The sequence below is a fragment of the Tachypleus tridentatus genome, chromosome 3 (genome assembly GCF_004210375.1).
Source record: "Tachypleus tridentatus isolate NWPU-2018 chromosome 3, ASM421037v1, whole genome shotgun sequence".
Lineage (NCBI taxonomy): Eukaryota > Metazoa > Arthropoda > Merostomata > Xiphosura > Limulidae > Tachypleus > Tachypleus tridentatus.
Genome location: NC_134827.1, coordinates 91371839 through 91819599, shown reverse-complemented (window position 1 = coordinate 91819599; position 447761 = coordinate 91371839). Strand labels below are relative to the sequence as shown.

The window sequence follows — 447761 nt, the reverse complement described above, 5'->3', positions numbered from 1 at the left end:
CATATAACACTTCCATGGCTGAAAGGGTGAGCATGTTTGGTGCGATGGAGATTCAAACTTGCAACTCTCGGATTACAAGTCGAATGCCTTAACCTGCTGGGCCAGATTTCATGCACAGTGTCTTATGGTAATGTTTATAGTATGGCAGTGATGCGGTTATTTTTTGTGACCTTTATAGTGAATATGACTGTTGCAGAGGAAAAGCCATTTATTTATATTAAGGCAACTTGTAAATAAAATTGATACTCTTTTTTCCTCTGTAATAAATATTCAAACAACTGTAATGTGGTAGTTATATAATTATTAGGTCTTAATTTAAATTATGCAGATAAAAAACACACAGGTCAGTATAATAGTTACTTTATTTGTTATAATTTTGTCATTTTGGCTAACAATGATGACAAGCAGAGTAGTGATGGAGTAACCTTATCCAATGAAGAATGCAGTCAAAGAAAAACAGAAGAAAAGAAATACTAACAATAGATGGTAATTTTTATGTTACAAGCTGTAAACAAACCAGGAAAGTGAGAAACTTTAAAAGTAGAGGAAGGAAAATTAATTACAAAATGAAAGAAACCAGTTGTTGCTAAGATCAGATGTAACAGACAAGCTAGTGCTTCGTGAAATATGCAGTTGCTAGCTGAAGACTATGGTGTTAAGATGTTAGCACAAATAGTAAAAAATGTAAGAAGAAAAAAGTGATTCTGTGATCAAATTGTTAGAAATGAATAAAGTCAACAAAAAAACTTCTTTTGCTAAAAAACAAAGCACCTCTAGAAGGTTTTTTAATTTGTTAAAATGAGTGTAAATTTACTTTTCTTCAAGTTGGATAAGAAAGATTGTGTGGAGAAAAACACCATGAAGCAACATTAAAGCTTATGAAATATTGATGTACTTGTATTACTAAAAGTCAAATAGGAATAAAAAGCAGATAAATTTTTGTTCTGATAAGATCAGAATCCCAAACAGACATGTAATTTTGTATAAAGATGGATGGAGGAAACAAAAGTGAATTGGATGAAAGCTATGCTCCACAGTCTCAGGCACCAGATCTGAGTCACGTTGGATGAGATAAACTAGGTTCCATGTTGCAAGGAAAAACTAAAGTCATTGTATGAAAGATGGAACCACATATTATTCAAGAAAATATTGCAAGCTATTACTGAAAGAAACGGATGACCCACAAAATACTGAAATAATAAAATATAATTACCAATGACTACATTTGACATACAGTTCTTAACAAATTTATTATAGAAAAAAAAGTACCTTCATTTTATTTACATTGCCTGAATATATTCAGTACAGAAAATATGTTGTTGTTTTTTTTGCAACTTTCAAATTTCATGTAAAATGTTACAAAAAAAAAAAGTAAGAAAAGTAGCCTGCATATAATACTATTGTAAAGACTGTTATGAGCTGCTATTAAAGAAAGTAGTTTACTTTTGTATTTCTAAATCCCATTGTATTGCATAAACATTTCGGCTTATGTTATTTCCAAGTGGTACAGTCTTCATACAAAACTGAAGATTTCGATGAAACGGTACGTGATGGTTAAATTTGGATATTATTTTCGTGATCAGTAGCCAAAAATCTATAAAGAACACCCAACAGTGTTCAAGAAGCAAAAACTTTATTGTGTAGTGTTATTGAATAAAGAAATAGTGGTGAGTGAGTACAAGTGAATTTGTAACAAGGCATTAATAAACAGCAATGCATTTAAAAATATATAAGTAATTTTGTTATGAGATCAAAGCTTGAATGTTTATTAAAGTAATTGTGATAATAAAAGTACTTTTTTGCGTTTGTTTACTTTGTATGCAATAATATTTTTACAGCTTTTTTGAAAGGGAAAGAAAAATCTAAAGGAAGTTTTTATGCTGATTTAAAAACAAGTCACCTTCAAAGAACAGCCAGTGAACTCCGATGCATGAAAGAAGTTAGGCGAGTGGCGAAGATTATGTAAACAGTGATTTTAGTTGAGTTAAAAAAAAACTACAACGCATAACCGTAATTTGGTGTTATGATGTGTAAAAAGTGAAAGCTGACAAACAAAGAAAACCAGTATGTATAACATTAAAAATGAAGATCACACTGAAAGAGAGAAAAAAATATCAACATCGTGTGATTATGGTTATCACAGCTATTCGAATGATAACCGTGATTAATTTTAACCACTGAATTGTGAAATACTCGCAACCACTGTGGAGCACGTGGTGAAATACCACAATACCAATTACTGTACCTTTAGTTTGAATAATTTAGAAAAGAAATTTATGGTAGATTGGTAATCATATAAAATTGAAGTTAGTACATTTTAATATAAACTATCATTAAATTATTACGACATGATTCTAGTTATTTAAGAGATTGTGATATAAGTAAAATAGTTTTGTTGTATAGATTGGTATTTTAAGAAAGGCGGTTTTAAGGTTGTTCAACATTTCTTCTGGTTTATATTAATTTTACTTCTAAGATTTTGATATTTTATTTATATTAGAGTATAATCAAAAACACCTTGGGTGTGAAAAAAGTTGCGGCCATAAAAAGATTAACTATTCGACTTGAACGAAAGAAATCAGAATTGGCGACCAAACTGTTAGCTACATTTAAATCATTGATAAGAATTTTACAACAAATATTCATCCATTAGTTACCCAGGCCGAACTTTTGTTCAATTTAGAGCATGATGATGATCAAATCAACAATGAAACATCAACACGTGGCTTAGTTAATTAAAAACTGAATATTTACTCTAAAATTATTATCAATATTGTAAGTGTTGCTACCAGTTTGGCCGCCAATTTTGATTTCATTCTCTTAAGCTAAGCTAAACCACTCGACAGTTAATTTAGGTTTATCAGAAAACCCGGGAGTGCTCAGAAATTAGTATGTTTTACCTTCGCCCCCTTTTTTGGCTTTCAGTAATTTTGACGGATTAATAGTTGTTTCTATGAAGAGTTGATTCTTCGAAGTTGAAACGTCAGTAAATGTAACGAAGAAGTCCTGGAGGACAGTTATTTTCTTTGCTATGATTTGACAAGAGATGTTTCGAAGCTTCTAGCCTGAAATTGATAAACTTATCACGAGTAGCAGAGACCCGTCCGATGTAGACCAGCGCACCACGTCCCAGATAAGACGCAAAGCCAGAACGAGTTTATTGCATTACAAAAGGGCCCGGCATGGCCTAGCGCGTAAGGCGTGCGACTCGTAATCCGAGGGTCGCGGGTTCGCGCCCGAGTCGCGCTAAACATGCTCGCCCTCCCAGCCGTGGGGGTGTATAATGTGACGGTCAATCCCACTATTCGTTGGTAAAAGAGTAGCCCAAGAGTTGGCGGTGGGTGGTGATGACTAGCTGCCTTCCCTCTAGTCTTACACTGCTAAATTAGGGACGACTAGCACAGATAGCCCTCGAGTAGCTTTGTGCGAAATTCCCAAACAAACAAAAGCATTACAAAAGACAGTTTCATATCACAATTTCAAGTAAAATCACATACATGGTAATTAACTTAAAAATTACAGAATTTACAATGCATTTTATTTATACAGTTCGTAGATATAAGACACAAACTATATAATTACTAAACAATGAGTATATTGGTAAAATAGAAAACATAGCCACTTATGCGTTGAAAGATTTAAACACGATACGTATGATTATTAATGAACAGATTTCGTCCATTGTTCCTTCTGCAATCTTGATGGAAGAAAAAAAAAACTTACAAAAGTTGATTATGGGGCCAAATTTAATCAAAAAGTTGTAGCTTATCTAATTAAACTGACAACCCGTACGAATGTGAAGGAAAATGTAAAGTTGTTGAGGTAAAAAGAAGATAGAGAATGTTAATTGCTAAAACAACAGATCAAGTAAATAAGAGATTTCATGACTCAGCTGCAATTTTCAAAAATCTGTCATTGCAGGTATCAACATATGAATTAATCTGTCTGATCACACTAGTACGTAATGCTGTTGTTGAAAAGATCTTTTTTTATATAGCTGCTGTCAAAACAAAATCAAGAAAATAGAGTTTAATCTCCTTTAGAATTAGATCACATATTTTGGAAATTCAAATGTGTTGTAAGGACTTTGTTGCTACAAATAGTAAGCTAAGCAAGTTTAAAGTAGATATAGTGTATGATTATGAAACTATCTTTCCCAGTAGTAGTTTTACCAGTCCAAAACAAGAGGAGCAACCTATCTTACAGGAAGAAGAAGATAAAAACTCAACAATTTTCTTGTAACTTGAGGCAAGTTATTTTAATTCTTAGTGTATTTTAACTTTATTTTAATATGTTTTATTATATATTATAATAAGTTTAATAAAATATGTTATTTTTAGGTTCAATTTTTGTTTTATAGTAGTGTTTTGTATAGAGTTTAAGAGTTGGTTTTTTATAACCATTAATTTGACCATAAATATCCCCAACCATCTCACAACCCTGCTGTGAACCTTTTGTTTCGGGAGTCTCTTGGAGATTTATGTCGTATATATAGCAGTTAGTTAAGTACGGAACCTTGGGACTGGCCAGCTTTAAGTGGGAATAAAGGTGACATATTGCTATTGATCCTGACTTTTGTTGGTTTGGAAACTTAAGATTCATACAATGATTGGAATAGATATTTTATAGTTACATACTTTATATCAAAGACCGTTGTGTCAAACCTAATAAGAAACATTTTGGACGTTCAGGAATGTACCGATTGTTCTTGATGACGAGAAACCCACTTGAAATAAAAATGTATCTCAGAACGGCTGGTATGGGTATTAACACTTTTATTCATGAGCAAGAACAACGTTTCGACCTTCCTAGGTCATCTTCAGGTTAACCTGAGAAACAGAGTTCCAGAGAACATAGACTCTGGTGTAGCAGATACAGAGGTTTTCCCAACACCCAGCCAAGACAATGACAGATTCTCTCCTGGTGAACAAGGTTTAAACATGAAACATCCTGTCTTGTCAAATTCTATTCTTTATCTGCATGATGAAAGTAAGTTTAATTGTTCTTAACCTTCCTATAATTATCCTTTTTTTTTTTTTTCCTTTGCAGGTTGGGTGTAATCTTTACAATGTTCTAAACATTATGTTCAGTTATAATACATTATTTACTCTTAACAGATAAGGTTTTAAACTTATTTTTCTTAAAACATAGAACAGTAAATAAAGAAGTAAAGCAAACAATTATATCTTATACTTACGATTTGTGTACCAGAAGGTTACTAAGGGTAGGTACATACAACTAATTTGTGGTTTCTGGGACTTAAAGGTCATTTTTCTCTAACCTTTTAAGCAAAACGTGCACAATCCCTCCAGTATAGATTCCAAATATTGAAAGTTATGATATTACCAGTATGTTTAATATTTAGTTATAGAATAAAAGGTGATAAAGTGTGTAGTAACCTACTGTATATGATAGTTTTTAATTAAGTGATAAAGTGTGTAGTAACCTACTGTATATGATAGTTTTTAATTAAGTGATAAAGTGTGTAGTAACCTACTGTATATGATAGTTTTTAATTAAGTGATAAAGTGTGTAGTAACCTACTGTATATGATAGTTTTTAATTAAGTGATAAAGTGTGTAGTAACCTACTGTATATGATAGTTTTAATTAAGTGATAAAGTGTGTAGTAACCTACTGTATATGATAGTTTTAATTAAGTGATAAAGTGTGTAGTAACCTACTGTATATGATAGTTTTAATTAAGTGATAAAGTGTGTAGTAACCTACTGTATATGATAGTTTTAATTAAGTGATAAAGTGTGTAGTAACCTACTGTATATGATAGTTTTAATTAAGTGATAAAGTGTGTAGTAACCTACTGTATATGATAGTTTTAATTAAGTGATAAAGTGTGTAGTAACCTACTGTATATGATAGTTTTAATTAAGTGATAAAGTGTGTAGTAACCTACTGTATATGATAGTTTTAATTAAGTGATAAAGTGTGTAGTAACCTACTGTATATGATAGTTTTAATTAAGTGATAAAGTGTAGTAACCTACTGTATATGATAGTTTTAATTAAGTGATAAAGTGTGTAGTAACCTACTGTATATGATAGTTTTAATTAAGTGATAAAGTGTGTAGTAACCTACTGTATATGATAGTTTTAATTAAGTGATAAAGTGTGTAGTAACCTACTGTATATGATAGTTTTAATTAAGTGATAAAGTGTGTAGTAACCTACTGTATATGATAGTTTTAATTAAGTGATAAAGTGTAGTAACCTACTGTATATGATAGTTTTAATTAAGTGATAAGTGTGTAGTAACCTACTGTATATGATAGTTTTAATTAAGTGATAAAGTGTGTAGTAACCTACTGTATATGATAGTTTTAATTAAGTGATAAAGTGTGTAGTAACCTACTGTATATGATAGTTTTAATTAAGTGATAAAGTGTGTAGTAACCTACTGTATATGATAGTTTTAATTAAGTGATAAAGTGTGTAGTAACCTACTGTATATGATAGTTTTAATTAAGTGATAAAGTGTGTAGTAACCTACTGTATATGATAGTTTTTAATTAAGTGATAAAGTGTGTAGTAACCTACTGTATATGATAGTTTTTAATTAAGTGATAAAGTGTGTAGTAACCTACTGTATATGATAGTTTTTAATTAAGTGATAAAGTGTGTAGTAACCTACTGTATATGATAGTTTTTAATTAAGTGATAAAGTGTGTAGTAACCTACTGTATATGATAGTTTTTAATTAAGTGATAAAGTGTGTAGTAACCTACTGTATATGATAGTTTTAATTAAGTGATAAAGTGTGTAGTAACCTACTGTATATGATAGTTTTAATTAAGTGATAAAGTGTGTAGTAGTAACCTACTGTATATGATAGTTTTAATTAAGTGATAAAGTGTGTAGTAACCTACTGTATATGATAGTTTTAATTAAGTGATAAAGTGTGTAGTAACCTACTGTATATGATAGTTTTAATTAAGTGATAAAGTGTGTAGTAACCTACTGTATATGATAGTTTTAATTAAGTGATAAAGTGTGTAGTAACCTACTGTATATGATAGTTTTAATTAAGTGATAAAGTGTGTAGTAACCTACTGTATATGATAGTTTTAATTAAGTGATAAAGTGTGTAGTAACCTACTGTATATGATAGTTTTAATTAAGTGATAAAGTGTGTAGTAACCTACTGTATATGATAGTTTTAATTAAGTGATAAAGTGTGTAGTAACCTACTGTATATGATAGTTTTAATTAAGTGATAAAGTGTGTAGTAACCTACTGTATATGATAGTTTTAATTAAGTGATAAAGTGTGTAGTAACCTACTGTATATGATAGTTTTAATTAAGTGATAAAGTGTGTAGTAACCTACTGTATATGATAGTTTTAATTAAGTGATAAAGTGTGTAGTAACCTACTGTATATGATAGTTTTAATTAAGTGATAAAGTGTGTAGTAACCTACTGTATATGATAGTTTTAATTAAGTGATAAAGTGTGTAGTAACCTACTGTATATGATAGTTTTAATTAAGTGATAAAGTGTGTAGTAACCTACTGTATATGATAGTTTTAATTAAGTGATAAAGTGTGTAGTAACCTACTGTATATGATAGTTTTAATTAAGTGATAAAGTGTGTAGTAACCTACTGTATATGATAGTTTTTAATTAAGTGATAAAGTGTGTAGTAACCTACTGTATATGATAGTTTTTAATTAAGTGATAAAGTGTGTAGTAACCTACTGTATATGATAGTTTTTAATTAAGTGATAAAGTGTGTAGTAACCTACTGTATATGATAGTTTTTAATTAAGTGATAAAGTGTGTAGTAACCTACTGTATATGATAGTTTTTAATTAAGTGATAAAAAGATTTATAACTTCCACAACTCATTTTTCTACATTCATAATTTTTTTAGGGTGTTTAAAAATCGTTGACTATTTGATGTTATTTTGTCAAAATGTCTATCTTGTAATTAATGCAGTTGTAATTTGTATAGAAAAATTGTATGTGTTTGGAAGATATATGCAGATAGGACATACGAATCTAGCATGACATGAATTCGTATGCCCTATCTGCAAACAAACAATAATGGTAAAACTTGTTTGTTTGCAGACAAGCATAAAGTTAAACCACTGGTATCGAAACCCAGTTTGTCTCGTACTTTGCCGATTGGACAAATACTTTTTTTAATACAGTTTTGAAATTGTTGCATTATCGTCATTATCAATTTAAAAAGTAGCGTTGCACTATAAATGTATAGTGCAAAAACGTAAGTGCACAATAAAAATGTCTTATAACTGGTAGATTGTGAACGTACCTCTAATATTATAGTTATTCCTAGCATTAAAAATGATTTTTTTTAAAACACTTGCTTTCTAAAAATATCTATGTTTTCTACCATAATGCCCGTTTTGTTTTGTATTTATGTTATCGGAATAATTACTTTCTGCTTTAACATTTAAATAGTGCTTAACACTCAAACACCATTCACGGTGGTATACTGTATAAAGTTCTTGATTTGGTGAAGGTTTATAAAAAGTGAGAAATCTGTTTATTTATCAATCACCTGTCTATACTTTTCCATACTTGTTCCAGACAATTCACTACTATGTGACATGTTTGTCCTTAGTCTAGAAATACTCTGTTATATACTCAAGCACTATCGTGTGAAATGAATAATTATACTTAATCTTATTTATTAAACACATGCTTATAAAAATATTAAGTTTTTAATTTAATTGTTTTTAATGTAGCATAAACGTAAAAGTTAAAATAATAGCAATTAATTTTCTAAAATAAAACTTTTAATAATCATGACTTTATGTTCAAATATCTGAAAACCATTGGTGAATGTATAAAATCAGTGCTTGAAATGGGACAGTATTTGTAGGTACACTGCTGTATTGCGATAATTGTATACCTGTATTTCTCTCATGTCCGGAAATATGTATTTAAGAGTGTACTCATACTTCCTTACCATCTTTTATCTCGCTTTTATACACCAGCACTTCTTTTTTTGTCATTTTAAGGTGAAATTAAAAACCTTACTTAAATAGTACAGTCGTGTTAACAAGATTTTAAATAAACCATTTTCAGGTGGGAGAAGGTGGACTGAGGTGGGTCAGACGGAATAATGAGAGGCTTTTCCATGAAGTTGTGTAGGTGCGTTGGAGGGTGTGTGAGTTTATCTTCATTTTTTACTATAAGCTCGTGTCTCTCTCTAATACATACTGAGTGAGCACTGTAGTAACAGCTATTATTTATTGTCTAATGCCCCTAAATGCATTATTTTCCAAGCTCTTAACCCTATTTCCTTTCTTAGCTCCCTCATGAAGAAGGATACCAAGTTTTCTCTGTTTAAAAGTTTCATATCCGTTTTCTTCTTAAATTTGCGGGTTTTCTACAGTTTTAGGTTTTTTATCTCTCATACTCATCTTAGCATGTTATTTACATTGGGTTTCCATTGGAATCGATTTCTGCAGTATTTGGATGATTAGGAATCTTTAGGTTTTTCACTGTCTTACTTTGCATTTCCTTTGTATTCTTAAGGACTTACGCAGTTTCTCGGTGATTGAATGCCTCAGGTATATTCTTACGTTTTTCTCTACCTTATTCATTTATTTTGCACTTTCTTTCTCTCACTATCGTTTTCTACATGATTTGGAGCTTTTCTATATTTTGAGGTTTTTCTTTCTGTTACTCATTCTTTCACCGTGTTGTTCCAGTTTTCCATCACTTAGTATCTATCCACTGTTACTCGAAGAATTACAGATATCTTCCAGTTTTCCATGGTAATGAATTTTTCTTTTCGTCACTGATTGTTTTATGTCTGCATTTTCTTTCTCTAACCAATATCTACGAGATTTCGTATCTATACTATGCTGTTCTCTTTGATACAGATTCTTTTACATATGTGCCCAGCAACAGTCAGTTGCAAACTCTCTGTTAAACTTAAGGCCAAAACATTGTTCTCTATTTTAATAAACTTTTATTAACCCATAATTTTCTCTCTTGAAGTATATTTTTACTTTTCATTATCCCCAATTACTCCCTCATGGCGATTATACGAGATGTGTGAATTTAACCAACATATCTAACTGCATAAATTAGCTAAAGATTTCATCAACACATTCTAACAATATACTTTAGCTGTATGTTTAAGCAACTTACCAAAGTACATACTTCAGCTGTAAATTTAACCAACATAACTATATAACTTAGCTATAGATTAAAATAACGTATCTGACTACATTTTCTAAATGTAAATTTCACCAACACATCTAACTATACAAATGATGCTAAAAACGAAGAAGCTGTAAATATTTTAAGGTATGAAAAATATAGTACTTTGTCAAACCGCCAACATTATGAATTATAATAAACGGTTTACTGAAGTTAATATTAATTGAATTACTAACCCATTTATTGTGTAGCATCCTCAAACATAATCACAATTTAAATTATAAATTTAAATAATGTAATCAGTTCTCACATTGTTTTAACTCTTTTGTTTTTGTACTTGCTCGTAATTTTGAGTAATGAAGTGCTGTGCTAATGTAATAATAGGCAGGCAAAGAGAGATTTATAAGGAAGAATTTTATTGATGGTGAAACACACTGGATTGGTCTGTCTTCTTCAGGTATGGTAAGTGCTAAGCAATGTTTATATACCATTACGAAGACTAAAGACGGGGATTAAATGTGATGGAAATTATATCCCTAGGTGGAAGGTGAATGTCAACTCTGGTAAAGTATATGAACGAGGGCTACATTAACCATGACACAGTTGCATTAGGACCCAAGCAGTGAGGGACTCCTACTGACGATTCGGACCGTCAGTTTAAATCTCACTTTTTCCAATAATTCTTCACATTTAACTGTTATTTGTTCTCTTCTTACTCGATACAAACTAATTTGACCGAACTCGCGATTACCATAAACAAAATTTCTGATGTCTTAAGAAGTGATAACAGGAGGTCAGTTACTCTTAAGAACTTCAGTGGAATAAGATCGTCAGCTATCTGAAATGGTATAGTTTACTAAGTTTTTGAGCGTGAAACATCATCCATCCAATAATGCATCATAGCAATCAGAAAAAAAAAAAAAAACAATTCAAACTGTTTTCCTCTGCTGACGTGGCATTAAAAATATACTTGTGTCTATTTGCCACGAATTGCAATAATAGAGCTTTTATAAAATGGTGAGGGTAAAAAAATTTGCGTACTTCGATGTTAGAGGAACATTTAAATGCCCATTCCCTCCTTACAATAGAAATGACATTGTTTAGGTAAATAGATTATGATGGTGTAATTAAAGATTTTGCTTCTGCCACAGCTCAGAAAAAAACAATTTGAGAAAAATGTTTTGGCATGTTTCCGTAATGTTGTACAATTATTAGTTGTTTTTTAATGTACCTCATTCATTCTTACTTGCCACGTTGTACAAGTAAATTACTATTATCATTCAATTTTAAGATATCCTTAAAAGTTAGATGCATCATATTGTAATTTATTTCGAATAATTAGCTTATATTTTGTAGATGTTTTAATATGTATTAATTATAATTAACTTCAAATTTGCTTGTACCCTGTTCAAGAGACTTCAAAAAATAAATGCATTGGAGCCTCAAACTACCTCAATATGGGCTTGATGTGAATGATGAATCGAACTTCCCCAAAACAGCCGATGTTGCTACAGCTGTTATCACGAGTTGGTGAGAGATCGTTTGCTTTGATAATTTCTGTAGTTTCTAAACAATCTCTTTCTTTTGCATTTTGGGTTGTTGTGGGAGAAAATCTTTATCCCGAAGTATTTTGTGAGCAGTTTCATATTAATGATATATTAAAGTAGATGTCTAAAATTCACCTCTATGCACGTGACCTGGTATTCCTTGCGTCTTATTTCTAAGGGACATGACTAACTGAACTACTTAAATAACATAGCACTATTTAGAGGTTTCAACTCAAACATCAGATAGAATTTGTATTAAACTTCAAAGCAATAGGAAATATTACATTAACACTAAGCTTTCACCTATCAACAATATAAAACAACAAATTTATTTCATTCCTATTTATTCCAGAAATTCCTAATGTAATTACTAACCTATTTAATCAAACCTTCGCATAAATCAACACTTTACTTCCTACTCCAAAATAATTCCTATCAAAGAAACAAGGTATCTCATGTGGATGTGGAAAGACACACAAGACAAACATCACACCTCTTCAAAAAAGGATGCAAAGAATACCAAGGTCACATGCGTAGAGATTAGTTACAGATATCTTCTTTGACATACGATCAATATATAAAGAGGTCACAAAATACTTTAGACTGAAAATTTCCTCCTAGACCAACTCAAAGTAAAAAAAAAAGTTTAGAAATTATAGAAATCATCAAAACACTAAAATACCCATGAATGCTTTTTTGTCAACTCCAGGAGTGTTAATAAACCAAAAACTTTGGAAGCTAAAGTGATGGTTACTAATTTCTCGGTACACAATAATCTCTCTCTTGCAACTGTTGATCACTCAAGGCCCTTCTTCAAAGCTATATTCTCAGACATGTGGGAAAAGATTTGCTTCCAAAAATACTTACTTTTATACAATATCCAAAATTGTTACCAGTCACTTTCATGATATTTGTCTTATAATTGGAGAACACTCTTCAGAGCAGCTACTTTAATAACAGATATTGATTTACAAGACGATGAAATATTTAAACCAACTAAGAAAATTTATCTGGGTGAATTGATGACCAAATAATTCTCAAAAATGCAAAGTAGATTAATGTAAGTAAACAAATTGAAAGTTTCTGGGAAAATGTGGAGTATTTTTTTCATAAATATTCAAATATTCTCACTGATTTACCTAAAGATGCACTGTTTGATGAATTCCTTGATTACCAAACATTAACCAATGATGAAGCTGGTAAGTCTGCATGAGAGGAGGTCAAAACAATTGATTATGAGGAGAAAGGAGAAGAGCCAGTATTTCACTACATAACTGAGAGGGTGAGCATGTTTGGTGGGACAAGGATTTGAACCCACAGATTGTGAGCCCTAACCACTTGGTCATGCTAGGACTCTGCTGAGAAGAAGATATTATTGGAAATTCTCAACAGCATTCTACCTTCTTTTGTTTTTCACTTTGTAAAGTCTTAAATAGTTTCTGTAAAGTTAAATGCATTTTTACAAGCATTTTATAAAATTCCTTTTTACAACTGAAAGAACAGAAAAATGTCATAAAACCATTACATTTCAAAAATATTCATCACAGCCAAACTCAACCACCCAACTGACCGAAGCATAAACTGAGGCCAACAGAAAAGTGCAGTGTAAAAATCAAAGAATCATTTTATATCAAAATACATCAGCCCACTATCAAATGACATCAACATTTTGACATTCACACTCCCCAAACAATTTACCAACAATTTTTTTTTCTCACACAATAAACAGCCCAGGGACAATCATATCTTCTCAAATGCCAAACTGATAGTAACATTCACCACAAAATCAGTCAAATATCACCAAGCTTCCAACACAATAACAGCACAGAAAGATGGAAGGAAACAGAAATGTTTAGAGAATTTAGAGATGCACACTGTGCATCTGTGTGGCTTCTCAGTAAACCCATACTTGCCATATTTTATATTATCTAGACAGTAATTACGATATAGTAGAAGTACTGAGTAAACAAAGTATTTAATGTGCATCTTTACTAATCCTAAAATTATTTAAGTACATGACTTAAAATAACTAAACAGTGATTGCATTTCATAATATGCATTATGCATCATTTCTAAATAATTAGGAATTATTTTGATAAAACATTCAAGAAAACCTTTAAATTCTTGCTTTGATAATCAAAGTAAACTTTTTTGTAAACAGTTTACACTTGTTATGTAAGTTTGGTAAAGAGCAGGCAAATATAAAAAATAATAATATATGAAAATTTACAACTTACCACAAAAAAATATAATGAAATATTTTTCAAAATAATCTTTCGCAAGTGAAAACAAATATTCTCTTAGGTAGAATATGACAATACATCACAATACTAAACAGGTTCTTGAACAATTCAGTGTAAACTGTCCCACAAGCAGTCTCAAGAACACAAGATTCATTTCAACACTTAATATGTCATGGTGAATACAAGAGACCATCACATTGACAGAATAACAAAACCTGCAATTTTTGGAGGTAGTGTTTTGTTTAGTCATTAAAGCATGTTTAAAATAACTCCAGTTGTATTTGAATGTATCATAAATCTATTATTTTAAAAGGAATTATTATTTGCCTGCTTCAGTGATAGGTACAAAATACTTCATCTTACATATGTATATTTGTTTTTGTAACATATTTTATCATGGTTGTTTACTCAGTCATTTTCTGAAACAAAGCCATAATGGGTCATGTGTCATGTTCACCACAGGAAATCAAAGCCCAGAGTTTTGCACTGTAAGTCAGTTGATTTTATCATGGTTATCATCTTTAAACCATAAATAGAGTAGCAGAATTTTTAACTATGAGCATTGGCTCGCTCACACACACACACACACACACATTATAGTGAAATTAAATCATTTAAATGAAGTTAAATAAGTAAATAAAATCACGAAGAAGGATTGTGTTAGGAACAGCAAATCCCAACCTTTGATTCATTATACAGGGTGTTTGGAAAGTCACTGTGTAGTTTTGTTATCATTTTATTCAGTCTATTTCAAGCCAGCAACTGATAGCGATATTTAGACACAAAACAAGAAGGATCTAAGCCTGTATTATGTCAACGGGGGTCACTTTCAACATTGTTTATAATTGTCATTCATATTTACCTCCTGTATTCTATATTGAAACATGTCTGTTAATAAATATATAAGTGCACAGTGACTTTCCAAACACCCTGTATTATAACCATAATTTTTTAAAAAGCCAAAACACACTAAAATTAAAAATTAAACAAAACACACTAAGATCCTAGGAACTAGCTACAATGTGGGATTATAAAATGTATCCTAGATTATTGAGGTGACTGTAGTAGTAGGACCCACATTACAGTGGGGATACACCATCTATGACTCTTATCATCCAATTAGCTAATCTCACGTAAGAAATAGATGCAATTAAAATAAGAATACACAAACAGAAAAAGATGAAGGTGAAAAAATAAAAATAAGGTACTACTATTGCAGGGTAAATAAGATGAAACTTACCTCTTGATGTTAGCATTCCTGCCACCAATATGGTAGAGGCACTATTAACACAACATTGAATCATATCAGTATATTAAGATTACCATGACTGTTGTGCTTTTATATGCAACTCACTGTGTACATCCACATAAAGCAGTGATAAGTTATTAAATGACCTTTTTTTTAAAAAAAAACTTTGGCACTACTTTATGCAGATGTACACCTTGAGCTGCATATAAAAGTACAACAGTCACAGTAAACTTAGTATACTGATATGGTTCAATGTTGTGTTAATGAGTGCCATTACCATATTGGAGGCAGGAATACTAACATCAAGAGGTAAGTTTAATCTTACTTACTCCTAAATTGTAGTACCTTACCTTATTTTTATCCTTATCTTTTTATCTTCATCTTTTTCTTTTTTAATTTGGGAGAGCAGTGATTTTCCCACAACTGTCTGCAGGCAGTAAAGAGTGATATGGATGTGGGACACTGTGAGCTTAAGCACCTACATCTCACTCTCCTAATTCTAGTCTAATTGTGTCTGTTTCTTATAAGAGTCAAGCAAACTGGAGGTTAAGGTTGACAGACAGTGTATCCCCACATCAGTGTGGGTCCTACTACTACAGTCAATCTGGGATACATTTTATAATCCCACATTGTAGCTTGTTCCTTAGGATCTTTTTTAAAAATGCAGTGTTTTAATTTTAAATGTGTTTTGTTTTGGCTTTTTTAAAAAAAAATATGGTTATTATATATATTTTCAAAGAACATCTTTTTTAACCACATATATACATACACATTCATATATATAAATATGGCTTTCATTTGAAAGCCGTTATAAAACAGTCTGTAAGTGCAGCAATTTAGAAGAAAAAAATAAAACATCTAGAAAAACTAGTGTAATTAATTATCATACACACTACATACAATAAAATTCTTTGAATATGTATAAACTGCATAAAATAAATTTTACATCCAACCTTTACTAACAGAAATGTGAAAAATCTGTTGCAATTAATTTGGTTTAATGCAGTGTAAAGTTACCAGTTTAATTCTAAGTAACTTTATTATACATTAGATTGTTAATATTAAGGTGAGAACGTAAGAGGAAATCTGCATTTTTCAAAGATATCCAAAAGACTTGTACAACAATACTAGTTTGAAAATATTTGAATCCTTTTAGATTCAACATTGTTGCATAAGAAAACATCTGTCAATACAGTTTAAACACTTGACAGCAAAGAGGGTTTGGGAACAATTCAATATGAGCTCACATTTGGAGATGTGAAAAATCTGAACCTTTAATCTGAATATACAATGTTTCCAAATGAATGGTTTTTCATTTACAGTCATGTAATTACAAAAAAAAATTTTTTTTTTACTATTATAGCAGGTACAAATTAGATGTTTTTATTTTTTATAATTATTTTCAGAAATAACATTCCAATCTACAGTTCAAACCAAATTTAAAAATTATAAAAATAGTAATTCATTAATTGACATACTAGACTAGCTGCAGAACATTTTGAACTTGATATATCTTAATATGCAAAACATAATGATTTTTTAACTAATTTTAGAGAAAAATTATATTTTCAAAGAGCAAATTATTTTCATTTTGTTTTAGTTTTTAATAGGTGGAAAAAATCTATATGTTTATTTTAATTATTACAAACTGTTGTAATATTATTACATATTATTGTTGTTTTGATGCTCATGAACTGTCTTTAGTGCTGTTTACTTCATTCTGTGAAAATGTTTTCAGGTCCAGCTTTCTTTCTTCAAGTCTTCCCAATAAATATTTTTTCCAATCTTCTTCTGGTATAACTGAAGCCCATGAGGGAACTGATGATGATGGAAGTGTGAAGCCAGACATGCATTCCTTGATTTTTTCAATATGATCTATAATTCAGAATTTTTTTCTTAATTCATTCATCTATTTGTGAAAAAAAGATGTTCCAAATTTTATAGTTCCAGTCTACATCTAAATTTCATGCAAAAGCTTGACTGCAATAAAACAGAACCAGTTTCCTATGAAATTCCTGATTTTACAAATAATAAATAAAACAAAGCTTATATAATACAACAAAATATACCTCTATAATGTTTTAGATAAGAATTTACATGAACATGCATACTCAGCAAGTAAAAATATAACAGTTTCAAAGGATCTGAAAATACTGATTTTCTTAACCAATCAGTTAATTTCAATGAAATAAAGGTTAGAAAAGAAAGATTTTTGTATGCCTATTCCCAATATTAATACAAATTTACTTAATATAAATGTTAATATATTTAAGTTAAAAATTGTTATAAAATATTTGCTAAATCCTAAAAAGTGCCAAAACAAAATTTTACAATAAACCCCAAAAATGTGGTACTTTGTATGAATTGTGACTATCAAAATTATTGTTGGTTTTCTTACAGCAAAGGCACATCAGGCTATCTACTGAGCCCACCAAGGGGAATTGAACCCCTAATTTTAGCATTGTAAGTCCATAGACTTACCGCTGTACTAGCATGAGGCATGGTACAGTTATAGAAGTTACAAAAGAGGAATTGCTGCAAGGAGAACATCCAGGATTATCAATAATGACAAGCTGGAATGCATAAATGTACCATGGGGTTGTGTGTTATGGGTGTAGGAAAAGAACTGGTCAGTTTCTTAAAATATCTTATGTTACAGAATTATTTTGTAAAACAGAAAAACTGCCACTGATGCTCTCACTAGTATGCAATAAGACCATGAGATGGTAAAGTATTACAAGTAAATACTACTGCTCTTTTTTGTTGTTGTTGCTGCTTCAATTAAAAGTTGTAGATGTAGCTTTTTTAATAGCATTAAGAATAATAGAAGTAGGAAAACCATATTATTCAGAGAAAGAAAAGGATCATTCATAAGCCTTTGTGAAAAAAAAAAAATGTTTTCACTGCAAAAACAACTGAAACAAGTGAACTGTGAGCAGATGATGAAACACAATAGAATTATAATGGTAATAATCAGAAAGTATGAGCATGTGAGTCAGTATGAGAAGTGAACACATGGAGTTTAGCAGTAATTTTCAACAGTGATGTGGATATTGAGGAAAAATAGTTCTTTTCAGAGATATACCAAAAGAAATTCAAGTACAGGTGAAATTTGGAAAAATTATGAACTTTCACACAACAGGTTCATCTCAAGTGCATTTCATAAAGTCATAAAAACATAGTTGAAAAATAGTAACCTGAAACTGGATGAATAGATGTTAAATGTAATCAACAAACAAAATTCCATAGGAAGGGTATTATTTTGTTTACATGATAACTCCATAGGTTTATACTTTTAGTTATTGAAAGTAAATTAATTCATCTATTTAGAATTAAAAGGATAACTATGTTAAAATCATTATTCAATAAATTGTTATCAAAAACAATGACTTGCCCTCCTGGTTTTCAAGGATATTGATAGCTCTCTATCCTCTATAGGAAGATTGTTGATTGGAAATTAACCTGTGAAATCAATACCAGCAATTTGTTCATGAAAATAAAATAAGAAGTTATCAATTGCTGGGTATGTTCCAACAGTTGACGTCCATCTGATTTATTTATGTTGGAGTGTTTTAATTAATTTTTGAAGTTTCACTTGCAGTGTGAGATAGAGTGAAGAGTTAAAAAAACAAGTGGATGGTGTTTCATTACTGTTATTGTTGTGGAAGCAAGTCTGTAACCATACTTTTGAAAAAAAATGTTCAAGACCTTTACAAAAGATACATTCATCCACAATTGTTCAGTAGGGGCAGGACCCAAACCTATGTTTAAAAAGACAAATATCAGCATCTGCAATTCCAAGTTTGAAGGATTTATAACAACATTGTTGCCTTTATATACTTGTTCCAAACATGAATTAAAAACATTGAACAAGATGGTGAATTTTATGATGAATAGAAACTGTTTCTCACAACATTTAAATCAGTACTTCACAACTGCTGGTCCAGGGACCAGCTTCTGTCTGTCACAATCACTTTGCCAGTCTCTTGGATTTAAAAACAAACAAACATACAAATTTATATGTAAATCATAATGGTCTTTTATTGTACTTGCATTTTAGTGGGCCACAATTAGTCAGGAAGGCAGTGACCCTATCTCTGGTATCAAATCTTAAGAAACATTGGTTTTTATTTTATAAAATTATTTTCTTGAAAAAGAATTGTCTACTTAGCTAATTCTATATCTAACTGCATTTTTGATTTTGCTGTAGCTATTCTTAACTGATAAAACTGTAAACATCATTTTAATGTTGTCTACATATCCTGCCTGTGTGCAAGCTTATTTATTATCCTATGTTTATGTAGAATGCTCTGTACAGTTTTTACAATGGCTTTTTGTATCAGAAGGAAAGTTTTTGACCCAAATATTGCTGAATTTTTCATTCTTTTTAAGTAAATATTCCATTATGTTCATATTATTATTCTGAATCTCAACTCAACATTCAACAAAAGAAATAACAGCAAGGTAATGTTTTGTTTGTTTCTTTTTGAATTTCACACAAAGCTACTTGAGGGGTATCTGCACTAGCCATCCCTAATTTAGCAGTGTAAGACTAGAGGGAAGGCAGCTAGTCATCACCACCCACTGTAAACTCTTGGACTACTCTTTTACTAACGAATAGTGGAATTGACCATCAGATTATAACGCCCCCACGACTGAAAGAGCGAGCATGTTTGGTGCGACTGGGATTCGAACCTGCAACACAGGGTAATGTACATGACCAATAATGTATTAAGATGACTAATGTAAGTCATTGATATTTTCATGTTTCATAAGTGTGAAATTTTAAATTTACTAAATGATTTTTCCTTAAAATATAATAAAAAACAGAAACATGAAATATGATAACTAATGAAAACTGTAAGAAATAGTCAAGGTACTTTTGTTTTGATGAAATTTCAAATTACTGAAATATCAACTCAATGTACTTTCAATCTGAAAATAATGCACAATGTTTCACAAAATTCACATGTTAAATATGTATTAGAGTTTTCTCTACTGAATTACAGTATAAGAACATGGTGCAGCACTGTACTCTAAAATAAACCATCAGAAGCTTTCAGTCAGTTGTAAGAATTTAATCCTGGTTTTAAGAAGTTACTTCTAATGTGGGTACAAGTTGAAATTAATGTTTCCCATGTGACTGATATCATCTAATAGTTACTGGTTGAGTGAGAAACAACCATTTGAACTAAGAAAAATTACAAAATATCACTAAAACACACTTCTTCCTGGTAAACAGTACTAAAGCAGTTCAGAATGAACTATTAAAAAAAATTTGTTTGGTGCTGCAATATAACATAAACAAAACATGCTTTGTCACAACAAAGAAACTCACAAAATTATTCTGCATGATGTCAATTCTGTAATTCTTGGTATTCAGAGACAAACAGATGCAAAACAATCTTATTTGTAACAATCAGAAGTTTAACTAAAATTTAGGTAACTATTAAAGTTTCAGCAATTCCTGTCTGTAAAAATACTTGTGTGTGCATGCACACATGTAATTTAATTTTGTCTTCATTTGTAGTTACCTTTATCCATAGGAGGAGAGTTTGAACTTTCACCAGGCTCTACCATGGTAGTCGATGAATTCCTTTCAGAAGACAGGGATGCATTTGTGGTCTGAAAGGAAGAAAAGTGAAAATGAAAAAAAAAAACAGCACAATTACCTTTTCTAGCAAACACTGATTCATTTACAAAAAAAAAAAAAAAAGGTAAATTCTTTAAAGTACCAAACCTTAAAGCAAATGTTAGTTGTTACTGTTGAAGATTTGCAGCAGCAAGTTAAGAGACTTATCTATTTGTGACTGTTTAAAGTTATTAGAATAAAACTTATTGCAAACAGTGTGTTTTTCTAGATGCATAAGCATTTTCTTCAGTCAACTAATATACAAATTTAACACTGAAACTTAAGTCTGTAAACAAAACTGAAAGAAAACAAATATTTTACATAATTTTCTTCACATTTGGAGGAGGCACTCTTTTTTTTTCTCAAGATTCTGAAGATATGTGCCTCCTGAAAAGTGTACTGCCTCTAAGCAGAAGTTATAGTGGGATAATTTAAAAAGAATGGTCATACTGTGTTATATAACACTTCATTATTACTTCTCACAGTGTACTAGGCCACTAAACATAGTTTTGTGGTATCACTAGTATCCTTTTCTAGCCCACAAGGCTCCTTTTGTGCACTATATTCCATATTATGAGAAATAAACATTAACAACTGTAATGCTTAACAGTGTGTGATAAAAGACAACATAGTACAAAAAAGAGAGAGAGAGAAAAAAAAACCAAGAATTGATTGAGGCAGAGTAGATCAATCACAGACCTTCAATCTACAACACAAATCCATGACTAATGGAGGAAATCTTTATATGTAAGATAGACAAATGACAAGGTACTGTGAATGGAACATGAATAGAGAATGCAATGTCCAGAAAGACAAACAAGCAACCACAAAAGATAAACTCAAATGAAGCAACACAAATACCCACATGATGCTAAAGTCCAAGGAATAATACCACTTAAAATAATGGACCAAAGGAAGGAAAACAGCTATCAATAAGTCCTGACTAGAAATGGAAGAGAAACAAACACGGAAATAGCCAAAGCTAGCAATTGCACTGACCTGAAGTTGAAAAGGAAGAATGTATCCCAAGAAATTGGTGTAACACCTTGAAAACAAGGTGTGCGATGGTTAATACCAGCAGAAGAGACAATAAGGTAAGATACAGCTGGAAAACTTGCCTAGAGAAAAGGTGTGAGGTTAATAGATTCTTCCTCCATACAGGTAATATATTCATAGTGCAGAGAAACAAGAAAACAAAAAACATTATAACTGATGGTAAGCTAGGGCAAAATGAGCCAAAGCCCATGGAGGAAAAGGCATGTCAGTACCATTTCTCAAAAGAGACACAAAATGCACCTGCATTAAAACAAAACATCTGGAAAATAAGGAGGGAAAGGGGTTAGATACACTTAGCACTTTCTGTAATAAAGGCCTGGGAAGGTCGATTTATAATCAAGTGGAAGAGAGTTGTCAAAACAGATGTTGTCCCAAACGAGTACAGTAGTTTGAGGGGAAGATAGCAACATTGAAAGAAGATTGTAAAGATCCCAAGACCCAGGAATTGTAACAAATGAAATAACTTGTAAGAAATATAAAATGTAAGTAATAACAAAATGAAAAAGTCATTATATTTTAAAATTAATATTGGCAATAAAAAATTTAGTAGATATATATTGTTTCTTAAACAAACACTATGATGCCATTTGCTATTTACCAAGTAAGATGAATGGCAGATATGAAATAAGTAAAATCTAACTGAATGTATGTTTTAAACCAAATAACTAAGAATAATAACATTAATGTAAAAAATTATTCAAAAACCTACAACCATATAACAACTTATTTGTTCAATGGTCATGCAAACAAACTCCTTAATAAACAAAAATGAATACAATTCAATAAATATACAAGAAAACCATCCTTTAACAATGGTAAGCATAAAATACAAAGACAAATCATTTAAAATAAATCCTTAATAATGACTATGTAATAAATGTCTCAAGATTCCAAGACAATTCAGTTAGCTTAAGAGTATCCTCTTAAGTTTTTGGTAAATCACTTCTAGTTGATAACAGTACTCAAGCTTTTTTGAGTTATAGTGGTCTCATCACATGCAGAGCAAACACCAGCTTCTAAAGCACCTTCAGCCAATGTATCATTGCTAAACCTATTATCAGTGTTATTTTCATTAACTGAACATTTTTGGTATCAGTAGTCCCATTAGGTTCCAGTTTTTGTGTTGTGCAAAGACTAGAGAATCTCTTACAATAAAAATATGGGGATCAATGACTGCAGTACCATGGCTCTGTGGTTAATTATAATGGCACAACACACATTCCTGCACTCCTAATTGCTTATACACTTCTCAGTCTAATCTGGTCAAGCTTCACCTTGTTGCATGGCAAATGGTGTCCATGCTAGTTCTAAGTCCTTCAGTTGCTCTTCCCAGAGGTTTTGAAATATCAATTTGTGGCCTCCATCAACTATTAAAATCACCAACTGTATAGCTTGTGAACATCACAGTAGAAATGGCTTTTACTCCTACTGTGTGCACAGGATCAGAATACTGAACAAACAAATATGGTCACCCTCTCAGGAGAAATAGTCCTTTAACTTTTCAATCTTGTGGATTTAGATCCTACTCCTGCAATGCTAACATCCCTTCTATATTTTTAAGGTTTATCAACCATTTTAGAAATGCATGATCCACCCATGTAACATCTTTCTAACAAGGAAATAGTGTCATATTTCACAAAGACCACATCTTTGAGCAGTTCTTTCTTTAAAACACAGCATCTCCATTAATAACTAGTAGAAGCAGTTAACATTTTACTTCATCTTGCAAGTGCAATAATATTTTTCATGTTATTACTAGCACTGGTATCTAAGAAAAATTTAGTCTTTACATGGATATTTGAGCACTAAGATTTCCACAAAAGCATGCTTTAAGGAATGGAATGTCTCTTCACACTCTTTATTCCATCTAAAGTGTGTTTCTACTTTACTGAAATTTAATAACAGTGCTGTAATATTGGATAAATTGACCATGAATCATTTATATCACAAAAAACTAAGAAAACTGTGGACTTCTTGCTCAGTTTAGGCCAGTCTCTCATCACTACTAAGTGGAATCTGTGAAGAATTTCTACTCACAGTATCATAGTATGACAGAAACTCCACTTGTGTGGATGAGCACACATGTTCATAATTTTGAATTGAAGCCTGTCTTTTTAGCCACTGGAATGTCATTCTTAGCTTTTTGATTACAGGCTTGAATACAAATCAAATATCAAGATCTAATTGAAATTGTGCCTGAATTTTCCCCATTCCAGGCCTTTCAGTGGACTCTCAAAAAATGGTAGCTACATTATGTAGACTGAAAGACATGAGCTAACTTCAAACAACTTCTCTCTCGTATCTGCTCTCATCACCCAGGTTAACTTGTCAGTAACCAAATACCAACCCTAAGTGCATCATGGTAAACAAACTTCTTCATCCATGTAACACAAACAGAGCCTGGAAGGTATAGTACAAAACAAACACAAAACATGGGTACATCTTCCTTCTTTGTAACAACACTGCTAGAAAAATATCAAGTACTCTACAAGAGTTATATGATTTCACCCTTCAACAATCAGAGGAATTTAGCCAGCATGGAGATACATTTTTCAGAGAATCCTGCACAGCAGTTTTTTAACTGAATATAAATCACCTATGTAAACAAAATGCTGAATGACTATTGTTTAACCTAATCAGCCACCTGGTTCCTCCAATATATCAAAATATTCAACCAACAATTTACTGAGTGGCTGCATTTGGTTCATGATGTCTACACACTCCACAACTAACAACCTCAAAATGGTTGTCATCTGTGTATTTTTTTCTTTGATGTGATGTGTGTTAACCATGCATCACTGCTAGCCTTGGTTACTTTGAGTTACCATTCTTACAATTAATGAAAGGGAATCTAGATAATTAATACTCAGACATTACAAAATAGCATCTGAACTAAAGCCCCAACTAATTCAGCTTGCTTATTCAAGAGGAAACAGCTCATCTCATGTATAAGTTTTATAGCTGCATTAAACACTGGATTTCAACCATTGTAAATCACAGAGCACTATTTATGTGCATGAAAGTACTGTACCTTCCTATTCAATTTGCACTTTTACAGTTCACTATTCCTGAGAAAGATTTGGCCAGGAGAGGTAACTCTCACAGACCATTAGTTCATCAGATTCACAGATAAAACTGACTTGTGAGTTTTGTAGTACATATGTTCAATCTGCAAGATATGCTACCTGGAAATAGTTGGAAATTTACCTCTCTATTCACTTTATTGTCATTTGGTAGAATGAAGTCAGTATCCACTAACCAAAGTGATATTCTTCTCAGAGAATTTCATATTTTACAAGATCTATCAGTGTTACTAGGAACTTGTTCTCTTACTCTTACCTTTACACACAGGTAAATAGACTATGCTGTGCCCTTAAAAAGCTAGACTGCCCACCAAACCTTTCAGTGCAAGCTAACTGGCATGTTCCTCCAAGTCAATGACCAGTATCCACACAAGCTTTCTTACTTTTCTGTAGCAGTAACAGCATTGTTTACCACTTCCTCTTGCATTTGTTGAGCTTTCTTGCATTGCCAAGTTTGGGCAATTAATTTTACAGTGACTGAAGATACCATGTGTGAAGCAGATGCTTTTCTCCTTTCTTCCAGAACTACATTCAGGGAGAGAAATAATTGGTGTTGGTATATAGACCATGGGAATACTGAGATAGCTCTGCCTGTTAACTGAACACCAGAATAAATATGCTGCAATACCAGGAAGTGTGGATGGTTAATTAACTTTTGATATGATACATATTAAGCATAACAGAATTACTTGTTTGGGACAGGTTTTCTAAGGTATCACTATCACTCTGGCAGTGTCTCATTAGTTCTTAAGGGATGTCTCTTGATGAACTTATCCAATAAGATGCCATCTGCAAAGGCCATTGCCAGATACATATTCCCACAAAGAAGGCATAAATTGTCTACATTAATCACCACACCCTAGGGATGCTCCTCTTCTAAGCCTTGAATTTGGCCTAACAAATTGTTCAATTTTTCTAGTAGTTTGGTGCAACTAGTCAATGACTCTCTCACAGCCCCAAAGTTTTATCTCATTCAAGTTTTTAATCTGAGGGCTATCAAGTTCCCAGATTTTAAGGACCTAATGTCATTATCAATATATTTCATTCCAAAAATAAAACTAGCGATTAAAATTGTTTGCAATATGACAAGAACTTTCCTAAAAGTATGTAGTCTCAGAAAAAAATAAAATATTTAATTTTGATTTATTTAATTTGTATATACTATAAGCTTTAATACCTTAGGAAATTACAATCAAAGATAGTTTTATAAGAAATAATTAAAATACTTGCACTTGTTCCAGATTTGAACTTATTACTTTCAAATAGGATCTCATATCTATGTATACATGCAACATTCTGATTGTTTCATAAATGAATTTATCTTTATTTCAAGTTTGTTTGAAAACTATATGATACTATTGAATATACCACACTTGAATACAATTTATTTAAATTTTCACACAAGTTTATTTTCCTAATGCTTTTATATGTGGTTTCAGAAATCAAAGTACAACTTTAACTAATGGTACAAGTGTATTTTTTTTTAACAAAGTTACAGTATAGGATGTTATCACTAGCCTAATTCCTGGCTACATCTGTCCACAGATAGAAGTTTAAATTTCACCAAAGGTAAGATGTGTTTTCATTCATAATATTCATGTATGTTATATTGTTTATGATGAATAAAGTTCCTCAACTGAAGTAAGTTTTCAGTAAATTTTATCCTTCAGTCTATACACACACTTCATCAAAATAAATGGAGTGATACATTTCAATATAATGTCATAAACATTCACAATTGTATGTATAAGCCAAAGTAACAGTTTGTATGTAGTAGTTATACCTGCCATTTATACAAAATATTAACTTATGTTGTTTATTAAATATCCATGACAGCAATAACTATTCTTCCTTATAGAGTAGACAGTGAAAATCTCATAACAGGAGAGTCTCACATAAAATATAAGCATTTATTCAAATAATGTGTTCTATATATATTCTTGCATATTTTTATCTCCCTTATAATGAATAGTTAAATGGGATTCATTAGTTCAACTTAATTGAAAGTTACTTTCAGTGTATTTTGTGAATTTATCTTCATATCTATATCATACATCAAAAATGAAAGAAACATTTATAATTTTATGGATAAAATGAAGAAATTATCTTCATATATACTTGTTCCACCAGATACTTTATAAAATATTAATATCTTGTGTTTGTCAGTTCATTGAAATATCAACAATTATCACAGTATCTTTCCTCTAGAGTTTCAACAGTTATATTTGAACCTATTGAATCTCACATAGATTAATATTGCTTTTGTACAGATAATGAAATAACATATACTTAAAATATTTTTACTTATTATTATTATTTTACTTATGTTAATTGTGAATAATATACATTAGTCTTTTAACACTGAAAGATGTTTTCAATTCATTTCATATTTAGGTCTATACATATAAATTAAAAATTTACAATGAAGTATAAACATAAGATACACTTACAATTTTATGTGTAAACCAAAAAACCGAGGCTAGGCATAGTCAGATGGGTTAAGGCGATCGACTCATAATCCGAGGGCCATGGGTTTGAATCCCTGTTGCACCAAACATGCTCACCATTTCAGCCATGGGGGGCATTATAATTGGACGTTCAATCCCATTATTTGTTAGCAAAAAAGCAGGCCAAGAGTTCCCAGTGGGTGGTGATAACAAACTGCCTTCCCTCTGGTTTTACACTGTTAAATTAGGAACAGCTAGTGCAGACAGCCACTGTGTAGCTTTGAACAAAATTTAAAACAAACCAAACCAAAAAAAAACTTTATACAAAGTATTTCTACCCGAATCTCACACAAAAAATAAATTTCTTGTGTTCTTCACACAGCTTTATCTCAAACTTTAAATAACTGTCTCCTTTTTGTCAAAACCCAAACAGGCAAGTTCTCTTATTTTATAACACCCTTGGACAACACAAATTATTTTCCTAATCTCTTTTAAACTGTGAAACTCACTTTAAAATATTGCCTATTGTAACTAAACTAAAAAATCACTTAACTTTCACTAACTTATCATTATCTGATTGAATGTTACTTTTCTCACATTTGCTTGATTACCTATATTTATACGTTGCTAACTGAGGCTTCACACTTTCTATAAAATACATGAGCAAGGCTATAAGGTAACAGTACTCAATGAGAAAAATACTGATGATTCAATTAACATGGTGGCAACAATATTATTAAAGTCTGGTACAACAATCTAACTGCATATACAATGTTTGAATCAGAGTTATGTAATGAAGTATGTCAAAACTATGCTTTTAAAGTAATCAACCTTCAACAGTTCTGTCATAAAATTATCAAATATTAAGTCACAAAATAAAGTAAATAACACATACACATCTTGTATATCTAACAGCAGATGTATATCATATTTTTATACTAACAACATACTGATATTTCCTTAGATAGCCTCTAAAGACATAAATGAATCCCTGATAAAAAAGGTGGATCTCACTGTGGATGAAGCACAACTCACCTTTATTACTTCATCCCCAGATTAAAAGTCTCTCTTTTCAGAGATAGAGGAGGAAGCAATGAAAGAAATAATGAAATGTGAAGAACCAGAAAGGATGGATCCTCTTTTGTTTGAGGAGCCTGATGTACAGTCACAAGAAGAAAGCTCTCCCTCATAACCTACAACAATCTAAGACACTGCTTCTCATCCTCCCATGACAAGCACTATATCTAATTTCAAAAGTGCAAGAGACAAAAGGAAATAACAAAACCTCTTGGCTTGATTGTTGTTTGGTATTTTATGGTGCAAAGTAACTAGGCTATCTATGCCAAACAACCAGTAAACAAATTAAAACTAAAGTAAGATTATTAAAATTTGTAAAAAGGAATCATGTTAAAAAGGCCAATGGTCCTTAAAATACTAAAAACATTTGTAAGGTAAACAGTATCATCATCGCCAATAGGACAAAACATGTCTAAAATGGTGCCATCGTTAACAGTTGTGATGATAAGATAGAATGTACACTACTATGACACTAAGTGTCACACAGACCACACATTGGTATATCAGTCCCACATAAAAGAAAACAATGAATTAAAAAATTGTGACCAATGCATAGTCGAGTTAGGACAACTTCTTTCCAATTTTTATGGAAACAAGACAGCCAAAGTCCAACAGAGGATTTTATCTGGAAAAGTTTGTTTTCATGTTGCTCACTCCAAGTTGACTGCCAGCTGGCATGGAGCTGAGCCTAGAATATGCATATGGAACGGGTGCAGCAGTGATAGCACCAGAGCAGACAGAATTAGCCAACATGGCCTGGAATCCAGAAGAATTAAACAGAAGTAGATGTTAAAGATAAATAAGCCAGTTGGTTTTGAATATCAGCGAGAAGAGAGCAAGAACTAATGTGAAGTAATTCCAGGACCAGTGAGAGCTAAGCAAATCAATATAAATAGTACAATTTGAGTACTGGTGAGCTTCTATGTGGTCCAGGACAAGTAAAATGGTGTAGAGTTTGGCAATGAACATAGAAATTGTAGAGGAGATTTTGTATGCAACCTCAGAACCAAAACAAACCATGATAGAGCCCACAGGGTCACCGATTTCAAACCATTAGTATAAATGGAAATGGAAGGATGGTTCGAAAGATGTTCAACAAATAAAAGATTGTACTTCCAACTGAAGTATCCATTTTTTTCAAATGACTCAAAGTAAGATCAAATTTTGGGATGGTAAAAGCAATGGTGGGATGGGCTGACCAATGGAAACAAAATTATCCAAGGATGGACCCAATTCATCCCATTGAGCCTGGATATGAAGAAAGACTAAAAGGAAAAATGGCAGACCATTTATTCTAAAAATGCATGGCCCACTGAGGAAGAAAAACATAGCCCCAACTGGGACGCTATGGTAATGATTGATGTTTTGAAGCATACAGAAAAACCTGATGCAAATGATGTAGGTGTAGGAGGTTCATGAGACTGTGTACAAATACTGGACTGGGAAAGCTTTTGTGAAGAGCCAAAGCCCCTGATGATGAATGGGATCCTGCTTCTTTAAGGCTGATGTCCTGCCAGAGCCAAAACCCAGAGATCTATAGTTCAGTTTCAGTCCAATGATAAATCTTTAGCATAGAACATCGATCCACTCCACAAGAAGTGAAAGGAAGGACAAGGAGGATGTTCAGTGCTCTTGTACATTTGACTCATAGCTGCTGATGTGTTGTATAAATATCAGCTTATGATCAAAGATAAGCCCCAAGAACTTTGCCTCAGGGACCACAAGTAGCTCAACTTCACCAACACAGAGTTCAGGATCAAGGTGAATACCCCATCATTAGGAAAAGTGCATGTAAACAGTTTAAGAGAAAGAGAACTTAAACTGTTTGCTGAGGTCTGCTTCAGTAAACAATTGAAGGCAGTCAATAGCTGCCACTCAATATACCTCATGTTCGATAACTGACACGAGATGTGAAAGTCATCGACATAGAGCCCGTTTGCAACAGTAAGAGAGAGTTGTTCAGTAATGACATTAATCTTTATACTGAAAAGTGTGACACTCAGAACACAGCCCTGAAGGACTCCAAGTTCCTGTAGAAAACAATGGGAAAGTGTCGAACCCACACGAATTAGGAATCCCCTGTCCATTAAAAACATTTAATAAAAATGAGCAAATGACCATGAAACCTATATAAATGGAGGTCTCGCAAAATGCCATATCTCCACGTAGTATCATAAGCCTACTCAAGGTCAAAGAATATTGATACAAGATGTTGTCATTTGAGAAATGAATCTCTCATTGACATTTCAAGTCGAATCAGGTGGTCCACTGTAGAACTCTGTCGTCGGAACCCACAATGAATAAGTGAAAGGAAGTTGTTTGATTCAAGGAACCAAACAAGATGAGTATTAACCATCCTCTCTAACATCTTACAGAGACAGTTCATCAAAGCAATTGGACAGTTGTTTGAAGGAATCTTGGGATTCTTCCCAGGCATAGAGAAAGGTAGGACAATACCTGGTGCCAGGCATTAGGAAAATCATTCTCCTGTCAGATCCAGTTAAAAACAAGCAGAGGAATAGCAAAAGAAGCAGGAGATAAATGGCGCAGCATCTCATAGTGTATATCATCAGGTCCAACCAATGTACCACCAGACCGATGAAGGGCCAGTTTGAGTTCTTCCAGTGTAAAGGAAAGATTACAGTCATAGAGACAATCAGCCTGAAAAGAAAGAGGCGACTGCTCTGCCTGAGTCTTGATGGCTAAGAAGGTGAAAGAAGAAACAGAAGTGCTAGATAACCAGCAAAAGCTTTTACCTAGAGTATTGGTGATGCTCCCGGGTATCAGCTACTTCCTGGCCATCAGGGAGCAAGATCGAGATGGGGACGGAATTATATTGCCCACTGACCCTTCGAATCTTGTCCCATATGACTTTGGAACTAGTGAGAGAAGATATGCTGGTTGTGAGCATAACCCAAGACTCCTTCTGGCTTTGACATCTTACCCATCAAGCAAGCACATGGGCCTGCTGGAAAGTGATGTAGTTTGAGTATGGGATACCTATGAAAAGTATCCTAAGCCTGCTTCTGAGAGTTCTGTGCCATGTGGCAGGCAGGATTCCACCAAGGATGAGGATATCATGGAAAATGTATCAAGATTTTATGAAACATTGAGCAGCTGCCTTTATAATGCAGTCAGTTACTGCAACCACACAGTCATATATTGTTGGATAAACATACAATGGCAGGATAAAGGTTTGTGAGAGCTGTAAAAAGAGGGCCAATTGACTTGATCCAGCTTCCACTGGCATTGACTACAGTCAGTATCTCTCAAAATTATACGAAAATGATCATTGTGTCGTGAGTTATTGTCATCCCTCCATGAAAAGTGGAAGAATAATAAAGGGGAGGAAATGGAGAGATCAATAGCAGTAAGGGACCAACTAAGTGCTTGAAATAAGTATAAGAACCAGTATTGAAAAGAGAAAGGTTGTGATCTGAGATCTGTGACTGACTAAGTGCTTGAAAATAAGTACAAGAACCAGTATTGAAAAGAAAAAGATTGTGATCTGAGATCTGTGACTGACTAAGTGCTTGAAAATAAGTATAAGAACCAGTATTGAAAAGAAAAAGGTTGTGATCTGAGAGCATACACTCTGCAGAGCAACCCCTCTCATCAATATCAGTACCTCCCCAGAGGGGATTATGCCCATTAAAGTCTCCCAAGATTAGAAAAGGACAAAGCAAATGTTAAGCAAGAGTATCAAGGTCTGATTGATCACAGGTCTCTTCAGGAGACAGGTAGAGAGAAGAAACAAAACAATGATGGTATGACCAAAGGAAACATGGATGGCTACAGCCTCCAAGGATGTGTTAAGTGGTGAAGACAAGGGTGAGCAACATGCCAATCAACCAACAGTGCCACTCCTCCATGCATTCATCCATCACACAACATGTTATTTCTGTACAAAGAAAACTGCTGAAAGGTGATTGCACTGGCAAGTTTCAGAAAGGTTTCCTGTACGAAAAGACATACAGGATGGTAGGAAGCAATCAGTGCTTTGATGTCACCCACATTAGAATGTAAACCTCGACAATTCTATTGTATCAAGGTGGCCATTTTTTACTTATGTGTAGGCAAATGGGGTGAAGAACCCTTCTGTTTTCAACCACATCTTTTTTCTTTACTGTCTTTATTCAAGGGAGGTCTCTTGACCTCCATGGATCCTGCCCTGGGTCAGTTGGGCAGCTCTTTGTTGTTGAAAGAGGATTCCAGCAACTGAGAACGTGAACGAACGATTGTTTTGCATCTTGAGGTGGGAGAAGAAGGTGTATCTGAGAACTGTCCATATTCAGAACCAAAGGAAGTGGATCTTGGGGTTTACTGGAATGAATGTTTGGGACTGAGATGGGTGTTGACATTGATTCATCAACTTTTTTAACCATGGAAGTCAAAAGATTTTTATTCAACGAGCACATGCCAAAGAACAACAACATGATGTCTTTGAGTGACCACTCATGAAGTTTTGGTGAAATCAGGTTACCGATTGAGTGAAACTAGTAATTAATCTGATAATGAACACAGCTAATTAAACGTTTCTTACATTCTAATTTAGAACTATTTTGAAAATGTATTGTTTCATCAGCTGTGTAAAACAGTTGTTAATGGTATTTTTGGTTGTTAAAGTAGGGATAAGGTATCAAATTTCAATTGACGTTTGACATTTAGAAATCTAATTATTATTCATACTCCTACTTTCATGGCTTTTTAAACTGATGTTTCTCAACATAAATTAAAATGACCCACGATCAAGAATGGTAACATCAGTTCATTAAATCACACAAAATCACCATACCACACACTGACAACTTACAATGACACATACTTACATATTTAATTTTTTTTTATATATTTGTAGTTCAACATGCTTATGCAAGTACCAATATCTACATACACACAATGAAAACATGAACACTTTACTGAATGTAACCATACTAATACAGAATGTGAACATTTATTTGGCATACCATTGTCACTTACTGAAATAAAGACAGAGTTGTTTCTTAACAACTGGTCTAAAGCATAATTATTATTACATATAGAATATTTGGCACAGGGTAGCAGAAAAGTTGTGTACATGCATAAAACTTGAACTGGAGGATCCGGTCAGGATCAAAGATTTTACTAAAAAGCATGGTGGTACATCATGATAGCTATCTCCACCTAAAACTTCATTACAAAAAATAAATAAACAGCATACCAGCTATGTTGTAGACAAGTACACATTCTAAAAATACAGCTGGTAATGATGGGGCCTATGTGTAACAGAAACCACAATACTTATGTTCAAAATATTCTGAAATATTAGTGCATTATTACAGCACTATTCTTGGACCAACAAAAACAGTTTATTTTATAACACAAGAAAACCTATGCCATGCATGAGACATCAATTTCTAGGTTCAGGCATCCAGAGAAAAAATACAAAACACATCACAAATCACCAATACTTAACTATTTTTTTTTAATTCAGTTGCTTAGCTATGAATAACAAGTAATTAAAATATAAACCAGCTTTTGAATCTACATATTACTAGATATTTTAGCCTTCATTACTGTCACTAAGGAATATTTTAAGACATTTTCTTCTTTGCTAACAATAATAAAAATTCACACACTGAAAAATGGCATACCTCAGTTGAATGAGAAGAAATAAGTGGGTTCTGAATTATTTCTTCATCTTCTTCTTGGTAATAAGGTATTGTCCCTGATGTTTCAACATTTTCATCTATTTGCTGTTATAAAGAAGAAAGGATATATAACTGTCTTGAAGAAATAAACTAAAACAACAAAAGCAAAGACATAACATGTACAAGTATACTACATATATCTAACGGTTTGAGATAAAGCATTGCCAAATGGTTAGTGTGCCAGGCAGCAGGTTGAAATGTCAAAGCATTGAGTCATGATATGGCTCCCAAAACATCCTGCACTTCCAGCTGTGGGGGTGTTAACTTATGAAACTCAATCTTACTACTTAATAAAGAGCAGCTACAAAGACAGCAGATGCTACTGACTACTTATTGTACCTTTGGTTAGTAAATCTAATTAAATGTTATATATATGAATCTTAGAATTCTCAGACATTAATCATTATAGTTTATACATTGCATTAAATACTGTTAAGGTTGAACATACCCATAACATGCTAATACCAATGGTTTGAAATAGACTGAAGTAACATTCAAGTAATTGAAAGGAACTACAAAGACCATAAATTATGTCCAGTTATAGCCCTTGGTTTTTCCAAAATTGGTGATGTGTTTGTTGATTACTAAATCTAGTGTTTCACTCCCCTCCCTTATCTATGTACCAAGGTAAGATTATTTCCCAATTGAGGTATTCTACTACACCTAGAACAGGTATGTGCTTCATCCTGAAATTATTTCCTGTATAATGCAAATGAACTTAGCAGGGGTTTAGTTTAGAGAGAGAGAGAGAAGTCTGAAGAATTCTCTCTCCAACAGGGGTGGTCAGAAACGTTGTGGTTCCTCTTCATCCCCTCACATAACAGATTATTTAATTTTGACTATATTCAACTTTTACCTGTTTAAGGTGATGAAATGTGGTGGGGTATTATAAAAATGATGAGTGAGAAGGGGGGGGGAGCAAAACAAAGGAGCACTGAAAAAATTGGCCAGATCAGGGCCAAACAGGCAGATATCAACATCAAACAACCTGATTCAGGGCTGGGCAATAGTGTTGCCTTGGCCGGGATCTAAAGATCTAGTGTCTTAGATTTGGATGTGGGGGGTAATGGGAGTGCCCAAGAAAACCCACTTTCACAGGACAGGTGCATTTCCTGTATTAAGGGTGGAATTGTACATGAATGATCATTATTACAGGCTAGTCCCAACAATTCAGCTGGAGTTCCAGTACTCAAAGTGGGAATGAAGGGGTCTTGGTTCTTATATCCCATGTTGATGGCTAGGGGCAATTAAACCACAACACTACATATTACACACACACAATACTTATTGAATCCCAACCTGCAGCCACAGAGTGATGTGTTTTGAGCTACTGGAATCATGACCACAAAGCAAGCAACTGCAAATGGGAGAAAAATTCTCCTCCAGCTGAAGAAGCCCAAAACGCAGCACCCGAGGCTTGGATGATGGGATTATGTATGTCTTGTTCAACCAAAGGAGTGCAACTCATTCAGTCTGGAATTATAAACATTTATCCTCACTCCCTACAACTGGATAAGGAGTGTTCTGCTTGCCTCTAAAATTATAGGGAGGACTTGGAATAATTATGCTCAACTGAGGACCCAAGATGGGACCACTCCACATTTGGAATTGCAAAGAGATAGTGGACCCAACTTTCTTGACCAATGCATGGAACCAGTATTGATGAAAAAGAAGGGTCATCCACACCTCAACAGATAACCAAGCGTCAAATCCTAACTGATATTGTAAATACAGGTAGTTCTCAATTAATGACAGTTACGTTCCAGGAATTGGTTAAATAAATTAAACACTGGGAATGCAATGAGTCAAGCCTTAATGTATCAAAGAAGTGGCACCTATGCTCATGTAGTCAACATAATATATTTACAGAAAATGTCAACTCCAATGTGAATTATATAAATTGTTTTCAGTGACTTTGTTGTATGACCAAAAAGATCATGCAACCACCTGACTACTGTACCAATAAACGTAATATTATTGTCACTGTAGCATCATTTCAACTACTGTATCTAGCATTATCATGGATGTTATCAAAATAAAACATCTGAATCAGCTAAACCTTCAAGTAGAGTGATGAAATGCAATGGTACAAATAAAAGCAATAAAAATTGCTTAAAAATCACGTTAATCCAAATTTGCAAATATATAAACTGAGAATTGGTGTTATTCCATCAATCGTGTTAATCCAAAAACATAAATCAATTTCTTGTAAATTGAGAACTATAAGCATGCTCCTACTGATATCTGGGAAAAATATTCAGGAATCCAGGTGAGAGAACTTCTAGATTTACCCTCTTATCCAAGAATGGAGGAATTCACTTGAACACTCTGGTAGAAAAGCTTTTGTCCACCACCCTAGTGACTGAAAACTGGGTATGGTCAAATGTGTGGGGTAAGACTTTATTTTAATGTTATTTTCTATACTCTATGTGGAGTTTATCACTTAATTAACCAAGTAACCATCATAAAAAAATTAGGAAATAAATATAAATTATGCTTTTTTCATGGCAGAACAACTATGTATTATAACATGAAAATTTCAGTTGACCCAACAATATACTTGTGTTTTTGTAAAACATTATTGATTTTCACACAAGAGAATCTTCTACATATTTAGTGAATAGGCAGGAATTTTGCAACAACAATTTAACAGTACAAGTTACATGCACCTATAAATATACATTTAACTAAAACAGACACTGATATTAAAATAAATATATAATAGTAAATCTGTTACAGTGGTAAGACTTTTCATCTCAAGATAAGCATCAATGATTAGAAACAAATCCAGAATCCAGATGAGGGGAAGGAGGCAGTAACCAAATGATAATGGGGTTACGTTCAACCAATAATGCATGTAGTTAAAGAGAGAAGGAGGAAAGTTATAAGGTAAATCCAAAGGAACCCTAACAAGATACCATGGGTCGTACAGTGTCTCTTTAAAAGATTGCAAATGTGCCAGAACCAAAGAAAGAAGTGCTTCCATAGAAGCTACATCTTATTGACAAGTACACAGAATCAAGAATATTATATGTTGAATATATCTAAAAAGAAAAAGCTGAGGTTGGCCTAACAATCTTTTACAGTACATTATAATCAGGTGGAGAAAAACTGAAAAAATCTAAGTAATCCTTAAGGCTAAAGAGGTTTGGCAGTTGTAGGAAGAAGGTGGGCAATGTTGGGAAAAGGTAGGATAGGCCCTGGCCCCTAGGGGTCCTCACAAACCTAATTAATAGTAAATAGTGTATCTCAAGATGGTTGGTGTGGATATTAAAACTTTGTTCTCTATTTCATTTTAATAAATGTTTCAACTTTCTTAGGTCATCTTCAGGTAACAGTAATAGTATAAACTATAAAAAATCAAAATTGAAATAGTCAATATAAATTTAAATAAGTGTGAAATATACATATGTATGAAATGTTATGTGCAGAAGAAAACAAGATATTTAACCTAATTATCTATTTAAATGCAAGATGGACTCAGGTAAACAGACTTGTTATACCTAATCAAATTATGCAGGGCAAAATATATCACAAAGCTTTATTTTAAGAAATCTACCTTAACAATAAGAATGCACAATATCAGAAGTTTGTACGGACTACAGCTCCAGGATCCACTCAAACAAAGTTAATATGAAGAATAAAAAATATTTAATAACAAAAAATAAAACAGACATTATATTGTAAAATTTAGTGTATATTGACAAAAACATGCGAGATACGCCGTTTTGAAAAAAACGATATAGTTAACTTAATTTACAATATACCGATAAAATAAATTACAGGTAATAATGAAAATACAAGACTCATGTTAAGCCTCATTTGATATTATAGAATGAAGGAAGAAAGAAAGTTATAATTTGAAGCCTGAACTTGACCAATCTAACTAATGTTATTGAGCCCAAATAACTACAAATAATAACATTGATGGTAAAGATTTTCAAAAAGTCTGGCAGTAAAATGTTTTATCTTTCCAAAGTTGGCAGACAATGTTTGAAAATGTGTGGGCCCCTAAGTTTTTTGGAAAAAACGATATAGTTAACTTAATTTACAATATACCAATAAAATAAATTACAGAGAATAATGAAAATACAAGACTCATGTTAAGCCTCATTTGATGTTATAGAATGAAAGAAGAAAGTTATAATTTGAAGCCTGAACTTGACCAATCTAACTAATGTTAGTGAGCCCAAATAACTACAAATAATAACATTGATGGTAAAGATTTTCAAAAAGTCTGGCAGTAAAATGTTTTATCTTTCCAAAGTTGGTAGACAATGTTTGAAAATGTGTGGGCCCCTAAGCTCCACTTGAATGCTAACAAAGGTCAGTCCACTGAACAATCAATCTCCTGATAAAGTAAACCAGATAATTTCCCAGCCTGCATAAATTTGCTGGCAGAAAAATAAACTGTAAAATGATAAAGCTAGAATTTTTAATTCATAATTTAAAATGAATAACCAAACACAACCATGTTGGCAGAAAGAAATGAAAAGCAAAAAAAAAAAAAAAAGTTAATCAAGTATTCAGTTTTATAACTGGGTACAAATATAAAATAATTCAACTTTCAAAAAACATTTCAAATACCAAGAAATAGTAACCATGTTGAGAGAAACTGATGTGAAGATATACAAAAAAGAAACACTTGAAAGAGGAAACAAACTAAATATCTGAAACTGCCAAACCAAAACTGATTGTTCAGTAGAATAGTATAAAATGAGTCATATGTATGTAATACTACTATTGGTGAAGGTTTTTCTCATTCTAATTTGCATGTGGGAATCAGACCATGTAAACTGAGGTTGAATGGGAGTGAAAGGCTTGTGGCATGAAAAAAAAAGATACCTCATCAGAACTTAATATTTGATTGTAGTACAATATAAAATACTCTGACTTATATGTTACCAGCTCAGGTAGACATTCTCTGTCCAAGTTATGAACTTAAGTGTAGATAGATGCTATGATAAAAAACAAAAATCCAACCTTCCTAACATTCTACCTATAACATAACATTATATTACATTATTCATTATTACCACACCAAACATTTTGTACAAGCTTTAAGAAGTCACTATGTATAGACTTTAAACATGTATACACTGTGCAATTGTCAGGGTGAAATTCTTGGCTGAAGTACTAAGTTGAAGGTCACAGGTGAAAGTAAAAAGTTGGTTTTACCCATAAAACAGTTCTTCATATCAGCTCTATAGCAGCTGTTGGAGTAGAAACTTCAGCTGAGTTTGTGTGTTATTATAACAATGGAAGATATTTTTTTCATTGCTTTCCTCCAAGATATACAAGACAGTGTGTGTTAGCTAGTTTTTTTTTTAATGAATGAAAGGAGCACCATCTATGAATGTAGTTAACATTAACTTATGTCAAAGATAATAAATACTCAATAACAGCAAGGGTTGAGAAGGTTGTGAATCCTCCAATAACATGCCCCTTATTCCAAACAATAATAATACCACAAAGTTTGGTCGAGACTGACCCAGTGATTTAATAGAAGTTAAATAATGGACAAACAAATATATATATTTATGTTGTGTGTTTAAAACTATAAACAGTTGGAACCTATTTGCACATTTGTACTGTTAACACATGGTTTTCTTCACACAGTAGACTTTACAAACATTTCAGCCTTTGTATGCAAAAATGGCTCGTTTGGGCTGAGAAAACACTTTTACATAGAAGAGCGAACAACGTTTCGACCTTCTTCGGTCATTGTCAGGTTCGCTCTTCTATGTAAAAGTGTTTTCTCAGCCCAAACGAGCCGTTTTTGCATATAAATTTCTCAACAAGTGGGTTTCTCGTCATCACTGATTATTATTTCAGCCTTTACTTTACAATTTTTGATTCAGCACTAAGTAAAGTTAAAACATCCCCAATGAAGTTAAAAATAAATATAAACATTAATGCTTTAGTCTCATTACAACTACCACTTTACCAATTCTGTATCTTAACAAGATTCAATTTATGGAAATTTCCATTGTATGATGAAAGTTGCAACACACCTGTACCTGTACAAAAGTATTTATATGGTATAACATTACACTTTGAAACACCATGACTGAAGGATTATAATAATGCATGTAATTTAACATAGCTCCTTCTAATTGTAGCTGAACTACATATACATGTAACAACTCCCTTTAAATGAAAATTCCAACAGCTCATTACAATTTATGTAGACCTGAAAATCAGTAAAACCAATCAACAAAAAACTGCTCTGAATTGCTACAACAAAAAGAAAAGTTTTATATAAATCTAAGCAACATAGGAGAAATATTATTTTGGTATTTTTCAAGAACTTTTTCAATTTTATTAAATCTTTTTATTTAGAGTACTTTCAGTTTTAGTAGCAGTCCAGCCATCCTGTTATGATACAACAGTTAAAGGTACTAAATATATTCTTACTTCTTCTTCTCGATGTAAACTATGATCAATTCCATTTTCACCAATATCTTGAGGTAGAAGTTCATAACCATTCTGTGCTGGTTCTTCATCATCACTTCCAGAACTATTATTTGAATCATCTGCTACAAAAAAGTTGATGTGAGAGGGACCTTCACTTACAGAAACGTCTTCCTCTTGTGGTTTATCAACAGGAGCCTGGACAGCTGGTGCCATTTCTATTGAACATGATAATACATGCATATAAACATGTCCAAGATGCAGTTCATATAAATTACGATAAAATTATATCATTTAACCAAATACAAATTTGTAATTAAATTGTAGTACATGAAACTGCAGCTTTCTTACAATGCTCATCAAGGTTTATTGATGAATTTTTCATGAATGCTATTTTTAAGTGGTAAAATGGATATTCTGGTTTTTATCCAGAATGTTTTAGTTTCACTTTTTCAAGCACAACACATGGCTTAACCACTCATCTAAGTTTATCATATATGAAGATGATTAAAATAATCTCTAAAAAGCATACTGTTCTACATAAATAACACTTTTCTCCCAATTTTGTTTTTACAATCAGAGATAAAAGTAACTAAGAAACAAATGCACCTGCTAAATAAAAGGACAAATCTAGACATTAATCACCCAAGATTTACTACTAATATTTATATTTGCTCTTTCAAATTCTTCATTCTAACACAAACAGATCACTGATAGGTGATTATTTGGGGCCCATAATAGTTCAAATATTTGAATAAAGTAAGTTCCAAAATATATCCTGAAAAAAATCCTTAAAATGCACAAGACAAATGTATTTTCTACAAAAATAAATGATCAGCCCTCCATAGCAGCAATATTGTTGCTATTAGAATCTTAACTAAACTGTCTGTATAATTATTAGCTTCAAAACCTGATCAAGAAACCAGTGAAAAATGTCTATATAAACAATCTTTTCCTTCATGAAGTTCAATTTAACTTTCCTACAGTCTGCTGTTGTAAACTTTCATCTCACTTCTTAAAAGCAACACTACTCCCTTATCTCTTTAAACCTTATGAATCATACTGAATATTCTGTAAAATAAAATTATCACAACCTTAACAGACAGTAACAAGAATTAAAAAGTAAAGTTCAAGTGAGGTATCAAAAGTATTTCGATATACTTGCAACTGTTTCATGTTTTCTTTTGAGGTCAGTGACCATTAAACAAATGTGTCAAGTGCTAGAAAATGAAGGAAATGAAAGAGCTCTTAATAGTTCAATCACTTAAGTGATCTCATTCAAATTTTCAATCTAACTAAAGACTGTTTTATTAATATTGCTCCTGAAATTTAATATAGTATTAGTAATAGCCAAAGTCAGAATTTGACCAGATTATTGCAAACACTATTAGGGTTTGTTTAAGTAAATCATGTTATTTATATCTATCACAATAATTATCTGATTTATTAGCATGTCTTAAAATGTAACATATTAGAATGGAAAAGGAAAAAAAAAAGTGAAGTGTTTGAAGAGACCATCCTTCAAGAATGCTGAAATGTACAACAGTACCAAAATGTCTTTACCCTGTGCTAAAGCATGGGATATTTTAGTGAAAAATTTATTCAAAGGCATGAACAAATGAGGACACATTTTATAGTGCAAGTCAAAGCTAATGATGTTAGTTTTGGCAGATCTAAGGTGCCGTTAACCAGGGGTAAGGAGAAATTGAGCATTAAGGTTTGTTTGTTTTTTGAATTTTACACAAAGCTACTCAAGGATTATTTGTGCTAGTCATCCCTAATTTAGCAGTGTAAGACTAGAGGGAAGGCAGCTAATCATCACCATCCACCGCCAACTCTTGGGCTACTCTTTTACCAACAAATAGTGGGATTGACCGTCACATTATAACACCCCCATGGCTGAAAGGGCGAGCGTGTTTGGAACATTAAGGATATAAATTTCTGTATAACTCTCAGCTTTTCTTCTTCAGGTTTTAAAAGTAAATTTCAGGCAAGATGAAACAATTAAATACAATATTAAGAAATATAAACTTTGTGCAACAGGTAATATGAATAGATCAACAGGGCAAGATCAAAGGAAAAGAGTATGGGCTATCTGCTGTTTCCATTGAAGGAAGTTAATCCCTGATTTTAACTGTAAATCTGTAGTCTTACCACTGTCCCAGTATAGGACAAGAGAGCATTAACATTCGTCTCGCCTATCTTAGATACTTACTTCTCTACAAAATTATTAACAAAGACAGGGTTTGAACTCAGCATTGATAAAATCCTACTAAGAACCAAATAAATGCATGTTATAATTACAACCACTGACAAAAAGTTCAATTTAAAGCAACTTTTGAAAAAGAAAAAAATGTTTGTTTTTTTCAAAATGCCTGTTTAACATTTTAATTGAATATCATAAACCACAAGATGTTTTTTTTTCAATGACCTTGACTTGCTGTTCAAAATGAGAATGTATAAATAGGATCAGTCACAGCATAGGTTATTCACTTGTCACATAGGTAGTCATGTGACTACTATTTACAGTATTTTATAATGTCTACTGATAGCAAACACCATCTTAAATTGCATGACCGTTTTCCAATAACAAAGTTGAATTTGAAACTATTTTGATGTAAATGGTTACATCAATCTAGAAAAATGTTTAGACTGCACGTAAAAAATAAACAACAAATTTAACTCATCTTTCCTTGTAAAATGGGCAAATTTAAAATGACAAAATTAAAATCCAAACCCCAATAGTACTGAAAAAGCTAAAATCCCAAAATTTTCACAAACTCTCATGTGAAAATAGACTTCAGGTGGAACATTAGCTCAACATTACACTTGATTTGAAACTGATCAAACAAAAAATGCTGTAGAAATATGGTGCAACAACTGTCATGAATTTACCTCAGATGATTCATCACCACCATTAAAATTTCATTATCCATCCTAAAGATATTTACTGTTAAAATTATTTTTCTGGACTCACTCACACTAAAAAAACAAAATTATGCAACCATAACAGCCTATTATGAATATGGGAAATTTCATCAACCTATATACAATGATCTTAAGTACACTTGCAAAAATTGAAGTAACCTTTTTTAAAAAATACTTTGTTATTTTTCCAAATTAGTAATACCTAAATTAATCAAAATTCAAATAAAATACATTTTGCTTACACAAGTTAAAATAATATCCAAGTACTATTTCATACACACAATTACAGCTTGCAACTTGCTGTACACAAAGAGCATACCAGCACAGTACTGATCACAAAAGCTGCAAAGTAATGAACCTATATCTCTTGAAGAAAAGTGTACGAAAAATAATAAAAAATGATATAGAAAAGATGGAGAAACTTATATGGTTATCAGTAACAAACCATTCATTTCTTTTCCATTTACAATTCTTTCTAAGTTATAGAGTATGAAGGAATAATATCTCTCTAGAAGATACATATTCTAATGAGAAAGCATGCACACAATTTGTTAATAATATTACAGGTACAATATTTAATGATCCAAAATCAGGTTTACACAATTCACTGCAAACTTTGGTATTTATTGTGATGTTTCAACAGAAAAATTTCATTCTGAAAATGAGCTAATGATGTTAAACAGTTTGATAATTATTTACCCAAAACTAAAATTTCTGAAGATGGAGCTGTCATTATTATTTCCAGTAAAATGGGAAATTTCAAAAGTAAAGAGAGTCCATGGTCCTTCACCACCATGGGTCATGGAGACAGTATTCCTTGTTTGCGAGTTATAAAACACTGGTTATAACAACAATCAGACCCATAATGAATGGAAAGATCTCAAGCTATATGTGAAAGATTTGTGATTCTCTTACAGCTGTACTGGTTTGTCCCACATATTAAAAGTTAACTATTTTCAAAATATTTTTAAATCAATATTAGAATCAAAAACTTGTTTCAAAACAAATTCATATGATACAAGAAATTATAATGAAATGATTACACTAAAACACTATTTAAATATGTTCCATATGGTCATTAGTCCATCTCAACATTGCTTTGAACTAGGCCATTCCAAGAGTTGGACAATACAAATTTTAACAAAAGAGCAAACTTGACCCACTTTCATTTATCATAATGCAGAACAAAATCTAATAAATGTATACAATATTTCACCTGAAGCAAAACAATTAGTGGTCTATGTATTCTCGCACTTTTTCTGCTGTTGAATGGTTAGCTGTGGAGAAACTTGCATGCTTTGAAATTCAGAGAGCATCTAGATAAATTAATTTTATCACAATCACTTTTTTCCCACTATTCTATGGAGGTTTACCATTTTTTTTTAACTCTTTATTAGAGCTACAGAAAAGAAAAAAAGAGAGAAATTATTTTCATAACCTCACATTTGTTCAACCTTATGTGTATCACATGAAACTTTAACAGCTACATTCTGAATTTAAAATTTAATGACAAATTTTCCATTTCTCCAAAAGTAGCTATTGGTATTTTGGTAATTAATAGATTTCAGAAATCATCAAAATCTTAAAAAGTTGCCTTCCAACTTTTTTTAAAACTATATTTCAGAAAATTTGTACAATCTGCAAAAAATAAAAATTCATTTCACGTAACTAACACTAGATGAGGTAAATGAATCAATATCCTAACCAAAGACTAGATGAAAATGTGTTAAAAATAGCATCCAGAAACACCAATACCAGATAGTAGTGCTAATTTAGGTAAAAAACAAATCAGTAGGGCTGTAACTAATTATAAATTGTTGATCGATTTATTAACTGTATACATCTAGCACTACTGGTTGTAATGCATTGTTATCAGACAACATCTTCAGCCTGTGGGACATTTTGATAGCAATGAAATGAGCCGAGCCAGCTGTTGTAAAATATGATGGTACATTTGCAGCCACCGATAAAACGTTAACATTTTGGTATGCTTGGCTATAAACAGAAGATTGATGAACTGTTCTCATATGGAACAGCTATTGTGATGGGAGAAAAACAGGGTGTTATAGAACTCCAAAGATAATGGCCAAATACAGCAGTATTTATTTATTAGTATGATATTAAAAACTGTTTTGAAGTAATAAGTGAAGTATTGCCATCTGTCTGCCTCTTATATGAAGAGTCAGTAAAGAGAAATAGAAAAGCACCTCACATTGTATAAATGAAGGAGGAATACTTCTTGAAACCAGAAAGGGGCAATGACAATGTGGGTGGATCAAAGTTACGGGTAGTTTATAAACTTCTAAGAAACTGAAACATTCTGGTAATACATTTCATGGTTTATGAGGAAAACAATTCATATGCAGTCTAATGAAGAAAAAAAAGTAAAGAATGATATGAAAATTAAGAATACAAGCTTGTGTTGTAAATACATTTCATGAATAATGTTCTAAATGAAATTCCAAAGGTTTCTCTGTTACCTCAGAAGGAAGATATTGTCTTAAATGCAGTAAGAAATCTTTAGTGTACAGACTAATGGCTGACATTGAAAGATAATATCTGCATTAGTTTGAAAATGATTTAGTTAATGGTAATGACCATTAGGGAAAACTCCTCACCATGTAATTGAGGTAGTACTTCTTGCTAACAACAGAAAAGCTGTTCAATAATAAGCCAATGACAGATTATTCAAAATAGTTTGGAAAATATACATGAAGACCCATTGTATCCTGCCATATATTTGACCAAAATAAATTGCCAGCTCAGAATATCTGTGAAACATTGCTGAAGTATGGTATTGGAAGAGCACCAGTGCTTGTTCAAACACTAGTCTGTGGTATTATAATATGTTGGCTGTAATAATAATTAGGCCCAAAATGAATGGAAATATCTTAAGCTATGTGGAAGATCTCATAGTTATAACATTCTGTTGCAGATGTACTGGTTTGTCACACCTACTGAAAGTTACATTTTTTGATGATAGATTAGATTAAACATTTTTGTAATAGAAATGAGCTGCAAGATATTGCATTACTTTTGGTTGTCTTTGTCAAAAAACTGGTGGTCATGTTGCATGTACTTACAGGTTTGATAATGCATAATATTGCAAGGGTAATCTCAACCTGGTAAGAGGTTAAAGTTGTCCTCAGTATAAATTAGGTGGAAATGGTAAAAATTGATGTTATTTGATCCCTACACTCATGAAGTTAAATGTTTCTATAGGATCCCAGGTAGGTTTTTCTATTTCAGGTGTCAAATAATAACCATTGGAACACAAGGGGAGTTTGTATCTAGTAATTATTTCGAGGCATCATCAAGGGAGATGCTGTTAACTTTGTTACCAGTTTTTGTGTAAAGAATTAATTTTACTTTCATAGTTCTTACTGTCAGAGCAGACTTTTTTCTTAACCTGAGAGCTTGGCTAAATGTATAATATAATGGAGCAATAACTTTTAGAGTGCAGGTATTATGATCTATCAGTTGACTTATGATGCAACAACTATCTTTCAGTATAATAATTACATTTGAAAAGCTCATTTAAGTAAGAGAATAATCTAAAGTGGACTTAACAGAGCTACAAAAACATAACAGAAAAATATTTTCACTGAAACAAAAAAAGTCATCAAATGCAGTATCTACAGAGTCTTGGTTTATCTGTATAAATTTGCGACATCCTAGTTTCTAAGTCTACCTTCAAATACTGGCATACTTTTGTACTATTTTGATAGCCTCCTTAGCCTTGCTTTTTGTCCAGCTATAAAATCATCATTAAATTCAAAATCATTAAGAGTAACAACAAGCCTACCAAATAATCTGTGTGTTACCTCTGTAAAATTTCGATAGGGCAAATTCAAGATAATTTCAGGCTTTCATTGTGTTGGATGTGTGCATAAATACAAGATACCCATTGTACAGAGAAGAGTTTAGCAAGAAAAGGCATTCATTGTTAATGTCAGACAACAAATTTAAAATGTGATACACTTTAATGTAAAATGGTAGACCTGGAAGGTTGTCCAAATAAAAAAAATGAGTTTTCAATAAGCATATCAGTGTTGGAGAGTCGTGGGCAACCACGACTGTTTGTTTTGTATGCCTTCAGTAACATGAATAAGTGAGTGACCTAGAGAAATCTATTTCAGTAAAAGAAGTTTCAAAATGTTGCAACTGGTAAGCTGATTTGGGGCTCATGCTTTTTTTTTTCTCTCCAAGAAAGGGCCCCCAAAATACACACTGTAACAGCTCATTGTAAAATGCACACTACTGCGGACGTTATCAGAAAAATCACTAAATTAATTAGTGGATGTTATGTAAGTTGAAAGGAAACTAAAGATAAAACATCTCAATTTATTTTGCTATGAACTCATATTTCATGAAAATAAAAAAAACACAAGCAAACTATTTTATTTTATACCACATAAATAATTTTAAATATAAAAGAGGCTCATGCCAACCTGTCTGCAAGTCTCCTTTAACAGTTTAAATTAGATTTGGATGAAACTTCATACAGTTTTTCATCATCATAAGCAGTTTTTATAAGTTTCATTAGAATTGGTTCTCTTAAAATAAAAAATAAATTTTTTGTTAGCAAATAAATTAATAACAGCTTTATATAGCAGCAAAAGAAAGAAATGTTATAAAAGACCCTCACTAATATTTAAAAAAATAATATTTTATAACATTGTTTCCTAAATTACTTCCATAAAGTTAAAAAATACTTATTTCTCTTTAATCATGTATGTTGATTCTGTGCATTTATTGCCAGTAAAGAAACAATTGTTTTAAATAAAAATTCTAAAACTGTGGTAAAGTGAGTTTAATGCAGAATTTTAAAGCTAATCACCTGTGATACATTTTAGAAAAGTGATTTTTTTTTCTGCTGAAGAATCCAAACATAATATGAATTGAATTGTTCTGTGACCAAAGGAACCACAAGTCCTTCTTACAGAGTTTGTTGTACATAAATTTGCAGGAATGTTGTAGTAACTCAATTTTTAAGCTACACAAGTATTTTTTTTTACTTCAGTATGAGTATAAAGTGACAAAAAACATTGAAAATCACAATTCTAAAAATTGCCAAATGAAAAAGTGACTTATTACAGAGAATGTCTGAAACTTTGGGAAAGAAAATGAAATATCATGTTGTAAAAATAATAAATAACAACATTAAGTGCACAATTAAAAATGAGTGCCAATAAATAGCACATAGTTTATAAATTACAATAAGAAACAACAAGAAAAACAGAGGCTTGCTCCCCAAATAATGAAGTGAGGTCCAGCAAGAAGTAAGTTACAGAAACATCAAACTGCAAATATTATGTTGATAATTTCTCTAGAAAAGGCTGAATGTGAAAGAGGATTCAACATTTTAACACTAAACCAAAAACCAGGATGTCTCTAGATCAAGACACTTTTTGTCTGCTCTGATAAGAATCAAGATAAACTGACTTTAAATAACAGAAAAGTACAATCCCATCAAACGTACTGTGACATAAACAATGGCAAAGGGACAAGAACATGCCAATATCACACATGCTTTACTCCAAGGGAAAATTATGAACATCTAACTGAAAGTCTACATCTAATGAAAATAAATCACAGTAAATGGCAGGAAAGTGTAAGTTATATACAGAAATGAGTACATAGTTAAGACTGAAATGCTCAAGAGTTTTTAGGTATTATATATGCATCAAAGTGAAAAATAAATTAAGAAAATAATGTACATAATGAAGAACTTAAAGTTATCCAGACTAAACAATTTAAAGTTAGATAATTAGTCTTAATGCTATTTGCATTAATGTTCCTACTTTTGAAAAATAATTCAATGTTACACAATCTTTATTGTAGTCAGTTTCTTGGTGCTTGGGTGATTTATTTCTTATTTTTCACAGTATGTATACTATCACTTACAATCCCATAAGTAACTATAAAATGCAGGATGAGTTAGAACTTATGCAAGACAAATGAAACTTTAGGTCTAATTATTACACAGGATGAGTTGACAGAAACAAAATATGGGGTTGATATTTATAACCAAAACTTACAAGTAGTACCTGCTTGGTATATTTGGTTCAGAAAATATATAGAAAGAGTAACAAACAAACAAAATATCTAAACATTAGCAATATATAAAAACATACATACATTAACTTTTGAATTGTAACTGTTGCTTCTGTTAGTTTATAGTGCAAACATTATATACATATAAACAAAATTATTAACTTTACCACTAAAGTCAACATAAAACTATTCAATTTACTGTACAAAATTCATCCTAACAACTTTTCCACTTCAGTAAATGAATGATAGCTTCAAACCTTAATGCTAATAGAAAGAAATAAACCCAGCATAATGACAACCTTAGATGTACTAATTCATCCACAACCATTCCAACACTTTGTAGACAAAGGTATTAGACTAAAAGCCTAGTAATATTCCCCTCTATCTCACTTTGAATTATGATATTAAAAAAAAAAAAAAAAAAAAAAATGAAAAAATTAAATTTGGAGTATTTGTAAAAACAGTCTTATTATTGAAAAGCTAATATAAAAATGCTTATAATTTTAAGAAACTAAAACAAACACACTGCTACACTATTTTAATAGGTCTATTACAGATATCAGTACTTAGAATAATTGATAAATTCAAAACATCCTTTACAGGATGGTACATGGCCATGATGAAAGTTGTGTAATGGTCACTTTGGCCATCATATTAAAAATACAAAGTCTGAGCAGTGAGCATCACATTCTATGTGGTAAAGAAAAATATTGTTCACATATAAGCTACTACAACAAACATGGCTAAAGCTAGTAATGTAGTTTTTCCTCATATCATTTCTAGGACAAGCAACTTGTTCAGAAGAATACTTCTGAAGGAACAAAATAACAGATCTTGATGCATTTTCCATTGATGTATGTGGACAAACATTTGAATTAAACAAAGCTACTTTCACCAATTTAGAAGAACTACATGAATTCAATGTCATGCAATTTAGTCTGTTAGATACCTGCTACTTATGTTAGAGAGAAAATGATGGAATTTACACTTAAGAAAATTGCATTGAGAGAAATGTCTCATTTTGGATTACGCACTAGTCTTTGGTTGCACATTTCAGGCCACTGCTAGAAACCTTAGAATGGTACTCCAGCACAAAAACAATTCAAATTTAATATTTAGGGATAACAAGGAACCTGTGGATCCATATCAGCTGTCCAATCATCCAAGCCAAACTAAAAGCAAAGAAAAAGGTGCCCTTCAGTTTGTCCCTGAAAAAGTCCACCTTTTGGCAATTTAGATTCTCCTCACATCTCACAACACCCAACACCTTAATATCAACATATTTAGGTATTAGCTCATTGACAAAGATCAAAAGTGAAAAAGAACCAAACACTAGACCTTTGTGTACCTAACTTGTGACATTAATCCAGTTTGATCAAATTCCACTTATGAGGTGCAGATAGCCAAGTTGCTTTGCACCATAAGATGCCAAACCAACCAGCCAATCCACTTATGACACTCTCCTTTCTTCCATTTAGCCAATTTTGGACCCAACAAGTCAATTTATTCCCAGCATCTCTAGGAAAAAGTTTTTAATAATTTGTTTGTATTACAAGCATAAAAAACTACATCTTTACCATCATTTTTTAAATGCAGTAACCTCTTCAAAAATATCAAAAGGTTAGTAAACTATATTTTCCCTAGTTATCTTTAAAAGTTTAATCTTTGATGAGTTCACAAATCAGACTTCCAAAAACATCACTAATGTAAGATTAAAATTATTATACCTATATATTAATTACCTACACAATTTCTATTGCCTTCTTTAAAAAAAGTTTAATACATTTGTATTAAACCAATTTTGTACATCTACGTTATTCTAAAATGAATATATAAAAAAGAAAACTGACTTACTAACAAAGGTTCAGAAGAGTGATATTATGATGATACAGAGAATGGAAATGTTATCTTATACGAATAAGATTTGATTCAGTTTATTTTTCTCTTGAGAGATGAGCTGATCTGTGTTTACAAGCTTATCTAGAAAATAAGGAGAAAAAAAGGCATTATTTTCTTTGTAATGTATTCTAAACATAACAAGACACAAATTTCAGAAAATTAAATGGGAAAGAGCCTTGTGATTCATGGATAACAGCAATACTCCAGATACAGACAACGCTTTTGGACAACCACAAGCTGCAAGTGCCCTCCAGTTACACTGATTAAGCAGCAACAATTCAATCAGTTTTCTCTCAACCTGTCAAGACACATCCCATGCCTCTAATATTAACAAGCAAAGATGTGTAATTACATTCAAAATCCATGGAAAGGAGAAACAAGCAGAATGAACTACCATGCCAGGGAAAGAGGTTTACAAAATCTCAAACTTGAGAAACTTTGTGTCATTAAGTTCTGTTTAACTATATTTAGACTGAGGTACAATAAGAGGTAAGTCATTTTGATTGCCTCTTTGGCACTTAAGGACTACAAACCACCATTCTAACCACTTTAAAACTGATAATGTCAAGAGATGGAAACAGCAGTTATCAAACAGAAGCAGTTAAGTGAACATTGACTTGGGCCTGTGAAAAAAAAAGGGTTTGAATAGTGAACAGAAATAAATAATAAATCAAGGGACTACCACCTGGTAACTGAACCTTTGGTTGCCCCAGAAAATTTCTGAAGTGCAACTTGAATCTCCAGATAGCCTAAAAGCCCTCTGCAACAGCATAGTAGAAATACAAAAACAAATGAATTACTTGGGAAAGTGTCAACACCACTCTATGATATTATATTTAATATACAATTTTTATTTTTTTATTTTATCACACAATTTGCTTCCATAATTTTCTGTTCACTTTCTAATAGTTTTTATTTATGGATTTCATTTAAATATGTCAGATCGTAATTAATGTCCAAAAATTTAATACAGAAAGTGCATCATCATTTCTGCCTTTGTAGAAGGCTTTAAATAAACTCTTATGAAGATGGATGTGTCTGAGGAACACTATTAAGCATATAATGCTTTAAAAGTTTAAAAAGGCAATAGTGCAGTAGGAACTACATGAAACATTCAAGCTGCTTATGTTATATTATGTTCTTTCAATAAAAGAAAATGTTGAAGGTGGTTTCAGAAGTTTAGATCAGGTGACTACAGCTTAAGTGGTGTACCACGTTCAGGTCATTCTCTTAAGTTTAATGACAACTTGCTGCTGGCTGCACTTCATGAAGATTATGCTGTAACAGTTAAAGAACTAGCACAGAAGCTTAATTAACCCATTAAACAATTCACTGACATCTGCAACAGCTTGGAAAGGAGTCAAAACTTAGAAAATTGGTCCCCCATGATTTGACAGAAGCAAACCTTAGAGCAAGAGTGGACATTTGCACTTCTCTGCACCCTTGTGAACATAACACCTCTTTGGGACAGGTTAGTGACTGGAGATGAAAAATTGATATTTTATAAAAATGTTAAGCACCACAGACAATGGCTCAGTGCAAGTAAACTGGCTAAAGCACAGCCCAAAATGGACCTCCACCAGAGGAAAGTATTGTTAAGCATTTGATGGGATGTTGTTGGTGTGATCCACTTCAAGTTTCTACCACTCAATGTGATAATTACATCAGACTTCTGTTGTCAACAGTTAGAGCACTTAAATGTTGTACAGAGAGAAAAGAGGCTTGCTTTGATCAGTCATAACGGTGTTGTGTTACACCAGGATAATGCATAGCCCCATACAACAAGGATCATATCTGCAAAGATTGAAGAGCTAGACTGGGAAAACTTCAACATCCTCCTTATTCTCCAGACCTTGCCCCATCTTATCATCCTCTATTCTGAAGTTTGTAGGACTATCTTGGTGAAAAAGAACTTGGAACACATGAAGATGTCAAACTACTCTCTCTATTACATTCTTTTCCTCCAAACCCCATGAATTTTATAATGTTGCATTCAGAAGCTTGTTAAATGTTGGCAGGAAGTAATTAATAACAATGGAACATACATTACTGATTAAACAACATTAAAAGTATTTGAAATTCTCTCTCTTTTTCTGAACCTAAAATTGGACATTACTTATGGGATAACCTGGTATTTCACTTGAATTTTGGTGCATTTATATCTTTTTATATGCAAAAAGCTAAAAACAGCTCATTATGTTGCTGGATTAAGAGATTAATCAGCCTAAAACACAAAAATACTTTTCTCCTGTAAGTAACACTGTTAAGATTTTGTTCTTGTCAAAATTTTATTCTAAATTACACAATATTTTGAAATACCCATGTTCCAAACTAAACCAAAACTCTTAATAAATAAATTTAAAGAAAACAATCTTAAAACCAGCCCTTATCATTAATACAATTGAAGTTTTCTCATTAACTCATATTTACTGCTTCCACAACATTAAAAAGCAAACAATTCCAAAGGCTGACCACACTGTTAGAAGAATAAAACTGTCTTAGCTGCAGATAACTCCTACTCTGTGAATTTATGTCTCTTAGTCCTACTATTCTTACTGTTAAGTACAAAAACAGATGATGCATCAACACCATCAATTCCCTTTACAATCTTAAATACCTCAATGAGGTCCCTCATAAATGTTATTTCTTTCCCTAAGAGATTTCAAACTATCCTCATATGACAAACCCTCTATCCAAGGACCATTCTAGTAACCCTTTTCTAAAGTAAAATGCCCAAGAATAAATAATACTTCAAATGTAGCCTAACTAAATAGTTGTACAATAAAATTAACCTATTTAGACTTGTATTCGATATATCTGTAGATTCAACCTAAAATCCTATTTTCTCTGTAACTATCAACAATACATTGCTTGGGCAGTTTTAGAGACTGATCAACTACTACATAAAAGGTTCTTTTCTTTCATAACACTAAGATTATTCACATCCAAATAATACTTACAATTAAAATTATAATAACCCACCTGCATTATCTTGCATTTATTTTAATCAAAACTCATATTCCATTTATTTAACTCACTAAACAATCAATCCTTTTACAATTCAGCAGCATCCTCTCCACAGCTAACACCCAAGACATTAATATAATCTGCAAAGTGCAAAATAATGTAAATTAATGGCCATTTTTTCATCTATACCACTAATGTAAATCAAAAAGAATAAATGTCCTACAACTGAGCCTTATGTACTTCTTCATTGACATTAATCCATTTATAAAAATTCTCTGCTTTCATCCACCCAGTCACTCTTCTATCCAAGTTGCTAACTTATACCCCCACACCTATAGTTTGTTGTTTTTTTTTTTTTACAAAAAATAGCAAAAAATTTGTAGTATAAGATTTTCCCTCAGTGAAACCATGCTAATTATCCAATAAAATTCTAAACTCTGTTAAATGACTTTGAAAAGCATCTTTTAATCAGACTTTCCAAAACTTTTCCCACAACTAATGCAAGACTAATGGATTAATAAGTTATTCCATAACTTTTATCACCTTTCTTGAAAATAAGAGATTCATCAGCTAACTTCCAATCTTTGGTACCTTCTCAAATTAAGGGACTGACAAAACAATTGCAACAAATGGCTCAGATATACAATGTTTAACCTCCTTTAAAATCATCAGGGAACTAATATTACATTTTATTATATATTTGGACCAGGAGCCTTATAATTTTTTAACCCTATTAGAATGAGTCATGGGTCAAAGACCACATCATGTTTGTCCATATGCATTCAAAATTTTATTCACCTACTACAATTTACATTAAGTTTTGCATCAAATTGTAAATAATTTAATTTTTAGTATTATGTATTAGTAAATTTCTTAATTTATGAGCAAATATTAAAAGAATAAGCCTAAATATGAATCTTTGTGAGTCATGTGGTATGCTGAATGCAGCATTGGTTCAAATTAGATGTTTATATTGTCAAAACACAGTATATAGTTTCATACAAATTGGGAACTCAAATTACTTAGAATACAAAATAAGAACACATCTTTTATTTTGCCAAGATGCAGCTTATGTAATGAATCAAACATTGGTCCCACTCACTTTTTTCTATTTTTGGAAATGGTCCCTTATACACACTTACTTCAATATACAACATGCAAATATCCTACCCAACTAAATGCTCAGAAAGTCTTAACAGGTACTTTCCCAGTCATTTTAAAGTACTTGAAAGCCATTTCCTTCTTTTAAGCCTGTTCAATATTACATATTTTAAACAAAATACAGCTTAGTTATTAAGCTTGATAAATTATGGTAGAACTTGATGCTTTAAACACAGATATTTTTTGCCCTTCCTCCATCTGCAAAATTTGAAAAGGTTTAGCCACCTATGGCAAGCAGCAAAGGAATGCAAAGGTCACTGTAACTGGAAGATATGTTTGCTATACTTATTAGTTTACCATTCTATATTTTAAGAAAAATAAGTTTAAGAACTTGTTTGTAAATTGTAATAATCTATATTCTTATATAATGTATAATAATTGAAATGTGAGTATATTACCAATTACTAGTCCACAAATCACAGCCAAAACAGGTCACTTTGTAAAGCCTAAAGGTCAGTTCTATATTACTAGATACAGTAACATGAGTACACAATCACCAAAGCAATGGGATGCCTGTAATTTTAGCCATGCTTAACTGTGAAGACAATATTATAAAAATAATATACATTTATAATGTTACAAGACTTAAGCTATTTAGACTAAACATTTGCATTTTTGCTCCATAACCTACTGTCATTTTAGAATAAAAAAGGCACAATTTACATTCCCTAATTTTTAACATCAGTTATGAATGAGGTCAGTCAAATCTACTACCCCCACACAGAATAAATAACAAACAAATGTGAAATCTCACTGAAAACAAACATTTTAAATATATTTAAGAAATTTTAGAGATTACACAAATACTATTTGAGATTTCTGGTATGAAGAATAATTTTTACTCATAAAATAAAAATCACTTTGCACTCAAGACTAGCAACAAAAAAAACTCATAAATTTCACAAACAAATCTTTTGTAAAAATATTTCACTAAATATTTTTTTTGTGTACAAGAAAATTGCAATCTCTACTACAAGTCTACCAAATTTTGTGAAGATACATATACTGCTTCAAAAGTTGTTGTATAAATACTTAACTCATATATTATAATAAGCCTATCATAAAAGGGTTAAAACTTCCCAACTTCCTTTTAATCAGCTCAGAATTAATGCAGTCATTTTGTTTGATCTCAGTTCCACCTATCAACTGATCAAAATGTGGAATACTGTTTTAATCTTTGATAGCAAAACCAAAAAAAAGTAAAAAAGAAAATAAATTTAACAACCTAGCCATCTCATAATAGTCAAATAATTCTTCCTTTATCATCCCTCAAGAATCCTACACCATCCTAACAATTTGCTTACCCTTAATGTATTTAAAAAATTCATACTGTTGTTTTTTTTCATTTTTAGCCAACCTTTCCTCAAACATCTTATCCGATATTCTAATTTTCCATTTCACCATTTTTTTTATCTTCTAAATCACCTGTCATACCAGTCAATTTATATTCTTAAAATTATGATGCTTTTCTTTAATTTTATGTGTTATACTCTTTATGAGCCAACCTTATTTGTTACTTGCAAATATCTTTTTTCTTCCTGTAAGGAATAGGTTTACTTTGAATATTTAAAATTTATCTTTTAATATTTTTGATCTCCATATGAAGCAAAACATCAAACCTAACAGACCAATGATCACTTTAGCCTAGATGTTCCTCAATTTCCACTCTCCCACCACTTTCTAAATGAGAAGTTATCAATAAATAAAAAACATTGTAGTTGATTCCTTAACCAATTGATGAAGAAAATCATGTTGAACAGTTTCTAAAAACTTTTCTCCTTCATGGTTTGATTGTAGAATTTCAAAGACTACATGCCCAAAAATCATCCAAAATTATCTCATTAACAGCTGAAATCATAATCTCATTCTAAAGTTTCTCACTAATTTCATCAGTATTATTTGATGGTATGCAACAAATTCCCACTAAAAACCTTTTCCCTTTATATTCATTAACAGAAATCCAAATGGATTAAATATTCTTCCTAACATCCTGTTGAAGCTGAGGGTATCAAAGATATCACTCATATTTTACATACAAAGCTACTTCTCCTCTCCTCTTTAGTACTCTATCAAATAACCTATAATAATGTATCTCAAAAGATATTTCTCATCAAAATCACTTACATTTAACCATGTTTCACTTATTCCCATTATATCAAACTTTTCCATTACTAGTACTCTAAAGTAATCTACTTTATTTCTTACACTTCTAGCATTACAATAGTAACAATTAAATCTACCTTATAACTACTTATATATTCATTCCTAATGTTAAACATTCCTCTGCTTTTCATGATTTTTGCATTTAGTTTTTCCTGGCCTTCATCACTCTCTAGTCCTAGTTTAAAACTTCCCTATCTTATTTAAATGTAAACCACTCATTCAAAGAAGCTCCCTTCTTCCACTGATTTGATTCCACATGTCCAATCTGCTGATCTGCTCATCCTTACATATTAATTTAAGCCTGGTGACCTACTTACAACTTCATCCTCACAGTTAATTCTGGGCAGTATCCTTGACAAAATACATTACAGCCTTTTTATTTAAATATCTTTATCAATCACTTGTACTTATTAATTAGCTCCTCTGACCTAGCTTTCCCTACATCATTAGCCCCTACATGCACAACAAATACTGTCTCTGCTACTGTGCTAATAACCCTTTATTATATCTTCTGCTTTGACAGTTACGTCCTCTACCTATGCCCCTGAATATCATAATATGCTTCTTTTCTCCATATATACCCCACAGACTATCATACTATAAGCCACATACATTATCTTGATTTATTACAATTAAAATCCATCTGCCATTTCTTCAGCCAATTCGCCAAGTAAATAAAATGCTTTGCAAAGTAGCATTCTCCTCCTCACAACACCAAACACCTCAATATCAACATATTTAGGTATTAGTTCACTGACAAAGTTAAAAAGTGAAAAAGATACAAACACTGGACCTTTGTGTACCTAACTTGTGACATTAATCCAGTTTGATCGAGTTCCACTTATGAGGTGCAGATAGCCTAGTTGTTTTACACCATAAAACACCAAACCAACCAGCCAATCCACTTATCACACTCTCCTTTCTTCCATTTTGCCTATTTTTGATCCAACTAGCTAATTTATTCCCAACATCTATAGGGACAATTTTTTAACAAACTTTTTGTATCACAAGCATAAAAAACATCTTTACCATCATTTTTTCCAAGCATTAACCTCTTCAAAAATATCAAAAGATTAGTAAGACTATATTTTCCCTAATTATCTTTAAAAGTTTAATCTTTGAAAAATGAGTTTACAAAAGAGACTTTCAAATATTTTTCATCACTTATGCAAGATTACATTTATTATGCCTATAAATTAATCACCTACACAATTTCTACCACCTTCTTTAAAAAATGTTACATTAGCCAAATAACAAACCTTATAACAGAAACGTTGGATATAACTTGTAAATATAAATCCAGCTCAAAATCCTATTTGCCTTGACCACTAACATCAAAACTTCAAAAACCAGTTAAATTATTTTGAAAATTATGTTTTATCAAACTTTAAAAAAAAAATCCTATCACGGATATCATTCTTACTAAGATAAACTAATTCATCAATTACCTTTCCATCTACTGATGATCTTGCAAAATATTCAGAATGTACAATAATTTAAATTTTCATTAGCATGAACTTAAAAAAGTGGGATTTTATAACTCATTTCCCCTTGAACTTTCAACATAATTATTAAATATATATCGATATATAAACACCATATCGTTCATAACTGCTATGTAGTTAATGCGCAGAAATATGTTAAATACACTAGAGTGGTCAAATAAAATGGTCCCTGGTTGTCACGTGTTAAAATAATTATGTATCATTTTTGTTACTGTTAGACCAAAGTTCGCAACAGATATCAAACAAAATATATGTTAAGTTTTATTTCTTTAAGTTTTACTTGAAAATTTAACGTTTAATAAAAAATAACTTTCTCACTTACGTCACATACACAACACTTTCACTAAACCACAACAACAATCTGTATCAAATTGTATGATTATTTTAACCTCCTATCGTCGAAACTTTTAATGAGTTTTTGAAGACAACTTTCGTCATTGTGCATTTGACGTACTAATAAAACAAGCATTTAAAATTTAATTTTGATACCAAAAATAAAGGTGTTTTGTTTGCTTTAACGATAAATGTGAAGATATATTTGATATGAATATAAAAGAGTTAACTAGGAAATCGAATCGATAACGTTAGTAGACAGTGCTTTTTTGTTATACTTGTTACATTTGATATTTACCAAAATTCAAGGTAAAATTAGACATGAGGAATGGGAAGATTATACAAGTTGCAATTTTTTTACATAATAAGTAACTTTTGTCAGACTTTTGAGTTTGGATTTTGTTTTAGGTCTAGTCATTTAAAGAATACAGAAAACTGCAGCTAAACAGCATCCTTCTCTATCTACATAAGTTCAGTGGCGTAGCTATGGTTTTCAGCGCCCGGGGACAAAGTCTGTTTTCGCGCTCCCTCGTGACAAAATGTAAGCCATAATTCATGTAACATCAATTTGACGCCCCTCCGATGCTGCGCCCGGGGACAGATGTACCCCCTTGCCCACCCTACCTACGCCACTGTATAAGTTTTTATATCTAAGTATTACCTTTTCAATTTTATAAATTTTCCGAAAACTTCTTTTGCCAATGAAAATTTAAATCCCTATTGATGTGTTCCTATGTATTTTCTAAAATCCATGTTCACGTGCAAGAAAAGGATGCTTTGCAGTTTAATCTTTCTCTCCAATACTGATTTTTTACGCATATCCACACAGGAGCTTTGTATACAAAGAAGATTCGAACCCCAGCTTTTATAGAGTTGTAAATCTACAAATTTACCATTGACCCACCAGTGATTTTGTGGTGATGAACATTACTGATACAAATAGTTAAAAGCAGCTTCGAAAGTTGTAAGTGAGAGAACTGGGCATTTTCAAAGCTATATTGCAATATAAAGTCGAGAAATTGACTTTTCCTTGCCCAGAAAGCGATAATTACTTTTTTAACTTAATGATGTCAAAAATATCGTTGTAAGTTATATTTTAAATTCGTTTTCCCTCGATGGACTCAGCAGATAGCCCGATGCGACTTTGCTATATAAGAAAACACACATTATATTTTCAATGTTTTACTTTACATATGTGCAAGAGAGCCGTTAATCATAATAATGATGTAATATAAAGAACGTTCATTTTAATATAATAACAGAAAGTTTCGTGAAATATGTGGAGGTGGGAAACATTATACATAGGAGTTATAAGTATTGAGAAGTCATTGAACATTCAACAAGCCTTTCAGTTCAGTGTTAGACAGTGAGAGATACCATTCTATCTTGATAGATTAGTGAGAAATTCTGTAAGTGTTGTATTTGTCAGTTCCAGGTAAAATTAGTTTTGCTATTTGATGGATTAGTGAGAAATTCTGTACGTGTTGTATTTGTCAGTTCCAGGTAAAATTAGTTTTGCTATTTCTGTTGTAAACAAAACATTATTAGTAAATTTAAGTCTAAAACTTGTGTAAACGTGAGCATAGCTTGTATCAAACTTTATATAATAAATAAATTAATTTGTTATGGTTATGTCGATTAGACTTCGCATTACTTATTACTTATTTCAAAAAATGCAGTAGAATCAGCTCACCAATACAATGAATTACAATCCCAATAATGTCAGAAGTTGAATGAAACCGGGTAAAATAAAATAAAATTTCAATTAAATTTCAAGATAACAACAATTAGGACACATAATAATGAGTTATAAATGTGTTGCAACTTGTGAAATAAAAAGAAAAAATCAAGAACAATGAGGTAGAAAATTAAAAGAATGAAAGATGAAATCCAGAAAATAATGAGTTATAAAATTAAGTTAAGAGCAAGACAGGAGATTTAGAAAAAAAGAGATAAAGAAGAAAGAGAGAGAAAACAAGAATAAAAAACACAGTTTAAAAAATACATAAGAACAAAAATAAATTTGATTATAGATAAAATCAACGAAGATGATAAAGATTCAAATTCAAACTACAACAATAGTATTTGCAAGATATATTTTCAGTGTTATAATTTCACTGTTTGGTTGATAATAACCACAGATCCAGTACGTTCATAAGAGTAATTTTACAATACCAAGAAAGTTCATAATAGTATAATACTCTAAAAATTTTAGGAAATTTGAAGAAACGTGAGTACACTATAAACACAAGTGATCAGTGTTTCAAGGTTCAATGACTATTCAGTGAATTTATAAGTTCAGTCTCAAAAGTTTTAGTAGTTCCATCTCTGAAAGGTGATTTATCATGTCTATTCAGTTATACAGCAATCAAACTGGTTATCGGTACTGTATAATTCAGGATGGAATAGACAATATAATAAGTAGGTTCTGTTCTTCAGCTCGATTTACAGCTGCACCTTTCACAGCATTGCTTTTGGTAGCTCTAGCTGTCAGAGTATTTATGTGGCTGGTGAAATTGGGATGTTTGTCAAAGATTACCCCTTTCTTTAGGTACTTCTTTGTTTCTTCCTTGACTGTTAATAATGGTGATGTCCCGCCCTCATCAGCTCATCCATTTTTGAGTATGTACAACATGGCCGTGAATTTGGAAAGATTATTTACCATCCTCTATGGCTCCACTATTTCTTCACACTGTTAAGGAATGGTTTCACCAAAATGTCGATGATAAAGGTCAGTACTAAGCAGTTGGTTGAACTGTCAAGGCGAGCTACATCATTAATGTAGTTGTTTAAGAGAGCTAGTGATCCAGTTTAATTGTCAGATTCCATATTCAACTAACCATATGTCAATGTAGCAAGCTAGCTTACTCCACCTCAACGTAGTCCTGGTCACTAACATGGTTCCTAATCAAAGTAATGTTCCTCTTCATTCTAGAAATCTATGAACAGACCAAATTTTCTCCATTTCGTATGATATGGTTAGCAATACCACCTTGCGAACAGTTTGGCTCAAACTAGAAGTGATCATTTACTGTTTTTACATCTTTCCATTACACAGTTTGATGCAAAGGTGCGGTGGATGCTCAGAGCTTTGACAAACACACCTCTTCATGAGGTATTTGCATATTCAAGTGTTTTGACACCTAACATGCAAAGTCCTCACTGATACATCAGTCCAGTTTAGACTGATGACTGTCAAGAATGATTCAGGTAGGGAGTCATTGTATTTAATCAAGTGACCAAATAATCACCATTGTAATGTTGTATGCATGCAAAAAAGCGTACAATATATATAAAGGAACGATTGTAACGAGACCTTGTCACATTTCCACATTAGTCTTAACTCTGATTCGCATATGCTCAACATCATACCACTGGTACTTGTGTGTGAAAAAGATGGGATTTCCAGCAGTTGTAAAAAAATTGCAAATAAACAGAAATAAAATAAATTATCCTTTTTAAAATACAATACAGAGTGAGTACTTGTTTAACTTGAAATACATGTGTTTTTACATATCTAAACTGTCTAATTCCTCTCCAAATTCTACTGAATGAAGTATCTACCATATTGTTTAATTATAAATAATATTAAACTATGTTACAACATCACATTAAAGCAGCACTGTCATAGTCCTCCAGAGTGATTTCTGCCATTAACTTGAATGGTAATTCTCAACAGAAAATAAAGGAAGGTTGTAGCCTTGAAAGCATCTGAACTGCTGTTGAAGAAAACTGCTCTCTACTTTCATACCAAACCACGAACTGAGCAACAGATAACAGGAGTAGAAGTAACAATCTTTTTTACTACTTGTTGGCCTGGCATGGCCAGGTGGGTAAAGGTACTCGACTCGTAATCTGAATGTCGCGGGTTCGAATCCCCATCACACCAAACTTGCTCCCCTTTTCAGCCTGGGGGCGTTATAATGTGCGGTCAATCCCACTATTCGTTGGTAAAAGAGCAGTCCAAGAGTTGGCGGTGGGTGATGATAACTAGCTGCCTTTCCTCTAGTCTTACTCTGCTAAATTAGGGACGGTTAGCGCAGATAGCCCTCATGTAACTGTGCGAAAATTCAAATCAAACAAACAACGTGTTATATAAACTCTGCACACTATTCTGAACAACTACTCTGCTAAATTAGGGACGGTTAGCGCAGATAGCCCTCATGTAACTGTGCGAAAATTCAAATCAAACAAACAACGTGTTATATAAACTCTGCACACTATTCTGAACAACTAGAAAGTTCTCAAAAGTTCTACATTACAAAAACGTAAAAAAAAATGCATGACATGCTTGCACATTGCACATGTAAGGTGACCAAAACAAAGCAAAAGAGAGAGAGATTTAAAATATACATGTGCCTCATTGACTGTAGTGATTTAAGAAAAGCGCCAAATAGGCAACACATTTCACAGTGGCAAAAATTACATTTATTATGGATTTTACACAGATGTGTTTACGAAATGCAACAGAAAATACAGAACAAGCCGAAATATCTGATAATTTAAAATGATATTGATGAGAATAGCATAATTCAAATATATAAAATATATATATATTTTATAATTCAAATTATAAAAACGATTAAAATATTTAAAAGACTTAATTCAATTTCAAATATCACACTGGAACCTGGCATGAAAAAATACTGTTCAAATACTGTACAATGATAAGATACGCACCCCTTGTAAAAGTACAACAATCGTGAACAATTATATTTAGCTGATATTGGTGTGAGCGTACGTTGATATACAAAGTAACAACCGAAAAAAATATTAATTTTAGCGAAAAGAATATTAGCATAAAAGTTCAGTTAAATTCTACAAGACTGTTGACTTAAGATGGCAGCGTTACCAAACCACGGCTGTAGAGATATCGCTTTCGGATGTTGTCCGAGTCGGCTACCATGGTAATTATGCATGAGCCTGAGAATACTCTAGCGTATTTGATGATATGTTGAAGTTGAGTTTTTTGCAAAGAAAAACAAAATATTTTCTTTTTCTTATTTTACTTCAATTAATGTTTTCTTCTTTACTTGAGAGAGCAGTCACCTTCCCATAACTGTCTGCAGGCAGTGAAGGGTGATATAGTTGTGGGCTTCAGCACCCACATCTCGCTCTCCTAATTTCTATTTCTATATCTATTGTTACTTCTTATGTGAGACTGGCGACTGGAGGTTAAGACTGATAGATGGTGTATTCCCACCGCAATGTTGGTGCTATTGCGCAGCCACCTCCAAACCTAGTGTACATTTTATAATCCCACGTCTTGTATCATGGAATCTTTTATTTTTTTTTCAATTAGTACAACGTATTTGTGTAATTTATTTTTGTTCTGGTCTGTTTCTAAAGTTATAACAAACTAACGTAATTTGCTATAGGTTTGAATTTGCTGTTTGTAACGATGTTTTTCCTTGTGATTTTGCTTGTTTAACCTCACAAAAATATATTCATTTTTAATTTATAATTTATGCCAAGCAAATAACAAAGCAATAAGTGTATATAATGTTGTTTGAAAGTTGTTCAGGTTACAGATAAGTTTTAGCTATGTAAATATCACTTTTTCTATTGTATAATTTTTGTAAAAATGTATGGCCAAGTGAACGCTCAGAGACCTGAAGCCTTCTCTTTCACTGCGCGTATCTCTAAGTATATGGTAATATTGTTTATTCCTTTCGTGGTACTTTTCTGTTTTTGTTATAATGTTTCTATTTTTCCTATTTAATTTCATAATTACTAAAAGAAAGTTTCTTATGAGATCGCAGTAAGAATCCTTTATATTATGACATCACATTTAGAAGCATTCAAAATTCATTTGTTCGAGACATTTTGTTTTTAGTTACATAACTAATTATTAGCCTTAGAGTTGTTGAATGAATGTGGTGTGGCATGTAAAAGTGTGTAAAATTCAAGAAATTAAAAGACTTATGAATTGTTTGGATTATTCTACTCGGAACCTTAACTGCGCATTAAACAAGATAATATAAGAACATTCAATATTGGAAATTAATTTTGGTTACATTTTTGGGCTTTACTTATATTCGTTAATACAACTTTTCTGGTAAAATATGGAAGTGAACATTTTTCTTAGATGAGAGCATAGATGATGTAACTCTTTCTTTTCTGGCTAATAATAGCAATATACAACTACTGAAGTAGGTCAGTGAATATAGGGAAAACCGAGAGATACTGTAACAGCATGCTCTAAAATTCATGTGACCCACAAAACGTATAAAATAAATTCTAAAAAAAAGTTAAGAGTTTGATCTGAAATGCATTATGAGCATAGCCACGGCAAATATATCTGTGCACGGATATGTGCGAAAGGAGTTTAGTTTGTGCAATATAAATTACGAATCAATGCACAAATATAAAAGTTATTTTGCTGTAGATGTTACGTAGTGAGAGAGTTTAAAAAGTACTTCACGAAGAAATGCTTGGAGCAATAATTTTTTAGCTGAGTTGGAAGGGCACTAAACCACGGTTTGTTTTGTAAGTTTTGTTGTTGTTTTTTTTTGGAATTTCGCACAAAGCTACTCGAGGGCTATCTGTGCTAGCCGTCCCTAATTTAGCAGTGTAAGACTAGAGGGAAGGCAGCTAGTCATCACCACCCACCGCCAACTCTTGGGCTACTCTTTTACCAACGAATAGTGGGATTGACCGTCACATTATACACCCCCACGGCTGGGAGGGCGAGCATGTTTAGCACGACGCGGGCGCGAACCCGCGACTCTCGGATTACGAGTCGCGCGCCTTACGCGCTTGGTCATGCCGGGCCTTGTTTTGTAAGACTTATACGTTTTGCTTCATTGTTTTCCGCTAGGGATTGTTTCAAGAGCACGTTTCTGTTTTAAATGCTACTGCTGTGGTAACGTGTTTTTGCAGATATATAAAATTTATAAACTGCATGGCTTTTTTTTTAGTGTAACAGGTATCACGTAGGCTTAGATTTTTTAAAGAAAATTTGAAATTTTATTCCTGTTTAAATTTTATTATTGAATTTATGAGACTGTAATTAATAACATATCTTTTGAGATTTCGTGGAATAGTGTGTGTTTTCTTATAGCAAAGCCACATCGGCTATCTGCTGAGCCCACCGAGTGGAATCGAATCCCTGATTGTAGCGTTGTAAATTTGTAGACTTATCGCCATACTCGTGGGGGGCTGAGATCAAGTAGTGTATTTGATGATTAACCAACTTTGGACAATGGACTTGAAACTTATTTTTGGGCCCGGCATAGCCAAGCGTGTTAAGGCGTGCGACTCGTAATCTGAGGGTCGCGGGTTCGCATCCCCATCGCGCCAAAGATGCTCGCCCTTTCAGCCATGGGGGCATTATAATGTGACGGTCAATCCCACTATTCGTTGGTAAAAGAGTAGCCCAAGAGTTGGCGGTGGGTGGTGATGACTAGCTGCCTTTCCTCTAGTCTTACACTGCTAAATTAGGGACGGCTAGCACAGATAGCCCTCGAGTAGCTTTGTGCGAAATTCCAAAACAAACAAAACAAGTATAACACTAATTTAGTAATCATCAGTAACAGTATATTCTTTAATTTTTATAAATAAAATATGTTATTATTCAACTTTTCAACGTATACTATAGTACTGAGAAGTGACAATTATGAGCTGAAAAGTTATTTTATTTTGAATGGCAGAGACAAAAAGACCGTAAGTTGTATAACACTGACAATTTATACCCCAAGCCACACTATTGATAGGCATGTACAGATAGGTTGTTTCCCCCTTAGTGACAATTATTACTTCTAATATTTCTTATTATTATTATTTATGACTCAAGACAAACTAAATTGTCTTTTTTTGTCTAAATTGTCTATTTAGAGAAAATAGGTTTTAAACAATTTAAAATCTGGTTAATATATAAGTATTAGACTTATTTAGATAATTTTGCATTATTGTTTTTGTCGTTGTTTTTTTTAATTAAGGACAAAGCTATACAATGAGCTATCTGTGTTCTGCCCACCACGGGTATCGAAACTCGGTTTTTAGCGTTGTAAGTCTGCAGACATACCGCTGAGTCATTAGGGGGTTGGGCGTTGTTTTTGTCACTCTGAACAATAATGGTATAATTGTTAAAAGCACTAGTATTCAGTGAAAGCAGTATAATTCACTTAAACAAACATGCTGAAGTTTTGAGATCTGAGACTTTTATAGAAGGTAGCAGAATCTAAAAACATTCATCCTGTTGAAGTGAATCTTTTGACCCAAAATGTAAATTTCCACCTTTAAGTAATTCAGAAATTTTTAACAGTACCAACTATTTCATTATTTTACAAGTGTACAACACCAATGAAAAAATAATTCTGTTGAAAAAATCATGACGTGCACTTAGAGCAATTAAACATTGCCTCTAATATGAAAAAAAGTTCATATCCAACATATTTCTTTTCACCATTCAGCCAACCACCCAGTGCAAAAATGCCTAAATCATAACAATTCTAAAAAATTATAACAAATCACTAGTTATACGTAGCACAAATATTGAGCATAAATCTATAAACCTTTATTTTTTTAGATTAAGTGTCAGTCTAGTAGGCTTGCTTAACCGTTTACAACATATTGCTGTGGCTGTGAGATCAAATTGTTTATAATATGTTGCTATAGCAGTGAGACCAAATTGAACACAGTACTTTAAATTAGTTCTCACATCTCTAATAAATAAAACACAGAATTTATATATTCTTACCACCGCATGTGAAATTCCACCCAAGCCTTGTATTTTGTTCCACATAAGACCACTGTCCCAATCCTTTCCGAATTTTTATACCTGAGAATATAATCTTGCACTTCAAACATTAAAACTCTTATTCCATTGTATATGTCATTACGGATTAATATAACCCATACCAGCCGTTTTTACATATATATTTTTTCTACAAGTGGGTTTTCTCGGAATCACAGATTATTATTCCATTAGTAACAAGTTATCAAACTGTATTAAGATAACACTTGTGATACCAGCAAATTTGAAAACATTTCTATTTTAGTTTGAAAAACAAACACCCTAGGTCACTGTTAAATTACCATAATGTTTAGGGACAACAATGGACCTATTGGTTCATCTCAGCTGTTCTGTTTTCTAAACAAAACTAAAACTATTAATATATAAATAAAAAAAACAACCTTAAAACCAGCTCTTGTCATTCATGTACTTATCAAGCGTATTTTCAAACTTACTTAAATTTATTGCCTCCATTACAACCAAAGGCCAATCACCCTGTTTGAAAAATAAAACTTGGCTGAAAATTACTCTTACTTTGCTAAAATTTATATCTCTGTCCTCTAGTCATACCATTCTCACATTTAAGTATGAAAAAAGATGATGAATCGATACTCAATTAACTCGACAATCTGAAACATCTCAACGTGATCCCAGATCTATTTTCTGGTATGATACTTCCCTCCACTCACAGGATTAGCTATTCTCATTCGTTGCTGTCCTCTATGTGCAAATTTTATTTTTATACATGATGTATGTCACTCTGTCTGTAAACCTCTACTGAACTATCACTTCTTGTTTGGAAACGTTAGAGTTTGGACTTTCTCCTTCGTTTGTTTATTGCATGTTTGCTTTCTTCACGAAGTAGTTATTTTTCACCTTCATTTGATTTTTCAACCAAATTCTTTTATTTGTATTTATCATTTAACACTCCTACGAAAAGACGTTTCTAGTCCTGATTTCTCCAAGCCCGTTCCCCTGGCTGTGGTTTCGCTAGATAGTAGATAGGGATAGTGGGAATCTCGTTAATCCATTCATTAATGGATTTAAATGGCAATTTAAACAACTTTTCCATTTTATTCGGTCATCGTCAGGTTCACAAAGAAAGAAAGAGGTAACTGAACGATAGTTGACCACATGTTTGAAGGCAGTTGTGTAATTGAATGTAAGAATGTAGAGGGCGTGCTTAGATGTTGGATTATATTTATCAAAGACTTTTAATTTCAAATCTAACCTCAATAAACTTGATCATAAAGTCTTAATGGCCAGTTTCGATGTCATATTCCTCTTCACAGAAGTCCCAACGGCTGAAGCCTGCAAGATAGCCTTAGAACTCTGTATTCGAGAGCCTAACCCATCAATAGATATTCCCAGCAACCTTTATAGAATTCACCACGATGAAGACAAACTTCATATCCAACAACCACAACTATACACAAACAAATCCAGTATCGCCGGTTCTAGCCAATATTTTTATGACACAAGTTGAAACACAAGCAGTTAACACAGCATTACATCAATCACTATCCTGATACAGATAAGTAGACGATACGATTGCGGGATTCATATCTACAGAACACACACTTAATTTTTTCAATCACATTAACTCTATACATCCCAACATAAACATCACATGTGAACAAGAAGAAAGCAATCAAATATCATTTATTAACCTCAAACTTACAAGAACCGATACACTATTTAAAACAGAAATCCACCGAAAAATCACCAATACTAGACTGTATATTCCTTGGGACTCAGCACATGAAACAAAACTAAAACTCAACGTACTAAGAAACCAAATAAACACAGCCATAAAACTATGTTCACCAGATAAAATTAACGACGAATTAGACAAAATAAAACAATACTTCATTAACATCAATAAGTTTCCTCCACAATGTGTAGAAAACATGATTCGCATACACTTAGACAAAAAGCAAAATCAACTAACAAAAGTAAATATATCCCACGATTTAAAAAATCGTGAAACCATATACTGCTGCATACCATATATTCCAAACATTCCAAAATAACCAACATTTGGCAAAAACTAGTAACAAAATATGACATTTCAGTCAATACAAAATTTATTCAAAAACCAGGCACAAAACTACAATGACAAACACAACACCAACATTATTTACAAAATGCAATGTGATAACTGCCACGACTTCTATGTTGGAGAAACAAGTAGAAAAATGGAAACCAGATTCAAAGAATACAAAAAGTCACCTTCACAAGTTTCCGAACACTGCAAATCAAATAAACACAACATAACTACAGAAAACACCCAAATACTAAATAAAGAAACAAGCATAAACAAACGCAAAATTAAAGAAGCCTTACTTACAACAACTCAATCCCAAAATAAACCAATACAAAGAAATATCTTTGTACCTATATTTATAAATATAATCAAACATCTAAGCACGCCCTCTACTTTCCTACACTCAGTTACACAACCCCATTCATTACTTCTTTCTTTCTTTGTGAACCTGACGATGACCGAAGAAGGTCGAAACGTTGTTCTCTCCTCTGCATAGAGCTTTTTCTATTCATACCAGCCGTTTTTACATATGTAGTTGTGAGATTACTTTTACCTATTTGGGGGTGGTTGAGATGATTCCTAAATTATATGTCTCTCGTTCACATGTCTTATATTGTTGTTTTCTTCCTACCCTTATCACCTTCTTATGCTTTTCTTTTTACTTGCATCTTCCTCTGAGACTCTTCACAGAAATTCTGTGGGTTTTTGGAGATAACCTTGTTCTTCTCCCCTCCACCTCAACCCACATTTTATTTTCAGCTCTGGCAGGTAGTATGTGGTTTCTTGTTTCTGGGACATTTTAGTTTATTAAACCATATTGACTCAGGCCAGTTTACCATCAACTTCTCTTGGATATTTATGTATGGCCTCATTATATATATTGATTCTGTCCTGTTTGTTATTGAGACTTAGTTGACATCTGTCCACCAACATTCTTGATCTGCTGGCAATCCTCCTCCCATCATGATCTTTTACATCCTTCTCTTCTAAATAGGGTTGCACCTTGTGGTTTTTTTGGCCTACTCCTTCCTACCTTATATCTTGTACCCTTGGTTCCATTTGTTCTTTTGTCATATTTTATCTTTTCTTTGTTTCTTATCCTCATTGTCCAATGGAGGAAATTCTGCAGTCTAGCATGTGGGCCCTTCTTAGTACATTCATCTCCTACTATCTCTGTAATGCTGTGTTTTCCTGTCTTAGATATTTATCTACCACCTTTGGCCATGTTTCAAAATATGGTACAATTCTAACTAGTAAGTTGTATTCATACTTTCTGTTTTCAGGGGCTTTTAATTAATTTTTATCACATGGATCACATTGTGGTGAGTGGTGCCTGACCTGGTAATGTTTAACTCTAAATTGCACTGTATAACCAGTGTTTACTCACACTTTATGTTCCATGTCCTTGCATTGCTCATTGTTGATATAGAATGTTTCACAAGATCTCTTGTAGGTGAATAGTTGTTGGGTATTTTGCTTCACAAATATGGTCATTGTGGACTGAACCATCTATGGACATCATGAGTAAAACAGAAGGGGATTGAATAAATTGGTATGGTCTACTTTTCAAAATATAATTTTGTGAACACTCATTGCACTGTCTCTAGCGATGACATTACTCTGGACTCTCCAGTGCATTTTCACTCCCCCCATTTTTTTTCTAATAAAGTGTGAGAGCCCTTACCAGTTCCAAGCTGGTGGTGTGGTCACCCTTGGAGGCATCCTTTTGAATAGGTTCCACAAAAAGATGGCTATAACCATTCAGTTGAGAGTCGAGCAATGGTGTTTTGCTGATGTACATGAGATGTGGTCTCCAGAGGAGTTGAGATGTTACCTTTCTGGATGATGTGACCTCCTGATACCATTTACTCAGCCACTGGAGTTGAGCCATCTAGAATGCACTTCGAACCTACAATTGTGAACTTTCATCTTACAGTTATGTGGATATCCATACCCTGTGGCCTGGTGTGGATTCGGAGCAAACAAGTCAACATCAGACTTCATACAAGTTTTGGGTTGTCTATCTTTCTTTCTCAATTTCCTTTGTCTCTGTTGTAGCAATAGAACATGGAATTGTTGTGGTTCTGTTCTTGGCTACTCTTCTTTTTCTCTTTTTACAAGATTTTAATGGTTTCAGCTTGTTTCATGGTGAGCAGAGTATATTGCATGCAATAGACATCCTGTTGACATCATAGGTCAATTTTCTGAATTGGTAGGTCAAAGCTAGTCCTTGTATCGTATTTGGGAATTGGAATGCTTCTCAGTTCATAGGTTGTTGGGTTCGAGGTGAAGATGGTATAATTCTAATTCCACTCTCATATGGATGTTGGTATCCCATGAAGAGGTTTTGATACATCCTTTTGATACTCACTTTTTTCACTGTGGGATTGAGTTACAGTATCTTTCTATGGTTAGAATCACCTTCTTACCACATTCTCTCCCACTCAGATGCACTCTTTTCTTTTTTCTACTCTGATTTGCTCAACGTACTAAATGATCAAAATTCTTTGTAAAGCAGCAACATCCTTCTCACAGCTGGCAATTCCAGAGATCTTAATATCATCAGCAAATATAAGTAATTTATGGACCATTCCTTATCCTGTGTCATTGATGCAGATCAAAAAGAGAGCAATAGTGCTAAGACTGAGCCCTAAGGTGGCATCTTATCAAATTCTTTCTGAAAATCCAGATACGCCAAATCCACATCATTACCTTGATTTACATAAGCAGAAACATTTTCAAAGAATGTCAAAAGACATTCCTTTACTGAAACAATGCTGACTGCCAATAAATTTCTAAAATTTTTAAATGAAGTTGCAAAGTATTTTGTATCAGACTTTCCAAATCGTTTCCACAACTAATGCAAGACTAATGGGTCAATAATTACTAGCACACTTCATCACCTTTCTTGAAAAAGGAGTGACATTAACTAACTTCCAATCCTCTGGTATGTGCCCAACATTTCCATATATTACCTATTCAAGATGAAGAATATTACTTAAATTTCATCAGCAAAACTGAAGAAAAAGACTGTTATTAACCAGCCATCTCATAATCATCAAGTACAAACCTTCCTTTATCATTCCTCCATCCTAACATTTTGGTTACCCTTAATTTATTTAAAGGAACTCTCCCTGTTAATTTTTACAATTTCACCCAATGTTTGTTTATACATCTTTCTTGATATCAAAATTTCCTGTTTAACAAACTTTTAATCATTATTATTTTTGAAATCCCCCACCATATCAATCAATTTAAATTTCTTAAATTTGTTATGCTTTTCTCAAATTTTATCTATTATGCTTTCTATGAGTCAATGTGGGTTTAACCTGCAGCCTCCTTTTCCCCTTTTCTTTCTGAAAGAAATATAATTATCTTGAATATATCAAGAGTGATGGTTCTCAATATCACAACTCTCTCTGAAATCTAATTAGGCATTTTTGTTTATCAGCATCACAGAGATGACTGTGGCTTATTGGGCTTACCCTCTTTTTTCTGACACAGCTGTCCTGTCATCGTCTGCCAGTTGACATAGACAACTCTATGGTTATTACTTTATTCAACTGTCAGGGAGGTTCCCATTTTGGGACTTGTGCTTTCTCACACTGGACTTTCTTTTTTGGGCCTATGGTAATCATGTGCTTTTTACAGTGGTTGTGTCTCTGTGGTTTGTTACTTTTACCACAGTGGGATTCATGCTTTGGTTTTTTATTACATTTGTTTCCATTTCAAAACTACTTCAATTGATATTGTTGCAAATCCCACTTTGGATATCTTTTGTCAGTTGTGAGTTTTCACAATGGGATATCATTTATTCATCTTCACACGTGGGACTTGTATGAGATTTACATTTACAAAATGACCTTGAATGATATCAATTGAAAATATGGTTTTTCTGTTCTTTATTTCAGATAATTACGATCAACGAGATGTTGAGAGGCTGAAACAAGACAATTGGTATTGTGCCAGGTTTATCAAACATCAAAAAGAAGACATTGAAGATAGCCTAAACATGATAAGAGATACATTGAAATGGAGGAAGGAGATAGGGATAAATGGTAAAGCTGGAAATATATTGTTTTGTAACTGAACTTTTATTTGTGTGTTAGAGAGATGTGAAAACACATTTCGTACATTGAACTTTACACTACTAATAATAAGATAATTATTCTTAAGCTATTGAATTTGATGAGTCTTCAAAACTTAAACTATTACTTATATAGGGTTTGACCAGCTTATTAGAAACTATAACCATTCAGACTTTGACCTGAGCTGTAGGTGCAAATTAACTTATTCACGTGATGTGTGTCTTTTGATTCTTATAGCACCAAACATAACTATTATAAGCACATTTGATGCCAGTCTAACAGACAATAGTGTCACAGAATATGTGATGGAGTCCTGTTAATGAAGCTTTATTCATTTTTACAAAATAGTCCTACCTCCTCTTATCAAAAGCCATCTTGATCCTGGTCTGCCCTTGAAGCATTGCTACAAAACTTTTGGAACATTGCATCAGTCTTTATACCATATTAGTTTTGTGTTATTTCAGAAGATGCTGATTACATGACTGACCCTTCACAAATGATATTGCACCATCCATACAAGTTCAGCAAGTGCCCTCTACTATTCTAGAATGATCCTCACTTTCTCAGTGGGCATTCTACAGGGTGTTTGGAAAGTCACTATGCACTTATATATTTATTAACAGACAAAACTGCACAGTGACTTTCCGAACACCCTGTAGTTTATGGATGTGTGTTTAAACAACTTTCTCTCCATGTGATTACAAAGCTTTGATTATGCTTGATTACAAATTTATACAGTTTTAACTTCATTTCTTCGTTTTGTGTTTGATTACCATTCTTTCTGCTTGTTTATTTTGTGAATATTTGTTTTCCAAATTCCAATTTGTTCATATGAATTTGAGATTTGATATGGCAGGTGATGAAAGTCTTGCAAAAGTTGGCAGTGGTTCTAACTCGAATCCTCAGATCTCAGGGTCAGTGATATCTGTTGGGAAAGCACAGAATTCAGTCCATGGAGATGTTGTATGTTATATTCAGCCAGTGATTTCTTCCTTCTGCATTATGAGCTTTTGTAGGGAAGGATGTCAGTACTAAGAGGAAATTTATTTTTACTACACCTTCCACCCATTATTCTATCTCCATTTCATCTTGTGGGTTAGATATTGTACTTTTTCCCAGTAGATCTGTGTTGGATTTTTTAGTGTGTATTTCTCACTCCCAATAGTTATACTCATATTTATTGAATTTTTTTTTAGCTTGTGCATATTAATTTAATTTCCTTGTGTTATAAATTTGGTCTTTTATGTATTCTGTGCTCAGTATCTGGTATGCTAGATTTTAATAATTCTTTTACCATCTAAGTTTACTTTTAGTTTAAGTTTACATTTTGAGTTGGACTATTGTTATTTTTTGTTTAATTTTTGGTGTGTGTGTGTGTGTATGTATATATATGGGTTATATAAGATAGTGTGTTAGTTCATTTATTCTTCCTTTCACTATTTATATAAGTTTGTAAGTTTTTTTATTTATTTTTTACTATTAGTTACATCTAATTGGGTATTATATTTGAGTAAATTTTGTTAATGTTAACTGGTTGCCTTTATGTTCTCTTCTTTTTCAGGGTAGCTCTTACTTTGACATCCTTTGTTTTATTGGTTCTTTGAGTGGACTTATAAGTTCGAAATTTATGTTGTTAATATTCTAAGTTCTATTAGTGGTTTTGTATTTCAAGTATAGTTTTTTTGTTTTAGGGTAAATTTCGTAGTTTTACAGGTTCATTATTTTTATGTGCTTTGGACACTACACATTTCTAAATTTTATTAGTTCCTTCATGGTGATAACCTTTGTACCTCTTTCAGTCATCTTGCCTAGCCTGTTCAAGTCCTACAACACATAGGGACTGTTGAACAGTTGGTACCCACTCACCTGGGATTTATCTCCACTTAATATTTGCCCCTCAAAGGATGGGAGCATTGAGACCTGTCATAAATGTATCTTAGTTGAACTTTTCTGAAGCCTCCTCACTTCACAATAGTCCTACCTCCTACTTTCATTTTTTTTTACCCAGATCATTATGGATATTTGACTTCATATTCCTATTGCTCCATTGTCACTTTTTTTTCAGTTTGTTTACATGAGTTATATCTTAAAGTTCGAGGTGCAGCCCTTTGGTCTTTCTTCGACTCCTTGTGTTTAATTGAGTGGAATGATGTGTCGCCCATAATTTTTACTCATTGGGTCTTTATACATTCCTTTTTATGGGCATTGGTTCCTTTTTATATTTTCCTATTCCTAGTTGGTCAGTCACACCTACTTTCTTCTTCAGGAAACGTATTTGGTGGGGTTTTCTGATTCAGTTTGAGAGGTTTATTTTTAACCTCACTCAGTCCCTTATTTCATGGGGGGGGTTTCTTCTATTCCCATCCTTGTCGGGCTTACCGTTCTCTACTTTGTCTCAATGATATGGGGCAGGCAGTCCCAATGGCCCTACCTTCTTTTTTTCTCATTGCATGAGGGTCCTCTCTCTTTAGGGAATTTAGGCTTGCTTGGAAGCTCTCATTCCCTTGGGCCAAGCTCACATCCATTTCCTTCAGTAAATGCTCCTCAACCAATGGAACTTCTTCCATGAATCCTTGGATCATCCCAAGGAACAGGGTAGTTGCTTGGTGACTCAACAGGAAACTGATTACAGTGGGTGTTCCTATTCCTCCACCTTGTTCAGGGTCTCATCTATTTATTGATTCTTCCTTTCTGAGCTTTCTTTGATTCCCAAGAGATTTAAGGTTGATGACCCATGGAGAAAGCTGCCTTCTGTTTTTATTATCCTGGAACTTTTAGCGGTTAGTTGGGCTTTGCACTATTTCTTTCCACTCCTGAGGGATTGAATGGTTGGCCATGACTCATTCCATCTATCCAACTGTTGTTGGCTATATCACTGAGCAATGAGGTAGGGAACCAAATCCAAATCTGTTTGTTTTCAGACTGTGGATCTTCTTCACCTGCCTCATGATCACTACATTGCAATCTTGGAGTGTCATATTCACAGTGTCATGTACCTGATGGCCGATTGCTTATCTTGACCCAACCATGTTCTTCCCACAGAGAATGCAGAATCACAGGCACCAGTTGCACTGTCTGGTGTGTCATTCCTTCACACTCTCCAGCATGTATTTTTCCCTTTTTTTCTAATAAAGCATGTGAGTTCTTACCTCTTCCAATTCCCAATGTCTGGAGTGGTGGACTGTGAAGGTTTCCTCTTGAGTGGGTTTTGAAAAATAAAACTTTCTAGCTCATAGGTACTCACACAGTGTGAAGAAGGCTATAGTTGCAATAACTGTTATGATACTGGACAATGAATTATACAATAATATTCAGTATCCAGTGTGCTTCCCCTCAATTTTTTACCTCTGGCAGACTACACTCATTGGTATTTGTGTGTTATACAAGAGGCTTTCCTGGATGTCTTTGCTGAAGCAGACTACATTTGGTCTAATCTTATGTATCCAAGGCCCTCCTCCTGGCTGTTTTTTGTCCAGATGGACCACAGGTGTTGATCTCACAATCTTATGCAAGTTGCTTCCATTGGATGTTTTTGCCCAGATGGACTGCACATGGCCTTTTCTTACATAACTGATGGTTCTTCAACCCTAACTATGTATAGTTATTTCATTTTTCTCTGACATCATACTGTGGCTCTGTTACACTATTTGATAGATTTTGACGATTGGGCTGGTTATGAAAACTTTCACAACAACACTCATACCTGTAATTTTATTTTCATATTGCTACATATCCAAGGAGCTTGCCCTGGATATTGGTGGTCTACTCTTTTTGATCACAGTATTTTATGCCAGGCATTTCCACTGGATGAACATCACTTCATTTACTCCATTGTAAACTAGGGCAGAAACTTTGGCACATGCATATTGGGGCTTGTTGTTGGTTACACACCAGACTTTCAATGTTTGTCAATGACTTACTGTTCTGAGTCATAGTTATACAACACATCTTCCCTGATTCATTGCTGTATGTCTCTTTACTGAATGTTTTTATTCCTGCCTATTCAGTTCCACCTGTTTTGTGTTACTGTGTTGAGTACTGGTCAAAGAGAATACCTATTCCAGAAGTGTGCTTTCCTTTCATATTCTTGCACACATTTCCTTTCAGTGTGGCAACTTTCTATGAATATTATTGCACCTTCACCATCCCTTTTATATTTGCACTGTAGGACTATAACTTATGGTGAGATGAGGTAAGATTATTTCAGAAGTTGATGTTTTCTTACACTAAATATGTATTTTCAATAGGTACTTACCTCATATTGCATCATTTCTTCCCACTGATATGCCATTGTTTTGTACTTGCCTATTCTCAAAAGTGAGGATAGTTCTAGAATAGTAGAGGAAGTTAGCTGCAATAACATCGATGACACAGTAAAATTGTTGTAAGGTAGTCACACAGCATGTGTTCTTAAATAGTGGCTCAGAAGACTAATGCACTGTAGAAATTTGTTTTTAGTAGTAGTTGGAGAGCAGAGAAAAATTGAGATGGTTTTGGGTGAGTGGTGGTAAATGCCTATCAAAACTTTATATTCAGTGCAAGATAAGATTAACTTTGGCACAGGTAAGATAAAATTAGAATACTTTACCCTCTTCCCTTGCATGATCTTAGCTGTCAAGGCTTCTGATGGTTATGGTTTAGAGCATATTTTTTGTTTCTAAAAGGAAGAATGAATGCTACAGCTTATGTTAACATCATTTGTGACAAAGGCATTCAGAAATGAGGAGAGCTTCTTCTAAGTTGGCAGTGGTTTTATTCATCTTGCCTAATTTGTACATGTGTGGTTCAAGCAACATTGTGGAGACTTGACATATATTCCTAAATCTTATTTCTATTGAGCATCTGTGGGATGAACTTGAAACACATTCATAATCACTAAACTATGACTATCTGGTCCCATGAATTCCAGTGGTTTCATTGTTTTTGAAGTGTGTAACTATGGTTTAAATATTTATTTCAGCTATCATATTTCTAAATTTGCTGGCGATACGTAAATGTTTTGAAATGCTATTTGTTAAGAACATCTTTAATTCAAAAGGATAGTAAGAATTTTAACAAGTATATGATATTGTAGAAAATGTGTTTCAATATTTAAAAAATATGAAGATATGTACTTGAGGTATGGAAATTCCAAACAAATGTAGTAAATTTTTTAAGGAAGCATAAGTATTGTAAAGAAGGAAAAGGAATTATATATAGTTACCAATAGATGACTAAAAACTATTTTTAAACTATTATGGTTTATGAATAGAAGACTTAATTGAAGGGAAAGAAGCCATAGATGAGTTACTGATTTATAAAAGATCAAAAACTACTGAAAGGAACTCAAATAAATAAAAAAAAGAATGTATAATATGGTTTAGACCTCACCTTTGAAATGTCAAAGTGTTAGTTTATATAGTGCAAATGAACAAGATGAGAAATATTTACATTTATTAAGTAAATGCAACAACACAACAATTTTACATGGAAACATGTGAGATTAGGTGGAAATTTCAAGGCCAGTGATGAGCAAAAAAGGTCACATATAAAGAACAGAACTGAATTGGAAAACCTGTGTGAGTATCTATTACCAATACATTTCCAATGGTTGAAAAAGTTGGCTTCAAAATTAACATGAGTTGGTTGGAAACTGTAAGAAGATGAATAATTGAAATCACATACAATGAAAGAGAGGAGCATCACTAGATAACTTGGTATTATTGTACACTGCTAAGGTGTAAGTTATGAATATTAAATAGATGCACAAACACACATAAAACATATATGTTAATAATAAACATGCAGGATAAGAACTTAACTTCACCATGTGTTAAGGAGCAGAAGTTTACAACATTCACAAAAGAATGAAATGAAAATATCATATCTTAAAATGTAATCCAAACGTCCACAAAATAAAATGTATGGTACTGAAATTGTCATTATACCTTTCAAGCCTTGAGTAGTGTACAACTGTGTACTAACATCCAAAAACAACTGATGATAGTCTATCTCTTCAGTTATTTGTCTGTGGGTTAGAATATGCTGTTTAAGAACAGGTAAACAGATATGAAATTATTGGAGCACCAGGTTGAGGTATAAGGACCTATAATGTCCTGAATTTCACATTAACTGTATGTGGCAGGATTCTCTATGTGGGGTGGTATTTTTTACTGTAGGTGCCTGTAACTTGTTGGCAATAAATTTGAACAACAAACGGACAGCATACAGTCCACTTGTTTTTAAATAATATATTTGAGACAAGTCAAATGTTTCTACAAAAATTCCTTAGAGTCAAACTTCCAAGAAAAATTAGTTTTTCTGTCTCCATTCTTATAACACAGCAGCAAAGCACACTATATGAATCACCCATTACGACTTCTCACTAACACACTGAATAACTTCATATATTCTTTTACTAAGTAGCTTTTTTTTCTGACAGACATTTTCTTAACATGTGCTCACTTTATCACCTGTTCCATAAATTGCCTGAGGTCTTGAACTTTCAACAGAAAAGGAGACACTGATGTAGCTACTCACACAGAGAGAAAATGTTGGAGGTTTTGAGAAAACTGACATCAACAATACTGCAACAGTTAAACTACACACACAACCTATGACTCTTACCAGATTGCATAACAAAATTTGTTATAACTTCTGCCTTTAAAATAATTAACTTTAAATTTCTTTGTATGAAAACTAAATAATCATGAAATATTAAATTACTAAGTGGAGTAAATAATAACTCCTACGCTAAACAATCTGTATTCAGTTACTCTAAGATATTTTTCTAGAAACAAAATAATGAAAAAAGAATAAATAAACCACATGTAAACCTGAAGATTTTGGTATACAAATAACAGAGAAACAGAATACAAGGTACAAAAAAGTAAATAAACTGAATAATTACAGTTATGTTTACAGCCTATCTTTCCTTAAATACAAAATTTAAAAAAATGTATCAAAGAAAATGAAACCATATAACTAAATATAATAAGAAAAATTAGGTAAGATACTGTAAATTGTAGAAAAGCTTTAGCACATATTGGCAGACTGAAGTATTCTGAAGTCACCAAGAAGCTGGTCTTTCTTGTCCTGATTTACTTACATTAGAAAGTAAAATAAATAACTTATGTTAAACTAATATAAGAAAAAGTAAGATTATATGTTCTTATATGTATATAAAAACTGAAAATGACACTAGGTTGGAAGACAGAATTACTTTGTGACATGTCCAAACCTGACTGTTATTGTTTAAGATGACAGAAGGTTGGCAAGTTCATGAGTGAGAAGTCTTTGTTGGTGAAATTTTTTTTTTTTTTTGTAATATATAAAATTGGAAACATAGTTATTTAGTAAAATGTTACTTTTATTTAACTATAATCCATGGGTTTTTATTATAGTACGAAAGCTTTAACCATTAAATTTTAGCTTTTCAGTTAATTTAACTTGGGGTAAAAGTCATTCAGCTTTGTTAAAGACCAACATAAAATTTGCATTTGTAAAATAACACTTACAATCAAGTTATGTGAAATGACACTATTAACAGAAGTAAATGCAAACACATGGAATTTGAAGTTTTGTTTTGTCATAAGTGGTTAAGTAAAAATTCCTGTTAGTAAATGAGATATCTTACTGAATAAAACGATAAAGAGTTGTTGTAAAGGATTTTCCATTGAAAAGAGTAGTAACAGCAAAAGAAATGAGTTAAAAATCATTAACAAGTATCTTGTTGTTATTGTTAATAATTCAATAACATTAGTTGAAGAATTATCAGTATTGATTTTAATGTTATATATAAGATCAGATTAAGTTATAAACCAAGTGGTGAAACAATAAATATTACTGAGTTGGGAATGAATCTGAATTTAATGGTTTTATCCCATTGATGGGTAGCATAAAAAAAAAGGTAGATTCCAATCATGATGATTGGAGGGAAACTTTCAATTTTTTCAGTATTTATACACAAGTTATTTAAAAACATAATTATTATTGATTTTTCTTTTAGCATAACTCATGTTAAACTTTTGTTCTTTTAAGGTAGAGCATAGAACATTTTAGTGTTGAATGCAGAGTTACATCCACCTTTACGTACATAGGGTTATTATAAATATTTTGTGAACTAGTGAAATTAATCTTTAAAAATATGATGTAAAAGGTTAAGTTTATAGATAGAAATATTTCACGCATTGAGTTTATTTTCAGTTAACATGAGAAGACTTTTTCATTTATAAAAACACCTTTTGTATTTTTGAAATATATTCATCTATATATTTCATTCTAGTGACCTGATAATAGTAATTTGGTTTTATTCCTAGGAAATCTGAATGTTGAGCTTTTCTTCCAGAATTTTTTTACATTCATTATCTTTTATAAAAGTTTAAGGTCACCTGTGTGACCTTAGTTTTTAACAAAAAATCTTTTCACACTGTGTTTCATTTCATAAAAATATCTAATAGTTAATGGTGTCTATAATATTAAGTCAGAAGTCAAGGAACTTTTGTGAAAATAGTCTGGCAAAATGATATTCTACTGTGTATATAATACAAAAAGTGAAATTGGGCTGTATGGGAAGCGTTTCTCAAGTAGTTATGTTTATAGAACTTGTTCTATAGTGGATTAAATTAATTTCATACAGAAATAAGTGCCACACTCATTCACACTTTTATTATTGCACTTGCCATTATATTTTACTTATGGTGAGTATTCATTTTACATATTTTATAATAATAATTAATAAAAAATAAATCTTCCTACTAACCTTCTTTGTATCAAAGATGTTAAAAATGTTTTATTGTTATTATTATCCCTAAAATAAAAAAATAATTGATTAATGTAAAGATTATACAGAAATTAAAAAATAGGCTAATGTGAGTGCTGTAGTAAAATAGTAATTCAGAGTGACATTTATGATACTAAAGATATCTCAGATGAAATTAAACTCATTTTATGCACTATAGATAAAGAATAAAATTAAAATCTGAATACAATTTCAAAATTGAATGGGTTTTTTTCAGAAATAAACCTAGAATGAGGATTTTGAAACATAATAGTAATTACAGGAAATTTTCTTATAATCTGAATGGCCAAATATGCTAAGTTGACTTAATATCATCTTTTGTTTTTTATATGAGAAATCGTTCTTGTACAAATAATGCCCTCTCCAGACAGAATTTAAATATCCATCCTTTCATTTTCTATTGACCTCTGTAGCATGAAATTAATGAGAAAAAATTCCATGTAAAGTACTACTTGAATTCTAATATTAATTTATGACGTTTGAACAACATGTACAAAATTGCTAGACCCTATAACCTGAGTGCTTTGAAAGGGTGAGCCTTTGCTAATGATCCTAACATTGATATTATCATGCTTCTTTTTTTTTTTCGTTTTTTTCTTTGTTATTAAATGAAACAGAACTTAGGGTTTTGTAAGACACTGAGAAAATTAGATTCTTACTGCATTGTAGGATATTCGTGTAACTTGTAACTGAATTCATCTTTCAAAATTTGTATACATCTGCTTCTTCTATTGGTAAATTTTATGCCAAAATATTTTAAAACTTAAATTATGAGGAAAGAGTGTAGATTCTTATGTATATATAAATAGTTTTTGTTGTGAAAATTGGTAAACCGTTTTCATGTATAGAAATGAACAGTGAATCAAGGAATAGATTCGGTCTCTATGTCATCTTTTCCTCACATTCACGTTCAGGTGAAAAATGAAAGTTAACAAATAAATAAATATCCAGTTAGTTTACTTTATATTACTAGATAATTAATTGTCATGGGGTGTCATATGCTATCCAAATATCTAAAGCATCTTAGGTTATTAATGGTGAGGGATTATACCTCAAAACCATACCTTATCCCTCTTATACCCAAACCTCTTGACCTTATCCCACTATTATAGAATTCACAGATATGTCAAGTCTCTAACTTCCACAGTACACAAAGCAAGCTTCAGAGTTATGTTCAGTAAGTAATTATGAAAATAGGAGAATGCTTTATGAGCAGGCAATGTTATTTGAAAAAGAGAAATGTAGCAAAGTTGCATTGTTCATAAGAGCTTGTAAAGTAAATGGTGGTAGTTTAATATTGGCTTCAGATAAACATTCAACAAGCTCTCACAAATTATTTGGTTACTGTTTATCCTCAGCTTCTACTAGTTATGATGAAGTTGTCATATTTAATGGTTTGGTTGCATAGAGAAGTAAAATGAATTAAAAAGTTTTTGAAACTACTAATTTAACACTTATTTTATTTTAACTAAATTTCACGAAATGCCAAACAATGTAAACATTCATAACATGTTACAGTTTGATATTTTTTAAAAAAACATTGTAGTGATTCTGCACAAGACAGTGTGTCACTATGTGAAGACATTAAATTCCATTTGAGGCACAGTTTAATCCACATATTGAAATCAGATACATGTTTACACCCCTTTTTTAGAATATAAAATTTAGTTTGCTTTAAACGTATGAATACTAAAAACAAATATCTACTCCTTGCTTTGCAAAGGAATATTTAAGATTCACCAACTCCAAAGAGATAAAGAAGCAAAATAAATTTGTAAAACTTATGAGTACACTTATTTTCTCAGTGCACTTTGAGAAAATGAAATGTCATTAGAACTAAGAACACTTTCACAGTTACTGGACCAGTAAAGGAATTGAAGTAAACATTGTACTAGCAGTATTAGTTTTATTGGTTCTTATAAAATTGTCAGCTTGCTCAGTTTTTCTATCTTTGAATATTATTGCCATATGACACATTGTTTTTGTTTAGTTTTTGTAGTTGGCATTCTAGCAGCTGAAGAAGGTTTTATTTGCTTTTCCTAAGATTGCTTTGTATTTCTTTTTTGAATATTATTGGGTTATGACATATTCTCATTTGGTTTGCATGGTCAGTTTAAATGTCCATAATTTTCATTTTATTTTTGGTATTTTTTTCCATCTTATTTTAATATTGTGATTTATCATAACCAGATATTTTTACTCTTGAATGGTGATTTGTGTTTGGAAATTGATTTTTTTATTCTTTTTCTAAAACAGGATATGGAACTGATCATGTATATAACAACCCTATTTAAATACTATTTTCCTTTTGCTTTGGGTAAGTATATGACTCACCTTTCATGAATTTATTTATTAGAAATTAATTGAAACTACTATTTCAGACTCATATCCTCTTGCAAAATGTATGAATGTTATTTGTGTAATTCTTGAAGTAAAATTTGAGTGTTGTGCTATTATTTTTTTTAATGCTACTCAGAGTTGTGTAAAATTTCTGGAACTGAAAGGAATTTTAAGTGCAATTTTGATATACATAATAAAACCAACATAATATTGATGAATCTCAAGTTGAAATGGTGGATGTTAAGATATGTACCAAGTGAAAATACTACAGTATCTTGTTGAAAGGGATACCAGAGGTTTTTTCCCAATATCGACATTTTATTGAGAATATTCTCTAAGTTTTCTGTTGAAATTGCTTTGGCAGAAAGAAGCTTTAGTAAATTAAAAATTAAGAAGTAATGTTGAACATAAACAGGCCAACAACAACTTAATTCATTTGTAGTTCTTTCCATGGATTATAAAACAGCAAAATTATTACATTTCTTAAGTACATAACTAATATTCTCTTTCTTAAAACCAGTATATATCAAAAACTATGAATGCCTAGTTTGGATGTTCAGTGTGATATCTTTACTCTTGCATTACTTGAAATTAACATGGTGAACATTATGGTAAACTGTACTTAAGTATCAGGCTGTTAGATATGAAATGTTGAATTTCCATGCGCAAATTTTAAATTCGATTTTTAGTGGCTGAAAGAGTAGCATTATTGTAAATTTGTCAGAATAATATAGTATACTATCTGGTTCATTTCAAACTCACTTCATTCTTGTTATTTGAGAAACTAAGTCGTATTTATATTAACTTTTGTCACTGTGGAAAAAATTTATATTTGTGTAATTTTCTTGCATGAGTTCAAGCTTGGTCATAATGCAGTGACAGCAGCTCATAATATCAACCATGCTTTTGGTGATGGCACAGTTAATGAGTGCACAGCACAGCGTTGGTTTAGGAGATTTTGTTCTGATAAGACAAGCCTTGAAAATGAGCCTTGGAGGTGCCCTTATACATCCAATAATGAGGAAGAATTGAAGGCTTTAGTTGAATTAAACACCTGCCAAACCATGAGAGAACTTGCAGACAACCTTAATGTTAAATATTTGACAGCTTCCAAACATCACAAAGCAATTGATAAGGTGAAAAAGCTTGATAAATGGGTACCTCACAAATTGATTGAAAAGCCATCAAATGAGATGAGTTGAAATTTGTTCCTCACTCCTTGCTCAACAAAAATAACTTGTTTCTGCATAGAATTGTCACCTATGATTAAAAATGGATTCTTTATGATAATCAACAACAATTTGGATGGTGGCTTGGCTATGAAGAAAAATCAAAACCAGCTCTTCACCCTAAGAAGCGTATGGTCATTGTTTAGTGGTCAGGTCATCATCAAGAGTGCTCCATTATTCGTTTTTAAACCCAAAAGAAATAATCACAGCAGAGAAATATTGTTGTGAACTGGAAATTATGCATCAGTAATTGCCATGAAAATATCCAGCAATTGTGAATTTTAGTGTTCCCATACTGCTTCATAACAATGTTCAACTTCATGTCTCATGCATTACTGTTGAAAAGCTAAATAAACTTCAGAAGGAAATTTTAATTCATTTACTATATTCACCAGGTCATTCCCTGAGAGATTATCACTTATTTTTTTAAACATTTGGACATTTTTTAAAGGATAAACTTTGCAAACCAAAAGTAGTTGAAACTGCCTTCAAAGATTTCATCACATCAAAGGACATCCAGTTCTTTAAAGGTGGCATTTATAAACTTGAAACTCATTGGTAGAAAAATAAGAAGCTTATTTTGATTAAATAAATTAAACAACAAAAAGATGTACTAGTTTCACATTTTCCTTTAAATATGTGCATTTCATATGCAAGAATTTGACAATTAAAAGTAGAAAAAGTAAATGGTTTAAAAGGATTTTTTTAAACATTATTGCTTTTACTAAAATTTATTGGTACCATAATTTTTGAGGCAAGTCACAATTCCTAAGAGTAATACATATGGCATTATAGATGAGCCATTTTTGAAACATTTGTTTGAGTATCTTTGTCAAAATTATGACAGCACTTTAGTTATGTTCTCCTAATTTATTTTAAGAAACCTTTATAAGGTATTAAATACTTTATTGAGAAGTTTTATTACCTATTATAAAGCAACCTCTGATCAAATTGTTTTGCTTTATTTCCCAGGTTACATATATTTCTATGAAATGCCTTGGTTGTGTAAAGGTATGTTTTTTTTGTTTTTTTTCATATTTGTCCCAGCATACATGTAATTAAAAGTGTTGAGAAACTTGTAGTTGCTATAGATGGTTATGTTATGGCTTGGTCATTTTTACATATTTTTATTTTTGTATTGTAGATGCCTTGTATTTGCTTGTGATTAACAATGTATTTTAAGGTTGGGGTTAAATATGTTGATTAAAATTGGATGTACTTTTACCAATATTGTTTCGCATGACATGGCAGGTGTTAGATACTGTTGTGTATCTATAAGTAGCTACTATGTAAAGTCTTGTGATTGTTATTTATTGTGGCATGAATTTTTACAGCTGGGATGTGAATCTAGAGTAAGGTTAATGTTAATCTAAATGTGCAAAGAAGTTAATGTAATGGGTATAGGCCATAACATGTACTTGATTCTATTTATTGCAAATGTAGGGAAACTAAAAGAATGGTTACATTGTTAGGAAAGTGAATTCTGAGTGTTATTTCAGCAGACTTAGTTCAGGAATCTGACCTAGTGCTCATATCAGTCACGCTAAGAGTGTACTTAGTGGATATTTGAAGACACTTTTTTATTATTTCAGCCTTTTGGAAGATTCTAAAGATCAGGCTACCAGCTAAAACAACAAGAAGATTCAAGTTTATCAACAAATCGTCTATTAGCAATTATATAGCTCTGGACCAGCTGCCTACCTACCTGGGGGGTTCTGTATGTGTACTTTACTTTGAAAGTTTTTTTATATTTTTGAATTAGTTTTTCAAATACAAAGTCTTTGGCAGTTATTTTCTACTCTTTTGTCTGTTTTCATTCCTGTGTGTAAATATGTAATTACAAAAGAAAAACAAAAACTCAAATCCCCTTGATTAGAAACTGTCATTCTACCCTCACACATATGTCAGTACCCACAAGGAGGTTTGGAACCAGAATGAACCAATCATCATAAGTACTCATGGAAGTTTGGGTTGTCTATCGTTCTCTCCTGATTACTGTATCTGTGTTGTGGATCATACTTGTGGTATGTTGCATTGTTAGAGTTATATCCTTGACTATCCCTCCTTCTCTTCTTATGGGGATGTTATTGCCTTTGGATGGCGCTGGTCAATGCAACATCTGGGGAGTTGATTTCATATGATAGACATCTGTTCAATACTAGTTGTTAATTTCTAGATTGGAGGATTCTTGTATTCAAAGTGAAGACAGTATGATAGTGCCCCATGAGAAGGTTTTGGATGTTATTTACTTACCAAGTATGGTCTGCTTTGCCTTAGCCACTTTAAACTCAGGGACACATTCTTGTTTACCCACTTTACTCTTGTGAGACTGAGTTGCTTTTGCTTACTCTGGTTAGGACCACTTTCCTTTCATGCTCTCTCCCACTTGGATGTGCACCTTTCAATTTTTGCACTTTTGTCTTGACATTCCACTTGTGTATGAAGAGAAGTTGTGCAGATCTATATCTCATTATCAGGGGGACTTTTCGACATTTTCATGGCTTCCTCTTTTGTTCCCTCACCCCAGACCCTCATTCTCAGTGTAGGATTCTAGTTAATCTTGTAAGAGGAGGTAAATACCATATCAGAAGTTACAAATTTCCTGTACTGAAAAAAATGTATTTCTGGTAGATACTTTCCTCCATCACACCCCCTCCCTACTACTTTGGAGCTGATACCTTCTATCAAACTTTGAAGTGATGGTGTGGTAGAGGAGTGTAGAGGGAGCCGCATGCATCACATGAGCATATCATGTTGCTATTAGTTAAGAGATGATGCATGATGAATTATTTAAGAGACATGTTGGAATATTGTAATTCCAGCAGGGTGGAGCAGAAGGTTTGTAGCATGAGTAAGGAAACAGTTCATATATAGAGGGCAGCAGATTAAGAAAGTAGCAAATCTCATATATATACACACACATATAAGTTTATTGATTAATCATATCCCCATTGTTTTGTTTTTAAAACATTATCATGAGTTGTGCTGCATTACACTAATTGTTACAAAATTTCGTTTGGAGTGGAAAGAAAAAGGTTATCGATTTTACGATGGATTGAGAATATATACAGACATTGATAAATTACCTAACCACATATGGAATTATTACTGTTGAAAGAATGGGTAGATATAAGTCTTTTTTGTTGGTTTATTTTGTATGAGAAGTATTTTTGTGTAAAAACGTTTTTAAGTCAACTTGAAAATAAATTGTTTTGGGAAATACATTTCTCTGAACATATTGTTGGAGTAGAAGTATTATGTTAGATCTTTATTTTATTTTGATTGTTTTTCTCTCAAACTATTGTATTTGTAAACATTAGCTTAACTTGTTAGAGAAATTGGTATAGTGTGATAGCTACACAACCTGTTATACTTCTTGAAAATTGAACTTGAATGCACTGTTTTCCAATGAAGGTGTTTAATGTGTTTTGAATTTCAGTTTCATTTCTCTGAGGAACTTGAAATTCCAGAATCAGATGAAAACATAAGCTTTGAGCAGGTAAATTTTAAAAATTTCGAAAAATACAAGTTTTAAATAAAATGGCAAGCAGATATGGAAGATTATCTTAATAATCCATTTGAGATAGAAGAACCATCAGTTGTTTTAATTTACATCAGTTGTTTGAAAAATTATTGTTATAAATCTTTTTCTCCCCAGGGACAGGCGCATTCTCTTTAAAATTCTTAGGGACTAGAGGTTCTTTGTTTACATGTAAACAAATGCAAAATTAAAGAAGCCCTACTTATACAAGAACTAAAGCCATAATTAAATCAATATAAAGGAATAGGTTATTAATTAGTATAGGAAAAAATAACATCCAACTTCAAGGCTCCCTACAATCCTGTATTTGTTTATACTCTCGTTTCTAAGCCAAGCTTCCAGCAACTCAAGATACTCCCAAAACTCATATAACGTCTGGTAAATGTGGTAGCCATTGACATAGAAAGTGGTGTGTGAATGATTTAGTTTGTGTAAGTACTCCTCCAAAATGTGTTTCATGTGTTCACCAGAGGGGCACCATCTGCATGAAAATTGTAGTGTCACATTTGTTGCTGCAGATTGGGAGAAATCATGCTGGTTGTGTTAGCATTTCACAGTACTGTGCAAGTATGCAGTCCTTCTGAGAAGTAAGGAATTTAACATGAATTATGTATTATATTATTATTAATCAGGCAAAGCACAGTTTTTATTGCCTTCTTTGTTATTTGGTTACAGAGCCATGAACTATAAAATCAGAATCTTCTTGCCACGCCCACCTGCCACATCTTCTCTTTAACAAATTGTTAGTTGTTCTTAATGACATTTTACACTATGTTATTTATAACCAATAAAAATACAATAAAATGCAATATTGTGTTATTTTCCATTCAGAAAATTGTCTCTTTAGCTTTCAGTTCAAACTTTATTCCCATGGTCAAAAAATTTTGTCTACAAAAGACTTGTAATGGTTATTGAAAATTTATGATATTTTGTGAATGTACAGAAAAATTTAAAATTGATAGAAAAGATCAGTTAGGAGTCACAGGCTTCTTCAGTGTGACTGAGCCCATTGCAAGAAAGTTAATCCTAAACCATTTGTACCACTCCATTCATAATATCATGCTTTGACATGTTTTGCATTTGTGAAAGTAAAATGGGTGGATCCTTCAGCCAGTTACCTCCATTTACTTGCTGGTCAGTGAATCTCAAAAGAAACTGATTTTATCTGCATCAAACTGAACAGCAGTTCCCATCTTTACTTGTCAATTTTCAATAAAAATGTTTTTATTGATTAATGGAGAAAACAATATGGTTTATACATGTTATGTCCAATTGATTGTCTCTCTTACAGTTGAACTTATTTTTTTTCATTGTACTCAGTTTCTGTTTTGCTTTGGCATCACTTTGGTCAAGTGTGAAGTCATGAAAATTTTTTTTTAATCACAGTTATGATCATCTTTACATACAAACTTGTAACTTATAATATAATTGTTACATAAATACCAACATGAAATATTTTTGAAAACGTGCATTTAAACATGCATTTATTTTTGAAGAACTATTCTGTACCATTATTATATAATAACTGTTTGATGAATGGAAAGTCTGGATTACTTCACAGGCTTTTTACAGGAGACTTACTGTAAAAAATAATTAAACATTTTATTGTCAGATTCTGTTTGATAGGGTTCTTTTCAGAAATGGCACCTGACTGAAGCAGTTAGCGTAATTGGTTCCTTCATTCTAGAAAAGTACAGTCTAATCAGCAGACATATAAAAATAGTTTATGTATAATTGACAGGTGCTGCACCAATATTTTAACTCTTCAATGATGTTTAAAATGCTACTAGAATTTTATGCCTCTTGCCTCCTCCTTTATTTGACAACCACTGAAGTGGCAGGCAAAACAATATTGAGGATGTCCTTTAAAACCTCAGAAATGTTTACAGCACAAAACAGTACTGAAGATATTCTCTTAGAATACCAGATATGTTGGCAATACAAAACAATATTGAGGATATTCTCTTAAAATCTCCAAAATGTTGGTATTACAAACCTATATTTAGCACTTGACTTGCCTTCTTCTGATTCAAATTTCTGTCATCAGGCATGTTCATTCTTTCAACGATGGAGGTGTTATAAGTGATGGCCAATCTCATTATTTATTGATAAAAGTGTAGCTTGTAGCTCGATAGTTGGCAGTGGGTTGTATTGACTATCTGCTTTCTCGCTTCCCAGTGGCAGAGCGATATATCTTTGAACTTAAAATGCTAGAATCTGAGTTTTAATACCTGTGGTTGGCAGAGCACAGACACCCCAAAGTGTTACTTTGTGTTTAATTTCAAACAAAGCTACCATTTCTCTAATTTACTACCTCTAAATTAGAGATGCCTAGCACAGGTAGCCTTTGATTAGCTTTATTGAAAATTCACAAACAAATAAAGCAAGTGGTCACCAACTGACTTGGTAAGAAATACTCTCAGGTACTTTTTTTTGCATTTATTAAATGCTAACATTTATAACTGTTTCAGTCAAGGTGTAGAAAAGTGTGTGGTGACACTCTGTGTTAATTAATGCAATGTAATCCTTGCACACTGCAACTAATACTTGGAAATACGTATATACATCATCATCAGGGTTTGGTTGTTCTCTTAGTGTATGAATGTATAATTTTCAGCAGATTGCCCAATGTGGCTTTGCTATAAGAAAATGTGTATAATTTTAGAACATGTGGTTGTTATCTTACATGGAAGTATTGATTGATTGATTGATTTAGTGTTTTATGGCACAAAGCAGCGAGGCTATCTGCGCCAGACATTCGGTAAAAATGTAAAAAAAATAAATAAATAAATGTAGTAATAGACATAAATGGAAATGAAGGTAAAACAAAAAAAGTATAAAACCAATGTTGACACCTAGTCTACAATGTTAAGATAGAAGGCAGAGTATAAGAAGTTGTAAGGTATTTACTTTAGCAAAAAGGTAATGATCATAACCCGCCAGGAAGATTAACAGGTAAGTTCAAGAACCACCGTCAATCACCTGAAGTTGGTCTTTCCAGTCCTGGTTCGGGTTATGTGTCATAGCAGCTATTATCAAAATGTAAAAGAATAAAAGTTTTAAAAGACACTCCATAAAATCGTAATAATGAGTAGCCAAATGTCCAGTAAAAAGATAAAGTCAAGTAAATGGAGTAAAATTTGTAAAAGTAAATGAAGGTAAAAACAAAACAGCAATTAAAACAGAAAATGGTGTAAAAACCAATGGTGACATCCAGTCTTCAAAGTTGTAAAATATTTACTCTAGCAAAATGTTAATGATCATAACCCGCCAGGAAGACTAACAGGTAAGTTCAAGAACCACCGTCAATCACCTGAAGTTGGCCTTTCCAGTCCTGGTTCCGGGTTATGTGTCATAGCAGCTATTATCAAAATGTAAAAGAATAAAAGTTTTAAAAGACACTCCGCAAAATCGTAATAATGAGTAGTCAAATGTCCAGTAAAAAGATAAAAGTCAAGTAAATGGAGTAAAATTTGTAAATGTAACTGAAGATAAAAGTAAAACGGCAATTAAATACATGGAAGTAAGTGATCTGTGATTCTTGATTATTTGTAAATACTGTTAATATAAAGATAAAAACATATAAACAATGAATATTTTTCACAACTACACTGACTATAGACATTTCATTATAGTACTAAATTGTCTTTTAAAAACATATAAAAATAAGTTGTTTTTTTGTTGATAGGAGGGTTATAGCTGTATTGACCAAGTATGTTAGAGATTTGAAAAGTAGATTTAAAAAATATGTGGATCTGTTAGCAGAGAAATGGTATGCGAGATGTATGTATTAGTTCAAAACAAAGGGATATATGAGTGATATATTGATTCAAGTACTTATGATATGATATTTAAAGTTTACTATTAACAAATGGTTCAAATTATATGAAAATGTAAGTAATTCATATAAAAATCTTATGTTTTGATATGTTCTCTTTTTAGTATTTCCTTTGATCCTGAAGATCCAACCAACCACTTGTATGTTGTACAAACCATTAACGAGTTCTTCAGGAACACTTCAATAACAGTTTGGTTTGATTTACCTGAAAATAAGTTGAAGAATCCAAATCCCTGGTCACTGTAGTGTGTGTGTCATTTTCACGTGCTACAGACTCATCATTATTTACAAAATTAAACTTTATGAATTTTTGTGAATTATTGTTATACTGTTTATATATGAGTTTAAAATTAATTTTCAAATATTCTTGTTAATCAAACTTTTTCCTAGAGAATGGTGATTTAGGCATAAATTGTACTGTGATAATGTTTTAAGGATTTAATGTGTTTTTATCAATTTCAAAATAACCAATTTATTATGTAAGAATATTTTATAAATAAAAATTTCATTTACATGATTCTAACAAACAGTTTTCTGTGTTATCTGTAATCTTGTAATAAAAGTACATACTCAGCTTCAAAGAGTATAATACTGTGTTTTCTGTATTCTTGGTTGAAAAGCATTAAGTTATGACTCAGAGAAAATTAAAGTAACCAACAAATATTAAGAAGAGGTTTACTTTATCCTAAATTAAAGCTTGATGTTAAAAAATTCAGAAAAACAGATAATGCACTGGGTAATCACTAATCATTCCAGAGAGGAATTTTTATTATTCTTCAACCAAATTAACATGGGAACAAGAAGTATAGTTTCTTCACTGAATGTAGTTAATAAATTGATAACAGCTGTTGTTAGCATTGAAGCCCGTAGTGCCAAATATATTTCAAAGTTGGTCTATGGAACTTGTTTACAATTACATTAACAACATATTTTTCATTAAAGTTGACACAGAGCATCCAAATATGTGCTAAATGTGATCTATGGGATTTAAAACCAGACTTGTTTATGGTTATGTTGACGATATATTGTTACAGTTGGTTACAGTGACTCGCAGCATCCAAGGACAAGCTGCAGGTGGTCAATAGGTTTTGAAACCAGACTTGTTTATGGTTATGTCAACAATATAATGTAAGTTACAGTTAGTTTTGTTGACACACAGCATTCAAGGATGAGCTGAAGGTGGTCTGTAGGGTTTGAAATCAGTTTTTTATGGTTTTATTAATGATATATTGTTAGTTACACTTGGTTATGTTGGCAAACAACATTGAAGTATGTGCTAAAGGTGGTCTATGGAATTTGTATCTATATTTTTTACCATGTGTGGTGTTTCTTGTTTCTAAATGTTCCTGACAGCATAATAACAAATTATCCTGCATCAGTACAAAGTGTGATCCAGTTGTGTGTATAATATTTTACACGAGTGAATCTAGTGTCACATTAATACATCTTCAAATGACAAATTTCTTGAACTAAACTACAGTAACATTTCCACTTCTATTTGTGCTATATTTTCTCATTCCATAACTGAACAGCAAAGCTGAATTTCCTAATGGGCATAATGCACAGCTAACTGGAAAATAAGAAAGGTATATATGGCATAAAAACCATATCTCTCCCAAGAACTTACAGATGATTTCCTAAAGAATTTGTTTATTTTTAATGTTAGGCAAAGCTACATGAGGGTCCCCAATTTACCACTATAAGACAAGAGGAAAGGCAGCTAGTCATCACCACTAACTGCCAACTCTTGGGCTACTCTTTTACCAATTAATAGTTGGATTAATTGTCACATTATAATGCCTCCACAGCTGAAAGGGCAAGCATGTTTGGTGTGACAGGGTTCCAACCTACAACCCTCACATTACAAGATGAGTGCCTTAGGCACCTACCTGTGCCAGGTCTTCCGAAAGAAAGCCAAGAACAGTGGATCTGAATTTTCTGATAGACGTGATGTGTAGCTAATTGTTGTTACTTGGTTTTCTTGATATTTCAAGGACTTCTTCAGACAGTCTTAATGACATACAGAACACCTACAGCCTTAACAATGGTGTAACTCAAATAAACTGCTATTTATCTCTGTTCATTTTCCAATGTCTTAAAAACTAATATGAATGTTAACTGGTTTACTAGTTCATAAATTACAAAACTATCTTTATAGATGACCTATTTCAAAATCACACACACATATATATCACTTCCTCTTCATTAGATGAACAATTAATAAGTAAAACAAAATTAAGTTGGATAACTACTGAAAGATTACTTAATGTATTCTACATACATCACTTCCTTCTTTTTCTGTGTGATTAATACATTAGTTCCAAAATGATGTTTGTTATTTATCTATCCTCTGTTTTAAGATTAACTGATTATACATATCAGTTCCATTTTTCTGCATGAGTACCAAAATAATCATTCAATCTAAATAGTCTTCTCCAAGATTTTTAAACTGTCTGAATGCATCACTTTTTATTCATTTGCATTAGATGGTAAAATATCTTTTTGTCCTTGTTTTCTCACTATGCAACATCATTAACCAGGAAGTACCAAGTACATGTTACATTTATTTAAAATAAGTTATAGCTTAACATGATAAAACTATAACCAGGAAAAACAACTTAACAACAGTAAAATTAAAGCTAAAGATCACAAAAGTAAACCAGAGAATAATAAATCTAAAAAGAAAAAAGATTATTGTTTGTTTTCTTTTAGATAAATATATCATATTTATGTACAGGTTTACATATGCACCTGAAAATGGCATTGCAACTTCAAAACATATACAGCCAGTATTTTAATGGTTATATACTGACCTGGATTAAAATGTAAATATGATCCAAAACCTAACAGCAAAATAATTAAATAATACAAACTGTAAAACAATCTGAGAAGAGTAAAAAGTTTAAAAACAAGAAAATAATATAGTTAGAAATAATAAAAGGTTCAAAAGAGGAAAAATAACATTAGAAGAGTAAAAACTATGGATTAAAAACAAGAAAATAATCTATAAATAATATAATGTTTTCTACCATTTTGAAAATAGTACCTGTATAGTCATATTTGAAAACTACACTCCAAACACAGTGAAAATTTTCTTAAGTTTGAAAATATATTTTGGAATGAATAAAGCTGTTGTTTAATATTTAAAGAAAATATTAGGGAAACAGTAAAAATGTAGTCTAAAATTAGAGAAATAGATTTTAAAGACAGTTTGGCTATAATCTAACATTTTAAAAAGGACTATGATATGTGTTAAGAATAGTAAATCTGTAATTTGTGATCTTCAATGAAACATCTTGAAAACAGTCAATGGACAGTTACTAACTGGGTAACTACTAGTACGAAACTCTTTCATTTCAGACTTACACAAAATATATAAGAATGTGACTGTAACTGAACCCACCTCAAACGTATGAGGAATTTCAAGTTTTGGAGCATTAAGACCAGCACACTTGTCAGTAATAATCATTATCATGATAGCAAAAGCAAAGTCACTGATGACTGCTCTTATCTGTAAAAATTCCAATAAAGAGAATATAAGCTTTTTTTCACAAAGTTAAATAAAACAGTATTTATCTTTAAAGCATGAAATCTTTTGACTGATGTAATTTCTATAAAAAACAAGGAGGAAGGGAAAAGAAGAAGTCCAATGTTGTTAAAAGAATAATACAAGTTTGGTAAAAACAAATACTTCATTTTGAAGAATAGTAACTAATATAAAAAACAAAGTTCATTAATTTTATAGAATAATCTTATTTTGAAATAAACACCATCACTGCATTAATAACTTTGTTCTATGTTAAAATCTGATGTGAATGTTACTTCATAAAGTAGTGCCATATGTTACTATCATTATGTTGACATAATAATAGTATCTTTACAAAGAAAAATTAGAAAAATCTAATACAACAGCACACACAAAAAGAAAATCAGTATTTAATTATAACAGCACAATAATAAAAACATTTCATTAAAGCAGTGGAATAACAATACAGTTAGACTATAAACAATAACTTGTGACCAAACAAGATAAAAACAGGAGTGTATAATACCTCTTTACTGAATCAGATGATAAAAAAATGAAAACAAAAAGACAACCACATCACTTATCAGCATCATTTTCCTCTAATACACATATAAAACCTAACAAAACCATTTTATGTAGGAAAGATAAACATAAAATTTGAAAGCAGTATTTTCATCACCTTGTGGAACAGAAAACTAACAACTGTACAAAATTCTCTCAACTTGGATGGAAAGAAAGATGTAAATTCAAAATTTGTCAACATAACTGATAAAGTGAAAGTTCCTGTGAACAGGATGAGGGAAAATATGAAAACCTCAAAAACATACTGAGGTACCACACAACCATCCCCTTCCATTCTACCATTATAGAGTTTGCATTCAACTGCAGAGAGACATGGAGCTGAATAATTGTGTCAGAACTCTCACTATATTATTTTTACATGCAGTGAAATTTTTATGTTCAACAGGAATAAAGAATTCAAAATAAAAAGTGTCAGAACACACAGAACATAAAAATAAAACAAGGGCATAAACTACTGTACAAACAAGTATTACAAGGTATAGTAGATAGTGTCCTTTTACTGATTCCTGACAAGAATGTTAATATAATCAAATATTGTCAGTGATACATTTATTGTAATTTGGTGGAGAGTTGGTATAGCAACCCATTGATTGACCAAAAATAATCGTAGTGTAATGATCATACTCCAAATAGCTGGTTTAATATATGCTGAGAGACAGCATGTATTAATATATTTTAATCTTGTGACCCCAACATTTGTAGTACTTCTATTTTAAAAATATTTTATGATACTATAATCTCAGCTTTAGCCCATGTTTAAAATTTGCCTTATTAGTTATGTAACATGGCTTTTCTTATTTATTAACATATTCTTCTGTGTTCTTATTCTGTAATTATATGAGCAATTACCTCCTCACATTAGGATACAGACAGCTTATGGGATTTTCACATGGAATAAGCTACATAATTCCTTTTCAATTTTAATTTCTCTTAATATTTTGTGCCTATAATTCTCACAAACAGACATGTACCCACTAGACTATTCTTAACTACACAGATGGTGCTTTTTATAATGGTTTATGTTTCAACTCTTTATCTCATGTAGTATTATTATAAAAACAGGTATTAATAATAAATGTATATCTGAATTTCAGTTACCTGTTAGAATCTGTGAGAATATTCCACAGTACATATTTCAAAAAAACAGTGTATGATTCCATGATGGAATTTCAATAACAGAGTATCAGCTTTATAAATGAATCTAATGCTTAAACTTAGGTATATTATTAAATACTGTAAACTTACTTTTTCAATAGCTTTGTAAATAAAACTAATAGATATAAGTGTGGCAAAGTTCTCCTCAGTAAACCAAGTGATGTAACACACCAAAGCACTGGCAGTTCTCCTCAGTAAACCAAGTGATGTAACACACCAAAGCACTGGCAGTTCTCCTCAGTAAACCAAGTGATGTAACACACCAAAGCACTGGCAGTGATGTAACACACCAAAGCACTGGCATCAAAAGTCACTAATACAATTAATGTAGCTGATGTCCAGAGCCCAATCCACAGATGAAGAGGCAAGTACTCTAAACCATGATCCCTTTGGAGGAAAATATTGTGTCACTAAAAGCATAAAACATTTATTAAAATGCAACTGAATAAATTACTACAATTATCTTCAACCTTTTCAGATAAACTATGAAAGGTGTCTAAACAGTTTCTGAAAAAAAAATGAATAACCAAATCTTTAGAGTACTGGTCAACTGGCTGTTTGTTCTCTGGATCATAAAATTTCAGTTGGTAGTTTAGCAGAAAAGATGACATTCAAAAATACAATTGCACAAGAAATATAATTTTTTAAACATTTAATATGAAAGCTATATTCAGCATTCAATATCTAATATTGACTTCTTTATACTGGTTATCTTGAAAAAATATGTTGTTTAATATTAAAAAATAGTATTTTGTATCTGTGTAATTTTGAACCATTCAGGCTTAACACAACAATCAGATTATTTTTATTCTAATCTGTGACATAATCTGGTGTAGCCAGTGGTTCCTGCTTTGGACAAGTAAAAAACAACATTTGTGGGTTTAAAGCTCATACGCACCTAGTCCTTGAAATGAAACTATACTCACAAGTCGTTTCAGTCTATTCAATAATAAAATGTGTGTGAGATAGCAGCTGGAGGTTAACTTATTCCACCTGTTCTCGACATGCTCTTAAGACACATGAAGACCTAACTTTAATTCAATGATTAGCATATCCTTTTTATTTGATAACAAAATAGACTCACCTTGACAATATAAAATTAATGCTTATTTTGTTCAATGATAAAAGCTTGCACAAATCTTCAGAAATGATCCAAATGATAATTAAACTATTACATAACAATAAAGACAGTCTCACACCCTGAAATAACTCATCTTATTTTTTCATTGGTAGTGCACAAATATATACACATACAAATCATCCAATGAATTAGAAAATCGGTAATTTCACTGCAAATCATAATCAGCCAATCTAAAACTGGCCTGTCAGTTTGTTTCATGATCCAGAAACAATTATGTCAAAACTTAGATTATTTTTAAAACCATTCAGCATTAAACCTAACAGTGCAAAATCACTTTTGTTATTTTAACTGTACCTTAACACAAAATATACTCATTGTTATATAATTGTGTCAACTTAACCTTACAGTACAAAAACTAATTTTATAAATTTTCTCCTTAATACGAAATCTGTTCACAGTAATAACTTACTTATTATATAATAACACAACCTTAACCTAAATTTACTGTTGTTATTTTGTACCAATACAGAAACCATTCAACTAAAAGTTAACATTTTCCTACATTGAAAATCCATTTCCAATAATGCTTACCTTTGCTAACACTTATAGCTATTACTTGATTGCCAGTTTTTCCTTTGCCCATCTAAGCATTGGTCTGATTTCTTTTTCTTGCTTGCTTCCAGTCTTTTATGTTTCACTTAATTACCCTTGGTTATATTGGTCTTGTGACATTCTTCACCTATGTCAATACACCCTTTATCTTGGTCCTGTATATAAGCACCTCATTAAGATAACGTTATCACTTCTTGAAGACTGATTCTAAAACCAGCTTTTAGTGGGGAGAATGTCAGCAGAGGTGAATATTATTGAAAATAAATTATCAGTTTAGAAAAATGTTAATTTCCAAAACATAGTTATCTCTGCTACCAAATACCTAGAACCCCAAACTGAAAGATGGAGGAACCATGAAGGCAGTATCCATGTGCATTGATCAAAGATGTACCAAGATAAAAGTGGTACCTGATGGGAGGAACAGGACAACATCTAGAACAGGTACTCGCCTTCATCCTGAAGTTAGTTTATGTATTGATGGTGGAATAGTACATGAGTAATCATCACAACAGACCAGCCCTAAACTGATAGTAGATGTTCCACTACTCACTGTTGGAACAGTGGAATAGTTGAACAGATTTTGCTGAATTTTTAAAAGCAAATCAACCTCGATTTATTCATTATGATGATCAGCAGATATGGAGAGGATTCTTTTTAGCATCACCATAGACCAGCCCTAAACAGTTAGAAGACGTTACACTCCTCACCACTGAAATTAATGGGTCTTACTTCCTATATCCCTTGATGGAGGCTAAAGGAGTTGGACCACAGTGTAACATATAGATATACTTTTGACTGGATCTCCATCTGTAGCTATAGAGCAGGGGTTCCCAACCAGGGATGCGAGACAACATTTGTTTTGGCTACCTTCACCTTTATTCTTAAATAAATAATTACTGTGAGGGGTGCGACAACATATTAAAATTTTTTAGGGGTGCGGGACATGAAAAAGGTTGGGAACAACTGCTATAGAGTAATCAGTAATGTCGAGAAAACCCACTTTTACATAAATAAACTGCTATAGAGTGATGCATTCTAAACCACAGGAATCATGACAAGAAAGTAAACAACACCAAAGTGGACAAACTTTCTCCTCTACCTGAAGAAGCCTGAAAGGAAACACTCCAAAATGATAAAATTGTGCCTGCCTTACTTATCTGAAGGAACAGAACTCATCTGGTCTGGAAATGAGATCATTCACCCTCACTCCTCAACAACTTACCTCAGAATTATGGAAAGGATATAAACACTGAGCTTAACCACAGATTCAGAATGGAACCACTCCACATTTGCAATTATAAGGAAATAGTGGACTTCCTTTTAAGAACAATATAAAAAAATCAATATTGATCAAATGAAGAGCAATACACACCCAACTAGACAGCAGAGCATCAAATCTGAACCAGTGTTATGAGATAACTCCTGCTTAGGTTGATGCTGCTCCTGTTGACATTGGAGAAAACAACTCAAGATCCAGGTAGGAGGGCCTCCTTACATTGCCCTCTTCTATAACATTGCAGGAATTTACTCAAACACTCTGTAGGAAAAAACTCTGCCCACCATCCCTGTGGCTGGAAACCAGGTGTGGTAGGGACTTCCAAGCTCCACTAGTAGAATACAGGGATAATTTGCACTGGGAAGTCCAGAGGAACCGTGCAATATGTGAACCAATTTTGCTAAATTTTTAAAAGCAAATCAACCTCGATTTATTCATTATGATGATCAGCAGGTATGGAGAGGATTCCTTTTAGCATTGCTCATGATAGTCCTTGAGAGGTAGTCCAGCATAAAGTGCTAATACTATCTGTAAAGCTCCTAGATGATCTAATGGAACATCTCATTTCTACAGAGCCTGCTGCAATAAGGATTAATAAGTACAGTTAACTTGGTTACTTGTACAGAATTTGATGGATAAAAATAAATCTGTCTGAGCAACAGTTGCCAGAGAGTGAGCTACAGTGAAAAAAATAGGTAGTAGACCCTGGAAAATAAAGAGGCAAAAGGAAGAGAAAAAATATCATTCACCCATCCTTATAATCTAGCAAATGTAGTCAAAATGGCTGTAAAGGGTAGGCAAAACTCTCAGTGAAAGAAAATTCCAAATCATGTAAATAATGCAAGAGAAAAGTATTGAGAGAAGTCCACATACCAGTCTGCACGATGCCCTCTAACAGACATTTAATCAGACTCTTTTGAACCCTATGTTGGTATGTTGGACCCTATTTACCACCTGGGGCTTTGGCTCTGCACAAGAGCATTCCACACTTCACCACATATTATTTATTATTATCATAGCATTAATGGCCTTGGCTTCCGCATGGTATTTAGCATCAGGATATTCAATAAGTGAGCAGGGTCTCACCGTATAGTGACACAATCCACCTGAGATTCTGTGTTGTGGGCATGGTTATGAACCATGAAAAAATGGTGATCTTCTCTGAACCAGAAGGTACACTACAGAAAAAATCATGGGCCAGATTCTTTAAGATATAGGGTGTTAACTTTTCTCTCTAAAACAGCGTTCATAGTTTCTTTCACAGTAACACATGGAAACTAGATAAACAGCCTCTTTTCATCTCCTCCATGCACTCGGTACAGCTGTATCAAGCATCATTATTTACATTAATTGCCTAAGCTATTACCAACTGAAGCTAATCACTCAATAATTAGAAAAAAAGTGAAATTTAGCAAACTTGTGCTTAAAACTTAGCACAAAATCAACGAATGTGTTACTTAGTGCACTTCATTATCCTCCCACACAAGAACATGAGCTGACCACTCGTTAGTGCTGTATCTGTAATGTTAAGGACATCTCAATCATATGCCAGCTAGGAAATTGCAAAAGAGAGGGTCTGGCTCACGTAATTTTTCCTCATAAGTGAGGTAAATCAAATCACTCTGCTCACGATTAAGGGTGTGGCAAATAAAGATTTAGATAATTTCATAAAGCATTTCAGGTAGGTAGCTGCCTGAAATGCTGGACTGTTGAAAATGTCGTAAAATATCAAGTAAATGCATTGTTATTGGTTCTCAGTTTGGACAGTCTAGTTTTAGATTTCAAGACTCAGGAAAGGGAAACCATGGAAAGGCTGACCACTTATACAAATTATGTCATTTGCATGGTAAGGCTCATCCTTCAATGGTTTATGTGAATTGTAAGGATATTTGTATCAAGGTTGTGTAATGGCTGCTCAGTGAGATCAAACAGCAGCATCTTGGTGTGAGGAATCATTTCATCTTAAATGAGACAATGTATGTCATGGCTCAGTGAAAAGTGGTAGCTTATAATAAGAGAGGAAGTTGTATGTTGTAACTTCGTCTCAGACACACCATCCTATTCAAGCACCCATCACACACAAGGTTTGATTCCAGCTGAAGATCAACTAACCATCCACATATCCTGGCATTGTGATACAACCAAATTGGTATCCAGTGAATAAACAAGACTCTTCTGATCCTCATACAATTTGTATTCTGCAATCTATGCCACTAATGCCTCTGGGAAAACAGAAGCACTTTTCAGTTAAACACTTGTAATACATTGCTGACCAGCATGAAAGGTGAGATTATTGTTTCAATCAACTGTGCAATAAGTATAGGAGAGTAAAATAATAGGCATTAAGTGCTACATATGTGAAATGATTAATATATACTTTTATTGGCAGTGATACTGAAAAGTGAAGATACACTCTTCATTTTATCATCTCAGTCTGATGGTTTGGTATAACTGTTGATACAGGCTATAAAATCTATCACTGCTAAGCATGTTAACTCCAACCAATTCAACTGCGAGAAACTTACCCTCTGTCATGGCATACCATGCAATTTAACAGAAATTAGCATACTGTTCACTGAATATACATATGTTCTGCAGAGTCCGCTGTTATGTCCGCAAGAATATGTGAAGTGATTAAAATATACTTGAATTGATTTACACACAGGAACGGATTAAGGGCAACTGATGCTCCAAGCACAGCCCAACAATGGTGCCCCCTCTTCCCCTCTATTGCTTAACTGACAAGACATTAAGACTCAATAAGTGCTGAAAAGGAAATTAAAGTATGAAAATTTATATCCTTTCTTCAGTTTTCTTCCAGGTCAGACCCCACAACTATATTAAATAAAAACTTTTTTATTTTCTTTATTTAACAGATTGGCCTTTTATTTACAAATGATGGGGGAAATCAATTCTTTGATTAATGATAATTAAAAAGACTTATTTTTACTGTATATCGTTTTCACTCTGAGTTAATAATCTCACTTTGATGTTCATAAATTCACACTTTGATGTTAACAAAAAATGAAAAATTTACTCAAAACTTTTATTTAATAAATTTTAACTTCGATGTTAACGGTTTCTCACTTTGAACTTAAAACTCTGTAAGCAAATTATTTACTTACACCTTAAAATTTATTTAAATTTTTAAAAAAATTCTTCTAGATTGTTTAATTGCAAAGTCTTTGACCAAGTCCTCGAAACTAATTTGGCGTAACAAATCAGCTTCTATACTTAGCAGAGACAAGGCATCCCGCCTGTCTTGTCACATAGCTGTTCTGTTGAGAATTTTAATATACTTGAGTTGAGAAAATGAACGCTCAGCTGTCCAATTTGTGGCCATCAATGTTAAAAATATACGCAATGCAATGTCTACGTTTGAAAACACACACTCAATTTTGTCTTCAAAATTATTTTATGAAATTCAGCATGACTGAATCTATTTTTTTACAGTTTTTGTTGCACTGAACTTATGGCGAACATATGAGTCAAACTCCTGAAGCTCGACAGAGAGATTAGTACCCAAGTCCTCATGGTAAGCATCAATTAGCTTTTGGGAACAATAAGAGTACCTTTCACTTTCAGCAGATGAAGTGAAATCATTCGGCACATCACTAAGGAAAGAAAATATATTTGCTATTTCTTTGTATACTTCTCCTCTTCTTTTCATCTGGGTTTCTAGTTCGTCGTGGCATTCAGATCTACTTCTTGTGCATCTCAGTCATTGAGTACCTTCTTTCTGACACGTTTACAAGTTTGATCTGCATTGTAATCAACATCTGGTAGTATTTCCTTCACAATTATTTCAAAATTTTCAGTCATCCCTTAAAGCGCGTAGTTGGTCAGCTAATGACCCGTACAAATCTGCATGTGTTTTCAAGTGCACATCCTAATTTTGCAGAACTTGACTTGCTTTATGAGACTTTTGCAAAATCTCACCCAATATGATCAACATAAAGACAAATTCTCGCTCTTGTTTGTTTTGATTTTGCACAAAGCTACTCGAGGGCTATCTGTGCTAGCCGTCCCTAATTTAGCAGTGTAAGATTAGAGGGAAGGCAGCTAGTCATTACCACCCACCGCCAACTCTTGGGCTACTCTTTTACCAACGAATAGTGGGATTGACCGTCACATTATAATGGCCCCACGGCTGAAAGGATGAGCATGTTTGGCGTGACGGGGATGCGAACTCGCGACCGTCAGATTACGAGTCGCACGCCTTAACACGCTTGGCCATGCCGGGCCAATTCTAGCTCTTCCATCTTATTTGCAATATTGTCTGCTTCTCTTCTAGTGTCTCCCTTTTCTGACTGGTCTTCAACTAAACATTCCAACTAAAGTTTCAAAATTTTAAAGAAAGGCTTCAAACTTGCTGTCGTTGCCATAGTATGTGCCTCCCATTTTGTATCAGAGAGGGATTTTTATATACTTTCATTTCCAAGACAATCTTTAAGAATTTTCCACTGGCTCGTTGAGGCTGAAAGAAATGTATGGAGCAAATACATTGTAGAGAAAAAAATTAACTGCCACTTAACAGCAGTCAACAGCATTTCGGCCTACGAGATTTAGTGAATGAACTGCACAAGGCACATATATGGCAAAGGTATTTTCTTCTAAAATCTTTTGCTGCATCCTCTTTTTACGCCCAGACATGTTAGCAGCATTGTCATAAGACTGACCCCTACATTTTGAAAAATTAAGTTTGCACACTTCACGTAAGTACTGCGATACCTGCTCTGCCATTTCCTCACTGGTATGCTTTTCAGTTCCAGAAAGGTTAAAAAGCTTTCAGTAAGCTGTCCATCTTTAAATATCGATGTACAACACTGAACTGATCTATATATGATAGATCTGGTGTCGAATCAACTGACAAGCTAAAATAACCAGAATAATTTATTTCATCAACAATGAACACGTGAACCTTCTGAACCATTGGTTCAATGAGTTCTTCACAGGTGGTTTTGGACAAGTAAGAAGGATTTCTTTTTCCAGAATTTCCATATTTCGTAATGTGCCCTGCTAAAAATGGGTCAAACTGACTTATGAGCTCAAGCAGCCCTAAAAATTCACATTCTGCAGTGAATTAAATTTTTAATCTGTTCCTCGAAACCAGGCCACGTTCAGCTAACGTATGAATAACATCTATTAAACGCTCCAAGACATGTTCCCAGTAATTGCACTCTTCTTTAATTTGTTTTTCCAGCTCTTGTCGCAAGCCTAAGCCTTGCCTGCGAGTTAAGTATGTTAGCATGGAGTCTCGGTGAGTACTGCTTCTTTCATGATAATCAATTACAATAGTATTTCACCAATCACTGAACCCTTCTCTTTTAATAAAACGCGAGAAAAATTTAGGGGCAAAAGGTTTGCAAAGCAGTAAAACCTGTTGATGGTGAATACAATAACCACTCTCTCTTGTATTGCTTACCATTGGCTTTTACCCCAAAGAAAAGTTTTTGTGAACAGTATGTCATTGGTTTGCCACCATTGAAAGTCCGGCAAGATTTGCCAAACGACCCATTGTGATGTTGACAGTCAGTGGATCCACAAGCAATCCAATAAATTGCATCATTAGCAGAGAAATTGAGCCAAAACCCTGAATCTTTAGTTTCTTCATCTTTTGTAGACTGAAGCATTTTACCATAGTTCAGCACATTTTCATTTTCAGCAATTATTTCAACTTCAGACTGTCTTTGTAGAGCAACTTGCATCAATATTAACACTAGAGATATCAAGAGTATTTATAGGCAAAGTGAGATCAGTTGTGAGACTTGTGCCAGTTGAGCCAGCTTGTGACACTTCAACGTCATCATGACGTTCTGACTTTGTTGTGGACAAAGTGGTACTTATAGGTGTGGAGCTTGGTTGAACTTCAGCCTTGTTATAGTCAGATGCAGTACAAATGACATCTGATGGCGGAGATGGGTTTTGATTTGAAAGGTCATGTTGTGTAAGATGAGTGAAAAAATTAGTCAGCTCTCCAGTCTTGGCCACTAAATCCAAAGCCTTTTGTTGGTTCTATTTTGCCAGTTTTGTCTTTTGTGCACTACTTAATTGAACACGTTTCATCTTGCAATCTGAAAAATACAGAAACAAAAACGAAAAAACGCAAAATAATATGGATCATATATAGTTATAATGATTAGAAAGACACTGAAATTAATAAAGAAAAACGTTGGTAAGACACTCAAACATATTAAACTCTAGATCCACATTTAGACAATGATTATCAGAAAGTTATCCTAGAACCTATGTCCATCAGCACATAAACATGGATTCATAGATACTTTTATTGGTTTGCTGCATTCTGATTGGTTGAAAAACCATTCAAGATTGGCTTCAATCCATTTTATGATAATTAGTTTTCAGTCATTGCAAAAGATTCATTAGGGTTGTTGCTATAGTAGCTGTATGCAAGAAGCAATGTCAATGGTAATATGTATATCCATTGTAATGCCAAACAAGGCATCCCACCAAAATGACACCAATAATATGTGAACTGATTAAGATCTACTTTAATTGAATTACATGTGTTTGCATGCCAATAGCTAGTAAAGGTTGCCATACGACAAAAGAAGTGTTGCAATAAAACACTGAAGGAACTAATGTATTGAGGATGATTGAGGCTTAATATGACTTTGATATGTGTTAACGACATGGTAGCCTGTTGATAACATGCCAATTGGACTTCAACTTGTAGTTTGGTAAGTTTATTCATTAATATAAGAATTCCAATAGTCGATATGGCTCGGATTAAATTCAACAACCTAGAATTAAGATAGTCATTGGCTACAAGATCACTAAATAAAAGGAGACGACTATTCTTCATTGTACGTTTGTTTTTGAATTTCGCACAAAGCTACTCGAGGGCTATCTGTGCTAGCCGTCCCTAATTTAGCAGTGTAAGACCAGAGGGAAGGCAGCTAGTCATCACCACCCACCGCCAACTCTTGGGCTACTCTTTTACCAACGAATAGTGGGATTGACCGTCACATTATAACGCCCCCTCGGCTGGGAGGGCGAGCATGTTTGGCGCGACGCGGGCGCGAACTCGCGACCCTCGGATTACGAGTCGCACGCCTTACGCGCTTGGCCATGCCGGGCCCTCTTCATTGTACAATGTATGCATTAGTTTGTATGAGTTTTTCGTGATTACTTCAAAACTAATTTAGTTGATACTAGTAAGTGTAATGTCTACTGCACGACTAGTTTATACACGTGAATATATGGCTAAGATTTTGAAAACTCATCTTTGCCCTTTTACTGGTAGTGATATTATACCCAATCTTTATTTTTTTTTATAAATTTGCATCGATATCTCAGAAACGTTAACAAATGTGAGACACTCATTTTTAACAGGTGTCTTAATATTTATTTCATCTTTTTAAAAATATATTTGATATTTTAGTTCAATTATTGATTAATTATACAATGAAACCACTGAGTAGCAAAAACACTTACTACACTTTTACGTATGCATTCCATAATAGCTGACCGATAGACGAAACTGATGCATGTACAAATAATGGACCACTTTGTCGAAAGAAATCTTGAAGTAGAAAATCATCTAAATTAGAACTTATATAACTAGATAGTATTCATCTCATTGTACTTTACACATAAAAATTTATTTTTTATGTATATTATATATTGTGTATACCATGTTTATTATGTATATAGATATAATAATATATCTAACGTGTTGAAAAATGGGAAAACATGTAACAAAGATGACACAGTGGTATGTTTGCAGACTTACGATGTCAGAAACCGAGTTTCGATACTCGTGATGGGTTGAGAACAGACAGCCCATTATGTAACTTTATGCTTAACTACAAACAAACGAGTACAAAAGAACGATATTTAGCGTGCTTTGCTGGAATATCTGAAGATCAAATTGCAAAATTAAAGATATTGTATAAACAAAATTAACTGCAAATAAATTCCTTCAGTAAAATAATTACACGAAAAAATACATTTAGTTTAATTCATTACTTTTCTTGGCTTACAAATAAGAGAGCGCCATAGTGAAATTACAACAAAAAGGCAAACTCGGCCTTGAAACTACATCATCTTAGTTGTTTTTCTATCTTATGTATTTATAACTGGGGTTACCACTCTGGGAGTAAGGAGATTTTAATATTTCACCAATAAAGATCCCAAGTAATGAAGATTTAATATACAATGATGGTTTTACGAAAGTAAAATCACCTGGGTACGATGAAAGAAACAATTTAAATTTCTGATCTTATTAGCAGCCATTATACCTCAACCAACATTCATTACAATTTGCAATTGCATCCTTAGATTCTACTTGTCAGATGTCTTCATTCTCTGCTACTACCAGTAATGCAAATTAGATGTCAATAATAAATTCAGTTGTTTTCAACAACTCAAGTTTTATTCTATACCAGAAAGGAAAAAGTTAGTGAAAAAAAACAACAAACATGATTCGTAATGCTATAGCAACTCCACTGGTCGGATGAAAAATAAAAATTTGGAAATTACACATTTCAAGTATTTTCTCTCATTGTTGTCGCATTTGATGTTTCACAGTAACTAACTGAATAAAATACTCGTAAAACATATATCACACAATACTATTCATCTTCATCACATATGAACAAAATAAAGCAGACATACGTTGATGGGCCTGGCATGGCCTAGCGCGTTAAGGCATGCACTTCGTAATCTGAGGGTCGCGGGTTCGCGCCCGAGTTGTGCCACAACATGCTCGCCCTCCCAGCCGTGGGGGCGTTATAATGTTACGGTCAATCCCACTTTTCGTTGGTAAAAGAGTAGCCCAAGAGTTGGCGGTGGGTGGTGAAGACTAGCTGCCTTCCCTCTAGTCTTACACTGCTAAATTAGGGACGGCTAGCACAGATTGCCCTCGAGTAGCTTTGTGAGAAATTCCAAAACAAACAAACAAACATATGTTGACAGTATCGTTATTCTTATTCGGTACAGCATCACATGCTTGGAAGATATCTCTGTCTTGATGCTGGCTTTGATTCTTGAGTTGTTTCTTATGAAACTTCGCATATTGTACTTCTTTCACGAACCTTTAACAAACAACCTATTAGTCAAAGTTGCCATAAAGAAGACTGTTTCTTTATCATGTTGATCTGTGAGAAAACTAGTTCAACACATGTAGATGAAAAAAGCAATGTGATAAAGTTGCACATAATATTTCTGAAAAGTCGAAACTTTCTCGCATTGTTTCCATTTCTAACAGCCTAAATATCATCACAAAACTTTTGAAGGGAAATCCCTCGTGTGAATGAAGGAATCCTTGGTACATAATAGCTCTTTTACTGGTTATCAAGTACATCCATAGTTTTTTAAGAGACCAATGACGGAAAGTGAACTTTTTTAACAATGAATCTCAGTGGTCAATTGATAAGCAATACCTCTTTTGAGTCAAGAGATGGCAGAATGTTCGATAACAGTTGCGTTGGAAAAGAAAAACTCTTCTTTACCAGAGAACATAATTTGATAAGAAAAACATGGATGACATATTTTTGTCATCCAAAAAGGACTGTGATTCATTTTTCACCAAGATGCAAGTTTTGAATTCGCTTGTAGAATCAACGTTGATCAGATGAACCTGGCCAACTTGCATGAATATATTCCAAATCTTTTATACTTTTCAGAGACAGAGTTGCAGGATCTGTGCAGCATGAAATTCTGTAAGTAAAATCCAATTTGATAATCTTAGGTAGAATATAAATTAGAAACAGAAGCATAAGTTTCTTTTCAATCGTGGTTAGTTTTTTGTGGATTTGAGCAGCGCTGACAACAGAGTTTAATCGAGATGCGGTTCAAAAAAGAACACCAATGCATCCCATTGCAAAATAAAAGCACACGCCTTTAACAAATAATTCTAGGTGACACGAAAGAAGATAGTTTTTGCATGATTTTCGCAGGGTGAATGAGTAACATATACATCTGAGGATAGAACCAGCAAAAACATAATATTTCATACAAGCTTGTGAGCTAGTATTTGCTTCATCATTGTCGAGCAGATACCTATTGATCCTCAGTAGAACCATCTATGACTTCACAATCGTTCTTGAAATGTCTGTTACTTTCCTATTGTGATAGCACCTGACAAAGATATCAAAAATTTGGGAGAACGAAATGTCAGTGAATTCATATATGATTAAAGATATCGTATTGTCCATGCTACTCGAAAACAATGACTTACTCTTTTCCCAAGTGATTTCTTCTTTCATCACATGTTATTCCCTTAATACTGATGTTTTGGGCGATTTTATCATCTGGAAACATTACCTCAGTCCATTCAATCACATAGTATATTATTATATTCAGAAGATTTCTTACCAAAGGAGGTCCGGCATGACCAGATGGGCCGAGGCGTTGTACTCGTAATCTGAAAATCGTGGGTTTAAATTCCCGTCGCACCAAACATGCTGGCCCATTCAGCCGTGGGGGCATTATAATGTGACGGTCAATCATTGGTAAAAGAGTAGCTAAAGAGTTGGCGGTGGGTGGTGATGACTAGATACCTTCCTCTAGTCTTACAATGCTAAATTAGGGACGGCTAGATCAGATAGCCCTTGAGTAGCTTTGCGCGAAATTCAGAAACAAAAAAATATTCCGTAAAAATGCATAAATGATAAAAAATATTACAAAATGCAACTAACTGACAATAGCAAATATCTAAACGCGAGTCAAACTGCTCGACTTAGGTCAGGAAGGTTCCGTTACGTTCTTCAAGAATTTTTGCATAGATGCATCCCTAAGTAACACACTTGTTAACAGAAAGACAACTCTTCAACAGCACCAACTGCCAACTATTGGGCTACTCATGCTTGATCGAGTATTGATGTAATATGACAGTCAGTCTTATACCCATGATTCCAAAGTGCGAATTTCAAAACAAACAAACAAAAAAGCATTGGAATAAGGTGCGAAATGTTTGAAAATAAACATGCTTTCCCGAAAATAATTAAATTAGTAGCTTGTGACAATTTAAGTATTTTACATGATTATTTCTACCTTTCTGTTTATTTTAGTAAACCCCAGTGGCACAGTCATATATCTGCAGACAACGCTAAAAACCGGGTTTCGATACTCGTTACGGGCACAGCACAGATAGCAAATTGTGTAGCTTTATTCTTAATTACAAACAAAAATTTTCGAAAATGTTAAAATACGTTTTGAAAAAATTATTCTTCACCAAAAATTCCGTTATCAACCTTAAGCAACTCTACAGTTGACAAAAATCTACATCTTCTCTATCATCTCACTTGGCTGTTGGACTCTGTATGAATGAAGTAGAAGTTGTCTATATTTAGAGAAGCCCAAGAACTGGCGGTGAGTTTGTTTGATTGTTTTGAATTTCGCGCAAAGCTACTCGAGAACTATCTGCGCTAGCCGTCACTAATTTAGCAGTGTAAGACTAAAGGGAAGGCAACAAGTCATCAACATCCACCACCAACTCTTGGGCTACGCTTTTACCAACGAAATGTGGGATTGACTGTCCCATTATAATACTCACACGGCTGAAAGGATGAGCATATTTGGTGTGACAGGGATTCGAACTCGCGACCGTCGGATTACGAGTCGAGTGCCTTAACCACCTTGCCATTCCAAATCCTTGCTGCCTTCACTCTAGTCTTAAATTGCTAAATTAGGGACACCTAACGCAAATAGCACTCGTGTAGCTTTGCGTGAAATTTAAAAACAAACAAACAAGCCTTAATATAATTGGTCTAAAATATTTTATGGATTGAGATTTGGCTAACTTTAACAATTTTGACAAAACATTAAAAGCTAGCCAGTGTACCAGGATCTAATATACTGTAAAATGTTTCTTTTGGTGGCAATTGTTTTTCATTACATTCATCAAGGGAGTCCATACAATCATGTGGATAGATTCCTTTTCTTATTACAAGATATGAAAAATTATTTTCTTGTATGTTTGTACTACTCCTTTCTGAGATTATTTGAAAGTCAATCTAAACTATAGGTAAGAAATAATAATAGGTAAGAAAGACTTGGAATGTTCTGGTAGCATGATGCAGTAATGCAACAATTGCAAGTTTAGGGCAATTTATATATGCAACGTATGATTTGCACAGTTATTTAAACAAACCTTGTATAAGCACTGTTCCATTTTCAATGTCTCATGAGTTGGCCTAAATGATGAATGTTTTAGTGAAGATTGGCATGGCCTTATGAGCTTCCTATCACGTTTTTAAACTTCTAGAACACCATTTACTGTGGCTGTTCTTACTTCACCTTGTCAGGTCAGTCAGTGATGCACCCACTTCACTGTAGTTCCTGTAATATTCTGCTTACCCCAAAAAGGATTTTATCTGGTGCTTGGTTGTCAGAACTAGTACATCTTACATGTGGATTAGCTTCCCCTCTTACATGGCTATCTGTCAGTTGTGTCAAATAAAGTCCACCTAGAATAGGTGATGTAGCACTTAGATGGTCTGATAGTAAAACCTGCTGTCCTCACTTATCTAAACAGCTCTCTGTGCTTCTTCAAGTGATCTTCTCATCCATATAGTACTCAATGTTGGTGGTTTTGTGCAACAACTTTCTCACCCTGCAACTGAATGTTGTAACTCAAATGGCATCTTTTTGATCTGGTAGCATCTATCTTGTATCACAAAAGTCGTCTTCTCTTTAGATCTTGTTTCCATCGGAATTTGCCAATAACAATTGCTGGACTTTATCTTGAAAAAGAACTTGGCCCTGTCTAGTTTTACCATGATAACCTCTTGGTTGCTCATAGATTTGGAGTCGAATTCGTCATGAGGTTTAGCTTCTAGAAGTCCATCAGATGTGGTTTAAGCCATCCCACGTTTTCATAATTATGACTAGTGAACAAAATTATGACTTTTAAAGAATAATGCCTATCAAAATTTACTATTTTGTTGTCAATAAAATAATTAATTATAGAAAGCCTGAGAGGAAAAAGGATACTACATCTTTAAAAGTGGTCATACTGATGTCACATGTCAAAAAAACAGTAAAGTAAATAACTTCATATATTATAACCTAAATACAACAATGCCCTAACCACCTGATTACAAGTGTGGGATGGCATATTGCACAACTGTTATGAAATCACAAGATGTGGTAGACAGTCTGTGAAACTGCTTATTCCATAGAGATACAAGACAGAAAATCATTCAGACTTTGCAAAATAATGGATATTAGGCAGTGTTACAAACTATCTTAGGTATGCAAAAGTAATTGATTTGGGTACTTTGTGTAAATACCTTGGGACAAGTTAGCACAATCAATTATTAGTTGTTTTTTCTTGAACAATGGATATTATACTTTGACATATGTTTATGAATCCACAAAAAGGAGTTAACTTCAATAGATAACTTTCAGAGTTGTGTTGAGTGGTATGTGGAGTGAAAATAAACACTTCACCATATCATGATGGTTTGGGTGAAAGTGTAATAGAGACTTTCAGTATATTTTTACTAAATTTCTTAACCTTGACCAAACTGACTGAAATGAGCACTTTTCACATGATTTGATGACATATCATAAAACTATAAATTAGTCATCTGGTTGATCATTAAATTCCCTACATGTGGATAGAAGTAAATCTTTCTTTAGATCTAATGTAAGGCCATTCAATCAGAGCAAAAATGCCACAGTGTGCACATGAATTTGTTTGTTTTATTGTGTAACAGTAGATGTGCGTAAACTTACACACCATTAAGTGGGTAAAGCAGTAATACAACAAAACAGTAATGAAATTAATGTTCCAGATGGGCGACTGGGTATACTTGAGACATAAGCTTTCAAAGAGGAATCAATTTAATCCTGGCTATACTTATCTGTCAACAGCTCAGTGAAGTGGACTTTGAGTTATAATGCACAGATAAATATCAAATGTCAACAAGTCAGTATGTCTATGGCTAAGTCAAAAAGTACACATCACAACTTTTTTTTATTCTGTTATATTCAAAACTTAATCATACAACTTTATTATCAATGTATATCAATTATCCTGGCATTGAAACATAGTTTCCAATTCAAGTTTTAATATTATGTAAGCTTTAATAATTTCTTAATTTCAATATGAAATAAATAAATTCTCAGTATTCACTTCCCAGTATTATTTGTTTATCCCTAATTTAGCAGCATAAAAGTAATGCAGCAAGTCATTACTCTCAGCTATTGGGCTACTCTTTTACCAATGAACAGTGGGATTGACTGAAACGTTATAATGCCCCACAGCTTTAAAGGACAAGCATGTTTGATGTGGCAGGGATTAGAATCCTCAGATTATGAGTCAAGCACCCTAACCACCTGGCCATGCCAGACCCACTTCTTTGCTCCAAACAGTCCATTTTATATTTTACCTCTACATGATATTCTGAGTTTCCCACAAATTACATTTAAACTTTAAATATTATAATCTCCAACCTTACTGCTTTACTAAATTATAAACCACAAAGTCAAACCCACATCTCATATCCCAATATCCTGTCCTTAAAAAAGTCAATAAATCACTTTGATATTTGCTATGAAATTATTTATAACCAACAGAAAGAGATTTTAATTTACTGAAATCTCTGTAATGTTGGTTTGTTCTGAATTCTTTGGAACAAGTTTCATTTTTTTCTATTGCTAAGATCACCTCTACCAGCAAATAGAATTACTTCAATTCATGTAGTAAAAATGCCAGTTAAACAGATTTAGAACACTGTTTTGGTGCATATTAATAGTTTATGTTATGAATGGCATATTTGAAACAAATAAAAAATCACATATGACAGAAAACCCATACTGTGAAGTGATGTGCAATGCATAACTGTAATTTGAACATACTTATTTAACACAAAACTGTCCCACTGTGATGAATTGCTTCCACCATATTCTAAGTGCAGCTGCAAAGCAATAAATCCATATTACTCTAAGATTTGACAAGTATTATCTTTGACTGGAGGAATGAATTGTGTGGTGTTATGTTATTATATGCAGTCATCCTAGAAAGAAAAAATATACCTTAGATTTATTTCATTATTCAGCTCTTGATTTTATACTCTACAGGTCACTTAACTAAAGTTAGTGGCATGGTAGAGAATATAACAGAGAAAATAACAAGGGAGAAACTTTTGATAATCATTTAGAAGATTCTAAAGGTTATGCAGATGAAATATGAATACTGCATAAAAATATTTTATTCTTATCAGTGAAACCTGCTTGTACTCAGATTTGTCACTGTCTGAGACATACTGGTTTAGTAAATTCAGAGACAAACCTTAACTACAATTATTTTATTAACTTTTCATTTTTTGTCTACAACATGGTGTTAATGTTTTCTATAAGCTTAATAAATTTCATGGCCACACTTAAAAAAAATACACAATTATATAATATACATTGTTTTGTACAGTTTCACATTAAAAAGTTCAATCTGCTCATTAAAGGATTACTAACCTGTACAATCTCATTCTTGACTCATGAGGAGGAAGATGCCAGTACTAAATATTTGACTTTTCAAGATAAGTCTGAAAAGAAAATGCCAGTACAGACGTTATCTGCTCTGATTATTGGCCGAGACACTGTCATTTTGCTAATCATAATTGATTTTTAAAAATTAAAAAGTTAAAAGGCATTGAAACTTTTACTTTGAGTTATAAGTTGAAACTTGCAGCAAGGTAAGTTGTCAATTTGTCTAACTGTGTTATAGTAAAATTCATGCACAGTAAAATACATGAAACTTTCCAGATACACAACTTTGAATCTAATGTTAGATGAAAACCTTGAGAAGAGTTACAGTTTGACTAAATTTTTATTGATGAGAGAAAATAAAAAGTAGGTTGAAAAGATTCTGCTACTTTTACTTTCACATCATTCAGGTTACATTTTGTGGTGAATTTTACTGGACTTTTTCATACATATATTTCCAAGACAATTCTATAACTTTGCTTTTAGGTTTGTGCAATTTTGTATTGTCCTGCTTTGCAAGATCATGCCTGATGGTCTACTGTTATACAGAACAGTCTTCCAGAATAGATCAGATGGCTGTCCTCCAAGAACATAAGAAGTTAACATAGATTATATACATGGTAAATTGTGTAAACGTTTGTTGGATTTATTTTTTCCCATTACTTTTCACAAAAACGTGATGTAGTATGTTATTCACAACCCAAGATTACAATGTGTCTTTTGTGTCTATGTTGGTCTGCGTGTAAATTCACAAATTTTATGATAATGAGATTTATAGCAAAAACAGATCATTCTGCTTTTTCCACATGTGATTACTTTTACCAATTCTATAGGTAGCACCTACAGGTTTTGTTTCAGATATTTTCAAACAGCTAGTGAAGTAAACAACAAGCATTTAGTGGCTATAAAAACAATGAAAGCATTAAGCACTAATGTCATGCATTGCTAATTGACTATTAATTGATATATGACAGAAGTATGTAAGGAAGTTGCACATTTTATTATGCATGTTTTACACATACCAAGGTGATATACTTCATAAGTAAACTAATCATATAAGTGTTTGTTAACTCAACACAAGATAAAACATGTTGCACCTATTGTTTTTTAATAGTTTACATTGAAAAACATCTTCAGTTGTTACTTAAAATTATTATTTTCATGCTTTGTGGATATTAAAAAGTTTTGTCTAGATATATTACTTCTGAAGGCAACCATTGTAAGACAGACTTGCAAAAATCAATTTTAAATGTACTTTGTGACAATTTTTGTTTGGATTACACAAATGTGATTTTGATTAATTTGTAAAGATAGCCATTACTTCAGTTATTTATTCAGATTATTTTTAACTTCTTGGAAGGCCAGTTGCAAATGTGAACAGACAAGTTAAGAAATTTTCAAGATCTAGAGCAGTGTTTTCCAAATGGTGAGCCATGAAGCTATTCTAGGTTTGTGGTGAAATTTTGTAAACATACGGCATCAACTATGCTTTTTCATGGCCGTATTAAATAATCAAGTTTATTTAGGCCAACATTATCTTATTATACTAACACAGGGCATCAAAGCAGAGTAAAGGGGAAATTCTTACATGCATGGTGACACTCATGTCCTCTTTTCGAGTGCAAGTGCAGACAAATATGCCACAAAGTTAACATTAGTTTCCTGGAGTGCTGTGAGCACAAGAAGTTTGGAACCCACTGATATAGAGCACTGATCACTATATGTGAAGTAGCTGATCTAATTTCAGTTTACAATATCAAGTGTATTCTTACAATTTCATTATCTTTCTCTTTGTGACCACATTTTGTTGTCTCTATGAAAATCAAAATACTCTGGAACTCATGTCTATATGAGATGATTAAAATCAATCACCTTTCCTAAATGCCAGCATGGTGAATGTCTGACAAAGTAGATGCATGCATATTGCCTCCTTTGAAGCTGTGAGAATTATATATTCAATGGCACTTATAGATGTCCTAAAATCAAAGTTTCAGTGCAATTTTCATGATTGACGTAAGAAAAGATTGGATCACGATTTCCGAATTAACTTGCAATTTTCAATCATAAGTTATTAATGGAGCCATTAATCTTGAAAATTCAAGTGACAGTCAATTGCACTTTTCAGAGGACTACGTTGAACTATTCAACAGAAGAAATAACCAAATGAACCAGAAGAAAAAGTCATTACAGTGAAACACGTTCATATGTGACAATGAGCCATCGTTCAAGTATTTGCCTCATTACAAAATGGTGATTTGATGCACCCACTATGGTTAATGTAGGTAATGTAATATCAAGAAACAGTTATGCAGAAATTCCTGAAGTATCATTATATTTAAAATAGGTATCCACACAACCTATACTAGTATCAAGACCTGCAGTACCGTTTATATTTTAGTATCTTTAAGTTGACATTCATCTGTCTGTCACCATTATTTTGTTATGTGTATGCCCACTAATGTTCAAATAAATAATTATTATCAATTTTTCATTGTATTATCTGATCCAGCATGGCATTCTCTAGTGAAAATGTTTTCTGCATGTTAACCATAAAATTTTGGTTAAACAGTTCTTTATACATATACAACAATTCAGGCTAATTAATCCAAAATAAGAGAGTCATACAACTTAGTTACATTGATGAGTAATCAAACTTTGTAAACTCAGGATACAGCACATACAAATAGTGGAAGAGGCTACTGACTTTCATTTAATGTAAAACTGTGCTCAGATCCCCCCCCCCTTATCAAGTGGATTTTACATAGGAGAAAACATTTTAAACAAGAAGATTACACTGAATATTTAGTCTAGGAGTTGGTTAATTTTGGTGTGATTTCTTAAAAGTGAATCTGTTACATAAGCTTAAACCATTTTTCAGAAATGACAACTATATTAAACTTTCTCCCAAAATTTAAAAGTAGCTGATGCATTTAGAAATGACAAATTTTATTATTCCATATAGCTTGACAATAAATAATCCATGATGTCTGTTTTGTTTCTTTCAATTATTTCAAACCATTTGAACACACAAGTAAAAAAAAGAAGAAAGGTACAAGTAAATCCTAATTATTTTAAAATCTGTATTTAAAAAATTAAACCTATTATATCTGGATGGATCAAAAGCTATTAATTCAATAATCTATCAGTTTAAATCTTATTTTCCTATCAGTATCATTAACTTTTGATTTTAAACTTTTGACTTTTATCAAATTTCCTGCAAAACATAATGCATTAAAAAATACAACCATACTGAAAGAGACATTTTCTTCACTGTTTCTGTTTTAACATTTCAAAATAATGGCTATGATATTTTAGACAAGGGATGAAAAGAATAAATCACAATATATATTTTTTCGTTCAAACATAAGGAAGAGAAATTTAATAGTCTTTACTATATGTAAGTCATGATTATATACAAAGATCCATATATATATATCTGGTTGAAGACCATTAAGTCCCAAATATGGAATCCTTTACGGAAGTGTCTCAACTGAAATATGACAGTGATGTTAAATTAAAAGGAAGAAAAAAAATAAATACAGAGTTTCCAGAATACTTACAAGAAAGTAGCAAACTGTCAGTTTTTGGATATTATAAGAGGTGATCAAAACTTTGCTTTACATATCTGATTATCATAATCCTAAAGTTAAAGACTTAATATTTTTGTTTGTTTGGAATTAAGCACAAGGCTATACAATGGGCTATCCGTACCTTACCCACCATGGGTATTGAAACCTGATTTCTAGCATTGCAAGTCTGCAAACATATGGGTGTACCACTAGGGCAAAAGATTTAGTAAACTAGATTTAAAGTTACCTGGTCAATCAAGGTAACAAATAATGCATATCTGACACTAAGCACTAGCAAAAGACTTCTTTGCAATTAAATAAAAGTAAGTAAGCAAGAATCATTTCCAGGAAAAGTAAAACAATGCAAGAAGACATTCAATCACCCTCCTTTTCAACTGAAATCTTGAGATTGAATAGAAAGATTATAAAAGTATCCTACCCTAAAATGAAAAAAAAACCAAAACTAGTAGAAGCTGGGAAAATGTTTGATGTAAAAAAAAAAAGGCTAATGATTCAAAGGTATAAATGATTGGCCTGGAGAGCTAGATCTTGTCTCAATTTGGAAGTGTCCTTAAACCAGGAAAACAACTGAAATTGAAAGAATCAAAAGTCATCTGGTAGGTTTGATACGGTGTAAGAAGATTAAACATAGGATATTGCTGTTTGACACATAGAAATGGCATATATACAAAAGTTTAACTCTGGTAACCTTTAAAACATGTTGCCAAATGATTACATAACAGCCCCTACTAGCAGTAGCCACACAAGCAATTTCTTATGCAGAAATGAATACTCATTAAAAAAAATCAGTCCTTGAAACTTAATTATATTACAGAAATAGTAATGTTTTTAAAGTGGAATTTAAAAACAGGGAGTGGAGATACACATCCTGATTGCAAATGTACCGTCCTTGAACCAAACTCTCTCTCATATAAAATGGTAATATGTGAATGCAAACATGAACATAAATATCAATCACTAGTTGGTTTATGCATTTATGAATCCTAAAAAATGTCAGAAGAATTCTATTAAAACAATGAAAGTGGTTAACAGTCAGGGACAATGATCTTGGAATAAACAGAATCATACAATCACAGCAGATCTCAGAAACAACATATTTGAACTAAACATTATTAATTCACTTTGTGAACAAGCCAAACAGAAGCTTTTTTCTTTTACCATTACTACAAAAACAAAGTGGTACCTCTCATGCAGTACATACTCCTGAAACACTTTAGAAATCAAGAACTGCAACCTAAATCAGTCTGAAAAACATGAGGATTTTAAATCAATAAAAGTCACAAAAATATGGCAATTTCTATAATTTTTCATCATAATGCAAAATTGTCAAACAATTCTAACATGTATCTTGTATGCTAATAAAATCTCATACACTGAGTGATGTATATACACACATACACATAAACATCCAAAAGTGAGTTTTGTTTTTTGTCTAAATTCCAGTTGGTTAGTATAAACATTGAATTACCCAGAGGACTGTTGCTGAATTGTGATCAAAAGCATCTGAGTGACATAGTAAAACAGCAAAGAAAAAAATCCTCTCTAAATGTTAATATGTAACTGTATAATGCACAGTTGCAATTTATAATCAATCTTCCAGTAGCACATAAAACCAAAAAATGAAAATAATACACACTGCAGTGTGTTTCCACATTTACCTAACTTTATCCCATTTTTAAGAATCTACCAAAAACTAAAGCAAATTTTTGTAGAAACTTGAAAGGTTATGTTTTTGATTTTTCAGACAAACAAATCACATGGCTAAAGGGAATACAATTTTCAAAGGCTAGGACGCTATGAAAAACATTATCTACCTAAGAATATTTATGTTGAGTTTTAAATATTACTATAGTATTATTAATTCACTATTTTAACAAAATATGTATGTATTAATATCAGACAGTGTAAATACATAAAATAATTATTCACTAAAACCTAATGACAAACCTTCATATTTTAAATCATACATCTTGCAAATATTATCAGAAATCACTTGGTAATACTACATTATGAATAACAGGTTTAACCTACAGATGAAACAAACATTGAGGAGTGCAACTTCAGTTTTTCAAACTGCTTTTTATCATGACGTAGAACTGCCACGTGCTCTCATACTGTAAGTTGATCATTCATCTTGGGAATAATCAAATTCAGAAATAGTCTATGTAGATATCAGGGTGTAAATCATTCTGTCAAAAAATACAAAGATAATTAAAAATGTTATAAAATTTATGTCAAGTAAAAGTATGCAAAAAAATTTGGAAATTGATATGCAAAGATTTGTTATTTCAAAAACAAAAACTGCAATTATGTAAATATCATTCAAAATAGTATCCTTCATCATGGACAAATTGTATACAACATAATTTTTAAGTCTCATAGACTTTTCACCATATGCTTTGCTGTGCAATTTAATTAAGTTTAAAATTTTGTTTGATAGCATAATTTAACTAAAGGAAAATGTCTTGCCTTAATACTTTTTTGGACATTCTTTGAATGAGTTGCTGCTAATGTAGATAAAGATACAAGTGTGATTTTCAGGGCACATTTGTTAAGGTGCCACAAAAGACTTAAAATATAATTTCTGCAAGTATCGGAACTAGGTTGGCTCATTGCATAGGAAGCCGACTTGGAGGATGAAAATAGAGGGTTGCTATAAATGGAAGCCAATTAAACTGGATTAATTTCAAAAGTGAGGTACCTCAGGATCTTTTTTCATTCTGATTCACATCACAGACACAGATGAATGAATGATTAATAAATTATTTATATCTGCTGATGAAATAAAAACCTTATAACTCCAGCCCTTTCAAAAGGTAAACCTATCTTCTTAAAAGGCAAACATTTCATAATCTAATATGCATAAGCATTCTCAAACTAATAAATCTGTTGAAAATAAAAGTGACCTTATAAAACATACAAATAAAGATGAACACTTCTGTCATATCTCCAACACTGTTAATCTTTCAGACATAATTCTCTCTGAAGCAGAATTTGGTCTTCTTAGTAAACTCTCAACTTCTGCAGAAATACAATTCACGAATTCTCTAGAAAACAAACTTCACAATTTTTTTCACAACAATCCCCACCCAAATACAAATCAACACACACCAAACTTTAAAGAAGGTTCTTAAGGATACCTCAACCAGAGAACCACATTTAGAGAGCTATATTTAAAGCAGTAGAAAATGGCATAATACAGACCTTAAATTATTCCAAGCAATGCCCTAATAATACTAACCAAAAAGAAAGAAGTGCCTTAAACAATCTTAAATCAAACAAGAATATCATAATAAAGTCAGCACAAAAAAGGTAGAAAAAATAAACTAAATCTCTTGATTACTCTTGAACCTACATGTCTTTTTTAATATCATAAATTATATTTGCTGATGATATTAAGGTTTTGGGTGTTTCTGATTATCAAGATGCTGCTGCTACTTTACAAAATGTTTTGGATTATTTGGCGAGATCAATAGGCACAATGATGGACCCCTTATTTTAAGAACATTTAACTGCTGGAAAGAGTTCAAAGAATGATGTGTGGAAAAGTTATCATACAAGGAGAGGTTAAGATACCTGAAATTTTCCCTTGGAAAAGAGGAGAATTAGTGGGATCTTATTGAGATGTTTAAGGGAACTGATGGTGTTAATTTCTGATACATTTTCATAATTAATGGCAAGAATGATAGGACTTACAAACATAAATATAAATTTGGTATGATTGAGTCACCATTAACTCAGCCTCATATTTCTAGCATGATGACTTGTCTTTATAATGGTTCCTTTAAAGTGTGGTAGATGCAGCAAATTTAAGAGTTTAAGTGAAAGACATATATTTAATGATAAGAGCTGAATTTGAGTGTTTTATTCATATTTTAAAGTTTAGTTTATTTGATGGGATGTCCTAAATGGATCAACAGGTCCCTTGTTGTTGTTATATGTATATATATTTAGTGATTCTGCATAATCTTCACTACATATTTTTAAAAATGTTATTTTAAAGTAATCAGTTGCTAAGCTACATCCAGTAAAACTATTAGTGCATTCAACCATATTCTTTATATAATTACACAAATATTAAATTACTTTTATTATAATATTAAAAATAGTTCTCTGGTACACACAAACTATCAATAAATAAGTTGTAAAACTTTCATCTATAAATTTTAAAAAGAATGATAGCTGTTTAAAGTACAGCTAATTAAATTTAGGTTTCCTTGTGTACAACAATGTTTCATGCAAGACGTTTACTACATATGTATAGTGGAAAGCATTTTTTGTCTATATAATACAATATGATTAATAAACAATTACACCATCACAAGCCCAAAACTTCTAGATCAACACAATAATAAATACTGTAAGTTAATTACTCTAACACTAAATGTGCTACCTGTAATGAGAAAAAAAAGAGAGACTGAAGCACCAGTTACATTCCTTATACACTCACCAATACATTTAATCCTGAAATTAAATATATCATTCACATTTTCTTGAAATATGCTTCATGATCATATTTGCCCATTGGTTACTTTAAAGAAGAATCTTTTGCCTCAATAACAAGTACTACTTTAAACACCTAAACAGCTAATGTCTAAACCACAGAAAAGTTTTTGTTTTTTTTAACTAACAACTTTACAACAACATGAAACAAAGTTTACACTTACAATTTTTATAAGATAAAAGCACAAAAATGTCTTTCAACTAATTAGCTCTAATTATCTAATTCAAGAAATTTGAGAATATTATTTTAATACTAATGAGATACCAGTATTTTGTTTTCTGATTAGAGAATAAACCATTAATATAAATGTCTTGTTTATGATAAGCTAAAAAAAACAATAAGCATTCAACGATAGACAATCTCCACAGGAAATGGTGGAATAAACTGTGATAAACATTCTTTGATAGGTTGTTTAGGCAGAATATTCATGATGAAACATTGTAGAATGGACAGCAACTGCCTGTTGTGGAGACTTCGAAACGTCATCCTCTGTGTCTTCAGAACAGGCAGTTGTCGTTCATTCTACAAAGTTTCATTGCGATAAACATGTTAAAAATTTATAGCTATTAAGAACTAAATTTATTTACAAGTGGCAAGTAAATTATGTCAATACTTGCTCAACTGTAGAATTTCACTATTACTTGAATTGTTATTTTTTCTGTTTATTAACACACCATTTTGCATATGTCTAAAGCATACAAGTAAGCAGCCTAAGTTCATGACTGTGCTGAAATTTGGTACAAATTAAAGTGCCCTAAACTCTTAAATTGTTGCTTGTATATTTATATACTTCAAAGCACTAGTATGATATTCAAATAAATAGGTTCAGGTTTAGGAACTAATTTTTCTCTCCTTTTCCTATAATTATTATATCAAAATGACATCTATAAAACAGGAAAGTCTATTTTAACAGATTTGTCATATTCTTGAAACAAACATAATGAACAAATTGTTCCATAAGTTACTATTGTTTTAAAGTATGACTAGAAATTAAAAATTTCAGGGTGTGTGCACTTTATCAGAACAAGATTACATTTTCTTTTGAAATTCCAACTCCAGTCCTTCTTTATGTATGACTGTTATTTTTCTTACAGTTCCCAAAAGTTAAGATATTTTTTATACTGACAATGTATTTCTGGTATATTTTTATGTTCTGTAATATAACAGCTTCTTTTGTTCAGTGACTCCCTGTACATGCAATGACCTGAAACCTCTCGATGCTCTAAACACACACCTCAACTCATAAATTAAGAAACATCTGTAAACAGTTGCAACTTTGAATAAGGAAATGGAAGAGGAACACCCACTATGGTATTGTCTGTGTTTAGCAGCCATGTGAAAATGATTAGAAGACTTTTGCCAAGGAGCAGACCAAGAAAAAGAAAACACTAGTTACTGCAGGTGTCCGAGTCCTTTTGTTAGCATTACAAATTGTTTTTGTCTTTGATGATGTAACAATCAGTTAACAAAACCATTAGTTAATCAGTTAGCAAGTTCCACTAACACTCAGCTGCAAATAAAAATTAGAAAACAAATAACAGAGCTTAAACTTGAAAAACAGTATAAAAGTACTACAAAAATGTTAATTCTTTTCAAGTTAAGCAAATAAATTTTTATAGCAAGTTTTTAGGCACAAAAAATGGATTATTTAGTGGGAAGGATAGTTTATAATTTGAGTCTCATGGTTTTTTTACTTTCTGCTGGATTAGACAAGTCAAGCTCACACAAACTTAGGCCAGTCAGCTCGAGCCATTAGTACTATAGTATCTACTTAAATATCACTACTTCAAACAGAATTTTATAAGTTCTTATTTTTTAGCTGTATCTTAATACATCAGAATTGCTCATGTTTACCAGTTTGATAGAAACTCTTTTATACAATGACAAAAACAAAGAATATTATCTGATAATACTGAGCATACAGAAGGTAGTCTAATAGCATATGGTAAACATGTAAGTAACTTATATACAAGGCCAGATTATTGGAATGTATAGCCCTTTCAGTGCTAGCACAATGATTGCTCAAAATAGCTTTTTATGCTGGAGGCTAGAAACCTGGGCTTGAATCCCAATGGTGAAACAAAGCTGAGAAGTTAAAAAGTGCTTATAGACAAAAAGAATTTTTCTACAGCACAAGTTTCTACTACAGTTAAAACAATGAGCAGAGAATGACATAATTTCATACAAGTCAATTAACATATCTGCTCTGAGCTTATAGGCTACTGTATTTTCTACCCATACTGTTAGCAGCATTGTCATAAATTTGGCTCCAACAATCAGTAAAAGAAGCTCTAAGTTTTGAATTTCTTTTATTTATCTATGTGGTTTTCAGCTTCGTGACCATGCAATGTGTTGATGTGAAACCTTATTCAACTATTCTGCCTGAGGTACTGGCTTGTAAATGTTAACAAATATGTGTATCACATATTTTGTGAGAAGACAGACCAGTTGTAAAAAAATGCTTTGTTGTCCAAACAACTGATTGAATACATCACAAAGTGTGAATAACAAATATAAAGATGCCCCTCTATCTGCATTTCCAAATCTGCTTACCTTCCCAGAAAGAAAAAATCAAACTTTGTGAGTATTCTATAATAACTCATATATTTCTATTATAAAACTGGCCAAGCAGTTAAGGTGCTAGACTTGTAATCTGAGAGTCGCTGATTCGAATCCCCATCACACCAAACATGATTGCCCTTTCAGCTGTGGGTACTTTATAAATGTGATGATCAATCCTACTATTCATTGGTAAAGTTGGCAGTGGGTGGTGATGACTAGCTGCCTTCCCTCTAGTCTTACACTGCCAAATTAGGAATGGCTAGCGCAGATAGCCCTCATGTAGCTTTGCGCAAAATTCAAAACAAACCAAATCTATTATAAAGCAAGTTGAATATTTCATTTTGACCATGAAAAAATCCTCTTGCCCCAAGAAACTTGTTCTAGAAATTAATTGTAGAACACTTTACCAACATATGAACTTAATATGTTCATCAACATGGCATTTAACTTCACCAACTACAATACAGATATGCAGGGCATCCTTATGAGGAGTGTTACTTCAAACTCGAAAAGTGCACACTGAATATTCTTCCACTAAATTTTCCAGAAAAAGCAGTATCTTTCTTTCTAGAGTAATTTACAGATGCATCAAAACACAACACTAGTAAAAAGTATATCAGTCACAAACATTCTCCTTGTTCTCAATTAGCCATTCCTCTTTACAAAAATGTATTCTTTTTGTAGCATCTTCATGTATCAATGTTGAATCAGTAAACTGCAGTAATGATACACTTTTATAACTAAATTTAAATGAAACTGAGTTGCATGTTAAAAAATAATCACATTTACTGAAACCTCCTATAGCTACTATGTTGTTAGTCTGTAACTAAACTATGGCACAGTCTTCTTAAGCAGAGGGACATCAATGATTTCTTTTTTTCTTTGGCTGTGGTTGTGCAGTAGAAAAGTAGCTTTTTTGTTGTTACTTTCTGTAAAGCATCATTTACATCTCTACTTACATCAGTCTTCTTCTGGCAATAAATTGAATACTTTCTCCCATTATTTCAGTGATGGTTAAACATAGGACAAATACAAATATGTGATTTCACCAAACTTGTGTAAACCATTGTACAAATTGATTTTAACAGGTCTATAAAAATTTCTTAAATCACGTGTTACTTCAGTATTTCAAATAAAAGTTGTTGTTAAACTCTAAAAGCTACACTTCTAATGATATTTTTTGTAAAGAAATAGCTGTTTATAAACATGTAAGGCCCAGCATGGCCAAGCACATTAAGGCGTTCAACTCCTAATCCGAGGGTCGCGGGTTTGATTCCAGGTCACATTAAACATGCTCGCCTTATCAGCTGTGGGTGTGTTATAATGTGCGGTCAATCCCACTATTCATTGGTAAAAGAGTAGCCCAAGAGTTGGTGGTAAGTGATGATGACTAGCTGCCTTCTCTCTAGTCTTACACTGCTAAATTAGGGATGGCTAGCGCAGATAGCCCTCAAGTAGCTTTGCGTGAAATTCAAAATAACAAATAAACATGCATGTGCACTCACTAGAAGAAGTGAAGGAGGGTGAGTGTGTACCCCTTCACACCAATATGTTAGATGTCTTTGTAACATACAAAATGACCAATGAAGCCTAAAAGATAAAAAGCACAAAAACAGAGAATGCTTGAAAATACATACATAAACTAAAACAGTGTAATAAGTTGTAATTTGTAAGAATCTTCATAGTATATGACTAAAATTAATAATGAGAGAAAATCTTTACATCACTTGTCAGCATAATCTAATTACAATATAACTGGCATATATTTGACACTAAAATATGAACACACGTTTGATGTAGAGATGGAAAAATCACACAATTTACATTATCACTATTACAACAGTCAGTTCTTTCATATCTTTAAACAGCTGTTAATTAGTCAGTAATTAATTTGAATTTGTAATAAGCAAAATCCTAAAATTAGCAATATATTTAAAAACATGCAAATAGCTCTAAAATGACTAAGATGGCAATGAGTGACATTAGTATCCCTTCCTAATCAAAATAAATAATAGATGAATTTCTTTCTGGGAGCTATTTTGTAGATATTGCCATATTACTGTTGCAAAAGAAATAAGAGTCTACACCCATGACAAACCAGCATGGCCAAAAGATATTCTGTCAAAATTGTGCACGATACAACATAAGAACTGTCTATAGTTAAAAGTAAAAAAAAAAAGTGTTGATGAAACAAGATGACACTTACACATGCCATCTTGTTTGTAACCTTTAATAATCCAGGCAACAAGTTAAATTATAAAAATTATTAAAATGTTTAATCCTTTCACAACAGGTCATGAGTCAAAGACTTGCATTCAAAATTTTATTAAACTACTACATTATGGATTTATGTCAATTAGTTTAGAATCAAATTGTATAATTCAAACTTTAATGTTATATATGATTTAAGTTATTAACTTAAAAGAGAATATTAAAGGAACACACCTGAACATAGGTTTTAGTGAGTCACATGTCATGTTGAATGCAGCACTGTTTAAAATTAGATCTTTGTGATGTCAAAATACAAAGTCAGTAAATAGTTTTGTACAAATTAGGAATTCAACTTATTAATACCACCAAGCTAGATTATAAAATAAGAACCTCATGTCTTTTCATTTCGCTGAGATGCAGCTTATGTACTGAATCAAACACAATGGGCCCCATTCACCTCTTTCCATTTTTTAAAATTAATGAGTGGCAGTCTAGCATAGTAAAATAATAGCACTAGGACATCTTTTGAACAGTCTCATGGAACAAACAATTTTTATAGAACTGTTGCAACCTAGATAAAGAATACTGAATTAGTGATTGCATGTGCAAAATCGGTTTGATAAAGCATACCTGCCTGGACAACACTCGCCACAGAATGTAATCCTGTGAAGAAGAGGTAAAGGACCCTAGAAAGCAAAGAAAAGATAAGGTTAGTAATAAAATTACTCACCTCTCCTTATAATCTAGCTGATATGGTAAAGATAGATACATGGGGTTGTCATAACCCCTCAGAGGAAGATACTGCAAGATCATGCACATAAAGTGAGATAAAGGTATTAGGAGAGATCCATGTATCAGCCCTCACAATGTCCTCCAGCAAGTAATTTAATCAGGTATGATAAGGAAGTAAAAATGTGACAAATCTGATGATGCATGACTCACATAAGTCTCCTTGCCTTGAAATAGAGAACAGAATATGTGACATGGATCTATTTTTGAGCTAATTTCATCAAGGTTACCAAGATTAATTCTCAAGAGACTGAAGAATCCCAATGAATAAAAAGTTATTATTTATCACTTCTAAAACGTTAATGTAAGCTACATAACACTTCAGTGCTATAACTAAAGATAACAAGTGATCAGGACCCAAAGAGTTATAGAAGTGAGGAACAGAAGTCAGATGAATCAGTAAGAATGATTCAGGACCTGAAAACGAAAGGCGGAAGACTTTCAAAACTTTGACCTCTACACTTGTGCCTCCACAACAGGCAGTTGCCATCCATTCTACAATGTTTCATTATCCAAGGATTAAGTTTTTCCAGAGTTTGTTTCAATAGTACAATCTCACAGAAGTTCATACTATCTAACCAGTATGCCTCTATATGGAATAGCATTAATACTCATTTCATTCTACTGCTGCTTGAGGAATGTCATGATTGAAGCATGTATCTTGGAAGTAACATGTGTATAAATCACTTGTGTCACTTTTCCTTCCAGGTTATATTGCACATTGTTGTGTAAGACATGTGGATGGCTTTTACCATTCACCTTTGTGTTTGTGATTTTCACCTGTAACATGAGGCAGTTATGTACCCTTCCCAATAACGTTCAGTTTTCAGCAGTATTTTCACTATCTACTTGATGGCAAGCAATGTTAAAATGTAATTCTGATACATGGCATTTCACTGTGACTACTATGTCACCTGTGGTTATCAGTGTGATGATTTTCATATTTAAAATTGTTTTAATATATCATACTCAATCCTCTGTGTAACAGATCCACTATTAAAACACATCCTCCCTTGTTTTATTTAATATGACATAAAATATCCACTTCTGTCATCATTAACAAAGAATGCTCTGTTGTAAACTTAAAAATCCAAACTTAATAGCAAGTGCCTCTTACAAAATTAATTACTGGTTTTAACAGTGTGTGCTAACATGTAGCATAAATATATCAATGTATACAAGAAAATCATAAACAGAAATAATTATGAAATAACTAAGCTATACAAAGTTTAAATGGGTTTTGGTTTTTGCTAATTATACAAGTTAAGTATTAATTTAATGCATGTCACATGAAATAGTCAAATATGAACAATCATATTTGAAAGTTGTGGCTATTTATTAAAGACAGAAAAAAAATCAGATAGAAATTAGCTTCTCTTTTTTTTTTTACAGGTAAACTACTATTTCTAATCTTTTCAAAATAACTATTCACCAATGAAACCTAAATCTCAGAATCTTCACACTACATTCACATATATCCAAAGCAATTCATAATTCATAACAGTACAATTAAATGACCAATTTACCATATTTTAATTTCAGTAATGTTTAACAACACCATTCTTTATGAAGATCTGAAAGTGAATTCCACAGTGTAAAATCTTAATTTGTATAATTATAATGAATTTCAAAGTTGTTGTGAAAATGATGGAAGCAGATTTACATGAAAAAAAACCAACAAAATAACCTACAAACTACAGGGTAGAAAGTTAATAATCTAGACTAGGAAGAATATTTAGCAAAGTAAAGTCATAGTAAAATCAGAATCCATTTGCAGAACTGGATTTCAGTAAAAGAGTTGAACAGGTCAGCATTATAAAAATGACTAGACCTAAAAGACACCAGGAAATAAGGCATTTTTTTGCAGCAGGCTACCTCTTCTCCCCGTGAAACCCTTTAGTTCAGAAAAAGCGGTCGATTTTATTAAAAGTAATGACTAATTGTACCTGTACAACCAAAAACAGCACACAGGTTGAAGTACAGATAAGGGGAATATTATATTCTGCTTATGCAGTTGAAGGTTTTAAAGAGAGAAGCCCAAAAGTGTATTATGAAAGAATATAACTGGCCAAATTAGTAGGCACACAAGGAGAACTAAGAAAGATCAAAACAGTCTCCAAGGGTGGGCTAACCAACATTACAATGGTGTAATAAGAACATCAAACCATAAAGAATTAATATAAACATAGATGAACCCTCTGCTAACTGGAGCAGAGTCCTCTAATAACAACAGAAGTCCCATATTCAGCACCTCTAATACCAAGCATGGATGTGCACAATGTGATGAAAAAGGTGACATTTGCAATATCATCAGCAACCAAATGGCAATACCCTTTCATGGAGCTCCAGCAAAGAGAGTGGAATATTTGTCCAGTACAGATGCACAGGTGTATGAAACATGCAAGAATCCTAATTGAAGGAATCTATACACAGTTTCACAGAAGGAGAGACCATGATTTTTTATATAATTAAATAACTTCTCAACATCATACACCCACAGAATGGGCATTTTTGGTAAAACAAAAATATTTGGGTTGCCTAGTAAAATAGTAGAGATTAAAGTATATGCAATAGTCCTGACTGGACAAATCAATATAAATACAGATTTGTGATACATATAGTATTTGATTGTTGCACCTTTATTATTTTGTATTGTTTAAGTCAAAACTACTAACAATACTAGACACCCTACCAATGATTAACAATGAGAACTGGGCAGAATATACAAAAACTGACAAGAAACAGATTCCATCAAACCTGGATAATAACCAAAAGGTAGTAAACACAAACCTGAAATTCAAAATAAAAGAGCAAAGAAATATGCTAATTCACTTCTTGGTGTGGTCAAGAACATCATGAAAAACAGTGCAAATCAGCTGCATAAAATCACTTCATTGATATGAAAGGATCAAGACCCATGGGAATAAGAATTATCATTAGGTATAAATAATGTATGCCAATTCTATTCTTTCAAAAACATTCACTTTTTGCAAAATAGAAACAAATAATCCTAACCAGACGTTAAAAACTTTCATGAGAAAGAGAACAAGGACCAGTCAGAGTAAGTAACAAAATAGGAGAGAAAAATGTGGTGACTGTCTTTCACAGTACAAATATCTTGTGTAATAAATCAATTTTAGATGCTCTTTCTTGAGGAAGGTTTCCCTGATCAACATTCCTTAAAGAACCATGTGGTTCACAGTGGAGTGCTGTCTATGAAAATCACACCTGGTGGGCATGAGGAGATTTTTGTATTTAAGGGCCAAACAAGGCAAGAATTAACTATCCTTCTCAAAACCTTATAGTGACAGCTAGTCAAAGCAACAGGACAATAATTGCAAGGAATATTGCAATCTTTCCCAGGCTTAGAAACAAACAAAAGAAGAGCATGAAAAGCCACAAATAGATAACAAAGCATCTCATAATAAATATTATGAGGCCCAACTAATGTACTGCCAAGACTGATGTAGATCAATTTTAAGTTTCACCAGTGTATGGTCAGTCACAATCACAGAGACTATCTGCCTGAAAAGAAAGTCACATTTTCTCAACCTGTGATTAAAAGGTCAAGAAGACAGGGAAAGATGAGGAAATGATGAAAAGCTGAAAAAAAAAAAAGCACTCCACAAGGGTATCAGCAACACCCTATATATTGACAACTTTCTGGCCATTGAAATGCAAAGACCCATGAAAGTCAATGATATTGTGGATGTTTACAATGGTAGGAGGAAGTCCTTTAGTGATACGATTGATCTTAATACTGAAAACTGTGATATTTGAGACACAGCATCACTGAATACACAAAGACTTGGAAACAATGTCAACAGTGTACCAAAGCTCCAAACACTGTCCAAATGACCTTAGAACTGGTGGTTAAAAAAATGTTGATAAAGAATTTAATCCAAGATTCCTTCTAGCTTTGACATTTGACCTGTAGGACATGAGCATAAGCCTGCTGAAAAGCAATACAGTTGTTAAGAGTGAGATATTTATGAAAGATATTCCAAACTCATTTCTAAGCCTTCCATGTCCACAGGCAATCAGGGGTCCACAATGAGTGAAACTACAATGGAAAACTTCAAAGTTCTGTGCATCTCACAAACATATGCTTAGAAAAGACAACAGTTACTGCTTCCGTGCAATCGTTAACAGTGGGAAGACTAATAACAGTAGGATCAGACTGTGAGAAAGTGTGAAAGAGAGCCAACCAGCCTGTTTTTGTTCATTAGAAACAGGCCTATCAACCTCCAAAGATCCTGCTCTAGGTTGATTGAACACATCTCTGTCAGACAAAAGAGATTCCAGTGATTGAATGCTGGACCAAATAACCTTGGGGCCAATCGAGAGGGTCCAAGCATACACTGAATGGTGCAGTGGAGAGAGAAACTGGAAAAGATGCAGACTTGTCATTTCTTGTATCCATGAAAGGCAGAATACTTGTGGCATAAGGAGTAAAAGGCTCTGTGTGAGAAACAGAGGAATCTGTTTGTACCCTACTGTAGCAGTGGAACAGAATGAAACAGTATATGTCCAAATTGAAAGAGGGGACATCGACTTCCATTCCTTAGGGTATTAAATGTTATATACAGTCGTAACATGCTGTTACCTCTTTTTCCTCCACCTATTTAGAGCAAGAACAAAAGTAGGAGGGGTTGGAACCATAACAATTAACGTAATGTTGTCCAACTGACACTCATAGCTGTCACCATAAAGCATGTGTCAGAAACCACAACAAAACATCCAAGAGTGTTCATATCACTGGCATTAAAAGCATCTGAGAAGAGTAAGAATAAGGGGCCACATCTCACAGTTGAGATAATTTGTAACAATGAAACTTCTTTCCAAAATTTGTAATATAAAAGCAATTTATATTTGAAAGTGTTGAAATTTTTCAAATGGAATACACTAGTATGTAAGTGGATGATTTCGATTCACCCAAATTAAAGTGTCACTTAAAATATTCAGTCAAAGGGCAAACATGAAAAACAAAGTGAGAGCAAGCAGAATAAAATGTACAATATTTTGTTTATGAAACCAATCAAACTCGAGTGTTATAGTTAGCAGCATAAAGAGCCAAAGTATTTTTCCTATTTATTCAAAAAATATCATACATTGTTAAAAAAAACTAATCACATGCCTTGTTGATTTTGGATTTTATACAACATGTAAATATAACAAAAAGCTCACAAATAAACTTAAAATTATCTATCTATGATTATTCACTCTTCCTTAGGCATCATTGTAACAGTGAATGATACCAGAAAAAACATGAAGTTTCATGAATTCTTGATATAAAAATGACAAAAATCATTTAATACTGCAGATGTTCTTAACTCCTCCAAATATTACATTGACATTATTAATGTAAAACACCAAAAGAGGTATGGCAGACTAAAATATCATTAATTCAAAAATATAAGATACGATAACAATTATGGTACACAAGTTCTTAATTTTAATAACTACAATGTTTTGATCCACAGTATCTCAATAACACAGGTCAAAACACTAATTATTTTAAAAATAAAACTTGCCTAGTGTAAAACCTGCTGTTTAATTTTTGAATGATATATTCAGTTCAGTAGGTTCCTTAATAAACATTAATTTATGGCTAATTTCCTCCATGTTATTACAAATGACTTAGCTCTGACTTAAAAAATAAATTACAGTTTCCTATAAAAGTTAACATTACCTTAAACCATAAAATGTATTTCCAATATATTTACCTCCTATCACACTACAGCTGTTGCTCACTGCTAGGGTTTCTCCCTTTGAAGATATAAGCATTAGTCTGATTTTTACTTGCTTGTTCCAGTCTTTCATACCCCACTTAATTACTCTTGGCAATAATTGTCTCGTGACACTCTCTACCTATGTCAATGCACCCTCTATCCTGGTACTATATACAAGCATCTCACATTCAGGTAATGTTATCACTTTTTGGAATAAATGTCAGCTTATGGTCAAATATAAGCCTCAAGAACATAGCCTCAGGGACCACAGGAAACACAATTTCTCTGAGATAGAGTTCAGAATCTGGGTGAATGCTCTACTGGGAGTAAAAGTGCATACAAATGATTTTAAAGCAATAAAAGGTAAAACCATTTGCTGTGGTCTACTTCAGTAAGCAATTGAGAGTAGACTGTAGCTGCTGTTCCATAAACCTCATGCTCATAGACTGACATGAAATGTCGAAGTCATCAACATAGAAAACATTTGCAACTGTAGGGGGGAGTTGTCCACTGATGGTATTAATCTATATAATGAAGAGTGTAACACTCAAGACACAGCCCTAAGGAGCACCAAGTTCCTGTGGGAAAGACCAGGAAAGTGTCAAACCCACATGAGCTTGGAATCACCTGACATTAAAAAAAAATTATTAAAAAAGGTGAATAGCCACACAACCCAAATGAGTGGAGGTCTAGCAAGAAGCCATATATCTACATTGTATCATAAGTGTTCTCAAGGTAAAAAAAATACAAGAGACAACATCTTGTTTCTGAGAAGAAACATCATTTGTGGAAGCCTAAGTCAAATCAGATGGATCATGGTGGAGCACTGCCATAGGAACCCACACTGACTGGTTGTGAGGAGGTTGACTGATTCAAGGAACTACACTAAACTAGCATTATCCATCCTCTCTAAGATCTTACAGAAACAGCTTATCAAAGCAGCTGGACAGTAGTTTAAAGGAATCTTGGGATCCTTCACAGGTTTTGGAAAAGGAAGTACAATAGCATAGCACCAAACTCAGGAAAAACATTCTCCTGCCAAATCCAGTTAAATACAATCAGAAGAATAGCAAGAGAAACACTGGGTCCAACTGATATAATGCCAGACCAATGGAGAGCAAGCTTGAGTTCCATCAGTGTAAAGGGGCAATTATAATCATAGAGACAATCAGCAAAAATGCATGAGAAAAACTTTTACCGAGAGTACTGGCAATGCTCTGAACATCAACATCTTTCTGGTTATCAGAAACCAAGATCAAAAGGGGGGCAGAAGTATATTGTCCACTAACCATTTGAATCTTTTCCCATATGACTTTGTAACTGGTGGTAGAAGTGATGCAAGAGGTGTATTTAATCCAAGATTCCTTTGATATTTAACTTGGTGAGCATGTGCACAGACCTGCTGAAATGCAATGTGATTTAAAAGTGTGGGATACCTACCAAAGGTATCTCAAGCCTGTTTCTGAGCTTTCCTTACCATGTAGCAGACATGATTCCACCAAAGATGAGGATACTGTTGAAAGCATGTCAAGATTTTAGAAATACAGTGAGCAGCTGCCTGGATAATACAGTCAGTCACTGCCCCTACACAATCAAATATTGATGGTTTACAGATGATGGCAGGATCTAGTTCTGAGAAAGCAATAAAAGAGGGCCAGTTAGTCTATTCCAATTGCCATCAAGGTACATAAGTCAAGTGGCATCAACCACAGCCAGTATCTCAAAAATAACAGGAAAATGATCACTATCCCATGGGTTACTGTCAACCTTCCAAACAAAAAGTGAGAAAAAAGTGAAAGGGAGCAAATAGAAAGATCAATAACAGTAAAAGACTGACAAGGTGCATGAAAATAAGTAGAAGAACCAGTATTGAAGAGAGATCAGTTGCAATCCAAGAGCACATGCTCTACAGAAGAATCTCTCCCATCAGCACCATCTCAGAGGGGCATATGTCCATTATAATCCACCAGGATTAAAAATAGAGATGATAACTGCTCAATGAAGGCATCAAGGTCTCTTCAGGAGCCATGTAGAGAGAAAGAATATTGATGTTACAACTCAAGTAAGCATGAATGGCTACAGCCTCCAAGGGTGTATCATGTGGCAAAGGCAGGGTGGGCACATGCTGTTCAATCAGCAGTGCCACCTCACCATGCACTCATTGATCACACAACCTGTCATTTCTGTACAAAGAAAACTGCTGAAGGGTGACTGTATTAGCAGGTTTCAGAAATATTTCCTGTAAGGAGAGGCACACAGGATGGTAAGAATCAATCAAATCCTTAATGTCATCTATATTTGAACAAAAACCCTGACAATTCCACTGGATCAGAGTGGCCATTTTTATTTATGCTGAAGAGAATGAGACAAGAATCTCTTTTGTCTCTGACCACATTTTTTTCATTATTGGACAAAGATTTATCAACCCCAATGGATCCTGCCCAAGTTCGAGTAGTCAGGTCTATACCTGTAAACAAAGATTCCAGTGACGAAGGGTGTGTACAAAAGGTCATTTTACTTCTCAGGGCTGCAGAAAAGGATGGTTCCAAGGAAACACCAAAAGTCAAAGAAAGTGGAAATGGGCAGTCACTGGAAGGAGTGGCAGGCAAAGAGATGGAAATAGATGTAGAATCATCAACTGTTTTAATCATGGAGGGCAAAATATTCTTCAGATGTTTTACAAATGACTCTGCTGGAGGCACAGAGTGATCTGTCTGCACTCCCTCTGTGGCAGTGGAACAAAGTGCAGCAGTGTATGTTCGAGATGGAGTTGTGGATAATAATTTTCAAGTATCTGGGTGGGAGGTATTATTTAGATCATTCAAGCATTGCATCTCTTTCTCCTCCACCTATTTAGGGCAAGAAATAGAGTAAGAAGAGTGTGGACCACTACAGTTAACACAACATGGTTCTAGTTGGCACTAGTATGCTTCATGGTCTTTGTTACCATAACAAGCACATGTTAAAGAAACACAACACAATGTTTCTGAGTGACCAAACTGTTGACATAGGAAACATTTGAAAGGGCCGAGATTGTATGGCCGTACCTTGCAGTTCAGATAATCTGCTTTGACTGTGGCATGAGAATGTGGTCAATATCAGAACATTAGTAAGTACCATAATTTCCTCTTTGTGAATGGAGATTCAGCACATCACAGAAAAGCCTTGGCTGAAGAAACCAGCGAGGATCTACAACTCAGGAATGTTCTTTAAGTTCCTCTCAACTATAACTCTCTGGAAGAATTCAAAGTTGCATGGAGAGTAACCTCAATGGGTATATCCCTAATGGCCTTTGATTTCAAGAAGATTTTGGCATGTTGTAGTAAAGATGTTTCCACTAAAATATCTCCAGAGAGCAACTTCTTTACTGACTTAGTGGAGCCAGCAAGCCCCTCTAATCCCTTTTGAATAAAAAAAGGGAACATCTACCCTAAGGATTTTTCAAATAAGGAATGGGTAATTAGAAAGAATCAGACTGTGATGTTGACTGTACAGCAGAGTTGTCTATCTGTGGTTGTTTTCCTATAATGTTTTTTTTTTCAATTTTTTCACTTTTATTTATTTTTTGGTAAATGGGGTATCCAGAATATAGATGCTACATTTCAGTACCTACTGACTCCACCCACCAAACAGCCCAATGAGAGAACACACTACAGTACCAAACAAGAACACTGCAGCAATGCCAGGGTTTCATGAGCACTATACCAGAATACCAGTATCAGACAACAATGTCCACAACATTTACCGAGAACATCCAACACTGGTACTCAGTTGATCCTAGTTCAATTTGACCAACAATTCATCTACAGGAATTTAATGCCAAAGTGGTGTGTTGGAGGTGGACCACTCAACCACAAGAATTCTCTCCACCTCTTCATGTGTCATCATGCACAGCAAACACATGGGTGATGTTTATATCCCAGAGGAGATAAAGTGAAAGTACAGAACATTCTATGGCAGGTTTCCTCACCACATCCAGGAATCCACCTCAAGGGGTCAGAGGTTGGGACACTTGAATATAAGTAGAGCCATAACTCTCTGAAGGAGCTGAGGAAAATCGAAAGGTCAACAAAGAGAAGGATAAATGCACATAGACAAAATTAATCCATGATTCCAAAGACTTTAGACTACCCACACAAATAAAGAGTCAATAGAATGGAAGACTCATGTAATTGAAGGAAAGCAGCAGAATGTATAAAAACAAACATTCTCCAACAATGTATTTCTACCTTATAAATCCCAACAACATGCCATACTGAAGACTAGAAAAAGTGCAAGAGCTGACAAGTGCATAATGATTGTAGACAGAGCCCTTTATCATTTGCGGCTACTAGGCCTGACCAATGTCTCTAAGCTGTTTATTATTATATTATTATTATAACTATTATTATTTATTACTGCTATAGATTGCTCATTTATGACCGTGTTTTGTGTATTTAATAAATAAATTTTAAAAAATTATTTTGAAAGTATGTCTTATTCAGTTCAGAGTAACAAATATACTGTTAAAACAACATTGAACATGCACAAACAGTAAGCAGAAAAAGCCTTTATGTAAGGACTAGCTTATATCATGTTTATGACACTTATTGTAATAGTTTTGCAGCCTTTGCTCTCATGAGAATGTCTCTGGATGGTTGGGAGTTATAACAACATTGTCCATTTGACTGCACACACATCTTGTGTGTAATAATACTGTTCAAAACTGAGTTGCTCAAATTTGGTCTGAACTTGCTTTTGTTTTTAGTCACTAAACTAAATATCCTTTCACTGTCAGTATTAGAATGAAAGATTGTAAGAATTCCAAGCATAACCCTACACAGAATGTCATACATCTGGTTGCCATTTCCATCCTTAACTGTAGACAGCTGAACCCAAAACTTGTCAACATTCAACTGAAGGACAGTTTCTGAAAAAGTATCAATTTGATAGTTCAAATATTGCCCTTCCAACTTGTCAATAGTGTTGTGCTCATGTGTATTGACAAGGACAGGATACCTGTCTGTGAAGAAGAGAAGAGAAGAGAAATCTTTGCTGACTTTCAGTTTTGGATCAGCAACCTCTGCGTGAATCAGAAGTTCATCATTTAGAGGGAAATGTTTCATCATGTAATTTGTAGCTGCAATATAGTATTTCTTGACACTGGTGTAGAAGCTGATCAGGTCCAGGTCCTTTTTATATTTAATAATGTATTTCTTGGCAGCATTTCCAATAGAAACTGCCTCATCAGATTTGTGTAAGGATTCATTGTTGTAGTCAAGTTCAGTGATATTCCCTTCAAGATATTCTGGCTTAATGTATCTGACAAGTATATTTTTAACTTGCGTAATTAGAGTTCTATGCATAATGTGTATGCAAGGTTCTTCTCTTTGCAATATCAATTTGGCTTCATCAAATAGAGGAATTGCAGACTGAAGAAAAAAACAAAATAAGTTTATTTTATTGTGCAAGAAAACTGTTAACTTATCTAACTTGCTCTATGCATAACTTTTCTTGGTTACTTCCTTGCTAGCTTTTGTTTTCTTCTCTTTTATCATTGAATGTCTCTTCTTAAGTTCAAGGTCAAACTGCCTAAACATATATTGAGTTATATCAAATGTTTCTTTGTCTAATTTTGGAGACTGTTGTCTTGTGTCCCTATGTGGCTGGGAGGGTGTCTTGACTGTGTCCCTGTGTGGCTGAGAGGATATCCTGACTGTTAAAGTCTTGCTGCCTGACTGAGCTGCACAATTAGATCCTTTTGAATCTAGTTTTTCCTTTTCACAGTAAAAATACTTCTTAAATGGCTTCCATATGTCCAATATTCTGTTGAGGCACACCCCAAATGATAGCCATCTTGTGTTAACAAGTTATAGAATTTTTCTTGTTTATTTGTCATACAATCCTTGAAACTTGTTTTCTGCTAGCACTTTTGTCCAGAAAATAGTAGATATCTATCAATATATCAGAAACTGCACAGGACAGTTCTGTGGAAGCTTTCTGGGCAGTAATATTCATGAGGTGACAGGCACAGCCCATGAAGTAATGCTAGGCTGTCATCTTGAGATGTGTCCCATCACACCTTTACCTATACCAGACATAACTGAGGCATTGTCTGAAGAAAAACTAACACAGTTTTCCCATGGAATTTTCCTCTTTGTCAGTTCGTGGTCCAAAAGCTTGAAAATATTCTCTCCTGTTGAAGCTTCTTTCCATTCCACCATTGTCAACAGAGAACAAACAATTTTTCCTAGCAAAGGGTCAAGATATCGTACAACCACTGGATACAGTTTTGAGTCATCCATGTCTGTGGATTCATCTGTGGCTAAACTGTAAACACTGTTAGTAAGTATGCTTGGAATAATTTTGGCATCTTCACAACCCAACATTTATACAATGGCTGTAGTTTTGGTTCTAGCATAGCCATATTTTTTTGCTATATGAGAGTCCAAGAACATATTTTTGAATAGATGTCCTGCATAATCGGCTACAGCTAGGGGTAAATTATGAGCAATGACGAATTGCGTGAACACCACTTCTGAATTTACAGTTTTATATTCTGAATTCTTACCCATAAATGTCGTTATCTGCTTCGTTTTTGTCTTCACCTCAGCCTTTTGTTGGTGAGATGCAGATTTTGTATGTCTGGAACAATCGTTTATCCTGCCATGCACCACAGAAAAATCAATGTAACAGACTATACAAAATGCATGACTGTCACTGACTTTTTATGCAATGACCAGATATTTTGCACTATACTCTTTCCTAAATTTTTGATTCACAGTTTTAGTCCTTTTAGATTTGCCAGAAACAAAACAACCTGGTGAACGAGGCATCTTTTTTTCCATCTCATGAACGATCACATTGGTGTATCTATGCCACTTAGAAAACAAAAAATACCCATCTACATGAGCGCTGATTGGCTGACAAGCACTGATGACATAACTATGGATTCCCCCACGCACCCAGTATGGAGAAGCACTGCACTTAAACTATTGGTAGACGTCGAAGATACAAATATTTTTTATTATTTCAAGCACAAACACGATTATCGCAAGTAGCCATTTGGACAATATCTTTTATTTATTATCAAAATTTATTTGTATCTCACTAGAAATTTTCTTTTCATCCCTTTCATGCCCTGGGGGAACAATTTATCACTTTATTGTATTGGCCTATATAATATATAATAATTTGGGAGTTGCAACAAGTCGTAATATTTGTCTATATGAGCGTATAGTTGTAATGTATACATCAAAATCATAATGGTTGGCATCTCTGCAAGTGCACTAAGGAGGTTGCCAACAATGGTCCCAATTCATTATCAAATTGAAGTGGTGATCACTGTGAGGTTTCTGACAAAATTTGGAAAAATGATAAATATTTCAGAACTGTCATTAGAGTCATGCAAATCCTAGAAAATTGTGATCTATTCTGGCTCTCTTTCTTCAAATTGGCCTCATGAGAAGCCAACCTAATAAAGAAAGGCATTGAAAAAAGTGAGTATATATATATCTCCAGAATGTACAGGATCATTTTTGAATACAGTCTCAGAATCCCCTGGAGAAACAACAACAACCTGTATATATGTCTTCCCACTTAAAATCATGTCATGGAAAGCCTCAGTTGAGAATGACTCCATCCCTCCAACCTCCAGATTGTTGAGCAATGCTAGTTGTCAGTGGTGGGAAAGGGAAGACCTGATTACATTCATGGCTGAAACAGTGATTTGGGAATTGATGATGTATCAGCTTGTTATACAAAGAAATTTTTTTTCTTTTCAAAGAAAATTTAATTGGTGATGTAAGAATTACTCAAAGTGTCTATATCAACTGTACCATAGAGAAACCCATTTTTAAATACTTTGTGGAGAAAAAGTGGTAACATTATCTGAACGAAGTGCTTATACATAGTAGCAGGATAGAAAGTGCATTAATGTAGGTGGAAAATATCACATGATAAATATCACCAAAGGCAATTAAGTGGGATATAAGACTGGAGAAGGCAAAAAACAATCAGATGAATGCTTAAATGGGCAAAAGAAGGAAACCCTAGCAGTCGAGTAACAGTTGCAGTGTGAGAAAAGGTATGTTATGGAAACAGTTTACCCAAATTATTTCACAAGAAAAGGGCCAAAGAGTGTTTTCTATACCAATGTTAAAATTTCAAAAACAGAAGAAACCATACACATTAATAACTCAACCCCTTTATTATAGACTTGGTCCTCAAATATCCATACTGTTGAGATAATAAAATGATATTTCAAGCATTCTGACTAAACCCACTGGCATGTTAACATGTAAACTACCAAGTGCATTACACCACAGTAGTAGTCATAGTCTAAAAGGACACTTTTAATGACTTAAACTTAATCCATAATTGTCATAACACCAACAATAACAAAACAAGACACTACTCATGGAACATATATCATTTGTGATTATGTTGACACAGGTAAAAAATAAGTACAGGAACATATTTCAATGTTTAACATTGCCACAGCAAAAAAATTTTTAGTAGTTGGGCCATAACCACAACTAAACAATTTGATACACAATGTGCATAAAGCACACTAGCTGCACACAAAGCATGCCATTTCTAAAGGTGTCTAGGAGCATGTCACCACAGAAAAATGTTTGAAACCTTAATGCTATGATACTGAATCTTGAGCCATTTTAATTACAAATATTGCATGCACACAACATAATGCACTGAATTAAAAGAAGTGGGTTTTAATACATAAGGTGTAGCTGTGCATGCCATGGACTAACTGGCCTTACTGCTTCCTACAGCCCTGTTTAATTTGAATGTATAACTTGTGTACTAACAACAAGCTGCATTTATACAAGATGTAACTGCATCAATTAGTATTCTTGTGATCACTAATAATGCACTGATCTATCATTTTAATACAAACTTTTATAAGCTGTAGAATGCAAAGAGTTAATTTTTCTTATATATTCCAAGTTAACTTACCCATACAAGTAATAAAAAAAAGACAGTAAGTAGAATCCCAGCTTGACCCATCCCTCTCTCTGGGCACGTGTCAGTTGATCTGAATTCATTATACTTGTTGGATCATACAACCCAAACCCACTCATAACAGGTCTTGTCTTGTGCCTATAAAATAAAATTGTAACATAATATTTCTTTCATTTATTATAAGCAAGAAGTAATAAACAAAATATTAACTTTATTAAAAATTTTATAAAAAATTAAATCTTGCATCAAAGTGTATCTAAGGCATATTTTGGTAAAATGTAACAAGTTTACTTTTAAAAGATTCACAGGATACCTTAACTACTTAATAGATATTTCAAATTCTGATCATTCATAAGTGACAGTGAACATACATCAATAAATGTATACTCACATACATTTTTAGAAATCTCATTCATTAAGCATTCTTCAAAAAAACAAAAAAAAGTTTCACCACATGAATTACACTCCAAATGTTAATTCCCAAACTTCTAAATATTTTTAACAGTGCTATAAACAAGTTCTAAACATTGATTATAATGAAAGATTTTACATTCTATTAGGTGAATTACAATATAATTCTTTAAATTAATCATTATGCCTTTTAATATGTTTTGAAAGGGCAAGCTGATTATCAAAAACTTCATAATATTAATACTTTGTGAAGTAGTAACTTTATTTTTGTATGTTTTTTGTTTACTGGTTATAAAATTTTCCTTCTGTTGTTTAGTTCAGCTTCAATTTAGTTGCCAGCACACCTACCATCAAATATATATTTAACATTAAATGAGTCATCTATATATATATTAAGAATTTTGACAAGGTTCCCCTAGTATGATGCATGAATGCCAATTTCATCAAGATTGTATAAATCAAATGCTAATTTATTAGTCATGTGGTATGCAATTCCATGGTTTGGCATGAAAGCAATCACTTTCCTATCATGAAAATATATTTCTTATAGGTACTTCACCCTGTTCACATGATTGGTTATTCTCATTCACTGTTACCCTCTACATGCAAATTATTTCAATATTGATGCCATAAGCTCTCTACACCCCTCTATTGGAATCAAATAATTCCAACATGTCTTTCATGCAAATCATCATGTGTCATCTCTCCATCAATAAGAAAACACACTGCTGTCACAATGACACATGTGACTCCCTCTATGCACCATTAACAAACCATCACTTTGAAGTTTGGTGGAAAATGTAACCACCAGTAGACTGTTGAAAGGAGGATAGGAAGTGCAAGAGGAGAGAATTATTTATTGGAAACACAATCCCATTCTGCTTTACTCATTCCATTCATTGGTGGTACAGTTAGGGACCTGACTGAGATGGTTGTCAAAAAAAACATTCAGATGAATGAGGTAATCTGTAGGATAAAGGAAAGACTTCTCCAGTTTGATCAACCAGACAACCCAACAATTTTAAGGAAGAGCTGAGAAGTATAACAGGTCAACTTCCATTCAGAATGAGTGAGAAAAAGCTAGTAATCCATGTAAAATTGAAACTGCAAACCTAGGATATGAAGATGCACCACCTGATATAAAATATACAGTGCATAAGCCAGCTCAAAGGATAGGGTGTGTAATTGTTACACTACCCTATGATGGACAAACTGAAGATGAGAACAAAGATGTTCCAATGTGCAAGTATTCAAATAAGCATTGGATATGCCCATCTTGGTGTCACTGAAAGAATTGGAGAGAAAAAAAAAAACAGCAAAGAGTACAGTAAGATTTCACTGTGAGGTGTGGGGTGTTAATACACCAAATGAGACAATAGATCAATGACTGGTCTGCAGTATCCTGCCTTTTTGAGAACTACAAACAGGCAGGAGTAAAACTCCCAAGCCACATTGAGCAGATTCAATATCCTGTTGTATGTGAAGAGCTTGTTCCACAAATTTGGGGTTTCATTTACAGTATGCATGGTTAATGTTGTTATTCAGAAAGCTGAGCCCAGAGATAACTTTTTGTGTTACATTTCAACTTAGGAACACACTATTTGTAATTCTTATGTTATACAGTAGTCTTATATATATGGAGAGCAGCCACACTTGAAAGATCCTTTTATTTAATAAAACCTTTGTCATCCTTCCTTGTCACACATCTTTTAATTTTAATATGCATGCACACACACACACACACACACACACATTCACTTGCCCTCTATTAAGTAAAGTACTTTGTTTGCTTTTCTGTAAACTGTCAAGATTTAAAGTAAAGATTGGTTCCTTATATAAATCTGCAGATTCTATCCCATTATTTCTGAACCAACCATTAGGAAACACACTTGCATACAATATCCACAAACCTTCTATTTTTATGGGACAAGAAGTCTTCTACTTTGCTAGAAATCCTAGAGATATTACACTATTACTTTTTCTTATTTTTAAAAGTGCTATAGTATAACAAACAACTTGATTATTTATTGAATATTGTAAGTAGTAAATTGTAATCATTACATATGAAGTATAACTTTGCAAGTATTTACAACTTATACACAAGTGATTTCTGAAGCTCAGCTGTGATACTTGTGAAGACATTTTCCTCACTAATATTTTTATTGTTTGACATAGTTACTGAAGAAGAAACTATTGATCTACCAGTTGGGATCTCACTTATGCATTTTTTTACACTATATATGTAATCATTTAATTTGAGTGCACAGTTTACAAGTTCACTTAACCAGATTAATATTAAACTAGGACCTCAGTGTTGATAAAGCTTGTATGAAAACCAATTTTGTGTTTTAAAATTGATCTGGGAAGTTATTCAAACATCAATGGAAAATCATACCTGACATCATTTAAAATTTATGAGGAGAAATTTAATTTGGCCTTGAAAAAGAAAACAGTACTAATGTAGGTACACAACAGGGAGAATATAATGAACGAAATTTGTTTGTTTTTGTGGGAAGTAACTAATATTATTACTGCCATTAACATTTAATATGTGATAACACTTCATTATTACCAAAAGTAAAAACATTACAGTAACAAGTTGCTTAAAAAATGCATTATCCCCAACTCTTCAGTTTAGATACATAACATGTTGTAATAATTAGCTATTTCATTTTCGTAATTATCTAAAGTACTTCAAGAGACTGTTCCTTTGGATACTTACTGCAACAATAACCTTTCAGTATTTTTTTAATTTGAATACTTGTTACAATAATCATCTTTTCTGGTTTACCTTGAGTCTAGATACTTATAGTAATATTTAAATGTCAGTTTATATCTTTAATTGAGAAATACAAAATTTACAAGTTATATTATTTTGAAAAAACAAAATTCTGTTATTAAAAGAAGATATCACATCTGATTTATTTATTTCCTATAAAGTAATATGACAATAAATATGTATATTTGGCAAATAGCTGGAAAGTGGGGAATATTGCAAAATGTCTAATGGAATAATATACACTCACCTGTAGATGTGGTAAGCTATAAGAGGTATGTTCAGGCACAGTGAAAACCATTCAGCAGCAAACAGGAACAGCACATTGAAAGATACATGTACAAAGAATTCAACCGTCACAAGCTGAAAAAAAATCTCAGTTCTTAAAATATCTCAAATTTTAGATAAACAACAAAAGTACAAAATAACTCTGTTTATCAGTAAACTCAAATGCAGATTTAAAATTATATTTTCGTGTGTGTGTGTGTGTGTGTGTGTGTGTGTGTGTGTGTGTGTGTGTGTGTACACATTACTGGCAAACTCTGTTACCCTGTTGACATTTTCAGTTTTACCAAAGTTCTCAAATATTGTCAAATTAAGAAATAACTGACTACAGGGCTTCATTACCCTGACAAAGTAAATTTAAATTTTTAAAACATTTTTAAACCTTACACACAATTTAGAATAAAATTTGCTTTGAATAGACCCATTTGTTACACATACATTATCACATTATCTTGTTTAAATTTTATATATAGAATGCATAAATTTTCCATAAATCTTCATTTTTACAAAAATCTGAAATAAAAAAATAACTTTAATGTGAAGTTTTATTGATTCTGCTTTAAGTTTTATACAAACCATTTATAATTCTTATGTCTTGTGTGAATATTAAGATGTTGATGTGTAAACAGAATATGTCTTTAACAACATAAATAGGTAATTACTAAGTACCAAAAAACAGATCTTTAAAGAAATTTATGTGAATTTGTATACATGATTTTATACCATGATGTTTGAATATTAAAGTTACACAAAATGTAGTCACAAGCAGAACAACAGGCAAGCTCCATTATATATTACTTGGCATTCTTTCAAAGATAACAAAATACTATTGAATTTAGATTACAAATTAAATTTTAAGATATATGATAATAATATTAATTTATTTCCATGTTTCAGAGAAATGTAGATCCTACACCAATTTTATACAGTTTAAATATTATTACTTATACATACCAATGTTAAATAATTCTTATATTATATATATTGTCACACCTGTGAATATGCTATTTAGTTGCACATACACATGCATTTCTTATACAGGAATGAATTTTTATTTTTACCTTGTAACACAAAAAAAAGGTTAATATTTGTAAGTCTAATCTCCAGTCTTCCACCTTAAAGCATTTTTTTTGCATTAATAATAAGTCTTACTTCGATAGATATCACTTTTAATCTTGATATTTGTTGCTGGGTTATGTTTTTAAATGTACTTTGTCAAATCTGTCTGTTAGTGTAGTACTGTCTCTAGCAACAAAGCCAAAGGCTTACAAAAAATAAAAAAATCCATCTAGTTCTTTTACAGAATAAATGTCTCAGAACTTTAAGTTATATAATGCTCCATGTGATCTTTATTAAATCATATTTAAACTTAAAAATTATTTACCACTTAAATGTACATACATGTAATTTGCATATGTAATTAGAATTAGTGATAAAAATATACTGTATGTTTTATATATTTTTAATTACAACATCTAAAATGTCAAAATAAATTGAGCACGTGTTAAACAATTTGTCTTTTACTTTAATTGCATTTCAATTTGGCACAACATATACAATTAATATGGATGATGAACATAAGAATTTCATTTTACTGTTAACTGTTAACTACTTGTTCATATAATACATGCCATTTTACACAAATAATTACATATACGTGCACTTACACTCCAAACTGATAATGCATTTCATATATTTCACAAAATTTCTAAAAGATACATTATAATTCAGACTGAGATTAACTGGCTTATTATTACTAAGAGAAATGATTCCCTGTGGGTGACTGTTTGAGCTAATAATTACTAACAATAGTATTCATATCTCATTGATAAATGTTTAAAAAAATTAACATTTTCTAAAACACGTTTTTTTTCTTTCAAGAACTGAACAGGAAAGGTGTTCGAATGGTGCTCTTTAGCTATATGCAACTCATTGCATCAAAATGATTCACTGTACATAACTCAAAATTTTCTTAAATTCTAAATGAGGCAAACTATAATGTCTTTACATATTAAGAGAGGTAACATTTATTGAAAAAAATAAGTTTTTAAGAATTCCAGTTTTACAGTACTACTTTTAAAAATTACACCAATAAAAATGTAATCAAACCCTCACATATAGTCCTAGTAAAATCATGCTCTTGCTCTGAGAAGAGTAATTGTGTTCTATTATAAAGCAATGGTTGTTGCACATACCACAGTTATTTTCCTAATAATCTGAATATTGAATATCCAAAGTGTGAATTTTTTTATGGAATTTTGATTATAGTGCCATTCAATAGATGGCACAACATGTTTGGTTAAATACATAGATACTAATTATTATACACACTACATCCATCATAGGAAAGATTATGCATGGGTTTATGTAAGTAATATTTAAAAATATTATGACAAAATTTTGTTTCTAGTCATTGTTCTAGTGTATCACTTATTCATTATATGTTCCTGTAAGACTTTGCACACAGGTGAATTCTGCCAGTACTCACCAGAACTGGATACTGGTACTTACATTTTAAAATAGTGCATGTATTAATACTTAAGTGATCTGCTTTCTTGTTTTTATGTTTACACTTTTATTTTATTTTCCAAAAACAGTTTCATTTCATCCAGTTGAGTACTTTTACATTTTTTTAAGATTTACACCCCTGACTTTACATGCCATTTACTCAACATGTATGCATTTCATTTTTTTTTGTTATAAACAAAAGAATTCTAACCAAGTAATAGAAAGACATATATGAATACCAACTACATGAACATGACATTGCATATGTTTATTTGATCTAATAATTAAACATATCAGAGCATAAAAATGTGTCATTTGTAACCTTTATAGCTCTGTACTCAATTTTATTTAACTGCCTGTAAAATCACAATAAAATATTACACTTACATAGACACTAAAAAAAATTAACTTGCCGGTACAGATATGATTTAACTGATATAAAGACTTACCGGGTTTAAGCTGCTACAAATATCAATTGGATTTTTGTAATCAGATCTCAGTTCATCGAATGCAATAACCTGTTTGAAAACAATATTGCATATGTTTACTCTGTTATTTCTGTTGGATTCACAGAAAGTTATTAAATAAGTTGAAATTGAATGGCAAAAATTTCTGAAAACACAATTTAATATAATGTATTGACAAAAAGTGACCATATAGACCTTCAAAGCTGTCCTTGCATAACCATTCTTGAGGAGAAAAAAATTTAAACCATTTTTAAATTCCAAAAAATAATTGAACCCCTCTTAAGTTCCAGACTCTGCAACTTACTTTTTAAAGTTATACAAAATCTCCAAACATGCACTCCAAACATTGTACTGCAGATATCAATTCATTTCATAAGTTAGAGATCCAAATTAGTGATAGAAACTTAGATATTCCTTGTTTAGAGTTGTTGTCTCCCCAGTAAAACTTGAAAGAAACCAGAAAAAACTGCTAGTATACATTTCAGATGAAATATTTGCTGATTTTGTTTTATGTTAAGTATCAATATACCCATGATACATAAGTTTCAGTAATTTATTTTGTGGCTAGATTCTGAATATTTTAACTGTGATTAAATAATGTTTCATTTGTAAGTACCATGGTGGTTTTTATGATCCCCATTTTGGCTGCATAACATATTCAAGCAAAGTATTGGGAAATAGAGAAAGTTAAATCACAGTTTCAACTCATTTGCCAAGAGAAATGACATGTTGGCAAGATACACATCATTGAGCCTCAGCAGTGCAGTTTTGCCAACAGTGTGGTTAGAAATTCTGTGCACAATGGGTTGCTTATTAAAAGTGACAATAAAACTCACATAAACTACAGATTTTTTTTTTTCAAAATTCCTTATGAATTATTTATTATTAACACAAATGTTAGGCCTATTGGCTTATGGTGCTTTACCAGCTTTCAGTCTTTGAACCATATCTTTTAATATTGAAGTACTTTTTCTAGTATAAACTACAGGGTGAATATCAGTGGCACTGTACTAAATACTTTATCAATCAAGGTACTCATGAGCTACACCCTTGTGCAAATTAATTGAAACAAGATGGAAAATTACGATTTTTTCAATTTTTTGCATTTTATTTCTGTGAATACAAAAATTACTCACAAATTAATACATGATATGACTGCCTTTATTTTTTTAGAAGATCATTAATCTGCTTTTGCATCGAGTCCATGAGTTGACTGCAATCTTCACTAATTTTTGGATCACGGTACCACACCTCAATTATGGCCTCAATTAACTTATCTTTCGTAGTACAGTCTTTTCCCCAAAGTCTTTCTTTACAAATCTCCCAAAGATTTTCAAAAGGATTTAAGTCCGGAGAGTTTCCAGGCCAGTCCAGCAACTTTATTCGGGTTGTAGTCATAAAATTCTTCACAAGTTTCGATGTGTGGCACGGAGCCAGATCTTGCTGGAAAATGCCAGATCCATCTGGAAATCTCTTTTTCAATTGTGGAATAACTCTTCTCTGCAAACTTCGATGTACTGTGGTCCTCGCATCATACCTTCTACGATATGTAAGCCTCCGACGCCATAGTAGCTGAAAAAGCCCCAAAACATCTTCTTCAAGGGATGTTTTACGAACTGATTGATGTGAGATTCTCAAAGTTTCTCACCTGGAAAACTGCAAACATGCAGACTTCTTTGACCCTGTACGAAGAAATGAGTCGTCACTGAATAACACCTTCCTTCATTGTTCTTGCATCCAGTTCTTGTATTTCAGACCCCATTGATACAGTTTTTTCTTCGTTGAGTTGGTAAGAAGTTGTTTTTGACTGGTCTCCTTGCCCATTTAATGCAATTTCAAATGACGTAATATTCCTCCAAATTTTGTCATATATCCCAAAAATAGATTGATCATACTGCAAAACACAGCTAATGATGCCATCTGTGTAAAAAAATGATTATTAAAGAAAATCAGCGAGTCCAGCAACCCTACACCAGGTGCCATGCTGAAAATATTGTAAAATTACTATTTGTTTCAATTAATTTGCACAAGGGTGTAAATACACCAAATGGTCAGCATCTTTTAACTTTCATAAAATACTTCAAATTAAAAACACTGTTACATTTAATCAATGCTAACATTTTCCTTATCTGAAAATGCATCTCTAATAGACACCTCCTTACAAATAACAGTTTCATCACTCACACATCTACTTATGCAACTTGCATGCCATTTTAGCTAACTCCAACCCAAAAATCATGTGTTTAATGTTAACTGTGCTAGCATATGACACCATCATGCAACAACAGCCTTTCATGAACAAGAGGGTGACTTAACCTTCTTGTCCAGTAATTCCCCTCAAGCACTTGTTCTTGAAACAACCTTATTCTTAGACAAGGCCAAAAGAAGGTGCACCAAAAGTGAGGAGGGTGGGTAGGAAGGTGGGGAGGGATGAGTATCTATTAATAATAGATTCTCAAGTAGGAAAACTAACTCCAGAGAATGATACCTCACATATCCACATCCACATTAACTAGAATTCCACAATGAAATGACAGAGTATCAGTGCAAGACAGTACTTTACTTTCTACCATCTTGTATTACATGGAATCTACAAAAGACTCTCCACAGTCTACCACTCTAGTGGTTATAAACTGGTATATGATAAGGGTCTCCTATGCTCCACTTGAAAAAAGGGAAGAATTCACACTGGGAAGACATGAAAAAGTGCCTAAACCTCCACAGAATACCTGTTGAAAAGGTCCTAAACTGGAGACAGTGCAAGAGGTGATCACAAAACCTCTTTAAAAGCCAGTAAGCATGAGCCAAAACATGACACCAACATAATCACCCTTGAGGAGAGAAGCAATCTATTTTAATAATTAAAAGTTGGTCAAATCCACAGAGGCAGGAATGGGTACTCCCTAATGATTGATATAAGAAATTACCAAGGAGATGTTGGAGTGGATCAAGGTCAACTGATCCTCAAGAAGAGGGACAGGTTGGTTGGCATTTACTGGTGCAAAGCAACTAGGCTATCTGTGCCAAACCAATATAAAAAAAAAGAAAAGGTAAAAATAAATCAAGCTAGAACAAAACATTGCCCAAAAATCAGATACAAGATTTAAATAAATTAAAAAGCCCAATGTGTTGTAAAAAGTTCAAAATGCGAGCATGTTGGACAGTGTCACTATGATCAATGGCATAAACTAAAGGAAGTAGATTTTGGGGCTTGCTGGAATGAATGATAGGGGCAAAGATGGATATTGGCATTGATTCATCAACTTTTTTAGCCATAAAGATCAAAAGACTTTTTATATAGTTTGAGAACAATTCTTTTGGAGGCACAGAAAGGTCCATCTGCACTCCAACTATAGTAGTGGAATGGAGTGCAGCATCATACGTCCAAGATGAAGTGATGGACAGCAACGAAGTGAGTAATGTTTTGAATTGCCTTCAAATGCTGCACCTCTTTTTCTTCCAACCATTTAGGGCAAGAATGAAAGTAGGATGGGTAAGAGCCATTGCAACAGATGCAATGAGGGTCTGTTTCACACTCACAGGCATTGTGATCCTTGCCACCTCAATAAGCACATATCAAGGAACCACAACATGATGTCTTCAAGTGACCAAATTGCTGACAGCGGAGAGGGTTTGGAATGTATGGCCATACCTTGCAATTAAGATAACCTGCCTTAATGGTGGTAGGTAAACGTGGTGATGTAAATGTTAAAACGAGGACATTGGTTGACATCATAATTCCAGCTTTGTGAGTGGAGATACACCTCACTGCAGAAACTCCTTGGGTGGAAAAACCAGTGAGAATCTCTAACTTGGAAATGTTCTTCAAACCCCTCTCAACAATAACTCCTCATGATGAATTCAAAGTAGCATGGTGCATAACCTCAATGGGTATATCCCCAATTGCTTTTGAATGCAAGAGGAGTTCACTGTGTTGCATGTGGATGTTTTCATCAATATGTCACCAGAGTAAAGGTTTTTCATTGACTTTGGAGAGCTAGCAAGATCATCTAGTTCCTTCTAAATAAAAAAGGGAGATATTTGCATTAGAGGTTTGTCTGAAAGAGAATGTTATATAAGAAAATGAGGTACAAGTGTTACAGATTGCTGCTCAAAATCTTCAAGACATAGTTGCTCACCTATGAAATGTTTTTCACTCTTTTATTTACATTTTTATTTGAAGGATCCATAATAAAAAAAAAGAACGTTTTGGCACCCACTGACCCCACCCACCATGGAAACCCTATGAGGGGGCACACTACAATACCAAACAAGGACACTGCAGCAACTCCACCTTGAGAACATCCAACACTGGTACTTGGTTGACCCTTCCCCAAGTGGGCCTGCCAATTGACCCTAGCAAGGCCACCCATCTACAGGAATTCAAGGCCAAAGTGGTGTACAGGGGTCACCACACATCGTAAAAACTTGGGTGGATGTTTAGATCCCAGAGGAGGTAAACTAAAACAACAGAACCTTCCCTGGGAAGGCCCCTCATAATGTTCAGGAATCCACAATGTGAGGTTCTCCTCTAGAAAGCTCCTCCTGGGCATGATGAAGTGGTTACAGAAAACATAGGAAAGTAGGAATAAAAAAAAAAAAAAAAGAGATGAAAATATGAAAATTAGACACAAGAAAGCAAAATAAAAGGGTCCATTTTTGGTAAAAGAGTTCAAAGAACAGAAATAGAGGCACAAAAATGAAATGGTTGTAAGCCAGGTTAAAAGAATGAAGTAGATAAGTCATGTTAGTACAAACATGCAGGTGTTCGAGAAATAAGGCTGCATGGACCTTAATATCAGATGAAGGATAGAAGACAAGAAAAAAGTAGTCTTGAGTATGGGTTTCATGTGATAAAGTATCATAAGAATCAATGGAGAAACAAACATACCTGCAAAGTCAGGTGAAGGAAAAGATTAATAGATAAAGCTGGCTTGGAGAAGATAGCTTGTCAAAATCATCACCATCCTTAACATGTTCAAATTGGAGAGAAAGAAAATTAGCTGAATGTATTTTACAGAGAGGCTACTGTGCATGAAGGAACACACATAACATGGAACAATGGCTGTCATGTCTTCTAGAAATAATAAGTCCCTAGTAGAAGCAATAGATATAGTTCCTGTGTTAAGAACACCATCACTATCAGAGGGAAAAAATGTAAATGACCATCAATTTGAGAATTCATAACAGGTCACATTTTTTAATAATAAAAAAAACTGAACTATCACAAATCTCACATAATTGATTAATAATTTCAAAAACCCTTTCATTCTAGACAGCACTGAGAAAAAGAATAAAGTTATTTTGAGTACAAATGCTTAGGGGGAGTAATTGTGAAAGAAGGTTGTATTGCCCTCCTATAGACGGAAGGTAATCATCACATGATGTGTTGTCATATACTAGTGCAATTCCCATTACATGTTTGATTTTTAGGTGCTGGTTAGTTCAGGTCTAGTAGCATGAAAATCTAATAAGTAAAGTATAATCTCAGAAGCAAGACTGGATTTTTTAAATCACAGAAAATGTATACATATAAGTGAGATATATACATATTAAGGTCTTAATACATCATATAATTAATTATGAAACAGTTACAGTTAACTTTAGAAAAGAATAATATTGTTATAACGCAATATCCTTCCTTAGATCATTATCTAGTAAGACCACAACTGTACACAGTATTCCAAGTGAGGCTTAATTAGTAATTCATACAGAGAAATAATTACCTCTTTTGAGTTATCAACATAACTATATCCTTAAGTTCTATCAACTTTAATGCAAGCAACAGAGCACTGCCTCAATTACCTAAGGCTCCCCGTTAGTACAACGGTATTCACAACACTAAAATCAGGGGGTTCAGTTTCCCTCTGTAAACCCAGCAAATAGCTTGATGTGACTTCACTAAAAGAAAACACACATACACAAATACACACAATGACCTAAATGACTTACCTACTACTTTCCCTAGATTTTTTTCTTAAACCACAATGTTGAATTGATTCCCATCCATATCAAACACAATTAAAATTACGATAATCTAAATGCATTACCTTGTAAATGTTATAATTAACAGAGCTTGCAAACTCGCTCATATTTTTTGCAAAATAGGTTTATTCTACTTCTTTTTGTTCATCAATTTCATTCTATTTTATCAAAAATTCAACAAAATTCTTAATGATACCTATGGGTATAAAACAAATACAATACTAGCAGTTACTATAAAGGTAATAACTGCAGACTATATTCTAAACTCATGGCAACAGATATGTACTTGTAAAAATGTTAAATACACTAACCGTCTAAGTTTCTACGTGATCAGCAAAACTTGCTATTGGCCTAAATAAAGCACTGAGAAAAGTTTATAGATCATTTTAAATCCAGGTTATATTTCATGTGCTTTATACATTGCCCTTGTATTATTAACAAGAATTCAAGACAATCAGTGATGTAAACATGAATGCACATAAAAGGTATGGCTGATAAAAAATTGCTACTTACATATGAGACAGTTATCACATTTCAAGATTTCATTTACATTTTGAATTGACTTCAACATTATCAAAATACCTCTAAATTAGCAGATAGATCTCTGCAATATTCATTAAACAGTAAGCTTAGTAATATTTAGTGAATAGAGATTGTAGCTCAATAAAATCGTAGTATATCTACTGAAGAGTAAAGTTGCCACAATTTTAAACAAAGAACCAAATAATAATTATATTAACACGACACCTTTATTAAACTTTAAGCAATCTCCACAACTGTGTATATATTTGTGTCTCGATAACCTACGTACACCTAATGATGATAAAACATTTTCCAAGCATTGTACTGTATTAAATTTTTCAATATTTTTTATTTCTTACAGATTCAACCCATGCCTAAAGTGTATAGGCTGCCCTTATCTCAAGTTATCTGTATTCTCATTGAAGAGAATTTCTGCAGCTTTCAAACAGATATAATATATCAAGCAAATACTTTCACAACTCACAAACAAATGGAACAGAAAAGGAACTAAATATTTATTCCACTATGACATCATATTCTAATTCTTTGCCTGATGTCATTCACATTTGATTGAAATCCTCGACAGTTCCATTGGATGGGTGTGACCAATTTTCTTTATTTTGGAGGAGAATATGGCACAGAGACCTGCTTGCAACCTCGCTTTTTTCTTTACTGGATGTAGGTCGGTCACTCTCTGGTAATCCTGCTCTAGATCAAGTGGGCAGGTCGTAGTATGTAGACATACATTTCAGAGATTGAGGATGTGAACAAATAAATTGTTTAATTTTTGGGGTGTCAAATGAAGTTGGGCAATGACTGGAAAATGCGATATGGACAGAAATAGAAGCAGATTCTGATTCATTAACTTTGTTGATTTTGGAGAGTACTATATTAAAATGCGCTGATAAAGATTCTATAGGAGGCACAGAAAGGTCTGTCTGGACTCCCACTGTAGTAGTGGAATGGATTACAGCAGCATAAGTCTGAGATGGAATTGGGAATAGTAATTTTTGAGCCTCTGGATAAGTAATATTATGAACTGTTTTGAGATACTGTACTTCTTTCTTTTCCACCCATTCAGGGCAAGAAGTAAAATAGGAAGGATGTGGACCATTACACTTAATACAATGCAGTTCTAGTTGGCATTCAAAATCATCATAGTCTTTACCAGCACAACAAGTAGATGTCAAGGAACCGGAACCACGGAAAGAGGTTTTTGAGTGATCAAATCATCGACAATGAAAACATCTAACACAGTTAGTAATATAAGGCCATACCTTACAATTCAAATATCCTGCCTTGACTGTGGTAGGAGGATGTGATGTTGTAAATGTTAATATTAGAACATTTGTTGGCTCAATAATCCTGTCTCTACGAGTAAAAATTTGGCGCACGGCTGTAACACCTTGGCTGGTGAAACCTGCAAGGATCTTTGACTCTGGAATGGTCTTTAAATCCCTCTGAACTATAGCTCCTCTGGAAGAATTCAAAGGAAAATGAAAAGTAACTTCAATGGGTATATCCCCAATAACCTTCAACTTCAAGAGGAGTTTGGAATGTTGTGATGAAGCTGTTTCCACTAAAATGTCCCCAGACCATAATTTTTTTACCGATTTAGGTGAGCCAGCAAACCCTTCAAAACCCTTCTGAATAAAAAAATGGAGATATCTGCCCTAAGGGTTTTTCAGTTAAAGAATGTATAATTAAAAATTGCAGAACAGATTCAAGTTATGAGTTTGACCATACAGAGTCATCAATGACAGTTGTTTGCCAGTAGTTGGATTTTTCTCTATGCTGTCATGCTTGTTTATTTTGTTTATTATGGATACCACTCAAATATGGCATTGCAGCGACACCAGGGTTTCACAAGCACTATACCCAAACACCAGTATCAGACGTAATGTCCACTACACCTGTTGAGAACGTCCTACATTGGCACTCAGTTGACCCTGGTCTAAATGGACTAGCCGATTGATCTTGGGGGTGGCCACTTCAAGACCACCCATCTACAGGAATTCAAGGCCAAAGTGGTGTGTTGAAGTGGGACTCCTCAGCCACCAGGATCCTCTCCTCCTCTTCATGGGTCACCACTCATGGCAAACACGCCAAGTTGAAAAATCTGATTACTCCATATATACTGAAGAAGTACTGTAGTGATTTTTATGGTGTTTCATTATGTAAATAGCTTGTAACTTCTCATCAAATGCACTTCCAGAATAAAAAAGAGAAAAATAATGACATGGAAAGTCACACATAATTGATTAATAAAGACATACGAGAACATCAAGGATAAGGCACCATGTTATAAACAAAAATGTAAATCCAAAAGGCCTTATGAGAAACAGTTGGTTTGTCATTGTTAAGAGTAACAGTAGAGCTTTTTAAGCTAGTTAACTGCAAGCAAAATATTAAAATGGAGATTGGGACTTTAATATATTTTTCACAGCAAGGTTTTCATTGAAGGCAATAAGAAAGCTTCACTTCTGTTTTCTGAAAAATTGAGAGATTGAAAATAGATAATGCAAACAACCAGATCAAATAACTCCAAATGTACTTGGCACACTAATTTTCAAAAGAACTTTCAAAAAGGTGCCATTAAGAGATTAGCTAATAAAATGGATATCAGTAACAATCGTTGAGTGGAAAAGCAAAACGTTCTCTGTCATAGAGTCAAGTCAAATCAAGCCATTGTTATCAATCAGTACCTCAGATGTCAGTGCTTGCATCTTTGCATTTTGTTTTGTTTATTTACATCAATGATATTGATATAGCATTGATTGCAAATCAACAGCAATCATTTTATACTCTTGTATATTTTTAACTATATAAAAGGATACTAAGATACTAGAGCATGACTTGAGTCAGTTGGTTAGTAGGACAATATTTTGTATACAACCTTTAATTACAGGAAGCACAAGATGATACATTTGATTTATTATAATTTGGATCTCACATTTAATAAAGAGAGGAACCTCCAAGCACAACTGAAGAAAAGAATACTATACAAGGATTGTAATAACAAAGCTTTCAGAATTTTATGGTGTATTTATAAAGATGCTAATTACTTATCAAAAGGGGTAATGAACTCTAAATGACTAGTTATACTTATAGTTAACTTTAGTTAATTATGAACATTTTTGGCTCTTTACCTTAGAAAAAAACTGACTTATTGGGAAGGGGTCAGTTTGTTTTGTTAAGCCCAAAGCTAAACAACAGGCTTGCTATGTGTGTTGTACCAACCAATGGTATCAAGGATTTAACATTATAAGCCTTCAATCTTACCACTGACCCACTGGCAGTGGGTGAGGGGCTACAAAAATTATTCCAGGAAATGAATGTTTATAAAGAGAGATAAAAATATTATTTACTTTTGTGAGAAGATTTTATATATATGAAATGACCTTATTGAAATTTACAGTATTTTCCATAGGTCTTAGATCTGTGGTTCCCAACCAGGGGTGCAAGATAACATTTGTTTTGGCCACCTTTACCTTTATTCTTAAATAAATAATTACTGTGCGAGATGCAAGAACATTAAAATTTTTTAGGGGTGCAGAGCATAAAAAAGGTTGGGAACCACTGTCTTAGATAATAACATTTATGAGAACATAGGGCTCTCAGGCCCATTATGGCTGTTGTTAATTTCATCAGATATCCATCTTTTTATATCCAGTTCCTATTCTCAATTTATCAAGCCCTCTCTTGAACTCTCCCAATTTTGCTGCATCTACCATGTCTCAAGGCAATTTATTCTAAAAGATGGCCACTCCTCTTTAAAAAAAAAATTAAATTTCATAATTTGGAGACAATTACTATCCTGCAAAATCAGTCCTATCCATTCCATCTATACTTTTGAACACTTGAATCAGACCTCCACTAACTACTTTTTGTAAGAGAAAATAATTTTTATGGATCTTAAACTGTTTTCATATGACAACTCTTCCATCCCAGAAATATTCCTAGTAAACCTTGAATAATTTCCAAAAACTCAAACATCAACGTTCATGAAGTAAGGAGTCCAAAGCTAACACAGTACTCTAAATAAGACCTAACCAGAGATCTGTACAAATAAATTATAACCTTTTATTCACATTTAATGTTCCTGTAGATACAACCCAAATGCTTATTTGTTTTACCACCAGTCTCTGATTTCAGAATGAAAGAACATGTTTTACGATATGAAAAGACAGGCTAGGTTTCAATTAAAAGTACTTTTCATGCAGTGATTGTCTTAAGCTGTGGAATTATGCACAATCTCTAGTAACAGAGGCAAGCAATGTACAAGAATAGGAATATCAGACTTCAACAGTGAAAAATTTGGACTTTGTTTCCATGTGGAGTGGCACAATAAGTGTCCTGAAACAGTTTAAATTACTACAACATACTTTTTAGCATTTTCTTAAATAACCTGATGTTCATTGCACTGCATTTTAAATCCAAAGAGAAAACAAATTTTTAAAGCTTTTTCAGTTAAAAGAAAATACAAAAATACCCAAGTTATGTTGAACATTGAAATCTAATTGAAGTATTTAAAGTTGTTAAGAGAAATGAATGTTGCAGTCTGATGCATTATCTTTTTCAAATTACTGATAAGTTTAGAGAATATAAGTATCGATTTTAGCAGGGTAAGTCATCTTAAAACGAGATGAATTTTTCTAACAGTAACAGAAAGAATGGCCTTTGAAATGAACTGCCTTCAAATGTAGTAGATGCATTTAATTTAATGGAATTTATGGGAAAATCTGATAAATATTTGAATAACAGAGGTTCACTTTAAACATTTTATTTTTATTTCAGAATGAACCTAGATGGGCCAATAGGTTCTTCACTGGTCTTAAATTACATATATATACACACACTACTTTAATATTCTTTTTTTAAACTACTTAAAAGAATCATGTGACTTTTTCCACAGCTCGACAGATCTTAAAAATCTCAATGCTTGTGGCAAATCATTGGCAAGATAAATTTAAAAAATATAGCACGGAGGGAGGGAACACTTTACTGTGTGATGTATTTATCACATGATTTTTCCAAGTCAAACTATGAGAAGTCAGCCATGTACACTATTCAAACGTGCATATCAAACCAAAATTTACTGATTTAATCACAGGTATAGAGAAAATTGGTCAACTTAATAACTTTAACCATTTTTAATTAAATAAAAAGCTAAAAATAAGGCAATCCCATCAGAGCATTTAGTAACCTTATCGAAACGTTCATCACAAAAATTTGATAATTTCCAGAAAAATAAATGGTGTCACTTTTTCTCTAGTATGGACAGCCTTAAATTTAAGTTAAAAGTTGAATTAATTGGTGTCCTTATCGTTTACGCTCAAGATTTTTTACCACTATAACGTTTCGGCTCTAATTACGTTGATAACTTAAAACTAAGATCGTTTTTAATCATGACCGACATTTATATGGAAAAAAAGACGCAACAGAAATACAACAGGTTATTGATAATAATTACTCAAACTGTTTTGAACTGTGGACTAGAATTTAGTAATACTATATACCTAGTCATACTCGAACTTTTTCTTTCTTTTTGCAGTTTTGATACTAATAAAGTTATAAATGTAATTTTATAACATAGCCTTATTTTAATTGCAAATCACTTAAGGATACATACGTGAAATACTGCGAAGAAAATAAGAAAAGCGGTCAGAATCAGTGCCACAATATAGCAAAATGCTGCGAAAGTGAAAGCCATAACTAAACAGTTTTAACACAATTTTACCAATATAAACTCCAGGTACAACTATATCACGTCTGCGCGTTAATCACTTTTTGAAAGTCACAACTAGAAGAATACAGTAAACCATTATATTAACCCATTTTGTGTCTAAATCCATTTGCTTTAAAAAGACATTTTGAAATTTTATTGACATTATCAGTGTTCTAAACATAAATATTTTATGTAAACCTACAATATAATATTGCGTATAAATCAAATAATGCTAAATCGTATATATTTGTGTTTCATTTTATCTTATTAAACTAAATAATTTCATTTCCATATTTCCTTTTTATTTGCTAACTTTTAAAATTTATTCAGTTTCCGTGTCGTGTGTACGGCTAAATATTATTTACACAGTATAACCTGTCTGAGGCGGAATCGCATTGGACCGAATAAAATATCTGGCTTAAGCAGTGAACATGCATTTCATTAATTATATATAATTTTTGAGCAGAACATTATACTTGCTTAACTGAAGGGAAGTACGACGTTAGTGAATAAAGTTATTATACTGTTTATGCAATATTTATTGCAATAAGAACAAAAATAAACATTCAATATATACATAAGTACACTAAATCTTAATCAAATTTATTTGTCCAGTTTCAACTGTTTCGTTTTTTTAATGGGCTTTCTCATGCGGTTAAAAGAGAACGCCAATTCTACAGCCTTCTCATGCAGTTCATTTTTCCCCTTCATTTTTGCATACAATTTGATAGTGTTAATACAACTTAACACTTGCGGTGAAGTAGGAATTTCTATTTCCTCACTATCTTTTCCATTTTGTTCATCTCTGAATCTCTCACAGTGTTACCATCTTGCAATTCTATTATAGATTTTAAATCAATTTTATCAGTTTCTGTTAAAACATTCTTGTCAACGTTCACAAAACTTTCCACGTTCACACATTCATGTGCATCAATCTTTACAATCAGAGTTTGGATTTCACTACAATCATCATAACAAATATTTTTTTTAAAAAAATGAGAGTATTTAGTAGCTTTATTTAAATTGCCGTATTGAGTAACTTTTACCTAAATTTTAAAATTAGGAAGGTAGAAATTTTTTTTCGTAAGAATTATTTAAAGAGTAGAAATTTGCACTTAAAAGCCAAATATATTTCTACAAATCATGAAACTCATTTAACTGCAAAAATAATAACTGCAGAAAAAAGAACAGAATATATTTAACCAATACTTACTGTAACAAAATGTCCAATAATTTATTAATATTTAAACAAATTATTAATGAAACAAGAATTTATGAATATTTAAAGAACTTACTGAGTAAATGAGAAATAATATTTTATCAAAAACATTTTTCCTCTTACTGAGGTTCTAATCCTACTTGTTGATAGATGAAGTAGGTGTATGTGTTTTCTTATAGTAAAGCTACATAAGGCTATCAGCTGAGTCCTACGAGAGGAATCGAACCCCTGATTTTAGCGTTGTAAATCCGTAGACTTACCACTGTACCAGCAGGGAGTAATGAATAGGTGAACGATAATTTCCGTCCGCATTATGCAGGTTCCGCCATATAGAGAGCCTTTTACAAGAGAAATCTTAAGATTATGCTGCAAAATTTTGATATTTCCGCTTTGTACAGATTTTACTATAATTTGTTTTGAAATCCATTCTTTGGTTGTTTTTTTTATTGTAATAGTTGCAATGGTTTGTGAGGGCCCTTCAGGTGCTTTGACGACTGGCCCAAAACTCAAATCACCGACTTGCAATGCCATGAACAAGGCCTTACGAGACAACAGTTTGTTTTGAATTTCACGCAGTGTAAGATTAGAGTGAAAGCAGCTAGTCATCACCACCCACCGCCAACTCTTGGGTTACTCTTTTACCAACGAATAGTGGGATTGACCGTAACATTAAAACGTTCACACGGCTGAAAGGGTGAGCATGTTTGGTGTGATAGAAATTCGAACACGCCACTATCGGAGTACGAGTCGTGTGCCTTAACCACCTGGCAATACCAGGCCCCCACAAGAGAACAGAACAGAAGGAAGTGGGTAAGACTGGTAGGTAGTCCAATGGTTCCTTTGCCCCACTGAAATGATATCCAAACAAATAAAAGTTGACTACCATTGCAGTAGATAATATTTTTTCAATTTTCATAATGACTTTGAAATCTAAATAAACTAGTTAGATGTGATGTCAGTATACTGGTATGGCCTCCATGGTGCTTTGTTTAAGCTGCAGACAATGAATGACTGAGAAGGTGAAATGTAACCTGATGGTTCATACTTTGTTCTTTTCTGCTTTCACAGCAGAGAGTAAATAAAATAAAAACATAAGACACTTGGTCTTGCTTGTGCTTTTCTGACAGTGCAAGCTGATGGAATTTGTGTAATGTAGCAGAGATGTAGGTTCCTTTGATTCTTTAGAAGGATTGACAATATCCAGGGTGTAAACGAGCATTGTACCTTTGTTAACTATATTAGTATAATATATACTATATATGCTATGTTAGTAAAAGTGTTAATACCCATACCACCCATTCTGAGATATATTTTTATTTAAAGTGGGTTTCTCGTCATCAAGAATTGTACCTTATCATTTCTACTCCACACTATTGATTTTTTGCCTTCATGAATTAGAACTCTTCTAAGACAATAATGAAAAATCCACTATACACTGTACAACCTAAACATGGCCTAAGAACTGTAGGATTTCAAATTCTCAATTATTGTTGCTACATTTACACAACTACACTAATAAGAATAGCCTACGCTGTATGTGATTATACTGCATATACAGGAAGGCTACCTGTAATAAATGTGAGCACAGAGGTCCAAAAACGTCTTACGATGATTTTGACCACACTTACATTCTTTGAAGTTGGTATGAAGAGCATGACAATGACCTCATTTTATTGATATTTCTTGATCAGAACAATAACAAAATATAAATATGAAACAGCATCATTGAGAAAACTTAACAGATGCTTTCACCCCTAATTACCTGCTGACAAATGTGAAAAATTACAAAAATATTTGATGAAAGCAAAATTCTTTACAGCATCTTGTGAAATTTATGTCACATTGAGTCCACTCTGTTATTGACACAAGAGATAAAATAATCAAATATTAGCTTATGGTTCTAATACAGTTATTAATGTAGTTTGTTGAGTTGAGTTAAACACTGGTTTAAAAATAGTTTACTTCTTGTACGATTTTTATGCAAAACCAAACGTGAATGTTCAATTAGCACGTATTATTTTCATTATCTATTACAGGGGTCACTAAACATTTTCACAGGAGCCAGATTACTTGGGGAATGATAAGTGCGGGCCGCATGATCATTATGTTCAATACTCATAAGCTAGAACGAACTCTTTCTGTAAAAGACTTAACACTAAGTTTAAGATGTCACATTAGCTATGTGGGAGTAGCATGCAATACACACATATAATAAAAAACAAACAGAAATACAACCAACATTTTTATTTACCAGAAGGTTATCAAAGAAGGTGACATTAGCAAAAACAATTGCCACATCGCACATAGAGAGTACATATCTGAATTTCATTAAGCCGCAAAAAAGTTAGTGAGATTTATGTAATTGGCGTTTGGCTTTCAAAATATCTTCAATGCTCAGTTTTGACTTGCTGCATCCAATCATTAGAATTGCTTTCAAATGTTCATCAGTCAACCTTCACATACTTCATTTTTAAGAATGCTTGTTCACAGACATAAGTTCTTCCCAACACTGATGCCGTACCAGATGCGAACTGCTTCAGCTTTGGAAAATCATCTTCAGGTATGCAGCTGTAAAATTCAGTAAGTTGCCCCTCTCTGTGTTTTGCTTTCAACAAGTCATTTCCTTGCAAATCGATGACCTCCAGCTGAAGTTCCACTGGCACGTCATCAATGACACAATCAAAAGGATTCTGAAAAAAAAAAGTCACTTTCGATTCTGTCGAGATCCAAAAATCTCTCTAAAAATGCTTATTTAAATCACCAATAATCTTTTTCTGAAACTCCAGGTTGACATTTTTTGTGATTCCAGCATGAAACTCATTGAAACACTGAAAATGAGACAGGTTTCCTCCTTCCAAATGCGCTTCAAATAATGGCAGCTTTCTCCGAAATCCTTTAATGATTCTATAGAAAACACAGGCAAGGTTATTCTTCCCCTGAAGTTTCAAGTTCAATTCATTCATGTGGGATGTGATGTCAACCAATAATAACAACTTTGACAACCAGGTTGGATCCGACAGAAGTGGATCGGCTCTATATTTCTCGATAAGAAATAGATCTATTTCTCTTCTCAGCTTATAAAAACGAGACAAGACTTTACCACAGCTGAGCCACCTCACCGCCGTGCAACAAGGCAAGTCACAGAAATCCGAATCAATTTCTTCAAGAAACGCCTTGAACAGGCGATGATTAAGGGCATGACCCCGAATGAAGTTCACTGCAGAAATAACTGGTTTTTTCCATAGAGTGCTTGCTGATGTATGATGCAGTGTATGAACAGAGCGCTTGGGAGTTGAAGATCTTCCAACTGTTTCCTGATCAGCCCTGCCAAACCCTTCTTTATTCCAGCCATTTTTTTTCCTCCATCAACTGTTACACCTCTAAGCTGATTTCACTGAAGATTATAGTCTTGCAAAATATCATGCACTTCCATGAAAATGTCTTCTCCAGTTGTTCTTCCGTGCATGCTGCAAACTGATGCCAACTCTTCCGTGATCTGAAAGTCCAAATTAACTTCACGAATGAACACGAGAAGTTGTGACGTACTCGAGAGATCAGTAGACTCATCCAGTGCCAGAGAATACCATAGGAAGTTTTAGCTTTTTGGCGTATCTGTAATGCGATGTTCTTTCCAAGTTCTTCTGCTCTCCGTACAACTGAAGTTGCTGAAAGGCTGATACTTTCAAATAAATTGGCTTTTTCAGGACATAGCTCATTTGCTGCTTCCATCATACACTCTTTGATGAAGTTGCCGTCATTAAAAGGTTTTCCTCGCTCTGCCATCCAATGCACTATTTTGTAACTTGTACGAGTGACAGATTCATTTTCAGCAAACTTTCTCGTGAAGAGATTCTTTTGAGATTCAAAAACACGTTTCATGAATTTAAATTTCTCAGAACGAAACTTTCCTGAAAATTTCAAATATGTTGATAGATTTTTTGTTTCATAGTGATACCAAAGATTGTACTCTTTCAAAACGGCAACACTTTCGGTGCATATCACACAAGTAGCTTTCTGGTGTTTTTTTCCACAAAGAAGTATTTTTCTCCCCATTCTTCATTGAAAGCACGACACTCAGAGTCCACTTTTTTTCTTTTAAAAGCAGTCATAACGATGGGTGAAAAAAAAACAGGATCTGAAAATGAAAAACACAGAACGCTGTGATAAAAGTATTGTACTGGTCCAAGAACGCACAAACAAAATATATTGAAACGGACGTTTGCCACGACACTTACCTGAGAACGAATTACGAAAAGCGCATAACCCGACTACTAAAGAGAAATGAGCTTGTTGAAGCGATAACCCTAGGCCGCTGAATTTACAAGAAGAGTCGATAGGACGAGTCTGTACTTGTTTTCGAAATCCTAATGCTTACATAGATATGTGCCTCGATATGAATAAACGGGCAGCAAGGACAAAAGAAGAATATCCCTATTGGTTAAAAATGGGCGTGACAGCCTTGTTTCTTTTTATCATAACGTCTTGTGTTTGCCAGCTTAAAGCGACCATCGGTGTGATTTATGTTGTCATGACAGTCGGACATTTGATGAAATGTCACTTTTTATTTTCAAGCGGCTAGCTGCAGGCTTGCCGGACAAAATGACCTCGATGGCCGTATCCGGCCCGCGGGCCGTAGTTTGGTGCCCCTGATCTATTATGAGACTTAAATGCTTGGTAAACCTTTAGAAATACGTTATTGTTTTGTTGTTCAGTTTGGCGAGAATTTTCTAGTTTGTTACAAACGTGACGGTTACAGAAGGTTAATAAATTTTGTTTAAGACAGAATCAGGCTGATACATCCTGAAAAATGAATCCAGGAACATAAAAGCCGGTTGTAAAACATATCACAAGCAACAGTGTATAAATTAATAAAAATAATTACGAATTATCTCCATCTAGAAAAACAACACAAGTCAAGTGTATACAAGCTGCTTCTGCAACATACATCAGTTAAACCGTCACTTATCTCCAGCATCTGGAGAATAAGTATTTGTGCTATTTCACACAGAGACATGCTGGTCATTTCATGTGACTATTGCTTTCACACATTAGATGAATCGTGAATGACATGAATGGCACAGTGATGTGTTCCTTTTTACAAAGGTAACTACTAACCAAAGGGCTACTCTTTTACCAACGAATAGTGGGATTGACCGTAACATTATACACCCCCACGGCTGGGAGGGCGAGCATGTTTAGCGCGACGCGGACGCGAACCCGCGACCCTCGGATTACGAGTCGCACGCCTTACGCGCTTGGCCATGCCAGGCCCCCAACATAAAATTAAACTTGTTTGTACAAAGTAGCATACTGGGCAACATTGATTCACTTTTGTAAATTAGCTTTGCAACAACACATTTCAACTCGTTACTGCTTCATAGAATGCCATATACTTGAATTTTATATCACATTATCAGAGTCATGTAGAAGTTCTAGACCTATTTTAGCACCCGGAACACAACACTATACTCAAAATCCATAACTCTCTCTAGCTAACAAAGAAATTACAACAATAAAAAGTAAATAGTTTAACACTGCCCTTCTTGTGAGATGTGGAGTACCTTAACAACCTTAAACTTTCCCTTTACAAAGTCACTTCAGCGGTTTTATTTTACAAAGCTTAAGGTGTGTGAATAGAATGGCATGCTTTCCCCTTCTTGTTGCTGTGGTAGTGTTTTGTAGATGGGTATTGGTTAAATCCACTGTCAAGTCCAACCTTGACGACTATCTGGAAGTAGTCTCAATAGGATGTTTGGGATCCTCAGCAAGTTGACTTTCTATTGACAGATTATTATCTGGAGTTACCTAGTTTGTTATTTTCTCTCTCTGATGTACTTTCAAAGGTTATCGGGAGACCAGCTGTAACAGGGAGTACTAAGAGAAAACATATTTTCACGGCCAAGTCGCTGAATTAAATTGTCTGGCCGCGAAAGTTAAGTGCTTAAAAGCAAGAAAAACAAGGATTAGTCAGCATTGACTCTACGGGCATTAATTTTACAACGTTTTAAAGTAGGTAGGGTTGATGAAAAGCCGAGAATAAGCTAGCAAAGTCTTGGCCGTATTCAGAATAGGTGTCGTTTGTGGTGGCGGAAAGAGACGAGATAAAGCTGATTTTTGTAGAACGTTTTCTATCCATTGAAATGAAGCTCTGTTCAGTGAGCGGAAGGTGACTACGATTCCTTGGTTAAACGGGTAACTCTTTTATATTCGTCAGCGATATGAATTTTTTTGTCTTGTTTGGCGAATCGTGTCTGAATTCCTTGAATGAGTAATTGAGGGCTGTCGGGTAGATGTGGATGCGCTGTATGGGTTTATTGTATTGTAGTCTAAGTTGTGTTTGCTTTCTGTTTTGTTTGTGAAGTCTGAGTGGACTTGTCTGAAAGATGTGATGGGGCTTTGTTGGCGAATGATGGTGTTATGTTCGACTTTGGTGTTCCACTGATCTGTGTAAGGTGACAGAGAGGATCAAAAAGAAAGGCGGGGCGTTGATTTGGTCGTTTGGGTCTGAAATGGAAGAAAAATTATGAACATCCAATTCTCAACAAGTGTTCATTGGTGACTTTTGAATGTGTTACTATTTTCATGAAATGAGGTGGTAGACCCATCGTCTTAGACAGGATACAATGAACGGTGTGAAAATTGTAGTCTGTGTTTGTCCTTAAAGTTGAAAGTATTTCTTCAGTTGAAATGGACGTCCTTGTCTTGTGCCATCATACTCCCTCCAGACAGCAAATGTCGAAATTTAAAAATAAACAACAAAATACATACCTATAACTTCATTTAATAATTCCATTACTGATATCTTATGAGGCGTATATTTATTTATACATGTATGCACATTTTTTCCATTTTAGAATATTTGTTCACACTATAACAAATATGTACGTCATCGTCATTTTACGTAGTTTACTTGTATAACTGCGCTACTGCGGAGCTTGGACTGAGCACTGATGCAGTGTAAGCTCAATGTTAGTTTGATAGTGTTATATAGATACTTATATATATATATAGTAATATTTTGCTGAAATTCTGCTACAGTTTTTCATTTTTTATAAATATTTCTTTTTCAATAAGTAAGAATAAGTGAATTCTGATGTATGAACTTATGCAACAAAATTTAAATAATACTTTTCATAGTGCTAATAAGGAGAAATAACCACTAATATGTTATCATGTATAATGCTTTTTGGGTAAAAAACTTCATATTTGTCATACTGATGTCGCTTTTTTTGTTCCTATCGACCGAGATATTTATAAAGTAATTTTAAAGTATATGATATTGTTATAAGGGGCATGTAGAAAATTTGAACTTATTAATTATGCGGATGTATACCTTCATTCCTTTAATAAGTGGAAGGTTACAATGCTGACGCGGATGGTTTTGTTGAAATTTGCGAGTAGGACATAGTTATTGGATTGGTAGGTTTTGTAAATGTTGAAAAGCATGGTATGTTGTGTTGAATAAGAAACAAAGAAGTTTATAAAAGTATATGATTTTTGTATTCTTGGAGACGTGTTGGTTGGGAGTTTGGTTTTACATGAATGTTGGTTCTATCTTAAGATTTTATACTAATTACGATAATTTGTATGTTTTTTTAAGTTTAGGCTTAAAAGCTGTGAAGTTAGGCCCAGAGGGTAGTTAAAGATTCTAAACAAGACTAGTAGAGACGTTGAAAATGGCGACAGTAAGAGCTGTTACGACCGAAGCGACAGGTAAGTTTAATTTAAGCTTTTATAAAGTAACAGTTTTAGATTAATGTTTAATATAATGGCCTGTATAACCTCGTAAATTAAGCATAATATAAAAGAAGGGATACATCGTCAAACTTTTATTTTTTAAGAGTTAAAATTAGAGAAGTTTACTCAGAGTTTCTGATGGTGACATTAAGCGACTCGTCTGAGGGGTTTCGGTAATTTGTGAATAATGAAAATAAGTATTCACACACCATTGGATTACACAGTCACAAATTGTGTGTCCCCTTGTAGGGCTTCATGGTGGGTGGGGTCAGTGGGCACTGAAATTTTCTTTTTTCCTATGGATACTCCAAATAAAATTTTAAATAAAATACTGAAAAAACAGTCAATAGGTAAATGACCACATCTTGAAGTTTCTGATCAACAATCTTCAACATCTGTACTACCATTCATCAAATCAAACAATCTCCTCTCGCCCACCCAGTGTGGGTTCTGACAACAGCACTCCACCATGGACCACCTGATTTAACTAGAAACGTCAATCAAAGAAGCCTTTCTCAAATGACAACATCTTGTATCAGTATTCTTTGACATTTAGAAGGCTTATGACACAACATGGAGGTATGGCATTTTGCTAGACCTCCATATATATGGGTTATGTAGCCATTTACCCATTTTTATTAAAATTTTTTATTGGACAGGAAATTCCAAGTTAAACACTTTCCCATTCTTTTCTACAGGAACTTTGAGTCCCTCAGAGCTGTATTTTGAGTGTCACAGTTTTCAGTATAAAGGTTAATGTCATCACTGAACAACTATTTCTCACTGTTGCAAACGGGCTCTATCTCGATGACTTTCACATTTCACGTGAGTCGCTGAACATGAGGTATATTGAGCAGCAGCTGCAGACTGCCCTCAATTGTTTACTGAAGTGAACCACAGCATGTGGCTTTAACTTCTCTCACTCTAAAACCGTTTGCATGCATTTTTGCTGCCAATGGGATATTCACCCTGATCCTGAACTCTGTATTGGTAAAGTTGTGCTACCTGTGGTCCCTGAGACAGTTCTTGGGGCTTATCTTTGACCATAAGCTGACCTTTATACCAAACATCAACCAGCTACAGGTCAAATGTACAAGAGCACTGAACATCCTCTGTGTCCTCTCTTTCAGCACTTGTGGAACAGATCGATGATCTATGCTGTAGATGAATTGTGCTTTTATTCTATTGAAACTTGACTATTGATCACTGATCTATGGCTCTGCCAGAACCTCTGCCTTAAAGATGCTGGATCCCATTCATCATCAAGAATTTTGGCTCTGTACTGGGGTTTCTGCACTTCCCAGTTCAGAGCTTATACACAGTTTCATGAACCTCCTATTCACCTCTGCCGTTTGCAACTGTCTTTACTGTATACTTCTAAACTTCATTCTTTACCAAAGCATCCCACCTGGGATTGTTTACCTTCCTCGGTAAGCCATGCTTTTTCAGAACCAATGATTTCCCATTGCTCCTTTTGGCCTTCTTATCTAGGCACAACTGGATGAATTAGGTCTGTCCTTGGATAACATTGCAGTATCCACTGGTCAGCCCATCCCACCATGGCTTATTACAGCCCCCAAATGTGCCGTATCTTTAAGTCATCTGAGAAAAGCAGACACTCCCAATTGGAAGTACAGTCTTTTATTTACTGAACATCTTTCGAACAATCTTTCCATTCCAATTTATACGGATGGTTCCAAATCAGGTGCCTCTGTGGGCTCTGCATGGTTTGTTGTGGTTCGGTGGTTGTGCACAGAATCCCCTCTGCAGCTTTTGTGTTCACTGCTGAACTGTATGCCATTTCTTTTGCCCTGGATCATATTGAAGCTAAGATGTATTCCAACTGCACTATTTATACAGACTTGCGTAGTTCTCTACTGGCCCTAGAATCGCTTCACGTTGGCTCACACCCTGTTCTCGCCGATATTCAAAACTGACTGGCCCATTTCTCATTAACATCTACTTCTATCCAGTTTTCTGGATACTGGGCCATGTTGGTATTCGTGGGAATGAGCTTGCAGACACGGCAGCTAAATCTATCTGCTCTGGCACTATCACCACTGTGACTATTCCATACATGGACTATGGTCCTGTATTCAAGGCTCAGCTCTGTGCCAGCTGGCAGTTGACTTGGAGTGAGCAATGTGAAAACAAGCTTTTTCAAATGAAACCCTATATTGGGCTTTGGCCGTCTTGCTTCCCTAAGGATCGAAAGGAGGAAGTTGTTCTTACTAGACTACACATTGGTCAGTTTTTAATTCATCGTTTACTTTTATCTGAAACTGATGCATCGGTGTATAGTCTATGTAACACCCAGATCACTATAAGCCACATTTTACTTTCTTGCCATCGTTACGACTCTCAATGACGGCACCATTTTAACACTGCTCGGTCCCAAGGTCTGTCCGTAACATTAGACAGTGTTATTGGTGATGGTGACAATGTCTATCTTGATAAAGTTTTTAGTTTTTTAAAGGCCATTAATATTCTTAATGTCATTTGAGTGTTTTAAATTTATACATTAAACCTTTTTTAATGTGGTTCCCTTTTAAGAATCACAATCTCTCTTGTTCGATTTGAAATTAGAAAATGGCCATGACATTAAATAACTCCACACCAGAACTGGAAAGGCCAACTTCAGATGACTAACGCTGCTGTTTGAACTATCCTTTAGTCATCCTGGCGAGTTATTATTACAATTTTGCTGCATGTCTTTTGAAACTTTTATTACTTTACTTTTTGATAATGGCCGTAATGACACACAACCCGGAATCAGGATTGGAAAGGCCAACTTCAGGTGGCTTACAGTGATTCTTGTATTTGCATGTTAGTCTTCCTGGCAGGTTATGATAATTTCCATTATGCTGCAGAAAGTCCTTTACAACTTCTCTTACTGTAGTTTCTCTCTTAACATTGTACTCTGGATGTGAACATTGGTTTTATGCTATTTATGTTTTTAAATGCTGTTTTGTTTTACCTTCATTTCCTTTTATGAATTTTGCTACGTTTACTTTATTTTTACTTTTTTACTGGATGTTTGGCACAGATAGCTTAGCTGCTTTGTGCCATAAAACACAACATCAGAGAATTCAGAGGAGCACATTAAGGTCACTAATTTAACCTGCAAACTGATTTTGCATTAACATTTCCCCAGATTTCTCCAACATTTTTGTTGAATTAAGAAGGTAGGCTACTTGTGTGAAGGATTTTTCTGTCTTTACTCTGGAGAGTTCTGAGTGATACCTTTACAAATCCATGTATATATTAATGTAGAAATATTATAGTACAGCATTACCTTATTGAATGGTATCTTAATGCCTAAGTATTTGGTCAGGTTACTGTTACCCATCATAGATTTCTTAAATTGCCTACAGATTTAGGAAGTTGACATTTTTGCAGTGTTTTTGTCATAAATATTTCCAGTACCTATAAGCAAAACAGCCAAAGTATACAAACTGTTTTTTAACATGAGATTACAATGCTTTCAGGTGCTTCAATTTTGTCTTTCAGGTTATGCCAAATTACTTTTTTGCTTTTAGTTTTGTTAAACACTGCCATCTCCTTTGTTGTAAAATAAATGATTTTCATATTTACACGAACCTTGTAATTCATTGTAACAAATGATTTTGCTAAGATTTTCAGGCAGTTCTGGAATGATTTTAAATAGAGCTGTAATAGTTCATATTTTTTGTGTGTATGCTGCATTTTATTTTCTTATTCATCAGAGTAATCTTTTGTTACATAAAAGTGTTACATAGTGTAATCAATTGATTACTTTTCCATGGAAGTGTATGATCAGTTTTGTACTGTACATCCATTTCAAATTTCAGTTTCACAATTTGGAAATTCTGTTAATTGAGTTTCTGGTTGCTTCTGGATACTGGATAACAAATTATTCAAAAAGTAGTTTGGCAAACTACCAGGTGTTGTGTCAGTAATGGGTAACTTACTGAAAAAAGTGTAAATGATTCACCTTTGTTGTATAAATTAGCTGTTTGCAAATACTTTGGATTTGAAAGTTTGAATCATGGGGTAAGAAAAATTAAGTTTTTAAAACAGTATGTAAATTTTGTGAGGCAGAGGTAAGTTAAAAATTGAGAACATTGTTAAACAGTGACAAGAAACAAAGAAAATTGAAGGTGAATTTTCCCAAGCTTTACTCTTTGTAAACACTGGAAGATAGTGTTATTTAGCTGTAACTCCAGGAAGTGTTTAAAACAAAATTAAACCTAATGGTCAAAGGACAAAGAGATACAAGCTATTGAAATTTTATGGCCTAAGATATGATGCCATTTTAAGTAGATGATAATCTTGATTTTAAGACTGCTTAATGTTTTGGAACCACAACGAGATCCATTTTAAGACTTGTCAGCACTCTTAGTAAATTCAGACTTGTAATAATAATAATAAAAAAAAAAAAGCTTAACACTAAAAGTTAAAGGTTCATCTCATGTTTCCTTTATTAATGCTGGATGGTTTCCAAGATCTGTTGAAAGCTACATTAATATTACTGGGGATTTTATGGATTATGACTGAGAAGTGAGAAATTTCATTCTATAAACAGGACAGTAAACTATCATGTTGGGTCACTGATCAAAGGCCATGTCATCTCGTTTATTGACTTGCATTCAAACTTTTATTGAACTATTTTATGAGTTAGTGTCAATAAGTTTGGAGTTAAATTGTATATTATAATTCAAAAGTAAATATTAAAAGAACACATCTAAATTTCCATTTTTGTGAGTCACATGGTATATAGAATGCAGCACTGGTTCAAATAAATTTGTGATGTTAAAATACAAATTTTATGGATTTGTGTGAATTAGGAACTCAGATTGCAAATATTTGACAAGCTAGAATATAAAGTAAGGACCCCATATTTTTTTTGTTGGAATATGGCTTATGTACTGGATCAAACAGTGGCCCCATTCACCTGCTTCCATTTTTGGAAATGTTCCTTTGTATATACTTTAATATGACATGTGAATAACCAACCAACAGCTTAGAATACCCCCTAGTGGTTTTCTCAACCATTTTTATCTTTGTAAAAGCTACTGCATTTAGATCCAAATTTTCAAGAAGGCAGGTTGTGTCTCTAATATACTTGAAGTTTCATATTTTTGAAAATCTAAATACATCTTAGAAACTAAGCTTGATCAATTATAGTACAATTCTGTAGTATCAGTGTAAGTGTTTATTTTTGGGTTATTTAACTGTTTATATATAAAACCTAAAAAAAATTTTGTTCGATAATCCTCTACAGGAATAATTTTAAGGCTTATCAACCTATGTCCAGCAAGAACCCAAATTAAAAAAAAAAAAAAGGTTGTAGCAAGAAAAGAATTTTCTTAACTCTATTTGATTTATTGTTCAATATTTTAAGAAAAACAAATTTAAGAATTTATTTCTTCTAAATAGTAATTTTGTGTGTGTTTTTATATATATGGAATGTATTATAATTGAAATGTGACTGTGTATATTACAAAATACCAGTCCACTAAAACACAGCCAAGACTAGGAAGACTAAAGGTCAGTTTTATATTACTCAATGCATGTCTGACCTGAGTGCATGTGCACTGTCAGTGCAAGTTGTATAATGTTACAGTCATGACTGCAAGGTCAGTGTAATAAAATATTTGTAAATATGTAGCATTATGAGACCTAAGCTACCAAAAGTAAACATGAATTTTTGTGTTATAATGTGCAGTCATTCTAGAGCAAAAAAAGCATAATTTTTATTTCTTTTTTATGATGTTTACGTGGTTGGTTCAGTGGCACTCCATATGGAGTATATAAAATAACATAAAATAGTCATACTGAAAACAATCATTTGAAGTGTATTTAGGAAATTTGAGATTTTTGGGATAAATTTTTTTTGTCATAACTAAACTTGTGTTGCACCCAGACTAGTAATGAAACACTGTTTTCCCAAACAAATATTTAGTAAAAATATTTCCTTAAAAATCTGATTTTTTGTATACAAAATACTTGTATTCTTTACTAAAAGTACCAAATTTTATTGAGATACACATTGTACCAAAAGTTATAATGCAAATGCTTAATATGTCCAAATGTGTAAATGAACTTGTATGTTGTTATACCAAGCCTGTTAGTTAAATTTGTATACATTGTGATTGAAGTACCAATAATATTTAAAATTTGTTTTCAGTGACAGAACCAATGATTGTAAAAATGACAATAAATAGTTACCAAAAATAAACTTTTTAATTTTATGATTAAATCAGTTGTCATAAACACAATTAACTAATCCAAATTAGTGTTTTTTTATTCCAACAACCAGTTTTAACAAACTAACATAAAGAAGTTCAGCTAAGTCTGCTTTTACATTTTGGTTATTTTGGTAAATAATATAGAACAATAAACAAAAAATATTCATTAAAAAACCAAGAAATATAGAATTTACCTAGGTTTTAGGATTATTTTAACTGTTGATTGTGTAAAGATAATTCGTATAGCTTTCAAACATGCATTTTAAAACATATAGTAATTTAAACAATGAAATAGAGTGTTCCAAAACTACTTGATTTACCTATAAATACATTTAAGAATTCCATTAACTATGAGAGTACTAATTTAATTCTACACTCAGTAAAATCTGTTTGAGAAATGATGGTCTTTAGATAGGTAAGTAAATGTATTTATGTTGTTTATAATGTGGCCTTTGTTGTAAACAAATACTTTTACAAGTTGGAGTCAGTATAAAAATTGATCTCAGAACTGAAGAGTATAAAAGTTTCTTTAATCACTGTAAAAAAATTGTAAAATAAAGGTGGGAGGTTCCTATTTTAAATTCTGGTTTGTCAGTATGTATAGTTGATGTGTCTAATTGGTGGTACTGTACAACTCAAATAAGGGAAGAATGAAAATCTTAAAAGGAAAATTTAGATTAGAAAGGCATGATACAGAGTGGATTGAGAATATATTTAAATATATTCTTGAAAAATTAAAAAATTTGATTTAGATAGTACTAAAATTTGAATTATAAAGTACTTTGCCAAGCTTATTTACATTCATTGATGTTAAAGATGTTTAATTACATTTTGATTGAATATAATTGTATAAAAGGTTGTAACATGCATATTTTTGGCACCCACCAGTATTCACAGGGTTGATCTTTTTTGTTTGTTTTATTGGTAGTCTTTGCTGAGTAGTTTTATCTTGAATGGCTTGAATGGCTTTCTCCATATTTTGAAAAAAGGTGTTAAAATTTTGAAGACTGGTATTTCAGCATGAAAAGATCAAGCTGCCATAATTCATACAGCATGTGTACATATGAACACAAGTTAATAAAACTATCTGTAAATTATCAATATTTTTTTATTATAGATCCCATTAGAATTGTTTCCCATTTCAGACAGATTGGATATTTGTTTGAAGACAAGAAAGGAGTCTTATTTAGTGTTTTTAACATTTACTTAATTGTTACATTGTTCACCATTTAACCAAGATGCTTTTTGAAGTAAATGAATCACTTTGGTTAATTTACAGGGAAGAAAATTGGCCCAATTTGCCAGGTTTCTGTCATTTCTATTGTCAAGTTTGCCATCCACCCAGTTAATGAAAATTTATTTTGGTTGGGTGCTGTGACAGAGGAGAATATGTTAGTAGGGTCAAATGCAAGATTGTCCTTGTTAGCTTTGATGTTTTTGCTGAACTGAAATCAGTGTGTAAGGCTATATTTAACTGGGTGATTTATGGACTGCTAACTAATTACAGATTATCTTCTGAAACTGGACATATGAATACCTTGGGAAATGCAAGAACTGGTTAAAATGCTATGACAAATGATAGATAGAGTTTAAATCTTTCTCAGTGTGCATTAATGGTATGTTCTTTTCACACAATTATATACCTGTATAAAATAATTTTGTTTTTATTAATTGAGGTTGTTTTCAGATGAAATTATGTAGTTTGAGCTTAAATTGGACAGATGTCATCCAGTAAAAGTTTGGAGGACAAGTTTGTGAAAACATTCTTGGAATTGCTTAAAATCATTGGAAAGTTTTTTTCAGATTGAAACATATTGCAGATGTATTAAATGTCATATGCTGTCATAAGTTATGTATAATTCATAGTGTGCCGTCTTGTAATGGTACAAATAATTTACAGTACTAAGTTAATAGATCTCATAAGGTATGACACATTTTAAAATGTTCATTTGTAGTATGTATTGTTAACTTGGAAAGCTTGCTATTAAAATTTTGGTGTTATTTCAGTTAGGTTTTATGACAGGAAAACATGCTTAAGTAGAAAGTCACTTTCTGTTCAACAAGTTTAATAAAACAAAATGTATAACAAACTTTTGTCTTGTTTAAGGCATTATATACATCTGTTTTCATATTTAGTTTTGAGTCAGTATGTTTTAAAAATTGTTAATGCAAAAAATTCTAATGTGAATTGAAAAAGATAAGGTGTGAATATGCGAAGTATATATCAGTTTTTTGAAAGATGATTTATAAATGATTGGTCATTAATTCTTCTAGTAGTGATTAGTTTATACAATTATTGACTAAATATTCTATGAAATGGACATTTTGCATCTCAAGATGGTTGATATGGATATTAAAACTCATCATTACAAAATAGACATATCAACTTTGAGCTTCTGTAATTTGTCTTGGATTTTACTTGTGCAGTAATACATATGGTTGCTCTAATTTCGTAATATGTTCTCTAAAACTGTTAAGATTTTGTTAAAGATCTTAAGTATCTTGTACACAAGGAATAACTGATTTATCAGATAGAAATCAAAGTTTTTATATATTAAAAACTATAGTTTTAATATTTATTATAAGAATGACATTATTCTTATAAAATGTTTATACCGAAAGATGTTATCTATTGTAGTTATTTGCACTCAAAACTTTTAGTAGTTATGTACAAAGTGTTTTCATTTGCATAACCACTGGAACCACCCAAATGAATACCAGAAGTTTTTTAAGGTAAATGTGTATTTTTCATTTTCTCTATCATATTGTTAACTATAGGTGTTAACATCAATATACAATGTAATAAAATTATTAAAAGTAGGAAATAGAAAAAAAAACTTTAAATGTTTTGTGGAATATCTTTGTAATTTCATGTTTTTTTTCCTTTTCAAATACAGTTAAAGTTTGATGTTTTCTTGCAGTTATTTAATTCAACACAAGTCAGTGGTGACCTTGAATCATATTAGTTTCTTCGGGAAACATGCACAATGTAATATTGAAAACATTGAGAATTAATACAAAGTATGATATATAGAATACCTTTACATATTTTCCTATTGTTATGTTTGTAATTGTAGGTCTTTTCATTTTCACTATAATTAATTTTAGTGTTTTCCTTTTTTTTGTCCTTTACTCCAGCTGTGCTGTAGAAGCATATTATAGTCTCTGGCAGACATGCACAATCCTTTTGGAAGTTGTCATGCACCTCTTAATATTATAACCATTAAACTTATGCAAAGTATAATGTATGTTTTAAAAAAAAATGTTTAAATCTTTCAGTTATACATCTTAAAACAAAACTGGTAAGTGTTGAAGTCAAACACCCAACAACAATACAGTCAGTTACATGTATTCTGTGATGAAAACTCTGCCAATTTCAAAATAAACATTGTTAAATTGTAATATAAAATGGGCTTTTCGTAATGAATATATACATGTAACTTCTACATGCAGAGTATAAAGCATAAACAGGATGTGGCACCTACCAGGGGTTGAGAAAATTTAGTTTCAACTGCATTCATTTAGAGAACTTTTCATGTGCATGTCAATAGGTTATGTAAGCAAGCATCTTACAGTCTAGACATACATTTTCTCAACTACCTGTATATTACTAAAGATATAGAGAACCAAATCAGAGAATTTTCGAAGCTCCTTCATTGGTCATGTAACAATACATCTGAAGTTTCAAGTAGTATTTAAAGGTTTCTTTAAATATAAACTAAACTTTGAATGATAAAATATATTAATTTATTCACATACATTGATAGTAAAAGTATTTATCTTTTTTACAATGGGCTCAGTGTAACACAAGTTTGTCTACACACTTCACTACATCAAGTATTTGCATTATAACTTGATACAGCACCTGTGTTTTAACATTTGGTGGACTTTTAGTAAGTATTACAAGTTTTTTGTGCACCAAAAATCAAATTTTTAGTGCAATATTTCTACTAAAGATTTGCTTGTAAAAATAATCTGTTGCATTCAGACTAGTAATGAAAAGTGAAACTATGCTTCATCCCCAAAATCTTAATGTTATTTGTGTAATCCTTAAAAACCTCGGTAATATATTTCAGAGACTATTATTTTCCATACTCATTGTGGGGTCTTACTTCACCAACCTCTTAACCATAATAACAAAAAAACAATTAGGAAATATGAATTATGCTTTTTTCATGCTAGAATGACCACGTTATAACACATACGAATGTTTAGTCTATGTAGCTTAAGTCTCGCAGCAATATATATGAACAAATATATATTTTATATTAACCTTACATTCATGCCCACATGACATTAAATAACTTGATGTGGTGCATGTGCATTCAGATCACCTATCTAGTAATACAAAACTGACCTATCTTGATTGTAACTTATTAGTGGAATAATATTTTGAAATATACAGTCATATTTCAATTATTATACATCATAATGTATATGTGGATATAGATTATTACTGTTTAGAAATAAATTAAACTAATTTTTCTGGTACAACAATAAATCAAGAAGTAAAGTACATGATCATCTCTTCTTGCTACAACCTTTGTACTCGGTTGTTTCTGGACATATGTTGCTAAGTATTTTAAAATTTCACATGGAGTATAGCAAACATAATTTATTTTTAGGTTTTATATATACAGTTGAATAATTAAAAATCATGAACTACAGTGATACCACAGAATTCCATTATAATTTATTATGATGCATACTAAGATTTATTTAGATTTTATATAATACAAAACTTTAAGCACATTAAAGACACAGCCTACCTCATTCAAATCTTGGATCAAAAGAAGTGTGAAAGATTTTTAAAGATTAAAATGGCAGGGAAAACCAATTGAGGGACATTCTAAGCTATTGATTGGTTATTCACGTCACATATTGAAGTAAGTGTATATAAGGGACCATTTTAAAAAAAGGAAAGATGAACTGGGTCACTATTTTTCAGTACACACCATATCTCAGCTAAAGAAAGAGATATGAGGTTCTTGGTTTATATTTTAGCTTTTCAGTATTAGTAATTAGTTTCTTATTTGTATAGATTATAAAATTAGTATTTTGATATCACAAACATCTTATTTTAAATGGTGCTGCATTCAACGTACCTCATAACTCAGAAAAATCTATATTTAGATGTGTTCTTCTCATTATTACTTTTAAATCAATAAATTAACTTTAATATAATATTAAAGTTTGAATTATTTAAAATTTGATTCCAGACTTAGACAAATTCATAAAATAGTAGTTCAATAAAATTTTGTTGAAAATCAACAAATGAGATGACATGGCCTTTGACCTATTGTGAAAGAGTTGATTAAATTTTGAATGAATTGTGGTGAATTGCACAGAAGTGAATAAAGGTATGCTGTGTGCAAAAGTATTATTTGATCTGTAATTTAGAAATAGTATTCATCTATGCAAATCAAATAGCTGTTGCTTTGCATATCTAAGATTTTTGCAATGTCAGAAACCTTGAACATAACCCTAAGAACTAAATTCATGTTAACATGACTATTAGCCTATGATGGGATCATCCTTGGACTAGCTCCTTACCAGTGGGGGAGAGAGCATCATATATGTGCTGTATATCTCATTAGCACTGATACTAACAATGGAAAATTTTTATTTTAGCAACTTTTTTCATGCTTTTTGAAAAATTATTTTAACTTTGTGTTACTATTTTATTCATAGCGTAGCTATGTGTCCTTCTGAGGTAAACTTGTACAAATCTGGTTTCCATCTTGCCTTCTGTTTTCTTCTGTTGTGTTCCTTTAACTTTTTTGCTTCTTTGTACTATATCAGGATTTAGCTTGTTAGCAGTCACTTCTGATCACTTTTTTTTGTTTTGTTTCTTTACCATATTTCTTCTCCACAGTTTTATGGATTATATCCTTGTTACTAATCTACATTCTTCACTTTCTTTGGGCTGTTTGTCTTGGATCCTGGAGGTTAGTTGTTTCAGTAGTTGGTACTTTTGCTGTATTCATTTCTTGTATCTTTATTGTTGGTATGTTATGTAGCTTTGTTTTTGACAACAACCAAACCTGCAGACAAAACCTTTAAAATCAGTGCTGTAGACTACTGAGTTACTGAGATGTTTTGTTTGTCTTTTCCTTCTCCACCTCATCTCTGGTAGGACAGCAGGCTCACTTCTTTATATGTTTAAAGTGTGGAGCCTATTACTCAGACTGTTGTCTCCTTGTTTTCATAAGTGAGAGTATTTGTTTCTTGTTTGAGAGTCTCTTACTTTCTTGTTCTTTGTTCTTGGAGGATTTTATATATATGTATTATTTTCAGTGGATTGGCTGATCAGTGTAGTGTATCTAGAGATCAAATATATTTTCATTTGTTTTCATATGGGTTTCTGTACCTTTAAGGATCATAACACAGGTAGGATGTTATGTAGCTTTTGACAACACCAATCCTACAAACAAAATGTTTTATAAAATCAATGCCCTGCTGTTAAGGTGGAGGTGTGGTTCTGGACATGTCCTTGAGATGTAGTCTGCTCAACAGACTTGCCATTTTTAACTGTTTCCACACTCTGGTTTTCATATAATAATTCATTTGGATACATCTGTCTTATTTCTAACATCCACTTAAGGAGATCCATTTACTCTCAAGATGCCTGTTTTCCTTGCTCTGTATTCTTTTAAGTCCACAATTACCAAGTTCTCATGTTGAGCTGTGATGTCTCATGGGATTAGATTCTAGTAGCAAATTAATTATTTAACAGGGTTCTTTTCATTTGCTGTTGTGTAGTAGGTGTTCTAATTTGGGAGTCTATCACTGCCTTTCTCACTCTCCTAATGTTGACCTCAAGCTCCATATTCTACAACTCAGTAAATTTTTTGAGTCTGGATTGGTTGTATCTCATTTTTGTACACCTCTTTTTTTTCTTTCTGTCTATTTGGTTCTACTTGTTTTTGGCTTCTTGTTTATTGTATCATTCTTCTCTTAACTTTTTGACAGTGGATAGATGCATTGTACCTACTATATAACTTCTAAAGTAACCATGAGATTAGTCATACTAACTTAAGTATGGTTAACATCACAACATGTCTAAATTACAAGGTCATTGTATAAAGATGTTTTTCAGATAAGTATGTTAAAGATTTGCTCTAAATTTTTGCTTTTGGAATGTTGACTAAAGTGTAAAGTGATTTTTATTTTAAGATTAAAAATATTTTGTCTGAAAATTGTCTTATTTGTATAATCTCTAAAACCTGTTACAGAAATATGAAATATCTTTATCATGAAAATTGTATATTTCATCAGTTATTTTCTCTACCCTAACTATATGGCATCAACTGATTTGAGACTTCATAGTCATCATAAGACAAAGTAGGAAGTAAATCTAATATATTTTTTCTCTCTAGAATGACTGCAAAATGTAACAGGAAATCAGTTGTGTATAACAATTAGCTTGTAAAAATGTACATCTATTTATATTGATTAATTTCTTTATTCACTTTTCAAATGTGTGTAACTAAACTTGTGTGCTATATAAGTTCTAAATCAAGGTTTCATGCAGCTTACAGCATATAATAGCATAAAAATTAGTCCATGAAATACAAATCTTAATATTCTCTGTCTTACACTACTGTATCAGTCTGTAAAGTACTGACATGTCATTAACACACACACACACACACACACACACAGTGATATTATATATTATGTATTTACAAATGAATTCTTAAATTTCAGTTTACTCTTCCATATTTTAAGGGAAAAAGAAGTATTGATCTCTAATACTTATGATCTTAAGTTTTTGTACTTGTGTCATAATTGTTAAAATTCATTCAATTTTACATGTTGGGTAAAAAAACAATTTATTTTTTGTAGATTTTTATGCATGCATTTTGTTATACCTAAATATTATATGTTAATATATCAATACCACAAAATTCAGTGTAATTTAACAGGCTCACTTTCTAAGCTGTATTTGGGTTTCAAATACCTTATTTCTGATTGGAATATCACCTTGATTATGATACTTTAAACTTTCCAGCAGTTAGAATGGCTTTTCCTGCATAAATACTTTAGGAAGAATTACATGATTCAAAATGAGTGCTTTTGATTGGTTGAAAAAATGTATTTAAGTAGGTGTAGGTAAACACATTTTCAAAAGTTTAAGTGATGGGTGGATCTAGTGTTATGGGTTTGCTAATTATAGTGTAGAAAGAAATTTAAAAAGTTGGAGGTTCCTATTTTGTATTTTAGCTTGGAAGTATTGGTAATTTGAGCTTCTAATTTATTACAAAAAATAAGTACATTGTATTATTGGCAAAATAAAATGTAATGAGCAAAAACAAGACTATGTACCACAATACAAAACAATGTTTAGCAGTTGTTTTTAAATATTTAATTTTGAATTAAGAACTTTAATGTCAAACTTACTGATATGCATTAATAAAGTAGATTAATAAAATTTAGTTTTTGTGTTGTGTATTGGAATATATATAGAACACATTTTAATGCTAGAAATAAATGATTTTATGACACCAGATTGTTTTATTTACACATAATATTTCACTTTGCTTCTTATGGAGCATTCCACTAAAATACAAACTGATATGGGCAGTAGAAGGTTTCAGATAGTTTAAAGTTATTTAGTTGAAGGTATATTAATCAAAAACTACATTCTGTGGAGTGTGGGAGGTGAGAGATTTTCATGATTATATATTTTTTTATACATATGGTACCAGTGAGATAGTCATGGCTTTCATTGCATCCCATATTTAAATGTTCTTTTGTTTTCACTGTATGAAGTTGATATTCTTCTGTTATGAAAAATCACTAATTATTGTTACTTTATGGAGTTGATGGAATTTATTTTATGCACAGTATTTATACTGTTAGAATTTTAGTAACTGTTATGAAAGAACAATTGTTTTGATTATGCTTATTACAAGTCTATAGTTTTAACTTTTTTTTACTTATTTTATTTTAAGAAGTTTTACTTTTTATTGTATATGGAGGCTTATGAATGTCTTAGTAATGTTTTGATATTTTTTTCTCTGTATAAAAGCACAGTTTGATACCTTAAGTTGTCCTGATCTTTTATGTGTCCTTATTTCCAGAAAAACATTTTTCCCCTTACTACTTTAAAAGTTATGTATAAAGCATCTCAGGTTGACTTTCTGACCTTGTCAGTGTATTTGATTTTTTTCTTTTAAATATACCATGTACTTTGGCTGTAGCATGCATTGAAATCATTGTCTGTTTTTCTTTCTAAATTTAAATTTTAGGTAACTAGAATAAAAGTATTAATCAAGTATTGGTAAAAAAACAAACGTGGATAAGAAGTTGTAAGTTTTCGAGTACCTAATAATAAGTAATAAAACTACTTTTATAAGCAAATGTTTTTGCTAATGTTGATACTGATACAAGTTACTAGGTTTTCTGTTTTTTTATGGTTTGAAGATGCTTCATGATCTGTATAAAGTATTATTTCCAAACGTGATTTTACTGACAACACCCTAAATCATGTATTTTGATTTATTTAATGCTCCTGCTGCCAAATGCAATATTTCTTGTTCTTAATTATTCTTCATTTGGTGAAACTGTTGTGACACCTCAAACAATGTGCCTTAATACACTAGTATGTTGCAACATAGTTTGTAAACCACTGGTGTTAGGTAATATGACAGTACTATAGCTAAGTGAAACCCCTTGAAAATTGGCCAGAAAGACTACAGGCTTTTACAGCTATGTGGCCAGGAAGTGGGTAATATTTACCATTTAACTTCTAGAAATTTAAACAATAATAAAACTAAAAGAAATAAGTCTCCAGATTGTAATACATTAGAAATTTCCATAGAGCTAGTTTAATCAATGCTTTAATGATCATACATTAAAGCATTTTTCAACTTAATTACAGGTATAAATGGAAACAAACGGAGTCGACCAAATGACATGCCTTCAGCAACTGTTCCTTTCCAAAGTGAGTAGCTGGTATACACTGGATTGGCAACTGATTCTAGAACTCTTAATGGTTTCATTACCATGTTTAGCTATAAATCTGGAAATAGTACCTCTTGTTATCCCTTTGTCTTGGCATGAGGTAGCCCAAGTGCTAACATCATACCCTGTGATCAGTACCAGTTATAAGGCAAAACCACTCATGCAGCAGCATGATTGTGTGTGTGTGTGTGTGTGCATAAGTATTCAATAAATCACTGTGATGGTATTTGTGTGAAAATGTCCTCCAATAAGTATTTTAGTAAAACATAATTTATTGTAATTATCTATCTGTTACTGAGTTGAATTAACTATTTAGAGTGGCATTAAAGTCACCTTTTAATATTTAATAAGTTTCATGATACAAACTTGATAACCAGTTTATTGGTTATTGGTTTACAGTTAAATATCTTTTGCTGTTAAGTTAAGACTATTTACTTGAATATAAAGTGTATTGGCTGTTTCAACTCAGCTTGATCTAATTATAGCAGTTTTTTGACTAGTTAGTTGAGTGCAAAAAGAAATAGTTTCATCAGGTAAAACATGTTAATGTATGTTACATTGTAAAACTACTGTTGAAGGTCTGTCCATGAATGTTATAATTTATTTCTTAGTTTGTAGAAATATGACTTCATGAGTGCTGTTTATCATTTATCAATAAAGATATTGCCTCAAAACAATTATCTTGTGTAATAATTGGGTTAGAGTTATGGTTTCTGTGGATTGGATTCATACAGAAAGGAGATGTGAACATTTAGAACAACAGACATCAGTCAATTTTGCTAATACCTGTGTTTTAACAAACAGTGAATCTATATCGGAACGTTCAATTATTGAATTATCTTGTTAGGTACTAATAGTTTTTGGTTTCAAAGTAGAAAAATGATTTAGGTCAAAGTTAAAGTTGTTTTCTGAGACATGCTGATAAATATAATGGACTTTTTGATGCTTAGTATTCATTCATTCACTAAATTTCAGTTTGAATAAAGGCAGTCAGATTACATCATTAAATTGGTAGAATTTAGGCTTATGTTCAAGGCTCAAAATAAGTAATAACAAGCTAGCAAAGAGCCAATGAATTCTAGTATTTTAGCTTTTAGGGGCACTGTTCTTGCCAATTGGTAATCCTGGAATGTCTTTGAATAATTTTAACTGTTGTTAACAAGAGTGGAAGTTTTTTTTAAAAATAGATTTAAAATAACTGCTAATCTTTTGTGGTAGCTTGTTCTTGATCATTCTTGTGTCTTTCAGCAGCATTCCAAAAATTTAAAACATATAGCAAAATGAACTTATTAAAGCACTGTAGAGTTGACAGGCCAGAATTTAAAATATTTATTTTCTGATAAAGCAATACATTTTGTACAACTGCCACATAATCTTTTTTTAACTTGCATTTTTTTGCAGTTATTTATTCACTCTTACATGTCAGTCGTATATGTTTATAACCAACAAAAAAAACATTTTGTGAACTATTTGGCTATGAAATGTTTTTGATATAAGGTGCCTTTTCACAAATTTCTTTTTTAGTGAAGACCAGAGTTGGTTTTAAGATAAGCAGAGATTCTTAACCTTTCAAAAAAGCCAGATAAATGGTAGAGGTTTTGGAGCAACTTATTTTACTGTTTGTGTTTTAGAATGTTTTTAGAATGCATATTTGAAAGCTACCTTAGTTACTCTTTTACTGGTAACTTGGTCATAAAAGCTCAGTCTTAAAATATCAGCAAGTAATAGTGCACATGTCATGAACTTCACAGAATTACATTCAGTTTTAATAAAACTGTATATAATTAAACTTGGTATTGAAACAGTTTGTTGTTCAGGTTTTAATGTGACAAAAGTTTTAATTTTTATAATTGTAAAATAGTATACATAAACTATTGAGCTTTACTTATTGCATTGTTTGACACTTCAGTCTAAACTACTCATCTCTATATTTTCTGGTAACCTTATTTGTTCTTGTAACTTGCATGATCTGGAAGCATGTTCATCTGAGTTTGTTTTTTAATACATTGGCATGTCCATATTCTCTACAGATGTTTTTATATATATCACATGCTCACTGGCCCCTCTGCCTTATCAGTATGGATTCTAGCTTCAGTATGAACAGAGGTATCTATGTTTTAGATGTTTTCTTAAACTGAAAATATATTTCCAGTAATACTTACCTTCTCACACTCTTGTCCTTTCTTCACACTAAAAACTAATTTTAAAGACTGCAGGTTAAATTAGTAAAATATTTCAAAGTGCTGTTAAGTGGGGTATAATAGACTGGAGAAAGTGAAAGTTAATCAGTGCATAGACATGGAAAGAAAGAAATACATTGTTAGTTAAATAATAGCTGTAGTGTAAGTGTATATGTTATTGGAAAAGACCTGATTTAAAAGTATATTAAGTCATACATTTATTTTCCTCATTACTCTTGTTTTTTACTAGTTTTATATCATCTTTATACTTTTTGGGTTTTCCATCCATCTGATTGGAAGTTTGTTTCTTCTGTAGTAACTGCATTCTCTCTATTCTATTAGAATACTTCATTTGTGGGGCTCACAAATTTACTAGAAATTTTACATCTGTATATCACATATCTGTTTATGATACTATTGTGTTTGGTTTTGGTTTGTATCCTCTAGTCTTCTGCAAGATTACCTTGGGTATTTGTACATAATTAACATAATTGTTTCTACACCTTTTACAAAAACAGTACTGGGTTTAGTGTTTTTTTTTACATCAGGCTTGTGCTTGCTGTCTATATTGGTAACACATTGTACTCTCTCTTGTTGGAAGCCCAATTCCAGAGTACTGTGCTGATGACAGTGGTCCATGCACACTCCAGCATCTTTCCTTGTGTATGTTCTCTCCCTTCTCCCTGTTATTGCAGTGGAGCATGGGAGATACCTTATTTCCTTCATGCCAAGCTACTAGAAATGTTGAAGGGAAGAGTTTCATCTCTAAGTAGAGATTTTCATTAATTAAGAGACTGGATGAGATATGTAGAAGGGGTGCTACTTAGAAGTGTGTAACATAGGACACACTATTACATTATCTCCCAAACTATTCTTAGTGGGTTTGCCCATCTATGTGGGAATTTAATTTGGTACATATTTTCTTGTGATGGAAAGGTGTACAACTTGATACTACACGTTCTAATGTTCTGCCCACTTTAGTGACATGTCACCAGCACTAGATTTTCCTAATACCCTTTACTTACCTATCTCATTAAAAAAACATACACAATTGAACAAGTATTATTTTCAGTTTGAGAAGGATGCAGTCTCTTTACAAATGCTATATCCCATAGGCTTTTTCTTTTTATTGCTACTTCAGAAAGAAGCTCATCATTGTAGTTGGTCAGAGCTGTTCCCCTTCACCATCTTCAATTTGAAGTTTTAACTCTTAGTGATATAGAGAGGTAAGCAAAATTACTGTAATTAACATTTTTTTTTATCTGAAGATGTATAAAAGTATTATATAAGGGAATCTCTGTATCACCTTTTGCCCTTCCTCCTCACTTCTAATGCATTTTGTTTGCCTCATCAAGAATGAGCTTGTGATCATATTCTAGTGTTCACAGGTATTACTGTGTTGGTGAAGCGTTATACAGGGTATTCGTGTTGAAATGAAAAACTATGAAGTCTTGTATATTTTTACTAAATGATGCAAAGAGAGGAACTTTCACACAGCTTATCAGTATGATTTTCATTTCGTGTATGGTACATATCATTTAGGTACATTAGGTTATGTTAAGAGCTGACATAAAATGCATGCCCTGTTTGTAGCGTGGAACACAATAATAAGTTGCAACAATACTCAGCGTCTTTCTACACATTTCTAACACCTCTAGGATTACAGTATCAAGGTAGGAGCAATCACTGGACTAGTGGGGAGGAGCCTTATCCTGTTGGAATATGGAGTTCAGTTGCCAGTTCTCTACCTTCGGTATTGCAAACAGTTGAAGCATGCCTAAGTGCATGGGACATGTCACATAAGAATAGGTTGACAAACCAGTTTGCCGTAAGGCCAGACCATATATTAACTCTTGGACTGTCTCTCTTGACCTCTTGGATAATTTAGATTTTCTGTTCCCTAGATGTGGAAATTCTTTTGGGTAATGCATCCACATATGTGAAAAGTTTCTTTGTTGGAGAACATGACCCACTTCAGTTACTCACACTATTTTAGAACATTGCCATTCTTTTCCGATATCTTCATTCATGTGCTTAGGGCTCTTCACATTTGTGGTTCCTTACTAAACATTGTACATAATTAAGCTATCTATAAAATGCATTTAATTACATGGTGTGGTATAATTGTGCAAGTTTCAACATTCTGAAATTTATTCAGTAAAAAGTTGTTTCACTGTGGACACCTTGTAACATTGATTATGTAATAGGCTGTCACAATACACATAGACAGATATAGTGCAGGAAATTGCACAGCAGAAAGATAAGTGAAGAAATGGTACAAGTGCTTAATTTTATTGAGATGTATTGTGCAACCAGTTTAGGTCAGAGAATACATCATTACATATGTAGACTTGCATTCAAAACTTCTCTGAATATATGTCAGTAAGTTTGGCATAAAAGTGTAGATTATATTTAATATATTAGGATTATACATTAATTTTGTAGTTTAAGAGTAAATATTAAAAAAATAAATGATTTTTGTGTTTTGTCGTGTGGTATGTTGAAAGCAGCTTTGATTCAAATTGTAGTTACAGGCTAGATTATACAAAATAACCCTCCTACCTTTTCTGTTTTTGGGATTTTTTTAATGTGGTGAATCAAACAAAGTGGCTCCTTTCATTTTTGAAAACATGCTTACATGTTCCCACTTTGCTCTGTGATGTGTGTTTAAACAATCAAAAGCTCAGAATGCTCCTAATTTGTTTTCTCAGCCTTTGGAAAGCATTTATGTAGAAGACCTTCCTTTTTGTGGTGGAATAAAAGAGGAGATGTAAGAGGTAAATTGGATCCCAAGATTTATATATTAGATCCAAATGCAGCTTGGGTACCGAGCCTGATAAATTTTAGTGGAATTCTGTGGTATTGATATAAAACCTTAAAAAAAAAAAAAAAAATTGTTTCATATTTTCTACATGAGAAATTTGACAAATCAAATTATGGCAAGCAATGCAAACCTTGTAATTAGAAGAGATTATTTTTGGTGTTTTTTTTATTTAGTGTTCTGTAAGTTAAGAAAAACAACTGCAGTTTAAGAATTTGTGTAAATAGTAATAATTACACATATTGTGTTACCAAGATATGAGTTTTATTACAAAATACTGGTTCACTGAAGCAAAGCCAAGATACAGGTTACATTGTAAAGGCCAAATTTATAGGAAAAATGTACATGTATATGCAGAGATTTTTGGGATTTAAGTTTAGACTAAACATTTGTGGTTTCTTGTTACAGTCAGTAGTCATCATTGAATGAAAAAGTAATTCATCTCTATAAATTTTTTGGTGATCATGAGGTTGGACAGGTTGATCAAACATGTACAGTGGAAATTATCAGATAAAATGTTTAATAATTATTTGGAGGTTTGTAGAAGGCTGTAAAGTTTTTGAGTGAAATTTCATAATTATTTTAATATTAAAATCAAAATTACTTTGCATTTCAGTATTTAACATTCAAAAAGAAAAATGCACCAGCAAATTGTAACTTAAAAGAATCGTAAACATAAGTAAAATCTTATTTTGTTTACAGAAGCCTTAATGTTCACTTATTATTTGCAAAATTTGTGAAAGATGCATGTTTAAAAAGTAAGATTATGGAAATTATAATAAGCACAAAATGGTTTTGATGGTGGTCCCTGGGACTGATTCCATTGTCAGTTAAATAACAAAAACTGGAGGAATATTAGCAACTAGTATGCATAAAATTATCATATAAACAAGTTAATTAACCCTTATATTATTTCTATATTATTCAGGATATTTCTCTTAAATTCATTGGTGTTTCATAGCAGTCATAAAAAAATGTATTGGGACAATTTGTTTTCATTACTGCTGGATGGCTCCCTAGTGACACAGCAGTATGTCTGTGGACTTGCATTGTTAAAAACCAGGTTTTGATACCTGTGATGGACAGAACACTATAGCCCACTCTGTACTGTCGTGCTTAATTCTAAATAAACAACCAACCAAACAAACAAACTGCTGAATATAGATTGGTTGTCCACTACTTCATAATACATTTATATTGGTGGGATATAAAGGTCAGTGCTGCAGAGATATTAACTTGTTCAATACTAATATTTTGTTGCATAATTTGAGCTTTTAAATTCATTCTGCTTATGTTTTTCTGTAGAACTGAATCTAGAGTTCTGAATTCAAAGCACCAAAATTGAATGTTATCACTTTAACAATTTGCACTCTTCTTTTATCACTATGAACAATGTATATTGATCTGAAATTCATTTAAAATAAATTATGTAGCACTTTCTAATATCTGGTTATGTTGTTCCATAAATTTTGACTGTGTGTTGCGTACATGTAACATAAACAAATTTTTTCAACTGTGTTTGGAGCATTGCATTAAAATTAGATAAGATTTTTGTCTTCAATTCATCTATTTCACAAGATGTTGCATTATGTTTGGCAGTTGGTACAAAATGTGGAAAGAAAAGTGTGGCATTACAGAATTATAGAGGGTGATTTCAACCATACAGTGCACAATCCATGTCTTACAAAGCAAACCAGTACCACATATTGGTAGAAAATTTTACACTATCTTTCATAGCATAAGCAAGTGTGTGTGTGGTATGAGGTGAGCAGCACCTTTATTACTGATTAATGATTGTGCTGTATTGTAAAACAGAAAAAAGGAATTGAGAGAGTAAAGAAATAGTCTTGTAAAATGTAACAAGTCTTTGAAATGGACCAGTGGATCATTGAACTCTTTGCACATATCAAATTTAACAAAAAGTATCAGGATATTCACTTGTCATTTACTTCCAAGATAGGCTTATGTATGTATAAAAGATACAAAATATTTTTTTTGATATGTGTGTGTGTGTATATGTATATATATAATGTGTTTTATTAGATCTAGGACTTCTGACTTAAAAACCTGGAAGATGGTAAATTAGAAATTTTCAGAGGCTGGAAAATCATGGAATGTAGCATTATCCTTTAACTATTCTGAAAAAATGTACATACAAGGAAAACCCCTTATGTTTGATTGCATTAGTTTATTTTTTAGGAAAGTACTGATTATAATTTACTTAATGCCATTAAAATAATTTCCAACCACAGTTTATTTTTTATATTACTGCTTTTAGGAAATTTTTGCAACAGTGCCCATTTCATTAACTTTTTGAGCCAACTAAGTAGTAACTGTTAAGGTAGTGCAAGAACGAATTGTTTAAATTTAAGGATTGCTTGACATTTACAAAATTAAAATTCATAAATCAGACAGCTGTTTATAAGTAATTTGGAACTGATGATTTAAAATTTGCTTCAGGGAATAATTATCTCTGTTTAAACTCAAAGCTTCACTATAGAATGGTGCTTCCAAAACTTCAGTCATTTGCATACCATCTTCATTTTTTTTGCCATGTCTGCATATTATCTGTATTATTATTTCTTTTGCTTAGTATCTTTCTTTAAATTGACTCATTTTTGTATTTGAGTAAATTTATTTAAGAAGGAAAATTTGTAAAACTAGGATGAATGGAAAACCATTATCACTTACCATAATCTTCATCAAACACTAATGAACAAGCATGATGAGGAGAAACCCACTTGAAGTACAAATGTATTCTCAAGATAGCTGGTATGGGTATTAAAACTTATTAAAATAGAGAACAACATTTCAACCATCTTAGGACATCTTTGGGTTAACAAGGAGAGTCTCCAAACTCTTTGTTAACCTGAAGATGACCTAAATATGTGAAAAATACTGTACTTTATATTAAAGATTTAATGCTCATACTTAGCTGTCTTCAGAATGCCACTGTATATTGTTCTTGGAATGTCATTGCACATTCTCTCTGGATAATAGCAAGCCAAGAATGGACCAGATGAAATACGGGGACATTGAATAATAGCCATTGTTTATTTGTTGGCAGATAATGTTATAACTGCATTAGAATTAATTTTTTCTTAGAATTTTTATCTGACAAAAATTAAATATGACTATTAAAATAAGTTGTCCACATACCACCTCAAAACATCTTGTGTACTACACTTTGGTAAACACTGATACCAGCAGTTGGCCAACTAAAGATATACTATAGCAAACTACATCTTAAGCATTATAGGCTCTTAAACTTGATTCTTGGTTTTTGACTTTTGATCAAAATTAAACCATCGGTTGTTTGAGTTGTTGCTAATTATCTAGTAGATTATATGTAATATTTGATGATTTTGCCAAAAAAAAAAAAGTGTGTAATCTTAGTTTTCTTGTATTTATTGAATTCATTACTTAAACTGGTGTATTTTGTTATTGGTGCCAATTCCAAAAGTATCATAATTTCTTCTCTATTTATCATTAACATTTATTTAAAATTCTTCACTATTTTTTGGTTAACTTGGTGATTTGTTATGGAAGTTTTACTGTATATGCTCATTGTATCACTGAAAGTGATTTGGTATTTAAGGAATTTTTCTCACTTTAAACATTTGCACAACTTGGTGTAGGGATGCAGTTATTAAAGGTTTGATTTTTCAGGCATGAAAATGTGAAATAATTATTCCTGTGTTAAGATGTACATAAATGTCAACATGTATATTGCAAATAACTTGTTATATGTAAAAGTAGATTTTCAGAAAATACCAAGAGGTTAATTGGGCTAATATGTGTATTTTCAGTTGCTTTTGGAAAGACAAGATATTCTCTTTAATATGCTGCATATTTCATTATGTGGTATATGATTTTGTGATTACTTAGTTATAGCTTTGCTTTTTATCAGGGGTTGAGGAAAGTAAGTTGTTTGTAGGTAAGATGTTTTTATTGACTTGTCATGAAATTAAATTTTTCTTAGTATGTTTTAAATAAGAGAGCTTTCAAAAGTATCATGTTAGTGATGTGAATAAAGTTGAAATGGACAGCAACTGTTTAGTTCCAAAGTAAAACTTGACATCACTGTCTTGGAGGATTAATCTACAAAAGTAATATAAGTGAAGAGAACAATGCTAAACAAAGAATCAGATTTGGAAATAATCAGTTAATGACCATACTATTGGTCAAATTATCACTTTAAACCAATTAAATCAAATGGAATCACGTGCTAATCATGCCACATGCACTTCAGTCCTTCTGGATGCTGTATAAATTTTGCTATGGGTAAACTCTTGAGGTTTTAGAGTTACATTGAAAATTTAAACTTTCTTATCACTACATATGAATAAATGTTGCATAAAAAATAATCCATATTTTATAAGATAATATAATGACATACTGAATCTTCCATATAAAAATTGACATTTATTCTTTTGGTATGTTCCTTACTCTGTTTTATTTACCACCACTTTAAAAACTATGAAATTTAATGTGAATTGCTCATAATGTTATCATTACTCAGGCAAAGCATAATTATAAAAAGATTGGAAAAGCCTTCAATCTTTAGTGATGAGGAAGAAAATAGAAAATCATAGTCATCTTGTCATGCCCACCTGTCACCTTCTCTTTCCAAACTTGCCAGTAGTTCTCTGTGAAATTTATTACTATATTATTTATGACCAATTGAAAGCTAATGTTTTAATCTCAAAATGATCTATTAACTTTTCTGTGCAGAGAATTGTCTATATTACTAGCAGTTCAAACTTTTATGTGAAATGCATCAGTGAGCTCAGCTGAATTTTTAATGGTCATTATTGCATAGCTCTTGACCCAGAAAAAAATTGTTTTTGTTTAATAGTTGTGGAACAATACTTTTTGCATATTATTGCTGTGTTCTTTGGTGCATTAATTAATTAATAATAATTGAATGCAGTGCTACCATTATTATTAAAAAGTAGGGTTAAATATTGCCCAGGTAAGTATTTTGTTTTTCTTATTCTTTATTTATTATTATAAAAGTGACTCAAAAATAAGTATAAAAATAGGAATATGTAATTAGATCAGGTGAAATAATCATACAATTTTTCATGGGGGTACACATTTTAAGTAGTTTGTGCTTTGTGTAATGTGAGCTACATCTTTGAGAAGCGATTTAAAACTTGTGCATATACAAGACATAATTCAAAGGGCATTAAAACAATGTTTGAGTATAAACAGGTGTATACTGTTATGATTTTGATTATCAAAGATGATAAACACACAATTTCATATCACAGTTTGAAGTCATTCTGGAAAAAATGGTAAGATTTATTTTTAATTTTTGTTTTCGCACTTACCAACCTAACTGAGTTAGGATTGCAGAAATAATAGGTGAAACGTGTTTTATTGAGGGGAGGGGAATAGTGAAACAAAATTTGAAATTTTTCAGATGGAGAAAGATATTTTTAATGTTACAAAAATCAATTTGTATTTGGAATTGTTCAACATTTCGACATCATATATTCATAAAGGAGTTTAGTATATAAAGCTCATTAAAATTTGATATCTTTTATCTCCAAATGATTTAATTACTGAAAGCTTGTAAAATTTTGGAAGATACACAAAACATATTAGAAGGGGTTCTATAGAAATTAGAAATACCAATTTTGGGTTGCAGACATGGTCCTTTCAATAAAACATCCTGTAACAGAAGAGATAATCCAGTGGAGAAACTATTGTATAAAGATCAAAGATAGAAGTCTTTGAAGAATGTTTTTAGATAAACTGTTTTTTGTAAACTAGTTCACCAGGACTTTCTCTTCAAGTGTTATTTCGAACAGGACAGTTGATTCTCATATCAGCTTTGTTTATAACAATTAAAACTGTCACCATCATGTACAGAAGAATATTTATAATGTGTTTTATGTTTCAAAAGTGACATTTGTTAGTGATTTAAACCATGCCAGTTTATCTTGTGATATTTTCTATTTGTTGGTAAGTTTTTCTTACTTTATAGTATTTTAGGCCTGGTATGATATTCTTCACAGGTGGAATCAACAAGTTAAATACCAGATGTTTTGCTGCAGGTTTGGCTGAATTGGCACATCGAGAATATCAAGCTGGTGACTACGAAAATGCTGAAAGACATTGTATGCAATTATGGAGGCAAGATCCTACTAATACTGGAGTATTACTTCTCTTGAGTTCAATACACTTCCAGTGTCGAAGACTCGATAAGTAAGGTTCTACTGTTACCTCTTTTTTTGGTATATCTTTGTTATAGTTCCTTAGTGGTATCCAAATGCACTTTCACAGCTTTAAATTGATGTAAAACTTAAGTTTTAGTTTCAGTGTATTTAAAATGAGCTGTTTACTCTACCTATTGTTTAGCAGATAATTTTTTTTAAGAAATAATTTTCTGTTACAAAAGTGAAAAAGCTTTTTACTGGTGTAATTGATGCTTAAACGTGATTATAGTTGTTTTTAGTCACCTCGAGTTTAGGAATAAACTTTTTCCATCATTTATTTTTGTATTGTAAATTTGGTAATCAGCAACTGCACTGCCTCATATCATCGCTAATGTTGCGCTTCATCACTGCCACTGACTCCACACATCTTGTGAGTCTGGTTTAGATGTTTGTTATTGAGTGTGTATTGTTTTGCATGCACCTGCAAACATGTTCTTATTGTGCAACTTTGAAGTGTTTAAATATAAATTTTTTTAATCATGTAATATGGATAAGTGGATAATTTGAAAACTAAATAATCCAGATGATGGTGAACACTCAGAAAATAAAGACAACTTAATTGATTCTGGTATTATTGCTGAAAAGAGAATGTTGCATGACTGGAAAAACATGAAATGAGAATTTAATGAAAGTTGGTAGCTATTTCAGTGACTGAAATAATAAGTCAGTGTGTCTTTTGTGTAACAAAGTTTTTAGAAATAATAAATTATACAACTTTAACACTCCTACGAAAAGACGTTTCTAGTCCTGATTTCTCCAAGCCTGTTCCCCTGGCTGTGGTTTCGCTAGATAGTAGATAGGGACAGTGGGAATCTCGTTAATCCATTCATTAATGGATTTAAATGGCAATTTCATTTAAATACAAAATTATTAGCCTAATATTAATAACCTCTCAAGTTGCTCTGGGGCCTATTAGGCCCCACTTTTCGTAGGAGTGTTTACAATTTTCACAAGGAATTTGTAAAATTTCCAGTTGATAGCAAAAATCGTAAGAATGAAATTAGCCATCTAAAAGTGTAACATCATGAACAAAAGGGAGGCTTAAAAAGATTTTTATCATCGATAGAACTAGTTACGTTAGCTAGCTATAAAGTAACTTGGATTCTAGCTAAATAAAATCATTTTCTGATGCTAAACTAGTAAAAGAAATATTGATTGTGGTCATTGAAACTCTGTTGGAGAATTATGATTCAAAAATAAAAGATATTTTTCAAAAAGTGAATAATTTGCAATTAAGTTGAAGAACAATTGTGTGCAGAATGCTAGAATTAACAAAAGATGTAGAGAATCAGTTGCGTGAACAACTAAAAGACGGTATTTTTTCTTTAGCACGAGTTGAGTCAACAAATGTTAGTGACACTGCATAGTTGATATTTTGGGTTTGATATCGAACTTCAAATCTTCAAGTGAGGGAAGAAATGATTGGCCTTTGTGGATTATGAGATCAACCATGTGGATAAAACATTTTTGTTAAATTTTTTTAATGTTGAAGAAAATTTAATCTGGATTTTATAAAATTGGTTTGTCACAATAGACGGGCATCACTGGGGCAAAATTAAGATTTGTTTCTTTTTTGAAGCAGCATTTAGTTAATAATGTGAAGTCCACGCTGCCAGCTTTCCATTGCATTTTGCATCAAGAAAATTTATGTACTCAGATGTCTAAAATGATGAATTAAAAAATTTGATAGACATTGTTTTAAAATTGGGAATTATATTAGAAGTGGAAGCTCTCTTGTCCATTGACAGTTTGTTGAGTCATTGAAGAAAAACAGTGACCTGGCTTTTGATGATTTTACTGATTTTGCAAATGTAAGATTGTTGAGTAGAGGAAAAGTCTTGGAAGGATTTACTTATTTCCTCAAATAAAAGTATCTTGTTGAAAAAGGTAGGATTGAAAATTTCCTGAAGTTGAAACTGTCATGGCAGTTTAATTTGCACTTTGTGCTACATGATTGCTCACTTGAATAATTTGAGTACGAAGCTTCAGGGAAAAGGTAAAAGGTAAAATAATAAGCGAGCGACCACAGTCTATTCACAAATTTCATTTGAAGCTAAACTTCCTTGTGGAACAATTACAAAAGAATGATTTGACACATTCTGCAAAGTTGAATAGTTGTCTAGAAAATAAGGACTGATTTCTCTGATGATAAAGATGAACTCCATGTAACCTGGATAAAAAATCTCTCAAATATTTGAATTGCATTTCTCTGAACTTAAAATTTGAAATATGAATTTTTGGATGATCCATTTCAATTTTACTTTGTAACTTTCAGTAAAGAAATACATCTTTTTTGTTTTTGGATAAATGTGGATTTCAAAACAAGATACCTACCTTACAAAGTGTAGAACACATAAAAGGTAAACAAAAATGTTCTGTCAGAGAGATGTGGCTCACTTTTCTGATAAATGAGTGTTTCAAATTTAAAGATAACAATTTCAAAATTATTTTCCATATTTGGATCCACATGGGTGTGTGAGTAAACATTTTCTATGCTAGATTTTCTCAAGGTCAGATACAGATCTCGGCTTACTGACATAAATTTAGAGACAGAGCTAAAATACTTATTGAGCATAGACATTAAGCCAAATTTCACAAAACTTGATGAAAACCCCCATCAAATTTCACATTGAAGTTTAGTTTAAATGCAGTTATATTGATTAAACTAACATCTTACAATTTTATTTTTTTAATAGTATGACCAACATTTTCATTAGTCACTATGAAAAACAAGTTGCCCAAATATTGCCCCCCTACCCTGCTAGGGCAGCAGTGAGTATAGTCATGGATTTACAAAGCTAACATTTGGGGTTTGATTCCCCTTCGTGGATACAACAGAAAGCCAAGTGTGGGTTTACTACAAAAAAAACATGCACGTGCATTACAGTACGTGAAAAGCACGCAATTGAGGAGTTGTTAAACAGTGTAGACACTTAAGAAATTTTGTTCTGTTTCTAAAACTAACATGTGCAATAAGGTTTCCCATATTAATGAGTTATCTGAAAGACTTGTTGAAATTTATAAACAATTTGGTATAGGGAGAATATATTTCTTGTATCATTTAGAACTGCTCACAATTTTGAATACAAATAAAAAAAAATGACCAAACATGCACAGTGGCAGTGGTAATTCAGAGTGACCTTTATTAAACCTAAATGGTATCTCCAGATGAAATGAATTTTATGTTTTGTGCCATGTAAAACAAGAACACAAAGCCATCTGCATAAAAACTTCTTATATAGTCCAAATTCTTCTTGTATAACTTCTTTGTGGTAATGTATCATTATATTCACAAATATTTCTTGACCTTTAACACTGGTATTTAAGCTCTTCCACTTGTTTTGCTTATATATTTTTATATCTAATAAAGTATGGTGTGAAGATGCTTTGCTGTGAAAAGCTAGTTTAGATGCTCAAAAACTGAATTTGGTATTGTGTTTGATGGTCTTATACCCTACATCACCTTTTCTTAATAAACAGATATGCTAGAATTACTTAATTTTATGTTTATCTGTCAATTGTTTTGTTCACAACAGCACCTTCTGGACTAAAGGTAAATGTCAGTCTTTTTTTTTTTGCTGAAGTCAGAATTCCTTTGTGTGTGGTAATGAGATAATACTTGAGACATTCTGATTATTACTTTTGGTGTAACAGTTTGAAAGTTTTATGGGTGAGTGATAATGTTAAGAGTAAGAAGTCCAACCGCAAGCAAAATTATATTACTAATGTTGATGGTTCTTCTGGATTCTTGTATCCAATAATGTTCTACCACAAATATCTCAAACTTCATACTTTCCTTGGCTGATCTGCTACAACCATCTGATGCAAGTTAAAGCTGTTCAATCCTTTATCACTTGTGATGCTTCCTCAGCTGGTGTGTACTTTCTCATATTGACTAATTCTAATAATAGAACACCATTACCTAATGTCACAGCTGCAATATTTCAAAAATGAGTCCCACTTCATAAATACTGAATACAAAATTATAATTTTATATATAATATTCAAAAGTGCGGATTATTCCAAGAACAACTGTACTACATGATGGTAGTCTTTGTTGGTTTTCATTGAGCAGCATGAAAACGTAGTTGCATATTAAGTAGCTGTTGTTTATACTTTTAATGATATTAAGGTGACTAAATATTATTCACAAAGTTAAGAAAAGTTTTATGTAGGGTATAATATTTTGTGTAATTAAAAAATGAAGTGACTGTGTAACAATGTACATAAATGACAGAAAGGCATAGTTATTTTTAGAGCTAGTCAGTATTAACAATTGGTTGATTCAAAAACAACTTTTTTAAGTTATTGAAAACTGTTATCTTTGTCATTTTGCATAATTTTTTTTTCCCCAACTACTGTAGGTCTGCTCATTTCAGTACTATGGCAATAAAACAGAACCCTTTACTAGCAGAAGCTTATTCCAATCTTGGAAATGTCTACAAAGAACGTGGCCGACTGCAGGAAGCTCTAGAGAATTATCGACATGCTGTTCGCTTAAAGCCCGACTTCATTGATGGGTACATAAATTTAGCAGCAGCTCTCGTGGCTGCTGGTGACATGGAACAGGCTGTTCAAGCTTATGTCTCTGCACTTCAGTATAACCCAGTAAGTTATATTTGGAAATAGCTTTATTTCTACAAGAATTATAATAGATATGAAATTCTCTTCAAGAAACTGTTATGCATGTTTCCTGCTGTAACTAAATCCCAGAATAAAACAACAGGTTTTTTTTAGCATAATGTTTAGGTGGTGTTTTGAGTAGTGTCCATGAAACCTTGACGTTGCTATGCTGTTCTTATTCTTTTCTTTTGTACAATCCCTTGTAGATCCCCATTGCAGGTGTGCAGTCTGTGAGTAGTGAATCCTTTACTTATGTATTCTCCAAATTCATTTAAAAAAGATAGATCACCAGAAAAAAACCATGTATGGATGACTCTGTGGATACACTACTGTCATAACGTACTTATGAATGTATCTCACTTTCTTATTGTAAGTTTCTTACCAGAAATGTCGTTTTCACATATGCTTCATTATTATTATTATTTAAAAAGGTTTGGAGGTGCTTTCTAACTCTCCACGGTCCGTTAAGAAACTGTAATTTGAGGAACTCTTCAGCAGCACATTATGATCTCCTTGAAGTCTTAAATTCTTTGGGAATAATCATGTTTAGGTGACTCCATATACATTTTGTTGTATTGAAATAATCAAGAAGTGCCATTGTTGAGATGAATTTCCTTCTTGTCACTGAATGAGATATTTTTACCAATCTGTCTATGATGCAAATTTCCATGAATGAGAATGGGAAAATTTCTCAGTTGATAGATATTTTTAATTTGATACATCGTCATGGCCACTTATATCTATCAAGGTAGTTTATTTGAACTTCATTTTCTGGCCTTATATTTAAAGAAAAATCAATTTTTCAGTATTTGCATTTTGGTCAAAGATGTTTTGTCATATAGGTTATATTGTGTGTTCATAGTGATAAATTAGATGACAGTATCTGTGATTGTGGGTTTGACCCTTTTTACCTCATTTTACTTTCCTTTTTACTATAAATGCATAGAGAAAGTCCAGATGATAATAATTAGACAGTATTTTTTATACTAAGGCACAGGAGTGAGTTACTCTCATTTCCAAAAAAGCTATTTTGCTGTACTGTTTCACTGCCACAGTTGGGGTGAAGGTGGATCTCTTTATCATTTGCAGATTCTGTTTAATCATCTTAAGGGTCTAATGACTTCTGTAGTTAAGCATATAAACAAGTCCATTTCTGCCCTAATCGCCCTTGGTGTGGATTCCTGTACATAGTGATGGGATCTCCCAAGGAAGATTCTGTTCTTTCAGTTTACCTCCTCTGGTCTCTAAACATCCAACAATGTGTTTGCTCTGCATGGTGACCTGTAAAGGGGAAGAGAGGATCCTGGTGGTTGAGGGGTCCAACCCTAACACAACACTTTGGCCTTGAATTTCTGTAGATGGGTGGCCTTGGGGTGGGTCCCCTTGTGCAAAGGTCAACCAGGTACCAATGTTGGATGTTCTCAACAGGCATTGTGGACATTGTATCTGTGCTGGTGTTTGGGTATAGTGCTCATGAAACCCTGGTGTTGCTGCAGTGTCCTTGTTTGGTGTTCTAGTGCGTCCTCTCATAGGGCTCCAATGTGGGTGGGGTCAGTGGGCATTGAAATATACCTTTTTTTATTATGGATCCTCGAAATAAAAACTTGAAATAGTGAAAAAACAGTCCATAAGTAAATGACCATGTTTTGAAGATTCTGAACAGTAATCTTCATCTGTAACACCTTTGGTAGATTGTTTAGGCAGAGTACTCATGATGAAACTTTGTAGAATGGATGGCAGCTGCCTGTTGTGAAGACACAAGTGTAGAGGATGATGTTTCGAAAGCCTTCTGCATTGCGTCTTCAGGCCAGTGTGTGTGTATAGGTGTTGATCTTTTATAGTGTCATGGTGGATTGTGGAGAATGTGTTATGATTGGTTCGATTATCACAGTTTCTCATTGGAGGAGAGATTTCCTGCATATTCAACCAATGGCAGCCACAGATTACTCACCTCTACTTCATAATGTCTGTGTAATGAAGGTTTAATAGTGTTAATATAAAATGATTCTTTGATTTTTCTTGTTGTCTTCCAGAATTTGTCTGTCAATGATTTGTTTTCTCCCAGTTTATTCTATGTCCAGTTGATGTGGCATGCTGTGCAAAGGCTGAATTTTGTGTTTTCATGAGTCTTTTACTCTCTTTTTCTTCTATTCTTGTTGTGAATTTTCTTCCCATTTCTCAAATGTATGTATCATTGCAGAAACATGGAATTTCATAGATAACATTATTGAGATTTTCTTTTGTTGGTCGCTCTTTGTTTTTTACCAAAATGGACCTTAAGGTATTATAGGATTTCCACTGGACCTCTTTATTGAATACCTATAACATTTCAGTGTAAATCACAAATGCATAGCCAAAATATTCAACGATGCCTATCAGTGTGAAATAGACCCTCATTGCATCATTTGCAATGGCTCTCACCTGTCTTAGTTTTGTTTTTGCCCAAGATGGTTGGAACAAAAAGGTGCAGCATTTGAAAATGATTCATAACATTACTAATCCTGAGGTTGGAAAGTTGCTGCCCACCACTTCATCATGGAAGTATGCTGCTGCACTTCATTCCACTACTACAATGGGAATGCAAATGGATCTCTCTGTGCTTCCAAATGAAAAGTCTTTTGACCTCCATGGTTAAAGTTGATGAATAAACATAACACCTGTCTCTGTCCCTAACATATTCCAGCAAATCTTAAGATCCACTTTCTTTGGTTCCTGGTTTGGGAATTTCCTCCAGTACATTTTATTCTCCCAAGGTGCAAAATGATCAATCATTCATGTCCTCAGTTGCTGGAATCTTATTTCAACAGCAAAGACCAACTTAATTGACCCAGGGTAGGATCCATGGAGGTCAATAGACCTACCTCAAATAAAGACAGTAAAGTAAAAAGATGTGGTCATAAACATAAGGGTTCTCCACCCATTTTACTTAACACAAATGAAAATGGCCTCCTTCATACAGTGGAACTGTTGAGGTTTATGTTCTAATGGGGATGACATCAAAGCACTGATTGTTTCCTACCATCCTGTAGGACTTACCTTACATGAAACATTTCTGAAACCTGCTGATACAGTCACCTTTGACAGTTATCTTTATACAGAAATGATAGATTGTGTGATGGACGAGTGCATGGAGGGGTGGACTGTTAGTTGATCAGCATGTGCGCACTCTGCCTTTGCCACTTAACACATCCTTGGAGGCTGTAGACATCTGTCTTTCCTTGGGTCATACCATCACTGTTTGTTCAGACCAAACTGCTCTCATTGAACAGTTGCCATCTGCCTTTTTAATTCTGGGATTTTGATGGACATCATCCCCTCTGGGAAAGTGCTGATGTTGATGAGAGGGGTTACTCTGTGTGCTCTTTGATCCCAACCTTTCTTTTTTCAGTAGTGGTTTTTATACTTATTGTCATGCACCTAGTCTGTGCTTTACTACTGTTGATCTCTCAGTTTGCTCCCCTTTACTACTCTCCCACTTTTCATGGGAGGGTTGAGAATTATCCACGAGGCAGTGATCATTTTCCTATAATTTTGAGAGAGACTGGAGGTCGTTGGTGCCACTCGATCCGCGTGCCCCAGTTGAAGCTGGATCATGCAAACTGGCCCCTTCCTCTGCTCTTGTAGAACTTGATCATTCCATCGTTTGTAAGCCAACTGTGTGGCAGCTGTAACTGATTGTGTTTATACAGGCAGCTGCTCTGTGTATTCCTAAAACCATGACATGTTTTCCACGACATTGTCATTCATGGTGGAATCCTGCCTGCCACATGGTACAGAAGGCTCCAAAATGGGCCTGGGATACTTTTCGTAGGTATCCCACTTTCTCAAACATCATCACTTTCCAGCAGACCTATGCACATTTTTGGTGGGTAAGGCATCTAAGCCAGAAGGAAGCTTGAATTAAGTTCATAACCAGTTTCAAAGCCATATGTGACAAGATTAAAAAAATTGGTGGGCAATATAATTTTGTCTCCCTCTCAATCCTGCTCTCTGGCCAGTAAGTAGTTTATACCCAGAGCATTGCTGATACTCTTGGTGAAAGCTTTTGCTGGGTATCTAACACTTCTGCTTCTTCCACCACCTTCTTAGCCATTAAGACTCAGGCAGAGCAATCACTTCTTTCCTTTCTAGCTGATTTTCCCTGTGACTATAATCTCCCTTTATGCTGGTGGAACTCAAACGAGCCCTTTATCACTGGCAGTATGCCGGTTGGTCTTGATGTACACTCTGAAATGCTGTGTCATCTGTCTCCTTCTTCTGGTTGTTTTTAACTGGATCTGGCAGGAAAGTGTTTTTCCTGATGCCCAGCACCATACTATTGTTCTACATTTCTCTAAGCATAGGAAGGATCCCTAGATTCTTATGTACTACTGTCCAATTGCTTTGATGAACTGTGTAAGACCTTAGAGAGGATGGTTAATGCTCGTCTTGTTTGGTTTCTCCAATCATACAACTTCCTCTCGCCTAGCTAGTGTTGGTTCCAATGACAGCACTCCACCATGGATCTTGTGTCAGTATTCTTTGACATTTGAGAAGACTTGCCATACCTCCATGTTGTATCATATTTTGCGAGACCTCCATATATACGAGTTATGTGGCCATTTGCTCATTTTTGTTAATTATTTAATGGACAGGCAATTCCAAGTACGTGTGTGTTTGACACTTTCCTGTTCTTTTTACAGGAACTTGGAGTACCTCAGGGCTGTGTTCTGAGTGTCACACTTTTCAGTATAAAGATTAATGCCATCACTGAACAACTATTTCTCACTGTTGCAAATGGGCTCAATGTCGATGACTTTCACATTTCATGTCAGTTGTCGAACATGAGGTATATTGAACAGCAGCTACAGGCTGAGCTTAATCATTTGTTGAAGTGGACCACAGCAAATGGCTTTAACTTCTCTGTTTCTGAAACTGTTTGAATACACTTTTGATGCCAACTGGTATTCACCTTGACCCTGAACTCTGCATCAGTGAAATTACTCTGCCTGTGGTCCCTGATACAATGTTCTTGGGGCTGATCTTTGACCATAAGCTGACCCTTATACTACATATCAAGCAGCTACAGGTCAAATGTACAAGAGCATTGAACATCGTTTGTGTCCTCTCTTCCACCATTTTTGGAGTGGATCAATGTTCTATGCTAAAGATACATTGTGCTCTTATTCGATCAAAACTCGACTATGGATCACTAGTCTATGGCTGTGCCTGGACCTTGGCCTTAAAGATGCTGGACCCCATTCATCATCAAGGACTTCAGCTCTGTACTGGGGCTTTCTACACTTCCCCAGTTCAGAGCTTACTCATAGAGTCTCATGACTTTCTCTGCCGTTTGCATCCCATCTGGGGTTGTGTTTTCCTTTCTTAGTGAGCCATACAATTTCAGAACAAATGATCAGCCATTGCTCCTTTTGGCCTTCGTATTCAGGCTCAGTTGGATGAATTGGGTTTGTCCTTGGATAACATTGCTGTATCCACTGGTCAGCCCATTCCACGATGGCTTCTTACAGTCCCCAAATGTGACCTATCTTTAAGTCATCTGAGAAAAGCAGACACTCCTGATTGGAAATACTGTCTGCAATTTGTTGAACATCCATTTCTGTTTATACATATGGTTCGAAATCATGTGACTGTGTGTGCTCTGCCATGGTTTATGGTTCAGTGGTTACATGCAGAATCCCTTTTACAGCTTTTGTTTACTGCTAAACTACATGCCATTTCTGTTGCCCTGGTTCACATAGAAGCTAAGCAGTACTGACTGGCCCATTTCTCTTTAATATTTACTTCTATTCAATTTTTCTGGATATCGGGCCATGTTGGTATTCATGGGAATAAGCTCGCCAACACTGCAGATGAATCTGTCTGCTCTGACACAATCAGTGCTGTGCCTGTTCCATACATGGATTGTGGTCCTGTATTCAAGACTTGGCTCTGTGCCAGTTGTCAGTTGACTTGGAGTTATCAACATGAAAACAAGCTTTTCCAAATAAAACCCTATATTGGACTTTGGCCATCTTGCTTCCGTGAGGATCAGAAAGGGGAAAGTGTTCTAACTAGATTACACATTGGTCACAGTTTTCTTTTATCTGGAACTGATGTACCAATCTATACTCTATGTAACACTAAGGTCACAATAAGCCACATTTTGTCTTGCCAACATTAGGACTCTCATCGACAGCAACATTTTAGACTTGTTCTGTCCCAAGGTTTATCTGTAACGTTAGTGTTATTGGCAATGGTGACACTGTCCACCTTAAATGATTTTAGTTTTTTTAATGGCCATTAATCTTTTTAATGTGATTTAAGTTTTTAATTTATACATTAGACCTTTTTTAATGTGATTCCCTTTTAAGAATCAAAGTACATTGAGTTCAATTTGAGATTAGAAAATGACTGTAACATCAAATAACTTGAAACCAGGATTCGAAAGGCCATCTTCGGGTGATTAACATGACTGTTTGAACTACCTGTTATTTATCCTGATGAGTTATAAAAATTTAGCTACAAGTCTTTTAAAACTTTTGTTACGTTACCTTTTGAAAATGGCCATAACATCAAATATATTGGAACCATGACTGGAAAGGCCAACTTCAGGTGACTAATGGTGGTGTTTGAACTTGCTTGTTAGTCTTCATTGCAAGTTATGATAATTACAGTTATGCCACAAAAAATCCTTAGCAACTGGTATTACTGTAGTTTTTGTCTAACTGTTGTAGACCAGATGTAAGAATTGGCTTTAGTGCTATTATATTGGTTGTTTTTTTTAATTCAAAAATTAAACTGTTTTGTTTTACTTCTATTTCCTTTTATGAATTTTAATAATTTTCCTTTACTTCTAACTTTTTACCAGATGTTTGGTGCAGATAGCCTAGTTGCTTTGTGTCATAAAACACCAACCAACCAACTGCCCTAATTTCAGTTTCTAGACCTGACAGCAGAATTGCTATTTGGTCACACTTTCACTTAGTGGATTCAACTTTACTAGATAGGGAGGATTCTATAAAGTCAATGTACTTATTACAAGTAAACAGAAACAATGTGGTCATAAAACAAAACATAAAGCCTCTCCACATGAAAATTTTGGTTCACCAGCATACATAATATGACTGTACCACTCATTATCTCACTGGGGTGTTTTTATCTACATCTCCATTGGTTCTACAATGATTTCAGTGAATTCAGGATGTGATGATATCAAACAGATAGTTTCCCCCTTCTCCATTGTTGGAGACTTAAATGGACATGAACTACTCTAGGATGGTATAGTTATTGAGGAGAGGATCCTGGTGGTTAAGGGGTCCAACCCTAACATACCACTTTGGCCTTGAGTTTTTGTAGACAGGCAGCCTTTGGGTGGCCCCCCTTGGTTTAATCGGCTGGTCCACTTGGGCTAGAGTCAACCAAGTACCAGTGTTGGAAGTTCTCAACAGGTGTTGTGGACATTATGTCTGATGCTGGTGTTTGGGTATAGTGCTCACGAAACCCTGGTGTTGCTGCAGTGTCCTTACATGACAGTGTAGTGCATCCCCTCGTAGGGCTCCATGGTGGGTGAAGTCGGTGGGTACCGAAATTTTCCTTTGTTCCTACGGATCCTCCAACAAAAAATTTAAATAAAATAGTGAAAAAACAGTCAGTAGGTAAAGACTCTGAGCAGCAATCTTCAACATCTGTAACACCTGTACCCCATTTTCTTATATTACATTCTCTTTCAGAAAAACCTTTTGGGCAAATGTCCCCCTTTTTTATTCAGAAGGGACTAGAGGGACTTGCTGGCTCTCCAAAGTCAGTAAAGAAGCTTCGATCTGGAGACATATTTATTGAAACATCCACATCCCAACACAGTGAACTCCTCTTGAATTCAAAGGCAATTGGGGATGTACCTATTGAGGTTACCCCTCATGCTACCATGAATTCATCACAAGGAGTTATTGTTGAGAGGGATTTCAAGAAAGTCCCAGAATCAGAGATTCTCGCTGGTCTCTCCACTCAAGGAATTTCTGCAGTGAGGCGCATCTCCACTCGCAAAGACGGAGTTACACTGCCGATAAATATCCTCATTTTGACATTTACATCACCACGTGCACCTGCCACCATCAAGGCGGGTTATCTAATTTGCAGGTTACAGCTGTACATTCCAAACCCTCTTCGATGTTTCCAGTGTCAGAGGTTCAGCCACTCAAAGATGTCCTGTTGTGGTGGCAAGGACTATGATGCCTATGAGTGTCACACGGACCCACATTATGTCAACTGCAATGGTTCCCACCCTTCCTACTTTTGTTCTTGCCCAAAATGGTTGGAGAAAAAAAGAGGTGCAGCATTTGAAAACAACTCATAACATTAGTTATCCTGAGGCTCGGAAATTGCTGTCCGCCACTCCATCTTGGACTTATGCTGCTGCACTTCGTTCCACAACTACAGTGGGAGTGCAGACAGATCCATCTGTGCCTCCAAGAGAATAGTTTTCAAAACAAATGAAAAGCCTTTTAACCTCCATGGTTAAGAAGGTTGATGAATTGACTTTGGAACCCATCTCTGTTCCTCCTATACATTCCAACAAACCTCAAGATCCACAACCTTCGGTTTCAAATACAGGCATTTCTTCTGATACATCTTTATCTCTCACCCCACAAAGACCTGCCCAATTGACCCAGGGCAGGATCCATGGAGGTCGATAAACCTCCTCCAAATAAGGACAGTTAAGGAAAAAAGATGTGGTTGTAAACAGAAAGGTTCTCCAGCCACTTCACCTACCTGTCATTAAAAATGGTCACCTTGATAAAATGGAACTGTCGAGGTTTACATTCAAATCTGGATGATATCAAAACACTGATTGCTTCCTACCATCATATATGTCTTTCCTTACAAGAAACATTTCTAAAACCTGCTGATACGGTCACCATTTGGCAGTTTTCTCTGCACAGAAATGACAGGCTGTGTGATGGACGAGTACATGGAGGGGTGGCACTATTGGTTGATCAGCATGTGCCCACCATGTCTTTGTCACTTTACACATCCTTGGAGGCCGTAGCCATCCATGTTTCCTTGGGTCATACCATCACTGTTTGTTCTCTCTACCTGTCCCTTGAAGAAAGATATGATCAATCCGAGCTTGATGCTCTTGTTGAACAGTTGCCGTCTCCATTTCTAATTCTGGGGGACTTTTATGGATATCATCCCCTCTGGGGAAGTGCTGTTATTGATAGGAGGGGTCACTCTGTAGAGCGTATGCTCTCTGATTACAATCTTTTTCTTTTCAATGCTGGTTCTTCCACTTATTTTCATGCACCTAGTTAGTCCTTTACTGCTATTGATATCTCGGTTTGCTCCCCTTCATTCTTTTCCCATTTTTCATGGAGGGTTGACAATAACCCACTAGGCTGTGATCATTTTCCTATACTTTTGAGAGAGACTGGCTGTGGTCGATGCCACCCTACCCGCATGCCCTGGTGGAAGGTGGATCAGGCAGACTGGTCTACTTTCACTGCTCTTGCAGAACTTGATCCTACCATCATTAGTCAGCCATCAATAGATGACTCTGTGGCAGCGGTAACTGACTGCATTAAACAAGCAGCTGCTCAGTGTATTCCTAAAACCTCGGCACGTTTTTCACGATATTCTCGTCCGTGGTGGAATCCTGCCTGCCACATAGCACGGAAGGCTTAAAAATGCGGGCCTGGGATACTTTCCATAGATATTCCACACTTTCAGACTGCATCACCTTCCAATGGGCCTGTGCACATGCTAGGTTAAAGCCAGAAGGATTCTTGGATTAAGTTCACAACTAGCATATCTTCTACCACTAGTTCCAAAGTCACATGGAGCAGGATTCGAAAGGTCAGTGGGCCAAGAGGTAGCTGATGTATGGAGCATTGCCGATACTCCAAGTGAAAGTTTTTGGCGGGTATCTAACACTTCTGCTTGTTCCTCCACCTTCTTGGCCATCAAGGCTCTGGCAGAGCGTTCACCTCTTTTTTTTCGAACTGACTGTCCCTTTACACTGATGGAACTGAAAATGGCCCTTCATCGGTCTGGCAGTACATCTGTTGGACCTGATGATGTACACTTTGACATGCTGTGCTATCTCTCTCCTGCTTTTCTTGATATTCTTCTAATTGCTTTTAACTGGATCTGGCAGGAGAATGTTTTTCTTGATGCCTGGCTCCAAGCTATTATCTTACCTTTCTCTAAACCTGGGAAAGATTCCAAATTCCTTCAAACTACCGTCCAATTGCTTTGATGAGCTGTCTCTGTAAGAACTTAGAATGGATGGTTAATGCTCGACTTGTTTGGTTCCTCGAATCAAATAACCTCCTCTCGCCCACCCAGTGTGAGTTTCGATGCCAGCACTCCACCATGGGCCACATATTTCGACTTGAAACATCAAGCAGAGACGCGTTTCTCAAACATCAACATGTTGTATCAATATTCTTTGGCATTGAGAAGGCTTATGACACAACATGGAGGTATGGCATTCTGCGAGATCACCATATATACGAGTTATGTGGCCATTTGCTCATTTTTATTAATTTTTTAATGGACAGGCAATTCCAAGTACGTGTGTGTTTGACACTTTCCCATTCTTTTGTTCAGGAACTTAGGGTCCCTCAGGGCTGTGTTTTGAGTGTCACACTTTTTAGTATAAAGATTAATGCTATTACTGAACAACTCCCTCTCACTGTTGCAAACAGGCTCTATGTGGACGACTTTCATATCTCGTGTCAGTCCTCAAACACGAGATATATTGAGCGGCAACTACAAACTGCCCTCAGTTGTGTACTGAAGTGGGCCATGGCAAACGGCTTTAATTTTTCTCTCTCTATACCCGTTTGCATGCACTTTTGCTGCCAATGGGGTATTCACCCTGATCCTGAACTACGTATTGGTGAAGCTTCGCTGCCAGTGGTCCCTGAGATCAAGTTCTTGGGGCTTATCTTTGACCGTAAGCTGACCTTTATACCACACTTAAAGCAGTTATGGGTGATATGCACAAGAGCACTGAACATCCTTCGTGACCTCTCTACTGCTAGTTGGGGAGCGGATCGATGTTCTATGTTAAAGATATATCATGCTCTTATTCATTCAAAACTCGACTATGGAACTCGACTTTAAAGTTGCTGGACCCCATTCATCATCAAGAACTTTGACTCTGCACTTTGGTTTTCTGCACCTCCCCAATTCACAGCTTATATGTAGAATCTCATGAACCTTCTCTGCACCTTTGCCGTTTGCAACTGTCTTTACTGTATTCTTCGAAACTTCGTTCCTTACCAAAGCACCCCAGCTGGGGATGTGTTTTCCTTCCTCAGTGGGCCTTACTTTTTCAGAACAGATGATCTGCCATTGCTCCTTTTGGCCTTCGTATTTAGGCGCAGTTGGATGAATTGGGTCTGTCCTTGGATAACATTGCAGAATCCACTGGTCAGCCCGTCCCACCATGGCTTATTACAGTCTCCAAATGTGCTCTGTCTTTAACTCATCTGAGAAAAGCAGACTCTCCCACTTGGAAGTACCGTCTTTTATTTACTGAACATCTTTTGAACAATCTTTCTATTCCAATTTATATGATGGTTCCAAATCAGGTAACTCTGTGGTCTCTGCCATGGTTTGTGGCGGTTTTGTGGTTGCACGCAGAATCCCTTCTACAGCTTCTGTGTTCACTGCTGAACTGTATGCCATTTCTCTTGCCCTGGATCATATTGAAGCTAAGAAGTACTCCAACTGCACTATTTATCATGACTTGTGTTGTTCTCTACTTTCCCTGGAATCGCGTCACATTAGTCACACCCAGTTCTTGCTGATATTCAAAACCGACTGGCCCATTTCTCTTTAACATCTACTTCTATTTAGTTTTTCTGGATATCAGGCCACGTTGGTATTTGCAAGAACGAGCTTGCAGACATGACAGCTAAATCTATCTGCTTTGGCACTATCACCACTGTGACTATTCCATACATGGACTATGGTCCTATATTCAAGGCTCAGCTCTGTGCCAGCTGGCAGTTGACTTGGAGTGAGCAATGTGAAAACAAGCTTTTTCAAATGAAACCCTATATTGGACTTTGGCTGTCTTGCTTCCCTAAGGATCGGAAGGAGGAAGTTGTTCTTACTAGACTACACATTGGTCAGTTTTTAATTCATCGTTTACTTTTATCTGAAACTGATGCATCAGTGTATAGTCTATGTAACACCCAGATCACTATAAGCCACATTTTACTTTCTTGCCATCGTTACGACTCTCAATGACGGCACCATTTTAACACTGCTCGGTCCCAAGGTCTGTCCGTAACATTAGACAGTGTTATTGGTGATGGTGACACTGTCTATCTTGATAAAGTTTTTAGTTTTTTAAAGGCCATTAATATTCTTAATGTTATTTGAGTGTTTTAAATTTATACATTAAACCTTTCTTAATGTGGTTCCCTTTTAAGAATCAAAATCTCTCTAGTTCGATTTGAAATTGGAAAATGGCCATGACATCAAATATCTCGACACCAGGACTGGAAATGCTAACTTCAGGTGACTAACGCTGCTGTTTGAACTATCCTTTAGTCATCCTGGCGAGTTATTATTACAATTTTGCTGCATGTCTTTTGAAACTTTTATTATTTTACTTTTTGAAAATGGCCATAATGACACACAACCCGGAACCAGGATTGGAAAGGCCAACTTCAGGTGGCTGACAGTGATTCTTGTACTTACATCTTAGTTTTCCTGGCAGGTTATGATAATTACCATTGTGCTACAGAAAGTTGTTTACACTTCTCTTACTGTGGTTTCTCTTTTAACATTGTAGACCAGATGTGAACATTGGTTTTATGCTATTTATGTTTTTCAATGCTGTTTTACCTTCAATTCCTTTTATGTATTTTACTACATTTAATTTATTTTTACCTTTTTACTGGACATTTGGTGCAGATAGCCTAGCTGCTTTGTGCCATAAAACACTAAATCAATCAATCAATCCATCCTCCTCCTAATTATAGACCTATTGCTTTGTCTAGCCATTTTTGTTGAGTTTTGGAAACATTGATTAATAAGCAAAAACTTGTTTGTTTCCTTAAATCAAACACCTACCTCTCACCTAGGCAGTTTAGTTTTTCTTTCTCACAGAGTAACCTTTCTATGTTTCATTTAGATGAAGCATCTCATTCGGAATTTTTTTCTTATGAAAGCTAATGACTGCACGTATAGTTGTAGCATCTAACAAGATCTCCATTCCTATGGATTGCATGACTTTTACCCATTTTAATTTGTTACTTATTAGCCATTCTATTTTTCTCAGTCCACATGATATCAATGTTATTCTGTTCCTTCACACAGGAACTAACATTTATTTAAGGGTCCATTAGGGCTGTCTTAATTTTCCTACTTTTTAGCATGAAATTCAGTATCCTGTTGGTCAATTTCTTCTGGCTGTTGCAAATAGTTTCTGTGAGAATGTTTTTCAGATTTCCTATATTCTTGCTTGTCTGGGTAGACTACAGTAAGTAGTATTTTGTTCTTGTCACATAAAACTGTTTGCATTGATCTTTGCTGCTGGTGGGCATTGCACCCTGTTCCCTTGCTATCTGGTAAATTATGTACTTACCTTTATGGCTGGAAATTCTCTTTGGCTGTAAGTTAACATTTAATCCACACATTAACTATAAAGGCACTGAACAACCTTTAGGTTCTTTCTTCCATTTCTTGGATATAGGATGAGTGTTTTATGCTAAAGATCTCTGTTCTATGGTTCAGATAGGGGTCTCTGCCTTGGGATTTTCAATCTCTGCATCGTTAGGGGCTTTAACCGTGTTTAAGAACTTTTTGTATTTCTTTAATCCAGAGTTACCTTGAGTCCTGAGATCTTCCTTCTTGCCTCAGCTGTTTGCAAATTTCTTTGCAGTATGCTGCAAAGCCCTGATTTTTGTCATATCACTTTGCCTGGCATTATGATGTCAAACTTCAGTGGGATATGTTTTTGGCACATTCCATATTTACTTGAATATAATGTGCACCTAATTTTGATAGGTTAAATTGCAGATTTAGTTTTTGTACATGTTAGTTATCCAAAATGTACTGAATAGTTTCTAAATACAATGCACAACTGTTGATATATTAAATATTTTAAGAAATCATTCCCTGAAATTTTTGTGTAAATTTTATAAAATTTATAGAAGAGGTTCTATGTGATAATACACTAAGGTTGTCATTCATTTTCAGGTAAATTTTTGCTTAAATTGTCATTACTATTGGATTAGTGTCCTCAAACTTTTGCTTCACTTTCTGATTCCACCAGCATATCATCATCCATCCCATCCATTTCATTGGATACACAACATTTTTTGAAACCTTTAGCAATTTAAGTTGGTAGGTTCTTTTGAAAAACCTAACAAAATTTAATGTGCAATCAATTTTTCGGTCTTTTATCTTTATATTGACACACATTTGACTGTAAGGTTCTGACACTGGGTGATCTGCCCATCCTGCCATGTCTTGTTATCATCTCCATTCGTGACTGTACTTTGAGTCATTTGCAGAACTCAAAGAAGTACATTTTTACACACACACGCACCTTTCAAACCATTCTTCTGTTCCAGTTTTTTACAGATTTGTCAAAATCATATACCTGTGGGTTCAATCAGTTTACGAGACTGTAGCTTCTCACAGGATTCTTTATACAACGTTGTGTTTACTCCTGAGTTAGAGTTATATGCCACTTCTTGCTTTTAATCATGTAGACACTACATAGTATGCAAATTATACATTCTATAAACTAACTTGTGCAGTCCTTAGAAGGCTCTGCAATTATGTCATGCAAAATTCTCTCTTAGGAAAGACTTGGTGGTTTTTCAGAATTTTTGACAATGTTAATATTCGTGGAAATAAGCTAGCTGACACCAGAGCAAAGTCTATCTGCTTTGGTGTCTGGCAGTTCCTTATTTGAAGTTTGGTGTGATTCATGTACAAACTGGAAAGCTTTCTTGGCATAACTTCATATTGGTCAAAGTTCCCTTATCTGTTGAAGTCTTGCAGTAGAATGATCTACCATTATGTGGTTTTGTGACACTGGAGTTTCAGTTGCACAAATTTCTTTTATATTGTCACTATAATTGCTTGCAGTGGCACCATTTTTATATATTTTGAGATTAGATGTTAAACAGTGTCATTATTGGTGGTGACAGTAACTTTTTCATGGTTTTAATTCTTTATGAACTATAGTTGTTGTTGTGTTTTTAACTTTAATTTTTAACTCTTTCACAAAAATATCAAGGGCACTTTTGGTTGATAACTGTGACTACCAAATAGTGAATGGAGTAACATCACTATTATATTTCATTTGAAATTTGACAATAATAAAATGTAGTTTTACAAGAATAAAATATTTAACTTTTGATTTTTTTTCTTCTATTTCTACTCAAAAAGTTATCACTCGAACTATGAATAGTTTGCCTTATGTGATTTTTATTTTCAGTATAAAATATACTAGAATTATTTAGTTTTCATGTGTCTTTGCATAATCCCTAAGGCCTAATTGAATATCGGAAAGTTATTTAAGGTAATTATTTTCATTTTCCATTTTATCTAACACTGCTATCTAGCTATTACCCTCAATATTCAGTGCAGTGAAATATTCAAAAACTAAATCTTTGGTTTCATCTTCAGACAACATAAAACACCATTTGTGTATTTAAGAATATTCTTACAATATCTTCATGAATCATGTGATGTGCATAATTTCATCTTTTCATTTGTAGCTTATTTTGCTTATATTTTATTTATCTTTCAAATTCTGTTGTTTCTATTTATGTTGGAATGTCAACTGGTGCTTGTGAGCCATTATAATATTGTGAATGGCAGAGTTTTCCACATGTCTATTTGTATAAACCAGGGGTGTGCAACATTTTTCGTCGGTGGGCCATATAACCAACTTCATCAATCAAGCGGGGCCACTTAAAAAACAAGCTTATTCGTGTACATGCACAATAAATTAAAAAAAATTCTCAAAATGCAAGCAATAATATTTTATATTTTTGCATGAGTGATCATTTTAGTGCGACACTTGAAATTTAGAGTCCTTGCAGAGCTTGTCAATATCAGCTTTGACAGAAGTGGTTGCCACTCTTAACTGACTGGTCAAATGTTCATCAGTCAGCTGACTTCTACATTTGGTTTTGATGAGCTTCATTTTGGAGAAAAATTGCTCACAGCAGTAGGTGCTACCAAAAAGGGAGGCAATTCTTTGTGCATGACGGGACAAATTGGGAAACTTTTCATTACACAGAGTTTGTAAAGTCTAGCAAACTGTTTTCAGAGAATTTCCTTTTAGTGTCCATGTCAGCCTGCAGTTCAATGAGTTCCATTTGGCAATCATCAGGACTGTCTTCCACTGTCAAATCAAAAGGTTGAGCGAACAATTTCAATCTAATTTCAGTTTGTCTGAAATCTGGAAATCTGTTTGCAAACTCATCACGCAGCTTTTGTACACTGGTTCCATATTTGGTGCAATCCAGATTAGGAAATTCCAGTTTCCTGGTTGCAAGACATGTAAAATGGGTCAATATGGCTCTTCTCAACTGAACCTGGAAAAGTTCCAATTTCTTCTCAAAAGCACAAATATGCTCAAACAACTTATTCACAAGTTGACTTTTCCCTTGTAGTTTTAAGTTTAAATCAGACAGATGCTGTGTAATGTCTGTGAGGAATGCTAAGTCATTCAGCCAGTTCTCATTGCTCAAGAAGTCCACATTCTGGCGTTTGCTCTCCATGAAGAACTTAATCTCCTCTGCAGATTCCAGAATCTCTTCAAAGTAGCAGCTCTACTAAGCCAACGTACAGCAGAGAAGTACAAAACATCTGAATACTCACTGTCCAGCTCATCTAAAAAAGTTTTAAATTGTCGATGATTTAATCCTCGTGTTGAATATAATTTACGCATTGGACGACATTTTTCATGACTTCTGCAAAATCCAGAACTTTGGTGCACAAGCTCTCTTGGTGAATAATGCAATGGCTTACAACTTCGTCTTGTGCTCCAATTGCAGTTAGAAATTTCTTGGTGAATCCATTTGTCCTACCTGTCATGGAAGGAGCACCATCTGTTGTAACACCACATAATTTATAAGGATTCAGTTCAAACTTTTCTACAACCTTAAGCACTTGTTCACAAATATCCTGTCCTGTGGTTGTGGAGGAAAGGCTTGCCATATCTAAAAACTCTTGAAAACATCAAAGCCTGCAGTAACAGCTCTGATGAAAATGACAAGTTGGGATGTGTCATTGATATCAGTGCTTTCATCAAAGCCAGACTGAAAGCTTCACACGAATTCAATCTCTCTTTCAAAGTTTCTTTGATGTCCTCTGAAAGATCTTTTGTCCTCATGTGAGACAGTAAAGCGGGAAAGGCTAGTTTGCTCCACCAAATATTTTTTCTCTGGACATGCATATTCTGTGAATATTGTTAAACAATTTTAATAAATTCTCCATCACTGAAAGGCTTTCCCTTTTCTGCCATACATTCACAAAGCTTAAAACTCAGTTTTGTCACCAGTTCTGAATTTTTCTTGAAAGTGGTAAAAACACCTTGTTGCTTTTCAATGGATGTTTTAAATGTTCAATTTTGTCCTTTAGGTGCCTGACCAACAATTTCATCAAACTGGGAGGAGTGCTTAGTTGCGTAATGTCGCTAATATTGTACTCTTTCATGACTGCAATTGTAGTTTGACAGGCGAGGCAGACAACACCTTGATTATGTGGGACAACAAGATATTTTGTGCACCATTCACTGTTGAATAACCTTCCCTCATCATCAATTTTTCGTTTCTTAACTGCTGACATTTTACTAGCCCTGAAATCAAAACAAAAATTATTCTCACGAAAATAGCAAAGTAGAAAAAAACATAGAATGTATTTACACATGGAACCTCTTATGGACAGAAACACATGTTTCTAAATTGGCATCCGATCATAGCCTTCCGGTACTTAAATTAATTGAGAATAGCAAAATACAGTGTGACCTCGCGGTTCGCCATTCGCGGGTTTCGAACCGTTTTGTTCACAGAGACTGAAAGGGCTTTTCGAGGAGATTTCTGTTGTATTTACTCAATCAAGCTGTTTTTGTCAATTGTCGTCTTCACCAAACAAGATTGGACTGCTATTGGCTGACTGCCTCAGCTTCCCCAACAACATAAGCGGCAAAGCACAGCCCGTAGCATACGGTACAATTTAGTGAAATACATAACAGTATGCAATATTGCTACATTATTACTGCATCAATGAGTATAAGTATCATTAGTGTTTGGGAAGCATTTCATATAGTATATAATCGCATACATATACGTTTTAAAACTGCATCCAATATTCAGCGGTTTTAAGCTATTCGCGGGAGGGTAAAGAACGTAACCCCGCGAATAATGAGGTCACACTGTACATAGAATCAGATGCATCTGAAAGCAAAAATTTTAATAAATTCAGTAAAGTCACAACAATATGCTAAATAATAATCAATTTACCTTCAATCTCTTGTTGTAACTGTAAAAGGTAATAAAATTTTCACCAATAATGAATGACGGACAGCAGAGGTTAGGGAAAATTGTCGCCAGCAGGCGAATGCTAGGTTCAGGACATGACGTTGAGTCGTAGACAATAGTGCTAGTGCACGTCACCTATTCATGCCCTAAGGAGGCCGACCAATCGAATTCGGCCTGCTCCTCTCTAGCAAAGATAATTTTAGAAGTTTGTCGAAGTCGAAGCCTGGGAATCCCGTAGGATCGATGCTTTAAAAATATTCCATTTGCGTTGGATTACAGATCAGGCCACATGGTTAGATTACAACAACTAGGGCCACACTAAATGGCTTGGCGGGCCGGGTTGTGGCCCACGGGCCGCCTGTTGCACACCCTGGCATAAACCATTCATGAGTAAGGTGATGGCAGGTAACTTAACAAATATTATTAATCATTTTAAATGTAAATTTTAAAACTCTGATAACAAGTAATTAACTTTATACATATAAAAGTAAAACCTAAAATAAATTTAACTGTCTATCAAACTAATGTGTGTGAGGTGAGGAAAAATACTCCAGGGACACTGTTATCAACAAGGGACAAGTGGCAGTAAAACACATTTCTGAAAGTAATTTGTGGCCTACATTTTCTTTAGTCTACAGAAATTAAGTGGTGTCTGCTGTTTCTCTTGGTTGTTAACATGCCATTCAAGTCTAGAAAACTGTAACTTAGCAACATATTACTTTTGGATTTGGTGTGTATCAGAAAAAAGTAAGTAATAACTTAATTCTTGGAATGATGTCTATGTAGAATGAAATTAATGTTAAGACTTTGACTTATCACATATGGAAACTCATCCAGTAATAAACATACTGAGACAAACTTGAGATATACAAGCATCCAAAGGAACAGAAGTTCCAGTTGTTTGTTTCAGAGGTTTCCTTTCAAATAATGAAGTAATAATTTGGATAATAAACTTTCAATTGTAACATACCTGGTAGTGTTAAGTTAATCAAATTACATTGGTAGTAAATTATTTTAATTAATTCAATTTTCAGTGTAACTCAGTAACACTTTGTGACATTGTCAGAAAGGAATTTAAAGAATGCCCCAGAATTCGTGGAATTACTTTTGCTGAACAGGTGTATATAAATAGCACTGTCCTTTTTGCCAGAAAGCACCAATAACCAAACAACCACACTGTGAAACATTTCATGCCAACAACTACGTTGTACGAATTCTCATATTTATGGGTTAGAAATGATGGTACTGGAACTAAAGAATCCCTCTCATGTTTCTTTTTTTGTATTCTGTTGTTTATAGGATATTAGGGCCAAAAATGGCTATATTGGAAAACTATTCTCGAGTTCAGGTGCATTTTTATTTTACAAAGATATTGCAATCAACTATCCATTTGTAATTTTCTTAGCCTCAGATTTTCATTTTTTTTTTTTATCACTAAATTAGATAATGTTTTTTGGCACAAGTTAATTCATTCTTTTATTACACTTTTACCAATTACTTGGTTCCATTGGGAGCAGACAAAATGTGAAGCTAAGAAGACTTAAATTAACCACCTACTAGGGTTGTTGTTTTTTTTCATCCCTTTCAAATTTTATCTTTAGAAAGTACAAAAATATTGTATGGCAAGATATTGATTAAGTTTAGTTTGTGTATTTAAGTTTTTTTCTCCATTCTGTTATTTGTTTTTGTTTGAAAGCTGTCACCTTGTAATGAAAATCTAATACTTATTGTCTTATTTTGTTGGTAAGATCTAACTACAGTTTAACTCTATCTATAGCATATTTATGGATCTATCTTGCATATTGCTGATAATCTTTTCAGATGTTTTATATTATTTACATCCAATAGAAAATGATGCATTGAGTTTTCAGTGCAAAATATTATGTTTCTTCAGTTTGAAGTTTTCTTGGATTCGGATCAAAGAGCTTAAATAATTATCATGGGTCTTTTATGTCATAGAGATCCAGTTAAATTATGACAATTATATTACATTGTCTACTTTGTGCTACTTGTGTGTCTTCTTAGTTTGCATTATTTAAGTAACAAAAATTTAGCTTACTGGTACCATCAGTATTTTAAAAAAAAGGCAAAGGCCAGCACTACAGTTTGTCTTTTGTGTATATTATTGTTATAAAAATCAGTAAAGTGTAAAAATTAGAAATTTGTAATTAACTTAAAATAATGAAGTTCATCACAATGTGTGCACTTGCTGAGTATTTTACATTGTATGTGTTTGGATTACTAGCTTCGTGGCATTAAAATTATCTCTCTAGGTGTGAGGAACAGAATATTTATATTTGATCTTCTTTAGCCTTGTGCTTATGTTTCATCTCAGATGATAGAAGTTCAAGGGCCTACAGGTAGTTTGGTGCAAAGATATTTTAGAAGTGTACGTACATGTTTGAAAAGCTAAGGAAATAATTGCATGGATAAATGACTGCACGTTTACTGTTGAAATTACACAAGTCCTTGATAAATGTTTCAGGTGGTTCTGGAGAAGTAACAGAAAGCCTCTCCAAAGTATTAACATTACAGTTAAGAGAACACAAAGAAGTGCTTTATTTTAAAGTGTAAATTGGGAACATAGAATATTACTTGCAGATTAACAAATCAGTAAAATGCCTGATTGATTTATATCTTCATTTCTACTGTATGTAAATTTGTAAAAATAAAGCTTAGTTAAAAATGTAAAAGTACAAAATAGATTGAATCTGAAAATGCATTGTGATGTATCAAGATGTTTTTCCCCTAGCCTTAAGTTTGTTTTTTTTAGCAAGAAAATTGGCCATTACTGCAGGATAAAGGGGGGGTTCTGGTATTAGCTGAATTCAACTTAATTTTACAGAAACTTAGTGCTTGTTATTTACAACAGACTGTATTGTCTGAATTTCCTATTTCTAGGATCTTTACTGTGTAAGAAGTGATCTGGGAAATCTGCTTAAAGCTTTGGGAAGGTTAGATGAAGCAAAGGTAGGAAATAATGTTGGTGACCTCCTAATGTGTAATGTCCACCTTGTAAGATATTTCATCCTTTCCTAATTAATGTCTGACACACTAATGTGTTTTATCTTTTTTTTTTTTGTCCTTATTCTGCTAAATTTTATGGTTTGAACTTGTTTAATACTTCATTGAATCTTTTTATTTCATATACTTTCAGATACTCAATTCCTCTTTCTTCAGTCATTCCCATTTTCTCTTTTCAAAGGCAGCTTCTTAAACATAAAGATTTCATTATTGTTGTATATGAACATTATGAACAGAGCAGGTGATAGCAGCGTTTTTGTTTTTCAGAGAAGCTGTCAGCGAGGGATTTCATGTTGCAAAAGGCTTTCAAAACATTACTAGGTGTATCTTGCAAGTGTTAAGTACAAAAGAATATAAGCAAATAACATTTGCCAACCATTAAAGGATAAACAAAGTTTTTTGTATAATATTTCAAACATGCGAAAAGTATGTACAAGTGTTGAAGTAAGCTAATTTTTGGTTGAGAAAGATGGTGTATTTACAGTTTTAGTAATGAAATAAAATTTATTGTGGTCTTGTGATAATAAGAATACCATGAACAAATATTTCACACACTGATCTTGCTGAGAAAGCAAATTAGTAGAGGAGTTTTGGAGACCTAAAATTTCTATTTGTAGGAAATTAATAATCTAATTAGTTTATGGGATTGTGAAATGATAATTAAATAGTATAAAAATATAGAAGTGATTTAAAAGTATTGCAAGTAATAAATCTAATTTAATAACCACCAGTAGAATGAGCAACACTCAGTTTAAAAACATTGAACAATAATTTTTTAGTATAAATGATATATTACAAATGTTTTGTGAAGTAGCTTTTTAAGAAAACTCTAGTTTAAGAAACTTCATGTGTATATCCTGAAGTTGAATTTCTTCTGTTCACGTGCTCACGAGTTGTGAAGGTTATCATCATTTCATGGGACAGTAAATAATCTCTGTAATTGCAAAATCTTTCTGCAACGTAGCAAAAATTGTACATATGTTGCTGGAAAATATTTTGTATTAACTTTTTCAAATTTATACAAAGATTTATGTCAATGGCATATGATTATTAACATAGGTGTTTTTTTGTTTCAGTATTGATACAGCCTAAGATGTTTTGACAACCTTGTTGTGTGAAGTGCGCAAGCTTTTATTTTTTGTAAAACTATTTGCATTTGTGGTAAAAAGAAGGGATATTGCTATCAAAGTTACCAAAATTTCAATAATATAATTCAATACAGATTTACACAGTTACATTAAGTTTGGGATTCTGTACAGTATCATGAAATAGTTTGTTGTTGAAGAATTGTGCAATGTCCCATCTTTATGCTTGATATATATTGCAGCGAAATACAAACTGACTGTTCATAAGCTTCAAAATAATTAAATATTCATTTTCAAGCAGCCTTTGAAAAATCTTTCTACCTTTTTTTCCTTAGCCTCATGTTAACATTCATGACAGAATTTTTGAAATGTAAATATGTTGCAACTTGTTAAATGTTTTTTTTTTTTTATTTTATTTTATTTTTCTAATCTACAAGTACTTCTTATTACAAGAGAAAGTCTTCTGCCACCACATCTCGGGAGCATAAGGGAACTCCATCTAGAAATATGTTTACCATGGCTGATATTAAAATGGCATTCAGATTTTTTTATGTAAAAAATATTCAATTTTTGAAAATACTTAAATACTTGGGTAACAAAATTCTACATAAAAATATTTTAAACAGTTACTATCAGTAAAAGGACCAGTGATGGTGAACTTCTGGTTCTTAAAAGTTTCAGTGCACACTTTTCTTTGAGCATGGTCAGTTATTTCCATTGCATGCCAAGAAATATTAGTATATTTCCCTTTTTTCTTTTTTTACTTTAAACAAAACTTATTTCATGCACTAATTATGAAGCTATTACTGGCAAATTTATTGAATATTTTAATTGATCAACACCACTAACATTAACATGCAAATTTAAGACATTGTTTGTTTTCTTGTATATACATAGCAATGAAGTGAATTGGTTTCTAATCTTAACTTTATATTTTTATTAAATAAATACTGCTATAGTAAGGCATCAAGAGATTTTGACTTTCTGTTGGGTTATATTGTCTAATATTTGTGAGATGCACAAATAATTCTGCTGTGAATGGATATACTTTTAGTGGATGAAAATGAGTGATATTCTGTGTCTTAAAGCTGTTTTCTAAAGTTATGTACTTTAAAAATGTGTGTTTCTCAGTTAATCATACTAAAAGAATATTAACCCTTAAACAGCGGGAATGTTGTAGGTAGCAGCATCAGCTGATGATGGCCACTATTTAAAAGTTAAGTTTTATTGTGTTTCAGTTAAACATACTCTTATTTGCTAATCTCGAAACTTATAGGCAATAGTTATTACATGTAGTCACAAAACATCATATATACATATTCTGTATATGTTTTGCAGTTTATTATGACAGTATTAACTATTTAGAAATGCATAAGTTTTTTACAAAACAGTTTCTAGTCTTAGAGAACTATATTAATTTTTGCCTTAAATGTTCAGTGTAACAGGTATAATATTTCTCATTTTAATTTTGTTTTTGGTTGAATTATCTTGCAATAACTCAGTATTACAAAGAAAAATCTTTAACAGTATTATCAAAATCACTACATTTATGTTGTTCTGGTGCAGTGTTTCTTAATGTGTGGTGCATGCTCTTTATTGCAGATTAGTAGTAAACTTTCTATTGTTTTCAACCATTAGAAATTCTCCCAAACTAATCATTAAAGTTTCCATGAGAATGAATCTTCAATTATAACTGGAACTGACATCAATCTGTTTAAAACACAATGTAACCATTAGATTTTCTATTGGTTAGAGATGATATATTATCAAACATAGAACTATTAACATATCCTGAAAGGCAAGGGGTGCAAAAGACATTCTGTTAACTGAATGGGTGCAGCTTTCCAAAAAGATTGAGAACCACTGTTCTAAGTAATAGTTGTCTTACTACCTTTGAAAGATAAAGTATTGTGAACTGTTTTAACTTTGAATTTTTTATAAGTTCTTGAACCTTTTTGATTTCATAATATTTTAAAGGAGTTTTTGTTACAGTTTTTAATAGGTAACAGTGTTAAGTCATTGGGATTAGTTTGTGCGAGTGAACATATTAAACTTTCAATAAAAATGGCAGAGCTTGCTGTAGAAATAATGTACATGGAAAGAAATTTGCAAAGTAAATTGGGTATTGCATCTGCCTTGACACTTTCAAATATACACACAGGTGAACACAAAGACACTGTATGCTAGTAAATGCTGCTCAGCTTTTATTTTAGTTTTTAGTATTATCTATTGTCATATTTTAACATTGGTGTTTTAGACAAGTTTTAAGAATGGAGAAATTTTTATCCTATTCCTAAATTCACATACAGATTGTTTTAAAAACATGAGTTATTGAAATAGTTATGCATGAAATTATAGTATTTGGACATTTGAAAATCTGTATGCCATTTTGGAATTGGAGTATATGCTACAGAAGAGATTTGGAAAGATTTTTTTTTTTAATTGTTGTTTCCTATATGTGTTGGCAGGAGGCATCTTACAGCACTATCTCATGTGGATTTCTCAACACTATAATGATTAATTCTTCTTTCTCTTCCAAAGATCTTAGTCATACTAATAGGTGATTGTGTGTCATTCAGTGGTGATCAGAGTGGGTAAGCTGCAACGCAAGTCTGATGGCACCTGGAACCACCACCCAGTGGGAAGCACATCGATCAGTCGTGGTAATGAATACATAGTCAGTCAAGTTCATCTGGTTTGTTATTTGGCTTATGTTAATTAAACATCTACACAAAAAAATTTAATTTTTATACTAAATTATTAAGTCTGTTGATGCTCATAGTATAAACTTTTTTCCAATCTAGTTTCTTTAAAATGTTTGTGTTTGCTTTTTCTTCTAGTACAAGTTCATCAGGAAAAAAGCTCACTAATCAGTCATTGCTTTAAATAGAAAAAATGTTTTTTCTTTTGCTTTTTTTTTTTACCATTCATTCACAAATGGAGCGTATTGCTAGCTATGCGTGCAGCTGGAAGCTTAGCTTGCGTACATCTTTGTAGGAGCATTATTAATGTCAACAGAAACTGGAGGTGGCAGTACAAGTGGACTGTAACCTCATTCATTGAATAGACATGTCTGCTCCTGCCAAGGTATTGGCCTGCTGCGTGCGCTGCGTGTTTGAAAGCTTGTGTACCAGCTCTCAAGCTGCGATATTTTTTATTTTAATTTATTCTCATACCATGACATCAGAATGCTGACATTGTCTAATATAAATTGTTTTTCTTCCCCCATCTTCCCTGTACCTCTTTTTTTCATCTACCCCAAACCATTTCAAGGCATGTTATTTGAAAGCTATTGAGACTTGTCCAGCATTTGCTGTTGCTTGGAGTAACCTAGGATGTGTTTTTAATGCTCAAGGTGAAATCTGGTTGGCTATTCATCACTTTGAAAAGGTGAGTTGCTTCACTAGATGATTAAGTAAACATTACAGGCTTGTGAAATGAAACTATACAAATATCTATTACTGGGATTTTTAATAGTTGTTATCTGAAGAAGTTTTTGATTGTTCCATGTGGATTTTATTAACTCTTGCAACATGTAAAAAAGTAAATCAATTCGTCTTAGTTGTACAAATTTTTTTAAGATTAGCTACTGAAGATATTATTATTAGAGTTGGTAAACTGAAAAATATCTAAAACAGTGAACTTGGAAATTAAGCATTTTGTACATAGTTGCAACATGGTTATTGAGAGGGATATTAATTTGTAGTCTTGCACACATGTGAATACCTTTTTAAGGAAATTGCATTATCTTATGCTTGTACTTCGTCATGTATATTACTAGTTTTTTTTTGTATACTAGTACTGCATGTCCAGAAAAGTTCCAGTGACTATGCTTAAATAGTAAAACTAACTAGATTTTAGCCACTTTGACTAACTAATTCAATAGCCAATTTGTAACTTAGTCTTTAATAAAGTTAACAGTTTTTTTTAAAGTGAACATGTATTGAAGTAGGTGTTTAAATTAGAGAACACTTTTTAATCTGGAATTTGAAATTCTTTTAAAGTTGAGTTGAAAATATCAATAACAGTTATTAAGTTTGTGTATGGTGTACTTTAATATCTTCTGTGATTTGCCCAAGTTAATTTGAGCAAACCATTTTTTTGCCATGTTTTAAGTATTTGCCCACATTTATGCATAACACAGTCAGTGCTAACTAGATATCATTGGAAAGCTTGACCAACAAAGAAGCAGAAAAGTACAGTAAAAGCAGTCAAATGTTGGTAAATTCCTTCATAAGCCAATCAAAATTAAGATTATGAATATGCCACAAATGCATTTAATTGAGCAACTATTAGTAAAAGTCATATCAATTACTGTACAGAAAAGCCAGTGCTTAGTAACAAAAGTATAAACAAATGTCGTTAGTCTATGTACTGGAAGTATAATGTAATTTATAAAAAATAAAAGTGTAAAATTGTTTTCTTAATTTAGTCTTTATTGATTAAAGAGGTTTTTTTTGTTTAAAATATTGTTGACGTGTTTGGAAATAGCTCAATGCAGAAATGATGCAAGTTGAAAATTGAATCAATGTTTACACTTTCATGATAAACTTTATGCACTTGGCTCTAGGCTATGTGATCCCACCTTGTCTTTACTGTAGACTAATTATACCAACACTCACTTCAATTTTAAGGATAATGGTACCTCTCGCATCTGTGATGAAATCATGATGGACAGGCAGTTGTCAGTTATTCTGTCTAGATAAATGTATTTTGGCTTTTATGACACTTATTTCAAGAAATCAAGAGTGATGTGACATACATTGGCTTTTAATATAGATTAGATGTAGACACTTAACACTAGAAATAAATGACCCTGTTATGCTAAACTGTTTTTTGTTTTGTTTTTTTAAGTTAAAACTTGTTTGACTTTACATTGTCCAATTAAAGAACAACAAGGTAATCTTATGTCATTTATTTATAATATAAAAATTCTCTTCTTTACACTACAAAAATATGTAGGGACATAGTAACTTATTACTTAACAACAAAGTCAGTGTTAAATAAATCTTATGATAAAACCATTCTAGTCTCCAGTTTGCACAGGAACATTGTTGTTGGATGCAGTACTGATCAAATCAAGTATGTTAACAAGTGGAAAGGACTGGTATATAAAAGTAGTATTTTCAGCAAGTTGTTAAAGTACAATGTGATTACATAACCTCCACTAATTTTGTTGGCTTAAGGTAATGTTGTTAACAAAAAATAATCTCATATTGAAATAAAAATGAAAAAAATCAGTAATCATTTCATCAGCTATATTGTTGTTTGAGATATTTAAAAGTCATTAATTTTTGATACTGCTGTTAATAAATATATATATGAAAATTTTAGTTAAATAAGGAAATACAATCAATTTTTTATTTGCAATTTCATACATTTACCAACTGTCTTCATGACTGTTCTCATAAAATTAATATTCTGACTAGGAAAGAAAAACTAAGGACCAAAATTGGAAATGTTTATTACTAAATAAATGATAGAAATAAAGTATATAAGATATGTAAATATAAAAACTTTGCTGTTTTATTAATCATTGAGAAATTCATTTATGAAACACCAAGATTGAATAGTGTATTTCAAATGTGTTACTTAAACAAGATGAAACAGTCTTGTTTTGAAAGGGTATAATCAGGTATGCTTTATAGCAGTATGATTTAATTTGTTTTTATAATTTAACTTTTAGTTTCATATTATTTTTCATTTTTGTAAAATTTCATTTTTATTTTATTTCATTTTATGTTTCTATTTGTACATAACACTGATTTTTGTAATTATCAAAAACATTGACAGTAAGTGTATCCAACTGATGAAAAAGTGCATTGTAAGTTTTATTAAATAAGAGTGTAGAAAAAAAGTGTGCTTGATGTATTCTAACCAGGACAATTTTCAGTTTCTCTTTAATTTGGTAACTTATTTGATGAAACAATTTTATTTGGTATAACTTACACTAATGTATAGCTGCCAAATGGTTGGGAAGTACTACCATTCCCACCCCATAGTGCACCCTAACTTCACTTAGAGGCAGAAAAGTATAGTTTACATGAAGAAGTTGGCTTAAGCCTTAAACAGTAGGAATGTTGTAGGTAGCAGCATCAATTTATAACTGTTATTTTAAGGGTTAAACTTGTGATTACAATGATACTTTAGTCCTGATAATACTTGCAAATATTGATTACTTAGTTTTGAAGAAGTTATCTTAACCAGTTTAGAATTATACCTGATTATTTATAAATTATTAGATGATTTTCATTTCTTTCTTTACTCAGGCTGTTAATTTGGATCCCAACTTCTTAGATGCATACATTAATCTGGGAAATGTGTTAAAGGAAGCTCGCATATTTGACAGGTAGGTCATTGTTTGATTTTAACTGTAATTGTTTTGTTATTGGAATAGTTGTTTTTTCTTTGAAAATAATCATAATCAAAATATACTGAATTGAGTGTTTCACCATTATGTGTTTAATATTAAAGCATCACATTATTTTACATTATTTAGTTGTCTTAAGACGAGGATAATTATAATAGCGTACTCTAGTACAGTGAAAAAATTTGGGCTTGATTGATGATGGATGGATTTAAGGTAGTTTATGATATATATAAGATTGCATGTTGTTTAAGTGATCAATGCTAGTGTCTGACTGCATGCATTATCAGAATTATTTTATTAAATGTGAACATAAATTACTTTCTTTGGTGAAAGAAAAATCAAAGTTTTATTATTAAGCCTTTATGTGAGTACATCAATTGTGTGGAGTTCTGTTTTTTCATCTATGCTTGTGTTACAATATTGTAAGGGGAGTAGTTCTAATATGGTTTCTTTTGTATGGTTCTTTTCAACTTGGAGAAATTACAGTGAGGGTTTGGTTAAGCTGCAGATAGATAAACAGAATGTAACATGAAAGAAGACTGCATTGAGTTTCTTTATCCACCTGTATTAAATGTGACAAACTTAGGGGGGATTAAAATGTTTTCACAAGTTATACTTTCTATTATCTTCTGTTTGTAATTTAATAGGTTAATGTGAACACTTCAAGTGGTTTACCCATTTTATGGGGGAATATCAGATTGACATGGTTAAAGGTCAATAAAAGAAAAAAGTATAAACAAATGTTTCGTGTTACAATTTCAAATTATTCTAGAATGACAGAGAAATTTAGATTTTGTGCTTATGATGTCGGTCAAATTGATAACTAGTTAGGGTAGAGAAAAAAACAGATAAATTGAAAATAAAACATTTGAAATTTATTTAGCAGGTTTTAGAGAGTAGGCAAATGAAATTTTGAGATGAAAAAGTAATTTTAATCTTAGCATGAAAATCACTGCACTAACAGCAGTAAACACTAAATATACATATTCGTGGAGAAATTTTTAGTGAAAATACTTCATTAAAAAGTTATTTTTGTCTACAAATTTCGTGAAGATACACAAAACATGGGTATTATAAATGTCAGTATTGAGGTCATGAATTACTCCAATTTGATCGAGCCTGCAGTGAGAGAGTTGACCCTTTTGCAATGAGTCAGGGTTCAAATGCCACATCATCTCATTTTGATGTACATTCAAAATTATATGTTCTATATATAAACTACTATTCTAGAAATTAATGTTAATATCTTTGGAATCAAGTAGTAGATAATTCAAATTGTAATATGAGTTAATTATTGAATTTAAAAGTAAATATTAAAATGATACATCTAAATATAGTTTAATGAGTCATGTGGTGTGTTTAAAATTAATATTTTTGATGTCATAATACTAATTGTGTTATTTTGTACAAATTAGGAATTCAAATTACTAATATTGACAAGCTAGAATATAAAATAAGAACCTCGTATATCTATTTTGCTGAAATATGGCTTATACACTGAATCAGAAATTTTTCATTTTTGGAAAAGGTTGTTTATATACACTTAAATATGATGTGATTTAACCAATCAGCAGCTTAGAATGTCCACCTAGTGGCTTTTCAGCCATTTTAATTTGTGGAAAGGTTAACATTCTTTTGAACCAAGATTTCATGAAGGTAATTGTTTCTTTTGTCAACTTGAAGTTTCATGTTTTGTTATTAAATCTAAATACATCTTAGTTACTAGGCTTAATAAATTAAAGTGGAATTCTGTTGCATCATTGTAGTTATGATTTTTTTGGTTATTCAACTGTATTTTTAAAACCTAAAAAAATTTTGTTTTATATTCTACACATAAAATTTTTACAATACTTAGCAAGCTATGTCTGGCAATATCTGAGTACAAAGGTCATAGTGAGAAGAGATGATTGTTTGCTTCTTGATTTATTATTCTATATTTAAAAAAAATAAGTTTAATTTATTTCTAAATATATAATGTATGATAATTGAAATGTAACTGTATATTATAAAATACTAGTCCACTAAAACACAGCCAAAACATGGGAGAATAATGGTCAGTTTTATATTACTGTATATGCGAGTGCAAGTGCACCACATCAATACAAATTATGTAATGTTAACTAGGAATGACTGGAAGGCCAGTATAAAAAGTAATAAATGTATATGTAAATATAAAGCATCAGAGACTTAATCTATTAAATATCTGTATTTTCTTGCTGTAATATGTAGCATGAAAAAAGCATAATTTATATTCATGGATTTTTGTTATGAGGTTTATCAAGTGACAGATCCCACATAATGAGAATAAAGAAAATAAAACATAAAGTCTTACTGAAAACAAACATTTGAAATATGTTTAGGGAATTTTAGAGATCACACAATTATTTTAGATTTTGGGGATGAAGAATAGTTTTTAAATCAGCACGAAATCACTTTGCGCTCAGACACTGGAACATTTTTCAAAAACAGATCTGAGTAAAAATATTTCTTTAAAAAATCAATTTTTTTATATATGAAGTATTGTAATATTTACTAAAAGTCTACGAAGTTTTGTAAAAATGCACATGAAGTATCAAAAGTTATCTTACAACTACTTAACATGTGCAAATGTGTAGACAAACTTGTATGTTTTACTGAGCCAGTTGCAAAAATGTTAATATAATAAGTAAAAAGCTGCTTATTTGAACTAGAATAGTATAGAAGTTAGTTCTTTACCATTTCTGTTGTGAGGAAATTCATAAATAATATGCTTACAAATATGTACATAGTTAAGATTAATTTAAACATTTTGACATATTAATTTGTGGTATTAGGTGATTTTTTTTAAGCTTTACAATGTAGCAATGTAAGTATTTTAAGTAATTAAACCTTTTAACTTTCCAATGTCATTATCTATATATTTTTAAGTGATTGTCAAATATCATTATACATTTGTATTTACACTGTGGTACAGAGTGGATGTGTGATGATCTGCATTATTCTATAAACTTGTAAAATAGCATAAATTATAAGTATTTTCAACTCTCAGCAAAATTTGGTACGACTTGATAATGTAACAACAGTTAATTGGAACAAGTAATTTACTTTCATTTGGGTTTGGTGTAAAAATTATCACAAGTACTAAATTATATTAAAAGCATTTAAATTATTTCAAATTAGTTTGAAAGTTAATGACATTTTTAAACAAATTGCAGGAGCATATAATATTTCAATAAAATACTGTGTTTTTCTTGTTACAAACTTAATGAGTGGGTATACATATTTAGATGAAAATAATTATTAAAATATTATATTTTACAGGGCAGTTGCAGCATACTTAAGGGCTTTGAATCTCAGTCCTAACAATGCTGTTGTTCATGGAAATCTAGCTTGTGTCTATTATGAACAGGGGTATGTTATGTTTTCTTACCTTTCAGAGTAGAATATCTTTTTTAGTGTTTTTTCCATTTATAAAACTTCCTTGTATAGAAGACATTATTTTAAGTTCAAGTCTAATTTTTATAATAATTTGTTGAATTTACATTTTCTCTAGGCCAGTAATACAATATTATCTATATTAGTTATAAGTATATTGTAATGACCATATTTTAAAGACCTATATATATATGTATATATCTTATTCACTGATATTCTGACTTTGGAATATAGAATATATTGCACATTAATTTAAAGATATTTTATAAGTTGGTAAAAACATTTTGGGTGTTTTATTTTGCCACAGTTGTGTTGAGTATGCCAATTAATTATCTTAAAAAATCTGCTGCTTGGCTTAGAGCAGGAGTTCCCATACTTTTTAGACCTGCTGAGCTTTGCATCAGAAAGAAAAAAAACATTGAGGAACTTTAATAATAATAATAAAACAAGAAATAAAATGTGCGCACACACACACACACTCTCACTCACTAACTAAAAATAGAAACAATCTGTCACTAGCACCAGATAAAGTTTACTTTAAGCTTTAAAAATGCACATTTGTTAGAAATATCAATATTTAAAGAAGCATTCTTACTTGTTCAAAAAAAAAAATGCAAAATTTATCAGTAAATGTAAGTGTACTTGTTTATTTATAAGTGACTCAGATAGACTTGCACTTAGAAGTTACAACCATAACTCCAAATATTGAATTACTTTGTGAACAAAAGCAAGTCATCTTCAATATTTAGCCTGTTTCTAAATTTGGTTTTTGTAGTTGTATACAGTGAAAGTGTTTGCTCGCAAAAATATGTTATTGGAAAATGCATCACAATTTTCAAAGATCTGTTACTTGTTTCAGGTTATTCTATGGCCATGGTTTGTGTAATTTCATCCTACTGAAATTGTTTTTCAGGTGTAATCAGTTGAAATTTCTATAAGCTGTTCTTTTTCTTTCAAAGGCGTCATTGGTATTTGCAGAGTCAGCAAAGGGATTTTGAATACACAGCAATTTTTCTAACTGAGGAGGGAAGTGTACTCCCCAATAGTTGTACAATAATTACAAAAAAAAAATTACTAAAGTATTTTAAACTGTGTAGGACATAGTGTTAACTAAAAAGTTGTCAAATTTTAAAATGTATACTACAATGAAAATTATAAGTAATTAACCTCATTGCAATAGTTTAAGGTTTGAAGGCCAAGACTGGTTTACTCTCTAAAGACTAATGGTCAGTTTTATGTTATTGGGTACTTTAACAAGAGTGCACATGGACTGCTTTATTGGAAGTATAGGAGACAGTCATGTCTGGACAAGAGTATAGTTTGCTTATTTTCTTGACATGTATGTTTAAAACTACTTTGGTTGAATTCACTCCAAACAAGAAATAAATTTTGTCAACCCCTAACAGGTGTCATACTTATTATTTTTAGTTAGCATTAAGCTTTTGATGTTATGCATATTTACTTTCAACATTTATATTTGTTAGAAAGAGCTCATTCTACACCAATACAACAACAGTTATTTTATAATTCATGGTTTTTTTTGTGTGGATGCTGTTGATTCTGTTGTGGTATGCTGCTTTATTTGTGATGGCACTTATTTCGTACTTAGATGTAGTTAGAGAGTTAAATTATATTTAGGTTTCACTTTTATATTTTGTTCAGTTATGCATTAACTTTTCAATAGGAATTTTGAAACAAATAAACAGTTTTTATAAAATAACTGACTAAAACTCTCCCATTACATTTACTGAGTGTGTATTAAAAGATTTTGTCAGAAGCTAAGGTATCTTTCTCATACTGTTTTGTTGTGTGGGGTAAATAAAACATTAAACTATAAATGAAAAAGTAAAGATGTGAAATTGTGTGATCCAAACAAGTTATTTTAAGAATATTTAATGGAAAGTTAAAATTTATACACATTTATATAAATTTTAAGTATTCTCACATGTTACTTGATTCTGCTCACAACATTAGTTATTTCTGTTCAGTATTGCCCTCAATATGCACACTTTTTTTGTACAGATGTCACAAGCTCTCCCCTCCAACATGTCTTTCATACAAATCATTGTCTTCACCAATAATTAGTGGGAACATTATCTGCTGAAGTGATGCATATTAGTCCATATACACTCCTTTACTGAACTCGCACTTCTCATTTGGTGGCATTTGGTTTTGAACATGTTCTTTTATTTGTTATGCTTCATGTTTTTTGCTTCAAAGTAATTCTTTTTCAAATTACTTTGCTTTCATTCAATCCTGAGGGATATTTTGCAGATACCCTTCCCTTTAACCTGCATATTATCTTTGACTCTGGTGCTACATGCTTTTTCATTTTTTGTAGCAAACGTTATAGGTTGTGATGTACTGGCTTTGGTTCTGTTTACCCTCAACATCCCAAAGATATGTTGTCTTTTGATACAATTTCTGAAATCAATCTACCTCCAAACCACCCTTATGAATATTGTAGCAGCCCATTTGTCTCAGTCAGAGTATCAAATGCTTCTAATTCCTGATTCCTGTTTATACACTTCTTCAGCTCTTAACCATCCCTTCTACTTGGAATATATCATTGCCTTCCTTAATTATAGAGAGAGCGTGTGTGTACACACACACACACACACACACACACACACACAATTACTTACTAGGACTAGGGACGCATGGCCAGGCAAGGGTCTCTGTAGATGTGCTATAGGTGTTTTGAGTCCTGCTAAAGTAAGGTATCAAGAGCACTCCCTATCACCAGGCAGCATCTGTCAGAAGCACTTTGGGCATTCCTCGTGCTGTGGACAGGTGAACACATTCCACATCCTTCCAAGGGTTGTATTCATGACCTCTCATTGTCCCTAGGAGAAGTGATGAGTGGCTGGAGATAGTAAATGTATGGTGCCACAACTACTTCATATTACTACCCATGATCACCATGGGGTCATTTTGTCACCCTGGGATGGGCAAAGCCTCTAGTATAAAAAAGGGATATCACCAGTGCTTACTTCCATGTACCGATAGCATCTGTCACACTATTATATTGCGTTTATCTTGGGTGGTTTATCACTTTTAGGCCTTCTCCTTCAGGCTTACCTTGGCACCTTACATGTGTTGCTAAGTAGTCGGATCAAGCCTGGCATCTCTGTGCTCTAGGTCTGTGATATTATTATTACACAAGCAATTGCTGTCTACTGGCTCATTTTGAACATGAACCAACCATTCAAACATGGCAGCACTTTTCTGTGGCATTTTGGGTGGTTTGGTTGATCACATTTGAGAAGTTCACGTTTGTTTGTTAAGCTCAGTCATCCTTTTTCTTTGTGACTTCATTCAGTGGAACCTTTTGTTCACAACACCCTCTTGGCTCAGTTACTTACTGCTCACAAGGTTGTATCACTTTTGGATATACGGTCTTTAGTGGCATCTCTGGTCATGCTGATCATATACAATTCCTTCATTGTGTGCTTCATAAACACTGGAACCTTGTTCAGGATCCTCTTTACACCTCTGATTTTTTATTTGAGTCTTAAAACTAAACCTACTAGTAGGCTAAATGAAGACACAGCCTACCTCCTTGAACTCATGATTCAAAAGAAAGTCTTAGCCTTTTAACAGATTATTAAAGCTGAGAAAACCACTAGGACATAATAAGCTGTTAGTTGGTTATTCATGTCATATACTGAAATAAGCGTATACAAGGGACCATTTAAAAAAAACAAAGGAGGTAGCAAGGTCACTGTGATTGATTCAGTACGTGAGACATGTTTAAATAAATTGGATATGATGTTCTTATTTAATATTTTAGGTTGTCAGTATTGGTGATTTGAGTTTGTAATTCATACAGAAGTATATATTTGGTACCTTGACTTCATGAACATCTGATTTTAACCATTGCTGGATTAAACATACCAAATAATTCACAAAAATCTATATTTAGTTGTGTTCTTTAATATTTACTTTTAAATTAAAAAAATAACTTGTATATTGAAGTTTGAATTATTTACAATTTGATTCCAAACCTATAAATTTATGAAATAGTGCTTCACTAAAATTTTGAACTCAAGTCAACAGCTGTCATAACATGGCCTTTGACCCTTGACCTGTCACAGAAGAATTAAGTAGTTTTGTAGTTATACTGCTTATACCTTCATAATTTCATGGTGATAACAAGTATTTGTAAAATACAAGATACTGTGTCCATAGGATTATTTCTTATGTGGATCCATACCTACATTTGTTTGTTTTGATGCATTATTTTCATCATTCTTGACCTAAGCATTTTGATTATAATCTACCAAAAATACTTTTTTCTTTTTTTAAGTGAAGTAAGATTATTTTTTTAATACACATTGCACATGAATTGGGGGTTTACAGAATTACAAACACTGTACATTTTCAAACTTCACCTTAAGAGTGGATTTACCCAAGTTTTATGTTTGTAATAATATTGAATACTATTGCAACTGAAGCTTTTTCCATTTTTTAGATTGATAGATTTGGCTGTTGACACATACAGGAGAGCAATAGAATTACAACCAAATTTCCCAGATGCATACTGTAACCTAGCCAATGCACTGAAGGAGAAAGGACAAGTATCTGAAGCTGAGGAGTGCTATAATACAGCCCTTCACCTCTGCCCAACTCATGCAGACTCTCTAAATAACTTGGCCAACATCAAACGTGAGCAAGGATACATTGAAGAAGCCACTAGACTTTATTTGAAAGCCCTGGAGGTACAAAAGTTTTTAAAAATTGTTGTGTTTATTGTATTCAGTAAAAGTTGAAACTTAACATTTGTTGTAATATTAAATATACTTTGTATAGTACTAACATGGTTCTCAATAATATGGAATTCCAAGCAGTTGCTTACAATTCCCAATTTTATGAACTGGGATACCTTCACATTTGGAAATTTGAGTTGATCCTCATAGAAAAAAAAAACGATTTTATTTTTCTAACATTTTTACTGATTTTATATATGTTCTCCTTTGGTTAAGAAAAGTAGAAAAAATTAAATTTTATATTTTGTTTTGTACTAAGAAATTTCAGTGGGTTTCATGTGATTCAGTGATGCTTTTAGTCCACAGTGAACAAAACTAATTTATCGTGAGCACCAAAAAATTACATGCAGCTTAATTATAGTGCATTTTGATATTACTTTGACTTGTATGCATAAATACAGCCTTAATTACATTTGTCTTTGTTTGCATTTAGTAATTATGGGATATGAAGGCAACTGCAATAAATTACGGAAACACTAGCTAGATTTCTGCTTTCACAAAGGGCTCAGGTGAAGGCTTTGTCTTGTATTTCAAAAGCAACATCATGCAGGATTGTTTTACTATCGACAAAAATGAAGATAACTAATTGATATCTAAAGATTGGCTGTTTTCGATAAACATTTTTTAATGTCTCAAATTTTAGTGCAGTCTCTTGTTATACCCTGTGTACAATTCATCAGTGTATTTGTGTCATGAAGATTTGAAGGATAGTAATGTCTGGCAAGATAGAACTAATGTAATTATATGAATAAATATTTTGAATCAGTACTTGTATTTATTCAGTTTTGTCAAGGAATAATTAAAATAATTCCTCACTAATTGTGTTTTTCTTCATTATGAAATTTATATCAGGAAACATTGCTTATAGCATATGATGTAATGATGCATTTTACAGATTGGGCAGGTTGTTGACAAGCTCTATACCTCCAAGAGACAGACAAACAATATTACCAGTAACAGCTAAAAGAAGCCTGCAAAAAGTGAAACACTGATAACAATGTATAATATCAGTTATTTGAATACAGTAGTCTATCTTTGGTATGACTGACTTATTTGCCATAATGATAGTAAGTCGTTATTGAAAGGATCAGTAACATGACCGAGTTCAAGCTGTGTCATTCACCATTGACAACTTTTTTATTATTATTATTATTAAAATGAATAAAAGTTCCCACACAGAATTTGTCTGGCCTTTTGATGAAAAATCTTGTTCTAATGTTGCATCTGTTAGAAAGTAATCCTTGAGGGGTTAGATCAATATAACATTGTTTTGTGTAGAAAAAAATCATATCTATAAGGTTATTATTGGGAGGGGTCAGATCTGCAAAGGACTACTGTATAAGACAATTTTAAATAATTCAAAAACAAAAAAATAAAGTATAGCATGTTCTATTGATGGTAATTTAAAAGTATGAACCTTGTACAGGTTTCCATGAATTTGGTGAATCTCTATAGAAACAAGTGAACTGGCACTAATGAGTAACTGAATATATAGTGTTTGCTTAATAATTAGATTTGATGCTTAGGATATCTGTGTAATGTATTAGGAAAACTTGCAAGTTGTTAAGCAACAAATACGAGACTTGAGACAGTAAAGAATGGAGACTGAAGAAAGGATGAACATTAATAGTTTGATAGAATTGGGTTAATAGTTGTGTTTAAATTGGGCCTTTAGATTAAGGAAAGAGCTCCAGATTGAAATGTTACATATTAATAGTGTAATGCTAATATATTCAGTATGTTAGTGTTATTTGTTGTCTGAATACAGGAAGCCATCAAAATAATGTAGGTACTTTTAGTAAGAGTTTTACTAAGTATCAGAATATATAAATTCTGATAGACAACATTATTTAAGAACAAAAAAATAAAAAACAAACCTTGACACTTGAGTGGTATAAGGCTGTAGTACAATATCTTGTATACAGAAACGTTTGTGTCAGGTACTGTAGCCTCTGAAGTTGATTGTATATCATTATGGCATAGAAATAATGGGACAAAATATTATAGGTGTTTTATCACTGGTCTGATTTTGTGTATGAAGTGTCTTCTATGCATAATTAGAATAGAATTTACAGTATATAAATTTGAATAACTTGACAGTCTCACAAATGAGTAAAGTTTGTATAAACTTAAAATTATTTTTGGTAACATGATCAATCCATAAATATATAACCTCATTAATCCAACATTTTTAGTACTTTGTGATATAGGTGAACATGATATGCATGTTTTCAAAGCCTGTATAAACATGAGTGCTCTGTATGAGTGAGTGATTTCATTGAGAAATGTAGTTATTTGACAGTTATCTGATATAGAAGTTTAATGTTGTACATGGTTAATTGAAAGATACATATGAGTGCATCAGAAAATGTTGCTTTAATAAATCTCATTTCTGAAAAAGGATACTTTGTAAAGAATGTTTGATTTTGTAACAGTGAACATGCTTTCCTTGTATTAAGTCAATGTACTAATTACAGCTGTTAAAATCTTTTATTATTTAAGTTGTAATGTTTTTGTGATTGAATATGATTAAAAAGTGAAATTGACATTTACTATCTTACAACAAATGGTCAAATGTTTTTGTTCATATTTTGATAAAGTATCAATTATTTAAGAAAAGCATGCCAATCCTATTAAAAAATTTGCAAGATGACATTTAAGCAAACTATGGCTCTTATAACATTTCTTGTCTGTCAAACAGTATATTAACAAGGTTTTGAAATTCAACATTTTATTTCCAGGTAATAGTTCAGCTGTATGTTACAATCATAGATTGTATAGTCAGGAAAAATCATGTCGGTCATGGAAGGGTTTGATAAAATTCTAAAAACATTAATTGTTGTTTTTGTGCATCATAGACCATTTTACATTGAAGGTTAGTTTTTTTTAGTACATTGCAAATTTTTCTTACTATAATATGTGCTGCTCAACTTGTGATTTTGGTTTCATTGAGAAGCATAGGCATACAAAAGGAAAATATAGTTGATGTTATTCTTATACATTTTTGGTAGGAATTGTGTAATAGACTAATTACACTGAAGAAAATAACATGAAATATTTCATTGCATTTTTAAGGCAGTGGGTTTTTGTAATAGACAATACTAAATATTTATCAGGAAAAATTGTGCTATTTTGCTTTATATGACTGTTATAGTGGTTGTTTCAACCCTCGAAAACCAAATCTTTTTTTTAGGTATTCCCCGAATTTGCTGCTGCTCATTCAAATTTGGCTAGTGTTCTTCAACAACAGGGAAAGCTGAATGAAGCTTTGATGCATTACAAAGAAGCTATAAGGTAATTTTAAGGTTTTCGCACCTTTTGACTACGTTAAAGTTACTTAGTTACATATTGAAATTTTACATAACTTTTGAACTAGTTTAATAAAATGTTTGTTATGCCTAATTTACTTTTTTTTTAAACACTCAATATTCAACGACAATTTCCACTATTAAAATATTAAATCTGTATTAAGAAAACTTCAGCTGATAAGTGGGTAAAGGGAGTCCAGTCACATACCTCAAGTATCTCTGGGCATGTTTTATTTGCAATTGGTGCTTTGATATACCTGTTTGTTGCAGTGTGCGAACATTACATAAATCTTCTGTAACCAAAGCTCTGAAACAGACAAGTGATGTTGCCATTATCAACACGTATACCAGGATTATAACTGTTTGTTGGTAAAAGTCATTGATTGTGACTGGCCTGTCTTGCAGACCTACCTCAGCTCAATTGTTATCTCTAGTTTTGGTAGTGGATGTAGATCTAGGAGCTGGATCAGGTCTAGCTTTTTTGTAGTACTAGGTCCTGGCTGAGACAATTCCCCTCTGATCAGGTGATTGAAAAGCACTGCATCTTGATCTCAAGGTCTGTTTTGAGTGGTTTTCATCACTAGTCTCTTATAAAGCCAAATTCAAAATCAGAATAACTGTCACTGCTTCCTTAATCTAAGTAGTTGAACAGACTCATTGATTGTTCAGCAGTAAAACATTTTCGTGGTTTCTTTTTCCACTTGCCAGTTTTGAAGAAATCAATGAAAAATCTGTCTCAGAAAATGCTTGCTGACCTACAGTTTATTTCAAAACAAACAATAATGGCTTATGGAACATTCAGTTTACTTTTTAAAAGGTGTATAATAACATGGCTTAGACTAATTTCATACAAATGGACATAAATGTTACTGAACTTTGCCATCTGATGATTTTTGCCCAGATTCTGGCAGTATCTACTTCTGTTTAAGTTGTTAATGCATTACTTACAAGGAGACTACTTGGAACAGAAATGAAATCTGTAAAAAAATTTTCTACAGTATTTTTGAGGAAAAATATTGCTGTTTTAGAATTTTTATACTTATTTTTTGGTATGAAATGTGTGTCAATATAAGAACCATACATAAATTTTTTTCATATAGAATTTCTCCCACATTTGCTGATGCCTACTCTAACATGGGAAACACTTTAAAGGAGATGGGTGACATCCAAGGAGCATTACAGTGCTATACCCGAGCTATTCAAATAAATCCCGGCTTTGCTGATGCTCACAGTAACTTAGCTTCTATTCACAAAGTGAGTAGTAATAAATTATACTTCTTGTTGCAAAAAAAATGAATAATTAATAATAGGATTCTTATTTTATAGACATTTGTTTCAACTGTCTCACTGCAGGATCAGTCCCAGTAACCTACAACTTGATATAGTTTATAAATTTAACTTTTAATACAGGAAGCATATCTTCACTAAATTTTTCATGTAATCAGTAAATGTTACAGGCTTTAGTACATAAAATATCACATCTGTTTATTAAGGTTTTTAATTACCTGTTTGTGACTGACTTGACAAACCTTATAACTAGCATAGAAAATTAGGAAATTAATTTCTTGTTGGTGTTCTAGAATGACTACAAGTTAAGACAAATTTAGTCAAAATAGCTTAAATTTAATAACATTACAGATCATATGTATGACATTGATCTATCAGCTGTATCTAACTAATATTATACTGCAGTGTTACTGTATCCAGTAATATGAAACTGGCCTTTACAAAGTGACCTGTTTTTGGTTTGATTTATGAGCTTGTTTATAGAATGCTGGTTTTTATGAATAAAAGTAATAAAACTGCAAGAAAACATGTATGATGGATCTGCCTAAAGTCTGGGTCAATCCAGTAAACATGGTTGGTATTTGGATATTTGTTACCAGGGCGATCATAATTTAATGTTATTGGTGTAAAAGTATGCAAGTGCTAATGAATACTATGTATTACTACTTAATTACAAATGTTTAATTTTTCGTAAAACATAACCATGAAACATTTTTAGAAATAATGATTTCTGGCCCTTATGGTATTACAAAATTGTATTATACTTCATGCTGATCTTTGGCTTCCTCGAAGCCTTGTTTATTCTTTCAAGTGGAAGGGGAAATTAAAAAACACGTATTAAAATTTGAATATGAACTGTGGTTTGATGCCAGTTTTGTTGAGATACAATGACAGTAAAGATCTTTAATTTGACTAAGGAAACAAAGAAAATTTATTAATTTAGAAGATATACATTCTTAAAACTTTTTGTTCAAAAATAATCTTAAATTTTTGCCTAGATCATATTGTTTTGATAACTTTAAGGTATTATTTGAGGCACATTTTTTATTTCTTACTATTGTTGAATGTAGAAGTCGATAATGTATGCATTAATTTAACCTGTTTTGAAAATACAATTTTTTTACATATTTAAAGATAGGTTACACTAGTAGTATGCAATATTTAATGTAGAAATAGCTGCTTAAAGGAATTTTTAAAGGTAATATGAATACTTATCTGAAGATTGGTTGCAGCAGTAATGTTTCATGTTGAAATAGCTTTCTGTTTATTAAAATTCATGCAGTATAAATGATGCTTTATATAAAATTTGCTCCAGGACTCCGGAAATATACCAGAAGCTATTGCTTCATACAGAACTGCACTGAAGTTAAAGCCTGAGTTTCCAGATGCATATTGTAACTTAGCACATTGTTTACAGGTATGCAACTCTTGTTTTGAGTACTGTTTAATGTACTGATTTTTGAGTTTAACAGCTAGAATTGTAAATAAAAGAAAACTTGTATTGGTAAAAGTATATTATTATATGACATTTCCCAAAGATATTGACATCAAATTATGAAAAACTATTTTACAGAATTTTTGCCTCCATCAGAACTATTCAACAATTCCTTGTTATTGGTTTTACTCAAATTGTTGTATGTGTTTTTATCTTGTGAAATGGGAGAGAAAGTGTACTGACTGTGTTTTGATGAAAGTGTCACAAGTAAAATTGCTAATATACTTGCTTAAAAGTACTTATTTCTGGTATAATAACTTAGATTCCTTTTTAATTGACTATTAAGTCATTTGAAAATAAATATCTTTGGTGATTATTGTTTTATTTAATACCAAACTGGAACTTTTGAAACCAAAAATAACACTTGTAAATTTATTTCTTAAGGGTAGTATAAAACTGCACAAGTAGTGTTATTTTAAGTGTTAACTTCATGTTTCTTTTAAATATAGTTTAAGTTTTTATGTTTAATGTGAATTTATCTTGTAGTTTTCTTTAATGTCTGTACATTATTTGTAATTAAAGAAATTAAGTAATGCACAGAGATCAAACAAGTTCTGTTTAATAAAAATTCATACAATTATCTTATTGTAACAACTATAAAATTCTTTTTATTCTTGACCATTGGCTAAATGTTCCACAAAGGATAATACTGTCCAGTTTTTGAAGCAAAGGTACTTTTGATTATGACAGCTTAATCAACTATTGTTGCAAATTAAATTTATTTTGAGAACAAAAATTGTCACAACCATGGGATATGCTTTACTTCTTCAAATGGTTATCACTTACCACTGAATTTTTTCTGATGTGCTTGGAAAGCATAATTCTTGTTTATAGTTGAAGTCAATAATTACAAAAAAAAAAAGTAATTTTGCTAAATAACACTAAAATTCTTGTAAAATTTCTTAACTCTTCACCAATAATTATATATTACAGTAGTAGTTTACTCCAGGTTTTCCAAAGTGCATTACTTTGAATTTAGTGTATTTTCAACAGATGCATGACCATATTCCTAAATATTTTCATCATGGTTGCTATTATTAAGTATAGATACAGTGTTTAAACTTCCTTTCTATAATTACCTGTTAATTTATGAATGTTTTATTCATGTTTTTAGTGAAAACGTAATTGACTTTTATGAGTGCCTTTTTTTTATTTGCATCTGTTGTTATAATAATTTGTGTAAAAATTGAGAAATGTCCTTAAGATAACAATTTTTCACTTTTGTAAAATTCAAATACCCAGAAAATCTAATTTTCTGTTATAATATTGAAACACCTATAGTTACCAAGCTGTTATATGCTAATATATAGTTCAAATTCAGTTAACTGATATGGAAGAGATTTTAAACAGTGTATTTTTTTTCATTGAGCCGTGTCACAGACCCTTTGCTGTAAGATCTCTGCAAACATCTTGTGCTGTGTTTGAGCATCAGTCATGATACACTCCAACCTTAAAGATGTCTGTTAAGAGATGTTCCCAAAGCTCATCTATTCTCTTTAGAAAACATTAGTGTCAGGCACATTGAATACAAAAGTGGATATAATAAATATAGTTATGCATTAAAGCATTTGTATATTTTTTCATAGATTGTTTGTGATTGGACTGACTATGAAGCTAGAATGAAGAAACTTGTCAGCATTGTGGCTGATCAGTTGGAGAAGAATAGGCTTCCGTCTGTCCATCCCCATCATAGCATGCTGTACCCACTTTCACATGAATTCCGAAAAGCCATTGCTGCTCGTCATGCCAACCTTTGCCTAGAAAAGGTTTTGTCAAGTTTAGAAATTACTGTATATGGTATTAAGGATGTTCTTACATGGTGTAAATGTTGACATATTTTGCTTTAAATTCATGTGCAAGATATTTTAAACTGTTATTTGAAAGTTCAGTCTTATTTTAACCTCCTTCTAGAATCTTTTTCGAAGTTCCAATATAGCAGTTTTTAAGTTTGTATGATCTAGTACATTAAGGAATTTGGAATATTCATAATTTTGGAAATTTGAGGTAATATTCACTCTCAAAATATAAGAATATCTTGCTTTCGGAAAACTTAATTCCTGTTTGACCTAAGCATATGATCAATGTTTTTTAGGTCAGTATTTACATTTCATTTGAACTATGTAGTATTTTAAAAACCAAAACAGTGTAATGGACATTGAAGTATTATCTGTGTAGTGCTATCATTGTAGTAACTTCTGTTGTAGTAGTACAGATTATAACATTGACTCATTAATTAGTTCCACATAAACTACTTTGCACTTTGGAAGTATGAAATTGAACATAACTGAATTTATTTTCACAGAATTTGCAAGCTTTTAGTACACATTAAACCAAAAATCAGATTTTTTAATTAAATATTTATAACTACTTTTTAACTTGAAGTTTTTCATATTTCATTTAAGCTCTAGTATGTTTCAAAGCTTAAGAACTGGATTTTTTATGCACATGTTAGACACATCACATATAGCCTCATTGTATAGCTTTGTGCTTAATTAGAAACAAAAATAATTGTGGCCTCTAGAATGTCATTAAAATATGACAAAAGTTTCTAATAAACTTATTTTTCATTTTCTTTAATGTAATATTAGTGACACCAGTGCACAATGAAATCAAAACTTTTAAAACATATGAAATCTTTTTTTATTTAAATACATCACCAAATCCTAATTATCTTAAATTTATAAAGTTTTAAATATTTCATATGTTTGTTTTTTATTTTGCTGTTTTATTACTGGACTTTGGGGAAAAAATAAATTGCAGAAGGAATCAATATTATATTTGCTTCTGTGTACAACATAAACAAACTGGTCAAGTTGCAAATAGTGGTACTTTGAGAGCTGTTATGAGTTCCTAATCTATTAAAAATTATCCTTTTGGTACAGATATGCTAATTGTAGTTGTACATAATGAAAAGATTGGAAAGTACCTTATTTTTTATCTGTGCCTGCCTGCTGTCTTATTTAATTACATCCTAGTCTTAATGTAGGTTGCTGTTCATCACAGACAAACAGCATATGGTAAAGTGCAGAGTATATGTCTTAATCTTAGAGTAATGAATATTTCTGCAGAGACATCAAAGAAGAATCACCAACACTAGGATGGGATTTGTTTGTTAATGTTTTTAATTTTACATATTAACACTATACAGGTTTTCGAAATTAATTGTGAGAAGTGTTAACAGGTGTTGTTTTTATGTATATGTATATAAAAATTACCTTATTAATTAGAAAGTAACATAAACAACTGTTTGACACTTGTAATAAACACCAAGTGTTATAGGAGATAATGCATAATTGAAAAATGTATGATATGCAGATATAATTGACTTCTTCAGTGTTGATTGCTAGACATTTTTTGTGCACCATAAACTTATGGTATTGTTTAGAATTTGTTTTTCAGTAAGTAAAACTAAGCTGGTTACTATTGTATAAGTACCTTGATTTATTGTTTATAATATGCAGTGTTGACTTTCAGATTCAAGTGCTGCATAAGCCTCCTTACCAACATCCAATGGATCTGAAAGGAAGTAATGGGCGACTGCGTATAGGATATATTAGTTCTGATTTTGGGAACCATCCAACTTCTCATTTAATGCAGAGTGTTCCTGGAATGCATAATAGAGAAAAAGTAGAGGTTTGTATTATTATTTTATTAATAAATTTTATCAGTTAATCAGTTACAGAAGGCTACTTTAATGCTATTCACATTCCATTATTTTCATTACTCCTTTTCTTTGTATGGTCCTCACAAAATGGAATATTGTAAATACATAAGCATCACATAATCTCATTTCTCAGTTATACTTTTGAATACCTACTTGTTGGTTATTTTTTTGTTTCTTTAGTGGATTTTTGTCATTTACAAGAGATGCTGTAAATGTTGGATACATTCTTTATTTCTGTTATCAAGCATTGAAGGTATCCATTTTAAAGTATGGTTGTATTTGTTTTTATTCATTTAAGAGTTAATGGGAGTGAAACCTGTGGATTGGTGGAGGCTGGAGTAGATGTTAGAAGTTGCACTCAGTGGTCAGTCACAGATTATCTTACTTCTCTGGCTAGTGACATTATCCTTTTAGAAGCTATCTTTTTTTGGGGAAAAGTGGAGTTTGGCTAGGCTGATAAAATATTTATAGGTAAAAATATAACCATTCAGGCAGGAGACCTAGACTTGCCATTTAAATGAGCCCCAAAACATTACACCATCTCCAGAACGTTGTATTAGTTGTTGCTGTAGAATGGCAAATGTCCAACTTCATTTATGTTGGGTGTCAATCCAATACTGATAATTTAGGGACCATTAGAAATATTTCTTTCATTTGTTGACAAAGAAACGTTTTCATATGGCAGAACACGAAAGTTAATTTCAAATTGGATGTTGCACATTGTTCTGGTGGAAATGGATGTTTCAGGATCATTGTTAAAGAAAACAGTCTGTTTATGCATAGTTAAATGTCTTTTAGCTGAACAGTTCTCATCATTTGTCTGCTTTCACTGTTTTTTTTCTTCAACCACACTTTCCCTCATTATATGAATTTTTTTTTTTTTTTTTAAATCTTATATCATGCAATGTAAACTGAGAATGCAGTGGCCTACAAGTTGCCATTCATCTAGACCATCCACAGAAATCAAATATTGTACATAACTTGATAAATCTTTTTCCATGATGTTCATACAATTTATCGTGTATTTATACATTCTGTTGGTTTATTTTTTTTTAACATGTTACTTGTATACATACGGAGTGTAAATAAAACATTATATTCTATAGGTAGGGTATCTTTTATTTTGGGCAATGAGTGTTTATGTAAAAGATATTTTGCTAAGAGGTGGTAGCGTGGTGAACCTACAGTTAATTGTATTGGATGAAAAGGGTAGCTTTATTTTATTTGTTAAGGTGGTAATATAGTGCACTGTTGGTTTTTATCTATATTTTTTTATTTTGTTTTTGATATTTGTGTGTTGGCTCTTGGGTTTTCAGTGACAAGCATCTAATGGAATTTAAAAGTTTAATGGTTTTATGTGTATCTTGATGTGATTACAAAAGCAATATCTCTGTTCAGTGTGAGAACTGTTATGGTGATTTATAAGTTTGTTATAGTGTTTGTCTGTTGTATTATCTTTTTTATATAAATCTTTAGTATTTTGTTGCAGAAACTAATTTATATGTTGATATTTAATCTTATCTTGAAGTATGTCTCTATTAGTTGTTGGCATCATGGAAGAGTTGACAGGTAATTTGACCTTAAGCTTCTTACAGTATGCTGTGTGTGTATTTTTGAAGAAAACAAGGATTATTATCCTGACTTTTTCCATATGTATATGGTCAGTGTGATCAACCATTTAACAACAAAGCCACCAGTTTCCATTTTAAATGTTAATGTTTTGAGTAGCTTCATTTGGCAAATATTTTAGTAAACATTGCAGATGCTTTGTACACAATAGAGATTTTAAATAAGTAGTGGTCTAAAGATTTGTCCATGAATATATGAATTTGGTGTGGACTGCTTTGAGATGCAAAGTGATTTTTAGATTTCATTTGCAAAGCTTCTAAAACCTTGTAAATAAAACTTTTTTTTTTCTATCCTAACTCACACATACTCAGTTAATCCTTTTGCAGTTGTCCAGTGCAATATGTAGAAATCAAGTTGTGAATTTCACTTCTACAGCAGTACATGGTCTAATTCTGAGGCAAGAGTTTTAGAAATATAAGTATCTTGTGCACGTATTTAATGATGATATTTATAATAGTAAAAAATCAAAGTGCAAGATGATTTTTATTTTAGAAATATTTTCTTCATTATATATTTTTCAAATTTCATTTGCATAAACTCTAGAACCTCTTAGAAGAATAAAGTGTTTAATATAAATGTTTATATTTTTTATTTTCTTTACAATATTACAAAATCCAGCTATTACCATTAATGGTACAATGCAATGCAATTAGGAAAGAGGAAAAAAGTGTCTTTTAATTTTGTAAAATATCTTTAGATAGACAATTTGTTAAGTTTTTTTAGAGGATTAAACAATAATGAAATGTTATAGCACAAAAGATTTTCTGTTTGATTTGTAATTTCATGTCTTTTCTTTTTTTACTTAGTTAATTTTTAATGTTTTATTTTTCTTTATCATTTTCCACTTACTATTAATCTCAACACAAGTTAACAGTACCCTCAAGGCATATTATAGTTTCTTTAGGTGTGTTCTATCCTTTGGCAATATTTTTGTTCAGCACATATCTGAGAACAGATGCAAAGCATGATGTATATTTAAAAAAGTTAAGATTTAATTGGGCATTTTAGAATAAAACTACATAACTAACAGAAGTATAATAGTAAACCCTAAATATATATATGAAAACACAGCTGGTGTATATATTTTTCTCTATAAGTGGATTTTCTCGTAATGAAGGATTAAACCCTAAATACAATTTAACATGTATCTCTAACCATAACATATTTAAGAAACAACTGTAAGTGCTGTACTTCATGAAACAGCAAATAGTACTGCTCAATTATATGTAATCCATGATAACAACTGCATTCAAATTTCAAAATAGCCATGTTAGATTATAATGGGAAATAAGCTCTTTTTAGAGAGTATACATATGTATATATAATGTAGGCTATATAGCTCAAACAAATCCATTGAAGGTGGGGTGACAGTTGCCAGGAGTTAAAAAAAAAAATTATAACTTGTTTCAACTGTATTCATTTAGAAATCTTTGTAGTGTGCAAATTAAATGATATTTTAAGCATCTTATTGTCTAGACATACCTCTATTTAACTTCTCTTGTATTGTGGAAGATACAGTGAGCTAATGTAGAGAATTTTCATAGCTTGTTGGTCTCATAACAATATCCCTGAAGTTTTAAGAAATTTTGTGAAAGTTTATTTTGAAATAAAGGACCTAAAACTTGGATAATATAGTTTTGAATGTTACACAGTAACTTACATAGAAAGGTATTTAAAGTGGCTCCCATTGCAATAGGAATAGCCTGACCAACCTTTTAACCACCATCAAGAAAGTAAAAACTGAATTACCCTTTCATTTCTTTTTTTCTAGAGTATCTGCAAATTGTAATGAAGGAAATTGCAGTTTATTGTACATAGTTTAAAGCTTATAAAAGTATTCGCGTGTATGAGAATTTGTAAAGTTTCTTCTCTGAGACGTACCTTTTTAGCCCACCTCTAGTACAGCGGTATGTCTACGGATTTACAATGCTAAAATCAGGGATTCGATTCCCCTTGGTGAGCTCAGCAGATAGCCCAATGCAGCTTTGCTATAATAAAACATAATACTTACCTTTTTTACAAATATTTCACCATTCTGTGAAGTATGGAGATTAAGGAGGTCAACATAGTAATATCTATATTATAATGAATGAGGTAATATTACAAGTCATAAACTAGAAAGTAAGACCCACTTTTCATACCCACCACCTGTCACATCCTCTCTTTATATTTCACCATTCTGTGAAGTATGGAGATTAAAGAGGTCAACATAGTAATATCTATATTATAATGACTGAGGTAATATTACAAGTCATAAACTAGAAAGTAAGACCCACTTTTCATACCCACCACCTGTCACATCCTCTCTTTATATTTCACCATTCTGTGAAGTATGGAGATTAAAGAGGTCAACATAGTAATATCTATATTATAATGACTGAGGTAATGTTACAAGTCATAAACTAGAAAGTAAGACCCACTTTTCATACCCACCACCTGTCACATCCTCTCTTTATATTTCACCATTCTGTGAAGTATGGAGATTAAAGAGGTCAACATAGTAATATCTATATTATAATGACTGAGGTAATGTTACAAGTCATAAACTAGAAAGTAAGACCCACTTTTCATACCCACCACCTGTCACATCCTCTCTTTCACAAATTCTCAGTATTTGTCTCTGGCTTTTTAATTTATAAAATGACTTATTATATTTTGTTTTCAGTAGAGTGTATTGCCTATTTCTCCAGCTTGAAAGTTTCTCATGTGGTGTTTAGATCAAAAATCTCTTATGCCACTGTTAGAGAACCAGTTAAATTGAGATATAGGGCATAATTTGCTTTTTGCATTTTATGTATATAGTTCTTAATGGCATTATTTAAGTAAATAAGAACTTGGTGCATTAGTATCATTAGTATGTTGCAAAAAAAAAGAGGGGGGTCCTAAAGTTTTATTAGCAACTAACAGCAAAAATATTGGGCAAAAGTATGCATTTCTTGTTTTTCATGTACATTCTCTTTATTATTATGAAAATAACTGAAATGTAAATATTATACTCCTGTTACAATCATCAGTCATTGTAGAAAGAAAAGAAGGTAACAGATTTATTTCCTATCTATTTATGGTAGTTACATAGTCAACCAAATAAAAAATGTGGAGCTTGTTGCAATAAAACCTTTATTTATTTAAAAGGTTTGACAGGTTACAGAAGTAAAAGTCTTGATGAAGCAAAATATTTCAAACATTAATATCACTATGCTCTTTGAACAGTCAGTTCTCTGACTCCATATATTCAGAGACAAATCTTTTGTAAAGTTTACTAAAAACTTGCCAACTTGTGAGGATACACACATTTTATTAGAAGTGGTATGGAAACTGCAATGATTGCTTTGCAATTACGAAGTTGGTTAAATGACTGAGTCTCTGTGGAAAAAATATTAAGGAAAGATTCTTTTTATGTTTACAATTAACTTATTTGTTTAAATAAATAAATAAAAATTTGGAAAACTGTGTACTTCATTTTTCATTTCACTTTTTTAGATTTATAAATAGTTGTTTTGATATTCAAATAAAATGTACATTAGTTATTGTGTATATCTTGTAACCCATAGGCATACCCACATTGTTAATATTAATACTTTTAGAAAAATATTAAATCAAACTTAATTGTTTTTGATTATTTACTTTCAGAATATTCAGAAATGTTTTAAAATTCAAAACCAGTATCCCAGTGTTTTACTTCCTTGTGTCACTGTTTAATGCTATAAATACATATTTTGTTTTGTGATGCACTTGTGTTAATCATTTTATGTACATGTATATTCTTAATACCTTACTACAATTAAATGTTTTACAATAATTTCTAGATATTTTGTTATGCACTAAGCCCTGATGATGGCACAACCTTCCGTAACAAAATAGCTACAGAAGCTGAACATTTCATTGATCTTTCCCAAGTAAGTTTTTACGCTGTGTAACAAGTAGAGATTTTAATTATAATTTTAATTCATGGGAGGTGGTAAGTAATTAATTACTTTTGGAACTTTGAAATTTTGTCATCATTTAGTTATTCTCATGCAAGTGGGTAAAGTATGTTGCATTTCTGTGTTGTTTATTGTTAACTTTCAAATCATTGCTTAAGTTGAGACATTAAAGTGACTCAAAATGGTTACTTGATAATTGGTATTTAATAATTATAATGATTTTAATTATTCTAGATTTTTGTAATATAACCTGACAAGTATTCATTAAATATTTTTTACATGTATCTATTATTCATGTATTGTTCGGTAAAATCTCATGTAATTTTTAACAGGTTTTACTTAAATAGGTTTATTTCTAGAGGTGAAATACACAAAGTTAAATCACATCTGATTTACACCTGTAGCAAAAACTGATTACATTTTTTGAAACTTTTTATGAGTGTTTTTAAGTAATAATACTAATTTATTATGTGAAAAAAAATCCCATGAGCAAGCAACAAAAAAAATCTGTAGCTTTTATAGTCATGCAAAAATGTATGTGGAGAAACTTACAGCAAAGCATTGTATTTACAGTTTTTGCTATGCATAATAAAAGTCCATCTACAACAGTGTAGAATTAAAAAGTAGGTAATTCTGAATTATTGTACATGAAGATGTCAGTCATATCAAATGAAGAGTAATTGAAAATGTATCTTAAAAAAAAAAAAACGAAAATAGGGAGGTTATTTTCATGTTAGTACATTATTGTTTTGAAAATGCTCTCGATGTGTTTAAAGAACAGATTTTTTAGTGATTGGCTAGCATTTTTTTCTGGTATATATAATAGTTTTTAAGTTCAGTATATTAAAGTATTCATAAATACACGCAATATAAGAATGGTAATCCCTCCCACAAAGTTGATTGGGAAAATGAATGAAAGTGTGTAAAATAAGTTAATTTTTTATGCTTTATTTTAGATGACTATATTATTGAATAAGATGGCATTTGATTGACCCAATTCACTATGGTTTCATTTCTAGTATAAACTTTTTAAACTAAAATTTAAATTTTACTCATGTTTAATTTCAGCCTGTGTTTTTAAACCTTGTCCAAAACTTAGTTTTAGTGGTCTTACAATTGTTAAGAAATGACAAAGACGATAACAATGTGTTGCAGAGAGAAAAAACTTCTTAACCACTTTGGCCCATTATATTTTATTAAAAAAATACTCAAACTTAAAACGAGTTTGTCATAAAGAAACAGTGAATATGTACAAAAAACAGTTTAGTAATTTGCACAATTAAAATTTCAACAGTTAAAATAACCATTGTTAAATTATCTATGGGTTGAGGACAGAGAGAACGCATATAAAGTGTGGCTTGCAGACTTACATTCAGAATTTTATTAAATGACAATTTTATGAATGTGTGTGAATAATTTTGGCATTACATTGTAGTTTATAATTCAAATTTTGTACTACATGTTATTTAATTTCTTAGTTTTAAGATTAAATGTTTTAAGAAAAAGCTAATTTTCAGTTTTCATGTGGTATGTTGCTTTCTTCTTAAGGTCAAAGTATATTTTATGATGCCCACAATTTGTGTATAGTTTTTTACAAATTACAATCATTAACAAGCTAGAATATAAAAAAAATCTCTTACCTTTTATGTTTGCTAAGATATATTCAGTAAATCCACTACCCTGCTCTGCACACTCCTTCCTCTGGAAGTATGTTTACTTCTGCCCCCATTTTAAAAAACAATTTTTTCAGTTGTAAAATGTTTATACAAGTAAAACTTATCATTTGTTTGGAAGAAATTTGAAGAGTGGCAGTTAAGGTGAAATGATCAGAATGTTTTTATGCTCAGATACACCATAGTTAAGAAGCCTGATAAACTGTAATGAAATTTTGTGGTATTGGTATAATAGTTTATCACATTGTAATTCAGAATGTTTATATAAAACCTGCAGTTTTTTCCCATCCTCCATGTGTAAGATTAGTAAACACAAAGCACGAGAACTGTAACTATTCAGTATGATAATGTGAGCTGCACATGCACCACCTAATTTACAACTGTATCATTAAATCCACAGTGTAAATATCAGTAAAACAATGTTTGTTTTTTGTTGTTTTAATTTTGTGCCAAGCTGCATGAGAGCTATCTGCACTAGGCATTCTTAATTTATCAGTGAAAGAGTAGAGGGAAAGATGCTACTAAGTTAAGATGATAAAAAATAATAATAATAAAAAAATCTTCACAAGCAATTCATGCATTGCATAAATTGATAAAATGTGAGCTGCATGTTTGCAAAGTTATTTGCAACTTGTATGGCAGGATTATTAGGTACATGGGTCAGAGGTTAATAGAATTAAGTTAAAACAGATGTGAACTATTAAGAATGTGAAGCTTTTAACATTAAGCAGTTGTAGTTTCATATTACAATTTGAAGTTTTTCTAGAAAGAAGAGTAATTTCAAGTTTTTGCTGCAAGGTTGTTAAACCAACTTCATATAGAATTAGGCTAGAGAAAGTAACAGATAAGAACGTTTTTTGAAAGAAATGCATGATATTTATCTTATAGGTTTCAGAGAATACACAAATGAAAATTGAGAATTTAAGGTAAGGGTATTTTTAATTTTAACAGGAAAATCACTTTGCAGCTGAAGTCAGTGGTCTTACCCCTTAAAGTCATTGAGGAATTGTAGTAAAATTTCTTACTTGAACATTTATTTGGGGATTAGAAGAGTAGTAATGCACACTAATAGTCTTGCAAAATGTATGCATCATTAAAAGTGCAGTGGACCTTTCCAGTATGGAAAGAGTTAATGTTTGAGTAACATTTACATTAATTGTTGTGAAATTAATGTTATTTTTTGCATAATAACACAGCAGAAATCTAAAGATACACATGAATTTCAGTACGAACGTTTTGATTTAGATTCCATGTAATGGAAAGGCAGCAGATCGTATACATGCTGATGGCATTCATATCCTTGTCAATATGAATGGGTATACTAAAGGAGCCCGTAATGAGATATTTGCATTAAGACCAGCACCAATACAGGTAAATCTAGTTCACAGAATTTTCTTTCTTCATAAAAAATATATAAATTTAATGTTTAGCAAAATAGTAAAATTTCTGTAAAGTAAGTATTAGATATTTGTATTTCCTAGTATGTAGGATTCTTGCAGATAGTGAACTAAACTTAACCTTCAAGTGTTCACATGGACTCTTTTGTACAATTTGTAAAACTATTGTGAGACAAAAAATACTTTCTAGGAAAACTGTTAATATAGATATAATGAATTGCAGCATTGAACTTTTGAGGAATAAATCAGTTGTTAAAGATGGTGAAATGTAATCTTTACATCTTGTGCTTTAATTTCCTCTCCTTGTTTTTTTCTATATACAAAATGATCTTGTAGATATTCTGGTGAGATTTCTTTACAAGTTATATCAATCATATCTTCTTTCCATGTGAAGCGACTCATATGTACATGTAGGGTTGTGAAGTAGTCAAATGTTTTTACACTGAAAGATCGCTAGAGTAAACAGTCAAGACTAGTGCTTTGGTATGACTAATCCAGAACTCACACCACATAATTTCAGTCAGAAAAATGCTGAATACTTTAATCTTGGTGAAAACTACAAAGTAATGAGGTTACAAGAACATTTTTAATATATTATACTAAAAAAATGGATACAGTTCATAGCTGTGGGAAGTTGCATCTTGCTGCTTCTCTTGCATGGAAATGCAAGTTGCTGAATTTACACTTCAGTTGTAGATTATGCACTTGGGAACATGGTACGTGTTTGGTGCTTTCCATATGTTGTGGGTTATTGACCAATTGACATTAACAGACTTTAACCATAAAATGTGAAGGTTTGGCTTGGTTTTTGCATATTGAATTGCTTTCTGTGTCATTGGTACATGCTCAAGATATCCCAGAATATTAGGATCTCCCTTTTTTTTTACAGAAATATCAGTGTGCCTATTAACAAGTAGATACTTTATGCGATCAGCACTGCATTGAAGGTCTTGATTTTGATATTCAGAAGTAAAGTCAAGTAAAACTGGCCAATATTTTTCAAACTCTCATTTTTTGCATCAAGCCTTGTGTACAGCTGTCATTACCTCATACATTTAACAATACTTGAGATGTCTTTGATCCTTGTTTCTACATTTGTCTAAATATATTCAACACTGGTGCTGCTATAGCTTTTCCTTATTGACTTGGAAAACTCTGGAGAAGGGCTATGCATAGCAGAAGGAATTTTTGACAAAAATCCTGTCTTTTCTGCTGCTCTTATTTCTTCTAATTCCTTCTGTCTTGCAAACTGACTTTCTGAAACTCAGTAGCTCTCTCCCATTTTTATGTAAACCTGATCTTTTACCTATGTACTTCCTCCATTTATTTTTAGTTACTGGGATGACTTCACTGGTTCTTCCCTTTCTTTTTTGTCTTCTTATTGCTATCTTTTTCTTAAAGGTTGCTATTACCTTCTCCCTAAGATTTGAGATGCTTGTGTGACTCTGTAATCATCCTCATAATTCATTTGCTGAAAGAAACTTGGTTTATGCTCAAATAACAGGATTTGCCTTTTCCAACCATTAAGATTTTTGTGCATATATCTTTTTGAATTTAAAACTTTAATATGAAAATTTAATTCAAAATTTGTGCACTTTTTATACTACTATTAAGAGATCTCTCTTATAGTATAGCTTCCGTATTGTTCACTAGTTTGTTCTTGGTTGGAAACCTCTGAGCAGTGTTTTGATTTTGGTATCAGTTGCAAAAAAAGAAAAACCTAGCCTGCTACCACTGTAGATCAAGAACTTTTTTAATTAAAACTTTTAACAATTAGTGGAATTCAAAAATCAATTTGTTGATATCAGGATATTGCTAGAAATAACATTTATTTTGTAAATTGTATTCCAAGAAACAATAATAATTCTGGAAACTTGAGTAAAAGCAAAACATGTCCACTAATAGAAGATACAAAATAACCTAATTTTAAACACTGCTAATTTACTTCTGCATTATTGCACTTCCCCATCTCATTTAATTTAATCTGATCTATAAAAATGTGTTTAATGCAGAAGAAGTGTTTTAAATTTTTTTCATTAATTGTTTTGTTTTATAGATGTATTTGACTTTAAAAAAATTCCTACTATAGGTGATCTACAGATAGGAATAATATATTTTTAGCATACTGCATATAATTGTTTTAATTATAAGTTGGTTGATCCTGTCAGAAAATTGTATTATAGAGCCAGCATGTTTATCCATAATTAAATTTCCCTGATTTAGATGAGTGTCACATAATTTTTCACTATATTGAAAAATTAAGAATGTTACCCTCTCAAGTGTATACTTGTGGATTTGTAGTTATTGATGTTTAATTTCCATTTTAGTAATTTGTATGTTCTGTATTGTATAATGTAATATTTGAAGGCCAGCCTTCATGTGGCTTTATTCTAAATTTTAGTGAAATAATTATTTGAAATACATGTACTGGTATTTGTTTTAGTCCTACTTGCACATTTTTGCATTATATTTTATTCCTTGAAACACAAGTTCCTGTAAATCTTTGTGCTTTCTTTCTACTCTAGATCATGTGGTTAGGATATCCAGGTACCAGTGGTGCCCCTTTTATGGACTATATCATCACTGACAGGGTGACTTCACCAGTCCACCTAGCCAGTCAGTACTCTGAGAAGTTGGCATACATGCCTGAAACGTTCTTTGTGGGAGACCATAAGCAAATGTTCCCACACTTGATAGAAAGATGTATTATTGGAACAAAAGACTCTCAAGGAAAAAAGCCTGATTTAGCAGATAACATAAGTATCTTCAATGCTATAGACCTCTCTCAAATTATTGACAAAGTAGAAGTGAAGGTAAATATTTACCTTGGGGTATCAGTAAGTTTATAGTAATAAATGATTGGTTGAAGTTAATGTTACAGGTCATGCTATTTTTTAGCAAATCAATTGTTGTGATATTAAAGTGCAGCATAAATACCTTCTTAATGTTAACAGCTTGCTAATTTTGCACTGTACTTTGTTTTTCAAGCACTGATCACCATTAAACTTCCAGGGTTTTTTTTAGTATGCTTCAAACAGGTTCTAAAAACTTTATTTATTTGTTTTTCATTTTAATTAACTTGACAACTTTTTCAATTTATTTCTTTGCTGTTGTAAGTGCGTGATGCACATAATCTCTGAGGACAACAAAATAGATGCTTGTGCCAGGCATTTAAGTATATATAGATATTAGTTTAATTCAAGTACAGTTTAGTTAATAGTGCTTATTTCTTGCTTCATTCTAAACAGAAAATAAGAGAAGTGGCTGTAACACCAACCACTTCAGGTGAGAAAGATGCAAAAACTGAAAAAGTAGAAGTTGTGAAAACTGTGATTGAATTACCAACCACCACCCCAGTTCAGAATATGATCAGCTCAGGCCAAGTTCAAACTTCAGTTAATGGAATTCTTGTACAGAATGGTTTAGCAACAACCCAGGTTTGTATTTGTTGTTACAGTACTCTCAGAGATTTCCACTTATAAAAAATAGTATCATGAAATATCTATTTGGTGTTTATGTAATTCTGTGCAAGTACATATTTGAGTAAAAGATATTCAGAGTTTTACAGTGTATTCTTGTTTTTATACTAGATCAATAATAAAGCTGCTACTGGAGAAGAAGCTCCAAAATCTATATTGGTGACTAGTCGTCAACAGTATGGGCTTCCAGAGAATGCTATTGTGTACTGTAATTTCAATCAGTTGTACAAGATTGACCCAGCTACTCTGCAGATGTGGGCTAATGTAAGTATGACTTGTTTATAAAATTGGCTGGTAACTGTTCTAAGGGTAAAAAGATACATTTTTGAGCTATATACATGTTCAGGAATGAGAAGTATATTTTAATTTATTTGTTATAATGCTATAATGTCTTCTGGTGGTAAACCTTTAACCATTTGACACACTGTTTTAAAGTAAATTTCACTTGGACTGACATATGTAGCCTGAATAATCTCCTGTCTGTCCAATGATGCTTGTAATACAGTGTCACTATTAGTGTCTGGATCAAAAGTGTTAGCTGTAGACAAATCAGCTTGAATATTTACCTGGTCTGTACAATCCAGACCTCCAAGATCAGTTTCTGAATGACTAGGCTTACAATTACTATTTCTAGCTACATCATTATCCTTAAATAATTTTGGATCAGATTATTGTAAATATGATTTCACTTACACTAAAATGATTGCATAACCATAGGATCTTGTAACTGTAATGGTTGCCAAAACAAAACACTGTAGAAACCTCAGGTAATAGCTCTAGTAAAAACATTTTTCTGTCCTTCACAAAAGGGCAGAGCACACAATCATTGAACAACATTGAGGGACTGTTTATTTGTTTACTTGCACATTGTTATAGCCCCTGTACTCTTTTAAGTGTTGTTTCATCAGTAGTAACAAATAAGATAAGTTGGTTTATAACTATATTGCTTCCAAATCAGGCTTATACTTTTAAAAATAATCAAAGTAATGTGTGTGTTTTAACTTTTGGGCTTTGTTTAACAGAATTACTTGATAGTGTTTTAAAATCTTTTTATGAGTGTACTATTCTATCTAATTGATATTTATACCTATTTACCACATGTGATCCTATTTAGGATTTTACACAACAATATTATCCTAAATTTGTATTTTATTGTCCTCTAAAATTTGATTATTTAAGAAGAGGAAAAACTGCATTAAAAATAGAAGGATTTATGTTACTTAATTCTTCAGAAGATAGATAAATACTGGGAGGACATAGATATATTTTAAAAATGTATTTGGAAATTAGTACATTTTGTCTTGTATTTAGTAAGAAATTCTAATAATTCTTAGGAAGTATATTTAACTATTTGTTATTGCTTTTTAATGTATTGAACATTTGGATGTTCAGTTATGGCCTGTTTAATGCATTGGTAGTTTAAATAAAAGTTGGTACACCATTATGTTAGTATGTTGAATTTTGAAGTGATGCAGGAATAAGCAACTAATATCTGATAGTGGCATTTAGTATAGGTATGATAATACTGGTTTGAACACCTTGTATATGGGCTGGATCATTTTGACCAACCTTGTAACCACCAATCACAAAACTATACATACTGTAACTTTGAATTTACTAAGTGTATCTTTGTCATTGTGGTGAGCTTTTAATAAATGTTACAAGTCTGTTGTACACAAACATGTATTTTTATCAAAACAAACATTTCTGAGTTTGCTAGATGATTGTTAAGAATAAAATTCTTTCTCAGTTTCAGTTTTCATATTTCATTTTCATAACCTTGAACCACCTAAATAAATGTTTGTTACAAAATTTATTTTATTAATTTCAAGTACACAGTTTAGAACAAATGTAAATGTGCACAAAAAATAAAATGTCATGAAACAATTTGAAATGGCTTCCAAACTTATTTAATTTTGTTTCAAAAGAGAATATTTTACTAAATTCTCAATCATTGATCTTGGTTTCTATGTATCATGTGATGCTTTCTATACTCCAGATTGCTTATTTTAAATTTTATTTCTACTGTTGCACTCTTCTGGCTTTTTCACCAATAACATTATTGATGTTGCTAAGTTAAAATTTATAGTCTTTAAGCTTCTTGCTTTACTAAGGTATTAGAGAATTACTGACCTGTTCTGAGAGACATGGAACTGTTTTTCTTTTTTTTCCTGACACATGTTGGATCTTTAACCAGTAGAAAGATTAGGGTTTTCTTCTGAGCTTTTTTATGAAGCTATCTCTCTTTCACACTCAGAAAATAGATATTGAGTCTCATTCTTGTTGCTTGCAGTAGTGGAATTCATTTTATTAGCGGCTAACACGATTTTTTTTAACTTAATTGTAGTTCATCTGAAAATCCAGTTAATGTATAATAGTTTCTGTTCATTCTAGTTTTATCTGACGTACTTTTGTTTATTTTGAAATAAATATTTAAAAGTTGCTTGAAATACTTTGTGGACAGTCAACATGTGTGAATAAAGTAGTCTTATTGAAGTGCATTTTGAGTTCTTATGGGCATATTTTCTGAGTTGCAAGTTTGTTTTTCTGTACATTATTTAATATATTTTTAAATACAACTTATTCGTTAGGTTAGATAACAAGATGTAAATTTAAAAAGAAATCACGAGATTGGCTCAGATGTGTTGTGACTGAAACTATTTGTATAAAAAAATGAGATAGCTGAAAGTGTGGTATATAATCATGCCTATTAAAATGCTATCCCACGTGTAGCTGTTTTTGCTAATAATTTTTAATTGTGGTATTCATACCTTGATTATTAAAAAGAGAGAAAAACATTTTCTAAGAAAGGGTTTTTCTGGAAAGTACTGCATGGGAAAGGTTGTGAATTGTGCTGATATAAACTAATGTTTTTATATATTGCAAGTGGTCCAATTTATTGGGCAAAAGTTTTTTTTTTATAATTCAAGTTTCTCAGTACATAATTTAAAAATTATGTTAATAAAGATATAATCAAAACCTCTTATATAATCCTTGTGGTTGTCATGCTCTTGCTCTAAGGAGAGTGCTTGCACTTAAAATGTGAAAATGAAGTCTTAGCAAAAAAATTCTACTTTAGGAGAGTCTAGAGGTTATACAGATTAAATGTAAACTATAAAAGAAGTATTTGTTTTTGTCATGAAAATTACATTTTGTGTGGATTGACTCAGTAAAGGTTTCATAACTTTACAGGAAATCTTTAGTGGAAATAAAACTGTATACAACCAACTTTGATAGTTAGTGATAGTATGCCTAGTACATTTAGAGATGTGTAAAATTTTGTCATCACACATTCAGAATGATTGAGCTCAGTTTCAGAGAGTTAAACCTTAACTTTTAAAGCAATTTATATTTCTTTCTCAAATGTAATTTTTTGTTGTTTTGAGTCCTTACAGTAAAGAAGAAAAACTTTCCAAACTTCATTTTCTTGCAGATATATTGTTAACTTGAGAGAAACCTAGTCTCACTTTTTAGACATCTGTAATTTAATTTCCCTTTTCATAAATTCAGATTTTAAAACGGGTGCCCAATGGAGTTCTGTGGCTGCTGAGATTTCCTGCTGTTGGTGAAGCAAACATTATAGCTCATTCGAACAATATGGGAGTGTCTTCTAATCGTATAATATTCTCCAATGTTGCTGCTAAAGAAGAACATGTTAGGAGAGGCCAACTTGCTGATGTTTGTCTGGACACTCCTCTGTGTAATGGCCACACTACAGGCATGGATGTTTTGTGGGCTGGCACACCTATGGTCACATTACCAGGAGAAACACTAGCATCTCGTGTAGCTTCATCCCAGCTAACTTGTCTAGGACTATCTGAACTTATTTCTCATAGCCGCCAAGAGTATGAAGATATTGCAGTGAGACTTGGAAATGACAGGGATTTGTAAGTGTAGTCTTGACTTTTATTTTCTACTTTATTGCATACAGCTTTCTTACACAACTGTAAAACATGAAATAACATTGTTATACTTTAATAATGAAAACTTGATATTTGTAAACAATTATTACAGAAGCATTGAACTAATTTACTAATTAATAACTAGCTGGATGGAAGTTATCTAAATTCATGATTAATGATAGGTTATCTTAGGACATGCAAAGTTCTGTCTCTTGTGTGTAATTGTAAAAATCATCCATAAAACTGCAGAACACAATGTGAAGCCATAACTTTTCATGTATTGTACCAACTTTGAAGATCTGTCAACGAATTCAAACTTGCTGTAGCTGATCAGTGAACCTCTTTATAGTAGTCCTGGAGCTTAGTCCAGAAGACTTTCTTTGTATGACTTTAAACTTCTAAGGAACGTCACTTCTTTTTGCATAAATCAGGGGTTCCCAACCTTTTGGCACTCGCAACCCCTTACCTAAAAGTTTGAAATCCATGTGACCCCCTACTTAGGGCTTACTATCAGCAGCTTAATTTTTCTTTTATTTTCTGTGAAGGAGAGGGAAAGAAACATCTAAAAAAATATATTTAAAAATTCTGTAATTATTTATTAGCAAATTAAATCACATTGGTCCAACCTGAATTCACAAAAAGAACATATATTTCTTAAAATAATATTAACATAGGTTTGAACAGCTATCCAACCCAGCTAGTGAGATGCCTAATGTTGCATTTCAGCAGCAAGCTTTGAAATTCGTGGCCGAGCATTTGTTAGAGCCAGTCTCATGTCATCTCCAACATCCAATCTGTTCCTATTCTTTGGTTTTATATTGACAAGAATGGAAAATCCTGCCTCACACAAGTAGGTAGAAGCAAATGGAACAAGGACACGTAAAGCTATCATGCTGACTTTGGAGTATGACTGATACATAGCGCACCAGAACTGAGTCACGGATTTCACCTTGAAGAGATAACGAGCTGAAGAGTCGTTCCTCAGATCCAGAAATTCATCTGGGATGCTGGATACATCAAGTTCATTACAAAATGGGTTCCTTACCAGGGCCTCCTGTTCCTGTGATAGTTCAGGGAAGTAATGCTCGACTTCCTTTTCTAGAGACTGAAGATGTTCGGTAATCTCATCCTTGAGGAACTGATCCAGTTGGATCTGAGACTCATCCGTCACTCCACAAAGTTTTTCAAACATAGCGATGTTTCCAAGATTGGTTTTCCGACGCCAGTTCTGCAGTTTGGAAACAAAGGCCCGAAGACTATCTTGAAAAAGGAGAACATGTGTTTCCCTTCCTTGAAGCTTCAAATTGAGCTTGTTCAGCTGGTCAAAATTGTCGGCTAGGTACGCAACCTTTTTCTTCCATGCTTCATCTTCGAAGTGAGCTATAAGATCTTTCCTTTCTTGAGTCTCCAGGAATAGCTTTATTTCATCTTTCATTTCAAAGACACGATTAATAATGTTTCCTTTCGACAACCAACGTACTGCTGTGTAAAAGAGAAGGACTTCGTGGTCAGCATTCATGTCTTTGCATAGTTCTTTGAATAGGGCGAGTGTTGAGTGCTTGAGTCTTCACATAATTTACAATTTTGATTGCAGGTTCAAGCACTTCCTGCAGAGAGGCAGGGAGAGTCTTACTGGCAAGAGCATATCGGTGAATCATGCAGTGGATGCCCTTTGCTTGAGGTGCTAGCTTCTTCACTCTCGACTGGAATCCTGATTTCGATCCCAGCATAGCCGGTGCCCCATTCGTACAAACCCCACACATGTTTTCCCATTGAAGATCTTCGTCTTGAAAAAAAGTTGTAACTTTTTCCATGACATCATCAGCTTTGGTTGTGGTTTCAAGTGCACTGCAGAATAAGAATTCGTCTTTGATGTCACCTGAATTAATGTATCTCACGAAGACAAGCAACTGAGAACATGAACTTACATCTGTTGACTCGTCGAGCTGAAAGGAGAACAAAGGGGAACCCTTCATTTCAGTCAAAACCTGTTCCTTCACATCCATAGACATTTTAGAAATGTGCCTCTGTATAGTATTATTTGACAGGGATACTTGCTGCATCTTCTTTGCACTGGCTTCTCCAAGAATGAGATTTACTGCTTTCATCATGCATGGTTTAAGAAGTGTTTCTTCAATCGTGTGAGGCTTTTTTTGTTTAGCAATTTCAAATGCAATCTCATATGAAGCTTCCACTACGGCTGCACTCTGCTGCTGAAACAACCCACTTCTATCGAATCTTTGGCTTTTAAGACACCGTTCATGCCGTTTGAAGAAATCCAAACCCTTCTTTGCGTGTTCTGGATGTTTCAAAACACACTGTGGTTTCTCGATGCCGTCGTTGGCGAGCACTGTGGTGAACCCAATGTTGAGGCAGCATTCTGAGTATCTGCGCCGTTTAGCCATGGACGTAACTCACCTCTACTGCTTACTTATCTCCTTGATAAAATAAAATAAAAATGTTGAATAATGAACGCTTTGGCAACTGTAGATCTTACACTGACTACTTGTGGGGGGGTGCAGGTAGAGTAATGATGGGGTAAGTATTGGGAGGGAAGGGAGCGTGACCAGTCGAGCGATTCGTCATCCACCAATCAGCAACGGACATGTGACTCACGTGTAACAGTGAGCACACACACACACACTTAATCACAGCTAAACAGACACACAAGCATACATACAGTTGCAGACACAGGCACATTCACACAGGCACATTCACTCACAGGCACTCATACATACACCCATAATATCACCTAATGACATTGAACTAACGAGCACACGTGTTGCTTTGCACCGAAACAAAAAAAATGTAAGAGCATGAAAATGTAATTGATGAAATAAAGTTAATGTTATCCCAAGCTACTTCTAACAAGGCTATGCTTCTCCCCTGCCAAGGCTTTTCGACCCCCTAGGGGGTCGCAACCCACCGGTTGGGAACCCCTGGCATAAATCCTCTGTATGGATACAGTATTTTCCCATTGCCATTGTAACTGTCTGCTTTAAGAGTAATTCAGGTGTTGCATTGGGCAGTTTAACTTGTGTGTACTTGCATAGAATGATGTAAAAATCCATTTAATCCATCAACTGCTTAAAGTATACAAAATGCAATGGAAGGTGTGATTAGAAGCCTTATTCTTGGTGAATTTGTACAATGTTGATTACTGGTAGTATATCATCAGACTTATAATTATTACAGTTATCACAGGAGTAAAGACTTTGTATGATCATGTACTACCCAGTAGTTAAAGCTACATGTTAACTATTAATGTTGACATAGATAATGCTGTTTTGGTATTGACACAGCTGATGCATAAATAATAAATGACCTATCAACTCGTACAGACAATCCAAATTGCTTTCTAACTTCTGATTTACACACTTGTCATTTTCCCTAGAAAAAAACAAGTAATATTCCCACCCTCAAAGAAACAGCTCTCACCCCTAGCGATCTGGCACTACAACAAAGCAAGGAGCCACACTGCACTCATATGTGAATTCCCATCACTATTTGCCAGCCAGTGTCAACAGTACCTCTTCCTGTTAAACATGTTTATGCCCTCAATAAAAGTGATTTATCATACATGCAATGATTTTTCATCTATTGGCATTGATAAGGTAGGATATGTGACATCCTACCATGGAAAGTGGGTTTTCTTGGTATACTCCTGTTCTCTCCCCCCTCCTTCCCAAAGCAAATTTCCATTACCTTTGGATCTGTTGATCCAAACCCTGAAAAGCCCTATTTCTTTTGTTCCTTTAATCCTTAAACATTTTAAAATCAATAATGAAGTTTAAGAAACAGACAAAATATTTACTTTAAACACCTATTGCTGTACTTGACATGCATCTCTGTTCTCATCGATTTGATCGATTACAGCTGATCTTTCCCTGTCAGCCAAGCAACTGCCCAACGAAGCTCTCCCTGCTCGTTCTTCTTGGCTTTTCCAGATCCCTTGTGGTACCTAATCAACAAAAAATATCTTCAATTCTCAACAATTTAAGATAATTCTTAAGTCCTTTGCCTTTTAATTTGCAATCACACAGTGGTGGTGAAGAGAAACTTGTGTTCTGACTGCCTATGGTTATTTTTCATTCCCAAATGGGGAATGAAATAATAATTTAACCTAAATCACCACCATACAATTTTGTTGATGTCATCATACTGAAGCAAGACGTAAGATGGCCCACAGCTTGCAATGTGGAAATGAAAAAATTGTTGAATAGGTAACATGTTTTTTGTTTGACAAATGAAAGCTAATAGCCACATGAACTAATTAAGTAGAACATATTAAGTTATTAGTAAAAATAATAATTATTGGGTTAAATATTTCAAATTTATATTCTGATATATTTGAATCTTCAAAGTATGAAAAATCTACAAGTTGCATAGTGCAAACAAAAATGCTTATAACAAGAGTTATATGTGTTTACACAATGGAAATATATTTGAGTTTAATATATGTATGTTTACTGTTATGTATTTTCTTACCCTTTATCTCATCTTTTGGAACTTTTATAATTTTTTAAAAATTGTTACTCTATTTCAGTTTGAAAGCAATTCGTGCTAAGGTGTGGCGAGCCAGAACAGAAAGTAATTTGTTCAACGTGAAGGTGTATACATCTAATCTAGAGAAGCTGTATAGGAAAACATGGGAAAAATATGATAAAGGAGAAAAACCAGACCACATCACTAACTGGCCTTGAATAGAAAGTGAGGGGTTGATGTCTGTAAAAGGCATGGCTTTCATTCTTGTGAATTTTGTGTGTTTGTGTGTTTTCACACATGTGGCCTAATGATATAGGACCTTTTGATCAGTAGAATAAACATGAGGATTTTGAAGCCTACAGTATGAAACTTAAGGAATTTGACAGAAAGAATTAACTTCTGTTATAGCGGTGTTTTAGTTATGCAATATTATGTCACTTATGATCATACATTGTGCTTTTGTTGATTCAAATAAAGGCCTAGAAAGCATTACTGTTCCAAATTTATTGATGTTTTTTGTGTCCTTTCTGGAGTATTATGTAAGGGAGAATATTTCTGTTCCCACACATACACATTAGAATAGCATTTATGTTGATATCCAACTAATTACTTGCTAAACTTTGGTTATTGCCATAGGCCCTTGTCAGGCATAAATTGACATTAAAGAGAAGTGAAGAGAATTCTGGTAATTTCAGTGTGTTTGGAAATGTATCTTCTGTCGATTGGCAGCCATAAATGTCAAATGGCTTATATTTCAGTCGTAATCATGTTTTTTTAAAAATAATGGTATGATTCCGAATCGTATTTAGTCAAGTAGTTTACACGAATTACCTCATTAACTTAACGTGAGGTAGTTTGTGCAAAACAAATGTAAAATTACGAAGTTCAGTACACGTTAGTGTATACGCAAATAAATGTAACTTATTGCATGTAATATTTTCTATACATATGATACACAACAGTTGTTACAACACTCGTATTTTAAAATTATAAATCATTGTGTAACTTGTATGTTTGTACGTTGTTTGTTGCAGTGCCTATAAATTAAAAATGTATCACGGATAAATTTGTTTGTAGCAGTTAACGATCATGAAATTCCTTGCTGTACATGTCACAGTAAACTTTTTCAAAAAAACGTTTTTTGTTTTTTAAAATTAGTAGTGCATGCTTTGAGACTTCACCACGTTTAATATACATTCATTGTAAAAACGAAATTGGTTAATGTTTTTTAATAATGAAATTTTATATATCTCGAATGTTAAGGTCGTTTTTCCAAAAATTTTACGAAGATGATTTGTGAAAAAGTGTAATTTCATTTTTCTGCTTTCATTATACAATAATAAATCAAACAAGAAAATGTTAATATATTGGTAAGTGTGAAACAAGTTGAACACATGACCACCGTGTAACTAAAATGAAACATGTGCAAAAAAAACGTGAAATGTAACCGAATTTCGTTACTAAATTTAATAAAAGTAACAGGCCATTGTTTTAATGCTTTTACTTGAACTTCGTAAACATGTAACTCACAGTAGGACGATCTATTACTCTTATTTAATACGGGCAAATTACTTTTTTGTTGGAATTAATATAAATAACGTGTTATCGCTTAGCTCTCACTTATTATTAAAAGGAAAGGCTAATACAGTCAAAATTTGATAGGCCTAGTTAGCATTACTTAAATTAAGAATATAGCTACTGTTCTTCTATTACATTTGTTGAGAAAGACTACCATATATATTTTATAAAATCAAGTAAAAAAAATTAACTGTGGCAATGATTCTTACACTTTTATATTGGTTGGTCCAATTTGGTTTACTTGGGCAGTTTATGAATATTACTGCTGAGTGAATGGTCTTATTAATGCATTGTTTAATGAGACTAAACTGAAACCATGTCGTAATTTGTATATTGTTACTCAGTTAGGTCTTCAGTAATCACCTGAAAGTATAAAACAAGAAACGAAGGTTTAGACTTCTTAATATAGATTACGCTAATGTCTAAATAAAGATCTTATACCGTTTGCATGTTCTATAAAATAAAGCAGAAATGAAATTTGCTAATACGAGACATTTCGCCTTTAAAATTGGAAGAATGCAGTGGTTTTGTTTAGTACGTTATTTCAATCAATATTAGTGACTTTAGGCAAAAAGAAGCGAGATCGTTTCGTTACCCTCTTTCTGTAGTACAACTGTATTTTGTTTAAAATCAGTGCAAGTTGCAGTTACTAAATTCTAAGTATAACAGTTAAATAATTTTAAATATGATTTTCCTTTGGGGAACTGCGAAGACCAGTGTCAGAAAATGGCTTTCATACAATCTTTATCACGAATGACGTTTTACTTTCATTATCTGATTGTTCGCGTCAAAACTGTGAAATCACATGACATAAATTTAGTAAGACAATTTCTAGATGTGTGGCTAAAATTACGTGAGGAATAGTAACTGCACAAGGCAAATAGAAGTGAAACATGACACACTGTGGAGACTATTACTTTAGCCGTTAGCTCTAGGGTCTGAGATGTGTTCTTAGCGCTTTATGTCTTCCTTTTCAGTGCAAATTAGAATATCAGTTTTAGACCCTCTTATTTACAACGGAGTGTTGCAATGCTAAATATAGGATAACCAAAACTAAATATCTTTAATTAATGAGGATAAAAGCCTAACCAAATTGGTTCTTTGCTGCTTTTAACCTTTTTTTTTTTATAGTGTTAATGCCTTTCATTGATACTTGTCTATATTTTCAGTATTTTTAATTAAATTTTTCTTAAATATTGTAGAACTACATTAACAATGATGAAATATTGAAATTGTAATCTACTCATTACGTAATCTTTATTTTTCGTTGACAAAAAAAATGAATTTATTTATGTCGATGACATCCCAAGAAAAAAATCAAGATATTTTGCTCAGTTATTACTAACGTGGTCTGATGTGTGATTTTACTGTCATGTTTTCTTGGTTCTCAACAAACGGTCATTGTTCTTGCATTATTTCTTTAATTCAGTGTGGCTCAATACTTTTCTATAGCAGTCCCTACAAATTTGTGTACTTATTTGGGACCACTTATTTTTTTAAATGTTAGCAGCTGTGTCCACACACTGATATCCAAACGTATTTCATGCTGAAATAATCTGCCATAATACAGCATCAATAAACTTTCAAGCTCAAGTTTACTAGGATGCACTATCGCTAAAAGATACATAGCTGTTTTAAATCCACCTACTTTTTATAGTGGTTGTAAATGTTTGCAAGCGAGGATAAATATTCCTTATGCATGCTGGTATGATTGTATGCGTCGAGTCGTCTCGTTGTAGTGATTGATCTTTCACATTTAGACGATGTAACGGAAACCGTGCATTGGGGAAAGCGATTTTCTTGCAGTGTTTGATGGCCATGGCGCATTATGAGAGTTTGTCTTTGCAAGTAGGAGATATCCACTTCCCCATTTTAATCGGCTTCTGCTCAGTGAGTTCTGGTGAAGATAAGTCATTCCAGTTTATAGTAATCGCTGATTAAATAGCAATCGTTTGTTCAAATAAAACAGGGCCCGTGCCCCAGAGTACTAGTGTATGTGTAGGCTAATTCTAGAAAGAAATGGACAATAAAACACATCTGAGGAGTTTGCACAGTTGACAAGTATTTATGTTTATTATGTATAAAATACATTATTCATTGACAGCCCTTACACACCGAGAGGAAAAGTGTAATTGATACGAGCGACCAACAAGCATATTTGTTTTTATAATTTATGCTAAAAATGTTACATGTAACATTTTTGTTATAAAATGTACGTGTATTTTATATATAACATATAACACATACGCAATTGTGTTGTAAATTACATAAAATGACAAGTTTACCAACATTACATTGTGCAATGGATATTTAATAGGTTATTAATTATTTAAAGATATGATATTGATGTGTTCGAGTGATATGAGAATCATCCTTCTAAATTGGTAATGATGTGATCCACGTATGGCAGTGCAACGTTAATGCAGTGGTGATCTGATGAAAAGGCAGGGCAGTTGGCTGTATGTTATAATTTCGCATATCAGTGACAGTGCCATTTTAGTTTGTTTTTTTAAACTCGTATTTATATCTGCTATCCATATGTTAAACAATGCATTTGGAAATAGCCAATTTAATTTTAACTTTGAATATTATATAATTTTATTTAATATTTTGAACTGTACATCTCCTTCAAGTTCCATTGATGTGAAAATGATATTTATGAATGCAGGTTTCACAAAATTTTATTTACTAGCACACTTGGTAGGCTAGTGACGCACAAGCCAGCATTAAGCAATAGTATTAATATGAAATGTTTAACTGATACAATAAAAAGTAGCTAACTTCACATTAAAATAGTTTTTGTATCTGATTACATAAAAATAACAGAACGAGATGTAATACTAGCATTCCATGAACATTTATTGTTGCTCACGGACATAATTTATATTAAACTTGATAGCTGCTATTTATAACTCCTTGTAAGAAGATAGGTATACTAATACAACAGGCCCTGATCAAAATAAATTTTAGGCTGCTGATTATTTTACTTACTCTCATACATGCAGAATGTTTTTAAAAATTATAATTATTTAATGTTTCAATTTCACGTACACAGCACCCGTAAAATGTGCATTATTAAGCAAAAGAGAAACCTGAGTCGCTCTCCTTCTTGGCCCAGGCCTTCCTTAAAATGGTTTAACTATCACATAGAGTTGTTATTTTTACATGTATAACTTAAGATATGAAGGTGATTTGTGAGGAAGCTATACACCCGACGTTTTCAGGAATATCTCCTGTGGTTGCTTTGCCAGTTACCAGGTGGTATGGTGGGTTACATTCTACACAACCTTCTACCACTCAAGGTAGAATCTCTTTTCGTGGATGGTAGGGATCATCTGCACTGCAACCACCCTGATCTTTGTTACCAATGTTAATGTCTTGGTGAAGACTGTCCTGCCTCTATCTTCCTGGGACATGGAACCCCACAAGATACATTTTGTGCCATAAAGCTTTTCTTCATATTTGAAATATAGTGATTCTGTTGGAGATTCAAACACATCTGGTATCTTTTATTTTTTGGTAGTATCACCATAAAATCTGACAAGTTACCTCGCCCTATCAGTTTTTGCCTTCTTGGGTAGCTTCAGTAGTGGAACCGATTCCTGTTGCTGGACCACTTAAAGGACACTTTTAGCTGGGATGGCATTGAGTCCAATGACCCAGACTTTCCAGTTTTTCAGTGACATCAGCTCTATAAAGATACTGGCACCAACCTGCTCATCAAAATCAGAAACACTGATGAGCAATGCATCTTCATCCATCATTGAATGGTAAACGTCAATTTACTATTCTCTGCCTCCACAATGACTTTATGCCCCTCACTACAGAGGAAGTCCGAGGCATCCTGATGTAATTATGAGGCTTTTTAGGTTATTGACGAATCCATCTTCACAGGGGAAAAGAAAGTGTTTCACAAAATTTTTATAGGAAGAAGATAGGAAAGCCATTGGCTATTAAATGAAAGAGATATTTACCAAGACTAAAATTTACTTTTAAATACTAGAACTCCAGATTAAAATATATGATTCATTGAATCTAACTAGCCAAAGATATCAGATTAGTGCATAAAATAAGGAAGGGAAATCATAACACTCAGTTACCACCGTGAATTGGGTACTGGTCAAGTGACACATACAGGGGCTTCACATATGTTTACACTCATTCTCGCCTGTAAAACATGTATCCAGAGAATCTAAGTTCTTCCCAATTCTTAAGTTTCCAATGAGACATACTGGCTCTTTGTTATCTATCTCTGCTTGACATTAGAAACAGATGCCACTCTCTTTGATCCAGTTTTATTCAAAGCCTACAGTCTAATTGTTATGTAAACAAAGCTAAGTCCAGTAGAAAATAATGGATGTCGAGAGTTTTTAGATTTTACACAGCAAGCTGACTCGGGTAAGCCACTGTTAATATATCCTATGACTGTTAGTCGTTGCCATTGTTGTTCGTTTCGGTCTTTCTTTCATTTACACATATCTAACATTTCCATGCTTCACAACTATATTAAAGGAGATCAAGGAACCTTTTGGTTCATTTAGACTGTCCTATTCACTAAATGAAACTAAATCTTTAAGAAATATGTCTTAAAGCCAGTCATTGTTGTTTAGCTATTTTTCAAGTTTTCCTTAATCTTACTTAAATTAACTGTATCCAGCACATCTGAAGACAATCTGTAACAGAGACCAACTTCCCTGGTTGTAAAATAAGGCTGACCTCTTCCTAGTCAAAATTTATACCCCTAGTCTTACCATTCACACCATTAATTATGAAAATAAAATGCTTGACGCACCCCACTTATTCCCCAGAAATCTGAAGCATCTCGGTCAGATCCGTATAATTTTTTTCCAAGGAAAAATAATTTCAGAGATTTTATCCCATCTTTATATGATAGCCTTTTTATCCCAGATATCAACCTAGTAACTATCCTCTCAACTCTTTCCAACAGTCCATGTCCTTTATAAAGTAAAAATCCTAAGACAGAACATAATGCTCTAAATGTGGCCTAACTAATGACTTATAGAATGACATTATAACCTATTTTGACTTTTATTCAGTATTTCTGAAGAGACAAAATCCTATTTGCCTTTCCACTAGCAACAGCACATTGCTTAACACTCCTACGAAAAGTGGGTTATTAATATTAGGCTAATAATTTTGTATTTAAATGAAATTGCTATTTAAATCCAATAATGAATGGATTAACGAGATTCCCACTGTCCCTATCTACTATCTAGCGAAACCACAGCCAGGGGAACGGGCTTGGAGAAATCAGGACTAGAAACGTCTTTTCATAGGAATCTTAAGAGACTGATCAGTAAAACTACAAAGATATTTTTTCACCCATAACACTATTAAGGTTATTCCCATTACAAGTATACTCATAATTCAAATTGTGATATTTTACTTATATTACCTTGCATTTATTATAACCAAAAGATACTTCCCTTTTATATTTTCTAAATCATCAAATAATACAAAACTATTTGCAAGACAATAGCGTCCTCCTCATAGCTAGCAATAATCAAAATTTTAATTTCGATCCCCTATTGGCTGTGGACTTGTATCGTTAGAAACTGTTTTAAGTAACTTTGTTCTTAATAACAAACAACGTCATTGATGTAAATGAAAAAAGGCAAAGGTTTCAACACTGAGGCCTGAGGTACCCCACTCGTAACATGAATCTAGTCTAACTAAATTCCATTTATAGAAACTAGATGTAAGAAAGCAGAGTTGGCAGTGGGTAGTGATGACTAGCTACCATTCCTCTAATACTACGCTGCTAAATTAGGGACGGCTAGCGCAGATAGCCCTCGAGTAACTTTGCATGAAATTGAAAACAAACAAACCAAACCAATCTCTACTATTTAATCATAGTTTAATTTTTTTTCTTTATAATGGAGTTAATGGCCTTTGTACACTTGCCAGCCCTTACTCTACATAAACATAAATCATCGATTCCAAAAGCTTTTTTTCCCATTGAACTGATCCCATTAATCCAACCAACTTGCTCTTCCTTACCTATTAACCTAATTGAGCATTCTGCTCTAATTAAGTCTTGCCAGTATCCCTTACAGAATTAAGTTATCATGGCCCTTTTACTAAGGGCCTTGTGCTCAGCAAGTAGTTCCTTTATTATACCATCTCCTACATCATTGATTCCTGTGTGTACTACAGATACTGTGTCACTACTAACACCCTTTACTAAAGCAGTTGCTTTGTTTGTAATGTCCTCTACTTATGCCTCTGAATAGTATAATCTCATTTTTTTTCTCTATTTACCTCACAGACTTCTTTTCACAAAGTCAGACTGTTTAATTATTTTAAAAAAATTTCCATTGTGCATGACAAAAAATATTCCTGTCACAAAAATACAACACTGGGAACACCTTATGCGTATATTTATTATGAATTCTAAGCCATTATATGCGAATTTTATATTTTTGGCTATTGCACCCACTCATTAATATTTCACTTGGTTAGGTTAAAAATATTCTTGCATTATGTTTTTGAGAAACGCTACACTATGTAACAAAATTTTTACTTTTTCTTGTTTCTGGCCATAAATCGTTATTCCCAATTGCTTATGCCTAAAGTAAATGGAAAAGACCTATTTTTCTCTTCAAACTTTGCTTTTGTGACATGGGTAATGAAATTTTCAAATTTACCTACTTTCCATAACATTCCAAGTTGATTCAGTGCTGAGTAGCTGAGTTCGAGAATTTTCTCGAACTTACAAAAATTTTTAAGACCGTGCTAGTAGCCTTGAAGTATGATGAATATGGCTGGAAGGTTATCAGAGACTTCAAAATGGTGGCATTCCTGATGGGTCTCCAAGGAGGCTTTACCAAGTTTCCCTGTTATCTTTGCCTTTGGGACAGCAGGAACACTGCAGCACACTGCAACAGGAAGCACTGGTCACAACGGACTGAGTTCTCTGTGGGGAAGCACAATGTCAAGGTGTGAGCCACTAGTGGACCTACAGAAAGTGTTGTTCCCACCATTGCACATAAAATTGGGTCTTATATATTAAACAATTTGTCACAGCTTTTGATAATAAGCCTTGCAGCCTTCAAATACCTTCGAGACTTTTTCCCTGAGCTGTCTGAGGCAAAGGTCAAAGCTGGCGTATTCGTTGGGCCACAAATAAAGAAGATCCTGGAGTGCACAGAATTTCCCAAGAAGCTCAGTAGGAAGGGGAAAAAAGCTTCGGGCAGCTTTGTCGCAGTAGTTCAGTAGTTCATTATCCAGGTCACAAAAGCAAAGTTTGAAGATAACAATGGCCATTTTTTGTACTTTTACAACACAAGCGATTAAGAAATAACTCATACTATCCAGGAACAAAATTTGTGTTATATAGTGCTATATGAAACTGTTTCCTCCCTCTCATCATAGTTTGTTTCTGTTACTTTGTCTCTTCAATGAAAAACTAACCTTCTGAACAATAAATATCTCAACGTAAAAATGTAAGCATTGTCTCGTCATTAATGACAATTATCGGTACACTGTATTTTCACAAAACGTTCCGGGTAATCCATTACAATTAATCTGAATTTCAATAATTCTCAATGTTAAGAGCACGTCCTTTGTCATTTTCCTCTTATTTCTTTTTTATTTATTACCATACTCTTTATGTTATAGGTTCAGGTGTGTTAATGTTTCTTAAAACACGTACGAACACCTCACTTGTTTTATATACATTTATTGTCAACTACCTATGCTACTATTATGTTCACCAAATAGTTTATACAGTTTTCTTCCAGATACTACGTTAACCAGCTTGGCAATGTCATCTAGTGCTGTAAAAGTCAAATCATAATACATTTCAGGCTTCACAAAATAAATAACCCCTATTAAAATTCAGGCAAATCAACAGATTCGAACCAAAAGTCTTATTTACCAAGATTGAAATTTATGCTGTTGTCACTAAATGTTAATACACACATAGAGAAAGGAGGACTCCCTTGTAGATCGTAGATTCATCATATTAACCATGAAGATCAATGTGAAATCTGGCCCAGCATGGCACTTGACTCGTAATCTGAGGGTCCCAGGTTCGAATCCCCGTTTCACCAAACATGCTTGCTCTTTCAGTGGTTACGGCGTTATAATGTGACGGTAAATCCCACTATTCGTTGGTAAAAGAGTAGCTCAAGAGTTAACGGTAGTGGTGATGACTAGCTACCTTCCTTCTAGTCTTACACTGCAAAATTAGAGAGGCTACCGCAGATAGCCCTTGTGTAACTTTGCGTGAAATTCATATAAGCCATCTTTCATACCAAAATCAACCTCAGCTTGACTTGACAGCATCTGGACACCAGATCCAATTCATTTAACCAATAAGAGTCTTCTCACGTGACGAGACATTCATTTGTTTGTAGTAAAAGAAAGGAATTAATGTGAGTTGCTGTATTCATCTATCTAAAATGTATGCATAACCTTGAAGTGACTTGCTTCTTCCTGACAATCAATATTGAAAACAATCAAACTCTGTATTCCAGCATTAACACTTCACGGAAGTCAATACAGGAGTTGCTTTATTAGATGTGTGTATATATGGTGTTGAATCTAATCGAACATCCTCCATGTCCTCTCTTCCACCATTTTTGCACTTCCCCAGTTCAGAGCTTATACACAACACAGTCTCATGAACCTCCTCTTTACCTCTGCCATTTGCAACTGTCTGTACTGTATATTTATAAACTTCATTCCTTACCAAAATATCCCACCTGGGATTGTTTTCCTTCCTCGGTAAGCCATGCTTTTTCAGAACCAACGATCTGCCATTGCTCCTTTTGGCTTTCTTATCTAGGCACAATTGGATGAATTAGGTCTGTCCTTGGATAACATTGCAGTATCCACTGGTCAGCCCATCCCACCATGGCTTATTACAGTCCCCAAATGTGCCGTATCTTTAAGTCATCTGAGAAAAGCAGACACTCCCAATTGGAAGTACCGTCTTTTATTTACTGAACATCTTTCAAACAATCTTTTCATTCCAATTTATATGGATTGTTCCAAATCAGGTAACTCTGTGGGCTCTGCCATAGTTTGTGGCGGTTCGGTGGTTGCTAGAAGAATCCCCTTTACAGCTTCTGTATTCACTGCTGAACTGTACCCATTTCTCTTGCCCTGGATCATATTGAAGCTAAGCAGTACTCCAACTGCACTATTTATACTGACTCGCTTAGTTCTCTACTGGCCCTGGAATTGTTTCACGTTGGCTCACATCCTGTTCTCGCTGATATTCACAACTGACTGGCCCGTTTCTCTTTAACATCTACTTCTATCCAGTTTTTTTGGATATCAGGCCACGTTGGTATTTGCGGGAACGAGCTTGCAGACATGACAGCTAAATCTATCTGCTCTGGCACTATCACCACTGTAACTATTCCATACATGGTCCTGTATTCAAGGCTCAGCTCCTTGCCAGCTGGCAGTTGACTTGGAGTGAGCAATGTGAAAACAAATGAAACCCTATATTGGACTTTGGCCGTCTTGCTTCCCTAAGGATCGGAAGGAAGAAGTTGTTCTTACTAGACTACACATTGGTAAGTTTTTAATTCATCGTGTACTTTTATCTGAAACTGATGCATCGGTGTATAGTCTATATAACACTCAGATCACTATAAGCCACATTTTACTTTCTTGCCATCGTTACGACTCTCGATGACGGCACCATTTTAACACTGCTCGGTCCCAAGGTCTGTCCGTAACATTAGACAGTGTTATTGGTGATGGTGACACTGTCTATCTTGATAAAGTTTTTAGTTTTTTAAAGGCCATTAATCTTTTTAATGTCATTTGAGTGTTTTAAATTTATACATTAAACCTTTTTAATGTGGTTCCCTTTTAAGAATCAAAATCTCTTTAGTTCGATTTGAAATTGGAAAATGGCCATAACATCAAATAACTCGACACCAGGGCTGGAAATGCTAACTTCAGGTGACTAACGCTGCTGTTTGAACTATCCTTTAGTCATCCTGGCGAGTTATTGTTACAATTTTGCTGCATGTCTTTTAAAACTTTTATTATTTTAATTTTTGAAAATGGCCATAATGACACATAACCCAGAATCAGGATTGGAAAGGCCAACTTCAGGTGGCTGACGGTGATTGTTGTACTTATATGTTAGTCTTCCTGGCAGATTATGATAATTACCATTATGCTACAGAAAGTCCTTTACAACTTTTTTTTGCTGTAGTTTCTCTCTCAACATTGTTGACTGGATGTCAACATTCAACATTGGTTTTATGTTGTTTATGTTTTTTAATGCTGTTTCATTTTTACCTTCATTTTCTTTTATGAATTTTACAACATTTACTTTATTTTTACCTTTTTACCAGACGTTTGGCGCAGATAGCCTAGCTGCTTTCTGCCATAAAACACTAAATTAACCAATCCACCAACCAACCAATCATGTTCTTCTCTCCAGCAAGATTAATTAAGTCCAACCAACACTAGTTAAGAAGTGTAGGAAAGGTGCATATAGCACCGTTTCAAGCAATTACGAGTGCAAGAGGGTGTGTTTTGTCATTGTTGTTGGTCCACAAGGCTGCTGCTCTGACTGCAGTGCAATTACTGGTTTTCAAAGCTTTGCTGCAAGAAATACTTTAGACATTTCATAACAGAAAGAATGGAGGGCACCATGGTTAGCCCACACTTATGAGGACAAACTGAAAGAGACAGGGTGAACATCAACAGAGTATTGTTGGGTCTCCTCTGCAAAGGATACTCTCTGTATCTCTTGCCCACTCTCAGAGCCTGCAAGAGTTTATTGCTACCTACTTATTGCCATAAAATATATTATGAAGCAGGTTAAAGCTTGGTTGATACATCGGAACAGTAGAAGAGATCCAAGTTGCTCCAGGAGTTAATTTCACCAGCCAACTGTTTACTGAGTTTTATAAATGATACGTGTGGTGAATACTCATACCTATCACCTCTAGTTTGGTGCTTTGGTAGAATATATAACTTACCAAGTTGATGTTTGTGAAGTTTGTTTATCACAAAAGAAGGTAATGAGACAAACACTTGTCATACTTGATGACAGCATATAGAACAATGAAACAAGGATCAGCCGTCTGTTTGCTGAACCTGGCCGTCTACAGGTGGGAAGTTTTATTCCACCTGGATTTTATATATGGTCCTCCACCCCGAAACAATGTCTCTAGCCTCCTTAAGAGCATGTTGAGTGACTAAGATAAAGAATGATCAGTGCAAATGAATTTCACTAACAACACAACGTCACAACAGAAGTGCTAGAGCCAGACAGTGAAAGCACAGGTTTTTCAGTGTGACAATTGGGTATGGATATGATACATGCTACTAGTGTGAAAGAAACTGGGATTCAGCTGGATTGGTCTATACCTCATACCCTGATATGTATGAGCAATAACTGCTGAGAGATATGCAAAAGTACATGAAACACGCTAAGTTGCTACCATTGCACTGAGGACCTACCTTCCTGACCTTCCTTTGATGCAAGATAAGTTGTAGGTACTTATCAGACAGTTTTCAATGAACCAGATAAAGAGTTGTTGTGCACAGAAGCAACTGCTGTTTTTGACCAGCAGACGACATGCAAGCTTCCTGGAGTCATTGATTCAAAGAAAGTAGCAATCCTTAGTAGGGTCTTGTAGAATGAACAGATAACATTTTGCAACAACTAATCCATTATCAAAGCTAGAATACTTAGTTGCAAAACTATTGATCAAAATGGTCTAGTGATCCCTTGCTTTCCAAGCTCCAAGTAGGAATGTGAAATACCATGTATGCACTACACTATATTCTTTCATTCAGTGACACATATACACACACACACAGAGTTATATATATAATTGGAAATTGAAACCCAAATCTGATAGTACAATATTGGCTTTGATTGCAGTGATGAACAAGAGTAGTTTAATCTTTGATGGTTGGTGTTGTTGGCTAGCTGCCTTCCATCTAGTTTTTCGGTCGAAAATTAAGGAAAGCTGTTCACAGAGTTCTGTATGTAGCTTTGCAAGAAAACAAACTACGTCTCTCATTTTATATGCAACAATGTTGTTTTTATATCTAGAGGTGAATGTTTCTATACATTTTAAATTTGGCATGTATTTCCATTTGCCATGATATTTTGCTTTCCTCAGTCAGTCGGCGTGTTTTATGTAGTTTCTCTTATAAAGTATTCGTTCAAGGTACTTAGATTTAGAGAATCTACAATAACTTTAAATGACTTAGGGTTATCTCCTATATTCAAATAATTTCAAGCTATTTCAATATCACAGTACTTTCCCATTTTCAACAAACACAATTTATATTTTGTCATGTTAATTATAACTTGTTTCTCAGTTTATGAATTTCTTTGTATTACTAAGTTCGATAATCTTGAAAATATTTCAAAGCACCCATGCCATACTTGTGATTTTTAAAAATGATCAGACATTTCATTTTGGTACAACGATGACATACTGATCTGTCTGCTAATGTGTAAGGTCGTGTATATTCCTGCTAAATTAAGGAATATTAGGAGCAGTATTTCGTTCGTTTAACTATGCAAATGTTACGATCTAATGTAACTGAGACTGACCGTTGGCACCCTATAAAACCAATGAGGCAAAAATGGAAAGTTTCAGTCATTGAAGCCTGATAACTTGCTTCTCTGGCCACTTGTGTGACAAGCACATATGTGCACATTTTACAGCAAAGCCACATCAGGTTACCTGCTGAGTCCACTGAGGAGAATCGAACCTCTGATTTTAGCATTGTAAATCCCTAGACTTACTGCTGTACTAGCGGGGGACTTGTGACAACCAAGACGTGAACTCGAATAATTTTGCAAATTACCAGCTTTACAGATGAATGAGTGAAAACTGTGTTAATGCTGGTCATTTCAAGTGTTTTAATTCTCCTAAGTAATGTGTCTTAATATTTTGTGATTATTACATTTTGCATTTAGATGGCATTATGATTTTTACAACAGCATTAAAAGTTCTGGATCGTTGAACAAACTGTAAAAAATAATAATAAGTATGGATTGAGTGGACCGTGTGAGAATTTCCCGTTCATTAACTACACTACATGGCCAAAAGTATGTGGACACATGACCATCACACCCATATATGTTTGTTGAACATCTCATTTCAAAACCATGGGCATTAATAGGAAGTTGGTCTCCCCTTTGCTGCAACAACAGCTTCCACTCTTCTGGAAAGGCTTTTCAGTAGATTTTGGAACATGGCTGCAGGGATTCATTTCTATTCAGCCACAAGAGCATTAGTAAAGTCGGGCGAGAAGACCTGGCTTGCAGTCTGCATTCCAATTCATCCTAAATGTGTTCGATGGGGTTGAGGTCAGGGCTCTGTGCAGGCCAGTCAAATTCTTGCACACCAATCTCAGCAAATCATGTCTTTATGGACCTCGCTTTGTGCATGGGGGCATTGTCATACTGAAACAAAAAAGGGCCTTTCCCAAACTGTTGCCACAAAGTTGGAAGCACACAATTCTCTAGAATGTCATTGTATGCTGTAGCATTAAGATTTCCCTTCACTTTAACTAAAGAGTCTGGCCCAGACCATGAAAAACAGCCCCAGACCATAATTTCTCCTCCACAAAACTTTACAGTTGAAACTATGCATTCAGGCAGGTAGCGTTCTCCTGACATCCGGAAGACTGCCACTAATCTCAAGCATAAGATAGGCGACCATGTATCAAATGATGAAAATTTATCCTCATCTATAGTATCAATAATACTCAAGAAGAATAGAATATATGATTGTTTAGCAGTTAAAAAACACTTTAATTCGATCTCCAAGTATACTCTTCAACACAAGAAACGCAAAAGGGATATTTTTGTTATTTTAAAGAAAAATATATGTAATAACGTTACAAGCTCAGAGTATGTGATGTTACACTTGTTAAGGCACTGATTGTCAGACCAAAATGACAATAAAAGTTGTGCACTTTGAAAACGGAGGAAAACATCGGATTTTTCTCCAAAACACATTCGTGTCCAATACGTTTGTTTGAGAGATCTGCATGTTCTGCAAGTGCAACATGTGCAAAATCCCTATAAAACTGACGGGTTCTCGGTTTCCATAGCTCAGTGTTAAGCCACCGACACGCAATAATGTTACGCCAATACTGACTGAAGCACAACGCAACGCCATTGGTCGCTTGGAAGCAGGCGAATCTCGATCAGATGTTGCCAGAGCTGTGAATGTCCATCCGAGCACCATCACAAGGCTATGGAATCGTCACCAACAACATGGATCAACTCGTGACCGTCTACGATCTGGCAGACCTTGTGTGACCACGCCCGCCCAAGATCGCTACATCCGGTTACGTCACCTTCGGGATAGAACCACCACTGCGACGTCTACTGCCTCAACCGTACCAGGGCTGCGTAGGATTTCCGATCAGATCGTACGCAACCGTCGACGAGATTCTCAGGCCCCATATGCAACCCATCATGGTGAACGTCAACGACGTTTATAAACATGACAACGCCCGTCCTCACACAGCTCGACTCACCACTGTCTTCTTGAGACACCACAACATCAACGTTCTTCCCTGGCCCTCCAGATCACCAGATTTAAACCCCATCGAACATCTTTGGGACGAGTTGGACAGACATCTGCAACGGCTATAACCTCAACCGCAGACTCTACCTCAGCTTGCAGCAGCTTTGCAGGCTGAGTGGACAGCCATTCCACAGGATGTGATTCGTCATCTCATCGCTTCCATAGACAGGAGATGCCAAGCAGTTATTGATGCTCACGGGAGGCATACTCGTTATTGACATTGAGTGACGTTAAACGTCAACTAGTGAGCGTGGGTCACGAGTCCGAATCCCTGTCACAACAAACATACTCGCTCTTTCAGCCGTGGGGGGTGTTATAAAGTTATGGTTAATCCCACTATTCTCTAGTAAAATAGTAGCCCAAGAGGTGCTGCCTTCCCTCTAGTTTTACAATATTAAATTAGGGATAGCAAGTGTAAATAGCCCTAGTGTAGCTTTGTGCAAAATTAAAAAACAAACAAACACTTTTAACACAATTTCTTGCCTATCAGCACTTTTCTTTTTACTCTTCCAAGCAGTAGATAAACTTAAAACGGTTGATGAATATTTAGAACAGCTATAAAGGTATGTGGAAGAAAACTCTCTCTCTCTTTTTCTTTATCTTAATAATCTACCTCAAAAGTTAACTATCAACTGGACTATTCGCTCTTTCTGTTAACCTTTTGCAGTATAATCCTATACTTGTGTGGTATTTGAATGTTTCATATATTCCTTTTTATCTATTATTATATTTATTCTGGAGCCATTCATTGCTCAGAATATATATAATGGTATCAAGTGATAGAGAAAACTGATAAGTTCATATTATTTCCAGTTGCCTGTGTTCCTACTTATTATCGAAGCTAGACAATACCCCTGATGGATAAAACATTGCTTAGGACGGTATGTTATATAAAGATATTGACGACTTCATGCCGCTCTGAGTAAATACAAGGTTTCTTACAAACTAATAAGCTTGTATTTGGTCAATCTGGACTTTATTTAGTAAAACAGCCAGTCTCAAACTTCGGCTTCTTTTAACTAGTTTGGTATGATATTTCATCTGTGTAGTATGAAAGAAGAATCAGTGAAAGTGACGGCCCTACGTGATTAAAACATCTTAGGGCATGGATATTTGTGTTCCATTGTATAATAAAGATTACTCATTTGGCGTTTTATCGTTTCCCACTCTATTTAACATAGATCTAGCAAGAATTTTACCTTACTATATACTCAAATTTTTAGTAATCGAGCTCACCTATCTCGTGTAGTTCTAAAGCAGTAGCTCTTAAACCTTATTGTTCGTGGACCACCTCGACGTGAAAAAATAACCCAGTAACCACCTGATTTCGTTTGTCACCGATAAAAAAGCAACATAGTCATCAAAAGTAATGGTAAGAACGGCGTTTTTTTTTTTTTGCAATCTGACATGTATTTTGAACTAACCCGCGAACAGCCTGGAGGATCCTCGTGAGTCACTAGTGGCTACGCACATGTTGAGAACTATTGCTCTAGAGTTGTAAGACTAAAAGTAGTAATTTCTTTCTTTAAATTAATTTCAACGTTAATGATAAAACTTACTCGCTTATTATATTTGTTACTGTAAATTAAAGTTGTTGACATATAGATATAAGTATTGCCCACCTTTTTCCCTTTGATGCTCATGACGTCATTTTAACTCTCTGGAACGTTTAATGATCACTATATGGCGCTACTAGAACATTCATTAACTCGAAACAGGTTTGTCTTAAAAGTGCTCACTTGCAGGAAGTGCTTTGACTGCAGTCTGGTGAGTAGTAGATGTTAAATAAGTAGTTGATAGAAGGTGAAATTTGTGAAATGTTAGTAGAAGAAATATTATAAAGAAGTAAGTCGTGCCATGGAGTACAGTTGTATATTAAGAATGAAAATAAAGAAAACCGTTTTCTACTGATGGAAGTGGGCGTTTGAAACTGGAATGGCATCTGCTTTGGTGACGCCAGTTCTATTCCAATTCGATACTTTCACGTATTAGTTATAGTACTACCTTCGCAACTTTTAACTAACTAATCAGAATCGTAGTTTTTTGTGTTTTAGGTTGTTGAAGGTGCTTAGGAAAGTACCCCTTTAGTGCGTACTTGTTATATACACCATTATTATCAGTTTCAACTATTTGTCTCGGATAGTAACTTTTAGTTCTGTTAATTTATATATTTTTGGATCGTGTTTCATTTATGAAAATTGTATGTGAGCAGAAAAGTGACAGTGGCAAACTGTTTATGTCGGAAATGTGGGTAAGTCAAATAATACATTTTTTTGTACATTTTTATTTGATAGTGCTAAATACAAGGGGAATTAATAATCTTCAGGTAGTTCTTAGTTGCGAATATTTTACACATTGTTACAAGTAGACGAAAGATTAATTACGGAGTATTTACGTATTATTCATAGTAACATACTCTACACAATATATTTTAAAACGGCTGGTGTGGGTAGAGATGTTAATTATTTTTTGTTACAATTATCAAATTTTAATAAACACAAGTTCAGAGATTAATGGAAAATCGGTACGGCTGTTGACAAATATAAGAATGCTGGAATGTGAAAATTAGAATATAATATACCACTACAAGTGTTCTGGACGTCATAAGTCTTAAGTTTATTTGTTATTAAAGAGTTAAACTGAGATAAAGAGTTATGTTTAAAATATGCATTGTTTCAATAAGCTGTGAGTGATGTTGTGAAGAGAAGAAAGAAGTGAGTGTCAAATTGCTAAATATGTATCACTTATATATACATATGCAAATAATTAATATCTACACTGTTACTTATTGCTTCAAAAGTTTCTCCTCTGGGTATCATTGCCAGTTCATTATTTACCTGTCCATGTTACTAATTTACAAATCAGAGAATATTTTTCAGCCTTATGACAGAGGTTTCAAATGTTTTAATTATTTAAATAAAACATAATTCTGGATAAAGTGTTTTATAACTTTTAACTAACTATTAAAACACTTAAGTTAGCTAGTACTGAACATTTTTTGTTTTATTTTATTCAGGTACAGTAAAGCCTAAAAAGAAAATTAAGATGTAGGTGTAATACAAGTAATATAACATATGCAGACAAGGAACTATTTGTTTCATGAAGGCTTTCTTTACACATTCAGTACTGAGAAAGGTAAAAGTTTAAGCCTATTTGTTATTTTTAGCCACAGCATGATAGCTCTGAGTTTTTCTAAAACTTGTAGCCAATAGCTCCAACCATTACTGATTTGAGATCTAATTACAGATGATTCCCTCTTGTTAAGGAAATTCTTGACTCCCATTTTTAATTTTAAACTTTTTAAAATCATTTAGCTTCACTACTATTGCTACTAACAATAGCAACTCATTCCATAAGCCAATCAGTTATTATCAGTAAAAGATAATTGCCTGAAGCATAGTTTATATTTTCCTAATCTTAAACTTGTGTCTCTTCATCCTACTCATTTTTTTCACAATACAGTGCAAATAAAGTAGAGATATTTATCCCACTGGTCTCTTAAATATTATAAGCTTCAATAAAATTATCTTTTTCTCATCTTTTCTGTAGAGAAAAATAAGGTAAAAGATCTTAACCTATGATAAGTTAAATCTGATACAGGTTTACCTTACTGATCTGGATGAGAGAAAGGATGCAGAGTTGGCATATTTAGATTAAAAAAGAAAAACTTTATTTCATGTATCACAAAAGTGTTAGCTATATAATCACATGAGCAGAGGTTGGAGAAAAACTAGTTAATTGGATGGCAGAATATTTGGATAAGAGAAAACAAGTTATTATTAATAAAGTTTAGTCAAACTAGGCCTTTGAGTACTAACATACTGTTTCAGAGGTCTGTGCTTGGCCTTTGCTCATCATTTTTCATGTTAAAGATTTGGGTATAAGTAGTAATGTTTGCTGACTGCATTACCCTTGTATATATCTAGTTGTATTCAGTGTTGAGGTATTATAGAATGACTTTTATTAAATAAGTTGGACAAATATCTGGCAAATGAACTTTCAAGATACTTGATACTAAGTGCAGGGTAATTAATGTGAATTTTATAATTTGGATCACACTCTTAATATATATATATGGGAATAAACTCAGTAAATTGACTGAAAAACTGTCATGGCAGAGTGATCAATGACTCACTCAAGCCATCATAATAGTGCTTATTTGCAAGATAAAGCTAAAGGAATTTTGGGGTAATTTCGTAGACATATTTACAAATCAAAATAGGGATTTTTCTATCTATACAAATCACTAGTTGGGCCACATTTATAAATACTGCATATAGTTAAGAGCCTTTGATATCTTTGCTATATTCTGATGATTGTAAAATGAGATAAGTTTAAGATTTATAAAAGACAGACTAAGCTGCAGTTAAGTTTTTTTTTTCTAACATAGTGGTTGACTTATAAAAGGAGTTGCCATCAACAATAGTGAAGGATGGCACTTTACAGGAATTTAAGAAGGAAATTTATGATGTCTTTCAAAGTAAAGAGTGCATTTAAATTTTTATATTTCTCAAGGGTGGATATGAAATGACAGTTTTGAAAGATCAAATGGTTCATTTTTGTTATTGAGTTGTGTTAAATTAAGAAACGTATTATCTTCACTACTTTGCCCTTTCCAATTCCAATGAATGCATCAAAAACTAATCTCCTTTAATTATTACATCAGTATTCTTATTACTGACAACACTGATCTTGTATAATTTCTTATTGACCTTGTCTGTCGTACTAGGTGATCTGTAACAAATGATTGAAAAACATCTACTCGTGAATATCTTGACTGTAATCATTACAGATTTAACTTTGTATTTTGTTTCATGTATTCCGTCATAACAGTCTATAAATATATAAACAGCCAACCAGGTGTAATTTGAATAATTTTCATTTTCTCCATTAAATATATAATATGTGAAGTATTTGGAGTAATATTTGGAGTAAGAGCAGGATTTGTCTGTTCAAAGAAATATATTTTCAGAATCAAATTTAAAGTTTTGAAGACAAGATATGGATATATTTTGTACAGGTTGCTAGTCATAATTAATAGCTTCTAATATTTAACAGAGAAGTACAAATTCATTACAAGATTTGTAATATATATTTTGATATAATGGTTTTATTTTATTTGATGGTATTTCGCTTGTAACCTGTGTCTGTCTGTTACATTCTTTCATATGCTGTTATGAATAAATTGTTGGTTAGGCCACTAATTCTGTTGAAGAATTTAATTCTTTGGAATTAAACATGAGGAAAATAAACTAATAATTTGAGGACACACTAAGTCCCATGAGCAGCAGGACCATATAAAAACAAAGCAAAACATGGTATGTAACATTATAACCAAAGAAGCATTATAATTGAGAAAATACAGATTAAGGTGTTGTACAATATTTGGAGGTAAAATTGTTAAACACTGATTTAATATCAGAAATGAAGCTCTCCCATAAAAATAAGTTAGCAAAAGCTAATTCAACCATGTCTACCTTATAAAGAAAGAATATTTAGTGTCAGAAGAAAGAAAACTTAGAGATGAGTACATGGGAACAGAAATACAAAATCACAAGTATCAAATAAAAGTGATGCTTACATTCCCAGTCATGAGCAAAATCTGAAGTAAATTAATTCATATTTGCCATACAGAGTTCTCCAATCAACAAACAATGGTTTTAACTTGAACACCAGTAACAATTTATGGAGGAAAATAAGCCATATTATTGTAGTGGTGGAAGATACTTGACTTAAATTAGTACGAATGTGTATTGAAAATAGTATTTCATTTCTAACAAATAAATCAAAGTTCCTTATCTGTAAGGAGGGATGAGCGTAGAAGAACTAAACTTGTACCGTAACAAAAAGAAATTTGACCACATCATACACTTTTGAAATAATTAGATATAACAAGCTATAATTTAAAAGGCAGGAGCTAAAAATTCTTAGTCAAAATCTTCAGGCCCAGAACTGAGAGATTAACTTAATCCAAAGTAGAAATCTTTAAATGTTAATAATGTGCACAAAGTCCAAAAATCACGAATGAAAAAGCTTGCAGAAATTATTAGAATTAACTCTCAAGGTATGCTTTAAAAACATCTTTAAATTTATAAGCACAGGTATTACATTTACCATGAAGAGAAATAGCATATCTCTTGGAAACTTTCTGTTGTATAAAAACTGCATAGAAAAAAACTTCTTTTCTCTGGTAATCGATTTTTGCATGTATTGGAGATTCCATTGAATCTTGGGTGGATGTGGCCTGTTTCCACTCTTCATTTGACATTGTTTTCTCACCTTGCCCAGCTTTCTACCAGATAGTTTACTGCATCTCCCATCTGTGTTTCTAGACTTCCTTCATCAACTCCACATTCTATCAGAACACAAGGGAGATTTCACCTTTATCAGCAGGTATCCTTTGCTCACTTGAAGTGTCCAAACAATGGCACCATTGACTATTCTATGAGGCTGGTCATGTGGGGTATCCACTTCAACAATTTGTCTGTATGGGAGACCTTTGCTACTGACTGAGTCATGCAGAAGGTTCATCGAAAGGTCGGTCTTGAATTTCACGTCTTTGCCTCTATTGTCTACCATACTGGTTGTATTTCTTCTACCCAGGCAGTTATTGAGTACAAGCCATTGCGGCTCTTCTGCTCAGAGAGGCAGTAGTGTGTAGTTCCTCTCTTAATGGTTTTTACTCCTGCTTTTTTGTATCACTAAATAAGACTTTTCATTGACCTTTCTCACTTAAATTATTTCCTCCAGCTTTCTCAGTTTAGCATGGAGTACTTTCCCTTTGGTGATACTTTGCACCTGGTTTATGTACGACAAAGTTTGATATCGCAGATTACTACCTTCATATTCTGATTGCCGTCGTCATGTTAATATCTCTCTATTCTGCAAGAGAGATAGGTTTTTTTAGTTTTGTGCTCTACCATTAAGCCCTGCATTCACCCCACAAGTGTTTTTGCCAAATAGTCCAGTTCTTTTCACATCATCATCACTCGATGGGTATTCACACCTACCATTATATAGAGACTGTTTTCTCTTCTCACTACTTAGAGCTTCACACAAATTCTTTTATCCAAACCTGGGTTTCTCATCAAAGAGGCAAATTTTATTCTTACTCCTATGCAATACCATTTTAGGAGGTATTTTTCAATTCACATCTCAGTTGGGTTCAACCTTATCCTCTACACCCTCTGTCCATAGAGTAGGCCATTCTTCTAAAACAGAACCACACAAGCTAATGGAGTGGGAAATGACTATCTTTTTAGGGGATGTGGGCATACATGGAGTCACTCATTCCTTTGAATTGGGGTTACAGGTGTTTTTTTTCAGTGGTTGTTATGGAACTAATGAAACATGTACATGGATATACTAGACTGTCTGTGTTCCTATTGGCTTCCAGTCTGCTTGATCTTGGCTGGTAGATGAATAGAGACAACATGACAGTAGGTGTTCTTCAGATGCCCTTACATCTAGAGATTCATATTTTCATAGATGCTTCTCCTTAGTGATAAGGAGTTTGTTTGCAAATATTAAATTCCAGAGCCTCTGGACAGAAGAGAAACTTTCTCTCCACACAAATCTTTAGTTTGTAGTTGATCAACAAGCTATATCTTGGGCTGTTGTTATGTTGCTTCTCTTAGACAATTCCATGGTGGTCTCCTACATTTCCTGCCCTTCCTTCCAATGAAATGACTGATTTTGGGGCTGTTAATTTGGATCATCTCAAGTGAATAGGAAGTAATAACAGGGAACTTGTATACAGGTGGAGAGAATCATAAGATTTATATCACTATGAGCAAGATAGTATGGTATAAAGGCTGGGATAAAGTTAAAGTATAAGTGTTATTGGAAGTACATTTTTGTTAAAGTAAAACTGCTTACAAATAGTCTTTAAGAATGTGCAAGTATTATTGAAAGTACAGTTTTGTTACAATAAAATAACTTACAAAAGTTATGTTAGGAATCATAATCATAATTTATTAAATGACCCCTGATTGTATGGGTTCCATAATATTCATATATACAAGTATTAGTAAAACAATATGTTGGCACTTCAGCCCTGTTTCTTTCCTCCACAATATCATACTTTTTAAAATTTTGTATAGGAATTATTTTTACCCTTTATACAGCTTAAACAAAATATTTGAAGCTACATTTGATGTTTTTAGTTAAGAAGCTAAAAATTTCTTCTTAGGTTAAACAATTTTTTTGACTTTTTATTAATTTATTTTGAAGTACACACTTTTGTCACCTTCATATCTTTTCCTAAATGCTTAGTCATCTGTCTGAATGACTAGTTTGCAGACATAAAGCATTCAGGTTGTATGGTTTAGTTCAGAAAATTAACAAATTGGTCTTGGTAATTAGAAATTCTTGCCACAGATTAAAGTAATCTTACTAATTACTGTAAAAAAAATGTTTGTTTAAAGTATTTTCCCAACACTTTATTCTAAATTGCATATTGCTTGTACCAGTTGTAGCCTACTGGGCACAAACTTTGTTTCACCTTTGGTTTGAGTAAGGTTCAAAGTTCCTCTTTTGTGCATTTCTAGCCTCAAGGGTAAAGAATGGAATTCTTTTCACACCCACTTTTGTGTTTCTACTACCCTACTGTGTGTTTTAGCTGTAAAAAGTTAAAAAGATCCAAGTGAATATGTCATTATATGGGTAATATATTTGTTGAAAAGGCAAAATCAATTTGCAAATAAATATATAGATATGTATGGAACTTTTGCCTGAATTTGGGGAGCAGTTGCCCCATTTGACTCCTCCACATCATATGCCTGGGTGTGCAATATGGGAAATTTTTTACCCACTTGGTAACCAAATGTATTCAAAGTAAGGTTTCAATATAGTTAATATTTAAATCCATGTACCCAAAGTCTTCACACTAAAATGCAATGTAGGCTAATATTTAGAAGATAGATCACCTTAATATATATATTGCTGTAACTTATTTTTTTAGTGACATTTCAACCATGATTGTAATTTTTTTCTTGATAATGCATTAAGCCTCAAACAAGTCTGTTGGTTGATGTATAATTATTAACTGACAGGCTTGTCTGGTTGAAACATTACAAAAAAAAATACAATTATGGCTTTTAAAGGTGATTTATCTTAAAGTCTAATTGTGTGTGTGTGTATCCAAAAGAGTAAAGTTTAATGGTGTTATCAGGATAATGTGAAGGTAAAAACATAACAAAAAGCTTATGCTAGTATGTAGATAACTTTGAAAGTACAGGGTGTCTTGGAAGTCTGGACCCATAGAGAGAAATACAGTGTATTTTTACTTTATTTTTCTTCAAATTGCATGCCATTGATAGCCACACACATTAATTTTTGGTATACTATGCTATCCAGGTATTTTTCATCCAGAAACATTTGCAACTGACAAATAATTTTGTTTACCTTTTAAGAATGTAATGTCTAATTTTCTTATGGATCTAGATTTCTGGGACATCTTTCCCAACATAGTTAGCACATTTACTTTTGACACACTTTTTTTACTGTACACTGTCAGATTTGTAATGACACAAAATACAGATCTTCTGAAGGACATTGACTCTGACCCTCCTAGATTCACACTTTCATGCTGCAGAGAGAGATTTGAGTAGTTCACTCATATCAGCTTTTACGGAATCTGTAATGGAAACTTCTTCATAGCTGTTCATGATGTCAATTTCTTGCATTTGATATCTTAATTTTTTAAAGTGTTTTTCATGAGTTATCTTTTCATTTTAATAGTCTTCTCAGCAGATATAAAAATTAAAATTTTATGTTCAGTTTGATTTAAAAAACAGTAGTTTGTTATTAACATTAAAAGTTCATTTTCATTAACATAGAAAATGTGGTTTTATATACTAATATTCAAATATTAGGATATTAAACATATCTTGTTATGTGTAGTTATACCATGTATATTAAAAGGTAGTTTCAGTAACTGACATAATATAGGAAAAGATTGTTTTTTTTAAGGCTGTCTTTTCAAGCCGATTCTTTATTTTTTAGAAAATCCTGGATTCCTCTCTTAAAGTCTTGTAAAGTGCTGCCTTCCACTTTTGTTGATGGCAACTCATTCCATAAGCCAATCACTTCACTCTTAAAATTTGAGTTTTCTCTACTTGTTACCTTCAGAATACAGAAGAAAGAAATTGGAGACCTTTATCCTAATGATTCCTGGATAACACTGTAAACTTCAGTAAGTTTTTATCTTTTGCTCAATACAAAATGAAAGATCTTAACCTGTCCCTATAAGACAGTTGTACTATCCCTGAAATTATGTTGTTAGCCCTTTTCTGAACTCTTTCCAACAGTATCATATAATTCTAACAATATGCCTATCATAAGAATTTGATTTACTTGGCTTATATGTAAAATCACATTTCACTAGTTGTTCTTAATGACTACTTTAAGAATAAAAGTATAACCATATTTAAAGAGTTAAGTGCTTTATTTGATTTAGATATTTTGGAAGTGTAATAAGTATAATTACGTTTATTATAGTTTTGATTAAAATTCATCATACATGAAAGAGGCTAGTGCCATTTTTTTGTCTGAAAACAAGCACTTTTTCACTAGTGCATGCTTGCGATATAACATTGGTGTTGTAACCATAATTTATTCAATTCTATATGAAATGAGGTATTTGACAAACTGATTTCTGTGAAAGGTTGTACTGATTATTCTAGCTATTCATGTATTTGAGGCAGCACTGCAGGTTGTTTGGCAGTGTGTTTGAATTATTTATATCCACAGAAAATGTAGTTTAAATGTTATCATATTTCACCTAAATTTTTTGTGTCTAATTTATTGCTTAATAAATTTATTATTATTATTATTAATCTCAGAGGATTCTGTTGATCTAAGTGTAAGAATTTATCAAAATACTTTTACAATTTTTTTGTCAAGCCTGAACAAAATGCATTTTTTGTTCATTGTAAGGAAACAATAAATGCTTACAAATCATTATGATTTAAGAGTAAGCACAGTAACAAAGGTAAATTTAGCAGCATAATATTTTTGGGACAAATGTTTAAAGTACAAGTTGAGGTAATCAGACAACCTGCAGCAAAATAATAATTATATGGATGGATGGAAATGAGAGAGATTACAAACAACATAGTAGAATCATGTTTGACCATTTTTGTTTATTCATTGGAGTTTTTTAACCAACTTCTACATACACACGTGATGCAAATTTCAGCAATCGTGAGTTACTTAAAGACTGGTGTCTTTTGAGGGAAGAAAAACAATATTTAGTTTTATAGACATTTTCTTAAAGAGTTAGGTTATTAAATAAAGTTGGGGAAAAAATGTTATCTGATAAGTACCTGAGCTGGTGTTATTAGTATGAGGGTTTATCTTGACAATTTACAGTTGAAAAGTATCATTAACCCCAGTTATACTGATAATAAAATATTTATCTCCACTCAATAAGAGACTGGCTGAACTTTAAGTTTATTTCCATGAATTTTGTTATTACATCTATCTCGCAGAAATATTTTTTATTTGTGCTTCTTATACCTACGGTACAAGTGCAGTTGATTATGTTCTGGTGTTGTTGTTATAATGGGTAAAATTACATATATTGTTGTAACAACATTATTCTTTCATTGGGCTGGTTTTTTTTTAAGTTATAATGTGACAGTGAGGTTCCATTCCATTTAACAATAAATTATTTTTTTTCCCAAACAAAGATTACTGTTGCATGTGGGCCTAAGTATACCAATATTGTTTACATCTTTAAAAAATTGAACAGAGGTTTACTCAGCAAAGGTACTATAACCAAGGACCAAACTTACCTTCTCACCAGAGTGGATGTAATAGTGTGTATGTTAGTACCTACATATACACCATTTATTTAATGGGACAACAAACAAATATCAATAAAAAATTCATACTTTGGTATTCAAGATTCAAACAATTCAAAAAATAGCTATGGTATATGCAACAAACACTTTACTAAAACAATTTAAATAATTCTCCTTGTAACAAAAACAATTTCACTAGGGTTGCCTGTGAGGATTTGATTACATTTTTACTAATGTAATTTTTTGATGTAGTACTGATGAACTCGAGTTCTTAAAATTGTTTTCAATAAATGGTACCACTTGTAATATATTGCAGTTTATATCAGTGGAGTATATGAATTTTCAGCTTGATGCATCGAGCTGTGTATGACTAAGGAGCACAATACAAACAATTCTCATTTACAATACTTTCCAGGTAAAATCTTTTAGAAAACTTTCACTTTTTTTTTCTCTCAATGAGACACAAATATTATGATTAGTGGGTTACTAGCACAAACAGTTCTTTGTATAGCAATGCTTCTGATAATTCGTACAATTTATGGCTAATGGAACCAGTAACTGAATATATGCAATAACACCAATGTAAGTATTTTATTCAAAGACTGGCACTTTACTACCTGAGAACTGACTCACTGCTTCACTTATTCTGGTATATATAATGGAGCCTTGTTTCTACATTCTAAAAACTTCACAAGATTTATCATTTACTAATAGTATTCACAAATGTTCTAGGTCAGCATTTTTTTGACATTTTCAACACCAGCGACTAGCTCGCTGCATCTGTAAACCTTCACAGATCACTGAAATACAAGTTCAATAAAAAACTCATTACTGTTTACACATAAACTTCTGTCAGTATTTATTTGTTTTCATTGAATCCCACAAACTTGAAATGGCTGAATAATACTATTGAGGTATTCTAATACTACTTTGTGTGTGTGTATGATTTATGAAAGTGGTATGAAACAACTTGAATAATGAAGCATGCTAATAAAATTTACAATATTTTAAACTTCAGTTGATAGGAGATAGCCAGGTGGTTTAGCAGTACAAAATATAATTATCAGAACTAAATAATTAAGTATAGAAAGCATTTCTTTTGTAATGTCTGCAGAAACTAACATAATTAGATTGAGTTTAACAGATATTTAGTGGGACTACCATGCAATTAACTGGTTCAAGTTCAGTTATACTGTTGATTTAAACCATCATTATGTTTAAGTATTTTGAAATGTTTCATTCTAATGAAATACAAACTTTAATAGCTCCTTAAATCTTGTTACCAATACAATATAAAATTATCAAATAGGTCTTAGGACAATAATAATCTTAATTATGACTAACCTTGGATAGTAAAAATTATAAAAGAAGTGTAAGAAAGTACATGTGTATTTTTTTAACATAAAATATGTTGCATTAGATCATTTACACAGTAAATTATGCAACAGAAAAACAAAAACACTGCTGGTTATGTGTGTTCTGAATAATATCTGAACTTTGAAGCATGTAACCAAATAGTAAGCACACTTGCCATAGAGCTACGTATGTACTCACTCATCTTCTGGGTGTACTGTCTTATTGTATTAACAGTCTCAGCTATAATGGCTAGGTTTCCTAAATTTATAACAATTAATTTTAATGACATCTTTCAAGAATTATTAGCTACATTCATTTGTGTCTAGTTTCTAGCACTATTTCCATTATAAGTTAAACCTGAAACATCTGTTGTCATGTGGTTTACTTACTTGATTCTGTGTAACTAGTTGACTAATTAGTACCTCCAGTTTTTCTAAGCTATTGTCAGTGGAAATTGTCATTTCATTACTACTCTATCTGACAGTCCTATAACTTCCAGGTTATATCTTTAAGGTTGTTATCTGTGACTTCAGTAGATTCTGTTTCTATCACAAACTGCAGAGCTTCCTTTAAAATGTACACCTTTGGTTCAGCCTAGTTCTCAATCTTCTTCTGTTGTGCTATCTATAAATTAGTCACGTGGTATAAAGATTCATCATTTTATGTGAGGCGTTTGGTTAAGATAGTTGGGCAAACCTTTCCAAATCTTCTGCAAGACTGACTTACAGTTGTTTTTTCCTTTCCAGAATGTGGTCTGGATATGTCAGCTACCGATACGTGAAAGTTCTCTCTCTCTCTCTCTCTCAGCTGGAAGGTTACTTAATTTTGTTCAAAATTGCATTCTTATATGAACAGCAAGATCAATAGCTTTATCATTATTCTACCTGCTAATTTTAGAAATTAATTTAAACTGAGTATGATATGCCATTCTTGGTACCTTTTCATAATAGTCTGTGTCTTAATCGTCATGTAACATCCATGGTAATTGATATTTCACAATGACTTTCATACTGCAAACCACACAACTATAAAGTACGTATGTTGCACTATAAAATTCACATTGGAAGGCATGCAACTACATAGTACCCATGGCCGTGTACGTTGCCCAACGAAAGGATACAAAACCAAGAGAAGCAATTGCTAGAGCGCGTAACTCTGCTACGCAGCGTTGAGCAGATTTACGTAATAAAAATACGAAAATATGTTCGGAATTTTTCTGGGAGAAGAAATGAGTAGTAATATTTTACATATGTACACAAAATTGCATCAAGATCCGATCATTTTTTACTGTTATAGAGCAAAAATGGTAAGGAGAATCGGTTCGTGTGTTAATGGGGATTTTTTTTTTCATTTGTTGCCTTGACCTTCCAAAAATTTATAATTTGGGTCGTAGTTCAAATGTATACCAATTTTCATCCACATCCATTCGGCCGTTTTCAAAAAATCCTATTGTTAAACACACGCACGCGGATGAGGAATATCGCGGTGTTACGGTAATTAATATGTGTAGGGTTAGCTTCACTTCTACATCTCAAGCCAACTGTGACTGGCCTACTACAAAAGCTTAGTGAGCATATAGAAGAGAATGCTAGCCGCCCGTTTGGATAACTAATTTACTTGTGATAACGGGAACACAATTTCTACAGTAAATAATTATTTGCAAATAATGTTCATAACGCAACATTTGACGAGTTGTTTTTTCAACCGTGGTCATTTTAATGATGCTTTATGGACGAAAGCATGTGATAGATACCTACTTCTAACAGGTTTTTGATTATCTATTCCATTGATATTAAGTGATTTATTTCTTTAAGAGTGGAACGTAATATGTGAGAAAATAAGGATTAAGTTACTAGTAATTATTCATGTCATAATCGCAGGGTTTATTCAAAAACTAAAATTAACTTTTTTTTTTTATATTAATAGAAGTAATAAAATAATATCCAAAAATAAAATTAATCAATATAAGGTGGGAATCCCAGAAGTAGTTTTTTTTACCACTGATTGATTGCCAAGTCAAAAGCAAAAAAAAAACTTTAACCTTAGGACTATCCATGGGGATTCACATGACGTCATGGATATAGTGCTTGTTTTCTATGACTTTGCTTATACATAATTCCTGATAATACACGACTTGCATAAGAGAATTAATAAAAAAAATGCCGTCAATATGACAATTTTTCTAATTACTTTTACTCTATCTTACATAAAACATTTAGCTACTTCATTTCTTGTTATCAGTTTTTAACATGATTGTAATAATCAAAAGCATTAAATTATTCGGTATAATACAGTATGTGGACCTTACTTTATAACAAACAGTATATATAAAAATGTTAATTTTAGAGTTAAAATGAGTGAAATTTAATATTAACATGAAACCTATTTAGATATCATACCATACACTAACATCAATCTAACTTAGGTTTTGCAGTGAAAAAAATCGATTGAATTTTTTAAATGGGTAGAAAAAACAGTACTTTTAAAGTAGTAACGGTGATATGAAATTGATAGGTGATGGTAAGTTGAGACTATTATGAAAATTATATTACACTCCGTTTAAACTCTTGATTTGTATTTCGAAGTGAAGTGTGATGAAACTAAAGCTGTCATTTTGGGTTACATGTCATATTTCGTAAGGAACGGAAACGACAAGGAATTTTCACTAAACGTTAAAACTGTCATTTTGGTTACGTTATATTTCTTAGTGAACCGAAATGAAACTATTTAGAAGAATGAAGAATGATTGGTGATGATTATTAAATATGAAAGTTGTGGTTGTACCTAAAGTTACCTTTGTGGTTACGTTATACTAGAAGTTCACGATATAGTTAGCCCCCCGCTAGTACAGCGGTAAGTCTACAGATTTACAACGCTAAAATCAGGAGGTTCGATTCCCCTCGGTGTGCTCAGCAGATAGCCCGATGTGGCTATGCTATAAGAAAACGCACACACGATATAGTTAACGATACAAGGATGAATGCATGAACCTTGCATAAAGTGAAACAAGTAGTGTTTCCTTCATTCTTTCAGTAAGTTTGATTTGTAAATGACGTAAGCTTCGTAATAATTACAATACATTTACTTTATCTAGTTCACACCATAACAGTTCATGAAAATTCGTTATATAATATAGCACTTAGACCACTACTATGTTTGTGTAACCGACTCGTAGGTACTGGATGCAGAGCAGGTGATATATGTATGTTTCTTTGCTTCCACCCATAACTTCTTAGAATTACAGTAACATCTTCTACTGCCAGTGATATATTAAGTGATGGCTTTTGTTATGGACCATTCTTAAGTAGTTTCTATCAGGAGGCTTCTGGGGATTATACTGCAGTCAGTGTTATCTCCCTCTGCTTTATATGTTTTCTAAAGCGACAGCTTTGGAACCCAAAAACATTTCGGTGGAACTTTAGGCAACTAGATGTATTAGGTTTTAGAGCTTTAACATATTGCAACTTCCTATTTAATGAAAAGAAGACGAACTTTGATTTCTGCACTGAAGCCTTTACACGTCTAGTATGGAAGCTGGAGTATCATTCTCCCTTCTGTTTCAACAGATACCCCGGCATGGCCAGGTGGTTAGGGCGTTTGCTCGTAATCCGGGGGCCGTGGGTTCAAATTCCTTTCACACCAAACATGCTTGCCCTTTCATCCGTGGGGGTATTATAATATTACGGTCAATCCCACTATTCGTTAGTAAATGTAGTTGAGTTGGCACTGATAAATTAATTCTCAACCCAAAGACATAATTCCATGGGAAATAAATTCACGATGCGCAAAACATAGCTTAATGATGAACAATACAGCTACAGAAAAGGGAAACCATATTGATTGATCGTGATAAATGTAAATGAAACTACGAAATTGATTCACTTAAGGGTATGCAAAGTTCTGGTAATTTATTGTTGCACTGGCCTTGATATAATGTTTCAAAAATGGAAAAAATACCAAAGGATTGATGGTGGTCACGGGTTATATCTGCAGTAGGTATATTAAACACCTAAAGAGTGGAGAAAACACCAAGTCAGCATACTATTAGAGTTATCACAATGTCCACAGTTGACTTTAAAGTATTAGCTGCTTGCGTCCATCCTTTGCCTTCGGTTTCAGCTGGTGCTTCGGGATATGTTCTTGGAACATGGGTCTTATAGACCTAAATCCTTGCAAATTGTGTTCGTTTATAATTGCAAACTAGATTACTGTTTCAGCTGCAATGGACCCTGTGTTCTTTGGTTACTTTTTGTGAGAAGCTGTTTAATTTTATTTACCTTCAGTGTGTTTTACTGGGACCAAATCTTACCGTGCCTTAGTAACGCTGTGCAAAATTACATATACTTCTTTCTTCAGAACTCCAAATTATGCCTTGCATTATAACTACTAAATAGAAAAACGTCATCCAAAAGAAACTTGTAGCATACCCCTCTTTCTAAACAGAAAAAGAGGGGTTGTTAATTTTTTTTTTGTACCAGCTACATTTCCAACCACAATAACAAGGGAAGGGCAAGGTGAGTAAATGGGCACATTTGTCATAAATCATGAACAATCCTCTGGATACCTTAATGAAATTTAGCTATCAGCAGAATCGTCAGTAGAAGAGTACTTTAACCGATGGTAGTTTTTTTTATGGCTCTTGGCATATACTGTAGTCTTTATTAAGAAACCCCCTAAAAAAACAATGTGGAGCAAAACACAATTTTCATCTCTTCTTGTGAGTGTGGGATTCACTATGTTGGATAAAACTTACAAATGTTAGAATACATAATAAACTGTGAACCACACAAGAAAAAGACTCAACATTTTTCATCCATAGCTGATAAGAAACCTAGTCAATCTAATGTGTAAGTCAGTAAAATCAAGATATTTATTGAAAACAGATAAGTTAGTTTATTCACGCCCTAATGGGGAAAACCGTAACATGTGGCTAGCACACCAAGAAGACCCAAGATGGAATCCTGGCCACCATTACTACATAATTAGTTCATCTTAGAACTTTTTTTTTTAAGACAACAGACGTTAGAAGGTGAAACTTAAAACTAGTTGTGATTTAATATCTAGTTATAAAAAGTAACTAGTAAGTAGACTTTGGTCATATTAATTATTAGCAATGTCAACAGCCAATAAAACTGTGTAAAGTTCCACTGAAACAACAACCTTTATTATTCATGTAGGAGTATGAATACATATCACAATTAGTAATTTGGAATAAAGTATTAATTGATAAAACTTTAAAATGTATACATATATTAGTAGAAAATTATGTTGAAGAATAACTATAAATGGGGGCACTGAATGTTTTACCAATGTGTAATGTTTATATGCGCGTGTTTCTTTTTTCTTTTCGTAGCAATTATACCTTAATTTCTACAGTAATGAGCTGAGCCTTGTCGCAGTTTGTTCTGTACGTAAATTTCTACGCACAACAAAAAGTCGAAAGGCAGTTTATTTTCAACAGTCAGTTTTTTGTAAGTAGATTGGTCTGTTGAAGACAATTTACAGGCGTGTGATTCAATTCACTGAAGGCCGCTAAAAATAATAATGACATTATATATAGAAGATTCTGATAAAACTTTCAGTATTATATTATTAAAATGTGCTTTACTAATTTACCCTTAGTAAAATGAAAGATTCGTCAACGAAAGCTTACGGGTACTCCAAGGTAGCTAGCCGTCTAAAGAAGTGTATTGGTGTATCAACAAAGAATTAATCTGCCCACCGTGAACGTCGATAAAAGATTCAGTTCTAAACTACATAAAATACTGTAAGTTTGTAAAACATATATACAAACAATCATTTGTAATAACTAGTAGTAATAACTGTAATTGTGTTTTTGTATATTAAAATATATTTGTTTAAAAAAAATAAAATTGTATGAATCAATCTTGTTGGCAAATATCATAAAGTTAATACACATTAACATTTAATAAACTTATAAATTAAAATTCCCAGCTGTTTGAAATAATATTTAACGTATGTAATATAATAAATCGAAGACTTGTCCGAGATAATTATAATACATAACCACTACTAGTATCTTTTTTATAGGAAACTTCCTCAAAAGGGGGCCTAAGTGTGCCTGGAGAGTTCGCCTGTATCTATGCACTAAAATAACGTCACATAAGGTACGCTTAACGTTAGAATTAAAACTGTTGAGACGTCTGTAAAACACGAGCATGCTTTGAATCACGAGAAGAATTATATAGGCTACAACGCAGTATGAACTTCAAAAGCAAGAAATAAATATTTTCATTTCAATGTTATTTACTCTTGAAACGGAACACTTTAGGAGACCCTGATGGTCTATATCTAGTTCAGTACGTTAAATGAAAACAAACTTAGGAGTTTTGCCGTATCCGTTCATATTTTATCTAACAGTTGTCCATCTTGCCCGTAGCTCTGCACGAATTGCATCTTCCTTTGCAAAAGGCTCCATCATGAGATTGCCATTTTCAAAGCGTTCACGGCGAAATTTTCACAATTCGTTTAGTATACGTCATCGACGGTTTCTCATTACGTGTGTTAACAGCCTGACTACACAGAAATTTAGTCCCTTGACCGGTATGACTTCAAATGAATAACCATTTCTTTTCCCACCTTCTTTAGGTATTGCAATGATTGAACGGGAGGTATAACTTGGAACCTTACCATAGGGAACCCAGACCCTTTTGCTTTTTTGTCGTACAGGGACAAGTTAAGAATCGTGGAAGTAAATACAAGGATCGAGATCGCCTCTATCAAGTCAATGTTCTGAACCTTTTGTGTGCCACACAGAAAAATACTGGCACTGTATCCAGCGATGTTGATGAATCACGAAAGCCTGGCGACATACCGTGAACTACTTTTGGAAATTCTGTAGTACGTTGATCAGTAAATAACGTTAAAGGTAGACTGACGTGCGTTTTGTTGAATGTCATCACTTACTGCCATTTTCCACCATCTAAATATCGTTTGTTATTTTTTATCGTTTTAGTCAAACAAAAATCTTTCTTCATTATGCACATACTGTTGCCTGGAGTACGTGAATGGGTTTTGCCATTGATTTTTGTATTCATGAATTCTCAGCTGTTAGAAAACGCCACACTTTACTGAACAAGGCTGGAGTTCGACTTTTTGCATTTCTTTGTAGATATTCGTGAGCCTCACGTTGACTCATTTCTGTGTTTTCTACTGTCATTGAGTAAGAGTTGTTTCAATTTTAAAAATTCTAAATGACCAATCTGAACACATTTGTGTTCTTAGTGCGTGACAATTTTGCTGTTACATACCCTTCCCCAGAGCGATCAATTGTGGGTAGAAGTACACCATGCAATATCAAAATGTAGTACATATACAGTCTATTACATTGCAACTTTATATCGACTGTGGTTGTCGTGATTGGCCGATAAGTATATTCAAAATCGTTTAAAAATAAAGTGCTCAATCCCCTTTGTATTGCACAAGGCCAACTTTCGCAAAGATAACATGTAAAGAGAACTAAGTACTTGTTCTCGCTGTGGCTTTGGCGATAATTTTCTGTGAAATCTATCAGGGGTCCTGTATTTATCTGGCAAAGCTGGCTGGGCCTCTGCAAGTTGTAAATAACGTTTTTAAATTGCATATTTTTTCGTTATTATTGTCAGAAAATGTTTTCAGACCTTTTGATCGCAAACTTCTTCCCTAGCTCTTGCTTGAGTATCTATATTAGTTCTCAATTATATTATCTTGATTTTTGAATTTCTCCCAAACGTTTTGACTGGTGAAGGGTATTTCTTGTTAGCCTTCAGTTTCACCGAAGCGTTTTGTTTAAAAATAGGAATTAGCACATAAAGCCCATTCAAAACAATAATCGAAGGTTGTATACTGGAACTTTACAAATTTTAGCCCTTGTACAAGATTTTCTTGGCTGTAATAGATTCACATATTTCATGAAAGTTATCATGAATATATAAACGATCGGACCAAAGAATTTGTTCAGACATAAGCAGTGCTCATACTAGAGTCTCCTAATTAGGGATAAAGAGGTTTGGGAGCTTTCAGAAGTGGCTACGGCCAGGTAGTTAACCAAAACATGAATAACAATTCATAGTATGCAACCATTACTCAGTTCTGACATTACCCAGTTTAGAAACGTTATTGTTCAAATGCCAGAAACTAAAACCAAAAAATAATGTTTATAAGTTAGGAAGTTTACTTGAAGTATAAAAATCGAAGAAAGGTACGACAGCAAAAGAAAGCTTTTGTGAAATTTCTCTTTTGATTAAATAACTTCGTACTGATATATTCCTTTATAAAAAAAAGTGTATTATACAAAACGATAAACCAAACATCAAGCAGTAGGTCTTGTAATACATCTTTACATACCATCGATTTATCTTTAACGTTGCAAGTATGATACCAGTTATGGTAAAATTGAGTTGTTAATAGTGTAGAAACATTAAATATATATCTCCGTTGATTTGTTTGTCGTAGAGCACAAAAACATTAATAATTCAACATATTGAAAACCGCTGAAATCAATTTGTGATAGTATATTCAGATGTCTTTAATTTTATCGTTTTTAGTTTTTCTTCTGTAAGATTTTTTTGTAATGACCTCCGCTTTTTTTTCACCGATGTCGTGTAAGAAGACTCTAAACTCGTATATTACTTGTGTCAACAGAGGGAGCTAAAACATCAGATTATAAACGTTATTTTTATGAACAAGTTTATTGTACTCTGCAGTTGTAACAAGGTAACTGACTAATTGTGAAGTCCTTGTTATTTTATCAAAACAGTAAAAGTTAGACCTGCATAAGTGGGTTGTTTCTAAAACGTGCATCCTTGAAGTTGTATTAATCTATATATGTCATCAAGCTGTGAGGTGTTAAAGTAACATCATACTGGTTTGATGGTTTTTAAGACTTTCACTGTTTTAAAAATCCCATGTTCATTTGTAATCCACGAATACAACATACAACAATAATTTTCTTCCAAATTAAGAATAACTGATACATTTAAATCCTTTTCCTCTCACAGCTTCTGTGCAATTCATTCTGTAGTTTGAAATACGACCCATTGAAATGAATATAGAAACACATAACAGTATCGGTATCTACCTTTTAAAACTTTGCAATTAACTCACATACGTTATTGTAGTAGGGTCTTTTTTGAAAAATATGCAACGTATTTCATTTAATTTTAACGTATTTTCTTTATGGCTTAAGATTTATGGTTATAATCAATCAGAAGTTGGGATATGTTGTTTTTAATCCAGTCCTTCCTTATGATTTTTACTTATTTGACTTCATTTGGATGTAACTATTTAATTTCACTATACATATACAGAATATTATTGTCTAAAGTGTCTACAATTTTTGTTTATAGGGTTTCTTTGAAAATAAGAATCGTCATCACATATCAAATTACATGAAATGGTGTTGCATTCGATTAACAGGAACTTCTCATTTTTCGAAAAAAAAACAATATAAACATATCGCATAAAAGTGTTAAATCAAATATGCAAGTACACTGTTTTAGGATAGGTTATTAGGAAAAGCAAAGAGCGTGACACGAAACATTTTATAGCTTGGGTTTCTTTGCTGAAGATATAAAAAGAACTGTTCAGAAGAAATGTCATTTAAAAATCAACATACAAACGAAATTCAGTAGTAAATTTATTGATATTATTCAGCTTTGTTTGCTTTTATCGTATAATAAAATGCAGCTTTTTCATTTCTGTTTCTATCATAATTTAAAATTAAAAGATATTTTCCTTTATAGCGATTTCTTAAAGTATTATATCAGTGTGAGCGGTTGAATTCATTTCTAGCTCAATTGTAATTTTAACCCTGTTCAAAGTAGATGAATACTATAGCAAAAGCGGTACCATTGTAGAAAGTAAACTAGCACATGTTATCGTTATACATACATGTTAAGAACCGGGTGCGGTTGTTTATTGAGTAAACCTGTATCTAGCTTGTTTGAAAACAAGCAAAAACTGTCATATATGTGATGATTAGGAATGTCGTAACTAGATTTATTGCCCGTAGGTTATTATATAAGACAGGGGGAATTTTGTTAAGTGCCTAATAAATATTGAATGTCATTTTTACGCAGAAAACAATAACACTATTAGGGCAAGAATGTTTCCTGGGATGGTGTCATCCTTTATAACTCACATAAAATGTACCTTTTTTACTCGTGTGACCAGTAGACCATACAATATGAATACTTTAAGGCCATATAGTACATCACTGAAGCTTACTAGTTACGTACGTTTTTGAAGATAATCGGTTGCCCGTTACTGACAGGAAACAAACAGTACTGGTTGAATAAATATGAAACATTGACGTACGGCCGAATGTCTGACAGGTTACAACAACAGGAAACAGGCCAACACATTTGAACGTTGACTGAATAGTGGCGGTCGTAGAACAGTATCTATCAACAACAAACGAATTATTTTGTGAAAGAATAATGTTCAATGCGAAGAGCTGTAATAGCTCCTATCAAACGAAAACAAAGTCATGAAACAAGTATTTACTTGCGAACGAACAAGGCGACAGTGGATTCTTCGTGAATCTGTGAACATGCGTCGGGAGAGTTTCTGAGAAATGACAGTTCAGAGGTAGTGATTTTTTCTTCACTGCTGTCTTAATGTAGACAAGCGTTAGGGAGCAATTGATTATTGTTACTAGCTTTGTTCGTGCTTGTTTATAATGCATAATATTTTGTTCTTCACATGCTGTTGAAATTCAACATGTGCAGCACCAAATGAACGTTTATATATATTGTTATGTATTATAATTTATTTCGGGTGAGTCTCCGATTTATTATTGTATGTTTGTTGATGTATTACTATTTCAACTAACCAGAAATTTGAATTTAGAAATTAATTATATGTTATTATGTATCAAATTTATGGTATTTGCCAACAAGATTGATACACAATTTTATTTTTTTTAAAACAAATTCTAATATACAAAAACAAATAGAGTAAGGGCTATTAGTAATAGTTATTACAAATTATTGTTTATATACAAATTTTAGAAACTTACAAAAAATACTGAGTATTCTATCTCTTCTCGAACTGAATCTTTTATAGACGTTCACGGTGAGCAGATTAATTTTGTTTATAAACAAGTGCACTTCGTTTGACGGCTGGCTACCTTGGAGTACCCGTAAGCTTTCGCTGACGACAATATCTAATGTCCTCCTATAAATACTAACGTCCGAAGTCAATTCACTGAAGTTAAACTGTTTATAATGTTCGAAATATATACTCTTCAAAAAAAGAAACGCAAAAGGGATATTTTGTTTATTTTAAAGAGAAATATATGTAATAACGTTACAAGCTCAGAGTATGTGATGTTACACGTGTTAAGGCACTGATTGTCAGACCAAAATGACAATAAAAGTTGTGCACTTTGAAAACGGAGGAAAACATCTGAATTTTTGCCAAAACGCATTCGTGTCCAATATATTTGTTTGAGAGATCTGCATGTTCTGCAAGTGCAACATGTGCAGAATCCCTACAAAAGTTACGGGTTCTCGGTTTCCATAGCTCAGTGTTAAGCCACCGACACGCAATACAGTTACGCCAATACTGACTGAAGCACAACGCAACGCCATTGGTCGCTTGGAAGCAGGCGAATCTCGATCACATGCTGCCAGAGCTGTGAATGTCCACCCGAGCACCATCACAAGGCTATGGAATCGTCACCAACAACATGGATCAACTCGTGACCGTCTACGATCTGGCAGACCTCGTGTAACCACGCCCGCCCAAGATCGGTACATCCGGTTACGTCACCTTCGGGATAGGACCACCACTGCGACGTCTACTGCCTCAACCATACCAGGGCTGCGTAGGATTTCCGATCAGACCGTACGCAACCGTCGACGAGATTCTTAGACCCCATGTGCAACCCATCATGGTGAACGTCAACGACGTTTTTCAACATGACAACGCCCGTCCTCACACAGCTCGACTCACCACTGTCTTCTTGAGACACCACAACATCAACGTTCTTTTCCTGGCCCTCCATATCACCAGATTTAAACCCCATCGAACATCTTTGGGACGAGTTGGACCGACGTCTGCAACGGCGATAACCTCAACCGCAGACTCTACCTCAGCTTGCAGCAGCTTTGCAGGCTGAGTGGACAGCCATTCCACAGGATGTGATTCGTCATCTCATCGCTTCCATGGGCAGGAGATGCCAAGCAGTTATTGATGCTCACGGGAGGCATACTCGTTATTGACGTTGAGTGACGTTAAACTTCAACTAGTGAGCGTGGACTTCGCCTTTGCAGACTTTGGATGTTCAGCAGTGAATGTGCAAAGTTTCACACATGTCATACAGAACTACCCGGAATAAACTTAACAATTTGTCTCAAATTTTGCCTTTTCCGTTTCTTTTTTTGAAGAGTATATAAACATTCTTGGTCAAATTATGTAGTTTTCCGATTAATAGGTTAATTACAATTATAGCTTCCGAGGCCTATAGTACACTGTCTGTAGCTGACTAATGATAATCTTCTGTTTCTTTCTTAGATGCTTTTATACGAATCATGCGATTTTCTCTAAGTTTCAACAATATTCTAGCACGTTTTCGTAAAATAAATATTGTTGATTCTTTTCTCGAAAATCTTCTAGAAATTTACAACAGGCAGGGCATGCGCAATACACAGCCAACAATATATGTCGCATGCAAAAAGAAAACTATACAAAATAAACGTATAACAGTAAATCTGTCGCATGATACATATAATCAGGTCAAGTACCAGATATATAACTGAATCCATTTTGGTGACCTCTATGGATGAAGAACCTCTTAATGATGAATATGTATAAATACTACTCCATTCACATACTTCCTGACTTGCAAGGTTGTTCAAAATGACTGAGCCATTATAGATAGGTTTAATAAAGAAAGATTTGGCAAGATTGGAAGACTGAACCAAAACTGAACAGCAGCTGACATGCAAATTTATCAGATTACAGGATTCTAAAGTAGTTTTCAATTAACCATGAAACACTTCTACTGTATGCATTACAAATTAGCAAGGGCAACTTTCTATCCTAAACCACATCATGATTTTTTACTTCATATGCACATGTAAACACCAGACTGACAGAGCAAATGCAAAAGCATTTTAAAAGTGAGTATGGTAGTCTCAGAATGTGTAATCTATGCAATATTTTGCATAAATGCTTAGTGCATGCCACTTAATGCTTCTTAGATATAGAGATTGACTTCCATAGAACTTACAAAGTAACAATGTTTACTGTTATCATCCAGTAGATCTTTATTTCTTTAACTTATGAAAATAATTTTAATAGTATTCCATTTTTATGATAAATTTCAAAGGAAAAAAAGTTAAGTTTGTTTTGGTTATAGTGGACTTTTAAAGTAAGATTAATAAAGTGATACTAGTTTTTGCTTATTATTTCACTTCATTTCCACTGTAGTGAATGCTCTTCATAAGTTGTTCAGTTATTTCTCTTTGAACTCCAAATTGACCACAGAGGATTGAGTGTGTCACATTAAAGCTATTTTGAGTATAGACATAATTAATCATAACCACATCAAATATAGTAAAAAAATTAATGGCCTGTATCAGAATTAGTTTTGACACTGTTTGGTATTTCATAGTTAGTGTGATGCCATCAAAAGTGATTGCTTTTAGAAGGGTACATAACAGCCTTTTCCTTAGCCATGATAAGCAGTGATGTTTATTGTAATACATAAGAAATCCCAAACAAAATACACAGCAACAAAATCATCTACACATTCTAAATGATAGTATTTAACTTTGTTAAATAGGAACTTGACATGGAAAAGTGACAAAGTTTCCTGCACACAAGTTGCTTTTATGATATATCCAGGAAAGGAATGCCAAATTTAGAAAATTGAATGAATAATACTTAGCTGCAGAGAAATGGCAGTGTTGGGAATTCTGAATGAAGTATATTTGATAACCTTAAATCTGATTGCATTTTCTACTGGATGAAAAAATTCATGAGTTGACACACAAGGCATGTTACAAAAACTGTTTTGAAATGATTCACAATAATGACTGGATACTGAACCATTAGGGACCAATATTCTTAACCCTTTTTACAACACTGAAAAATAAAAATCCAAGCTTTCTGCAAACATGAGGCTACAGGGTATCAGTTCCAGTCATACTTTATATTCAACCATCATAAACCTCAACCTGATGGAAAGTAAAATGGATATTCCATTCAAATCGAGGGATGAAGTGCCTGTGGATTTTTCTGTTATCAGATTGTTTAAACAGTCACAGAGAAATTGTAATCCTTGTACATTGGGTGGTTTATGAAAGCCTACCTCAGAAATTAAAGTCTTGCAATGGAACCTTTGCTCTTTGCTACAGATCTATTGTAAAGCTGCACAGTTATCAGCTAAAATATGACTGGATGTTTGCATATGCAATGTGATGACATGGTGAGGCTCCAAAATCATTTTGGTATAAAATACTTAACACCACAGTGATGTGCTACCACCTTATTTGAAATTTTAATAAATAGAAAAAAAAAAGTTCTGTGAACTTTGAACTTCACCTAAGAAAACAACTTTGAACAAACTGGGAGGAAAAGTAATCCATTTATTCTTCCACCTCTGAATCTATAATACAACTAGAAAAGCAGATTTTGGAAACTGAATTTGATATGAAATACAAACATCAGTATTTCCATCATAAATCCTTCTACCCTAGTCAAGTTTGTGAGAGTGGTGAATTATAGTACTTTTTGTAAAATATATTACTCTTAGGATTCTTATGAAATTATAAATTGAGTAACTGCTTTACATATTTAGAAAAGAAGCTCTTGGAAATATAAAATATCAAAGTTTAAAATGCTCCACTAGCTCTCAAGATTGTTCTTAGAGAATGTAATTTGTTGATAGTCATTTTATTATACCTAAAATGTGCACCAAACTAAATATATCTGGAATGAGGCTTTCATCTATAACCATCTGAAACATGTTACAAAACTGCCCATTATGTGATTGGAATGGTAAGAAGCTTAATTTTACAAAATGGTAGATGTAAATCATGAATGTAATTTGATGATTTATGTTTTGTTGTATATTTCCACCATATGATATCATTCCAGAAGTACTATTATTACAGTTGTCTAGTTTTAGTACTTGACGTTAGTGACTACTACATGCTTTTGGGATCTGTAGGTGCTTGGCTCCAAGAACTGGATATGTGATAAATCCTAACCATGGATCTATGTGTACCAAAGGTCCTGGGGTTAGAATTACACAAGAACTATCACAATTTGGTTACTTTTGGTGATGAAAGAGAGAGAGTCATGCCAGTTCTTTCTGCATTTCTTTCCCATTGGTCTGTTGGGCCCAAGAAGAGAGGAGATTGGTGTATTGTCATCAATCTTTCTTACTTATATCAATTCATATTCTCCAAGGTTCACATGTGACTCATTCCTCACTCTGAGTTTTTTTTTTTTACTAGAATTGTGGATGTCCAAGTTTGGTATCAGCTCTTATCTTTATATTGGTTGCATCCCACTACTGTTGGTATTTTTCTTATGTACACAGGTTAGATTCTGCGGTTCAGGGTTGTTGTCCTTGAACTGGAATTGGCACCATGAGTTCTACTGAATCATACATGCTTTTCTTCACCTCCATTTCCTAACTCTATGTACATGCCATTTCATGAATGTCTGGTTACTGCTGGCACATTCTTCTTGTTGTCAGAATGTCATATCCATATTCTACTTCTAGAAACAACCAAGTCAGATTTCATTATCATAGCTGAAACACCTATTTTTACTAATGTGTGTTATAATCTGTGTATTTTTTATCATGTGCTCAGTTGACTCATCTGGCTCCACGTAGAACAAGAAGTCTGGCTTTTACTCATCCCTTCACCTTCTGCATGGAGAATTTTATTCATTTTAGGAATGTGGATACCACTCTAATCCCTCGTCTTTTAGATGAATGCACAAGAGATCCCTTCATTGGTCTTTATTGTGATCAATGGATCATAAATATTGATTCATTGGATTCTCCACTTTCCTTATTTAGAATCATTGTCTTTTACCTTTAGAGGTTTTTAGATTGGGACAGGACTAAGATATGGGTTTCTCTGCCATTACCTCCTCCAGAGATCCATCAATTCATAAATGCTTTGCTTCAGACATGAAGTTTATCTCAACAGTCAGGAATTACAGGGTTTACATATGAATGACAAAGTTTTAGACCTTCCTGCTCTTCAAAAAGCAATGCCTCATGGTCTGGGTTTATTAAGGGAAAAATTACAAGACTTTAACAATTCTGTGATGATGTCTTGCACTTGCTGTCCCAGGGTTCTTTGTTTTTGAACCTTGGATCTCCTTTCTCAGGACCACTCCTATCATGTTGCCCTACTATCTTGCTATGTTCCATGGATAATGACTTCAGTAGCAGATCAATTGTTTCACCCCAAACAGATTATCTGAATAGATCAGATGCTGCATCGCTGAGTTTTATTTTGCATTGAACTTCATTTTAACACACTAAAGATTGGTGGGTTAATGCCATTTCTTGAAACACCTAGTCACTGGCAATTTGATCTTCAGTATCTTTTGAGTACTCACTAAAAATTTTCTCTGAATCCACAGGACTCTCTAGATTTATAAAGTTGTTTTGGGTCCTTTGTCCCAAATGACCGATTCAGTTACATAACTGGTATATTAAGGCAGCATTGCATTTTTTTAAAAATGTTATTTCAACATCTGTTTAAGACTTCAGCCTTATTTGCCTTTCTCTGAACATTTATATTTCATTGCTGCTAACTTACAAACGTTGCTAGGTTTATGGTAATTGTGCACATGATGCTTTATCATTTTATGCCCTCAGTCTGGTTCTTTATTAAGCACTGGCAACCATGGAAAAAGAAATTCTTTTCACCAATTCATCTGACTACTATTTCTCACTTTTATGATAAATCTAATTTTGACTATTTCTTATGTCCAGTGAGGGTATTTAAAGGTGCTGTTGCTTGCACTAATGCTTTTAGAGATGTATAACAGTGACCTTTTATTCATTAGGATAATTCAGTGTTGCAATATTCATTGCTGGTTATGTTAAGAAGGTGGGTATGAATTTTATCCATGTTGCTAATTCTGGACGTTTTGAAGATTAGGGTACTTTTGAAAGCCTTATCTAATCTGATTCAATGCATTTCTACATCCTTAGGAGCCTGGTTGAATTGCCCACTGGAGGACATTGTGTGGGCTGGTATGTGGGTCTCCCCAAATACTTTTATTTCATATTATTTGCTTATCCCCCTGTAGCTATTTTCTGCTAGATTATACAGATGGATGAGTATTTTCATTGCTATGCTTGTCTTTCCTGTACCTTTCAGGGTTCCTTACCTTATTTATATATGACCATACTCTGTAGTGGGTGTTGCCCAGGTAAGTATGCTTTTATCAAGCCAATTCCACATTAGTTGCCACTAATTCATTATACTTTATGCAGGTTCAAACAGGATTTATAGAAATGTGTACAATAGGACCAACTAGAGGGTAATTAGGCAGTATTATTGTGCTGTGCTGGGCTGCTATTCATGAACTATCATTAGTAAAGAATAAGATAATTCTGCCTGTTCCTTCCAATCATTGGATTGGATAAACTGGAGTTGGTTTGGTTACAGACACTTAGAGAACTTGGTTCACTTATTACACTTTCCAGAGCACTGTTCCTTAGCACTTTCAAACATGTGTGCCAATGACCCCCTCCCAGATTCTGCTAGTGGAGCTAGAGAATCCTCACCACACCCAGTTTACAATCACAGGGGTGATAGACAGAGGTTTTTGTTCTAGAGTGTCAGAATTTCTTTCAATTTTGAGAAGGGGGAAAGTTAGGAGCTCTTCTACCCACGTTTCTGTATGTCATTTTCCCAGGTGTCAGTAGAAGAGGCACCAGCTTATGTGGGAGACTACTTGTAATACCAGTTCTGATTTGATGCTCAGCTGTCTGATTAATTGAGTGTGGCCTTTTTTTTTTTATCAATATTGGTTCAAATACATTCTTTGCGACCCTCAGATTACGAGTCTAGTGCCTAAACCACCTAGCCATGCTGGCCCTTTAAGTTTGCCTTTTTCAACAATCAATAAACATAACAGGTTCCAAACTAATTTTAAATTTGAGTAACTGAAAAGAAATTAGAACACATGAAGCATGTTTAAAGTATTTTTAAATACGTTATAACCGCTGATCATCACGATAAAAGCTAAACCAGAAAATGAAAACATTAAAAAAGGTATAGGACTTAGGCATTGTATTTATTATAACATGAAAAAATGTCTTGATTTAATCAAGAGGTTAAATTTTCTGCCAAGAAGATTGTCAAAAGTGTAATTTTCATTTGATAAAGTGTATCGTTGATTATACCTGTGGTTTGATGTAATGTTCAGAGATGGATTCTTCTGCAGTAGATGTACGTGTTTTGATTTATTGGCAATAAATTCGAAGAATAAACAGCATATACTCCTCTCGATTTTAAATAATACATTCAAAACAATTTAACGTATATACACAAATTATTTACTCTATAAAGATCACAGCTGTATCTTAAACACTACATAGTTCTCTTTTTTTTTTGTCAAAAGTTACCTCAGGCTGATTCAATTACTTTAGAATTTAATTGACAAGATAAACTATTTTTCTGTACTCGCGTCACAATAGTATCAATGAATAATTCACTTACGCTACTTCGAGAGTTATCATAGGCATATCCTAAACTTCAAATAAGTGTCTTCTTTTTGTCAAAGTCCACAGGGGTGTATTAAGTTACTTTAGAACACCCTTTAACAAGTCAAATTATTCTACTTATCTGTCTTAAATTGTGAAACGCTTTTTAAACTGTCACCACTTATGGCTATTTACTCACACGCCGACTAGTTTTAGGATTCTAACTGAACTTTTTCAGTTCTCGCTACTTGTTAACTTGCACTTGTTATCTACTTGCTCGCTGAGGTCCCAAAAAATAATAAAAATTCGAATAATGTGACGTCAACAAGGAATTGCAAACCAAACTTATGACCCCTACTGAGTTACATAACCAACACTTAAATAACCTTTAAAATAATTAATTTTAACTTTCTAAACTAAAACTAAACAATCATTAAATATTGACTCGTAAGATAAATTAACAGCACCTAAACTAAATATTCTTGTATATCCAATAATTATTGAGATTACTTTCAAAAGTCATAATAAATTACTATTAACTTTTGTGGCAAATGTTTGTTTTTGAATTTCGCACAAAGCTACTCGAGGGCTATCTGTGCTGGCCGTCCCTAATTTAGTAGTGTAAGACTAGAGGGAAGGCAGCTAGGACTGCCAACTCTTGGGCTACTCTTTACCAACGAATAGTGGGATTGACCGTAACATACGGCTGAAAGGGCGAGCATGTTTGGCGCGACGGGGATGCGCCGATGTTTTAATACGCTTGGCCATGCCGGGCCAGTGTGGCAAATGTAAATCTCCCTTTAAATGTGATGGGAGTACATTAAAGTAACAAATAAGCTTTATTTTATTGAAATGTTTGGATTTTGCTTTTTATAGTCCACATATTAATAAATAAAGCATTGACTTTTATGAAGATCTTTGGTTTACCGCATTGCATAAATGTAATGGAACTTTGCAAATTTAAGTTACTTGTGTTGAAAATAGTTTTGTACAAAAGACCCATAGTCACTACGGCGTCATCCTGTTATAACGGTGTGTTTACTTAAGTCATTTTACTTTTTTTTTAAATGCTACTTTAATAAGTACATTTTGAACTGATACAAAAAGGGTGTATAGCAAGATCTTAAGATTTTTTTGATGTATTAAAAATCGTCACATTTTGTTTAATATTGGAGGTTTGTGAGCATTCACATTTGTAGTAGGTACCACAATTTTACAAGACCTGTTGTTTATTCGAATTCGGATATTTGCAGTCCTGATACATGGTACTGCTGCAATTTTATTGTTCGTTGAGTTATATTAGTTCAATGTTTCTCAACTACCGGTTCGCAGACTGCCTACGATCCATCCTAACCACATTGCTGGTTCGTGGGAGTTCAAAAATTAATTGAATATTCATGTGTAAGCTGTAATGGTTTTTGTTAAACTTGCATTTTACTGGTCTACGACAGTTTGAGGAGGTAACGAGTTGGCTGTTCGTATTGAAAAGACTGATAAACGTTGTTTTAATTTATTTCGTGAAAATAATGGAAAATCCAACAACAGGATACCTTTACTTGTACGCAGTTGTAGGCTTAAGCCTAACTTCACAAAACATTTTTCGCTTTTAACAGAATTTATCTTCTAACTGACTGATCAACATAATATACGTGACCACTCACTAACTTCACGGAATCAACTGCTTATCTTAACTGAAACAGGATAAACTAAATTTACCTCATTATATTAATACAGATAATCAAATGGTTAATAAATGATTGCTATTAATGTGTAAACATACGAAAACACAACTACAAATACATTGTGTAAAAAATTCTGAATGTTACGAGAATGAGAAAGAAATTCTGAAGAAGTTTTTATGTCTGGAAATGGGTCCAAGAAGAAAGTTGATATATTTTTACAGCGATTATATCTTCATTTCACTGAGTTTGTTGGGAGAACAATGACTTACTATTTTTGTAGGAAAATATTGTATATTAAAAATGTGTTTGGACTGTTTAAAAAGTATTCTTTGTTTCAGAATTTTTGCGAATCTACACATGTCTATTTATGAATAGCTGCTCCTCATTCTTAACTAATAGGCTACAGGGAAGACTGCTACTCAAAAATACCAATGTTTGAGTTACTTTTGTCTGTTTACGTAATATGATTGAATTGTTATTCTTGTAGAGCCTACGACCCCAAATGCAGAGCAAGTTTCTGGGCAACGGGGCAGATTCACATCCCAGGAACGCTAATAACTTAGAAATGGTTGTTCAAATTAAAAATAAAGCTGTTTATAGATAAGACAAGATAAATTAAAAAAAAAAGTTAATTTAAAACCTGAAAATAGGGATCGTAAAAAAACAAAAAATAGTAGAGATATTGCAGACATTATATACTAAAACTACAAACCTCTATTTTAGTTCGAGTAAGTAATGTCTGTAGTATCTTCAGCCTTGTTTGCTCATTTTTGTTCAATCTGTTTGCAGGTTTCTAAGTTATCAATGTTTTATTTGTCTTGTTTGCTGACTTTCTTTTTCACAACAATGGGCAAAGGATTACTTGATGTTGAAGCAAACTATATATTGAAATAACACACTAGCTGATACAGTAATTTACTGTAGATATTAACTGATTGCATTCAATTTAGATGTAAAATATTGAGCTACAGCTAGGGAATTATTATGGAGATTTGTTTTGGAATATATAGTGAATGTTTACACTTTATATGTGACTAAATTATCTGTGTAATGCATAGTAGTGAACAAGTATATGCCCAGACTAAGATACAACCCTCACTAAGCGCATATAAAATTTTTCCATCAGAAAAGCAGCAAATAAAATAAAAAGATAAAATTTAAAACTTTGTGTAAAATAAACTTATATAATACACATATTTTAAAACTCATTTACTTCATCTATGTTATTGGGATTGGTTCCCTAAAGACATTGATTGTGTTGTGTAAAGAGCATTGAATATCTTCATGTTACAGTCAGCTGATGTTAACAATAATCTGTTATTGGCTGTAGGGCCAGATGCCATAAGCACAGCCCAACAATGGTTCCCCCCTCAGCCCCTCCATTGCTTATTTGACAAGACATTAAGACTCAATAAGTGCTGAAAGTGAAATAAGTTTGAAAATTTATAACCATTCTTCAGTTTTCTTCCAGGTCAGACCCCACAACTGTATTAAATAAAACCTTTTTTATTTTATTTATTTAATAGATTGAGCATGGATCAAAATCAAGCAATGACTGAGGCCTTTTATTCAGAAATGATGAGGGAAATCACTTCTTTGATGAATGATAATTAGAAAGAATACTGTATACTTGTTTTCAATCTGAGTTAACAATTCTTACTTTGATGTTAACAGAAATGAAAAATTTACTCAAAACCCTTTTATTCAAAAATTCTCTTTTATGTTAACAATTTCTCACTTTGAACTTAAAACAACATAAACAAATTATTTACTTATACCTTAACTTTTTAAAATTTAAATAAATATTTTCTTCTAGATTGTTTAATTGCAAAGTCTTTGATCAAGTCTTCAAAACTCATTTTGCATAACAAATCTGCTTCTATACTTAGCAGAGACAAGGCATTCAGCCTGTCTTGTCGCATAGTTGTTTTGTTGGGATTTTTAATATGCTTGAGTTGAGAAAATGAATGCTTAGCTGAGCAATTTGTGACCATTAATGTTAAAAATATATGCAATTCAATGTCTACATTTCAAAACACATACTTAATTTTGTCTTCTGAAATTATTTTATAAAGTTCAATATGACTGAATCTGGTTTTACCAGATTTTGTTGCACTGAACTTAGGGCACACATATGAGTGAAACTGCTGAAGCTTAGCAAAGAGGTTAATGTCCAAGTCTTCTGGGTAAACATCAGTTAACTTCTGCAAACACTGAGAGCACCCAGAGGACTTACACACTAACCTTTGTGTTGAGTTTCAGCAGTTTCACTCATATGTGCACCCTAAGGCTTCTTGGAACACTGAGAGTACCTTTCAGTTTCAGTAGATAAAGTGACATCATTTGGCACATCACTTAGGAAAGAAAATCTGTTTGCTATTTCTTTGTATATCTTTCCTCTTCTTCTCATCTGGGTTTATAGTTTGTCAACAATTGTGTAGAAGGTGGTGATAAGAAATTTATCTCTGACATTCAGATCTACTTCTTGTGCATCTGTTATTGAGTACCTTCTTTTTGACATGTTTGTGAGTTTGAGCTGCATTGTAACTGACATCTAGTAGTATTTCCTTTCCAAGTGCTTCAAATCTTTCAAAGTCATCCCTTAAAGTGCATAGTTGGTCAGCTAATGACTTGTACAAATCTACACATTTTTAAGTTCACATCCTCATTTTGCAGAACTTGATTTGCTTTCTGAAACTTTTGCAAAATCTCATCCCATATGATCAACATAAAAACAAATTCTAGCTCTTGCACTGTATTTGTAATATTGTCTACTTCTCTTCTAGTGTCTCCCTTTGGTGACAGGTCTTCAACTAGACATTCTAAAGTTTCCAAAATCTTAAAGACTTCAAAATTGCTGTTGTTGCCATAACATGTGCCTCCCATCTGGTATCAGAGAGGGATTTTAACACACCTTCATTTACAAAACAAACTTTAAGAATTTGCCACTGCATAGTTGAGGCTGAAAAAATGTATAGAGCAAATGAACTGTAGAGAAAAAATTAACTGCCACTGCTGCAGTAAACAACACTTTGGCTCCCAGATTTAGTGAATGGGTTGCACAGGGCACATATATGGCAAACTTATTTTCTTCTAAAATCTTTTACTGCATCTCCTTATAACGCCCAGACATTTAAGCAACATTTTTGTAAGACTGACCCCCACATTTTAAAAAATTCAGTTTGCAAACGTCACAAAAGTACTGCAATACCTGGTTTGCCATTTCCTCACCTGTATGGTTTTTCAGTTCCATAAAGGTTAAAAAGTGTTCAATAGGCTGCCCATCTTTTAAGTATCATGGTACAACACTTAACTCATCTATATGTGATAGATCTGGTGTTGAGTCAACTGACAAGCTAAAATAACCAAAAGAATTTATTTCATCAACAATGAACATGTGGACCTTCTGAGCCATTGGTTCAATGAGTTCTTCACAGATGGTTTTGGGCAAGTGAGAAGGATTTCCTTTTTCAGAATTCCCATTTTTTAAATGTGCCTCATTAAAAATTGATCAAACTGACTTATGAGCTCAAGCAGCTCTAAAAAATTCTCATTCTGCAGTGAACCAAATTTTTCATTTGTTCCTCGAAAAGCCAGGCCACGTTCAGCTAACGTATGAATAACAATTATTACACACTCCAAGTCATGTTACCAGTAATTGCATTCTTCTTTAATTTGTTTTTCTAACTCTTGTCATAAGCCTAAATCTTGCCAGTGAATTAAATATGTTAGCATAGAGTCTTGGTGAGTAGTACTTCTTTCATGATGATTAATTACAATAGTATTTCACCAGCCACTGAACCCTTCTCTTTCAGCAAAATGTGAGGAAAAAATTAAGGGGTAAAAAGTTTACAAACAAATCAGTAAACTGACCCTGTTGATGGTGAATACAATAACCACTCTCTCTTGTATTGCTCACCAGTGGCTTTTACCCCAAAGAAAAGTTTTTGCGAACAGTATGTCGTTGGTTTGCCACTATTGAAAGTCAGGAAAGATTTGCCAAATGACCCATTGTGGTGTTGACAGTCAGTGGATCCATAAGCAATCCAACAAGCTACATCATTAGCAGAGAAATTGAGCCAAAACCCTGTATCTTTTGCTTTAGTTTCTTCATCTTTTGTAGACTGAAGCATTTTACCATAGTCCAGTGCATTTTCATTTTCAGCAATTATTTCAACTTCAGACTGTCTTTGTAGAGCAACTTGCATCAACATTAACACTAGAGATATCAGGAGTATTTAGAGGCAAAGTGAGATCAGTTGTGAGACTTGTGCCAGTTGAGCCAGCTTGTGACACTTCAACATCATCATGACATTCTAACCTTGCTGTGGACAAAGTGGTACTCGTAGGTGTGGAGCTTGCATGAACTTCAGCCTTGTTATAGTTAGATGCAGTACAAGTGACTTCTGATGGCAGAGATGGGTTTTGATTTGGAAGGTCGTGTTGTGTAAGATGAGTGAAAAAATTAGTCAGCTTTCCAGTCTTGGCCACTAAATCCAAAGCATTTTGTTGGTTCTATTTTGCCAGTTTTATCTTTTGTGCACTACTTAATTGAACACGTTTCATCTTGCAATCTGAAAAGTACAGAAATAAAAACGAGAAAAACTCAAAATAATATGGATCATATATAGTTATAATGATGAGAAAAATACTGAAATTCATAAAGAAAAACGTTGGTAAGACAGTCAAACATACTAAACTCTCGGTCTACATTTAGACAAAGATTGTCAGAAAGTTATCATGGGACCAAGGTCCATCAGCATATAAACACTAATTCATAAAACCTTTATTGATTTGCTGCATTCTGACTGGTTGAAAAACCATTCAAGATTGGCTTCAATCCATTTTAGAAGAATTAGTTTTCAATCATTGCAAAAGTTTCATTGTGGTTGTTGCTATGGTAGCTGTATGCAAGAAGCAATGCCAATGAATATGCAAATCCATTATGAGCCTAAAAGTATTCCAAAACAATTTGTAATGAACAACACATACTGTTGTAGCTTATATACACAGTAATCGTTCTGTACTGGTACAAATACATAACATATAATAAATTGTAAACTGTACTGCACATTGAACTGTTAAATACTGGTTTAGGCCCATGCTAGAGTATCTTGATCCTAATCAAATACCCGAAGAATCAGTTGTAACCTCAACTCTGAGCTCCATTTTGACCTGGGGACTTTAGATGAGCTAACAAACCATACACCAACAAAATAGACGTATGTTTGAAACTTCATCTGCATGCGAAGGCAATTTCAAATCGACGGCCTTACATTGAGAGTAGTCTACTTTATTATTCCAGGCTACAGTAGCGTTTCCAGTGTACTTAACACTAAACTAGTTACAGTATTTAGGCCTAACGTGATTGTCGCTCAGTTCTCAGATGACAACACTGACGTTCGGCCTAATGCTGCTACATTGCAACTGAGGTCATTAACGTTAAGCCTAGTACTCAGTAATAACCTTGCTCACATGAACTTGTTCAATTCATGCACTTTTTCAGACAATCCTAAATTGATTTTGTTGATTTGTCGGTTGTTTACGGTATCTTTGTATGACCATGGTGCTACAGTATTATACTACTACTAGTATAGTGAATACATAACAACGTTAAGAATCATGTCTTACGCAGTTCGACCTAAAAGGTCGAATTATCGCCTTTAGACTGCTCCGATCAGTCAATTGTTCTCCCAGCTTTTCAGAAATGTAATATAACTAGTCGCAAAATAGTTTAATTACACCTGAAAGTTTGTCGTCGTTGTCTCTATGTTTGTCTCGGATTGTACGTTTGTTCGTCTCAGAAAAAATATCACCAGAGGGCCGGGTCGGGACATTATGACGTCAGGATAGGATTAAGGAAGAAGTGAGGAGAATATAATTGTAATCTCCATTTTTGGGTCTAAAAATGGCATATGTGACAATTTTGTTGGCTATTTATTAATGGGAATAAAAACAATGGTGCTCGGTCTTAAATCACATTTAAGACCGGGCACGTTTGTTCGTCCCAGAAAAATATCACCAGAGGGCCGGGTCGGGACATTATAACGTCAGGATAGGATTAAGGAAGAAGTATTTATCCCCTAAGTAAATCTTAGCTTCAGATTTGTTTATATTGGGCCAGGCGTGGCCAAGCGTGTTAAGGCGTGCGACTCGTAATCTGAGGGTCGCGGGTTCGCATCCCCGTTGCGCCAAACATGCTCGCCCTTTCAGCCGTGGGGGCGTTATAATGTGACGGTCAATCCCACTATTCGTTGGTAAAAGAGTAGCCCAAGAGTTGGCGGTGGGTGGTAATGACTAGCTGCCTTCCCTCTAGACTTACACTGCTAAATTAGGGACGGCCAGCACAGATATCCCTCGAGTAGCTTTGTGCGAAATTCAAAAAACAAACAAACAAACTGTTTATATTATTACACAATCACAAGGGAATACGTACATGCCCAAATGCGCTTATAGGTTACATGTGATATATGAACGGTGGCATTGCTACTGTGGCATTCCTTTCTGAAAGTTTTCTTGGTATGATAAATTTCAAAAACATGTACTCGCACACAGAGGAGATTTTTTCACAACAAGTTGTTTGAAGCCAAAAAATTACGGCTCACAAAAGCTTTAGTGAGAAAGACACTCATAAAAATATTACAAAACATACGTGAATAATGCAATACTAATGCAAATAAAACTAAAACAAACGAGACGATAATACAAATATAACGTATAAAAACAGAAGCCGAAAAATACCCGTAGAACTAGCCACATCTCCACATCTGTCACCATTTCGTTTGACTTGTGTGACTGTGGTATTATACTCTTATTTTTCTGTAGATGTGTCTGAATAGAGCAGTAAAAGATAAAACAAAACAGTTCCACTACCTATAATTTCTTATAAATAGCCACAGTAGAAGGGATGATTGAGAAAAATATTTAATCTTCAAGGTCAGACATCATAACGTACGAACATCTTTTATTTGAAGCTTTATCAACATTCTGTTCTGCTCTTAACAGTAATATTTCGCAAATCAATGACTTTGTACTTCAGATACATAGTTTAATAGTTTCTCGAAACTTTAATCACTCACCGAGCCATAGAAAACTTTTTTAACAATACAGAGTAAAGTCGAACACGGCAGATAAGGACAATTACAAAAAAATCGACTAAAGTTGAGTGTGGCATGAAAGAGTTAAGGGCATTATAACTGGGTGGAAAACTTTGTGGTGTCCTATTCCCTTGTTACCCTAAGCACGTGATTATTTTACTTCATGGTTAATCCAGAGCTGATTGGCTTGTATTTTCTGTTTCACCCTGTACTTAGATTTTTAAGGAAAACCATTTATATGTAAGAAAACTTATTTCAAGGGGTAATGATATTATCGTTTTCACAATAATTATTTTTTCAGTTTATGTAAAATATAGAAAAACCAAATTCACTTTTCAATACACCCATTGCCTTCGCAAAACCTTATTTAATATTCTACAAAAGTTTTGGGTGCCATATACCAGGTTGTTTTTGTTGTAGGCTGAGTATAATAATAATTGCAAACGAGCCGTTTTGAGAGGATTTTGTTTTCCGTGTAAGTGTAACCTGCGTGCTTTTTGCGCCTTTTTATGTGTGCACAGACTCAGTGGTCAATAGTAGAGATTTTAAAGTATTATATGAATTGAATTTTCCCTGAACAGTGTATTCGTGTTTTGTGCAATTCTTTGCACTCCCTATTATGAATCACTATCACTGTTCACGACAGAGGAGCACAATTCAGAATTAAGATAAAAGATTATTAAATAACTTACGAAAAAAAATGTCGTTGTAAGTTGTTTATTTGAACTAATCAGAATGGTTTTTCAACGAGTTTTATTGAATTCAAGAAGCAAAAAATGTTTTCAAAAGTTTGACGATTAACAATTCTTAAGGAGAATATTCTCGAAACATCGGTCGCAGAAAAACGTTATGATCTCATTTCACGATATAGTTAACAAGTCACCATGTTCTGTACAGAATTATATTACCACATATCAGATCAGTGATATGTTGTTGTTTTTTTCTCAGGAGATAAACAACACAGGGTTGAAAAAGTGCCAAATATAGCTGTGATAATTTGTATAATGTGTTTTGCAAAGATATTAGACCTTGATTTTTTAAACTCCTAGTTGAAAAGAAATGTTGATTTGTTTTAAGTTTCGCTATAAAAACAGTTCTGTTCATATTTGTGTTTTTTATTAAGTATTAATTTGATTGTGTATGCTGCATGTTTTTTGTTTCTCACTAATCTTTGAGTGAATAGATTATGCGAAAAATATGAAAAATAATGATTTTCATGGAGTGAAAATAATATACTAGAATGGATTAAGGGGTGAATGACAGTTGTACTTTTAGTTATTTTGGTAGTAGTCTAAAGTTATGTAATGTTTTAAATACAATTTTTTATTACTGTCAGTTTAGCACAACCTGGCGAAGTCTTTACAGAAACATCTGATTCTTATAACCAAATTAGTAACTTATTCACTGTAATGGCAAATTTTTATTGCAGTGTCAGGTACTGGCTGTACCACGCAGTCATGCTCTAGTTGCTACGTTTCCATACATCGTGAGGACATTAAGTTTTGTCATAAACAGAGCTGAACATGCAGTCGTAAGAAACTAGCACAAATTTAAAATGTTATACTACTTTAAGAAATTAGTCGGTAGTCTATCAATAGCTGAGATTAAGCTTCGAAAAATGTTAATGATTTCATCATTAAGTTTGTTGATAGTTATAACAAATGTTAGGCGTCACCATCCTTCACGTAAAATGCTTTGATTATTGTTAAAAACGTAGATAAATTATACATTATACTCTTATAATGAATATATTATTAGAAACAGTACTTTGACTTGTTTATGAAAATATAGAAGTATATTGGGAAATAGTTTAGTTTAAATTAAAAACAAACGACGCAAGTTTGTTTGTTTGTTTGTTTTGGAATTTCGCACAAAGCTACTCCAGGGCTATCTGTGCTAGCGGTCCCTAATTTAGCAGTGTAAGATTAGAGGGAAGGCAGCTAGTCATCACCACCCACCGCCAACTCTTGGGCTACTCTTTTACCAACGAATAGTGGGATTGACCGTAACGTTATAACGCCCCCACGGCTGGGAGGACGAGCATGTTTGGCGCGAGTCGGGCGCGAACCCGTGACCCTCGGATTACGAAGTGAACGCCTTAACGCGCTAGGCCATGCCGGGCCATTCTAGCAAGTTAAACGTGGAAAGATTTAGGAAATTGGTGGATACGGTATTCGGACAGTATGTGATATTTTCAGCATGTTAAGCGTTACGCGATATATGAGCCAAATGACTACGTCAAAAAAGACTGGTTCAAGCAATGACCATCCTTAATTTCAATACGCTGTCCACTCAGCAGCACCCGCGAGCTAAGTATTCGTATTTAACCGAACATGAAGAAAGAGTTTCGTTGTTATAGCTTCCCCACACTTGAAAGTACGGATGGTATTCACTGATTATTATATTTTTTATTGCCCTGGATACTTCGTATACGTAGCCCAGCGCGTTAATGTCTGCCCTCCTCAGACAACTTGATGAGGCTAACTCGGAAAACTCTGTATTGGGAAGTTTTCTACTATTAGATAGGAAATTGAATTTTGACTTAGTGTCTTGATTTGAGAACGCATCTAGCTTTTTGTTGGTGAGGACGATCTTTATTCCAGTAATGCTAGTTATCGTTTATTCTTCTCAATGTTTGAACAAACAGAAAACTTAATATGGCCCGATATAGGAATTGGAAGCTATCCAAATTAAAGTCGTTAAATGAAAATAAGTGTAGACCTTGGGAAATGGCAGCAGGATCTCAAGAGGAACTCGAGGACTTACATGTGAATCCTACATCAGTTAACAACGACTTTCAGGAAGTTAAAAAGAGTGCTACTAGGGCTAAAAGTAGCAGATTTAATTGTAATGAGCTTATTCTGTTGAGCAACAAATTTTAGCCCTTGGCTTTTGCAGATGAAGAAAGGAAAATAATAGGGTCAGAAAAGGGTGTGAATGATAAGGAGGTTGGTTATAGTTTTAGGTGTTTTCTTGACAAGGCATGTAGATAGGATAATGTGTGGGGTAAATAGTGAGAAAAGTAATCAGATTATGCTAACCAGAAGCATATATATATATATGGTGGGGGATATAACTGACAGAGCAGGACATAAAAGTGGATTAGCAGAAATACATTTTTTGTTGTACATATGAGGCTAATGATGTAGGGGAATGTAGGTTAAAGGATCTAATTAATAAATATAAGGGGTTGATAATGGCAATTAAAGAAAATGTCCATTACTTATTTTGCCAGGGATAGTTCCTAGAATTAACTGTGGAGATGAAGGTATAAGGACGTTACTAGGGCTAAATCCTAGGATGAGCAGTAGACTGGTTGGATTTGTGGAATGAAATCAGTGGGAAAAGGGAGCATTTTTGAATGAGTAATTTATATTTAAATAAGATAGGAGCTGGCTTATTTGTAAGGGAGGTCTGGCATGTCCAGGTGGTTAAGGTGCTTGACTTGTAATCTGGGGGTTGCAGGTTTGAACCCTTGTCACACCAAACATGCTTAGCCTTTCTGTCATGGGGGCATTATAATGTGGCAGTCAATCCCACTATTCTTTGGTAAAAGAGTAGCCCAAGAGTTTATGATGGGTGGTGGTGACTAGCTGCCTTGTTACACTGCTAAATTGAGGAGAGCTAGTGCAGATAGCCCTCATGTAGCTTTGTGCAAAATTCAGTAACAAACAAACATGTTTGCAAGGGATATTAACTCTGCTGTAAGGGAAGTTTCAAATTAGGGTTAGACAGTGGTGAGGACCATCATAACCTAAATGCAAAAGAAATAAAATGTATAGAGAAGTTGAGCATAAGAAATAAGTTTAGAAGTAGTTGTAGGAGTAGGCTTAATTGTTACTATTGTAATGATAGAAGTATAAGAAATAAAATAGATGACATTAGTGCACTGGTATGAATGGAGAACTTTGATATAATGGTAATAACAGAAACATGGTTAAACCTAGATGATTTTAATGACATTTTTTTTTTTTAATATGGAGTTGTAGGTTATTTAGTAGAGATAGAGTATTAAAGAGATGGGGAGGAGTGGCTTTGTGTGTAAAATGTGAGTCACATCCCATTGAAATTGAGAATTTGAAAGATAATAGCAAGGAGATTGAATTCATTTGGGTTTCTGTTAGTGGATATAAAGGGAAAAGGCTTTTAATTGGAATTTATAACAGACCACCAGATAATACTGATGGAATTTTGTGAGAAACACTACAGTGAGATTAAGATTTCAGCTGTAATTGAAGTCGTAATTATAGGTGATTTTAATTTCAGGATTATAGATTGCTAAATGCTAAAGGAAGAAAGATGTTTGGAAACTGTTCAAGATATTTTCCTTCATCAATTAGTTGAGGAACCTACAAGCAACGGTGCTATTGTGCTATTATTGTTAACTTCAAATACTGAAATGATCAAGGGTGGAAATTGAGAACATCTGGGTGCAAGTGATAATTGCTTTATTTGGTTCAATATTTTGGTACATATGGAGATAAGAAATAATGATATTTTGGTCACAAATTTTAAACTGCAAAAGTTGAAGGGGTGCAACAAAAATTATGAGTTTATAATTGGGCGCCTGAGTTATTTAAGGACACTGATTAGATGTGGAAAAGTTTTAAAGATCAGTTTTTAGTATTGAAGATAAACATATTCATTATAGAAAGAAAATGGTAGCTGCAACTGGAAAAAAACATGTTGGTTTTCAAATATAAGAGAAAAATTGAAGAGCATCATAGGTTTAAAAATTCAAATTTACTGGTACAAAGGGAGAGTTTGAAGATTATAGAAGATCAAGGAAGTTGGTGAAGCAGGAAATTAGGACACCAAAAGGGTGTATGACAAAGGTTGAATGAATTCAAAAATTAACAGTAAAGATTACTTTAAATATGTTAAGGGTAAACAAAATGTTAGTGTGGGAGTAGGATCCTTGATGGATAGTAAAGGAAGGCTTTAATGTGATAATTATGAAATGCATTAATAAATTTTGCTTTTTCTTCAGATTTTAGTAACAATTTAAGCAGTATTCTGCATTTTGAACAGTTGGTGGATGGAAACAAGATGACTGCATTAATTCTGAGCTTGTTAAGAAGAAAATTTGTGAAGTTTAAAGAATGATGATTCTCTTGGGCCAGATGATATTTCCTTAAGGGTTTTGAAGGAGGTTAAGAATTGGTTGTGTGGGTTACGTGCCACTATTTTTATTGAAAGTCCACAAATAGTGGGAAGGTATCAGAGGATTAGAAATTGGCTAATGTCACTTCAAAGGTGATAAAAACTCTCTGCGTAATTATAGGCCCATTAGTTTTACATCAGTTGTGGAGAAAGTTTTGAAAGGTCTGATAACAGATGCTATGCAAAGCTAGCTAATAAAGTTTAATATTTTATTAGATATTCAGCATGGTTTGATAAAGGGAAAACCTTGCCTTACAAATCTTTTTGACATTCTTTGAAAAGGTTACAGCTTATATGGATGAGATTAAGGATATAGACTTGGCATATTTGGATTTTCAGAAAGCATATGGCAACATGCCACATAAAAGGCTTGTAAAAAAATCTAAAGGTATGGGGGATAACTTTGCAAATTGTATAGAAGAGTGGCTGAAGGGAAGAAAGCAGAGGTTTGTTACAAATGGATTTCAGTCAAGCTGGATTAGTGTTACAAATGGAGTACCTTGGGGTTCAATCTTAGGATTTTTGCTTGAGTAAATGACATCTGGTTAAACTGCAAGACACCTTTAGGGTGTAATTTCACTGAATCATAAAAGGCATAATGTTTGGCTTTTCTTTACATGTAGGTGCTTGATACATTAAGAATGGTTGAAATAATATTTTAAGTGATAATTAATACATCTTTATTACTTTATAGATTTAATAGATATTTCTTGTTATCTTATTAACATTTTTATGATTGTACTGTAAGCTAAAAATGGCTGCTACTGTGAGTTTTCCTTGTTTACAAGCTCTTTGGTGTTCTAATATAGGATTATCTCTTTAATCAGTTCCTAACAATATAGATTCTGTAGCAGGTAATAATATGAGAATAAAGTGGAAGGAAAGTAATTTTATATCGTTAAAGGAAGCTTTTCAATTGGCAATGGAATGTGAATCAATTAAAGTCACAGATAAGCACCATATTGAAGTTATGGGATCATCAGAGTGAGTAGTAGAGTAATGGAACATTAATTCCCTCTGATGATGAAATAACTGAAAGGGTTAGTTAAATAACTAGTTACACAAAATGGAAGAAATAAACTACATAGCAATAGGTGTTTCAAGTGTAACTTGAAAGGTAATATGCAAGGAACTGTAGGCAAAAGCATGTAGAGAATAAATCTCTTTTTACAGGATGTAGGTAAATGTGAGAAATATAGCCATTGAAGCCAAGCCTGTGTGGAATAAACAGCTGTTAATACATAAGGGAGATAATATCTATGGATGAGTCTTTTACCCAAAGTAGGTCAAAGATAAAATACCAAAAAGGGCTAATCAGACAATTTTACAAGATAAGATAAAGATTAAAATATATTTTAAAATATCTGTCCATGAGTTTATTGATGGGGATCCTTGCAGTTTGTAGATTGACACTAATTTTACAGTTACAACAGTTCTACTTAATTTGATAATGAAGCAGAAAAATAAAAGGAGACAGATTGGTACAAACAGCAAATGGACATGAAGTTGCAGCAGGAAAAAAGTTGGTGGTTATCTTTTCTATAGGAAACTTCTCTATTTGTTATGATGTGTGGGTAATTGAAATTGAGGAAGAATGCATATTGGGAATTGATTTCATAAAGAGTCATGGATGAGAGATTAGGCTAGCTTCAAATATACTCTTCAAAAAAAGAAACGGAAAAGGTAAAATTTGAGACAAATTGTTAATAAGTTTATTCCGGGTAGTTCTGTATGACATGTGTGAAACTTTGCACATTCACTGCTGAACATCCAAAGTCTGCAAAGGCAAAGTCCACTCTCACTAGTTGAAGTTTAACGTCACTCAAGGTCAATAAAGAGTATGCCCCCGTGAGCATCAATAACTGCTTGGCATCTCCTGCCCATGGAAGCAATGAGATGACGAATCACATCCTGTGGAATGGCTGTCCACTCAGCCTGCAAAGCTGCTGCAAGCTGAGGTAGAGTCTGCGGTTGAGGTTGTCGCCATTGCAGATGTCGGTCCAACTCGTCCCAAAGATGTTTGATGGGGTTTAAATCTGGTGATCTGGAGGGCCAGGGAAGAACGTTGATGTTGTGGTGTCTCAAGAAGACAGTGGTGAGTCGGGCTGTGTGAGAATCGTCGATGGTTGCGTATGGTCTGATCAGAAATGTGGTTGTTGAAAACGTCGTGGTGGCGTTCACCATGATGGGTTGCACATGGGGCTTAAGAATATCGTCGATGGTTGCGTATGGTCTGATCAGAAATCCTACGCAGCCCTGGTATGGTTGAGGCAGTAGACGTCGCAGTGGTGGTCCTTTCCCGAAGGTGACGTAACCGGATGTAGCGATCTTGTGCGGGCGTGGTCACACGAGGTCTGCCAGATCGTGGACGGTCATGAGTTGATCCATGTTGTTGGTGATCATTCCATAGCCTTGTTATGGTGCTTGGGTGGACATTCACAGCTCTGGCAACATCTGATTGAAATTTGCTTGCTTCCAAGCGACCAATGGCGTTGTTGTGTTGTGCTTCAGTCAGTATTGGCGTAACTGTATTGCGTGTCAGTGGCTTAACACTGAGCTATGGAAACCGAGAACCCGTCACTTTTATAGGGATTTTTCACATGTTGCACTTGCAGAACATGCAGTTCTCTCAAACAAATTTATTGGACACGAATGCGTTTTGGCAAAAAATCCGTTGTTTTCCTCCATTTTCAAAGTGCACAACTTTTATTGTCATTTTGGTCTGACAATCAGTGCCTTAACACATGTAACATCACATATTCTGAGCTTGTAATGTTATTCAACATATTTCTCTTTAAAATAAAAAAATATCCCTTTTTGCTTGCCTTTTTTTGAAGAGTATAGCTTCACAGTCTGTGACAAAGAAATCCTTGTGCACCTAATGACAATTAATACACCTGAGGTTGAACTTCTAGGGCCATGAAAACAATAAATTATTTTCTGGATGAGACATCATAAGACAGTATCTCCACATAAAAGAAGTTCAAGCATAAGCAGAAGTAGTCACCTTTGAGAAAAGGTGTTGCTCGTGACTACTGTAAGCCTTTGGAATTTGTAGGGGCTTGGTTCCAAAAATTTCTAGATATGTAACCATAACCACAGATCTAGGAGCATTAGTGTTTCCAACTTTTGCATATCCTTGAAACTTGTAACTTAGCTATAGGGCTATTAGAATTTTATTGGCCTTGATGTAGTAAAAGGTTCATGCAAGCTATTCCTGTTGGTTGTTGAGCCATAGAAAACAGAAGATAGGTGTCAAGTCATCGATCTTTTTCATCTATATCAATGTCTAGATTCTCCAATTTTTCACAATTTATTCATTTCTTAATCTGAGTTGATATTTTATACAGGGATTGTAGATGTCCAAGTTTGTTGTAGTCAGCTCTCTTTCTACACACTGCCATAATGGTGGTGTTCAACCACAGTTTTTATCTTTTTTTTGTGCACAGGGGTCAAGTACTGCAGTTCTGGATTTTTAACTTTCAGGCTTGCATTGGCTTCCCATGGATTCTGCCATGTTGTACAAGTTTTTCTCATCATCCATCCATTGCATTGTGTTTACACCATTCCATACATGACTGGCTAATTCTGACATCATGTTAGTTGTCAAAACATCACATCCTGGTTCTACTTTGAGCAAAACCAAGGCTGGCTTCATTCTTAGGGCTGAGACATTTATTTTTGCTCCAGTTTTGTATGTCATCTGTTTGACAATTTTCTCTTTTACATCATGTCTTTCATTTAGGCTCAGCTGACTCTGATCTGGCTTCACTCTATGGAAGAGAAAACCTGACTTTTATTCATCTCTCTTTCTTACACTGCAAGAAAATGTTAACTTCAGAGAATCAAAACTAGGTATGACATGGCATGGACAAGAGGTTGTGTTTTTAGTGGATATTGGAGCAGCTGTTACCCTACTCCCTCTTGCAGAGCATCAGTGTTCCATGAAAACCAACACTTTGGCAAGTTAGCATAAACGTTTGGTGAATGGTGATAATCTAAATGTGGTGGAGAGGCTAGTTTCTGGTTTTGGCTAGGCAACTTCACATGCTGAGCAAAAGTAGTTGATATTTTAGGGATTCATTTAATGTGTAAACTACCAGCCACTTTTGCTTTTGAACTGTAATTATTTGGTAAAATCATCAAGTAAGAACCAGATTAGGCCTGAAACAGTGAATTGCATGGTTGCAAGATGAAAAGGAAGTGGTAATTCTGGTAAACCACATTTATGTACAAGCAGTGTCTGATGTACTGTAGATACAGTTTAGTGTGTTGTCACCATATGCTGCAGTGACATAATTTACTGAAACACATATGTTTGAAAAGTGTGCTGCAGTTGTTTGAACAGTGACTTTCTTGAGTATGGATGTTGTGCCACTGTTGAGATGTAGCACTAACATTCATTTATTCAACTTCCAGTTGGAATAGTCATCAGAACAGAGGCAGAAATTACACAAAGTAGTTGAGTAGCAAGTGTTAAGAATCAAGAATGAACGTGGAACTTCTACAACATTTAAAGTCTTGAACTGGAGATTGTGACAGTAATTTGAACTTAGTGAATTGCTAGGCCATATTATTTGGGTAAGTATCACCAATATCCACACCATGTTACTTTTCAAGATTTGCAATTCCAGGAAACTTTATGAAAGTGCTCTCTTCCTTAGCTATGAAGTAGTTGACATCAGTAAGCTTGTCCACCCTCTCTTGCTCTTCAGCCTCAGCATTTTTCATGGAAATACTTGCAAAAACAATAAAATGTTTGCATATATAATTTAGAGTTACTTGATAAATTTTATGATTATCAGTATTTAATTCAATTTGACCCAACACTTGGACAGGGAAGATACTTATTTCCATGTTAATTTTACCAGCTGGTTCAAAAGGAGAGCAGGAAAAATAAACTTTACTGGTTTTAAATCTAGGCTCTGTCATTGGTGGTTATAACTACTTTTCCTGATTTTATTTAGTTGTTTCATGTTGCAGGTAATTTTTGATATTTTAGGAAGTTTCACTTGAGTGTTTATGGCAAACAAAGCACAAACTGAAAATTCAATAAAATATTATGATGTTAGAAGCCTACTGATTGAAGTAGATCTATAAGTGTCATGTCCCCTGTGTCAGTTCATGCTGCTCTAATATTGAAGATCAGACCTCCTGCGTTTCTCTGTGGAAACTTTCTTCAGAGAAATGACATTTCATCAATGAATGCATAATTCAAGTTTCTGATTAATTTCACTTTATCTTTTTGTCTCATAGACATCTTCCAGACAGTTGTGGTTACATATTGATAATCTTCACTGCCTAGTGTCCAGTTAGATCACTTGTGATCTATTTCTGGACTGTTGTAAGTTTCACTGGCCTGATTAGATCTGCAAAGTCAGAATTCCACTTGATATTCACTCAGTCTGACATTGGCTTTATTTGCTGATTGTAATCTTAACCCTCCCCTTAAGTTTTGTGTAATAGTGCTAGACCATGTAAAAGTAGAACTGTGTGCATTGTCAACAGTTTGAAGGGGGATAGGATAATCTAATTGATGGTAACCTGGATAACATGATTCTCACATCATGATGGACAAGTATGGTACTGATATATAATTGTAATTTGTTCTTTCATGTGGAACTTGTAGCTATGATATAATATTTTATCCTTTTTCTTACACAGCTCTATTTTTGATCAGTGATAGGTATGATAGGATCAAAATTGATTAGCACAAGACCTGTTTTGTTTTGCATTTTGTGATGCAGTACTGGTTATTTTAACCTTTGATCTTTGATTAAATATTCCAGAGAGTCATCTACTATAATGTTGCACACAACTAGGCTTCTGGCAATTTAACACTGGAACTGATTTTATTGACAGAGTAATGTTTCTTTCTCAATTGATGTCAGATACATGTAAAAGAAGTGGTCAAGCTAACTTATGAAATTTTTAATGAATATCAATGTTTTTCAAGTGAGCCATATTTTTAAAAATTTTTTACATTGTAGTGCATTAATATTACTGAAATAAATATCAGTCATTTTTCTTCCTCCATCTAACATACTGTCTTTTATTTTTGTTTTTCTCATTTAATTATTGTATTTTTATTGTTTTAATCCTTTTTTCATAGGAAAAACATTGTCCTAAGGGGTAACCATGGCTACGTCTCGTACTCCAAGGGTTATCACTCCAGACTATTCACTCGTGGAAGGTCTTGATGATGAACCATCAGATAAAAAAGTTACAGAAACTGGTAAGTTACTTCCTAAGATGTTGGTTATCATTTGAAAAACATGGAATGATAAAGTGATCCTTAGTTGTATTAGTAGTAAAATGATTTAAGAGTGTGTGGGCTATTAATACAACAGTAACACCTCAAATAGTATACTTGTTGAGTACAAGAGGTTGGCTGTGGTGACTAAGTCTGTTAGTAGTTTAGAAAATTTACAGCTGTTTTGTTTTTTTACTAAGGATTGAATGTCATGCCTGAGTTGTCTTTTTTTTTTTTTCTATGTGTATGTTTATTTGAAATATTGTAATTAAAAAGGAATGCAATAACTCCCATAGGTACATTGTTGTATCCTTGTACATGAATGATTGTATATCAAATGGCAACTCTCTGCTAGAAGTTGAAGTCTTTGAAAAATAGTTTGTGAGAAGAAGAAATTTCACAAGGTGATTTGCTAAATCCAGTCCAAATCCATTATCATCATTTCTTTTTTAAATTTTTTTACTATTAATACTGAAGGATGCTATTTACGTGAGCAATTATACATCAAAGAATGAGTCATTGGTTCCATTATGTATGTAATTTAAGAAAAGTATGTTTTTTTCATGGTATTAACTACAGGTAGACATCAGAATTTGGTTTATGTATTAGGGTGGTCCTCACTTTTGAAGTTTTGATTTACAATATTCTTATCTCCACATTTTGTTTTAACTTTTAAGTAATTCACACTAAAGTTTTTCTATATTGATTAATATTTTGGGATTGCTAGAAGTAATTGAAATTTTACCTTGTAAAAGATATGTCTTTTATGTGAGCACATTATATCTACATATTCTGAATATGCTAGAATGTTGAAGAACATTCCCTATATAAATAATCTGTGCAGCCATTTGAGGGGTAAAGGGCTGTGTCCTTGCATTTGTTAACTTGCATTAAAAATTTTATTGAACTATTATTAATTAATAGTCAATAGTGAATTAACGTCAATAAGTCTAGAATCAAATTGTAGGTGATAATTCAAAATTTTTAATATTATGTATGAGTTATTTTTTTAAATTTAAAAGTAAACATTAAAATAACATTTAAATATAGATTTCAGTGAGTTATGTGTTATGTTTAAAATTATATTTTTTTTATGTCAAAGTACTGAGCCTGAAGTTTCATACAAATTAGGAACTGAAGTTACTAATATTGACAAGCTAGAAATTAAAATAAAAACCTCCTGTCTTTTAATTTTGTAGAGATATGGCTTATCAACTGAATCAAACAAGGTGGCCCTGTTTAACTTGTTCTATTTTCTGATATGGTCCCTCATATACACTTACTTCGGTGTATGGTATGTGAATAACCAATCAAGAGCTCAGAGTTATCCCAAGTGTGCATTTCCCTGCCATTTTAATCTTTCAAGAAGCTTTGACGTTTTTTTTTACTCAAAATTTCAGTTATGTAAGTTGTTTCTTTAGTTTGCTCAAGGTTTCATATTTTTTAAATCTAAATAAATTTTAGTTAATAAGCTTAATATTTATAGTGGAATTCAATGGTAACAGTGGAGTTATTTATGGCCTTTTTGGTTATTCAATTGTATATATAAAACCTAAAAATTTTGTGTGATATCCTCCACAAGGAGAACATTAAAAGGCTTAGCAACCTATGTCCAACAACAACCGAGTACAAAGATCATAGTGAGAAAAGATAATTATTTGCTTTATTTCTTGGTTTATAGTTCTATATTTTCAGAAAAATAACTTTAATTTATTTCTAAGTAATACTAATATATGTATATAATGTATAGCAATTGAAATAAGACTATATATTATGAAATTTATATTTTATATTACTAGGCATGACTAGGCATATTATAGGTCAATATAATAAAAAAATAAATATACAGTATTATGAGACTTAAGTTACTTAGACTAAACATTTGTATTTTTGTGTTATGTAGTTATTCTAGCATGATAAAAACATAATTTATATTTATTTCCTAATATTTGTTATGATAGTTATGATGTTGGTTAAGTAACAGACCCCACATAGTAAGAATATAAAAACTAACATAAAGTATAAAGTCTTTCTGAAAAAAAAACAACATTTGAAATGTATTTAGGAGGTTTTAGAGATTACAAAAATAATATTTAAGATTTTTTGGATTAATAAGTTTTTTTTAATCATAACATGAAATCATTTTGCACTCCAACTAGAAACAAAACAGACTCTATTTTCACAAACAAATCTTTAGTAAAAATATTTCATTTAAAAATAGATTTTTAGTGTACAAAAAGCTTGTAATCTTTGCTAAAAATCTGCCAAATTTCATGAAGATACAGATAATATATTGGAAGTTATAATGTGAAAACTTAATGCATGAAAGTGTGTAGACAAATTTGTATATTATACCAAGCCCATTGTGAAAAGGTTAAGCAGGTTCTTTTTTATCATTTAAACTAATTCTAACCATATCAGTGTATCACTGGATGTGGATACTGTAACAAGAAATAAGACTTTAGATGTTTTGTTCAGAAAACCTGAACTAACATGAAGCAAATTACCTTCAAATAGGCAACTGCTGTGTGTGTTTTTCTTTTAACATAAAACATAACAGAACACAGTTAATGAAAACTTAAAGATTATGACTAAGAATGCCCTAGGTTTTGGAAAGAAGGCTTGAATTCCAATTCAACCAGAACATCATGCCATTATCAAACTCTGAAAAAAATGGACAAAACTAAAGGAAAACTAAAACATAACAAAGCAGATTTTGTCAGTAATCTCAGTGACCTTTCTGACATCATTCATAAGGATACTCTGATGAAGTTTCAAGAAGACGGGGATTTTCTTTTTGCTCAGAAGGAAAGAGGATGTCATAAATGCATGGACCAGAAAGATAAGGTTCTTTCTTTAACCTTATCATGACAAGTTATGGGTTAAAGACCATGATATTGCATTTGTTGACTTGTATTGAATATTTAATTGAACTTCTAATTAAAATTTGTCATTATGTTTTGTATGAAACTATAGATTATAATTCAAGTTTTCTTATTTTGTATTTCATTTTTTAATTTAAAAGTAAAAAAAAACACCTAAACATCAATTGTTTTGTGCCACATGGAATGTTGAATGTAGCACGTAAATGTTTATGGTATCTAAATAAAAGATCTGTAGTTTTGTACAAATTAGGAGCTCAAATAATCAATATTTAAAAGCTAGAATATAAAATAAAACCATCCTATCTGTTATACATGCTGATATATTGCTAATGTACTAGATCAAACACACTGGTCCTGCTCACTTATTTCAATTTTTTGAAGCTGTTCCTTGTATATGCTTAATTTTATATATAACACATGAATAACCAATCAGGAGCTCAGAATATCCTACAAGTGTTTTTCTCAGCCATTTTCAAATATAATGAAGTTATCTTTTTCTTTCAAGATAAACTTTTGTGTTGGTAAGTTGAGTCTTTAGCCTATTTGGCATTTCATATTTTTTGAGACCTGAATACAGCTCAGTTACTAAACTTGCTAAGTTATAATGAAATTATTTGATATAGATATAGTAATCTATTATAGTTTTAGTTATTCAGTTGTGTATATAAAACCTAAAAAAAAACTGTATCATTTCAAATCCTTCATATGCGACATTTCTTACAACAAGCAGCAACTGAATACAAATATTGTAAATATAAGAGATAATTGCATGCTTTACTTCTTTATTTATTGTTCTGTGTTTAAAAAAAAAAGTTTACAAACATTTGTAAAAAGTAATAATTTATACACATATAATGTATTATAACTGAAATGTGATTGTGTTTTGCAAAATACTAGTCCACTAAAACACAGGTCACGTTTATATTTTTGGATTCTGTAATATGAGTGCATATGTAATATGAATAGCTTGCAGAATTTTGTAAACATATACATTATGTGTATATTATAATATAATTACTCTCATAGATATTTTTATGGTTACAAGCTGGGTGGATTTCATCCAACTCTTAATGAAAGGGTTAAAAGAATCAAGGGCTGTGAGGAGATGTGAGGTGAGTATGGATATGAAATAACATGCAGAACAGGCAGAGCAAACTTTGGTGAAATTGTCAGTGGTTGGGAATCATCCAACAGCACTGATGATGAGGTTGGAGGATGCAGTTTCAGTAACAGTGATGAGGATAGAGGAGCAATTGAAGAATCATCATCATCTAAGTTTAATAGCAGGTATGGACAGAACAAAGCTGAGTGACATAAAAGTAACATTTGTCACAACTTAGTCTTGGTTATGTTATGCATAAGTTAACCATCAACCATTTCTTCATTCCAAAGATGTCAACATTGCTTATGTGAAGAACATATCAAAAACTTAAAGGAACAGTTCCAGTCAACAGTCTTGCCTGTAGTTTATTGGGTTAACAAGCTCCTTAATGGTCTAATAGGGAAAGAACAAGTGGATCATCAGCCATTGATCCTGTCTGAAGTGAGAGTAAGTCAACTTCTGAGTGTTCCAAAGTTGATTTCGAGCACTGGAAAAACTCAAGTTTCTGCAACGTTGTATTTTCTTGAAAAATGGGGAGTCATTAATTATGTAAAGACAGCTTGCTTTGACAACAGCAAGAAACACCAATAACAGAAATGATGCTTGTGTTTAAACAAAGATTAAACAAGAATCTTCTGTATTTAATATGTTGGCATCATGTTTTAGAATTTTTCCAGACACGTGTAAAAAACTTTCAAATACTGTAGGAGGCTCTTGTACAAATATTGCAATTTTCAATTGGTTTCAGCATTCTTGGAATTATGTGGACCAGTTGAATTATTATACTGCAGCTGACCTTAATGAAGTAGCAGAAGCTATATAGGAAGTTATGGACAGTGTTATTGAGTTGTTGGAAGACAATTTTAAGTCAGCCAAACCTAGAGATGATTATCAAGAGTTTCTTGAATTAGACATAACCTTTCTTGGTAGCATCCTTCCTCGTGGAGTACAATTTATAACACTTGAAGCACTGCATCATGATGATCAGTGGCCGAGGCATTATATACTTAAGAACTGAATGTGTATGGGCCAGTTCAAACTAATTAGATATGAAGAAAAAACTCCCTGACATCTGTATTTTTATGGTGCAAGTCTATTTTAGGGGATGTTCTCACTACTACTGATGCCATTTCTACTTCTTGCAATGCCCTTAATTTCCCACAATTTCTTGTCAAGTGTAATTCTGAATAAAAGCATGGATGAATCTCTAAAGGACCACCAGCTGAATATCAGGAAGTCTGAAGATATGTAAATTGAAGATTAAATCACAAAGAACACAATAGATTTATTCAGGTGCCTCAAAATTCCATCTGTTTTTTCTGGATTATGATCCCAAGTCAGAGGAGCTCAGAAAAGACTACAAGGAAGTACTACAGACAATTCAGTACTTGAATACATGTGTTAAATGATCATTATGAAGGGCTGTGGCTCTCATTGAAGAGTATAATGCTATCATATCAAAAGTACAGAAACAATATCTCCTTCAAGTTGTGCATGATCATAGATGATGCTTTCTTAACATCAAAAGTTTCTCACTGCACCACAATCATATAATTATGTAATCATACTATTGTACATGAAATAAAATAATAATATGCTTTAAATAAATCATTTAAAATACAAAAATATTTTATATCACATTGCAGTTTAGAACTTCAACCTCATTCAGCAGTGTCTAAATATGGATGAAGTTTGACATTTAATGTTTTTTTGTACAGTGGAACAAAATTAGGGGATGAGAATTTTAAAATTTTAAAGCTGAAATTTTACTTGCAAATAAGGACCACCTTAATTATATATATAAACATGTATATATATGTGTGTGTCACAATCAGATTATAACTTAATATTTTCTAAAAACCAAAAAGATCTTAATCCACTCAAAGCATACATGTTAAATTTTTTACATTAGAATTTGTGAGCCCCCCAGTGGTATGTTCTGTGGACTTGCAAGGTTTTGATATCTGTGGTGGGAAGAGCACGTTGTGTAGCTTTGTGTTTAACTTCAAACAAACAAACAGGAGTTATGAATGCACCCACTTCTTTATTCAAGAATAATTTGTTACATGTAAATATCAATTCATCAATCTACTGCATCAAATACTGAAATTAAGCCCAATCATTACTCTACAAGTAGTAACAAGTGCTTCCATTCTTGAACATTTTATTTTTGTCCACAGTGACAAATTGCCTTCATAAATTAGTTAAATATAATGTGAATAACCCCATAAAGTTAAAACAATAACATCATAATTACATAACTGTGTGTACTTGACATTTATAACAAATTATCCATAAACTATTTCCATACATCACATAACACATGTACCAAAATACATACATACATACATACATATATATATATATATATATATATTTATAGTTACATATTAACTGAGGCATATTTGCAGTGCATGATGATGCAACTGAAAAAAAAATGCAAATAACCTTTAAAGCCAGTGCTATTGTTGGTTGCTCATTTCACAGACTGATGACTTTCATGTGCCACCTTCTGTGATAAAACAATACCAATTTAGTTAATAACACAAGAATGAAAATAATCACAAACAAAAATCAAAAGAAATGCCATACCTTTCATAATTTACCATTCATGTCCACTGCAAAATGTATGCATATACACACAGTATAAAATAGTAGATACACTAAGAATGATAGCAAAATTATTTGTTGTCATACAACAGCATCCCACACAGTTCAGTATATGTTGAGTGATAGTGAGGTATTTTCAAGTAAGAATTGACTTCCCAGCAAATTATCTGAGAGAGAGACTCACTAATAACAGCAGATTCACTCTGGAAATATTGGGAGTAACTCTGAATTGAATAACGTGAGTTTTCCTAATGTCTGTCTGAAATAAAGAGACTGGAAAAATGTGGCAGAAATGAATACAGTTTTTATTATGAAATAAAGAACTGAACCAAGAAAGTGCACCTGAATTCATAAGGTAAGTTTGATTTCTTTTTCTGACAACTAGTGTTACTGTGTGATCTTGTTTTCATTAGTCAACTGTTATATATGGTAAATATCAACTTGACCAACAAAGAATGTTACAATTCTAAACCTTTTATCATGTATACTGTATATCACAACAATATAGTGTGTGGCAAATGGGCATTATCTACCATGGAGAACAAAGACACAAGGCAACTAGAATAAGAGAATCTCGTCAAATTTTTGGACCATCTGTTTATGCTGAAACAGCTTACAAACTGAATGAATGAACAATTTTAAAAATTTGTACGAACTTAAAGTGGGTAAAAAATGTAATATATTCCAATATCACAGATGCACCACCATTTAGAAAGTTAAAATTCAAGGAACGTGTGTAAATATTTAAAATGTTAAAATACTCAAATGATGAACATTGTATGATACACAAATCTTTATTTTAAAAAAAACAAACACCAGTTCTAAAACATACTTTACATGTTTTGAGGTTGTTCATTTCATCCTTAGTCCCCTCGGTGTGGATCCCTGTACGTGGTGAGGGGACTTCCTAGGGAAGGTTCTGTTCTTTTAGTTTACCTCCTCTGGGATCTAAACATCCACCCACGTGTTTGCTGTTCGTGGCGACCCGTGAAGGGGAGAAGAGGAACCTGGTGGTTGAGGGGTCCAACCCAAACACACCACTTTGGTCTTGAATTCCTGTAAACGAGCAGCCTTTGGGTAGCCCCCCTTGGGTCAGTTGGCTGGTTTACTTGGGCTAGAGTCAACTAAGTACCAGTGTTTGAAGTTCTCAATGGGTGTTGTGGACATTGTGTCTGATTTGGGTGTTTGGGTATAGAGCTCACGAAATTCTGGCGTTGCTGCAATGTCCTTGAATGACATTGTAGTGCATCCCCTCGTAGGGCTTCATGGCGGGTGGGGTCAGTGGGTACCGAAATTTTCCTTTTTCCTATGGAACCTCCTTCAAAAAATTTAAATAAAATATTGAAAAAATGTCAATAGGTAAACAACCACGTCTTGAAGACTCTAAGCAGCAGTCTTCAACATCTGTAACACACGTACCTCATTTTCTTATATTATATTCTCTTTCAGAAAAACCTTCAGGGCTAATGTCCCCCTTTTTTATTCAGAAGGGACTAGAGGGTCTTGCTGGCTCTCCAAAGTTCGTAAAGAAGCTTCAATCTGGAGATATATTGGTTGAAACATCCACAACCCAACAGAGTGAACTCCTGTTGAATTGAGGTTACTCCTTATGCTACCTTGATTCATCACGAGGAGTTATTGTTCAGAGGGATTTGAAGAACGTTCCCGAGTCAGAGATTCTCGCTGATCTCTCCTCTCGGGGGAGTTTCTGCAGTGAGGTGCATCTCTACTCGCAAAGACGGAGTTACACTGCCGACAAATAACCTCATTTTAACATTTACATCACCACGTGCACCTGCCACCATCAAGGCAGGTTATCTAATTTGCAGGGTATGGCCGTACATTCCAAATCCTCTTGGAATGAGGTATGAGCGTATGCTCCCTGATTACAATCTTTCTCTTTTCAATGCTGGTTTTTCCACTTATTTTCATGCACCTAGTCAGTCCTTTACTGCTATTGATCTCTCGGTTTGCTCCCCTTCATTATTTTCCCATTTTTCATGGAGGGTTGACAGTAATCCACTAGGCAGTGATCATTTTCCTATACTTTTGAGAGAGACTGGCCGTGGTCGATGCCACCCTACCCGCGTGCCCCGGTGGAAGCTGGATCAGGCAGACTGGTCCACTTTCACTGCTCTCGCAGAACTTGCTCCTGCCATCGTGAATCAGCCATCAATAGATGACTGTGTGGCAGCGGTAACTGACTGTATTATACAAGCAACTGCTCAGTGTATTCCTAAAACCTCGACGCGTTTTCCACAATATCCTCGTCTGTGATGGAATCCTGCTTGCCGCTTGGCACAGAAGGCTCAAAAACAGGCCTGGGATACTTTCCGTAGATATACCACACTTTCGAACCGCATCACTTTCCAACGGGCCCATTCACGTGCGAGGTGGGTGAGACGTCAAAGCCAGAAGGAATCTTGGATTAAGTTCACAACTAGCATGTCTTCTACCACCAGTTCCAAGGTCATATGGGACAGGATTTGAAAGGTCAGTGGGCACTATAATTCTGTCCCCCTTTCCATCTTACTTTCTGATGGCCAAGAGGTAGCCGATGTCCGGAGCATCGCCGATACTCTAGGTGAAAGCTTTTGCCAGGTATCTAGCACTTCTGCTTGTACCTCCACCTTCTTGGCCATCAAGACTCTGGCAGAGCATTCACCTCTTTCCTTTCAAACTGACTGTCTTTTTTACTATAATTGTCCCTTTACACTGGTGGAACTGAAAATGGCCCGTCATCGGTCAGGCAGTACATCTGTTGGACCTGATGATGTACACTATGACATATTGCGCTATCTCTCTCCTGCTTCTCTTGATATTCTTCTAATTGCTTTTAACTGGACCTGGCAGGAGAATGTTTTTCCTGATGCCTGATACCTTTCTCTAAACCTGGGAAAGGTCCCAAGATTCCTTCACAATACCGTTCAATTGCTTTGACGAGAATCAGAGAAGCCTTTCTCAAATGCCAACATCTTGTTTCAATATTCTTTGACATTGAGAAGGCTTATGACACAACACGGAGGTATGGCATTTTGCGAGACCTCCATATATATTGGTTACGTGACCATTTTCCCATGTTTATTAAAAATTGTTTAATTAGTCATCTTGAGTACAAATAAACTTTTAACATCGTATGAACCAGAAGTTTTTTTCTTGTTTGTTTCATTTATTGTTATATGTTTGGAAATTTACTAAAATTTAAACATATATGAGTACATAGTAATAACATGTTACTTATAGTGATCAAAATGCAATTGTATTAGACAAAATACTGTTATACCAGTGATATATTTTTAAATTGTAGGCCAGTACATGTAATGAACATGAGTTATTTTACAACTCAGCTGCAAAGTGCACAGCCCATACATTTTTTTACAACTTTATTATTATTAATGTATGATAGAAAACTTAGCATCAAAATATTGTTTATAATTGAAATGCTGATATTATAAAAGTTTGAACTCAAATATAATATCTTGCCTCTGTTCACACACAAAAAGCTCTTTGTTGTCACAAATTTTCACTCACTACCATCCTTGTTGCTTCATTTTATTACTTCATACTAACATGCAACTGATCATGCAGCAACCTTCTGCCAATAGGAGTGTATATTGTCTAACTTCTGTCTTAAACTCTGAAGCTTTTTATCTGATAATGTAAAAGAAAACTACTTCTTCACTAGATGGAAACAGACACAGCTGCATTAGTACCACAATTTTTGGTCAGATCTTGTTGTATTCTAAAATCCTATGTTTTTTACATTAAAATAAAGTAGAGAACAATGTTTTGACCTTCTTAGGTGATCTTCAGGTTTTTTAACCTGATGATGACCTAAAGAAGGTCAAAACGTTGTTTTCTGCTTTATTAGTAAAAGTGTTAACACCCATACCAGCCATCCTGAGATACATTATTATTACTGGTTTGCTGAATATTTATCCTAAATGTCCAGTATGCTTTTGCTCACATAAATGTGAATTAAGTGAAGCCCTTTCTGACATATTTTGGTTAAAAAGGGTGTCCAAAAAGCAATATTTAGATAATATTTTGCAGAACCTAATTACAGTGGCAGTAATGGAATAATCTTAAATCATGTGAGAATAGAACACATTTTGCAGACAGTGTGAGGCTCTGACAAAAATATTCTAGGATATATTAACTGCTAAGAAGTGTTATTAAACTTGGGCCGAAAACAACATTGTTGATTTTTTTTCAGATGATCATAACTGACATGCAACCAATTTTAATTGCAGAGGATACTGGATTCAACAAATTAATGTTATTTATTAAATCAGATTACAGAATATTGTGTCAATAAATAATTATTGGATGAATGTAATTTATGTAATAGTATAATTAATGCTTATCCTTTAATCAAAGAAGGTGATTATCATACCCATTGCTATTATTTTTTTCTTATTATTTGATTGTTTTTATACATCTATTTATAAACATATATGCAGTAATTTATAAAAAGCTATTTGTTTAAGAATAAGTGATAACACTTTGAAAATATTTTCCTTTAAATGAGTTAAAATAATTTTTAAGAAACCTGTTTTTAAATTTAAACTTTTAATATATTAATCAGAATATAGTACCCAAACACCCCAAAGGAGAATGTATAGAAACTTTGTCACTTGAATAGAAACTCACTTGAATGACCACTGTGATATACCGTGTTTGCTTGAGGCAATGATTTAATCAAGTCTCCACAAGCACGTATAATCCTTTTCATGAGGATGAAATATTTTTAAACACATTACTGAAAAAAGATTCTTGTTTTAGCTGTGGAAAGGAAAAACTTTGCGTGTTTAAAACCTACAGTGTTTACATTCATTAGAGACTGTAGTGTCCTGTTCAATTTTTAGAAAAACATAAAACAAGGGAACAGTTTTGTAATGATTATATATATTCAGTAAGCACATTCTTGTTTGTGTTAAATTAACCTGGATAATTTTCAAACTTAATAAGCAACTGGTCTTTTTGTTTTAACTTAATGTGTATACTACCCTACATCCATTATTTTCATGCAGTCTTGTAGTTTTACATTATTTTGAAATATGATCACATTTATCAAACATCTACAATCTTCTAGTTTTAAAAACTCTTCATGTTGTCCACATTTATTAAATATTCAACTTTTTTTTAGTTTCATTAATTATTTAGGAAAAGAATTTGCTTTAATTAACCTGCAGTCATTTTATATTAAAATGCTTTTAGTGTTAAAATTACTAGTGGCTGTGAAAGGAGTAAGAATCAGTTTTAGCCTTTTTTAAATACGGTTTCTTAGTTATCTGATAGAGTTGTAAAAACTAAAAACAAGTGTGTGTGTGTGTGTGTGTGTGTGTAATGGCAAAGCATGAACTCATTTATGTTTGTTTTTATGTGTTTATTAACAGATTTATTGTTTTTTCTTTAAACTGCTGAGTCTCCATTTTAAAAATAAAAATATAGCTATTCTTCATCTTTGAAGATTTGATGAAAATCTACAAATAATGATAACGTTTTTTTTTCAGTAGGTCTTATTATTTGAATTTGTGATAATGTTTGGTTACATTTTGTGTGCTCAAGACTGCATTATTCTGCTGTAATTTTATTCATAAATGTAGTATTTATCTTCATTCTGTTTACTGTGTTTAGTGAAAAATGGGGGTATTATATAAGATTAAAATAACTTAACTTTTGTACCACTTTATCTCATAACTGTTACTTTATCTATTTGACATTCAGCCATGGGTATTGTCTAAAGGTAACTTTACAAGAAATATTAAATTATCTCTAATTAGTTATCATAAAGGTCATAGTTGCTTTGTTCATTATAAATTTATATTTATTTACTTAGAGTGCTTATGTGTATTGTTTTACTAATAGTTAGCTTTAAAGCTAGTAAAATTATTGAGGTATTAAAAAAATGAGTATATTTTTTTAATGTGTATTCTTTTACAATGATGGTAATTAATAATTTTGATTGTGTGCAGGTACTAGATGGAAAAGGTTTCACCCACTTCGAGCTGTTCGCAGGATTTTCAGGTGGAAGATTAAGCGAGATGATGCAGAAGAAAGTCATGGTCCTAATAAGAAATCTCATTCTACTAGTGAATTGCAAAATGTTGAGATTCAGGATAAAAGGTAAATTAACAAATACTTTTTTGGAATGTTGTTTGTTTTTGTTAAAATGTCTTTTTTATCTTTGTGTTTATTCTGCTAGTACATAACTTTTCTGTTAAAAAAGCAATAAAGATAAAACTCCTAGGTGTGGTTTTTACTCTCCTCTTAGCAACTTTTCATAGTATGCTGCTCCTGCATCTGTTTAGTTGCTTGTTTAGTTGAAGTGTTCAAGGTGATACCAGAACCTGAAAAAACAAAGAAACTGTATATTTTGGACTTAGTGAAATTCAGTTGTTAACAAGATAGTTTTTAATGTGAATTAATAAACTGCTATACCATAGTTATTTTGATGAATTTTGATAGTTTCAACATAATGTGAAATTTAAATTTTTCTCTAGTTAATAAGACAGTCCTATACGTTAATTGAAAGGATTAAAGTAGTTCTTCCTTTTTATTTTTAGATATAACAAACCCACCACACCATATGCTTCAACAATCAGTGTTTCTCACGACAGTATCTTTTCTCCAGATCAGAATGATGAAATGGACTCTGGTAACCTTCATAGAGCATTTAGTTCTTCTTTACCATTGCATTCTTCTGGTTTAAAGGATTTCAGTGTAAGCATGGCCATAGGTTTTGTATTTTATAGAATTTAACTTGATCCAGCTGATTTTGATGCAAATAAACTGATAATGCTGCATGAATATTTTCACTTGTGTGCTTCAGTACTTGTTATTAACTCGTTGTATATTGGTTGTTGTTATAAATAATTTTATATACACACACCCATACTTTTTAAAGTATTAGGTGGCTGAGAATATTTCTGAATAACAATTGAGTATGCTTGTTAATAGGTGAAAGTGCTGCTACTTGTTTGATTTTATGAGGTTAGTGAATATTAGTTTTATAAAGTACCCAGTTAAGCTAATCTCTACTCTTGTACTGTTATGAAGAATATCATGAAAAAACAAACATGTTGGAAAACATCCTCAAAGTAGAATATTAACTTTATTAATATGAATAACATTTTTTTCTTTTTAGAAAAGTTACCAGGTTATAGAAACTTTTGGAAAACAATAAAACATTTGGTTAGAAACATAAAACATGTTAGAGTTTTGTTTCAGCCGTAGTTTAGTACTAGCATTATAATTGAAAGTAGCTGTCTAAATATAGTCATATTCATGATGTTTCAGACTATTAAAGGTGTTTATTTTAATCTTAAAGATGTGAAGTCTTCTGTTTATTTGCTCCAATGGAATAGTCAAATTCTCAAAAGCTCGTATAACATAGACACAGTTGTGATTCAGATGATAGATCAGGCTTTATATTTATTTTTAGTATTTTAAATGACTTTTCAACCTAATACGTCAGAAGCTTAAGTGCTGCACATTTCTCAAATTCATTATAGGTATATTTATAGTGTAAATAAAAGAGAGCTCAGAACACCAGGCATATAAAGATGTAAAGACTTCAAAATACTTTTGATTGCTAAAATATAGTGGATTGTGTGAAGGGAATTAAAATACTTTTTAAGAACAATAGAAGTAAGAATAATTACTTATGTGTAACTTTTGAGATTTGTTTAAAATTCAGCAGTATTCCAAAATAAGAGTATTGGTTCAAATTGTGTGTTTGTGACATTTAAATATAAAGTTTAAAGTTTCACATGTATTAGAACTCAAAATACCAATATTGACAAGCTAGAATATAAAATAAGAACCTTATATCTTTTCTATTTGTGGAGATATGATTTACATACTGAATTAAACACAATGGTCCACTCACCTCTTTCCATTTTTAGAAATAATCCCTTATATACATTTATAATTTGTAGTCATTCTAAAATGAAAAAAATATAATTTATATTTATTTCCTAAATTTTTTAAAGTGGTTACAGGATTAATCAAATTAACAGACTTTATATAGCTAGGGTGGAGAAAATAACAGATATACATATTTCAAATGTTTATTTCCCATAAAACTGTATTAAGGAGGTTTTAGTGATTACATAAATAATATTTGCAATTTCTGGGACAGAGTAGTTTTTAATCATAAAATGAAAATCACTTCATATTTGGACTAGCAGTGAAAACAACTTAATATATTCACAAATAAATCTTTAGTAAACATATTTCTTTTAAGTCTGATTTTTGTGTACAAAAGGCTTTAAATTAAATTTTGTGAAGGTACATGTACAGCATCAGAAGTTACAGTATAAATACTTGTATATATTATAACAAGTACATCATGTTTCTGTCCATGTTGCAGTTTTTATCAGTGTTCTGAAGTTGTAGGTTTTTGAAGAATTTTATATTGGGGCTATATTTATTCCACACAACTAATTAGGTTATTTTTTGAATGGTCATTTTGATTTACTTCATTTTATGTTTCTCTTAGTTCATGGCTAAAAGATGTTTTTTTATTTTATATATTTTCTGTTCTAGCATTTATGTTTAATCATTTGTCTTAGATGATATCTAATTACATTATTAGTTGTACATCTTTATTTTGCAATTTTGGTATTTACTTTATAGAGATAGCTAGAAACGGACATACCACCACTGCAGTATGTTTTACCAATGTTGTAAGCTGTAAGCTAAGGCTTTTATTATTCTATTTTTGTTTACAAATAAGGATTTGGACAAAAAGAACAACAACAGAGTTTGAGCTTCATAATAATTTGAATATTGCATTGAAGTCATAATGACCTTATGAGATTGTATGTTCCATTTTGTCATATGATAAAATGTTGGGTATTAAATTTAATAAGGGCTTTTTTTTTATATCACTCTTTGGTATCATTATAAGTTTGATTGAATTTTTTTTGTAAATCTTTTTTGTAACATACACAGCCATGATTTATATAGCTAATAGAGGACGTGATTCTCAGTGACCAAGGTGTCATTAACTTTATGGTGAGGTGTGTCAAGAGCCTTGGTGATCAAGATGATAAAAACATAATGTCACTGTAAATCATGACTCTCAGTAACAAGATATTGAAAGCATGATGGCAATTCATTTGCTGAAGTATTAAAAATACCAATCCAGCTTCACTTTCATCTTATGTATTGCTCACATAAAACACTTAACCTGGCCATGAAAGGCAGAAGACTTTTGAAATATTGTCCTCTAAGCTTGTGTTTCCACAATAGACAATTACCATCCATTCAACATAGTTTTGTCATGTTTATTTAACTACTGGTAACTGGAAGACTTTAGCAAACAAAGATTACTGTGTTTGAAACAGAATTAACTATCATTAGAATAAGAGCTTCTACTATCTTATTTTGTCTTCATTTGACACAAAGGGTAATGTTACATGTAAAGTCAAACAATAAACGTTCACTTATTAATCAACAACAAAAAAAAAAACACTTCAATGATTAAAATACTTTAAAAACAAACACTTGTAGTACTATATATGCAGTTGTAAGAAACAAGAAACACTAAATAAAACATGAAGAAAAATAAAATACTGTTGACACTGAACTGTCTGAGGAAGTGGATGGATAAAGTACAAATTATTCAAAATACACAAAGAAAACTTGCATATAAAAATGTATTTCTTAGTTGAGGAATGCAATTTCACATTGTGCATGTTAAAAAATTATACATAACGGAACAACATGTTAGGCTTATTTAAATCTGGATATCAGAAAACACCTGCAGTAATTTCACTGTCAAACCTTGTTTGTTCTTTCAGTAAACCTTAGTGGTTTTTTGTTGTTGTTGTTTTTTTTCATTGTAAATACATTTCATTTTATGTTTTGAGATTTTGTTCTCAACAGTTAAAAAAAAAACCACAACATGCAACACTAAAAAGTGATAACAGAATTAAACTACGAAATAACAAAAGGAAAGTGGAATAATATAATGTTTAGGGGCATCAAGGGATTTATTTATATGTTTTGGCTGGCTCATCTTCTGAACTAAGCTGAAACTATCAAATAAATAAATAGAAAATAAAAATCATAAATTATCATTCCTATAGTTATCAAGCTTTCTTATAAACTTACTTAAATTACTATCTCTACAACATCTGAAACAACCCATTCAAAAGGCCAGTTATCTTGTAAGAAAAATAAAACTTTTTTTTACTGAAGATGACTTATCCTGCCAAAATTTATATTTTTGTCTCTTTGTCTTTCTAGAAATCACTTTACAATCTTAAATACCTCAATCAGATCTTTTCCAACTATTCTTTTTTCAATAGAAAATGGTTATGGAGATCTTAATCTTTCCTCATATGATAAATCCCTATCCAAAACACCTTTCTAGTAATTTTAACTGTTTCTAACAATTCAATTCCCTTTCTAAAATAAAGAGCCCGAGACTGAACACGATACTCAAGTGTGGCCTAACCAGTGACCAATACAATGAAATTACAACCTTTTTAGTCTTATATTTGGTACTTTTGTAGATATAACCTAAAACCCTAATTTGCTGTACCTCTAGCCACACTGTGTTGTACAAATAGCTTAAAAGACTGGTAAACAAGAACACCAATATTCTTTTCATTCATAATACTTTTAAGGTTAGCCCCATTTTATTTACATGTATAATCCAAATTAAGATAACCCACATGCATTATCTTGCATTTATTATAATTAAAACCCACCTGCTATTTATTTATACAACTCACTGAATGATTTAAATCCTTTTGTAAAGCACCATCATTCATTTCACAGCTAGCAACACTCAAGAATTTTATGTCATCCACAAATTTAACTAATTTATTGCCCATTCTTTCATCTATGCCATTGATCTAAATCAAAAAGAGCAAATGTCTTAAGTATGACTGAACTCCATTTATAATAACCCTCTGCTTTCTTCCATCCGACTACTCTTCTATCGAATTAGATGACTTATCATGCACACCTGAAGATGTGTTTTACAAGCCTTTTATGTTGCACATTTTCAAATGCTTTTTAAAAATCTAGATACACCAAATCTACATAAGCAGTAATTTTTCAAAGAATGTTAAAAGATTTGTAAGGCAAGATTTTCCCTTAGTTAAATCATGTTGAATGATTTGCAAAGCATTTTTGATCAGACTTTCCAAAACATTTTTCTGCAATTGATGCAAGATTAATAGGCCTATAATTACTGGGAACATTTTTATTACCTCTCTTGAAAAAAAAAAAAAAGTTAAATTAGCTAACTTCTAATCTTACGGTACCAGTGCGCTATTCAAGAACATAAAAAAAATAACATGTGGCTTGCATATCCAATCCTTAACCTCCTTCAAAAGCCTTGAGAAAATATTATCTGACATGGGAGGTTTATTTAAACTTTCCAGTTGTTTCTTACCAAGTTGAGAATTACTGTATTGTCCAAATGTATTGCCATCTATCAACTGTCAAAAATGAGGAATACTTTTTCAATCTTCCTCAGCAAAAACTGATGAAAAAGAATTTATTAACTTGGCTATCTCCTAATGATCAAATACAAGCCTTCCTTTGTTTCATCTATCAAGTTCCTACCTCAATCCTGATATCTTGTTTACCCTTAATGTACCTAAAGAAATCTTTACTGTTAATGTTTACACTTTTAGTCAACCTTTATTTATATATCCTTTTTGATGTCCTAATTTCCTCTTTGACCAATTTTTTTGATATTCTGTTACCTTCTAAATCTTCTGTCATACTCTCTTAAGCTGTTTGTTAGCCAGCCTTTTGTTTTACTTTCAGACACCCTTTTCTTTCTATAAGGAATATATTTATCTTGAATGTTTAAAAGTTTTCCTCATCTAATCAGTGTTCTTAAGTAACTCAGTTGCCCAATTAACAACTCATAATTCTTGTTACATCCCTTCAAGATTTAATTTTTGTGAAATTTGTAACCAAAATATTATTATTCTCAATCTCTATATACAGGAAAACATCAAACCTAATGGAGAAATGATCGTTTGCACCCATATGTTCCCCAGTTTCAACCCTCTCAATAATTTTTATATTTGAAGCTAACAATAAATTTAAAATAGTATTGTTTGTGATAGATTCTTTGACCACTTGGTGAAGAATACCATCTTGAACAATTTTTCTAAAACCTTTCTCCATCACAGATTTAGCAATCTGTATGCCTGAAATTAAAATTATAATTATGACTTTATTGAGAGCTGAAATCATAATCTCATTGTAAAGTTTCTCACTAATTTCATCAGTATCATCTGGTGATCTGTAATAAAATCCTACTAAAAGCCTTTTCCCTTTATATCCACTAACAGAAACCCAAAATGAATTCAATCTACTTGCTATTTTCTTTGAGATTTTCAACTTTGACAGCATGTGACTCAAATTTACAAGTAAAGCCACATCTCCATCTCTTTAATACTCTTTCCCAATTAAGTAATCCATATTCCTGTATTTCAAAGAAATTTAAATTTCTGCCATCTTAAATTTTTTAAGTTTAACCATGTTTAAGTTATTTCTGTTATGTCTAAGTTCTCTGTTCCTGCTTGTGCTGGCTTGGCATGGCCAGGTGGCTAGGGCGCTCAAATCCCTGTCAACCGAAGATGCTCACCCTGTCAGCCATGAGAGTGTTATAATGTGATGATCAATCTCACTGTTTGTCAGTAAAAGAGTCGCCTGAGAGTTGGTGGTGGGTGGTGATAACTAGCTGCCTTCCCTCTAGTCTTACATTACTAAATTAGGGATTGGGTAACACAGATTATCCTTATGTAACTTTGCACAAAATTCAAAACAAACGAAACTTCTAGTGCTCTAAGGCCATCAACTTTATTTATTATACCTCAACATTAAAATAGTAACAATGAACCCTACTCTTGTTTGTTCAATATTTCATTGGTGTTTCTAGAATTGGATATCAGGAATTTTTCAGGTGGCAAGTTTGGGTTTAAAATGCTTAACTGTTCTCTCACAAGTTTTGGACAGTATGAGGAATTTATATTAAATAAAAAAGTTTAAGATTGAAGCAAAGCTTTTGAAGTTTTAATTTAACAATAAAAAATGGGAGCTGTGCAATTCGTACGATTTTTATATTATAATAATAAGTTAATGGCAGTAGTTAAAGCCTAATGATTGTTTAAATGGACTACAAAAATCAGTATAGGTTTTCATTTTATCAGGAAATTATTTTGGTGATTTAAGAATAATATGTTAAATTTTAGGAAATTTCTATGTCTTTCTCTCTTGTATTAATATAATGTTTTCCTCCTTGATTCATGATTTGAAAATGATTAATACTCATTTATTTAATTGTAGTTTACACGTAAAAGTATGATAGAAAAAAAAAGAAAATACAAATGACCTGATGTAAGAAGGGTATATGTCAAAAAGTTAATTATTGTTGTAACTCAGTAGGTAGTGCCAGTAGTCCTAATATTGTCCAGTTTTTATTCAAAATTTCTGTAACCTGTTGGTTTTAAATTTATCAAAGTAAGAAAAAGTTTGAAACTTGTATTCTTTAAGTTAACATTTTCACTCTAAATTGTTGAATGACAGAGTAAGCATACTTGTTTGTGTAAATTTAAGATGAGATTAATATGAAAGATCTTTATTTTTATGGCTGAGTAGTCATAATAAGACAAGGTAGTTGTAATTAAAGATACTCTTGCCTTTTGTGATAGGACACTTTGTTTAAGCATATTCTGTAGAAATTAAAATCTATTGCTCTTCCTCTCTTAAGAAGGAATCTAAAATATTCTGAAAATTTTGTAGTCATTTTCATCTACTAGTAATTTTATTAGCATATTTAATGAAGCATCTTTCAGTTGTCTTTTCTTATTTGTTTTTGTGCCTACATTGGAAAAAGTTTTCATACAAATTTTAATAAATACTTATTGTAATTACCTTAAAAGGAATCCTGTGGTGTCCCAGCAGAATATTTCTATGACATTGTTACTTTCTTTTTAATTATTATTTTGTAAGTACATTATAGACAACATAATATTAGATTTATTCTTGTAAGGTGTTGAATCTCTGAGTAGATAATAAAGTAAATTTTAGAGTTATTTAATATTCTCTTAACCTCTTAATATTAGATTTGTATAAATTGAGTTGTGAATTTCATTTAACAATAATACGTATGGCAACTTTGAAATATATTATATCCTGTAAAAAATTGCACACCTTTTAATATTTTGTAGAATATCTTTACATATTTTCCTTTTGTTAAGTTGGTAATTTTAGGTCTTTTCCCTTTTCACTACAGTTAATTTTAATATTTCTTGTCCTCTACCACAACTGTACTGTAGAGGCATATTACACTTGTCTGGCAGAAATGCACAACCCTTTTGGAAAGTTATTCATGTACCTCTTAATATTATAACCATTGAGAACTGATACAAAGTATGATGTATATTGAAAAAGGTTTTTAAACTTTTAAACTGTGTATTTTAAAACCAAACTAATATGTAGTTAACTTAAATATAAACCTAAGACCTAAATACAATATAACTACATTTTTAACTGTAACATATTTGTGTAAGAAACAATCATAAGTGCAATAGTTTATCAAGCAGCCAATAATATTAGTCATTTAGATATATTCCATGACAATAACTGTGTGCAATCTTCAAAATAACCATTGTTAGATTATAGCATAAATTGAGTTTTTTCAAATAACTATGCATATGTATCTAATGTCTACATGTAGGCTATAAAGTTCAAACAAATATGTTGAAGGTGAGCGTACCTTCTGTCAGGATTTGCTTGTTTCAAGAACATTCATTCAGAGACCTTGAAATGTACAAGTCAAAAGGTCATGTGAACATCTTATAGTCTAGAGGTACATCTATAGTACCACCACTGTATTATTGAAAATATAAAAGTGTCAAAGCAGATAATTTTCATAACTCATTGATCTCATGAAAATAAATTTGAAATTTTAAGTAGTTTTTCAAATGTTTATTTTGAAATAAAATGTTTAAAACTTAGTTCACTTAACCTTTTGACTGCCAAGTATTTCAGCTGCTGCGGCAGCTCCTATGCCAGGTTTTTTCAGCAAAATTAAGTAATTTTTAAAACAAAGGAAATAAGTAACAAATACTATTTTTTCTCTAAGCCAAACTTATAATGGTACACAAAATGAAGAAATATGTAAAAAACATGAAACAATAACTCATCCGTGGCACGGTGTTACCGATTGGCTTGGACAAGTTATCTCATTTACGGCACTGAACAGGTTTAAACGTCAAATTATATTATACATTATAATGTTAATTTTATTCACATACATTGATAAAAGGAAAAGATGTTTAGTTAAGTTTTGAATGCAACACAGTGACTTGCAGAGAAAAGTGTTTAAAAAGGTATTCTTGGCAAAGGAATTAACACCTACAAAAATATACTGGCTAAATTCCATAAACAGTTTTGAGTAAAACTTTTTAATTTGCATAGTAATGTTGAAAAAAATAATAGCAACTGTGTTAGTTGATATAATTGCAATTCAAAGTTTTATGACATATTTTCAAATTTCTTAGGATCTGTTTTCAAGTGGGTCTAAACCAGACATTGGGAAAGACTTCTAAAATTTATTTAAAGTTAAACAAATGTATATTTCTTGATCCTTAACCATTAAAACATTTGTTAAAATATTTTAGAAAGCATATAATTTTCTTTGTGAAATTAAAATAAATTAAAAAAAGAATTATAATATGCAATATATTGAATGAAGGGAAGTTGAAAACTTTTGTTAAGAAAATAATTACATTTGTCTAATTTATTAAAGACTTTTACTAAACCTTCCTTAGGGTTTTAATAATGCCATTTTAATTTTCAGTTACAGAAAGCTATTTTCATTAAAAATTACTCAACAATTTTTTATTATTTTTTATTTGAGAATTACTTGGAATTACAATTCTAGGACCGTTTGTTGAACAAAAATTCTTAATATATTATACAAGTTGTTTCTTTTGTAGCTTAGCTAAAACTATTCTTTTCTAAACAGGGTTGTAGAGCTATTCATTTTCATTTTTATTTATTTTGTAAACATTTTTCAGCTAGTCTTACTGTTTATGTATATGTTGTATTTAATGTTAAACATTTTAGGAAGTTTATTTTGCTATATTCAGGAACATTTTTTATATCCAATAATTTTTACCCAAAGAAAAATTTTCTTTCAAATAGTTGTTGGAAATAAAGGTATCTTATATTTACTTTCTATTTTGATTAACTACTATACTTTTGAAATAAGTTTTGAAACTTGGTTTAAAAAAAAAAATCTTAAATTCAAGATTTATTATACTATGGAAATGATCTGTTTGATACATTTACCAAAAATTTGGCTTTCATGAACTCCTTTCATTAAATATAATTCATTATATTGAAAGTTTATTAATTACATATTTTACCTAATATACGCTCTTGTTTGTTTGTTTTTTAAATCTGCTAAGTTTAGAACTTTGTTTTCAGCAAAAATTATTTAACTGTTAATTGTGTCATTTATTACTTGTGTATTTGTGTGTGTGTATATATATATATATATATGAAGTTCTTTCCACAAGGTATAGGTACATTTTACTAGTTAGAAGAGGGAAGTGTAATTATAAGGAGTTATGTATATGTCACAGACATTAAGTGGTTTATCAAAATTTTTTACTCACATCTTGTTTATAAAGTAGTATCTTGAATTTTACTTGCAGAATATTAGGTTTGTGCTAATTTTTCAGGAGGAGCTCTTCAACAGGGTTCGACAACGACGAGATTCAGATGATGAAGATATAGGCTTACCTCATAGTCCTTGTACTAGTCCTACTACAGCTGATATATTAGCTCAGGGGCTTAAGGTAAAATCTTATAGTAGTTATTGTGATCAGTCCAACATTAGTTAAAAACTTTTTTTTGCATTTGTTTTAATGTTGTCTTATCTGAGTGTAAGGTAGTTATTTTGAAATTGCTAAAAGGTTTTGTAGATGTCTTCAATTTAACTTTTTTTTAGCTAAATATTAAATCAGACTGATGAAAAAAAATAAAATTTGTTTCCATAACTTTATGGTGGTGGGGTCATGACCTTAAATGGTTTGATAACCACTGTCATAGGGGATGACAAAGTATGAGTAAAAAAAAATATGAAAACTCATCAATGAACTATGGTAGTGGTTTATAATAGGAATCACTCTTTTTTTTTTTCTTTGTTGTTATTTAACATTGTTTGGCCAATGTACAGCAAAAATGAGTGAATATTGTAGTGAAACCTAGGCAGTATTATTAAATGCACCATTGTATATTGTGTAGGACAGTATTAAATTTATTGAACTACCTGTCAAATAACAGTAGATGTATAATAGTTGGCACCCAATCATTTTAATACAGTTTGTAATACAGCCTCATAATCTACTATATTCTGATGAAAATAGCTGTGTGCAGGCTGTTGATATAAGTTAATATTTATATGGTGCATGAAATATGTACCATAACAATTATTAACATATTTTTGCATTGTATTGATGTTGCATATTATTTGTTTATGTACTGGGTTCTTGACCTTTTGGGCAGGATACTACTGATAGATCATGGTTTGGTTGTGTTTTTTTATCACTGCATGGTTGATTTTGGACATGATACACAAACATTTAAAACATTATACAAATGTCTAGGCTGTCTCTTACAACATAAATCTTTAAGCCACAGTTTAAAAGATAGCACCAAGCTCGGTTTCAAGTATCAGATCAATAATCACTGTGATGGCTGATGGTATATGTCAAATTATAACCAGTAATGTGTGATTGTAAATTTTATACACACTGCAGATAGAGCTAGCCATCTTTGAAGTATTACTATAAGGAATGGCAAGAATTTTGCAATGACAAAAGTTATGGTGATTCTAGGCAAAAAGCAGAAATTTGGTGGCTACACATATTTCATTTAAAAATTATTTAATTTTGGATTAAGTATGTAGCAGTAATTACCTACCAGAGCTCTGATTAGGGTCATCATATTGAAAGAGGGTCATAGAAACATTATGATCCAAACTCTGTTAGAAATGGAGGCTGGTAAAGGTGTATTAATATGGTCAATTCATAATTGTTAATTAACACATTTTTGACCTTGTAGTGTGTGTGGAATGCCATTGTAAGAGGAAATCTGGCCATCTAGCAAAATCATGTATGGCCTTATTATGGAAAACAAAGAAGAAGAAGATAAAGGGGGAAATATAACAGCCATAAGAGACATTAAAAATGCTTATCTGTACATGTAACCTACAATATTATGACATGTTGTTCTTGTATGCATAAACATTCAATATAAATATATCTATACAACTTGAGAAAGTTACTTGACTATCTATATATCTATTTATGTACAGTTACGACAGAAAGTGTTCGTACCCCTGCATCCCAAGTGGTTTTTTGCTCATAACTTAAAAAAGTATCATGAGTAGGCTAATAGAAGTATAGTATATTATAAACATTATACTAACACACATCTACATAAATTTTTATGTAAATTAAACGACAAATAAACTGTTTATAAACAAATAACCAAAATAGGAGGAGCAGAAAGTGTTTGTACAGTTCAGAACGTGTGAAAAAACTGATATTGCAGTAAACATTTTGTTTAATTTGGTAAATAAACTACATTATACCATTCCAGAAGTAGACTCTGGGTTCATAATTATTGCAATTTAGCCAGCCAAAAATGTACTTCCAGCAATTTAGAGCTGTCTCCGTCATTATCTGCTTGGTCATCATGGCGAACAGGAAACAACTGTCCAGTGATTTAAAAAACCGAATTATTGTAAAATATAAATCTCGTGTGTCTCTTTCCGGTATTTCTACACAACTTAATGTGTCGAAATCTACTTTTCAAAGCATAATTGCCAAGTTCAAGCTTACAGGATCAACTGCTAACCTTCCTTGTTCTGGACGCTCCACCAAAATTCCAAAGAGAACCAAGAAGAAGGTTCTTGTAGAAGTTAGTAGGAACTCTCATTTAACACATAATGACATACAGAAACTGGTAAGGGAAACTGTGGTTGAAGTAAGTACCTCTACAATTATGAACATGTTACGCTCTTCTGGGTTCAAAGCATGCTGTCCTCGTAGAACTCGATATTTAAAGCCTGTTCATTTAGAAGCACGATTGAGGTATGCAAGAAAGCATGTAGATAAACCCTTTATCCATTGGAAGAGTATTCTTTGGTTAGACGAGACAAAAATTGAGCTTTTCGGCCATAATGATGTTCGCTATATTTTCTGTAAGAAGGGGGAACGAAATCTTCCAAAGAACACTGTCCCTACAGTTAAACATGCTATGGGATTTCTTCAACTCTTCTGGTGTAGGCAGTCTTCACCATGTCAACGGAATCATAGAAAAGAAGAGTACATTGATATATTAGGTACTTATATCATGAATGATGCTCAGAACTTGTGGCTTAGACATCGTTGGATCTTCCAGCACGACAATGACCCTAAGCACACATCAAAATATGTGCAATCCTGGTTGCAGAGGAACCATATAAGAGTTCTGGAGTGGCCATCTCAGTAACCAAATTGAAAACATTTGGCATGAGTTGAAGACCAGGGTTCATCAGCGTCATCCAGAAAACTTGCAAGGGTTGGAAGCCTTCTGTAAAGAAGAATGGAAGAAAATACCAGTCGAGTACTGTCAAATGATCATGGAGGGCTATGAGGAGAGATTGTGCAAAGTTATTCACCTGAAAGGCTACACAACTGACCATTAAAATAGACACACGAACACTTTCTGCCCCTCCTATGTTTAGTTATTTGTTTATAAATAGTTTATTTGTCATTCAATTTACATACAAATTTATGTAGATGTGTGTTAGTATAATATTTATAATATACTACACTTTCATTATCCTAATCATGATACTTTTTTGAGTTGTAACAAACTAATATAATTAGTCAGAGGTTTGGATTTGCTATTTTTAATGCAGTCCTTCCTTGTGATTTTACTGTTTATTTTCTCCAAAACCTAGGATACATTTTATAATCCCACATTATAGCTTGTACCCTGGGATCTTTTCAGTTGGTGCAGCATCTTTTGTTTAATTTAATTTAATTTGTTTTTGTTTTGGCTTGTTCTCCAATTATAATAAACTAATATATATGTAATAAGTACTAATCAACATGCATTTATAAAAATTGTGGATACAAAATCCAGTCCATGCAGTTTCCCAGCATGGTTCAGAGTTCAGTACTTCCTTTCAATCCATTGTTTAAAGGTACAGGGTATTAATATATATATAGAGTACTTGTATATTCTAGGAGCATATACCTAAAATGTGGTATGTTGATCATCACGTATAATAGTGAGCAAACATGCAATACCACTATCAATGATAACATTGTGACGATGATATCAGGAGTGATAGTCATTCAACATTCATGAAGCCAATCCAAAGGTTGTTATTGTTTCTTGAGAGAACATTGTATACCAACTATGTATTTAATTAAACTAAAGTGTTTCAAATGGGACAATATTTCATTTTTATGTGTATTTATGTCTTTGATGGACAGAAAAAATGAACAAGATCATTAATAATTGTTAATTTAAAAAGGGGGAAATAGGAACCTTTTGAAAATTACAGAAACAAGGTAGCTAACTTAAAATGAAAATATAATTGCAAATAAAGTAAACCAACAAGCTTATGGTTTGAGACATAGTGTTGATTTTTTTCCTCAGGCTACAAATCCCTATCTTAACTCCATGTCTAAAACCTGTGATATTTGGGAAGAGTCACTGAAAAATATGGATAAGCTTAATTAGTCTGTTTAATTTGTTGTGCAATTTTGAAAGTCAGAATAAATAATTCAAATGAACTTTCATAACTTTTGTTATAGTTTCACAACAAAATGGTTTAAACAAAATAAGTTCTGTGATAATGATCCAAATATAAATGGTGTTTGGAAAATGTATTATGTTGGGAAATAAACAGCTTTGAATGCTTTTTAATAAGAACTGTGTTATGGTTTGTGATCCATGTTTTCAAATCTACACATTTTATGAAGCTATGAATAGCTATCTCACAGTAAGGAAAGGAAGGGTAATTAATGCCTAAGAATGTATGGTTTCCAAATTAAGCATGCAGTAATATATTTAGTTCAAATGTGTTCCCATTGGTAAAAGTAAATTTCATTTTGCTATAGAAAAAGAAATTTTTTTTAAACTAAAAACTAAACCTTTTTACTTCCTTAAACATTGCTAGTAACCTCTTGTAAACCCTTTTCAATAAGTCAGCATCCTTTATACGATAAAGAGGCCCAAATTGTGTAACTTGTGTGCATAAAGAAACAATTCTTTTGACTTGTAATCATTATGTCTTTATGTATTTTCATTACAGTATAGTTTCATACAGTTGGATAAACTGTTGCTTTTTGGACACTGTTTTTCCACACTATGTATGATTTGGATTTGATTACAATGTTTTGATTAATTTTGGATCTGTTGTTGAACTGGGTTTAATTCTAAAGGTTTGAAAGTCCTATCTGTGTCTGACTTTACTGTGTTTTATACATAAAAGAAATTTCTGACTTCCACATATATCTTAACATATATTTGCTTTATGCACACTGTATCTTACTATATATTTGATTCTGTTACTGCTATGGTTGCTATCCTCCCTCTCTCTCCCTTTCTTAGATACCTCATTCTCATGGGTTAGTCTTATCTACAGTCTTCAGCTAGACCACAGGAATAAACTGGGAAATATTGAACTGTAGAATCTGCTTCCTGAGGTAACAGTGGTAAATAATGTGAAAATTTACTGTCTGCTTCCAACTCAGGTTTTAATGATGGTTATTATTTTTAAGATTGCTTTAAAAGAAATTCTGGTTTACCCACCTTTTCTTAGGATTATATTTCACCAAGTTGTTGAGCTTGTTCTCAGTATCTGCACTTTCTTCATGGTCAAGTAAACCATATTCTTTCCAGTGAATTTACTGTTGCTTTTCACATTACTTTTAAAGGTTGTTCTCAACCACTGTAGGTGTCTTCTATCTTAGTTTTTTCAAGAGTTCACTTGTATTCTCAAGGAAAATAGAAAATTATATTTAATGAATGTGATGAAATATATAGGCATGGGTGGCAAAGTCACATGCACTGGATGTTCAAAATAAGTTGGTCTTGAGAACTAGCCAATCATAACCTAGGGTTGTTGATGTCAGATTTAGTTTATGCCAAAGAGGTGTGTACAGTACATAAAAGAATTCAGTATGATAGTAGTTATAAGAAATGTTAACTATTCAAAAGTGCTTGAGTTTTGGTTCTTATAAAAACGTTTGAAACCTTTGTGTGTGATCCTATGTGCTGACTTCTTAACCAGAATGATTAATATTTGTTATTTAAAATCCGTTATACCAGTTGGAGCATGTTCTTTTATTGTCAAGTTTTAAGTACTTTTCACTGGAAATGCTGTACTTATTAACATAAATATTTTAATTTCACCTTTACAGGAAGTTTTTATACCTGTCTTGTAAAGGAGCAAATGAAATAAAGCATGTTTACAAATAGTGTATGTATATAAATATCATAAGTATTCACAACACAGAAATTACATAAGTGAACTAGGTACCAGTAATGAAATTATTCATTTAAATGTGAAATAAAATTATGTCTTGGTTATTAAGACTGTTAAGCAATATCCCTAAGATAACTTTCTATTCAAAAAGAGATTCATGGGTTATAGAATTATGTTAAAGTATAAATTTAAGCATAATTGTACAGAATAAATAAAGTATATTTGACAGCCTTTATTCTTTTTTCACTTTTGGTTTTAATTTCAACTGTTGCTTGTATGTACTCTCTCTCCTTAACTTACTTGGCCTGTTTGAACACTGCAGTAGTTGTGCCATCACTATGAGTTGATAGAGTATAGTTTCCTAAATAATGTATTGTGTTCTTTGTTTCTGTTGTGTATTACTTTGATGAGTTGTATAATTCTGGAATGCAATTTATTTGTTTCTTCAGAGAAATTCTTGCAGTTAGCTCTGTTCTTAAAGGTGTAGACTTATGAACATCTTATTCTGCTGCAATAGTTTTTTTTTACGATATTTAAAGGAAGGTGAAAGGCAGAAAAGCTAAAAAAGGGAGGTTAATTAATTTACTCTTTGACTACAGGCTGAATATATTTTACTAGTTTACACAATTTATGATGTATAGAAATATTAGAAAAACCATGAAAATAATTAAGCACAGTATAAATAATTTCATCTTCAGTAAGGATGAAGAGTTAGAAACTCAGAAAGTAAGTGGATGGTGTGATATTTTGTAAGTATATAAAGTAGTAGTCACATAGCCATGGCTTTTTTGTATTTATATATTACACAGCATTTATTTTTCACACTCCCAAGGATGACATGAATGATGTTGAGACATGCAGAATGCCTTTTCACTATCATTTATCAGTTTTGAATAAAATTTTAATTGCATATTGTACAACATTGATTGTTAAGTATTGTAATATATGCTGAACATTATTGAATTATGCATGTGAAGGATGTAAGATGAAATTTTTTGATTTTACAAATATATACATTTTGAAATAGCATAAAATTATACATTACTATACCAATACCACAGAATTCCACCTTAATTTATCAGGCTGGCTGGCTTATAAAGTTGTACTTAGGTCTTAAAAACATCATTTTTCAATTATCATGTCATTCACTTGTCATTTTGCTTTCATCAGTTGGAGTTGTGTGAAATTTCCATTTCTTTTAGCATAATTTCTCTTTTGGCTTTGATACCAACACATTCTTTCTCTTTTTTATGGAACTGGCTTGTGGAAATTTTACAATTTTCCCCTAATGCTTCCTCAGACAACAAATCATCATCGACTAGTATTTCAATAATATGCTTTTAGTTAATTTTTTCTCATTGATTTCTTAACATTTAGTTCTAAAACTTTGACAGTTTCGAGCAATTCACTTTTGTTGTACCTTTCTGACTGTTCATTAGAGAGTGATGCAAGAAAATTTTGATAGTTAAACATGATAAAATCTTAATGTAAGTTTAATTACGATTTGAGTTTAGATCAAATTTTTTTCTCTGATTCAGATCTCGGTCATGAGCCCCTAATTTATTGTGTTACATAGTACAGTTTCAAGTAGCCTAATACTGAGTTAAAATGTAATTTAGATATCGAAGTTAAATAAATATGTTTCCAATTTATAATACTTGTCAACAAGATTGAAGCATATAGTTTTATTTTTTGATACAAAAATATTTTAATATATAAACAATTATACAATTTGCAATAATGGTTATTACAAATAATGATCTACATACAAAAGATTTACAAACTTGTAAACAATAAAGAGTTTTTTTTTTTGGCTGGAATTTCCTTCATACCTTATCGAGGGTTCACAATGAGTTAATTTTGAGTTTTGTAAGTACAATTTGCTTAACAGGGAGCTAGCTGCCTCTGCATTTCTCAATGATCAAGTGTTGAGTTTTTCACCACTAAAGTTCTTTGTAATCATACTAAAGTCTGGTGTGAATCCACTGAAGTTCAACAGTTTGTAATGCTTGACATTTATAAATGTTCCTGGCCTAATATCTGAAGTCCTTGATTCATGAGCATTAATCACAGTTGTTTTCTGAGGTTCATAGTATACCAAATGTTGCAAAATAATAATTTATACTTTCTCTTGGTACATCACATGGGTCACAATTATAAGCATGAGGAGAGTCTAGATATTTTAGCCTTCACAACAATACTAACAATACATTAGTATTTATGCACATGTATAATGTTGATTGTTATACTTGAAAATCGTCTACAACTTTGGTGAATAGGGAGGAATTATGTAATACAGATTTAACACTTTAAGGTATTACAATTCAAAATATAACTTTAACTTAAACAAATATGTTACAATTGATATACAATAGTGAATTCATCACATATTGTTATAAATGTTGCATTATCCTTTTCTTTCATGTTTATTTGTATGTCTTTTAATTTACTTCAACCTTTTTTCTGTATTTTAATTACTCTTTATAAAATGTTTAAGCTTTGCAAAGTTTTGTACCTAATGTTTTACCCTGTTCAGTACAGTTTGCTGAAGAGGGAATATGTGTATTTTTAAATGTTCGAGAATTAAATGTTTGCTCCCCCCATGATGGATTCCTATATATGGTGAGGGGACCTCCCAGAGAAGGTTCTGTTTTTTCAGTTTACCTTCTCTGGGATCTGAACATCCACCTTCCTGTTTGCCATGTGTGGCAACACATGAAGGGGGGTGGAAAGGATCCTTGTAGTTAAAGGGTCCAATCCCAACACACCACTTTGGCCTTGAATTCCTGTAGACTAGGATCAACTGAGTACCAGTGTTGGATGTTCTCAATGGGAATTGTAAACATTGTGTCAGATAATGATGTTTAAGTATGGTGCTTACAAAACCCTAGCATTACTGCAGTGCCCTTGTTTGGCATTATAGTGAGTCCCCTCATATGACTCCATGATGGGTGAGGTTTCTTTAATATGGATACCCTAATCTAAGAAAAATAAATAAATAAAAGTGAGAAAAAAAAAGTTTATTCGAAAATGACTATCTATGGATGGGCATGTTTTAGAGTAATCATTATAGTCCACTTCCACACCTCTATTTCTCATCTTTTAATAAGTATCTGAGAAATACCTTGGTGCCAGTGTCTCCCTTTTTCATTCAAAAGTGCTTGATTCCCCCAAGTCATTTGAGAAGCTGCACTCTGGAGAAACTGTGATAAGAACATCTACACCACAATACACCAACCTATTTTTGAATTTGAAAGCTATTGAGGATATACCCATTGAGGTTACTTCCCATGCTACTTTGAATTCCTCAGACGTTATTGTTGAGCAGGCTTTAAAGAACATTCCCGAGTTGGAGCTCCTTGCTGGTTTCACCAACGAAGGTGTTTCTGCAGTGCATCTTACCTTCACTTGTAAGGATGGTATAATGCTGCCTACAAATGTTCTTCCAAACCCTCTACAATGTTTCTAGTGTCAGAGGTTTGGTCACTCAAAGATGTGGTGTCATGGTTCTTTGATGTCTGCTCATTGTGGTGGCAAAGACCATGACACCTGTGAGTGCTAATTTGAACATCCCTGTGTTAACTGTAGTGGTTCCCACCCCTCTTACTTTCATTCTTGCCTCAAGTGGGTGGAGGAGAAAGAAGTGCAACATATAAAAATGGTGAAAAATATTACCTACTCAGGGGCTTATAAGTTAATGTCCCCCACTCCATCTCAGACATATGCTACATTCCACTGTTACAGTGGCAGTGCAGACAGATCTTTCTGTGCCTCCGACAGAGTTGTTCTCTAACCACATGAATAGGTTTTTGCACCCCATGATTAAAAGAGACAATGAGTCCACATACACTCCTATCTCTGTTTCTACCATTTTTTTCAGTAGCTCCCTGGATCCACTTTCTTTGGCTCTATCTTCTGACATATGTTCATGTCCATCTACTTCCTCAGTCCAGAGATGCAGAATGATTATTTGTTTGCACCTTCAGTCACTAATATCTTCGTTCGCTGACAGAGATCTCCCCACTTGACTCATGGCATGATCAAAAACGGAAGGGCTTTCTGTCCAATTCTCCTCCACCAAAGTAAAAATGGCCACTTTGATACAGTGGAACTGTCAAGGTTTCCATTCAAATGCAGATGGCATTAAGGTTTTGATTGGTTCTTATTATTCTGCGTATTTTTCCTTACAGGAAATGTTTTTGAAACCTGCCGATACAGTCACCTTTTATCAGTTTTCTTTGTACTAGAATGACATGGTGTGTGATGAACTTGTGCATGGAGGATTGTCACTACGAGCACCAGCATGTGCCTGCCCTGTCTTTTTTACTCAATACAACCTTGGAGGCCACAGCCATCCATGTTCTCTTGGGTCTTTCAATCACCGTTTATTTTCTCTATCTGTCACCTGGAGAAACGTACGATCAATCAGACCCTGATGCTCTCATTGAAAAGTTTCTGTTTCCCTTTTAATCCTGGAGGACATTAATGAACCTAATCCCTTTTGGGATGGTGCTGATATTGATGGGAGGAGGAATTCCATAGAGGCTCTTTTCAGTACTCAGTCTCTTACTACTATTGTACTCTCTATCTGCTCCCCTTTAATTTTCTTGGAGGGTTGACAGTGGCCCATAAGGCAGTAATCATTTTCCTGTCATTTTGAAGGAGACTGGCTGTGATTGATGTCACCTTACCTTCATGCCTCAGTAGAAGTTGGATCTGGCCAACTGGCCCTAATTTACTATTTTCTTGGAAGTTAATCCTGCTGTTATCTGTATGCCATCGATAGATGAATGCGTAGCAGGAGTGACTGACTGTGTTGTCCAGACAGCTGATTAATCAACACCTTTTCCATGGTAACCTCATCCATGGTGGAGTTCTGCATGGAATGCTCAAAAACAGGCCTGTGATACTCTACATAAGTATCCCACATTACCTTTCAGCAGCCCTGTGCTCATGCTTGGCAGATAAGATGTCAAAACTAGAAGGAATCTTGGATGAACTTCACAACCAGCATGTCTTCTACCACCAGTTCCAAAATGATATGGGACAAGATTCAGAAGGTCAATAGCAAGTATACTTCCCTCCCCTTTCAGTCTTGCTCACCGATGGCCAGGTAGTTGCTGATGATCAGAGCATCACCAGTATTCTTAGAAAAAGTTTTCATGTGCATCTAGCTTTGTGTTTCATCCTCAATATTCTTGGCCATCAAGTCTTGGGCAGAGTTATCACCTCTCCTTTCAGACCAATTGTGATTACAATCACTCCTTTACACTAGTGGAACTGAGGCTTACTCTTCATCAGTCAGACCTGATGATATTCACTACAAGATGCTGTGCCATCTCTCTCTTGCTATTCTTCTGGTTGTTTTTAACTGGATCTGGCAGGAGAATGTTTCTCCTGATGGTTGGCCCCATGTTATTGTTCTCCCTTTATCTAAGCCTGGAAAGGATCTTAAGATTCCTTCTAACTATCATCCAGTTGCTTTGATGAACTGTCTCTATTTGGTCTTGAAGATGATGGTCAATGCTTTGTCTTGTTTGGTTCCTTTAATTAAACAACTTTCTCTTGCCCAACCAGTGTGGATTCCAATGACAGTGTTCTATCATGGATCACCTGATTCAACTTGGAAATTCTGTCAGAGAAGCCTTTCTCAAGCAATAACATTTTGTTTCTATATAATTTGACCTTGAGAAGGCTTATGATACTGCACGGGTGTACAGAATTTTGCACAATCTCCAATCATATGGGTTGTGTGCCTATTTACCCACTTTTATCTAATGATTTTTAATAAACCAGTGATTCAAGTCCATGTGGGCTCAACATTTTTCAGTTCTTTTCCACAGGAACGTGGAGTCCTTCAGATCTGTGTCTTGAGTGTCATGGTTTTCATTGTGAAGATTAATGCCATGACTGCACAAATCCCTTCTACTGTTTTAAACAGGCTCTATGTCAATAGCCTGTCAGTTGTCAAGCATGAAGTTTATTGAGCATCAGCTTTAGACTGCCTTCAATCATTTGTTGAAGTGGACCACAGCAAACAATTTCTACCTTTTCCTTTTCTAAAACCATTTGCATGCACTTTTGCCATCAACGGGGTATTCTTCCTGATCTTGAGCTCTGTGCCAGTGGTGGTGTTCTTCCTGTGGTCCCTGAGACAAAGTTATTGGGGCTTATCTTTGACCATGAACTAACCTTCATTCCACATGTTAGATGTACAAGAACACTAAACATCCTCTGTCTTTTCTCTTCCACCTATTGGGGAGTGGACTGATGTTTTGTGCTAAAGATCTATTGTGTCATCATGCAATTCAAATTGGATTGTGGGTCTCTGGTCCATGGTTCTATCAGGACCTTAGGCTTAAAGATGTTGGCCCCATTCATTATCTTAGGCTTTGGCTATGCATGGGGGTTCTCCACACTTTTCCAGTCCAGAGTTTGTACACTGAGTCTCATGGACCTTCTGTTGATCTCTGCCTCTTGCAACTTTTTTTACTCTCTGCTTCAAAACTTCGATCCTAACCACAAAATCCCATCTGGGGTTGTGTCTTTCTTTCTCAGTGCAGTGGGCTATACTTTTTTAAAATAGATTGTCTGCCATTTTTCATTTTGGCTGTTGTGTCCAGGCACATCTGGCTGAATTGGGTTTGTCCTCAGATAATGTTGCTGTCTCCATTGATCAGCCCATTTCACTATGGCTTATCACCATTCCCACCTGTGACCTTTCTTTGAATCTTCCATGTGCCGAACATCTCTCGAACCATGCTTCCATTCCCATTTATACAGATGGTTCAAAAACTCTGTGGGCTCTGACATGGTTTGTTGTGATTTGGTGGTTGCACGCAGCATCCCCTCTACAGGTTCTGTGTTCACTGCCAAATTGTATACCATTTCTCATGTAGAAGTTATGCAGTACACCAGTTGTACTACTTATACTGACTTGGTTAGTTTTCTACTGCCTATTGAATTGCTTCACATTAGTTCTCGATATTCAAAACCAACTGGCCCACTTCTCTTCCATTTCTATTTAGTTATTTTTCTATGCCGGGTCTCATCAGTATTTACGGAAACAAGCTTGTTGATACCACAGCTGAGTCTGTCTGCTCTGGTGTTATCACTACCATGGCTGAGACATGTATGGATTACAGTTCTGTATTCAAGGCTCAGCTTTGCATCAGTTGGCAGTTGACTTGGAGTGAACAGTGTGATAACAAGCTTTTCCAGATCAAACCTTCTGTTTCTATTTGGCCATCTTGTTTCTTCAAGGACCAGAAGGTGGAAGTTCTCCTGATAAGGCTATGTATTGGTCACAGTTTTAATTTATCATTTTCTTGTATCTGGGACTGATGCACCAGTGTTTTCTCCACGGGTTTACTGCTGACGCTGGACAGTACTGTTGGTGATGGTGACACTATCCACCTTACTTGTGTTTTTAAATTTTTAAAATGTACCTCATGACAGCGGGTATGGGTATTAAAACAAACCAGGGAAGAATGTTTTGACCTTCATAGGTCATCTTCAGGCTTACCTTTATTAATCTGAAGATGACCTAAGAAGGTTGAAACATCGTTCTCTACTTTATTTTAATAAACGTTTTAATACCCATACCAGCTGTCTTGAGATACAAGTGACAGTTTATTAGTTGTTGTTAAGAAAGCCTGAACATTAGATTGAGTAGAGGGTGAAAAAAAATCACAATTCTCATCACCCTTTCATTCTATTACATATTTCTCTTTCCTTTCCTTGACCTTTTGACTTTATATGCCTCACATCCCAACAGATGTTTTACCATTTTCCCCATATTCAGATATTTAGGAAATTAATATTGTAATTTCTGCATGAATGACTTGAGAGAGTTTAACAGATGAGAAACTCTGACATCACTTTGGGTTTTTTTTTTAATGAATGACCTATCTTGTGAAATTTTCCAGGATAATGCTCCATAATTCCATTATTATACCTCTTTCTAGTTGTTGAAATTGCAGCATAAGACTTTATCATCATCAGTGCTCTTAAGGCTTTTCAGAGTCATTATCTTTAATGGAAGGAAGTACTTACATTATGGCTTCGTATCCCATTTTGTGGTTCACACTGTATCTGAATGGGCACTTCATATTGTGTCTGATTACCTCTTTATTGATGAAAACTCAGGTTTTCAAGTGTATTGTGTAGATGCTAAAACAAGTGAGTTTAGTCTGAAAAAACAAAGCTTTTGCACACAGGCAGAGAATAAATAGGTTTTAGTATAGCTGTTCACAGTACATTGTCTAAACAAATTGAGCAAATGAACACAGTAGGGAACAAAGTCTGCTTGGGGACTTTTCTCTTTGATCAAGGCTTGCATGACAACATATTTATTGCTCATAATGGATGCATTTTCATGAAATTGCCCATGGCTATCTTGGATTCCTATATTATTTTTTCAATGCAGTTATTGAGAACTTTTGCAAATTCTTTTCCTGCATAACTGTTTTTCAGTAAGAATGTGGCAGTTCTTTACAGAGCCATTATCTTGAACATGTCCAAAGATTGTTGACAAATTAATCTGTGTGGAATATGTCAGGAGTATAATTAACAGACTGAATAATAATTGGATATTTGGTGATTGCAGACTCAACAGTGACTAGTGAAGTCAGTTTCTTTTAAAACATTTCATTTAGTTTCTCATGATACAGAAGTAATTGAGTATTGGCATTTATACTAGTTCCTCTGGAATTGATTTTATAGATGCATTGAAATATGCATCTATGTACTGGCAAGAGGTAACCTCTGAGACACAAACAAAATCTTGTGCCCATATCAAATGTAAAGGATGGATTAGTACCTTCATTGCCATTGTAACAGTTGATTTCTTTTTGTTAGTAAGGGCTTGATTAATCTGGTGAGGTTGATGGTTATCAGCATTGAGGCTTGTGGTTTCTGTGTGATTGTTTTTACAGTCTTGGTTGGCAGTATGTTTATGGCAACATCTGATTGAAGGCAAACGCTTTATTTTATCACAATGATGAGGTTGATAGTCATAAGCATCCAGAGATTTAGTGTCTCTGTTGTTGTTTCCACTGTCTTGGCTTCCGAAGGTTTCAGCACAAGAGGATGAAGCCCATAAATTTGTAAGCTTTCAAGTTTTAGCTACTTTTCTCTCTGATTTTTTTCTTCCTCATTCTTTGACTTAAGCTTTCCCCAATCGCATCCTGTCTTTGTAATAGCTAAGATGAACACGTAATGGATAATATATATGTATGTATAAAACATACTTGTGAGGAAGAGAGAAAGTGGGAGCACAAGTTGCAACAGAGATATTAAAATGAGCTATGTAATAGTTTTGTAATGAGTTATCATATATAATTTTTGGTACTAAATTCAAGAATTTGAAATTTTGTACTCCAGTGACTTTTATTCTATACCCTCCAACCAATAATGCTTGTCAAGCTATTAAGTCAGCTGGTTAGTAAGGCAGTTGAAATCCACAAGTAATTATGGATTTTTACATGATAAAAATTTGGAAATTCTGTTCAAGAAACTAAAAAAATTTGATACAATAAATTCCAAAAGCTTAAAATATTGTAATCTTGTGAGCAGTGATTGAACTCTTTTGTTGTACAAAACCTGAAATCTTTGAGAATGAAGAATTGAACAATAGGTATTTTCAATCCAGCCTAGAAATTAGGTCTGGTCATATTTTAGACATTCTGCTTGATCACACAATAATAAGCAGTGTGTTGTTGAGTGCAAGAGGCAAGGGAGGAATCTGGCCAATGGTGTCATGAAAACATGAAGAGATTTTTGATTGATTGAAGCCTATCTGTCAGTAAGTGTGACTGAGTCAAGCCTCACTCAGACCTAGCACATTTGCACTGCAAATTATATGCAAATATGCTAAATCAAAGTTGGGGATACACTAAGTCACATGATATGGATGCTAGCCAGTCACATTTCTGCACTCTACATAATATGATAGATCTACCTATGTTGCACATAAATTCTGTTTCTCTCTCTTTAAAATTAAATTGATTCAATTGGATGATTTTATTAAGCATTTTTATATGATTTTTTTTCTTAAATGAGCTCCTGTCTTCTATTGGGCAAAAAAAACCCATCAACACCACTTTTACAAGTTTGTTTTTTCCTTATAATTTTCTTTCAGTAAGAATTTTAAAAAAATTTTAGTAATTTGATTTGCTAGGTCATATATTTAAGAAAAAAAATATTGTTCTATAATTCTGGTTATTTATATGTGAATAACTTATTTACCCAATTAGAATAATATCTTAGGAGAAATTTTCACTTTTTTATATCCAGTTTTAGAACTAAAAGTTGAGAGAACTTGGTTATAAGTATTTTATAAATGAGTTAAATTGGTATTTTATCAGTGTGATAATATATGTTTAATGAGTGCAAAATTTATCACAGTAAAGTTTCAAATTAATAATAATTGTACATTGCATAATGTTTTTCTGGAAATTGCACTAGCAAGAAGAGATTGTGCTTTTCAAATGTGTACTGGTGTATGAGATTACTTGATTGTAATTTGGCTATACATGTTTATGTTATTGTTTTTCTTTTATTAGGACAAATCTTCCAAATCTCAAAGTACCTGTAGTGCTGGCAGCTTGATCAGCATGGGCAGTTCAGAAAATGATGAGGTTTGTATAATGGTAATAGTTCACTAAAACTGTTGTATTTGTTAATTGCATAACAGTTTAAAATGCATTTTTCATCTTGAACAAGTAACTATACAGTGCTTGTCAGTATTATTTTCTGAAATTATATTAGAATATACTAAAATTATGTTGCATTTGATATAGTTTTACATCTGTTTTTGGAAGGATTAATTCTAATATAAGACCTAATATTTTAAAGTACATTCAGAAGTATACTGTTCAAGTAAAACATCTTAGTGTCAAAATTTAAACTGCTCAATTCGTAGTAAGCATAGTATTCTGATTATCTGGGATATATTTGTTTTGGTGAAATCCTGGTGACTTTTTGTTTGTTTTCTTAGTAATTAAATAAGGTATAATTTGTAACCAGTGAAATATAATATTAAAGGAAGATCTTTGGGTAACAGTAATTGAGTTTTATTTGGTTATATTCTCCATAAAGATGTATTATCCAAAAAACAGTATATTTTTCAACACTAGTTTATCTGCAAGCCTCGACTGTTTAAAGAATATTAACTGTAATTGCCCACCCTTGTGATAGTAAAGCTTGGGGCAAGGATACCAATTGTGATTATCTACTCTCTTGATAGTGAAGCTTGGGTTTAGGATATCAATTCTGATTATATCAAAAAGAAACTTGAGGTTGTTAACCATGATTATCCATGCATTTTGAAAATAGTTTAAAGTTAAGGATTAGTTGTGATTATCTTTGTTAAAGTAGCAATTGCATAAAATACAATATTAATGCAGCGATGTATTGCTAGACTTTAGCAATATCAATGCAAAAAATATACAAGATCACACTACTCAGTGTGTTGGTTATGTGATATAACTCAACTACCAAGAAAAGTCAACATCCAAAGATTAATGCGATTCAACATTGTTTACAAAAAAACAACTAATTAAGCTTCAGTTAAAAATTTTCTTCTTCAAACACAATGTTTTGTCACTGGACTGAGAATATTACATATAGGATTAATGCAGAAGATTTAAAACAAAGCAAAATATGACTGGACAGTAAATTGAAGAAATGTTTTCTTCATCATACCCAGTGTGTATTTTTTCACCATTAAAAACTTAAAACCATTGCTCTGAGTCATTCATATATTGCAGTTTATGAAGCCTTCACATAATGAAAAGGCTGTTGGACTCTACCTTTTGTTGACAAACACCTAAGTATTTAAACAAAGCTCTCAAAATATCTGAGTTAAGATTACTTATAGTAAAAATCACCAAGTCATGGGTTTGAGTCCATGTCAATGAATGTGCTCACCTTTTCAGCTGTGGGGCATCATAATGTAACATTCAATCCCTACTATTAGTTGATTAAAAAAAAAAGCTCCAGATATAGCTGTGGGTAGTGTTAACTAGCTGCCTTCCTTCTAGTATATCACTACTAACTTTGGGATGGCTGGTGCAGATTGCAAAAAATTCAAGACAAAATAAATTCTATAGGCTATTTTTGGTATTATGAGAATGGCTTTTTCATTTTAACACTTGATAACTATATAAAATTAAAGAATGTGAGTTGCATTTGTATGAAGTTAAAATCTGGTTTTAACATTTATGTGTACTGAGTTAATTCTTTTGTAAGAGGCTTGGTGCAATGTACACAAGTTTCGCTACACACTTGCACATGTTAAGTATTTGCACTTTAACCTTTGATACAGCATGTGTATCTTTACATAACTTGGTAGACTTAGTAAAGATTACAAGTATTTTGTACACAAAAATCTATTTTTAATGAAATATTTTACAAAAGATTTGTTTGTGAAAATATTGAGTTTGTTTCATTACAAGTCTGAGTGTAAAGCAATTTCATGTTATGATTAAAAACTATTTTTCATCAAAAAAATATCAAATATTATTTGAATAATCCCTAAAACCTCCTAAATACATTTCAAACAATTGTTTTAAGTTAGACTTTATTTTCTATACTCTTATTATGTGAGGTCTGTCACTTGACTAACCTTATAATCATCATAAAGAAATTAGGAAATAAATATAAGTTATGCTTTTCTTGTGCTAGAATGACAACATATTGTAAAACAAAACCACAAATGTTTAGTCTGAATAGCTTGAGTCTCATAACACTATTCATATATTTTATTATACTGACCTTCCAGTCATGCCTACGTAACATTACATAACTTGCATTTACGTGGTGCATGTGGACTCTTGTATCCACTAACACAAAATTGTCCTTTAATCTTTTATGTGTTAGCTGTGTTTTAGTGGACTAGTATTTTGTAATATACAGTCACATCTCCACTATTATGTATAATATATATTTATATAGATTATTTAGAAATTATTAGATTTATTTTTGTAAAATATAGAACAATAAATCAAGAAGTAATATGAACAATTGTCTCTTCTTGCTATTGTCTTTATGCTCAGTTGCTGCTGGATGTGGATTAATAAGCCTTTTAAAATTTCATATGTAGAAGATACCAAACAATTGTTTTTTTAGGTTTTATATATACAGTTCAATAGCCAAAAAAATCATAAATAACTGTACTGATACAATAGAATTCCATTATAATTTAGTGAGCTTACTTACTAAGATGTATTTAGATTTTTAAAAAATATGAAACTTCAAGAAGACTAGAGACACATCCTACCTTCTCAAAATCTTCGTTCAAAACAATGTAGTAGCATTTTTACCATGAAATCAGCAGCATCTCAGCCAGGCATTAACCAAGAATCCATAAGGTAGACACTTTGACTAACACCACACATCCCTGCAAATGAAACCAGGAAAATTTTCACCCTTGATGTTCAAAGGTGTAGTGAAAGGAGATGTGGACTTTTTTTTTTTTACTTTTTCAGTTAGGTAGCTTGTTGAAACATCTGAACTCAGCATTTGACACTCTAGTGCCTGATCTTAATCTTAAATAATCTAATCTTTGATTGCTTAGAGCATTTGAATGAAGTGAGCAAGAAGACTGGAATAGATTGTTAATTAAGTTGAATTACCATGCTGGCTTACTTGAAATGCTAGGGATGTAGCCAGCACTGAAGTACAGTGGTTGATGAACAGTGAATTTATTCAATTTTCAGATAGTGATTATGAGGAGAAAGGAAGGTACACCAAGATTGTGTTGTTTTTAGATGTGAAAACAGTATTTCATGTTAATACCTTTCTTACCACAAATAGATGAATGTCTGGATGCATTAGAATGTTCCCATTGGCTCAACACATTTAAATGTAGTTTACAAATGCTGGCAAGTCAAATTGGATGATGAGAGCAGACCTAAGACTGATTTTAGCACAAAGTATGGCTTGTATGAGTTTGTGTAATGCATCTACTATTTTCAAAGGCTGTTGGAGCTTGCACTGAAGGTGCTCAATTCAGTAGCAGAGAAGCTAGGTTTGTATAAGTAACATTTTGGTATTTGATTGCATATTGAAATGTGAGATTGAAACCTGGGAGTGGTATTTCAATGGATAAACATAGTAGGCAAGAAACTGAAACCAGGAAAATGCATGCTCATGCACATGAGAGTAGGTAAAGTTGGAGTCTCTACAGGCCTGGGCAAGAAAGAAGATAATGGTGAGAGAATGGCCTCAACTTGTGACTAAGAATAATTTCACAGTTTCCTGAGTTTTGCATCAGATTACTGATTGTTTTTGGTCAGTTTCTGCTTTCATTAAACTGAGGTACACTTTGGACAGAGCAGGAAATATCATCAAGCATTCTCATCCCTGAATCATGCTTCAGTGCTGGCATATCCACTGCAAGACACCAATTACCTATTGAACACTGGTGTCGGTGATAGCTGAATCACAGCGACATTATCACAGTTGTACAGCAGAGTAGAATGTGTAATCATGCATACTAATTGTAGACTCACAGTTCCTAAAAGTGGATGCTATAAAATAAAGAACAACTTACAGTTGTGGTTTTCATAAAAGCCACTACTTTTAATGGTTGGAAGTTCACTATACTGGTTGGTTTTGCTTTGTTGAAAAAAACTTTAGAAATCTGAAAGGATGGCAATACATCAGATAAAAACATAGGAGGATTGGTTGCTGAGTCTTTTCTCAATATCAACATTCTTGAACTTGTAGCAATTCACTGAGCTTTGTCTCACTCCCCTCCTCTCCTGTGAGGGGGGGGGATGGTTATGGTACAATCTGATAACTCCACAGTTGTGCCCCAACGTGGAAGCCCAGAAATACCTTATCTCTTCATAGAATGATCTGATATTGGACACTATGTTGTAATTGAAACATTTTCTGCCATTACAATTTCAGGCCTTGCTATAGAAGGTTCTGCTAGTGAATGGATTTCATGATTAATATTTAGATGCTGCTGTACTCCATTAAACCTAGTAAGGCTTACCTGATGTTCCTTTGTAGTGCAAAATTCCTCTTTTTTTTCAAATAAATGTAACACTGAAACATTATGAAAAATGGAAGGATTTCTTAAGTTTCTCAGGTCTGTGGTTTGTTCCTAAATTTGAACTTCTTATTAGGTTCCTATGTTCTTCTCTGTAGGAACTAGGTCTTATTACTTTCTCAGGAAACCAAAGTTCACTTATCATTTCACTGTACCTTGACATAAATAGTTTATTACCTGTCTTATCCTATGGAATAAACATTTGGCCTGTAGCTGTTTTCAAAACCAATTTTCATTGGCAGTTTTTCATAGGGCATGCTGTGAGATCATAAATGTATGGAAATGTAACCTGTACCTAATAAAATCTGTGAAAGAAATGGAAAATCATGTAAAAAATGAAAAGCTGATAATTATTTTCAATGGATGATAGCTTTTTAGCCAGTGTAAATGCATTTGTTGTTTATGGTATGTTTTCTCAGAGCTGTGAAAAAAATCTAAGTTTTAAAATTTTTCATTTTTATTTTTAAGTTACTTCAAATGAATGCTACAAAATGACAGAAATCAAATTCAAGATGTTATAGTGCAAGAAATTGCAGAAACAGGATTAGATTTATTATTTTTACTCACATTTTAATATATGCAAGTGATTACTGAACTCCTGAAAGGTACTCTCTCGTCTTGAAACAGTTAATGTTCCAAAAACAGGTGCACATAGATGACAGTACACTGTTTGCTGGTGGATTTCATCAGCTGGATGATTTCTCAGATCATGATTGGTTTTGGTGCAATTGTTAATGACTTGGCAAAGCTCTGATGCATTGCACTCTGATTCACCTTCTATTGGCACAGGGCCCAGTTCCCAAGTCCTGTTTCTTTTTTGAAAACAACTATGCTCACTATTTTTTCAGTTAAAAAAGAAAGATTACATTTATTTTGTATAATACATTCTGTCCAGTCTGTTGATTTGTTTAAACTGAGTTTCAATAAATTCAAACTTACTTTGAACTTTATCCAGGTTATAAATAACCTGAGGCTGGCAGTGGTCTGTTTGATGATTTAGTTGGCTAGAAGAATATAAATTGATGTTGTTGGAAGATCTAGGTGGGAAGGCAGTTCATGTAAAGGCCTCTTGATTGAAGGTGGTTAAGTCTCAGATGCTGATGCCCCACATTTAATCCCACAGTACTGGTAACAGCTTGTGTCATTTTAGAGACCACTGAAAACATTGAAGTAGTAGATGACAAAGCTGCCAACAATGGGACATTTTAAATCCTTTCAACTACCCTTTTTACCCTTCCTTCCCCAGTCAGAGCTGGTCTAGTTTGGTATCTAGATAGGGACCTACTGGACTTACATCTGTTCATAGACACAACTTTAGAGGGTTGGGGTGCTTACTTCAACACTGAGGATATTTCCAGTCTCTGATTGGTTGCCGAGTCTTCTCCCAATATCAACATTCTTGAACTTGTAGCAATTCATTGAGCATTGTCTCACTCCCCTCCTTACCTGTGGGGGGAGGGGAGAGAATGGTTATGGTACAAACTGATAACTCCACAGTTATGTATATCACCAAGCATAGGGGGTGTACTAAATCCATGTCTATGTTTCAAGGCTGTACATTTCATTTTCTAAACCCACAGTCACCAGGTGGTGGTATTAGCTTGCTATGTTCCTTGCACCTTGAATCTGGTTGTTTGTGGATCATTGTTATTTTGGTTGTATTTCAGTCCAACAAGATTTTCCCCATGAAGTGTTCTCTTGATACACAGGTTTTTGGGTAGATGTGTTCTCAACTGGAAACACCTCATCTCTGCTTTCACCCCCCACTGGAGCATCAACTTCCTTTCGTTTGATCTCCCATTCTGCACCTGCTAGCTATGGGAGTTGAGACATTTAGTCAAGATTGCAGGGTTCATCACTTCTATGATTACCCTTCTCTTCAACTCCTCTACAGAATTCTATCTCTAAACCAAATCATTCAGTGTTTTTGTCCTACATGTGGCTCTTTGGTTGGTCTACTTTTCAAAATAGGGAATTATGGACATCTATTGCATTTTCTTTGATGTGACATTGCTCTGGAATTCCCACTTTATTTATTTCTCCTTTTTTAATTCCAGTGAAGCATGGGAGTTCTTACTGGTTACTGGTCACTGGGGTGATTAATCATGGAAGCTCCCTCCTGAGTGAATTTAGAAATTTAACTTACCATGCATTTTCATGATTATCCACTCAGGGAGAAGAAGGCAAAGCTGGTTTCCTTCTTTCTGTTTCTGTGGATGCATTTTCCCCAGGTGTACAGTTGTTGATTGTAGCAGGTCCAGCCTACTCTGGATCCTCATAACACTGAGTTCAGGATGACACCACACTGTTCCCACAGTTGTGTGTAGGAGAGGGCCCTCTTGTTAATTCTGATTGCAGAAAGTTTTTTACCTGCCCCTTCAGTTATGTTTGGGAAACCTTGTCTGATAATATGAGTAACAGGACATACATATACTGTTTTTAATGTTAACAAGCATTCAATATTCTACTCATAATTCTGAATGTAAAATGTCTCTTTCATGGATTTATGATTTCCACTTGTAATACTGGTTACAGATATGGCCCTGTTCTTGTAGTTGAGTTGAGGCAACACCATGACCCAATAATGCCAGGTTTGATTTGTTGTAGTTTTTACTCTTATGGTGGTTTCGGAAGTTTGTCCAATTTCAGCTGAAAACTAACTTTCTATTCGTAATTCTGGTTATTTGGCATATGACTCACTGTTTCCTTATCATTGGCGTTGATGAAAACACAAATATATTGTAATATAAATATAGTTACTAGGGCATGTAACATGGTATACATGTCCTAGCAACTGTAGTTTATCTTACACTATATTTATGTTTTGATTCTGTCTCCTAATGCCAGAGAGGAGTTATTGAACCTCATAAGCCTGGCTGAAGTTGTGTATGTACATAAATAATTTGATTTTTTTTATTATTGATAGCACCTCTTAAAACAAATGACACAGGTGCACATCTTTTTTTCACCCATATTAGATTCATTTCCTAATTTAAGAATGATGAGTACACCTGTTCCAGAAATAGTTTTTTGCCTCACAAATGTGCTTTGTTTTCATCTCAGATTGTTGCTTTTTACTATGGCTTCTCCATCTTTGTAATGTGTGATTTTAGCTTTTTATGAGAAGAGAGAAGATTGTTCCAGAAGTTAACATTTTCTTGTACTAAATTGTATTTACAATAGGTACCTACCTCTTCTTATACACTTCTCACCTTCTTCCCAATTGTTAGTGTTCCTCTTTTTTTTTTTAGAGCCTGCCAATTTTTGGAAGTGAGGGTTTAATGTGAATAGCAAAAGGAGCTGTTTGTGCCAGTATAGGTGGTGCAGTATTATTGGTGAAAAGTAGTCACATTACATTTAATTGTTCAAAAATAGCACACAATCGATGAAGTTTATAGACTGGTGTACTGTGTGTAAAAGCTATTAGCAGTCCAGAGAGGGCAGAAAGAAGATTGAAATTGCTTTGTGTGCCAGGAGATAAGTGCCTATCAGAAATAGTTTTGTGGTGTAAGAAAATGTTAACATCCATTTATAAGTCTATGCTGTTATTATTCTGAATTAGAATATGGATCCCTAAACATGAAGGCTATGTCAATTCTGAAGGTATTGTCCTCAACTTTTTTGTCTGTTTAACCACTGGACTTTAAAATTTATGCACAATAGTGTAATTTATTAACACCGTACTCTTTAAGCTATGTTTTGATTGACAAAGATTGCTGCCATCCTTTAGCAACATATAAACACTTTCACTAATATCACATACATTCGGTTATTAATTTTATTTTATTTTGCATTGTTGAAAGAAAGCATAAATTGGTAGTTTTTCTATTTCCCTTTGATTAAAAACTTCCAGTTTGTTTCATACTTTATTTCTTTTAATATTTTAGACACTATTACAAGAAGGTATTATATTCTGTAACTTAATCAGTCATATCATTGGTTGAGTCTGTATGAATGTATCTCAAGATGGATGGTATGGGTATTAAAACTTTTATTAAAATAAAGTAGAGAACAATGTTTTGACCTGAAGATGATCTAAGAAGGTCGAAATGTTCTCTATTTTAATAAAAGTGTTAATACCCATACCAGTCATTTTGAAATACATTTTTACTTTTAATTGGTTTCTTCATCATGAAATGATTGAGTCTGGTGTTTCTTTTTATCTCTCTCTCTCTCTCTTTTTTCTTTTTCTCACTCTTTCAATTTTCAAATGTATGGAACAATATTTTAAATAAACAAGTATTTTGTTATGCCCTAATAATTAGGAGGGGTCTACATCAATTTTAGTGACTCTCACAACTGATCCAACAAGCAGTTTTCCTTATTCTGTGCTTTGCTGTCACCATGGATTATCCACAGATCCCTGTGCATAGGCAACAGATGATAAAGCAGTTAAATAAAATGTTAAAAACTTGATAGTAATAAGCACTCTATTAATTTGTTATCAATGGAATTGAAAGCATTCATAGCTCCAGCATGCATGCATGCAGTATTAGTAATAGCAGTGCAAGGTAAAGCTGAATTTGCTAATGATTGAACGTATTTTCTGAGTGTTAGCAGTTACTGCATATTTGTACAGAATTTGACATGTTCATTAAATAATAACTTTTTTGTGGTCTATGTCACACTGCTATTGTACAAGCTCAGCATTAAGGCTATTATTCCAGCCAGTGCCTATCTGAGTGCTGGTTTTTTAAATGTATCATAATGTGCAAGTAGTACATAAAGTGCTCATTGATTAGAACTGTTTGCTTTAACAAGCTAGGCTAATGATATTGTAGCTTTATAGAATGGGACTGGCATTCTTGAGGTGGACATACACTGACCAACAGGATAGAAAGATATCCTCACAACATTAGGAAGCCTTCCGAGCATAGAATCTTATGATAATCAACTCAGTTGGAAACTAATGACTACGGATTACCCTACTGTTTCCACCCCCTGTTAACCTGTTGCTATGTATGGCACTATCTGGCACAGCTTGAAGATCTAAACCATGTTAGATGTTGATCCTATATTCTGGAGATTCATCTTCACTAATTTTGTATACAATTGGACTCCTACTGGTTTAACACTGGGATTGATTTTACTGCATTAATTGCTGTCTCAGACTTGATGCCTTGTACATGTAAAAATTTAAACTTGAGATAACTTTAATTTTATTTATTAATTTGATGAAATGATTCTTCTGTAATTGCAATTCAACTCTCAGTTATTCTAGTTTTAATAAAAACCAAATACTATATCTGTAACTAACACGTAATAACATTGTATTTGTGCATGTGGTATGTACTTAAGAAATATACAATTTTTGCACAAAACATCAGCCAACAAATTCAAGAAATCTGCTTCATTCCTTTTTCTTTAGCTACTTAATATTTTGAGCTATTCACCAAAGATATCACCTTTGTCTTCTTGCAAAAAAAGTATCATCAAGGTTTCACATGCCGTGAGTGAAGATAGAAAGAAGTCTTTCCCACTGATATGTTAGATGTCTTCCTGATGGTACAAGTTGCTCTATTTTTCAGTGGGAATAACCAACAGTCATACTGGTAGCATCTGTGCCCTAGGAAAACTAGTATTATTGTTTAGAGCATATAATGCTAGGTTTTCTCACTTCGGAGTTTACTGCTTTTGAGATGCAGAATTTTGACTTTACAACTGGAGGGATCAGGTTTAGATCTGGCTTTAACTTTAAAACCTGAAATTTAGAGAACTTCTTAACAGTTCTATTATTTCCATTAAAGGTACTGTGTCTTGATTTTTTGCAAATGTGCCTTGATGGTGTTTGTAAATAATGAATGAAGATTATTTCACTGTTTATAACATTGTATTGAGACTCTTTCAGTCTTATAGTTGGTAAGGTTCATATTTATTATGTAATAAATTTCCTGAGCAAACCTACCACACCACTCTTGGGAGAAACCAGAGAACCATATGTGTATATCTGAACACATGATAACACTATGTAATAAAGTGAGATGCAAACAAACTGTATGCTTCAAAACTAATCATGATAACTTTTACCAAACTTATACAGTTTGTAACTCTACATTGTACCTACATAACATATTCATACATATCCTTATAATTGAGCAGATGGTAACTGTGTAGTCAGATTTGTCTTATTAAATAAATTATTATTTACTAAGTAAATTAAAATAAATTTCATAACAAAGTGTAAGCTATCATAAAAGATTTAGATTTTAATTTCCTTTTTTTTTTCTCATTTATTTTTATCTTTCACCTCTGTGTTATAATTATTTATGTACTTAATTTTTTCTAGGTATATTGCCTAGTTTATCGAGTTCTCTCTCAGACACACGCATGTTACATATGAATTATTCAAGCTAACTTTTCAATGTAATTCACTAAATTGTTATGTCTATATTAAAACAGGCCCAGGCTCAGTTTGAATTTAAAGTGGACCTAAATGTTATGCCTTGTTTGACTGTTGTGCAAAACTTACATTGTAGAATTTTGTAAACCTCTGTAAAGAAATTGCAGTAATTTTTTCTCCCAGCTTTTTTTTTTTTTAAATCCAAAGTAGATATTATATTTGTAATCACTGAATAGTATTTAATACGTTTACCTACCTGTTATTACAATAATACCAGTTTAATTGTGATAATAGTTTAGAAAACATTATACAAACTATGCAGATTAATTCATGTTATCTGTTGTTCTGAAAATATACCCAAATTAAATGAAATATTTATAAGTTAATTAGAATATTAATTACAGCCTTAAATACAACAAATTCAGAGTGTTTGTTTTTCAGACATCTTTACTCTCCAGTAACCATAGATAATAATTTCAATTCTCTGTTTGTGTAAAATTACATTCAACAGATTTATTACTCATGTTTTTCTGTGAAAAGTACACTTACACTTTTATGTGATACATTTATTTCAGGAGTTTAGTGGACAAGCATCCTCATATAGGGTGAATAGAGCCTTGCTTAGACATGGAGAGTTAGGTAAAGTATCTGTAAAAACAATTTGTGCTTATTCAGAATTAGGTTTATTAATTTATTGTAATCCAGTTCTGTGTAATTTTTTTCAAAGGTTGCTAAATGTATATGAAAGCGTTTAGAAAATTAACTTTATGACCTCTTAATAAAGAGGTTAATTTACATACCAATGAGAAAGTTAATAGGTGTCATCAGAGAAGGATAAGCTAACTAATTAAGATATTAGTTTTATATATGTGTATGTAAATTTATTTAATTTGTATGAACTATAAATCTTATGGAGCAGTCAAACGTTTGAATACATATATTCATGGAAAAATTTTTAGAGAAAATACTTCATTAAAATTTTGATTTTGTGTTTATAAATTACTTGTAATACTTTCTGAAATTTTATAAAATTTCATGCAATTATATAAAACATTAGAAGTTCTTGTATGGAAACTATAAAGATCAGTTTGGAGTCATGACCTCAGCTGATTTGGCCAAGTCCACAGTGATAATGTTAATGGATATATTAATGGATATACCATGACAGGTTACAAACTAACTTTTTATATCAATAATCTTGCCAAGTTATACATAATAGCTAACTTGTATATTCTGTGTTAGACAAACAGGTAAAATTAAAATTATTAAGTAATATAATTTATTGTAGTTCTTAGTTTGTAAACTTGAAAAAATTGAAGATGTACAGGTTTCCACAAGTTAAAATATGAAAAGGTATCAAATATACGAGATGATGTTCAAAAAATACGCGGACTGACGTCATAAAACAAAATGTACTTTATTTAGAAGTTACAGGTCTGGGACCCCTTCAAAGTACTCTCCTCCCCAACACACACACTTATCCCAATGGTGTTTCCACTTGTTGAAACAGTCCTGGTACGCTTCTTTTGTAATGTCCTCCAGCTCCTTCGTCGCATTTGCCTTAATCTCGGGAATCGTCTCAAATCTTCTTCCTTTCAAGGGTCTTTTGAGTATGAGGAACAAGAAAAAATCGCAAGGAGCAAGGTCAGGTGAGTAGGGGGGGTGGGGAAGAACAGTGATCGAGTGTTTGGCCAAAAACTCACGAGTTCTGAGGCACAAATTTTGCAGCAACGCGGTGCATCTTCAATTTTTTGGTCAAAAATCTCGTAACAAGATCCAACTGATATCCCACACTCTTCAGCAAGCTACCTGACAGTCAGACATCGATTTGCCTGCACCAGGGTGTTGATTTTGTTGATGTGTGGGTCGTCAGTTGACGTGGAAGGACGTCCAGGACGCTCATCATCTTCAATGGACTGTCGACCATCCTTAAAACGTTCATGCCACTTGGAACTTGCCGTACGCTTCATAGCAACATCACCGTAAGCCATGTTAAGCATAGCAAAAGTTTCAGTCGCAGATTTTCCAAGTTTAACACAAAATTTCACAGCAAGTCGTTGCTCCTTCAGGTCATTTATTCTGAAATCCGCCAAACGAAAAAAAATCGCACTTCACTTAAAACCGCGTAGCTGATACACAAATGAAGATATCTGCAATCGGGAAATGGCGTCGTAATCAGCTGATCTGTGCGAACCTAGCATCACTAAGCGGATTCCCCTGGAACCAACTGGAGCTGCGCAATTAAAACAGTTCGCATATTTGTTTAACAGACCTCGTATTTCATATCAATGTGGGTAAGTCGTGAGCTAGTTAGTTTTATTGGAAAATTAAATTTCTGAATATTTTCCAAAAGTAGCTCATTTTCTCAAAATAATTATCATAACAAGCTGACTATTTGTATACCATATTGAAGAAAATTGTGTTTTACTAGATGTGACTAAATGTGGGATACAAGTAAGAAGCTATTCCAAAACTTACCAGGTTATTAGCATACATGCACACTTTAAAATTACAATTGAAGATAAGAAGGCATATGTAATAAAGTTTGGTAAGGGTTTTCTTCCAAATAACCTTTTAAAAATAATCATTCAAAGTTCAGAAATAACTAATAAAGAGTTAAATGTAGACAGTTTTTCTTAGTATATCAGTTTCATTAAAATTCTTATTTATTAACACTTCAGACAAAAATTATGTACTTCAAAAAACAAATTTAAAAATTACCCTATCTTTCAACACATGAAAATGATTACCTTTCAAAAAAGTGATTAACCATAACTAAAGTCTGATGTGACCTGTCTCACAGTCTGCAGGTTACATGTTTGAATCCTTGTCATAGAACATGCTTGCCTTTTCAACTCTGAGGGCATTATAATGTAATGGTCAATCACATTATTTGTTGGTGAAAGAGTAGCTCAAGTCTATGGTGTTGACTAGCTGTCTTCCTGTAGTCTGTCATTACTAAATTAGAGAGAGCTATTGCAAGTAGCCCATGAATAGTTTTGTATGAAATTCAAAACAAATGAAAGTAATATAAGCTAAGACATAAAAAAATGATATTCTATTAGTATGGAAGATTTGATGATTCAGAGAATACCTCAAGAAAAATATCATTTGTATATTTTTTTCAACTATATATTTAAACCTAGAACATTCTATACCATGAGGTTCCTTCCATATGGATCTTGTTGAATTTTTCAACACATTTTCTAACATTATTTAAGCACCAGATTGTTCATGTATTTACAACAGGATTCCTAATAAGATGAGTCATAAAATATAAACTTAAAAATACTTTTAATATTGCAGTTAATCCTATTAACCTGTTCAGTGCCATAGACAAGATAACTCGTCCAAGCCGATCGGTAGCACAGTGCCACCACGGACGAGTTAATTCGTTCTCAATAATATCTAACATCAACGCTAGATGTCAGCACCATACATGCATTTGTCCTAATTACAAATTGTTTCACTTTCGATCCAAAATGGCATCATGAAAAAGGTTACAAAATGAAGAAGCATTAGAGTTGTATCGTAGCAGCTAAAATACTTGGCAGTCAACAGGTTAATATAATAGTGCAAGGGTTTCTTATGTACTTTACAAAGAAATCAAACAGTTATTTCCATTGTTCTCGGTCAGTTTACCTTGTTGAGTATCGTGATGTGCAAAAACACAAATATTTTCTTACGAGCTGACATAACTTTTTAATTAATAGGGAAGCTACAGAGATCCTAATATGAGTAAGATCTGAATGCTAGTTCTTCACTGCCACCACCATGTTACTCCATGGTGAGCTCTAAAGATACTGCCAGGTTTTATTACACTTGGTTCAGCAGTTTGTGAGTTATGAGTGGACACACATTTTTCAAATAATAGTTTGGAAATGCAACTTGAAGACCACCCATAAGTAAACAGCTTGGTAATTTGGGATAAAGCTTGGTCTAGCTTATCTTTTGTAATTGTTTTCAAAGGAATTTGGTTAGATAGTCCTTTAATGAATGGAGTAAGAGTAGTTGCCTTTGAGTTTAGAACTTAGGCATAGTTGTATTATGTGTTGTCTTTATTGCCAGCTAGCTAGTAACCTTCCATACTGTTTTCATAGTTCATACATTCAAAACAGTTTTCATACTCTTTCTTCAAACAGTGTATATAATTAAATTTAAATATTTGTTATAGATACAACTTTTTGTTAGTATTTTACAAAAACAACAATTGCAGCATCAACTAGTGTTTGTCAAGTAACTGCTCATATTGGTACACAAATCTTAGCAAGTATTGTAAAAAACAGTAATTTGTTAGCCAAAATATGTAGCAGAATTAACATTTGCACTTAACTGTGAATGACACTGATCTGATGCATCAATAAATAGAAAGTTTAATTATATCTCCATGGCTACAAAATTGTAGTGTATCTATATCACTTTGTAAATTATAAAACATTCCAACAGTGGGTAACTATTTGTAAAGAGCTAAGATAATTTTTGATTTTGTTCAATCTGTTTCTGACATCATGTTGTTTACTTTCCCAAAATATGAGGTGGATGAGCTATTATGGGCTCAAGCCATGCATGTGGCTCTTGCTCAACTTGCAAATATATAACCTGTTCAAGCCAGTAATGAACTCAGCCAAGAAATGATTGTAAAAACTGATAATGCAACTGTAAGGGTATGGATATACTATCTGTAAAAATAATAGAGGCAAAAGAAAAGTGGCAGTTGTTTTTTTTTGTTTTTTAAATATTACTTAATATATTTAATTTTAATTACAATACAATGCATAGCTGCAAAGCGTTTGTCTGTTCCAAAATGTGTATGCACTGAATAAAATATCCGTTTTTTTCTGTCCCTGTAATATTTCTTGTATATTTTGTGGCTTATGTTTGGACTCGTAGAACCAAGTCAGTGATCTGACAAAGGCTCGTTTTGAAAACATCTGGCTAATCAATCTTTAGTATTTTGGGCTATTAAATAACTTTTTTCTTAAAGGCTAATTTATCTTTAAATTTTTGTTGTTTTTCTTTTGTATTTTTGTGAATCCAAAGACTTACTGCTCTTCTAGCAGGGGACAAATGTGTGAGTAGTAAGGTTTAGCATACATAAAACAAGGTAGCAATCATTTCATTAGCATATAAATATGCCCAACTTTAAAACTTTTTCAGTGCAATAAAATTACCATGATCTGCCACACTTTTCATCTTGAATAAACATCCTCCTCCCTTTTGTATTTAAAGTAAAAGCTTATCACTTCAAAGAGAAAATTCAAACTTTCTTGCTGTAAACTACAGGTATAACCAACAATAAATTTCAATCAGCAATAATACATAGTACTTCCTGATGCATTGTTCTCAACTAGTGGTAATGTTTAGTTCTGGTTAATTTATAGTTCTCAACCACTATTATATTAGCCTTATTTAATTTACAGATTTCAGTAAAAATAGTATTTAACTCTGTGTTTGTATTTGTGTTTTCTCAGCCAAGAAAAATATTTTATCCTTCACAGTGTATATGCTTAAATCAACATAATATCCAGTCATGCTTTATTCACACTTCATAACCATCAAAAATATTTAATCCTGTTTAGCTGAAAGGTTTCAATGAAGAAAAACGTTTAACGTTGCTTAATGTGTAATTCTTAACCACAGTATTTTTTAATCCACTTTAATGTAGTTGGAGTGAATATTCTTTTTCTTGTCAATTTTATTAGAAAAATATGTACTTAATGTATCTGAATTTTTGCCTTTCATAAGATGTTAACACAGATGTTACTCAGCCAGTGCCTCTGAGTCACAAAGCTGCACATCACAGAATATCTGTTAAGCCCAAACGAACACATGGTTTACCAAGAAACCGTCAACGGCAGCAGGTGAGTTACTGGTACATGACATTTTAATTTGCTTAATTCCAAACTGTTTATTGTTTCTTACAGTGGTTGATAGTAAAATATTCTTTTTTTTATAATATACAGGTTGAGAGGTTACAGAAAAGCTCTGTGTGATTGATAGATTAAGAATTGTTATTTTAAAGATGGAAGAAATAAAAGAATGTTTATATGCAAAAACGGCTCGTTTGGGTTGAGAAAATATTTTACATAGAAGAGCGAATGACGTTTCGACCTTCTTCGGTCATCGTCAGGTTCACAAACGAGCCGTTTTTGCATATAAATTTCTCAACAAGTGGGTTTCTCGACATCACTGATGAAATAAAAGAATGCTTTTGGGCTGGAAAAAATTGATAAACATTATTGTAAATCTTCTTGCTTGAAGTTTATTTCATGTTTTGTACATTTAAACGTTTGTGAGTATTTTTGAAAAGGAGTTTTTCCGTATGAGACACAAAAATATACTAATTTAGATAAATAATCATCATATTTTGCTCTTAGATTTTTTTATTACTCACAATTCACATAGTTTGTTTTATTCATCAGTACTTTATATTTAAAATCATTCAAAACTTTGCACCTGCTGGAAAAGTGTTTAAAAATTTCTCAAATAATACATTAATATATTAGCTTGCAGAGTCAAGAATTGGAAGTCTTCCTTCTACTCCAGAAGTCAGTGAAGAACTTGGTCGACCTGTATCTCCAAAAAATAACATCTCAGATGAAACTGAAAGAGGTGAGTTCCAGTTATTTTCTTGCAAATCTGTAAATTATTAATTTTTAATTCTTGTATTTCATGTTGTAATGTAAAATACATTAATATTAGAAATAAACAACCTTATAACACAAAATTTTGTCACTTATTTATGTGTTTTAATTAGACTACATTTCACTATAGCTTCTTTAGAAGCTTTTGTTTAAAAACCATAATTGATGACACAAAGCTTCCATTAGTTTATAAAAGATTTTCTGCAGTGTGTTTTATATGAAAATAAAAGATAATTGGAATAAAAGTTAAGATTAAAAAAAGTTTGAAAACAGTACATTATTATGAAAAACACAAATATATATATATATATATATATATATATGTATATTAGGGTTCGTCAAAAAACAAAAAGTTGTGACACTCAGTCGCTCGCTTATAATTTGATTCCATTCAATGAAAAAAATATGCTAGCGTAAAAATCAATCCAATACATTAATATTTAGGGGTTGCGCAATGTGCACAAAATAACAACGTGCTTCCGGAACCAAACGAAAAGTTGGCATTAGTGAAAGGCTACCTTTGGCTTTAGACAGAACCCAGATCAGTGACCGAAAAGCCGTGCAAATTTTGCTTCCTTTTGCAGCTCATATTGGACATAATATCGAGGATCTTGCCATTAGCCCAAGTTCCATAAGGAGGAAACGAATTACTAACTGTACTCTTCTAGCAGCTGAATTGAAGGAAAGTTTTTTCTCCAAACGTTCCTTTGACATTACATTGGGATGGTAAGCTGATGCCTGACTTGGTTGGCAGAGAGAAGATCGAACGTTTGGCAATTTTAGTTTCAGGTGAAGCTGCAGAGAAGATTCTTTCAGTGCCCAAGATTGATAGCGGGGATGCAAATTCAGTAGCTTCTGAGATCGGATCAGTTTTAGTAGAATGGAATGTAAAAGACAGAATTAAATTGCTTTGCTTTGACACCACGGCGACCAATACAGGATCCAAATCTGGCGTCTGTCTGAGGATTGAAATGTTACTTGAACGTGAGCTCTTGCACCTTGCCTGTAGACATCACATTTTGGAGATTCTTCTGAGCGCTGTATTCTCTACTCTCGTGATAGAGACATCAAAAAGTCCAGCTATTACTTTGTTTTTAAACTTTAGAGATTGTTGGCCTAAAATTAATAAAACTAAGTACATAACAGCAGTAGAAGCAATGCCACTTCAAATACAGCCTTGGAAGGATGATATTATTCAATTTTGTCAGAATCTCCTTCAATCTCATCAACCACGGGACGATTATAAAGAGCTCTTGGAATTAGCTGTCATTTTTCTTGGATCTCTTCCACACAGACGTTCTTCATTTTCTTTCCGTACTTCTGGTGCTGTACATCATGCACGTTGGATGGCTCGAGCAATATATTCTCTAAAAAATTTGGATGTTCCAAGAGGAGTTTGGTAGACTGCAACCACGGCCTGCTTCATCTCGTGTTTCATTTGACACACATTTCTGCTGCAAACTTGGCGATTTGTGTGTCTTTATAACTAAACATTATTTGCTCTCATGGTTTACAGCTAAGGATGCTTCCATGGCAGCTCGAAGGGACCTTACACTACTCAAGGAACTTGCATTGCATGAAAATCATATGATTAAGGAAGTTGGTACAAAGGCAATGAATCGGCATTTATGGTATTTATCTGAGGTTGCAGTTAGGCTTGCGCTCTTTGATGACGGTGTAACGAATAGCGACAAACTCAAGATGGTTTCAAATATGAATACCGTGAAAGGATCTCCTAGGCCAACTCCACGTTTAACAGTTGATGCTGTAAGCAATGCTGTTTCCAGAAAACTTCCAGATTTTTTTACCTCGGGCAACGAAGAAACTTTTCTACCATCTGGATATTAGTAGCGCATTTTTATTATTACCACCGAAAGAGTGGAGCGCCTCCAAAGAGTACAAACAAGGAAAGGACAGAGTAAAGAAACTTTTTGTGACAAATGACGCAGCTGAAAGAGGAGTAGCTTTACTTCAACAGTTTACGGCAAAGGGTCGCACCAAGAACGAAGATCAATTTCAGTATATGATTCAGGTGGCAGAAGAACATCGGCGAACATAATGCGAAGGGGGCAGGCAAGATAAAACTTCAATGAAATAAATTTTTCTTTCAAGTTTTTATGTTTTTGCTAATTGTATAATCAATAAATATTAAATAATTTCTTTAAATAATTTAATTTCCATTAACAATGTAATGTAGGGTAAATTTAAGGAAAATAGTGAACTTTGCGAGGGATGCGCGACCCCTAAATACTTTGCGATTGAAATGAAACTTTGTCTATGTTCTTTTCTCATGCAGTAGCACAACTGAGCAAAAAGATTGGGACATTTTAATTTTTATCCTTTATCTGCTGATGCACCCTAATATATATATATAATTTGTTATTTTAACTCAAAAACAAGCTGAAACAAAATAAATTAAACAAAAAAATGTCACATCTATTGAAGAGATCCCAGGGTACAAACTACAATGTGGGATTTATAAAATGTATCCTAGGGTTTGGAGGTCACTGAAGAGGTTGGACCCACATAGTGGTGGGTGTATACCGTCTATCAGTCTTAACCTCCATTCGTCAGTCTCACATAAGAAATAAAAAATAGCAATAGATATAGAATTAGAAATAGCAATTAGAAATTTAAATAGAGATAGAAAGTAGGAGAGTAAGGTGTGGGTACTCAAGCCCACAACATCCCACATCTACATCACCCTTCACCGCCTACAGACAGTTGTGGGAAGGTGACTGCTCTTCAAAGTAAAGAATTAATTTTTAAAAAAAGGTACTACAATTTTGGGGTAAGTAAGTTTAAAATTACCTCTTGAAGTTAACCTTCTAGCCTCCATCATGGTAGAAAGGCACCAATTGACAGTACAGCAAACACATTATACCAGCATGAAATGTCCCATTCAGCTATCCAAACAAACTAGCATATTTTATAAAGTTAAGTGTAATTGCCTTAAATAGTGTCATATTGTGAAACTAATTTAGCCTGGTGAGCTGATTATAGTAATTATATTGTTGCAAATGTTATAAATACTTTTCTCTATGACTTAGAAAAAAAAAAAAATCTTTTAACATGTACCAAATGTAATATGGTATATTTGGGTCAAACTTCAAACCCATTGCATATATGTGTTAATTTACATAGATCTCAAGTTAAAAACAATTTAATAAATTCTGTGGAATTAAAACATTTCAGGATTCACCCTTTTACATTTGTTAAGGTAACAAGTTTGCTCTAACAAAGCAACTTGCTTTACCTCTTGGGAGCCGATCGATGTTCTTTGCTCAAGATGTATTGTACCCTCATATGATCCAAACATTTATGGCACTGCCAAGCCCTCTGTATCAAAGATGTTGGATCATGTTCACCATCTGGGGCTTTGACTATGCACAGGGGGTTTATGCACTTCACTAATTCAAAGTCTGTACTCTGTGTTCTACAAATCTTCTCTTCATGTCTGCCTTTTGCACATTTCTTTTCAGTATACTACCAAGTTTTGATCATTAATACAGCATCCCATCTGGGAATGTGTCTTCCTTTCTAGGTAAGCTATGCTCTTTCAAAATAGAAGGTCCGGTATTCCTCTTTTTGGTCTTCATATCCAGGTACAGCTGACTGAACTGAATCTGTCATTGGATGATATTGCTGAGTTCAATGATTGGCCCATTGCTCCATGGCTTGAGTCATCTAAGGAAGGTGGATATTCCCAAGTAGAAGTACCATCTTCTTTTTGCTGATCATCTTTCAAACTTTTCTTTTGTTCCTGTTTTGGTCATTGTTCGGTATTTAGTGTTTTTATTTTTAGTCTTTGTAGTATTTTATTTTTTATCAGTTATTTGTTACAGATAGCCTCATAGTTTTGTGTCAGTAAATTTCAAACAATGCTCTTCCAATTAATGGTAATCAATACAGTCATTAAATGATCAGTGAAAAGAAAAAGACCACTTTGGGATAAACTGCCTTTGTTTTGTGTTTCTTTGTCGGTTCTCCAAGTTTGTGATCATTTTGGACTTTTCCATAGTTGTGTTTGAGCCTGCAACTTACCTGATGGCTGGTAGGTCATGGAACATATTTTAATTTTTTTTTTCTCCAAACACCAATTTTGTGGTTCATGCTGGAAGGTTTACTTCTTAGTTATGTGAAATGACGGTTAAGCCTTATCTGAACATAACCTTTTACAGAGTCAGTCAACATGTTATGTATTCGATGTCAAAGTTGTTAACTACTTTATCCCACTTTGCTGGCTTAGGAAAAGCTCATAATAGATGGAAGTACAAAATACAATATGCAGGTATACCAAAAAAAAAATGTAGATACGAATAGAGGCTCTAGAGGCTATGTAAGCGTAATATGCAAACTGTATGATGGATAGAAGTATTTTTGTTCTTCACATGAACATTACCTTGCACTGAGTTCAAGTCAGACTGATGTCGGCAATTCACAGATATATCTTAAGCACATATTCTTTCTCCACAGTGTGGATTCCTGGATGTGGTGAGGGGACCTCTCAGGGCAGGTTCTGTTCTTTCAGTTTACCTCCTCTGGGATTTTAACATCCACACATGTGTTTGCTGTGCATGGCAACCCGTGTAGGGGAGGAGATGATTCTGGTGGTTGAGGGGTCCAACCCTAACACACCACTTTAATCTTTAATTCTTGTAGATGGGTGGCCCTCCTTGGGTCAATCTACTGATCCACTTGAACTAGGGTCAACTATATACCACTGTTGGATGTTCTCAACAGGTGTTGTGGACATTGTATCTGATGCTGGTGTTTGGGTATAGTGCTCACAAAACCCTGGTGTTGCTGTAGTGTCCTTGTTTGACATTGCAGTGCATCCCCTGCACCAAAATTTCTCTTTTTTTGTTATGGATCCTCCAAATAAAAACTAATATAAAATAGTGAAAAAACAGTCCATAGGTAAACGACCACATCTTTAAGATTCTGAGCAGCAATGTTCAACATCTCTACCACATGTTGTACCTCATTTTCTTATCCTACATTCTCTTTCAGACAATCCTTTTGGGCAAATTCCTCCCTTTTTCATTCAGCAGGAACTAGAGAGACTTGCTGGCTCTCCAAAGTCAGTGAAGAAGCTTCGATCTGGTGACATACTGGTGGAAACATCCACATCTCAACACAGTGAACTCCTCTTGCATTCAAAGGCAAATGGGAATATACATATTGAGGTTACACCTCATGCTACTTTGAATTCATCACATGGAGTTGTTGTTGGAGAGGGGGTTTGAAGAACATCCTCAAATCAGAGATTCTCGCTGGTTTCTACACTTAAGGAGTTTTTGTAGAGAGGTGTATCTCCACTTGCAAAGATGGAATTATGATGCTGACCAGTATCCTCATTCTGACATTTACATATCCACGTCCACCTGCCACAATCAAGGCAGGTTATCTTAATTGCAGAATATGGCTAGACATTCTAAACCCTCTCCAATGTTTCCAGTGTCAGAGCTTCAGTCACTCAAAGACATCATGTCGGGGTTCCTTGATGTGTACACATTGTAGTGGCAAGGACCGCAATGCCTATGAGTGTGCAACAGACCCTCATTGCATCAATTGCAATGGCTCTCACCCCTCCTACTTTCGTTCTTGCCCTAAATGGTTGGAAGAAAAAGAGGTGCAGCATTTGAAAATGATTCAAAACATTACTTATCTTGAGGTTTAAAAGTTGCTGCCACCACTTCATCTCAGTCGTATGCTGCTGCACTTTGTTCCATAACTACAGTGGGAGTGCAGACAGATCTCTCTGTGCCTCCAAAAGAATCATTCTCAAAACAAATGTAAAGACTTTTGACCTACATGGTTAAAAAAGTTGATGAATCAATTTTCAACATCCATCTCTATCCCTTACTTACATTCCAACAAGATCCACTTCCTTTGGTTTCAGGTACAGGCATTTCCTCAAATGCATCTTCTTTTCCCATCCCAAGATGCAAAATGATCATTCATTCATGTCCTCAGTCACTGAAATCCCCTTCCGACAGCAAAGACCTGCCAAATTGACCCAGGGCAGGATCCGTGGAGGTCAATAGACCTCCATCGAATAAGGACAGTAAGGAAAAAAGACATGGTCATAAACAAAAGGTTTTTTCCACCCAATTTGCCTCACATAAATAAAAATGGCTACCTTGATACAATGGAACTGTCGAGGTTTATGTTCTAATCTGGGTAACATCAAAACACTAATTGCTTCCTATCATCCTGTATGTCTTTCTTATCAGGAAACATTTCTGAAACCTGCCGATTCAGTCACCTTTTGGCAGTTTTCTTTGTACAGAAATGACAGGCTGTGTGATGGACGAGTGCATGGAGGGGTGGCACTGTTGGTTGATCTGCATGTGCCCACCCTGTCTTTGCCACTCGACACACCCTTGGAGACCGTAGCCATCCGTGTTTCCTTGGGTCCTACCATCACTGTTTGTTCTCTCTACCTGTTGCCTGGAGAAGCATATTATCAGTCAGACTTGATGCTGTCATTGAACAGTTGTTGTCTCCCTTTTTAATACTGGGACATTGATGGACATCATCCCCTCTGGGGAAGTGGTGATATAAATAGGAGGGATTGCTCTGTTGAGCAGATGCTCTCTGATCACAACCTTTCTCTTTTCAATGCTGGTTCTTCTACTTATTATAATGCACCTAGTCAGTACTTTACTGCTATTGATCTCTCAGTTTGCTCCCCTTCATTATTCTCCCATTTTTACATGGAGGGTTGACAATAATCCACGAGGCAGTGATCATTTTCCTATAATTTTGAGAGATTCCTCGAATCAAATAACCTCCTCTTGCCCATCTAGTGTGCATTCCTACAACAGCACTCCACAGTGGACCACCTGATTCGACTTGAAACATCAATTAAAGAAGCCTTTCTCAAATGACAACATCTTGTATGAATATTATTTGACATTCAGAAGGCTTATGATACAACATGGAAGTATGGCATTTTGAGAGACCTCCATATATATGGGTTACATGGTCATTTGTCCATTTTTATTGAACATTTTTTAATGAACAGGAGATTCCAAGTTTGTGTGGGTTCGACACTTTCCCATTGTTTTCTACAGGAACTTGGAGACTCTCAGGGCTGTGTTTTGAGTGTCACACTTTTCAGTATAAAAATTAATGCCATCACTGAACAACTTCCTCTCACTGTTGGAAACAGGCTCTATGTCGATGACTTTCACATCTCATATCTGTCATCTAACATGAGATATATTGAGCAACAGCCACAGACTGCTGAAGTGGACCACACTGAACATCTTTAACTTCTCTCTCTCTAAAACTGTTTGCATGCACTTTTGCCACTAACAGGGGATTCATCTTGCTCCTGAACTCTGTATTGGTGAAGTTGTGCTGCTTGTGGTCCCTGAGACAAAGTTCTTGGGGCTTATCTTTGATCATAAGCTGGCCTTTATACCACACATCAAGCAGCTACAGGTCAAATATACAAGAGCACTCAACATCCTCCATGTCTCTCTTCCACCATTTGGGGAGCAGATTGATGTTCTATGCTAAAGATATATTGTGCTCTTATTTGATTGATACTGAACTAAGGATCACTGGTCTATTGCTCTGCCAAACCCTTGGCCTTAAAGATGTTGGGCCCCATTCATCATCAAGGACTTTGGCTCTGCACTGGGGCTTTATGCACTTCCCCAGTTCAGAACTTGTACACAGAGTTTCATGTACCTTCTTTGCACCTTCACTCTTTAAAACTGTTTTTACTACATGGTTCGAAACTTTGTTCCTTACCAAAGCATCCCACCTGGGATTGTATTTTCCTTCCTCAGTGGGCCATAATTTTTTGGAACAGATGATCTGCCATTACTCCTTTTGGCCTTTGTATCCAGGTGCAGTTGGATGAATGGGGTCTGTCCTTGGATAAAATTGCTGTATCCACTGGTCAGCCCATCCCATCATGGCTTCTTACAGTCCCCAGATGTGACCTATCTTTAAGTCATCTGTGAAAAGCAGATACTCCCGATTGGAAGTACCATCTTTTATTTACTGAACATCTTTCGAACAATCTTTCCATTCCAATTTATACGGATGGTTCAAAATCAGGTGGCTGTGTGGGCTCTGCCATAGTTTGTTGTGGGTTGGTGATTGCACGCAGAATCCCCTCTGCAGCTTCTGTGTTCGCTGCTGAACTGTATGCCATTTCTCTTGTCCTGGATCATATTGAAGCTAAGAAGTACTCCAACTGCACTATCTATACTGACTTGCTTAGTTCTCTACTGGCCCTGGAATCGCTTCACGTTAGTTCACACCCTTTTCTCACTGATATTCAAAACCGACTGGCCCATTTCTCTTTAACATCTACTTCTATCCAGTTTTTCTGGATACCCAGCCATGTTGGTATTCACAGGAATGAACTTGCTGACACTACAGCTAAATTTATTTGCTCTGATACTATCACCATTGTGCCTGTTACATACATGGACTATGGTCCTGTATTCAAGGCTCGACTCCATGCCAACTGGCAGTTGACTTGGAGTGAGCAACGCGAGAACAAGCTTTTCCAAATAAAACCCTATATCGGGCTTTGGCTGTCTTGTAAAGATCGGAAAGAGGAAGTTGTTCTAACTAGACTACGCATTGGTCACAGTTTTTTAACATCGTTTTCTTTTATTTGGAACTGGTGCACCAGTGTGTTGTCTGTGTAACACTCATGTCACAATATGCCACATTTTACTGACTTTTCATTGTTATGACTCTCAACGATGGCACCATTTTAAATATGTTCTGTCACAAGCTTTGTTCATTACATTAGACAGTGTCATTGGTGATGGTGACACAGTCCACCTTGATAATGTTTTTAGTTTTTAAAGGGCATTAATCTTTTTAATGCTATTTAAGTTTTTTAATTTATACATTAGACTTTTTGTAATGTGATTCCCTTTTAAGAATCAAAGTCCATCTTGTTCAATTTGAAATTAGAAAATGGCCATAAATAACTCAAAACTAGGACTGGAAAGTCCAACTTCAGGTGACTAGCACTACTGTTTGAATTACCCGTTAGTCATCCTGGCAAGTTATTATTAAAATTTTGCTGCAAGTCATTTAAAACTTTTATTACTTTTTGTAAATGACCATAATGTCAAATAACTCAGAACCAGGACTGGAAGGGCCAACTTGGCTGATGGTGGATTTTGTAGTTACCTGTTAATCATCTTGGCGAGTTATGATAATTACAATTATACTACAGAATATCCTTTAAAACTTGTATTACTGTAGTTTTTCTCTTAATGTTGTAGACTAAATGTAAACATTGGTTTTATGCTATTTGTTTGTTTTTAAACTTTGTTTTGTTTTACCTTAATTTCCTATTATGAATTTTACTAAATTTACTTCAATTTTAACTTTTTACTGGATGCTTGGCACAGATAGCTTAGCTGCTTTGTGCCATAAAACACTAAACCAACCAACCAATGAATCACATATTCTTTTGTGTTCACCAGAGTTGTATATCATACCTAAAGTCTACCACTTTTTTTGTATGGATATAAATAATAAATTCAGTAGTGTAGTTAACAATTCTCCTCCTGTATTAGGTTAGTCCAACTCCATCCACATACAGTTAAAAGAAATGGTAATGATTTACATATATAGTCCCATGCAAAAGTGATAAGACAAAGTCAAAAATTAGATTTCAGGCTGCTTTTAAAGAACAATGGAAGGTAAATCACAGATAAAACATCAAAATTTTTATTAATATTCATATTTAGTACATTAGAAACTCAGTTGGCATGCTTCAATTTAGCAAACAGTTAATATTGTTTGTGTGTCCCCCTTTTGCTTTAATAACTGCAGATAGTCTTTCAGGCATGTTTGCAACATATTTAATCAGAGTGTGCATTGGGACTTTACTCCAAATGAATTTAATACACTCCCATAAAATGTCTTTGGAAGTAAATTTTAGTTGTAAAATTTTTGATCTGTTAAATCCCAGATCTGCTTAACTGGTTTGATAGTGGGGCTCTGAGTGATCTCAGTAGCTTTTTTCTTAGCTAAGTAATTTCTGCATAGGTTGGATGAGTATTTGGGGCCATTATCTTTTTGATAATAGAATCTGCTACCAATAATACACCAACCACTGGGTGATTAATCAGTACCTGATGGAACTAGTGCTGGTTCATTATTTCATCTATTTTGTAGATATCTCCTGTTGCCTCTGCAGGAAAACACTTCCAAACGATCACAGTGCCTCCCCCATGCTTTTTGGCAGGTGCTATTCATTGAGGTAAATATCTTTCACTGGATATACAACCTATACTCTGAATCAAATATTTCAAACTTGGACTCATCCATCCTTATCACCCTCTTCCAATCATTCACAGTCCAGTTATGGTACTTTTTAGCAAATTTCAGTCTATAGGTATTGTATGTGGAGGTAAAAGTAAAGATGTTTTTAATTGCTACATGACCAAATATTCCATTCTCCTTATGTCGGATACTTTCTGTCATTTGGTTCATGGTCATTTATCTCATGCTTAAGTAAAGTGACAGTCTTCCTTCTGTCCTGAAAGCTGCATAAAGATACTTCACATCAGTATCATTGAGTTTATATGTTCTGCCCTTTCCTATCCTGTTTTCAGATTTACCTGTCTTGGTCTCTCAATCTGTGGTGTACTTGACAGTGTTTGGGGAACATTTCAAGTCTGCAACAGTTTGATGAAGAGTCCAACCAGCATCACCTCAAGCTTTTATGCCAACTCTTTGCACTACTGATAATTCTCTATGCTTTTTGGGTTATGGTTGGACAACAGAACTTTCTCTACAATGGTAAAATCTGTTTTTATCAAGTTTTATTTTTGGAGTGCTTTTAAATTGATTTCTTCAAGCATATACTAGTACCAGCATCCTTATTACATGTCCTTAATAAAAGTATATAGGAATTCTAAAAATTAAGTATTCTCACCTTGGCTTGTTCAGTTTTCAACAGGGATCAGTGAAACATTATCATAGTGTTGAAATTTACATTATGTAATGGGATGGAAGAGTAAGCCCCATAAAATAGAAATAATAAAATATTCTCTTTTCTTAACACTTCTGAGTAATAGTGTAGTTGGAAAACTACTGATTATATCATAAGATATGAGTAGAAGTTGCTTGTCTGTTAATCAGTGCTTTACTGTTCATTGATATTTTTTTTTGTTAAATAACTGCTTCAATTAGGTCAAGATAAGTAAAAAGTAGAAATAATTTTTGAAAATAAGAAAGTGGATACTTATAATTAGTAATACAGAAAAGAATCCAAGTTATCTTCATATTATACACTAGCTAATTTCATTCTATTTAAAAACTTGTATGTATACATAAGAAAGTATGTTATTCTTAAAACTACACTTGTGCAACAATAATAGTTATTTGGAACTCTGTGCTACATTTAAAAGATTTCAGATGTGCAATAAAATAAAGAATGATAAGATGAAAGTGAGTATTTATGTTTATTAAAATCAGCATTTCAAAAATTCACAAATTAAAACACATAAATGCCAAGCCAAATTATGTATTCTTCTTGTGTAAAAATTAGATGTAAAGTAGAAAGTGTGTACCAAACTTCATGCAGTTTTGTTAACCATTTTGAGGGTAAGAAACACATCTGAGATATAAAACATCACCCAATAAATATCCCTAAATGCACAAAAATAAACCTTTGTATTTAAATAGTAATAAATAAGAAACATTAATGAACCAAGTACAAATAAACAAAAATTGAAGTGCAGAGTTACCTCTAAAATATACAACATTTACATTTACCCAGAGTAACAACAAGGTCTGATCTCACTTTTTCTCATCCTAACTCCATTGGCAGGTCCTCCAAAATAGGAGTTGTCTTTGAGATTAACACAGTGGTAGCACTTATATTTCCTAAGCTTTGGTCAGGACATGTTATGTTGTAGTCAGTCTTCTTTCAAATTGTGTGTGTCCTAGGCCTCAGTTTTTGGGGAGGCCATCTCTTGACCATGCTATTTGACAATATGGATAGTTGATGATGACCTTGGGGAATATAATTGGGATTTCACTCATTGTTTATGTTGGGGTTGGTTGGAGACCTATTCTTCAGCATTATCTCTGCTAATGTCAAGGTAGAGATCTCCTTCTTTTCAGTTACACTGGTTGTCTGATCCTCATTCATAGTGAATTCTCACAGTAGTAGTGATGATGGTCCAGTCTGTGTAGTCTGGATAACCACAGTGGTTGTTGCCTTGATGACATCATTATGGGTGATACTTACTGGTATAGACATTTTTGTGTAGGGACTCTTGAAACGAATCTAGCTTTTGAAAGGTTTTCTTTGGCTTTGGGATGTAATGATTCCACCAGGTGTGGGAATACATCCGCTTCTGTCAGTGTATTGCGATGGGACACTGTTCGACAGAATACTTCTGCAGTCATTCCCAGTATTTTTTGGGAGGTTGTGTTACTTGCTTTTTGGAGGCTTGGCTTTTCAGGAGTTGACGTGGTGGTTGCTGTTGCTCCTTCCATCTCTGGCGTGTTTGGTGGAGGCTTGAAATACACTGGTAATTCAATGGATGATGGGAACCTTCTGGTCCTAGGAGATTTCAGGGTTAACCTAACAATAAATATAGTGATTTTTTCTCCATGTTAAATGCATTAACAGGCAACTCATTTTCATTCAAGTCCTTGCTGAAAAGGAAGTCCTGGGCATACTGTTTCTCATCATAAGGGTTGGATTTTCTGTGATGCATTGCAAGATACTTCTGAGGTATAGATAACAAGCAAATGGCTGACTGCTGGCTATTTTGAAGAAGATTAGCCAAAAGGGTCAAGGATATCATTTTAAGTAAAAAAAATCAAGATTAGAAATGTAAGGTCAGATGAATTCTGATTGTTCAGCATGTTAGCCACATGCTTAAATTATAAAAAGGGCCATAACTACCTTATTACAACCATTCTCTACTCTAAAATTACTTGTAGGAGTAGATTGCAAAAACTGTTATGTTTTTCAAGTAACATTTGTACAGGCTTTCATGTGTACTCACATCTATATAGCCAAGACACATATCCCCAGAATATGTGAACTTCTGTGTTCCTCAAGTTTCATTAGGTTTCCACTTGACCAGTATGGTTAAACATGTTGCCAACTGCCATACCTACTGTAAAACAGTTAATACAGCTTACTTTCCAACCCATTTTACATTCCTTTTACTATAATCTTTTTACATTAACATAGCCCAGATCCAATATGAAAGAAATGAAGTCAAGACTGCAGACATTCAATTCCTACTTACATAGCTGACTTAGGCTAGCTACTATACAGATGTTGACCTCAAATTTTTTATTTTTAGAATTCAGTGACTTTTGCACCTTTTTCTCTGATCCTCCTTCTGAATACTAAATATAATGTTAATCATAGTATCCATATACTAGTAGAAATTTCTGTTGTGTGCTCTGGTGTTACAATTTCAGAGGTAATTTTGACTCCCACACACTTTTGTGGTTTAGTATTTAGTGAAGGGACATAGTTTCACTGTATGGTGAGAGTGTGCTTTAGTGTTTGTTTGTTTTATGGCCATGTTTAATGCAATACCATGAAGTCATATTCTTGCAACATTGTTATCCAACAATCCATCATCTCTTCTGGACTTTTGAAGTTCATTAACCATTTAAAAAATGTCTACCTGCACATTGGATCTTCTGTCACATCAGTGTTCTTGATATTGTTTTTTGAAGACTGCAACTGGAAAGAGTTCTTTTTTCTTCATGTAATGTGTGCTTATGCCTACTGTATACAATTACACATCCTATTCCATCCTGCAACTGCAAGAACCCTGCTTCACTTCTATTATCACTGGCATTGGTGTCCAGTGAGAACTGTCATATCACTTGATCCTTCACTAAACATGCTTCAGTGTAATGCATGTCTACATTCCTTGCTTCATTCAAAGTGCACCTCATCTTTAGTGAAAATTAATGGTGATGCTGTGATTTGACCATGAACCATCAGTAATACCACACTTAAACCATGGCATAAGTTGATACTAGTCCTACACCACTGCTGTTTCAGTAAGTTCTATTCCTTCTCCACATCTGTCTACAATATGACCAAGAAATTTCACTTCTTTGCACAAGAACACATTTTACTGATGAAGCTTGACTCTTTTTTATCCTTGTAAACTTAAATCTGTGATCAAGCATCAAGACATTGTTGACATAGCCCAGGTATCTCTACCAGTGTAGCTTCTTCACCTTCGGCTCTACTACACCTCTCAAAAATTGTGTGCTCTTTAAAAAAGTTGAATGGCATGATGCAAAACTCAAGAAAGCAGTCTCATTTCTTCTCTAATCATTTAGTTGGACTTAGCAATATTCAGATGTCAAATTTAAAGTGTTGAACCAATGGAAACCTTCCATTGTGTCCAGACATTCATCTTTTTGTGATGACTGAAAAGTGTCAATGCATGCTATCACTCTCACTTGTCCAAAATAAACATAGAAACTGGGCATACCTTACTTTCAGAAGAAAGTATGACCAACTATTTTCTATAGATCCCATTCTTCAGTATCTAGTATATCTCGGAACTTGTAATATCCGTAATAATTGAACATTTAGTAGTTTATCTAAATTTTCAAAATATGATTTAGTATAATCATACTGTAATAATAGTATATACATCTAATTGTATGTGCTTGTAACTGTATTAAAATTTGTAAGTTTATTATATAGGTACCTTCACAGCAGGTGCTACCATATAGTAGAAATGAGTTGGACCACACACAATATTTATTTTGCTCTCTGATAAATAATGTTTCAAATAGTAGTACTTTATTGGTGGTATCTTCAATTTTATTCTAATTATGTATTCTTTCCAACATAACCTACAATCTAATATTACTCCATAATATTTAATACTTTCTGATTTTTGAAGGATTGGTTAATATTTGTTATTCTTCATAGATAAAGATATTTACAACTACAGTTCTCAAAAATAACTGGTTGACTTTGAATCATTAGATTAAATTTGATTTTTTTATAGGAAGTATCATATGTTTCCTCAAGGTCAGATTAAGTGTTTTATTAGCCCTAGGTTTTTCAAGTTATAGAGTCACCCTCCAAACAGAACCTTTATGTGCAATATATTTATAGTCATAGCTTCAGGCCTCTTAATTAGTGTGAGGCTCTGTGCTTCAGCCAAGTAAGCTTGCCCCTTAATCTGGGGTTGTGTTTTCTGTATGTTTAAACAAATTATTTTGAAACTATTTCCTTATGCATTTTAAATTATCATTTACTTTTTCGCCTCATTATCAGACATTCCATTATAGATTAAACTAAATCATCTGTAATATTTATCTCTCCATACATATAATTTCACAGAAATCACTTAAATATAATTAACAGAGTAATGGACTTGCAGCTAATCCTTAGGGAACACCAGCAGTTAATCTTATTTCATCACTCATAACATTATTTATTTTAACTTTTTGCTTTATGTTTAATGTATATTATTTAAACCTACTTAAAACAACACGTTACTCTAATTTTGTAAAGTTTTTGAATAAAACTTCTAGTGAAATTGTGTCAAAATATTTTAATATATTTTAACCAAAAGAGCAATGTTATTTTATCATCATTAATCATTTGATTTAACCTGTTAATCACCATAATTAGTACAGCTTTTGTATTCACATTTAACAATATCCAGATTGAAAATTTGAAAAAAAAACTTGTTGAATCCACAAATTTTATAATTCTCTTTTTAAGAATCTTTTCAAGAATGTTTGATACAACTAATAACAAAGTAGTTGGTCTATAATCACTCAAATAACTTTTCTGCTTCTTGTGAACTATGTTTGGCATGGTCTAGTGACTAAAGTACAAGTCATGGGTTTGAATCCTCATCATTCTGAATATGTTTTACCTTTAAGTTATGGGGGAATTATATGATTATAAAGAGATTGAAAGTCTTGCAGTATTGAGTATTGAGAAAAAGTCCAATATGCAGGAAAGGTCTTCTCCTGGACCCAAGAATTCTCTTACAACTGTCTCTCTTCAGTGACTAACTTTTCTTCTGAGCTGTAAGTGCTTCTACTATCATAAAATGTCATTCCCTTCAAATTCAGTAACACAAATCATGGGCAATACATACATCAGCAGTATAAAAAAAAAAAAAATTGCAGCATTTTTTTTTGTGTGTGTGTGTGTATGTGTATATATAGCTCCAAAATGTTTCTCTTTTGTACATACTCTTTGCTATTTTCAGTTGAAATTTTCAACTAACTTAGTTGAGAGAAAATAAATTGGTCCACTATAGTTTGGAATTTGCCCAGATAATAATGTAAAGCAGTTCTGAATTTCCCTGAGTTTATGCAAAAAGATTGGATGCATAGTGAAAACAATCTTTAGTTTTCATAAAACAACATTGCTACTTTAACAAAGAAGACAATAATTTTTACTGGAATGTTGTACAAGTTAAAAATATGCAAATTCTGTAAATCTCCAAATCTTATCTGTTTGGGTCTGGGAAAGAATAACGCCATTTTCTTAAACCTACAATGTCATATTTCCTCGAGGCAGTTAGAACTTGCTATGCCACTGGTCATTCTCATTAGAGGGGAAGGGAGGTTGTAGTTTCAAGGTATCACCTGATTTGCCAATGAAGAAAGCTGCTGTCTACTTTTGTACACTAGAAGCAACTTTACAGTCATCTTGTCCAAAGAGAGACAAAGTATTATATCAAAGGGAAAATATAAAACAATGGGTAGCTAAATGTAAAGCACCTTAGCAACTTTCTTGACTACTTGTTATGTGAAAACTGCAAATATCTAAATAAATGATTTTTTTAAAATAATTCCACATCAGTGAAAGGTGCAGAAAGCATAATGTTTGAAAATTAAAGATCTTAGCTGTCAATATAGTTTTAAAAAATTAACACTTGAGCAGATTACTTTGTACTCTTTATTAATTTAAACAGTATTTTCAAGTGGTGTGTAGATGTGATGACTAGTAGATTTCTCTGTAAGTCAGAAAGAAGCAAGATACTCTTAAAATCTTGTATTGTAGATCATTGGTTGAATGAAATATCCCATCTCCCACTATACTCAACCATTTCTTTAATGTTTGATTATACATGTCTTTATAACACTATGTAACAAAATTGTTACTTTTTCTTGTTTCTGGGCAGAAAGTGTTATTTCCCAATTGCTTATGCCTAACGTAAATCGTAAAGACCTATTTTCTCTTCAGACTTTGCTTTTGTGACCTGGGTAATGAAATTTTCAAATTTACCAATTTTCCAGAACATTCCAAATAGATTCAGTGCTGAGTAGCTGATAGAGAATTTTCTCAAACTTACAAGAATTTTTAAGAACTTTCTACAATGTTGTAGAACTTATGAAAATTTTCTAGAACTTTCCTTGGTAATATATATATACACACACAGAAGGGCTCACCACTTCAGTTTAGTTCTAGCTGCCTGAGTGAATATATAGACCTATCTGATTTTATCTGAGATGGCATCAAGAAGCTGCAAGTCAGTGCTACAAGTTTATCTTATTTTCTAAGTATTGACTTGTTTTTCCACTTTACTAATTGTCCTGTTGTTAACTTCAACAAATTTCAATTTCTGTTACCTTCTTTTAGAATGTTAATAACATTGTTAAGTGTAGTTTTATGCTTTATATTTTCAAATTTCATAAGAAATTAAATATTTACCATATTGTATTAAATGATTGGTTATATTTTTTCTTGAAGAGGCTCTAAAACAATTACTGAACATAAAGTTCTTGAAAAGCCTTTTGTGTATATACATATTTTCTGTACAACATTTCATCTGTTTTTGTTTTTATGTGCTTAACATTCTTTGTCATGTTCTCGCAATCTTGATCTGCTAGATTGTCTTTCGTAATTTTTTTCTTTGTACAATAATATAACAAGGGTCATATTTACTGAATTGTGTTTTGTATCTCTCAGAATTGGTGGATTGTAGAAAAAAATCTGCCTCAGAAAATGTGATGCCTCTACATACCCCTGAACTGAAGGAAATATCTTTAATAGATACAAGAGAAATTAAAATTCATTCTCAGGCACAGGAATTCCACAGTATGTTAACAATGCAAAATGTTTCTACTCTTCAGTCACCAGAAGAAATTCCTTTTTTTATAGATGCTGGGAACAATACAAGTTCCACAGAAGGGAGTAATATTTCATCTGTGAATTTGTCCAAACATCTTTTTCTTGAAAGCGAATTAAAGAATCAACCAGTCTCTTCCAGTGTTTACAGTGTAACTCCTCTTCAACATGAAGAATCTGTGGAAGATGAATTATATTCTAATAGAACCCAAACTTCTGAAGAAAACTGGAGAGTGATACCACAAACAGATGTTAATATTGAGTCTGATACAATTGTTGGTTTGGAAAATGATGACTATTCTATTAAATCTCATTCATTGATATTTAAAGAACAACAACATGACACGGTACTCCATAAAATCAGCTTGTCACATCTGGAGAAAAACAAAGAAGAAACACAACTCCTCAGTAAACAACAACAGTACCTTGGAATGTCACAGGTAAATGTGAATGAAAAAATGGAGGAAACTTTACTCTCTTCTTTTGGTTATGAAGACAAGAAAGCCACAAAGCTTCCCAGTAGAACTAAACCTTTGATTTCACATAATAGAGAAGAGAGAAAGAACTATTCACTCTCTTCTCAAGAAGAAAACAAAGAAAACTTTGATTTTAAATATTATTCAACATCATTATTACAGAAAGATGGCCAACATGGGAAATCAAACAAAGTTCCATCTCATAAAGGAAAAAAAAAAGACGAACAAATCTGTGGAATGAAATATTTTGATGAGTCTTGTCCCTTTACCTTAGAAGATGTAAAAGATGAAAACATAACTGTTGGAACTGTAGAAAAAAAAGATGTTGATCTCTCTTTCCCATCACCACCTCAAGATGAAAACACAGAGAAAACATTTTATTCCTGTGATCAAGTACCATTACTAGAAGGTAAAGATGAGCATTTATTGAATTATTCATCATCAATGCTTGAAGAGGAAGCAGAGATAAATAATTTATCAGATACTTCTCAAAATACATGTGAGCCAAATGTTTCACATACAATTCAGTTAAGTACTAGTAATGAAAGACCAACTGAAGAATTAGAGGACAGTAAACATCAGAAATACTTGCAGAAAGCTGAATGTCTCAGTATCGCAACAGCAGAATCCCGAAGCAAGTCAGCTGCAGCTGAATTAAAACTGCAACATGCCGTGGAAGAATTCAATAAAAAACAAGGACATAAAAATGGTAAAATGGTAAAAGAAGAGCTGCAAATGACACAGTTAGAAGAAGTGAGTGTTAAAGAAAGCATTACATCACTGCTAGCATGGCAAAACAATCAAGGAAATAATCCAGACATGAAACAGCAAAGTAATGCAGACTTAGATGAGAAGAAAGAAAAAAATGTAGCTTCTATACAAGAGCAAGTGCAAAACATTGCAGTATTTGATTTTCAAAAGCAGCAACAGATGAGACATTCTTTAAAGGAAAAGAAATCAGGGGAGAATAATTATCTGTCAGAAACTTACTCTGATTATTTAGGTATAGAAAGAATAGAAATTAAAAATAAACAATTAGATATTGCAAATTTTGAACCTAAAAAAGATAACCTGAAGCCAGCACTAAGTTCAATTAACTCGAAGCAGAAGGAACTTCAAAGTGACTGCATCAAAAGTGAGCAAAAAACTATTTTAAGAGGTGCTAAAAAAGAAATCCAAAAATATTCAGAAGGAGAATGTATTACACCTCCAACAAGTTGTCCAGCATCACCAGTTAAAATTAGCTGTGTTACAGATAATCTTAATGACAAAGAAAAAGTAAGGGTCCATATGTATACAGATAAAGAAAATGAACACAAAAGTAAAAACTACCTGTATGAAAATCAAGTAATGAAAGTATCGGATTCAACAAGTTTTAGCACTGATGGAGTTCAATTACATCACAGTCAGTGTGAAGATAAGTTAAAAAGAGAATCTATAAACTTAAAATCTTTTGAAGATGTAATGAAACAAAGAAGGTCTTTAACTGACAGCAGTCTGAACAATGAGTTGAGTGAAAACTACAGGCCATCAGAAGGAGTGAAAAAATTATATCAGCGGGCAGCATCTGAAATTGCACCAGATACAGAGAAACACATTTCTCAGAAACGTTTGTCTGTTGAAATAATTCCATTTAATCAGAGATGTCAAAATTTACCATCATCTTCTAATGTAAAAGCAGAAATATATTTGGAAAAATCACCTGTAGAATCTTCTCATCCTATTGACTGTGGTACTAGTATATTAGATTTATCAGCTAGTGACAAAAACATTTCAGTAGAAGATCCAGTTTCCTCAGTTCATAATCAGTTCAGTTCAGTTTCTCAGGAAACAGAGAGAGAGAGAAATGGTGCTGTAAAAGAAAATACTACTATATTTAGTCAGAAAGTTTCTAATAATTCTTTAGGTAAAGAAACTGAGAATAATTCAGATGGTGTGAAGCATAACATAGCAAAATTTCAGAAAGTTAGTATTGCATATGACTGTGATAAAGAAAGAACTGTGAGAAACGAAGAAATTCATGGTGAGGAAAGAAATAATGAACATAAAGAACAACCAGTATATCCAGTGAAAATTAGAGTTCAGCGTAATGATTTGTCTAAAGAGAATTCTAAAAAAGATGCTTCAAAAGTGGATGAAGTGTACAGGAGAAAATCTCTGAAAGAAAAGGAAATTATTTCAGTAAGTCAGCCTCTGTTTGAGGTTCGGTTTCAGCCAAGAGGTCATATTGATGTGCCAAAAGAAGTAGTCATGTTGGATAGCAATGTGAGTGATGAGGGTTTGTCTAGGAAACAGAACAATGATAAGGTGTTGCCAAAGGATAGTTTAAAAAGGAATAATTTACGACAGTTATCTGAACAAAAACTGTCCGTGGAATCAAATGTGTCAGAAGATCCAAAATCCAGTGCAGTGAAAAATAATGATAAACCTGAATTATTTCAAGTATTTGCACGACGGTCTCTCAAACAAAGAGGAAAGGACAAAGAACCATCTTCTCATTTCGTTGAGCTAAGTAATGATCATAGTACAGTAATTTGCATTTCAGAGTCTCCATCCAGTGGTATTTCAGAAGAGACATCTGAAAACACCCGTGTCAAACATGTTCATCTACCAGGGAATAAACAAGATGGATCTCAGAATCAAAATATTATTGGATCTGTTAGCATGGCAGACATCCAAGTCAAACATATAGATAAAAATGAAAAAAATTATAAAGTAAGAGCAGACACCCAGAAACATTTCTCTGGATCACTGACACAAAATATTTCAAATAATACACAGTTTGAAGGAAAAGAAAAGTCTTATTCTTGGTATGGAATTCAAAAACCAAATCCTTTTGGGATTACAGCTGACACCAAGAAGATAAAAGAAGAAATGAAGGGAAGCAAACCTGAAACAAAGGCTATATCTTTTGAAACTCAAACCCAGCAGCTTGAATTAATCTCAAGCAAACCTGTGTCAAAATTTGTTGACAGGAAACAAACAGTTCCTAGGTCTATAGGTATAGCTGACTGTGAGGCCAAACAAGTTGAGATAACAGGTAATAATAGTGTATTGAGAGGAATCACTCAGAGACAAAAATTCATATCTCCTACATCAGAAAAAGTTCAGCTGTTTCCTGTAACAGGAGAAGAAAGAAAAGAATTAGGTTCTGGAGATCATCTGCAAACATATGTTGAAAGTCACACTGCAGGTTTTAAAGCGATGGAATCAAGTACTACATGCAGAGATGACGAAAAGGTTTTGCCATCTTGGCGTCAGTTAGCTCAACAAAGAAGAGAGCAACGAGAACAAAGGGAACAGGTGACGTTGGGATCCTCCATACAACCATTGGGAGCAGAAGTAGGTATTTATTAAAGTATTTTAAGAATTATCTTGTATTATTTGTTTGAATTAAATTCAAGAAATATTCTTTTTCATTTTTTTCTGTTTAATAAAAAATATTTGCATAGTTTGCCTCAGGTCAGTTTTATATTTTTAGAGTATATATTTATTTCTTAATAGAAAAACAATTATCTGGCAACAAAAACTCCCAGTAAACCCATTCAAAATACGCTGTATACACATTTTTATGAGATAACTTATTGTTTTGTACAGTAGATAAGTCAAGTTTGTAGTTAGATTCAAAGTATTTTACACTGATCCTATATTATTTGTGAATTTCAAATTATAATAAACTGGACAAGAAAATTCCATTAGATCCAAAGAAAGACCTTTTTTTTTGTAAGTGTAAGATAATGGTTGATCAAATTGTAGGCACAAGTTTCATTTTCATTCACCCTTGGTAGAACTCTAACAGTCTTATTAGTTTTTCACTTTTTTATGTTTGCTGGTGGGCTGCACACATTTTGAAAGAACAACATTTAAACTGATAAAATTTTACAATTTCTTCTAATGTGACAATTCTTTAACATTATACATATAGGAGTAGAATCCTTCTAAGGTTAAAAAAACAGTATCTTCATGTGTCAGGACAAATGTATCACAAAATGAGTATATTATAAGTATTTAAAATGTATTTCTTAAATTATGATATAATTTCTTTTTAACATTAAAAAAAAACTATCATAATTTAATGCAACAAGTTTAATGCAACTTGTAAAATAAAATTTTTACACTTGTATATTTTACAAGGTAACCTTTACCATTTTATTGTTCTTTGATATTTGCCTGTTATACTTCTTGATTTGTCAAGGATCCAAGAGCGCTAGAGAATTTTTTTCATTATCATAAGATGGAGTAATATTTTATTTTTTAATACTATCATTATTAAAATAATATTTTTCTGGTTTGTGTTAGGCAAAAAAAATATGGCTGAAATACTATTTTGACAGACATGTGGTTAATAATCCTTAAAGAACTAATTGTGGATAATGTGAAGAAAGAACATACAGTCAAGATTAATTGTAATCACTTTTGTTAAACCTAAAAAGCATCATTACTTTGGTGTTTTACACTATCTGTTTAGCCCTCATTTAGGAATCAGGTTTATCAGGGGCTTGTGCTTTACATCTGCTTAAGTCATTTCAGTTTAGGTCACATCTAGTGTTGACTTACCTTTTCCAGCAAAATTCATGTTTTAAAATCTCCACCTAGTGCAATTACTTTAAAAAATCATTTGGTTATTTCCTTGGTTTTGTGTGGTATATCCACAAATTGTGGTTACAAAGAAACTTTGTTTTCGTGGGCTCTTTGTAACATTATACTTGTGTTCACTTTGTAGTAGCATGCATAATACTACAGGAATAACTAAACATCATAAAAATCTTTCTTTTTCATAAATGTATGACTGAATCTCATTTTGCTAGTACTGATATGTCATACCATCTTTTCCTATTATCACTGAATGACATCAGTATGTGACAGGGACATAGCAAGTGATATTTTAAAAAAGATTTATAAATTTGCATGGTCTCAACTCATTTATGAGATCCAACAGTACCATCAATGCTCAATTACTAGCACATGGAACTTGTATATTATGCTGTTAATTCTGCAAACTTAAACTAATTTTTGGCTTAAAATGATTGATTGATTTTTCATAGTGTGCTGTTGTTTCTATGTTATATTTTAGGACATTTTATAGGATAATCACACAAGTATTTATGTTAATAGTGCTTTTAGTGTAATTTCTTCCGAATATATATTTAACTATACTTCAGAAAAATACATCATGTTCTAAACAGGGCATTGTTTTGAAAGAAAAAAAAGATTTATTCTGATGAAAAAATAATGTAAAAGAGTAAGAGAACTTGCTAGCATTTGACTTTTATATGAGCACATTCTCTTGGATAACAATATTTGCAGACTAAACTGAATCACAAAGATTGAATGTGATGGTTTGTTCTATGTCACTGGAGATTAAAAGTGCAAAAAATATGAAAATATTCCACAATCATTTTCACCTTAAATCAGGAGTATCTGTTAAGAAGTCCAACCATATTTTTAATAACATCTGCAGTTTATGAATATTGTAATCCAAAATTGAACAGAAGTTAAATCAGTATCTGAGACAAATTATATAACATATTCACATAAATTTTAACATTTTATAATGAAGAGTTTGACATTGTTAACTATTACATTTCCTTGCAATAGCTTAGAAAAATTAGTTAACAGTTGTACAGTGGCCCTCCAGGGCCATGCAGTAGGAGGTGGAACTGTTTAAGAATAACCAGAGGAGGAAGATAATTTGAAGCTAATAATATGGCCTTAAACTAGAGGTAAGAAAGGTGATGGTCATAAATGTCACCCATGTCACAGTGAGAAAAATGTACAATTGTCACGTTATGTCCAATGATATAGCAGACTCCTAATGCAGAGAAGCCTGTGAAATGAGAAAACCCTTACAAAGTCACAGGCACTACATTATCCTGAAATATAATGCACAGACAAATACTAATGATCACCTAGACCAGGAAGCAGTATCCTGCAGCTCTTGAACTTGATCACCTAGACCAGACTGCAGCTCTTGGACCTAGACCAGGAAGCAGTATCCTGCAGCTCTTGAACTTGATCACCTAGACCAGGAAGCAGTATCCTGCAGCTCTTGAACTTGATCACCTAGACCAGGAAGCAGTATCCTGCAGCTCTTGAACTTGATCACCTAGACCAGGAAGCAGTATCCTGCAGCTCTTGAACTACTTGATCACCTAGACCAGGGAGCAGTATCCTGCAGCTCTTGAACTACTTGATTTACTGCTGTACCAGTGAGGGACTTTTTGCTTTAAGTGAGACCATTAGGTCTTGAAATGTTTTGGTCTTAATTTTTTTAAAATAAAATTATTTATCTTCTTTGAAGAGCTGCCAACAAAGGTTGGCTTGCATGGAACACTGTAACTGATGTGAGTCTTTGTAGTCCTGACTTCTAGATGGCACTTAAAGGCTAAAGACAGTATAAATTTTTAAGTTCATTTCTTTCCCAAACAGTGTACTTCTTGGTAGAAGAAAAATCAAGATGTTGAAAGAAGTACCCTTACTTGTGAGAAATCATGAAAACAATAACTCTATGCATTCTATTTTCTTTTGAAACCAACAGGAACAAAATAAATTTTAGAAATTTAAGGGAAAACATCATAATTTCACATGTTTAGTGGTTTTGAAAACTGTAAAAAACCTTTTTCATGATCCTAACAATTTCCTAGGACACATGACTGAAAGGGAAATTAAATTGAAAAGACCTTGAATAGATTAGTAAACACTTTGGACTTCTGACAAGAAGAGAAAGAACAGACTTAATAATTAAATCAAAGTATCTCAGTAGCTCCAAATAGCCAAGAGAAAACAATGCTTATAAAAAACATTCCAGAAGTCTGCAATCAAAGGTCCTAACTTATCAGTGGATAGGTTCTAGCACCAGCAAATGAAAGATTTCCATCTAGCTTAATATAACTTTTGAGCAGAACCTTGACATATCTAAGTGAAGAACTCTGTGCAGTTGACAGGGAATTACACAACATTCATTAGTTATGTTGGAGCTTGGTAATATTAGTGGTCCAAATGCACAGGGTGTTTTAATAGGGAACAGATGCTGAGCAGACAATCTTAAGGGAAATCAGTCTTGTGATAGGGCAACAGTTTTTCTTACCAAAACAGTTAGTAATCTTAAATGCAATGAAAAAAGAAAAAAATATAAAGAGTTAAGAGTTTCTGCAAACTCATCCATACTTGATGCTTGTTACATTAAAAAAAAAGGTACTGTTGAAGACATATGGGGCTGTTATACAGTAAACAAATAGAAAGTTACTAGCTGAAAGTTTAGACTGCACTAAAGAAAATGTAAATAAATTCAGGTACTTGCCAAGTTATGGGCTAAACAGACAAGTTAGTGGAAACATTGTCTAGGTCCATTTACCAACAAATGGGTTTTAACATGGACAGGGAAACACAAATCAATAGTTCTAAGACAAGCAAAAGAGAAAGAACCTTTATCTATTAATAAAATATATAATGATGCCCAAGAGGAATTTGGAAGAAATAGGCATAGACCTAGTATATTTTAACCCTAATGAAAATCATTTAGTTGATTTAAAAGATCCTAAGAGTGTAGGAATTTGAACATCCTTGTACTTTTTCTGAATTCAGAATGAATACTACATCAGTGCACATTAAAAAATGTTATTCAATTTCAACATAATACAGTCCACTCTTTCCAGGAAACCCATATCTGCTGCCATGTAATCCCCTGAGGCAGCACTTATCTAAAAGTTGAAAAGTACATGTTGTGGAGTGATGATTACGAAAAGAACCTTAAGCAGGGCACAAATACTTTCTAAATAAAGAACCAAATCAAGCGCAGGAGCAAGTCTTAGCCACATCTGTTCTGATACAAAGCAGTTTAAATAACATCAACATGACACTTGTAGATCATATGGAAGCCATTGCTAATTGATAGCATGACATCATTAGGTGTAGAGAAATTAGTTAGCTTTTTAGTAGGAATCCAAAAGAATAACAATATATGAAACTTTGTAGAATGGACAGCAACTGCCTGTTGTAGAGACACAAGTGTAGAGGACAATGTTTTAAAAGTCTGCCTTTTGTCTTCAGGTCGGCCAGTGTGTGTGTAGGTGTTGTTGGTCTTTTATAATGTCCTGGTGGATTGTGGAGAGTGTGTTATGATTGGTTGGATTATTACTGTTTCTCATTGGAGAAGATTTTTCCTGTAGATTCAACCAATGGCAGCCACAGATTACTCACCTCTAATCCAGAATCTCTGTGTAATGAAGGTTTAATAGTGTTAATATAAAATGATTCTTTGATTTTTCTTGTCTTCCAGAATTTGTCTGTGTCAATGATTCTAGTTTTTTCCCAGTTTATTCTATGTCCAGTTGATATAGCATGCTCTGCAATGGGTGAATTTTGTGTTTTCATGAGTTTTATACCATCATTATGTTCTTTTATTCTTGTCACGAGTTTTCTTCCTGTTTCTCCAATGTATATATCGTTGAAGGAACATGGAATTTCATAGATGATGTTTTTTGAGATTTTGTTTGGTGGGTCGTTGTTTGTTTCTTTACCAAAATGGACCTTAAGGTATTGTAGGATTCCGACGGACCTCTTTGTTGAATTTCTTGGCTATGCATTTGAGTTTTTTACTGAAATATTGTAGGTATGGTAGGTAAATGGTGGTAGTGGTGGTGACTTTCTGATCTTTTCTTTCTGTTGTTGTCTTCTTCAAGGAGTTTTTTAATGAAGAAGGAGGTGTAACCATTCTGTTTCAAACTCTCTATGATCTTTTGGATGGATGTCTTATCACAAATGTTTTCTGCTCTCTTGTTTAAGCATTGGATTATACCATGTTTTATCGAGGTTTTGTGATAGGACTGGAAGTGTAGGTATCTGTTCGTATGGGTGATTTTTTTGTATACAGTTGTAGTTATTTGTCTTGCTTGTTTGCCGATGCATATGTCAAGAAACTGTAAATTGTTTTGTTGTTCTATTTCTGTGAGATGTTCTAAGAAGGCTGATAAGCTTCCATGACTTTAGGACCAAATAACAAAGGTGTCATCGATATAACGTTTGTCCTCTTTGGAAATGTTGTCCTCTACACTTATGTCTTCACAATAAGCAGTTGCCATTCATTCTACAAAGTTTCGTCATGAATACTCTGCCTAAACAATCTATCAACGAATAGCAATATATTATGGGTTAAGGAAACTGCAAGTGGTCAGTTGTGCATCCTGTAATTTCAGAGTCCATTGCAGCCATGCACACAGTTTCAGGATTCATTAAAGAGTATTGAAAGCATTTAGGTAAGAATGAAACAATTAGGCACAATATTTTAACAAAATTTCACCACCTGGAACTACCAAAAAATATAGAGAATAATTAGATTTGTCATATCTTTCATTTTATAAAGATTCCTAGTTCTCACAAGCAATTTATAAAAATTTTTTATCAAAGATATCTTTTTTTTTTTTTTTCAAAGGTTGTGTTTCAGATTTTCCTCAACAGATTTAATAGTGTCCACAAATACTGAGGGGTTAAACTAACAAATTTTAATATGGAGTAAATGCTTATTCTGATTTTGATTTTATTCAGCAAAAACAGTGAGTAAACACCATGTAACAAAGGGAAAATTAATCCTTATTTATTAAAATATATCAAAAGTACAACTCAATGAATTAAAAGATAATACCTTTACTAGAGATCTAGAGCTACCTGACTGAAGAACTTTTATTAAAGTATAAAAACTGTCATGTTTCACTTATTAAACTTAGGACTAAGTTGTTATTTGTTTCAAACTACAAGAACAGCATTACAAACAAAGCTCTTCCTCTCAGGGCACATACACTAGCCATGTTACTGAAGGTCATTCTAGTAGAAAATAAGGAATTGAGATATATATACACATATCCAATGTACAACATTACCTGTCAATGGAAAATACCACTGTTGCTTTTCCTTATTGTATTTCTACTTCACAGAATCTTTCCCACAAGATAGTTCATGTGACACCATGAGGGAATGACTGAGAACAAAGTTTACTAAAACAAAAGAAGCTTAACCACATTTCTTGATCAATATGCTATTGTGAAAACTGCATACATGGCTAAACTTGTATGTACAAAATTCTTAGTATCACAGAGAGACAATTTATCTCACTTTATAAATCTAGCTGTTAAAGTTAAAACCTAAAACAATCCTTTAAAATTCTTACTGTACACATTAGAAATATTTGTTTCTTTGCAAAAGTATGCTGTGACAGTTGTATAAATGTCAAGTCATTGTGTTGTACTACATTATTGATTAGTTTTAAGAGTTAAACCACATAATACGTTTAACTATGGCAGAAAATAATAAGTGGGAAATACAAATTATCCATTTTTGCTCATTATAGTAGAAAGCATGTGTATTGTTTTAAAACAGTATTTTTATATAGTTAGTTATATTTATAACACTCTGTTCATAATCTGTCTTTCAGAACATATTGGCCAGATGTGAGTTGTTAATGTATTTTTCAGTGTTGTGGTTAAACTATTATAACACCAGTTCTTCATCTAATGAATTTATGTTTTTTTGTAATTCACATTTTCAGTTTTAAGCCATCACTGAAACTTCCTTACCATTATTTAGAAAACTTATTTTACTGCAAGCTTTCCACTCGTACTTCAAACATATTCAGTTAATACCCTTTAACTTGTTATTTAGTTTCAATTTGTGGATGATCTGACAAGTTAATGTTTGTTTCATGGTCACTTCAGTCTATGTTTATAGATGATAAACTTCAACCTACTAATTAATTTAGTGTTTGTTACATTACCACTCCAGTCTTAGTTTCATGTTAGTTAAAAACACTTTCATTCACCAATGATACAACCTCACAATAATTCTGTCTCAATTTTGTAAAAAAACAAGAAAAACACATGCATTTCAGTGATGTTAAAAAAATTGTGATTTGAGAATTTAATTATTATTTAAATTATTTGGTAATTTTTTATTTCTCTTTTGGTAGAACCCCAAAATGCCACGAAACAGCAAGGTGCTAGATATGGTCAACAATTTTCAGAAGATGCAAACATAATGTTTTATTTTACTTCAAAAGATGCCATTAGATATGATTCTATTGTTGATGACCATAACAAATTTTTGGTTTGTTTTATTCATCCTGAGAGAACATAAAAGCAGCAATCATTCTTTGGATGAAAAGAAAATCAAAGAAAGAGTTGAGAATTAGAGAAAAAGTAACTTTTTTCTGAATAAGATCCCTATTCATGGAACTAATTTGTAAGTTTAGCTACAGTGCCACAAGACAATAGATGAGAAACTGAAATCATTCAAAATGAGTCTTTAATTTAAAAAAAATATGTTTACATGCTTAATGTAGTGGGAAATGCAACACACTCTTTAATTGTACATTTCATTAATTATTTGTTTTATTAATCACTAAATTTATAAATGTATATGGTGTGCATTTCTTTACAAACATTCCAGTTGTGATTAATTTTCAGAGGGTGCAAAAACAGTTTCTGAGAAAATACCTTGAAATGATTGTTTTTAACCCCAATTCCAATAAAAAGTTCAAAAGAATTGAGAATTTTAAAAATGTTATCCCTTTGTAAGGAACAAAGGAAAATCTTTTTGGATCATTGTTAAATTATCATGTATATTGCTATTCAATTATAGTTTTACTGTTTCCATCAATTGATTTTTTTTCATAGTTTTTATTAATTTTCTACAAATTTCAAGTAGAATATTTCCCAACAGCTTTTTATAACATGCTAGTAACAACAATATTAACCATCAGATTCAGGTACGACTGAAGTATTGCTTAACAAAAAATTACAAGCTACTTTCTGAGACTAATGGGAAAAATAATTAGTTAACAAAATAAAATAGGACTAAGCTATTTAATTTGGTGTTTTCTTTAGCCTAGGTAACAATTCATTATGAGATGTTTTAACTAGTGAGAGAGGTTTCTGTTCAATTTTGACCAGTACAGTTTAACATAAAGTAAATGATGACCTGTGAACTTTTCTAGTAACTTTCTACTAGTTGTCTGATAAGGTTTAGTTTAGTAACTGATTAGTTTGATAAAAAGTTCATGTAAACTGTGAATTTTGAACCATAAATCTATCTGGTAGTACATTTATATATATATTTACATATATATATATTAATCATTTGCCTTAGCTAAGGATTTTGAATGGATGAATGCCATTTAGGATATATAAGAAGTAATTATTTTTTGTTATAAGATGTATAATGGTACACGTGCCTTAATTTTTTATTTTATGAAGATCACCTGATAGCTGTGAATAGTTTTTATCATGTATTGTTATATTGTCAATTAAATTTATCATATCCTTTCATTATATTCTACCTTTGGTGATTTGTTAAGAAAATGTAAGATATTATTTTATTTGTTTTTGTAAAGATCTTAACAATAAATATATCATACTAATAAGTAGTGCAATAGATTATTCCTTTCAACTACAGGAAATGTGTTAAAAGTGAGAATTTTTCTTACAAAGGTGGTATCAAAATATTAATAAATAAAAGACACTGACTAAATTAATTCAGTGACTTTGTAATTTTTCTGACTGTATGACTGTGATGGCAGTTTCGAATGATTGTATACAAGTTTGTTTTTGAAATTGATTGTTGGTTTTCAGGCATTTTAACGAAACATTTTGTTTTTTATATCCAAAATTCTGAGCGTCATTAGTTAACTCATGGAGTTTTTTTGTCATCATTTATTATTTAGCTCTATTGGATATCACATTTGTAAGATAAGCAGGGCATGAAAAAATTCAAATATGTGTAATTTTGCATCATTTCATTAATATTTTATTATCAATGTAAAATGATTTATTTTATGATACAATAGTAAAATTATTACATGTTGATACAAAAGGACTTAAAGTGAGTTTAAGATAAAAGAACTTGAATAAGAGAAAACGTTTGGTTGCACTTTTGATTCATCTTCACAATAATGTATATTGACAAAACTAGTATTTTGTGTAGCTAAATAAAATTAATTACTGTGCCTATTCTTTAGAACTGTAATTAATGGTGAAAATAAATAGTTGTCAGTGTATAGTTTGTCAAAAGTTATTCCATATTAGCAGACTTTAGTATTAAAAGAAGGTACACCTTAAATACAGCTGAAGAATTTATTTAGTTAATCAACATTAGACCTAAGAGCATGACGCGATTAAGTTATAGTGGCGCCCCAGTTTCTGGGAGAAGTATTAATAATAACTCACTCTTGCCTCTGTTCTGTTAGTTTTCCGAACCATCATTGTTTTATTTGCGTGGCCAGTGGGATCTCTTTATGGTCCGTGCCCATGTAGTCTATGCGATAATCCGTACTGCCCGAGAAAAGCAATTACATTGACTGTTGTTATATAACAATTAAAGCAATTAATAATATCAGTTTTTGATTATTTATAATCGGTAATCGAAATTCTGATTGTATCGAATGTCACGAAAATAATTAACTACTCGAAATTAATATTTCCAACTATTATATTTTTCAAGTACTCCAACTAACCAAGTAATCCAAATATTGCTATTATATTTGTTATTATGGACTATCTGTGCTCTGTTCAGTTTTGTCCTGCACTTTAAATGTGTTCAGGTTTGTTTGTTTGTTGTTTTTTTGGGAGGCTTGGAATTCAATTGTTTCCTGCTCAATTCCTTTCATAACCCGCAATCCGAGGGTCGCGGGTTGAAATCCCCGTCACACCAAACATGCTCGCCCTTTCAGCTGCCGGGGTGTTATAATGTTTCGGTCAATCCAACTAATCAATGGTATAAGAGCAACCCAAGAGTTGGCATTGGATGGTGATGACTAGCTGTCTTCCCTCTAGTCTTACACTGCAAAATTAGGGACGGCTCGCGCAGATAATCCTCGTGTAACTTTGAGCGAAATTAAAAAACAAAATCCTTTCATATGAAACTTGCTTACTTTGTCTAGTTACTGGACTATCTGGTCATGATTCTAAATTGATAAAAAGAGGGAAAGCAGCTCGTTTAGAGCACCTATAACCAACTTGTTTTTCTCTTTTTGAACTGCTCACTAAATGGAAAGAGATGTAGCTGACAAATTGTTTTCTTTTATTTATTTTTTTTGATATGTAACTCGGTTTAAGGGCCGCTGTAGTAACTGAATATAATCGATCAATGAGGCTGTCGATTTATCAATCAGAAGAACCACTAACCGCCCTATTTAGGTCTAGTATTGTACACACATTAAAAATTATAGTTATAACAATAATAACATTAAGACAAGTATTCTACATAAAGTGGAGGAGGTGTTGTGTAACAGTAATAGTTGGACGACTATACTTTACAATAAAGTAATAAATACATTCCGCCTTCACACGTTGATTGATTTTTAAAAAAGCGAAAATTGATTAAAATAGGTTTTCAATGGTAGCGATCTCACTTTTTTCATTGCAGTTGTCAAAAACTAAATATTCAGCTTGGTAACAATTATGAATTCAGCTCACGAAACTTGTGTTTTATATCCGTAACAATCGATTCTTTATTTTTATTTATTTTTGTGAAAATGAGTCTAGTTTACAACATATACCCGACGCATTACAAAATATTTTTCAGAAACGAAATCCTAAAAAGTAAAAACGTGATATCATATTAATTCACTGTTATTGTTTTTCTTATATTTTACTGGCTCTGGATAAATATAATAAAAATGTTTTTAATGCCGTTCTTGTAGTTACCTAAGTTTGGCTCAATTATATATTATTTGAATTTGATAAATGTATAAGAACTTTGAATTTTAAGTGTGTGGAAATATTTGTTTGTAAAATCATTTCCTTATAGATGTTTCCACACGATATCACTCTTAACAGTGAAAGTCATTTAACTTAGAATTAAGTCTTTCATCAGTAACGTTCTCAGGTACGCTAGAAAATGAAACAGTCAACGTATGACTGAATACCCTTTGAGCCGCATAATTTTCACCATAAATATTCAGTTCAGAATCTACCACAAATTCAACGTCTTAAGGTAAAATAAATGTAACCTCACAACCCCCGGAATAAGATAAAATAGGCGCCTCCGCAAACACGGTTATCTTCATTACATCTAAAGAGCCTGAGTATCCATCTTGAAGTACAGTAGAGGTTCAGGACATAACTGACTCGGTCCAGGATCTTTTATAGTCAAGAAAGAAAAACGACTAAATATAAGAACAGTTTGCAACAAGCGAAACAAAAGCGTAAAGTACTATCAGAAGCATAAACAGGAGCCGTGGTAAAAGATGTCTGCTCAATCCTTAGGCTTACCACTGTCTCACCAGCGGACAGCACTTTGGCAAAGTATCTCATTGGTATAATTCTTTTTTTAAAATACCGTCAGATGGGATATATTTTTTAAATTATTTGTCAATAGATGCTATTCGTGGTTTCAAACAAATAGATTAATGTGGTCATTAGTTGATCAAGTGATAGGCCCACTTACATACCTATGCTGTTTATTTCAAGTTCAGTATCCAACCTCACATCGCTTTCTTATTCAGCGATATTTTTTCGTTTTACTTTTTTATAAGATGGTGTATATTAGTTTCAAGATTATAGAGTGTATTCTAAAACTCTATAGATCTTACACAGAACGATAATAAAATAAGTAGTCACAGATCGTGAAGACTTTCTATCAAATGATAAAGTTATAGTTACTGTAGAACTAGATAGGTGGCGGGTCTGTTAAAGATATATGACTAAAAGAATATAGAAAATCTTTGTTTTCGTCATTTGGTATTTTTCGAATTTGAAACACTATAGAATCAGATAATCGAAAAGCGTTATACACACTGGAGTTACAGTGAATATGTCGGATAGTTCTTCATATCTAGCTTCTGATCACCTGTGAAGAATAAAATCCAGATTAATTTTGTATTTCTTTAATAAAGATTTCTATGAAATCCCTACATAGAGAGTGTTAGCGCCTTGTTCTAGAAAAGGAAAGCATTGGGGATAGTTTTACGTATGGCACCTCTAAGTCGATGTTAAAATAACATCATGCAAGTAATTGACACAAAATATATGCATGAAGTATTATTTTATTGCTAATATATAGGGATTCGAACGTCAGATTTTAGGTTTACAAGTCCGTAGACTTACAATTGTCCCATGAAGGAGCTAGTATAATTTATTTTTCTCGTGTATCTTAACGTATACATTTGTTAGCTAAAAAAAACATTTTTTATGTTTACGTTGTATTTGTTGTGACGATGTTGATTTCATATTCAATCTGAAAAAAATGAGTGACGTCGTTTCCCCTCGGGGTTATTTTAAATGAATCTTGCGAAAGACTTTAAAACTCGTAAAAACACATGAAATACAGTAACAAAATACACTACCTAATAAGCTTATTTTAATTACTCGTTATAACCTAATTGGGTCCCCTCATATTACCCTGGGACAACTTTCGCATTATTCAAACTAATACCGACACTAAGAGTATTTTCACTGAATAACCTGTTATTGCTTTTAGACACAACAAACAACATACGTGCAGCTTTATTCCCATACAACTAACTGACCTTGCACATAATATTTAACTTCTTAATCACGTAAACAGGAAACGTAAGTGATTGCATTAAATTAAAAATTACTAAAACATATATAAAAATAAAATCGTTATAAAGTTAACTTCGATCATTGTTCAGATTTTGGAAAATGCCACTGAAATTCAATTATCAGTGTGCTAACAAATTACTTTCCCAAACAGTCTGTTCACGTGATTAAGAAGGTAGATATTATATGACACTAATCAGATTAACATTAACCCATAACTGTTTGTTTGTTTTGGAATTTCGCACAAAGCTACTCGAGGGCTATCTGTGCTAGCCGTCCCTAATTTAGCAGTGCAAGACTAGAGGGAAGTCATCACCACCCACCGCCAACTCTTGGGCTACTCTTTTACCCACGAATAGTGGGATTGACCGTCACATTATACACCCCCACGGCTGGGAGGGCGAGCATGTTTAGCGCGACGGGGGCGCGAACTCGCGACCTTCGGATTACGAGTCGCACGCCTTACGCGCTAGGCCATGCCGGGCCAACCCATAACTGACTTCAACTGGACGAATATGAAGATTAATACAATATCATCTAAGTCCCTACAATATTGATGTTTTACCAACTGAAACCAGAAATAAACGATGGATGATACGTCAGTTGCTTGTGAAATCAAATCTGAGACCAAGTCGCAGATATACATATTGTCCCCAACCTTATCTTTGTATCAACCCATTTTACCTTGTTTTTCAGCGAATAAGAATACAAACGCGTACAGAACATTCTGAAATAATAACGTTGTTGCGATAATAACACAGCAACACAATGAAACAATGGCAAAAAATTATGATCGCTGAATACGATTAAATAAATTACAGGTAATTGAATCTTCATGTCAGGGGAAGAAGTCATTATTCTGCTTAACTGCTCCTCTTTTCAGAATAGATAGATGTAAGGTTTGTTTGTTTTGTTATTTTTCTAATTTCGCGCAAAGGTGCATAAGGACTACCTGAACTACCCGCCCCTAATTTACCAGTGTAAGACTAGAGGGAAGGCAGCTTGTCATTACCGTTTACCGCCAACTCTTGGATTACTCTTTTACCAACGAATAGCGGGATTGACCATCATGTAATAATGCTTCTACGGGTGAAAGGACGAATATGTTTGGTGTCACTGCAAACCCGCGACTCTCAGGTTACGAATTGAGTGCCCTAATCACCTGGCCATGCCGGGCTAAGAAAATTGGGAAGTGTACAACTACTGGGGTAAAGTATTTCGCTCAAGGACTCAACATCATAGGCCTGGCATGGCCTAGCGCGTTAAGGTGTGCGCTTCGTAATCTGAGGGTCGCGGGTTCGCGCCCGAGTCGCGCCAAACATGCTCGCCCTCCCAGCCGTGGGGGCGTATAATGTGACGGTCAATCCCACTTTTCGTTGGTAAAAGAGTAGCCCAAGAGTTGGCGGTGGGTGGTGATGACTAGCTGCCTTCCCTCTAGTCTTACACTGCTAAATTAGGGACGGCTAGCACAGATAGCCCTTGAGTAGCTTTGTGCGAAATTCCAAAACAAACAAACAAACTCAACATCATAACGCGAGGCACCCTCGAGCTTGCAACAATTGGACAAGCAGCCCAAAGTGGAAAAACTACTGAGCTAAGGCTCTCCTGTTAGATCTCAGAATCAACAAGGACTTTCAATTCGATTTTCCATATTAGAGGTCGGAGTCTCGGATTAACATAACTATTTTCAGGTTCCGAAAATGATCTGTATCCCGATCCAGTTATGTTTTACTTGTTATCCCTGTCATTAGTTTACATGTTTTTCGAGGTTCAGAAATTAATAACTTTTCTTTCAAAATTCTTAAATTTAAAGTGAACGACTGAAATTAGTTTTAAATACGTCAGTTACACTCAGTTTGTTCCATACAAATAGACAAGTTTTTGTCAATACACAAAAAAAAGGGGGCGCTGTTATTTTAACGTCTTCTTCACATAAATTAAAAAGCGAGCGGAAAAATAATTTATTTCATGTTGTACTGTGTGAATCAACGAAACTGACATCATTTTCGTATCGTGAATTACACAGATAGAGAATTAAAACTTTTAAATAGTTATTATGTGTTGTATGATGTTTTACACATGTAATCTAGTGTGGATGTTATTATTGCGTTACTCAGCATAATTGAAACGAAAGTTATGACACTACGTAAGCCCATAATATGAGTGTTCATTTAATGGTATGAATAGTTAATGATGAATATTTTAAGTTTAATTTTTATTTCTGTTTTATTGGTTCCTTTATTGGGTTAATAATTGACTTGTAGCGTGGAAATACACGTGTTGTACCTGTCGTAAATTTCAAAATATTATACTGTATATAGAACAGTCCAACTAATGAATTCTGGTATTAACAAAAAACCCTAATGGTTAGTGACTTTTAGGAGTTGTTTGTTTAAAAATGTATCTCAGAAAGGCTGGTATGGGTATTAACACTTTTGTTGATACGGAATGAACAACGTTTCGACCTTTCTAGGCCATCTTCAGGTTTCTAAAGTGTAAGTATTGTTCCAGTAAAACTAAGTTAGGTACTGTGTTTGTTGAGGAAGGAAAAAATTATTTTATCAAGAGATAAATTAATAATTGTAGAAGACATAACATTTAACGACATGTTAGACTCTTAACCTGAAGATGACCTAGGAAGGTCGAAAAGTTGTTAATACCAATACCAGCCGTTCGGAGATACGTTAGAGTATTTAAAATGATGTAATTAAGTTGAAGTATACATAAATTTAGTTCCCCGACGGGAAAGAGGTAAGTTTACGGATTTATAACGCTAAGACTAGGGGTTCGATTCCCCTTGGTGAATTCAGCAGATAACTTGATGTGGCTTTACTCTAACAAATAAACACACACCTTCTAAATTTCACTGCTTATATATGAAATGATTGTTGAAGATTTAAATCTCCACCTTCAATTAAAAAATAATATTTTTCTAAAAATTTAACTTTTTGAAATTACTTTTCTATGCATTTTCCAATAATGTCAGATTCTTATCTAAGATCTAGTACCTATGCTAATTAGTAACCAATATTCCGTACCTTCTATCTTTAAGCTAACTGCTGGTGAAATTTCATTACTGTATACATATTTCTCTATAACTTTTAGACCTGCCTCTAATTTCATTTCTTGGTTCCAACTGAAGTTACATTTGTGGAATCTCTGCATCTGACTGTTTTACAAGATATCTGTTTCTATTGGCGCCTACAGCCACTGTGCATGTGGTATTTTAATCGGTAGTTAAAACAATGTATCTTCTTATATTCTTTTCTGAACCTACTGCAACTGAAACATGTTACATGTGTTTATCCTTCAGTACTAATTTTCTGGTTCTAATCTGCCAATTTGACCCGTTGTTTCTCTTACTTATTAAGTTAACCTGGAAAATTTTGGCTCAGATATTTGTTTTTCTCTGAACTGTTTCTTTTTAGTATTTTAACTGAACAGTGTTTCTCGTATTTCCTCTATTCATGTTTATTCTCATCAAATTACTGATTATCTCTTTCAATTTGGCTCCTCCGTGGCACAGCAGTATGTCTGTGGACTTACAGTGCTGGAAAGGCTATAGTTTATGATATATTATATAGGTTCCATGTGATTAACAGAATGTTGCTTACAGTACATGTTATATTACATAGGTTTCACGTGATTGACAGAATGTTACTTATAGTATATGATATATAGGTTCCATGTGATTAATAAAATGTTGCTTATATTACATGATATATGACATAGGTTTCACGTGATTGACAGAATGTTACTTATAGTATATGATATATAGGTTCCATGTGATTAATAAAATGTTGCTTATATTACATGATATATGACATAGGTTCCACATGATTGACAGAATGTTACTTGTCGTATATGATATATTACATAGGTTTCACGTGATTGACAGAATGTTACTTATAGTATATGATATTGACCTTAATGACTTCTATATCACTAGTTCATTTAGATGAAGATAATTTTGTCTTAACCAATTATGTAGCTCCTTTAGTGTATGTCTGAATACTCTAACAGGTTTCTTGAGTTAGCAGCCTTATTTGTTCCATGACGGTATTTAGTGTTTGCACCTTCTATATTCTCTTAATAATATTTCTCTTAGCAAGTTGAATTATGAGGTAATTTATAACTCATTGTATGTTCCTAATGAATTATTTACCCTCTTCTGGTGTTCTTAATCAGAATGTATTTGCTTTTGTTTTGTGCATCTGGTTATCCTGAAACATGTGCTGCTGCTTCAACTTCATCTATAAAATATTCAAAATCTTCCTGTAATTTACCATAACACAGCAGTCATTAAGTGTGTAATGATGCATAATCCTGATGATGCAATAAGAATTGCTGCAGCTGCCTCCAAACCCATATTTGCCAATACGTTTGTTTTTGGGAATGACTCATCTTCTGTTTTAATACATGTTGTAGATACAGCCATATTTGCTTCATATATATCATGTTATACTCTCATCTCTACCTGTGACTACACTCTCTTCCTTACTCTTCTAAACTTGCTGTCAGTTAATCTATGTATATTAAAAACTGGAGAATGTGTTCTAACTTGTTATGGTCACGACAGGTAAACAAATATTTATTACATTTACTTAAACACTAGGAATTCAGTCAAGTGTCATGTGTAGACATATCACCAACCCAAGAAAATTTCCATGAAGTACATGGAATCGATGCACACTCTTGATATAACAGTGAACCCCATAAAGTTTGTTAAAGGTACACCTTGGATTCTATACTCTCCAAATTCTTCAACACAATGTTAATCCTACCTTATAACATTGTGAAATGTTAGTAGGTTATCAGCAATAAACTGTACAACAACAAAATATTTAAACATTATCTATGCCGCAGCTAAGCTTTGTATCAAATATCAATAAGGAAGTTTCTTGGAAGTTCGAAATGCACACTACTGGTTGACTGCCTACTCTGATTCTCGATGGTGACTGATGAAGCTAACTGGCGCTCTTAACAAACTCCAGCTTTTATTCAGAGTTTGTCACGTTTCAAAATTTCAGAAGTATTAATACATGAAGAATAAAGCCAGAATTTAGCATTCTTTTTATAAGTTACATGTGCTCGATTTACGTCATAATTAATTTCTGGTATTTTTATATCTTTTAGTCTCTGATATCTTCATTCTTCCCAGCATAGTTCATACAAGTTCCTGTGAACTCCCCAATAAATTTATAGATTTATTGTAATAATTACGTCTGTTTACAATTATTGCAGCTATGTCTTCTTTGTGAAGTGTAAATAGGATGTGATTTTACCAAAGGAATAAATAATTAATATGTATCATATATGTATAGTGACAGTCTTGAACACTGCAATACCAGGACAAGTACTCAACTTTTTATACTTTATGCATGAAGAATGGGGAATATTTCCGTATATTATTTGATAACTTTACTAGCCTATCTTCATATAATATTCTCTGTATTTTCATAAATATATCTGTTGTTCCTTTCCAAAATATAAAATAGTTAAAAAATCAAATGAAGGAAAACAACAGTGCATGTTTACATGTATTTAAAATTCTTATTTAATCACAATTTTTTGTATGAAAATACACATTCTTCACAATTATTATTGTTATTTATATTTTTAGAAATAGTTCTGATAGCCAGTGGACACATTACTTTTATTTTCGTGATTTTACTATTATTGTCTGCTAGTAGGCTAGCATCTAGATTAATATACTGTAATGTAATGATAAAGATAAATGTGAATTAAAATACAAAACGTGTGTATAGTATGTTATTAAAGTTGCTGACTAGTCTGTCTGAACATGAAAGGTTTTCTTGTTTGCAACCTTACATCTAATCTTTCGTTTTGTGTAATAAATGCGATAGCACTTGCAGAAACTGGCACTGATACATTAATAAAGTGAAATATTAGACGCTTTAAAATAGTTTATGTAAATGTCTGTTTGCAGGAAAATTATATTTATGGTCTCACTAGTAAACCAGTGAAGACTTAATGGTTTTGAATGGATTGTTATCTAATTCGTAATCTTAGTTCCTATCTAGGGTTTGGTTATTAGTTTGGTTATTACGAAATCTGTAACATAGTCATTTTCTATATTTCTATTCAAAATGTTTAAGTGGCTGTTGGTTATTATTACGTTTCCTGTGTGTCTTAACAATAATATAACCAAACTTAATTAAAATTTGAGATTTTAAACTTCGCTATTTTTTGTCTTCAATATAGTGTCCAACTACCAAACTCGTACATCTCAATTGGAATCCACGGTCAAAGAGATGGCTGCACGAGAAGCTAACGCCTAGAAAATTTTCCTTAATTGCTATTATGATAAAATAAATCTGGGAAATTATATTAAATTATTTAAAGTTGAGTCCAAAAGTTTTGTCTGGTACATAATACAAACTTTCTTCTTCTGTTAAGAGCTTTCCATTTCAACATGTAGTCTTGCTACAAAATAAAAATTACTAGCACATGATTGGTTTTTGTGTAAAACATATTCATACAAGTGCATCCTGTCTTCTGGAAATCTTTTAATGTGCAGGTTTTTTTTTATCCATAACTGACTGTCATTATTGAAACAAGGGTGTTTTAATTATTTAAAAAACATAAAACAGTCACAAAGTAATTCAGTTTTATTATTTCACAGTATCTTGTATATTTAGCTTACAGTTTTTTCGATGATTTTTTCCAGTAAAAAAGAAAAGAAAATCTTTAACATATATTGTTTTTTAACATTGTCGTTATATAAAAACTTGCAGGTTTAATACTCAAGACAGAGCTGGACCTAGTGATTTAAAGTATGTCCTAAACGTATATACAGCACACTTCGTGTACATCACATGGGATGTCTTTGTTTTTTATACCACCACAGTCACTCGGAGTTAAGCAGTTTCCTCCAGCCTGACGACAGGGAGTCTCTTGACCTAAAACTATATAATTGGACCTTCAAATAAGCATATGTTATATACGAAACTCAAGAAAAGGTTATTGGCTTAAAAGTAAAAAAAAATAAGCGTCTATAACGTATAACAAAGTTTATATTTTTATGGATATCTTACAGGACTAATTTTGAAGTTAAACACTTCTGTGGCAGAAGCCCCATCTCACCATTGGCACATCAAATACGTATCTGTATTAGGTTTTCAGTGTTTAAGGATCTATAAATATGAAACACAAGTTCTCATCTAAACCTGTACAGAGATGCCTTACTCGTGTATATATCAATTGGTAAGTATACAATTCAACGAGTACAGTGGATACTGGGGAACTTCTGAGAAACTGGGCTGAGTTTATTTACCAGTAAAGAGAAAATGACCTGATGGTTATTGTACCCGATTCAGAATCTGCGAGTCTGAAGTTCGAGTCTCGTCCCTGAACATGCTAACCTTTTCAGCAGTGAGGGTATTATAATCTTACAATGAATCCCACTATTCATTGAAAAAGATTTGGCTGCTTTCACTATAATCTATCACTTCAATATTACAGACGGCAAACACTATATATTTGTACGAAATTGAAAACGGTTATTCAGTAAAAAATTTGATAATACGCATCTAGCCCTCCCAGGTTCTATATTGGATCTAAAATCAAACACAAATGATTTAGACATTTAGGGCATCTGATTTTCTTCATGCCAGATTATCAGCAATCACTAAATTATATATATTTTCTCGTTATTAACTTAAACTTAGTGTCCTCATTTTATTCAAACTATATTATGTTTGAGTTTTGTGTGTACTACGGTATAGACTATAGATGACAGAGTGGAAACTGCCCACAAATTTCAAGATTTCTTTTTGAAACGGAAACATAAGAACCTATTGTAATATTAAACTGACACGTCGTTAAAAGTCACTTGTTAAAATTCATTAATCCACTCATTCTATCTTAATAATTAAACATGTAATTAACTAAAACACAAATGATAATCTAATCCTTCTATCTTACGAAAATAACTGGCGAAATTCCGATAAACCAATTCTTTCGTTTTATAAGAATAAAACTGGTCAAAATCTTATGATTCAGTTTTAAGTCTTGAGAATGAAGTATGAAACTAATTGAAACAAGAATCCCGACGGCTCAGATTTTCTGTTTTAAGAATAAAACAAGCAACGAATTACTCAAATTTTGATTCTTATGAATAAACAAAATAAAAACAATACGTTTGTCGATCGAAATGTGTAAAGAACTATTAGCCTGATCTAATCCCATATTTACGATAGACACTTGATAAAAATTTCTTGCCAACAAATCTACAATCAATACTCTCTGTTATACTAGCTTTAAAATTTAAAGTTCTAAACCTTAATTCTTAACAATTATTTTTCTTACCGGGTGTCACAGTCAGAGAACACATTAGCAATGTCCCTACACACAGAGCCAAAACAATCATAGCAGACACGTATGGCTTCATCGTGATGACAAAACTATGGAATAGTCTACGGGCCTGGTAAAGAACCGTTTAAATACTTTCTGAAGGTCTGTTTACTTTTGAATGTTGTACGATTGTAACAGCTGTTGCTTAATGTAAGTTGAATTTCTCGTTTCCACGTGTAAGAATTTCATTACGTAAAGTAGAAGTAACATGATAGTCAAATACAGTTTCTCTTACAGCCTACAGCTATCCAATTGTATAAACCGGTTCTGATAATGTCAATTAGGTGGTTTGTTTTGTTGCGTTTTTCTTCCTTCGTTCTGCGAACATGTTAAACTATGTTGTAATGACAAGGAAAACTAGATGGGTTATAAAAGTGCTTCAGAAAAAACGAGGGGTTAAGAGTTTATCTCAAGCCTCTATATTTCTTCTCCCATGGCTCAAAAATTACCTTTTTATTGTTTTTGTCCATCTTAAAAACTGTCCACAACTGCTAAGATTATCTTCCCTGCTTCCTATAAGTTGGAGAGAAAAATTATCTCGTTTTAAAATGAATGGCACGTTGTGAAGGATGTGACACCTAGTAAACTATAGCGTTTTCGGGAGCCTTTCACTAAATTACAAATTATAACTGACAGTACAAAGCTTCAACATCCTTAAATAATAAATTATAATCGATTAGATTTTTTTTACTGTGAAGTAAAACGTTGAGTGTTCAATGAAAAAATAACATATATGGTGTTATATGGTAATGTGTTACTAGTATTAGAATACTTTATTATATTTCACTAACAAATCAACAGATAACAAAGCAGTTTGTCAGACATTTGTAGAATTGCAGCACATGTCGTGTTATCTTGCCCTTGTAGCAGGTGTAGTTTTAAATTTGTTACACTTGTAATATATTAATAACATCAAATTTAGCTATGTTCCAAGTCTTGTTCTTTTTGGTCAATAAAGAGTAGACGTGTCGAAACAAAGGCGTTCTAGAAAAATCGAAATGACGAGACCAGTGTTTCTCAACAAGTTATCATATTCTGCGTTCTTGGAAAGTTAAAACAAGTTTACTTTCTAGCTTGAGTTTGTGAACAATTTACTGATGTTCTAAACAAAAGCACTCCTACAAAAGGTATTTAAGTAGGCGGAAGAAACTAAGAAAATGATAAACAAAGAAGTTTGTTTTGTTTTTTGTTGAATTTCGCACAAATGAGAGTTATTTGTGGTAGCTGTCTCTATTTCTGAAATAATAGACTAGAGAGAAGGCGTATTAGTCAACCTCACCCACCCCAACTCTTTGTATACTCAACCAACGAATAACCATCCTAAAACATACATGTCTGAAAGGTGTAGACAGAAAGGAGCTGAATGCCCTAACCATTAGGTCGTATCAGGCTTCAGAAACTTGTGAGAGAATATATTTTTAATCAGAATATCTTCAGAGATTTTGCCTTTTTTGTTGTTTGCGCAAATATAGTCTGTGATGACCGTTCCTGGCCCGGCATGGCCTAGCGCGTAAGGCGTGCGACTCGTAATCCGAGGGTCGCGGGTTCGCGCCCGCGTCGCGCTAAACATGCTCGCCCTCCCAGCCGTGGGGGTGTATAATGTGACGGTCAATCCCACTATTCGTTGGTAAAGAGTAGCCCAAGAGTTGGCGGTGGGTGGTGATGACTAGCTGCCTTCCCTCTAGTCTTACACTGCTAAATTAGGGACGGCTAGCACAGATAGCCCTCGAGTAGCTTTGTGCGAAATTCCCAAACAAACAAACAAACGATGACCGTTCCTAATTTAGAAGTGATAACACTACAGGATAACAGGTAGTAATCACCAGCCGTCGACATTTATGGTACTTTTATCAGATTGAATTGTTGAATTTGCCTGTCATTCTTATAACTCACCTACGACCATAAAATATAAAGTGGATTTTTTATTCATTTTTTGCGTTAACTGGGCTCAAACCAAGTATGTATGATACCACAAACTGTTCACTTAGCAAGTTTTTATTTATCAGAATATTTCAAAAAAAGAGGAGGTTTTTTTCTCCTATGTACGTTTTTCCCTCAAAGAAAAATCTTCATCAGAACAGGAACGGTCTTTTGAAACTTTATTTTTAGTTAGTAAACAATGTGATATTCCAAAATGAAATTATATAGAAATGAATTATTTAGACGAGTTAGATCATATTAAAAATAAAACAAAAAATCTGCGACTGGAAAATATTTAAGTGTTTTACGCGTCTTTATTGATTTTATTATACGTATTCCAGAAAACATTTTAAAAGCAAGTATAGATAATATCGTGACGTTTCGTTCACTGTGTAATTTAAAAAAGAAAGAAAAAACGCATATAAACTCAGAGATCTTAGGAAAGAGGTCATGACCAGGTGGTTAGGACATTAGACTCGCAGGTTCGAATCCCCCACCTCGACAAACATGCTAGGTTTTTCAGACATGGGGCGTTATTATGTGATAGTTAATTCCACTATTCTTTGGTAAAAGAGTTGGCGGTGAGTGGTGATGACTAGTTGCCATTCATCTAGTCTTTCACTGCAGATATCTCTTGTAACTTTGCGCGAAATTCAAAACAAACTTATGAAAACAGACCCCCTGTAAGTGCTACGGTTTTTTCCTTGGTCTGATTCTCACGTTAACAAATCAGGATTCTTCTCTTGATAAACAACGCATTACAGTAAAGTTATTACACAGAGAACAACCTTGGCACGAAATCAATATTAGCATTTGGTGATACAAGGTTACACCTGAAAATACAAAGATTGGTTTAAAAATATTTACGTTTTTAACATTTCTGTCTGGTAACCATCCCCAGGTTAACCCTTGTATATTTTTCTGTTATTGTTACTGCATGTTGATATCAATTAATTCTTGTATCTTTTCCTTACAACTTGCTTTCGGGCTTTTTTATTTGGCGCCCTGGCCGTGAAAGTGAGTTTTCTCGGGGTACTCCTGTTTCCCCCGCAGCAAAATTTCAATTTCATTGGATCTATAGATCCCATCCCTGAAAAGAGGTTCGTTTTTTAAGCATCAAAAATTTAGTTAAATAATGCCATGTGTTTTAATTATGTCGACGTACTGGTTTTGCATGTCTCTGCTCTTTTCACTTCGACTAAATCTACGCCAAGTTACCTTCGAGCAAATTGTGGGCTGAACGTCTCGTCTCACTCTTCACTCGCATTCTGGTTCGCCGACCCTTTTTCACGGCTTTGACCGTCGGTCCTCAAAGACGCAACAAATTTGTCAACATAACAAGGTAATTTACTACCACCACACTAGTTTAGAAAATAAGTGTTACTTTAGTTCAGTATGCAAGTTCCAAATCATGTGCTTAATTAACTCCAGCCGCGTGTGGGGTGAAGAGAAACAAGATGTTTCTGACCGCCCCGGGTTAATTTTCGTACCCCGAAGGGAAACGAAATAATAATTTAACCCGAATACCTACCAAGAAATACACCATCTCCAAGGATCTTACAAAAGTCATTTCCAGATTTTATCACATACTATAACAGGAGTTGTTTGTTTCAGAATTTTGCGCAAAATTAGACGAGTGATAACTGCGCTAGACACCCATAATTTTGAACTAATAGACTAATGACAAGGCAGCTGGTTAACAGTGTCCACCGCCAACTCTCGACTTTCTCTTATCTGTTAGAATAGTGGGATGTTATTATCTTAGTTATAGCACCCCAAGATCCCAAAAGTGCAGAACGAATTTTTGCGATAATTGTTTATTCGCCGTTGTTAAGCACAGAGCTACACAATAAGCTATGTGCGATGTACCTTCCACGGGTATCGAAACCGGTTTCTATGGTTGTAAGCATTCAGCCTGAGATTTCGCGATAATGATTCACAAATCGTGAGTCTTCGGATTCAAAGCCCGGGTGTTCCAACCACTGGGCCACACCCGTGAGCTATTTTTCTTTTCAAAATATCTAAAGACACACAGTAACCTCATTCTTTATATGTTATATCACTGCAATACCTTGCTTTGCTAGATTATTTCTAAATGTTTGTTTGTTGTGAATTAAGCACGAAGCTACACAATGGGCTATCTGTGCTCTACCCACCACGGGTATCGAAACCCGGTTGTTAGTGTGTAAGTTCGCAGACATACCACCGGGCTACTGGGGAAACACTATTAAATGTTTTTAATAACTCAAAGAATCTACGAGTCTTAAAATATTTATAAGATATTCAAATTTAGTAATTCTGAACGAAATGTTATTACAACGGTCTTAACTTTTGATTTTTTTTTATATATTTGATTTCAAGCAGGTAAGCTAGGATGGAAATCTAGTAATTGAAGAACCGTTTTGTAACAGATGCATGTTGTAAACACTAAAGTGGAACATCGGCTATTATGGACGTTTTAGGGGGGTGTAGATCTATTTTTCTGTTGTCTCCAGATGGCTTTGAGGATTTACTATTTATTTACGTTTCTCAATTTCTTCTCTTTTTTTTTAATGACAATGAGTTGATGGCGAATCTGAAACCCAACAATATACCTCCTAACAATTTTGCCTGTTGACTTGTAATTTGAGGGCCGCGGGTTCGAATCCCCGTCACCCCAAACATACTTATTCTTTCAGCCGTAGGGGCGTTATAAAGTCACCATCAATTTCATTATTCGTTGATAAAAGAGTAGCCCAAGAACTGGCGGTGGGTGGTGATGACTAGCTGCCTTCCCTCTAGTCTTACACTACTAAATTAGGGAGGGCTAGCGCTAAATAAAAAAATAAAAACAAACCGACAACAACGCCCCCACTGGTATAGTGGTAAGTCTATGGAGTTATAACGCTAAAGGGGTTCTATTCCCCTCGGTGGGCTCAGCAGATAACCCGATGTGGCTTTGTTATAAGAAAACACACACACACACCAGCAACCTGGTGAAAAATAACAAAAAAACACACCCAAAACTGATTATAAGGAAGTGTTGCATAGTGAAAGTGTTTGTAAAAATTAATAAACGTGGATAATTGAAATCAAACTTAGTTTTTATTTCCCATTAAATGCAAAAGATAAGGGGAGGGGTTAAAAAAAGAGTAGATAAATAAATAAAGACTAAAACATCTGGCATTACTAAACCACCGAAAATTGCCTAGTGATACCCTTGCTTCACTCGCAAAACAACGGATTACGTAACCAGTTATTATTTTGGAAAAATACAAATGAAAATTAACGGGATTCGACCCATATTTTCTTCCACTGACAGCTCAGAGGTCTCTTAATTTGTTGAAGCGAAGGTGAGATTCTATTTTGACTTTAGATAACTTATTTACTTGTTTCTTTTACAGCAAAGATATATTTGGTTATCAGCTGTGGCCACCTGGGTATCGAATGCCAGTTTTTAGCACTTTAAATCCGTAGACTTACCAACGTCCCATCGGGTAACGTGACTTATAAACATTCTTGTTAGTTTTGTTAATACAAGCTTCACCCAACACTGCATCCTTCGCGAGTTTCGAACCCCGAATTCCTTACCGCTCAGCCGCATAGTTA

The 447761-nt window shown here is 33.1% G+C and overlaps 6 protein-coding genes and 2 long non-coding RNA genes across 57 annotated transcripts; 4 read left to right on the top strand and 4 right to left on the bottom strand.

Annotated features, from left to right (window-relative positions):
• Positions 1 to 4511: 4511 nt before the first annotated feature.
• On the top strand, positions 4512 to 9282 carry LOC143246135 (uncharacterized). Its single transcript, XR_013025813.1, has 2 exons — positions 4512 to 4989; positions 9069 to 9282. It is a non-coding gene; the product is annotated as an uncharacterized LOC143246135 (long non-coding RNA).
• Positions 9283 to 16441: 7159 nt separating this feature from the next.
• LOC143247470 (uncharacterized) lies at positions 16442 to 59720 on the bottom strand. Of its 4 annotated transcripts, none has more exons than XM_076495668.1 (6): positions 59595 to 59708; positions 51432 to 51557; positions 40596 to 40810; positions 34122 to 34223; positions 20728 to 20818; positions 16442 to 17068 (listed from the first exon to the last, which is right to left on the bottom strand). In XM_076495668.1, exons 3-6 carry the CDS (start codon positions 40806 to 40808, stop codon positions 16881 to 16883), a joined length of 594 nt encoding a protein of 197 aa, XP_076351783.1. In that variant the 5' UTR covers positions 40809 to 40810; positions 51432 to 51557; positions 59595 to 59708; the 3' UTR covers positions 16442 to 16880. The 4 variants fall into 4 exon arrangements, with proteins under 4 accessions (XP_076351783.1, XP_076351785.1, XP_076351786.1 ...); XM_076495670.1 differs by lacking the exon at positions 59595 to 59708 and adding an exon at positions 59216 to 59400; XM_076495671.1 differs by lacking the exon at positions 51432 to 51557 and having other exon boundaries at positions 59595 to 59720.
• Positions 59721 to 70836: 11116 nt separating this feature from the next.
• On the top strand, positions 70837 to 94443 carry LOC143247469 (motile sperm domain-containing protein 2-like). 2 transcript variants are annotated; one of them, XM_076495667.1, is made up of 7 exons: positions 70837 to 70926; positions 74301 to 74447; positions 85513 to 85573; positions 87798 to 87836; positions 88418 to 88542; positions 90265 to 90324; positions 94309 to 94443. In XM_076495667.1, the coding sequence occupies exons 2-7, from the start codon at positions 74445 to 74447 to the stop codon at positions 94318 to 94320; spliced, it is 300 nt and encodes a 99-aa protein (XP_076351782.1). In that variant the 5' UTR covers positions 70837 to 70926; positions 74301 to 74444; the 3' UTR covers positions 94321 to 94443. The 2 variants fall into 2 exon arrangements, with proteins under 2 accessions (XP_076351782.1, XP_076351781.1); XM_076495666.1 differs by having other exon boundaries at positions 70843 to 74447.
• On the bottom strand, positions 79897 to 108117 carry LOC143247468 (sodium bicarbonate cotransporter 3-like). Of its 6 annotated transcripts, none has more exons than XM_076495664.1 (5): positions 104962 to 108112; positions 99771 to 99854; positions 99558 to 99651; positions 97608 to 97715; positions 79897 to 80109 (listed from the first exon to the last, which is right to left on the bottom strand). In XM_076495664.1, the coding sequence occupies exons 1-5, from the start codon at positions 104979 to 104981 to the stop codon at positions 80089 to 80091; spliced, it is 327 nt and encodes a 108-aa protein (XP_076351779.1). In that variant the 5' UTR covers positions 104982 to 108112; the 3' UTR covers positions 79897 to 80088. The 6 variants fall into 6 exon arrangements, with proteins under 6 accessions (XP_076351779.1, XP_076351778.1, XP_076351777.1 ...); XM_076495663.1 differs by lacking the exon at positions 79897 to 80109 and adding an exon at positions 80141 to 80988; XM_076495662.1 differs by lacking the exon at positions 79897 to 80109 and adding an exon at positions 88536 to 91565.
• A 12704-nt stretch (positions 108118 to 120821) lies between these two features.
• Positions 120822 to 165036, bottom strand: cni (protein cornichon). 2 transcript variants are annotated; one of them, XM_076495658.1, is made up of 5 exons: positions 164828 to 165016; positions 152671 to 152739; positions 149679 to 149791; positions 146236 to 146379; positions 120822 to 123671 (listed from the first exon to the last, which is right to left on the bottom strand). In XM_076495658.1, the coding sequence occupies exons 1-5, from the start codon at positions 164906 to 164908 to the stop codon at positions 123644 to 123646; spliced, it is 435 nt and encodes a 144-aa protein (XP_076351773.1). In that variant the 5' UTR covers positions 164909 to 165016; the 3' UTR covers positions 120822 to 123643. The 2 variants fall into 2 exon arrangements, with proteins under 2 accessions (XP_076351773.1, XP_076351772.1); XM_076495657.1 differs by lacking the exon at positions 120822 to 123671 and adding an exon at positions 129418 to 131445 and having other exon boundaries at positions 164828 to 165036.
• Positions 165037 to 173026: 7990 nt separating this feature from the next.
• On the top strand, positions 173027 to 273848 carry sxc (O-linked N-acetylglucosamine (GlcNAc) transferase sxc). Of its 28 annotated transcripts, none has more exons than XM_076495632.1 (22): positions 173031 to 173099; positions 173743 to 173855; positions 189996 to 190058; positions 201145 to 201295; positions 205671 to 205914; positions 227340 to 227408; positions 231821 to 231937; positions 234817 to 234896; positions 238218 to 238307; positions 242806 to 243052; positions 246294 to 246394; positions 247509 to 247662; positions 249011 to 249112; positions 250777 to 250956; positions 252665 to 252823; positions 258290 to 258379; positions 261325 to 261450; positions 264002 to 264289; positions 264725 to 264913; positions 265067 to 265219; positions 268466 to 268842; positions 273404 to 273848. In XM_076495632.1, the coding sequence occupies exons 2-22, from the start codon at positions 173819 to 173821 to the stop codon at positions 273558 to 273560; spliced, it is 3174 nt and encodes a 1057-aa protein (XP_076351747.1). In that variant the 5' UTR covers positions 173031 to 173099; positions 173743 to 173818; the 3' UTR covers positions 273561 to 273848. The 28 variants fall into 28 exon arrangements, with proteins under 28 accessions (XP_076351756.1, XP_076351747.1, XP_076351741.1 ...); XM_076495626.1 differs by having other exon boundaries at positions 201106 to 201295; XM_076495629.1 differs by having other exon boundaries at positions 173047 to 173099; positions 173748 to 173855; positions 201106 to 201295.
• A 17283-nt stretch (positions 273849 to 291131) lies between these two features.
• Positions 291132 to 430370, top strand: LOC143247462 (uncharacterized). Of its 13 annotated transcripts, none has more exons than XM_076495614.1 (14): positions 291230 to 291738; positions 299493 to 299682; positions 308273 to 308417; positions 324556 to 324653; positions 341402 to 341524; positions 354118 to 354268; positions 354709 to 354865; positions 364879 to 364995; positions 381257 to 381331; positions 392671 to 392734; positions 397841 to 397956; positions 398602 to 398707; positions 416696 to 420676; positions 428288 to 430370. In XM_076495614.1, the coding sequence occupies exons 5-14, from the start codon at positions 341428 to 341430 to the stop codon at positions 428452 to 428454; spliced, it is 5031 nt and encodes a 1676-aa protein (XP_076351729.1). In that variant the 5' UTR covers positions 291230 to 291738; positions 299493 to 299682; positions 308273 to 308417; positions 324556 to 324653; positions 341402 to 341427; the 3' UTR covers positions 428455 to 430370. The 13 variants fall into 13 exon arrangements, with proteins under 13 accessions (XP_076351737.1, XP_076351734.1, XP_076351736.1 ...); XM_076495615.1 differs by lacking the exon at positions 324556 to 324653 and adding an exon at positions 309260 to 313240; XM_076495624.1 differs by lacking the exons at positions 308273 to 308417; positions 324556 to 324653 and adding an exon at positions 292504 to 292622 and having other exon boundaries at positions 291208 to 291254; positions 416696 to 420672.
• Positions 430371 to 440491: 10121 nt separating this feature from the next.
• On the bottom strand, positions 440492 to 442374 carry LOC143247461 (uncharacterized). Its single transcript, XR_013026562.1, has 2 exons — positions 442209 to 442374; positions 440492 to 440806 (listed from the first exon to the last, which is right to left on the bottom strand). It is a non-coding gene; the product is annotated as an uncharacterized LOC143247461 (long non-coding RNA).
• Between the last annotated feature and the right edge of the window lie 5387 nt (positions 442375 to 447761).

Bases quoted from the DNA above. Each gene is read 5' to 3' on its own strand.
- LOC143247470 (XM_076495671.1), bottom strand. From the start codon at position 40,808: ATGGCACCAGCTGTCCAGGCTCCTGTTGATAAACCACAAGAGGAAGAC. The intron at 34,224-40,595 runs GTAAGAATATAT...TCTTTATAACAG, and splicing joins GTTTACATCGAGAAGAAGAA to CAAATAGATGAAAATGTTGA. The intron at 17,069-20,727 runs GTAACTACAAAT...TCTGAATTATAG, and splicing joins CTCTCCTCCTATGGATAAAG to ATCATATTGAAAAAATCAAG.
- LOC143247468 (XM_076495660.1), bottom strand. From the start codon at position 104,981: ATGGTATGCCATGACAGAGG. The intron at 99,652-99,770 runs TGCCAGTGCTTT...ACTGAGGAGAAC, and splicing joins ATTGTATTAGTGACTTTTGA to TGCCAGTGCTTTGGTGTGTT. The intron at 97,716-99,557 runs GTAAGTTTACAG...GAATTTTTACAG, and splicing joins TTTACAAAGCTATTGAAAAA to ATAAGAGCAGTCATCAGTGA.
- LOC143247462 (XM_076495619.1), top strand. From the start codon at position 341,428: ATGGCTACGTCTCGTACTCCAAGGGTTATCACTCCAGACTATTCACTC. The intron at 354,269-354,708 runs GTAAATTAACAA...TTTTATTTTTAG, and splicing joins GTTGAGATTCAGGATAAAAG to ATATAACAAACCCACCACAC. The intron at 381,332-392,670 runs GTTTGTATAATG...CATTTATTTCAG, and splicing joins GCAGTTCAGAAAATGATGAG to GAGTTTAGTGGACAAGCATC.
- LOC143247469 (XM_076495667.1), top strand. The intron at 87,837-88,417 runs GTATGTTTTTTT...TTATTATTTCAG, and splicing joins AATGCCTTGGTTGTGTAAAG to CCTTTTGGAAGATTCTAAAG. The intron at 88,543-90,264 runs GTATGTGTACTT...TTTGAATTTCAG, and splicing joins CTACCTACCTGGGGGGTTCT to TTTCATTTCTCTGAGGAACT.
- sxc (XM_076495626.1), top strand. From the start codon at position 173,819: ATGGCGACAGTAAGAGCTGTTACGACCGAAGCGACAG. The intron at 201,296-205,670 runs GTAAGGTTCTAC...CAACTACTGTAG, and splicing joins CAGTGTCGAAGACTCGATAA to GTCTGCTCATTTCAGTACTA. The intron at 246,395-247,508 runs GTAATTTTAAGG...TTTTTCATATAG, and splicing joins CATTACAAAGAAGCTATAAG to AATTTCTCCCACATTTGCTG.
- cni (XM_076495657.1), bottom strand. From the start codon at position 164,908: ATGGCTTTCACTTTCGCAGCATTTTGCTATATTGTGGCACTGATTCTG. The intron at 152,740-164,827 runs GTATGTATCCTT...GTTTTCAAACAG, and splicing joins TTTTCTTCGCAGTATTTCAC to GTTATTGCATTCGATGAACT. The intron at 146,380-149,678 runs GTGAGTGTATAT...TTTATTTTATAG, and splicing joins ATAGCTTACCACATCTACAG to GCACAAGACAAGACCTGTTA.